The sequence below is a fragment of the Somniosus microcephalus genome, chromosome 2 (assembly GCF_052327205.1).
Source record: "Somniosus microcephalus isolate GS21.2 chromosome 2, FLI_Smic_1.0, whole genome shotgun sequence".
Lineage (NCBI taxonomy): Eukaryota > Metazoa > Chordata > Chondrichthyes > Squaliformes > Somniosidae > Somniosus > Somniosus microcephalus.
Window position 1 is genome coordinate 274,156,547 of NC_140988.1, and position 576,716 is coordinate 274,733,262.

General features: G+C 46.4%; 1 protein-coding gene across 1 annotated transcript; it reads right to left on the minus strand.

Annotated features, from left to right (window-relative positions):
- Positions 1–16,140: 16,140 nt before the first annotated feature.
- Positions 16,141–312,384, minus strand: itga1 (integrin, alpha 1). The gene is made up of 31 exons (XM_085965982.1): positions 312,354–312,384; positions 311,636–311,756; positions 295,310–295,422; positions 286,236–286,324; positions 276,733–276,847; positions 256,757–256,884; positions 242,287–242,435; positions 195,339–195,489; positions 182,889–183,054; positions 169,161–169,234; positions 167,870–168,014; positions 165,773–165,915; positions 163,194–163,337; positions 158,948–159,040; positions 143,867–144,070; positions 132,253–132,383; positions 130,838–131,007; positions 123,154–123,290; positions 118,800–118,910; positions 107,352–107,437; positions 106,149–106,284; positions 61,375–61,455; positions 58,602–58,678; positions 57,480–57,569; positions 55,818–55,920; positions 52,384–52,497; positions 43,785–43,895; positions 42,905–43,012; positions 39,922–40,017; positions 36,856–36,969; positions 16,141–25,077 (listed from the first exon to the last, which is right to left on the minus strand). Exons 1-31 carry the CDS (start codon positions 312,382–312,384, stop codon positions 25,039–25,041), a joined length of 3,570 nt encoding a protein of 1,189 aa, XP_085822108.1. The 3' UTR covers positions 16,141–25,038.
- Positions 312,385–576,716: the final 264,332 nt, after the last annotated feature.

A 576,716-nucleotide genomic window follows, 5' to 3' on the forward strand; every position in this document is an offset into this window, starting at 1 on the left:
TCGCCCCGTTTGGGGCGCAATTATCGTCCGGGTGCAAAGTTTAGCATCTGGTGCTAATTATCGCCTCCGACTGCAAACTTGGTTTCTCTCACCCCTGGAAGTGATTGGAGCACTAAATCAGGCGCTACACACCTTTCTTAAGGTGCTAACACTGAGGAGCGAGGCGCTAACTCAGAGCGCTGGTGAAGCTTATGTGATGTCAGTCAACAATGGAACACAGACACACTGGCGCTGGTCAGTTCTTAAAGGGGAGGGTCGATCTTGCTCTCCATCCACAGCCTTGAATCTCGGACTGGAGAGACCTGTACATCAACTCTGCTGGATAGAACAGTGGAGAGTTCCAGGGAAAGAGCTCAGAGTGCAGTCCCCATAGTCTCTTCTAAATCGATGCAAGGAATGTCAAATCAAAATGAACCTGCAAAGTGCTGCTCAGTACCCAAAACCCCTTCATACAGCGTTGAATCTCTCCAGGAGTCTCTCTCTCTCTCTCAGAATGCGTGGTGCAAAAATGTCGCTGACAAAAAAAGTCAGGAAGCGGTCGCCTTTAAATAGCGCTCCCCCAGTCCCTTCCCTCTTAGGGCGCTAATGGGAGGTGCAAAGCAATCAAATTTCCCCCCATGGGATCCTAGGCTTTATAAATAGAGTGCAAAAGCCAGGAAGTTATGCTAAACCTATATAAAACACTAGTTTGGCACCAGCTGGAGTATTGTGTCCAATTCTGGGCACCATATTTTAGGAAGGACGTGAAGGCTTTGGAGAAGTTACAGAAGAGATTTACTAGAATGGTTCCAGGGATGAGTTCCAGTTCCTTAAATAGACAAGAGAAGCTGGGGTTGTTCTCCTTGGAGCAGAGAAAGCTAAGAGGAGATTTGATGGTGGTGTTTAAAATCATGAAGGATTTAGATGGAGTAAATAAAGAGAAACTGTTTCCAAGGGTTGAAGGCGTAGATAACGAAAGGGCACAGATTTAAGGTGATTGGCAAAAGAACCAGAGGCTACATGAGGAAAATCTTTTTATGGAACGAGTGGTTAGGATTTGGATTTTTTAATTTTATAATGCTCCTGTGAAGCGCCTTGGGACATTTTATTCTGTTAAAGGTGCTATATAAACATAAATATAAATATAAGCAGTAGTAGTTGTTGTTGTTGTTGGAATGCACTGCCTGGTAGGGTGGTGGATACAGATTCAATAGTAGCCTTCGGGAAATTGGATAAATACTTGAAGGAGAAAAAATTGCAAGCTGTGACCAATCTTTTGGTCACCTGTTCTAATCATAGAATCATAGAAACACAGAATCATCGAATAGTACAGCACGGAAGGAGGCCATTTGATCCATCGAGTCTGTGCCAGCTCTTTCGAAGATCAATCCATTCCCCCGCTACTTCCCCCTGCCTGATTCCAGGCCACTCATGCCCAGCGTCTCACCACATGCAGATCCTGCCTCTAACCTATCCTCTAAACTACGTGTAGTGTCAGTATCTGAGCTGGTGGCTGAGTGTTAAATCGAGTGACAGTGCTGTGCCTTCATCATCAGTACCTTGGCGTTCTTCTATTCCCTGCTTCTCTACCAGTGCCTGGCCAGGCATCAGCTCTTTGCTATCTGAAAGGTGAAAGGGCACAAGGGTAAGAGTGTGGTGAGGGGAGGGATGGAAAGCAAGAGATGCATGCTTACACCATCTGTAGCTTGTTAATCAGAAGAGATTGTGTGATAAGGGGCAAGTGGGATGTGAGAAGGAGGAGATGTGGGTGCGAGGCTTGCAGCAGCGCTAAGTGTGTGAGGGTGTGGTGAAGCTATGAATGTTAGGTATGAATCCTGTTTGATAGAGATTGTTGGTAGGCGAGTGATGGGGGTGTGGTGCATTGACCAGTGTGTGAGGCTAGTGGTGCAGTTGGTGGGATATGGCATTTGAAGATGAATTCACTGACCTTGGCCACTCATGTGAGGTCATTGAACTTTTTGTGGCACTGCATCCAGGTCCTCGGGGCTTGACTTCTGGCATTGACCACTATGGCTATCTGATCCCAGAGCCTTCACAGGGTGCTATCTGGACTGTGGATAGAGGACCTCTCTCCTCCTGTCCACCTCCTCCACCAAGGCCTCCAGTGCAGTGTCTGAGAATCTTGGAGCATGCTCTCTCCCCTGTTGTGCCATTAGTCAATGTCCTTGAAGGTCAGACTCTTTTCCCCAGCCACTTCCAGCACCTGCTCCTGCCAGAATGCACCTCCCCTTTAAGAAGTGCAGGCAGGCTTTAAGTAGTGCAGACTAGCTTTAAGCGGTGCTAGCCTCGCACAAACGTGGACCCCCTGCTGAGGCCATCAGCCACATAACAGTGCATTTAGCACTTCCTCAACACTGCAATCATTTAAGTTAGCAGGCAGCACAAAGTTTGCGTGCTGCCTGCATCAGAAGCAACGGGTGCAGGTTAATCACACATCGCGATCTCTGTACCCTTTTTTGGGGGTTATCGAATTTAGCCTCCTTTGTTTAAATTTGTATTGCCTCAAAATTGTTAAATAGAGACGTTAGTAGCTGTTAGAAATTTAAAAGTTCTGAGTCAGTGCTGTGTTTTGCAAATGACAGTGCATACTTATTCGGGGCCAAGAAACCTCAAAAGAATGATCTCTCAGTAGATAAAAGGAGTCAGTTAATTTCGTACACATCTGGTGGAAGCAATACTTGTAAGGACAGGCCTGCAAGAAGTGTAACATGTTCTTAGAAGTCCAGATATTAATTTTAGTGGCAAAATTATGAGTGTTTACTAGCTCAGTTGATACGTGCCGATCTGAACCATAACAGACAAGGAAGGTCCCAGGTTCGATCCCTGTCTGTATTGAATTAGTTGTTTATAATCAGGGAGGCAGTACAATGGTCCTCAATACCCGTAGGATAGGGAGAGAGAAAATTATTCAGGGATCCTGCCCCTGATAACTGGCTAGTGACTCCTGCTAGAAAGTGTTCATATATGAATATTGAGTGAGGAAAAGTTAAGGTTATGATACCTGTCATGAGCAAATGGCCCTGCCAATACTCTCTGTCTAAGTTCATACATGAAGAATGACCATTTGAGTAAGATACTGGAAGGCTGCCAGCACCTATGAAGTCATACCCAAACATGAGTCAATGCCTTCAGTAAAGCAGGAGAAAACAAATCAGGGGAAAAAAAATAGTACAGACAAAACTTTTTCTGTCTGTTCAGAGGCAGTCTTATTTTCTTTTCTTCTCTTCTCAACAACAACAACTTGCATTTATATGGCACCTTTAATGTAGAGAAAAATCCCAAGGCGCTTCACAGAAGTGTAATCGGGCAAAAGTGGACAGCAATTCAAAAAAGATATTTTAAGAGGGCTGACGAAAAGCTTGGCCAAAGAGGTTGGTTTTAAGAAGGGTCTTAAAGGAGGAGAGGGAGTTGGTGGCGATGTTTTGAGAGGGAGTTCCGCAGTGGAGGACCTAGACCACTGAAGACACGACCGCCAATGGTGGGATGAAGGGAGGAGGATGCACAAGATGCCAAAGCTGGAGAAATACAGAGTTCTGGGGGTGGTTGTAGGGCTGGAGGAGCTCACTTACATTGAGAAGGGTGAAGCCATGAAAGGATTTAAACACAAGGATGATAATTTTAAATTGGAGGAGTTGAAGGAACGTGAGTCAATGTAGGTCAGCAAGGACAGGTGTGGTAGGTGAGCAGGAATTGGTGTGTAATAGGATATGGCAGCAGAGTTTTGGATGAGCTTAAGTTCATGGAAGATGGAGGATGGCGGCCAGTCAGGAGAGCACTGTAATCGGGAGGTGAAAAAGGCAGGAATGAGGGTATCAGCAGTAGATGGGCTGAGGAAGGAGCAGAGATGCATGATGTTACGGAAGTGGAAGTAGGCAGTCTGTGTGTTGCAGGGTATATAGGGTTGGAAACTCAGATTGAGACTGAATAGTACAATGAGGTTGTGGACAGTCAGCTTCAACCTGAGACAGTGGCTGGAGAGAGCAATGGAATCACTGGTAAGGGTACAGAGTTTGTGGCACAAGCTGAAGAAACCCAGATCCCACAAACAAATTTTAAAAAACGATGGCTTTGGTCTTTCCAATGTTTAAGTGGAAGAAATTGCGGCTAATCCAGGATGTCAGCAGCATGTGGATGAGGAAAAGGAAAGGGCCAAAGATAGATCCTTGGAGGATTTCAGAGGTAACGATAGAGGGGCAGGATGAGAAACCATGGCTGGGGATGTTCTGGCTATGATTTGATAAGTAAGAATGGAATCAAGTGAGAGCAGTCCCACTGAGCTGAACGTAGTGAGCAGGACCACTGATTTATGGTAACTGAATAAGTTAAATTTTAATTTCAGTTACATAGGATTATAGGACATTTATCTTTGGTTAGGGTATCACTTTCTGAGATTTCATCCATTTTTCCATGAAATTTACAAACCAGCAGCATTGACGATGAGGAGATTATAAGCACAGTTTTTGGGTCTATGTGCAGACCTGGTGGGAGGTGGACTGATCAGGATTTGTACCCATCCAATTGGATGAGTGTTGATCCACTTAGGATTTCCGGGGTTAGACTCATTTTAATAAAGACCTACTGGCCAATGTTCCCTCTAAAGGTTTTATTGGGTGCGCGGCCCCTTTAACGCGCTGTGCAGCTCATTCAAATTTCCGCGCATGCACGGTTTATGCATTTAAAAGCCGCTGAGTGGCCTGCATGGGACCTCCAGACTGCTGCGCAGCCGCGCAGCTTAATGGGAGCATTACTCCTGGCTCGTATTGCACCCGGCTTACTTAACATAGAAACATAGAAGATAGGAGCAGGAGTAGGCCATTCGGCCCCTCAAGCCTGCTCCGTCATTCAATGAGATCATGGCTGATCATCCAAACTCAGTACCCTGTCCCTGCCTTCTCCCCATATCCCTTGATCCCTTTAGCCTTAAGAAATATATCTAACTCCTTCTTGAATATATTTAATGAATTGGCCTCAACTGCCTTCTGTGGTAGAGAATTCCATAGGCTCACTACTCTCTGGGTGAAGAAATTCCTCCTCATCTCAGTCCTAAATGGTTTACCCCTTATCCTTAGACTGTGACCCCTGGTTCTGGACTCCCCCACCATTGGGAACATCCTTCCTGCATCTAGTCTGTCTGCATAGGGAGGCAAAAATAGTTTCAGCCTTCAAAAAGATTGCAAACATTTTAAATGCTTATTTCAGCCTTTCTAAGGGTTGTTTGGGGCAAGGAAGTGGCTGGCAAAACTCAGTGAATGGTGGAATTGTATACATGCATTCACCTCAGTTCATGCTGGCACTTTTCTCCTATTTCCCTGTTCCCTCCAAATTCAAGCTGGAACTTTTCTGGGCTCCCACCGTGGTTAAAGCTGATGCTTTTCTCACCCAGAATTTAAGCTAGAACTCTTCGCTCCCTCACTACCAGTTCATACAGGAACTCTTCCCCTTTCCTCCTCTCCCCCTTTGTTCATGCTGCCATTCTCCTTCCCCTTCCCCCACTTTAAGTTGGCACTCTCACCTCCCCTAAGAATGTTGTTGCTCACCCTCCCCTATGCCGCTCCTAGATAGCTCTTCCCAAAGCACCACTCGTGCCTTGTTCCCCACCCAGTTACTGTTCCTGGCTCTGCGCTCTTGCTGCTGCTCCAGGGGATTAAACGCTACTGGACACTGTGGGGAGAAATTGCTGATCTTGTAAACATTCCCACTCAGCACACAATGACATTCAACAGATGGAGCAGCAGCAGCAGGTAAGAATGGAATCAAATGGGAGCAGGTGGACGTTGGCTGAGATGCTGAAGTGCCAAGAGATGGTGCAATATTGATTTTCATCCATGGACAAATGGACATTGCCGTGAAAATGCTAACAGTCCATGGGAAACATAGGGCTAGATTTTCAGTTGCTTGCGCCAGCAGTTAGCGCCTTAAGAGAAGTGATTTTCGGGTGCTATGCGTGTAGCGCCCGGGCGCAGCGCAGTTTGCGCCCCGCCCCAAATTAAGTTGCCCGTTAGCGCCGGCGCAAAGTTTAGCGGCCGCCTGGATGCGCGCAGAAAATGACATCACATCCTCGTGCAACGCCCTTTGGCCGCCCCGAATCCAAACTTCAGTCGGACCGCCCCGTTGTGCGGCTGGCGTCCAGAGCGTTTGTAAAATGGAACGCAACACACCCTGGGGAGCGCAAATTAAAGGGCACTCCTCCTGCACTATAAAAGGCAGTCTGCATGTGTTGTGTGGAAGGATCCAGTGTGTTGTCTCCTCCTCCTCCTCCTCTCTGCCTTTGAAAAAAACACATGCACCCTTCCCCTTTAAGAGCTCACTGGCACCAGAGTGTCTGCTGTGCGCTGCGCCCGAGCTCGGGTGTTGCGCTCTGCACCGCCGGCTTAGCGCCTAAAGATAGTAGTGGAACGCCTCTTTTAGCGCTCCACCAACCTCTTAGGGCGAAGCCACTGAATTTCCGGCAACGGGGCGCTACTTTGGGGCGGGCACTAAGGTTAGCGCCCCAAAACTGTCTATACTGAAAATCTAGCCCACAGAATCTTAGAACCATACAGCATAGGAGGAGGCCAGTCAGTCCATCCAGGGAACAGGCTATTCTGGATCTGGTACTGTGTAATGAGAAAGGGCTAATCAATAATCTTGTGGTAAAGGGGCCTTTAGGGACAAGTGACCATAATATGATTGAATTTTACATTAAGTTTGAGAGTGATGTAGTCTAATCTGAAACTAAGGTCTTCAATCTAAACAGAGGAAACTACAAGGGTATGAGGGATAAGTTGGCCATGGTAGATTGGGAGACTACACTAAAAGGTATGAAGGTGGACATACAATGGTTAAAATTCAAGGAAATAATGCATAATTTGCAACAAACATATATTCCTCTAGGGCATAAAAACCCAAAAGGAAAAGTGATCCAACCATGGCTAACAAAAGAAATTAAAGCTAGTATTAAGTCAAAGGAGGAAGCTTATAAAGTTGCCAGAAAAAGCGGTCAGCCTGAAGATTGGGAACTTTTTAGAAATCAGCAAAGGGGGACCAAGAAATTGATAAAGAAAGGGAAAATGGAATATGAGCACAAACTAGCGAAAAATATAAAAACGGATTGTAAAAGCTTCTATAGGTATGTGAAAAGGAAAAGACTGGCGCAGGTAAATGTAGGTCCTTTACAGTCAGAGACGGGAGAATTTATAATGGAGAATGAGGAAATGGCAGGGAAATTTAAAAAATACTTTGCTTCTGTCTTCACGGAGGAAGACACAAAAAACCTCCCAGAAATACAAGAAAACCAAGGGTGTGGCGAGAATGAGGAACTTAAAAAAATTGATGGCCCAGAAATTCGGGTCGGGGGCTTCCCGCGGGTGTAAGCCCCCGACCTGCACTTACCTACCGCGCTGGCCGTTGTGCTGTGGGCCCCCATGGAATTGCAATCCTGGGCCTCCTCCAACTGCTGGCGCGCAGTGCTTGCGCATCCCAGGGGTGCAGTCAGTTCGATGCGTCCCCTGGGATCACGTGGGCCATGGAGAGCCAATGGGAGCAGGGAATGCTTCATTCATAAGTTTGACAGGAAGGGCTGTCAAACTTATAAATAATATAAGCCCCAAAACATTACTAAATCTTCAAATAAATTTTTTTTAAATCACATTTTTAAAATAAACTATAAATTACATGAAATAACTATTTTAAACAATAATTTAAATTTTTGAAAAAAATAATTTTTTTTCTAACGGGGCTAAAAATAAACTTACCTTTCTTTAAAGTATTTAAAAATGATAAACCTGTGGAAAAAATGTTTTCATTTTAAGTAATTCACCACTTACCTTGTAAAAAGCAGGCCTTGTGACTGCTTTTTGCATGTCTAACTTCTGGAGACTTAACCTCCCGGGAAAACCTGCAAAAAAAACGTAAGTTCGATGCGCATGCGCAGCCTCTCCTTCGCACGCGTTTGACCTCTGAACCCCTTCTTTCAGGGGAACGGAAGTGCCGGTTTCCCACGCATGCGCAGTGCATGCAGGAAACCAACACTTTCATTGGGCTTATGGGTGAGTACCCCGTGCGTACTCACCCGTGGAGACCCAAATTTCTGGGCCATTATTAGTAAAAAAACAGTACTAGCAAAATTAATGGGACTAAAAATCGATAAATCCCAAGGACCGGATGACCTATATCCTAGGGTTTTGAAAGAGGTGGCCATTGGGATAGTGGACACATTGGTTGTCATCTTCCAAAATTCTATAGATTCTGGAACGGTTCCTGCAGATTGGAGGATAGCAAATGTAACCCCACTATTTAAGAAAGGAGGGCGAGAGAAAACGGGGAACTACAGACCTGTTAGCCTCACATCAGTAGTTGGGAAAATGCTGGAATCTATTATAAAGGATGCAATAACTGGGCACTTAGAAACCAATAGTAAGATTGGGCAGAGTCAACATGGATTTATGAAAGGGAAATCCTGTTTGACAAACCTATTGGAGTTCTTTGAGGATGTAACTACTGGAGTAGACAAAGAGGAAATGGTAGATGTGGTGTATTTGGATTTTCAGAAGGCCTTCGATAAGGTCCCAAACAAGAGGTTGGTGAACAAAATTAGGGCACATGGAATTGGGGGTAATATACTAGCATGGATTGAGAATTGGTTAACAGACAGAAAAGAAAGAGTAGGGATAAATGGGTCTTTTTCAGGATGTGACTATGGGGTACCGCAAGGATCAGTGCCTGGGCCCCAGCTATTCACAATCTATATCAATGATTTGGATGAGGGGACTAAATGTAACATTTCAAATGATACAAAGCTAGGTGGCAGTGACAGTTGTGAAGAGGATGTGAAAAGGCTTCAAAGGGATCTCGACAGGCTCAGTGAGTGGGCAAGAACATGGCAGATCGAAGATAATGTGGATAAATGTGAAGTTATCCACTTTGGTAGAAAAAACAGAAAGGCAAAGTATTTCCTAAATGGTGAAAGATTGGGGAATGCAGATGCTCAAAGGGACCTGGGTGTCCTTGTACCTGAGTCACTGAAAGTGAATGTGCAGGTGCAGCAAGCCATTAGGAAGGCAAATGGTATGCTGGCCTTCATTACAAGAGGATTTGAGTACAGGAGTAAAAAAGTCTTACTCCAATTATATAGAGCCTTGGTGAGACCACACCTGGAGTACTGTGTACAATTTTGGTCTCTTTACCTAAGGAAGCATAAGAACATAAGAAATAGGAGCAGGAGTAGGCCATACGGCCCCTTGCGCCTGCTCCGCCATTCAATAGGATCATGGCTGATCTGAATCTAGACTCACGTCCACTTCCCTGCCCTCTCCCCGTAACCCCTAATTCCCTTACCTGCTAGGAAAATGTCGATCTCCATTTTAAATTTATTTAATGTTGCAGCTTCCACAGCTCTCTGGGGTAGCAAATTCCATAGATTTACTACCCTCTGAGTGAAGAAGTTTCTCCTCATCTCAGTTTTGAAAGGGCAGCCCCTTATTCTAAGATTATGCCCCCCAGTTCTAGTCTCACCCATCAGTGGAAACATCCTCACTGCATCCACCCGATCAAGCCCCCTCACAATCTTATATGTTTCGATAAGATTGCCTCTCATTCTTCTGAACTCCAATGAGTAAAGTCCCAACCTACTCAACCTTTCCTCATACGTCAACCCCCTCATCTCTGGAATCAACCGAGTGAACCTTCTCTGAACCGCCTCGAGAGCAAGTATATCTTTTCTTAAATATGGAAACCAAAACTGCACGCAGTATTCCAGGTGTGGCCTCAACAATACCCTGTATAACTGCAGCAAGACTTCCCTGTTTTTATACTCCATCCCCCTTGCAATAAAAGCCAAGATTCCATTGGCCTTCCTGATCACCTGCTGCACCTGCATACTAACTTTTTGTGTTTCATGCACCAGGACCCCCAGATCCCTTTGTACTGTAGCACTTTGCAGTTTCTCTCCATTTAGATAATAACTTGCTCTTTGATTTTTTCTGCCAAAGTGCATAACCTCACACTTTCCAACATTATATTGCATCTGCCAAATCTCTGCCCACTCACTTAGCCTGTCTATGTCCTTTTGCAGGTTTTTTATGTCCTCCTCACTCACTGCTTTCCCTCCCATCTTTGTATCGTCAGCAAACTTGGATATGTTGCACTCGGCCCCTTCCTCCAAATTGTTAATATAGATTGTAAAGAGTTGGGGTCCCAGCACTGACCCCTGCGGAATACCACTAGTTACTGATTGCCAGCCCGAGAACGAACCATTTATCCCAACTCTTTGTTTTCTGTTAGATAGCTAATCTTCCACCCATGCCAGTATATTACCCCCAATCCCGTGATTTTTTATCTTGATCAGTAATCTTTTGTGTGGAACCTTATCAAATGCCTTTTGGAAGTCCAAATACACTACATCCACTGGTTCCCCTTTATCCACCCTGTATGTTACAGCCTCAAAGAATTCGAGCAAATTTGTCAAACATGACTTCACCTTCATAAAACCATGCTGACTCTGTCCTATTAAATTATGTTTATCCAAATGCTCTGTTACTGTTTCCTTAATAATGGACTCCAACATTTTGCCAACCACAGATGTTAGGCTAACTGATCTATAGTTTCCAGCTTTTTGTCTACTTCCCTTCTTAAATAAGCGTGCTACATTAGCAGTTTTCCAATCTGCCAGGACCTTTCCTGAGTCCAGGGAGTTCTGGAAAATGATCACCAATGCATCCACAATCCCTACCGCCACTTCTCTCAAGACCCTAGGATGTAGGCCATCAGGTCCGGGGGATTTATCCACCTTAAGTCCCATTATTTTACTGAGTACCATCTCCTTAGTGATTTTAATTGTGTTTAGCTCCTCCCCCCCCCATTGCCCCCTGTTTGTCCAGTGTTGGGATATTTTTAGTGTCCTCTACTGTAAAGACTGATACAAAATATTTGTTCAGCATCTTTGCCATCTCCATGTTCCCCACCATTAGTTTCCTGGTCCCATCCTCTAAGGGACCAACATTCACTTTAGCCACCCTTTTTCTTTTTATATAGCTGTAGAAACTCCTGCTATCTGTTTTTATATTTTTTGTTAGTTTACTTTCATAATCTATCTTCCCTTTCTTAATTAATCTTTTAGTTATTGTTTGCTAGCTTTTAAATGCTTCCCAATCTTCTATCCTCCCACTAGATTTGGCTACTTTATATGCCCTTGTTTTCAGTCGGATACTATCCTTTATTACTTTACTAAGCCACGGATAGCTGTCTTTTCTTTTACTCCCCTTTTTCCTCAGTGGAATATATTTATCTTGAAAGATGTGAAATATCTCCTTGAATGTAGACCACTGCTCTTGTACCGTCTTACACTTTAATCTGTTTTCCCAGTCCACTTTAGTCAATTCTACTCTCATACCTTCATAGTCTCCTTTATTTAAGCTTAGTACGCTGGTTTGAGATCCAACTCTCTCACCCTCAAACTTAATTTGGAATTCAACCATATTATGGTCACTCATTCCAAGGGGATCCTTTACTAGGACATTTTTTATTAATCCTGTCTCATTACACAGGACCAGATCTAAGATTGCCTGCCCCCGGGTTGGTTCAGTTACATTCTGCTCAAGGAACCCGTCCCTAATACACTCTATGAACTCTTCCTCAATGCTGCCATGCCCAATTTGATTAGTCCAGTCAATATGAAAGTTAAAATCCCCCATGATTATAGCTGTTCCCTTATTACAAGCCCCAACTATTTCCTGATTTATACTCCAACCAACAGAGTTGCAACTGTTAGGAGGCCTATAGACTACGCCCACTAGTGACTTTTTCCCCTTATTATTCCTTATCTCCACCCAAACTGTTTCACTATCCTGATCCTTTGACCCAATATCATTTCTGACTATTGCAGTGATTCCATCCTTGATTAACATAGCAACCCCACCTCCCTTTCCTTCCTGTCTGTCCTTCCTAATTGTCAAATACCCTTGTATGTTTAGTTCCCAGTCATGATTATCTTGCAGCCATGTTTCCGTAATGGCCACCAGATCATACCCATGTGTAGTTATTTGTACCGTCAACTCGTCAATTTTGTTATGAATGCTGCGTGCATTCAGATAAAGAACTTTCAAATATGTTTTCTGACAATTTGTTCCTGCTTTTACCCCTTTTACTACTTTACCTTTATCATTATACATTCTGTCCCTTTCTGACACGCTCTGGTTTTTAATTCCCCCACTGCTACCTTGCTCTATTGCCTTCTCCGCTGTCATTTTTATTTTTCGCTCTCTTAAAACCTCCCCCCCACTAATTAGTTTAAAGCCCTCTCTACAGCCCTAGTTATTCGATTCGCCAGGATTCTAGTCCCAGCACTGGCCAAGTGAAGTCCATCCCAACGGAACAGCTCTCTCCTGTCCCAGTACTGATGCCAGTGTCCCAGGAAGCAAAACCCATTTCTCCCACACCAGTCTTTGAGCCACGCATTTAACTCTCTAATTTTATTTACCCTAGCCAAATTTGCACGTGGCTCAGGTAGTAATCCAGAGATTATTACCCTTGTGGTTCTGCTTTTTAATTTGGCCCCTAGCTGCTCAAACTCCCTCAGCAGAACCTCCTTCCTTGTCCTATCTATGTCATTGGTACCAACATGGACCATGACAACTGGATCCTCCCTCTCCCACTCCAAGTTTCTCTCCAGCCCAGAGGAGATGTCCTTAATCCTGGCACCGGGCAGGCAACACAGCCTTCGGGACTCTCGCTCTCGGCTGCAAAGAACTCTATCTATCCCCCTAACGATACTATCCCCTACCACTACAACATTTCTTTTAACTCCCCCCACTTGAATGGCCCCCCGCTCCATGGTGCTGTGGCCAGGTTGCTCATCCTCCCCGCAATCCCTGTTCCCATTCTCACAGAGAGTAAGAGCCTCAAACCTGTTGGACAAGAGCAAGGGCTGCGGCTCCTCCAACACTACCTCCTGGATCCCCGTACCTGCCTCACTTCTAGTCACACCATCCTGACCCTGGCCACGGACTACATCTGAATTAATTAATCTAATTGGTGTGACTACCTCCTGATACACAGAGTCCAGGTAACTCTCCCCCTCCCTGATGTGTCTCAGTGTTTGAAGCATATACTTGCCATAGAGGGAGTGCAATGAGGGTTCACGAGATTGATTCCTGGGATGGCGGGACTGTCGTATGAGAAGAGATTGAGTAAACTAGGCCTGTATTCTCTTGAATTCAAAAGAATGAGAGGGGATCTCATTGAAGCATACAAAATTATTACAGTGCTTGATAGGATGGATGCTGGGATAATGTTTCCATTGGCTGGGGAGTCTAGAACCAGGGGCCACTGCATCAGGATAAAAGGTAGGCCATTCAGGACTGAGATGAGAAGAAATTTCTTCACACAGAGGGTGGTGAATCTTTGGAATTCTCTGCCCCAGTGGGCTGTGGAGGCTCAGTCATTGGGTATATTCAAAACAGATGTCGATAGATTTCTGACTAGTAAGGGCATCAAGGGATATGGCGATAGGGCCGGTGAATGGAGTTGAGGCAGAAGATCAGCCATGATCTCATTGAATGGTCCAGTAGGCTCGAAGGACCGAATGGCCTACTCCTGCTCCTATTTCTTATGTTCTTATGTTCTTATCTTGCCTGTGCCGGCTCTTTGAAAGAGCTATCCAGTCCCATTTCCCGCCCCTTTCCTCATAGTCCTGCAATTTTTCCCCCTACTAGTATTTATCCAATTCCCTTTTAAAAGTATGGCTAGTTACCATTTATGGGAGAGCAGACAAGCTCTGATGATGGGTCTATACCTGAAACGTTGACAGATGCTGTCTGACCATTTTCTGTTTTTCTTTCAGATTTCCAGCGGCTACAGTATCCTGTTTTTTAAAAGAAAGTTTAGGATGGTTCAATTGGTTAATACATTGCCTGGGGCTTTCTGCTTCTCTATTCACCAGCCTCCAATTTTCCTCTTATTAAAATGAATGGACGGAAAAATTGGAATACTGGCGCGAGCAGAAGTGGGAAAACCTTAGCCTTGTGCAGTGTGACTTGAGCAATATTAGCCAGATATTAGACTGTGATTCTGATTTGAGTATTACTCTTAGGGATAGATCTTGACTTTGTGTGATAGTGTAAAACGGGTGATAGCAAGTCGGCAGCCTGTTTTACATCTCTCCTGATTGTTTATTTCTGTTTATTTCTCATTTACGTGCTAAGGCAAGATAGCTCTCTTACACAGCTCGGTGTCTCTACAGATTTTAATCAGCTCACTGATCACACAGGCAGACATCCTGAAAACTGGTTAGCTAATGAAATTAAAATATAACCTTGTGAACATAAGAACATAAGAAGTAAGAGCAGGAGTAGGCCATACGGCCCCTCAGCCTTCTCCGCCATTCAATAAGATCATGGCTGATCATTGACCTCAAATCCACTTTCCCGCCCGATCTCCATATCCCTTGATTCCCCTAGAGTCCAAAAATCTATCTCAGCCTTGAATATAATCAAAGACTCAGCATCCACAGCCCTCTGGGGCAGAGAATTCCGAAGATTCATAACCCTCAGAGGGAAGAAATTCCTCCTCATCTCAGTCTTAAATGGCCTACACCTTATCCTGAGACTATGCCCCCTAGTTCTAAACTCTCCAGCCAGGGGAAACAACCTCTCAGCATCTACCCTGTCAATCCCCTTCAGAATCTTGTATGTTTCAATGAGATCATCTCTCATTCTTCTAAACTCCAGAGAGTATAGGCCCAATCTACACAATCTCTCATCATAGGACAGCCCTCTCATCCCAGGAATCAATCTAGTGAACCTTTATTGCACTGCCTCCAAGACAAGTATATCCTTCCTTAGATAAGGAAACCAGAACTGTGCACAGTACTCCAGGTGTGGTCTCACCAAGGCCCTGTACAATTGTAGCAAGACTTCCTTACTCTTATATGGTGAGAAACTATTAAATGTTGGTGTTCAGAGAGGTTTAGGTGTCCTCGTACAGGAAACACGATAATAGCGTGCAGGTACAGCAAACAATTAGGAAGGCAAATGGCACGTTGGTCTTTATTGCAATGGGGTTGGAGTACATGGGCTGGATTTTCTCAATGGGGAGGTTTTGGAGGTGAGACTCCCACTTGTCAAGTTTAGTCCTGCCTCCATCGACTTCTGGCCAACCCACACTATTTTCCCTTGATTGACCTTGTTAAGCCCACCCAGCGGGCTTAGCAGGCAAATTAAGGGAAAGCCAGTTACTGGTGACGTCAGCGAGTGATGTTTCATCTGTCAAGAGCTTTTGACAGATGAATTGTCATCGTTTGAGAGCTCTGTGAAGCTGTCAAACACTGACAATCTGTCTTCTAAGTTGAGACCTGGGACACAGGCTCACTTAGAGATCTCTCCTGAGCAGAAAGCAGAAGGCTGATGCATTGTTGAATGCAGCGGCCATTCTGCTTTCTCTGCCGCTGAGATAAGTGACTCCCGAGACCTGAAGGGTTGAAGCCTGGAGGAAGAAGCAAAGGTAAATAAAGCTTTTGAAACACTTAAGACTCACCTCACACACTTACCTCTGCACACATGCACCCATCACTCCTGCACACCGGACATCTCGGCTCCTCCGACCCCCGTAGACCCACAACTCACCTCTCTGACCCTGGCGAGGTTTGGAGCTGTTGGGAAGCCCACACTTTAGGTGGCAAAATAGGGATTATCCAAAATTGGCACTAATCCCCTTCCTGCCTCTAGGAGGCGTCCCCCAGTGCGGGTTGGGTACCCGCCTCCTGGGAAGATGGCACGGAGGCGGGTTGGGGGTGAGATGGTCCATTTAAGACTGAGATGAGGAGGAATTTCTTCACAGAGGGTTATGAATCTTTGGAATTCTATACCTCAGAGGGCTGTGGATGCTCAGACGTTGCGTATATTCAAGGCTGAGATAGATTGTTGGACTCTAGGGGAATCAAGGGATATGGGGATCAGGTGGCAAAGTGCAGTTGAGGTCAAAGATCAGCCATGATCTTATCGAAGGGCCATATGGCCTACTCCTGCTCCTGATTCTTATGTTCTTATGTAAAAAATGTTATAATACATTCATCAACCTTGTTTGTAGTTGATCTTTCCTAACAATTGTTTGTACAAAATGTAAATGTCTAGGGGCCTTCATTACCAGATAAAAACACAAAAGAACATAGAAAGTTATAAAACAATTTATTTTGTCTATTTAAGCACTTACTTTAGTTTACAGCACATTACAGTAAAGTAAAAGGTTTCTGAATTCAGTGCTTCGATCAGTATGTGTAAAGTCAAGAGAGTGAGCTCATCTCTGTTCATAGTCACATTTCAAAGTGTACATTAACTCATTTGGGAGGGTTTCAAAATAACAGGACTTAATTTTAATTTTCGTCAGAGTACAGTGTTATAAAATTAAATGTTTTATGTACAGTATCCCATTTTTCTTAATTGTTAGCTTTGTACTTTATTCATTCAGAAAAACTTTGTAGCAGAAGACAGATTTCTACCTCAGAAAGTTCAGTCAGTTGTACTCATACATCCAGCTGCCCAAAGGCTATTGTGAAGGGGTCTATGGAAATAATCAGGGTTGAAATGTTGCACGGTTATGATGGATAGGCTAGTGAAAACTCCAGGGAAACAATGGAGGCCCTCAGTGATTTGTAAAGGTAGAACTTCTGTCCTTCCTTTACAAGACAAATGATGGGCTAGGGGTGTGGGGAAATCCCTAAGCTAGAAATTCCTGCTCCTCAGGCTCCAGTGGGATGCAATGTTGGCCGTTATGCCCAGTGAGCTGAAGTGTACCGGCCTCCACAAAGGCGCATGTGGGCTCCACCAGTAAGATCCAGGCCAGGCAAGTGGCCTGGACTCTCAAAGAGTAAATTTTTAAAAAACATTCACCAGATCGGACCCCTTGTTCAAGGGGCTGCAGATAGGAGGATTGCTGGGTTGGGGCCTGGGCTATTTCCCCCTGCAAGTTCTAGGCAGAACAATGCCAGGATTTCCACGGGTATGGGGCCAGTGGGCTGAAGAGATACACCTGAAGTGGCCCTGTGCTAATAGGCTCCCTTTCACCTGACCCCACAAACTCAGGCAGGATCAGAGCTGGAAAATAATCACGGTATTACCGCCAGATTGTGACTCAAACAACTTCAGGGCTAATAGACTCTCATCCAAATTGAACATAACAACATAAAAAATAGGAGCATAAGAAGTAGGCCATTTGGCCCCTCGAGCCTGCTCTGCCATTCAATAAGATCATGGCTGATCTGATCTTGGCTTCAACTCCACTTTCCTGCCCGCTCCCCATAACCCTCAACTCCCCAGAAGCTCAAATATCTGTTTATCTCCGACTCCACAGCTCTCTGGGGTAGAGAATTCCAGAGATTCACGACCCTCTGAGAAAAGAAATTCCTCCTCATCTCCATTTTAAATGGGCGACCCCTTATTCTGAAACTATGCCCCCTAGTTCTAGATTCCCCCACGAGGGGAAACATCCTCCCTGCATCTATCCTGTCAAGCCCCCTCAGTATCTTACATGTTTCAATAAGATCACCTCTCATTCTTCTAAACTCCAATGAGTATAGGCCCAACCTGCTCAGCCTTTCTTCATAAGACAACCCCTTCATCTCAGGAATCAACCTCGTGAACCTTCCCTGAACTGCCTCCAATGTAAGTATATCCCTCCTTAAATAAGGAGACCAAAACTGCACGCAGTACTCCAGGTGTGGTCTCACCAATGCCCTGTATAGTTGTAACAGGACTTCCCTACTTTTATACTCCATTCCCTTTGCAATAATGGGTGATGGGTGAACAGGACTTGGTGCGAGTTAGAACACGGGCAGCCGAGTTTTGGATGACCTCAAGTTTATGTAGGGTAGAATGTGGGAGGCCAGCCAGGTGTGCGTTGGAATAGTTAAGTCTAAAGGTAACAAAGGCATAGATGAGGGTTTCAGCAGCGGATGAGCTGAGGCAAGGGTGGAGATAGACGATGTTAGCAAGATTTCCCTACTTTTATACTCCATCCCCCTTGCAATAAAGGCCAATATTCCATTTGCCGTCCTAAACATATTGACAATATGTTTATATAATAGTTTGAAATGCTGGTGCAGTTATGACATTCTAGCAGCAGTGATGACATCTTAGCACCAGTTCGTCTTGTAAATATTATTTACAAAGCATGTTCACATCCTGGAGTAAATACCTCCTGCTGATGATTTCAGTTAAAAGGTCAGCTCAAGTACAAGAAGGTTTTCCCATTTTGTACTCATGCAGACTTTTTAAGTCAACTTATTGAGAGGAAGCACTTCACTCCTCTAGAGACTGCACTACACCATTTCCACTAGTGTTTTGAATCCAATAATGAACTCTTGAAAATTAAAAAATGGGAATTTCCTCGGAGCTGGTCCCGCACCACTGCTGTAACTGTGCCAGAAGTGCAAAGCCTGTTTACACAGATAATCAGCCATTCCCACTGTGGTGAGGTTATGTCGGCGGAGCGGGAGCAGCTCCGAGGAAATTCCTAGCCTTAGTTTCAGATTCTAACATTGTCGTTGGCCCACAAAGTTAAACGTTTCTTATAAAGTTAAACGTTTACTTATATACATTTGTTACAAATATATTCGAAAACATGCTGTGTTATGATATGATTAATGTTGATGAAGGTGCTGAGTCATTATATAGAATAGTGATTCAAAGGAAGATCATAATAAGTACGTGGTTCAGGACTCTACAAGCTCTTGTGCAAACAAAAATCATTTTACTTGCTGAGCCTTCATTGTAGATGGGGTATTTGTTTCAAAGTGTGTGTTTTAAAGGGAGTGCAACAAAGGTTCACTAGACTGATTCATGGGATGAGGGGATAGTCTCATGAGAAGAGATTGAGTAGACTAGGCCTATATTCCCTAGAGTTTAGAAAAATGAGAGGTGATCTCATTGAAACATAGAATTCTTAAAGGGCTTGACAGGGTAGATGCTGGGAGGATGTTTACCCTGGCTGGGGCATCTAGAACCGGGGTTCACAGTCTCAGAATCAGGGGTCGGCCATTTAGGACTGAGATGAGGAGAAATTTTTGGACTTCTCTACCCCAGAGAGCTGTGGATGGTGAATTGTTGAGTATGTTCAAGACAGTGTTTGATAAAGTGCCACATAATAGGCTTGCCAGAAAAATTGAAGCCCATGGAATAAAAGGGGCAGTGGCAGCATGGATACGAAATTGGTAAAGTGACAGGAAACAGAGAGTAGTGGTGAACGGATGTTTTTTGAACTGGAGGAAGGTATACAGTGGTGTTCCCCAGGGGTCGGTACTAGGACCACTGCTTTTCTTGGACTTGGATGTACAGGTCACAATTTGAAAATATGCAGGTGACACAAAACTTGGAAGTATAGTGAACAGTGAGGAGGATAGTAAAAGACTTCAAGAAGACATAGACAGGCTGGTGAAATGGGCGGACATGTGGCAGATGAAATTTAATGCAGAAAAGTGCGAAGTGATACATTTTGGTAGGAAGAACGAGAAGAGACAATATAAACTAAAGGGTACAATCTTAAAGAGGGTGCATGAACAGAGAGACCTGGGGTATACGTGCACAAATCGTTGAAACATAGAAGATAGGAAGATGGCAGGGCAGGTTGAGAAAGCAGTTAAAAAAGCATATGGCTCCTGGGCTTCATAAATAGACTACAAAAGAGTGGTGGAGGCAGACTCAATCATGGCTTTCAAAAAGGGAATTGGATAAGTACCTGAAGGAAAAAATTTTCAGGGCTACAGGGAAAGGGCGGGGGAGTGGGACTAGCTGAAGTGCTTTTGCAGAGAGCCGGCACAGGCTCGATGGGCTGAATGGCCTCCTTCTGTGCTGTAACTATTCTATTATTCTATGATGTAGTTTTGAATATTAAAGGAATCAAGGTATATGGGGGTAGCGTGGGAAGGTGGAATTGTGTAAGCAGATCAGCCATGATCTTATTGAATGGTGGAGCAGGCTCGAAGGGCCGAATGGCCTATTCCTGCTCCTATTTTTTATGTTCTTATGTTCTTAAAGCTAGCAATGAAAATGATAATACATGATTGCCTTATTTTCCCCTTTCTTTGTTATGCTGCTTACTACTGTGCCCAAGTTCCGACATTTTATACACGCTGGGGGCAGGGGTGGGAGATTCCTCTGGGTGCTGTGTGTAACGCAATCATAAACCCGATTATAAAGAATACATCAATTATTTTGATACACTTTGCAAAAGTCACATTTTGCACTTCGTACTTAAAGCTGCAGAGTCCACCAATAACTCACAGTGTACGTAGGATAAGAAATACAAAGGCAGCAATATGCATTAGTGTACACTGAGGGGTTTAGAGCATTCCATAAAATTGTACGAGTGAAGTTTGAGTGAGATCAGTGACATAGGCAGAATTTTCTTCGGGTGGTGTTTGGATATGAGCTTGCCAGACTAAACAAAATCACTTCAAAAATTTCACAATAAAGTTCAAATCGAAACAGTATTATTTCCATTACTCTAACAATCCCAATACAGCAAATCAAAAGAAAAAGCAAAGGGGGTAATTTTGACTTTGGACGATAGTGTATAACATGTGATATGGGCTCGATCACCCGTCAGACATTGACTTCAACAGAAAGGGGTGTTTAAGGGGTGGCTGAGCCAATATCATGCATTTTATACCATTGTTTAAAGTCAAAATTACCCCTAAACAGTCTTGTCGGACAAAAACTCTAAAGCACAATGTCCAAGCACCGGTTATGTGTCGCTAGTCTATCAATAACTTTGCTACTATTCACTGTAACATCCGGGTGAACAGTTAGAACTGCAAGCCCAACTAACTATCACTGGCCAAATTGCAGAACTGACTAGCTCTGTAAGAACATCTGTTGTTTCTGGGTCCTATCAAATGATCTAAGGCACATTCTTTTGAAAGAAGGAGTGGTCTGATTTCCTGTCTTGGACCTTCTGCAGCTGATTCTTTGGCCTCACAGATTCGGATCTTCTGGCTGCCGATAATGGCCTCCTGCGATCATAGAAGTTGGGAAATGAGGTGGGAGACTTGGAACCGCCCCCCCCGCAACCACCCTTCTGCTTCCCAAACCTCTTTGCATCAGCACCTCTCCCTCCAGCTTTAAGACACTGCTTAAAATCTACCTCTTTGAGCAAGCTTTTGGTCACCTGTATTAATGTCTCCTTCTTGGGCTCGGTGTCAATTTTTGTCTGATTACACTCCTGTGAAGTACCTTGGGACATTTTACTATGTTAAAGATGCTATATAAATGCAAGTTGTTGTTGTAATAGGTTCAACTGGGTTACACCTACTTCAGATAAAGGCCGAGCCCTGCTGGCCTGCTCCCAGGAAAGCCCTAGAAAGCATTAAAGGGACGTTGCCCCAACAATTCGAGTCTGCCCCTCTTTCCTGACCTTTTTATCCAAGGAACTGAGCATTCCTCATCAGCAAGGGTCAGGAATATTTTGTTTGCAAAAGAAATGTGACTGAAGGGATGTTAATGTGTGGAGCAGTATATTTGTATTAATAGCCTGAATTTTGCAGTAGAAATAATGGTGGGGCTATCAGCGCTTACTGTTATTAAGGAGTAAATTGGACAGCAACTTCTGGAGTCCACACATGTGCAGTTAAATGTGGAAATCAGGAAGCTGCTGTCAGAGTTGCCCTGCTCCTCCTGAAGCTTCGCTTTAACAGTATCTCGCTGAGAGACTTGGCATTCACATACAGGCAAGGGCATGAATTTGCGATAGTTATCCACTAGATACCCACTAAACATGCCAGAAAAAGTTAGGGCTTGCCCATTCAAGTGTAAGTAAATTTTTAATGGCATGGTAAGTCTTAATTATTGCCAGACAATCTCTCCGGCACTGAAAATTTACTTTTAAAAGGGTGGAGTCTCATTCCTTCAGATTTTAATTATTGTTATAGATTTAAAGAAATCAAAACTTTTTTTTAACTTTTTCTTTCTGTCTCATACCTCTCTCTCTTAATCCCATCATTCTTTCCCTCTCTTTATTTCACTTTCTGTACATGATTTGGCATTGAATTATATATTCTAATTTAGGTTTCCTGGTTTCCCCGCATGCTCTGGAGTTTTAACTCCACAGCATGCTTCTTTTTCCTTGGCAGATTCCCCGCCTGGAAATCAGCCTAATTAACAGACTTGGCTTCCAATCGGGCGGGGAGCACTCCAGCAGGCCGCAGGAGTAGGTGGGTACGATCCCCGACCTGGGTGGGGGTCCGATCCTGGGGGGGGGGGTTCAATCCCCGACCCCAGGGGTCCGATCCCCAAACTCGGTCGGCCACTGTTAAACCTGCAGAGCAGGTTAAATCAGAGGGTGTTAACCTCATTAAAATATTTTAATTGCCTGGCAGTGGGTTGGCTGCCCGTCCCTTGTTCCGCCTCCGTTAAACCCAGAAGTGGGTGGGTTGGAGGCTCTCTGATAACAGCAAGTTCCAGTGCAAAAACCCACAGAAAATCTGTAGGCAAGTGTAAGTGTAGTGAACGGCGAGTGCAGTTTGTTCACTGCTGACTGCAAAATTCGCTTGACTTTAATTTCCCAGTTTAACATCAGGAACACCCAGGTCTGGTACAGATTATAAAATATCTAATAATTTGAACGGAAAACTACATTTGATCGTTTGTTATTTTTTATTCACTTGCAAGAAACTAAAAATGTTTCTGCATTCCCCTGTCAATCGCCAGGACATTTATACAATCCCCCCACAGAAACCTCATGACTGATAAAAGCTGATTAGAAAAAAAGGTTGTTGCTTTTGAGACTGGTAAAAATGTTCTCAGTGCAAAACTTGGATTCCCTAAATTGCAAACTGTAGTAGTAGAAGGCGTGAATTAAATCTAATTTTCTATAAATTGGTCAGTGTATAATTGTTAACATTGTCTGGAGTACTCGTTTACTTAAGATCTCAGCCTAAAAAACTATATTCTAAAAAACTATATTCCCTCATAATATTTTTCCTCCATTGTATTTTTTCTGTCATCATATTTTCTCTCTTCTTTTACTTGCCCCACCCATTTTTAATCCCTATTTTATTCTTATTTATAGATTTCAGTCAGATTTAACCCTACTCTTTAATGCTCTTTCTGGCTATGAAATCGATGCCCTAGACTCTGCTGTTGTTCGCAGGGTAAGGGCATGTCTTGCTATTTAAATGCCTTTGGTGGGCTAGGGCTGCATCTGAGCACCTCTATCCCGCGCTCCCCCCCCCCTCAATGAAGAGGTTGGAAGTTTAACGAATGATATCTGAGCCAGGAGAGGGGGTGCCATGTTACCCCCACTCCCACCATGAAGAAAATCTAGCCACTTCAAAACTTAAAAATAAATTATGGTCAAATCGCAGTTCTCTATCCTAGCCTGGATTGCAAGGGGGACTTTACATCTGCTGGCGGTATGCCTGAACTATTTCGGCTGACCCTATATCAGGTCCCAACGAAGCTCCCCCCCCAACTTACAATGATGGCCTTGTAAGGGATGGGTGGAAACTTATGCACTGAGCCAGGTTTCTGACTTTTCTGGTGGATTGCCATGAACGTATTTCTGTATGATAAATGTTCCTCCTTGAGTCCATCTTTTTCGCTCTTCATTGATCTCTATCCCTCTATGCTTCCAAATTTGTCTCCTTATTTTCTCAATATCGGTACCTCAACATTCTTGTCCTTTCTTGTCTTCTGTCTCCACCCTTACCTCAACTTATCTGCTGTTGAAACCCTCATCTATGCCTTTATCAACTCTAGCCTTGACTATTTCAATGCACTCCTGGCCGGCCTCCCTAGTTCTACCCTCCATAAACTTGAGGTCATCAAAAACTCTGCCGCTCGTGTGCTAAATCGCACCAAGTCCCATTCACCCATCTCCCCTGTGCTCGCTGACCTACATTGGCTCCCAGTTCAGCAACACCTCGATTTTAAAATTCTCATCCTTGCTTTCAAATCCCTCCATAGCCTCGCCCCTCCTTATCTCTATAATCTCCTCCAGCCCTATAATCCCCCATGACCTCTGCACTTCACCTATTCTGGCCTTTTGAACATTCCCGATTTTAAATGCTCCACTATTGTCGGTCAAGCCTTCAGCTGCCTAGGTGCTAAGCTCTGGAATCTCCTCCCTAAATCTCTCTGCCTCTCCACTTCTCTTTCCTCCTTTAAGACGCTCCTTAAAACCTACCTCTTTGACCAAGCTTTTGGTCATCTGCCCTAACATCACCTTATATGGCTCGGTGTCAAATTTTCTTTTTGATAACACTCCTGTAAAGCACCTTGGGACGTTTTATTACATTAAAGGTGCTATATAAATATAAGTTGTTGTTGTTTTGTTGTCCTTCAGTATCAATGCACATTGTTCTCATTATATACAATCATTCTTTTACTCAAATGTATGATTGGTTACCTATTTGCTCTAGAAGTAAACTGGTTGGCAAATTCAAAAAATGTACACCTCCTACCATCAGTAAGGACGTATTCTGTTGCCATAAAAAACGCTCTATTCAAAAGAAATATATGTTTATGTTTGCCTATAAATATCACAAATTGTGTGACAATGGTTTTAAATCTACAAATTCAAAAAGCATCTGCAGGCATATGCAGTCACAATGTGACAACCACCAATTGAGCAGAAGCTTTGAATCTGACGATACCAAGAAAAATGTACATTCACTGGGCAAAGTACGGATTATCTTGGGTTATTCTTTTGAAAGATCAGCAAAATGGGAAGTGATCATTATCTGTTAAAATTAAAGTAACTAGTCCAAAGGAGGACGGGTAAAACTGTGTAGTACTTAAAATAATCAGTTTGAATGGCACATAGGACTGTATAAGAATTTCAAACAAATGGTTTAAAATGTATAAATATGTTTTTAGTAATATACAATAAAAAGTTAAATATATACACTGTATTAACAAATGAAGAGATTTTGGATATCGTTTTTTCCCATGCATGGCACTGTAAATTATTTTCATCATGAACTTAATTTTACAACTTTTATTATTTCTCCCATGATGCAGCTGGAAGGTAGCGACCTGAAAAGCCTTTGTGCTTCGAATATCCTCTTGTGACCTTTCACATTTTTTCTTTTAAAGGCCTTCTGAAAAATCCAGCCTGCAAGTTACAAAAAAAAGTTAGTAATTATCAGGAAAACAATGACTACTTTACAGTAGTTAGAGTGTAATAGGCAGAAGTTTTCAAATGTAGGGAATTGTCAAATTTTGGATTACACTTGCATATGGCACCAATTGTTTGATGAATGTCTTATTTTTTAATTAAGGAGCCTGGGCCTTGTAGTGGACATTTAAAAATAAAATAAAATAATGTTGACACAGATGCAAATTAATGCAGCCTCTGCCCTTTCAATAATAAGCCACATACATTATTACATTCAGCGACACTGCCACTAAAGCAACTGAAAAGGCAGCGAGGGATTTAAAGGCCCAGAAACAGCCCTGCAAAGGAACTGAGGTAATTTCTTTTAGGTCTTGGCTGAGGACTAATAAGGTTAGGGATTGGGGCTGTTACGTAGGGAGAGGTGCCCACTACAAGGCCTCTCCCTCCTTGCAGTGTGTTAGGTGCTTACTACTGTGATCCCAAGGAGTGTTGGCATCTTTTCCTTGGGGGTCTCTGGGTGTAGCAGAAACAGCGGTGGTAAGCAGGGAAATGGGGCAGCTTGCTGGACCATGCCACCCTACCAACATTTAAATGTGGTGGGCAGGGAATGGGCAGCCAGAGGAGTGAAGGAGGAGATTTGATGCGGTGGGAATGTGGCTGTAGACCCCTCAACCTGCTCTTGTTCCTGCTGGATTTTGTGTGGGAAAGTCCAACCCATCATGTGAGCACTGCCCAATTGAATTCATGGGGTAAGGTACTGTGTGAATGCAATTGTGCAGAGCTAGAAGCAAAGTAGTTCATTGTCCACTATTGTGATATTGTGCAGCATAGATCAATGATATTTCAAAGATTTCAGAGGGCTGCGTGTAACTTACGTTGTGATATTTAAAAATAAAGTTTCTCTTTTACAGTGTATTTTCTGGTGATATAAACCATGTAGAATCACTTTTTAAATTATGGCCTAGCAACTGGATCATGCCCGATGTGCAGTGCATGCTGTACGTGCCTAATGAAGCTGGTGGCAGGACCACATCAAATTGGTCCGCTGGCCTCATTAGGATAGTACCGGTGAGCTACAGGAGCCAGTCGCGACCCCTGACGCAGCTCACTAGCTGTGTTCGGGTAGCACTCCAGCTCCTCCTGGCTCCACATTCAGGTAAGTAAAAAGTTTTAAACTTACCTTTTGGCTGGCAGCCTTTAACCAGCAGCTGGCTTGGCTGCTGTGCGCCCGAGAAAACTGACTGCAGCATTCATGGTGCACACTGTGGTCAGCCGCAAAAGAATTTTACAAAGGGGCCTGAAACAGTCATTAGGCCCCAGATTTGCTTAAGCAATGGGCCTAACACCATTTCAGACAAGCGCCCTGAATGACTACAGGGCGCCTTAAATAATATGGCGTGCGGCCGTTTTCCGATGCAGACTGAGCGAGCGCCGCCATACACCATATTGGGTCCTAAAGCGCCCATTTTCTGTCCGCATTTCACAATCGCATTTCTAGGTCCACTTTTTTTTTTTAAAGGCCTCTGTTTTCAAGAACAAATGTTTGGAAGATATTTTTTTTTAGTAGGTGTAATGATAAATTATTTACAGTATGGGTATCTATATATGTTCCCTAACATTCAGTAATTGTCAATGATACAATTTGAATACGATAATTTACAGATGTAAATGTTTCTCAATGTTTCAATTAAGCACAACTGGTTAGAACCAGGATGGAGAAATAGCTTAATCTGCAAAATAGAAGTTGCAGATTGATTGCCATCCAGGGCACCACAGACAGTGAGGGGGGAGAAGAGTAGGAGGAAGAAGACACAGCGTCACTGCATCACTCACTCGCAGACATCAGCTCAGAAACTGGCACTATGCGTTCTTTAGAGGCTAGTGTGGTAGCGGGATCTGCATAGTGTGAGGCACCAGGCACGAGTGGGCTGCAGCAAAGCCAGGGGGAAAGGGTAGCTCGGGGGCCAGCTCCCCGGAGGGCAAGTTCACGTGAGTTCTGCTGCACACAATTCAGGCGAGGACCTCGATGGGTTGACCTTCAGAAGAAGGGTGATGGGCATGCACACGGAAAGGATAGGTGTAATGGCAAGGCTGCCAGAGAGCCTCTCGGCAATGTCAAGGAGCATGGAGGAGTCCGCCTCCGACATTGCACAGGGCTCTGCGCAGAGCATGGAGCCCAGGATTTCCAGACTGGAAATAATGGTACATTCTCAGAGAGAACGTGTCGACTCAGACATGATGGTGCACATGGTGGGTGATGTCGCAGCTTCCATTGCAGCACAGGCAGAAGCGACCCAATGTGTTAGTGCTGCAGCACAAGCTCAGACTGTTCTCATGCAGTCTCTGCTTGGTGCCATCGAAACTCAGACTGCTCTTGAGTACTGTTGGGGGGGATGGCTTATCAGAGGAAGGCAGCAGCAGCCAACTTCCTGGCACCAGGGGTGGCTCTGCTGCACAGGACGGGAGGAAAAAGAGAGGTAGAGCTTTAGTAATAGGGGATTCTATTGTAAGGGGAATAGATAGGCGTTTCTGCGGCCGCAAATGAGACTCCAGGATGGTGTGTTGCCTCCCTGGTGCAAGGGTCAAGGATGTCTCAGAGTGGCTGCAGAACATTTTGGAAGGGAAGGGTGAACAGCCAGTTGTCGTGGTGCATATAGGTACCAACGATATAGGTAAAAACCGGGATGAGGTCCTAAAAGCTGAATATAGGGAGTTAGGAGGTAAATTAAAAAATAGGACCTCAAAGGTAGCAATCTCAGGATTGATACCAGTGCCACGTGCTAGTCAGAGTAGAAATAGAAGGATATTTCAGATGAATACGTGGCTAGAGGAATGGTGCCAGGGGGAGGGATTCAAGTTCCTGGGACATTGGAACTGGTTCTGGGGGAGGTGTGACCAGTTCAAACCGGACGGTTTGCATCTGGGCAGGGCTGGAACTGATGTCCTAGGGGGAGTGTTTGCTAGTGCTCTGGGGGAGGGTTTAATCAAAGATGGCAGGGGGTTGGGAACATGAGCAAGGGGACAGAGGAAAGGGAAACAAGGATAAAAGCAAAAGAAAGGAAGGAGAAAAACAAAAGTGGCAGTCAGAGAAATCAACGGTTTAAATCAAACGTGGCCACAGTAAATAATAATTCTAATAGGTCTAAGAGCATTAAAAAAATAAGCCTGAAGGCTTTGTGTCTTAATGCGAGGAGCATTCGTAATAAGGTGGATGAATTGGCTGCGCAAATAGAGGTAAACGATTATGATTTGGTTGGGATTACGGAAACGTGGCTCAAGGATGGCCAAGGCTGGGAACTAAACATCCAGGGGTAATCGATATTCAGGAAAGATAGGCAAAAAGGAAAGGGAGGTGGGGTTGCATTACCGGTTAAAGAAGGGATTAACACAATTGTAAGGAAGGATATTAGCTCTGATGATGTGGAATCTGTATGGGTAGAATTGAGAAATACCATGGGGCAGAAAACGTTAGTGGGAGTGGTATATAGACCTCCAAACAGTAAGGCGGAGGTTGGGGATGGCATTAAAAGGGAAATTAAAGAATCGTGCAATAAGGGCACAGCAGTCATCATGGGTGACTTTAATCTACATATAGATTGGGCTAACCAAACTAGTAAAAATACTGTGGAGGAGGAATTCCTGGAGTGTTTACGGGATGGTTTCCTGGACCAATATGTCAAGGAACCAACCAGCGATCAGGCCATCTTAGACTGGGTATTATGTAATGAGAAAGGATTAATTAGCAATCTCGTTGTACGAGGCCCCTTGGGTCGGAGCAATCATAATATGATTGAATTCTTCATTAAGATGGAGAATGAAGTAGTTGACTCAGAGACTAAGGTCCTAAATTTAAATAAAGGAAACTACGATGGTCTGAGTTGGGTAGGATTGATTGGGGAATGTCACTCAAAGGGTTGATGGTGGATAGGCAATGGCAAACATTCAAAGATCGCATGGATGAACTACAGAATTTGTTCATCCCAGTTTGGCATAAAAATAAAACAAAAAAGGTGACTCAACCGTGGCTAACAAGGGAAATTAGGGATAGCATAAGATCCAAGGAGAGGACATATAAATTGGCCAGAAAAAGCAATAATCCTGAGGATTGGGAGCAATTTAGGATTCAACAAAGGAGGACAAAGGGATTAATTAAGAAGGGGAAAATAGAATATGAGAGTAAGCTTACAGGGAAGATAAAAACTGACTGTAAAAGCTTTTATAGATATGTGAAGAGAAAAAGATTGGTGAAGTCAAGCGTAGGTCCCTTGCAGTCAGAATCAGGGGAATTTATAATGGGGAACAAAGAAATGGCAGACCAACTAAATACATATTTTGGTTCTGTCTTCACAAAGGAGGACACAAATAACCTCCCAGAGATGTTGGGGAACATAGCGTCTGATGAAAGGGAGGAACTGAAATAAATCAGTATTTGCAGGGAAAAGGTGTTAGGGAAATTGATGGGATTGAAGGCCGATAAATCCCCAGGGCCTGATAATCTACATCCTAGGGTACTTAAGGAAGTGGCCCTAGAAATAGTAGATGCATTGCTGATCATCTTCCAACATTCGATGGAATCTGGAACAGTACCCATGGATTGGAGGGTAGCTAATTTTACCCCACTATTCAAAAAAGGTGGTAGAGAGAAAACGGGGAATTACAGACCGGTAAGCCTGACATCGGTAGTGGGGAAAATGCTAGAGTCCATTATAAAAGATGTAATAGCAGAGCACTTGGAAAACAGTGACAGGATTGGACAAAGTCAACATGGATTCACAAAAGGTAAATCGTGCTTGACTAATCTACTGGAATTTTTTGAGGATGTAACTGGTAAAATAGATAAGGGAGAACCAGTGGATGTGGTGTATTTGGACTTTCAGAAGGCCTTCGATAAGGTCCCGCATAAGAGATTAGCGTGTAAAGTTAAGGCACATGGGATTGGGGGCAAGGTATTGACTTGGATAGAGAACTGGTTGGCAGACAAAAAGCAAAGAGTTGGAATAAACGGGTCTTTCTCCGAGTGGCAGGCAGTGACTAGTGGGGTACTGCAGGGATCGGTCCTTGGACCCCAGCTGTTCACAATATATATTAATGATCTAGACAAGGGAACTAGATGTAATATCTCCAAATTTGCAGACGACAAAAGCTGGGTGGGCGTGTGTGCTGTGAGGAGCATGTCGAGAAACTCCAGGATGATTTGGACATGTTGGGTGATTGGGCAGAAACATGGCAGATGCAATATAACGTGGATAAATGTGAGGTTATCCACTTTGGTGGCAAAAACAGGAAGGCAGATTATTATCTAAATGGCAATAGATTGGGAGAAGGGGAAGTACAACGAGACCTGGGTGTCCTTGTGCACCAGTCGCTGAAGGTAAGCATGCAGGTGCAGCAGGCAGTTAAGAAGGCAAATGGTATGTTGGCCTTCGTAGTGAGAGGGTTCGAGTACAGGAACAAGGATGTCTTGCTGCAGTTGTACAGGGCCTTGGTGAGACCATATCTTGAGTATTGTGTGCAGTCTTGGTCGCCTTATCTGAGGGAGGATTTTCTTGCCATGGAGGGAGTTCAGCGAAGATTCACCAGGCTGATACCTGGGATGGCAGGAATGACGTATGAGGAGAGATTCGGTCGATTGGGCTTGTACTCGCTGGAGTTTAGAAGAATGAGAGGTGATCTCATTGAAACTTATAAAATTCTGACAGGACTGGACAGACTAGATGCAGGAAGGATGTTCCCGATGGTCGGGGAATCCAGTACCAGGGGACACAGTCTAAGGATAAAGGGTAGGCCATTTAGGACAGAAATGAGGAGGAATTTCTTTACCCAGAGAGTGGTGAACCTATGGAATTCTCTACCACAGAATGCGGTGGAGGCCAATTCATTAAATATATTCAAGAAGGATTTGGATATATTTCTTAAGGCTAAAGGGATCCAGGGGTATGGGGAGAAAGCAGGGACAGGATACTGAATTTGGATGATCAACCATGATCGAATTGAATGGCGGAGCAGGCTCGAGGGGCCAAATGGCCTACTCTTGCTCCTATCTTCTATGTTTCTATGCAGTTTCATTTGAAGCCACCCAAGCTCTGACTGCTGAGCTCGTGGCTAAGTTTACCACTCTCGACCGGGGCTTTCATGGTGTTGCAGCAGGCCAGCAATCTGTGCTCCAACAAATTGCTAGGGATGCTGAGGCCCTGCCCAGGGGAGTGGCATTGGGTCAGTGGAGCAGGAAGCTGCAGTCCTCTCTCAGGATGACAGCATTCCTACTCCCACAGCTGTCACTCCTCCATTGCCCTTGTCGCTGCCTGTCAGCCAGCCAGCACAGACCGCCGCCGCAGATGCCGAGGTGGTATTGTCTACAGCCGGGCCTTCTAGGTCAACAGCTGGTCGAGGTTGCCCTGCAAGGCCATCTGAAGTCTCCCACATGGAAACTCAGCAGCCTTCCACCAGCCGTGCTGCAGCGACTGGGGGAGCACTGCATAGGAGCACTAGATCAGGAAAGGGCACACGAAAGACCGACACTAAGGGATTGCACAAGGGTGATTAGTTAATAGTATTCATGTAAATATGTATGAGATGATTATAGATAGATTTATTAATTGTGTTTGGAATCTTTTGTGGTGTCTCTCTTTTCAGCTTTGCACCCAGAAGGACGCTGTGATATGGTATGAGACAGGGATTGTATGATGGGGATATGGTGAGCAACGGGGATCTGGGGTTTCATTCATGCGAATCGGAGTCTGATGAGCCGGTCACGGATAGCCAGTTTGGAAGGCCGAATGTCTGCCTGCCTCCTCCCTCCTGCTCCTCCTCCTTCTCTCCCTCGCCCTCCTCCTGAGGTGGTCCCGCAATCCTTGGTGGCAAGGGCTGTACCCTCATGATGGCCAAGTGTGCAGCATGCAGCAGACCACCACGAAATTGGATACCCGCTCAGCCCAGTACTGGAGGGCTCCTCCCGAGCGGTCAAGGCAGTGGACCTGTTGCTTCAGTACCTCGATGGTCTGCTCGATGATGTTCGTGGTCGTAGCATGGCTCTCATTACATGAGTGCTGGGCAGGAGTGTTGGGGTTGCGGAGGGGAGTCATGAGCCAGATGGAGAGCGGATAGCCCTTGTCTTGGACCAGCCACCCTCAAGCTTGACGTGGTGGCTGGAAAAGTGCTGGCACACCAGTCTGGTGCAGGATGAAGGCATTGTGACTGCTGCCAGGATAGCAGGCATTGACATTGAGGATTTGCTGTGCGTGGTTGCACATCAACTGCACATTAAGTGAGTGGTAACCTTTGCGATTACGGAAGATCTCAGGATTGTTATGTAGTGCCCACAAAGCCACGTGGGTGCAATCGATGGAACCCTGCACCATCGGGAGGCCCACTGTCCTGGCAATCTACTGGAATTTTTTGAGGATGTTACTGGTAAAATAGATAAGGGAGAACCAGTGGATGTGGTGTATTTGGACTTTCAGAAGGCCTTCGATAAGGTCCCGCATAAGAGATTAGCGTGTAAAGTTAAGGCACATGGGATTGGGGGTAAGGTACTGAATTGGATAGAGAACTGGTTGGCAGACAGTAAGCAAAGAGTTGGAATAAACGGGTTCTTTTCCGAGTGGCGGGCAGTGACTAGTGGGGTACCGCAGGGATCGATCCTAGGACCCCAGATATTCACAATATATATTAATGATCTAGATTAGGGAACTAGATGTAATATCTATAAGTTTGCAGATGACACAAAGCTGGGTGGGCGTGTGTGCTGTGAGGAGGATGCCGAGAAACTCCAGTATGATTTGGACAGGTTGGGCGATTGGGCAGATGCATGGCAGATGCAGTATAATGTGGATAAATGCGAGGTTATCCACTTTGGTGGCAAAAATAGGTAGGCAGATTATTATCTGAACAGCAATAGATTGGGAGAAGGGGAAGTGCAACGAGACCTGGGTGTCCTTGTGCACCAGTCGCTGAAGGTAAGCATGCAGGTGCAGCAGACAGTTAAGAAGGCAAATGGTATGTTGGCCTTCGTAGCGAGAGGGTTCGAGTACAGGAACAAGGATGTCTTGCTGCAGTTGTACAGGGCCTTGGTGAGACCACATCTTGAGTATTGTGTGCAGTTTTGGTCGCCTTATCTGAGGCAGGATGTTCTTGCCATGGAGGGAGTGCAGCGAAGATTCACCAGACTGATACCAGGGATGGCAGGAATGACGTATGAGGAGAGATTGGGTCGATTGGGCTTATACTCGTGGAGTTCAGAAGAATGAGAGGGGATCTCATTGAAACTTAAAAAATTCTAACAGGACTAGACAGACTTGATGCAGGAAGGATGCTCACGATGGCCGGGGAGTCCAGAACCAGGGGTCACAGTCTAAGGATAAGGGGTAAGCCATTTAGGACAGAGCTGAGGAGGAATTTCTTCACCCAAAGAGTGGTGAACCTGTGGAATTCTCTACCACAGAAGGCAGTTGAGGCCAAGTCATTAAATATATTCAAGAAGGAGTTAGATATATTTCTTAAGGCTAAAGGGATATAGGGAGAAGGCAGGGACAGGGTACTGAATTTGGATGATCAGCCATGATCTCATTGAATGGCGGAGCAGGCTCGAGGGGCCGAATGGCTTACTCCTGCTCCTATCTTCTATGTTTCTATGTAAAGCCACATGCATGCTCGTCCTGCTTCTCTCTGGTGATCGGGATGCCAATGTAGTCCCGTCTCCTGGTGTACAGAGCCTCAGTGACCTCCTGGATGCAGCAATGGATGGCGAACTGGGAGATGTTAGCTATGTCTTCTGCTGCAGACTGGAAGGATCTACTGGTGAAGAAATTGAGGGTGACGGTGACCTTGACTGCCACTGGGAGAGCTGTGATCGGCCTGGTCTGAGGCTGGAGATCTGGTTGCAGGAGGTGGCTGAGTTCTGTGACCACCTCCTTGGTGATGCGGAGCCTCCTAATACATTGCTTCTCGCTTAATTGAAGGTCGGAGAAGTGCTATTGGAAGGTGGGTAAGGCCTCCTGTTGAGAGACTTGATGGCCCTCCTCCCTCTGCGCACTTGTTCCTGTCTTTCTCGCTGCCTCTGCTCCCTCCGCCGTAGATGCTGGAGGGTGAGGTTGACTGCCATGTCATTTGGCAAGTGTTGTAGTTGGAAGCTTTTCAAAAATAATGAGGGAGTTTTGTACTTGCCAGAACACTCCCGGATACCAACTAACCTTGAAATAACTAAAGAAAACAAAAGAAAACTGTTGTAGTTGCAGGAAGTAGCACACAGGCACTCAAACTGCAAAACCCTGTCAGCTGTGAGTGATTGGTGAGGATCCCTTTAAATATCGTCACTGGAGCCGGCTTCCTGCTGCTGCATGCCACCTCCACCTGTCATTGCTTTCTCCAGCATGTAATTGCAATGGCCAAAACGAAATTGGGAGATCGGGCATCAAATGAGTGTTGCACACTCACTGACGTCATGATCTCCATGATTGCTATGTCCCTGGCGATCAAGTTTAGCGGCAGCGCTACCGGCAACATGGAAATGGCGTGGGCCGCTGGAACCACCATCAGCTGGTGGTAGTGCGCCGACCGACGCTTTAGTGGCATCTCGTGGCGCTAACGTGTGGTGCTAAACACATGGGGGGAAAAATTCAGTTATTTGCGCCTCCCACTAGTGCCTTAAGAGGGCGCCAATTGGGGCGCAAAGCAACTAGAGGCCGGGCGCAGCAATGTTTGTGCCGCTCGCGAAATTAACTAGACATTTTGCGGCGGCGCTAAACACTACTGCGGCGGCGCTAAACACTACTGCGCCGGCAGATTGTGATGTCAGTTGAGTGTGCAACGCCCCGTTAGCGCCCCGGACCAGATATTGCGTGGCGCCCCCTGCCTTACCGCCTGCCGCTAGCAACGACAGGTTGAGGGGAGCGTTATGCTGTCAGAAAGGGACTAGGGGAGCACTATTTAAAGGTGACTGCTTCCTGCCTTTTTTTGTCGGTGACATTTTTGCACCACGCAGTCTGAAAGAGAGAGAGAGAGACTTCTGGAGAGATTCAATGCTGTGTGAAGGAGTTTTGGGTACTGAGCAGCACTTTGCAGGTTTATTTTGACTTGCCCTTCCTTGCTTCGCCAGCACTCTGAGGAAGCACCTCCCTGCTCGGCGTTTGCGCCTTAAGACAGGTGTGAAGCGCCTGATTAACGCTCCAATCACCTCCAGGGGCGATAAAAGCCAAGTTTGCTGTCGGAGGCGATAATTAGCGCCAGGCGCTGAACTTTGCGCATGGCCGATAATGGCGCCCCAAATCGGGCGATGCCGAATTTTTCCCCCATGAATTTCTCCCCCTAAGTACCTCCATTTTTTTTCCCTAGCCCATCTGTTCCATATACTCACCACCATCTGTGGTAAATCTTGGGGAGGGGATCTTCAGGTGCTAAAGAGCTTCCGAGGTGGTCAAGATGGGGTCTTGAGTTGAATTGGCGGTTTAGCCTGCGTTTAGCACAAGACGCCATCTTGGCAAAGGAGCTGAAGCCAGTGCTAGGATCGGAGGATGGTTAAGGGGCTGTTTACCACCTAAATTGCCTGCTAGCGCTCATTAACGATACTCCACAGCATTCTGGTGGATAACGGTTGACCTAATGCTCTCTCCTAACAGCGATCAGCTTAAGGGGAGTTAACAGATCATTGCTGAGGTTTTTGGGTGCTACTTAAAGGTATATCACCTTTTACTGTTCATTTGCTGCTGGAGGTTTGAAGAGGACTTTTGAAACACATCGGGAGATTTTCTGGGACATTTTGACAAGACTTCACCAACACTCTAATACCCAAGTCAGATATCCAGGCCAAAGCTTCCAGTGCAACAGCGTGGATATCTTGTAGACTGCCTGCGAATTTCCTCTGAGGGCAGTGCTCAATGATATGCTCCAGGGTCTGATTAGGGGCTCCACAGTCGCATGATGGGGATGCTTTAATCTTCCATCTATGGAGAAGGTGGCAGCATCTACCATGACCGGTTCTGAGGCAGTTATTGGTTGTCCACTGTTTGCCAGGAAGGTTTGATTCTCCAAGTTGTAATGTGGGGCCCTCTGGTGGGGTCTGTAGTGTCAGATGTGGCTCAGTGGGTAGCACACTCGCCTCTGAGTCAGGAAGGTTGTGAGTTCAAGTCCCAGTCCAGGGACTCGAGCACATAAATCTAGGCTGACACTCCAGTGCAGTGCTGAGGCCTGGATTGGCATGTCTTTGCTGGTGCAGCGGTTGTATCCTCTGGAGACTACATATTCACGGCGTAGGTGTGGCAGTGCGATGTTTGCAAGCATAGGCAGTCAATGTGTTGGTGTTGATATAAGCCTACCGGTGATAATTCTCATAGTAGAATTCAGCTGGACATCAATGGATTTGACATGCGGACTTGATAGCCATGCCGGAGAGCAGTACTCCACTGTAGAGTACATCAGGGCGAGTGCTGCCATACAGAGGGTTTGAGCGTCTGCTCCCCATGGTGAGTTTCTGGATCAAGTTGACCCTACTCTTTAGTTTCTTCCCAAGGTTCTGGAGATGCTGTCTATATGACAGGGTGTGACCGAGCATGACTCCTAAAGAGGAGGGTTTTTTGGTATGGCTTACCTCTGCACTGCAAAAGTGACTTTCAAAGCTTGGTTTGCTTGATGGATGTTGAGGTGGAATATCGAGATGACGGGAAGTGATGATAAGAGGGGCAGATGGGAGCAAAATTAGTTGGGAGGCTGGACTCTGCATTTTGTAATTGCTGTAAAGGGATGGTTGTAATGCAATTTAAGTATAATACAAGATGCACTTACCTTCCACAGTGCAAATATCACAAGTGCTAGAAGCAGCAGGCCAGCAAGAACACTCAGTATAATCACCCAGATTGGAACACCTCCGTGGGACTCTTTTGACACAGTTAAAGTCACCTGCAAGTTGTAAGGATTGCATTAGCATTTGGGTAAACCAAGCTAAGGATAAGAGTTCCAAACATCATGAATAACCTTAGTGTTCAGTTCTACATATTTCCTTATCATTTCAATAAAGATGAGATTGAAGGGTGCTAGGCTTTTATAACTAGATAAGAATCATGTGGCCAGTTCAAAATTACCATCCTATATTCTATGGGCTAGAAATTTGGTGCATTTGCGCAAAGGACTTTTCGCCAGGGTGCGGCGCCGCTAACGACTCCTGCTAAATTCAGCGGGAGTTTAGCAGTAGCGGTAACTGGTAGCGCCCCACTCCGCTGCGCAGGTGATGTCATCATCACCGTGCACAGTGCCCTGATTTCGCCCCACCTGCAAAATTGGACTGCTCCCCCTGAATCTGCACTGGGCGCTGACAGCGACCGATTCAGGGGGCGGGAACGGACCGGCAGGAGGCTTGCGGGGCGCTAACGAAAGGGGAGGTAGCGGACAGGGGAAAAAATACGTCTGACTTACTTGTTGTGGCCCGTTGCATCTTTCAACGCAGGGTCCGTGCCGTGATCTCCTCTTGAGCGCCAGGCTGCTGGCACGGCACGGCACCCTGCTCCCCGGTGGTCCAGGTAGGGCCCCGTAGAGTTGCGGGCTTGGGCCCTCCCCTTTATTGAGGGGAAGAGCCCTTCCATGTGGCAGTGCTACGTGGCTCAATGCGTAGCGCTGCAGAACGCACCACCCCAATATTCGGGGTTAGCGCTCTAAGAAGGAAGTGGAGCATTCCACCTTCCTCTTGGGGCACTAAAACTGAAGTTACCGATCGCTGGTGCTATTTTTCACCAGGCGCTAAATTTAGCACCCAGGCGATGTTAACAAATTTCCCCCCCTATGTCTTATACCCCTTAATCGTATCTTCCACTAAATAATTATCTACCTGTCTCCTGAATTTGTTTCCACTGTCTCCGTGTTGTCCGCTGTTCACATTCGAAGTGGTGAAATGAAAACATCTAGTGAACTTTCCCTTTCTGAGCTTTGAGTCTCTGTTCCTGGCTATAGAATGTTGTTGTTCTTTGTGGCAGAAGTGGAATTTTTGTCCATGGTTTCTCTTGTATTCACTTAGTTTTAAATAGAAGCTCTAAACATCACACTCAAATTGAGGTCCTGCATTCATTAAAAGTCAAAATGTTTGCTTGGAAATGAAGGCCTAGTTTTTCCATTATAGCACAATCTCATTATATACTTGGCAGGGCAGGATTTCAGCCAACAAGAAGGATGCACTCTTGGCCCCAGGCAATTTTCTAGCATCTGGCCACTTTGCATAATTTAGATGTGCTCCCCTGGCTCTGCAGGGGGGTTATGCCCAGCAGGGTGGGGGTTGCGGGGGTGAAGTGGTGTGGGTTGGAGGTAAAAAATGTCTGGAACAGTAGTCAGAGATAGCCTTGAGTAGGGTGGCCACTAGAAATGGCAAGGTTTAACATGGACATGGGTAGGAGAGTTTGCACAGAGAACTGTTTATTCAGGAACATGAGCGATTACTCAGAGCGGAGACAATTAATCACAAGAGTGAAAGATGACAGTGTGGGAGTGACATGGGCCTGAATCTATGATGCTAATACTTCCCAGCAGTTATTATGAAGGTGCTCATTATAGATGTTAGTGGGAGTACAGAAGAACACTGTACGACATCTGGTTCCTGCCCGCTGGCCAGCTGCCGCTTCCTGCCAACATAGGGTCGAAGACTGATGAGGACCTATCTCCCGGGTCAAGGTCAGAACGGTTTGCTGATTACCTTGACCCTGTCCCCATGACATCCACCCCAACATCAAATCAGAGCTTATGTGACTGACTTCTCCTTGCTATTAATAACAGTAGTACATTTTATGCTAATAAAGAACTACTCTGCAATGTTGCAATGAGTGTATAATTATCCTTCTGATGTACTGGCACGTCCCTTCCACAGTATTCCTCATCTGCACCAGGGAACAACATCCTCCGACAGTGTTGAAAAGCCCAATTTTCCAATAGGGCTTTTGTACCATCAAGGATAAGATTTTTTCCACTCATTTCAGCTAGTGGAAACCATCAGCTCCATATGCAACAGTAGTGGCTTGAATTCCTTTTGTTCCTATTTGCATATGCATTTTGGCCGCCTCCCCAACCCAAGCTCATTACTTCTATCTCCCTTTCTTGGCCTCTCTCAGGCACGTCTGTCTTCTCTCCACTCCCAGCTATGCCACCTTTCATTTCTCCTCTCTCAGGTAATTTGCCTCTCCTGCCATCCCTATCTCAGCCCATCACTGCTCTTCATCCTTTATATTATCCTGCCACGATCCAGGCTTGAATCCCCTTTGAACAAGCCCACAACTACCTTCTGTGCTTCTTTTAGCATTCTACAAAGACCCCATTTTGAAACCCATTGCTGTCTGTTTAAGAGCAGTAACCCCAACTGCCCCATACCCCTCTTTCGCCAACCTTCACACCCAGTGTGCTCACTGGCAGTTAACCTTGTCAATCCTCCTTCCCATTCTGCTCACTCCACACACCTTGGACTCTGGCGGCAGATCAATCACTGTCCGTCTCTGCAGTTCCCTCCGTAACATCCGTTCACTCATGAACAAGGCCCTAGCCATCCACGACCTTATTGTGGATGATTTTGTTGACATCCTGGCTTTGACTGAATGCCTCCTCATACTCACTGATTTCAATCTCCATCTTAGCTCCCTGTATCCACGGCGGAATTTCCACAGGGATTTGCCCACTCATCCACCATAACTTCAGTGGAATAGCTGCAGAAACCCAGGGAAAATGTCAACACTGTTGACGCCATTTCCTTGGGGTTTTTGTAGCTCCTTTCCTGAGGTTACAATGGATGAGTAGGTCTTTAATGAGAGCCAACTGGTGTCAAAACCCTAAACCTGAGAGGCCATAGGTAATGATAAATAAAGTAAGGCGATAACTACTCACAATCCTTCTTTCCATTGCTTTGTTCAGTACTACTAGTGGTGATTCTTCAATTGTGAGTGTAGCAGTTATAATTAAACTTATTGAATTAAAATTTGCCTGTAATAACAAAAATAAATTGATTATGTCTCAGAATAATCAAATACATTCCAGTTATAGTTTGGCCGCTTTGTTCGGTGGCCTTTATAAAGACCATTGCACAACATACAATTGCTACTTAGTGAGACCTGAGCAGCCACACAATTCTAACAGTAAAATGCTGACTCTGTGATTTCACCAGATGCAAACTAGATTATAGGGGTTAGAATCTGGCCTCATTTTAATTATGGGCTCATGTTTGCATTCAGGGCATCGAAGACTGAAGCCAAAACCTTAATGTTAAACTGGGCTTCGTAACTAGGTAGTAGAACAGTTTTACTTGTACCTGAAACCACTACTATTTTAAGTTTAGCGTAAAGATTGAAGGAATGCATCACTACCATGAATCTGTTTATTACCCTTTCCACTGAACTACTAAGAATTTAGCAGAACCACTATTATCACTACAATGTTGTATACTGTCCTTCATTTAGTGATTCTACCACTGCTATCAGGGACTGGATGCTCCACTGGGCTGCCATTTGAAAAAATCCTACCAACCCTCATCTCTGTAATTCAGTCTCGGAACTCATCACATAATATTACTGTGGGGATATATGGTGCTATACATAGACCAGCAGAAGGCATTTATATCTATATATCCTTGGCATTATCAACAATAACAACAACTTGCATTTATATAGCACCATCAAGGTAGGAAAACATCCCAAGGTGCTTCACAGAAGCATAATCAGACTTAAATTGACACTGGGCCAAAGAAGGAGATATTAAGAGGAGTGACTAAAAGCTTGGTCAAAGAAATAAGTTTTAGGGAAGTTTTTAAATGAAGGGAGAGAGCTGGAGAGGTTTAGGGACAGAATTCCAGAACCTAGGGCTTGTGCTGGAGTGAAGAGAGTGATTGGTGCACAAGAGGCCAGAGTTGGAGGAAGGTTGTAGGGCTGGAGGAGATTAGAGATATGGAGGGTCAAGGCCTTGAAGGGACTTTAAGATGAAGATGAGAATTTTAAATTGGAGGCATTGTGGGGACTGAGAGCCAATGTAAGTCAGTGAGCACAGGGGTGATGGGTGAGTTAGACTTAGTGTAGGTTACGATCCGGACAGCAGAGTTTTGGATGAGCTGGTTTATGAAGGATGAGAGGCTGGCCAGGAGAGCATTGAATACTCGATTCTAGAGGTGACAAAGGCGTGGATGAGGGTTTTGGCAGCAGATGGATTAAGGCAAGGGTAGAGGTGGGCAATATTACAGAGGTGGAATTAGGCGGTTTTAGTGATGGAGAGGATATGGGACCGGAAACTTAGCTCATCATGTTATTTAGAAGCAAAATGATTAAACTGGGCCAAATTTGGAATTAACTTGAATTTCCCCAGTTTAGGTTATTTTGTGTTATGGATTTGATTTGATTCTGATTGTTACAAGAGAGAACTGCTTAGAACAGAGTGCTTCATCTTTGAGCTTAGATGGAGAAAAGGAGCTTAGCTAGGGAAGAGCAGTCCTGCCCTGAAGAAAAAAAACCTTTAACAAACCAGTGAGTAGCACTGCTGACTCCCATGGAGAGAACTTCCTCCTGAAGGAAAAAGTTTAACCATAAGAGGCTGTGATGAGAGAATCTAAAGGAAACAGAAAAGTAAGAGAAATAAGAGATTGGTGTGCAAAGTTAAAGCACATGGGATTGGGGGTAAGGTACTGACTTGGATAGAGAACTGGTTGGCAGACAGGAAGCAAAGAGTTGGATAAACGGGTCTTTTTCGGAGTGGCAGGCAGTGACTAGTGGGGTACCGCAGGGATCGGTGCTAGGACCCCAGCTATTCACAATATATATTAATGATCTAGACGAGGGAACTAGATGTAATATTTCCAAGTTTGCAGATGGCATAAAGCTGGGTGGGTGTGTGTGCTGTGAGGAGGATGCAGAGAAACACCAGTATGATTTGGACAGGTTGGGTGATTGGGCAGATGCATGGCAAATGCAGTATAATGTGGATAAATGCGAGGATATCCACTTCGGTGGCAAAAACAGGAAGGCCGATTATTATCTGAATGGCAATAGATTGGGAAAAGGGGAAGTGCAACGAGACCTGGGTGTCCTTGTGCACCAATCGCTGAAGGTAAGCATGCAGGTGCAGCAGGCGGTTAAGAAGGCAAATGGTATGTTGGCCTTCATAGCGAGAGCATTCGAGTACAGGAGCAAGGATGTCTTGCTGCAGTTGTACAGGGCCTTGGTGAGACCACATCTTGAGTATTGTGTGCAGTTTTGGTCACCTTATCTGAGGAAGGATGTTCTTGCCATGGAGGGAGTGCAGCGAAGATTCACCAGACTGATACCTGGGATGGCAGGAATGACGTATGAAGAGAGATTGAGTCAATTGGGCTTATATTCGCTAGAGTTTAGAAGAATGAGAGGGGATCTCATTGAAACTTATAAAATTCTAACAGGACTAGACAGACTAGATGCAGGAAGGATGTTCCCGATGGCGGGGGAGTCCAGAACTGGGGGTCACAGTCTAAAGATAAGGGGTAAGCCATTTAGGACAGAAATGAGGAGGAATTTCTTCACCCAGAGAGTGGTGAACCTGTGGAATTCTCTACCACAGAAGGCAGTTGAGGCCAACTTATTAAATATATTCAAGAAGGAGTTAGATATATTTCTTAAGGCTAAAGGGATCAAGGGATATGGGGAGAAAGCAGGGACAGGGTACTGAATTTGGATGATCAGCCATGATCTCATTAAAAGGCGGAACAGGCTCGAGGGGCCGAATGGCCTACTCCTGCTCCTATCTTCTATGTTTCTATGTTTCTAAATATAAAATAAAGACAGAAATGGCAATATTGACAGGAGCATGAATTATATTATTTTTATTTATGCAAACTTTGATGCATTTCACTTACTTTAATAAAAGAAGGTTTCCATATTCTTAATGACATATTAAATTGGACCAAACTCGATGGGTATATAGTGCAGAAGAAGTAGGCACATCCTGCAGTATTTTCACAAATCTGTTAGGAAATGTTGAAAAGGTTACTGTCAATTGCTTGGTGATTGTTTGTCAGTGAATATCTATTTTTCAGTGTATTTACCTATAGGAAATAGAAGCATGTAGAAATATAACTTTCTGTTCTTAATAATGTAAAGTTACCTGGAATTAAAATTGTTACATCAATGCTCCCAATCTGTATTAAAAAAAAATCTATTCTCAGGATATGGGTATTGCTGACAAAGTCACATCTATAGTTGCCTGAGTAGGTGGAGGTGACCTTCTTCTTCAGTGATTGTTTTTACAGCTGAATTGCTAGCTAGGCCACCTCAATGGGCATTAAGAGTAAACCCTGGTATTCCCTACCTAACAGCATTGTGGGAGCACCTTCACTACATGCACTGCAGTAGCTCAAGAAGAACATCCAACATCACCACCTCAGAGGCAACTAGGGAAGGCAATAAATGCTGGCCTTGCCAGCGATGTGCACATCCCAAGAATGAAAAAAACATGTATTGTGGGAGTGTAATCAGACGGAGTAGGGGCACCAGGTTCTCTTCCCTAAATGGCATTAATGAACCAATTAGGGTTTTACTAAAATCTGATTTTGTGGTCATTTTTTCCCTGTTAGCAGCCCACAAATTATAAGATTTATTGAATTCAATTTCACAGCTTGCCATGGCAGGATTTGAACTCACAACCTCTGGGTTGTTAGTCTAGTACTGGAACCAATACACTGCTGTACTCTGTTCTAGTTTCCATGTATACGCAAAATCTGACAAGACTGTAATTACCCCAATGGTGTTTATGAGATGCTCCTCTTCTGGGGATGGTTTGTGAGGGTTTTTAGTACGTATTTTCAGCGGATCCATGAATTGTGAGTCATGACACCTGACTAAATTATTCTGTCATTTGGAAAGGAAATAAATTGAAATAAGTTTTGAAATAGCAAAGACCACATTCATAAGTTAATGTAGGTTAATACAGACACATTCAGAACTGACTAAAAACCCCATGGGAGGCAACAATAATTCTATCATAGTGAAATCACTGAATTACACGTAAAACAATAATCATATACCTAAGACTGTAGCTCACAGTACGATGGTACGCTGTATCAGAATGTTGTGAAATCACAATTATTGCATTAAAGGATTGAGTTAATGGCTGAGGTTTTCTGCTGTGCATGTAATTTTGCTGTCTATTAAAATAAATAGGGTGGGGGAATTGTGGGCTGGTGAGTACACAGGCGGAAGAGTCTGGCCAAGACTGTAGGATTGGGTAGCACAGTGGCTTACAACACTGTCCTTCTACTAGGATTTAGGTTTGAATCCAATTTGAACAGATGTAAGGAAATGTCTTCTTTCTTGGACAGTTGTGGGCAAAATAAGTATGGGAGGTTTCAATCTAGTTCCCACTGAATATAAATATACAACAATAAAACATATTATACAATCTTAATCATGAACACAATAGACAATGTGAGAATGGAAATATTACGCTGTTTGAATGGAGTAAGTTAATCATTCAGACACATTGGGCTGAACTTTCCTCCAGGCGGGATAGTGGTCGAAAAGGGGACAAGTCTGGATGGCATGGCTTACCACCACCTCACCCCCTTCACATAGATTTCCATCCCACCAACAGGACTGCCACTGGCCATTCCTTTCCTACCATGAACCCATCCCACTTTATTTGCACAGTGATAGTTGCTGGGGTAGTCACAGAACTGTCCAGAAGTCCTCTGATGGAGGAAGAGGGCTTTGTAGCAGCCTCCAGTTTCTCCATTTTGCCCCTCCCTAAAATTACCTGCTGATGGCCTTGGTACCTTGATCTTGGATGAGACCTTTAGTGGGAAATTTGTTGCAGTCTTTGTAGGTCTTCTGCCTCTTTAATGCAGCTTCTATCTCTTTTGGTACTGCAGAAGCCATCCCACTGTAGCACCACCCAGATATTGCTCAGGTGCCAGCAGCCCAATTACTATGTTTAATGAGTCCTGACAGAGGAAGCTGAGATGGGATCATGGTGGTGCTGGGGTGACAGGTGGAAGGCGCATCGCAGCAAGGTCGGGGAGGGAAGAGGGAAATTCAGTTAACCATCACAGCATCTTAAGCTAAGCTGCACCTTTCCTGGAGCTATTTGATGGTAGTACTGGGGGCAAAGGGGGCTTGAGCACATATCCTAGGCTAACACTACAGTGCAGTACTTCAGAGAATGTGACATTGTAGGAAGTGCCATTTTTTGAATGAGATATTAAACCGAGACCTGTTCAGGTAGACATAAGATCCCATGGAACTTTTTTTGAAGAAGTAATGAAGTTAACTGGTCATTTGTCTCATTGCTTTTTGTGGGAGTTTGTTGCAGGCAGCCTGATTGCCGTGTTTGCTTATAAACGAACACTGATGACATTTCAAAAGCAATTCATTGGCTGTGAAGCACTTTGAGACATGGAGGACATGAAAGGCAATATATAAATACAAGTCTGTTCTTTCTTTTAGTTCCAATGGAAATACATAGCTGTGTCACGTGGTTTCCACACTAGGTGGGACAGATTTACGTCATAATCTACACATCCTACTCCTGGAAACAAGGTAAACTTTCCACTGAAGTGAACTGTATACATCAAAGGGTTGTGGTAAATGTTTGTTACTCAGACTGACCAGTGCTGGCTAGTGAGTTGCCCAGAGATTGATGTTAGGACCAGTTTTGTTCTTCGTGTATATAAATGATCTGGCCTTAGACATGAAGGGATAGATATAAAACTAGGAGGACTAAAACTAGGAAGAATGCAAGAGGTTACAGGAAGATATAAAGAGGGTAGGAAAAAGGTGCCGATAAGTGGCAGATGTAGTTTGGATGAATTGGATTTTGAGTAGGGTGGTGCTAGGGAGGTCAGTGAGAAAGATGTCAGAGAAATTGAGTCTTGAGATAACATAAGCATGGATCAGGGTTTCAACAGTGGTGTGGGTGAAGTGAGAACTGCTGAAATATCTGGGGTTAAGTTTCCAGTGGAAGAAACTGGTCCCTGTAAAGTAATATTGAAATCTGTACAACTCCTTTATTCTCATTCTTATTTTACAGTTTTGCCTGTCAATCTTTAATTCCAATTTACCCAGACCAGGTCCGTTCTCAACTCACTTGATATTGGCCCTCCTCCAATTAACTATTTTTACTCTAGATTGCTCCCTGTTCTTTTCCTTAGCTAACCTAAACCTTATGATACTGTGATCACTGTTTCCTAAATGTTCCCCTACTGAAACTTGATCCACCTGACCCACCTCATTCCCCAGAACCAGATCCAGCAATGCCTTCTTCCTTGTTGGGCTGGAAATGTACTGATCAAGAAAGTTCTCCTGAACACACTTCAGAAATTCTTCCCCCTCTCTGCCCTTTACACTATTACTATCCCAGTCTATATTAGGATAATTGAAGTCCCCCATTATCACTACTCTATAGTTCTTGCACCTCTCTGTAATTTCCCTGCAACTTTGTTCCTCTATATCCTTCCCACTAGTAGGTGGCTTGTAGAATACACCTAGTAGTGTAATGGCACCCCTATTGTTTCTTAACTCTAACCAAATAGATTCTGTCTTTGACCCCAACAGGACACCCTCTCTCTCCTGCACTGTAATATTCTCCATAATCAATACTGCCACCCCACCTCCTTTCTTTCCTTCCCTTTCTTTCCTGAACACCTTATATCCAGGAATATTTAGTACCCAATCCTGTCTTTTTGAGCCAGGTCTTTGTTATCGCCATGATATCATATTCCCATGTGGCTATTTACACCTACAGCTCACCAACCTTATTTACCACGCTTTATGCATTTACATATATGCACTGTAAACCTATCTTAGACCTTCTTGTATTTTCTCTTATTCTGACCCCACCTAATACTGTACTATCTCTTACTCTAGTGTTATCAGTATCTCCCACTCTTTTGTGCACCTTGTTTCTCCTTTCTAATGCTACATCTTGGTGCCCACCCCCCTGCCAAATTAGTTTAAACCCTCCCCAACAGATCCAAAGGCGACATGAGGAAAAACATTTTTACGCAGCGAGTGGTTATGATCTGGATGCACTGCCTGAAAGGGTGGTGGAGACAGACTCAATTGTGGCTTTCAAAAGGAAATTAGATAAGTACCTGAAGGAAAGAAAATTGCAGGACTATGGGGAAAGGGCGGGAGAGTGGGACTAGCTGAAGTGCTCTTGCAGAGAGCCGGCACAGGCTCGACAGGATGAATGACCTCCTAGCACAGGTCGGGTATCCGCCTCCTTTGAAACTGGCATGGAGGCGGGTTGGGGCCGGGATGGGTTCATGCCCTCCAATTTTGAGATTTTAACCCCCCACATGCCTCCAATCCCGCCTCCACGGCCCAATGAAAATCCTGGCCATGGGCTGGATTTTACCAGCCCTGAGGAGGCGGGTCTGGAGGCGGTCCCAAACCCGCACCCAACCCATCTCCAACCAATCTTCCCGGGAGTCAGGTCCCCGATTTGCGCAGGGTCCCGGCTCCTAGAGGCGGGAAGAGAATTACAGCCACTTAACTGCCTGTTAACAGGTAGTTAACAGGTAGTTAAGAGGCTTTTTCCAATTTTTCGACTGTTGCTGTGGGCTTCCTGACATCGGGAAACCCCGATGGGTAAGTGAGGTGTGATGTGGGTCTACTGTAATTTTTGTGTATAGATGACAACTGCAGAAGTGGTTTAAAGGATTCAATGGGACAATGGTGCATGTCAGTGGTAAGAAAATGTTGTGAAAGTAATTTTTAATGTGGTTAGATGTTTCTGCAGGTGACAAGCTGTGAAGTGTTTGTGTAGCCTCATCTCATCGGGAGAAGTGACAGATTGCTTCTGTAATCTCAGCTGCAGCTGCCATCTGTTTTATCCTAAGGAGAGAGTAATTGGAGAGCCTGAGTGCAAGGACTCACCTTTGGACAGTGATTGTCAGTGTTTGACAGCATCTCAATGCTGTCAAACTCTGACAATTCATCTGTCAAACAAGTGTTTTAAGAAAACCGGCAGATGAAACGTCATCAACTGACGTCATCTGACACTGGCTTTCCCTTAATTGGTTGGCAAGCGTCAGTTCATCAGACGTCGCTGAGGGCGGGACTGGAAGCCGAAAACTAGCAGTCCCGTCTCAAACTCAGCCTGGAAGATAAGATTCCACCCACTGAGTGTCTCCGCTTCCACCACTTCCGTCGGCAGCAAGTTCCAGGTCCTCACCACTCGCTGTGTAAAAAAGTTTTTCCTCACGTCCCCCCTATATCTCTTGCCCAAAACCTTAAATCTGTGTCCCCTAGTCCTTGTACCATCAACTAGTGGGAACAGCCTTTCCCCATCTAGCCTATCCAAACCCGTCATAATCTTGTACACCTCTATCAAATCACCCCTCAACCTCCTTTGCTCTAATGAAAACAAATCCAGCTTCTCCAATCTGTCCTTGTAGCTAAGATCCCCCATCCCCGGAACCATTCTGGTGAATCTCCTCTGCACCCTCTCAAGGGTCTTCACATCCTTCCTAAAGTGCGGTGACCAGAACTGGGCGCAACACTCCAGTTGTGGCCTTACTAGCGCTTTATAAAGGCTCAGCATAACTTCTCTGCTTTTGTACACAATGGCCTCGATTTTCATTGAGCCACGGAGTCGGGATTGGAGGCGTGCAGGGGATTAAATTCCCAAAATCGGGGGTCCTGACCCCATCCCGCCCCCAACCCGCCTCCATACCAATTTCAAAGGAGACGGGTACCCACCCAGCACTGGGACCCGCTTACCCAAGGCGGGACGGGATTAGTGCCAATTAACTGCCTGTTAACAGGTAGTTAACAGGCAGTTTTTAGCCTAATCCCTATTTTTAAGCTTGAACTGTGGGAATCCTGACGGCTCCAAACCACGCCAATTTGGAGGAGTCGGGCCGTCGGGTTGAAGGGCTTGGAGGGGTCGAGATGTCGGTGTTCAGGTAAGTGATGTGTGCATGAGTGCAAAGGTAAGTGTGTTTGGTGTGTCTAAAGTGATTAAATAAGTTTTACATACATTTTCTTACGTTTTCAGCCTTCCTTCCTTTAGGTTCGGGGAGTCCCTCATCTTACCGGCACAGAAAGCAGAATGGCTGCGAACTGTCAAAAGTGACAGCCTGCAGCTTTCTGTGCAGGAGAGATTTCTAACTGAGTCTGTGGAGAAGGACTCATGTTAGAAGTAAGACTGTCAGTGTTTGACAGCTTCAAACAGCTGTGAAACGCTGATATTTCATCTGTCAAAACGTCTTGACAGATGAAATTTCAGTCTATGACGTCACCTGTTGCTGGGTGGCCCTTAATTGGCCTGCTGAGCCCGCTGGGTGGGCTCAACAAGGTCAATCAAGTTAAAATCACGTGGATTGGCCGCATCTCGATGGAGGCGGGACTACAACCCTGAAAGTTGTAGTCCCGCCTCCATCCCGACTTCTGAATGAAAATCACCCCCAATACCTCTATTTATGAAGCCCAAGATTCCATATGCTTTGCTAACCACTCTCTCAATATGTCCTGCCACCTTCAGGGACCTATGCACATTAACTCCCAGGTCCCTCTGTCCCTGCACACTCTTTAAAACTGTGCATTAAGTGTATATTGACTCTTCCTGTTCCTTCTGCCAAAATGCATCACCTCACACTTCTCTGTATTAACTTCCATCTGCCACTTATCTGCCCATTCTGCTAGCCTTTCTATGTCCTGTTACAGTCGATTGGTACCATCCTCACTGTCTGCCACACCCCCAAGTTTGGTGTCATTGGCAAATTTAGAAATTCTACTCTGTAGTCCAATATCCAGGTCATTTATATATATCAAAAAAAGCAGTGGCCCCAGCACAGACCCTTGGAGAACGCCTCGGTCTACCATCCTCCAGTCTGAAAAACAGCCATTTACCACAACTCGCTGTTTTCCGTCCTTAAACCAATTCCTTATCCAAGCTGACACTGACCCACCTATTCCATGAGCCTCAATTTTGTTAACCAGCCTTCTATGTGGCACTTTGTCAAATGCCTTCCAAAAGTCCAGGTGGCAACACCCATTGCATTCCCTTCATCAATCCTCTCTGTTACTTCATCGAAAAAGTGTTGAAGTTTTGGGATTACTTGCAGTTTCAAGTTTTATGAAAAATCCGTGTCCCACTGATAGTTTCAGGTAACGACTTATTATTTTACACATTTGGGCCATTTCTGAGTTATCGGCTATTGTGTATTAGCTTTTTTGAAATTATTAGTCAGCTTTTATTAGTTTTCTAGGATGGCATGTAGAAGCCTTTGTGGCCTACTTATCCAAAGGGTGAGCAGCAACATAAACGATCAACACATTGATCAGGAATATATGCAGGATAAAAACCTCTGATCTAGTTTTGTTTCCCTAAAAATTAGCACCAGGTAAAAAAAGATGAGAAAAAGAGACCAAAGTCAAAGACAAGGCTTAGAACTAAAGTGTTGCAAATGCTCTGAAGCCAGAACAGGGGCAGTTAGGCCGGATATATAGGTTCGAGTATACTTCACAAGGCAGAGGCAGGGACTAGGCAGGTCTGTTAAATTACCCGCAGACACTGAGGATTACAGGAAGATCAAAGATAGAAGTCAGAGGCTGAAGTTGTAGTCGGACTTGAGGGCCAGGCCCAATAAGAGGCCGAAGGCTTGCATGTGAGGATACTGAGGCCTGAATCTAGGAGCTTCCGATAATGCAGGCTAGGGAAACATTTCCTGTGCACTACTGTGTTTTCCTTGTAATGGAAATTGAATTACTGCTTATGCTATTCAAGTCTATGATTTTTAGGTGAAGTTGGCCCAAACCTAAGAGAAGTCATAAATTATCCACTCCTTATAGTTTTTGTAGTGTAATGAGCCAGAAGGCCTCATAGGTGGCACCTTTGGTACAGCCATATTTGGATATGATTAGTAATGTTGACTTAACTTAATTCCTTTACACAATAGAAATAACACGGGCAAAATTCCACTAACCTTCCAGTGCATTCCAGTGGCTTAGGAAGGGGTGTGTCTAGGGGCACGGCCTCCCAGGCGGCCAGTTCTGGCATTTTTGGCCTGGTGGGACATTGGTGAAGTGTATCAGCCTGCCAATCAGCAGAAATGAGGCCCACCATGGGCGCCCAGGCCTGGGATTTGGCGTGGACCCCCAAAGACTTTTAAAAGGTGCAAGTTTTATTCAGTTCCTTTACAAAGGGGACTGAGGCCACAAAGAAGCTATTTCTCTCTTTGGATCCCTTCCAATGGGATTCCCAGCTTCCCCGGAGGTCATGGGTGGCCACATTCTGACACTTATGCTGGGTTGATTGGGCCTTGGAATTTTGGCCCCAATTTCTTCAGATGACACTGCTGAGATTCACAATTGTGGTTTATCACATCATTGGTGTCATTATTTGTTTATAATCACTCTCACCAACCCACTTTCTCTTTATTATCATAATTTTTGTGTTTCATTGAAGACGACTGATATGCATAAACACTTATAAGAACATAAGAACATTAGAAATAAGAACAGGAGTAGGCCATTTGGCCCTTCGAGCCTGCTCCGTCATTCAATAAGATCATGGCTGATCTTTTACCTCAACTCCACTTTCCTGCACTATCCCCACATCCCTTGATTGCCTGAAGATTCAAAAATCTATGGATCTCTATCTTGAATATACTCAACAACTGAGCCTCCACAGCCCTCTGGGGTACAGAATTCCAAAGATTCACCAGCCTCTGAGTGAAGAAATTTCTCCTCATCTCAGTCCTAAATGGCCGACCTCTTATTCTGAGACTGTGACCCCTGATTCTAGATACCCCAGCCAGGGGAAACATCCTCCTTGCATCTATCCTGGCAAGCCCTGTAAGAATTTTGTATGTTTCAATGAGATCACCTCTCATTCTTTTAAACTCTAGAGAATATAGGCCTAGTCTACTCAATCTGGCCTCATAGGACAATCCCCCCATCCCAGGAACCAGTCTGGTGAACCTGCGTTGCACTTTCTCTATGGCAAGTATATCGTTCCTTAGGTAAGGAGACCAAAACTGCACACAATACTCCAGGTGTGACAGCTTTTAAAGGATGACAGATTTTTAGGAGTCAAACAAAGGACAGTCAGAAAGGAGAATAAAGTATGAAGAATCTGAAGATGGGAGTGCAGATCGGAGATAAGCTACAACACGATGATGCAGAATCTCTGATCTATGCTTCTACTAAGTGAGGCTCCATGCTGGGAGCACAGATCACCAAATATTTCCTCATGTTCTTTGATAACTGTCCAATCAAATATCATTTTAAATTTTAGAGTGAAGATCAATAACATTCAGGCTCCTTATCCACCACATTCACTGTACTGACTGAAAAAAAAAATCAATCATCAAATTATGAAATGGTAACTTACTGAAGAAAACGTCATTCCAGTCAAATATAAAAGTGTATTGTTTGCAGGAGATTCGTATGGGAATGTTATAGTCATTCTAAGATGTGAAATTGGAAAAACTCCATCATTGTGGATCTGTGCATAAAACAAAAAAGAGAACATATTAGGAGAGTTTGATCCTATCAGAATGTTTTAAATTAGTGGTAGTACTATATCGCATTCCTTCAGGCAGAAATCATTGGTGCTGCAAAGTCATTAATCAAGACATTGCACAATAATCATTTTAGAAGCATGCTCGCAGTGGGGTGAAATTTTTTCTGTTGCTAATTTTAGTGAAAAGATAGAGTATGTACAAAAAAAATCACACTTTGTACACACTTGACTTTTCACTAAAATTGTCAAGAGCAAGAATTTCACTTCCAGATGACAAGATACCCAACAAAATGCAAAACTGCCCAGGTATGTCCTGTCCACAAAAAGCAGGACAAATCCAATCCTTCCAATTGCCGCCCAACCAGCCTACTCTCAATCATCAGCAATGTGATGGTAGTGGTCGTTGACAGTGCTATCAAGCGGCACTTACTCACCAATAACCTGCTCACCAATGGGTTCTGCCAGGACCACTCGGCTCCAGACCTCATTACAGCCTTGGTCCAAAAATGGACAAAAGAGCTGAATTCCAGTGGTGAGGTGAGAGTGACTGCCCTTGACATCAAGAAGCACTTGACCAAGTGTGGCATCAAGGAGCCCAGCTAAAATTGAAGTCAATGGGAATCAGGGGGGAAACTCTCCACTGGCTGGAGTCATACCTAGCACAAAGGAAGATGGTTGTTGGAGGTCAATCATCTTAGTCCCAGGACATCACTGCAAGAGTTCCTCAGGACAGTGCCCTAGGCCCAACCATCTTCAGCTGCTTCTTCAAAGACCTTCTCTCCATCAGAAGGTCAAAAGTGAGGATGTTCTCTAATGATTGCACAGTGTTCAATTTCATTCGCATCTCCTCAGATAATGAAGCATTCCGTGCCTGCATGCAGCAAGACCTGGACAACATTCGCACCACACAAGTGCCAGGCAATGACTATCTCCAACAAACGAGTGTCTAACCACCTCCCATTGACATTCAATGGTATTACTATCATCGAATCCCCCACCATCAACATCCTGGGGGGCACCATTGACCAGAAGCTTAATTGGACCAGCCACATAAATACTGTGGCTAATAAGAGCAGGTCAGAGGCTAGGTATTCTGTGGTGAATGCCTCACCTCCTGAATCCCCAAAGCCTTTCCACCATCTACAAGGCACAAGTCAGGAGTGTGATGGAATACTCTCCACTTGCCTGGATTAGTGCAGCTCCAACAACACTCAATAAACTTGACAACATCCAGGACAAAGCAGCCCACTTGATTGGCATCCCATTGACCACCTTAAACATTCACTCCCTCCACCACTGGTGCAGCGTGTCTGCAGTGTGTACCATCTACATGATGCACTGCAACAACTCGCAAAAACTTCTTCAGCAGCATTACCCAAATCTGCAACCTCTTCCACCTAGAAGGACAAGGGCAGTAGGTGCATGGGAACAACATCAACTCCAAGTTCCCCTCCAAGTTACACACCATCCTGACTTGTAAATATATTGCTGTTCCTTCCTCGTCGCTGGGTCAAAATCCTGGAACTCCTTACCAAACAGCACTGTGGTAGTACCTTCACCACATGGACTGCTCACCGCCACCTTCTCAAGGGCAATTAGGAATGGGCAATAAATGCTGGCCTTGCCACCGATGGTGACATTCCGTGAATGAATAAAAAAAAGAAAATTCAAATCACTATTTTCCATTTCCAAATATCAGTTTTGTGTTATAATCAGGTTGAAATTCTGCCCTTAATTTCCCTCATTGGTAAAGCTTCCATTAGAAGTGGCTGTGGGGGACTTCTGGCCATCGGGCCCATACAATTCTGACCCGTCTATTTTGCTGGGACCATTATTATGTGTTAATTATGTATTCATGGTGGGCTCGCAATGCTTTGTTCACCTTCCACTGGGAGTCTGCCACTATGTATCTGCAGTGTTTCACTCGCTGGTGCTGCTTAAAGGGGCAGGCTGAAAAAGGATTCAAGGAGAGCAACTTCTCCTGAACACTGTACTACGTCAAGTATTAATATTGTGAGGGGTGAGAAACAGCAGAAGTGTAAAACAAACTGATGACAGTGGAAGTGAGTCCCTGTAGTCATGCTCACCTCCTGGCTCCTGGCGCAAAAATATCCCGAACGTCTTTTCCATGCAGACTTGTGTGGAGCATAATTGGTTCGTTTGGAGCATAAATACCAGCATGGGCCTGTTGGGCTGAATGGCCTGTTTCCATGCTGTAAATTCTATGTAATTCTATGCATTGTTCCTGCGAGGCACAGCTGGGGAAGTGTCATGAAAATGACCTGCTTTCCTGCTGTCACTTAGATATGGTGGAATGGAGGCGCAGCAGGCACAGTGCTTCACCAAGGGGGACAAAAGAACATTTGTCCAGTTATTATTAGGGGCAAGGATTCAGCGGGAGGTCTTCCTGTCCCATTTTCCTCTATTTTCCATCCCTGATGCACCCAAAAACAGGTGGTATTCGAAAGGAATATCCAGAGCTCTGCGTTTTGGCCTTAGAAAAGGTCAAAACGTCTAGTGAAGCCTGGTGGAAGTACATATATGTGGGCGGCAATGAGGATAGAATTTTCCTGGCTGTGGTGCTTCTGCTTTTGAATTGACACACGAATAGTCACAAGATACTGGAGGGTGACTGGTGGCTGTGGAACTTTACACTAGCATGGAGTCAATGGCCGAGAAATTCGAGGATACCCCAAAATAAACGTGCAGGGAATGACCCCCACACCTGAATGGATAAGCCGAGGTGCATGTAACATTGGGTCTCATTATCTTTGAGCAGGCAAATTATGGACACCTGATGGCCTTCCCCAGACAGCTCACCGGAGAAGAGGACTCGAAGATCAGGCCATTGTGAAGCCAGAGGTGGCCCTCAGCTCAGTCCTTACAGGAGACCGGGAAGGGGGCAACCTAGAAGTGGGGGGGGGGGTGACCAAGAAGGAGGGCAAATTATTTAAAAAATAATTTTGGCCATGTCTGGAAACTTTTTAGCATCAGTTATCTCCCTCAGCCATACAACAAGCTTCTGGAATTTTACAGTTAATTTCTCTCCATTGGGTTTCCACAGGAAAAAGCAATGATAACATCCTAGTCTTTTCCCCAACTTCCTGCAAAATAGTTGGTATAACTTTATCACATTCTCTCTCCATATTATTGTTCACTATGGTACTCGACATAAAGCTGAAGAAATGGCAGGGCAAACATGGAATTCTGAATTGATAATAACTTGCTAACAAATGGGTGTTCAATTTCATCTCTGGTTAAGGCTTTACCTTCTGTTCAATGAAAATGTTACTTTTGCTTACCATATAACTGATGTCTACTGCATCACCAATCTCCTCAATGCTTTTAATAACATCAGGAATTGTATCATTGGCTGCTATTTTAAAATGGTCATCCTTTATAATCCTGGGACAAGAAAGAAAAAGCACTTGAGTGACAGAAAGCAGCAGATGTTTCTCTTTCAGTCAGTGATCTAACTACAAAACACGTCATGAGGGCATTTTAATAGGCTGCTCATTTATAGTAAAAAAAATCACAGCCTTCTAGAATCATCATATAATTAACATACTCATTAATTCATTTTTAAAATGAATGCAGAGCAGCACCCCACATTATTGTACACTGCAGTGGCACTGGCAAAGTTACTGTGCGTTGTTGATAAGGTATGTTACAGTCTTGCGTAACAGTTCACACAATTCCAGCAGTCATGGGGTCGGTTTTGTAATTGAGATTATAATGCTGTCAGCGATGGGCAAAGTTATGGATTCGTGCATTATACATATTGGCCCAGAAATTCGGGTCCCAACGTGTGAGTACGCATGGGGTACTCACGCGTAGGCTCAACGAAAGTGCCGGTTTCATGCATGCACTGCGCATGCGTGGGAAACCGGCACTTCCGTTCCCCTGAAAGAAGGGGTTGACAGGTGGAACGCGTGCGCTGGAGAGGCAGCGCGTGTGCATCGAACTTACGTATTTTTTGCAGGTTTCTCCGGGAGGGTAAGTCTCCAGCAGTTACACTTTTAAAAAGCAGGCGCAAGGCCTGCTTTTAACAAGGTAAGTGGTGAATTAATTAAAATTAAAACATTTTTTCCACAAGTTTATTATTTTTAAATACGTTAAAGAAAGGTAAGTTTATTTTTAGCCCCGTTAGAAAATGTAATTAATTTTTTCAAAAATTTAAATTATTGTTTAAAATAGTTATTTCATGTAATTTATAGTTATTTTAAAAATGTGATGTTTTAAAAAAAATTATTTGAAGTTTTAGTGATGTTTGGGGGCTTATATTATTTATAGGTTTGACAGCTCTTCCTGTCAAACTTATGAATGAAGCATTCCCTGCTACCATTGGCTCTCCATGCATGGCCCACGTGATCCCAGAGGACGCATCGAACTAACGGCGCCCCTGGGATACGCAAGCACTGTGCGCCGGCAGTTGGAGGAGGCCCAGGATCAGAATCCCACGCGGGCCCACAGCTCAACGGCCGGCGTGCTAGGTAAGTGCAGGTCGGGGGCTTGCACCCACGGGAAGTCTCTGACACGAATTTCTGGGCCAATCTCTCCAAGGATTGTCTATAGTGACAATGTAGGTATTATTCTATCAATTCAACACAGTACCAGTCAATGTACATCTTACATGTTGGTAATTCATTCTGTGCAAACATATTTTTCTAGCTTTATATAATGTTAAATTTCAGAAAGGTTAACTAAAAAAACTTTTAAATATTTAACAATATACAATGTGAGTATCAAACACTGGACATCATACTTTGTTAGGATACTGTACTGCCAACATTAGTAGGAAGCAGTATTCACACAACAGGCAATCACCATGTGACAAATTTGGGATAGTTGTTTCTAAAATGCCATTTTATTTTGCTTTCATGTGCACCTTATACTGATGTAGCCTCAGCAGATGCAGAGGGGTAAATAAAGCTTGCTTTTCATAATCTGTAAGTAAATGTTACCTTGAAAAGAGCAGCCCTGCTTCATACAATATTGGAATTGAGATGGTGACTTCATTGTCACTTAAAGTTTCATTTAGTTCACTGCTGTCACTGAAATGTTAAAAATAGAATTTATATTTCACAGAATCTTGTCTTCTGTAGTTTCAACATAAAATCAAACCAACATTTACTTATTTCAGTAAAATTCAACATTTTAGGCAATAAGACAACAAGAGGACAGTTGTATTCTTTTGTAAGGGCCAGTTAAAATTAAGTTTAGTACAGTTTTCGATCTAGGTTCTTTAATTCATAACTTAAAGTCAATAGATAATTCAATAGAATTATCTTAGTAGATTTGCAAAGTTAATTCATTATAAATACTTAGCAGTATCTGAATAACATTCTAATTTAAATTTGAAACTACAGTTTTGTAGACTACTCTAAGTGATTAATCAGCTTTAATGCATTTACCAAGATGTTTGATTCAAGAATTAACTTATTGTATATTAACTTAAAGTACCAAGTAAGGAGATTTCAAATCAAGATACAACAATGAAGCAAGTAATGGCTCAGTCAAACTTGTATCGACTCAATATGGTTTTTATGGCATTTGACACAAAGCTTTTGTTACGGCACTTTCTGAACTAGGGAGTGATGATGCATGGCACTTTTGCAAGCAATATGAGGCTATCTTGATAAGCCTAGAATCAACTGTCTCATGTTTTCTCATGGGATACTGTCTGACCTTCTCAATATCTCCATGTTTTCCATTTTTGTTTTAGTACATTGTGAGCTGTGTGATAGTCACAATTTAAATTTAAAAAATACTTGTCAATTCTTACTTTACACAATTTAAAGCCTTGCATGGCCAATCTGATGTGTCTCATCTAAAAAAGTTCCTACAGTCCCAAACTGGTTCTGCTAGAATGTCACATTTTAAATCTTTGCATTGCAATACAATCTTGGTTCTTCTTCAAGGATCTCTTAAGTCTGCATTCCTGTATGCATAGTTTATTAAATCAACACTGTTTATTTAATGGATTTTAACATGGAAACGTCTATCCTCAGTTCTGCATAATAATTTTTGCAATAATGCGACATTAAATCGAATCCAGTCTCTTCAGAATTAGTGTTCTTCTGTACCTTTCTGCCTTCAGGTGTAAGTGAACATCACCAAGGAGATGAGAGGTATTGAATTCGAATTTCATCTTAAAAGAAACCTGAGAATGAGACAGAAGATAAAAAAGAGATAAAACAGAAAGTTAATATGCTAAAAAATAGAGCTAGGCAATGGCCATTAATTCCAATAAGCCTGTTCATTTTTGATTGTTCATAATCCCATCTATCACTTCTCAATTTCTTCTCTCCAGAAACATGTATTAGTGCATCCTGAACCTGCTTGTGCTATTTGCGGTCTTCCCTGTTAAAATATTCTGTAATTCCATTACGTTTTGTGTTTAAAAATAATTCCAGCTGATTTCCCTTCTTACTCCCAATTTCCTAAGTTTAACTTGCAGTCCTTTGTATTAGACAAACGGGAAACTGTTAATTGATATAATGCAACTTTTGTAATAATTTGGTTTCAATCTACTACAGATAAACATGGCTAACTGTAAATTAAAGTTACATTTGCCTGTGGCAAATAAGAATTCAGAGCAAACTAATCTGGGAATGTCAGTGTAAATGTTCTAAGTGCTCCAAATCCTTATCAGTGTATAATAAACCCACTCTGGGAGTAAGTTAGAGGCAAAGCAGTCTACAATGATGAATTGCCACCACACTACATCAGGAGGGAGAAAGGTATATGTTACGCTCCAGAAAGACTGGAGATCAGAACTTGCGATTGATGATAACATAAGAACATAAGAAATAGGAGCAGGAATAGGCCACTTGGCCCCTCGAGCCTGCTCCGCCATTCAATAAGATCATGGCTGATCTTGTGCTCAAAGCCACTTCCCTGCCCGCTCCCCATAACCCTTCACTCCCTTATCTTGCAAAAATCTGTCTATCTCCACCTTAAATGTATTTAATGACCCAGCCTCCACGGCTCTCTGGGGCAGAGAATTCCACAGATTTACGACCCTCAGAGAAGAAATTGCTCCTCATCTCCCTTCTAAAAGGGCGACCCTTTATTCTGAAACTATACCTCCGAGTTCTAGATTTCCCCACGAGGGGAAACATCCTTTCTGCATCTACCTTGTTGAGCCCCCTCAGTATCTTATATCTTTCAATAAGATCGCCTCTCATTCTTCTAAATTCCAATAAGGCCCAACCTGCTCAACCTTTCGTCATAAGTCAACCCCTTCATCTCTGGAATTAATCTAATGAATCGTCTCTGAACTGCTTCCAATGCAAGTATATCCTTCCTTAAATAAGGAGACCAAAACTGTATGCAATACTCAAGGTGTGGTCTCACCAATACCTTGTACAGTTGTAGCAGGACTTCCCTGCTTTATACTCCAACCCCCTTGCAATAATGGCCAACATGCCATTTGCCTTTTTGATTACTTGCTGTATCTGCATGCTAACTTTTTGTGTTTCATGCACAAGGACCCCCAGGTCCCTCTGAACTGTAGCATTTTGTAATCTCTCTCCATTTAAATAATCATTTGTTTTTTTTACTTTTCCTGCCAAAGTGGATAACCTCGCACTTTCCCACATTATACTCCATCTGCCAAATGTTTGCCCACTCACTGAGCCTGTCTATATCCCATTGCAGATTCTTTGAGTCCTCTGCACAACTTGCTTTCCCACCCTTCTTTGTATCATCCGCAAACTTGGCTACATTACACTTGGTCCCTTCATCCAAGTCATTAATGTAGGTTTTAAATAGTTGAGGCCCCAGCACTGATCCCTGTGACACCCCACTAGTTACCGTTTGCCAACCGGAAAATTACCCATTTATCCCGACTCTCTGCTTTCTGTTAGTTAGCCAATTCTCTATCCATGCTAATATATTACCCCAACTCCATGAGCTCTTATCTTATACATTAACCTTTTATGTGGCACCTTATCGAATGCCTTCTGGAAATCCAAATACACCACATCCACTGGCTCACCTTTGTCCACCCTGCTTGTTACATCCTCAAAGAACTCCAGCAAATTTGTTAAACACGATTTCCCTTTCATAAAACCATGCTGACTCTGCTTGACTGCATTATGATTTTCCAAATGCCCTGCTACTGCTTCCTTAATGAAGGACTCCAGCATTTTCCCAATGACAGATGTTAGGCTAACTGGTCTATAGTTTCCTGCTTTCTGTCTCCCTCCTTTCTTAAATAGGGATGTTACATTTGCGGTTTTCCAATCCACTGGGACCTCTCCAGAGTCCAGGGAATTTTGGTATATTGCAACCAATGCATCCACTATCTCTGCAGCCACTTTTAAGACCCTGAGATGCAGGCCATCTGGTCCAGGGGACTTGTCATCTTTTAGTCCCATTATTTTACCAAGTACTTTTTCCTTAGTGATAGAGATTGTCTTTAGTTCCCCCCTCCCTGTGGCCCCTTGATTATCCATCCAATGTATACAGTGAACACAAGAAGCACTGATATTATCCTATGTATAAACGACATTATATAAAAAATATAGCCACTTAATATGATACTGTAGATTCATCCACAGAAGGACAACACAAGCACTGCCCAACTTTCTATATTTTCTTTAACCAAAACAAATCCATAAAAGTTTTAATCCAAATGTTGTGGTAATATGTAAAAATAACATCTATAAATTTAGTAAAATGCAGGCAAACTCCTGAACCATCAATGAACCAGATGCTTGTTAAAAAGAAAAACATTGAAAAAGTGCTAGTGATTCATTTAAACTGATCAGAATTATATAATTCAAATTATTGTCTTGTTTTTAAAAGAAGTAATACACTGACTTCTAGTTATCAAAACTGAACAGTTCCTACCTCTGCTCCAGGTATAAGAAAAGGGTATCCTACTTTACATGTCACATTGTTTGGTCCTGATGGCATACAATCATCATTTTGCTATAAGAACAACAAAAAACATGTTAATTAATTGCTTCAACAAAATACTGTAAGTGAATGAATTATTATGAGATAACACAGAATTGATTTTTTGACTGTATATTTGCCACTAATTTCCCCCTCTGTTTTGTAAGTTCATTTTGTTTTGTCCCTCGCTTAAGGGATTATCTATGCTACAGACTATTCCTCAGCCAGAAAGGTTGCCTGGCTACTTGTTCCTAGGCTTCTGGGAATATTGGGAAGACCAAAGCCATTGGGCTCGATTTTACCAGGCCCAAGGAGGCGGGTTTGGAGGTGTGTGAGTTGTAAAAATCGCAAAAAATGGCGGGTGGGTCCGATCCCGCCTCCATCCCGCCTCTGAGCAATTTTCCCACATTCGTGGTTTCAGACCCCATTTCTATCCCGCCTCCAAGAGGCGGGATCGGCCCTTACGGCCCTTAACAACCAGTTAATTGCCTCTATAATTCCATTTTGAGAGGCCTTTCTGATTTTACCACATTTCCCCCATCCTGCACGTCTCTTCTGGTACATGCCAGTTAATCCTGATGGCCTCACAAGTGGATTGCTTACTAACAGCTGTAGCTCCACCATTAAAAAGGAGTTTTCACCAATGATCATTTGCAGGTGGCAGAACTTTGTTGTCTCAGGTCTGGGGGAACTTTTAGCAGGTCTACTCATTGTTGTGGAAGTTTGGAGCCTGACACCCATCTCCAGTGTGTCCTTCTGGAAAACCCCTCTCCCCACCTTGACTGAGTGTTTCATCAACTGAGGTATATGCCAGAAGCATGGGAACCATTTATTTCCTTCCCTCCTGGACATCAGATTCAGATGAAGACCAGCCGTGGCAGCAGCAGAACCCTCAGCAACAGCACCACTAACAGCAGCAGCAACAACAGGAGCGCCAAGCTTCTGCTCACCCACCTGAAGCTGCACAGGCCAGAAGGCGCCAGCCTGCGAGTACATTGCTGCCCGTGATGCAAGGAACGCACTTATGTTGGCCAGATTTGCTTAGCCTGCACAATCAAACACTTTTGCCTCGCACCTTCTTACCAGAGCATCAACAATGGACAAGAACCTGCGGATTCCTATCACTCGGACCACCATACTGACAATTGCAAATCGCCCTAAGCCCTCAATGTGGAAGTTCCATTTGCGAAATGACACAGGCCACAACTTCAACAGTTTGCCATCAAATCTATTTATCATCACAATTCAAGGATGGCTTGCCAAAAATCAATACAACAGAACACCCAAGTGACTACCCTTGTGACTATTTGTGCTTTATCTTCCTCTTAACGCATGCTCCTACGTCGTGCTTCCCCTGTGGTTTCAGCAGATGTGGAGGCCCATTGCTCACTTTCTTGTTGCTCCGGTCTCGACACCTTTGGCGGGTGTCCTCTGGGGCTGCGAACCTGTGAGGGCTCGGCAACAGTCTGTTGCTCCTGTGGCTATGCAGGGGCTGAGACGCCCATCTCAGTTGGGTGAGGATTGTGGTGGGGCTCTGACCGAGGGCTTTGCAGTGGCATGGTCGTGTGAGTGCTTGGAGAGGAGCCCCCACTTCCTTGTTGTCTGCCACCAACACCCCTCTCATGGGTCAGCCCCACTTCAGAGCTAGCAAGTGGCTTGACAGCACCTTGCTGCACTTCAGGGGAGCCATGAGGACCCGTTTTTCCACGGAAGTCCTACTGCAGAGGACTTCCATGAAGGTCTGGTTTCTATGCTCAATAGCTGACCATCGCTCCTCAAGAGATGTCAGTCTATTCTGAACAATGACCATGTTTTCAATACCCTGGCGACTAAGCTCCTCCATGGCCATAGCCATCCTCTCCTCCAAGGTAGCCAGCCTTACCACGGAAGTAGCCATCCTTTCCACAGAGGTTGCCATCCTTTCCGTGGTGATGTGTTCATGCGCCAATGCCTCCACAAAGGCTCTGCTCATGTTCGCGATGGACTCTTCCATTCACCCCACACTCACAGCGACCCTGGAGACAAAACCTGCCAAAGACTCCTGCACCTGTTCCTGGAGTTCCAGCACCGCTCTTCTTCTGGATGGACCTGGAGGCACAGGGTCGACATGCAGCTGAGCCGAGCTGGGAGAGGCGCCCTCCGACGATGACTTTCTACTGCTGTCTCCACCATGTGCTGATGCTCACTTGTGATCTGTGATACACCAGGTGACAACACTACTCTATCTCGCGAAGGTCCCACCAAGGTGTGAGTGTCTGCGCTGGTGCTGGGTGCGCTGAATTCTGCTGACGCTGCGCCCTCAGAGGTTGCAGCTTCCTCTGAGGAGTTTTGAGGCTCAGGCTGTTCCTCCTGGACAGTGGGGACGGGTACTTACGATGGTCCTGTGGGGGAGTAAAGGAAAGAGTTAGAGATGTGAGGTAAAGGTTGCATGCACATTGAATTGTGCAGATGATCATAAGTCAATCTGTTAGAGCATCAGAATCATTATCAATCACTCATGCAATGTTAATGAGAGAGATGCAGAACTATTCTGTCACCAGCTTGCTGTGATGCGCTCGTCTGTCCGTCCCCCACTTGCGAATCGTCCTCCACTCCGACGATCTCCAGGGCTGCCTCCTCCGAAGTGGTGAGCTGGGCTACTGGGGGTGGCCCGCCTCCTGTCCTCGCTCTTTCCCTCTTATTGTGAGCTCTCTTTTCCTGCAATGAGGCACATAAGTGGAGTTTGAGTTAGAATTAAGGAGTGAGTGTAAAGAATCCATAGCATAGATGCTTAGAAGGACACAAAGATGGAGTGAGGTCCCAAGACCAAGGGCCCTCCCTGTGTGTTGTAAGTTGTTGTCAGAGCATCACAGTGATAGGGAGTGTGAGGGCTGCAAAGTTGAATAGTTAAGTGAATGTGAACATACAGAGAGAGGGAATGGGTAAGGGTGCAGGGATTTAAGGGTCAAGAGGGATGTGGAGGTGGAGGTTGATAAAGCAGAGTGCTGGCGATGAGAGGCGATGGGGATCAGATTGAAGGTGATGGGAATGTCATACTCACTTTTCCTGTGCGAATAAGGTCATGAAACCTCTTCCTGCACTGCAGCCAGGTTCTGCTGCACGTAGAAATTGCGTTGACCTCCTGGGCCACTTGCAGCCACACAGCTTTAGTATGCTGGGAAGGCTTTTTCCTCCCTGAGGAAGGGAAGAACACATCCTTATTTGCTCTTGCTCCCTCCACCAGAGCTTGGAGGGAGGCCTCATCGAATCTTGGAGCACACTTTGGTCTACTGGTGGACAAAATTGGTGAAGGAAGTGCTCAGAACAATGGGCATAAAGTTTAAAGGCTGAAAAAGAAGCAAGGCTGCTTGCAGTCCTTAAATCCAGCAGCATTGATGATGTCATCGGAGGTGACGTTCTCTATGAAAAGACTCATTGGGCCAGGGGTTTTCACACGCTGGAAATCAAGTGCCCAATTAGGGCAAAATCGCACTTTTGTCCCACTTCACATCGGAGTCGGGATCCTGACACGACGACCACCTGACACACCCCAGCCCGCCCCCAATGGCAAAATCGAGCCCAATGCCTTTGGTCCCCACCACAAACTCCATTCCCTAGACACTGACTCCATCCCTCGCCCTAGCATCTGATTGAGGCTGAACCAGACTGTTCGCAACCTTGGTGTCATATTTCACCCTGATATGAGCTTCCGACTACATATCAGCGGCAAAACTAAGATCGCCTATTTCCACCTCCGTAACATTGCCCGTCTCTGCCCCGCCTCAGCTCATTTGCTGCTGAAACCCTCATCCATGCTTCTGTTATCTCTAGACTTAACTATTCCACCGCTCTCATGGCTGGCCTCCCACATGCTACCCTACATAAATTTGAGGTCATCCAAAACTTGACTGCCTGTGTCCTTACTCGCACCAAGTTCCATTCACCCATCACCCCTGTGCTTGCTGACCTCCATTGGCTCCCGGTTAAGCAACGTCTCGATTTCAAAATTCTCATCCTTGATTTCAAATCTCTCCATGGCTTCGCCCCTCCCGATCTCTAATCTCTAATCTCCTCCAGCCCGAAAACCCTCCTAGATATCTGCTCAAATTCTGCCCTCTTGAGCATCCCTGATTATAATCGCTCAACCATCGGTGGCTGTGCCTTCAACTGCATAGGCCCTAAGCCCTGGAACTCCCTCCCTAAACCTCTCTACCTCTCTTTCCTCCTTTAAGATGCTCCTTAAAGACTACCTCTTGTCATAGAAACATAGAAGATAGGAGCAGGAGTAGGCCATTCGGCCCCTCGAGCCTACTCCGCCTTTCAATGAGATCATGGCTGATCATCCAAACTCATTACCCTTTCCCTGCCTTCTCCCAATATCCCTTGATCCCTTTAGCCTTAAGAAATATATCTAACTCCTTCTTGAATATATTTAATGAATTGGCCTCAACTGCCTTCTGTGGTAGAGAATTCCACAGGTTCACCACTCTCTGGGTGAAGAAATTCCTCCTCATCTCTGTCCTAAATGGCTTACCCCTTATCCTTAGACTGTGACCCCTGGTTCTGGACTACCCCGCCATCGGGCACATCCTTCCTGCATCTAGTCTGTCTAGTCCTGTTAGAATTTTATAAGTTTCAATGAGATCCCCTCTCATTCTTCTAAACTCCAGCGAGTATAAACCCAATTGACCCAATCTCTCCTCATACGTCATTCCTGCCATCCCAGGTATCAGTCTGGTGAATCTTTGCTGCACTCCCTCCATGGCAAGTACATCCTTCCTCAGATAAGGCAACCAAAACTGCACACAATACTCAAGGTGTGGTCTCACCAAGGCCCTGTACAACTGCAACAAGACATCCTTGTTCCTGTACTCGAACCCTCTCGCTATGAAGGCCAACATACCATTTGCCTTCTTAACCGCCTGCTGCACCTGCATGCTTACCTTCAGCGACTGGTGCACAAGGACACCCAGGTCTCGTTGCACTTCCCCTTCTCCCAATCTATTGCCATTCAGATAATAATCTGCCTTCCTGTTTTTGCCACCAAAGTGGATAACCTTGCATTTATCCACATTATACTGCATCTGCCATGCATCTGCCTAACCACAAAAACCTGTCCAAATCATACTGGAGCTTCTCACAGCACACACGCCCACCCAACTTTGTGTCGTCTGCAAACTTGGAGATATTACATCTAGTTCCCTCGTCTAGATCATTAATATATATTGGGCCAGAAATTCCAGGCCAGAAGCGTGAGTGCGGTCGGCTTACTCACGCTTCTGGCCGTTGGAAATGCCGGCGTTCAGCATGAACAGCGCATGCGGGGAACGCCGGCATTTCCAGACCTCGAGCGCGTGCGACTGCACAGGCAGCGCTTGCGCAGTGAACTTCGTGGATTTCATTCATGAAATCCGTGAGGTTAAGTCCTTAGAAGTTACACTGAAAAAAAGCAAGTGTAAAGTGGTTCATTGGCTGCGGAGGAAGATATATTTTATCGTGGAGCTTTTGAAATGCAATATTTTTGTTTGGGAAAGGGAGGGAAGTTATTTTAAGAAATTTTAAGTAAGTTTTAAAGTTAAAATTTTTTTTTTTTTTTTTAAAAAGGGTTTTCAGAACGGTAGGTAGAAGGAGCAATTGTGGCTGTGTGAATGGAATGTGAGAATGAGTTATGTATGTATGTCCACATATATTCCTTTACGTATATGTATGTATGTTTTATATTCCTTTACTATGAATGTATGTTTTTAATTATGATTTTCCAATAAGTTACTTTCTCTGAAAGTCATAATTAAATAATACATTCATACACATAAGTAAAGGAATATATACATAACACGCAAAGGAATATATACAGACATACATACTTTCAGAAGCTCCACGATAAGAAATATCTTCCTCCGCAGCCTCTGGAGCAACTGTACCCATGCTTTTTTCATGTGTAAGTTGTAATGACTGGACCTCACTGAAAGCATTAATGAAAGCGGCGAATTATACTGCGCACGCGCTGCCTGTGCAGTCGCACGCGTTCTGCCTCTGAACCCCTTCGTTCAGAGGACAGGAAATGCCGGTTTTCCCCACATGCACTGTGCATGCTGAAAACCGGCATTTCATCCGGCCAGATGCGTAAGTACCCCGACCGTACTAGCGCATTTGGAAGAGAATTATTGGGCCAACATTTTACATGTCAATAAAATAAAAAATTTAACACTTGCACGACTTGCCCCCTCGCATCTGCGACTGAGGGTCCAAGGAGGTGCATTGCGCAAGAGGTCATCATCGCACGTATCCTCACACTGTTCCCTTTGGGGAACTGTATGAAGTGGTGGAAGGATTTATGGCCGTGATTAACGCTCATTCCGTGACCGTAACCATCTTTGAACCAGCCATTAGGGTGGTTAGTCCTATGGCGGGAGGGTTTTACGGGCTCCCACAAGCTATACAAGGAGGGGGGGGCCACCAACACCCACGGACGCAAGTATCCCGCTGGATGTCCACCCAGAATTTAAAGTTGGAGCTCCGACTCCACTTGCCGGGACTGTCTGGAGTGGGGTTCAAAACCCTACTCCTTCTGGCCCAACGGCAGGGATGCTTACTGCTACGCAAAAGGCCCACTCCGCACAAAAGGTGACACCCATACGTTTCCTGCGCCTTTTCCCTCCCCGTGACTGGAGCCCTATGCTGCCATTTCACGTAGCTAATCGGATTGGGCGTTTGTCATAGCGGTAGGATCCCCGCCGCTGGGCCAGATCAGGGTAGGGTTTCGAACCCCGCTCCAGACAGTCCCGGCAAGTGGAGTCGGAGCTCCGGCTCTAAATTCTGGGTTGACATCCAGTGGGATATTTGCGTCCGTGGGTGTGGGTGGCCCCCCCCTCCTTGTATAGCTTGTGGGAGCCCGTAAAACCCTCCCGCCATAGGACTAACCGCCCTAATGGCTGGTTCAAAGATGGTTACGGTCACGGAATGAGCATTAATCACGGCCATAAATCCTTCCACCACTTCATACAGTTCCCCAAAGGGAACAGTGTGAAGACACGTATGACGACGACATTGCTAAATAAATAAATGGAATTAAAAAAATTCTTTTAGGGCTTTTAAAAGTCTTTAAATTGCTTTAATTCTCTTTAAAACTACTTCAGATTACTCAAAATAATGTAAACATTTAAAAAAGTTTATAAAAGTTACCAAAATCTTCAAAAAACTTCCAAAAACCTATTTAAACTGCTGCTTTGCATGTAAAAAAGCAAAGCAGCTTGACAGAAACATTGGGGGCGTGTCCAGTGAAACTGAGACCTCAAGGGGCGTGTCTCACTTACACTGCACGCTCCTGGGTCCGCGCTGGCTGCACTCCTGGGCGGCGTGACGTCATACGCTGCCCGGGAATGTGCTTTCAATTTCTCCAAGTTCAGGCGTCCCAGAAGCTGATCGGCAGGAGCGCGGGGTAAGTGCAAATATGGGGCTTGCACGCGCTACAAGCCCCGTTCTGGAATTTCTGGCCCATTGTGAATAGCTGGGGTCCTAGGACCGATCCCTGCGGTACCCCACTAGTCACTGCCTGCCACTCGGAAAAAGACCCGTTTATTCCAACTCTTTGATTTCTGTGTGCCAACCAGTTCTCTATCCAAGTCAGTACCTTGCCCCCAATCCCATGTGCTTTAACTTTACACGCTAATCTCTTATGCAGGACCTTATCGAAAGCCTTCTGAAAGTCCAAATACACCACATCCACTGGTTCTCCCTTATCTATTCTATCAGTTACATCCTCAAAAAATTCTAGTAGATTAGTCAAGCACAATTTACCTTTTGTAAATACATGTTGACTTTGTCCGATCCTGTCACTGTTTTCCAAGTGCTCTGCTGTTACATCTTTTATAATGGACTCTAGCATTTAACCACTTACCGGTCTATAATTCCCCGTTTTCTCTCTACCACCTTTTTTAAATAGTGGGGTTACATTAGCTATCCTCCAATCCATGGGAACTGTTCCAGAGTCTATAGAATTTTGAATGATGTCCAGCAATGCATCTACTATTTCTGGGGCCACTTCCTTAAGTACCCTAGGATGTAGATTATCAGACCCTGGGGATTTATCGGCCATCAATCCCGTCAATTTCCCTAACACCATTTCCCTACAAATACTGATTTCATTCAGTTCCTCCCTCTCATTAGACCCGATGTTCCCCGACATCTCTGGGAGGTTATTTGAGTCCTCCTTTGCTGAATCCTAAACTACTCCCAATCCTCAGGTTTACTGCAATTTATACGTCCTCTCCTTGGATCTTATGCTATTCCTAATTTCCCTTGTTAGCCACGGTTGAGTCACCTTTTTTGTTTTATTTTTATGCCAAACAGGGATGAACAAATTCTGTAGTTCATCCATGCGATCTTTAAATGTTTGCCATTGCCTAACCACCGTCAACCCTTTGAGTAACATTCCCCAATCAATCCTACCCAACTTGCGCCTCATACCATTGTAGTTTCCTTTATTTAAATTCAGGACCCTAGTCTCTGAGTCAACTATTTCACTTTCCATCTTAATGAAGAATTCTATCATATTATGATCGCTCCGCCCCAAGGGGCCTCACACAGCAAGATTGCTAATTATTCCTTTCTCATTACATAATACCCAGTCTAAGATGGCCTGATCTCTAGTTGGTTCCTTGACATATTGGTCCAGGAAGCCATCCCGTATACACTCCAGGAATTCCTCCTCCCCAGTATTGTTACTAATTTGGTTAGCCCAATCTATATGTAGATTAAAGTCACCCATGATAGCTGCTGTGCCCTTATTGCACGCATCTCTAATTTCTCATTTAATGCCATCCCCAACCTTCACATTACTGTTTGGGGGTCTGTATTCAACTCCAACTAAAGTTTTCTGCCCCTTGGTATTTCTCAGCTCTACCCATACAGATTCCACATCATCAGAGCTAATATCCTTCCTTACAATTGTGTTAATCTCCTCTTTAACCAGCAATGCTACCCCACCTGCTTTTCGTTTTTGCCTGTTTTTCCTGAATATTGAATACCCCTGGATGTTGAATTCGCAGCCTTGGTCACCCTGGAGCCATGTTTCCGTAATCCCAATCATATCGGCCCCGATTTTCTGGCCGCCATTGGGCGGCTTTTCATGCGGCCGGGGGCCGAAAATCGGCGAAAAAGCGGGTCGGGACCCCTCCTGCCTGATTCCCCGCCCCGTCCGACTTTCGGACTGCCGTTTCCGCGCGCCGCGCTTCAGTCCCGGCCGCCGCTGGCGGGACTGGTCGTCGGAGCACTAACAAGCAATTATCTGCTTGTTGAAGTGGATTTTCCCGTGCCGTTGCGACTTTGGGGCTTTCCCCACCTGAAACCCGCCTGCGGGGAACCCCGCTGCTGAGAGCTGGCGTGAAAACAGCTGGCTTGCTTGCTTGCAGCAGCAGGTCGCTGAGGGCTGAAGAGATTTAAATAGGCAGCATTTGCAGGCTGCAGGATCTTGTTGATTAAGGCTTGGGGGAACTTTTTGAAGCCTTAGGAGCAGCTGCAGAAAGTTGGAGCCTCACACACTTCTCCAGTGTGAGCTCCTGGGAAGCCCCTATCACCACCCTAACTCAGCGCCCCCTCAACGGAGGCATCTGCCAGAAGCATAGGAGGCCTTTGGGACGTTCCCTTCCAGGCATTAGAGGATCTCCAACAGCAGAGGCGGCAGCAGCAGAACCAGGAACAGCAGGATGAGCACCAGGAGCACCAGGCTGCTGCTCACTCACCTGAAGCTGCACAGGCCAGAAGGGACTAGCGCTTGGAAGTGGCTTGAGAGCACCTTGCTGTGCTTTCGGGGGCCAGTGGGACCCGTTTCTGCACTGGCAGTCCTACTCAGAAGGACTTCCATGAAGATCTGGTTTCTCTGTTCAACAGATGGCCGATGCTCCTCAAGAGATGTCATTCTTGTGGTGTATGTAACCTGTTCCACCTTAAGAGAACTTAAGCCTGTTCCACCTTAAGAGATGTACTACTTTCTCTGGCTGCTGTATACGTAATACCGGTGGTGACCACCGGTATATAAGCACTGTGTAGTAATATTGTATTTTAGTATAGTCCTGACCTCCAACCAGTAAAGACCTGTTGAACTTTAATCTTGTAGTCTGTGTTAGTAATTACAACTAGAACACACAGACTTAACAGTGGCGACGAGTCCGATTCTTACCCTGCGGCAGTTTATATCCACGGCGGCTTCGTACAGAATGGACGTCGAAGAGAGGCTTCCACCCTCATCACCCTGCTGGAAGACACGGCGCGTGGCAGACATCGAGAAACCAGAGTGCAGAAGACATCCTGAACTCGAAGCCTCCATCAGCGGCTGTCAGCTATCTTCTTTCTTCCTCGGTGGTGGGTAAGCCGGGCAGCGACGCGACCAGAAAGTCGGCCGCGTTGGCTGTACAGACGGGGAGGGAAGACGGAGGAATAAGGGCGGTGAGATCGATCGCGGCTGGTGATAAGGGCCGGGCCGCATTCGGGCTAAAAAGGCGCAGCGTCTGGGGCAACTGAAGGCGTGAGAGCCGTGGTGAAGCGGAGACAGCGTCGGGGGACGGGTGAAGACCGCCAAGCGTGGGAAAACCGCCATTTTGTAGGCGGAGGACGAAGACAAGAGTGGGAAGCCGCCATCTTGGATAAAAATAAATTAAATTGCAACGATGCCTAAACATGGGAACATTAATACCTTTGATAGTGACATCGAAGATTGGGCCATGTATGTAGAACCCATACAAAATTATTGTAAAGCAAATAAAATTCCAGATGAAGAGAAAGCACTAACATTATTAAACTTAATGGGTGCGAAGACATACGGGCAATTGAAACACCTTTTATCACCAGATGAACCGGCGGATAAGACGTTCGAGGAGATTGTTACTGTCCTGAAAAATCATCTAAACCCCACGCCGCTGATGCTAGCGGAACGATTTAAATTTTACAGCAGAAGGCAGCTGAAGGATGAAAGCAATGCTGAATATTTAATGGAATTGCGTAAGCTAGCAAAGTACTGTCAGTTTGGAACGAGACTGACAGAGGCGCTACGAGATAAATTTGTGTGTGGTTTATTAAAAGAAGATACACAAAAGCGACTGCTCGAGGAGAATGAGCTGACGCTTGAGAAAGCGGTCACTATGGCAGCAGCACACGAAGCCGCAGCGAGAGGCACGGCAGTAATGCAGCTACGGTCACCGGAACTCAGTACAAATAAATTGGGTTTGAGTACTGTAAAATGTTATCGTTGTGGAAAGACAACGCACGATCAGAACCAGTGTTGGTTTAAAAACCAAGAATGCAGAACGGTGGCAGGCTTGGCCACATAGCTAAAGTATGCCGGTCAGGAAAGAAGACCAGCAACAAAAAGTCACCGCAAGGAAAATACATAAAGGTACACAAGGTGACAAAGACCAGTTCGAACGAACAGAAGTCAGATTCAGACGCTAGCAGTAATGAACTGGGTAGCTTAAGAGTACACAACGTTGGTAAGGATGCAGATCTCCAGACAATTTGGGTCACACCAGATAGCAGGAGTCCAAGTAAAGATGGAATTGGACACTGGATCGGCATTGACGGTCATGAATAAGAAAGATTACAAAAGGTTATTCCAACATATTCCCTTACGGGATACGGAGATTATATTGAAAACATACACGGGGCAAAGAGTGTACCCCATCGGAAAGATAGAGGTAAAAGTGGTCCACAAGGGCAAAGAAAGCCAAGTAATGGACTTATATGTGCTACCTGAAGGAGGTCCACCACTACTGGGACGGGAGTGGATTAGGAAAATGAAAATGGACTGGCACTCCTTGAAGGCACTAATGGTAGATTCCGGGGAAACAGATGTCAAACCTAAACGATTGTCCAGAATATTGGATGATGCTAAAGAGGTGTTCCAGCAGGGACTGGGAACACTGAGAGGAATTACGGCAAACATCAAGATTGATGAACATGCACACCCAAATTTTTTTAAAGCCAGACCGGTACCCCATGCAATACGACCTACTGTAGAAGCGGAACTGGAAGCGCTAGAACGTTCAGGTGTACTGTCTAAGGTAGATTGGAGTGAGTGGGCTACGCCCATTGTTCCCGTTATGAAACGTCCTTCGAGCAACAAGCCAGGAGAACCAGGGAAGGTTCGCATCTGTGGAGATTTCAAAATCACCGTTAATCCGGTGCTTCACACGGTGCAGTATCCGCTTCCGCGGATTGAGGATATTTTTGCTTCGTTGTCTGGTGGGAAACATTTCACCAAGGTAGACCTGGCGCAGGCGTACTTGCAGATGGAGGTTGAAGAAGAGTCACGCCAATACCTCACGATCAACACGCATCGAGGTTTGTACCGGTACAATAGGCTGGTTTTTGGAGTGGCATCGGCTCCAGCAATTTGGCAGAGGGCCATGGAGCAGGTATTACAGGGAATTCCAGGCACACAATGTTACCTGGACGATATTCTGATTACAGGTGATGGTGATGAAGAACACCTCGCAAACTTGGAACTGGTGCTCAACAGACTGAAAGAGTATGGACTTAGAGTTAATCGGCAGAAATGTGAGTTCTTCCAGAGGCGGATCTCGTACTGTGGTCATGTCATTGACCGGTAGGGGCTTCATAAGTCTCCTGACAAGATAGAGGCAGTTGTAAAGGCTCCCGCTCCGGATAATGTCTCTCAGTTGAGGTCGTTTCTAGGATTGATTAACTATTACCATAAATTTCTACCAAATCTATCCACGGTACTGCACCCGCTAAACGCTCTTTTACAGAAGGGGGTACCATGGGAATGGAGCGAAAACTGTAAGAAGGCATTTCGCAAAAGCAAAGAATTGATCACCTCAGAGGAAGTGTTGGCTCACTTCAACCTGACACTGCCTATTCGGTTGGCTTGTGATGCTTCTCCATATGGTATTGGGGCAGTACTCTCACACAAGTTGCCAAATGGCACGGAAAGGCCAGTCGCGTTTGCACCCAGATCATTGACCTCCGCTGAGCGCAACTATGCGCAGATCGATAGGGAGGCTCTCAGCCTTGTATGGGGAGTGAAGACGTTTAATCATTACCTGCAGGGCCAAAAATTCACACTTCTGACAGACCATCAGCCGTTGGTATCCATTTTTAACCCTAAGAAGGGTGTTTCAGTGATGACAGCACAGCGTCTCCAGAGATGGTCCCTTTTCCTAGGGGCACATCAATATCAAATAGAATTCAAAGGTACGAAGCAGCATGGCAATGCTGATGGGCTGTCACGCCTGCCACTACCTGAAGAAGAAGAAACGACGAAAGTTGACCCTGTTGAGTTATTTCATTCGACCATCATCGAGTGTTTACCAGTCACCAATGCAAGTATTGAAAGAGAAACCAGGAATGACCCGACACTGTCCAGAGTCTACGAGGTGACAGTGAAAGGATGGCCAACACGTGGTGATCCTCTGTTACCGGCATTCTCAGCAAGGCGAGACCAGCTGTCCGTCTGCCATGGTACTTTGATGTACGGGACAAGAGTGATTATTCCTCCCAAGTTAAGGGAAAGAGTTCTAAAAGAACTGCATGAAGGTCATCTGGGGGGAGTTAAGATGAAAAGTCTTGCTAGGGCTTATGTATGGTGGCCGGGTATTGACCAACAGATAGAGGAGTTGACGAAAAGCTGCGCTGGGTGCCAAAAAGTGCAAAATGCACCTCCGATCGCAGCACTACACCCATGGGAATGGCCTTCAGCCCCATGGCAACGCATACATATTGACTTTGCTGGTCCATTCATGGACTCCATGTTCCTAATTGCGGTGGACGCACATTCCAAATGGCCAGAAGTGATCAAGATGAATACCACTACTTCAGAAAAGACAATTGCAGTGTTAAGAACAATATTCGCAAGGAACGGATTGCCAGAACAGATCTGTTCGGACAACGGACCACAGTTCGTGTCGGAAGAATTCCAAAAATTCTTAAAGAAGAATGGGGTGAAACATTATACCTCTGCCCCATATCATCCGGCGACAAACGGGTTGGCCGAGAGATTTGTCCAAACATTCAAAAAGGCAATAAAGGCCATGAACGATGATCAGATTCCGCTACAGCACAAGGTGGACAATTTCCTAATGGTATATTGAAACGCCGCTCATGCAGTGACTAACCAAAGTCCTGCCATGATGTTTTATAACAGGAGGTTGCGGTCCAGGTTGGACTTGTTAAAACCAAATGTGCGGAGGGAAGTGGAAAACAAACAGTTCCGGCATATTAATAACAAGACCACTCGAAGTTTCGACGTAGGACAACCAGTGTTGGCAAGGGGCTATGGAAACGAAAAATGGCAGTCCGGAACAATTCGGGCCAGACAAGGACCTCTAATGTACACAGTAGATATTGGTAACAATGTGATAAGGCGTCATGCGGATCAACTGGTAGAATCGAGAGCAAGGGTCGAACCCATGGTTGCAACAGAGACAACTGTGGAAGACGTTAATGAACCTGATGCATCTACCTCGGCAGGGAATGTACCTGAGGATGATAGCACCCAATGCATGGGAGACCAACTAGAGCAGTCACCTCAGCAACAGGAATCAGAGACCACTGAAAGGCGTTATCCAAACCGAATCAGAAGGCCTCCTGAGAGACTGAACCTTTGAACTGTTTATACCTGAAGTTATATATGTTATTATGTTATGTTAAATGGGGATATGGCTGTTAAGCTAAAAAGGGAGGATTGTGGTGTATGTAACCTGTTCCACCTTAAGAGAACTTAAGCCTGTTCCACCTTAAGAGATGTACTACTTTCTCTGGCTGCTGTATACGTAATACCGGTGGTGACCACCGGTATATAAGCACTGTGTAGTAATATTGTATTTTAGTATAGTCCTGACCTCCAACCAGTAAAGACCTGTTGAACTTTAATCTTGTATTCTGTGTTAGTAATTACAACTAGAACACACAGACTTAACAATTCTCTTATGAGCACTCACCATGTTTTCCATACCCTGGCGAGTTATCTCCTGCATGGAGGTTGCCAACCTTTCCATGGTGATGTGTTCATGCGCCAATGACTCCACAAAGGCTCTGCTCATGGTCACTATGGACTTCTCTATTTGCTCAGCACTAGCAGTGACCCTGGAGACAAAGCCTGCCAGAGACTCCTGCATCTGTGCATGGAGGTCCATCACCTCTTCTCTTGCGGATGGACCCAGAGGCAGAGGGTCGTCATGCAGCACAGCTGAGCTGAGCTGGCAGAATCCTGCGCCCTCTGACAAGGACTCTCCACTGCTGTCCCTGTCTCCAGAATCTGCTGAGGCTCACTTGTGAGCTGTGAACACCAGGTGACAACACTATTCTATGTCCCGAATGTCCCCCCGAGGTGTGAGTGTCTGCGCTGGTGCTGGGTGCGCTTACCTCTGCTGATGCTGCGCCCTCAGAGGTTGGAGCTTCCTCTGAGGAGTCTGGCTGCACAGCCTCTTCCTCCTCCACAGTGAGGACGGGGGCTGTGGATGGTACTGTGGGGAAGTAAAGGAAGGAGTTAGAGATGTAATGCCAAGGTTCTTCTGGTGACTCCCAGCGAGTTGGCATCTGCTGACACCTGCATCCATGCAGCATTGGTCTCAGTGGGAGGCCTCTTCCTCCCTGACCTAGGGAAGAGGACCTCCCTGTGGGCCCTAACCCCATCCAATAATGCCTGCAAAGCCTCATCGGATTTGAAGGCAGCTCGGCCATTGTGCAAGAGTGGTTGAGAAGGCTGCAGAGGTGGAGAAGCTTGCTGGACACTTTGAAAGCACCACGAATGATGACATCATAGTGTGGGGATTTCTGACTCGAATTGGACAATTAGCAAGGCTTCCCACATGCTGGGAATTAATTGACCACTTGAGGGAAAATTGCGTGGAGCTGGCTGGCACTTTTTTTATGTGTGTCAGAAACCCCACATTCGGGGAAATCCGACCATTCCCCACACAAGCCGAAAATTGGGGCCATCATATCCGTTTACATCTATTTGCATGGCTAATTCATCCACCTTATTACGAATGCTCCTTGTATTAAGACACAAAGCCTTCAGGCTTGTTTTTTTAACACTCTTAGACCTTTTAGAATTATTATTTACTGTGGCCATGTTTGATTTAAACCCTTCATTTCTCTGACTGCCACTTTTGCTTTTCTCCTTCCTGTCTTTTGCTTCTATCCTTGTTTCCCTTTCCTCTGTCTCCCTGCAAAGGTTCCCAACCCCCTGCCATTTTAGTTTATACTCTCCCCCACAGCACTAGCAAACACTCCCCCTAGGACATCAGTCCCGGTCCTGCCCAGGTGCAAACCGTCCAGTTTGTACCGGTTCCAATGTCCCAGGAATTTGAATCCCTCCCCCTTACACCATTCCTCTAGCCACGTATTCATCTGAAATATCCTACTATTTCTACTCTGACTAGCACGTGGCACTGGTAGCAATCCTGAGATTACTACCTTTGAGGTCCTATTTTTTAATTTACCTCCTAACTCCCTACATTCAGCTTTTAGGACCTCATCCTGGTTTTTACCTATATCGTTGGTACCTATATGCACCACGACAACTGGCTGTTCACCCTCCCCTTCCAAAATGCTCTGCAGCCGCTCTGAGACATCCTTGACCCTTGCACCAGGGAGGCAACATACCATCCTGGATTCTTGTTTGTGGCCACAGAAATGCCTATCTCTTCCCCTTACAATAGAATTCCCTATTACTATAGTTCTCCCACTCTTTTTCCTCCTGTCCTGTGCAGCAGAATGACCCATGGTTCCAGGAAGTTGGCTGCTGCTATCTTCCCCAGATAAGCCATCTCCCTCAACAATATCCAAAGCAGTATATCTGTTTGAGAGGGGGATGGCCACAGGGGACCCCTGCACTACGTGCCTGCACCTACTACTCTGCCTGGCGGTCACCCATTCCCTTCCTGCCTGTGCCGCCTTTACCTGCGGTGTGACCAACTCATTAAACGTGCTATCCACGACGTCCTCAGCATCGCGAATGCTCCAGTATGTATCCATTCACAGCTCCAGCGCCTCAATGCGGTCTGCCAGTAGCTGCAGCTGGATACATTTCCCACACACATGGTTGCCAGGGACACAGGAAGTGTCCCTGATTTCCCACATAGTGCAGGAGGAGCATACCACAGCGCCGAGCTGTACTGCCATGACTTACCCTTTAAATAATCCAAATTAAATTAAATCAAATCAATCCCACCAATGACACTACAATTAAATGATATACTCAAGGGGCCTTGTTTACCAGCAGTCCCCGCTACACAACAGAGACCTTAGCAACTATAAACCACAAAATTTAAGTTTGGAAATTTGCCCTAATTTCTTCTTATATGGCTTGGTGTCAAATTTTTGTCTTATAGCACTCCTGTGAAGTGTCTTGGGATGTTTTACTATGTTAAAGGCGCTATATAACTACAAGTTGTTGTTGTTGTTTTGTCTGGGCCTCTTGGTATGTGGATTGGACTATATGTTGGAATGTAAGCACCTGCCTTTCAGCAGTGATAAAGACCTGAAAACTATTGCTATAGTCACATAGAAGTGGTGGAATAAGTTGATGGCATGCTGTGAATGAAGCAGCTTTATCAAATACTTGTCATCACAACTTCTCTTCCTTCCTCTGGGGTACTACCTTGCCTCTGCTTGACATATCCCTCAGACAATCCAACTGAGACAATAAAACACACTTAGAAACATTTTTAATTCTTAATTTTAATTCTGATGTTTAGGGCAAATAAACAAAAGTCATTATCGGGCGTGAAATTCAGTGGGAGGTTAGCAGCGGCGGTAGTCGGTACCGCCCTGCGCCCCACTTGCACCCCGGCCGCAAACTTCCCTTGTGCCCCTTGACCTATTACTGGGCGATATGTCCGACAGGATCAGGGGGCGTTTTTGCAACGGCGGCAGCGCTACTTAAAGGGCAGGTGTCGGGCGGCCATTTTTATTGTGGCCACCTGCCAGCTCTTGCCCCCTTTCACTTTTATATGCTGGGTGCCGGCTGCGATCGCTCAGCCCGGGCTGTTTTCACGGCACCCTGCTCCCCGGTGATGCAGCAGGGCCCCAGTTCACGCAGAGCTGGGCCCCTCCCCTTTAATCAGGGGAGGTGGCCTGCAATGACGCGGCGCTACATGCCGCCATGCATGGCGCTGTTGCACGTAGTGCCGTGAAATTCAGTAGTAGCGCTCCAAGCAGGAGCTGGAGTGCTTTCCAGTAGCGCCCCACCTCCTGCTTGGGGCGCTACTACTGAATTTACGGTGGAGGGGCGCTAACTTTTTCGGGGTGTTAAAATTAGTGCCCCAGCGACGTTAGCGCCCCAAAATAGGCACCATCCAATTTTTCCTCCATTGTCTTGCACACGTTTTTATTATTTCACTCTTACAGTTATGGCACCAGCATTGACACAGCAGGATTATAACTGAACTAGAGGAACCTAGCACCCTAGAAATTCATTAATTCCTAAAATGTTTGATAATTTTACACTAAGCTGGCAATTTTATATATTTAAATATACAGCAAAAATATTCTGCCATTTTGAATTACTTTGTCAGCATTAACTCCATCTGACTCCAACCGCAAATTACCATCCAGCTGCCCAAGAACTCTTTTCTAGACATCATGGGGTTGAAATTCCAGAGTTCAGCAGGTCTACCAGTGGAGTTATGGTTGGAGACTGGTGGAATTTCAGCCCCCATAAGCCTAGGCAACCATTGTTTCATTGCACGATATCTGGCTAACACTGATGGAAAGTATGAGTTTAAGCGCGTCTAAAAGTATCCAGAGAAAGGCAGCTCATTGACTGGAGATGAAGCATTGATAACAATAGACATGGAGGTGGTTATCCATTCCTTTCTATGAAACAATCCAAACCACTGAGACAGCATGTAAATGAAAAATGGTTGGAAAATGATAGGGAAAAGAAACTAGCGATGAAAAAACATGAACACGAGGACTGGTGATGCAGGGGGTTAGTACACCATCCTTCCATCTCTGGGATCTGAATTATAATCCTGTCCACATTGATATAAAAGCCTTCTCATTACTGGCTGCAAGAGTTCTGAATGAAATTAACATGGGCACTCTCAATCTAGTGCCCAGTGACTGTGGACCAACAGTATAAAACTGACTATAATTTTACACCAATTGGTGCTAAATTGTTAGGCTCATTCACAGTCTGAAAGAGTAGTTGTTGTGCAAAATTAAAAGTTCATACAGGGATAGTGCAGGTCATCTTCTCAGATGGCAGATTAGATACATTATCAGGGCAGAGTAGAAACATCTGTCCATGCTATACCTGACCTGGAAATGTTGGTGCTATCTCCAGGTCCCCAAATCAAAGGTCGCGATTTTCTCCTGGTAGGCGGGTTGGGGGCGGAGGGGGGTGCTGGTCTGAGGTTGGCAGGAAATCCGGGAGGCCAGATTTTGCCAGCAGAGCCTAATTTGAATCTCAGGGCTCAGATTCCCGCCCGCAGCCAGCCAGCTTGAGAGGCAGGCTGGCTGCGGGCAGATAGGCCAGTGTCGCCGGTCCGAGGTCTGGGATCACCAGAAGGGGGTGCGGGGTTGCCGGTCCAGGGGTCAGTGTCGCCGGAGCGGGGTCAACAATCGGAGTGGGGTTGGCGGCGGTAGATCGGGGCTGGCCTCATCATCATCGGTTGGGTGGGGGATGGGGGGGCGATGAGGGGGAGGCCTGGGAGTGGGGTAGGGGGAGGAAAGAGGCCTGGGGCTGGGTTGGGTAGGCCTCATGTTGGTGATCGGAGGCCTTGTGGGGGTGTCTCCGATCGCGGGAGTTGGGTATGGTTGGGACCCTGGATCCGGGCGGTAGGTTTAAGGCCACTTACCTCCTGGATGCAGCAGTCCCTGCCTCGGTTTAACTGCCGGGTTTCACAACTTGGGTAAAACCCATCCCCAGGCAGTTAAATTTAAAATGGACGGGGAAAATAGAGGCTTCCAGCCTCATTACAATATTTAAATTGAGGTAATGCCCCCTGGGAGCGGGTTGGCTGCCCGTCCCCCATCCTGCCCCCAGGAAAAAATGGAAGTGAACAGGTTGGAGGCGGTATCAGGTCGGGAATCCCACTTTTAGCAATTTAACTAGAGTCTATTATAAAGGATGTGATAACAGGACACTTAGAAAATATCAACGTGATTAGACAAAGTCAACATGGATTTATGAAAGGGAAGTCGTGTTTGACAAACCTACTGGAGTTTTTTGAGGATGTAACTGGTCGAATAGATAAGAGAGAACCAGTGGATGTGGTGTATTTGGATTTTCAGAAGGCCTTTGATAAAGTCCCACATAAGAGGTTAGTGTGCAAAATTAAAGCACATGAGATTGGAGGTAATATACTGGCATGGATTGAAAATTGGTTAACAGACAGGAAACAGAGAGTAGGAATAAATTGGTCTTTTTCAGGGTGGCAAGCAGTGACTAGTGGGCTACCACAGGGATCAGTGCTTGGGCCCCAGCTATTTACAATATATATCAATGATTTGGATGAGGGAACCAAATGTAATATTTCCAAGTTTGCTGATGACACAAAACTAGGTGGGATTGTGAGTTGTGAGGAGGATGCGAGGAGGATGCAAAGAGGCTTCAAGGTGATTTAGACAAGTTGAGTGAGTGGACAAATACATGGCAGATGCAATATAACGTGGATAAATGTGAAGTTATCCACTTCGGTAGAAAAAACAGAAAGGTAGAGTATTATTTAAATGGTGCTAGATTGGGAAATGTTGATGTACAAAGGGACCTGGGTGTCCTTGTACACCAGTCACTGAAAGCAAACATGCAGGTGCAGCAAGCAGTTAGGAAGGCAAATGGTATGTTGGCCTTCATTGCAAGAGGATTTGAATACAGGAGCAAGGATGTCTTACTACAGTTATACAGGGCCTTGGTGAGACCACACCTGGAGTACTGTGTGCAGTTTTGGTCTCCTTACCTAAGAAAGGATATACTTGCCATAGAGGGAGTGCAGCGAAGGTTCACCAGACTGATTCCTGGGATGGCAGGACTGTTGTATGAGGAGAGATTGGGTCAACTAAGCCTGTACTCACTAGAGTTTAGAAGAATGAGAGGGGATCTCATTGAAGCGTATAAAAATCTGACAGGGCTAGACAGACTGGATGCAGGGAGGATGTTTCCCCTGGCTGGGGGCGGGGGGTGGGGGTCTAGAACAAGGGGTCACAGTCTCAGGATACGGGGTAGGACATTTAGGACTGAAATGAGGAGAAATTTCTTCACTCAGAGGGTGGGGAACCTGTGGAATTCTCTACCACAGAAGGCTGTGGAGGCCAAGTCACTGAATATATTTAAGAAGGAGATAGACAGATTTCTAGACACAAAAAGCATCAGGGGGTATGGGGAGAGAGCGGGAATATGGTATTGAGATAGAGGATCAGCCATGATCATATCGAATGCCGGAGCAGGCTCGAAGGGCCGAATGGCCTGCTCCTGCTCTTATTTTTCTATGTTTCTATATAACTGCCCCCACGCTCCAAACCCACCCATTTCTTGGGGGGGGAAATTCCAGCAAAAATCTCTTCTTCCTCTCACTCTGCCTTCTGCTTTTGCCCTTTGTACAAAAACAATACAGGTAGACTATCCTTTATCCGAAAACCTCGGGACCAGCCATGTTTCGGTTTTCGGAAAATTTCGGATTTCGGAAGGTGGGTCGGCGGGGGTCCGCGGGGGGGTCGGCGGGGGTCGGGGTCGGCGGGGGTCGGGGTCGGCGGGGGTCCGCGGGGGGGTCGGCGTCGGCGTCAGCGGGGGTCCGCGGGGGGGTCGGCGGGGGTCGGGGTCGGCGGGGGTCTGCGGGGGGGTCCGCAGTCGTGGCTTGTCCGTCGCTGCTAGCCTGGAATGCAATGAAGTTCCGCATTTCCACCAACAGGTCGTCGTGCTCGGTCGGAACAGGGGCCGGCACCGCCGCGGGCTCAGAGCTCTCGTTGCTTTCAAGCCTTTGGAAGAGAGTCAGGTGGTTCCGCGGCGGGGGGTCGTGCGCACGACTTACGCTGACCCTCTGCTCAGCGGAAGTCGGCGGGGGTCGGGGTCCGCGGGGGTCCGGGTCGGCGGGGGTCCGCGGGGGGGTCCGCGGGGGTCGGGGTCGGCGGGGGGGGTCGGCGGGGGTCGGCGGGGGTCGGGGTCGGCGGGGGTCCGCGGGGGGTCGTGCGCCACTCTGGTCATGTCGTGCGCACGACTTACGCTGACCGAAAAAACCTTCGGTTTTTAGAGGGTTTCGGTTTTCGGAAGTTCGGATAAAGGCTAGTCTACCTGTACTAGGTAAACACATGAACTGAAGAATTACATTGATATTGACAGCATTCACTATCTTAGTGATCAGTTTTTTTCTATCCACATCTGTATAAATGTTCATATTGTAATAAATTTGGTATGCAGTTTAGCCTCATGACCTCAGGACATCTCAAAGCACTTGACAGCCAATGAATTACTTTTGAAGTGTAGTCACTGTTGTAATGCAGGAAACATGGCAGCCAATTTGCGCACAGCAAGCTCCCACGAACTGCAATGTGATAATGACCAGATAATCTGTTTTCTTGTGATATTGGTTGAGTGATAAATATTGGCCAAGATATCGGGGAGAAATCTTTGGCTTGAAATAGTGCCATAGATCTTTTACGTCCACCTGAGAGAGCATCCAAAAAAGGCACCTCCGACAGTGCAGCACTCCCTCAGTACTGCACTGAAGTGTCAGCCTAGATTTTGTGCTCAAGTCTTTTCAGTGACTTCTGCCAAAGGAAATTCAACCGTTATAAAATTCTGCACAATATAACAATTCCAATGACAGAGGTGAGGGGGGAAACTTTAACTTAAAATAGTGTGTGTGTGTTGGGGATCGGGCGGGTGGTTAAACGGGCTGAAACTGACAACAGTTTGGGAAGCCGTTCCAACCCACTGACTTCCGCTTTTAACTCCAGCGCTTTCGGCTGCATGTGAGGAACCCCCATGGGAGAGGCGGGTTGGCAATTAAAAGATGTTAAGAAGTAATTAGGAGCTGTTTTAACTGCAGACTTGAGCTTTAGCTCAGAGTGCACAGGTTTCCCGGGCTTCCTGGAACTCGCCAGTGAAAGTAAGGTGAGATGACAGCGTGAATTGAGGGGGCTGACCAAATGACAGGCAAACAATACTATAAGTACTCGGACCTCATATCTGCTTCCTTGCCTAATTGAAAGGCTTTTGGAGAGTGTGCTTTCACTACTTTGGAGGTCATTTCTGCTACCTTGGATTTTTGTGAGACTGATCTACGCTTTCCAATCTGTCAAGCATCAGTTCAGCGTAGGTGCTGCTTATGTAGCTCAGATGAGGAGCAAGGTAAGCAGCAGCAGCATCAGCAATAGGAGCAGCAGCAGCCTTCTCCTTACTGACCTGCCGCTCCACAGGAGAGAGGGGATGAGCACAGGGGCACAGTTCACATGAGGCCCCCAACAGAGGGCATATAGGCAGAGGATCAGCTTGGAACAACCATGCCTCAGGAGAGTCAGGGTATCGCTTCAGGTGGTCACAGACATTGCCAACCTCCTGGAAGAAGACCTCCTGCCAAGTGGACCTGGTGGGCACGCTTTGCCAGTGGCTGCCAAAGTCACCACCGCCCTCAATTTCTTCACCTCTGGCTCCTTCCAGGGATCTGCAGGAGATATCTAGAGAATCTCGCAATCTGCTGCCCACAAATGCATCACTCAGGGGACCGATGCCATGTTTGCCAGGGCCGGCAATTATCTGCACTTTGAAACAGATGAGGCCAGTCAGAATGAGCAGGCGCTCGGCTTTGCGGCTCTGGCTGGCTTCCCACAGGTCCAGGGAGCCATCGATTGCACACACGTGGCAGTCAAGGCGTTCCCAGATCACCCTGGAGTCTTCATCAAGTGCAAGGACTTCCACTCCATCAATGTTCAGCTCATATGCAACCACAAAAAGGTCATCATGCAGGTGTGTGCAAGATCCCCAGGCAGCTGCCATGGTGCTTTCATCCTGCACCAGTCCACCATCTCAGAGCTCTTCGGACCTCGAAGCAAAGTTAACGGCTGGCTCCTTGGTGACAAGGGCTACCCCTGAAGACGTGGCTGAAGACAACCATTAGGAGCCCAAATAATGAGGCCCAGGAGAGATACAATCAAAGCCACATGACCATGGGAACTGTCATCGAGCAAGTAATCAGAATGCTGAAGATACGCTTTAGGTGCCTGGACAGATAGGAATGGGTGCACCTGCAAGGTAAGCACATATAGGAGTGATGTGCTGGAGTTGGCTTGGAAAGAGAATCTCCCTGCAGGCCCTTACAGAATGCAGCATCAGCTCTAGGGAGACATCATTTAACTGAGGTGCAGCCTTGCCATGTTGGGACTCCATTAATGCAGTTGCTTCCTCTGTTTCCCCAACTTTCATTTTCACAGAGTCCCTTTAAATAGTTCAGCTGTATTAGACTCATGCGTGTTGTCATCACGCCCGCTTGCGTTAATTGGTCGGGAAACCCGGAAGTCAGATGCTAATGCAGTGCTTTGTTAAAAAGCCACTGACAGATGTACTGCTGAAACTTCCGGGTTCTCCACGCGCTGCAGGGCTCCCCCACTCCCAGCGCGCCAGCAGGTAAATATTTTTTTTAATTAAAAATTTTTTTTTTATTCGTTAATAGGATGTGGGCGCCGCTGGCAAGTATTCTGGCCAAAATGTTTTTTCTCTTGAGGAAAACCATTTTCATCTTAAATAGAAACACAAGCAGTTTTTCAGGTATTATTTTGTTGAGATATTCTGGAAGTAAAACAGATGACAGTTGTCATAGCAACAGCCCAGCAAAATTCATCCTTGTTCTCTGCTGGTTGGTTGGTGGCTGCGCAATGCATGCTGGGAGTTATAGTTTGATCTTTGGCTAAATATAGGCCTATAATCAAACAACAACACCCACATGTATTAGAGCATTTAATATACAGTTGAATAGATTATACTGGATTTTGTGGCATTGTGAGCATTTTCTACGATTGTATTCTCTATTATTTTACATTAGAGGGGAAGGTTTATGTGCCCACACTCCCAGCATGGAGCCTCACCTGATGAAAGTGCACTGACCAGATTTTCCAATCAATAATGTTCAAAGGAATATTGTAATGCTACGGAAATGTTTAAACCAATTATTGAGATGACTAATCAAGCATTTCATCATAGAATCATAGAAATTTACAGCACAGGAGGCCGCCATTTGGCCCATGTTGTCCGTGCCGGCCGACAAAGAGCAATCCACCCTAATCCCATTTTCCAGCACTTGGTCCGTAGCTTGTTAGTAGTATGTTACGGCACTTCAAGTGCAAATCCAAGTACTTTTTAAATGTGATGAGGGTTTCTGCCTCTACCACCCTATCAGGCAGTGAGCTCCAGACCCCCACCACCCTCTGGGTGAAAAAAGTTCTCAATTCCCATCCAAACCTCCTATCAATTACTTTAAATCTATGCCCCCTGGTTATTGACCTTTCTGCTAAGGCAAATAGGGCCCTCCTATCCACTCTATCTAGGCCCCTCATAATTTTATACACCTCAATTAGGTTTCCCCTCAGCCTCCTCTGTTCTAAAGAAAACAACCCCAGTCTATCCAATCTTCCCTGATAGCTAAAATTCCCAAGCCAACATCCTCGTAAGTCTCCTCTGCACCCTCTCTAGTGCAATCACATCCTTCCTGTAATGTGGTGACCAGAACTGCATGCAGTATTCCTCCCTGCTCTTATATTCTATGCCTCGACTAATAAAGGCAAGTATCCCGTATGCCTTCTTAACCACCTTATCTACCTGTCCTGCTACCTTCAGGGATCTGTGGACATGCACTCCAATATCCCTCTGATCCTCTGCACTTCTCAGTGTCCTACTTCCACCTCCGTAACATTGCCCGACTCCGCCCTTGCCTTACCCCATCCGCTTCTGAAACCCTCATCCATGCCTTTGTTACCTCTAGACTATTCCAACGCAATCCTGGCTGGCCTCCCACATTCCACCCTACCTAAACTTAAGGTCATCCAAAACTCGGCTGCCCATGTCCTAACTCACACCAAATCCCGTTCGTCCATCTCCCCTGTGCTCGCTGACCTACATTGGCTCCTGGTTAAGCAGTGCCTCGATTTCAAAATTCTCATCCTTGTTTTCAAATCCCTCCATGGCCTCACCCCATCCTATCTCTGTAATCTCCTTCAGCCCCACAACCCCGAGATATATGCACTCTTCTAATTCTGCTCTCTCGAGCATCCCTGATTATAATCGCTCAACCATTGGTGGCTGTGCCTTCTGTTGCCTAGGCCCTAAGCTCTGGAAGTCCCTGCTTAAACCTCTCCACCTCATTACCTCTCTTTCCTCCTTTAAGACGCTCTTTAAAACCTACCTCTTTGACCAAGCTTTTGGCCACCTGCCCTAATTTATCCTTATGTGGCTCGGTGTCAAATTTTTCATCTTAAAATACTCCTGTGCAGCGCCTTGGGACATTTTGTTATGTTCATAAATAAATAGACGTTTTCATTATGAACAGCTAGCTTGAGCTAGTCATTTATTCAGCCATGTGGACTAGTGTACAGGCATCCATCTTGACGACTGCCTTGTGGGTAGCCCACCACTAAACATACAGCTCCACCTAGTGTACCATTCTAGAATGACATGTTACTGATCATTACATCCCCCTTCCTTAGAGGTTAAACAAAATCAATATCAATCAACCATAATGACATAAACATCTTCACAACAGTCAACACATTTTCAAAGCTTTACTTTATGAACTCTAAGCTTTTCATTCTTTTATTATAGTTTTCTTTGTGCTCAAAGATTAAGTCTATCAGGCTTTTTTACTTCACGTGTGGATCTTCTCAGCACAGGTAAGTCTGATGTGTTTTCATGAGAGCTTGTATGTGTGTTTGTGTTAGATTGTTCTGGTGGTGAGTGACAAGATTCAGTTGCGGCATTGTCATCGATTTGCTCTTGGATAGTTTCTTGTGTTTTCAGGAGGGAACGGCGGTTCCTCCTGAGAATCTGTCCGTCCTCAGTTCCAACAGTGTATGACTTTGGTCCTACTTCCTTAAGAACTGTAGCTTTCCTGTTCCATGCATTTGGATCCTCAATCCTGACAACATCATCACTTGTCAATGGTTTCAGAGTTTTGGATGACTTGTCATAGTGTGATTTCTGTTTCAGCTTTAACAGTTGAAGTCTCTGTCTCAGTTCCTTACTCTGCTTTTCTTTTGCACAGCAGGGTAGCATGGTGCGTAACTTGCGACCCATTAGGAGTTCAGCAGGTGAAGAACCACAGTCTAAAGGGGAGGCTCGGTAGCTCAGCAGGGCGAGATAAGGATCAGACTTGCTTTCTGTTGCTTTCTTCAGTAGCTGTTTGAGAACTTGAACACCTTTCTCTGCCTTACCATTTGACTGAGCAGACAGAGGACTGGATGTGATGTGCTGAAAGTCATAATGTGCTGCAAACTGTTGCCACTCCTTACAGTTGAAGCATGGACCATTGTCGCAATCCTGGGAATTCCATGTCTGGCGAAGATGGATTTAAAATGCATTATGACACTGCTTGCTGATGTGCTTGAGAGCAGCGCCATCACAGGATAGTTAGAATAGTAGTCAATCACTAGCAGATAGTCTTTACCATTCAAATGAAAAAGGTCCATACCAACCTTTTGCCATGGTGCTGTTGGTAAGTTAGCTACTATCATTGGTTCCTTTGCTTGTTTGTTTTGGTGTTTCTGACATGTCTCACATTTGCCTATCATATTCTCAATGTCCTTATTTATGCCAGGCCCTCTCTTGCATTTTTCAATTCCGAGGTGTCCCTCATGAATCTTTTTGAGCATGACTCGACGTAGAGCCTGTGGAATGACTATTCTGTTCTGTTTTAGTAATAGTCCACTTGCGACACTCAACTCTGACCTGATGTGATAGTACTTTGGACAGGAACCTTTTGGCCAACCATGATGAATGTTCTCTATTACTGTTTGTAACACTGTGGCCTAGAAATTCAGTTGGGCGCGCCAGCCGTTAGCGCCTTAGGAGGAGTAGATCTCGAGCGCTAGGCGCTTAGCGCCCGGGCGCAGCGCGATCTGCGCCTCGCCCCAACTTCAGTACACATTTAGCGCTGGCGCAAAGTCTTAGCGCGCGCAGATCATGACGTCATTTCCTAGTGCAACGCCCTTTGTGCGCCCCGAACAGGAACTTCACTCGCACCGGCCCATTGTGCGCCGGGCGGCCCTAACGACTGTGAAGTGGAACGGTACACGGCTGAGGCGGGCCGCGGGGAGCGCTAATTAAAGGGCACTTACCCTGCACTATAAAGGCCAGCCATTTTGCAGCATTCACTCTTGTGCAACGGTTTTTTGGAGACCAAGGAGGAGAGCTTACTGGTTTGGACCAACACTAGGACAGGTATTTTTGGCTCAGGCCAGAGCTTAGCAATTATCTTTGCCTTCATTGAGAGCTCAGTGTTTGCCAGCATATAATGGGGGCTGCATTGAGTGCCAACGCTGACTTTCAGCCTTATGCCAGAAGGGCTTACAGACACCGTGAGAGAGTGGCAGCCCTGGTTAGATGCAGAGGGGGCAACAGGCGTCGCCAACTGAGGCCTTACCCACCCAGGGTATACCGCCAGCAGTCCTCCTATCTGACCATGTCTGCCGCGAAGTGTGTTAGGAGGCTGCGATTCAGAAGGGAGGTGGTTGCAGACATCTGCCAGCTGCTTCACAGAGATCTGCAGCCACAGCTGATGCGCAGGACGTCTCTGTCGGTGGCAGTGAAGGTGACGGTGGCTCTCAACTTCTATGCCACCGGCTCCTTCCAATCCGCTGCTGGGGACATCGCTAACATCTCCCAGTTCGCCGTGCATTGCTGCATCCGCCAGGTGACCGATGCCCTTTTCAGAAGGAGACATCAATTCATCTCCTTCCCCATGACCCTGGACAAGCAGCAGCAGCGTGCAGTGGGATTTGCAAGAATAGCGGGCTTCCCCATGGTGCAGGGCACCATTGACTGCACGCATGTGGCTTTGCGGGCACCTCTGGAGCATGCCGAGGATTACCGCAACCGGAAGGGCTACCATTCCCTCAACGTACAGCTGGTGTGTGACCACAGGCAGCGCATCCTAGCTGTCAATGCCCGCTTTCCAGGCAGCAGCCACGATGCCTTTATCCTGCGACAGACAACTGTGGCTGACATGTTCCAGGCACAGCCTCACCCAAGAGGATGGCTTATCGGAGACAAAGGCTATCCTTTGTGTACCTGGCTCATGACCCCGCTCCGCGCGCCCACGACCCCTGCTGAAGAGGCATACAACGAGAGCCATCAAGCGACTAGGAACGTCATAGAACAAACAATCGGCGTCCTCAAGCAATGGTTCCGCTGTCTCGATCGCTCCGGGAGAGCCCTCCAGTATTCGCAGGAGCGAGTCTCCCAATTCGTTGTCGTTTGCTGCATGCTGCACAACCTGGCTATCCGCAGGACTCAGGCACTGCCACCTCACGTTGGACCACCACCTCAGGAGGAGGAGCAGGAGGAGCATGAGGAGGAGGAGGACGAGGAGTACCAGCCCAGGAGGGAGGCAGAAGGTCCAAGGGCCGCCCATCAGCGGCTTATTGAACGTCACTTCTAGGCCCCCTGTCAGGGAATGGCTTGTGCCAATGAAAGAACATGATTGCAGCCGCTCCGCAAGCCCTCAGCTGGTTAAGGCAACAAACACTTCAAAGATAAAACATGGACAATGTTAATAAATAAAATGCTTTATTGTACAAACTCAGGGCCCTTCCCACATGAAAACCAAAAACAGACGAAACCCCCAAAAAACACTCAAACACATTACTCGCTCCCACAACCTGGAGAGGATTAACAAAACAGTGCAACTAAAATGGCCATCATCCTCGGCCTTCGTAAAAAACAAACATCCAATTCTCGGCCTTCAAAAAACAAACATCCAATTCTTGGCCTCAAAAAACAAACACAACTGGCCACACATTCGACTTTTTGGCCCGCTAGGGCGATGCCTTGGCCATCTTTGTGTGGCCCCTGCCCGCCCTGCTGCTCCTCCTCAAAGTAAGGCCATTGGCTGCTGCAAGGCTGGGGGCAGGCTCCTGAGGGGCACATGTCGTGACGGCAGATGCCCTTGGGGGTCGGCCTAGTTGAGGTCTGGCCGTCGAGCGGGCGGCTGTTGAATGCTGCAGCTGTGGCTGGCCAGCATCAGTCGCTGCAGCAGCTCCTGGCAGCTCCACTGGGGGAGTGGCAGTGGCGGCTGGAGGAATGGGGGCAAGCTGGCGGATGGCAGGCGCTCGCTGGCCGCCTGAGACACTGGCACTCACCCGGGCCAGCACTGCAGCATGCGCACCAATCTGCCGAGGGACAGACCGCTGTGCTGCTGCAGCGCGCCGGGTGCCCTGGCGATGCCTGGCTGACACAGCGAGTGTGGCAGCAGTGAGTGCCCGTGTTGCCCTGTTCAGTGACCTCATCAGAGCACCCAGTGACTGCACGGCACCACTGATCAGCTGTCCACTCGCTGCCTGAGCTGCCCCGAATGCTGCCCGACTCGCTGCCTGCTCTGCCCCGAATTCCGCCAAACTGATGGCCTGTGAGGCCCCGACGTCGGTCACACTCCGAGAGAGGGACTCGATGGCCTCAGGCAACCGTGCCACTACCCCCATGAGCTCCGTGTGCCGGCGCTCCAAGTCCGCGGACAAGTCCTCGAGGCGTCCCATCTCCTTGGCGAAGACCATCTCCGGACTGGAGGCTGGACTCTCCCTCTGGGGAGAAGGCCGCCGAGCTGGCCGACCCTTCCTGCGTTGCTGGACGCCACTGGGCCCAGCAATTGGACTCCCCTCCGACCCTTCCCCCCTCTGGGGAGAAGGCCGCTGAGCTTCCACCCCCCTCCCGCGTTTCTGCAGGCCGCAGGTCCCATGAGCTATCCTCCCCTTCGACACTTCCGCCATGCTCCCCTCCAGGGAAGACGTGTCCCCTACATTCGCATGGGTTGCCGCGGCTGAGGGTTCCCCTGATGGGCCGCCTTCCTCTTGCTCCTCCTCCTCCTCATCTTCTGAGGGGCTGTCACTGGCAAGTTCAGGGACCTCCTCCTCACCATCTGCAAGCAGGAAGGCACAAGAGTAGCTTTAGAGTGAGGAGAGGGCATCAGTGAGGGATGCATGAGTGGTGGCATTCAGCGCATTGGTCGGACAGTGGCAAAGGATGTAGATCTGATGCGCAAGTGGGACGAGAGAGGTCCAAAAGGTGATGTCCTTACCATTGGTGCCCAGAACAGGGTCGGCTTCTCCGCATGCAACGGGGCCAATCACCCGGCCACCCATGATGCGCTCCACGCGATGTTGCAGCTCGGTGAGCGGCTGGATCTGGGGTCGGCCTCCCCCGGCCGCAGTCTGGCTCTTCTTATTATTGGCCAGCTTGGCCTGCAAGAGAAAGGACGGCCTCTAAGTACAGTGTGTAGCCCTGATCTTGTGTGCACTGCCTCCCATGGTGGAATAGCCTGGCCAGTGTGTCGCCCTGATCTTGTGTGCACTGCCTCCCATGGTGGAATAGCCTGGCCAGTGTGTAGCCCTGATCTTGTGTGCACTGCCTCCCATGGTGGAATAGCTTGGCCAGTGTGTTAAGTGCAGAATGTGCAATTGATGTTCATGCCTGTCCCATAGCTGCTGCATGAGGGCTGGCCATTAGGGCTTTCAGGTCCCTTTGCCCATAATGTGAGGTGCACATGCAAGGATGAGGAGGACACTGGAAAGGGTACTCACCCTGACAATCCGAGTGAGGTCATTAAACTTTTTGCGGCATTGGACACCGCTCCTGGGGACCTCGCTGTTGGCTGACACCTTGCTGGCGACATGCCTCCAGGCTCTCCGGTAGACGCGGACTGGCGCCTTCCTGCCATTGTCCGGGTACAAAATATGGCGCCTCTTCTCCACAGCACCAACCAGCACACTCAGATCAAGCTCTGAGAAGCGCTGCGCTCATTCACGGGCCTTCTGCATGGCTTCAGGCGCTATTTGGGTCCAGCAGCAGTGTTCAGGCCTAGCTGGAGGGCTCCACTATTCAGGGCGTGGCAGCAGACCAAGTCGACCCTTCCCCCTTAAGAGCTGGCCGGCGCCAGGGTGTCTGCTGTCAATCACGAGATGGATGCACCTGCGCTGCGCCCGGCCTCGGCGCTCTCGCTCAGCACCTCCGGCTTAGCGCCTAAAGAGAGGCGTGCAGCGCCAGTTTTAGCGCTCGAGCAAACTCTTAGGGCGAAGCTAATGAATATCGGAGAAGTGGCCTCGATTTTGCGCCGGCGCAAACTTTAGCGGCCGCCCGACTTTACCGCCCCAAAAGTGGCTGCAATGAATTTCTAGGCCTGTATATTTTACTGTTTCTTCTGCTATTTGCTTTGATTTTGTGTCCGACATGGGCAGCGCAGCAGTGACCATACTCACATGAACATCCACGTCTTCCTCAGTAGAGCTCACATGACTCATTGTGGGTGCTCAGGATAGTGCATCTGCTAACACTATGTGTTTGCCTGGTGTGTAGATCAGTTCAAAGTCATATCTTTGCAGCTTCATCATGAGTCGTTGAATCCTTGGAGACATCTCATTGAGATTTTTTTTTATGATGGCAACCAGTGGGCAGTGGTCTGTCTCAACTGTGAAGGTGGGAAGTCCATATATGTAGCCATGGAACTTTTCTAGTCCAACTACCAAGCCTCGACATTCCTTTTCAATCTGGGCGTATCGACACTCAGAATCAGTCATAGACCTGGAGGCATAGGCAACAGGCTTCCAATCTTCACCCTCTGCTTGTAGCAAGACCGCTCCTAGGCCATCTTTTGATGCATCCGTTGACACTTTGATTCTCTTTGTTGGGTCAAAGAAGGTGAGTACAGGTGTGGTAGTCAGCACTGTTTTGAGGTTCATCCACTCTTGTTCATGTCTTTCTGTCCATGCGAACTCATTTTTTTGTTTCATGTAGCAGGTCTCGCAGACAGGCTGTCTTGGCTGACAATTTAGGAATGAACTTTCCAATTAAGTTTATCATCCCCATGATGCGTAGCACTCCTTTTTTGTCAGTGGGTCGGGGCATTTTGAGTATGGCGTTTACTTTTTCCATATCTGGCTCTATTCCTTTACCAGATAGATTATCTGCTAGGAAAGTGACTTCCTGGACGCCAAACTGACACTTGGCTTTGTTGAGCTTCAGTCCATTTCGACGTATGCTCTGTAGCACTTTAGTCAGTCTCTCATTGTGTTCTTTCAGTGTGGAGCCCCAGATGATGATGTCATCAACATAGACCCGAACACCTTCCAGACCTTAAATTATGTGTTCCATCGCTCTATGAAAGATTTCAGATGCAGTATTATCCCGAAAGGCATTCTGAGGAAACAATACCTGCCAAATGGTGTGTTGAAGGTGCAGTATTTGGTGCTCTCCTCATCCAGTTTTAGTTGCCAAAATCCTTGTGAGGCATTGAGCTTTGTGAAGTATCTGGCACCTGACATTTCACTGGTGATTTCTTCTCGCTTGGGAATCTGGTAGTGTTCACGTTTTATGTTTGCATTTAAGTCCTTTGGATCCATGCATATTCTTAGATCATTGTTCTTTTTCTTTACACATACCATGGAGTTAACCCAGTCTCTTGGCTCTTCGACTTTCCTGATGACTCCTAGTTTGGTCATTCTGTCCAGTTCTTTCTTGAGCCGGTCACGCAGGGGTGCTGGAACTCTCCGTGGAGCATGTACCACTGGCTGAGCATCCTCCTTTAGCTGGATCTTGTAAGTGAATGGTAGAACTCCAAATCCTTTGAACACATCCTGGAAATTACTCACTACAGAATCCACTGAGTCATCTGGTCTGCTTATGGCACAGTTTATACGGTAGACTCTCTTGACCAGTTCTAAGTCCTCTCAAGCTTTGTCACCTAGTAGTGAATCAAATCCTTCAGCCACAACAGAAAACATGAGATGATGCACTTTGTCTTTGACTGTCACTTTGAGTGTGCATACACCTAAGCTATCTATTTTCTGTCCATTATAGTTCTTCAGTAGTACTGACTTTTTCTGTATTTTGGGCTTTTCTTTCATATTTTTAATGTCACTCATACTGATTAAGTTTGCTTTTGCCCGTGTCTAGTTTCAATGTAACTAATGCTCCATTTACCTGCAGTGGCATCATCCATTTGTCCTCTTTTACTGCATTAACTTTATGTTCAGCATTGTCCATTCCTGAGGGCTGCAAATTTTCTGTATCCTTTTCGATATTGTCACATGACACCATTCCTACAAAAAATGTCTCACTTAAATCAGTGTCCTCAATCACATTGACTTGTTGCCCTTTCTTTGTTTTTACTTTTGAAAAGCATTGTTTGGCAAAGTGATTCTTTCCATTACATTTTATGCACATTTTCACAAACGCTGGGCATTTTCTTGACTGGTGCTGGAAACCACAGCGTTTACAATTAAAAATTCCATCCTCCGATTGCTTTGCATTTCTGTTCTGCCCATGTTTCTTCCCCTCGTAGGACACAGCACCAACAGCAGAACAGTCACTCATTACAGTCACATCATTATTAATTTCATTGAAAGTCTTTGCGTGCTGCCGAGCTAGCTCACTGGCATGGCATATTTTCACAGCATCCTCCAATGTTAGTTCGGTTTCTCTCAACAAACGTTCCCTGACTTTTTTTATCACGAATACCAAACACAATCTGTTCACGAATCATGGATGATTTCAGTTCAGAGAAATTACATGTCTGTGCTTTCAGTTTCAGATCGGTCACAAAGCTATCAAAAGTCTCATTTTGCTGCTGTGTCTGTGAATGGAACACGTACCTCTCATCGGTCTCGTTCTTTTTGGGAGAACAATGTGTATCAAACTTCTTTAGCACATCGTCTATTTTTTCTCTGTCCTCCTCTTGATCAAATACAAACATATTAAATACCTCTATCACCTGCGGGCCTGCAACCATGAGCAGTAATGCTATTTTCCTTGCATCTGGCATCGTACCGAACCCGATGGCAGCAATGTAGAGTTTGAATTGTTGTTTGAAAGTCCGCCAATTGCAGTCGGCATTCCCCGTGAGTTTCAAACCCTCCGGTGGCTTCAAATTCTCCATGTCGCGTTTCACAATATTCAGCAGATATTACCACTCCTGGTACCATGTTATGTTCATTAATAAATAGACGTTTTCATTATGAACAGCTAGCTTGAGCTAGTCATTTATTCAGCCATGTGGACTAGTGTACAGGCATCCAACTTGACTACTGCCTTGTGGGTAGCGCACCACTAAACATACAGCTCCACCTAGTGTACCATTCTAGAATGACATGTTACTGATCATTACACATTTTATAAATACAAGTTGTTATTGTTGTTGTTGTCCTACCATTTATTGTGTATTCCCTTGCCTTGTTAGCCCTCCCCAAATGCATTACCTCACACTTCTCTGGATTGAATTCCATTCGCCACTGCTCTGCCCACCAGGCCAGTCCATTGATATCTTCCTACAGTCTACAGCTTTCTTCTTCATTATCAGCCAATTTTTGTATCCTCTGCAAACTTCTTAATCATATTTCCTACATTCAAGTCCAAATCATTGATATATACCACAAAAAGCAAAGGACCCAGTACTGAGCCCTGCAGAACCCCACTGGAAACGGCCTTCCAGTCATAAAAACACCCTTCGACCATTACCCTTTGTTTCCTGCCTCTGAGCCAATTTTGGATCCAACTTGTTACTTTGTCTTGGATCCCATGGGATTTTACTTTCATGACCATTCTGCCATGCAGGGCCTTATCAAAAGCCTTGCTAAAATCCATATAGACTACATCAAATGCACTACCCTCATCGACACTCCTTGATACCTCCTTAAAAAATTCAATCAAGTTAGTCAGACTCGGCTTTCTCTTAACAAATCCATGCTGACTGTCCCTGATTAATCCGTGTCTTTCTAAATGAAGATTTATCCTTTCCCTCAGAATTTTTCTAATAATTTCTCACCACAGAGGTTAGGCTGACTGGCCTGTAATTACTCAGTCTATCCCTTTCTCCCTTTTTAAACAACGGTACCACATTAGCAGTCCTCCAGTACCACACCTGTAGCTAGAGAGGATTGAAAAATGATGGTCAGAGCTTCTGCTATTTCCTCTCTTACTTCTCTTAACAGTGTGGGATACATTTCATCCATGCCTGGGGATTTATCCACTTTCAAAGATGCTAAACCCCTTAATACTTCCTCTTTTACTATGCTTATTTCATCTAATATTTCACACTCCTCCTCCCTGATTGCAATGTCTGTATCATCCCTCTCTTTTGTGAAAGTATTGATTAAGAACCATACCCATGTCTTCCGCCACCACACACAGGTTACCTTTATGGTCCCTATACGGATAACCGTAGCTGTCGTAAAGACAGCGGGGTTTGATTGACAGCTGGTTGACGGCTGACGTCATATCCGGGGGCGGGATCTGACACCATCTTGGCCATGCTTGAAGTACTGTACTACGAGACACAGAGTCAGGACTGAAGAAATGGCACTCCACTACAACTGCTTGGGAGACTCGTAATTACGTTATTAAGATAACATTACATGGTACCCGGATTTATAGAACTCACGATAAGGACATACTACAACAATGGAAGGAATAAAACCTCCGGCTAGCCTGCACCTAGAAGGAAATGTGGATGAAAATTGGCATGTCTTCAAGCAACGCTTTCTTCTCTACCTCACAGCGATTGACGCTTCGACTAGCCCTGGAACACGTAAAGTAGCTTTGTTGCTAACAGTGGCTGGCTCGCAGGCAATCGCGCTGTTTAATACATTTATGTTTGCAGCCAAAGATGATAAAAATGATCTGGACAAGGTGATAGAACGGTTCAACAAATACTGCACTCCAAAAAAGAATGAAACATATGAGAGATTCGTGTTTTGCTCCCGCGTGCAAAAGCAAGGAGAATCCTTTGATATTTTTTTGACGGGCTTGAAAATAAAAGCACAAACATGCAACTTTAGGGACCTGAAGGAATCGATGATACGTGATCAAGTCGTTTTTGGAATACTCGACAAGAAGGTGAGGGAGAGAATGCTTAGAGACAATGACCTAAATTTGGATGCAGCAGTGAAAATATGTCATGCTAGTGAACTCTCAGCCATGCACACGAAAACTTTTGAAGGGAGCAGCACAGCAGCGGGCGGGAGTGCCCTGGGGCTGAAAAACCTGCCGGTGGATGTGGTACACAAAAGGGACACAAGAGGGCCCACGGAGTTCAAGACGATGACGCCTTACAAATGCAGACGGTGCGGTAATAAACACATAGCCAGACAGTGTCCTGCTTATGGGAAGAACTGTGCAAAATGTAAAGGCAGGAATCACTTTGCCAAGATGTGTTTTTGGGAAGAGAAAACTGAAGGTAAAAAGACAGTGCATGCTATTGAGACTGAAGAGACAGGAGCAGAGACTTTGTTTGTTGGAATGGTGCAAAATGAGTCAAAACAGGGCAAAAATGCTAATGAAGTGCACTCTGTAGGACCAAAGACTGAAGTTTGGATAGCTCCCTTGCTGGCAAATGGTACCATTGTTCCCTTTAAGCTAGATACAGGTGCTAAGGCAAACCTCATAAGTTGGAGTGATGCACAGAATCTCAAAGTGCGACCTAAAATACTGAACAAGACAGTGTCTTTGAAGGCATACAATGGACAAAGCATTGAAACAAAAGGAATGTGTAGGCTGAATGTTAAGGTAAAAAAATCACATTCACCCTTTGACCTTTGTTACTGTTGGGGGATAAGGCCTGTGTGGATTTGGGCTTGGTAAAATGAGTCTATACTATCAATGAACTGAACTGTGTGCAGAGTGCCCCCCAAGATAGTACAAATCTGACTCATGAGACTATAGCACACAAATATGCAGATGTATTTCAGGGTTTCGGAGGACTGCCCTTTACATACTCCATCAAACTGAGAGAGGATGCACAACCTGTGATTCACGCACCCAGGAGAGTTCCAGTGGCTCTCTGTGAAAAACTGAGGAAAGAGCTAGACCGCATGGAGGGACTAGCTGTCATAAAGAAGATTGAGGAACCGACTGACTGGGTAAATTCCATGGTCTGCGTCAATTCAAAGAAAACTGATAAATTGCGTGTCTGCATGGATCCCAAGGACCTTAACGCCAATATCTAAAGAGAGCACTACCAAATTCCAAAGAGAGAGGAAATAGTCAGCGAAATGACAGAAGCGAAAGTCTTCTCCAAGATGGACGCCTCGCATGGTTTCTGGCAGTTGAAACTTGATGAAGAAAGTGCTAAGCTGTGCACTTTTAACACCCTGTTTGGTCGATACTCCTATCAGCGTCTGCCCTTTGGTATTAGCTCCGCCCCAGAAATCTTTCACAGAGCAATGGAGCAAATCATCGAGGGCCTGGAGGGAGTGCGGGTGTACATGGATGATCTGGTAGTATGGGGCTTCACTCGGGGAGCACGACACCAGACTGGAGAAAACACTTCAGAGAATACAGCAGTATGGACTCAAACTAAATAAAGACAAATGTCAGTTCAGTGTCAATGAAATCACATTCCTCGGAGACAAGACCTCTACAGAGGGGATTCAGCCAGACAAGTCAAAGGTAAAGGCTATACATGACATGGAGAAACCAAAGGACAAGAAATGGGTTCAGCGGGCCCTTGGCATGGTTAACTACCTAGGAAAATTCATTCCAAATCTAGCAGTGAAAACTGTTCAACTGAGAAAACTACTGTACCAAGAGACAGAGTTCCAATGGGGACATGAACATGAGAGAGAATGGAAGGGGCTGCTACACATTCTAGCAAGTGAACCCCTACTGAAGTTCTTCTGCCCTAAAAAGAGGACAAAAGTGTCCACAGATGCCTCTAAGAATGGATTAGGGGCTGTCCTTCTACAGGAAGACGAAGGAGAATGGCGACCAGTGGCGTATGCGTCACGCTCCATGACGGCTACAGAGTGCCGGTACGCGCAAATCGAGAAGGAGTGCCTTGGCTTGGCATTTGGGTGTGAAAAATTTCATACCTACATCTATGGTCTTCCCAAGGTTATTCTAGAAGCGGACCATAAGCCACTGCTAGGGATTGCAAAGAAGAATCTGTGTGGCATGTCACCATGGATACAACGCCTAATGATGAGACTTCAACGTTACGATTTTGAGCTAACATATGTGCCAGGGACACAAATGTTCATTGCAGACACACTATCCAGGGCTGCGCCTTACGCCACACAAAACAGTGAATCAGAAGAGGATGTGGCTCTTCATGTGGATATGGTCTACGCAGCATTGCCCGCCACACAGGAACAACTATCAGTGATAGTCACAGAGACATCAAAGGACCCAGTCCTGAGTAAAGTAATGAGAAATCTTCAAGAGGGCTGGAAGAAAGGGTCATGTAAACAATATTATCACATTCAGTCTGAGCTCTCTGTGGTCAATGGACTACTGCTTAAGTGTGACAGGATAGTAGTGCCCACCTCTATGCGATGAGAAATACTCAACAGGATACATGAAGGGCACCTGGGTGCAGAAAAGTCAAAAAGGAGAGCACGTGAGGCACTCTACTGGCCAAACATGAACTCTGATATTGACCAGTTGATCAGCGAGTGTGCTACATGTCAGGAGTATCACTACAAGCAAACAAAAGAGCCCCTCATTACCACAGAGCTCCCATCACAACCTTGGGAAAGGTCAGAACTGATATATTTCACTATGAAGGAAAAGACTATTTGTTAGTTATTGATTATTATTCCAATTATCCGGCGATGGCTCTCTTGTCCAGTACCACATCAAGAGCTGTGATAACTCACCTGAAGTCAATCTTTGCCAGGCAGGGCATCCCTCTAACCCTGGTCTCTGATAATGGCCCTCCCTATGCCAGTCATGAGTTTCAGTCATTTGCTTCAGAGTATGAGTTTAATCATGTAACCTCCAGTCTGCTCTGTCCTCAGGCTAATGGAAAAGCGGAGAAGGGGGTACAGATTGTGAAAAGACTATTAAAGAAAGCAGCACACAGCAACACTGACCCATATCCGGCCCTGATGTCGTACAGGGCGGGCCCGCTAGCAAGTGGCAAGTCTCCAGCTGAGCTCTTACTGGGTCGGAAAATCCGTACATGACTTCCCAGTTATGTCACACCTGACCACAGAGATGAGGTGTGGGCAGACAAGGCTCGGAAACTACAACAGAAACAAAAAACACTTCATGACCGCACAGCCACTACGCTAGTGCCTCTACAGGAGAAAGATATAGTTTGCATTGAAGGGCCTGAGTCATGGCCTAAAAGAGCCACCGTTCTACAACAGGTCGCCCCCAGGTCATACAGTGTCATGACAGAGAACGGCAATGTGTTTCGCAGAAGCAGGAGGCACCTACTGAAAACCACAGAGGCCTTTCAGCCTCAGGAGGACGGAGAGAATGACGAGATGAGGGAAATGCCACAAAGTGACGAAGGACACAGTAGTGATAATGTGACAAGGGACCTGTGTGGTACAGACATGAACTTAAGGGATACAACTGGGGTGGTTCAGCAAACACCCGTTCAGCCACGCAGGTCACAGCGCACCAGAAAGCCTGTAGTTAAACTTGACCTGTAGACAGGGATTGATAAGACTGTAAACAGTTAATGGACTCCTGGGTGTGGGTAAGGTTTATACCTACCTGCAATTAGTTCAACGTTGTAGTTACACTGACTGTTTCTATATGATGTTAACAAGTGTTCTATGTGTTATGTTATGTTATGTTGTTACTGTGTTATGTCTTCACTGAAGGGGGAAGATGTACGGATAACCGTAGCTGTCGTAAAGACAGCGGGGTTTGATTGACAGCTGGTTGACGGCTGACGTCATATCCGGGGGCGGGATCCGACGCCATCTTGGCCATGCTTGAAGTACTGTAGTACGAGACACAGAGTCAGGACTGAATAAATGGCACTCCACTACAACTGCTTGGGAGACTCGTAATTACGTTATTAAGATAACATTACAGTCCCTAATAACTCCCCCTGTCCTGCGGAAACTGGGCAGACGATCGGTTAAAATGGAATGTGTGAAATACCCACCTTGTTTTCGTTCCGTTCCAATTTTAGAATGCCTGATTAATCAGGTATATGAGGTGCCCATGTGAGTCAGGCAGGAGCCTCATACATTATGCAAATCGGGGTCTTATTATGTCAATCGCGTCCTGATGTCATCTCAACCCGGAAGAGAGTGTGGCACCCGCAGCAGCTGTCCCGGCCAATACAACCTGGTCTGAAGGCCAAAGAGGCCTTTCCAGCCAGGTTTAAAATATTCCTTTGTAGGGCCAGCAGCAGCAGCAGGGCTCCTTTAGGCCCCACAAGGGAAGTGTGCACCTCCCCTCTCCCGGACTCCACCTTCTTTCATAAACTGCTGACCACATTTACCTTGGGCCTGGCAGGTGCCCGACTTTCCATCAATTCCTTCCGACTTACCTTTTGTTTTGGGTGTAAAGTTGGCCAGCGGCATTTTAATGAGGCCCTATGGTTAAAATTGGCTGGGCCTCCCGCTGCCACTTTCACGCCCGGGAGCTAAAATTCCCACCATTGACTTCATTCTAGAAGTCCCAATAATTAGACGGCGATGAGCAAACCAAAAAAGGCTATCTGAAGACTATCTTTACTTTAAATGAGGATGAAAGGGTAACAATTACTGAGTAATGTTATTGTACAAAACTTGCTTTTTTCTGCTGTTCCAATGGAAGCATTTATATTTTTATTTCAAATTTATTTTTAATAGCTTCATTCTTCTGCTAAAATAGTGGCAAGAGAAATTTGGTACCAGTGAGTTAAGCATTTGTAAAATAACATGGCTGACCTAATGGAGTAAATTTCCAATTCTGGGCTTGCAGTGACCTCACCTTCAGCTAGCACGCCATGAGTGCGCTGCTGACGATTTTCTGATACACATTGGCAGTGGACGAGACTGCTGGCCTGGACATGGAAAATTTAGACTTTTCTGCCTATTAACTGCAAAGGCCCACACGCAATTGAGTTCTTCAAAGAGCAGGAACCTTATATTGTGAAATACACTCCTGGAAGACAGAGTTTCACTTTTCCATCTTTCAAGAGTGCAAAAAGATTCCAAATTCGATTTATTTGCCTAGATTCTCCAATTTCACACAGATACTAAGCCATTTAAAATGATTGGGTTACCATCGGCATTGCAATTGAAAAATCTAGACCATAGTCTCCAGAAGGAGTTTTCAATTATACCACAGGAAAAATAACTGAGAAATTACCATTGGCAATATAAACAGATAAATGATTAATCATGATTTATATGACATTCCTCTGTCACCTATTTTAACTCAGATGTTAGTCTAATTATTTTAAATTCTCCTCTAAGTCACACACCATCCTGACTTGGGCCAGAAATTAGGATCGGGCGCTTGCCGCGCATGCAAGCCCCCGATGTGCACTCACCCGGCGCGCCGACATCTGAAGCCCGGGCCTGCTTGGAATTCCTGTCACTGGCCCGGTTCAGATGTCGGCATGATGTGCTTGCCTGATCCAGTGGCGTAGTTAGTGCGATGTGCCAGCTGGGATCAGGTGAGCACTCTGCAGCCAATCAGGGGAGGGGAAACTTCATTCATGAGTTTGATAGTAAAGACTGTCAAACTCATGAAAAGTACGGGCGCCCAAAAGACTAGTTTAACTTTAAATAAAATTTAAAAAACATCCCAATAATTAAATAAACTATAAATAACTTTAAAAAACTATTTTAAACAATTAATAAAATTTTTGAAAAAAATATTTTTTTATGAAATCGGGTCTAAAAATAAACTTACCTTACTGTAAAGTCCTTAAAAACAATGAAGCTGTGGAAAAAATGTAATAATTTTAAATAATAGACCACTTACCTTCAAGAATCCACTCCTTACGCCTCCTTTTTATATGTCTAAAAAGTTCAGGCCCTTGCACATCCGCAAACCTGTCAAAAAGAAGGAAGTCCTGTGCGCACGCATTGGACCTCTGAACCCCTTGGAGGAAATGCCGGTTTCCCGCGCATGCGTTGTGCATGCTGAAATCCGGCACTTCCAACGGGCCCACGCGTGAGTACACCATTCGTACTCACGCATTGGGACCGGAATTACTGGCCCACTGTCATTCCTTCATCGTCACTGGGCCAAAATCTTGGAACTCCCTCCCTAACAGCACTGTGGGAGTACCTTCACCACACGGACTGCAGCGTTCAAGAAGGCGGCTCACCACCACCTTCTCAAGGGCAATTAGGGATGGGCAATAAATGCTGGCATTGCCAGTGACGCCCATGTCCCGTGAATTAAAAAAATAGGTCAATGCCTCTGCTAAAAGAACAGACACAAGAATATCATATGACGGTCTTAAGCATTCACCTTTCATCAAAAGTAATATCTAGGCTGTACAGCACACTTTTCAGGTGCATATCTGAAGTTGTGGCTTCTTACTATCACCATCATTGCATACACTGCAACATGTGATGGCAGATTTGAAAGAGAAATAGATTGTTGCAGTCCCTCTGTGACATAGCATAGCTAAAGTAGCTTGAAACAGCTTTACAGCATAAATCACAGAACAGAGACTCTCCAGAGCAATCCATTCTTTATAGACTTCCTGGGAGTAGATTTTGCATCTGCTTGAGTAGTGCATGACTGACCTCAATGATTGCTCTAGGATTTACCCTTGTTCACAGCTAGCTCCTGTTATGTAATCTGCTAGTCAAAGGAAGCTCACAGATTCGGGGAAGGATTCCCAGCACTAAAGCAGCTATTCAAGGCAAACCTCCATTTTTGCAGGCAAACAAATTTAGAACTCTCCTCTTCATTGCTTTTATCAAGCAGTGTCATGGAAGAGCGCCCAGGCTTACAATTACAGCAGCTGAGGTGCTGTTACATGAAACAGGGGAAAGAAGAATTGCCCTATTTGGCACTCCAGGGTACCCTGTGCACAGGGAAGTCACAGGGAGGTGACTGTATCAATGTTATATGCACTACCCAGAGACGCTGCTAAATTAGGAAGGAGTTTATTGACCTGAATAAAGCAGCCAAGATAAGGTAATCTACCAGTATCTTATATCAAGTAGATGGGCTAAGTATACTTGTTGTCACAAACTGTTTCCTTTCCCCAATACTACCTTACAGCTCTTACAACACTTGCCTTGCATGCCCATGCTGCAGCAGTTCACAAGTTCAAGGTGCAACTAATCACTGAAACAGTCATAGTGCAATTACATCTTAAAAGGTCTCCAATAAAGAACATAACATAAGAACATAAGAAATAGGAGCAGGAGTAGGCCAATTGGCCCCTCGAGCCTGCTCCGCCATTCAATAAGATCATGGCTGATCTGAATAAAAGATCCTTCACTCAAGTGCCAGGTACATCACACATGTTCATATACTCAATACCATCCTACTCATATTCTTTTTCTGCCTCCTCACTCACCATCAATCAGGTCTACATTCGAGTGCAACACATTGGCGCACAGTGTCCTGATAGTGTAAGCAATAATTGAAGTAGAATCATGCAGCCAACATTCGAACACCCCCACTTTTGTTTTTGTCAGTAGTCAGAGAATTTACTAGCAGCAAAACAAAACTGGCAGATGAGGCTTTCTTTCTTGTAGGTCTTGGATCAAATTGGTCCCTGCTAAGCACGTGATAGATAATATCATATAGTTATCATGGATCAATAAGAAAGCAAGTAGGGCCTCTATAGTCATTGGTACAGACACAAAACTTATTAGTAAGACTGGTGTTCCCTTACCTCAACTCCAGTGAAATAGATATTTTTAGAGAAGGTCACAGCTATTCTCGAGTTGTAGGCATTTTCCTTTTGGTTTATTAATTTAATCGCCAGACTGAATTTTTTCTGATCGGGTTGGACGATATAAGGATGCATGCTGTAAGCATGAATTTAAGATCAGTAATTGTCATTTTAAGATGGTAAAGAAATGCTGCTTTTCATTGAGAAACTGAAGCAAAGGGGAAAGGCTCATAGTGCAGGATAACATCATGCTTGAAAATAATGGGTTTATTGTTTTCAGCTCAGCTATGCGAGAAAAAAATGTCATTGTGAGCATAATGTGAGAAAACCTGTTTATACTCGCACTGACTGTTTTGCCTACAATAGTAACCACAGAAGAATATACCCATAGGAGTGAAGTCGAGATAAATCAAGAAGCAGTAATTAGATGATGCTAAGCTTGAGGTTTATAAGCCTAAAGATTGTAGGAGGATAGAAAAACCAAGGGAGGCAAGGAGTTCCACAATTTTGCAGCCTTGGGAAATAATTGCAACAGTAAAAGATTGTGCAATGGGTCTTGATTTCAACACAGTGATTGTAGAAGATGAAGATTAGGTAGGACAGCATATTTGGAGCTTAGGAGTAACAATAAAAAAAAATTCAGTGGAGTAATAAGCACAGAAATGTTGATAAAATTTAGGGACAAAAGAACATTTTGACAGCGATGGGGAGTTTGAAGGTTAGAGATGAGAGAGAAATTGTCCATCAAATGACAAACTTTCACTTGTATCCTGTCCATAACAGTAAGAAGAGCTTCTCCAAATATGGGAAAAAGTATTCATGTCTTGGACAGACTTGAGCTTTATAGAGAGTTAAGAGTTGTTGAGTGCAAAAAAAAAGGTTTGGCACCAAAGAGGAAACTGAGCTTCTTGATGGCAGCTTTCTCAATGGAGGCGATGCAGAAGCTGCTTTTGAGGTCAGCAGATATCGAGACTAAGGATGTCAATATGTGAAGAAGGACTAAGAGTGAAGCAATCAAAGGAAATAGAAACAGCTATTGGTTGGACTTGTGAGAAACATAAAGAAACTATGGCTTCTAAGAAATAAAAGAAACCTGATTTTCATTACCTCATCAAAATGCACAGAGGAGATCAAGAGTAATTAAAATAAACATGAATGTCAATGGACATTTGTGTAAGCATTTTATATTGGAAGCCTAATTACCTGTTACCCTTCAAGTCTGCCTGGGCAGTAAGTGTCAGGTCATTGATGCACTCCTCATCTTCTCCACAATCCTTTGTGAAAGATACCTGGTGGAGCACATTTATAACAACAACATTAGAAAATATATTAACAGACTAAGTCACACTGATTGGAAACTTGCTTAGTGAGCAAAATACTCTTGTTCTGAGGTGTGAGAAGTTGCTTGGACCAGTTACATCTGAACAACAGTTGCAGGTTTTTCAGTTCATCCATGTATACATGTCAGTACTCTGTAAATATAAAAGGTGTGCACTTTCATAATAAGCTCATTGTGACAGATAATGGATTCTGTCACATTTCAAATCAGCTTATGTCAGAGATTCTGCGGGCTTTGTGAGGGTCTAATTTCTGCCCTATCCTTATGGGGCCAATGGCATAGGACGGGGTGGAACTTTCAACGGTGGGAGTTCCCATATCCCAACCTTACAGGAACCTGGTGTATCACTGGCGGCGGTACGCGTGGTCTCTAGGCTGCACAATAAAGGTCTTGTGTTAGGAATCAAAAGGTAGTCTTTTGATATTTTAGGTGTGTTTGATTTAGCAGTATATGTTTTGGCTGCACAAAGGACAATAGAAATTAACTACTAGATGACAGCAACAGCCATGCGCAATTACATAAAGTTAACTGACACGGGACCAGCTTTAAAGAAAGAAAGATTTACATTTATATAGTGCCTTTCATGACCTCAGGATGTCCCAAAGTGCTACACAGTCAATAAAATACTTTTGAAGTGCAGTCACTGTTATAATGTAGGGGAAAGCGTTATCTACAAAATGCATTCAGTCTGTTTCACAAGCACGTAAATGACCTAGTTTAACTACTAAAATAACGTGACAGGAAAATACTGCCCAGTATGTGTGTTTGTGCATATTAGGTGTTAACATTTTACTGTAATTTCTTTGGAGTTATACAACACTGTCAAACTTATTGTCTAAAAAAGTTTTTAAAGAATATTATGGTGGAATAAAAACAGAAAATGCTGGAAATACTCAGCAGGTCAGGCAGCATCTGTGGAGAGAGAAACAGAGTTAATGGCCCCGATTTTCGGCTTGTGTGGGAAATGGTCGGGTTTCCCCGAATGTGGGGTTTCTGACACACAAAAAAGTGTCAGCCAGCTCCACGCAATTTTCCCTCAAGTGGCCAATTAATTCCCAGCATGTGGGAAGCCTTGCTAATTGTCCAATTTGAGTCAGAAATCCCCACAGTATGATGTCATCATTTGTGGTGCTTTCAAGGTCCATAGCAAGTACTGCATCCTCTGAAGGCTTCCAAACGAACCATACAGGATGGCAGAGGAGCCTGCAGCAGCTGTGGCCAGTGCCAGACCCTGAGCTGCCTTCAAATTCGACGAGGCTTCACTGCAGGCATTATTGGATGGGGTTAGGGCCCACAGGGAGGTCCTTTTCCCTAGGTCAGGGAGGAAGAGGCCTCCCACTGAGACCAATGCTGCATGGATGTAGGTGTCAGCAGATGGCAACTCGCTGGGAGTCACCAGAAGAACCTTGGCATTACACCTCTAACTCCTTCCTTTACTCCCCCACAGAACCATCCAGAGCCCCCGTCCTCACTGTGGAGGAGGAAGAGGCTGTGCAGCCAGACTCCTCAGAGGAAGCTCCAACCTCTGAGGGCACAGTGTCAGCAGAAGTAAGCGCACCCAGCACCAGCGCAGACACTCACACCTCGGGGGGACCTTCGAGACATAGAGTAGTGTTGTCACCTGGTGTTTCATAGCTCACAAGTGAGCCTCAGCAGATTCTGGAGACAGGGACAGCAGTGGAGTCCTCGTCGGAGGGCGCAGGACTCTGCCAGCTCAGCTCAGCTGCGCTGCATGTCGACCCTCTGCCTCTGGGTCCATCCGCAAGAGAAGAGGTGATGGTTCTCCATGCACAGATGCAGGAGTCTCTGGCAGGTTTTGTCTCCAGGGTCGCTGCGAGTGTGGAGCGAAGGGAGGAGTCCATAGCGACCATGAGCAGAGCCTTTGTGGAGTCATTGGCGCATGAACGCATCACCATGGAAAGGTTGGCAACCTCCATGGAGGAGATAACTCGCCAGGGTACGGAAAACATGGTGAGTGCTCATAAGAGAATGACATCTCTTGAGGAGCGTTGGCCATCTGTTGAACAGAGAAACCAGATCTTCATGGAAGTCCTTCTGAGTAGGACTGCCAGTGCAGAAACGAGTCCCCATGGCCCCCTAAAGCGCAGCAAGGTGCTCTCAAGCCACTTCCAAGCACTGGCCCCTTCTGGCCTGTGCAGCTTCAGGTGAGTGAGCAGCAGCCTGGTGCTCCTGTTGCTGATCCTGCTGTTCCTGGTTCTGCTGCTGCCGCCTCTGCTGCTGGAGATCCTCTAATGGCAAGAAGGGAAGGAAAAAAAGGCGTCACATGCTTCTCGTAGATGCCTCCGCTGAGGAAGTGCTGAGTGAGGGTGGCGAGAGGGGCTTCCCAGGAGATCACATTGGAGAAGTGTGTGAGGCTCCAACCTTCCACAGCTGTGCCTAAGCCTTGAAGAAGTAACCCCAAACCTGCAAGAACAAGGTCCTTCAACATACAAGTGCTGTCCCTTTAAATTGCAGCTTCTCCGACTGACCTGCAGCTGACAGCTAGCAAGCCGGCAAGCTTCACGCCAGGTCTCATCAGCGGGGTTCCCCGCAGGCATGTTTGATGTGGGGAAAGCCCCAAAGTCGCAACGGCCCCAGAAAATCTACTTCAACAAGGTAATTATTGGTCATTAGTGTGCTGACAACCAGTCCCGCCAGCGGCGGCCGGGACTGAAGCGGGTCGTGGGGAAACGGTGGTCCGAAAGTCGGACGGGGCGGGGCATCAGGCGGGGCGGGGGGGGTCCTGACCCGCTTTTTTGGCGATTTTCGGCCCCCGGACGCATGAAAAGCCGCCCGACGGCTGCCAGAAAATTGACCCCAATGTTTCAGGTCGATGACCTTTCGTCAGACATTCTCTCTCCACAGATGCTGCCTGACCTGCTGAGTATTTCCAGTATTTTCTGTTTTTATTTCAGATTTCCAGCATCTGCAGTATTTTGCTTTTGTATTATTGTGGAACATTTTGTCCAAAATGGAAAAGGGGGGGGAGGGGATAAGCCTGATAGTAAAGGATGGGATAAAGAGAGTAGAGAGAAAGGATCTTAACTCAGGAAATCAAGATGTAGAATCAGTTTGGGTGGAGCTAAGAAACAACAAGGGCAGAAAACTCTGGTGGGAGTAGGTTATAGGTCCACTCACAGTGGTTGTTGTGTTGGGCAGAGTATAAATCAGGAAATTAGAGGTGCTTGTAACAAGGGTAATACAGTAATCATGGGAGACTTTAATCTTCATATAGACTGGGCAAGGCTTATTTGCAGAAATAGTGTGAAGGGCGAGTTCATGGATTAGTATGGATTGAGGATTGGTTAGCGGACAGAAAACAGAAAGTTGATTGTGTTGGCAGGCTGTAACTAGTGGGGTGCCACAAGGATCAGTACTTGGGCCTCAGCTATTGACAATCTATATCAATGACTTAGATGAGGTGACCAAGTTTGCTGATTATAGAAAGCTAGGTAGGAAAGAGGAGGACGCAGAGAGGCTGCAAAGGGATATAGACAGGTTAAGTGAGTGGGCAAGAAAGTGGCAGATGGAATATAAAATGGAGAAATGTGAAGTTATCCACTTTCGTAGGACAAATAGAAAAGCAGAATATTTTTTAAAAGATGAAAGTCTGGGCAATGTTGGTGTTCAGAGGGACCTGGATGTCTTTGTACACTAATTACAGAAAGTTAACATGCAGGTGGAGCAAGCAATTAGGAAAGCAAATGGTATGTTAGCCTTTATTACAAAGGGATTGGAGTATAAGAGTAAAGAAGTCTTACTCCAATTATATAGGCCTTGGTGAGACCACACCTGGAGTACTGTGTATAGTTTTGGTCTCCTTACCTAAGGAAGGATATACTTGCCATAGAGGGAGTGCAACAAAGGTTCACTACACTGATTCCTGGGATGAGGAGATTGCCCTATGAGGAGAGCTTGAGTAGACTAGGCCTATATTCCCCAGAGTTTAGGAGAATGAGAGGTGATCTCATTGAAACATCTAAAATTATTAAGGGGCTTGACAGGGTAGATGCTGGGAGGATGTTTCCCCTGGCTGGGGAGTCTAGAACCAGGGGTCACAGTCTCAGAATAAGGGGTCGGCCATTTAGGACTGAGATGAGAAGAAATTCCTTCACTCAGAGGGTTATAAATCTTTGGAATTCTCTACCCGAGAGGGCTGTGGATGTCCAGTCGTTGAGTATATTCAAGACAGAGATCGATAGATTTTTGGGCACTAAGGGAATCAAGGGATATGGGAATAGGGCGGGAAAGTGGAGTTGAGGTAGTAGATCAGCCATGATCTTATTGAATGGCGGAGCAGGCTCGAAGGGCCGAATGACATACTCCTGCCCCTAATTCTTATGTTCTTATGAACAAGAGAGGCGGCATTTCAACATGAAATACTTAGATTTTAGTTATTCCACAAAAGTCCTTTTCAATACTCTCTAACTAATCAGAGAAATATTGCCTCTAATCTGCTCCACCAGCTTAACGGAGGCTACAGCTTAAAGTTCTGTTTGAGTGCTCCCAGCGAAGTGTCTTGCCCGATGGAAGTTTATGAAAAAATCGCATGTATCCAATTAATGATTTTACATGCAGTAAAATTAATGGACAAAAAATGGCCATGTACAATAGGCTCTGTCTTTGCGCAGTTCCACTGAAATAAGATTGTAGGCTCAAGGCCCACTCCAGGACTTCAGCATATTCTCAGCTGACACTTCAGTGCAGTACGAAAGAAGTGTTGCATTTTCAGGTGCGCTGTCTTTCAGAATAGAAACATGGAAGATAGGAGCAGGAGTAGGCCATTCGGCCCCTCAAGCCTGTTCCGCCATTTAATGAGATCATCCAAATTCAGTACCCTGTCCCTGCCTTCTCCCCATACCCCTTGATCACTTTAGCCTTAAGAAATATATCTAACTCCTTCTTGAATATATTTAATGAATTGGCCTCAACTGCCTTCTGTGGTAGAGAATTCCACAGGTTCACCACTCTCTGGGTGAAGAAATTCCTCCTCATTTCTGTCCTAAATGGCTTACCCCTTATCCTTAGACTGTGACCCCTGGTTCTGGACTCCCCCGCCATCGGGAACAGCTTTCCTGCATCTAGTCTGTCTAGTCCTGTTAGAATTTTATAAGTTGTAGGGTTCTCAAAATTCCCACATTCTCCAAAAGTTGCTAAGAAAGGGGCCCTGATTTTGGACAAGTTATTAAAAAGGATACCCAAAAGAAAATGGCTTCTGAAACTTCGTGTCAGAAGCCTGCAGGATTTTAAAAAGCAAGGCCCTACAAAAGTAGGCCCATTCAAAGCTGTGAAAAGAAACCTGACATGCATGGATCTGTGAAAGACTTTGTCATTTCTAAAGCCAGACAGCTAGGTAAACACAGAATATGCGTTCTTCATCTTGAAACAGATCAACTCAGGATAGACCTAATCTTGAGGCCATTAACTTTCTGCATAAATAATCAGTGACAGCTCAAAGTAGCTACCAAGCCAGGAAAGACGATTAAACTTCATAAATGACAAACGGCCAGGATATTGAAGCCGTTAAGCAAGGATATAACCGCCCCAAAAGCAGTTAAAGTGAATGACTGTAATCACTTTAGACGAGCCCGCCAAAATTAAACAAAGAACTAGACCTGATTTGGCGCGCAGATAAGGGAGGAAGAACCTGTATAATTGTAGGCCCACCGGTAGCCAAGCTCTCGGCACCTCTCTTCTCTTCGCTTCTCGTCCCACTCTGACACCGAGGACGCCCACCATAACACCGGGGGCCAAACGCGCAGCAGAAGAAGGCAAGCCATTGGGGCACGGTGTGAGGAACGGAGCCAAACAACAAAATCGAGGGCCAGCCATCGGGGCACGGTGTGAGGAATGGAGCCAAACAGCAAGATCAACATCACAGCATGGTGGGGCAGGCTCAGCCGAAGACAACTAGGCCGCAAAAGACCAAGCCTACACCGAAGACCACTAACCGAGCCCCAGCCGCAACGAAACTCGACGACCAACCCACCACAAGAACAACAAAACCCGAAGTTTCCAGTCTACAACCTAAGGTATCCAACAAAAGACTTTACTGTCCCTATTTCTGCCAAAATAAAGGGTCTTACTGGACAAATCCATAACCGCCCTTACCGCATCAGTGGACTCAACCCAACTGAGGGACCTTCGCAGTTCCCAAGACTGAGACCACGTGGGGATGGCAGGCCCCAGAGGACACAAAGAATGAACCCTAAAACTGCAACCGGCTTAATCGACAGGTTTCGAACAGTCAAGGAAACACCATTGGTGAGCATAAACCCCTGGCACCTCTTAGCTCAATCTAGTTAGGTATTGTGGGTGGGACAAGGGTAGGGGGATTATTAATGTGATTGTTCCCTCGTTGTGCCGTGTGTTCCCCATTCCCAACCGAGTGTACTTTTATATGCCTTTAATTATTCTAGTAATTTACAGTGTTGTAATATTGTTGTGCCTTTAATAATTACGGTTTTCTTGTACCAAACCAGTTGTCTACTCTAATTCTGTATCGCCGCCTGTACCTAAGTCCGGTGTCTAGAACCCAGGGGTGTGGGAGCGATTTGAACCGCTCAGAGACAGTCAGGGGGACAGCTGACTGGGCACACGCCAACCCCCTACAAAGTTTCAATGAGATCCCCTCTCATTCTTCTAAACTCCAGCGAGTATAAGCCCAATCGACCCAATCTCTCCTCATACGTCATTCCTGCCATCCCAGGTATCAGTCTGGTGAATCTTCGCTGCACTCCCTTCATGGCAAGAACATCCTTCCTCAGATAAGACGACCAAAACTGCACACAATACTCAAGGTGTGGTCTCACCGAGGCCCTGTACAACTGCAGCAAGACATCCTTGTTCCTGTACTCGAACCCTCTCGCTACGAAGGCCAACATACCATTTGCCTTCTTAACCACCTGCTGCACCTGCATGTTTACCTTCAGCGACTGGTGCACAAGGACACCCAGGTCTCGTTGCACTTCCCCTTCTCCCAATCTATTGCCGCTCAGATAATAATCTGCCTTCCTGTTTTTTCACCAAAGTGGATAACCTCGCATTTATCCACATTATACTGCATCTGCCATGCATCTGCCCAATCACCTAACCTGTCCAAATCATACTGGAGTTTCTCGGCATCCTCCTCACAGCACACACGCCCACCCAGCTTTGTGTCATCTGCAAACTTGGAGATATTACATCTAGTTCCCTCGTCTAGATCATTAATATATATTGTGAATAGCTGGGGTCCTAGGACCGATCACTGCCTGCCACTCGGAAAAAGACCCGTTTATTCCAACTCGTTGCTTCCTGTCTGCCAACCAGTTCTCTATCCAAGTCAGTACCTTGCCCCCAATCCTATGTGCCTTAACTTTACACGCTAATCTCTTATGCGGGACCTTATCGAAAGCCTTCTGAAAGTCCAAATACACCACATCCACTGGTTCTCCCTTATCTATTTTACCAGTTACATCCTCAAAAAATTCCAGTAGATTAGTCAAGCACGATTTACCTTTTGTAAATCCATGTTGACTTTGTCCGATCCTGTCACTGTTTTCCAAGTGCTCTGCTGTTACATCTTTTATAATGGACTCTAGCATTTTTCTCACTACCGATGTCAGAGTTACCGGTCTATAATTCCCCGTTTTCTCTCTACCACCTTTTTGAATAGTGGGTTAACATTAGCTACCCTCCAATCCATGGGAACTGTGCCAGAGTCTATAGAATTTTGGAAGATGACCTGTAATGCATCTACTATTTCTAGGGCCACTTCCTTAAGTATCCTAGGATGTAGATTATCAGGCCCTGGGGATTTATCGGCCTTCAATCCCATCAATTTCCCTAACACCATTTCCCTACAAATACTGATTTCTTTCAGTTCCTCCCTCATTAGACCCTATGTTCCACGACATCTCTGGGAGGTTTTTTGTGTCCTCCTTTGTGAAGACAGAACCAAAGTATGTATTTAATTGGTCAGCCATTTCTTTGTTCCCATTGATAAATTTCCCTGATTCTGACTGCAAGGGACCTACGCTTGACTTCACCAATCTTTTTCTCTTCACATATCTACAGAAGCTTTTACAGTCAGTTTTTATGTTCCCTTGCAAGCTTACTCTCATACTCTATGTTAACCCAAGGTCTGCCTGCCTGTTCAGGTGAATGTAAAAGATCCCATGGCAGTATTTGAAGAGCAGCAAGGGTGTTCTCCCTGCATCCTGGTCAACATTTATTCCTCAACCAACATCACTAAAACAGATTAACTCATTGCTATTTGTGGGACCTTGCTATACACAAATTCACTGCCACATTTTCCTAAAAAAAAAGTGACTACATTTCAACAGTAGTTGGTTTTGAAGAGCTTTAGGACATCCTGAGGTTGTGAAGTTTGCTGTATAAACACAAGTTCTTTCTTAAAAATTAATGCGTGAAAAATTTCGGTTTGAGTATATGTAATTTCCTGATATATACTCCCATAGGCAAGGGAGTTCACAAGTGGAAAATTTATCTTCATGTTTTGAGGCTGATAGTTGCTGAAAAGAAAATCTGTTGACATCAGGAATCAGCTCGATCAATGAGCAGTTCCACTGAACTGGCAGGGATCAGCATCCTTTACAGTTATGGATAGTGATAGCGAACCATTGTGAAGTACGGCAATACTACTGTCTAATATCATACTATGTAAAATCATAGAATCATACAGCACAGAAGGAGGCCATTTGGCCCATCATGCCTGTGCTGAAAATATTAATACCATTAGTATTCCAATGTCAGCACTAATAATGCTAGCATCCAATGTTAGTGCTAGTACTATAACATAAATAATACTATCCAATTTTAAAATCATCAGTGACGCCAGATCATTATCCAAACTGTAAAGGATGCTCATCCCTGCTGATTCAGTGCAACCGTACATCCCATTGTTGATGATCAAACTCAAAACATAAAGGGGTAAACTTCCGTCTTCACTACAGGGGTAATAATCTGGAGAGTTGCCTGCCCACTATAGATACCACCCGATTTTCATTCCATTCATTTCAATGAGAATTGATTCTATCATAGGTGAGTAATCCACTCCATCAGCTTACCGGTTATGTGGTGAACATGGAAATTTAGCTCAACATTTCTGTGAGGTTGCAAGGAGTGATAACGGGCATTTTCTGACCTTGTTCATCAGTCTATTATGGGGTACCTTATCGAGGGCCTTTTGAAAATCTAGATAAATTACATCTACTGCATTACCATTATCTGCTCTCTGTTACCTCTTCAAAAAATTCAATGAGGTTGGTCAAGCAAGATTTTCCCTTTTGAAATCCATGCTGACTATTCCTTATTATATTCTGGGTTTCTAGATGTTCTTTTATTTTCTCCTTTAGTAGGGATTCCATTATTTTTCCTACCACCAATGTTAAGCTGACTGGTCTATAATTCCCTAGACATGTTCTATCCCCCTTCTTGAATATAGGTATTATGTTAGTTATCTGCCAGTCTTCTGGCATAACACTTTTTTCTACTGAATTATTATATATATGTGTAGTAATGCCTCTGCTATCTCTTCCCTAGATTCTTTTAAAATGCATGGACGCAATACATCCGGACCAGGGGTTTCATCCTCTTTGAGTTTGATTTTTTTATTTAATATATCCCCTCTTTTTACTTTAAATGCATTTCTCATTACTAATCTCATCATCCAATGTCATGTCCACCTTTTCTACCTCCCTGGTAAATACTGAAGCAAAATAATTATTTAATATTTCTGCCATCTCTCTATCATTACCTGTGGTATCTATCCCTTAATGGTCCTATTCCTTAATATCCAATCCCAACATTCCTTTTTTTATTGATATGCCTGTAAAATATTTTACTATTTTGTTTTATGTTCCTTGATAGCTTGATTTCATAGTTCCTCTTTGCCTTCCTAATTGTTTTTTTGACTTCTCTCCTAATATTCGTATTCTTCGTATTCTCCCTTATCATACACTCCCCTGCTGTCCATGTACTTAATATATGCCTCTTTCCTTAACCTCAATTGTTCCCTTATGACTTTATGGAGTCTCATTAGTGTTTTTTGTTCTTTCCTTTTAGCGAAATATATTGTTCCTGCACGCTGTTGAACACTGATTTAAATGTTTCCCATTGCTGTTGGTGCTGATCGTGGTGCGATTCTGAGGACCAAGGTAAGATAGTTTCAAGGGCACTAATGCTGATGTAACAGATGGCAGGTGAACTTGAGATGACAGAAGCGATCTGTCAATGGTGAGAGAGATGGTTCCAATGAGGCTACACTGGATACAGAGTTTACTCCAAACACTTGAAACCTGCATAAAGCTCAATCTATCTTCCAAATGCAGTAAGCAACAGCTTCTGAGCTTGGAAAGTGAACAGCTGTGAGATGGTAGCTTTTATAGCACATTTGCAGCTGTCAAGTAAAGAGATGATTTCATGGTAACACAACTCCAGACCTGCTTGCCTGACGTGATCCCCGAGCAGCATAAACCCCATGGGCGACCTCGTAAAATTTAAAGGTGAGCTCAAAATACTTTTTAAGTGGCTCTTAACAAGGTCATAATGACCTAAATTGCCTCCCTCGCCACTGCGTGTCGGGTCTGTTCAGCATTGACAGACTCAGCATCTGGGAAAGTCGCATGGCGGCGGGTTCCCGATCCGCTGTCAAAAAAAAATTCCCACCTGACCCGCCACCAAACGTGCCCATTGAACCCCCCCCCGAAAAATTCCCCTGAGTGTCCAGGCTGCAATGCACCTGAATTTGGTGGGTTTCACCACCCACCCCCACTCCCCTCCCCCTCCCCCTCACCCCCCGCACAGGGCCGCCCCCCAACATAGCTGGAGTAGGATCAGGGGCGTGGCTACAGGCTTGACTGCTGACCTCATGAGAACATCAGCAAGAAGGCCCCAATGCCAAAGGTACACTGGTTCCCTAAAATGTTGCTTTCGGATTCTCTTCACCTTTTCACCTGGGTCCCTCAGCCCCTCCAGTCTAAAGGAGTCCTGACACAAGGCCCAGCGAGACCCACTGGATGTGGGTGCCCCATGGTTGTTCGGAGACAAAAGTGAGGTGGTAGGACTGGGAATGATTCCTCCCACCTTATTTACATTCCAACACTGGGAAGGTGCTGGAAATCCTGGGACAGCATAAAGGAGGTGGCTGTAATGGTCCCTTTTCTTTTGCAGTTTGCCTGAAATGATTGTTCCCAGGCACTGCAGATGGAATATCAGGCCCACATTTTTTTAATAAAATATATTTTGAATAGCAAATACTTGTGACTTTAAAACAATATATCAAATGGATTATACAAATATTAAATTACCAAAGCTTTCTTTTCATTTGGTAGGTCAGCATCTAAAACTGGTCCTTCCTCTGGATTCAACAGAGCAAACTTCACCAAAATCTCCACAGGATTTAGAAAATCTGGAGCATCCTGAAAAGTATCCAGAGACAAACAATGGTCACATTTGAGGATGGGCAGTCACACGCAAGGAGCAGTCACATATAACGGAGTCACAGAGTAGTGACACACATGTATCGGTCACATACATTGATCAGTCAGAAACAAGAAGCAGTGAAAAAGAATGGTTGTGTACAAAAAACAAGAACAAACAAGAGCTGTTATAAAGTATAGTCATACAGTGGACATTAAGGGGGTGATTTTCATTCAGAAGTCGGGAAGGAGGCGGGACTACAACTTTCAGGGTTGTAGTCCCGCCTCCATCGAGATGTGGCCAATCCATGGGATTTTAACTTGATTGACCTTGTTGAGCCCGCCCAGTGGGCTCAGCAGGCCAATTAAGGGCCACCCGGCAACAGGTGACATCACAGACTGAAATTTCATCTGTCAAGACGATTTGACAGATGAAATATCAGCGTTTCACAGCTGTTTGAAGCGTCAAACACTGACAGTCTTACTTCTAACCTGAGTCCTTCTACACAGACTCAGTTAAAAATCTCACTGGCACAGAAACCTGCAGGCTGTCACTTTTGACAGATCGCAGCCATTCTGCTTTCTGTGCCGGTTAGATGATGGACTCCAGAAACCTAGAGGAAGGAAGGCTGTAAAGGTAAGTACAGGTAATTTAAACTTCTTTACACACTTTAGACACACCAAACACACTTACCTTTGCACTCATGCACCCATCACTCACCTGAACACCGACATCTCGACCCCTCCAAGTCCTTCAACCCGACGGCCCGACGACTCTAACTTGGCGTGGTTTGGAGCCGTCGGGAATCCCCCATTTCAAGCTTTAAAATAGGGATTAGGCGAAAAACTGCCTGTTAACTACCTGTTAACAGGCAGTTAATTGGCACTAATCCCTTCCCGCCTCGGGTCGGCGGGTCCCAGTGCGGGGCGGGTACCTGCCTCCTTTGAAACTTACATGGAGGCAGGTTGGGGGTGGGATGGTGTCGGGACCCCCGAATTCGGGACTTTAACCCCCGCACGCCTCCAATCCCGACTCCACGGGTCAATGAAAATCGACCCGTAACTGTCTGAAGAAAGACAGTTCTGACAAAAGGTCAATGACCTGAAACATTGGGTATAATTTTAACGGCCAAAAACAGGTGGGTTTGGGCCGGGTGAGTTGTAAAAAATTTTAAATATCAAACCTAACCCCAATCCACCCACTTCTGGGTTTAACGGAGGCAGGACAGGGGGTGGGTAACCAACCTTCTCCCGAGAGGCGGTTTGGCCATTTAAATATTATAATGAGGCTGCGTGCCTCAGATTTAACCAGTCTTCCAGGTTTAACCCTGACTGGCCAGGTTTCCCAGGCTTCGAGAAAACCGGCAGATAATGGGAGGCGAGGACTGCAGTGTGGGCTAGGTAAGTGCCTTTACAGCACTGCTTGTGGGCCAGGAGCAGCAGGAGTGCTTCTCCCCGGCCCCACAAGCGCACCTTCTTCCCTGCCATCAGACCTCCCCCCACCCCCCCCATCCAAAGACCCCACCCCGGGATCAGACGCCCCCAGGGATCGCCTCCCCCCGCCCCCGGAATCAGCTTCCCCACGCTCCCACTAACGCAGCAGCAGACTCCCTACCTGCACCTGGGCTGCGGCCTCCTCCAGTGTGTTCCCTGTCCGCCAGGGAGCCAAGCCTATCAATCAGGCTGGCTTCCGGGCGGGGATCCTGTTTTTAAAAAAAAGATGCATGCTATGGAGTTAAACTCCACAGCCCCGACCAAAACGTCTCCTCCTTGCTTACGCAACCCGCCCCAGTAAACATCGGGGCCATTAACTCTGTTTCTCCCTCCACAGATGCTGCCTGATTTGGTGAGTATTTCTGTTTTATATGAAATTATTGTAATCAGTTGCAATAAGCATTTAATTAACCTTTATAACTTTAAATAATCCTTTGTACAGAACAGATTTGTGCAATGCATTTGGCAGAAAAACTGATCTATATAACCGAACTTCAGTTTACTACAGCTGATGCAATTTGAGCAAAAGACAATCGCATTTCCTGAAGGATGAGAAATAAAGCATCAATGAGTTTAAAGGAGGGTTCTCCCTATACTCGGAAATGCTCAGAGAGATACTACTGCAATTTTGCTGTCACATTAAATGTTTCAAGTTTAATATTGTATTTTTATTTTAAAAGGGAATTTTGTATTCATGGTATATTTTTGACTTAAACAAGGATTAAAAGCAGAAATTTGTAATGTCAAATATTTTGTTTCTGATTGTGCCATTATGCATCCTCTATATACAAACATGGTAATGCACCTTGCAAGAACCTTTACTAGGGTGATGTCCCCATTAACATTCTCAGTTCTGGTGTTGGTCTGTGTATTTACATCTCTTTCTGAGTTGCGGGGGGGGGCGGTGCGGTGGGTGCTGTGCACATCAACTTGAGAGAGATCAGTATTGGAGAATGAAGTAATTTTCCACTTTTGGAAACAGTTCTTAGCATGAGTTAGATGTACATCTCCTCATACTCTACTCCAATAATTTTGGGTTGATTCTGATCTCAGGACTGCAATCCCTGCTGCACCAATATGAATATGTTCACTTCCTACACCATGATGGCATCTTTTGGTAAGTTTTGTGCCGATTAGGACCGTGGGTGAGAGAAACAGGATTCATTTCATTTAGGATCCTTGTAGCCATCTCAGAGAGAAATTACTATCCCATCTGTCTGGGCTGCATTCCAAACCCCAGAAGTAAAAGGACAATGTGCTACCTCACTGACTGTTCAGTACATTTGTGTGGATCAATACTTTGTCAAAAATAAATGTTCTGATTCCAATGCAGAAATTAATAATTTGTAAATAAATATGTCTTCCAGAGCTATAATCATGGAAATTGTTAGGAGGGACTTTTAGATAATCTTATTAAAGTTTTTACCCTACCTTCTCTACTGAAGTCGTTGATTCCTTGCTGGGGTTTTCAGGCACTGGGCATCCTCTGGGGCCTCACACTCATGTACAAGCTTTGGCCATGAGCACTGTTAGGCTATTCATTAATATAGCGGCATTATAGTCAAGTCCAATCCTATCCCTACCTGCGATCCACACGTGCATTTGCAGGAGGAGGGGCTGCTGGATAGTTACGGGAATCCTGGCAATTTTTTATCTCCTAGCTCAGGCCAATTGTAGCACTGTCTGCTACCACTTTGGATGAGCTCAACTAACTCATAATCAATTGGGGATCAAACCATTCCTGGCCTGTAAAGTCACTCACTGGATTAACTCACTGAGCTATGTCAGCTTGGGCCAGTTGGTCGCTGTTTCATCTTCTGATCAGAGGGTCTTGTGTTGAGCTTCATTTCAGGGTATGAACTCTGAATCTAGGCTGAAACAAACTTCAGTGCATCAATGAAGGAGTACATTATTGTTGGAGATGTTGCCCTTCAGATGAATTGTTAAACTAAGGTTCTGTTTTGCTTGTTCTATTGGTTCAGATGGATGTTAAAGCTCCCATGGGACTATTTAAAGAGCAGTGAATTGCTGTAGCAAATTTTCTTCCCTCAAACAACACTATTGAAAAAATATAACTGTCTTACATTACATTGCTGCATGTGGGACATTGTTGAAGTAAAATGGCTGTTATTTTGCTTACATAACATTCGCTGCACTCAAAAAGTGATTCATTGTATAACCTACTATATAACCACAAGGTTGGGTGGTATGGTTTCATGACTGTTGGTAGCTCTCCAATTTCTAGCTCAAGTGACCACTCTTCATGTACAGCCTACAGCAATTCACTGCTCTTCTTTAAATAGTTCCATGGGAGCTTTAACATCCACCTGAACCAATAGAACAGGCAAAACAGAACCTCAGTTTAACAATTCATCTGAAGGACAGCATCTCCAACAATAATGCACTCCTTCATTGATGCACTGGAGTTTGTTTCAGCCTAGATTCAGAGTTCAAACCTGAAATGAAGCTCAACACGAAACCTTCTGATCAGAAGATGAAACCGAAACCTGTCCTCACCCAGACAGTGATGAGGAACAAGATGCCTGGCAGAGTTTTGCCCTTGCTAGCCTGGAAACACTAAGGCCAGTGATAATGGTCTCAACCCTACCTCATTTGAAAGCTATTAACTCAGTACAAGACGTGGTATTGAACCTGAATCGGAGCTCAGTATCATACTCAGGGTTAGTTATCTACTGATCATTGGGAAAGATTTTGCCAGGTCTGTAAAAGCAAAGTATGATTTACTTGCCAACATGTAGAAGATGTGTTCAGCGCAGCTATAGAAGGGTAGGGTGATATTTCCTTGGATATTTCTCTCACGTGTTTCATTAAAGAGTCCTCTGGAGACACGCCGTGCAGCGTCTATCATTGTGCTGTATTCAAGAACTATAATAGAAAATCATATTAAATATACTTATGGCGGTCAGATCCTGAAATTGGGTGCATAGTTGTTGAGAGTCTCTGTTGACTGCTCTTTATCTATTGTGACCACATTTGTCAATAAACACAAATTTGAAAGATCATCACGCCGCAGATGAGTTTACTTGTGCAGGAGGGAAAGTAGATCACATGTTGAGCACTAATTGTGTCTTTAATGTTAATAATTAGTTCTGATATTAGACTAGCATTATTACTGCAATTGTTTTTGTTGAATCCGTGATTCTTAAAGTATGATGTTTTCCAATAACTAGACGGAGACTGTAAATTAACAATCAACAGGTGTTTACTGGAGGAGGGTAGTCTAAAGACTAACAGTACAAAGGCATGCACAAGGCTTATATACAGGTGTGGTCACTGCCGGTACTACAGTATACAGGAGCTGCAAAAGTAGTTCTCTCTTAAAGGTACATACACTACAATTCCTCCCCTTTTAGATTAACAGTACCCATAACATTCAAATAACAATTAACACTTTAACATGCACATTAAACTGAAATAGTCCATTTATAGATTCAGTCTTTGGGGCGGCTTCCTGATCCTTTCTGGATAGCGCCTTTCCTGAGGTTCTTGTTCTTGGTGCGGAGGCGATTCTGGCCCCCTTCCGTCGGTTAGTTAATCAGGTTCCGCTGCTACTGTTTCTGAGGTAGATGCTACCGGTATGTCGGGTTCATCCCCAGGTACGCGAGACATGGGGTTGACTCGTTCCTGTGACGCTAGGATCTGGTCGACGTGGTGTCTCACAATGTTCTCCCCGACATCCACTGTATACATTAATGGCCCCTGCCATGTGCATATCGTTCCGGGTTGCCATTTCTCTGTTCGGTAGTCACGGGCCAAGACTGGTTGTCCTACATTGAAGCTCCTTGTCAGCTTTTCATTGATGTGCTGGAATTGCTTATCCTCAACATTTCTTTGCACATTTGGTCTGAGCAAATCCAGATGAGATCTCAACCTTCGGTTAAAGAACATCATGGCCAGGGTCTGGTTGGTAACTGCATGTGTCGCATTTCTGTAGGCTAACAGGAAATTGTCCACCTTATGCTGTAGTGGAATTTCATCATCGCACATGGCCCTTATCGCCTTTTTAAAGGCTTGTACGAACCTCTCAGCCAATCCATTTGTGGCTGGATGATACGGGGCGGATGTGTAATGCCTTACCCCATTCCTTCTCATAAATTTCCGAAACTCTTCGGACACAAACTGTGGTCCGTTATCAGAGCAAATCTGCTCTGGCAAGCCGTTCCTAGCAAATATGGTCCGTAGGACTGCTATCGTTTTCTCTGTAGTGGTTGAGGACATTTTGATCACCTCAGACCATTTCGAGTGCGCATCCACTGCTATTAAGAACATTGAGTCCATGAATGGACCAGCAAAATCAATATGCACCTGTTGCCATGGAGAGGAGGGCCACTCCCATGGGTGTAGAGGGGCATGTGGTGGTGCATTTTGGACCTTCTGGCATTCTGAGCAGCTCTTTGTTAGGTCGATCCCCAGCCACCACACGTAAGCCCTAGCAAGGCTTTTCATTTTCACCCCTCCCAGATGGCCTTCGTGAAGCTCATTGAGCACTCTCTCCCTTAACTTGGGTGGAATTACCACTCGGGATCTACACATCACTGTCCCCTGGCATACTGACAGCTGTTCTCTTCTGGATGAGAATGCTGGCAACAGTGAGTCGCCATGTGTTGGCCATCCCTTCACCATCAAATCATATACCCGAGACAGTGTCGGATCATTGCGGGTCTCCTCTATATCCGTGTTAGTTACTGGCAATCGTTCAATTATCGACGAATAAAATATTTCGATAGGGTCTACTGCTGGTGCTTCCTCCACAGTAGGCAGTGGCAGGTGTGATAGCCCATCAGCGTTTCCATGCTGTTTCGTGCCCTCATACTCTATTTCATATTGGTTCGCCCCTAGAAAAAGGGACCATCTTTGTAGCCGTTGTGCAGTCATCACCGGAACGCCCTTCTTTGGATTAAAGATGGAGACAAGTGGTTGGTGGTTAGTCAGCAAGGTGAACTTCTGCCCATGCAGATAGTGGTTGAATTTTTTTACTCCCCATACTAGGCTGAGGGCCTCCCTGTCGATCTGGGCATAGTTGCGCTCGGCTGAGGTTAGTGACCGAGACGCAAAGGCTACTGGCCTCTCCAACCCGTCTGGGAATTTGTGCGACAGCACCGCTCCAATACCATAGGGTGATGCATCACATGCCAACCGAATTGGTAGTGCTGGGTTGAAATGGGCCAACACCTCTTTTGATGTGATCAATTCTTTGCACTTCTGGAAAGCTCATTTACATTCGTCATTCCACTTTCATGGTACCCCCGTTTGCAGTAGGGTGTTCAGTAGGTGTAATACTGTAGACAAATCTGGTAAGAACTTATGGTAGTAGTTCACCAGCCCGAGGAACGACCTCAGTTGTGACACATTTTCCGGTGCTGGAGCCGTGACTACTGCCTCAATCTTTTCAGGGGACTTATGTAACCCCTCTTCATCAATAATGTGGCCAAAATACGAGATCTGCTTCTGGAAAAACTCGCACTTGTGGCGATTAGCTCGTAGCCCATATTCCTTTAATCTAGTGAGCACCTTCTCCAGGTTGGCGAGGTGATCACTGTCATTTTTGCCCGTGACCAGGATGTCGTCCAAATAACACTGGGTCCCTGGAATCCCTTGCAGGACTTGATCCATTGCCCTTTGCCAAATAGCCGGAGCCGATGCTACCCCGAACACCAGCCGGTTGTATTGGTGAGACCTTTATGAGTCTTGATCGTGAGGCATTGTTTCGAGGCTTCTTCTACCTCCATTTGCAGGTACGCCTGGGCCAGATCAATTTTGGTGAAGCGTTTACCTCCAGATAGTGAGGCGAAAATATCCTCAATCCGTGGAAGTGGATATTGTACCGTGTGAAGGACTGGGTTCACTGTCACCTTAAAATCCCCACAGATGCGGACCTTCTTTGGTTCCCCAGGCATATTACTCAATGACCTCTTCATTACAGGAACGATGGGTGTAGCCCACTCGCTCCAGTCTACTTTGGACAGTACTCCTGAACGTTCCAACCCTTCCAGCTCTGCTTCGACAGCTGGTCGGATCGCATAAGGCACCGGTCTGGCCTTATAAAACTTTGGGCTTGCATTTTGCTCTATTTTAATCATCGCTGTTATGCCTTTTAGTGTTCTGAGTCCCTCCTGGAACACTTCTTGTGCGTCAGTTAGCATTTTTGACAGTCGTCCAGGTGTGACGTCGTCATCCTTTTTGGCCTCAACCTTCAGTGCCTGTATGAAATGCCAATCTAATTGTATCTTCCGGATCCATTCACGTCCTAGTAGTGGTGGTCCTCCATCTGGCAATACATATAGGTCCATTTTGGGTATTTCCAGGCCTTTGTATATCACGTTCACCCTTATTTTTCCTTTGGGGTAGACTTTTTGCCCCGTGTACGTCTTCAAGACAATCTCTGTAGCTTTCAAGGGTATATGTGAAAATAGCCGCTTGTAGTCCCTTTGGTTTATGACTGTTAGGGCTGATCCTGTGTCCAATTCCATTTTCACTTGGACTCCGTCTATCTTGAGCATGACCCAGATAGTCTGGTGATCCTCCATTTTGATTACCTTATGTAGTTTCAGACAACCCAGCTCCTTGCTTCCGGAGTTTGTATCACTTTTCTGTTTGTCTGAACTACTCTCCGTCACCTTATGTACCTTTTTGTACTTCTCCTGTGGAGATTTCTTGCTGCTGGTTTTCTTCCCTGACCTGCAGACTCTTGCTATGTGTCCTGCTTTTCCACACTGTCTGCACACTTGGTCCTTGAACCAACAATCCTTCTGGTCGTGTGTTGTTCTGCCGCAGCGATAACACTTCCCTGCTCCATAGGACATTTCATTGGTGCCATATTCTTGCGGTCTCCGTTGTATCTCTGCAGCGTCCCGTGCGGCTGCTTCGTGTGATACTGCCATGCTGAAAGCCTTGTCCAGTGTAAGATCCTTTTCTGATAGAAGCTGTTTCTGGGTTCCTTCACTTTGAAGCCCACACACAAACTTGTCCCTTAACGTATCTGCTAGTCCCAATCCAAACTGGCAGTGTTTCGATAGCTTGCGCAGTTCCATTAAGTACTCAGCATTACTTTCGTCTTTATGCTGGTTCCTTTTGCGGAACTTAAATCTTTCTGCTATCAGCAGCGGTGTGGGGTTTAAGTGGTCCTGTAGGATTTCCACTATGCTTTTGAAATTCTTATCCACTGGCTTCTCTGGGGTTATTAGGTTTCGCAGTAAGCCATAAGTTTTTGCACCCATGGAATTCAACAAAACCAGTGCTTTCCTAGCATCTGGCACTTCATTCGCCTTGCAGTGCACCTCAATGCGTTCCACATATGTCGCCCAATCTTCGACTTCATTGTCGACCGCAGTGATACTGCCACTCTTCGGCATCCCTGGGTGTGATTAAACTGTCTAAAATGGCATCTCCCGCGCTCTCCCTTCTTCTCCGCTGGCAGAAAATGGCGTCTCCTGCGCTTTCCTTTCTTCCCGCGTTCGCCCTTCTTCTCCGCTGCGGCTTCTAAAATGGTGTCTCCCGCGCTCTCCCTTCTTCTCCGCGGCTCAATGGCGTCTCCCGCGCTTCTTTTCTTTCCCCCACGGATGCTGTTCAGCCCTTGAGCCCTGGCTGTGCTCTGCGCGTTCTCCTTTGCGCCTCTCTCGTTGCTGCCGCTCAGTCCTGAACCTGGCTGCTGCTTTACCCTCTTTCTCTTTTTGTTTTCCGTCGACGCCGCTCGGTTTTCAACCCCCGGCTGCGCCCTGTGCGCTTCACCCTCTCTCTTACCCCGTCGACGCTGCTCGGCCTTTTCTGTGCCATCGGTCGGCTCCAGCCGCCACTGTCTGGGAAGGGTCTGTGCTGTACCTGTTGCCAGTCTGTTGCTGGATCGTCGTGGCTGGAGAACCAAGCCCAGCTCTCAACAGCCTTCCCTGCGATGTTCACTCTCTGCCGGATGACTGGGTGGTTGCTCGTGGTCGACGCCCGTGCTTCTGGCCTCGACTTTCTTCCACCGTCCTCCCGGAGCGAATCCTTGAAAGGAAATGCAGAGTTGCAGGTAGATTCGAATCGACCTCGTCGCCACTGTTGAATCCGTGATTCTTAAAGTATGATGTTTTCCAATAACTAGACGAGGCTGTAAGTTAACAATCAACAGGTGTTTACTGGAGGAGGGGTAGTCTAAAGACTAACAGTACAGAGGCATGCTCAAGGCTTATATACAGGTGTGGTCACTGCTGGTACTACAGTTATACAGGAGCTGCAAAAGGTAGTTCTCTCTTAAAGGTACATACACTACAGTTTTCATCATAATGCGAGAGCTTCTATTTTACAAAACCTTTGAACTGCGGGAGACAGGAATTTCCCTGGGCTGGCCACCAGTCTGAAGTTAACTTAGCCTTTTAACACTCAACTGGGGCCCATTAGCAATAAATAGAAAAATATGTGCACCAGAGCTATCAACAGATTTTAGGATGACATTAAGTCATGCCAATAAAAGCTCCTCCCTTCTGTGAGCAGTCAGGTTGAACTACATGTTCTGTAGTTAATAGAAACTCATGAGTTAGTTACAGAAAGTTGATAATAGTTTATGTCCAGAATAACCCAGACTGTTTACATATAATCTATTGACTTGTCAGCATTTGTCAACAAACCTCAGACGATGAACTAAAATTCTGGAATTTCTCAACATCTGGTCACCAATGTCACGCACGGGAGAGAGCTGACAATTGGCTGAGGAAGTCATTTTGGTGATTCAGCAGCTTGTCCGCACGAGCAGACATTTTTGGTGGACAGATCCCTCATCAACTAATTTATTGAATAGGTTTCACAATTTATTGATAAATAGCAGTTCTGTTGAGAAAATATTAATCAAACCATAAATATGCCATTGTATTGATTGACACACTGGGTTAGCTGTCAAAACACTAGAACCAGTTAACAAGCTCATTAACAACAGTTTTGTTGCTAAATGGCTTTATGTAAATAGTGTAATTGTCAAAGATCTGCCAGTCACAGATCCTTCACATGAAATAAACTCTATCTTGTTGCTGTGAACATGAATTATTTTGTTACATGGCTACAACTGTTCTCACATACTTTATGCTTGAATATAAAACCTCAATTTGATTAAAGCACAATGTCCAATTCATGGTTAAAAAGACTGCGGTTTCCAATCCAGGTCAACATGCAATCACTGTAATACTAGGCAGACAAGACAAAGCAAGCTTGAGCCAACAGTCCCAGTTTAAGAACTGGCACAATACTGCTTTTGAACTAAACTCATGCTGAGAGCCTGGGCTTTTAAGGGACATTAATGTTTGTTCTCTTGACGAACTACATTGCTTATTTTGTAATAATTTATCCAGTAACTTAGATTGCACCATGATTGTATGGTGTTTTGAGGCTATTTATTCTCACTACTCTGCCTAACAATTATGTGAAATTACACTCAACACTCAGTCATAACTTACTCATTTTAGAAAATAAATTCTGAACATTTCAGACAACTTTTAGCACACAAAGGCCTGGAGTTTCCATTCGGTGATGTGTTTTTTTTCGCAATTCGCCCGACATGTAACCAACGCAAAAGATTGTGGAATTTTAAGTGCAAATTACGTTCAGCACAACTCGGGTTTCTGCGATTTTTTGCGCTAGTTTAAAAAACATTGCACTAGAAGCCAGCCCTGCCCACAAAACTGGCCACGCCCCCCAGGGTGAATTAATCACCATTGGGAGTTTCTGCTAATTGAGCTCATTTGTGGGCTTTCGAGGAGGTGCCAAAAATTCAGATGTTTTTTTTGGGTTCAAGGACACTTTTAAAAGCTTTTGAATATATTTTTAATTTACTAAGAAACTGACTACTGTACCCAAATATAACTAGCAAATGGTTCTGTATATTTTTTAAAAGTCATTCTCAGTTGTTTAAAATCAGGTTACTCACAGGCGGTGGATTGACACTAATTCAAAATGCTTATTTTTTGTGATAAACCTATTTTCAGCTGTGTTAATCAAACTGCACCAAGTTACCACTCTAAATATCTCAAGGAAAATCTTTTAAAGACATTTTTTTTAAATTACGTTTTAAAATGCTGCCCAATTGCGCTGGTTCATGGCAGATTTTACATCTGCCAATATGCAAATGAGTTTGAGCAGAAACTCGAGAAAAAAAACTTTTCAAAATGGGTGCACTTTTGGGTGGAATTTACGCCCTTTTCGCCGATTGCGCCCAAAGTGGAAACTCTACCACTAGGGTATCAGCATAGAATTTATCCTTACCAAGGCTCTTTGTAACCAAAAAGAAAATGTTATATTCTTATTCACATTATGTAAGATAAGATGTCCTGTGCATTATGCACATTTTTTGCATATATAGAAGTTCAGAGGAACTACATCGCTCCAAAGTGAATTACTCAATTGCCTTTGGCTTCACGTAAGCAATGCTCCAATCCCTGTAAACATACCAATTGGTTGCAGTGGTTCTTTACCAGACTTCAGGCTGACATTGAAACAGATCTTTGCTGTAATACACACTGTTGGCTTCTCGTCAATTACACAGTTCTTGTTCTGGATATTGATCTTGTTGGGGTGAAATTTCAGTTTGCTAATCGTCACTTGAGCTATGTCACGGGACCTAGTAAAAGATTTTAAAAACACAATCACTAAAATCATGTAGCATTTCCAAATACTTCCAGCAGCGTCTTAAGCATTTAATTACAACGCATTCTGGGAATACTAATCAAACTCAATGGGCTGGATTTTCCCAGCCCTGGGGAGGTGGGTTTGGAGGCGGGACTGCTGGGAAAATGGCAGAATCTGGGGGCGGGTTCCCATCCCGCCCACAACCCGCCTCCGTGCCATCTTCCCAGGAGGCGGGTAGCCGACCCACGCCGGGCCCCGTCTCCTGGAGGCAGAAAGGGGATTACAGCCACTTTACCACCTGTTAACAGGTAGTTAAGAGGATTATCCCCATTTTTCCACCAGAGGCGCGGGCTTCCCGATGTCGGAAACTCCGCCAGGGTCACCGAGACGAGCAGTGGGTCTGCGGGGGTCAGAGAGGTGCAAAAGTGCACAGTGGAGGTGAGTGATGGGTGCAAGTGTGGAGAGGTGAGTATGTGAGGTGAGTGGAAAGTGATAGAAAATGTTTACTTACCTTTGTTTCTTCCTGCAGGCTTCAACCGTTGGGGATGCGGAGACTCTCGCATCTCACCGCAGAGATGACAGATGGCTGCTGCATTCTCCGATGCAACAACCATCTAATTTCTGCTCACAAAAGAGGTTTGATGAGTCTTGAATACAAGAACTCATCAAACAACAGAGAATGTCAGTGTTTGACAGCTTCACAGAGCTGTCAAACGATGACAATTCATCTGTCAAAAATTTTTGACTGATGAAATGTTATGCACTGACGTTCTTTGTAACCGGCTTCCTCTTAATTGGGCTGCTAAGCCCGCTGGGTGGGCTTAACAAGGTCAATCAAGGGAAAATAGCGTGGGTTGGCCACAAGTCGATGGAGGCGGGACTGAAACCCGACAAGCAGCAGTCCGCCTCCAACACGGCCCCGTTGACAAAATCACCCCCAGTATGTTAGAACTGCAGTCTATAAAAAAACGACGTAAACATTTTAGAGTTGAGACTTTACTGCAAAGTCACCTCAGGAAGTCGTTTTTTATATATAGACTGAGGTTCATTGTGCTGTTCAAACTACACCCTTTATATTGTGAGGAGAAAGGGTGGGGGCAGAAATATATGTAATAGACTTTGTAATAATGGGCTTCCAGTAAATTTGCAAATCACACAGAAGGAAAATTCTGAGAATAAGTAGTTAATAGGATAAAATAAAAATAGGGAGTAATTGTAATACAAAACTGATACGAACCAGAAGAGGGCGACACCACCTAGTGCTCCAACCGTAATATCTACCAGACCATCGTCATTCAAATCCATCTGCCCATCGATCGATTGGCCAAAATAATTGAAATGGACATCTGGTGCAGATGCAGAGATGCGCTATTAAGAAGGACATTTTATTAGCTTCATTTATACGCAAAATGTTCAAATAAAAAAAAACCGTTGCTTAATATTATGTACAATTTCCGGTTTAGCTGTAACATTTAAAAGAGATGAATGTTTGTGAGTGTTGTTGATTGACAGCTTTCAATGGTACTCACTAGTTACTGACCCACAAACAACAGAAAATAACAATGGCAGCAGAACGATGATGACTTTCAACTTATGCATGAGGGAAATAGTTTTACAGTTTCATCTTGAGAGTAAAAACTAATATTAGATCTCCTTTCTTTAGAATTGTAACAATTTCATCTTTGAAAACAGAAAAAAAAAGCTTATTGATGTGGTTTTCATATTGGTCCAGGAGACAAGGATGAGCAGTCACATCAATTTATTTCTGCTTCTGTACAACCATTGGCAGGAATGGTTGGGGTAGATCTTGACTTTGTGCGATAATAGAAAACGGGTGTCAGCAAGTTGGCAGCCTATTCTGCTTCTCTCCTGATTTTTATTTCACAGCATAGTTATTCTGCTAAAACCCTGTAAGAATATTGATAGCCACTTATGGGTCCCGATAATAACTGAGAGGCGAGAATGGGAAGGTGGTGGTGGTGGTTGGGGGGGGGTGGTGGGGGGGAGAGATTTAGCGGCCAGGGGCTGGGGAAGTGAGTTGGATACTGGAGATCAGGGGAAGGCTGGAGGAGAGTTGGCCATCGGAGGTTGGGGTGGCGGGGGGGGGGGGAGTTGGACATTGGGGGGAGCGGAGTTGGGCATCGGGGGGGGAGGGGAGTTGGACACCAGGGGGAGGGGAGTTGGACACTGGGGGGGGGGGGGTGAGGGGAGTTGGACATGGCGGGGAGGGGAGTTGGACATCGGAGGGATTTGGACACCGGGGGGGGAGGGGAGTTGGACATCGGGGGGGAGGAGAGTTGGACACTAGCGGGGAGGGGAGTTGGACACCGGGGGGGGAGGGGAGTTGGACACCGGGGGGAGGGGAGTTGGACATCGGGGGGGAGGGGAGTTGGACATTGTGGGGGAGGGGAGTTGGTCATCTGGGGGAGGGGAGTTGGTCATCGGGGGGAGGGGAGTTGGACATCGGGGTGAGGGGAGTTGGACATCGGGGGGAGGGGAGCTGGACATGGGGGGAAGGGAGCTGGACATGGGGGGAAGGGGAGTTCGACATGGGGGAGGGGAGTTGGTAATCGGGGGGAGGGGAGTTGGACATCGGGGGGAGGGGAGCTGGACATGGGGGGAAGGGAGCTGGATATGGGGGGAAGGGGAGTTCGACATGGGGGAGGGGAGTTGGACATGGGGGGGAGGGGAGCTGGACATGGGGGGAGGGGAGCTGGACATGGGGGAGGGGAGCTGGACATGGGGGAGGGGAGCTGGACACGGGGGGGGAGGGGAGTTGGACATGGGGGGGAGGGGAGCTGGACATGGGGGAGGGGAGCTGGACACGGGGGAGGGGAGCTGGACATGCGGGGAGGGGAGCTGGACATGGGGGGGAGGGGAGCTGGTCATGGAGGGTGGAGGAGCTGGACATCGGGGGGAAGGAAGCTGGACATGGGGGAGGGGAGCTGGACATGGGGGAGGGGAGCTGGACATGGGGGAGGGGAGCTGGACATGCGGGGGAGGGGAGCTGGACATGGGGGGGAGGGGACCTGGTCATGGAGGGTGGAGGAGCTGGACATCGGGGGGAAGGAAGCTGGACATGGGGGGAGGGGAGCTGGACATGGGGGGGAGGGGAGCTGAACATGGGGGGGAGGGGAGCTGGACATGGGGGGGAGGGGAGCTGAACATGGGGGGGAGGGGAGCTGGTCATGGAGGGTGGAGGAGCTGGACATCGGGGGAGGGGAGCTGGACATGGGGGGGAGGGAGCTGGACATGGGGGGGAGGGGAGCTGGACATGGGGGGGAGGGGAGCTGGACATGGGGGGGAGGGGAGCTGGACATGGGGGGGAGGGAGCTGGACATGGGGGGGAGGGGAGCTGGACATGGGGGGGAGGGGAGCTGGACATGGGGGGGAGGGGAGCTGGACATGGGGGGAGGGGAGCTGGACATGGGGGGAAGGGGAGCTGGACATGGAGGGTCTAACATTGGGGGGGGGCAGTATCCAATTTTGGGGAGGGTATCCAATCGCGGGGGTTGGGGGGGGGTTCCGATTATGGGGAGGGAAGCAGGTAAATTTGGTGGGCCGGGGAAAGCACTCTTCATCCTCCTGGCCCACAAGCAGTGCTGGAAAGGCACTGTGTTCCACTTACCTGAAATGCTATTTGTTAGAACTTTAGTATAGTGTTGCGTTCTGAATTCTACTTTTCACCTCTCATAATCACAGATAACATTCAATCCAATGGGGAATAAAAAACAACAAATTTCTCTGCTCCAAACAACCACGTAGTATACTTACAAACAGAAACATTTGCGTTCTCTGCTTGGATCAAAGGTCTTAATTGTAGTGTATGTGCTTTAAGTCAGAACTACTTTTTACAGCTCCTGTATACTGTAGTACCGGCAGTAACCACACCGGTATATAAAGCTGAGCGCATGCCTCTGTACTCCAGTCTAGAGATTGCTCTCCTCCAGTAAAGACCTGTTATTTGTTTATGTACAGCATCCGTGTAATTATTTATCCACTGAACCACGGATCTAACAGTGGCGACAAGTGTTGATGCGAATCTACCTGCAACATTAGACAAACAAAAAAAATAGTCGAGTCCAGGAACACGGGCGTCGACCGCGAGCAACCGCCCAGCAGTCAGGCAGAGATCCAACTTCACTGGGGAGGCTGTGGAGAGCCGGGCTTGGTTCCCCAGCCACAACGAGCAGTAAGAGACCAACGACAGGTCCAGAGCAGACCCTTCCCGAGCAGCGGCGGCTGGAGCCGACCGACGGCAGAGAGAGAGAGCCGGGCAGCGTCGACGGGGTAAGAAAAAGGGTGAAGAGAGCAGGGCGCAGCCGGGGGTGGATCACCGAGCCGCATCGAGGGAAAATACTGCAAAACCGGAGAGAGGGTAAGAAACAGCCGGGTTCTAGACTGAGCGGCGTCGACAAATATCAAGAGAAGAACGTGCAGAGCACAGCCAGGGATCACGGGCTGATCAGGGTCCGCGGGGCGAAGCAAGGGGAGACGCCATTGAGCCGCGGAGAAGCAGGGAGAGCGCGGGAGACGCCATTGAGCCGCAGAGAAGGAAGAGCGCGGGAGACGCCATTTTGTGAAGCCGCAGCGGAGAAGACGGGTGAGCGCGGGAAGGAAGGAAAGCGTGGGAGATGCCATTTTGTGCCAGCGGAGAAGAAGGGGAAGCGCGGGAGGCGCCATTGGTGATAGTTAATGCACAACCAAGGATGCCGAAGAGTGGCAGTATCTCTACGTTCGACAATGAAGTCGAAGATTGGGCGACATATGTGGAACGTATTGAGGTGTACTGCAGGGTGAATGAAGTGCCAGATGCTAATAAAGCACTGGTTCTGTTAAATTCCATGGGTGCAAAAACTTATGGGTTACTGCGAAATCTAATAACCCCAGAGAAGCTGGTAAACAAGAATTTTGAAAGCATAGTAGAAATCCTACAGGACCACTTAAACCCCACACTGCTGCTGATAGCAGAACGATTTAAGTTCCATAAAAGGAACCAACACAAAGACGAAAGCAATGCTGAGTACCTAATGGAACTGCGCAAGCTATCGAAATACTGCCAGTTTGGAGCGGGACTAGCAGACACGTTAAGGGACAAGTTTGTGTGTGGGCTACAAAGTGAAGGAACCCAGAAACGGCTTCTATCAGAAAAGGACCTTACGCTGGACAAAGCTTTCAGTATGGCAGTATCACACGAAGCAGCCGCAAGGCGCGCTGCAGAGATACAACGGAGACCGCAAGAATATGGCACCAATGAAATGACCTATGGAACAGGGAAGTGCTATCGCTGCGGCAGAACAACACATGACCAGAAACATTGTTGGTTCAAGGACCAAGTGTGCAGACAGTGTGGAAAAGCAGGACACATAGCAAGAGTCTGCAGGTCTGGGGCGAAAACCAACAGTAAGAAATCTCCAAAGGAGAAGTACAAAAAGGTACACCAGGTGATGGACAGTGGTTCAGATGTACAGTGATGTGCCTCAATAAATCCGAGACTCGATGTTAGCGAAACAAAACAAGGCTTTTATTGACTTAGAAGGTAACACACAGAGGAGAGGTATCTTCCATCCAGAGGTCTGCCATACTGGATGTGATGCAGGCTGGGCCAGCTTACATAGGGGCCAGGTATGGGCGGAGCCCTACACACAGTACAATACAATGGTGAGGAAACAGAACTGAGGTAAGGGAAATGAAACTGAAACCAACCACAGTCACAGGCAGAGAATACCAATGAGTGATGAATGGAATATTTCATCACATACAGAAAAGTGACACAGACTCCGGAAGCAAGGAGCTGGGTTGTCCGAAACTACATAATGTAACCGAAATGGAGGATCACCAGACTATCTGGGTTACACTCAAGATAGACGGAGTCCAAGTGGAAATGGAATTGGACACAGGGTCAGCTCTAACAGTCATAAATCAAAGAGACTACAAGCGGCTATTTTCACACATACCCTTGAAAGCTACAGAGATTGTCTTGAAGACGTATATGGGGCAAAAAGTCTACCCCAAAGGAAAAATAAGGGTGAAAGTGACATATAAAGGTCAGGAAATACCTAAAATGGATATATATGTATTGCCAAATGGAGGACCACCACTACTAGGATGTGAATGGATCCGGAAGATACATTTAGATTGGCATTCCATACAGGCACTGAAGGTGGGGGCCAAAAAGGATGACGACGTCACACCTGGACGACTGTCAAAAATGCTAACTGACGCAAAAGAAGTGTTCCAGGAGGGACTAGGAACACTAAAAGGAATAACAGCAACAATTAAAATAGAGGATAATGCAAGCCCAAAGTTTCTGAAGGCCAGACCAGTGCCTTATGCGATCAGACCAGCCGTCGAAGCAGAGCTGGAAGGGTTGGAATGTTCAGGAGTACTGTCCAAAGTGGACTGGAGCGAGTGGGCTACACCCATCGTTCCTGTAATGAAGAGGTCATTGAGTAATACGCCTGGGGAACCAAAGAAGGTCCGCATCTGTGGGGATTTTAAGGTGACAGTGAACCCAGTCCTTCACACTGTGCAATATCCGCTTCCACGAATTGAGGATATTTTCGCCTCGCTATCTGGTGGTAAACGCTTCACAAAAATTGATCTAGCCCAGGCGTACTTGCAAATGGAGGTAGGAGAAGCTTCGAAACATTACCTTATGATCAACACCCATAAAGGTCTCTATCAATACAACCGGCTGGTGTTTGGAGTAGCCTCGGCTCCGGCTATCTGGCAAAGGGCGATGGATCAGGTCCTGCAAGGGATTCCAGGGACCCAGTGTTATTTGGACGACATCTTGGTCATGGGCGAAAATGAAGGTGATCACCTCGCTAACTTGGAGAAGGTGCTCGCCAGATTAAAGGAATATGGGCTACGAGCTAATCACCACAAGTGCGAGTTTTTCCAGAAACAGATCTCGTATTGCGGCCACGTCATCGATGAAGAGGGGTTACATAAGTCCCCTGACAAGATAGAGGCAGTAGTCAAGGCTCCAGCACCAGAAAATGTGTCACAACTGAGGTCGTTCCTCGGGCTGGTAAACTATTACCACAAGTTCTTACCAAATTTGTCTACGGTATTACACCCGCTGAACACCCTACTGCAAACAGGGGTACCATGGAAGTGGGATGACGAACGTAGACGAGCTTGCCAGAAGTGTAAAGAATTGATCACATCAAAAGAGGTGTTGGCCCATTTCAACCCAGCACTACCAATTCGTTTGGCATGTGATGCATCACCCTACGGCATTGGAGCGGTGCTGTCGCACAAATTCCCGGACGGTTTGGAGAGGCCAGTAGCCTTTGCGTCTCGGTCACTAACCTCAGCCGAGCGCAACTACGCCCAGATTGACAGGGAGGCCCTCAGCCTAGTATGGGGAGTAAAAAAATTCAACCACTATCTGCATGGACAGAAGTTCACCTTGCTGAGTGACCACCAACCACTTGTCTCCATCTTTAATCCTAAGAAGGGTGTGCCAGTAATGACTGCACAGCGGTTACAAAGATGGTCCCTGTTTCTAGGGGCGAATCAATATGAAATAGAATATAAAGGCACGAGACAGCATGGGAACGCCGATGGGCTATCGCGCCTGCCACTGTCTACTGTGGAGGAAGCACCAGCAGTGGACCCTATCAAGATATTTTATTCGTCGATAATTGAACGATTGCCAGTAACAAATGCGGATATAGAGAAGGAGACCCGCAATGATCCGACGCTGTCACGGGTATATGAATTGATGGTGAGGGGATGGCCAACACATGGCGACTCACTGTTGCCAGCATTCTCATCCAGAAGAGAACAGCTGTCAGTATGCCAGGGGACAGTGATGTGTGGATCCAGAGTGGTGATTCCACCCAAGTTAAGGGAGAGAGTGCTAAATGAGCTACATGAAGGTCATCTGGGGGGAGTGAAAATGAAAAGCCTAGCTAGGGCTTATGTGTGGTGGCCGGGAATCGATCAACAAATCGAAGACCTAACTAAGAGCTGCTTAGGATGCCAGAAGGTCCAAAATGCACCACCACATGCCCCTCTACACCCATGGGAGTGGCCCTCCTCTCCATGGCAACGGGTGCACATTGATTTCGCTGGTCCATTCATGGACTCAATGTTCTTAATAGCAGTGGATGCTCATTCAAAGTGGCCTGAGGTGATAAAGATGTCTTCAACCACTACAGAGAAAACGATTGCAGTCCTACGGACCATATTTGCCAGAAACGGGTTGCCAGAGCAGATCTGCTCTGATAATGGACCACAGTTTGTGTCCGATGAGTTCCAAAAATTCATGAAAAGGAATGGGGTAAGGCATTACACATCCGCCCCGTATCATCCAGCCACCAATGGATTGGCTGAGAGGTTCGTACAAACCTTTAAGAAGGCGATAAAGGCCATGTGCGACGAGGAAATTCCACTACAGCATAAGATGGACAATTTCTTATTAGCCTACCGAAACGCAACACATGCAGTTACCAACCAGACCCCGGCCATGATGTTCTTTAACCGAAGGTTGAGATCTCGCCTGGACTTGCTCAGGCCAAATGTGCGAAGAAATGTTGAGGACAAACAATTCCAGCACATCAACGAGAAGCTGACAAGGAGCTTCAATGTAGGGCAACCAGTCTTGGCCCAGGACTATCGAACAGAGAAGTGGCAACCCGGAACAATATGTACAAGGCAGGGGCCATTAATGTACACAGTGGATGTCAGGGAGAACATTGTGAGATGCCACGTCGATCAGATCTTAGCATCACAGGAATGCGTCAACCCCATGTCTCGAGCACCTGGGGATGAACCCGACATACCGGTAGCATCTACTTCAGACCCAGTAGCAGTGGAACCCAATGAACTACCCGATGAAAGGGGGTCAGAATCGCCTCTGCACCAAGAACAAGAACCTCCGGAAAGGCGCTATCCCGAAAGGGTCAGGAAGCCGCCCCAAAGACTGAATCTATAAATGGACTTTTGTTATTGAATGTACATGTAAAAATGTAATTGTTATTTGAATATTAAGGGGGTATTATTAATCTAAAAAGGGAGGAATTGTAGTGTATGTGCTTTAAGTCAGAACTACTTTTTACAGCTCCTGTATACTGTAGTACCGGCAGTAACCACACCGGTTATATAAGCTGTGCGCATGCCTCTGTACTCCAGTCTAGAGATTGCCCTCCTCCAGTAAAGACCTGTTATTTGTTTATGTACAGCATCCGTGTAATTATTTATCCACTGAACCACGGATCTAACATTAATCACATCCTATCACATTAAATTAATGTATGATTTTCAGAAGGGGTAGAATTAAATGTGCCGACTGTTTTTGGCGTTACTGTTTATTCAGCAGGAAGAGAGGCTGCCATTATCCCAATCACTCGGTTTCATTTTTTATATTTTTCCCCCCGTGTGACCAAAACCACTATTTCTGTGAGCTCAGGGATTAGGTCTGAGTCAACTAGAACTATATTTAATCATCACCCGCCCTCCCCCCAAAAAATAGCTGTTTTCCATCTGTAATTTTGTTATTCAGGTTGTATTATTTGAGAAAGCACATTAAATACTCAGAGTGTGGTGCAAGCACTCATTAAGGTAGAAACTATACCTCGTTTTGTCCGGTTTACGCAATGAGATCCAATTTCCGGGACCAACGTCCTGCGCCCCAAGGACACCTGAAAACTTCTGACCCAAATTGGGTTGCGCCATTTTGTTGGCATTCCCGAGGTCCCTTACATATGTAAATGAGGGGCCTAATGCCAATTTAGGTCACCTCTGTGACATTGGGCAGCGATGAGCAGGGCTGGTGTCGGGCCAGCCACGCTCACAATTGCTCAGCAAGAGTAAGTATTCCGAATGATAATTTTTACAAAAACCTTCCTGTGGAGCCAGTAGGAGCTGGAGTGCTCGGCCCGACTCCATAGACATTGTGATCACCAACCCCCACCCCCATCCTGTAACCTGCTCCAACCTCCCCTCCCGGGACTGATCTTTGGGTGCTTGCCTCGCTGGCAGTGGCCTGAAGATTTGTGGTGTTCAAAATGCCCGAGCTGCCTGTGGAGGCACAATGGGCACCGGCAGCTCACGCATGACATATTAACGAGTCATAAAGTCATAATGGCACAGAAGGAGGCCATTCCGCTCATCGAGTCCATGCCGGCTCTCTGTAGAGCAATCTAGTCAGTCCCATTCCCCCGCTCTATCCCCGTAGCCCTGCAAGTTTATTTCCCTCAAGTGCCTATCCAGTCTCCCCTTGAAAACATTCAGTGTTTCTGCATCCACCACTTCCGTCGGCAGCGAGTTTCAGGTCCTCACCACTCGGTGCGTAAAATAGTTTTCCCTCACATCCCCCCCTATATCTCTTGCCTAAAACCTTAAATCTGTGTCCCCTAGTCCTTGTACCATCAACTAGTGGGAACAGCCTTTCCCCCGTCGAACCTATCCAAACCCGTCATAATCTTGTACACCTCTATCAAATCACCCCTCAACCTCCTTTGCTCTAATGAAAACAAATCCAGCTTCTCCAACCTGTCCTTGTAGCTAAGATCCCCCATCCCCAGAACCATTCTGGTAAATCTGCTCTGCACCATCTCAAGGGCCTTCACATCCTTCCTAAAGTGTGGTGACCAGAACTGGACACAATACTCCAGTTGTGGCCTAACCAGCGCTTTATAAAGGTTCAGCATAATTCTCCACTTTTATACTCAATACCTCTATTTTTAAAACCCAATATCCCAGGAGCTGAATTCCAGAGGTGAGGTGAGAGTGACTGCCCTTGACATCAAGGCAGCATTTGACCGAGTCTGGCATCAAGGAGCCCTAGTAAAACTGAAGTCAATTGGAATCAGGGGGAAACGCTCCACAGGTGAAGTCATATCTAGTACAATGGAAGATGGTTGTGGTGGTTGAAGGTCAATCATCACAGCCCCAGGACATCGCTGCAGGAGTTCCTTAGGGCAGTGTCTTAGGCCCAACTATCTTCAGCTGCTTCATCAATGACCGTCCCTCTAACATAAGGTCAGAAATGGGGATGTTCGCTGATGACTGCAGTGTTCAACGCCATTCACAACTCCTCAGATAATGAAGCAGTCCATGTCCGCATGCAACAAGACCTGGACGACATTCAGGCTTGGGCTGATAAGTGGCAGGTAACATTCGCGCCACAGAAGTGCCAGGCAATGACTATCTCCAACAAGCGAGAGTCTAACTACCTCCCCTTGACATTCAATGGCATTACCATCACCAAATTCCCCACTATCAAAATCCTGGGGGTTACCATTAACCAGAAACTTAACTGGACCAGCCACATAAATACTGTGGCAACAAGAGCAGGTCGGAGGCTAGGTATTCTGCGGCGAGTGTCTCACCTCCTGACTCCCCAAAGCCTTTCCACCATCTACAAGGCACAAGTAAGGAGTGTGATGAAATACTCTCCAGTTGCCTGGATGAGTGCAGCTCCAAGAACACTCAAGAAGCTCGACACCATCCAGGACAAAGCAACCTGCTTGATTGGCACCCCATCCATCAACTTAAACATTCACTCCCTCCGCCACCGTCGTACCGTGGCTGCAGTGTGTACCATCTACAAGATGCACTGCAGCAACTCGCTAAGGCTTCTTTCGCAGCACCTCCCAAACCCGCGACCTCTTCCACCTAGAAGGACAAGGGCAGCAGGTGCATGGGAACACCACCACCTCCAAGTTCCCCTCCAAGTCACACACCATCCTGACTTAGAAGTATATCGCCGATCCTTCATCGTTGTTGGGTCAAAATCCTGGAACTCCCTACCTAATAGCACTGTGGGAGTACCTTTACCACACAGACTGCAGCGGCTCACCACCACCTTCTCAAGGGCAACTAGGGATGGGCAATAAATGCTGGCCTTGCCAGCGATGCCCAGATCCCATAAACGAATAAAAAAAATGTATATGCTTTGCTAACCACTCTCTCAATATGTGCTGCCACCTTCAGGGACCTATGCACACTAACTCCCAGGTCCCTCTGTCCCTGCACACTCTAAAACTGTGCCATTAAGTGTATATTGCCTCTTCCTGTTCCTTCTGCTAAAATGCATCACCTCACACTTCTGTGTATTAAATTCCATCTGCCACTTGTCTGCCCATTCTGCTAGCCTTTCTATGTCCTGCTGCAGTCGATTGGTATCATCCTGACTACTTGCCACACCCCCAAGTTTGGTGTCATTTGCAAATTTAGAAATTCTACTTTGTATTCCAATATCCAGGTCATTTATATATATCAAAAAAAAGCAGTGGCCCCAGCACTGACCCTTGGGGAATACCGCTGTCTACCATCCTCCAGTCTGAAAAACAGGCATTTACCACAACTCGCTGTTTTCTGTCCTTCAGCCAATTCCTTACCCAAGCTGCCACAGACCCACCTATTCGGTGAGCCTCAATTTTGTTAACCAGCCTTCTATGTGGTACTTTGTCAAATGCCTTCCTAAAATCCATGTAGACAACATCCATTGCATTCCCTTCATCTATCCTCCCTGTTACGTCATCAAAAAATGAGTCTCTTGGTTGGGCTCAGCATTGCCTGCACACAAGTTTACATCACACTGAGTGAATTGCACTTTAAAAAAATTATTATTTGTCACCTAATTTGAAGAACTGAAGACTTGCCCTCCACCAAACAGCAGAAGTCATGGGAACAGTTAAAAAAATTCTCAAGGAATTTACCTAAAATTGGCCCATTTTATAAATGTTCATTGCTTTTTTTGTCTATTTTCTGAATGTCTGTTTGCACTCCCCATGGTGTGTTTTTTTGGTAATACTAATGAAAATACTGTTCTATGTATGTAATCTGGAGAATAAATAATTAATAATTTTCAAGTTATATCAACACCAAACCTGTGAATATTTTTTGTTAATGGTTGTGCCAGATCCATGGAAGAGGTAGACAGCACCCTGGTGGTTGTCTTCCAAAGGCGCTCCAATCACAACATCATTGTAGTTATCCAGGTTGAGATCGGAAACTGCAGTTATGGCTGTTCCAAAGCGGGAACCACATGGTTGTCTGATGGGATGGGAGCATTTCTGGTCTTCAGCTGTAGCCTATTAAAAGCACCACTGATAATATAGCAAATGCTGATAGTCTTAATATGCACAATAAATATGAAATCATTTTTATTAGAAACTTTTCTGACTTTTTTCTATTTTCCAATGAAAATACAGAAAGCCCTGTCATATCGTATAAAGATTATTGACAGATATCAGTGATATGAACCACCATTCATATCCTTGCATATACAATGACTATATCAAAACCATGAGTATATACAATATAACTGAAATATGTACATTCGTGGATACACATTGGCTAACAGTCAAATGCCCAGTTTATTCAATGGATGAGTGTACCTGATCACTCACAGATGAGAAAATATCTGCATGCCTGAGACTACAGCCATGTTTTGTTTGCTATCCCCACATTTTTGCTTGTCATTTGCAAATACCTACAAAAGGGACCATGGTCAAATACCAGGCTGGGGCTGGGCCTGGGCCTGGGCCTATATGCACAGACCACACAAATGTGTATTTCTAATACTCTCCTCATGGATTGTGGGAATTTGTATGCCCAATCTGTACTGGGGGGAAATTAACATATGGCCTGTTTGTACCAGGTGCCATACTGCAATGCCCACAATCTTGTTACTGTCACTTCAAAAACCTTCAAAACTACTCTCTCTGTTCAGACAATACAGTTGCAAATATGTGAAGTTAGTATAGAAGGATGGAGTAAAGAATCTAAACCAGAAAAGTTAGTCTTTTCTTTTTTTAAATGTTTCATCAGTAATATACACCCTAAGAGACCTTACACGTACAGTTTTGAATGCTGAGATTGCTCTGCCTTCACTAAGAAAAAGCAAGAGAAACCGCTTACAAATCAGTCAGCCGGTCCTGCCCATTAAACCTTGGCTAACCTGTGAAAAAGGCCCAATCTGGGGGATTTTGCCTTAAGTAAAATAACTGTTTATCCAGGAGGGATTTTCAATGGAAGCTTTCTAGACATACACTTATATCCCAGCATGCACACTTACCTCTACCAGTTCTGTCTCAACGTAAAGACAAGCCTACTGATCTCAAAAGTAGAATTTAGTCCATCTCCAATTCAGTCAGATAGTTTGTACCTCAGTTTCTCTCATAAGTAAATCTGATTGGTCTAGTCCACACTAGGTTCAGTTAAATGTAATGTTAAGCCTACAAGTCATTTTAGACATTACTGAATGTGAAGCAGAAAGTTTACTTGGTTCAAATTGTCTTGCTCAAATGCATGTAAAGTGCAGCCTGCTGAAGTAGGCTTGATTTTGTGTGTGGTAATCTTTGATTCCTGCATGGCATAACTTAATTAATAGCCTGCTTTTCTGTGTCCTAAGCCAGTTTTGTTTTATCTAACTGCATTTAACAATCCATTTGAATTTGGCAATAAAAAGGATGTGTGTGTATTCTCAATCTGAGAATGGTGCATCGACGGCATAGGGACCCTTGAACGGCACAAATGAAAGAGGCAATTCTGGAGTAATTAACTGGGAATTTTACGCTGCTCCACTATTACCTGCATTGAAAACAGTTTGAAGCTAATTAGCATAGCTCCGCCTCATTAAAATCAATGGCAAATGCTATTTTCCTGTATTTTAGCCAGTTTCCACACAACTGGCACTTAACCTGTAAAGTACTGTAATAGTCTAGGTGGCCTGGCAGCAGTGAAGCATTATTTATTGCTTCAATATCATCTTTAAACTCCCAGTTGTTAAAAATGTATTACTGTTGCAAAGCTTAAACAAATAGGATCTTTGAGTATCCTGGGATTTTCAATTTTAACATTACCACACCATGGCTGGAATTTTCTGGAGGAAGGCGGGTTGGGGCGGGTGGGCTCCAATGCAGTCGGGAAACCTGGGAGGCCGGGTTTCCCACAGGCCCTGCTGACTTTAACAGCAGGGTCTGATTTGCATGTGAGGCCTTGGTTTCCCGCTCGCAGCCAGCCAGATTGATAGGCTGGCTGGCTGTGGGTGGGTAGGCCTGCGGCTGCATGGAGCAGGGAGAATGGTTTCATGTGAGGGCTGGGCCGGGCAATGTATTGGGGGGTGGGGGGGGGAGACAACTGGGGATCGGGGCCAGGGGAGCATCAGGTGGGAGGAAGGACTGGGGATTGGGTGGCGGGGAAAGGATCGGGGGAGGGGGAGCGAGGACTGGAGATCAGGGCTGGGGAAAGGATCGTTGGGGGGTGGGGGGAGCGAGGACTGGGAATTGGGGCTGGGGAATGGATTGGGGGGAGGGGGCAGATGATCGGGGGGAGAGTCAGGCAAAGATCGGGGCCGGATGGTCAGGGTGGGTGAATAGTAGAACGGGGCCGGCCACTGGAGGATTGTGGCCGGCCTCAGCATCATCGTTGGGGGAGAGGAGGGTGGTGGGGGGTGGGGGGAGGCCTGGGGTGGTGATTGGAGGCTTCGTGAGGGGGTCTCCAATCACGGGGGGGTGGGTTAGGCAGGGACCCTGAATCCAGGAGGTAGGTCTAAAGGCACTTACCACCTCGCTTTAACTGCCGGGTTTCACGGATTGTGTGAAACCCGTCCACATGCAGTTAAAAACAAAATGGAGATTAAAAATTGACATTCCATCCCCTGGGAGCTGGTTGGCTACCCACCCCCACTCCCGCCTCCGTTAAAACCGGAAGTGGGCGGGTTGGAGGCTGGAATCCCATTTTTGACAATTTAACTACCCCCACGCTCCAAACCCAAACTCCAAATTTAGGTTAAAATTCTGGCCATGTCCAGAGCCCATTCAATTGAGGAGGTCATTTTCAGAATGTAAATGATCCCTTCTCTGTTTTTCCACAGTACTTAACTTCACTAAAACCACTGACACAACAAACATATCTTTTCCAATAACTCTAATTTGCTTATTAATCACTATTGTTTCAGTTATGAATAAATTGATGTATTTATACCTCAAAAACATTTCAAGCCCATCTACTCAGAGGAAATTCAGCATGTCACTATGCAAACCTTTGCTGTGCTCAAAGATTTGCAACCTTTAGTCCTATTCAAACCCAGAACTTTTCAATAAGTTCAAAATTCAAAGTTAGCTTGTTTGGCTGATTTTATGCCCTCGTAATCCACGACAATAAAAGTCAATAATTATTTTATTTCTAAATTATTAATAATTTATAAAGTAGGAACATGAAGTGGTCTGAATTTGGAGATCACACAGCAGGAAAACTGAACAAAAAATTTGATATGTGACACTACATCTTAATATAATTGTAAATTAAAGATTATTTAAGAAGATCCACTTCCATTCACTGAAGCGCTCCCGAGGGCTCCGGATGGTGAATGATCCCTTACTTCAGCTGAGTGCCTGATTTGTCACTATGCTCACTACAGCGTATTCTAATGAGAAAACTTGCAAAATTTGGACCAAGTTAGCAATGTGGGGATCAGTGTAATAGACAATGCGATTTACAGCGTACGTTGCCAATCTCGCCAATGCGGACAATCTGGGCCATTCAGTTGCTGATCAGTGTTAAATTGAAAATGTTATCCTGTCAGAAGCCTAAAGATTATTTGTAACAACTAATATTAGAAATATTTTTCAATTTAGTTATTCTGCAATCCCGTACTCCCAGTAAGGAATAGCTCTTACAGGCACTGAGAGTTGGAAAATCAGGGCTATAATGTTGTAACCCTGTCTCCGACCCACACTCCCTGTGAGCACAACTTCCCCACTGGGAGTTTAGGAGCACAGAATCACCCCTTAAATTTATTGTAGGTGCGTAAAGTATGCATAACATGTCCACATCTGTTTAACAGCACACTGGGGTGGAAATTCCTTTAGGCCCGTTTTCAAGTCTGAAATGGGTGAAGCGCACAGAGTGCTCACCCCAACATTATTTGGGCCAGCTGCCATCGCCTGTTGCACCTCCACAGGCAGCTCGTTCATTTAAAACCAACGAATTTTGGGCCGCTTGCCTCACCAGCAGTGCCCTGAAGTTAAGTCCTGGGAGGCACAGTGAAGCGGCAATGAGCAGGGAGGGTACCGATTGTTGTGTATGTACCTTTAAGAGAATAACTGGTCTCAGACTGCACTACCGGCAGTGACCACCCCTGTATAAAAGGCGCTAGAGAGCCTCTGTTTTGTTAGATCCGTTTATGCCTTTCACCAGTAAAGTTCTGTTTGTTTCTCTCCTGCTAGTCCGTGTCTCAATCATTCACGGACTTAACATTGGCGACGAGGTAGAAAGAACTTACCTGCAACTCAGCAGCAGCTCTGACGACGTTGAAGGTCGGAAGAAAAAGAAAAAAAAAAATAGAGTCCATTGAAACTCGAGGAACGGGCGTCGACCGTCAATCATCGGGTTCAAGGCTTTGCAGGAGCGACTTTCCAGAGCCAGGCTGGGTTCCTCGGTCCGTGGTTTCCCAGCTAATCGGGCTGGTCGCAGGTAGTGCTCTGATCCTTCCTGGGCTGCAACGGGGCCGGGCAGCGAGTCGGGAAGCAAGGAGAGAGAGAGAGGGTGGAGCATACAGGGCGCGGCCGGTGTTTCGAAGCTGGGCAGCGTTCGGAAAACAGAAGAGGGAGGGAAGTGTTCAAGAGGGTCCGCTCCACGACGGGAAGATAATAAAAGAAAACGAATTAATATTTAACGTGCAGGAAACCGTGGAAAGCAGCGCTAACAACAGCGGGGAAGAAGGAAAAGCGCGGGAGGCGCCATTTTGTTAAATCGGAGAAGAAGGCAAAGCGCGGGAGGCGCCATTTTAGATTTGCAAGATGCCGAAGACTGGCTGTATCACTGCTTTTGATAATACATTAGAGGACTGGACCACGTATGTGGAAAGAGTAGAGGTATATTTCGAGGCAAACGATATAGCGGAGGGGAAAAAGGCATCGGTATTGTTAAATTTAATGGACGCTAGAACGTACGGCCTATTGCGGGACCTGATTACTCCAGCCAAACCGAAGGCGAAGAGTTTTAACGAAATTGTTGCTGTTCTACAGGAGCACTTAAACCCTGCACCGCTGTTGATAGCAGAAAGATTTAAATTCCACAGGAGAACTCAGCACAAAGATGAGAGCAATGCTGAGTATCTTACGGAACTACGCAAGCTATCAAAGCACTGCCAGTTCGGAGCAGGACTGGCAGATACCCTACGGGACAAATTTGTCTGTGGACTCCTGAGTGAAGGAACACAGAAGTTACTCGCAGAAAAAGAGCTGACGCTAGATAAGGCTTTCAGCGTGGCAGTATCGTATGAAGCAGCAGCCAGGGGAGCTGCAGAAATTCAACAAAAACCACAGGAATACAGCGCCCACAAAATGACACGGGGATTTGCAAAATGTTATCGCTGCGGCAGAACAAACCATGACCAGAAGGACTGCTGGTCCAAAGACAAAATATGCAGACAATGCGGGAAGATTGGACACATTGCATGAGTTTGTAGGTCTGGGAAGAAGACCAGCGACAACAAAAAGGCTACTAAGGAACCGTACAAGAAAGTACAAAAGATGACGGACAGTAGTTCCGAAGACCAGATGAGCGATAGTGAATCCGAGAACAGGAGATTAAGCTGTCTCAAACTTCACAATGTAATCGCAAAAGAGGATCACCGAACCATTTGGGTCACCCTCACGATAGCAGGGTCCCAAGTTAAAATGGAATTGGATACAGGATCAGCGCTAACTGTCATGAATCGACGAGACTATGAGCGGCTATTTTCACACATACCCTTGAGAGAGACATCCATCGTCTTGACGACGTATACGGGGCAAAAAGTATACCCCAGAGGAAAAATAAGGGTGCCTGTCGAATACAATGGCAAGAAAATACGGAAATTGTATCTCTACATACTGCCAAATGGTGGACCACCGTTATTGGGACGGGAATGGATCAGGAAGATAAACTTAGATTGGCATTCCATTCATGCAATGACGGTGGACGGTAAAAAAGATGAAGACGTCACTCCTGGACGATTGTCAACAATCTTAGCTAACGCCAAAGAGGTATTTCAACAAGAACTGGGCACGCTTAAAGGCGTAACCGCCTCGTTAAAAATAGAAGAGAATGCAGTTCCCAAGTTTTTCAAATCGAGACCGGTACCATATGCAATTCATCCAGCCGTCGAGGCAGAGCTGGAGAATCTGGAGAAGGCGGGCGTGTTGTCTAAGGTCGACTGGAGCGAGTGGGCGACACCCATCGTTCCTGTCATGAAAAAAACGTTAAGCAATAAGTCCGGAGAGCCAAGGAAGATTCGTATCTGTGGGGATTTCAAGGTGACGGTGAACCCTGTCCTTCACACAGTACAATATCCTCTTCCAAGGATAGAAGACATCTTCGCCTCACTGTCTGGAGGGAAGCGTTTTACAAAAATTGACCTAGCACAAGCATATTTGCAGATGGAGGTTGAAGAGTCCTCTAGGAAGTATCTCACGATAAACACTCACAAAGGTCTTTACCAATATCATCGATTGGTATTCGGAGTAGCATCGACTCCGGCGATATGGCAAAGAGCGATGGAACAAGTCCTGCAAGGGATTCCGGGGACTCAGTGTTACTTGGACGACATCCTTGTAACAGGTGAAGATGACAGTGAACACCTTAACAACCTAGAACAGGTGCTCACTAGACTACGGGAACATGGGCTGCGAGCCAACCGCCCCAAGTGCGAATTTTTTAAGAAACAGATATCATATTGTGGCCACGTGATTGATGAAGAGGGGTTACATAAGTCCCCTGACAAAATTGAAGCGGTTGTTAAGGCCCCAGCGCCTGAAAATGTGTCACAACTGAGGTCATTCCTCGGGTTGGTGAATTACTATCATAAGTTTTTGCCGAATTTGTCGACAATTCTGCATCCACTGAACGCCCTGCTATGAACGGGGGTAGCATGGAAATGGAGCGATGATTGTAAACGTGCTTTTCAGAAGAGTAAGGACTTAATCACTTCGAAGGAAGTATTGGCTCACTACAACCCAGCACTGCCAATCAAGCTGGCGTGTGATGCGTCTCCCTACGGCATTGGGGCGGTACTGTCACATAAATTCCTTAATGGTTTGGAGAGGCCGATAGCTTTTGCGTCACGCTCGTTAACCTCTGCCGAGCGTAACTATGCCCAGATTGACAGAGAGGCCCTCAGCCTAGTGTGGGGGGTGAAGAAGTTCAATCACTATCTGCACGGTCAAAAATTTACTCTACTAACCGATCATCAACCTCTTGTCTCCATTTTCAACCCTCAGAAGGGCGTACCGATAATGACAGCACAACGGCTGCAGAGATGGTCCCTTTTCCTAGGGGCACACCAATATGACATCGAGTACAGGGGAACTAAACAGCATGGAAATGCTGATGGATTGTCACATCTACCGTTGCCGACGGTGGAAGAAGAAGACCTTGCAGTGGATCCAATGGATTTATTCCACTCGACCATAGTCGAATGTCTCCCTGTGACGAATGCAAACATAGAAAAGGAAACACGGAATGACCCGACACTATCACAGGTCTATGATTTAACGGTGAAGGGATGGCCAGCACATGGCGAACCACTGCTGCCAGCATTTTCGTCAAGAAGAGAACAGCTGTCAGTGTGCAGAGGAACCTTGATGTGTGGATCCAGAGTAGTAATTCCACCTAAGTTGACGGATAGAGTGCTCAATGAGCTTCATGGGTGGGGTAAAAATGAAGAGCTTAGCCAGAGCATTTGTGTGGTGGCCGGGAATCGATAGAGAAATCGAAGAGATGACCAAGAGCTGTGCAGGATGCCAGAAGGTCCAAAACGCCCCACCACAAGCTCCTCTGCATCCATGGGAGTTGTTAAGTCTGTGTGTTCCAGTTGTATTAAGATTAATTACTGACACAGACTACAAGAATAAAGTTCAACAGGTCTTTACTAGTTGGAGGTCAGGACTATACTAAATACAATATCACTACACAGTACTTATATACCGGTGGTCACCACCGGTATTACGTATACAGCAGCCAGAGAAAGTAGTACATCTCTTAAGGTGGAACAGGCTTAAGTTCTCTTAAGGTGGAACAGGTTACATACACCACAATCCTCCCTTTTTAGCTTAACAGTCATATCCCCATTTAACATAACATAATAACATATATAACTTCAGGTATAAACAGTTCAAAGGTTCAGTCTCTCAGGAGGCCTTCTGATTCGGTTTGGATAACGCCTTTCAGTGGTCTCTGATTCTTGTTGCTGAGGTGACTCTTCTTGTTGGTTTCCTATGTATTGGATGTCATCATCAGGTACAGTCCCTGCCGAGGTAGATGCTTCAGGTTCATTAACGTCTTCCACAGTTGTCTCTGTCGCAACCATGGGTTCGACCCTTGCTCTTGATTCTACCAGTTGATCCACATGATGCCTTATCACATTGTTACGAATATCTACTGTGTACATCAGAGGTCCTTGTCTGGCCCGAATTGTTCCGGACTGCCATTTTTCGTTTCCATAGCCCCTTGCCAACACTGGTTGTCCTACGTCGAAACTTCGAGTGGACTTGTTATTAATATGCCGGAACTGTTTGTTTTCCACTTCCCTCCGCACATTTGGTTTTAACAAGTCCAACCTGGACCGCAACCTCCTGTTATAAAACATCATGGCAGGACTTTGGTTAGTCACTGCATGAGCGGCGTTTCGATATGCCATTAGGAAATTGTCCACCTTGTGTTGGAACGGAATCTGATCATCGTTCATGGCCTTTATTGCCTTTTTGAATGTTTGGACAAATCTCTCGGCCAACCCGTTTGTCGCCGGATGATATGGGGCAGAGGTATAATGTTTCACCCCATTCTTCTTTAAGAATTTTTGGAATCCTTCTGACACGAACTGTGGTCCGTTGTCCGAACATATCTGTTCTGGCAATCCGTTCCTTGCGAATATTGTTCTTAACACCGCAATTGTCTTTTCTGAAGTAGTGGTATTCATCTTGATCACTTCTGGCCATTTGGAATGTGCGTCCACCGCAATTAGGAACATGGAGTCCATGAATGGACCAGCAAAGTCAATATGTACGCGTTGCCATGGGGCTGAAGGCCATTCCCATGGGTGTAGCGGTGCGATCGGAGGTGCATTTTGCACTTTTTGGCACCCAGCGCAGCTTTTTGTCAACTCCTCTATCTGTTGGTCAATGCCCGGCCACCATACATAAGCCCTAGCAAGACTTTTCATCTTAACTCCCCCCAGATGACCTTCCTGCAGTTCCTTTAGAACTCTTTCCCGTAACTTGGGAGGAATAATCACTCTTGTCCCGTACATCAAAGTACCATGGCAGATGGACAGCTGGTCTCGCCTTGCCGAGAATGCCGGTAACAGAGGATCACCATGTGTTGGCCATCCCTTCACTGTCACCTCGTAAACTCGGGACAGTGTCGGGTCGTTCCTGGTTTCTCTTTCAATACTTGCATTGGTGACTGGTAAACACTCGATGATGGTCGAATGAAATAACTCAACAGGGTCAACTTTCGTCGTCTCTTCTGCTTCAGGTAGTGGCAGGCGCGACAGCCCATCAGCATTGCCATGCTGCTTTGTACCTTTGAATTCTATTTGATATTGATGTGCCCCTAGGAAAAGGGACCATCTCTGGAGTCGCTGTGCTGTCATCACCGAAACACCCTTCTTAGGGTTAAAAATGGATACCAACGGCTGATGGTCTGTCAGAAGTGTGAATTTTTGGCCCTGCAGGTAATGATTAAACTTCTTCACTCCCCATACAAGGCTGAGAGCCTCCCTATCGATCTGCGCATAGTTGCGCTCAGCGGAGGTCAATGATCTGGATGCAAACGCGACTGGCCTTTCCGTGCCATTTGGCAACTTGTGTGAGAGTACTGCCCCAATACCATATGGAGAAGCATCACAAGCCAACCGAATAGGCAGTGTCGGGTTGAAGTGAGCCAACACTTCATCTGAGGTGATCAATTCTTTGCTTTTGTGAAATGCCTTCTTACAGTTTTCGCTCCATTCCCATGGTACCCCCTTCTGTAAAAGAGCGTTCAGCGGGTGCAGTACCGTGGATAGATTCGGTAGAAACTTATGGTAATAGTTAATCAATCCCAGAAACGACCTCAACTGAGAGACATTATCCGGAGCAGGAGCCTTTACAACTGCCTCTATCTTGTCAGGAGACTTATGAAGCCCCTCCCGGTCAATGACATGACCACAGTACAAGATCCGCTTCTGAAAGAACTCACATTTCTGCCGATTAACTCTAAGTCCATACTCTTTCAGTCTGTTGAGCACCAGTTCCAAGTTTGCGAGGTGTTCTTCATCACCATCACCTGTAATCAGAATATCGTCCAGGTAACATTGTGTGCCTGGAATTCCCTGTAATACCTGCTCCATGGCCCTCTGCCAAATTGCCGGAGCCGATGCCACTCCAAAAACCAGCCTATTATACCGGTACAAACCTCTATGCATGTTGATCGTGAGGTACTGGCGTGACTCTTCTTCAACCTCCATCTGCAAGTACGCCTGCGCCAGGTCTATCTTGGTGAAGTGTTTCCCGCCAGACAACGAAGCAAAAATATCCTCAATCCGCGGAAGCGGATACTGCACCGTGTGAAGCACCGGATTAACGGTGATCTTGAAATCTCCACAGATGCGTACCTTCCCTGGTTCTCCTGGCTTGTTGCTCGAAGGACGTTTCATAACAGGAACAATGGGCGTAGCCCACTCACTCCAATCTACCTTAGACAGTACACCTGAACGTTCTAGCGCTTCCAGTTCCGCTTCTACAGTAGGTCGTATTGCATAGGGTACCGGTCTGGCTTTGAAAAATTTTGGTTGTGCATGTTCATCAATCTTGATGTTTGCCGTAATTCCTTTCAGTGTTCCCAGTCCTTGCTGGAACACCTCTTTAGCATCATCCAATATTTTGGACAATCGTTTAGGTTTGACATCTGTTTCCCCGGAATCTACCATTAGTGCCTTCAAGGAGTGCCAGTCCATATTCATTTTCCTAATCCACTCCCGTCCCAGTAGTGGTGGACCTCCTTCAGGTAGCACATATAAGTCCATTACTTGGCTTTCTTCGCCCTTGTGGACCACTTTACCTCTATCTTTCCGATGGGGTACACTCTTTGCCCCGTGTATGTTTTCAATATAATCTCCGTATCCCGTAGGGGAATATCACAGAATCACAGAATCACAGAAACCCCACAGTGCAGATAGAGGCCATTTCGGCCCATCGAGCCTGCACCGACACATATCCCAGCCGGTCCCCGTAACCCCTACACCAACAGATATCCCACCCCTATCCCCGTAACCCCGCGTATTTAATCCCCCTAACACTAAGGGTCAATTTTATCATAGCCAATCAACCTAACCCGCACATGTTGGAATAACCTTTGTAATCTTGACCGTCAATGCCGATCCAGTGTCCAATTCCATCTTTACTTGGACTCCTGCTATCTGAAGAGTGACCCAAATTGTCTGGAGATCTGCATCCTTACCAACGTTGTGTACTCTTAAGCTACCCAGTTCATTACTGCTAGCGTCTGAATCTGACTTCTGTTCGTTCGAACTGGTCTTTGTCACCTTGTGCACCTTTATGTATTTTCCTTGCGGTGACTTTTTGTTGCTGGTCTTCTTTCCTGACCGGCATACTTTAAGCTATGTGGCCAAGCCTGCCACACGTTCTGCATTCTTGGTTTTTAAACCAACACTGGTTCTGATCGTGTGTTGTCTTTCCACAACAATAACATTTTACAGTACTCAAACCCAATTTATTTGTACTGAGTTCCGGTGACCGTAGCTGCATTACTGCCGTGCCTCTCGCTGTGGCTTCGTGTGCTGCTGCCATAGTGACCGCTTTCTCAAGCGTCAGCTCATTCTCCTCGAGCAGTCGCTTTTGTGTATCTTCTTTTAATAATCCACACACAAATTTATCTCTTAGTGCGTCTGTCAGTCCCGTTCCAAACTGACAGTACTTTGCTAGCTTACGCAATTCCATTAAATATTCAGCATTGCTTTCATCCTTCAGCTGCCTTCTGCTGTAAAATTTAAATCGTTTCGCTAGCATCAGCGGCGTGGGGTTTAGATGATTTTTCAGGACAGTAACAATCTCCTCGAACGTCTTATCCGCCGGTTCATCTGGTGATAAAAGGTGTTTCAATTGCCCGTATGTCTTCGCACCCATTAAGTTTAATAAAGTTAGTGCTTTCTCTGCATCTGGGATTTTATTTGCTTTACAATAATTTTGTATGCGTTCTACATACATGGCCCAATCTTCGATGTCGCTATCAAAGGTATTAATGTTCCCATGTTTCGGCATCATTGCAATTTATTTTATCCCAAGATGGCGGCTTCCCGCTCTTGTCTTCGTCCTCCACCTACAAAATGGCGGTTTTCCCGCGCTTGGCGGTCTTCACCCACTGGCTGCAATGGCGTTTGGCGTGCCGCTGCTGCTCCCCTTTCCCAGCAGTTAGTAACTCCCCCGACGCTGTCTCCGCTTCACCGCGGCTCCCTCGGGCATTCGCGCTTCCCCGATGTCACGCCTCGCAGCCCTTCTTGCAGCCCGGTTATTAGCACCGGCTGCGTTCGCCTTCACCGCGGTTCTCGCGCCTTCAGTCGCCCCAGACGCTGCGCCTTTTTGGCCCGAAAGCGGCCCGGCCCATATCACCAGCCACGATCGATGTCCCCGCGCTGCGCCTTTCGGCCCGAATGCAGCCCGGCCCTTATCTCCGGTTGCGATCGATCTCACCGCCCTTATTCCTCCGTCTTCCTCCCCCCGTCTGTACAGCCAACGCGGCCGACTTTCTGCTCGCGTCGCTGACCGGCTTATCCACCACCGAGGTAGAAAGAAGATAGCTGACTGCCGCTGATGGAGGCTCCGAGTTCAGGATGTCTTCTGCACTCCGGGTTCTCGATGCCTGCCACGCGACGTGTCTTCCAGCAGGGTGATGAGGGTGGATGCCTCTCTTCGACGCCCGTTCTGTGGACGAAGCCGCCGTGGATATAAACTGCCGCAGGGTAAGAATCGGACTCGTCGCCACTGTTAAGTCTGTGTGTTCCAGTTGTATTAAGATTAATTACTGACACAGACTACAAGAATAAAGTTCAACAGGTCTTTACTAGTTGGAGGTCAGGACTATACTAAATACAATATCACTACACAGTACTTATATACCGGTGGTCACCACCGGTATTACGTATACAGCAGCCAGAGAAAGTAGTACATCTCTTAAGGCGGAACAGGCTTAAGTTCTCTTAAGGTGGAACAGGTTACATACACCACAGGAGTGGCCCTCATCCCCATGGCAAAGGGTGCACATTGATTTTGCTGGTCCCTTCATGGACTCGATGTTTTTAATTGCGGTGGATGCACATTCAAAGTGGCCAGAGGTAATAAAAATGTCCTCAGCCACCACAGAAAAAACTATCGCAGTTTTACGAACCATATTCGCCAGGAATGGGCTGCCTGAACAGATTTGCTCTGACAATGGACCACAGTTTGTGTCTGAAGAGTTCCGGAGATTCTTAAAGAACAATGGTGTTAAGCATTACACATCTGCCCCATATCATCCAGCCACTAATGGATTGGCCGAGAGGTTTGTCCAAACATTCAAGAAGGCTATCAAGGCAATGTGTAATGAAGGTATACCCCTACAACACAAGGTGGACAACTTCTTGTTTGCCTACCGGAATGCGACACATGCAGTTACCAACCAAACTCCAGCCATGATGTTCTTCAATCGAAGACTACGATGCCGCTTGGATTTGGTTAAGCCAAACGTCCGAAGAGATGTGGAGAACAGGCAGTTTCAGAATATGAATGAAAGGCCGACCAGGAGTTTTAAGATAGGTCAACCAGTTTTGGCCCGGGACTACCGCACTGAGAAATGGCAGCCAGGAACGATTTGTACACGACAAGGACCTCTCATGTATACCGTGGACGTTGGGGAGAGCATTGTAAGACGCCATGCTGACCAGATTCTAGAGTCACTGGAAAACGTCAACTCCACACCACGATCTGATACACCTGGTAATGAAATCGACGTTCCAATTGCAGCTACCGCAGAACCGGTAATATTGGAAGCAGATGAACCAAACAACGACATTGATTTCGACTCAACATTGCCAGAAGAACCTGATACTCCAAAGAGGCGTTATCCAGACAGAATCAGGAAGCCTCCTCAAAGACTGAACTTATAATTGCTTAAACTTAACCAATGTATCTAGCAACAGTAATTGTGATTGTAATTCGTTATCATTAGTGTTAAATGAATGTTATGTACTGTTTATCTAAAAGGGGAGGAATTGTTGTGTATGTACCTTTAAGAGAATAACTGGTCTCAGACTGCAATACCGGCAGTGACCACCCCTGTATAAAATGCGCTAGAGAGCCTCGGTTTTGTTAGATTCGTTTATGCCTTTCACCAGTAAAGTTCTGTTTGTTTCTCTCCTGCTAGTCCGTGTCTCAATCATTCACGGACTTAACACGGATCACCACTACTTTGGAGTCGGGAGAACATTGCTACTCCTCCTGCATCTGCAGGAATGATTCTTGAACTTAAAGAAAATGACCTCTTGTTTGTTGCCGCTGCTGAGGTCGCAGCGACCACTGAAGAATCCTGAGCAGGCTCTGCTCTACTCATCGCACTTCTGTGCTGGCAAGGGGGCCTAAAACAGGCATTAGGCCCGTTATTTACATATGTAAGAGGCTTAACATCAGGCAGTCACCAGGAACGCCTGAAAAATGGCCAGATCCAATATCAGCTCAGACACCCTTTGAGTGCAGGGTGCTGGTCCCCAAAATTGTTCCTTGCGGTGCCCATTTTACACCCATAAAACGGGTACAATTTCTGCCCCATTGGATAACTGTTAAATTTGATCAAAAAGCAAAAACAAAAGTGGGGAAATATACAAGATAAAATTATTTCAATATTATTTTAAAATCAAGTTTTCAACAGAACACAATAGTTTTTTTTCTTACCTCACTGAATCTGCCTGCACGAAGACCCAAAGCAGAATGGCAACTGCACTGCTGTTTTAATGGCTCAAGGATCATTTGGTATTGAAACTTGTTCTAAAAAAAAGGAAAGGAAGAAATGAAGAATGAGATGTGTGATAGCGTCCTACTTTAACTTGTATTTAAGTGTGTACGAGGCTGAAACAAATGTTCATCACAATTTGCCAAGGCCAAATTTTTACGGGGGTAGGATGGCTTAAGATTCTATGCTCCTCTAATATAGTTGCAAATTCATTGAAAGCCTATTGCCTAATGCCTCTATACTGTAAGGGACAGAAGTGGAGAAATGTTTCTCTTATAAAAGTCAGATTTTGGTGTCTGGTTTACATTTTTCAAAATTCTAGCCATAAATCACAACCTACATTCAAAATCAGATCAAGGTCAACTCTAATTCAACAGTGTACTACTCTTTGTCATTGTGTGATTGTTAAGAAGATAGAAGATGTAAGGAAAGTTATTCCTGGTTCCTTTGGGCAGAATTTGTGCATATGTCATAGGGTTTTCTCACACTATTTGCAGCATAGTGAGTCTTTTCTTTCATATAGATTATTTAAATCCTGTATTTTTTATCATTATAAAGTTTACATGAAGCAACATTCCCCAATGAAAGACATTTCTCATTTTGGTAAAGTTTCACAGTAGCCTTGAATTTGTCAAAATGAAAAATAAATATTCAATTTAAATTTGCAAGCGACGAGACTTAAATTGAGAAATTTTATTTGTTTAATGAATGCTTCTAATGGCAGATGTTTTGATAGTACTGAACCTGCAGCTTAGCTTTGAGAAAGATTTTAAAAGCCCAATTTGCTTCTTTGCTCAGAGTCATGTCTTCACAGATTAGCAATGAACCCTGCTACTTGAGATAATATCAACTAAGTTCACTTCTACAGCTCCTCTCAGCCCCATAACCACTACCCCTGAAAAGAACAAGAGCAGCAATGTCATGGGAATACAATCACCTCCAAGTTTCACTCCAAGTCACACACCATCCTGACTTGCACGTACATTGCCAGTCCTTCATCAACGCTGGGCGAAATCCTGAAATTTCCTACCCAACATTTTTTTAAAATTCATTTATGGGATGTGGGCAATGCTGGCAAGGCCATCATTTATTGCCCATCCCTAATTGCCCTTGAGAAGGTGGTGGTGAGCTACCTTCTTGAACCGCTGCAGTCCGTGTGGTGAAGGTACTCCCACAGTGCTGTTAGGTAGGGAGTTCCAGGATGTTCACCCAGCGATGATGAAGGTTCGGCGATATATTTCCAAGTCAGGCTGGTGTGCAACTTGGAGGGGAACTTGGAGATGGTGGTGTTCCCATGCGTCTGCTGCCCTTGTCCTTCTAGGTGGAAGAGGTCGCGGGTTTGGGAGGTGCTGCCGAAGAAGCTGTGACGAGTTGCTGCAGTGCATCTTGCTGATGGTACACACTGCAGCCACGGTATGCCGGTGGTGGAGGGAGTGAATGTTTAAGGTGGTAGATGGGGTTGTTGATGGTGGGGGATTCGGCGATGGTAAAGCCATTAAATGTCAAGGGGCGGTGGTTAGACTCTCGCTTGTTAGAGATAGTCATTGCCTGACACTTCTGTGGCACAAGTTTTACCTGCCACTTATCAGCCCAAGCCTGAATGTCATCCAGTTCTTGTTGCATGCAGGCATGGACTGCTTCATTATCTGAGGAGTTGTGAATGGCACTGAACACTGTGTAGTCATCAGCGAACATCCCCATTTCTGACTTTATGTTGGAGGGAAGGTCATTGATGAAGCAGCTGAAGATGGCTGGGCCTAGGACACTGCCCTGAGGAACTCCTGTAGCGATGTCCTGGGGCTGTGATGATTGACCTTCAATCACCACAACCACCTTCCTTTGTGCTAGGTATGACTCCAGCCTGTGGAGCATTTTCCCCCTGATTCCAATTGACTTCAGTTTTACTAGGACTCCTTGATGCCACACTCGGTCAAATGCTGCCTTGATGTCAAGGGCAGTCACTCTCACTTCTCCTCTGGAATTCAACTCCTTTGTCCATGTTTGGACCAAGGCTGTAATGAGGTCGGCAGATGAGTGGTCTTGGCGGAACCCAAACTGGGCATCAGTGAGCAGGTTATTGGTGAGTAAGTGCCGCTTGATAGCACTGTCAATGACACCTTCCATCACTTTGCTGATGATTGAGAGTAGATTGATGGGGCGATAATTGACCGGATTAGATTTGTCTTGCTTTTTGTGGACAGGACATACCTGGGCAGTTTTCCACATTGTCGGATAGATGCCAGTGTTGTAGCTGTACTGGAACAGCTTGGCTAGAGGCGCAGCTAGTTCTGGAGCACAAGTCTTCAGTACGATAGCCGGGATGTTGTTAGGGCCCATAGCCTTTGCTGTATTCAGTGCGCTCAGCCGTTTCTTGATATCACATGGAGTGAATCGAATTGGCTGAAGACTGGCTTCTGTGATGGTGGGGACCTCAGGAGTAGGCTGATATGGATCATCCACTCGGCACTTCTGGCTGAAGATGGTTGCAAACACTTCAGCCTTGTCTTTTGCACTCACGTGCTGGACTCCACCATCATTATTACCAGAAGGATTACATCAGTACAAGAAGATGGCCCATCAACAGTTTCTTAAATTAACTAGGGATGGGCAATAAATATGGTCTTCCCAAAGCTGCCAACATCCCAAAAACAAATATAAAAATCAAGATTTTTAGCTCCAAATATCCTGAATTGGGTCCACTTCTAAAGACCTAAATTTGTTTTTTTGGATTTGGATTAATTTTAAATGAAAAAAATCAAATGCACAGAGTGTTCAAAGGACACTTAAACCACTAAATTCAGCAAAAGTGATATAATTAAGATAAGTCACAGGATTTTATGATTCACTGAAAATTAAACCATGGGTGATTCAAGCTTAAATATTTATATTTATTCTATAGACTCATGAATTACGCAGAGAATGTAATACCAAATCTTGTCATGCATTTTCTATAGAAACTACATGAGGAAAGGTTCACAACTATTGTTTATATCTCAGAAATAAATTCGAGCTTTATATCCAGTGCCATTTATTGGCTAGAAACTACAGTTGGTGATGATATTATATAAAAACACTTATATCAAGTTCTTTCTCACATACTTTAACAGAGGCATTAACCTGTTGGAGTTAAAGGGGGAGAAATTCGGTATCGCCCCGTTGGGGGCGCAATTATCGGCCGGGCGCAAAGTTTAGCGCCTGGCGCTAATTAGCATCTCCGACTGCAAACTTGGCTTCTATCATCCTTGAAGGTGATTGGAGCACTAAATCAGACACTACACACCTCTCTTAAGGCTCTAACACTGAGGAGCGAGGCGCTACCTCAGAGCGCTGGCGAAGCTCATGTGATGTCAGTTAGCAATGGAACACAGACACAATGGCGCTGGCCAGTTCTTAAAGGGGAGGGTTGATCTTGCTCTCCATCCGCACCCTGCTCATTGCAGCCTTGAATCTTGGCCTGGACAGACCTGTACATCAATTCTGTTGGAAAGAACAATGGAGAGGCCCAGGGAAAGAGCTCAGAATGCAGCCCCCATTGTCTCTTCTAAATCAAAATGAACCGGCAAAGTGCTGCTCAGTACCCCAAACTGCTTCACACAGTGTTGAATCTCTCCAGAAGTCTCTCTCTCTCTCAGAATGTGTGGTGCAAAAATGTCGCTGACAAAAAAAGACAGGAAGCGGTCGCCTTTAAATAGCGCTCCCCCAGTCGCTTCCCGACTGCAAAACGTTCCCCTCAACCTGTCGTTGCTGGCGGCAGGCAGAAATGCAGGGGGCGCCACTCAATATCTGGTCTGGGGCGCTCCGGGGCATTGCATGTTTGACTGACGTCACGATCTGCAGGCGTAGGAGATCGTGGTGGTAGTGTTTAGCGCCGCCGCAAAATATCTGGTCAATTTCGCGAGCGGCACAAACATTGCCACGCCCGAGCGCTAGTTGCTTTGCGACCCGTTAGCGTCCCGACGAAGTTAGTGCCCCAAAGGGGGCGCAACTCAATTTCTCCCCCATAATATATTACTAGGCCATTTCCCACAATAATATGGTCAAATGATTCATAGGGAGGGTATATTAAGGAATAATTTTGCAGTTTTAAAGTGGAATTATTAGGATATTAAGTGCTTGATCTGATTTTATAATACGCCTGTGTCTGTGTACTTGATAACTGATGTATATTGTTTAAATTTACAGTATTACCTCTTTTAAATTGTATACGTAAACTCTTCCTTGCTCTTCTTTCTCAGTTCCCATATACATAGGAGCTCCAACCAGAAGAATATCAGTTATTGAATCTTTATTGATGTCAACAGTGCACACAGTGCTGCCAAAGTATGAACCAATCTGAAAAAGGAAATGGCATTTATATCAGACAAACAGAAAAAGCTGCTGCTTCCCTCACCATGGGCCGTATATTCCGATCCCTACGGGTGAGTACGAGCTGTGTACACACCCATAGGGACATCGGAAATGCCGATTGCAGGCATGTCAAGCGCATGCGCTGAAAACCAGCATTTCCAATCTGTCAAGAATCCTCTTGACAGATCGGATGCCTGCCCTAGAGAAGGGCCTCTGCAGGGGGAGAGTTCCACTTTCTGGTGAACCTCCGCCTGCAGAAAACCCTTAGAAATCTTACGCCTGGTAAAAGGCACAAGGCCTGCTTTTATCAGCATAAGAGTTGAAAAAAGTAAAGAAAAGATATTTTCACTCATTTATCATTTTAAAATACTTTAAAAAAAGGTAAGTTTATTTTTAGCCCTGTAAAAAACTAATTTTTTTTTCAAAAAATAAATTTTTGTTTTAAATATTTAAGCTATTGTAATTTTAACTCATTTTAAAAATGTGATTTAAAAAAATGATTTAATGTTTTACAGTGTTTTTGGGGTCTATCTGTCAAGTGTATGAAGGGAGATTCCCTTTTTTGATTGGCTCCCCATGGCCCGCGTGATCCCAGGGATGCTTGCGAACCGCATGCACCTCTGGGATACATGGGCCCTGCACATTTCGAGTTGGAGAGGCCCAGGAGCGGAAGTGTCCGAACCTCGGGAGCTCTCAGGTAAGTCTGTAAATTTTTTCCAGATCAGAGGCCTCCGCACGCAGGAAGCCTCCGATCGGAAAATACGGGCCCATGTATCTGATTCAGCCTGAGGCTGCGGTTGGCGACATAGCTCCTGACCATAACTTGTTATTGTGGCAGAAAGAGCTGCATATTTAGACCAGGGCTGTACAACTGGTAGCAACACCATGAAAATGGATGAAACTGATAGTTGGTAGTATTACCGACTCAGCCCTAGTCAACCGGCCTACCCACTTCACTAAAAATGATTACTTGGCCTTTAATGCTAGCAATGAGATTGGAGAAAATCTAATGCCTGACAATATTGCAGATTTATTACTACCACACGTGTAACCTACAGGTACCATGACAGGTAAACCCACAATATAGGAGCAGCTGTTGGATTTGCTTTTTGTGAGATATGAATATAGCTCTCTTCTACCAGACAAAGCCAGTGTGGAAATACCATCATCTGAAAGTTTTCCTCCAAATCACACACCATCCTGATTTGGACATATCTCATTGTTCCAGCAACTATTCGAGTTTGTCAGCCGTGGCTCAGTTGGTAGCACTCTCACCTCTGGTTCAGAATGGTTGTGGGTTCAAGTCCCACTCGAGACTAGATTACAAAAATCTAGGCTGACAATCCAGTGCAGTACTAAGGGAGTGCTGCACTGTCAGAGGTGCCGTCTTTCAGATGAGACATTAAGCCAAAGCTCTGTCTGTGCTCTCAGGTGGACGTAAAGGATCCCATGGCATTATTTCGAAGAATAGCAGGGGAGTTATCCCTGGTGTCCTGGCCAATATTTATCCCTCAATCAACTTTACAAAAAATAGATTATCTGGTCATAATCACATTGCTGTTTGTGGGAGTTTGCTGTGTGCAAATTGGCTGCTGCATTTCCTACATTGCAACAGTGACTACACTTCAAAAGTACTTCATTGGCTGTAAAGCATTTTGGAACGTCCTGAGGTAGTGAAAGGTGCTATATAAATGCAAGTCTCTCTTTTTTTAATATCCTAGAATACCGTACCTAACATCAGTGTGGAAGCACAAAGAGCACAAAGACTATAGTCGTTAAAGAAGAAGGCCATCACTAACTTCTCAGGGCAACTAGGAATGGGGAGTAAATGCAGCCTTGCCATCATGGCCCACATCCCAACAACAAATTTTTAAAAAGTTAGCTGAAGAAATTTCAACAAAACGAGAATCCAGCTAACAAAACTGGATTCAATGCTTCTTACAGATCACATTACCATAGCTGCAATCCATATTTAATTGGAGACACCTGTATAAGTTTCCAAGTGCCCCACTTCCTGTAACTCTAAATGACACTCAGCTTTTACTGATTATCATGTCAATAATGTACAAAAGGCTCTGATTTCTCATGTGTTCTCTAGGTAAAACCAATGTGAGAGTTTACTTTAAGGTCTAATATAACATTAGGTTGTTACATGACAACCTCCTGGTCTGAACTAGGATTTGGGGGGAACAAGTTTTAAATTTAGATAATTAACAAAGAACATGGAACCCTCTTACACCCTCTCTTACGTTACAACATAAAATTTGATTAAACTAAACAATAGAGTAAAAAAAAATTAAAATTAAAATAATTAAACTCATATGTTTAACATGATGCAGAAATACTATCACAACTTTCAAAGGGATAGAGCTGAGCAGAATGGTGACTCAAAATATCACACAATTATATTAGTGAAATACCTGTTCTCCTTTCAGGGTCTGTACAATGCTCGTTTTCTTTCCCTTTGAAGTATAAATAATAACTTGTCCGGTATGATTGTATCGAGGCTGTCCAGCAACATACCACACATCTCCAGCAACTGAGACAGAGCTCAGAGAGTAACCTAAATATTGGGAATCGATAGACTTTAATGAAAGTTCAGACAGAGTGTCTTATGGAGGTTTCAATGCTCTGAAAAGTGCACCAGTGTGCTATAAAAACTCTACTCAGTTTACCAGATTTATAGCATATACCACAAATATCTGAAAGGTTATTCTGCTGTATCACTTGTTTTATAAGATGATAAAACAGAAGGTGGAAATAAATTGGAATATCTTTTTATTCAGATATACCTGTTGTGGAATTAATATACCCCTATTAGTACCACAAGTCTAGAATTTTTAGTTGCAGTCATAACACTTTATGACAAATTTGTGCGACTAACACAACAGTTCTTTTAATCCGAGGTTTATTTTACTGAGGTTTCATCTACTTACTGCAAGGAACTTCAGCTAAGGCCAGGAAAATATCTGCAGGAATGGGAAGTGTGCAACAATTGAATTTGTTAAAATGAGGTTCAACTCAGCAACAATCAATGATAAATTGGCCCATCCTTCCAAAATGAATAATCCTAAAATAAATCTTGTTGAAGTAAAATCGATCTCCTAGAATAATTCACCATCCAGAATACAGGTGCGTAAAGCTGGTCTATGGTCCATAATAAATACAAATTTGCAATAAAAGCATTTACCATAGTGTACCAGTTGTTTTTGTGTCTTTGCTCTCTTTCCTAAAGTGTAAAGCAGCAGAAAAATTTGCAGACTGATTAACAGCCTGACAGGTTGAGCTGTGAAGGCTCCTTCCAGCTGTATACCAGCAGATAGGACAGTGTTATGGGATCCCACAATGCATATGATGAGGGGGGTTGGGGGTGGGAAGCACTTACACTCACACAAGTATCCTACTGGACGTCAACCCAGAGTTCAGAGCTCTGGGGCGAGACTTTCGGGGAGCCGTCAGGCGGGGTTTCAGGCGTGTGGGGGGGGGGAAATCCTGAATTTGGGGGTCCCGCCACCATCCCGCCCAAAACCCCGCCCCACGTAAGTTTCAGGGGCAGCAGGTACCCGCCCTGCACTGGGACCCGCCGAAACCAGGTGGGAAGAGATTAGTGCCAATTAACTGCCTGTTAACAGGTAGTTAACAGGCAGTTTTTAGCCTAATCCCTATTTTGAGGGGTTTCGTGTGGGATTCCTGATGGCTCCAAACCACGCCAGGTTAGAGCAGTCGGGCCGTTGGGTTGAAGGAGTTGGAGGGGTCGCGATGTCAGCGCTCAGGTGAGTGATGGGTGCATGAGTGCAAAGGTAAGTGTGTTTGGTGTGTCTAAAGTGTGTAAAGAACTTTTACTTACCTGTACTTACCTTAGCAGCCTTTCTTCCTGTAGCCATTGGGAGCGCACCACTCAGCCGGAACTGAAAGCTGAACGGCTGCGATCTGTCAAAAGTGACAGCCTTTAGCTTTGAGTGCCGGTGAGAGTTCTAACTGAGTCTGTGCAGAATGACTCAGCTTAGAACTCAGAGTGTCAGTGTTTCACAGCTTCAAACAGCTGTGAGACACTGATATTTCATCTGTCAAGAACTCTTGACAGAGGAAATTGCAGTCTGTGATGTCACCTGTTGCCGGGTGGCCTTTAATTGGCCTGCTGAGCCCGCTGGGTGGGCTCAACAAGGTCAATCAAGGGAAATCGCGCGGATTGGCCGGACGTTGAAGTAGGTGGGTCAAAAACCCGAAAGGGGAAGTCCCGTCTTCTTCCCAACAGGTTCGGCAAAATCTACCCCCTGGTCTCCACTTGCCAGGATTGTCTGGAGTGGGTGTCAAACCTTGCAACTTCTGACTCAAGAGGTGGGAAAGCTACCAATAAGCCAAAGGTTCACGCCACACCAACTAATCTTTCACAATGATGATAAACTGTGATTTTTGTAATTAATCTATCTCAGAAAGTCACATTTTTACCAGTTAATACTCTTAATTTAGGAAGTCTAAATTTTGTACCTGAGGCTGCAGCTCAATGCTTTTCATACCTAAATATCCAGCAAGAGGTTCATTACTTTCTTCTGATTTGCCTAAAAATGCCTCATTGTCAGGGATGACTGCTTCAGTGTTATTCAGCATAATGACTGTTCCATTCCAATCATAGGCTCCAACAGCTCCTAACATGATGTTGTCCTAGTGTGTAGAATGAGGAAACCACACAAGAAGCTGTGATATAATTTCACACTCGAAAAATAAATACTAAATAATCAATGCTTAAATAGTCAGACTAGCGGAGTTAACAGTTGGAAAGGGGAAGCTGCAGTAAATAATAATTAAAGAGGGAGTTTTCCAATTGGTACCCTGGCACTGTTACACAGAATTGCTATTATATTTAACACCACTTTGTTTTTGCCTGTTAATTTCTACTGATTTTTGTCTAAATACAGTTCGCTATTGGCGAAAGAATCAAATCAACATGCTTGAAAAATGCAAGCTGCTTTTAAGCTGCTCTTATATTGCTGTACTGCTGTATTAGTGCCAGTAACTCTAGACGTACAAATCTCACACAGCCGGTGGCAACATCAAACCTGGATTTGTTAAGGCTGGCAGTCAGATAGCACTATTTTGTTATTGGGTCTTCCTGACCACAGGCCTTAGCAAATCCGGCAAGTTTATTTTGATATTGCCACCAGCTCCACATCAGAAATAGTTGGCATTATGATAATACAACAAATTAACATACAAGAGGTAGTTTTGCAAATCGCAGTGCCGGTGAGGAGCTTTGCCCACTGGGAGTACATACTGGGAATCCGGCATGTGCTCCCCACAATTTTCTATCCATTCAATTTCCTGCATCACCTGCATTCCCGGTTTGTGCTCCTGGTGGGAGAACTTGTGGTCCAGGAGCTAGTGGAGTACAGTCTATTGAGCAATGCTGTGGTTAAACATAGTATGCACTTGAGTTTTATTGGGGTTGTTCTTCCAAAGAATTAACCTACGGTATCCAGATGCAAAACCCAACTTTAACCTCACTGTACAGCATGAAAAATTTGCTAACAGAGGAACTTCTGCAACATTCTATTTTCCTCAACATAATTCCTCACTTCTCTGGCATGACGGACAACATGCATTCCCAACTTTTAAATGGCTGCAAAACCTCAGTGACACAGTAAAGATTGTCCCCAGTATTAGTTGCTCTGCCCAATGATAGGGCTGTTGTATTTAGGAATGAAACTCCTGGTTGTTACAGTGTGGTCATTAAAAATAAAGATTATGTTCTGAGTTTAAGTCAAGAATGGTACAAAATAAATGTGTTTGGGGAGATTCTCAATATCTTACCTCTGTATAATGTGCACTGAACCCGACTTGTGACATTTCCATCTCAAAAGAGGCAGCTTGTTGGTCACTGGTTGCTGATAAATGAGAAGTGATCATTAGTAAAGAAAACTCACTTGTCTCACAGAAACTTAAAAAAATGTACATTTGAGAAAAAAGCCGCGTAACAGAAGGGAAGTAATTCTGCTACTTATTAAAACAAGTCATCTTCCTATCTATATTTTATTAGCTGATCCCATGGTGTTGCTCAGTTGTGACATTTAGCCACTAAGGTGGAGCTGTGCTTAACTCAGCCTGCCCCTTAAAGGCCACTGCTCAGATACTCCCTGTCGTAAAGTGGTGTAAATAGGTACAGTCTGAGGTCACTTAAAAGCTCATGGCTGAGGGAAGTTGCTGTAGATTGTTAGATGCTTGTGAATTCCTTTGTTTCTACCCTTAAGGAGAGGCCAATGTTTGAACATCAGAAATAACAGGAAGAAATGAGTGGTTTTCATTCTCTGAGGGCTAAAAATTGAGTAGCGCCCCAATTGAGGCGCTAACTTCGCCGGGGCGCTACCCGGAAAAATTAGCGCCCCCGCGCCGGAAATTGAGTGGTTGCGCCCCAAGAGGGAAGCGGGGTGCTACTGGAAGTGCCCCGCCTCCCTCTTGGGGCGCTGCGAGTGAATATCGTGGCATTACATGCTGCAGCGCCACGCTGCGGCACGTTGCGCCGTGATATTGCAGGCCTTCCTCCCCTTCTTAAAGGCGAGGGGCCTTGTGTAGCGTGACCTGGGGCCCAGCTGGGCCCCCGGGGATTGGGAGTGCAGGCAAAAGAGCCCGGCACCCAAGAGAAGTGCCGGGCTCTTGGAGCGCAGCCGGCACTCTGCGGGGGGGGGGGCGGTTCAGGAGGCCAGGGACAGGAGCGCAGGCGGGTGCTGGCAGGCGGCCAGCAATATAAATGGCCGCCCCGCACCTCGCCTTTAAATTGCGCCTCCCTGGCCGTAGGTACGCCCCCCTGACCCTGTCGGACATAGCTACCAAAGATCGTGGCCGGGGCATGAGCGGGGCGCTGCGCATACCAATGACGTCATTGCCAGCAGCGCAGCGCCGCAGGGCGCTACCGGTTAGCGCCACTACTAACCTCCCGCTGAATTTTGCGGGAGGCGTGGGCAGTGCCGCACCCGGACGCTAGTTGGTTTGCGCCCCACTTAGCGCCCTCTTAAGGCGCTAACGGGTGGCACAACCAACTGAATTTTTCCCCCTCTGTTTTCTAAAACTTTGAAGTATGATGTCAGAAGTATGACATACATTTTCTGGATTCAAAACTTTTTTTATATACACTGCTGGTTCTTCTGTTGTGTTGACCACGATAAGTCAATGGATGGGTTGAGGAAGAAGCAGTGGTGGGGAGTGCTGGGATGGGGTGGCAAGTTTAAATTTATATGTTTTAGCAGGGAAAGAAAGGATTTGAAGCGAGAGGGACTGTTTTTCAAACAGATCAATGTTTTGTAAGTAACTGCATGTTGTAATGCATTGTTCATAATAAGTTGCAGAATATGATCTGTGTCTTGTATGTCTTTGTTGGTTCTCTCACTATCCTTGCATCTTCCTGTCATTTTTTCTGGTTGTCTGTGAGTCCTCTTCTGTTTCTCTCTGTGTCCTGTTCTTCTCTACCTTTTATCATTTTGCTTTCTCTCCCTCTCCTTTTGGCAGTGAGAGGTACATAGACTAGTTGGTGGGAAATATTGGTGAAGATTGGCAGATGATTCTGATCAGCTGTAGGTAGGCTTTGGGTGCAGGGGTGGGGGGGACAGGGGACAGATGATTGGTGATGACTCAAAGGGTGAGGAAAGCAATGAGAAAGGGAACCACTGCCATCTCCTTGCCTTTCACTTGTCTCTGCAGCTGCATACCCCATTTTGATGCTATTATTTACCAGGACATCGTCTGTCCTATTGCCTCCCTTACTCTTTTCTGTAACCCTCTCACCCCCCAATGCCTAGTCTATTCCTTTTCCTTCACATCACCACCTCACACCTGTGTTCTTTTCTCCCCAGTTGTGTCCTCTCAATATCACTCCCAATACTCCCACCGTCACTTCACCATTTGCTTCCCATGTAGCCTCTGTAATACACCCCCAATGCCATGTTCCCTCGCTTCATCCAAATCCCCCTGCACACTTTTCTGCTTCGAATTCCCCTCGTTGTGCTACTTCACCCACTCCTGTCCCTCACTTCTTCCCTCACCCCAATTCCCGCTTCACTGCATCCTCACCCCCCAAATTCCCATTCCTGGTCTCCCTCACCTCTCCCTAATCCCCCAATTCCCCTTTAATTCCTACTTCACTCTGCTCTCCTACAAGCAAGCAGCAACATGAAATCCAAGCAGGGCAAAATAAACTTTCCAGAGAGGGTGTAGAGAATAACTTTTGAGGTCAAGACAAGTTTTTAAAGAGAGCTATTTATCAATTCCCTCTAAACATCAGGGGGCCAAGGGCTCATAAGGACTTTGATGAAGAGGCCAAAAGAAGCGATGCTCCACAGAGCTGTAGAACACAGGGCAGGGAACCTTTTAACAGATTTTTGAAGCAGAGTCGAGGGAGGGACAATGATTTGCTACAATTTATTTATCTCTCTGTGGCAGCAGGGACCCCTCATGAGCACCTGCAAAAAAAAAATTATGTTGCAGAGGTGCAGACCAGAAGGCAAACAACTTATATTTTAACTGAAAGAAACACATTTAAATGGAGTAGCACTGAAAATGCCTGTAAACTGGAATTGTTTGCAGGGGGTGCTTGAGAGAGTTGAAGGGAGTACCACAGCACCACTAATGGGGAAAATAAATATTGCAGGTATTACCTGTTAATGAGTTACAACAGGCCCCTGATAATTTCCTCCCGCTCCCTGATAACCTCCTTGTACCCCCTAGCTTAACAGCCTCTGCTCAAGACTATAGGGTTGCCAACTCTGGTTGGGCATCTTCCTGGAGGTGTCATCACATGACCTTCTGCCTTGAACCGCCCCGCTCCCACACTTTCGCCATTGGTCACTCAACATGTCCATACTCACGGTGTACTGTCTATGCACACCAGTTGGAAAGTGAATAGACTCTTCATTACCGGATTGGATGATTATTGACTGTCAGTCAAACAGCCCTTTTTCTCATGTCCGCCACTTTTATAATTAATAGACAAAAGTGGTCAAAGAAAATTGAAATAAAATAACAATTTTTTATTGCCCATATTACTTTAAGAACATAAGAACACAAGAAATAGGAGCAGGAGTAGGCCATTTGGCCCGTCGAGCCTGCTCTGCCATTCAATAAGATCATGGCTGATCTTCTACCTAATCTCCACTTTCCTGCACTATCCCCATATCCCTTGATTCCCTTAATATTCAAAAATCTATCGATCTCTATCTTGAATATACTCAACGACTCAGCTTCGACAGCCCTCTGGGGTAGAGAATTCCAAAGATTCACCACCCACTGAGTGAAGGAATTTCTCCTCATCTCAGTCCTAAATGGCCGACCCCTTATTCTGAGACTGTAACCCTTGGTTCTAGACTCCCCAGCCAGGGGAAACATCCTCCCTGCATCTACCCTGTCAAGCCCTGTAAGAATTTTCAATGTTTTCAATGTTTCAATGAGATCATCTCTCATTCTTCTAAACTCCAGAGAATATAGGCCAAGTCTACTCAATCTCTCCTCATAAGACAATCCCCCCATCCCAGGAACCAGTCTGGTGAACCTTCGTTGCACTCCCTCTATGGCAAGTATATCCTTCCTTAGGTAAGGAGACCAAAACTGTACACAATACTCCAGGTGTGGTTGTAGTGTATGTACCTTTAAGACAGAACTACTTTTACAGCTCCTGTATACTGTAGTACCGGCAGTGACCACACCTGTATATAAGCCTTGCGCATGCCTCTGTACCCCCAATCTTGAGACTACCCTCCACCAGTAAATACCTGTTGATTGTTAAGTTACAGCATCCGTGTGGTTATTGAAAAACATCATACTCTCTGAATCACAGATCTAACAGTGGTCTTACCAGGGCCTTATATAATTGCAGTAAGACGTCTTTACTCTTATACTCAAATCCTCTTGTAATAAAGGCCAACATACCATTTGCTTTCCTAATTGCTTGCTGTACCTGCATGTTAACTTTCAGTGATTCGTGTACAAGGACACCCAGGTCCCTCTGCACATCAACATTTCCCAATCTCTCACCATTTAAAAAATACTCTGCTTTTCTATTTTTCCTACCAAAGTGGATAACTTCAGATTTCTCCACATTATATTCCATTTGCCATGTTCTTGCCCACTCACTTAGCCTGTCTATATCCCCTTGAAGCCTCCTTGCATCCTCCTCACAACTTACATTCCCACCCAGCTTTGTATCATCAGCAAACTTGGATATATTATATTTGGTCCCCTCATCCAAATCATTGATGTAGATTGTGAATAGCTGAGGCCCAAGCACTGATCCTTGCGCTACCCCACTAGTTACAGCCTGCCAACCTGAAAATTACCTGTTTATGCCTACTCTCTGTTTTCTGTCCGTTAACCAATCCTCAATCCATGCCAGTATATTACCCCCAATCCCATGAGTCCTAATTTTGTTTAATAACCTCTTGTGCGGCACCTTATCGAATGCCTTCTGAAAATCCAAATACACCACATCCACTGGTTCCCCGTTATCTATTCTGCTAGATACAACCTCAAAAAACTCCAACAGATTTGTCAAACACGATTTCCCTTGCATAAATCCACGTTGACTCTGCCCAATCCTATTATTATATTCTAAGTGCCCTGTTACCACGTCCTTAATAGTAGATTCTAGCATTTTCCCTACTACTGATATCAGGCTAACTGGTCTGTAGTTCCTCGTTTTCTCTCTCCCTCCTTTCTTAAATAGTGGGATTACATTTGCCACCTTCTAATCCGCAGGAACCATTCTAGAATCTATGGATTTTTGGAAAATGACAATCAATGCATCCACTATCTCTATAGCCAACTCTTTCAAAACCCTAGGATATAGGCCATCAGGTCCAGGGGATTTATTGGCTTTCAGTCCCATTAATTTGTCCAGTACTACTTTTTTACTAATTCAGTTCCTCATTCTCGCAAACCCTTGATTGTCCACTATTTCCGGGAGGTTTTTTGCATCTTCTTCCGTGAAGACAGACACAAAGACCATGATCTTACCTGAAGAGGCGAGTTGGGAGCGGGTCAGCTGACTTGCGGGTTCCAATCCCGCCCTAATGACGCCTGACGCACAGACGCTATTTTGCATCAATTGGCCTTGTAAAGCCCGCCCTGCGGGCTTGCCGGCCAATTAAGAGAAAGCCGGTGTCAGATGAAGTCAGTTGATGACGCGTCATCTGCTGGTTTTCTTAAAGGGGACACACTCATTTTTGTTTGACAGATGATTTTTCAGTGTTTGACAGCATTGAGGTGCTGCAAACACTGCCAATCACTGTACAAAGGTGAGCCCTTGCACCCAGGCTTTCTCTCCTTAGGATAAAACAGATGGCAGCTGCAGGTGAGGTTACAGAAGCCATCTGTCACTTCTCCCAATGAGGTGAGGCCACACAAACACTTCAAAGCTTGTCACCTACAGAAAAATCTAAATGCATTAAAAATGACTTCCCCAACATCTCCTTACCTGTGATGCTTACCAGTGTACCATTGGATCCTTCACACCACTTCTGCAGCTGTCATCTATACACAAACATAACAACAGACCCACAGCATGCCTCACTTACCCTGGTGGGGTTCTCCAACATTGGGAAGCCCGCAGCAGAAGCCGCAAAATGGGAAAAAGCCTCTTAACTACCTGTTAACAGGCATTTAAGTGGCTATAATCCTCTTCCCGCCGCTAGGAGTTGGGTCCCTGCGCAAATCGGGATCCTGACTCCCGGGAAGATTGTTTGGAGGCGGGTTCAGAGCAGTTTCGAGACCTCCCTCCATTCTTTTTGATTTTGCCAGCAGTCCCGCCTCCAAACCCGTCTCCTCAGGGCTAGTAAAATCCAGCCCAAAGTATTTGTTTAATTTGTCTTCCATTTCCTTATTCCTCATTATAATTTCTCCTGTCTCAGCCTGTAAGGTACACACATTTACTTTCGCTAATCTTTTCCTTTTTGCATACCTATAGAAGCTGTTACAATCTGTTTTTATGTCTCTTGCTAGTTTACTCTCATATTCTATTTTCCCTTTCTTAATAAATTTCTTGGTCCCCCTTTGCTGAATTCTAAAATCCTCCCAATCCTCAGGCCTACTATTCTTTTTGGCAGCATTATAAGCCTCTTCCTTTGATCTAATACTATCTTGAACTTCTCTTGTTAGCCGTGGTTGGATCACTTTTCCTGTGGGGTTTTTTGTGCCTTAAAGGAATGTATATTTGTTGTAAATTATGTATTAATTCTTTAAATGCTAGCCATTGCTTGTCCACGGTTATACCTTTTAATGTAGTTTCCCAATCTACCTTAGCCAACTCGCCCCTCATACCTATGTAGTTTGCTTTGTTTAGATTTAAGACCCTAGTTTCGGATTTAACGAAGCCACTTTCAAACTCAATATAAAATTCTATCATATTATGGTCACTCTTCCCCAAAGGCCTCTTTACTACAAGGTTATTAATTAACTCTTTCTCATTGCACAATACTAGATCTAAAATAACCTGTTGGTTCCTTGACATACTGATGTAGAAAACTATCTTGCATACATTCCATGAATTCGTCCTCCACACTATTACTGCAAATTTGGTTTGCCCAGTCTATATGTAGATTAACGTCCCCCATGATTACTGTATTACCCTTGTTGCATGCACCTCTAATTTCCCAATTTATACTCTGCCCTACATTACAACTACTGTTTGGGCGCCTATAAACAACTCCCACCAATGTTTTCTGCCCCTTTATTATCAGGGCTACAGCTCCTCCTTTTCCATTTTGCCTATCCCTTCTAAAATTCAGAGCGGCGCGAGCGGCGGCGGTAATCGCGGTGGAGCGAGTATAAAAGAGGCCTCAGGTAGGCCTCAGAGCGGCGCAAGCGGTGGCGGGAATTGCGGCAGAGCGAGTATAAAAGAGGCTCCAATAGACCAGGTAGGCCTCAGAGCGGCGCGAGTGGCGGCGGGAATCATGATGGAGCGAGTATAAAAGAGGCTCCAAGAGACTAGGTAGGCCTCAGAGCGGCGCCAGTGGCAGCGGGAATCGTGGCGGAGCGAGTATAAAAGAGGCTCAAAGAGACCAGGTAGGCCTCAGAGCGGCACGAGCGGTGGCGGGAATCACGGCGGAGCGAGTATAAAAGAGGCTCCAATAGACCAGGTAGGCCTCAGAGCGGCGCGAGTGGCGGCGGGAATCATGGCGGAGCGAGTATAAAAGAGGCTCCAAGAGACCAGGTAGGCCTCAGAGCGGCGCAAGTGGCGGCGGGAATCGTGGCGGAGCGAGTATAAAAGAGGCGCCAAGAGACCAGGTAGGCCTCAGAGCGTACTAATCTCCAATCTCAGAAAGAGGGAGAGAAGTAAAAAGTAATCGAAGTGTGACGTCACCAGAAAGCAGGCAAGTGATTGGTTGGTGAGTATTTCCCTCTTTTTAAACTTTAACTCTGTGATTTATAGTTTCTAAGCTCTCTGTGGTGTAGCGGGGACTGTTGGTAAACCAGGGCCCTTAAATATACCATTTAACTGTAGTGTAATTGGTGGGATTGATTTGATTTAATTTAATTGCAATTAATTAAAGGGTAAGACATGGCAGGACAGCCCGGCCATGTGGTATGCTCCTCCTGCGATATGTGGGAACTCAGGGACACTTCCAGTGTCCCTGACAACTATGTGTGCAGGAAGTATATCCAGCTGCAGCTACTGGCAGACTGCATTGCGGCGCTGGAGCTGCGATTGAATGCATACTGGACCATTCGCAATGCTGAGGATGTCGTGAATAGCACGTTTAATCAGTTGGTCACACCGCAGGCAAAGGTTGGACAGGCAGAAAGGGAAGGGGTGACCAACAGACAGAGTACTAGGTGCAGGCAGGTAGTGCAGGGGTCCCCTGTGGACATCCCCTCTCAAACAGATACACCACTTTGAGTACTGTTGTGGGGTATGGCTTATCAGAGGAAGGCGGCAGCAGCCAACCTCCTGGCACTAGGGCTGGCTCTGCTGCACAGGACGGGAGGAAAAAGAGGGGTAGAGCTATAGTAATAGGGGATTCTATTGTAAGGGGAATAGATAGGCGTTTTTGCGGCCGCAAATGAGACTCCAGGATGGTGTGTTGCCTCCCTGGTGCAAGGGTCAAGGATGTCTCAGAGCGGCTGCAGAGCATTCTGGAGGGGGAGGGTGAACAGCTAGTTGTCGTGGTGCATATAGGTACCAACGATATAGGTAAAAAACGGGATGAGGTCCTAAAAGCTGAATATAGGGAGTTAGGAGGTAAATTAAAAAATAGGACCTCAAAGGTAGTAATCTCAGGATTGCTACCAGTGCCACGTGCTAGTCAGAGTAGAAATAGAAGGATATTTCAGATGAATACGTAGCTAGAGGAATGGTGTGAGGGGGAGGGATTCAAATTCCTGGGACATTGGAACCTGTTCTGGGGGAGGTGGGACCAGTTCAAACCGGACGGTTTGCACCTGGGCAGGGCCAGGACCGATGTCCTAGGGGGAGTGTTGGCTAGTGCTCTGGGGGAGGGTTTAAACTAAAATGGCAGGGGGTTGGGAACCTGAGCAGGGGGACAGAGGAAAGGGAAACAAGGGTAAAGGCAAAAGATAGGAAGGAGAAAAACAAAAGTGGCAGTCAGAGAAATCAATTGTTTAAATCAAACATGGCCACAGTAAATAATAATTTTAATAGGTCTAAGAGCGTTAAAAAAACAAGCCTAAAGGCTTTGTGTCTTAATGCGAGGAGCATTCATAATAAGGTGGATGAATTAGCTGCGCAAATAGAGGTAAACGATTATGATTTGATTGGGATTACGGAAACATGGCTCCAGGGTGGCCAAGGCTAGGAACTCAACATCCAGGGGTATTCAATACTCAGGAAAGATAGGCAAAAAGGAAAGGGGGGTGGGGTAGCATTGCTGGTTAAAGAAGGGATTAACAGAATTGTAAGGAAGGATATTAGCTCTGATGATGTGGAATCTGTATGGGTAGAACTGAGAAATACCAAGGGGCAGAAAACATTAGTGGGAGTGGTATATAGCACTCCAAACAGTAATGCGGAGGTTGGGGATGGCATTAAAAGGGAAATTAGAGAAGCGTGCAATAAGGGCACAGCAGTCATCATGGGTGACTTTAATCTACATATAAATTGGGCTAACCAAACTAGTAACAATACTGTGGAGGAGGAATTCCTGGAGTGTTTTCGGGATGGTTTCCTAGACCAATATGTCGAGGAACCAACCAGAGATCAGGCCATCTTAGACTGGGTATTATGTAACGAGAAAGGATTAATTAGCAATCTTGTTGTACGAGGCCCCTTGGGTCGGAGCGATCATAATATAATAGATTTCTTCATTAAGATGGAGAATTAAGTTGTTGACTCAGAGACCAGGTTCCTGAATTTAAATAAAGGAAACTATGATGGTCTGAGGCGCAAGTTGGGTAGGATTGATTGGGGAATGTCACTGAAAGGGTTGACGGTGGATAGGCAATGGCAAACATTCAAAGACCGCATGGATGAACTACAGAATTTGTTAATCCCAGTTTGGAATAAAAATAAAACAAAAAAGGTGACTCAACCGTGGCTAACAAGGGAAATTATGGATAGCATAAGATCCAAGGAGAGGACATATAAATTGGCCAGAAAAAGCAGTAAACCTGAGGATTGGGAGCAGTTTAGGATTCAACAAAGGAGGACAAAGGGATTAATTAAGAAGGGGAAAATAGAATATGAGAGTAAGCTTTCAGGGAACATAAAAACTGACTGTAAAAGCTTTGATAGATATGTGAAGAGAAAAAGATTGGTGAAGTCAAGCGTAGGTCCCTTGCAGTCAGAATCAGGGGAATTTATAATGGGGAACAAAGAAATGGCAGACCAATTAAATACATATTTTGGTTCTGTCTTCACAAAGGAGGACACAAATAACCTCCCAGAGATGTCAGGGAACATAGGGTCTGATGAAAGGGAGGAACTGAAAGAAATCAGTATTTGTAGGGAAATGGTGTTAAGGAAATTGATGGGATTGAAGGCCGATAAATCCCCAGGGCCTAATCTACATCCTAGGGTACTTAAGGAAGTGGCTCTAGAAATAGTAGATGCATTGCTGATCATCTTCCAACATTCGATGGAATCTGGAACAGTACCCATGGATTGGAGGGTAGCTAATGTTAACCCACTATTCAAAAAAGGGAGAACCAGTGGATGTGGTGTATTTGGACTTTCAGAAGGCTTTCGATAAGGTCTCGCATAAGAGATTAGCATGTAAAGTTAAGGCACATGGGATTGGGGGCAAGGTATTGACTTGGATAGAGAACTGGAGTTTAGAAGAATGAGAGGGGATCTCATTGAAACTTATAAAATTCTGACAGGACTGGACAGACTAGATGCAGGAAGGATGTTCCCGATGGTTGGGGAGTCCAGAACCAGGGGTTACAGTCCAAGGGTAAGGGGTAGGCCATTTAGGACAGAAATGAGGAGGAATTTCTTCACCCAGAGAGTGGTGAACCTGTGGAATTCTCTACCACAGAAGGCAGTAGAGGCCAATTCAGTAAATATATTCAAGAAGGAGTTGGATATATTTCTTAAGGCTAAAGGGATCAAGGGGTATGGGGAGCAAGCAGGGACTGGGTACTGAATTTGGATGATCAGCCATGATCACATTGAATGGCGGAGCAGGCTCGAGGGGCCAAATGGCCTACTCCTGCTCCTATCTTCTATGTTTCTATGTTTCTATGTCATGTATCCTGGAATATTTAGTTCCCAACCTTGGTCACTTTGCAAACATGTCTCTGTGATGGCTATTAGACCAAACCTGTTAATTTCCATCTGCGTTATTAATTCATCTATTCACGCAGTCAGATATAGTGCCTTTAGCTTTGACATATTTCTCTTTTTCCCTGATGTCCCCTTAGTCACTGATGCCTTATTACCTTTGTTATTCTCTCTGCCCCTTCCTGACCCACTCTGCTTATTTTTACCCAAAACTCTACTCTGCTCTAGAGCCTTGATATTTCTCTCGCTGCTTTTAAATTTACTCTTTCCTGAATCCACCCACCACCCCCTTCATTAGTTTAAAGCCCTGTCTACTGCCCTAGTTATTCAGTTCGTCAGGACACTGGTCCTAGCCCGGTTTAAGTGGAGCCCGTCCCAACGGAACAGCTCCCTCTTTTCCCAGTACTGGTGCCAGTGCCCCATGACCTAAAACCCCACCCTCCCACACCACTCTTTGAGCCATGCATTTAAACCTCTAATCTGTTTGTCCCTATGCCAATTTTTTTTTAATTTGTTTATGAGATCAGCAATGCCAGCATTAATTGCCCATTCCTAGTTGCCCTTGAGAAGGTCGTGGTGAGCCGCTTTCTTGAACCGCTGCAGTCGTGTGGTGATGGTACTCCCACAGTGCTGTTAGGTAGGGAGTTCCAGGATTTTCACCCAGCGACGATGAAGGATCGGCGATACACTTCTAAGTCAGGATGGTGTGTGACTTGGAGGGGAACTTGGAGGTGGTGGTGTTCCCATGCGCCTGCTGCCCTTGTCCTTCTAGGTCGAAGAGGTCGCGGGTTTGGGAGGTGTTACCGAAGAAGCCTTGATGAGTTGCTGCAGTGCATCTTGTAAATGGTACACCGTGCAGCCACGGTACACCAATGGTGGAGGGAGTGAATGTTTAAGGTGTTGGATGGGGTGCCAATCAAGCGGGCTGCTTTGTTCTGGATGGTGTCAAGCTTTTTGAGTGTTGTTCGAGCTGCACTCATCCAGGCATGTGGAGAGTATTTCATCACACTCCTTACTTGTGCCTTGCAGATGGTGGAAAGGCTTTGGGGAGTCAGGAGGTGAGACACTCGCCACAGAATACCTAGCCTCTGACCTGTTCTTGGTGCACGTGGCTCAGGTAATAATCCAGAGATTATTACCTTTGAGTTTCTACTTTTTAATTTGGATCCTAGCCCCTCAAACTCCCACAGCAGAACCTCATTCCTAGTTCTGCCTATGTCGTTGGTTCCTACGTGGACCACAGCAACTGGATCCTCCCCCTCCCACTCCAAGTTCTTCTCCAGCCGCAAGGGGATGTCTTGAACCCAGGCACCGGGCAGGGAACACAACCTTCCGAACTCTTGAACACAGCTGCAGAGAACAGTATCTATCCCCCTGACTGTATTGTCCCCTACCACAGCTACATTCCCTTTCACCCCCCCCCCCACTTGAATGGCCCCCTGCACCATGGTGCCATGGTCAGACTGCTCATCCATCCTACAGGCTTTTCTCTCATCCACACAGGCAGCAAGAACTTCATTGAAACATACACAATTCTTGCAGGGCTTGACAGGGTAGATGCAGGGAGGATGCATCCCCTGGCTGGGGAGCCTAGAACCAGGGGTCACAGTCTCAGAATAAGGGGTCGGCCATTTAGGACTGAGATGAGGAGAAATGTCTTCACTCAGAGGGTGGTGAATCTTTGGAATTCTCTACCGCAGAAGACTGTGGAGGCTCAGTCATTGAGCATATTCAAGACAGAGATCAATAGATTTTTGAATATTAAATGAATCAAGGGATATGGGGATAGTTCAGGAAAGTGGAGATGAGGTCGAAGATCAGCCATGATCTTATTGAATGGTGGAGCAGGCTCGAAGGGCTGAATGGCCTACTCCTGCTCCTATTTCTTAAGTTCTTACGTTCTTAACCTCATACCTGTTGGACAAGGGCAAAGGCTGAGGCTCCTCCAGCACTGCACCTGAGGTCCCCTTACCTGCCTGAGTTACAGTCACACCCTCCTGTCTCTGACCACTAACCAGACCTGTACCACTACCTAACCTAAGGGGTTTGACCGCCTCCTGGATCAAAGTGTCCAGGTAACTCTCCCCATCCCTGATTCCCCGCAATGTCTGCACCTCAGACTCCAGCTCAAAAACTTACTGTAAATGTGGTTGTCCGGGATCACAATGCTCTCTACAAATGCCCACATGCCGCAGTTGCAGCACATCACCTGCACTGCCATCTCTATATGACCTTGATTTATTTAATTAAATTTAATTAAATTTGTAATTAGGTAACTTAGTTTACAGTGTAGTTTCCTGATTACTTACTTGATCTAGATTAAGTTAAGGGTACTGCAATTAAATATCTACCTGTAACAACACAAAGCACTACAAGTAGTGTAGGCAGCATCTCCTTCCCTCTCCTCCGAATTCCCACTCTTTCCAAATTCCCAACCAAAGCCCTCTGTTCAAGTCCACTCTGTTTAATCCCGCTCCTGGGTTGCTTGCAGCAGTGTTCGAGAGATTAGTTGTTAATTCCTGGAGACTCCAGGGCAATCCTGGAGGGTTGGCAACACTACTATACTATCTAGTTTTTGTATTTATAACAGCAATCTGAAAAGCCAATGAATGTGTTTTGATGGATGGCTGATGTTGGGTTGATATACCCATTAAATCACCATTGCTCCTATATGATTTGGAACAAACTATATCAGACTCTTGCTTTGAGCAACAAAGCTTGAAACCCATGGAGACATTGATTTGTCATGTCGAAATATGATTTTAAACTGGAATGATGTATCTTAGTGTAATTTATTATATTTAAAAAAAAGCATGTCCTACCTTCCAAAGCAAAGATTTGTTCTCCAAGGGCTTCTGCTATCGTCACCAGTGCTTTCTCATCTGATACATTGAAAAAATGTTTATCTTTAGGTGTGCTTGCGATAAACTCTATTTCTTTTAGAAATCTTTCAGCACTCTGATTTCCTCTGTTGTAACTGCCAAGCACCTAAAATAAGATGCAGAAATTGATTAAAACAAATAGAATTTAATGTAATTTCTCAAAGAAATCTTAATTGCTGGTTTAATGATGATCATCAACCTCTTGGCATAGATCAGGAGATGTATTCTGGACACAAAGTATGATATAATTATTTCATTGTCAGGAACATCAGTATTCCGCATGTACTCTTTGATGAGAACAGTAGCCATTCAATCTTTAGGTATAGTACATAAGCTTTAAATCCAGTTAAGTCTATTGTCCAGGCCATCATGGAATACTGGGAAGAACCTATGGAATGCACAGATAACCTCTCCATCTACCTCAACATGTGCTGGGTAAAGGAGATGTGGAAAGAATTGAGCTGGTCAAAATGATACCATGCAGTCAATGGAAATGAGATGAAGTTCAAGAAAGATTATCTGGCCTCCATCAATCTTCTACATAGCCATCACGTGAAAAGTATTGGTGTCCAGCACTGAATTGGGGATCCTTCCCACATCTGTTTCATTACCAGAATTGCTTTCATTCATCTTTTAAAACATTGACCATCCCTGCACCAAATATTATACGGTTTTCATCGTGTCATCAGCTTGTTGAAATGCAATTACCAATTAAAACAATTTTTTTCCATTTGATTTGACCAACTGTATGCTGCTTAAAATTATTGCAGATATTGGACATTAACTATATAATGTAACTAATGCTTCCTGTGATATTGCAAAGTAATATGGTGATCTTTGCTCTCGTGAGGAATTGCTCTCTGCTGATGGAAGACAGCACCTCCCAAACCCGCGACCTCTGCCACCGAGAAGGACAAGGGCCGCAGGCGCATGGGAACACCATCACCAACAAGTTCCCCTCCAAGTCACACAGCATCCAGACTGGGAAATATATTGCCGATCCTTCATCGTCGCTGGGTCAAAATCCTGGAACTCCCTCCCTAACAGCACTGTGGGAGTACCTTCACCACAGGGACTGCAGCAGTTCAAGAAGGTGGCTTACAATCACCTTCTCAAGAGCAATTTGGGATGGGCAATAAATGCTGGCCTTGCCAGCGATGCCCACATCTCAGTAATGAATAAAAAAAAGATGCTAGTCCAATAATTAAAGATGGTACTGTACATTAATCAGTGCACTTAGTGAATTACAGTAGATACTCATTGAAAGGGAACAAGATCCATCTCTAATCTCATCTGCCATTCAGAGTCAGCTTAACTGTATGGGCACGTTTTTTTAATGTCCTTAATCAAACTGCTGCATGAAACAACTCCTAGTCACAGAATATCTCAGAGAGAGGAAAAAGCTGCAGTAAGTAATCACCATTCTGAAACCATAAGATGTGGTGCTAGCAAAAGATAGAGCAGCATTGAAGGATAAAACTGAGTTGAATAATTAAAAAATAAAATATATATATATATATATGCATATATATATTCCATTCCATGATTAACAGTGGTAAGCACACTATACATTTTTGGTTGTGCTGTTCTGTTGTTTTGAACCATCTAACTGCCAAAACACAGTTTTTTTGCAATTAGTGGTGCATGCATAGCTATTTTAGGTTAGCTTCAAGACTTAGATTAGGGAAGCACTCAAAATGGTCTCCACAAACTTCCAGCTTCTGCTGAACAAATATTGTAGATTTTTAAAAATTCGTTTATGGGATGTGGGCGTCGCTGGCAAGGCCAGCATTTATCGCCCATCCCTAATTGCCCTTGAGAAGGTGGTGGTGAGCTGCCTTCTTGAACCAGCGCAGTCCGTGTGGTGAAGGCACTCCCACAGTGCTGTTAGGGAGGGAGTTCCAGAATTTTGACCCAGCGACGATGAAGGAATGGCGATATATTTCCAGGTCAGGATAGTGTGTGACTTGGAGGGGAATTTGGAGGTGGTGGTGTTCCCATGCACCTGCTGCCCTTGTCCTTCTAGGTGGAAGAGGTCTCGGGTTTGGGAGGTGCTGCCGAAGGAGCCTTGGCAAGTTGCTGCAGTGCATTTTGTCGATGGTACACACTGCAGCCATGGTACGCCGGTGGTGGAGTGAATGTTTAAGGTGGTGGATAGGGTGCCAATCAAGCAGGCTGCTTTGTCCTGGATGGTGTCGAACTTCTTGAGTGTTGTTGGAGCTGCACTCATCCAGGCACGTGCAGAGTATTCCATCACACTCCTTACTTGTACCTTGTAGATGGTGGAAAGGCTTTGGGGAGTCAGGAGGTGAGACACTTGCCACAGAATACCTAGCCTCTGACTTGCTCTTGTTGCCACAGTATTTATGTGGCTGGTCCAGTTAAGTTTTTGGTCAATGATGACTCCCAGGATGTTGATGGTGGGGAATTTGGCGATGGTAATGCCGTTGAATGTCAAGGGGCGGTGGTTAGACTCTTGCTTGTTGGAGATAGTCATTGCCTGGCACTTGTGTGGCACGAATGTTACCTGCCACTTATCAGCCCAAGCCTGAATGCTATCCAGGTCTTGTTGCATGTGGGCATGGACTGCTTCATTATCTGAGTTGTGAATGGCACTGAACACTGCAGTCATCAGCGAACATCCCCATTTCTGACCTTATGTTGGAGCGAAGGTCATTGATGAAGCAGCTGAAGATGGTTGGGCCTAGGACACTACCCTGAGGAACTCCTGCAGCGATGTCCTGGGGCTGTGATGATTGACCTCCAACCACCACAACCATCTTACTTTGTGCTAGGTATGACTCCAGCCAGTGGAGTCCCCCCCGATTCCCATTGACTTCAGTTTTACTAGGGCTCCTTGATGCCACACTCGGTCAAATGCTGCCTTGATGTCAAGGGCAGCCACTCTCACCACACTTCTGGAATTCAGCTCCTTTGTCCATGTTTGGGCCAAGGCTGTAATAAGGTCAGGAGCCGAGTGGTCTTGGCAGAACCCAAACTGCATCAGTCAGCTGGTTATTGGTGAGTAAGTGCCACTTGATAGCACTGTCGATGACACCTTCCATCACTTTGCTGATGATTGAGAGTAGACTGATGGGGTGGTACAGGAAACTTTGGTTTATCCGGAGGTTAAAAGTCCGGAAAGCTCTATCTACCGGCAAAATTCAGGAGCCGTTTCCTTTAAGTTTTTTTACTTCTCGTTGCTTTTTTTTCCCCAGTCAGGCTCTGCAAGGTCTGTAGCTAAGCAACAGCTTCAGCTAGAGATGCTTTTAAGCTGCAGCCGACTGTTTTGAAGCTGTTGCTAAGCAACAAGGTTTGTTGATTCACATGGAGCTGAAAATCTCCATATGTTTCAACATTAGCGCTGGTTTGTCCAGCAGTTTTGATGCGGCAACAGCTCGGTCCCGTCGGTGCCGGATATCACAAAGTTTCCTGTAATTGGCCGGATTGGATTTGTCCTGCTTTCTGTGGACAGGACATATCTGGGCAGTTTACCACATTGTCGGATAGATGCCGGTGTTGTAGCTGTACTGAAACAGCTTGGCTAGAGGTGTGGCTAGTTCTGGAGCACAAGTCTTCAGCACATCAGCCGGGATGTTGTTGGGGCCCATAGCCTTTGCTGTATCCAGTGCGCTCAGCCGTGTCTTGCTATCATGTGGAGTGAATCGAAATGGCTGAAGACTGGCTTCTGTGATGGTGGGGACCTCAGGAGTAGGCCGATATAAATCATTCACTCAGCACTTCTGGCTGAAGGTGGTTGCAAACGCTTCAGCCTTGTCTTTTGCATTCATGTGCTGGGCTCCACCATCATTGAAGATGGGGATATTGATGGAGCCTCCTCCTCCCGTTAGTTGTTTAATGGTCCACCACCATTCACGACTGGCTGTGGCAGGACTGCAGAGCTTTGATCTGATCCGTTGATTGTGGAATCTCTTAGCCCTGTCTATAGCATGCTGCTTCTGCTTTTTAGCATGCATGCAGTCCTGTGTTGCAGCTTCCCCAGGTTGGCACCTCATTTTTAGGTATGCCTGGTGCTGCTCATGGCATGCTCTTCGTCGTCGCTGGGTCAAAATCTTGGCACTCCCTACCTAACAGCACTGTGGGAGGACCCTCACCACAGGAATGCAGCCGTTCAAGAAAGCGGCTCACCACCTCCTTCTCAAGAGCAATTAGGGATGGCAAAAAATATTGGCCTTGCCAGCGATGCCCACATCCCATAAACAAATAAAAGAAAATGCTCTTCTACATTCCTTATTGAACCCGGGTTGGTCCCCTGGCTTAATGTTAATGGTAGAGTGAGGGATATACTGGGCCATGAGGTTACAGATTGTGGTGAAATACAGTTCTGCTGCTGCTGATGGCCCACAGTGTCTCATGGATGCCCAGTTTTGAGCTGCTAGATCTCTTCTGAATTTGTACCATTTAGCACGGTGATAGTGCCACACAACACGATGGAGGGTGTCCTCAGTGTGAAGATGGGACTGCTACCAATACTGTCATGGACAGATGCATCTGCAACAGGTAGATTGGTGAGGACGAGGTCAAGTAGGTTTTTCCCTCGTGTTGGTTCTCTCACCACCTGCCGCAGTCCTAGTCTGGCAGCTATGTTCTTCAGGACTCAGCCAGCTCGGTCAATAGTGGTGCTACCGAGCCAATTTTGGTGATGGACATTGAAGTCCCCCACCCAGAGTACATTCTGTGCCCTTGTTACTCTCAGTGTTTCTTCCAAGCGGTGTTCAACATGAAGGAGTACTGATTCATAAGCTGAGGGAGGGCAGTAGGTGGTAATCAGCAGGAGGTTTCTTTGCCCATGCTTGACCTGAAGCAATGAGACTTCATGGGGTCCGGAGTCAATGTTGAGGACTCCTAGGGCCACTTGCTCCCGACTGTATACCACTGTGCCGCCACCCCTGGTGGGTCTATCCTGCCGGTGGGACAGGACATACCCAGGGATGATGATGGAGGAGTTTGGGACATTGGCTGAAAGGTATGATTCTGTGAGTATGACCATGTCAGGCTGTTGCTTGACTAGTCTGTGGGACAGCTCTCCCAATTTTGGCACAAGTTGCCAGGTGTTGGTGAGGAGGACTTTGCAGGGTCGACTGGGCTAGGTGTGCCGGTGCCGAGGTCGATGTAGGGTGGTCCGTCCAGTTTTATTCTTATTATTGTATTTCGTAGCAGTTTGTTACAATTGAGTGGCTTGCTCGGCCATTTCAAGGGGGCAGTTAAGAGTCAACCACATTGCTGTGTGTCTGGAGTCACATATAGGCCAGACCAGGTAAGTAAGCAGATTTCCTTCCCTGAAGGACATTAGTGAACCAGTTGGGTTTTTACGACAATCTGATAGTTTCATAGTTACCATTACTGGTACTAGCTTTTTATTCCAGACTTATTTAATTAACTGGATTTAAATTCCCCAGCTGCCGTGGCGGGATTTGTTGTTGGAGCTGTACTCATTCAGGCAAGTGGAGACTATTCCATCACACTCCTGACTTGTGCCTTGCAGATGGTGGAAAGGCTTTGGGGCCAGCCAAGGCTTTAAAAAATAACCAAAAGAATGCCCATGTTGAATGAAAAGTAGGCAGAACATCTAGATTTCAATTGCTGGATTTGTGGGAAATCTGGAGAAAACCAGATAAATTTGGTAACACCAATGAATTTCCCGTAGCATTACTCATGGTAGTTCAGAGGATACTTTATTTTACAATGACAGGAATGTTAATCTACATGACACACAATGGCCCTGAAAATCAGAGTTCTGCTCCACACCCCACAACCAACAATGGCAAAGTGGGACTTCCGCCCGCAGGCAAGTTGCATCCTTGCCCGCCTCTGAATTCCTGGAGTCAGGCTCATTTGCATAAGTCAGTCATGCACCAGCACCATTTGAAGCACAAAGGGGATTGGAGAAGGCTGGTGGTGTAGACATGCCACGGTTCTGGATTGCCAGCGCTGTTGGTGTTCTCCAGATACACTCCCTTGACATGGGGGAGGGGTGGAGGGGCTGACAGGCAAAAGATTAGCCATGGTGCGGGAACAGGAAGGGAACCCATTGCTGGAGATGCTCTGGGTACAATATGATAGGTAAGTGTGGAATCAAGCAATGGTAGTCCCATTGAACTGGATGATGGAGAGGCATTGGATGAGAACAGTGTGGTGGACTGTGTCAAAGGCGGCAAAGGACCAAAGGTTGAGAATGACGAGGGATAGTGAACCATGGTTACAGTCACAACAAATGTCATTTATGACTTGATTTAGGGCTATTTCAGTGCTGTGGCAGGGGAGGAAACATGATTGGAGAGATTCGAACATGGAGTTATGGGAAAGAAGGGCATAAATTTGGGAGGCAACAACCTGTTCAAGAACTTTGGACAGGAAAGGAAGGTGGGAAATGTAGCAGTAATTTGCAATTACAGAGGGGTTGAAAGTGGTTTTTATTTGAGAGGGGTAATAACAACAGATTTTAAAAGGAGGGGGACAGTATTTGAGGTGAGTCAACCATTTACAATCATTTTGTGTGGGGGCCAAGAAGCGAAATTGGATGGTCAGTAGTTTAGTGGAAATGGGGTCAAGAGAGCAGGAAATGGGTCTTGTGGACAAAATGAGCCAAAAGAGGGCATGTAGGGAGATGGAAGAGAAAGCAGTGAAAGACATGGATTCAAGGCTTGGACGGACAGAAGCTTGGAGAAGATTTGAGTTGGTGGGCAAGGGGAATAGTGAGAAAGCAGTCTATGAACTCCTCACATTTGTTGTTGGAGGCGAGGGTGGTAGGGGTAGGGGACAGAGTTTTATGGACACAGTTGGTAGTGGAGAAGAGAAGCCTGGAGTTACTTTTGCATTCCCGGATGATCCTGGAGTAGTGGGCGCTTTTGGCAGAGAAGAGCAATGGCCGATAGTGCTTATTGTGGTCCATCCAGATCTGGAAATGGATAGCTAAATCAGTTGTACGTCAGATATGACTGCATCCCTTGGACGTGAGGGAGTGAAGTTGGGGGCCATACTGAGGAAACAACCAGGGTGGGAGAGAGTAAGGTTTTTACTGGGAGCAAAAGCATCAATGGTGGAGGTGAGGGAGTGACTGAGCAGATCAACAGCTGGAGAAGTATCATGGTGAATGGTGGGTCGAAGGCAGTGGGGAGTTTGAAAGTGCCGTTGTAAGTGATTTGAGGCAGAGTTTTGCATTGTCTGTGATTGAGACGATGCAAGTGAGATGGCAGAGTTTATGGGGTAGGAGTATTTATCTGGAGGGAGAGGTTAAGGGAGTGTAATGAAATCAGAGGAGAGAGGGCAAGGCAACTTGAGATGGAGATTGAAATCATTGAGGATGAGTAGTACAGAGGCTGAAGGGGTGGAATGAAGATATCTCAGGGTGGACAGTGGAGAAGGAGAATTTTAAAGAATAGGCAAGAGGGGTGGAACAAGGCAGGGTGTTCAAAGGCAAGAGAATAAATCTTGTATACAGTCATCATGATTATTCCTGTCAGAAGGTACTGCTGAAACAGAGGCAACTGACATGAAATTAGGCCATTGGAATATTATTGTATACATGATTAATATGCTGAAATAACATTTCTTTGTGCACTATTTCAACAGAGACATTACCTGTTTAAAATAAAAAGGTTAGTGACTGCATTAAGATGGTGCAGACAAGAAGTTATGTAAGTTATGTAAACACGCAAAAAATAGAATGCAGGAAATTAAATGCAAAGTGTTGAATTTTGCTTTATAAACATAGTGGCCTAGAAATTCAGTATCGCCACATTTGGGGCGCTACAGTCGAGCGTGCGCTAAATTTAGCGCCCTGCGCAACTTAGCGCCACCTTCAGCGAAATTGAGTTGCATCGCCCCAAGAGGTTGTTGCTATGCTAAAGCAGGCGGTGCATGACTACCCTAAGGCGCTAAACTGGCGAGCCGAGACGCTACCACCGAGGGCGGGCGTAGCACAGGTGCGGCCAGTTAGCGATTGCAGGCAGACACGCTGGCGCCGGTCACCTCTTAAAGGGGGAGGGTCAATTTGGCTTGCAGCCACGCCCTGCACACTGGAGCCCTGATTCTAGGCCTGGACAGACCTGCTGTGACATCGTTACGCCTACGACCATGGAGAGGGCCAGGGAGCGAGCGCAGCGCTTCAGTGAGGGGGCCCTGAAGGTTCTGGTTGGTGCAGTGGAGCGCAGGTGATCTATCCTCTTTCCTGACAGTGGCAGGAGGCCGCTGCCCAACGAATATAGAAAAGCTTGGAGGGAGGTGGCACACAGAGTGACCTCCAGCAGCATGGTACCCAGGACCCCAACGCAATGCAGGAAGAAGTTCAACGACCTCACTCGGGTTGTCAGGGTGAGTACCCTTTCCAGTATCCTCTTCATCCCTGCATGTGCACGTCACTTTATGGCCAAAGGGTACTGAAAGCCCCAATGCCCAGCCCTCATCCAACACCTATGGGCCTCTCATGAAACTCACATGCACATTCACCACTTTACACACTGTAAGGGCTAATCGACCATGGGAGGCAGTGGAGCCAAGATCAGGGCTTGACACTATCAGGGCTAATCGACCATGGGAGGCAGTGCAGCCAAGATCAGGGCTTGATACTGTCATGGCTATTCGACCATGGGAGGCAGTGCGGCCAAGATCAGGGCTTGACACTGTCAGGGCTATTCAACCATGGGAGGCAGTGCAGCCAAGATCAGGGCTTCACACTGTCAGGGCTATTCCACCATGGGAGGCAGTGCAGGCAAGATCAGGGCTTCACACTGTACTCAGAGCCCGTCCTTTCCCTTACAGAGCAAGCTGGCCCACAATAGGAGGCAGCAGCAATGGACCGGGGGAGGCCGTCCTGAACTTAAAGACCTCAGCGATCTGGAGCAGCGAGTGGAACGGATTATGGCAGGCCGGCTGATTGGCCTGTCGCCACTGGAGATGCCGACCCCGTCCTGGACAGCAATGGTAAGGTCATCACCTTTTTGACCTCTCTCTTTCCACTTGTGCCTCACACCAGCATCCTTTGCCACTATCGAACCAATGCAGTGCATTGCAGCACTCATGCCTCCCTCGCTGCCGCCCTGTCCTCACGCTAAAGCAACTCTTGTACCTCCCTGCTTTCAGATGCTGATTCGCCAGGTGAGGAGGCGGGCCCTCAAGCTGCCACTGTGAGTGAATCGCAAGGCGAGGAGGAGGAAGAGGAAGCCGGAACCTCAGCTGAGGCAGCCCATGGCCATGATGGGGACACGTCTTCCCTGGAGGGGAGCAGGGGGAAAGGGTCTGAGGAGGGTGAAGCTCCGGGGCCCAGCGGGCTGCAGCAACGCTGGGTGGGGTAGGGAAGCTCGGCGGCCTTCTCCCCGGAGGGAGAGTGTGGCCTCCAGCCCTGCTACAGTGAGCGCAGAGGAGGTGCGGCTCCTTGCTGAAATGGGTGCCCAGGCGGAGCGCAGGCACACTGAGCTCATGGCTGCAGTGGCAAGGATGCCTGACTCCATAGAGTCACTGGCAAGGAGTGTACAGGAATTCGGGGCAGCACAGGCAAGGAGTCTGCAGGACTCCGGGGCAGCACAAGCAAGGAGTCAGCAGGACATCGGTGCAGCACAGGCAAGGAGTCTGCAGGACTTTGGTGCAGCACACGCGGCTTCCAGCCAAGTGCTTAGTCGTGCCATGCAGTCACTGGCTGGTCTGATGCAGACACAGGTCAGGGCCACACGAGCACTAACTGCTGCCACCCTCGCTGGATCGGGCAGGATTCACTGGGGCCCTCACCACGCTGCAGCAGGCCAGCAGTCTGTGCTTCAGCAGATTGCTGCGCATGCTTCAGTGCTGCCCCGTGCGAGTGCCAGTGTCTCGTCCGACCAGGGAGTGCCTGTGCTCTGTCAGGTTGGCAGCATTCCTGCTGCCAACACTGTCACTCCTCCACTGCAGCTGCCACCACCCGTAGGACAGACTGCTGCCACCCAAGCAGAGTTGGAGCAGTCAGCAGCCGGCCCCTCCAGGCCCAGAGCTGGTCCAGGCCATCCCCCAAGGGCATCTGCTGTCTCACTATCTGACCCTCAGCAGCCTTCCCCCAGCCTTGCTGCAGCCACTGGGCTCCCATTGTGGAGGAGCTGCAGGGCGGGAAGGGGCCAATCTCGCAAGCGAGGCAGATCACCCTCACAGGCCAAAAAGTAGGAGGCGTGGCAAAATGCTGTGTTTTTTTGTGTGAAGGCCGAGGATCATGGTCATTTTTGTTTAACTCTTTTGTTCATTGTCTGCAGGTTGTGAGAGCCAGTTGTGTGTCTGACTGTTTTTTGGGGGGTTTCTCTGTATTTGTTTGTCATGCGGGAAGGGCACAGAGTTTGTTAAATAAATAATTGTCTTTATTCAGATTGTGCATGTTTGCACTTTGAACTATTTGTTGCCTTGACCGGCTCAGGGTCTGCGGAGCGGGCCCATTCATGTTCTTTCAATGGCACAAGCCATTCCCTGAGAGGGGGCCTAGAACCAACTTGCTATAAGCCGCTGACGGACAGCCCTTGCACTTTGTGCCTCCCTCCCGTCTTGGTGCTCCTCCTCCTCCTCCTCCTCCTCTGGTGGTCCTCCAATGTCTGCTGGCAGTGGCTGAGTCCTGAGGATAGCCAGGTTGTACAGCATGCAGCACACTACAACGAAATGGGAGACTCGCTCAGGCGAGTACTGAAGGGCTCCCCCGGAATGGTCCAGACAGCGGAACCATTGCTTTAGCACGCCGATTGTGTGCTCAATGATGTTCCTGGTCGCTTGATGGCTGTCATTGTATCACTCTTCAGCAGGGGTGCTGGGCGCACGGAGCGGGGTCATCAGCCAGGTGCACAAAGGATAGCCCTTGTCCCCGAGAAGCCAGCCTCCTGGGTGAGCCGGGGCTTCGAAAATGTCTGCCACAGAAGTCTGGCACAGGATGAAGGCATCGTGGCTGCTGCCTGGAAAGCGGGCATTGACAGCTAGTATCAGCTGCCTGTGGTCACACACCAACTGCACGTTCAACGAATGGAACCCCTTCCGGTTGCGGTAATCCTCGGCATTCTCTAGAGGCGCCCGCAAAGCCACATGCGTGCAGTCAATGGTGCCCTGGACCATGGGGAAGCCCGCTATTCTTGCAAATCCCATTGCGCGCTCCTGCTGCTTGTCCAGGGTCATGGGGTAGGAAATGTACTGACGTCTCCTTTTGAAGAGGGCATTCGTGACCTGGCAGATGCAGCAATGCACCGCGAACTGGGAGACATTGGCAATGTCCCCAGTAGCGGATTGGAAGGAGCCGGTGGCATAGAAGTTGAGAGCCACTGTGACCTTCACTGCCATCGACAGAGACGTCCTGCTCCTCAGCTGAGGCTGCAGATCTCTCCGAAGCAGGTGGCAGATCTCCGTGACCACCTCCCTTCTGAATCGAAGCCTCCAAATGCACTGCTCCTCAGACATGTTGAGGTAGGAGAAGTGCTGGTGGTATACCCTGGGAGGGTAAGGCCTCCTGTGCTGATGCCTGTTGGCCCTCCTCTGTCTGGCCATGATTGGCACTCTCTCTCGGTGTCTCTGAGTCCTCTCAATGCAATGGAGAAACCCAACATTTCCACCCATTGCAGCCCCCATTATATGTGGCCACTCAAGGCTATGGCACGGAAAAATCAATCCAATTGCAAAGCTCTGGGCTGAAGCCAGAAGTACCTGTGCGAGCGCTGAGTCAAAGCAAAAAGCTCTCTCCCTTTGTCTCTCTGCAAATCTCTCTCTCTCTCTCACACAGGAGTGGTCCAAAATGGCTAACACAAAGAATGCAGGAAGAGCCCCCTTTAAATAGCGCCCCCCCAGCCCCACAGTGACTGGGAACCGTTCCACTCAACCAGTCGCTGGGAGCGCCAAGCGGAAAGAAGGGGGGAGCCACTGAAGTTCTGGTTCGAGGCGCACCAAGGGCGTTGCACCATGAAATGACGTCAGGATTTGCGTGCGCAGCTGAGCGGGCGTTACAGTTTTGCGCTGCCGCTAAATGTTCACTCAAGTTCGCGAGAGGCACAGATCGCGCCGCGCCCAGGCGCTAGCCACTTCGCGCCCCACTTATTGTCCTCTTAAGGCGCTAGCGGCTGGCGCTACCAACTGAATTTCTAGGCCAGTCATTTTAAAAGTGGTAAATTTATTACTCAAATAAAGAAAAGGGCTGATTGGGTGCTCCTGTCAAGAAGCAATGCTCGCAGAGAGCGCAAGTTGGCAAATGGCAGGTCCGCGGCCCTTCATTCTTCATCTATTTAAATTAATGGATGGAAAATCAGGGAATGTATGAATGTGATTTCCTGACCAATGTTCCCTGTGAGCACCGCTTCTCATCGGGAGTGCCCATTCAGAAAATCGGCCCTTAAAATTACTAAAATGAATGAATAGCTACAATATACAAAGATATTCGGTACTTACTGCAATAGCAAACCTCCTAATTTTGTCCTCATCACAATCACTGATCACTTTTGGTAGATTGTAGCTGTCATGTGATTCACCATCAGTTACCACAACCATCACCTTCGAAACTCCTTTTCGCATACCTCTCTTTACTGTGAATTCATTCGTCCTAGAATGGACAGAGTTGATTGTTATTATTCATATGTATGATGTAACAAACCACAACAATATGAATTATAGTCATTTAGATATTTCTGAAACTGAAGATTGATCTGGTGGTTGACAATTGCAAGACTACCTGTGATTATCATATCCCCATTCCATCAGATCACCAGTGAATACTGATGTGTACCAATGCCAGAAATCATACACCGCCTTTTGCCTGGACCAGTTAGCCTGCCCACACCTCCAGAGGACAGTGCAATTGAACTGGCATTTGACAATGATAAGACCTGAAAACTGAAGCAGCACATATACAGAGGGATATTCTGATCTTGAAGTTATTTAAATTGACAAAAAAAAATATTCAAATCTGTCAAGTTTGTATTTGAATTCTTTGCTTCCTCAATTCCACACTCGAAAACAGGGACCTGCCTATTATGCATGGAAGCTAGTGGCTTCCTAGCTTTTATACTAAGGGATGATTTTGCCCGGGTACTGTAGGTGCTAAAGAGCCTCCGAGGTGGCCAAGATGGGTTCTTGAGCTGCAACGCCGGTTTAACCTGCGTTTAGCGAAAGACGTCATTTTGGTAAAGGAGTTGAAGCACGTGCTAGGAATAGCCGCCGGTGGATCATTAAGGGGCTGATTGACAATTAAATTGCCTGCTAGTGCTCATTAAAGAGGCTACATGGCATTTTGTGCCTGGTGCTTCAACTAACAACCTCTCCTAACAGCAACCAGCTGTTTGGGAGTAAACAAGTTGTTGCTGAGGATTTCGAGCTCTACTTAAAACTATGCTCAACTTTCACTGTTCACTTGCTGGAGGTTTGAGGAGGACTTGAGGCAGATCGGGAGACTTTCTGGGACATTTTGTCAAGATTTCATCAACACTCTATCAACATTTTTTCTGGAAATTCTCTGAGGACTTCACCTAAAGTGAATGAGTGCTGTGCTATTCTACCTTATAGGAGTCAGCAGGAAAAAGGGAATGTTTAGTTATGGGAAACATGCTAGGGGTCCCCCTTGGTCTGGAGGGGGAATGGGAGGAGGCCAGGCAGAGCAGCACTAGCTGCTGCAGGAGAGAGGGACAGGAGGACAAGGTGGACTCTTTTCCCTCTGCAGGTACAGGATATCCATCATCCTCCTCTGGACCTCCTCCAACAGAACCTCCAGTGCCACATCTGAGAATCTGTGCACCCTCTCCCTCGGTCCCCAAATCATCCTGAAATGTTCTGTTGTATCTCAGCCAGTCCACTCCACACCTTCAGTGGGAGTTCATGCATGGAGACTACATATACTGCTCCATGAAAATTGCTTCTAATCAGCGCTTGAGTGCTAAACCTGCAGGTATCAGTTTTAGCATCTCCAGGCAAGTTTAAATCATGGTAATCATCAATTAACCCCAAAATTGCATGCTAAAACCAGACTTGCAAACAAACCTGTCTTATAGGCACAGCACCCACTTAGTGCCTGTTTTCACCCTTTCACCCCCAATGACTCCAGATAACACCATTGGCTACTTTCACAAGACTATCTGATTTTAGCCATTTGACAACAGAGATATGGAACAAAGGCAGGTGAATGGAGTTGAGGTACAGATCAGCCATGATCTAATTGAATTGCAGAACAGGCTCAATAGGCTAAATGCCCTATTCCTGTTCCCATGATCCTATAGTAAATATGCCCACATTTCTTGTGGGGTTCATCAAACTTGACACAAACCTATGTTGGGAACTATCTCATCCTTTAGGAGTTACCATTTCAAGCACTGTGTACAACTATTGCTCTTTTGACAATACTCGTCGAAAGCATACTTTTCTTGAAAGTGGAAATGGCAGCGGAGGAATAGCAAATAGATGCTGAGAGATCTAGTGCTCTGATTTTAGAGATTTTCCCAGTAGGATCAGCAGCCATGGATGCAGAGGATCACTCTGTCCCATCCAGTTTTTCCTCTCATTCAAATAATAGTGGCTATGGGCAGCTGCACAATGCAATCATCATGGCTGCTTGCTTGTAACTGATTACCACCTGAACAATAATTGAGTGCAATACCGGGGGGTGACATTCAACTTGGGCGATGGATCAAAACGGGTGATTGTCATCAGCCGACTGTTTTACTCTCTGCCTGATAAGGAAATGGTATGGAAATGAAAATCGCCCAGTTTCTATAATGGGTGGCAGAACTCAACACCATTTTTACATCACTGCAGGCAGTTGAAAATCTACCCCACTGCCTTTTAACCTTTGTTTCAAAAAGTAAACTTTTTTGTTACCATTTCAACCAATCTGCGTGAAATAGGTGACAATACCTGAGACAGGCCCATGTCAAGCACTTAGAATTTTTAATCGCTTGAGAAAAGCTAGATTTGCCCATTAGTTGCAAAACATTTTTGCACTTTGGCCTTTGAAAAGCCACACTCTGAGTGCTTGCACAAGTTCTAGCCACCAAACAAGTTTCTGTGGATGTCTTTAGCCTCAGAGTACTGGACACCAGGGCCTAACAGACAACTGTTGTGCCCAGAGTTTAAATGACACATATAGAGAGAAATCTATTGGAGGACACATTTCCCTCACTTGCACAGACTTAACATAAGGTTGGGAACATTCTACACCACCAGGCTCAGCCAATGGGAAAATAAGAGGGATGCAGGTGGGAACATGACGTAGCATATCCCTGAGAAATGATCGGGTGAAAAATTGGCGGGAGTGGGGTAGAAAATTCAGACTATTATTTTTGGATTAGGCTTTTTAGACGACATAGTTTGTATTACAAATCTGATTGATGCTCACATATTCAACCCCCTTACAAAACTCTGCAAAAGATTGGCAGGCAAAACTGTAATGGAACAATGGGCTGCCTTTAAAGAGGAAATAGTTCGGGTATAGTCAAGGTACATTCCCACTAGGGGGAAAGGTAGGGCAACTAAAGTCAGAGCTCCCTGAATGACAAAAGAGCTAGAGAATATGATGAAGCAGAAAAAGAACACGTATGACAGATGTCAGGTCGAGAATACATCTGAGAATCAGGCTATATATAGAAAGATCAGAGGAGAAGTGAAAAAGAAAATAAGAGTGGCAAAGAGAGAATATGAGAATAGAATGGCAGCCAACATAAAAGGTAAATGTCTTTTATAGGCATATAAATAGTAAACGGGTAGTAAGAGGAAGGGTGGGGCCGATTAGGGACCAAAAAGGAGACCTACGCATGGAGGCAGAGGGTATGGCTGAGGTGCTAAATGAGTACTTTGCATCTGTCTTCACCAAGGAAGAAGATGCTGCCATAGACATAGTGAAGGAGGAGAAACTGGATGGGATAAAAATTGATAAAGAGGAGGTACTAGAAAGGCCAGCTGTACTTAAAATAGATAAGTCACCAAGACCAGATGGGATGCATCCTAGGATGCTGAGGGAAGTGAAGGAAGAAATCACGGAGGTACTAGCCATAATCTTCCAATCCTCCTTAGAAACGGGGGTGGTGCCAGAGGTCTGGAGTATTGCAAATGTTACACCCTTATTCAAAAAAGGGTATGAAGATAAACCCAGCAACTACAGGCCAGTTAGTTTAACCTCGGTAGTGGGGAAGCTTTTAGAAACAATAATCAGGGACAAACTTAACAGTCTCTTGGACAAGTGTGAATTAATTAAGGAAAGCCAACATGGATTTGTTAAAGGCAAATCACGTTTAACCAACTTGATCGAGTTTTTTGATGAGGTAACAGAGAGGGTTGATGAGGGCAATGCGGTTGAAGTGGTGTACATGGATTTCCAAAAGGCGTTCGATAAAGTGCCACATAATAGGCTTGCCAGCAAAGTTGAAGCCTATGGAATAAAAGGGAAAGTGGCAGCATGGATACAAAATTGGCTCAGTGACAGGAAACAAAGTAGTGGTGAATGGTTGTTTTTCAGACTGGAGGAAGGTATATAGTGGTGTTCCCCAGGGGTCGGTTCTAGGACCACTGCTTTTCTTGATATATATTAATGACTTGGATGTGGATGTACAGGGCACAATTTCAAAATTTGCAGATGATACAAAACTTGGAAGTATAGTGAACAGTGAACAGGATTGTGATAGACTTCAAGAGGACATAGACAAGCTGGTGGAATGGGCAGACATGTGGCAGATGAAATTTAATGCAGAAAAGTGCAAAGTGATACATTTTGGTAGAAAGAATGAAGAGAGGAAATAGAAACTAAAGGGTACAATCCTAAAAGGGGTGCAGGAACAGAGAGACCTGCAGGGTATAAGTGCACAAATTGTTGAAGGTGGCAGGGCAGGTTGAGAAAGCATGTAAAAAAGCTTCATGAATAGAGGTCCAGGGGGAAAAATTCAGTTGTTTGTGCATCCCGTTAGCGCCTTAAGAGGGCGCTAATGGGGCGCAAAGCAACTAACGCCTGGGCGCGGCGATATTTGCGCCACTTGCAAAATTAACTAGACATTTTGCGGTGGCACTAAACACTACCGCCACGATTTCCTGTGCCGGCAGATCGTGACGTCAGTCGAATGCGCAACGCCCCGGTAGCGCCCGGGACCGGATATTGAGTGGCGCCCCCTGCCTTACCGCCTGCCGCTAGCAACGACTGGTTGAGGGGAGCGTTTTGCAGTCAGAAAGGGACTGGGGAAGCGCTATTTAAAGTTGACCGCTTCCTGCCTTTTTTTTTGGTGACATTTTTGCACCATGCATTCTGAGAGAGAGAGAGAGACTTCTGGAAAGATTCAACGCTGTGTGAAGGGGTTTTGGGTACTGAGCAGTACTTTGCAGGTTCATTTTGATTTGCCCTTCCTTGCTTCGCCAGTGCTCTGAGGTAGCGCCTCGCTGCTCGGCCTTTGCGCCTTAAGACAGGTGTGAAGCGCGTGATTTAGCGCTCCAATCACCTCCAGGGGCGATCAAAGCCAAGTTTGCTGTCGGAGGCGATAATTAGCACCAGACGCTAAACTTTGCGCACGGCCGATAATGGCGCCCCACATGGGGCGATACTGAATTTACATAGAAACATAGAAACATAGAAGAGAGGAGCAGGAGTAGGTCATTCGGTCCCTCGAGCCTGCTCCGCTATTCAATGCAATCATGGCTGATCATCCAAATTCAGTACCCTGTCCCTGCTTTCTCTCCATACCCCTTGATCCCTTTAGCCTTAAGAAATATATCCAACTCCTTCTTGAATATATTTAATGAATTGGCCTCTACTGCCTTCTGTGGTAGAGAATTCCACAGGTTCACCACTCTCTGGGTGAAGAAATTTCTCCTCATTTCTGTCCTAAATGGCTTACCCCTAATCTTTAGACTGCGACCCCTGGTTCTGGACTCCCCGACCATCGGGAACATCCTTCCTGCATCTAGTCTGTCCAATCCTGTCAGAATTTTATAAGTTTCAATGAGATCCCCTCTCTTTCTTCTAAACTCCAGCGAGTATAAGCCCAATCGACCCAATCTCTCCTCATACGTCATTCGTGCCATCCCAGGTATCAGCCTGGTGAATCTTCGCTGAACTCCTTCCATGGCAAGAACATCCTTCCTCAGATAAGGTGACCAAAACTGCACACAATACTCAAGATGTGGTCTCACCAAGGCCCTGTACAATTGCAGCAAGACATCCTTGTTCCTGTACTCAAACCCTCTCGCTACAAAGGCCAACGTACCATTTGCTTTCTACATAAGAACATAAGAACATAAGAAATAGGAGCAGGAGTAGGCCAATCGGCCCCTCGAGCCTGCTCCGCCATTCAATAAGATCATGGCTGATCTGATCCTAACCGCCAATCCACTATCACAGAACCATCTCCTGAACCTAACAGAATTAGACACACGAAATAGGAGCAGGATCAGGCTACACGGCCCCTGGGCCCGCTCCGCTACCCACAGGGCCATGACTGATCCGAACCTAGACTCATGTCCAAATTCCTGCCCGCTCCCCGTAACCCTTAATTCCCTTTACTTCTAGGAAACTGTCTATTTCTGTTTTAAATTTATGTAATGATGTAGCTTCTACAGCTTTTTGGGGCAGCATATTCCATGGACCTACCACCCTCTGAGTGAAGTAGTTCCTCCTCATCTCAGTTTTGAAAGAGCAGCCCCTTATTCTAAGACTATGCCCCCTAGTTCTAGTTTCACCCATCACCGGGAACATCTTCCCCGCATCCACCCGATCCAACCCCTTCACAATCTTATATGTTTCAATAAGATCGCCTCTCATTCTTCTGAACTCCAATGAGAAGAGTCCCAATCTACTCAACCTCTCCTCATATGTCCATCCCCTCATCCCCGGGATTAACCGAGTGAAACTTCTTTGTACTGACTCGAGAGCAAGTATGTCCTTTCTTAAGTATGGACACCAAAACTGTACGCAGTATTCCAGGTGCGGTCTCACCAATACCTTGTACAACTGAAGCAATACCTCCCTATTTTTATATTCTATCCCCCTAGCAATGAAAGCCAACATTCCATTGGCCTTCTTAATCACTTGCTGCACCTGCATACTAACCTTTTGAGTTTCGTGCACCAGGACCCCCAGATCCCTTTGTACTTCAGTACTTTCCAGTTTCTTGCCATTAAGATAATAACTTGCTCTACGATTTTTCCTGCCAAAGTGCATAACCTCACACTTTCCAGTATTGTATTCCATCTGCCAAATCTCTGCCCACTTACTTAGCCTGTCTATGTCCCCTTGAAGGTTTTTTATGTCCTCCTCACTCACTACTTTCCCCATCTTTGTATCATCTGCAAACTTTGATATGTTACACTCGGTCCCCTCCTCCAAATCGTTAATATAGATTGTAAAGAGTTGGGGACCCAGCACAGACCCCTGCGGAACACCACTAGTTACTGATTGCCAGTCTGAGAATGAACCATTTATCCCAACTCTCTGCCTTCTGTTAGATAGCCAATCCTCTATCCATGCCAGAATATTACCCCCAATCCCGTGATTTTTTATCTTAAGCAATAATCTTTTGTGTGGCACCTTGTCAAATGCCTTTTGGAAGTCTAAATACACTACGTCCACTGGTTCCCCTTTATCCACCCTATACGTTACTTCCTCAAAGAACTCCAGCAAATTTGTCAAACATGACTTCCCCTTCATAAAACCATGCTGACTTTGTCCTATTAAATTATGATTATCCAAATGTCCTGTTACTGCCTCCTTAATAATGGACTCCAAAATTTTAACTACTACAGATGTTAGGCTAACCGGTCTATAGTTTCCAGCCTTCTGTCTACTGCCCTTTTTAAATAAGGGTGTTACATTAGCAGTTTTCCAGTCTGCCGGGACCATTGCCGAGTCCAGGGAGTTTTGGAAAATTATTACCAATGCATCCACAATCCCTACCGCCACTTCCCTCAAGACCCTAGGATGTAAGCCATCAGGTCCAGGTGATTTATCCGCCTTGAGTCCCATTATTTTACCGAGTACCACTTCCTTAGTGATTTTGATCGTGTTTAGCTCCTCCCCCCCTTTAGCCCCCTGTTTGTCCAGTGTTGGGATATTCTTAGTGTCTTCTACTGTAAAGACTGATACAAAATATTCATTCAGTGTTTTTGCCATCTCCATATTTCCCACCATTAATTTCCCGGTCTCATCCTCTAAGGGACCAATATTTACTTTAGCCACCCTTTTTCTTTTTATTTAACTGTAAAAACTCTTACTATCTGTTTTTATATTTTTTGCTAATTTACTTTCATAATCTATCTTCCCTTTCTTAATCAATCTTTTTGTTATTTTTTGCTGTCTTTTAAAGTTTTCCCAATCCTCTATCCTCCCACTAGATTTGGCTACCTTATATGCCCTTGTTTTTAGTCGAATACTATCCTTAATTTCTTTACTTAGCCACGGATGGCTGTCTTTTCTTTTACACCCTTTTCTTCTCAGTGGAATATATATTTTTTGGAAGTTGTAAAATAACTCCTTAAATGTACACCACTGATCATGTATCGTCTTACCTTTTAATCTATTTTCCCAATCCACTCTACTCAATTCCGCTCTCATACCTTCATAGCCTCCTTTATTCAAGCTTAGCATGCTTGTTTGAGATCCAACCTTCTCACCCTCTAATTGAATATGGAATTCAACCATGTTATGGTCACTCATTCCAAGGGGATCCTTTACTAGGGCATTTTTAATTAATCCTGTCTCGTTACACAGGACCAGATCTAAGGTTGCTTGCTGCACCTGCATGCTTACCTTCAGCGACTGGTGCACAAGGGCACCCGGGTCTCGTTGCACTTCCCCTTCTCCCAATCTATTGCCATTCAGATAATAATCTGCCTTCCTGTTTTTGCCACCAAAGTGGATAACCTCACATTTATCCATGTTATATTGCATCTGCCATGCTTCTGCCCAATCACCCAACCTGTCCAATTCATCCTGGAGTTTCTCAGCATCCTCCTCACAGCACACACGCCTACCCAGCTTTGTGTCGTCTGGAAACTTGGAGATATTACTTCTAGTTCCTTTGTCTAGATCATTAATATATATTGTGAATAGCTGGGGCCCAAGGCCCGATCCCTGTGGTACCCCACTAGTCACTGCCTGCCACTCGAAAAAAGAGCCATTTATTCCAACTTTTTGCTTTCTGTCTGCCAACCAGTTCTCTATCCAAGTCAATACCTTGCCCCCAATCCCATGTGCCTTAACGTTACACGCTAATCTCTTATGCGGGACCTTATCGAAAGCCTTCTGAAAGTCCAAATACACTACATCCACTGGTTCTCCCTTATCTATTTTACCAGTTACATCCTCAAAAAATTCCAGTAGATTAGTCAAGCATGATTTACCTTTTGTAAATCCATGTTGAATTTGTCCGATCCTGTCACTGTTTTCCAAGTGCTCTGCTAATCCATCTTTTATAATGGACTCTAGCATTTTCCCCACTACCGATGTCAAGCTTACCGGTCTGTAATTCCCCATTTTCTCTCTACCACCTTTTTTGAACAGTGGGGTAACATTAGCTACCCTCCAATCCATGGGTACTGTTCCCGATTCCATCGAATGTTGGAAGATGATCAGCAATGCATCTACTATTTCTAGGGCCACTTCCTTAAGTACCCTACTTTAAAAGACAGCAAAAAATAACAAAAAGATTGATTAAGAAAGGGAAGATAGATTATGAAAGTAAATTAGCAAAAAATATAAAAACAGATAGTAAGAGTTTTTATAGTTATATAAAAAGAAAAAAGGTGGCTAAAGTAAATGTTGGTCCCTTAGAGGATGAGACCGGGAAATTAATGGTGGGAAATATGGAGATGGCAAAAACACTGAATGAATATTTTACATCAGTCTTTACAGTAGAAGACACTAAGAATATCCCAACACTGGACAAACAGGGGGCTAAAGGGGGGGAGGAGCTAAACATGATCAAAATCACTAAGGAAGTGGTACTCGGTAAAATAATGGGACTCAAGGCGGATAAATCACCTGGACCTGATGGCTTACATCCTAGGGTCTTGAGGGAAGTGGTGGTAGGGATTGTGGATGCATTGGTAATAATTTTCCAAAACTCCCTGGACTCGGCAATGGTCCCGGCAGACTGGAAAACTGCTAATGTAACACCCTTATTTAAAAAGGGCAGTAGACAGAAGGCTGGAAACTATAGACCGGTTAGCCTAACATCTGTAGTAGGTAAAATTTTGGAGTCCATTATTAAGGAGGCAGTAACAGGACATTTGGATAATTATAATTTAATAGGACAAAGTCAGCATGATTTTATGAAGGGGAAGTCATGTTTGACAAATTTGCTGGAGTTCTTTGAGGAAGTAACGTATAGGGTGGATAAAGGGGAACCAGTGGATGTAGTGTATTTAGACTTCCAAAAGGCATTTGACAAGGTGCCACACAAAAGATTATTGCTTAAGATAAAAAATCACGGGATTGGGGGTAATATTCTGGCATGGATAGAGGATTGGCTATCTAACAGAAGGCAGAGAGTTGGGATAAATGGTTCATTCTCAGACTGGCAATCAGTAACTAGTGGTGTTCCGCAGGGGTCAGTGCTGGGTCCCCAACTCTTTACAATCTATATTAACGATTTGGAGGAGGGGACCGAGTGTAACATATCAAAGTTTGCAGATGATACTAAGATGGGGGGGAAAGTAGTGAGTGAGGAGGACATAAAAAACCTTCAAGGGGACATAGACAGGCTAAGTAAGTGGGCAGAGATTTGGCAGATGGAATACAATACTGGAAAGTGTGAGGTTATGCACTTTGGCAGGAAAAATCGTAGAGCAAGTTATTATCTTAATGGCAAGAAACTGGAAAGTACTGAAGTGCAAAGGGATCTGGGGGTCCTGGTGCACGAAACTCAAAAGGTTAGTATGCAGGTGCAGCAAGTGATTAAGAAGGCCAATGGAATGTTGGCTTTCATTGCTAGGGGGATAGAATATAAAAATAGGGAGGTATTGCTTCAGTTGTACAAGGTATTGGTGAGACCGCACCTGGAATACTGCGTACAGTTTTGGTGTCCATACTTAAGAAAGGACATACTTGCTCTCGAGTCAGTACAAAGAAGGTTCACTCGGTTAATCCCGGGGATGAGGGGATGGACATATGAGGAGAGGTTGAGTAGATTGGGACTCTACTCATTGGAGTTCAGAAGAATGAGAGGCGATCTTATTGAAACATATAAGATTGTGAAGGGGTTGGATCGGGTGGATGCAGGGAAGATGTTCCCGGTGATGGGTGAAACTAGAACTAGGGGGCATAGTCTTAGAATAAGGGGCTGCTCTTTCAAAACTGAGATGAGGAGGAACTACTTCACTCAGAGGGTGGTAGGTCCATGGAATATGCTGCCCCAAAAAGCTGTAGAAGCTACATCATTACATAAATTTAAAACAGAAATAGACAGTTTCCTAGAATTAAAGGGAATTAAGGGTTACGGGGAGCGGGCAGGAATTTGGACATGAGTCTAGGTTCGGATCAGTCATGGCCCTGTGGGTAGCGGAGCGGGCCCAGGGGCCGTGTAGCCTGATCCTGCTCCTATTTCGTGTGTCTAATTCTGTTAGATTCAGGAGATGGTTCAGTGATAGTGGTTTGGCGGTTAGGATCAGATCAGCCATGATCTTATGGAATGGCGGAGCAGGCTCGAGGGGCCGATTGGCCTTCTCCTGCTCCTATTTCTTATGTTCTTATGTTCTTATGTAGATTATCAGGCCCTGGGGATTTATCGGCCTTCTATCCCGTCAATTTCCCTAACACCATTTCCCTACAAATACTGATATCTTCCAGTTCCTCCCTTTCATCAGGCCCTATATTCCCCGACATCTCTGGGAGGTTATTTGTGTCCTCCTTTGTAAAGACAGAACCAAAATATGTATTTAATTGGTCAGCCATTTCTTTGTTCCCCATTATAAATTCCCCTGATTCTGACTGCAAGGGACCTATGCTTGACTTCACCAATCTTTTTCTCTTCACATATCTATAAAAGCTTTTAGTCAATTTTGATGTTCCCTGCGAGCTTATTCTATTTTCCCCTTCTTAATTAATCCCTATGTCCTCCTTTGTTGAATCCTAAACTGCTCCCAATCATCAGGTTTACTGCTTTTTCTGGCCAATTTATATGCCCTCTCTTTAGATCTTATGCTATCCCTAATTTTCCTTGTTAGCCACAGTTGAGTCACCTTTTTTGTTTTATTCTTATGCCAAACTGGGATGAATAAATTCTGTCGTTCATCCATGCGGTCTTTGAATGTTTGCCATTGCCTATCCACCGTCAACCCTTTGAGTGACATTCCCCAATCAATCCTACCCAAGTCGCGCCTCAGACCATCATAGTTTCCTTTATTTAAATTCAGGACCCTAGTCTCTGAGTCAACTACTTCATTCTCCATCTTAATGAAGAATTCTATCATATTAATCCTTTCTCATTACATAATACCCAGTCTAAGATGGCCTGATCTCTGGTTGGTTCCTCTTTTCCCCCATAGAGTACAAAAGCGTGGAAATTATGGTGAACCTGTATGAAACATTGGTCCAGCCTCAACTGGAGTACTGTGTCCAATTCTGGGCACCACACTTTAGGAAGGATGTGAAGGCCTTGGAGAGGGTGCAGAATAGATATACGAGAATGATTCCAGGAATGAGGGACTTCAGTTACGTGGATAGACTGGAGAAGCTGGGGTTGTTCTCCTTAGAGCAGAGAAGATTGAGAGGAGATTTGATATAGGTGTTCAAAATCATTAGGGGTTTGGACAGAGTAGATCGAGAGAAACTGTTCCCATTGGCGGAAGGGTCGAGAACCAGAGGACACAGATTTAAGGTGATTGGCAGAAGAACCAAAGGCGATATGAGGAAAAACTTTTTTATTCAGCGAGTGGTTAGGATTTGGAATGCACTGCCTGAAAGAGTGGTGGAGGTAGATTCAATCACGGCTTTCAAAATGGATTTGGATAAGTAGCTGAAGGGAAAAAAATTGCAGGGCTACAGGAAAAGGCAGGGAAGTGGGACTAGCTAAAGTGCTCCTGCAGAGAGCCAGCACGGGCTCGACGGCTTCTTCTGCGCTGTATCCATTGTATGATTCTATGATTCTATGAATTCTAAAATGTTATTTGCCTTCTGTTCTCATAGCTTTCCAGAAGCAAATTCTTAATGCCTAAAATGGCTTGATTTCTATCTACAAAATTCTCTGGCATATGGAACTTGTAGTTAGAACTTGCCTGCAACAAAGACCATCAAATTTTTCCTCAGCACCACATCATACAGAAACGAAAGAAAATGATTCTTCCCCCATGGTCAGATTATTTCCTCTGAACTCTCTCCAATTAGTACCCAACAGGAAACTGTAGCCACTTCAGTTAGTTCCTTATAAATTCATGACCTCACTACTGATGAACTTGGAATGATCATGTCAGGTCTATGGGAAATAAAAACCTGTTTATACATCTTAATCTGCCTTTTTGTTACATTTTGAAGTTCTTTACTGATATTAATTCTACGTCTCTTTGGTTTCTATTTTCATAGGTGGGCTCTAGCTCCCTATTTCTCAAAGAATGTTTTCAAAAAGGATATGGCAGCCCAGTGGTTATTGTTAAAGACTAGCAACACTGAGGTAATGCGTTTAAATCCCAACCTGTCATGTTGTGGAATTGAATTCAATAAATTTGGTAATTTGTGAGTTGCCAGCAGAACATGGGCATTGAAGCTACTGAATTGTCACCAAAAACCCAACTGATTCACGAATGTCCTTCAGGAAATGGAAACTACCACTCCTGATCTTGCCTGCACATGCTATCAGTCCCAAACTATGTGGTTGACTCTTAATGCCCTCAGGGATGAACAGAGGATCTTATGCAGTTTGCTGGTTTTATGATGTGATCTCAAATGGAAAGCAGCAGAAAAACACTACATTTGACTTGAGCTTTAACTGCCAAATAAAGTTATTTTTTAAAAAGCAAATAGTAGCAGTAACACAACATATATTCTTACAGTAGCAAAATACTATGGATGCTGGAAATCAGAAATAATAACAGAAAATGCTGGAAACACTCAGCAGGCCAGGCAGCGTCGTGGAGAGAGAAACAGAGTTAATGTTTCAGGTTCATGACCCTTCATTAACTTTGTTTCTCTCTCCACGATGCTGCCTGACCTGCTGAGTGTTCCCAGGATTTTCTGTTGTTATTTATATTCTTACAGTAGTTATTAGGGTTAGTGGGTTTTCCAATTAGTAGAAAATAATAAATAGGTTGCAACTGCTGCGCTAAACTATAATATAAAGTAGTATTCTTCTAAGAAACGGTTCCTTTTTCTAGCCACCTACAGAAGCTATCTGACCCAGCCATCTGTCTTTAAAGGCTTCAGACATTATCTCTCATTTGAACAAGACAGGCTAATAAATATCCTCAAAAAGTGACCAGGAAGAAGCCGATTTAAAGGTATCTATTGAATTCAAAAAAGCTACCAATGAAATGTATTTGAACAAATCACACAAGACATTTGTATTTGAATAGAATGGCATGGCTCCTCCTTCAAACACCAGTGTCAGGTAAACTGACTCATTCTTTAACAATTGTATTGAGTTAAGCTGGGACAATGGGCCAGATTTTGCTGAAAAAATGACAACATTGAAACGATGCGTGCCGTTATTAATGTTCAAATTGGTCAGCAACTTGTGTCGAGGATGAGATACCCTGTGAATTGCGAATCAACACAAGTTGCTGGCCGATTTGCGCCACTCTGTTGTTTGCTTCATGAAAACGGCATCTCGCCCTTAACCTCTCCGTGATTTTCATGAAGTTTCTGCATTTACACATAAATTGCCTATTAAATTTGCCACAGAAAGTTTTCTTGTAGTTATCAACAACAATTTGCATTTATATATATATTATAATAATCAGGGATGCACAAGAGGCGAGAATTGGAGGAGCTTAGAGATCTCGAAGGGTTGTAGGACTGGCGGAGGTTACAGAGATAGGGATGGATGAGGTCATGGAGGAATTTGAAAACAAGGACTATTAACGTAAGTATCCTTTTAATAACATGATAATTATTAATGACTACCAATCAACCTCTCTAGCCCTGAAAGTAAACAATTATAAGTGGAGTCTCATCCCTTCAGGTTGTGAATTATTTTAGGAGATTTAAACATTCACTCTATCCATCACTGGCGCACCGTGGGTGCAGTGTGTACCATCTACAAGATGCACTGCAGTAACTCACCAAGTTTCTTCGACAGCACCTCCCAAACTCGCGACTTCTACCACCTAGAAGGACAAGGGCAGCAGGCACATGGGAACACCACCACCTGCAAGTTCCCGCCCAAGTCACACACCATCCTGACTTGGAAATATATCACCGTTCCTTCATTGTCACTGGGTCAAAATCCTGGAACTCCTTCCCTAACAGCACTGTGGGAGTACCTTCACCACACAGACTGCAGCGGTTCAAGAAGGTGGCTCACCACCACCGTCTCAAGGGCAACTAGGGATGGGCAATAAATACTGGCCTGGCCAGTGATGCCCACATCCCATGACTGACTATAAAAAAAATGTAAAAATGTCAACTTTTTTTCTTACTTTTCCTTTCTGGCTTTTTTTTCTCTCTTAATCCAATCTTTCTTCCCCTCTCTTTAATCTTTCAGTACCTGATTTGACATAGATTTCACCCACTCTAATTTACCCTCCTTCTCAGTCCTTCCTCTGTTTATTTCTCAGTCCTTTAATCTCATTGGTTAAGGAGATACATTGTTTGTCCTATTGTTCACCAAGGTCCCAGATGCCCTGTTTCCCTCGCTGTGCCATTATCAGCTCGCACTTCCAGCAACTTTGTGGGCAAAAAATGTAATGGGTTTTAATTGAGTTCATGATGGAGATGAGCCCAAAGCACTCTATTCACACCAATTGATACCAAATTGCGGGTTTCACTCAATGGTCAAAATAGGACGAATTAAAAAAAAATGAATTTAACAGTGGAGTAGCAAGTGCTCTTCTGAAGTGGGAATTAAGGCACCTTGGTGAGGCACTATATAAGGAGTTAAACTGTGTATCTATCTGTGTTATATCTGACATGGGAATGATTGATGCTACATGCACAGAAAGGAATCATGTTCTATTCCTCAGCAATATCATCCCTCACTTTGATGAACAGAAAAGTTACAGGTTCTCCCACAGAAATGTATATATTATGGTCATTAATAAACCCAGGAATTGTTCTCTATCAGCCCAGGTGACTGTTTGGCAATGCTAAGTTCAGCTGCCTTCTTGCTTTGTAGCAGTTGTTATTTTTTATAACGACTGAGTGATTTCAGAAGACATTAAGAGTGTAGGACTGCAGTCATGTGTAGGCAACACTGGGTAGGAGTATTAGGATCTCTTCCCTTAAGGCTATTGTAAAACACGTTGGGTTTTTATAACAATCTAGTAGGTTTCATGCTCATTTTTTTCCTTAGTGCCAGCCCATAAATTGCTAGATTTATTGAATTCAGTTTAAAAACTTGCCACCGTGAGATTTGAACTCATCACCTCTGGGATAACAGTGTTGGAGGAAAATTTAAAATGGCACCTATTATGTCCGTGTATAATTGAGACACGGACTGCAGGAGTTGATTATAACAAGTCTTTACTGAATGGAGACAACCTGGAAACTGAAACTACAGAAGCCTGCTAGGGCCTTTTATACAGGGGTGGTCACTGCCGGTACTGCAGTCTGAGACCAGTTATTCCCTTAAAGGTACATACACAACACCACCGTAGTGCCTGCTGAAATACTTGGCATTTATTGACATTTTGCAGACACTGGCATAACAGACAGTTGACTTGATCTGCTTGCATCAACTTGTGATATCACTTGTGCAGACGTAAGACAGGAACGGCTAGTCAACTGTTGGGGTAAAACTGTAAGAACGAAAAATTATGTTTAGGAAGAACAAGGGAGGTAAAGGGTGTTTAAGGGCGGGGTTACGCAACTGGCAGGACATAGGTATCACTGTGAGAATAGGGTTGCGAAATACCAACATGTCACATGAAAGAAGCTAGCTAACAGTAATATAATTAAGTTGTTTGTGAAAGAAGCTAGCTAACGGTATAATAATATAATTAACTTGTTTTTGACAGAATGTGATTAAGGGTTGTTAAGGTATCGGATTGGCCAAAGTTGAAGGATGCTAAAGTACCAGATTGACCAAGGAATTAATGTAATAACTGCTGATATGGTACCTTTCCTGTTTTTAAACTGTATAAAAGAAGCTCGGCTACTATTGTAAAACCGAGAAGCTGGCAGCTGAGACCGCGGGGTCTACTGTTCTTCTTCTCCCAGAGCGCTCTGTACATTAAACTGTGCATTTTTACTTCTCTCAAACTATTTGGCTGTGTGAGTTTATTCACATAAGTCTAAGTTGGGTAACGCGTCGACCTCGTATATCACTTGGCCCGCTCAGGCTCCAATTAGACTCTAACAACAGTTTTTTACTACAACCACTAGGCTACCATACCCTTTCAGGAAACACTCTGAAAGTTAGAGAACTAGTGCCCACCTATGAGGTAGTCTGCAACACAGAAGCAAAAAGAGAAACTAGAGATAAAATCAGTAAAGAAACTCCAAATGTAACAAATATATCATCTCCAGAAAGGCAGATTATTGCATATAAAGGGGCATTTATTCCCATAGGCTTGACATGATCACAAGCTCCTCAGTAGTGAGATCATGATGGAGCGAGGAAGATACTGGAGGGGGTGAAATTCCACTTCAGTGGTAGCACAAAATGAGCAATAGTGAATCATAGCCCGTTTTTACACACCGCCCAATTTTCTTTTCCAGTGATGGCAGAGGTGTAAAATGGGCTTCCAATTTGCTATTGCCGATTTTGCGCTTTTGCTGAAATCTAATCTCACTGCCCTTGCTAGATTAGCCGAGTTCAAAGACTATTGTAAATATCCACAATTATTAAAAAATGGATTTTTAAAAAAGATATAGGGGGAAAGATTAAATTGGTTAGTGCCTCCCGTTACCGCCCGTGCGCGGCGATTTTAGCGTCGCCCGTGAAATTAAACTTGCAGTTTGCGGTGGTGCTAAACACTACCACCACGAACTCCTGCGCCTGGAGATCGTGACGTCATCCAAGCGCCAAGCATCCAAGCATCCAAGCATCCAAGCATCCAAGCATTGCCCCGTACCAGAAATTGATACTCGCCCCCTGCCTCAGCGCTTGGCGCTAGTAACAACGGGTAGAGGGGGATGGTTTGCAGTCAACTGGGAGCTGGGGGAGTGCTATTTAAAGGCGTGTGCTTCCTGTTTTTACCACAGCCACAACATAGAAGATAGGAGCAGGAGTACGCCATTCGGCCCTCGAGCCTGCTCTGCCATTCAATGAGATCATGGCAGATCATCCAAACTCAGTACCCTGTCCCTGCCTTCTCCCCATATCCCTTGATCTCTTTAGCCTTAAGAAATATATCTAACTCCTTCTTGAATATATTTAATGCATTGGCCTCAACTGCCTTCTGTGGTAGAGAATTCCACAAGTTCGCCACTCTCTGGGTGAAGAAATTCCTCCTCATCTCTGTCCTAAATGGCTTATCTTTAGACTGTGACCCCTGGTTCTGGACTACCCCACCATCGGGAACATCCTTCCTGCATCTAGTCTGTCTAGTCCTGTTAGAATTCTATAAGTTTTAATGAGATCCCATCTCATTCTTCTAAACTCCAGCGAGTATAAGCCCAATCGACCCAATCTCTCCTCATACGTCATTCCTGACATCCCAGGTATCAGTCTGGTGAATCTTTACTGCACTCCCTCCATGGCAAGAACATCCCTCCTCAGATAAGGCGACCAAAACTGCACACAACACTCAAGGTGTGATCTCACCAAGGCCCTGTACAACTGCAGCAAGACATCTTTGTTCCTGTACTCGAATCCTCTCGCTACGAAGGCCAACATACCATTTGCCTTCTTAACTGCCCGCTGCACCTGCATGCTTATACCTTCAATGATTGGTGCACAAGGACACCCAGGTCTCGTTGCACTTCCCCTTCTCCCAACCTATTTCCATTCAGATAATAATCTGCCTTCCTGTTTTTGCCACCAAAGTGGATAACCTCGCATTTATCCACATTATACTGCATCTGCCATGCATCTGCCCAATCACCCAACCTGTCCAAATCATACTGGAGTTTCTCGGCATCCTCCTCACAGCACACACGCCCATTCAGCTTTGTGTCATCTCCAAACTTGGAGATATTACATCTAGTTCCCTCGTCTAGATCATTAATATATATTGTGAAGGCAGATTGTTATCTGAATGGCAATAGGTTGGGAGAAGGGGAAGTGCAATGAGACCTGGAGTCCTAGCACCTGTTTTGTTCATAAATAAATAGACGTTTTCATTATGAACTGCTAGCTTGAGCTGGTCATTTATTCAGCCATGTGGACTAGTGTACAGGCATCCATCTTGACTACTGCCTTGTGGGTAGCCCCCTACTAAACATACAGCTCCACCATGACATGTTACTGATCATTACATCCCCCTTCCTTAGAGGTTAAACAAAATCAATATCAATCAATCATAACGACATAAACATCTTCACAACAGTCAACACATTTTCAAAGCTTTACTTTATGAACTCTAAGCTTTTCATTCTTTTATTATAGTTTTCTTTGTGCTCAAAGATTAAGTCTATCAGGCTTTTTTACTTCACGTGTGGATCTTCTCAGCACAGGTAAATCTGATGTGTTTTCATGAGAGCCTGTATGTGTGTTTGTGTTAGATTGTTCTGGTGGTGAGTGACAAAATTCTGTTGCGGCATTGTCATTGATTTGCTCTTGCATAGTTTCTTGTGTTTTCAGGAGGGAACGGCGGTTTCTCCTGAGAATCTGTCCTTCCTCAGTTCTAACAGTGTATGACCTTGGTCCTACTTCCTCAAGAACTGTAGCTTTCCTGTTCCATGCATCTGGATCCTCAATCCTGACAACATCATCCCTTGTCAATGGTTTCAGAGTTTTGGATGACTTGTCATAGTGTGATTTCTGTTTCAGCTTTAACAGTTGAAGTCTCTGTCTCAGTTCGTAACTCTGCTATTCTTTTGCAACCCATTAGGAGTTCAGCAGGTGAATAACCACAGTCTAAAGGGGAAGCTCGGTAGCTCAGCAGGGCGAGATAAGGATCAGACTTGCTTTTTGTTGCTTTTTTCAGTAGCTGTTTGAGAACTTGAACATCTTTCTCTGCCTTACCATTCGACTGAGCATACAGAGGACTGGATGTGATGTGTTGAAAGTCATAATGTGCTGCAAACTGTTGCCACTCCTTACAGTTGAAGCACGGACCATTGTCGCTAACGGCAATCCTTGGAATTCCATGTCTGGCGAAGATGGATTTAACATGCATTATGACACTGCTTGCTGATGTGCTTGAGAGCAGCACCATCTCAGGATAGTTAGAATAGTAGTCAATCACTAATAGATAGTCTTTACCATTCAAATGAAAAAGGTCCATACCAACCTTTTGCCATGGTGCTATTGGTAAGTCAGCTACTATCATTGGTTCCTTTGCTTGTTTGTTTTGGTGTTTCTGACATGTCTCACATTCGCCTATCATGTTCTCAATGTCCTTATTTATGCCAGGCCAATAAACAGTGTCTCTTGCTCTCCTTTTGCATTTTTCAATTCCGAGGTGTCCCTCATGAATCCTTTCAAGCATGCCTCGACGTAGAGCCTGTGGAATGACTATTCTGTTCTGTTTTAGTAATAGTCCACTTGCGACACTCAACTCTGACCTGATGTGATAGTACTTTGGACAGGAACCTTTTGGCCAACCATGATGAATGTTCTCTATTACTGTTTGTAACACTATCTTTTACTGTTTCTTCTGCTATTTGCTTTGATTTTGTGTCTGACACAGGCAGCGCAGCAGTGACCATACTCAAATGAACATCCACGTCTTCCTCAGTAGAGCTCACATGACTCATTGTGGGTGCTCGGGATAGTGCATCTGCTAACACTATGGGGGAAAAATTGGGTGAGTAGCGCCACCTGTTAGCGCCTAAAGAGGCAGTCAGTGGCTGTAGCGCCACTGGCTGCGTCTCCCGTGATATTCAGTAGGGGCGCTAATGGTGGCGTTAGGCATTTGCGCTGTGCCACCACCGATGATGTTATCGGTGTGCACAGCGCCCCATTCGTGCCCCGCTCGCGATATTTGGTAGCGAACGCCACAGTTGCGCCGTTCGCTACCCGCGCCCGGTTCACGGGGCCTTACTGTGTCGGCAGCGGCGCAAGTTAAGGTGGAGGTGCGGGGCGGCCGCTTCTTTGACGGCCGCCTGCCAGCAACTCCGTCCCCGGCCTCCTATCCCCCCCGCCCCCCCCCCCCGTGGCATTGCCAGCTGTTTCCCGAGAGCCCGGCACTTTTCCTTGGTGCCGGGCTCATTTGCCGGCACTCGCGAGCGGGGATCATGCTGTTGCAGGCACCTCCCCCTTAACAGTGGGAGGAAGGCCTGCAGTACCGCAGCGTGCCGTGCCGCAGCATGTGGCGCTGTGGCACGTTGCGCTGCGATAATCAGTTTCAGTGCCCGAAGAGGGACGCGGAGCGCCTCGAGCCTCGCCCCGTGTCCCTCGAGGGGCACTGAAACTGAATTTCTGGCGATCGGTATCACTCCGATCGCTGCGCTAAATCCTGCGCTCAGGCGACTTTTGCGCCACTTTGGCGCCCCAACCCAATTTCTAGGCCTATGTGTTTGCCTGGTGTGTAGATCAGTTCAAAGTCATATCTTTGCAGCTTCATCATGAGTCGTTGAATCCTTGGAGACATCTCATTCAGATTTTCTTTTATGATGGCTACCAGTGGGCAGTGGTCTATCTCAACTGTGAAGGTGGGAAGTCCATATATGTAGCCATGGAACTTTTCTAGTCCAACTACAAAGCCTAGACATTCCTTTTCAATCTGGGCATATCGACACTCAGAGTCAGTCATAGACCTGGAGGCATAGGCAACAGGCTTCCAATCTTCACCCTCTGCTTGTAGCAAGACCACGCCTAGGCCATCTTTTGATGCATCCATTGACACTTTGATTTTCTTTGTTGGGTCAAAGAAGGTGAGTACAGGTGTGGTTGTCAGCACTGTTTTAAGGTTCATTCACTCTTGTTCATGTCTTTCTGTCCATGCAAACTCATTTGTTTTATGTAGCGGGTCTCGCAGACAGGCTGTCTTGGCTGACAAGTTAGGAATGAACTTTCCAATGAAGTTTATCATCCCCATGATGCATAGCACTCCTTTTTTGTCAATGGGTCGGGGCATGTTGAGTATGGTGTTTACTTTTTCCATATCTGGCTCTATTCCTTTACCAGATAGATTATCTCCTAGGAAAGTGACTTCCTGGACGCCAAACTGACACTTGGCTTTGTTGAGCTTCAGTCCATTCCGGCATATGCTTTGTAGCACTTTAGTCAGTCTCTCATTGTGTTCTTTCAGTGTGGAGCCCCAGATGATGATGTCATCAACATAGACACAAACTCCTTCCAGACCTTCAATTATGTGTTCCATCGCTCTATGAAAGATTTCAGATGCAGATATTATCCCGAAAGGCATTCTGAGGAAACAATACCTGCCAAATGGTGTGTTGAAGGTACAGTATTTGGTGCTCTCCTCATCCAGTTTTAGTTGCCAAAATCCTTGTGAGGCATCGAGCTTTGTGAAGTATCTGGCACCTGACATTTCACTGGTGATTTCTTCTCGCTTGGGAATCTGGTAGTGTTCACGTTTTATGTTTGCATTTAAGTCCTTTGGATCCATGCATACTCTTAGATCATTGTTCTTTTTCTTTACACATACCATGGAGTTAACCCAGCCTGTTGGCTCTTCGACTTTCCTGATGACTCCTAGTTTGGTCATTCTGTCCAGTTCTTTCTTGAGCCGGTCACGCAGGGGTGCTGGAACTCTCCGTGGAGCATGTACCACTGGCTGAGCATCCTCCTTTAGCTGGATCTTGTAAGTGAATGGTAGAACTCCAAATCCTTTGAACACATCCTGGAAATTATTCACTACAGAATCCACCGAGTCATCTGGTCTGCTTGTGGCACAGTTTATACGGTAGACTCTCTTGACCAGTTCTAAGTCCTCACAAGCTTTGTCACCTAGTAGTGAATCAAGTCCTTCAGCCACAACAGAAAACATGAGATGATGCACTTTGTCTTTGACTGTCACTTTAAGTCTGCATACACCTAAGCTATCTATTTTCTGTCCATTATAGTTCTTCAGTAGTACTGACTTTTTCTGTATTTTGGGCTTTTCTTTCATATTTTTAATGTCACTCATACTGATTACGTTTGCTTTTGCCCCAGTGTTTAGTTGCAATGGCCCAGAAATTGGGTTGGGGCGCCAAAGTGGTGCAAAAGTCGCCTGAGCGCAGGATTTAGCGCAGCGATCGGAGTAATACCGATCGCCAGAAATTCAGTTTCAGTGCCGCTCGAGGGACACAGGGCGAGGCTCGAGGCGCTCCGCGTCCCTCTTAGGGCACTGAAACTGATTATCGCAGCGCAACGTGCCTCAGTGCCACACGCTGCGGCACGGCCTGCTGCGGTACTGCAGGCCTTCCTCCCACTGTTAAGGGGGAGGTGCCTGCAACAGCGCGATCCCCGCTCGCGAGTGCCGGCAAATGAGCCCGGCACCAAGGAGAAGTGCCAGGCTCTCGAGAAACAGCCGGCAATGCCGGGGGGTGGGGGGTTAGGAGGCCGGGGACGGAGGTGCTTGCAGGCGGCCGCCGAAAAAGCGGCCGCCGAAAAAGCGGCCGCCCCGCGCCTCCACCTTAACTTGCGCTGCTGCCGGCACAGTAAGGCTCCGTGAACCGGGCGCGGGTAGCGAGCAGCGCAACTGCAGCGTTCGCTACCAAGTATCGCGAACGGGGCACGAATGGGGCGCTGTGCACACCGATGACATCATCGGTGGCGGCGCAGTGCAAATGCTTAATGCCACCATTAGCGCCCCTACTGAATATCGCGGGAGACGCAGCCAGTGGTGCCACAGCCACTGACTGCCTCTTTAGGCGCTAACAGGTGGCGCTACTCACCCAATTTCTCCCCCTTTGTAACTAATGCTCCATTTACCTGCAGTGACATTATCCATTTGTCCTCTTTTACTGCATTAACTTTATGTTCAGCATTGTTCATTCCTGAGGGCTGCACATTTTCTGTATCCTTTTCGATGTTGTCATATGACACCATTCCTACAAAAAATGTCTCACTTAAATCAGTGTCCTCAATCACATTGACCTGTTGCCCTTTCTTTGCCAAACAATGCTTTTCAAAAGTAAAAACAAAGTGATTCTTTCCATTACATTTTGTGCACATTTTTCCAAACGCTGGGCATTGTCTTGACTGGTGCTGGTAACCACAGTGTTTACAATTAAAAGTTCCATCCTCCGATTGCTTTGCATTTCTGTTCTGCCCATGTTTCTTCCCCTTGCAGAACACAGCACCGACAGCAGCACAGTCACTCATTACAGTCGCATTATTATTAATTTCACTGAAAGTCTTTGCATGCTGCCGAGCTAGCTCACTGGCATGGCATATTTTCACAGCATCCTCCAATGTTAGTTCGGTTTCTCTCAACAGACGTTCCCTGACCTTTTTATCATGAATGCCAAATACGATCTGGTCACGAATCATGGATGATTTCAGTTCAGAGAAATTACATGTCTGTGCTTTCAGTTTCAGATCGATCACAAAGCTATCAAAAGTCTCATTTTGCTGCTGTGTCCGTGAATGGAACACGTACCTCTCATAGGTCTCGTTCTTTTTGGGAGAACAATGTGTATCAAACTTCTTTAGCACATCGTCCATTTTTTCTCTGTCCTCCTCTTGATCAAATACAAACATATTAAATACCTCTATGGCCTGCGGGCCTGCAACCATGAGCAGTAACGCTATTTTCCTTGCATCTGGCATCTACCGAACCCGATGGCAGCAATGTAGAGTTCGAATTGTTGTTTGAAATTCTGCCAATTGCAGTCGACATTCCCCGTGAGTTTCAAACCCTCCATGTCGCGTTTCACAATATTCAGCAGATATTACCACTCCTGGTACCATGTTATGTTCATAAATAAATAGACGTTTTCATTATGAACAGCTAGCTTGAGCTAGTCATTTATTCAGCCATGTGGACTAGTGTACAGGCATCCATCTTGACTACTGCCTTGTGGGTAGCCCCCTACTAAACATACAGCTGCAGCTAGTGTACCATTCTAGAATGACATGTTACTGATCATTACAGCACCGACCTCTGCGGTACCCCACAAGTCACTGCCTGCCACTCGGAAAAAGACCCATTTATTCCAACTCTTACTGTGCCATCGGCAAATTTGGATATATGACTTTCTATGCCATCATCTAAGTTGTTAATAAATACTGTGAATAGTTGAGGTCCCAACACAGATCCCTGCGGGACACCCCTAGTCACATGCTGCCGATTAGAGTACCTACCCATTATCCCAACTCTGGGGGAAAAATTCAGTTGTTTGCACCTCTCATTAGCGCCTTCAGAGGGTGCTAATGGGGCGCAAAGCAACTAGCACCCGGGCACGGCGATGTTTGCGCTGCTCACGAAATTAACTAGACATTTTGCAGCAGCGCTAAGCACTACCGCCACGATCTCCTGTGCCGGCAGATTGTAACGTCAGTCGAGTGTGCAATGCCCCGTTAGCACCCCGGACCGGGTATTGAGTGGCGCCCCCTGCCTTACCGACTGCCGCTAGCAACGACAGGTTGAGGGGAGCGTTATGCTGTCAGAAAGGGACCAGGGGAGCACCATTTAAAGGCGACCGCTTCCTGCCTTTTTTTGTCGGTGACATTTTTGCACCATGCATTCTGAGAGAGAGAGAGAGAGAGACTTCTGGAGAGATTCAATGCTGTGTGAAGGAGTTTTGAGTACTTAGCAGCACTTTGCAGGTTTATTTTGATTTGCCCTTCCTTGCTTCACCAGCGCTCTGAGGTAGCGTCTTGCTCCTCGGCCTTTGCCCCTTAAGACAGGTGTGAAGCGCCTGATTTAGTGATCCAATCACCTCCAGGGGGTGATAAAAGCCAAGTTTGCTGTCAGAGGCGATAATTAGCACCAGGCGCTAAACTTTGCGCATGGCCGATAATGGTGCCCCAGCGGGGCTATACTGAATTGTTCCCCTGCCTCTCAGCCAATTTCCTAACCAGGTCAATAATTTGCCCTTAACTCCATGGGCTTCTACCTTAGTTAAAAGTCTCTTATGTGGGACTTTATCAAATGCCTTCTGGAAGTCCATATAAATAACATCCATAGACATTCCCCTGGCCACTACATTAGTCATCACTTCTAAAAATTTTGATATAACACGTTGTTTATTGCTCTTCCAGATATAGAATTTTAATATGCATGCAACCACTGAGGTATTATTTTAAAGACATGGGTTTCACAAAAAGAAATTGCCATATTTGGCATTTTTTAAATTGATTCAACCATGGGTGGCATTACATACAACCCTAATCCTTTTTCACTTGAATCTAAGTTTGCACTTTCCAACAGTGGGTGTCACTGCCAACCTTAACCCAGGGCTGCTGAGGCCGATTGCAGCACATCAATTTCTGGCCGGCTTGAGTTCAGATTACTCAACACCCAGTGAGGATCCAGCCTGCATCCTTTTGGTCTGTATGATTTATTGCTAGATTGGGTAGTACATTTACCCATGGGCCAGCAGTGGAGCTCTTAATTAAAACCAATTCAGTTTTTAATAAGAACATAAGAACATAAGAGCAGCCCTTGCTCTTGTCCAACAGGTTCGAGGTTTTTACTCCCTCTGTGGACAGGAGAAGGGACTGCAGGGAGGATGAGCAACTTGGCCATGGAACGGGGGGCCATTCAAGAGGGGGGAGTAAATAGAAATGTTGTAGTGGTAGGGGATAGTATTATTAGAGGGATAGATAGAGTTCTCTGCAGCCAAGAGCGAGAGTCCCGTAGGCTGTGTTGCCTACCCGGTGCCAGGGTTAAGGACATCTCCTCTGGGCTGGAAAGAAACTTGCAGTGGGAGGGGGTGGATCCAGTCGTCGTGGTCCATGTTGGTACAAACAACGTAGATAGGACTAGGAAGCCGGTTCTGTTAAAGGAGTATGAGCAGCTAGGGGTCAAATTAAAAAACAGAACCTCAAGGGTGGATTATTACCTGAGCCACGAGCGAATTTGGCTAGGACAAATAAAATTAGAGAGTTAAATGCGTGGCTCAAAGACTGGTGTGGGAGAAATGGTTTTTGCTTCCTGGGACACTGGCACCAGTACTGGGGCAGGAGGGAGCTGTTCCGTTGGGACGGGCTTCACTTGGCCACTGCTGGGACTAGAGTCCTGGTGGATCATATAACTAGGGCTGTAGAGAGGGCTTTAAACTAACTAGTGGGGGGGGAGGTTCCTAGAGAGCAAATAATAAAAATGACAACAGAGAGGTCATAGACTTGGTAGCAGTGGGGAAATTAAAAACCAGAGTGTGTCAGGAAGGGGCAGAAGGTATGGAGTGAAAGATAAAGTAATAAAAAGGGCAAAAGCAGGAACTAAGTGTCACAAAACATATTTGAAAGTTCTCTATCTGAATGCACGTAGCATTCGTAACAAAATAGACGAGTTAATGGCACAAATAACGACATATGGGTATGATCTTGTGGCCATTACAGAAACATGGCTGCAAGGTGACAATGCCTGGGAATTAAACATACCAGGTTATTTAACGATCAGGAAGGACAGGCAGGAAGGAAGGAGAGGTGGGGTGGCTATGTTAATAAAGGAAGGAATCACTGTAATACAGAGAAATGATATTGGGTCAAAAGATCAGGATAATGAAACAGTTTGGGTGGAGATAAGGAATAATAAGGGGAAAAAAACACTAGTGGGCGTAGTCTATAGGCCTCCGAACAGTTGCAACTCGGTTGGACGGAGTATCAATCAGGAAATAGTTGAGGCTTGTAATAAGGGAACATCTATAATTATGGGGGATTTTAACTATCATATTAATTGGACAAATCAAATTGGGCAGGGCTGCCTTGAGGATGAGTTCATTGAGTGTATTAGGGATGGGTTTTTTGAGCAGTATGTAAATGAACTGACCAGGGGGCAAGCAACCTTAGATCTGGTCCTGTGTAACGAGACAGGATTAATTAACAATGTCCTAGTAAAGGATCCCTTTGGAATGAGTGACCATAACATGGTTGAATTCCATATTCAATTAGAGGGTGAGAAGGTTGGATCTCAAACAAGCGTGCTAAGCTTGAATAAAGGAAACTATGAAGGTATGAGAGAGGAATTGAGTAGAGTGGATTGGGAAAATAGATTAAAGGGTAAGACGATACATGATCAGTGGTGTACATTTAAGGAATTATTTTACAACTTCCAAAAAATATATATTCCACTGAAAAGAAAAGGGTGTAAAAGAAAAGACAGCCATCCGTGGCTAAGTAAAGAAATTAAGGATAGTATTCGACTAAAAACAAGGGCATATAAGGTAGCCAAATCTAGTGGGAGGATCGAGGATTGGGAAAACTTTAAAAGACAGCAAAAAATAACAAAAAGATTGATTAAGAAAGGGAAGATAGATTATGAAAGTAAATTAGCAAAAAATATAAAAACAGATAGTAAGAGTTTTTATAGTTATATAAAAAGAAAAAGGGTGGCTAAAGTAAATGTTGGTCCCTTAGAGGATGAGACCGGGAAATTAATGATGGGAAATATGGAGATGGCAAAAACACTGAATGAGTATTTTGTCTCAGTCTTTACAGTAGAGGACACTAAGAATATCCCAACACTGGACAAACAGGGGGCTATGGGGGGGAGGAGCTAAACACGATCAAAATCACTAAGGAAGTGGTACTCGGTAAAATAATGGGACTCAAGGCGGATAAATCATCGGGACCTGATGGCTTCCATCCTAGGGTCCTGAGGGAAGTGGCGGTAGGGATTGTGGATGCATTGGTAATAATTTTCCAAAACTCCCTGGACTCAGCAAAGGTCCCGGCAGACTGGAAAACTGCTAATGTAACACCCTTATTTAAAAAGGGCAGTAGACAGAAGGCTGGAAACTATAGACCGGTTAGCCTAACATCTGTGGTAGGTAAAATATTGGAGTCCATTATTAAGGAGACAGTAACAGGACATTTGGATAATCATAATTTAATAGGACAAAGTCAGCATGGTTTTATGAAGGGGAAGTCATGTTTGACAAATTTGCTGGAGTACTTTGAGGAAGTAACATATAGGGTGGATAAAGGGGAACCAATGGACGTAGTGTATTTAGACTTCCAAAAGGCATTTGACAAGGTGCAACACAAAAGATTATTGTTTAAGATAAAAAATCACGGGATTGGGGGTAATATTCTGGCATGGATAGAGGATTGGCTAGCTAACAGAAGGCAGAGAGTTGGGATAAATGGTTCATTCTCAGACTGGCAATCAGTAACTAGTGGTGTTCCGCAGGGGTCAGTGCTGGGTCCCCAACTCTTTACAATCTATATTAACAATTTGGAGGAGGGGACCGAGTGTAACATATCAAAGTTTGCAGATGATACTAAGATGGGAGGGAAAGTAGTGAGTGAGCAGGACATTAAAAACCTGCAAGGGGACATAGACAGGCTAAGTAAATGGGCAGAGATTTGGCAGATGGAATACAATACTGGAAAGTGTGAGGTTATGCACTTTGGCAGGAAAAATCGTAGAGCAAGTTATTATCTTAATGGCAAGAAACTGGAAAGTACTGAAGTACAAAGGGATCTGGGGGTCCTGGTGCACGAAACTCAAAAGGTTAGTATGCAGGTGCAGCAAGTGATTAAGAAGGCCAATGGAATGTTGGCTTTCATTGCTAGGGGGATAGAATATAAAAATAGGGAGGTATTGCTTCAGTTGTACAAGGTATTGGTGAGACCGCACCTGGAATACTGCATACAGTTTTGGTGTCCATACTTAAGAAAAGACATACTTGCTCTCGAGTCAGTACAAAGAAGGTTCACTCGGTTAATCCTGGGGATGAGGGGATGGACATATGAGGAGAGGTTGAGTAGATTGGGACTCTACTCATTGGAGTTCAGAAGAATGAGAGGCGATCTTATTGAAACATATAAGATTGTGATGGGTTTGGATCGGGTGGATGCGGGGAGGATGTTCCCGATGATGGGTGAAACTGGAACTAGGGGGCATAGTCTTAGAATAAGGGGCTGCTCTTTCAAGACTGAGATGAGGAGGAACTACTTCACTCAGAGGGTGGTAGGTCCATGGAATATGCTGCCCCAAAAAGCTGTAGAAGCTACATCATTACATAAATTTAAAACAGAAATAGACAGTTTCCTAGAAGTAAAGGGAATTAAGGGTTATGGGGATCGGGCAGGAATTTGGACATGAGTCTAGGTTCGGATCGGTCATGGCCCTGTGGGTAGCGGAGCGGGCCCAGGGGCTGTGTAGCCTGATCCTGCTCCTATTTCGTGTGTCTAATTCTGTTAGATTCAGGAGATGGTTCTGTGATAGTGGATTGGCGGTTAGGATCAGATCAACCATGATCTTATTGAATGGCGGAGCAGGCTCGAGGGGCCGATTGGCCTACTCCTGCTCCTATTTCTTATGTTCTTATGTTCTTGTTTGAGATCCAACCTTCTCACCCTCTAATTGAATATGGAATTCAACCATGTTATGGTCACTCATTCCAAGGGGATCCTTTACTAGGACATTTTTAATTAATCCTGTCTCGTTACATAGGACCAGATCTAAGGTTGCTTGCCCCCTGGTCGGTTCAGTTACATACTGCTCAAGAAACCCATCCCTAATACACTCAATGAACTCATCCTCAAGGCAGCCCTGCCCAATTTGATTTGTCCAATTAATATGATAGTTAAAATCCCCCATAATTATAGATGTTCCCTTATTACAAGCCTCAACTATTTCCTGATTGATACTCCGTCCAACAGAGTTGCAACTGTTCGGAGGCCTATAGACTGCGCCCACTAGTGTTTTTTTCCCCTTATTATTCCTTATCTCCACCCAAACTGTTTCATTATCCTGATCTTTTGACCCAATATCATTTCTCTGTATTACAGTGATTCCTTCCTTTATTAACATAGCCACCCCACCTCCCCTTCGTTCCTGCCTGTCCTTCCTGATCGTTAAATAACCTGGTATGTTTAATTCCCAGGCATTGTCACCCTGCAGCCATGTTTCTGTAATGGCCACAAGATCATACCCATATGTAGTTATTTGTGCCATTAACTCGTCTATTTTGTTACGAATGCTACGTGCATTCAGATAGAGAACTTTCAAATATGTTTTGTGACACTTAGTTCCTGCTTTTGCCCTTTTTATTACTTTACCTTTTACTCCATACCTTCTGCCCCTTCCTGACACGCTTTGGTTTTTAATTTCCCCACTGCTACCTATGTCTATGACCTCTCTGTTGTCATTTTTATTATTTGCTCTCTAGGAACCTCCCCCCCACTAGTTAGTTTTAAGCCCTCTCTACAGCCCTAGTTATATGATCCGCCAGGACTCTAGTCCCAGCACTGGCCAAGTGAAGCCCGTCCCAACGGAACAGCTCCCTCCTGCCCCAGTACTGGTGCCAGTGTCCCAGGAAGCAAAACCCATTTCTCCCACACCAGTCTTTGAGCCACGCATTTAACTCTCTAATTTTATTTGTCCTAGCCAAATTCGCTCGTGGCTCAGGTAATAATCCAGAGATTATTACCCTTGAGGTTCTGTTTTTTAATTTGACCCCTAGCTGCTCATACTCCTTTAACAGAACCGGCTTCCTAGTCCTATCTACGTCGTTTGTACCAACATGGACCATGACAACTGGATCCACCCCCTCCCACTGCAAGTTTCTTTCCAGCTCAGAGGAGATGTCCTTAACCCTGGCACCGGGTAGGCAACACAGCCTTCGGGACTCTCACTCTCGGCTGCAGAGAACTCTATCTATCCCGCTAATAATACTATCCCCTACCACTACAACATTTCTATTTACTCCCCCCTCTTGAATGGCCCCCTGTTCCACGGTGCTGTGGCCAGATTGCTCATCCTCCCTGCAGTCCCTGCTCCTCTCCCCACAGGGAGTAAGAACCTCGAACCTGTTGGACAAGAGCAAGGGCTGCGGCTCCTCCAGCTCTACCTCCTGGATCCCCGTACCTGCCTCACTCGTAGTCACACCGTCCTATCCCTGACCATGGGCTACATCTGAATTAATTAACTTCATAGGTGTGACCACCTCCTGATACACAGAGTCCAGGTACTTCTCCCCCTCCCTGATGTGTTGCAGTGTCTGAAGCTCAGACTCCAGCTCATCAACACGGAGCTGGAGTTCCTGTAGCAGCAGACACTTTTCACAGACGTAATCACCGTGAGCCTCAATGGGGTTCACCGGCTCCCACATCTCACAACAGTAACACATCACCTGCTCCATTCTATGTAATTAATTAAAATTTTTATTGTTAGTTATGGACACCCTCTGCCCGATTTTAGATGCTAGTATCCCCTTTAATTAATTGGATTTAAATTAATTCAATCTCTCTAGTTACACCAGTTAAATGGTTTACCAACAGTCACTCTGCACCAGAAAGGCCTTATTAACTACAACCCACAGAGTTAAAGTTTGAAAAGAGCACCTAACACCCCACTTACCCTAACTCACACTTACCCAAATAGTTCAATTCTGAAAGTTTCTGGCCACGATTTTACGAACCTCAGCAGATGCATGGCGGGCGACGTCGGTGGCGGGACCTGGCCCCGCTGCTGGCTCCATCCCGGCCTCTGAAATGAATTTCCCCTGATTGGGCTGGTTAAGCCCGCCCAGCGCGTTTCCCGGCCAATTCGAGGAAGCGGGTCTGGTGACGTCATTTGATGACGCGTCATCAGCTGGTTTCCTTAAAGGAACCATGTCCAACTTTCTTTTTGATAGTTGTGCTGTTAGTGTTCTACAGCATTGAGGTGCTGCAAACATGGACAAGCACTGCACAAAGGCACAGGGCTAAACCCAGGCTCTCCCATGGCGGCGCGGTAATGCAGGCCTTCCTCCTCTTGTTAAAGGGGAAGGGGCCTAGTGCAGCGTGACCCGGGGCCCAGCTGGGCCTCCAGTGATCAGAGTGCTGAGCTCACAGAGTGCAGCCGGCACCCCATGGTGGGGCTGCACAGGAGGCCGGTGACAGCAACGGGGGCAGGTGCTGACAGGCAGACAGCAACAAAAATGGGTGCCCGGCACCTCCCCTTTAATTTGCGCCGCCCCGACCGCAGGTAGGCCCCCCTGACTCGGTTGGACATAGCGTCTGGCGGTAAGTCAGGGGGTGCTACCGAAGATCGCGGCCGGGGCAAGAGCGGGGCGCTGTGCATGGCGATGACATCATCGCTGGAGGCGCAGCACTGCGGGGCGCTAACGGTTACCGTCGCCGCTAACCTCCCGCTGAATTTCATGGGAGATGTTTGTGGCGCCGTGCCCGGGTGCTAGGGGATTTGTGCCCTGTTGGAACAAATCAACCCAATTTTTCCCCCAAAGTGTTTTAATTAGTTAGATTAGAGGATGCATAACATCCCACATAGAAGCCAGCTAACAACAGGCTAGCTGTCTGTTGTTTGTAAATTAGAATTTTGACTCTGTTGTTGTGTCTTTAATTTGGCCAATGAAGGCCCAACCTATGTTTCTTCCATTATTACTAATAACCATGTTATAATGCTAAGGTAGGAATTGGAGTTCATTTAACCGAACTGCTTGCGAAGATAATTAAATTTTAATTAGTATAAAGACATAAAATAGAAGGAATTTATGGGAGTTAAGGTACCATCTCAGGATGGAATAGTCTGTTAGATTAAGGGGAGATAGTTTGGGTGGCGGCTGGCCTCTGATTTAGTGGCCCAATGCTGTGCCTGGTACACGCACTGACTGTACCAGGGGGGAACAAGACAGGATGAGATAAGAGACTATTGCTCTGGAAGGAAAGGGCCAGATGAAATAAGGGAAGACAGTCCTCAACATGCTGTAAGGCTATGATTGGTCAAGTACAGAAAGCATATGTAATGGTTGTGAAGACCCCTTGAGGGAGGGTCTCCCTCTGTAAATTTAGACAAAGAACTCAACATGCCATTGGGCACCTTGTTTTAAGGGGAACCTCTATAGGTTGAATGGTCCTGTCCATATCCTACCTCAGGCCCACCCCTAAAAAGAAAAGAAAAGGAAGACCTAAAGAACCCTTGGCAGAGACCGTGGAATGGAGGGCTCCCAAGAGTGAAATCAGTGGTCTATCACTTTTCCGAGGGTGGACACATGCTGACCCTAGTCTAACACTCTTGGATGGTTCAAAGAAAGAGAGAAAGAGACATGTGAGACAAGGAGAACGAATAAGAAGAGTTGTTCACGCACGCCAGCCATCTGTCTGATCGGGACCGGTACCAGCTACTTGTCACGGTCATAGGTTTTTGCTGTATAACTAGTGTATTATATTCCTAAAACTCTAATTAAACACAATATACTCACCATATTGATTTGCACTTGATCCTGATTATTTGAAAGACTGGAGATAAGTTAATCGCTACATCAGTCCATGCAACTAAATCAGCATTCATGCTATAACAATTGCAAGAATGAGTAGTATATATATGAAAATAAACTATTGTCCAGATGCTGCTTTGTAAATGCCCTTTAACTATTTTTCTCAACTGTAACCCAAGATATTTTGAGAGGTCAGGTCATCTGAGAGGTATTTTGGGTTAGTTGTAAGTACTCTGGAATAAGTTTGTCAACTCCAGCTGCTTTTCACGCTGGGAACATGAAACTTTTTGTACATTCATGGACTCTGGAGATCAGGACTGAAAAACATCAGGAAAAATAATATAATTGCTGAGGTATAAAAGCAGCATGTTTGAAACGTTACGCTTGAGACTACAGAGTGGTTACATTCTGGAACATAGGAAATTAGGTTATAAGATGCATCTGGAAGTAATGCTACATGCACTAATATGGTCAAAGGGCATTCTTTCACTTTTATGTTAAAATTTATGTGGGCTTGCTGTTGTAAAATTTAATTTTCCATAAAAAAATTAAGGGGTAAGATATAGAAATTGAGAATATCATACTTCATATCCTTAATTAATCAGGTTATAGAGTTAAAAATATAAGAGACCAATATGACCAATATGTCGAGGAACCAACTAGAGATCAGGCCATCTTAGACTGGGTATTATGTAATGAGAAAGGATTAATTAGCAATCTTGTTGTGCGATGCCCCTTGGGGCGGAGCAATCATAATATGATAGAATTCTTCATGAAGATGGAGAGTGAAGTATTTGACTCAGAGACTAGGGTTCTGAATTTAAATAAAGGAAACTACGATGGTATGAGGCGCGAGTTGGCTAGGATGGATTGGGGAACGTTACTTAAAGGGCTGATGGTGGATAAGCAATGGCAAACATTTAAAGATCGCATGGATGAACTACAGAATTTGTTCATCCCTGTTTGGCATAAAAATAAAACAAAAAAGGTGACTCAACCGTGGCTAATAAGGGAAATTAGGGATAGCATAAGATCCCAGGAGAGGACATATAAATTGGCCAGAAAAAGCAACAAACCTGAGGAGTGGGAGCAGTTTAGGATTCAGCAAAGGAGGACAAAGGGATTAATTAAGAGGGGGAAAATAGAGTATGAGAGTAAGCTCACAGGGAATATCAAAACTGACTGTAAAAGCTTCTATAGGTATGTGAACATAAAAAGATTGATGAAGTCAAGCATATGTCCTTTGCAGTCAGAATCAGGGAAATTTATAATGGGGAACAAAGAAATGGCAGGCCAATTAAATATATACTTTGGTTCTGTCTTCACAAAGGAGGACACAAATAACCTCCCAGAGATGTCCGGGAACATAGGGTCAAATGAGAGGGAGGAACTGAATGAAATCAGTATTTGTAGGGAAATGGTGTTAGGGAAATTGATGGGATTGAAGGCTGATAAATTCCCAGGGCCAGATAATTTACATCCTAGGGTGCTTAAGGAAGTGGCCCTAGAAATAGTAGATGCATTGCTGGTCATCTTCCAAAATTCTATAGACTCTGGAATAGTTCCCATGGATTGGAGGGTAGCTAATGTAACCCCACTATTCAAAAAAGGTGGTAGAGAGAAAACAGGGAATTATAGACCGGTAAGCTTGACATCGGTAGTGGGGAAAATGCTAGAGTCGATTATAAAAGATGTAATAGCACAGCACTTGGAAAACAGTGACAGGATCGGACAAAATCAACATGGATTTACAAAAGGTAAATCATGCTTGACTAATCTACTGGAATTTTTTGAGGATATAACTGGTAGAATAGATAAGGGAGAACCAGTGGCTGTGGTGTATTTGGTCTTTCAGAAAGCTTTCGATAAGGTCCTGCATAAGAGATTAGCGTGTAAAGTTGAAGCACACAGGATTGGGTGTAAGGTACTGTCTTGGATAGAGAACTGCTTGGCAGACAGGAAGCAAAGAGTTGGAATAAATGGCTCTCTTTCCGAGTGGCAGGCAGTGACCAATGGGGTACCGCAGGGATCGGTGCTAGGACCCCAGCTATTCACAATATATATTAATGATCTAGACGAGGGAACTAGATGTAATATCGCTAAGTTTGCAGATGACACAAAGCTGGGTGGGCGTGTGTGCTGTGAGGAGGATGCCGAGAAACTCCAGTATGATTTGGATAGGTTGGGTGATTGGGCAGATGCAGTATAATGTGGATAAATGCAAGGTTATCCACTTTGGTGGCAAAAACAGGAAGGCAGATTATTATCTGAACGGCAATAGATTGGGAGAAGGGGAAGTGCAACGATCCCTGGGTGTCCTTGTGCACCAGTCACTGAAGGTAAGCATGCAGGTGCAGCAGACGGTTAAGAAGGCAAATGGTATGTTGGCCTTCATAGCGAGAGGATTCGAGTACAGGAGCAAGGATGTCTTGCTGCAGTTGTACAGGGCCTTGGTGAGACCACACCTTGAGGATTGTGTGCAGTTTTGGTCGCCTTGTCTGAGGAAGGATGTTCTTGCCATGGAGGGAGTGCAGCGAAGATTCATCAGACTGATACCTGGGATGGCAGGAATGAAGTATGAGGAGAGATTGGGTCTATTTGGTTTATATTCGCTGGAGTTTAGAAGAATGAGAGGGGATCTCATTGAAACTTATAAAATTCTAACAGGACTAGACAGACTAGATGCAGGAAGGATGTTCCCGATGGCGGGGGAGTCCAGAACCATGGGTCACAGTCTAAAGATAAGGGGTAAGCCATTTAGGACTGAGATGAGGAGGAATTTCTTCACCCAGAGAGTGGTGAACCTGTGGAATTCTCTACCACAGAAGGCAGTTGAGGCCAATTCATTAAATATATTCAAGAAGGAGTTAGATATATTTCTTAAGGCTAAAGGGATCAAGGGATATGTGGAGAAAGCAGGGACAGGATACTGAATTTGGATGATCAGCCATGATCTCATTAAATGACGGAACAGGCTCAAGGGGCCAAATGGCCTACTCCTGCTCCTATCTTCTATGTTTCTATGTAACAATGCTTAATCCCATGGAATTATTTCAAGTACCCTTAACATTAACTGCACTTTGTAAATGCTGTTATGTGGCATATTTCAGCAACTAAACAGGTTACAAACTATTAATGAGGTAACAGACAAGAACTGTTGTGGATGTTACATGTCACATTTTTTTGAATATACAATGCTACACAAAGCAATTCTTCTCCCTATTAGATTGAGTGAGAAAATTAGAAGAGAGAGAGAGTAATAATAGAGATATGGAATGATTTTATTCTAACTCAGTGCTGTTCTTATTGACAAGTTTGCAGTTATTTGAACCAGGCTTGTCACTTGACCTTTCCATGTTCCAGTTTGAGGAGTTTGTCATCCACTATCCCAAAACAGACTGGATGCATTATTCTCTTGGATATTTTGCCAATTTATTCATAAAAGGAGTACAACAATGGGTTGTCCTTCTGTGAACTTAAATGTCTTAACTGAAACTTATTGGCTTAAATACCACTAGCTGTTTTCATAGAATCATAGAATGGTTACAGCATGGAAGGCAGCCATTCGGCCCATCGAGCCTGTGCCGGCTCTCTGCAAGAGCTCTTCCACTAGTCCCACTCCCCTGCCCTTTCCCCTTATCCCTGCAATTTTTTTTCCTTCAGGTACTTATCCAACTCCCTTTTGAAAGCCGTGATTGAATCTGCCTCCACCACCCTTTCAGGCATTGCATTCCCAGATCCTAACCACTCACTGAGTAAAAAAGTTTTTCCTCATGTCACCTTTGGTTCTTCTGCCAATCACCTTAAATCTGTGTCCTCTGGTTCTCGACCCTTCTGCCAATGGAACAGTTTCTCTCTACCTACTCTGTCCAGACCCCTCATGATTTTGAACACTTCTATCAAATCTCCTCTCAATTTTCTCTGCTCTAAGGAGAACAACCCCAGCTTCTCCAGTCTATCCACATAACTGAAGTCCCTCATCCCTGGAATCATTCTCGTAAATCTCTTCTGCACCCTCTCTAAGGCCTTCACATCCTTCCTAAAGTGCGGTGCCCAGAATTGGACGCAATACTCCAGTTGAGGCTGAACTAGTGTTTTATAAAGGTTCATCATAATTTCCACGCTTTTGTACTCTATGGGCTCAAATTTCCCTGGGCCGTGGAGGTGGGAATGGAGGCGTGTGGGGTGTTAAAATTGCAGAATCGGGGGGCACGAACCCTTCCTGCCCCCAACCCACCTCCATGCCAGTTTCAAAGGAGGCGGATACCCGACCTGTGCTGGGAGTCGCCTCCCCGAGGCGCGAAGGGGATTAGTGCCAATTAACGGTCTGTTAACAGGTAGTTAACAGGCAGTTTTTGGCCTAATCCCTATTTTTATCCCTGAAGTGTGGTACTCCCAACGGCTCCAAACCACGCCAAGTTAGCGAGGTGTACCGTCGGGCTGAAGGGCTTGGAGGGTTCGAGATGTCCGGTGTTCAGTTGAGTGATGGGTGCATGAGTGCAGAGGTAAGTGTGTTTGGTGTGTGTAAAGTGTTTAAGTAAGTTTTACTTACCTTTACTTACTAATGCAGGCTTCCTTCCTCCAGTTCTCAGGAGTCCCTCATCTCACCGGCACAGAAAGCAGAATGGCCGCGAGCTGTCAAAAGTTGCAGCCTCTGCTTTCTGTTCTGGAGAGATCTCTAAATCAGCCTGAGAGGAAGGAATTAACTTTGAGTACAGATTTTCAGTGTTTGACAGCTTCAAAGAGCTGTCAAACACTGATATTTAATCTGCCAAAAGCTCTTGACAGATGAAATGTCAATCTGTGACGTCACCTGTTGCAGGATGGCCCTTAATTGGCCTGCTGAGCCCGCTGGGCAGGCTCAACAAGGTCAATCAAGGGACAATCGAGTGGGTTGGCCACAACTCGATGGAGGCGGGACTACAACCCCAAAAGTGGGAGTCCCGCCTCCTACTCGCCTCCATTTATAAAATCCAGCACTATACCTCTATTCATAAAGCCCAGGATCCCGTAAGCTTTTTTAACTGCTTTCTCAACCTGCCCTGCCACCTTCAACGATTTGTGCACATATACTCCTAGGTCTCTCTGTTCATGCACCCCCTTTAGGATTGTACCCTTTAGTTTATATTTCCTCTCTTCATTCTTTCTACCAACATGTATCACTTCACACTTTTCTGCATTAAATTTCATCTGCCACGTACCTGCTCGTTCCACCAGCCTGTCTACGCCCTCTTGAAATCTATCACTAACCTCCTCACTGTTCACTATACTTCCAAGTTTTGTGTCATTTGCAAATTTTGAAATTGTGCCCTGTACACCCACATCCAAGTCAACAACAACAACTTGTATTTATATAGCTCCTTTAACGTAGTAAAACATCGAAAGGTGCTGTACAGGAGTATTATAAGACAAAAAATTTGATTACAAAAAATCATTAATATATATCAAGAAAAGCAGTGGTCCTAGAAGACCCCTGGGGAACACCACTGTGTGCCTTCCTCCAGTCTGAAAAACAACCATTCACTGCTACTCTCTGTTTCCTGTCACTTAGCCAATTTCGTATCCATGCTGCCACTGTCCCTTTTATTCCATGGACTTCAACTTTGCTGGCAAGCCTATTATGTTGCACTTTTTAATGCTTTGCAAAACTATTTCACAAGCTGTAAGTCAAACTGATATCTCACCAGTTCTTCCTTTTTTATTAAAGCAGCAGAGACTGCAACAAGAACTTGTATTTATACAATGCTCCTCACTTCTCAGGACACTTTACAATGAAGAGGAAATGGACACCGAACATGGGGAATAGAATGGAGAGGCTAGAATGGGGAACCAAAGGCATGGTCAAAAATGAATGTATGGAATAGGATTTTGAAAGCAGGAAGTGAGAAAGACCGGTGGCCAGGTGAAGGTAATTGAATCATAGAATGATACAGGACAGAAGAATGATACAGGACAGAAGGAGGCCATTTGGCCCATCATGCCTGTGTCGGCTCTTTGGTAGAGCTATCCAATTAATCCCAGTTGCTTGCTCTTTCCCCATAGCCCCATGCCTCACGCTGAAATATCATTCAAGAGGAATCACTGGGGTTTGGAGAGGATAGGATGATGGGAATGTGAGACTTGGTTAGGAAGAGGAAATGAGCTGTGGCATTTTGAATGAAGTATAGATTTGGAGGCTTGAGGCCAGCAAGGAGGACATAGATTAGGGTTTCAGCAGCAGAAGGGGAGCAGTGGAGTGCACATGAACAATGTTATGGACGTGGTGCAAAATGGTTTTGGTGATGGAACGGTTGTTGGGGCAGAAGATGACCTGATTCAGCTTGAGAATGGAATGGTTGATGGAACTGTTGCTGGTGAGAGCTGAAGAGGATGGCCTTAATTTTGTCATGCAGCTGGAGAAAGTTTTGACTCATCCAGGTCTTCATATCCGGCAGGCAATTTGAAAGTATGGCAATAACCTGCGGATCAATGTCGGAAGCAGTGAGGTAGAGCTGTGCGTCATCAGCGTACATGTGATAGGTGCCCATGTACTTCCATATAATGTCACCAAGTGAAAAGGAGGAATCCTTGGGGTACAATGGAGATAACCACATGAGAAGAACAGGAAAAGAATTGGCATCAATGTACTGCCTGTGCTGAATTAGGCAAGAGTTGAACCAGGAGAGTGCATTGCCCTGGGGTGGACTACCGAGAAGAGGCACTGGAGGAGGATAGAGTGCATAACAGTACTAAGGCAGCAAAGAAGTCAAGGAGGATGCATTAAGACAGGGAGCCATGGTCACAGGATGTAGTTTGTGACTTTGACCAGTGTAGTTTTGGTACAACTTGGATGCCAGGTTGGAGGAACTTGAATAAATAGTTGGTGATAGAGTTGGGAGTGTAATTGCGAGGTGACATCATGCTCCAGGTCTTTGGCGAGGAAAGGAAGACTTGAGACAGGGCACCAATTGGAAAATGTGGAAGTGCTTAAGAAAGGTTGCTGAGGAGAGGAGTAATAATGATTGTTTTAAGAGACGGGACCATATCGGATGGGTGGATGTCAGCAACAATGGGGGTGAGGCAGGGATAAGAGACATCAAATAAAACAGATGGCTAACCGGTATTTCCTGAGCCACATCTCGCTCTTCTTTGGCTGAAGTGTGGCTCGCTGCAGACAAACATCTCAGCAAAGAGGCAAACTGGAAGTAATGCTGCTGTAGTTATCTCGAACACAAACTTTCAGCTTCAGCAGCATCAGCCATTCCCATTAGTGGGCCTCACATATGATCTGGAGTGTAGTTTTCCTCTGCCCAATCTCTAAGTAAAGGATCGTGATACCCAGAAATCATAACAGAGAGTCCTTACGCCCTTCTGGAATGTATCATGTGCGACCACATGATTCCCCCTCTTCAAAAGCAGACTGAATATCCACTCTTATCAGACTAAGAACTGACCTCTGAGCCAACAAATGATTATATTTACATAAGACAGACAAAAGAGTAAACAGTATAATACAGGAAATATGCATTTCTCTACTCTCCTCAATACATAAAATAATAGACACCTGTCACTTTCTTTCTAAATACAGACTTTAAAATATAAATTCTTTGCTTACGCTGTAAATATGCTACTAAAAATGAGCTCAGCTGTTCTACTAGTTGGCCCAAAATTTAAAGAACATAGAGCCCTCAGGTGAGCCACTCACTGCAGAATACCCAGCCTCTGACCTGCTTTAGTAGCCACGGTATTTAGGTGGCTGGTCCAGTTTAGTTTCTGCTCAATGGTGACCCCCAGAATGTTGATGGTGGGGCACTCGACGATGGTAATGCCATTGAATGTTAAGGGGAGGTGGTTATGCTCTCTCTTGTTGGACATGGTCATTGCCTGGCACTTAGGTAGCCCAAATGTTACTTGCCACTGATCAGCCCAAGTCTGGATATTATCTGAGCTAATGTATCTTTGTGTCTGACTTCAGCTCTGATGACTGGTGAGTAGGAATACTGCCCTTCACTCTGTACTTCTGCATTCTGGCTATGATAAGATTGGCTTGCATATGATTAATATCTTTGGAGTGTGGAGATTAATTTAGGCATTTTGTAAACTTTGGACATGAATATAAGATTTGAATCCCATTTACCTGTGTGTATATATCAAAAAGGGAAAAGATTGGTCTGATACCCTTTAATGTAAGCTGACTCAACACTGGAAATTCAGATAATAGATTCCTTACAAATTATTTGAGATTTAACATTCAACAATCTTGCCTCATAGAGGCTGAGTATGCCTGTTATAAAAGACCCAAGAGGCCTAAAAACAAACAATAGCTTAACCTTTTTTTGTTACATACACTTACTTCCTAGCACACAAAGTTGTATATTATTGGCATTATTAGAATTGGCTTGATTCAACCATTCTGGACTTTGAAGTTAAAATCAAAGGCTGCAAGACAGAGACATGAAAGGTATGGAGTGGCACTGTGTAACAAATAAGACTCACAAAAGAACAGATGCTACCACACAGATAGGACAGATTGCTTGTGTGCAGACCCCTTGTTCATTGGAAGCAGCACTACAGCATGCATGTGGAGACCACTCTATAAGAGAACTGCTTGCTGCGTTACTTCAGTAGCTGCATACCCGTGTCAGGAGGAGCAGAGGATATGTTTCCAGTTGTTAACTTCCTCCAGAATTATCATTCAACCGTAACAGACTTTAACTACAGGTACCTTTTCTCAGCTTATTAAAACTTTTACAGTTTTCACAGACATCAGCATTGCTTAATCACATGGGTAGGGCAGGACTGTTAAATTTTGTCGGGGGCTCTCCATCTAATCATATAGGCTGGCAGCCAGCATGTTAGTCCCATTGTTGATTGGCAGCTTATCTAATTGAGGCCTTCAATTTCCAGAGTTCCAGCCGCTATTTAAAGGCAGCCTGCACCTCTTAAAGGTGCACTTTGGCTGAAGGCAATGGAAAGCAGCTAAAGATAGTAGGCCTTCACTCAGTGATCCTTCAGGTCAGACAGCACAGCACTGGCCAGTTGCAGGTGATGGGGATCATATCACAGGAGTTGGGATAAATACATGGAGGGAAAGGTCCTAGGCCTAGAAATTCATCTCGCACGGTGGCATAAACCGGGCGGTATCGGATCAGCCGCCTGTTATACACAGCACCTGATATTCATTTCCGTGAAACTGAATAACAGATGCTGCGTATAACGGGCGGTCAATCAAATACCGCCCGCTTTGCCTCACCGCCCGAAACAAATTTCTAGACCCTAGACTTTGGCTCAGTGAAGTTCTTAATCCCTGTTTGGTCTGACATACCTAAGCAAGCGTTTGATTGACAATTCATTAGATTTTATTTTGTGAAATTGTAGACAATATAGTTACAAACTGCAGTAGAACTTAAAACTGAAAACTGTCGCAGACAATACTGAAGGGATACTGCAAATCTCAATGAAACGTACTGAAGGAACATCTAAGGAGATCTTGCCAGATTGTTGTTCTTGCAAAAAAAAACAATTTTACTGCAGGATATTTCCCAGATGTATTGCTATCTACAGTGTTTAAAAAAATAAAAAATAAATTAAAAAAAGACAACGGAATAAGCGCCACAAATTTGGAGAGGAATTTAAAAAAAACACTGGCTGGAATTGCAATCATGGAATCACTGGAGTATGACTTCTGCCAGTATGTTTCCAAATGGAGGCCAGCAATGGCTGTACTGCTCAGGATATAAATCTGCACCTCTCAAGGGGTTTTTATTGTAAACATGTAGAGGAAGGGGAGAAATTTAAAAGGGACTGGCAGGAGAAGCAGTTACTTTGAGAGCCCCTCGCTTTTCTGACACTACAATGGAAGTCCTGGTGGAGGAGGTCGACAGGCGGAGGGACCGAGAGGTAGGATCTTATCCCACCAAGCTGCTTGGCAGCAACAGATACAGGTGGCAGAGGGCATCAATGCCAGGAGCATCACTCCACACACCTGGCTCCAATGTAGGAATAAGTTTACTGACCTGACCAGGGTTGCTAAGGTATCTCCTAACTCTGATCTCACGTCACTCTCTGCACCTGAAATCCCAACACTCACCACCCTTCCCTCCCAGAGTACCAGCACTCTCCTCCTTTCACTGCAGCACACGTCATTCCACCTCCTTATGCCACACTCTGCACCTCCTATCTCCTCACTAGTACTGCCTTCACCTCCACACAATCCGCCAACCTCACACACCAGCAACGCTATTCCACCTTGATGTGCACATCCTCAAACCATCTCACTAGGCAACCACTAACACTCTCCCTTGGTGACCACTAACCCTCTCCATTCTTTCTTGCAGGCAAATCTAGTAAACAATAGTAGAGAGGAGGTGAGGACAGGAGGAGGCAGATTCAGCTCCTCCCCACACTCGAGGAGCAAGTCATGGAGATTGTGGGGATGGGTTGTGTCAGGGATTGCGAGTGGCCAGGCTGGAGGACCCTGCAGGGTTCTTGTCATTCACTCTGTCCCTTCTCACTGAAATCTCACCCTCTGACACTAAGCATGACAAAGTGCAGCTGCTTCCAGCAGACACTCATCTGTATCTGCTTATCCTTCACACTAATACCTAATTTTAATCCCTCTCTTCCCTTTCAGGTCAATGAAATGTAGAGCACCTGGAGGATGAGGAGCTGACAGAAAGCATCATCCAAGGTGGCACAGGACCACTCGAGCTGACTTTAGCTCAGAGACTGACATTACGTGTACGTTAGCGGATAGACTAGACGGGTGTGCACTGGGAGAGTCGCCGAGCACTAGCACACAGGAGTATGGGCAGGGACTAGGACAGTCCCGGAAGCAGCTAGCCAGAAGGAAAGATCACATCCTACCTCTGCTGCAGGACGTACAGATGAGGATCTCGAGGGTGCAACCTACACTCAAGACTGATCCCTATATACCAGGACCTTTTATGGGCACTGGGCAGCCTGCCAGTGAGCTTGAGACCAATGGTACAGAGTATAAAGGAGTCCAGCTCTAGCTTGTGTGGGGTCATCCAGCAAGGTATTTAGTCCATGCAGTCCAACAAGAGCGAGTGGTCAGCTCTATAAACATTGCAGTATGGCCCACAATGACGGAGCCTCTGGTGACAGTTCTCATAGCTTCGCTGGGAGTTCAGACTGTTGCCATCTAACATCTCCTCAGCCTTTCAATCTATGAAAGAGAGTATGGATAAGAGTGTGGAGAGCATGGCTATGAGCTTTCAGAGCACTCCTCACAAAGCAGTGGCAGTGTACAGATGCAGTCCCGTTACAGTGGCATTGGCTCCATGGGAGAGGGTCATGCCTGCTCCCCTGCCAGCCTCTGACCCAACGCCTGTATTAGTTGCACACAACTAGCTGGCCCAGATGACCCCAGCTGATATCAAAACACAACAGTCTGCAGCCGGGTCACAAAGCCCAGAGCTGCTCGATGTCGCCCACCACAAGTACCCTCAGTGGATGATCAGCAGCCTACCACATTCTGAAATAGTGGGAACATTTTGTAGGAGCACTAGAATAAGTCAGTGAGCACCGAGGGCAGGCACAAAGTGATTGCACTAGGAGATTTAATTTTAATATGAAGAGGAGGGAAAAGTTGTATAGTGCACAATGTGCACAAGGTGAAGTTAACAGTTTTTATTAGTTTGGCTTTGCTGTTGGTCTTCATATTCATAGTTATGTAGGAGGAAGACCAATGAGGTAGTTGTGTCTGAAGCCTCGCTCGGGGCTAGATTGCAGGATTCCACTGGATTGGTCCAGGCTCCTTTTGTTTCAGGATGTTGATGATTTGCTCAATGAGAGCTCGTGTTCTTGTGTGGCTCTCATTGTATCAGCATTAGTGTCTGTGACCGGGTTCCTGACAGGGGTCATGAACCAGGTGTAAAGGGTATATCCACTGTCTTCAAGAAAGCAGACTGACACCTGCTGGTCTGGGTCAAAGACAGAGGGCTGGCACAGTGTGAAGGCATCAGCATACCATGCACAGAGCTGCATTAGATTAACTTAAGGAGAAGCGTGTCACCAACATTAGAGTCTCTCACACAAAGAACTAGATTTCCCTTTAGATTTCCTGATTTTCTTTAATGAGTTCTACACACTGGTAGTTTGGAACCTTCCGATTTTCTATTTTTTAAATATGAGCGTTGAAACACCATATCAATATTTTCAAGACAACAAAATAGCCACATTTCCCTGGGATGCCATCCTATCAGCAGCGCAGGACTACAACAATGTGTTCAGCTATTTGGAAGGAGAAGGGTCACAATGAATACATTAATCTCACTGTTTCCTACTGTGGTTCGGGATCAGGTTCATTTTGAAGCATTTCCACAACAGTCACATACATCTTGAAGTTAAACACTGGCAGACAGTCTTTTGAGTATTTTAATCTGCTCGCTAATGGGCGTAGAGGAAAATACACCCAGTGGCAGATTTACTAATTAAACAACGTGTTAATGCTCACAGAAGACAAAATCTAGGCTACTGTCATTTAAATTACATTGTTTATAACACTGTTTATAGCACGGTGTAATTTGTAGATCTCTGATCTGTGGACTACAAGTGGTGTACCAGGCTGAACCAGAGAAATGGGAACATTATAGCAAAAAAAACAATCGTATAGAAATCCACTTCCCCTGAAAAAAATATAGCCATCCTTCATCACCAACGTTCCCTTTAAGTTGCGTGGCTGTGCGGCGCTCTGCAGCGCCCGTGCAGCCGGCTCACCGGCTTTTAAATAGAAAAAACTGCGCATGCGTGGTATTTTGAATGGGCTGCGCAGCCCCTTAAAGGGGCCGTGCACCCAAAAATTTAAAGGGACCATTGGTCATCACAACACCGCATTTACAATTATTACATTATAAAGCAGTTAATAGTCAATGATTTTGCATTCAGTGTACTAACCTGGCATATTCAATTCCAAGAGCTGTCTTTGTCTCATTTCCACCCCACTGCTTTATCTTTTTAGCAGCTTCTAAGAGATCTTCTGTTGTGTTGTACTGATTGAGACTGACTTCATGTGTGACTTTATGGCCATACTGCATAATTCCAACCTAAATTATTAGTGAGAAAAAGGACATTACTGTAATGAAATCAGAAGCAGTGATCTTTCATTTCTTATGAATCCAGAGAATCATTAGGGAGCAGTGTAATCATTTTCTTATTTCAGCAAAATGACCATGGGGCACTTTACTATACTACTTGTAAGTTTTCAGCGTTTAATATGGTGATGAATATAATGAGTTGCACTGCTCTAAGGCATGACACAGATTTGGGGCTCATTTTGCATGAGGAGATTGTTTAGGTACAGACTAGACATATTCCCACCAGAACATACAAAGCTAGGGCTCCCTGGATAACTAAACAAATTGAGATTAATATGAAACAGAAAGAGGAGGCTTTATGATAAAAGTAAGGTACATAATATAGTAGAGAATCAAGCAGAATACAAAAAAGTGCAGAAGAGAACTGAAAAAAGAAATAAAAGGAGCAAAGTGAGTGTATGAGTAAAGATTAGAGGGTAACATAAAAAGGAACACTAAAGTATTTCTAAACATAAAAAGTAAAAGGATAGTCAAAGGAAGGGTGGGGCCGAATAGGAACAAAAAGGAAATGTTTTTGTGGAGACAGAGGATATGCCTAAGGTACTAGATGAGTATTTTGCATCTGTCTTCACAAATAAAGGAGAAGAGGGCAGAGAAATTGGATAGGATAAAAATAAATAAAGAGGTATTAAAAGGTAATTAGTCTGGTCAGATCAGGCTGCATCAGATTGCTGGCATTAAAAACACATTTCTCCAGGAGTTTAGTCAGACATGCAACCCTGTTACTTGGCATTAGAGGAAAAATATATACAACCCTGCAGAATTGGATCTTCAGTTCAAGATTTTAGAACACAAATCATTTAATCTCTGAAAGTGAGTCTTCGAGAAACCTGGATTTTATTGCTAGTGGAAAGCCAAAATGTTATAGAACAGTTCTACAGTAAAGTTGCTGAAATATCTACTTGAAAACATTCGGGAAACTCGAAGCATGCTCCAGAATGTTGCAAAGATTTAAAATGGTGCTGTCATCATGAAAACAAAATTGGCAATCTTCTTTTTGGTTGGAGTGGGAGAGGAGCCAAATGAGCGTATTTCAGTTGACATCACAAGTAACAATCTGATTCAACATAATATATCATAGCATCAGGTGTTTACAAATTAAAAAAAAATCTTAATGAAGGGGCAGAGCCCCTTTAAAATTTCAGTGTTGCTGGTTAGTTTTAATACACACGCAGGCACTTCCATGTGGCGTTAGGCTTTTGGTCTTGGAGGACATATGCTGGAATGTCTTTATAAATACTATATTCCTGCCAAGTGTTTGCATCATGGAGACATGCGGAAAATGATTGGATTTCAGGAGAATGCAGAGATAAATAAAACAAAATTACAGTGGAAGGTGATGGAAGGCTGCCATACCGCTGTCAGTGCAACAGCTAGTCTAGGAGGTTGTTGTAGCAGTTTCCTCTTGGAACAAGCTGTCTTGTTCAGTTTCCTGTATAAGGAGAGGCCGCTGATCAAGACCAGATGTACAAAAGCATTTATATGAAGCAGAGAGACTGCTGCTTGCAAGTCACAGACTTCTGCTACAGATGTTCCTTTCTGTGCTTTTACAGAGCAAGTACTGTACTAATGCTAAAGATAGCAGCAAACAGAAGGAGTTCACTGTGACTTATACATTAAATGAGCATTACCAGAGCCAATGCTTTTTACAAAAAATTATTTTATAAATATTAGAAACAATATTTAGAATAAGAAACACAGCGAACCCCATGGCTCTGATTTGCACGGAGACAGGAGGGCGTAAGAATACATTTCCTCTAAAGTTACATCAGTAAACAAATCTAGTTGGGCAGGGAAGGAGATTTTTTTGGGCAGGGAAATGAGTGCTGGCTCCGTACCACCTGATGCCACTTCCACAATTTCCTGCCTGAAGTGCCCTTGGGTGTACAATTCGTCTCCCCAAATATGCAGGCGGTGAATTGTAATAGGACGTAAATGACCAGAATGCATCATATGATGCACTTCCCATGATTTTCACCTTAGCAATACTGGGCGCTAGGATTAGCATGCAGAGCAATTGATTGCACTAGTCAAAGCAAGGGATTGAGGGAAAAAAATACTTTTTTTCAATTTGTTTTAAAAGTTCTGCCAGCACTGCTGTGGCAAGCGCTACAGATATTTCCCTCCTACACCCGAAGTGGGTGATTTGATGGCTGCAAAATCACCACTGGAACTCACCAAAATTTCTCTGACCGCAGGAAATCATCCAGGGTTCAGGCTGTAGCCATGGAGCGGGTGGAAGTCCCAACCCACCACAGTTCCACTGCCACTGTGACAGAGAGGAAAACCTGTCCCAGTGAGTTTAACACAGCGGCAGCTGGTGCCACCAAAGAATTCTGCTGTCATATAATTTCCTAGCTTTTCTCCCCAGCGATAAATAATTAAATGTAAATGGGAACATGTCCAGACAGTGGGCATCAAGCATTGTGATCATCATGTGCAATGGTGATATTTTACTTTTCTTTTTCCCAGTTTACTCACTTTTCCCCTGATGATACTAACTGGCTGACTTCTTGCTGGGGAATGGTGTTTACAGTCCTCCGGTACCTCTTTGAAATGATCATCCTCTGTGTTTGAATATAGAAAGTGGCTGCTAGCAGCTTATTTGACCTCTCTGCTAATGGAAATAGGTCCTTCCTATACACTATCTAGGCCCCTCATAATTTTATACACCTCAATTAAGTCTCCCCTCAGCCTCCTCTTTCCAAAGAAAACAATCTCAGCCTATCCAATCTTTCCTCATAGCTAAAATTCTCCAGTCCTGGCAACATCCTCATAAATCTCCTCTGTACCCTCTGTACCCTCTGTAGTGCAATCACTCAGGGGAACTGTGTTGACATTTTCTTTCTGTAGCCGGTGAGCATCACTGTAATTTTACACGTCTGCTGGCAGCACACAGGTACGGTCGTGCAGTGGTTAGGTTACTCGACTAGTAATCCAGAGGCTGGACTAATAATCCTGACAATTCCCATCAGGGCAGTTTGCACATTTGAATTCAGTAAAAGTGACTGTGAAGCTGTCAGATTATCGCAAAAAAAACTGGTTCAAAAATGTCCTTTTGGGAGGGATAGCTGCCATTCTGGTCTGGCCTATATGTGACTCCAGCCCCCATCTACAGTATTTGGTTGCCTCTTAACTGCTCTCTCTTTCAAGTGGCCTAGCAAGCCACTCGGTTGTATCACCACCTTCTCAGGGCAACTAGGGCTGGGCAACAAATGCCAATCTTGCTGACGATGGCCACATCCAGGGAATTCATTTTTAAAAAACGCAGTGGAAATAAGGAGGACTGCTCAACCGATTCCTTTTTCCAAGCGCACATTTCTTCCGTCAGTTACCAGTCTCAGCCATGGTACCGTGGCGAAGTACTGAGTCAGGCACTTATCCCATACGGGGTGAGGAAATATCAGAGAAAGCACACCAGGCTGCTTTCGTAAAGGGAGACCCACTGAAGCAGAAAAATAGAAAATACCGTAAAAGGAAAGACTTGGCCTCAAACAGAAAAAAAACTAAAGGAAAAACCTTTATCAATTGTCACTGGGAGATAGAGTTGTAGTGCAAAATATAATCTAAGAGCTGCATAAAAAGTACAAGCAACATATGTTGGCTGGACATGAAAACTTAGAAACTTAGTTCCACCATCCTGGCCTAGTTTTAGAATCGTCTGGCCCCTTGCCTGAGGCTTTCTGTAGTTCCCTTATATCAATAGTAAAGAGAATGGAAGAAGAAACAGAAGCTTGAAAGCAGGCTGCTTCTGACACTACTGGCAGGTCAACAAGCACTCTGGGATAAAATCAATCCCATTTACTTACAGTGCTTACTAGCCTTGCATATCTGGCACGCTTTAGATCAGTAAACTGCTGTCAGTAGCAACTAATCGTTTTTCCTGGGTTGCAAGCCTGAAATGCCTCAACTGACTTTCAAAACAGCAAGGTTTTAGACGAGAGAAGGATTACAGACTCAGTTTAATTCACTCATTAACTACAGCACATATAGTCCCGGAGGAGTACAGCAGGATTATTTCTCCAGGAAAAGGCGGTGTGGGGTCTGACTGGGACTTTAGGAATGCCATTATGTCTGTCTGGGGAGGATAGTTACATAATACAAATTTTGAATAGTATCTGTGACTGTAACATTGCCTTATCATGTAAATTTGCTTGATGAATTATCAGTCAGCAAAGAACACTAGTTGAATGCTGTCGGTTGAAAACAGTGAAGTTAATAGTTCACTGATCTCGGCTTACACTGGGCAAGTAAATTATATTAAATTAAAACAATATGGCTGCAACAGTGATGTAAATAATATGGGCTTGAAATCATTTCCAGAATTTGTCCATTTTCTTCTTCAAAGGAGCTTTTATTCCATTATCCCAATGCACGTACAGTTTTTCTATATTCATTTTGACAGTGCTGTTGCTACGTGTATTTGACATTTTGAGTTCTGCAATTGCACGCTAGATAGTTGTTTTGTGCAGCAGGAAAATCAGTACAAATGGCTTCATCAAGACCCTTCTCCCCTTTTATGGAATTGCAGGGAATCGAGAGAAAGCGGATGTCAATCTTGATCCACTACAGATGCAGACAAAGAACATGGCACGTACAGCACAGAACTAAATATAAATTACAACTGCAGCTGGTGATTCAAGGCGTGCTGAAGAAAATGAATGCTTTCTATTATGAGAAGCAAATACTGTTTAATTGATGCATGCCTGCAGCATGTTCATCACAGTCTTCTTTTCAAGCTTGGCTATGTTACATACTGCATAAATAATAAGGCAGCATTGCAAATTTCAAGCCAGACGGCAGACAATGAGGCCATGACATCTTGTTACTTGACAATTCTCTCTTCAGGCCTCTTCTGTTATTGCTGTTAGAATGTGGGCTCTGAGCTTAGATCACATTCGCAATTATGGGGGGTGGGAGGGAGGGAGAAAGAGAAAGAATAAATGTCTGGTTGGTGCCTGTTAGGGTTATTGCTGTTAGGAAACAGCTATGACCTTCGAGGTGTGTAGTGTGTTATTTTCCAGTAATGGATGAATTATAATATTTGAATTTGGTGCCAGTGAAATTCAGAGGTTATGTGTCAGCCGTGGCTCAGTGGTAGCGCTGTCGCCCGTGAGTCAGTAGGTTGTGGATTTGAGTCCCATTCCAGAGACTTGAGCACATAATCCAAGCTGACACTCTAGTGCAATACTGAGGGAATGCTGAACTGTCGGCGGTACCGTCTTTCAGATGAGATGATAAACTGAGGCCCCAATTGTAGTGTATGTAACCTGTACTACCTTAAGAGGATACCTTAAGGTGATGGACTACTTTTGATGGCTCCTGTACATTGTAGTACCGGTGGTGACCACACCGGTATATAAACCCTGCGGAGCAAAGTGTATCTCAGTTCAGCCCTGACCCTCAATCACTAAAGACCTGTTTACTTACTTCTGTAGCCTGCGTCCTGTTATTCAGTATAACTGCATTTGAAAACACAGACTCAACAGTGGCGACGAGTCTGATCTTACCTAGCGGCAGTTTTGCATCAAAGGAAGCTTCGTCCTCAGAAACGGGCGTCGAACAAGGGCATCCGCCCTCATCATCCTGCTGAGCACTGCATCGCACGGGAGGCCATCGGGAACCCGGGTTGGTTTCTGGCCACGAAGTCAAACATCAGTGAGCATCCCTTCGACGACAGCGGCGGGTAAGCCCGATCGAGCGGCATGGGGGGGAAGTCAGCCGAGTTGTCAGTGGGAGAAGGGGAGGGAAAACGACAAAAAGGGCGGAGAACACGACCGCAGCCGGTGTCAGGGGCTGGACTGCAATCGGGGCAGAGACGCGCAGCAGCCAGAAAAGCGTTTATGGCCACAAGGACCGCGGGAGCAGCGGGGAACAAGAGCAGCAGCGCAGGGGAAAATAAAGGACCGCTGGGAGACGTGGACGGCAACAGCGCGGGAATCGCCATTTTGAGTCGGCGGGGGAAGAAGACAAGCGCGGGAAAAGCCGCCAAGCGCGGGAAAAGCCGCCATCTTAATGCATGACCAGAACCAGTGCTGGTTCCAAGATAAAGAATGCAGGCAATGTGGCAAACTTGGTCACATAGCGAGAGTATGCCGGTCAGGAAAGAAGACCAGCAGCAAAAAGTCACCGCAGGAGAAGTACAAAAAAGTACACAAGGTGACAGAGAACAGTTTGGATGAACAGAAGACGGATTCAGACTCCAGCAGTAAGCAACTGGGTTGTCTGAAAATACATAATGTGGGTAACACAGCAGACCACCAAACTATCTGGGTCATGCTTCGGATAGCAGGAGTCCAAGTGAAGATGGAATTGGACACTGGGTCGGCATTAACGGTCATGAATAAGCAAGATTACAAAAGGTTATTCTCGCACATTCCCCTGAGGGATACGGAGATTGTATTGAAAACATACACGGGGCAAATAGTATACCCCAAAGGAAAGATAAAAGTAAATGTGGTCTACAATGGTAAAGAAAGTCAGAAAATAGACTTGTATGTGTTACCTGATGGAGGTCTGCCACTACTGGGACGGGAATGGATCCGGAGAATAAATGTGGACTGGCATTCCATACAAGCACTGACTGTAGATGCCTGTCAGGAGGACGACGTCAAACCTAAACGACTGTCCAAAATCTTAGACGATGCTAAGGAGGTGTTCCAACAGGGACTTGGAACACTGAAAGGAATTTACGGCAACCATCAAGGTTGAAGAACATGCAAACCCAAAATTTTTCAAAGCCAGACCGGTGCCTTATGCGATACGACCTGCTGTGGAAGCTGAGCTGGAAGGGCTAGAATGTTCAGGGGTACTGTCCAAGGTGGACTGGAGTGAATGGGCTACACCCATTGTTCCTGTCATGAAGCGTTCGTTGAGCAACAAGCCGGGGGAACCTGGGAAGGTTTGCATCTGTGGCGATTTCAAGATCACTGTTAATCCGGTTCTTCACACGGTGCAATATCCGCTTCCGCGGATTGAAGATATCTTCGCTTCGCTGTCTGGCGGGAAACACTTCACTAAGATAGACCTGGCGCAGGCGTACCAACAGATGGAAGTTGATGAAGCGTCACGTCAGTATCTCACGATCAACACGCATAAGGGCTTATATCGGTATAATAGACTGGTTTTTGGAGTGGCATCGGCTCCGGCGATTTGGCAAAGGGCCATGGAGCAGATATTGCAGGGAATCCCAGACACACAATGCTACCTGTATGACATCCTGATTACAGGAGATAACGATAAGGATCACCTCGCGAATTTGGAGCAGGTGCTCATCAGATTGAAAGAATATGGGCTCAGAGTTAATCGCCAGAAATGCGAGTTCTTTCAAAAGCGAATCTCGTACTGCGGCCACGTCATTGACTGGGAGGGGCTCCATAAGTCACCTGACAAGATCGAAGCTGTTGTAAAAGCTCCTGCACCGGAAAATGTATCCCAATTGATGTCGTTCCTCGGGTTGGTTAACTATTACCACAAGTTTCTTCCAAATTTATCCACGGTGTTACACCCGCTAAACACTCTTGCAAATGGGAATACCATGGAAGTGGAGCGATGATTGTAAGCGGGCTTTTCAAAAGAGCAAGGCACTGATCACCTCTAAGGAAGTGTTGGCTCACTTTAACCCAACGCTGCCTATTCACTTAGCTTGTGATGCTTCTCCATATGGTATCGGGGCAGTGCTCTCACATAAGTTTCCGGATGGCTCGGAAAGGCCAGTCGCTTTCGCATCCAGATCATTGACCTCCGCTGAGCGCAACTATGCTCAGATAGATAGGGAGGCTCTCAGCCTCGTGTGGGGAGTTAAGAAATTTAACCATTACCTGCAAGGCCAAAAGTTTACGCTACTGACAGATCACCAGCCGTTGGTTTCCATTTTCAACCCTAAGAAGGGTGTTCCGGTAATGACGGCGCAGAGGCTTCAGAGATGGTCCCTTTTCCTAGGGGCACATCAATATGATATTGAATTCAAAGGTACAAAGCAACATGGTAATGCTGATGGGCTGTCGCGCCTGCCACTACCTACAGCGGAAGAGGCACCGGCAGTTGACCCTGTCGAGATATTTCACTCGACCATCATCGAATGCTTACCAGTCACCAATGCGGGTATTGAGAGAGAGACCCGAAATGACCCGACACTGCCTCGGGTCTACGACTTGACAGTGAAGGGGTGGCCAGCACATGGTGAACCACTGTTACCAGCATTCTCAGCCAGACGAGAACAGCTGTCTGTATGTCAAGGAACATTGATATATGGAACAAGGGTGATTATTCCTCCTAAATTAAGGGAGAGAGTTCTGAAAGAATTGCACGAAGGTCATCTGGGGGGAGTCAAGATGAAAAACCTTGCTAGGGCTTATGTGTGGTGGCCAGGTATCGACAAACAAATAGAGGATCTGACTAAAAGCTGCTCAGGGTGCCAAAAAGTTCAAAATGCACCTCCAATTGCACCGCTGCATCCGTGGGAATGGCCTTCAGCCCCATGGCAACGTGTGCATATCGACTTTGCAGGTCCATTCATGGATTCCATGTTTTTGATAGCAGTAGACGCACATTCTAAATGGCCAGAAGTGATTAAGATGTCGACCACTACCTCGGAGAAGACGATCGCAGTTCTAAGAACCATATTTGCAAGGAATGGGTTGCCGGAGCAAATATGTTCAGACAACAGGCCACAGTTCGTGTCAGAAGAATTCCAGAAATTCATGAAAAAGAATGGGGTGAAACACTATACATCTGCCCCATATCATCCGGCTACAAATGGGTTGGCCGAGAGATTTGTACAAACGTTCAAAAAGGCGATAAAGGCCATGAGTGAAGACCATATTCCACTACAACACAAGGTGGACAATTTCCTGATGGCGTATCGAAACGCCACGCATGCAGTGACAAATCAAAGCCCTGCCATAATGTTCTATAACAGAAGGTTGCGGTCCCGGTTGGATTTGTTAAAACCCAATGTGCGATGGGAAGTCGAAAACAAGCAATTCCAGCATGTAAATAACAAGGCCACTCGTAGTTTTGAAATAGGACAGCCAGTGTTGGCCAGGGACTATAGGGATGATAAATGGCAACCTGGAACAATTCATGCACGACAAGGACCCTTGATGTACACGGTAGACGTTGGAGAGAACGTAATACGACGTCATGCTGACCAACTTGTGGAATCGAGAACAAGGGTCGACCCCATGTCTACGGCAGAGACACCAGTTGAAGAACTTATTGAGCCTGTAGCATCTACCTCGGACTCGAATGTATATGATGATGTTAAAACCATAGGAGATCAAGTGGATGAGTCACCCCAGCAACAAGAACCAGAGACCCCTGAAAGGCGTTATCTGGGCCGGATCAGGAGGGCTCCTCAGAGACTGAATCTTTGAACAGTTCTTGTGTGTAAATTGTATATATGTTATCCATGTAATGTTTAATTTAGGGTGTACACTGTTAAGCTAAAAGGGGAGGAATTGTAGTGTATGCAACCTGTACTACCTTAAGACGATACCTTAAGGTGATGGACTACCTTTGATGGCTCCTGTACATTGTAGTACCGGTGGTGACCACACCGGTATATAAACCCTGCGGAGCAAAGTGTATCTCAGTTCAGCCCTGACCCTCAATCACTAAAGACCTGTTTACTTACTTCTGTAGTCTGTGTCCTGTTATTCAGTATAACTGCATTTGAAAACACAGACTCAATACCATCTGCCCTCTCAAGTGGACGTAAAAGATCCCATGGCATTATTTGAAGAGGAGCAGGAGAGTTCTCCCTGGTGTCCTGGCCAATATTTATCCCTCAACCAACATAATTAAAACAGATTATCTGGTCATTATCTCATTTCTGTTTGTGGGACCTTACTGTGTGTAAATTAGCTGCCCCGTTTCCCACATTATAACAGTGACTGCACTTCAAAAAAGTACTTAATTGGCTGTAAAGCACTTTGTGAGCCTGCAAAGGGAGAGAGACTGGTTAAGTGAATGGGCAATAAGGTGGCACTTGGATTATAATGTGGGGAAATGTGAGATTATTCACTTTGGTAGGAAGAATAGAAAAACAGAATATTTTTTAAATGGTGAGAAGCTATTAAATGTTGCTGTTCAGAGATATTTAGGTGTCCTCATACAGGAAACACAGAGTTAGTATGCAGGTACAGCAAGCAATTAGGAAGACAAATGGCATGATGGCTTTTATTAGAAGGAGTTGAAGTACAAGAGTGAGGAAGGCTTGCTACAATTGTACAGGGCTTTGGTGAGGCCACACCTGGAGTACTGCACACAGTTTTGGTCTCCTTATCTGAGAAAGGAAAAACTTGCCTTAGAGGCAGTGCAACAAAGGTTCACTAGATTGATTCCAGGGATGAGAGGGTTGTCCTAGATTTGGCCTATACTCTCTGGAGTTTAGAAGAATGAGAGGTGATCTCATTAAAACGTATAAGATTCTTAGGGGGATTGACAGGGTAGATGCTGTGAGGCTGGAGAGTCTAGAACGAGGGGTCATAGTCTCAGGATAAGGGTCGGCCATTTAAGACTGAGATGAGGAGGAATTTTTTCACTCAGAGGGTTGTGAATCTTGGGAATTGTACCCCAAAAGGCTGTGAATGCTGAATCGTTGAGTATATTCAAGGCTGAGATGGATAGATTTTTGGACTTGAGTGCAATCACGGGATATGGGGATCGGGCGGGAAAGTGGAGTTAAGGTTGAAGTTCAGCCATGATCTTATTGAATGGCAGAACAGGCTCGAGGGGCCAAATGGCCTACTTCTGCTCCTATTTCTTATGTTATGTTCATATATATACATATATATATATATAGCTCATATATAAAATATGTAAATAAACACACACTCCAACATTCCAGTGTGTGTTCCAAGGTAGTAGCACATTCTGGGATTCAAATTACATTGATAAACTGTTTGAGCTTCATGTTCTTGCGATTTATGATGTCATCTCAACCCCTCAATATGCTACAGCCTTGTTATACATTCGAGACTATTTTATATTCTCAGCAAGACAGGAGATGAAGAGACATTTGGATATGCTGTGAAGTATGGATTGGTTCCACTTCTGAAAAAGAAATACCCTGAATATGCTACGGTAAATTCATTTGGCTGGAGCTATCTCAAAGAAAAGAATTTTTTTTAAAAATTTCTAGGCTGGTATAAGCTGCTTTCCAAAAAATGAAATTTGCAGGAAGTGAGGTGGAAACCCCACTTAACGTGCAGAAACCGGATTTCTGCTACACCTCCAGCGAAGTTCCAGTGGTAGAGCAGGAGAAGTTCTGAGGAGATTAAATACCCCACCCACGACTCTGATCACATACCTCATGAACCTTCTGCGGAACCCACTCCATCATTGTTTTTTTCATTTAACTTTAAATATGGTCACTCACTTTTGTTACACAGCACATCGTATTATCTTGTAGCAAAATACTGCGGATACTGAAAATCTGAAATAACAGCAGAAAACGCTGGAAACACTCAGCAAGCCAGGCAGCATCCGTGGAGAGAGAAACAGAGTTAACGTTTCAGGTCTGATGAAGGGTCCCAGACCTGAAACGTTAACTCCGTTTCTCTCTCCACGGATGCTGCCTGGCCTGCTGAGTATTTCCAGCATTTTCTGTTGTTACATCGTATTATCTGTTTGGTCTCAGCTTAATGTGGACCATAGGTAGGTTGTAAGAACATAAGAAATAGGAGCAGGAGTAGGCCATTTGGCCCTTCGAGCCTGCTCCGCCATTCAATGAGATCATGGCTGATCTTCTCCCTCAACTCCATTCACCGGCCCTATCGCCATATCCCTTGATGCCCTTACTAGTCAGAAATCTATCGACATCTGTTTTGAATATACCCAATGACTGAGCCTCCACAGCCCTCTGGGGTAGAGAATTCCAAAGATTCACCACCCTCTGTGTGAAGAAATTTCTTCTCATCTCAGTCCTGAATGACCTACCCTTTATCTTGAGGCTGTGGCCCCTGGTTCTAGACTCCCCAGCTAAGGGAAACATTCTACCAGCATCCATCCTATCAAGCCCTGTAATAATTTTGTATGCTTCAATGAGATCCCCTCTCATTCTTCTGAATTTAAGAGAATACAGGCCTAGTTTACTCAATCTCTTCTCATACGACAGTCCCGCCATCCCAGGAATCAATCTCGTGAACCTTCGTTGCACTCCCTCTATGGCAAGTATATCCTTCCTTAGGTAAGGAGACCAAAATTGTACACAGTACTCCAGGTGTGGTCTTACCAAGGCCCTATATAATTGGAGTAAGACTTCTTTACTCCTGTACTCAAATCCTCTTGTAATGAAGGCCAGCATACCATTTGCCTTCCTAATGACTTGCTGCACCTGCACATTCACTTTCAGTGACTCATGTACAAGGACACCCAGGTCCCTTTGAGCATCTGCATTCCCCAATCTTTCACCATTTAGGAAATACTCTGTCTTTCTGTTTTTTCTACCAAAGTGGATAACTACAAATTTATCCACATTATATTCCATCTGCCATGTTCTCATCCACTCACTGAGCCTGTCGAGATCCCCTTGAAGCCTCTTCACATCCTCTTCGCAACTGACACTGCCACCTAGCTTTGTATCATCAGCAATCATTGATATAGGTTGTGAATAGCTGGGGCCCAAGCACCGATCCTTGCGGTACCCCACTAGTCACAGCCTGTCATCCTGAAGACGACCCGTTTATACCTACCTCATTGTTTTCTGTCTGTTAACCAATTCTCAATCCATGCTAGTATATTACCCCCAATTCCGTGTGCCCTAATTTTGTTCACCAACCTCTTGTGTGGGACCTTATCGAAGGTCTTCTGAAAATCCAAATACACCACATCTACCGGTTCCCCTTTGTCTACTCCACTCGTTACATCCTCAAAGAACTCCAATAGGTTTGTCAAACAGGATTTCCCTTTCATAAATCCATGTTGACTCTGCCCAACTATTAGTTTCTAAGTGCCCAGTTATTGCATCCTTTATAATAGATTCCAGCATTTTCCCAACTACTGATGTGAGGCTAACAGGTCTGTAGTTCCCCGTTTTCTCTCTCCCTCCTCTCTTAAATAATGGGGTTACATTTGCTATCCTCCAATCTGCAGGAACCATGCCAGAATCTATAGAATTTTGGAAGATGACAACCAATGCGTCCACTACTCCAATGGCCACCTCTTTCAAAACCCTAGGATGTAGGTCATCCAGTCCTTGAGATTTGTCGACTTTTAGTCCCATTAATTTTGCTCGTACTGTTTTTTTTAACTAATAATAATTTCTTTAAGTTCCTCATTCTCATCACACCCTTGGTTTTCTCGTATTTCTGGGAGATTTTTTGTGTCTTCCTCCGTGAAGACAGAAACAAAGTATTTAATTTCTCTGCCATTTCCTCATTCCCCGTTATAAACTCTCCCGTCTGACTGTAAAGGACCTACATTTACCTTCACCAGTCTTTTCCTTTTCACATACCTATAGAAGCTTTTACAATCTATTTTTATATTTTTCGCTAGTTTGTGCTCATATTCATTTTCCCTTTCTTTATCAATTTCTTGGTCCCCCTTTGCTGATTCCTAAAAAGATCCCAATCCCAAGTTTTATTACCATTGGTATCACACAGACCACTCAGCCACTGAATAAACATAGCTATTTTAAACTGAGTCTAAAGTATCCGCTAAACTAATTTAGCCATTGATTATTATAATTCTCAATCCCAACCAAATAAATAGAACTATATTTAGGATTAGTTTCACTCTGTAGACAAGTTCAAACCAGTTTATAAGGTAGATTTCCCTTACCAAATGTTTAATTTCAAATATTACATTTATTTTCTCATTTTTATTGCGTTATGTATTAATATCGCATTATAACACACTCCGGGAAATTCCCCATTCAACTCGTTCACAGATTTTTTTTTGTTGTGGGTGTGGAACACAGCAATGTGGCTCACTTTATTGGACATGGAGACCATGGCCAGGATTTTCTGCTTTGGCGGAATCCTGCTGCAAATTTGTCAGGGTGGGAGTTCCTGAACGGACAAAAGTGCAAGGGTGTCCACAGTGTCTTGATATGTGATTCCGATGGGTGAAGCTTTGTGCCTAGAGTGTGCATTCAGAAACTGTTCCTCTACCCACAAAACAGTTTTCTTGCTCCAGTGAATAAGTCCCATTTGGGATTACTTGTTGCAGAGTCCCATCAGATTTGTGTGTAAATTATCTTTCAGCGCATTATAGGTAATTAAAGCAATAAGGTTTTTTTTTTTTAAAACACATATTTAACTAACCTGAGTTTGCTGAGGTCCAATTTCAATTTTTTCCAATAGTTTTATAAGGAAACTGTTAACACTGGACCAAGGATAAATGCTGTTGGAACCATCAAGTACGATCACAATATCAAGTCGCGACTTGCAAGCTGCAATTACAGGATGTCATATTTTAATAGAAATTAACACCCAACAATATTTTAAAACAGCAGTACGATGTCAATATGCAGGCAGTCTGGAAATTGCAAGCACAACTTGAATATGGAAAAGGGAGTGGGAACCAATTCGATGCATAGTAACAACCATAAACGCACACACAGGGTAACTTTACAAGTCTGTGCTCCCAGTGGGTAGTCTCACCCAATAGCAGTGCATATCAGAAGTATTATCTGTGGACAGTGTGTGCCTGAACATCTAATATGTGTTGCTGACAGGTGATGCTTCCCAGCGGAAGTGATGACTTGCAAAATTATCTCCACATTACTTTGTTTAAATAAAATAATTTAGCATGATACACAAAACAATGTTATAATCAGAATTGTACAAAATTACAGACCTCTTTATCCACCAGTCTCTGCTTCTTTGTCGGTGATACTCTGTAACTAGATGTAGGTTTGACTAGATGTGTGCCAGATAATTTACCCATCAACTTTTCCTTCCTACATCACTGGGAAGGAGCACCTATTTTCTACTACATCCCTCCTTGGCAACCTAGTAGATCAAAAATTTTCTGTGGGGATTGGTAGCTGGGACCCTGCCTCCAACCATTGTGTTAGTGTGCCAACATATTCCACCAAAGTATGGCACTACCAAAACATGACTACGGAGGAAATCATGAAAGGTGACTGGCTAAAGTGATGAGCATTTAGAAACATGTCAGTGTGGCAAAACCACTAAGAGACTCTTACAGTGACTTACATAATTGTCTGTAACCAATGTTATTACCTTTCAAGTTGGCTCTGGTTAAACAGAGCTAGATCGACAACATCGCGATCTGACGCGATGACGTCATCATGTGGGTCATGTGACGTCCCCTTCGGCGGGAATGTGATGACGTCATGATATCAGAGGTAGAGGGCGGGGCCAGCCAGTCCTCGTGTGGATTGAAAGAGAAAAGACCTGTTTTGAGCTTCTCCTGTAGTTTCTTGTTTTGTAAAGTTCTTAGACAATAAATTCAGTTTGTTAACTTCCAGTAAGTTATAGATTCTTTGTTAGGTGTGCAGCGACTCCTACATTGGTGACCCCGATTCCTCACGATCGTTTTTCGCAGTGAACGCTGAACACAGGCCAGTGATGGAGGCCAATGCAGTGGCCTTGAAGCTCCCCCAATTCTGGGAACAATAGGCAGCCTCTTGGTTTGTGCAAGCCGAGGCGCAATTTGAGCTCCGCAACATCGTTCAGGATCAGACCAGATATCTCCACGTGGTCTCCGCCCTCGAGAGCTCAACGGCGTCGAGAATCATCAGCCTGCTGGAGAGTCCTCCGACTGCTGACAAGTATGTTGCCATCAAGACACGATTGCTGCAGGTATTTGGTCTCACCAAAGCGGAGCGCGCTCGCCGTTTACTGGCCCTACCAGGGTTAGGAGACTCCAAACCCTCGGAAATGATGAGTCATATGCTGACTCTCCTGGGGTCCGAGCCCCAGTGCTTTCTGTTTTGCGAACTGTTCCTTACTCAACTTCCTGAGCAAGTACAGGCGTCCCTTGCCCGAGCAGAAACCGCAGACTGCGTCGCGCTCGCCGAAGAGGCGGATAAGATTTACGCGGTCCGGCAACAATACTGCGCCCTCACGCAATGCCCCGCCACGAAGAGCCCGGCCCCGGCTCCGACAAAGGCACCTCCGACGACCGATTTCTGCTACTACCACGCCTGTTTTGGCCCGAAGGCCTGCTGCTGCCGCTCGCCGTGCAGTTTCGTTACCAGACCGTCGAATAGACCGCCGCGAGTCAAGCACGCCGGTCCGGTACTTCCCCCGTGGCCGCGATGGCGATCGGTGCTTCCGGGAATTTCACCTACGTAACCGACTCCATCTCCGGCCGTTGTTTTCTATGCGACACGGGGGCGCAATGCAGCATACTGCCCGCCTCGGTCATAGGCCTTCGCTCCGGCAGCCGTGGTCCCCCTATGCAAGCAGCCAACGGGGGTTCGATCTGCACTTGCGGGAAGCGCCTCGTCCGAGTATGTTTCGGTGGACAGTTTTTCAGCTGGAATTTCATCACCGCTCAAATCTCACAGGCCCTGTTGGGTGCTGACTTTTTAGGTGCCAACGGCCTGTTGGTGGACGTGAAAAATCGCCGCCTCGTCCGCGCCGCCACGCTCGACGATATTTCGGGGGCACACAGCACGGCTGCGTCACACACGATTTCATGTGCGCGGCCGCAGCCCGACGATTTCGCCAGTCTCCTCGAGGATTTCCCCGAGCTGACGAAGCCCAACTTTTCGGCTCCGACCGTCAAGCATAGGGTGGAGCACCATATTTCGACTACCGGCTGGCCCGTTTACGCCAGGGCGCGACGTTTAGAGCCCAGCAAGCTAGTGGCAGCAAAGGCGGAGTTCGCCGTGATGGAAAAAATGGGGATCATCCGTCGGTCCAGTAGCCCCTGGTCCTCCCCTCTCCACATCGTCCCCAAGTCCGGCGGGGGATGGCGGCCCTGTGGGGACTATCGCCGCCTCAATGACATAACGACGCCCGACCGCTACCCCATTCCCCATATACAGGATTTCTCAGCACATTTGGCGGGGACGTCCATCTTCTCCAAAATCGACCTCGTCCGTGGTTACCATCAGGTGCCGGTGCACCCTCAGGGTGTCGAAAAGACAGCGGTGATTACCCCCTTTGGACTCTTTGAATTCCTGCGAATGCCCTTTGGGCTTAAGAATGCGGCACAGGCGTTTCAGCGCTTCATGGATTCAATCCTGTGGGACCTTGACTTTCTGTTTGTTTATTTGGACGATATTCTGGTTGCCAGCACCTCCAAGGAGGAACACCTCGAGCACCTTTGGGTCCTTTTCAGACGGCTTCAGCAGCACGGCCTCATCGTTAACTCGGACAAATGCCGTTTCGGCCTATCGCAACTGGATTTCCTGGGCCACCGCATAATCCCCACGGGGGCAACGCCACTTCGGGTCAAGGTGGAAGCAATTGCGGCGTTCCCGAAACCGAAATCCGTGAAAGCTTTACAGGAGTTCCTGGGGATGGTTAACTTCTATCATCGTTTCATCCCCAATGTTGCACAGCTCATGCGTCCTCTATATGAGGCTCTCAGAGGCTCGATGGGAAAGGACCCTGTGGTATGGTCACAGGACATGGATCGTGCTTTCGAGGAGACGAAAACCGCACTCGCCAATGCGACCATGTTAGCACACCCCCTGCCGGGAGCCACCATCGCTCTCACGACGGACGCGTCAGACTACGCGGTGGGGGCCGTCCAGGAGCAGTGGGTCGATGGCGCGTGGCAACCCCTGGCCTTTTTTAGCTGCCAGCTACAACGGCATGAACGCCGGTACAGTACTTTCGATCGAGAGCTGTTGGCTTTGTTTTTGGCCATCCGCCATTTCCGTTTCCTCCTCGAAGGACGACACTTCATCGTGTTTGTCGACCACAAGCCATTGCTGTTCGCAATGGCCAAGTCTGCGGAACCATGGTCGGCTCGGCAGCAACGGCAGCTGACGTACATATCGGAGTTCACCACCGACATCCGACATGTGGCCGGTAAGGACAACGTCATCGCCGATTGCCTATCCCGCGCCGCCGTCCAGGCCGTCCAATTGGGCATTGACTACGCACAGATGGCGGTTGACCAAGCGGACGACCCAGAGACCCAGGGTTTTCGTTGGGTTCCAAACAGCCTCCAGCCGAGGGATGTGCCTTTCCATTCCGCAGGTACCACTCTGTTCTGCGACGTTTCGCTGGGTGCACCCCGTCCGATCGTCCCGTCTAAATGGCGTCGTATGATTTTCGATGCCTTACATGGCCTATTGCACCCTGGAGTGCGGGCATCGCAAGAACTGCTGGTCTCCAAATTCATATGGAGGGGAATACGCAAAGACGTCAGGGACTGGGCGAACACTTGTGTTGTTTGCCAACGGTCCAAGGTGCAGCGCCATGTCAGAGCCCCGCTCGCCACCTTCGAGGTCCCGAAACGGCAATTTGATCATATTCACATCGACTTAGTGGGACCACTCCCACCTTCCTGGGGCTTTACGTACCTTTTGACGATAGTGGATCGCACCACGAGGTGGCCGGAGGCAGTTCCCCTGACGTCCACCACATCTGCGGACGTTGCTCGAGCTTTCGTTTCATCCTGGGTAGCCCGTTTTGGTGTCCCTGCGGATATTTCGTCGGATCGGGGGCCGCAATTTTCGTCCGAACTGTGGAACGAGGTGATTTCCGTGTTGGGCGTTAAACTCCACTGCACTACGGCCTATCACCCACAAGCGAACGGCTTGTGCGAGCGGTTCCACCGCTCCTTGAAGGCGTCGCTCAGGGCCAGCCTGCTGGATGCATCCTGGGTCGACAAACTACCGTGGGTGATGTTAGGACTCCGCACGGCGCCGAAGGAAGATCTCCAGTCATCGGCGGCGGAGATGGTTTACGGGCAACCGCTTCGAGTCCCAGGTGAATTCCTGCCGTTACCTATGCGACCATGGTCCGCGGCCACACAAAAAGAGACCCTCCGGGATGCGGCCCGCTGTTTCCGCCCAGTTCCGACCTCACGGCACGGTTTGCTTTCGTCCAACGTCCCGGGGGAGTTGTCGAAAGCCAAGTTCGTGTTTGTGCGCCAGGACGGCCATCGTACCCCGCTCGCACCGCCGTATGCCGGACCCTTCAAGGTTTTGCAGGCAGGGGACAAGAGTTTCGTGATTGACATCGGGGGCAAACCGGATCACATCTCTGTCGATCGCCTCAAGCCTGCGCACCTCGACCTCGAACGACCGATCGAGCTGGCGCAGCCTCCGCGCCGCGGCCGACCGCCGGCCGCTACCACACCTGACAACGCCGTGCTGCCTACCAGTTCGCTGCCTGCTCAGCGTTTTCCCCTCCGGGAATTTCGGAGTCGGTCCAACAGACTTGCCCAACCTCCTCAGCGATTGACTCTTTTCATTAAAGACAATTCTGTGGGGGCGTATGTGGCAAAACCACTAAGAGACTCTTACAGTGACTTACATAATTGTCTGTAACCAATGTTATTACCTTTCAAGTTGGCTCTGGTTAAACAGAGCTAGATCGACAACATCGCGATCTGACGCGATGACGTCATCACGTGGGTCACGTGACGTCCCCTTCGGCGGGAAACGTGATGATGTCATGACGTCAGAGGTAGAGGGCGGGGCCAGCCAGTCCTCGTGTGGATTGAAAGAGAAAAGACCTGTTTTGAGCTTCTCCTGTAGTTTCTTGTTTTGTAAAGTTCTTAGACAATAAATTCAGTTTGTTAACTTCCAGTAAGTTATTTTGTTAGGAGTGCAGAGACTCCTACATCAGTATGTGATATATCAAAAACCTAATTTAATATATATTCTGTAGATTTTATTAACACAATTAGGCTAAAATGTAGTGTGCTATCGGTGTGTTTTATTTGCTAATACGTACAGCATCTGTACTTTACATTCAATTTAATGACTGCAAAGCATATCCATATAATTATGATAGACACCAATAAATATGAATCCTGTGAAATAATCAATATTAAATCAAACTGAAAATTCATTTCAATGACGTATTACATTCTTCTTGGATCACCTCTCCATCCATCATACCGGAGACCTTTATTTTTTGTTCTTTAGTCACCGGGGGGTTGAAATTTCTTGGGGTTCTGCCAGTTTCCCATTAACTCCAGCAGTAGACTGGCAAAATCTCCACTTTTCTGGCAGCTTCATGACACTTTTATATTGCAGGAATCATCTAAGCCCCTCACCCTACACCATGCGAGAGACTGGCATCTTGGGGCAATGGCTTGTGACTCCTCTCAGGAACCCATGTTCAGCGGTCGAACAGTGCGACAATCAGATCCACGGTTCATCAAGCAGACCATTGGAGACCTGTTCTTGCCCCACGGAACTTATCTCTTCCTATCTCGACACTATCTTTTCTCCCCTTGTCCAGTCTCTTCCCACCTACATCCGCGACTCTTCGGACGCCCTCCGCCACTTTAACAGTTTCCAGTTTCCTGGCCCCAACCGCTTCCTTTTCACCATGGACGTACAATCCCTCTACACCTCCATCCCCCACCAGGATGGCCTGAGGGCGCTCCGCTTCCTCCTTGAACAGAGGCTCGACCAGTCCCCATCCACCACTACCCTCCTCCACCTGGCTGAACTTGTTCTTACATTGAACAACTTCTCCTTTAACTCCACTCATTTCCTCCAAATCAAAGGTGTTGCTATGGGTACCCACATGGGTCCTAGCTATGCCTGCCTTTTTGTGGGATATGTGGAACACTCTTTGTTACAGTCCTACTCAGGTCCCCTCCCTCACCTCTTTTTCCGATACATTGATGACTGTATCGGTGCCGTTTCCTGCTCTCGCCCCGAACTAGACAATTTCATTCACTTTGCCTCCAATTTCCACCCTTCCCTCACCTTCACATGGTCCATCTCTGACTCTTCCCTTCCCTTCCTCGACTTCTCCGTCTCCATCTCTGGGGATAGGTTATTGACCAATATTCACTACAAGCCCACTGACTCCCACAGCTACCTGGACTACACTTCCTCCCACCCCACCTCCTGTAAGGACTCTATTCCATTCTCCCAGTTTCTCCATCTCCACCGCATCTGCTCCGACGATGCCACCTTCCACACCAGTGCTTCCGACATGTCTTCCTTTTTCCTCAACCGAGGATTCCCCTCTACCGTGGTTGACACGGCCCTCGACCGTGTCCGTTCTATATCCCGCACTTCTGCCCTGACCCCTGCCCCTCCCTCCCGGAACCACGATAGGGTTCCCCTTGTCCTCACCTTTCACCCCACCAGCCTCCACATTCAACGGATCATCCTCTGCCATTTCCGCTACCTCCAAAGTGATCCCACCACCAAACGCATCTTCCCCTCCCCGCCCCTTTCAGCATTCCATAGGCATCGCTCCCTCCGAGACACCCTAGTCCACTCCTCTATCACAGAAATCACAGAAATCACAGAAACCCCACAGTGCAGATAGAGGCCATTTCGGCCCATCGAGCCTGCACCGACACATATCCCACCCGATCCCCGTAACCCCTACACCAACACATATCCCACCCTATCCCCGTAACCCCACATATTTAATCCCCCTAACACTAAGGGTCAATTTATCATAGCCAATCAACCTAACCCGCACATCTTTGGACTGTGGGAGGAAACCGGAGCACCCGGAGGAAACCCACGCAAACACGGGGAGAATGTGCAAACTCCACACAGACAGTCACCCGAGGCCGGATTCGAACCCGGGTCCCTGGCGCTGTGAGGCAACAGTGCTAACCACTATGCCACCGTGCTGCCCCCAGCACCCCTTCCCCTTCACCTGGCACCTTCCCGTGCAAGCGCAGGAGATGTAACACCTGCCCCTATACCTCCCCCCTTCCCACTGTCCAGGGCCTCAAACACCCCTTCCAGGTGAAACAGCGATTTATTTGTACTTCTTGCAATCTAGTATACTGTATTCGCTGCTCATGATGCAGTCTCCTCTACATTGGTGAGACCAAACGCAGATTGGGTGACCGCTTTGCGGAACACCTCCGTTCAGTCCGTAAGGGTGACCCCGAGCTTCCGGTCGCCTGTCATTTTAATTCACCGCTCCATTCCCACTCAGACCTCACCGTCCTTGGCCTCTTGTATTGTTCCACGGAAGCTCAACGTAAACTCGAGGAACAGCAACTCATCTTCCGACTAGGCACGTTGCAGCCTTTCGGACTCAATATCAAGTTCAACAATTTCAGATCATAACCTCGGCCCCTATTACTTTTTTACTTATTTTTTTTCCCCCCACCCCTTTGTTTTGGGTTTTCCCTCCCACCCCCCTTCCTCTTTTTTTTTTACATGGCAGCTGTCTCTCATTCTGCCAGTACATTTCACACCTAATCTGAGCCGTCTTTTGTCTCTTTACTAGTCCTATCACCGTCTCGTTTTGAATACCTCTTAATGTCTATTCACTTCTTTTGTTTCCTCCCCAGCCCTCCTTTCAATCTATTTCATTTCCTTTCCAATTTTGAAGAAGGGATTCGACCCAAAACGTCGACTCTAATTTCTCTCCACGGATGTTGCCTGGCCTGCTGAGTTTTTCCAGCATTTTCTGTTGTTATTTCGGATTTCCAGCATCTGCAGTATTTTGCTATCAGACCATTGGAGTCCTCGGTTCTGCTGCCTGGACAGGCCTGGTTTCTTCCTGCAATACAGCTCAGAAGGATTGTCCCATATGAGAGTGGTTTGCTGCATGCTGGTTAGCTTTGCTCTACAACGGGGACAATACATGGAGTCACCATTGGATGAGGACCTTCAGCATGATGAGGGAGATGATACTGATGAAGAGAAATGATGGTGAGAAAGCAGAAGGGCTCCAACACCTGTCTGCAGCCAGAGCTCTTCAGCATAAACTCACTGAAGAGAACTTCAGAGCAATCCTTACTTCCCAGTCTTAATAAGTCATGTTCAACATCTGTCCCAGTCCTTCCACCCCTCCCCCCCCCAATTAATTACACCCACTCAAAGGACAATATTGATATTCAAATCACCTGATATTGCAGGTTCACTAATTACTACAGGAACTCTGCACACAAAGATCTGCAAATCTGGGAACAAAAAGCAGGTATCGGTAAAAAAAAAGTGACCATGAAGCTATTGGATTGTCCTAAAAATGCAACTTGTTCACTAAAGTCCTTTAAGGAAGGAAACCTGCTGTCCTCACTCTGTCCTTACTATGTGACTCCAGTTCCACACCAACATGGTTGACTCTTAACTGCCCTCTGAAGTGACCTAGCAAGCCAATCAGTTATACCAAACAACTACAACAACAACTCAACAAGCCTTCTTCAGCAGTACCTCCCAAACCCACAATCTCCACCACCTGGAAGGAGAAGGGCAGCAGGTGCGTGGGAACACCGTCACCTCTAGGTTTTCCTCCAAGTCACAAAGCACCCTGATTTGCACATATTATTGCCGTATCTTCTTTGTTCCTGGGCCAAAATCCTGGGACTCACTACCTAACAGCATCATGGGAGCATCTTCACCCACGCATTTCAAGAAGGCGGCCTACCAGCTCCTTCTCAAGGCAACTAGGGATGGGCAATAAGTGTCGGCCTTGCCAGTGTATCCACATAAAGAAAATGGAAAAGAACAAAAGACTACAAAAAATTTATAATTTTACACAAATAGCTACAGCCCCTAGTGCTGGTCTTATATGCTCTCTCACCTACTACAGGGTCATGACCCATTGAGAGTCAGATCATGACTCTCCAAGTGGCTTCAGCATGTGAGATGGAGACCCTTGATCCAATTGGAGCCCTTGAACCGTTCGATCTCCCAGCCTGTCCAGGACAGAGGAGATGGCAGAGGCCAGAGCCTGCATGATTTTTTATTTAAAAATTACCTGACAGCTACTGTTACCCGTGCCAAAGACTCCTTCATGGAGGGCCCAGCAGCAGTGTCTATTGAGGTGACCACACGCTGCTTGGATAACTGCAGAGTTTCCACTCCATGCATCAGCACCCCACACAAGTTGGTCGTGGACTCCTCCACTCTCCAACATGTTGGGGCATCTCCCTGGCAGGCATTCAGCAATTGCCTGAAAGAAATCAGTATTTGTAGGGAAATGGTGTTAGGAAAATTGATGGGACTGAAGGCCGATAAATCCCCAGGGCCTGATAATCTACATCCCAGGGTACTTAAGGAAGTGGCCCTAGAAATAGTAGATGCATTGCTGGTCATCTTCCAGAACTCGATAGACTCTGGAACGGTACCCATGGATTGGCGGGTAGCTAATGTTACCCCACTATTCAAAAAAGGTGGTAGAGAAAAGGCGGGGAATTATAGACCGGTAAGCTTGACATCGGTAGTGGGGAAAATGCTAGAGTCCATTATAAAAGATGTAATAGCAGAGCACTTGGAAAGCAGTGACTGGATCGGACAAAGTCAACATGGATTTACAAAAGGTAAATCATGCTTGACTAATCTACTGGAATTTTTTGAGGATGTAACTGGTAAAATAGATAAGGGAGAACCAGTGGATGTGGTGTATTTGGACTTTCAGAAGGCTTTCGATAAGGTCCCGCATAAGAGATTAGCGTGCAAAATTAAGGCACATGGGATTGGGGGCAAGGTATTGACTTGGATAGAGAACTGGTTGGCGGACAGAAAGCAAAGAGTTGGAATAAACGGGTCGTTTTCCGAGTGGCAGGCAGTGACTAGTGGGGTACCGCAAGGATCGGTCCTAGGACCCCAGCTGTTCACAATATATATTAATGATCTGGACGAGGGAATTGGATGTAATATCTCCAAATTTGCAGACGACACAAAGCTGGGGGGGGAGGGTATGCTGTGAGGAGGATGTCGTGAAACTCCAGCACGATTTGGACAGGTTGGGTGATTGGGCAGAAACATGGCAAATGCACTATAATGTGGATAAATGTGAGGTTATCCACTTTGGTGGCAAAAACAGGAAGGCAGATTATTATTTGAATGGTAATAGCTTGGGAGAAGGGAAGTGCAAAGAGACCTGGGTGTTCTTGTACACCAGTCGCTGAAGGTAAGCATGCAGGTGCAGCAGGCGGTTAAGAAGGCAAATGGTATGTTGGCCTTCGTAGCAAGAGGGTTCGAGTACAAGAACAAGGATGTCTTGCTACAGTTGTACAGGGCCTTGGTGAGACCACACCTTGAGTATTGTGTGCAGTTTTGGTCGCCTTACCTGAGGAAGGACGTTCTTGCCATGGAAGGAGTGCAGCGAAGATTCACCAGGCTGATACCTGGGATGGCAGGAATGACGTATGAGGGGAGATTGGGTCGATTGGGCTTATACTCACTGGAGTTTAGAAGATTGAGAGGGGATCTCATCGAAACCTATAAAATTCTGTCAGGCCTGGACAGACTAGATGCAGGAAGGATGTTTCTGATGGCCGGGGAGTCCAGAACCAGGGGTCATAGTCTAAGGATAAGGGGTAAGCCATTTAGGACTGAAATGAGGAGGAATTTCTTCACCCAGAGAGTGGTGAACCTGTGGAATTCTCTGCCACAGAGGGCGGTGGAGATCAGTTCATTAAGTATATTCAAGAAAGAGTTGGATATATTTCTTAAGGCTAAAGGGATCAAGGGATATGGGGAGAAGGCAGGGACCGGGTACTGAATTTGGATGATCAGCCATGATCTCATTGAATGGCGGAGCAGGCTCGAAGGGCCGAATGGCCTACTCCTGCTCCTATCTTCTATGTATCTATGTATGTATCTATGCTGGTACCCAGGAAGCATCTTTCTTTTAAAGGCTGAGCTCCTAAAGGCAGCAAGTTTGTCATCTTCAGCAGAGCTGAGACATGAGCTTGCCCTCCGGCAAGACGTTTCTAGAATTGTCCTTTCCACCCGCACCTGTTCCTGCTGACTTTTGCTGAGTGAATCACCCTGCCCAGACCCCTCGAACTCATGAGCCTGGAGTTTCTGCTAGGTTGCACTGTTTTTTTTTGTCACAATTCACCTAACAATCGGTGCAACCAGCGCAAATATTAAGCGCAAAGTACATTCAGTTTTCACGATCTTCTGCGTTAGTTTATAAAACATGGCGATAGAAGCTGACCCCGTCCACAAACTGGCCACGCCCCCGATCGAATTAATCACCACTGGGAGTTTCCAGTAATGGCGCTCATTTGCAGGCCTTCGAGGGGGCTCCAAAAATTAAGCTGGATCTTTTGGGTACAAGGGCACTAATAGGAACGTTTTAAAAGCTTTTGAATATATTTTTTAATTTACTAAGAAACTGACTAGTGTACCCTAATATAACTAGCAAATGGTTCTGTATAGTTTTTAAAGTCATTTTCAGTTATTTAAAATCGTGATACTCACAGATAGACACTGATTAAAATGATTATTTTTTGTGATAAACCCATTTTCAGCTGTATAAATCAAACTTCACTTAGTTAACGTTCTTAAGTATATCAAGGAATATTTTTAAAGCTTTTTTTATTGCATTTTAAAATGCTGTCTCATTGCACTGGTTTATGGCAGATTTTGCATTTAGCGATATGCAAATGAATTTGAGCAGAAACGTGAGAATTTGCGCCTGGATCACCGATTGCGGCCAAAGCAGAAACTCTACCCCACTATCTATATCACACTGGAAAATCAACCCCACTGTACAAGGGGAATAATGAGCTCATTGCAGCACTGTAAACACAGTCAGTCATCTATTTCAGAATAAATAGGCACTCTCCAGTTCTCATGATCAAATTCATGACAACCATCATTCACCGCTTGTACCGCCATTCTGATTTGAGAAAAGTAAGTGCTCTGTAGGGCACTGTTGACCTTGTAAATAGAGATTCATGCGATTGTTCATTGATCGCATTTACATCAAATAGTTCACAAAATCAAATGGTAGCACTTACAATACTTAAATTATTCTCCAGCGGCCTTCACATTGGACCTTTCCTGAACAGTACTTGCCTGAAAAATTGCCCAAGGACATGACATTGGCCCCTGTTTGTTGGGCCTAGTGCATTTGAACCATATGGCGATGAGTGAGTGCGAGTGATTTTAACTATCCCCTTGGTGGGAACAGGGCAATAGCACCCTGAAAATTACGATGATTCACTTATCGCCCCGTAACTGCTTGGTTCCCACCTGCCGCCATTTTGGTTGGGGCTTCTGAATATGATATGCTAATTGGGGTCTCATGACATGTATAGGACCCTAATAAAAATTTGAAGTACCAATGGCCGGAGTGGCGCAGTGCAGTGTTGCCTGCCATTGTGCTGCCGAACCAGTGATCCTTAAAGGGACCACTGCAGGCACAGAGTCATAACAACATAGAAGGAGGCCATTCGGCCCATTGAGCCCATGCCGGCTCTCTGTTGAGCAATCCAGTCAGTCCCATTCCCCCGCTCTATCCCCGTAGCCCTGCAAGTTTATTTCCCTCAAGTGCCTATCCAGCCTCCCCTTGAACACACTGAGGGGGAAAAATTCGGTATTGCCCATTTTGGGGTGCTAATATAGGCCGGGCGCAAAGTTTAGCGCCCAGCGCTAATTATCGCCTCCGACTGCAAAATTCGCCTCTATCGCCCCTGGAGGTGATTTGAGCGTTAAATCAGGCGCTACACACCTCTCTTAAGGCGCAAACATCAGGGAGCGAGGCGCTACCTCAGAACGCTACTGAAGCTCAGGCGATGCCAATTACCATGGAAGCCAAACAGACTGGCGCCGTCCAGTTCTTAAAGGGGAGGGGCCATCTTGCTGGCCAGTCACTCCCTGCTCATTGCAGCCTTGAACCTTGGCCTGGAAAGACCTCAAAAGCAATTGTGTTGGAAGCACTAATGGCTAGGCCCACGGAAAGAGCTCGGCTCTTTGGAACCTCAAAAGTGGTGCTGAGGGAAAAACTCCTTTGGACAGTGGTAAAACCAAAAATTTTGCCGACAAGAAAAGGCAGGAAGCACCCGCCTTTAAATAGCACTCCCCTAGCCCCTTCTCGACTTGAAAACACTCCCTTCTACCTGTCGTTCCTAGCGACAGGAGCTAAGGCAGGGGGTGCGACTCAATAGCTGGTCTGGGGCGCTACCGGGGGGTTGCATGCTTGACTGACATCCTGATCTGCGGGTGCAGGAGATCGTGACGGTAGTGTTTAGCGCCACTGCAAAATGACTGGTCCATTTTGCGGCGGCGCTACCATCACCGCGCCTGGGCACTAGCTGCACAAAGCAACCAAATTTTTCCCTCTGAGTGTCTCCGCTTCCACCTCTGCTGAAAAGGTAGATTTAATTTTTTTTGGAGAAACCAGGCTTCCTGGCCCAACCAAAATTTATGTCTGCTGTCAGCCCCCACGCCCTGCCCCATCCATCCCTGCAATTGCCTTCCCCCATGATAAAATTCTGGCTTAACTCAACATTGGAACTTCAGCCACCCCCATTCCTCCACCCCCACCCCACCCCACCCCACACCCTCCCAACCAATGAGCTGTCTATAAGCGCTGGAACAGCACTTACAGCTTACATGGGAATATGGAAATGAGGCCCTTAAATGGCTTGTGCCTCGTGCCAAGGACAGCGGGCGATCAGCGTGATCACACCACCTGCCTCCTGCCAGATGCCCACCTGGGGTTAAAATCGACCAGTGTTTCTTATTTTACGTTATTTTGCATGGGAACTGTGGGGTACATTTTCCGCCTGGCACTGTTCCTATATTTGAGACTCTCATACTAATTTCCCTTTGTGTTTTTTTAAAATCACAGACATTAAACCAATTAAGTTATCTAGGTTAATGCTTGTGGTAAGAAAGTACACAAAGGAAATCAACATGAGCGCATAAAGCACTCTTATGGGAATAGCGCCAATCAGAAAATCTACCTCCATGTGTGATAGCTAGTATTTTTAGTATTTTCAGTATTGAAACAATATTTAAGTTCTAAATTAGACATTTTGCCGGCACGGTGGCATAGTGGTTAGCACTGTTGCCTCACAGCGCCAGGGACCCGGGTTCGAATCCGGCCTCGGGTGACTGTCTGTGTGGAGTTTGCACATTCTCCCCGTGTTTGCGTGGGTTTTCTCCGGGTGCTCCGGTTTCCTCCCACAGTCCAAAGATGTGCGGGTTAGGTTGATTGGCTATGATAAATTGACCCTTAGTGTTAGGGGGATTAAATACGTGGGGTTACGGGGATAGGGTGGGATATGTGTTGGTGTAGGGGTTACGGGGATCGGGTGGGATATGTGTCGGTGCAGGCTCGATGGGCCGAAATGGCCTCTATCTGCATTGTGGGGTTTCTGTGTGATTCTTTCTGTGATTAAGACTTAGCTAACTTCACCGGGGTGCTAAAAATTAGCGCCCCCGCGACCGATAGAAATTCACCGGTAGCGCCCCAAGAGGGAAGCGGGGTGCTACTGGAAGCGCCCCGCCTCCCTCTTGGGGCGGCGCTATGTGTAGGCCTTCTTAAAGGGGAGAGGCCTAGCGCAGCGTGACCCGGGGCCCAGCTGGTCCACCAGGGATCGGAGTGCCGGCAAAAGAGCCCGGCACTCAAGAGAAATGCCAGGCTCACGGAGTGCAGCCGGCACTCCGCGGGGGGGGGGGCGCGGGTGGAGGGGCGGCTGCAGAGGAGGCCAGGGACGGCAGAGGGGGCAGGTGCTGGCAGGCGGCCAGCAACAAAAATGGCCGCCCGGCACCTTCCCTTTAATTTGTGCTGCCCCGGCCGCAGGTAGACCCCCCTGACCCTGTTGGACATAGCGTCTGGCGGTAAGTCAGGGGGCGCTACCGAAGATCGTGGCCAGGGTGCGAGCGGGGCACTGTGCATGGCGATGACACCATTGCCGGTGTCGCAGTGCCGAGGGGTGCTAACGGTTACCACCGCCACTAACCTCTCGCTTAAGTTCGCTGGAGGCATTGGCGGTGCCGCGCCCAGGCGCTAGTTGCTTTGCGCCCCGTTAGCGCCCTAAGGCGCAAAGCAACCAAATGTTTAGGCCTTAAAATGTTATTTGATCTTAAAATGCGAGGAAATTAGAATCAGGCAATAAAAGAGATGACAAGAAATATTCTAAAATTCTCAACGAATATACATTCCATTGAGAAATAAAAACTCCATGGGAAAAGTGATCCATCCGTGGCTAACTAAAGAAGTTAAGGGTAGTATTAGATTAAAAGAAGAGGCTTATAATGTTGCAAAAATATAGTAAGCCTGAGGATTGGGAGAGCTTTAGAAACTAGCAAAGGATGACCAAAAAATTGATAAAAAAGGAGAAAATAGAATGAGAGTAAACTAGCAAGAAGTATAAAAACATATTGTAAGAGCGTCTACAAGTATGTAAAAAGGAAGAGAGTAGCAAAAGTAAGCGTTGGTCCCTTGGCAGTTTAGACAGGTGAAATTATAATGGGGAATAAGGAAATGACAGAGACTTTGAACAAATATTTTGGGCTGAATTTTAATGGGGAAGGTGGGTGGTGGTGGTGGTGAGAGGGGGGTCTCCACGGTGGGTGGGAAACCCAGGAGAACTTTAACGGCAGGGCCTGATTTGCATGGAGGCCTTTGTTTCCCACCCACAGCCAAGGCTCACCAGGATCGCGGGCTGTAGCAAGGGTGGGTTTGGACTCACCGTGATCGTGGGCCGGAGCAGCAAGCTGGGGCGTGGGGGGTGCGGTGTGAGGGACTCAGCCGAAGATCACGGGCAGGGACAAGCACGGGGGGGGAGGGAAAGGTATGCCAAAGATTGGGGGTGATGGTCTGCGGGGCAGCTGGAGAAGCATGGGGGGAGAAATTGTACACAGTTTTGGACTCAATATTGAGTCAAGGAACAAGAGATGAATATTCTTTGCAGCTTACCGAGCGATACACAATATTTCTTCTACGTTGAGAGAAAATGTCACACACATTTCCACTCAGTTCTGTTCATGAACTCAATATGAACCTGAGTTCGACATACCACCAGACTGTGGTTTCTGTCAACATCTTCGATGCTGCCAAACTGGTGGCTTAGCAAAACCTTTGACATCATGCAAGATTTCTTACAATTTATTTCTGAATTTATTTGAAAAGGTTTTCGCAAATGTTTATAGTGTTGCTGCAGATAGCGACCAGTGACTTTGCTACCCCTGTATTTAAATGCTTCTTAAACATTTAAACCCAGATACATGAGCATAAACATTTGTGAACACTGACTCTGACTGCTCTTCAAATGCAATCAAAAGCTTTATCCAAAGTAGTGTTATATTTATACAAACACTTCCTCACATGGCCATTACATAAGAACATAAGAACGTAAGAAATAGGAGCAGGAGTAGGCTATATGGCCCCTTGAGCCTGCTCCGCCATTCAATAAGATCATGGCTGATCTTCAACCTTAACTCCACTTTCCCGCCCTAGCTCCCTATCCTATGGGGGGAATTTTAACTTCTAAGAGTGAGTGCGTTTGAGAGCTGGTGGGGGGGTTAAAAGTACTGAAATTGACAGCACGTTGGGGCGCCGGCTCCAACTCACTGACTTCTGCATTTAACTGCAGTGCATTAGGCTGCATATATCAGTGAAGCGAGGTGCAGACTTGCCATGTTGGGACTTCATAACAACAGTTACTGCCTCCGTTCCCCCATCTCCACCATCTATCAACTGTCATCTTTGCAGTGTCCCGTTAGATAGTTCAGTTGAAATCGACTCACGCCCACTAATTGGTCAGGAAACCCGGAAGTCAGATGCAAATGTAGTGATTGGGTTAAAAAGCCACTGACAGACACACTGCACTTACTCTTGGGTTCGCCACGCGTTACCGGTGCCCCCTGCTCCCAGCATGTCACCACATTAAAATTCCCCCGCGCAAACATTGGAGAGACATGGCTTGGTTGTGAGTCTTCTATCAGATTATAATTCTGAGCAGAGTAGCACTAGTGTTCAAGCCAGACCACCCTCTGTTTATGCCGGAAACACAAATACACATTCTTTATTAAACAAAAAGGTCTGTACAGAATGCAAACCTTCACATACCACTTGTTCTGGCTGTGGAACTATCTCATTGATTGGAAGTCATCCCTTGTATGCAAAGGTTCAAAGGCACAATTCAATCTCACTGGTCTGAGAATTCATGGTCCTCTTGGTCAGAAATATGTGTGGCACAGGGAGGATTTTAAACAAGAGAAATAAGGGAAAATACATTGGATCGCCTTTAAGGCAAGTATATCCTTCCTCAGAGAAGGCGACCAAAACTGTGCACAGTACTCCAGGTGTGGTCTCACCAAAGCCCTGTACAATTGTAGTAAGACTTCCTTACTCTTGTACTCCAACCCCCTTGCAATAGATGCCAACATGCTATTTGCCTTCCCAATTGCTTGGTAACACATGAAGAATGGGTGAGGGGCAGGAGGATAACAGCAACCTAGCAAGTATAACTTGCATGAGTCAGCAGAATTAGAAGAGCAGGGAAGAAAATTGGGGGAAAAGCTGTTGAAAATAATGTCTCATGCAAAACGCTTAGGGGGAAAAATTGGGTCGCGCCCTCTTTGGGGTGCTAACTTTGCCGGGGCGCTAAGTAAGCACCCCCGCGCCTGAAATTGAATGATAGTGCCCCAAGCAGGAGGCGGGGAGCTACTGGAAGCACTCCCCCTCCCTCTTGGGGCGCTCCCATTGAATATCACAGCGTTACGTGCAGCAGCGCCACGCGCGTTGGCACATAGTGCCGCGGTTCTACAGGCCTCCCTCCCCCGATTAAAGGGGCGGGGCCTAGCACAGCGCGCACCGGGGCCCTGCTGGACCATCGGGGAGCAGGGTGCTGGCAAAAGATCGCAGCCGGCACCCCGCAGGAGGAGGCGAGAGGGGTCAGGTGCTGGCAGGTGGCCCAAAAAAAATGGCCGGTACCTGCCCTTTAATTTGCGCCGCCCTGGCCGCAAACACAGCACCCTGACCCTGTCAGGCATATTGTCCGGCGGTAGGTCGGGGGCATGAGCGGGGCACTGCGCACGATGACATAGTCGCCGGCGGCACAGCACCCTGGGGCGCTACCGCCTACTGCCGCCGCTAACCTCCTGCTGAATTTTGCGTGAGGCGTTAGTGGCACCGGGCCCGGGCGCTGATGGGAGGCACAAAGCAATTGAATTATTCCCCCTTAGTGAAGCCAAGCTACCTGCTTCCATCTTCGATATTACCAATGTGCTTGTTCTATTTTTATCTGCAATTTTTTTTTGGAAGGTTAAGCATGTGAAAGATGAGAATGTCCTAGGGATAATTTCCTGATCAGGCACTCGCGGTGTGGAACAGCACTTGTAGCGAACAAATGTTGGGAAATTGCAGAGCTTGATTGGTCATTAATTTTAATGTACAGATAACTGGATGGGTTGCTGTCCCCTATTAAAATTAGTGGGGGGTGAATTTGTTTTTAACCCCACCCCAAATGCTTTGCAAAACCTGCAGCTAGAGTTTTGCCCCATTGAGGTCAGAGCCACATCCATGCATAAAAAATGATTTCAAAAAATATTAACAGTGGCAATGTCAAAAATGAGAAATTGGGCACATGGTACGAATTCCATTTGACTCTCTCTTATTACTTTGTACTCCATTACTATCAGAAGGAGCGCCATTTGGAAAATGGTTTTACCAAGTAGATGCCAGGTAAATCCATTGCAAAATGAGACACTCACTGCTGAAAGAAAGGGACAGAAAAAATTAAATTTGTTAAAATGAATTCCTTACACTGATGGTGAAATTCCTTTGTTGAGTTGCAGTTTGTTACAAATTAAACATTAAAATCTTAGTATAGAAAATACTTGTTGTAGTTTGGTATGAAATGTATGAAAAATTGATGTGCTGAAAGGGTTTGAGCCTGAGTTTACTTCTCTGTCATTGAGGATGAAAACCAACTCGTCTTTATCAAAACAATTTTCTTGAGAAACAATTCTCTAGTATTGGGTTAATCAGTCAATTTGGAGCTATTGGACTGATGGTGTTTGGCATGTTTTCGATTCTCTGCCTTTACTGGTTTGGTCATCACTTCTCAATTTAAAAGCCATCAAAAGGCCAAGTCAAAGGATCAACACTTTTGAAGAAGCAAATATGCCTATAAATAGTTATATAGGCAGCTTCTACTAATCCTGGCAACAGGCAGTATCATCTGTAAGCGCTCTGTCTTCTGAGCAAAGTATTCTGTTAATGTCACTGCTTGTTTTCTTCACCATGACCCATTATGGGAAAAGTTTAATCAAAAATAATCAAACAATCTGGGGGTTGGCTTTGTTTCTGAATGTGGAGACTCTTTTTCCCTAAATTGGAAGTTCTGTTAAATATAGCTGCCATATATGTTCACTTTATCAATAGCTGTGTGTGTACTTAATTACTTTTTAAAGCATACAGAATCATACTGCTTGGCTGCATACCTTTTACTGTAGGCGCTATGGTGTTTACAACTTGGAAAGTGGAGTCTACATTCGAACAGGCACCCGCTGCATAATATAGACCTCCGCACTTGTAAGAATAAAGTGGTCCACATGTCTGAAATAAAGAATGTGCAAAAAAATTTTTTAGAATGTCAGTAAAACAGTATATATATATAAAATCATTTCCTACTCCTTCCTCTCACTTCTCTCCTTCTCATACTAGGATAAAAGCCACAGGTGTTGGCTGTCCTCAAGTATCTCTTCCATTGTGGCCATTCTTAATGTGTGAATCAAGACTATTTAATCATGGAGTCATCACAGCCAAACTCAATTCTATCCATGTCTAACATCGATACATCAGGAGCAGGAAGTCTGGCTATTTTTTTCCCACCTGCATTTCCCTATCACTGATCCTACAGCACAGACCAGGGACTGAACCTAAATATACTGTATTCATCTAAAGCTATCCTCCATGGAGAATAATGCTTGTTTGGGAATAACTGCAGCAACATCTTGCATTTACAGTTCTGACGAAGGGTCTCAGACCAGAAATGTGGGGCTCGATTTTGTTACTGGAGCGGGCTGGGGCCGTGTAATCCGCTTTTCGTGTTAGCCACCCGATTCTAAATCGATGTGGGAGAATGAAGCGATTTTAACTTAAGTGGGCAATTGAGTGCCAGTGTGTGGGAACCCATGGCCCAATTCGTTTTTGCAGTCTGAAACTCGCCTCTGATGATGTCATCATTGCGGCTGCATTTAAGGTCTGCAACAAGCCTTGCTTCTTCTGCAGACTGCCAAGCTTTTGGCCTTTCATGTTAGAGGGACCTGGAGGCAGAATGACCAGCGAGAGACCTAGGTCTGCTCCCAGGTTTGATGACGTCGCCCTGCAAGCTTTAGTGGAGGGAGCAAGAGCCAATAAAGAGGTGCTCTTCCCTTCATCAGGGAGGAAGAAGCAAGACCAAGGCTGTGTGGATCCAGGTGGCCGAGGAGGTCAACTCTTTGTCGGTAACCCGCAGAACCTGGCTTCAGTGCAGAAAGAGGTTTCATGAACACTGGAAAAGTGAGTATGAATTTCCCATCACTCTCAATCTGACCCCCATTGCCTCTCCTCACCAGCACTCAGCTTTAGCAAGCTCTTCCTCCACATCCCACTTGACACTGACACCCATGCACCCTTACCCATTCCCTCTCTCTCTATGGTCACATTCACCTAACTATTCGACTATGCAGCCCTCACACTCCCTATCACTGTGATGCTATGAAAACAACTTACAACACACAGGGAGGGCCCTTGGTCTTGCCACCTCACTCCATCTTTGTCTCCTTCTAAGTATCTATGCTATGGATTCTCTACACTCACTCCTTCATTCTCACTCAAACTCCACTTGTCTCCCTCATTGCAGGAAAAGCAAGCTAACAATAAGAGGGAAAGACCGAGGACAGGAGGAGGGCCACCCTTAGTAGTCCAGCTCACCCCCTGGGAGGATGCGGTCTTGGAGATCGTGGGAGTGGAGGACGATGCGCAAGTGGGGGACGGATAGACAGGTGCATCACAGCAAGCTGGTGACAGGATAGTTTTCCATCTCTTTCATTGACATTGCATGAGTCACTGATAATGATTCTGAAGCTCTAACAGATGGACTTATGATCATCTGCAATATGCAATGTGCATGTAACCTTGGCATCACATCTCTGACTCTTTCCTTTACTCCCCCACAGGACCATCGCAAGCACCCGTCCCCACTAGCCAGGAAGAAGAGCCTGAGCATCCAAACTCCTCAGAGGAAGCTGCAACCTCTGAGGGCGCAGCGTCAGCAGAATTCAGCGCACCCAGCACCAGCGCAGACACTCACACCTTGGTGGGACCTTCGCAAGATAGAGTAGTGTTGTCACCTGGTGCATCACAGCTCACAAGTGAGCATCAGCAGATGGTGGAGACAGGGACAGCAGTGGAGAGTCCTCGTCGGAGGGCGCAGGACTCTGCCAGCTTGGCTCAGCTGCATGTCGACCCTCTGCCTCTGGGTCCATCCACAAGATCAGCGGTGCTGGATCTCCAGGAACAGATGCAGGAGTCTCTGGCAGGTTTTGTCTCCAGGGTCGCTGCGAATGTGGAGCAAATGGAAGAGTCCATTGCGAACATGAGCAGAGCCTTCGTGGAGTCATTGGCGCATGAACGCATCACCATGGAAAGGATGGCAACCTCCATGGAGGTGATAAGTCACCAGAGTGCAGAAAACATGGCGAGTGTTCTGAATAGAATGACATCTCTGGAGGAGTGATGGTCATCTATTGGACAGAGAAACCAGACCTTCATGGAAGTCCTTCCGAGTAGGACTGCCAGTGCAGATATGGGTCCCCATGGCCCCCCTGATGTGCAGGAAGGTGCTCTCAAACCACTTGCAAGCGCTGAGGGGGACCTGACCCATGAGAGGGAAGTTGGTGGCAGACATCAAGGAAGTGGGGGCTCCTCTGCAAGCGCTCACACTTCCATGCCTGCAGAGCCCTCGGTCAGAGCCCCACCAGAGTCCACACCCAACTGAGATCGGCATCTCAACCCCTGCATAGCCGCAGGAGCAGCAGACTGTTGACGAGCCCTCACAGGTTCGCAACCCCAGAGGACGCCCGCCAAAGGTGTCGAGACAGGAGCAGCAAGAAAGTGAGCAAGGGGCCTCCACATCTGCTGAAGCCACAGGGGAAGCACCACGTAGGAGCACGTGTAAGAGAAAGATACTGGACAAATAGTCACAAGGGTAGTCACTTGGGTGAAATTTGATGTTTAATGTTAAAAAGCCATCAGATGGTTACTGTAAATAAAAAATCTGATGGCTACTGCTGCAGTTGTGGTGTGCATCATTTCGCTAATGGGACTTCCACATTACCACATTACTTGGTATATGCCTCAGTTGAGGAAGCGCTCAGTGAAGGTGGCGAGAGGGGTTTCACAGGAGGTCACACTGGAGATGGGTGTCAGGCTCCAAACTTCCACAGCTGTGGTTATGCCTTCTAAAAGTTACCCCAGACCTGAGACAACAAAGCCCTGCCAGCTGCAAATGATGGCTGATCAAATATCCTATTTAATGGTGGAGCTGCAGCTAATAGTCAGCAATCCAATTGTGCTCCTGCCAGGTTTCATCGTCGTGTTTCAGAGCAGGTGTGCTTCACATCGGAAAAGGTTTAAAATCACCAAGGCCTTTCAAAATGGAATAATAGAGGCAATTTAATGCTTGTTAAGGGCCTTAATGGCCTATCCCGCCTCTTGGAGGTGGGACAGAGACGGGAGCCGTAAACACAATTTCTTGAAAATTGCTTGGAGGCGGGATGGAGGCGGGGTTAGGCCCGCCCGCCACTTTTTGCAATTTTAACACCCCACACGCCTCCATTCCCGCCTCCACGGCCCTGGGAAATTCGAGCCTGTGAACTCTGTTTTTGTCTCTCCACGGATGCTGCCTGACCTGCTGAGTGTTTCCAGCATTTTCTGTTGTTATTTCAGATTTCCAGCCTCTGCAGTATTTTGCTATTGTCTTGCATTTACATATAGGCTGACCTAGAAAACTATAAAAAAAAGCTTCACAAAAGCTGAAACAGCCCCTGAAAATCTGACTGCTGAGAAGCAGCCATCAACATATGCCGTATGACACATGAAGAAGAGGCGTTGCACTGAGACTGCAATGGGACATAGGCAGGTCATAACTTAAGTTGCAGATAAATTCAACATTTGATCATTTTATTGTGTTGGAAAAATCCTAAAGTACATAAAAGCACAGTTTGCACCAATGGTGAATATAGAAATTGCTGAAGGAGAATACCTATATTCTCTAGAGTTTAGAAGAATGAGAGGTGATCTCATTGAAACATACAACATTTTTACAGGGCTTGACAGGGTAGATACAGGGAGGATGTTTCCCCTCATGGTGGAATCTGGAACTAGGGGACACAGTTTCAGGATAACGTGTCGCCCATTTAAAACGGAGATGAGAAGGAATTTCTTCTCTCAGAGGGTCGTGAATTTTTGGAATTCTCTACCCCAGAGAGCTGTGGAGGTGGAGTCACTGAATATATTCAAGGCGGAGATAGACATATATTTGAGCTACAGGGGAGCCAAGGATTATGAGGAGCGGGCGGGAAAGTGGCACTGAGGCCGAGATCAGATCAGCCATGATCTTATTAAATGACGGGGCAGGCTCGAGGGGCCGAATGGCCTACTCCTGCTCCTATTTCTTATGTTCTTGCCAGTGTTTGCAGCGTCTCAGTGCTGTACAACACTGACAGCACAACTGTCAAACGAAATAAACTGTTAAACGCATGGTCCCTTTAAGGAAACCAGCTGACGACGTCATCAGACCCGCTTCCTCCAATTGGCCGGGAAATGCGCTGGACAGGCTTAACAAGCCCAATCAGCGTAAAATCATCTCAGAGCAGGCTGGAGCCAGCAGCGGGGTCAGGACCAGCCACTGACCCTGGCCACACTGAACCCGCCGAGGTAGGGGAAATCGTGGCCAAAGAATGCTTGATATAGGTTTAGCTTAACTTCCTGGTTTTTGTCTTCTATGCCTCTATTTATAAAGCTGAGGATCCCATTTGCTTTATTAATTGCTTTGTTAACCAGTCCTGCCACAGCAGAGATAGTTTTAAGTATGAAAATTAAAATAGTCGTATGGACTTCAATAGAACTTTACAGATAAAATTAAACAATTGGGGTTAACGCCTTTCTGTTAAAATAACCGACAAACGAATGTCAAATGGACGTTTTTGTTACAAGAACAAATTGGTAATTCAGGAGCACATATTGAAGATCAGTCCAATTTTTAATGGGCTGAAAATCCCACAAGGCTCACTGACCTCCATGGCTGAATTCCTGATATGAACTTGTACCCCTGACTTGAAGCATAAGATTTACCCTAAAGCGCAGAAAAACCTTTATTGCTTGTTTACTTAGTTGGGTGGTAATGGATACACATCAGGTCAAAACCAAACGTTTTGTTCAAATTGTAGCCTTTTATATGAAACAACCGTGGGAAGTCCTGGAACAACTGCTAAAGTACTGCACTGTTATTGTGGGTGTTTATTGAATGCTTTCTCAACACAACCATTTCGACCTTTTTAATGAAATTAAAAGTAATTCGGCGGGAATTTCAGCAGCAGCAGCAGGGCTATAAAAGGCTCCAGAGACCAGGTAAAGCGTACCAGTCTCCGAACTCGGAACTCAGAGGGAAGGAGAGAGGTGAAAAATAATCGAATTGTGACGTCACCAGAAAGCAGGTAAGTGATTGGTTGGTGAGTATTTCTCTCTTTTTAAACTTAAACTCTGTGGTTTATAGTTTCTAAGGTGTGATATTCATCATCTAGAATCGGGGCAGAGGGTATTTAAATATAATATTAATAAATTTAATTAATTACATAGAATGGGAGAGCAGGTGATGTGTTACTGCTGCAATATGTGGGAGCTGGTGGACACCATTGATGATCACGGTGATCACATTTGCAGTAAGTGTTGGCTGCTCGAGGAATTCCGGCTCCATGTTGATGAGCTGGAGTCCGAGCTTCAAACACTGCGACACATCAGGGAGGGGGAGAGTTACCTGGACTCTGTGTTCCAGGAAGTAGTCACACCAATTAGATTAAATAATTCAGATGTAGTCCGTGGTCAGGGACAGGAGGGTGTGACTATGAGTGAGGCAGGTATGGGGATCCAGGAGGTAGTGTTGGAGGAGCTGCAGCCCTTGCTCTTGTCCAACAGGTTCGAGGCTCTTACTCCCTGTGAGGACAGGAGCAGGGACTGCAGGGAGGATGAGCAACCTGGCCACAGCACCATGGAATAGGGGGCCATTCAAGTGGGGGGAGTAAAAAGAAATGTTGTAGTGGTAGGGGATAGTATCATAAGGGCGATAGATAGGGTTCTTTGCAGCCGAGAGTGAGAGTCCCGAAGGTTGTGTTGCCTGCCTGGTGCCAGGGTTAAGGACATCTCCTCTGGGCTGGAGAGAAACTTGGAGTGGGAGGGGGAGGATCCAGTTGTCGTGGTCCATGTTGGTACCAACAACATAGATAGGACAAGGAAAGAGTTTCTGCTGAGGGAGTATGAGTAGCTAGGGGCCAAATTAAAAAGCAGAACTACAAGGGTAATAATCTCTGGATTACTACCTGAGCCACGAGCAAATTTGGCTAGGGTAAATAAAATCAGAGAGTTAAATGTATGGCTCAAAGACTGGTGTGGGAGAAATGGGTTTTGCTTCTTGGGACACTGGCACCAGTACTGGGGCAGGAGAGAACTGTTCCGTTGGGATGGACTTCACTTGGCCAGTGCTGGGACTAGAATCCTGGCAAATCGAATAACTAGGGCTGTAAAGAGGGCTTTAAACTAATTAGTGGGGGGGGAGGTTTCAAGAGAGCAAAAATTAAAAATGTCAGTGGAGAAGGCAATAGAGCAAAGTAGCAGTGGGGAAATTAAAAACCAGAGCATGTCAGGAAGGGACAGAATATATAAAGATAAAGGTAAAGTAGTAAAGGGGGTAAAAGCAGGAATAAATTGTCACAAAACATATTTAAAAGTTCTTTATCTGAATGCATGCAGCATTCGTAACAAAATAGACGAGTTGACGGTACAAATAACTACACATGGGTATGATCTGGTGGCCATTACAGAAACATGGCTGCGAGGTGACCATGACTGGGAACTAAACATCCAGGGGTATTTGACTATTAGGAAGGACAGACAGGAAGGAAAGGGAGGTGGGGTGGCTATGTTAATAAAGGATAGAATCACTGCAATAGTGAGAAATGATATTGGGTCAAAGGATCAGGATAGTGAAACAGTTTGGGTGGAGATAAGGAATAATAAGGGGAAAAAGTCACCAGTGGGCATAGTCTATAGGCCTCCTAACAGTTGCAACTCTATTGGTCGGAGTATAAATCAGGAAATAGTTGGGGCTTGTAATAAGGGAACAGCTATAATCATGGGAGATTTTAACTTTCATATTGACTGGACAAATCAAATTGGGCAGGGCAGCCTTGAGGAAGAGTTCAAAGAGTGCATTAGGGACGGGTTCCTTGAGCAGTATGTTACTGAACCAACCAGGGGGCAGGCAATCTTAGATCTGGTCCTGTGTAATGAGACAGGATTAATAAAAAATGTCCTAGTAAAGGATCTCCTTGGAATGAGTGACCATAACATGGTTGAATTCCAAATTCAGTTGGAGGGTGAGAGAGTTGGATCTCAAACCAGCGTACTAAGCTTAAATAAAGGAGACTATGAAGATATGAGCGCAGAGTTGACTAAAGTGGACTGGGAAAATAGATTAAGGTGTAAGACGGTACAGGAGCAGTGGTGTACATTCAAGGAGATATTTCACAACTTTCAAGAAAAAAATATTCCACTGAGGAGAAAGGGGCGTAAAAGAAAAGACAGCCATCCGTGGCTAAGTAAAGTAATAAAGGATAGTATCTGACTGAAAACAGGGGCATATAAAGTAGCCAAATCTAGTGGGAGGATAGAAGATTGGGAAGCATTTGAAAGCCAGCAAAGAATAACTAAAAGGTTAATTAAGAAAGGGAAGATAGATTATGAAAGTAAACTAGCAAAAAATATAAAAACAGATAGCAAGAGTTTCTACAGTTATATAAAAAAAGGGTGGCTAAAGTGAATGTTGGTCCCTTAGAGGACGAGACCAGGAAATTAGTAGTGGGGAACATGGAGATGGCAAATACACTGAACAAATATTTTGTATCAGTCTTTACAGTAGAGGACACTAAAAATATCCCAACACTGGACAAACAGGGGGCTATAGGGGGGGAGGAGTTAAACACGATTACAATCACTAAGGAGATGGTACTCGGTAAGATAATGGGACTTAAGGCGGATACATCCCCTGGACCTGATGGCTTACATCCTAGGGTCTTGAGAGAAGTAGCGGTAGGGATTGCAGATGCATTGGTGGTAATTTTCCAAAACTCTCTGGATTCAGGAAAGGTCCCAGCAGATTGGAAAACTGCTAATGTAATGCCCTTATTTAAAAAGGGAGGTAGACAAAAGGCTGGAAACTATAGACCAGTTAGCCTAACATCTGTGGTTGGTAAAATGTTGGAGTCCATTATTAAGGAAGCAGTAACAGGACATTTGGATAAGCATAATTTAATCGGACAGAGTCAGCATGGTTTTATGAAGGGGAAATCATGCTTGATAAATTTGCTCGAATTCTTTGAGGACATAACAAACAGGGTGGATAAAGGGGAACCAGTGGATGTGGTGTATTTGGACTTCCAAAAGGCATTTGACAAGGTGCCACACAAAAGATTACTGCACAAGATAAAAAATCACGGGATTGGGGTAATATACTGGCATGGGTGGAAGATTGGCTATCTAACAGAAAACAGAGAGTTGGGATAAATGGTTCATTCTCGGGTTGGCAATCAGTAACTAGTGGTGTTCCGCAGGGGTCAGTGCTGGGACCCCAACTCTTTACAATCTATATTAACGATTTGGAGGAGGGGACCAAGTGCAACGTATCCAAGTTTGCCGACGATACAAAAATGGGAGGGAAAGCAGTGAGTGAGGAGGACATTAAAAACCTGCCAAAGGACATAGACAGGCTAAGTGAGTAGGCAGAAATTTGGCAGATGGAATATAATGTTGGAAAGTGTGAGGTTATGCACTTTGGCAGAAAAAATCAAAGAGCAAGTTATTATCTAAATTGAGAGAAACTGCAAAGTGCTACAGTACAAAGGGATCTGGGGGTCCTGGTGCATGAAACACAGAAGGTTAGTATGCAGGTACAGCAGGTGATCAGGAAGGCCAATGGAATCTTGGCTTTTATTGCAAGGGGGATGGAGTATAAAAGCAGGGAAGTCTTGCTTCAGTTATACAGGGTACTGGTGAGGCCACACCTGGAATACTGCGTACAGTTTTGGTTTCCATATTTAAGAAAAGATATACTTGCTCTCGAGGCAGTTCAGAGAAGGTTCACTCGGTTGATTCCGGAGATGAGGGGGTTGACTTATGAGGAAAGGTTGAGTAGGTTGGGCCTCTACTCATTGGAATTCAGAAGAATGAGAGGCGATCTTATCGAAACATATAAGATTGTGAGGGGGCTTGATCGGGTGGATGTGGGGTGGATGTTTCCACTGATGGGTGAGACTAGAACTAGGGGGCATAATCTTAGAATAAGGGGCTGCCGTTTCAAAACTGAGATGAGGAGAAACTTCTTCACTCAGAGGGTAGTAAATCTATGGAATTTGCTACCTCAGAGAGCTGTGGAAGCTGCAACATTAAATAAATTTAAAACGGAGGTAGACAGTTTCCTAGCTGATAAGGGAATTAAGGGTTATGGGGAGCGGGCAGGGAAGTGGACGTGAGTCTAGGTTCGGATCAGCCATGATCCTATTGAATGGCGGAGCAGGCCCGAGGGGCCGTATGGCCTACTCCTGCTCCTACTTCTTATGTTCTTATGTTCTTATTCTGATTTGATAGTGCTTAAATAAATTTAGCAGAGAACTTAAGTAAAATTTCTTACCAGAAAGCCTCCTTTAGGATTTGGTGCTAATGACATTCCTAGGGACATGTTTTCCTTTACTTCAGTGATATTAGGAACTGTTAAAAACTCTGTAAAAAGTAACAAAGGACATAGTATGAGTATGAAATGTAAAAGTACATTTTACAATCTTATTAATATCTATCAGAAGTTTTGTAGCCTAGTTAAATACTGTTTTCTATAGGCTTCTTTAATACTTTAAAGTGGCTGATAAGTGGCAAGTAACATTCAAGCCACATAAGTGCCAGGCAATGACCATCTCCCACAAGAGAAAGTCTAACCACCTTCCCTTGACATTCAGTGGCATTACTGTCGTCGAATCCCCCAACATCAACATCCTGGGGTCACCATTGACCAGAAACTTAACTGGACCAGCCACATAAATACTGTGGCTAAAAGAGCAGGGTCGACGCTGGGTATTCTGTGGTGAGTGTCTCACCTCCTGACTCCCCAAAGCCTATCCATCATCTACAAGGCACAAGTCAGAAGTGTGATGGAACACTCTCCAGTTACCTGGATGAGTGTAACTCCAACAACACTCAAGAAGCTCGACACCATCCAGGACAAAGCAGCCTGCTTGATTGGCACCTCATCCACCACCTTAAACATTCACTCCCTCAACCACCAGTGCACCGTGTCTGCAGTGTGTACCATCTGCAAGATCTACTGCAGCAACTCGCCAAGGCTTCTTTGACATCACCTCCCAAACCCGCGACCTCTATCATCTAGAAGGACAAGGGCAGCAGTCACATGGGAACACCACCAACTCAAATTTCCCCTCCAAGTCACACACAATCCTGACTTGGAAATATCTCACCGTCCTTCATCGTCGCTGGGTCAAAGTCCTGGAACTCTCTACCTAACAGCACGGTGGGAGTACCTTCACCACACGGACTGCAGCAGTTCAAGAAGGCAGCTCACCACCACCTTCTCAAGGGCAATTAGGGATGGGAAATAAAATTTTGGTCTTGCCAGTGATGCCCACATCCCGTGAATGAATAAAAAAAAACTTTTTGGCTCTATAGTACTCGAGGGAGCTAAGGGAAGACACTATTAAATCACAATTAAGACGGAAGGAAGTCTAGAAAAAGTTACACCCCAACAACCAGCCCCATCCCCCATTCTCTCTCATGTTCTCCTGAAAGCACAGACTAAGCTAGCATAATGTTGGAGTGCAGTTGCACAGCTGTCAGCCACCCTCCAGTACCTGGTCCAAGTGCCCATTCAGTTTGTGTAAGCTTACATCGTCAACATTGACTCGAGGTATTGAAACCAACTGAGTACCCCAAACCTAACTTTATAATTTTGTTATTGTGTGTGTGTCTCTCTCTCTCTATATATTACATATGCAAAAGTAGTGTAGTTCTGGTGTAAGAGAACAGAATTTGAGGAGTAAAAATACACAAGAGTTACACCCATTCTAAAATACATGCTAAATTCCAGTAGTATTGGCTGCTGGCAGAAGATGCATGTATGCAAACAATAGCATAACAAGGGCAAAAGCTGCTGTCTCAGTAATTCCACCATTTACACCAGAATTGCACCCGAGTTAAGCATGTCAGAAGGGAGGGTAAGTTACCTGCATCAGTGTCAAACTAGGAGGTGGTTAAGTTCACAAGGTCTGAATGTCAACAAACTTTGTTTAAAAATCATTATAGTGTCACCTCTGAGTCAGAAGGTTGTGGGTTCAAGTCCCACTCCAGAGAATTGAGCACAAAAATCTCGGCTGACACTCCAGTGCAGTACCGAGGGAGTGCTGCACTGTCGGAGGTGCTGTCTTTCAGATGAGACGTTAAACCGAGGTCCTGTTTGCCCTCTCAGGTGGACGTATAAGATCATATGACACTATTTCAAAGAAGAGCAGGAGAGTTATCCCTGGTGTCCTCGTCAATATTTATCCCTCAATCAACATCATCAACAGATTATTTGGTCATTATCACATTGCTGTTTGTGGGACCTTACTGTGCGCAATTGGCTGCCACGTTTCCTACATTAAAACGGTGACTACACTTTAAAAAAGCATTTAATTGGCTGTAAAGTGCTTCGGGACATCCGGTGGTCATGAAAGGCGCTATATAAATTAAAGTATTTTTTTTAAAATCAGCTTTGAATGAAGCTATTAAAAATATATTTTCTCAGTCATGCAGCTAAAAAAGGAATCTGCAAGCTGCCTTTCAGCAGTTTCAGGAAACTGCAAGCTGCCTTTCAGCAGTTTCAGGAACCAAAGTGAGAGGCAAAAACAGGAAGGCAGATTATTATCTGAACGGCAATAGGTTGGGAGAAGGGGAAGTGCAACGAGACCTGGGTGTCCTTGTGCACCATTCGCTGAAGGTAAGCATGTGGTTAAGAAGGCAAATGGTGTGTTGGCCTTCATAGCGAGAGGATTCGAGTACAGGAGCAAGGATGTCTTGCTGCAGTTGTACAGGGTCTTGGTGAGACCACACCTTGAGTATTGTGTGCAGTTTTGGTCGCCTTACCTGAGGAAGGACGTTCTTGCCATGGAAGGAGTGCAGCGAAGATTCACCAGACTGATACCTGGGATGGCAGGAATGACGTATGAGGAGAGATTGGGTTGATTGGGCTTATACTCGCTGGAGTTTAGAAGAATGAGAGGGGATCTCATTGAAACTTATAAAATTCTAAAAAGACTTCAGATGCATATTTACAGCAAGTGCTACACCTGGAGCCTCTCTGTGCTGTTCTTGAACCCACTCTGGTGCTGCGGCAAGGTGGTACCCGAGGGCCAGAAACGCCAGTGGTCCATGGCTGTGCTGTGGTTTCAGAAGTCTCTAGGAACCAGGGTGGCCCTGATCTCAGGGCTGCCGAGCACACTTCAGCAGGTTGCATCATCACTGTAGATCCATGGAATTCTTGGTCCAGTTACCCAACACTATCGTGAGCTGACATCTGAGGGGATTGACTGGAAAGGTCATATGAGCTGTCACCCGGTGAGAGGATGACATCATGAAGGCAGATTCTAGACTTACTGCCTGATATTTCCACCCATTCCACCGCAGATCAAAATCCAGCCCGATGTGTATGTTATCTTCGAACCATTCCAATCTTTTCTGGAGATTTGACATTTTAAGGTAGTAATCTCTGGATTGCTACCAGTGCCACGAGCTAATAAGTTTAGAGAGAGTAAGATAGATAAGCTAAATACGTGGCTTGAGCAGTGGTGCAAGGGAGAGGGATTTAAATTCTTGAGGCATTGGAACCAGTTCTTGGGGAGGAGTGACCTGTACCAAGGGGACGGTCTACACCTGAACTGTGAGGGAGCCGATGTCCTCGGGGTAATATTTTCTAGGGCGGTTCGGGAGGATTTAAACTAATTTGGCAGGGGGATGGGAACCTAGGTAGTGGAAAAGAGGGAAGTCATATGAAGTCAGAAGTAGATGGTAGAAAGGTGAGAAGCAATAAGCAAAGGAGAGAAACACAAAGGGCCAAACTAATTCACAATGAGAGTGTGAAAAAAGCAAGCCTGAAGGCTTTGTATCTTAATGCTAGAAGCATTAGGAACAAGGTGGATGAATTAGTTGTGGAAATAGAGGTAAACAAGTATGATTTGATTGGGATTACAGAAACGTGGCTGCAGGGTGGGCAAGGCTGGGAACTTAACATCCAGGGATATACAATATTTAGGAAGGATCGGCAAAAAGGTAGGGGAGGTGGGGTAGCATTGCTGGTAAAGGAGGGGATTAATGCAATGGAAAGGAAGGATATTAACTCGGATGAAACGGAATCTGTATGGGTAGAAATGAGAAATAGCAAGGGGAGGAAAACGTTAGTGGGTGTGATATATAGGCCTCCAAATAGTAATATGGAGGTGAGGGAAGGCATAAAAAGGGAAATTAGAGAAGCGTGCGATAAGAGCACAGCTGTCATCATGGGTGACTTTAATTTACATATTGATTGGACTACCCAAATTAGTAAAAATTCTGAGGAGGAGGAATTCCTGGAATGTTTTCGGGACGGTTATCTGGACCAATATGTCGAGGAGCCGACTCGAGATCAGGCCATTTTAGACTGGGTATTGTGCAATGAGAAGGGACTTATCAGCAATCTTCTTGTACGAGGCCCCTTGGGTCAGAGCGATCATAATATGATCGAGCTCTCAGTCGAGATGGAGAGTGAGGAAATTGAATCAGAGACTAAGGTCCAGAACTTAAATAAAGGGAATTACGAGGGTATGAGACGGGAATTGGGTAAGATTGATTGGGTGGTGTTTCTGGGGGGATTGACAGTGGATAGACAATGGCAAGCATTCAAAGATAGAATGGAAGAATTCCAGAACATGTTTATACCGGTTTGGCATAAAAATAAACCTAAAAAGGTGACTCAACCGTGGATAACGAGGGAAATTAGGGACAGCATAAAATCAAAAAAAAGGGCATATCAACTGGCAAAAAAAAGCACCAGACCGGAAGATTGGGGGCAGTACAGGATACAGCAAAAGAGGACAAAGGGATTAATCAGGAAGGGGAAAATAGAATACGAAAGTAAACTTGCAGCAAACATAAAGACAGACTGCAAAAGCTTTTATCGGTATATCAGGAGGAAAAGACTGGTAAAATCCCAAGTCGGTCCCTTGCAGTCCGATTCGGGAGAATATATAATGGAGAATAAGGAAATGGCAGACCAATTAAACTCATACTTTGGTTCTGTATTCACAAAGGAGGACACAAATAACCTCCCAGGAATATCGGCAAACATAGGGACTAATGAGAGGGAGGAGCTGACAGAAATTAGTATCTCTAGGGATATGGTGTTGGGTAAGTTGAGGGGACTGAAGGCCGACAAATCCCCGGGGCCTGATAAACTACATCCTAGGGTACTTAAGGAGGTGGCCCTGGAGATAGCAGATGCTCTAAGGATCATCTTCCGGAACTCCATTGACTCGGGAACAGTACCCGTGGATTGGAGGGTAGCTAATGTTACCCCAATATTTAAAAAGGGGGGTAGAGAGAAAGCAGGGAATTATAGACCAGTAAGCCTTACATCGGTTGTGGGCAAAATGCTAGAGTCCATTATTAAGGATAAAATAGCGGAGCACTTGACAAATGGGGAAAGGATCGGACAGAGCCAACATGGATTTACAAAGGGTAAATCGTGTTTGACTAATCTGCTGGAATTTTTTGAGGAAGTAACTGGTAAAATAGATGGGGGAGAGCCAGTGGATGTGGTGTACCTTGACTTCCAGAAAGCCTTCGATAAGGTCCCACACAAAAGATTATCATGCAAAATTAAGGCTCATGGGATTGGGGGCAAAGTATTAACGTGGATAGAGAACTGGCTGGCGGATAGAAAACAGAGAGTTGGAATAAACGGCTCGTTTTCGGAGTGGCAGGCAGTGACCAGCGGGGTGCCGCAAGGATCTGTCCTGGGACCCCAGCTGTTCACAATATATATAAATGATCTGGATCAGGGAATTGGATGCAATATTTCCAAATTCGCTGACGACACTAAACTAGGAGGAGGGGTGGGCTCTGATGAGGATGTCAGGAGGCTACAGTGCGATTTGGACAGGTTGGGGGAATGGGCGGATACGTGGCAGATGCACTATAATGTGGATAAATGCGAGGTTATCCACTTTGGGGGTAAAAACAGGAGGGTAGATTATTATCTAAATGGCAATAGATTGGGAGATGGGGAAGTGCAGAGGGACCTGGGTGTTCTTGTGCACCAGTCACTGAAGGAGAGCATGCAGGTGCAACAGGCGATTAAGAAGGCAAATGGTATGTTGGCTTTCATATCAAGGGGGTTCGAGTATAGGAATAGGGATACCTTACTACAGCTGTACAAGGTGCTGGTGAGCCCGCATCTGGAGTATTGTGTACAGTTTTGGTCGCCCCATCTGCGGAAGGATGTTCTTGCCATGGAAAGAGTGCAACGGCGATTCACCAGGCTGATACCTGGAATGGCGGGAATGACCTACGAAGAGAGATTAAATAGTTTGGGCTTGTACTCACTGGAGTTTAGAAGATTGAGAGGGGATCTCATCGAAACATATAAAATTATGGCAGGCCTGGACAGGCTGAATTCAGAGAGAATGTTTCCAATGGCCGGGGAGCACAGAACCAGGGGCCACAGTCTAAAAATAGCGGGCAAATCATTTAAAACAGAGATGAGGAAAAATTTCTTCACTCAAAGAGTGGTGAGCCTGTGGAATTCCCTGCCACAGAGGGCTGTGAAGGCTAATTCAATAAATATTTTCAAGAGAGAATTGGATATATTTCTGAAGGCTAAGGGGATTAAGGGTTACGGAGAAAAGGCGGGGACGGGGTACTGAACTGGTAAGATCAGCTATGATCTCAGACGAAGATCAGCCATGATCTCATTGAATGGCGGAGCAGGCTCGAAGGGCCGAATGGCCTACTCCTGTTCCTATCTCTATGTTTCTATGTTTCTATGTTTAACCATTTTTGAAATTAAAAGTCTCCTTAGGTACCATCAAATATCATAAAATAAAATCTATGACCAGAAATTTTCAGGGTGGGGGGGGGCGGTGTTTCAGGGGGCGCGTTTGGTGGTGGGTCGGCTGGGAAAATGTTTTTTTTGACAGCAGGTAGGGAAATCGCTGTCAACCCATCTCCACGCTAGTCTCCCAGATATCGGGTCTGTCATTGCAGAATATACACGACACCAAGTGGAGGGGGAGGCAACTTAGATCATTAGCTGGATTGTTAAGAGGCAATTAACTAGCATTTTAAGCTTACTTTTAGATTTTTAGAGTTCACCAATGGCTCCCCCGCTGCTCGGGCATCACGTCAGGTAAGGAGGTCAGGAGTTGTGTCAGCATGGGATGACTTACTAACTTGACAGCTGTAAATGGTCTATAAAAGCTCCCATTTCATTGGTCTTCACTTTCCAGGGTTAGAAGCTGTTACTTACTGCATTTGGAAGACAGATTGAGCTTTATGCAGCTTGCAAGTGTTTGGAGCTAACTCTCCATCCAGTGTCACATCATTGGAACAACTGCTCTCACCATTGACATGTCGCTTCTGTCATCTCTACTTCACCTGCCATCTATTCCATCAGCATCGGTGCCCTTGAAACTATCCCACCATGATCAGCCCCAACACCAGCAGCTCCTGGCACACCAACAGCACCAACCTTCTCCGCAATCAACTGATGCTGTACACGACACAGCGCATCAGCTCCCGACCACATTACTGCCCGGGATCCAGGGATGGCCTCGCCATGGCCAGATTTACTTCACTTGACAATATACATCCTAGCTGCCACATGATGTGCCAGGTTGGCATCACCCCACATCAACACCATAAAGCACCCCTACAATGCCCAAGCCATTCCTTTCACACTCATCACCATTGTGGGGAGGATACCGTTATGTCTCATCATTCACTGCAACTCAATAAGCCACTTCCAAAGGTGCACACAAACCTGTCCAAGAACGCAAAGTGTTGAAAATAAAGGTTTCAGTGTTTGACAGCACATTAACATAAACTTTCCATGAACATTGGATAAAACACCCAAGTGCCTCCCCTTGTGTGTTGTTAGTTGGTATGATTGGACTAGGATGTGAGGGTGGCTAGTGAGGTGGGGAAGTGATGATGTAGATAGAGAGAGAGGGATGGATGGAGGTGCAAGGTAAGTTGGTGTGAGTAAGGATGTGCAGGAGTAGGGTATGGAAGGCAGAGTGATGGGGATGTGATGAGTGGCACAGCAGGATGAGGTTGAGTGTGGCTTTTCAGTAACATTTTGTGATCTACTGAGATCATTGAAAGGTTTGCACCACTGCAGCCTGGTTCTCCTTACGACATCCCTGCTTGTGCCCTCCTGTGCAATATGCAACCAGGCTGCGTTGATCTCCTGGGGCGGTCTCTTCTGCCCATGGGAAAGGAAGAGGACCTCCCTGCGTGCTGTGACTCCCTCCATAAGCATATGGAAGGATTCATGGGAGAGCCTGAGTGCAGCCATGCACCTCTGTACAGTGCTTGTCAGTGTTTGCAGCACCTCAATACTGTAGAACACTGACAGCAGAACTGTCAAAATCAATTTGCGCATGGTCCCTTTAAGGAAACTGGCTGATGGTGCTTGAAGTGACATCATCAGACCCGCTTCCTTCAATTGGTCGGCAAATGCGCTGGGCTGGCTTAACAAGTCCAATCAGCATGAAATTATTTTCACAGAGCGGGCTGGAGTCAGCAGCGGGATCGCACTCGCCCCCGACCCCGGCCGCCCCGGACCTGCCTTGGTAGCCGGAATCGCGGCCTATGATTCCAATATCTCTTGACTTAAACTTTCCAGGACTTGCCTAACTGTGAGTATTTCAGAACAGAAGCAAAAGCTTCAGTACTAAGATCTCACTGAGGCATCAGGCTACGAAGAAATAGATTAATTGGTTCTACCAATGACACTGTAGCAGAAAGTCGACATGCAACTGTTCCGGAGCTGTTTACAAGAGAGAGCTATTGCATTCCTTTCCATGTGCAACCAAATAACTGGTCTGCAGGGACTGAATAAAGGCAGCCTTTTGGTAAGAGCTTTGTTAATTGTCACCGGCTCCACCTTGTTTAACTTAATGATTGCTTAAGGAGAAAAAAAAGCATTTAGATTTGTGGGAGGGATTCTAATCCTATCTGCCTGGTGGAAACCGGGTAGGTGGGTAGTTAAAATGCCCCAGGTTACTTAGCCACCGGGAAGTCACCAGAATAGAACCATTTCCAATTTTCATGGAGGCTTCTGGACAGACGGCTAAGCTGCCTGCCCAAAGCCAGCGAGGTCTTAATTGACATATGCTAATCGGGGGTCTGATAACATCATCTGGTCCCGGACAGCAATTTTAACTTCAGCCTGAGGGAGGAATCTGCTGGCAGTTAAATTCCCACAACTCCACCACATCCCCCACCCAGTTAGCAATAAACTGAGCAGTTTATCTTATCTGTTTTTGATTTTGCTAGCTTACACGTATCACTCTTTGTAAAATTATACAATAACATGGAGCAGAAGATGATGATTCAGCCCAAAGACTTTGTAAATATTCATGTTCTGTCACAATGATTTTAATGAGAGAAAATATATTTTAATTTTACCAGCCAAGTTTAACTTCACACATTCCGGACTGCTGGTCTTCAACGTTGGACATTTGTAGACATCACCAGTTCTGTTTTTGGGCTGTCCTTCCCAGGGAGAGCCAATAAGAAGCCTGAATGCAAAGAAAAAGAATTTGCATGATAACTTCACATCATGCATGGGTGTACTTTTGTGCATTCAGAAACAAAACTCTGACCATTAAAATGCAAGTTGGACTAAAAACATAAGTTAGATTTCCTGGTCCCAGCACCAAAGTGATGGGCTGCTGTGAGAAAACTTCTGTTGACTTCTCGCTAGGCCGAACTCTGGGATTTTGTGGGGTCAATGCCAATTAATTATTCATGTAAATTTCCCAGTCCATATTGCATCTGGTGCTGTCGGTTCACGAAATGGATAGCAGTGAGAAATTGTGCATAACCGGTTCGCAGAGGGCTGCATTTACTGTTGCAGCCACTTAAAGGTAAATGGCCACAGTTAGGGATAAACTTGTTGCAGCCTCTAAAAAGTGAAGTGTTTGAAAAGATTATTTTAGCCTTTCCAGGGGCTGTATAGGGCAAAAGATTTGGAAGTCATAAACCAGTATCTGGCTGAATAAATGTGGAGGCGAGAAATAGAATCTGTCGATGAGTAATAAATCACCACAGTGCCCACACACTGTGATTGGGTGATTGGGCAGATGCATGGCAGATGCAGTATAATGTGGATGAATGCGAGGTTATCCACTTTGGTGGCAAAAACAGGAAGGCAGATTATTATCTGAATGGCACTAGATTGGGAGAAGGAGAAGTGCAACGAGACCTGGGTGTCCTTGTGCACCAGTCGCTGAAGGTAAGCATGCAGGTGCAGCAGGTGGTTAAGAAGGCAAATGGTATGTTGGCCTTCATAGTGAGAGGATTCGAGTACAGGAGCAAGGATGTCTTGCTGCAGTTGTACAGGGCCTTGATGAGACCACACCTTGAATATTGTGTGCAGTTTTGGTTGTCTTATCTGAGGAAGGATGTTCTTGCCATGGAGGGAGTGCAGCGAAGATTCACCAGACTGATACCTGGGATAGCAGGAATGACGTATGAAGAGAGATTGGGTCGATTGGGCTTATATTCGCTGGAGTTTAGAAGAATGAGAGGGGATCTCATTGAAACTTATAAAATTCTAACAGGACGAGACAGACTAGATGCAGGAAGGATGTTCCCGATGGCGGGGGAGTCTAGAACCAGGGCTCACAGTTTAAAGATAAAAGGTAAGCCATTTAGGACAGAGATGGAGGAGGAATTTCTTCACCCAGAGAGTGGTGAACCTGTGGAATTCTCTACCACAGAAGGCAGTTGAGGCCAATTCATTAAATATATTCAAGAAGGAGTTAGATATATTTCTGAAGGTTAAAGGGATCAAGGGATATGGGGAGAAAGCGGGGACAGGGTACTGAATTTGGATGATCAGCCATGATCTCATTAAATGGCGGAGCAGGCTCGAGGGGCCGAATGGCCTACTCCTGCTCCTATCTTCTATGTTTCTATGTTTCACACTCTATTTGGTGGCTGGTGAAGTAGGTACAAGGACTACTGGTCTGTTTGGCACTCGAGGCACTGTCCCCAGAGGGTAGGAGTGCAGCATGTCTCATAGAAAACTTTAGCCAGGGCTAAAGATCTGGAAACAGAAGCAAATGGCATGTTTTAAGGTAGTTGCCAAGGTAACACTATCCAACAACATAGTTCAACCATCTACCTGGCAAACAATGTATGCCATAAAGTGTTGAGGGTCAATCTGTTCCATATTTACTGCTGGCCCATGCTATGCCCTCACACAACCTTATAGCTCTCTCACTGCGTACTATGCATACCTATACTCTGGGAAGAGGGAGTCGCCATGAATTTATAGGAAGGGAGTCTTGGCTAAATTCAAGGACAGACATTGTTGACTGTGGAAGTTCTGTGGATATGATACATTTTGATTTCAGAAAGGTTTTTGATATCACGCTACACAAGTAATTAGCCCACAAGGTAGGAAGGCATTGCGTGAGAGGAAAGCTTCTGAAGTGAATTAAAAATAGGCTAAAATGGAGAAATAGGTGGTTGTGAATGGGCTGTATTGTTACGTCAAGGGCCCATCAATAAGGTGCCACAAGGATCAGTGCTGGGCCATTGTTGTTTATATTGTTGGAGATTTAAAGCTGAGGATAAAACAAAGCTGCCTATCTTTCCAGATGACACAAAATTGGGTGGAGTTTCAAACAATAGCGAAAAGGTAAACCAAGTACAGAGGAATCTGGATATTTTGGGATGATGGGTCAGTGAATGATGTGCTTTCAGTTCTGTGTATTAGGATAGTTAATATACTACTTTAAAACTAATCAAAAAATGTAAACTTGAAAGTATTTTCCTGTTGAGAAACCAATTAAATTCCTGACTCGTCTGAATAAATGCTGTATTTCACAATATATGCAGCTGATCTACTGGGGCCAATAATGGAATTGAATGTGAACACATGCAAGGTAATGAGACGAGGAAAGGGAAATAAATAAAAGCATAGAAATGAAATGGCTGTGGGCTACGGGAGACGGATCTAGAGGTTTTGGTGGATAGCTGACTGACACCAACTGCACAGTATGCATCAAGAGTAAGAAAATTGATCAAATCTTGGGATGTATTGTCAGCGTGATGGATCCAAGAAGGTACCAATGAGTCTGAATAAGGCCTTGGTACAGCCACAGATGTGTACAGTTCTGGTTTCATTCTACAGTGATGTTATCCAGATATTGGAGGCATTGCAGGAAAGGGTAACCAAACTGATATAATTTAAGGCATCTGAGGTATGAGTGATTAGTTTACTTTGAGAAGGCTCAGCTGAGATATAATTCTAGTATTCTAGATTCTTCAGGGAACAGATACAGTAATTGAAACCCTGATAGTTTGCTTGAGATTGATACAAACTCTAGAACCAGGGGACAGAGTCTGAAGCTTAGAAGAGGAAAAGTAAATCGAAACAGTTTAGATTGAATTGCTTTATGCAGACGATAGTGAATATATGGGCTCATCTTCCCAGGAAGGCAGTGGAGATAAATAAGTAGAAATAAAATGAGAATTGGTTAGATATTTGAGGGCGTGGGTGATCAGTCAAATAGACTACAGAGTCTTTTCCAGTGCTATACTTTCTTAAATGTCTATGTAGGGCACACAATCATGCTGCAACTTGCAACTGACACTCCAGGCACACTCACGTGTTCAAAAGGCTTCCCGACTGACACTCTCGGTCACTCATTCAATCACATAGACACACGGTTAAGCACAACACCATGTAAGCACTGTTTGAAGAGGTACCTTGCTGCCACTATTCCAACATATGATCCCTTTCTCTTTTAGTAAGGGGTCCAACGTGAACCAGCCAGCAATTCTAACTGCACCTCACACCACAAGATGTCACCCATCCCCGTTGTAAGCAGTATGGCTACCTTCACCCTGGAGATTCAGGTAGTAAGCTTCAGGAAGTAGCAGTGTGTGATACATTTGTGTTCTGCAAAATGGCTGATACTGTTGAAGGAATAGGAGGCATAAATATTGACGGTGCTGATGACCTTGAATGTTACTGGCAGTGCTGTTCCTGTTGAGATTGTCTTCAGGGTTGTTTGAAGTAGGCGGCACAGCTCGATAACTGAACAGTTCTAAATATTCTAAACAGTAACCTGCAAAAGCAGTTCTCCTATGTCATTGCCAGGGAGCTGTGCCTGACCATGTACATAAGGTTGCTTGGAAAATTGCATGTGTGCTCTGGTGCAATCTGATCTGCCTGCCATTTCTTCTTTAGTCCTTTTTGTCCTCTTCTATCTAAGCCAGGAGAGCACTGAGCATCTGTATAACTTCCCATGCCTTTGCAACAAAAATGAAGGAGTAGCCCTGCTTTAAGAAAATCCTTCCCCACAGGCCAGAACATGGCTGGCCTTTAATATCTATTTTAAATGGTTGAGCTGAGTGCACTGCATGTGGGCTGCATAACCTCTGGAATTTTGCTAGTCACTGTGCAGTAATTTGTACTAGATCTGTGATTTAAGTGAAGCATTCACATATTCTGTGTGAGAGAGAACAAAGCTGTTGGACAACCAAGTACAGGAACTTGCATGCTGCGCTAAATGAGCAGAAAATGGGCTAGTTTTGGAACTTGCTATTTTCTGTCCTCCGCGTGCCCAGATCCTGCTGACAAAAAGTTTTGCACTAGCAAAATTGTACCTTATCTGTTTCTACACCTTTAGGAATAACTCATTTATATAGAACAACCTCTGGGATATAAAAGCTAACTTCTAGGCATCTTTCCAACTCTTAGTGGGATGGTGATGATAATGGAAAAAAAGGAATATGATCGGCTTTCCCTCTTGGTCATTATAACATCTGAATGTGTAAAACATGCCTAAGTCTGTAACTGTTGGTACTAAAATTAGAACAGGATTTTTTCCCAGTAGAAACTAATGGCAAATCATATCCACAAAATATTATGAAAGTAATTTGTTGTTTCCATGCAACAAGGTTATTCACTTTCAGACTGCAATCATGAAGTAACAGCTTCATGTGATTGCTTCTTTTCATTGCAGGCATCTTACACACTACATCATCAAAATAGATCTGCACTCTGTTGGTATTTAAGAACAGAAGGACATTTATTTACAGGGAGGGGATCTGGTCTAATATAAGACATGTTTTCCAACCATGTACTGATCCCTATCTCTACAGTTTTCAAAGGGTCCCAGAAACAAGCTACTGTACTGTAGCACATTGGTGCTGGAGTCTACCAGAAGTATAATTGCAACTAGATCATGAACAGGAAACAACAATGTGCAGTGTTTATTTATATTTAATCTGTGCTAGGATCTAGGAACAGATTTCATTTTCAGCTTCTGGGTGTAAAGAATTGCCTAGTTGCAGAGAAGAGATGAAAATCAGGTAGGGAGAATCGGGTACCCATAATCTTTCTTCCATTAAGTTAGATGGGGTCAGCTGTGCGATGGGACATGCGATTGGCATTGCCTAGTTTTCTTCGCTCTTTGCTGCACCCAGGTGATGCTTTATTCCCAGACGCTAAAGATGAAAATCATAGAATCATAGAAAGTTACAGCACGGAAGGAGGCCATTTCGGACCATCGTGTCCGCGCTGGCCAACAAAGAGCTATCCAGCCTAATCCCACTTCCCAGCTCTTGGTCCGTAGCCCTGCAGGTTAGAGAATCCCAAGTGCACATCCAAGTATTTTTAAATGTGGTGAGGGTTCCTGCCTCTACCACCCTTTCAGACAGTGAGTTCCAGACCCCCACAATCCTCTGGGTGAAGAAATTTCTCCTCAAACCCTCTCTAAACCTTCCACCAATTACTTTAGATCTGTGCTCCCTGGTTTTTGACCCCTCTGCTAAGGGAAATAGGTCCTTTCTATCCACTTTATCTTGCCCCTCATAATTTTATACACCTCAATAAGGTCTCCCCTCAGCCTCCTCTGTTCCAAGGAAAACAAACCCAGCCTATCCAGTCTTTCCTCATAGCTAAGATTCTCTACTGCCGGCAACATCCTTGTAAATTTCCTCTGTACCCTCTCTAGTGCAATCACATCTTTCCTGTACTGTGGTGACCAGAACTGCACGCAGTACTCTAGCTGAGGCCTAATTAGTGTTTTATACAGTTGAAGCATAACCCCCTTGCTCTTGTATTCTATGCCACGGCTAATAAAGGCAAGCATTCCGTATGCCTTCTTAACTACCTTATCTACCTGGCCTGCTACCTTCAGGGATCTGTGGACATGCACTCCAAGGTCCCTTTGTTCCTCTACACTTCTCAGTGTCCTATCATTTAAGGTGTATTCCCTTTCCTTGTTAGCCCTCCCCAAATGCATTACCTCACACTTCTCTGGATTGAATTCCATTTGCCACTGTTCTGCCCACCTGACCAATTTATTGATATCTTCCACCAGTCTACAGCTTCCTTCTTCGGTATCAACCACACAGCCGATTTTAGTATCATCTGCAAATGTCTTAATCATACCCCCTATAGTCAAGTCAAGATCATTGATATATACCACAAAAAGCAAGGGACCTAGTACTGAGCCCTGTGGAACCCCACTGGAAACAGTCTTCCAGTCACAAAAACACCCATCAACCATTACCCTCTGCTTCCGGTCTCCGAGCCAGTTTTGGATCCAACTTGACACTTTGCCCTGGATCCCATGGGCTTTTAACTTCGTGACCAGTCTGCCATGTGGAACCTTATCAAAAGCCTTGCTAAAGTCCATATACACTACATCAAACACACTACCCTCATCTACCCTCCTTGTTACCTCCTCAAAAAATTCAATCAAGTTTGTCAGACATGACCTTCCCTTAACAAATCCGTGCTGACTATCCTTGTAGTAAAACACCCCAAGGTGCTTCACAGGAGCAGTATCAAACAAAGTTTGACACCGAGCCACATAAGGAGATTCCCATTTATACCTCTTCTAGACCCATCTTTTGTTTCTTTACTTGTCCCATTACCTTCTCCTTTTGCCTTGTACAATCATACTTTTTGTCATTTAATCACTCCTGCCTTCCACCCTATCACAGCCCTTCCCTTTTGTTCTTTCCTCCCCATCCCCTTTCCCTGCCTCCGCAATTGTTTAAATCTTATTATATCTCTAACTTTTTTCCAGTTCTGACAAAAGGTCATTGACCTGAAACGTTAACTCGGTTTCTCTCTCCACAGATGCTGCCTGACCTACTGAGTATTTCCAGCATTTTCTGTTTTTATTTCACATAAGTAAATATTAAGGCAGGTGGCCAAAAGCTTGGTCCAGGAGCTCGGTTTTTAGGAGCGTCTTAAAGGCCAAAGAGAGGTAGAGAGGTGAAGAGGTTTAGGGAGGGAATTCTAGAGCTTATGGCCTTGGCAGCTGAAGGCATGGCCACTAATGGTGGAGCAATTAAAATCGGGGATGCTCAAGAGGCCAGAATTTTAAAATTGAGGCGTTGCTTATCCAGGAGCCAATGCAAGTCAGTGAGCACAGAAATGATGGGTGAACAGGACTTGGTGCGAGTTAGGACCCGGGCAGGAGAGTTTTGGATGAGCTCAAGTTTACGGAGGGTAGAACGTGAGAGGCTGGCCTGGAGTGCGTTGGAACAGTCAAGTCTAGAGGTAACAAAAAGAAAAAAAAAAGAAAGAGTTCCATTTATACAGCGCCTTTCATGAACTCAGGACGTCCCAAAGTGCTTTACAGCCAATGAAGTGTAGTTATTGTTGTAATGTAGGAAACAAAGGCATGGATGAGGGTTTCAGCAGCAGATGAGCTGAGGCAGGGGCAGAATCAAGCGATGTTCCAGAGATGAAAATAGGCGGTCTTAGTGAAGACGTGGATGTGGTCGGAAGCTCATCTTGGGGTCAAATATGACACCAAGGGTGGGAACAGTCTGGTTCAGCCTCAGGTAGTTGCCAGGGAGAGGGATGAAGTCAGTGGCTAGGGAACGGAGTTTGTGACGGGGACCGAAGACAATGGCTTCGGTCTTCCCAATATTTAATTGGAGGAAATATCTGCTCATCCAGTACTGGATGTTGGACAAGCAGTCTGATAATTTAGAGACAATGGAGCAGTCGAAAGAGGTGGTGGTGAGGTAGAGCTGGGTGTCGTCAGCGTACATATCGAAACTGATGCTGCGTTTTCAGATGATGTCATCAGCATGTACATGAGAAATAGGAGTGGCCAAGGATAGATCCTTGGGGGGCATCAGAGGTAATGGTGCTGGAGTAGGAAGAGAAGCCATTGCAAGTGATTCTCAAGCTATGATTAGCTAGATAAGAATGAAACCACGTAAGTGCAGCCCCACCCAGCTGGATGATGGTGGAGAGGGGTTGGTGGAGGATGGCGTGGTCAACTGTGTCAAAGGCTGCAGACAGGTCGAGATGGATGAGAAGGGATAGTTTACCACTGTCACAGTCACATAGGATGTCATTTGCGACTTTGTTAAGAGCTGTTTCGGTACTGTGGTAGGGGCAGAAACCTGATTGGAGGGATTCAGATGAAATAATCAGATAATGGTATTATAAAGTTGTTGGATGTTTAGAATCAAATGAACCACCCTCAGAATGAGGTGAGTTGGAAGATGCATTCGTGTGCACTATTTATTTTGTTGAAAAGATAAATATTGTGGTGGTCCTGCATTATGAGCCTTGGTCCTAGATTATCCAATTAAAACAAATCATACTGTTTGTAATGAAATCTGTTTGTCTTGATCCTGTATTCGTTTTGCACTCATGTATATTACCCTCCCCCACTGTGTATAGTTTCACTTCCTCTTTCCCGACTAACCTGGGAGGTTCCAGGTCTTGGCTCTTGGCTCCGCCCCGACTTCTCTTACATAAAGATCCCAGGATCTGTATGACTCATTCCTGTGAACCAGTCGGCGTGTTGAGATGTTAGCTCTGATCATAGTGATTAAAAGCCAACTTGTTTAAGTCTATAACTTCTAGTTTTGTGGTTATTGAAGGCCCATCAATTTTAATCACTGAAGAATACTAGGATGGATCGACTCCTAAAATCAGAGCGTCTGGACTTGGATCCACATTCTGCTGAAGCATCAAATCAATTTGGACACTGGCTCAAATGCTTCGAACTCTTCGCGGGGGCCTCATCCGCTAGCGAGGTAGATAAACTGAGTCTACTGACTACTCGCGTAAGTCATCGGATTTATTCGTTCATCCGGGATGCCACCTCTTACACGGAGGCCATCACTATCCTGAAGGCCCAATACCAGAGGCCAGTAAACGAAGTGTACACCAGACATCTGCTGGCTATGCGTAGGCAGCGACCAGAGGAATCAATGGACGATTTCTTACAGGGCCTAAAGGACCTGGTCCGGGACTGTAGCTGCAAGGCCGTGACGGCCAACGCGTACTCTGACGAATTGGTCCGCGATTCCTTCATCACGGGCCTCAAATCGAATTATATCTGGCAGAGACTGCTGGAGAAGGAGGTCCTGGACTTAATAAAGGCAGTGGCCACTGCGCGATCGCTGGACGTGGCCCAGAGAAACTCTGACTCTTATTCTTCCGGCCATGCAGCCCTCACCGCCTCGTGCGCGCCGAGGGGGCTGCCATCTTGGAATCAGCCATCTTCCCCATCCAGGTCTCAGACCAGCTCTACGCCGCCGGAGTCCCCACACAGAAGTTCACCCAGGAGTCCTACTACAGCGGCAATGTCTCGAGGCCCGAAATGCTACTTCTGCGGCCAGGCCAAACACCCCAGACAACGATGCCCAGCGAAGGACGCTACATGCTTCAAATGTAAGAAAAAGGGGCATTTTAGCAAAGTCTGCAGGGGGAATCCGATTTCCAACTCTGTCACTGCCTCGTGCATGCTGTGCGGGCCACCATCTTGGGATCCGCCATCTTTTCCCGACTCAACGGCCGCCCAGGGCCCAACAGTGGCTTCGATCACGGTGGATCAATCCAGGCCACACCCGTTGACAAAATCCACGATGGACATACAGGTAAACGGGAATTTAACGAAATGTTTAATTGACTGTGGGAGTACCGAGAGTTTTATCCACCCTAGCCTGGTACGGCGGCACTCATTAACGGTAACCCCTACACGGAGCAGAATTGCTATGGCTGCTAAGCCCCACACTTCGGACATTTTGGGCTACTGTGTGGTAACACTGACTGTAAAAGGCACGGACTACAAGGATTTTAAACTCCTCGTGATGCCAGAACTCTGTGTTAATGTAATCTTGGGACTGGACTTCCAGTGCCACCACGAAAGTGTCACGCTAGCATATGGCGGGTCCCAGCCGCCACTAACAGTCTGTGGCATATCAACCTTAAAAATCAGCCCGCCCTCTTTATTCGCTAATCTCGCTCCGAACTGTAGGCCCATAGCGACCAAAAGTAGACGGTACAGTCTGGAAGACAGATACTTTATCAAGGCGGAAGTGGACAGACTCCTGCGGGAAGGCATTATTAAATGCAGTACCAGCCCGTGGCGTGCCCAAGTAGTCATAGTTAAAAATAGCGAAAAGAAACGGATGGTAATTGACTACAGCCAGACTGTTAATATTTATACCCAGCTGGACGCCTACCCTTTACCCCGCATATCAGAAATGGTCAACCAGATTGCGCAATACTGAGTCTTCTCAACTATCGACCTCAAATCCGCGTATCACCAGCTCCCCATTAGAACGGAGGACCGCCCATACACCACCTTCGAGGCGAACGGGCGCCTCTACCATTTTCTCAGAGTGCCCTTCGGGGTAACAAATGGGGTCTTGGTCTTCCAACATGAGATGGACCGCATGGTTGACGAGAATAAACTACAAGCTACCTACCCCTATCTGGACAATGTCACTATCTGCGGGCACAACCAGCAAGACCACGATCTAAATCTTGCGAGATTTTTAAAAACGGCCCTAAAGCTGAATCTAACCTACAACGAAGACAAATGTGTCTTCAACACAACCCATCTATGTATCCTCGGCTGTGTGGTGGAAGATGGGGTAATTGGACCGGACCCTGACCGATTACGCCCCCTAAAGGAACTGCCCCTGCCACACAATCCCAAAGCTTTAAAAAGGTGCCTGGGATTTTTTTCGTATTATGCCCAATGGGTGTCCAATTACTCTGATAAGGCCCGACCCCTCATTAAATCGACGTCCTTCCCACTATCAGCTGAAGCTCGGGAGGCTTTCACCAGTATTAAACAGGACATTGAAAGGGCTGCAGTGTGTGCAGTGGATGAATGCATTCCCTTTCAAGTCAAAAGCGATGCGTCAGACTTTGCCTTAGCTGCGACCCTCAATCAGGCTGTGAGACCTGTGGCCTTCTTCTCCCGAACCCTTCAGGGACCTGAAATCAGGCACTCTTCTGTCGAGAAGGAGGCACAGGCTACAGTGGAGGCAGTGCGGCACTGGAGACACTACCTAGCCGGCAAACGTTTCACCCTGCTCACCGACCAGCGGTCGGTGGCTTTCATGTTTAATAACAAACAAAGGGGGAAAATCAAGAATGACAAAATACTCAGGTGGAGGATCGAACTATCCACGTTCGACTATGATATTATGTACAGGCTGGGAGCCCTTAATGAACCCCCAGACGCCCTATCGCGGGGAATGTGTGCCAGCATTCATACGAACAAATTACAGGGTCTCCATAACGACTTCTGTCACCCAGGGGTCACCCGACTATACCATTTTGTAAAGTCTCGCAATCTGCCCCACTCCATCGAGGAGGTCAGGGCAATGACCAGAGCCTGCCGCATCTGTGCGGAATGCAAGCCTCGTTTCTACAGGCCTGACCGTGCACACCTTATCAAAGCCACACGGCCATTCGAGCGCCTAAGTCTGGACTTCAAGGGACCCCTTCCCTCTGCCGACCGTAACGTATACTTCCTCAATATCATTGATGAATATTCCCGCTTCCCCTTTGCCATTCCCTGCCCAGACATGACCAGTGCCACGGTCATCAAGTGTCTCTGTAATCTATTCTGCATGTTTGGCATGCCGAACTACATACACAGCGATAGGGGGACGTCATTCATGAGTGACGAGCTGTGCCAGTTCTTGCTCTCGAAGGGGATAGCCACTAGCAGAACCACTAGCTACAACCCCCGGGGTAATGGGCAAGTGGAAAGGGAGAATGCTACTGTTTGGAAGGCTGTCACGTTAGCCTTAAAGTCAAAAGGCCTTCCGACCTCCCGCTGGCAGGAAGTCCTCCCAGACGTGCTCCACTCCATAAGGTCTCTGTTATGTACTGTCACTAACGCTACCCCTCACGAAAAGATATTCGTTTTCCCCCGGAAATCCACCTCGGGCATATCTCTACCCGCGTGGCTGATGTCTCCGGGGACAGTACTATTGCGGAAGCACGTGAGAGGCCATAAAACGGACCCCCTTGTGGAAAAGGTACAGCTCCTCCATGCAAACCCTCAGTACACCTATATCGAATACTCTGACGGGCGAGAGGACACTGTTTCCATAAAAGACCTCGCTCCCTCGGGGAGCGGAGAGAACGATGGGAGACTACCCGATGAAAACCTACACTACAAAGAGACAGGACGCCCAGAGGTATCAGTACCCAACTTTAACCTGGAGGACACTGCAGATAACCTGGAAGACACTGCAGAGGCCCGGACAGTGGAGGAACCAGAATCCATTCCCCTAGAGGCACCCCAACCGGCTTTGCGCCGATCACTGAGAACTGCAAAACCTCCTGACAGACTCACTTATACCAATTTTTAAGAAACATCACCCCGATGGACTAAATCTATAGAAGGGGTGAATGTAATGAAATCTGTTTGTCTTGATCCTGTATTCGTTTTGCACTCATGTATATTACCCTCCCCCACTGTGTATAGTTTCACTTCCTCTTTCCCGACTAACCTGGGAGGTTCCAGGTCTTGGCTCTTGGCTCCGCCCCTGACTTCTCTTACATGAAGATCCCAGGATCTGTATGACTCATTCCTGTGAACCAGTCGGCGTGTTGAGATGTTAGCTCTGATCTTAGTGATTAAAAGCCAACTTGTTTAAGTCTATAACTTCTAGTTTTGTGGTTATTGAAGGCCCATCACTGTTTTACCTTTAAGGACCATTTCATAACTCCTGTATGTCTTGACGCACAATCCAGGAAGTGATATGGATGATAGAGGTTGCAGTGTGGACATATGGGACTTCTAATGGCAGTTGAAATACCAACTTAATTAACTGCAGTCTGTCTCAGCACCTCGCTCTCAACTTCTCTGGTGCAGGAATATGATGCATTCTGCACTTCCTCCACTCCATCATTAGTGAACACTCCTTCAACAGCTGTATTCTTGTCCCTTAAAGCTTCCTCACAAGATTCCTCTACCTTTGACTATGCTTTTGTTTCCTCCCTTAAATCTTTCCCCCCCCACTTTTTCTCTTGTACTTGCAGTCTACCTTTTTATAAAGTGTTCTCTGTGTGAGGAGTGCTTTGGAGATGTTGGTGGTTGTTGTTGATAAACACAAGAAGCACTAAACTATGATTAAAGAACACAGTCAAATTAAACATGCAGACAGCTCACTGGGTTATGTAGTAATTGCTAGTATAGGATCCTGGGAGGTAAGTAATTATTTGTTACATATGTTGTTTTCTTAACTTGCCAAGTTTGTTATACATTTTAAGGATGCATTCATTTACATTTTAAGCCTCGTTTGATTCTCTGTGGATCAGAGAGAAAACAGCAGGACTTACTAATTAAACATCCGCAACATCTCACAGATGTTTTCTTTCAACCAGGCAGGGAAAAAACAAAATAGCTGACACTGCAGAGAGGAAGAAAGGGTTTGCATGCCATTAAATTCACTCTTCTGTGGTAGTATAATAGTCTAAGCTACCAATTAATGTGTGTATGAGACAACATGAACAATAATTACATGTGTTTTGAATGATTCATAACATATGCAACAGAACAGCATTGTAATATATCCTGGACTGATATTGGCCCAGAAATTCAGGTCCCCATGCATGAGTACGCGCTGAGTACTCACCCGTAGGCCCAATGAAAGTGCCGGTTTTGTGCGTGCACTGCGCATGCGCAGGAAACCGGAACTTCCATTCCCTTGAAAGAAGGGGTTCGGAGGTAGAACACGTGCGCCGGAGAGGCAGCGCGTGGGCATTTAACTTACGTTTTTTTCCCAGGTTTTTCCGGGAGGGTAAGTCTCCAGGAGTTACACATGTAAAAAGCAGGCTTTTTACTTTTAACAAGGTAAGTGGTGAATTAAGTAAAATTAAAACATTTTTTCCACAGGTTTATTATTTTTAAATACTTTAAAGAAAGGTAAGTTTATTTTTAGCCCTGTTATAAAATGTAATTAATTTTTCAAAAATTTAAATTATTGTTTAAAATAGTTATTTTATATAATTTATAGTTATTTTAAAAATGTGATTTTAAAAAAATTTATTTGAAGTTTTAGTGATGTTTTGGGGCTTATAGTATTTATGGTTTTGACAGCTCTTCCTGTCAATTTTTCTGGGGTTTTTCACATCAACATTGAATGGGCATTCCCTGCTACCTTGGCTCTCCATGGCCCACATGATCCCAGGGGACGCATCGAACTAACTGCGCCCCTGGGATATGCAAGCACTGCATGCCGGCAGTTGGAGCAGGCCCAGGATCGGAATCCCATGCGGGCCCACAGCTCAACGGCCAGCGCGCTAGGTAAGTGCAGGTCGGAGGCTTGCACCCGCGGGAAGCCTCCGACCCGAATTTCTGGGCCAATATGATGGTCAGTGCTTGATGCATTGAAATGAGTTGTGTACCCATTCGCTATATTTGGCATGAAGGCCTTGACTGGCTGCTAGCATCTTGCCTTGCCACTCCTGGGGCTGGATTTTTCCCACCTCGGCGGGTCCGGGGCGGGCGACGTCAGTGGCTTGGGGGGACCTCGCATCTGTTTCGATCTCGGCCTCCAACAAGATATTCCGATGATGGGCCTTGTTAAGCCCACCCTGCGGGGTTCCTGGCCAATTAATATGAAGCGGGTCTGATTACGTGCCATCAGCCGGTTTCCTTAAAAGGGACCATGTCCGCATTGATTTTGACAGTTGTGCTGTCAGTGTTCTGCAGCATGGAGGAGCTGCAAACACTGACAAGCACTGCACTGCACAAAGGTGCACGGCTGCACCCAGGCTCTCCCATTACGCCCTCCATATGCTTATGGAGGGAGTCACAGCACACAGGGAGGTTCTCTTCCCTTCCAATTGGTGGAAGACACCTCCCCAGGACATCAACGCAGCCTGGTTGCACATTGCACAGGAGGTCACAAGCAGGGATGTCGTCAGGAGGACCAAGCTGTAGTGATGCAAACCTTTCAATGATCTCAGTAGATCATGAAACGTTACTGCCATGCCACACTCAACCTCATCCTGCTGTGCCACTCATCACATCCCCATCACTTTGCCTTCCCTACCCTACTCCTGCACATCCTTACTCACACCAACTTACCTTGCACCTCCACCCATCCCCCTCTATCTACATTATCATTTCCCCATCTCACTAGCCACCACACTCACCCTCATCCTACTGCAAGCATACCAACTAACAACACACAAGGGCAGGCACTTGGGTGGTTTAGCAAATGTTCATGTGAAGTTTCTGGTAATGTGTTGTCAAACATTGAAATCTTTATTTTCAACACTTTGCCTTCTTGGACGGATTGGTGTGCACCTTTGAAAGTGTCTTAGTGAGTTGTAGTGAATGGTGGGACATAACGCACCCCCCGCCCCCCCCCCCCCACCCCCACACACACCCAATGATGATGAGTGTGAAAGGAATGGATTGGGCATTGTAAGGATGCTTTATGGTGCTGGTGTGGGGTGGTGCCAACCTGGTGCAACATGTGGCAGCCAGGGTGTACTGTGTTAAGTGAAGCTAAGCTGGACATGGTGAGACCATCGCTGGCGTCCCGGGCAGCAATGTGCACGGGTGATGATGCCTTGTGGCCAGTGCAGCATCAATTGATTGCGGAGAAGGTTGGTGTGGATGTTGGTGATGCTGGTGTTGGGGCTGCTCATGTTGGGATTCTGAGGACCAGGGTGAGATTTTTCAAGGGCACTGATGCTGATGGAATGGATGGCAGGTGAGGTTGAGATGACAGAAGTAATCTGTCAATGTTGAGATAGGTTGTTCTAAGGAGGTGACAGTGGATAGAGAGATTACTCCAAACACTTCAAAAGTGCATAAAGCTCAAAAGTGGGTTCTAAATACTGAAGGCTGAAGCTTCTGAGTTTGGAAACTGACCATCTGTAAAATGGCAGGTTTTTAAACCACTTTTGCAGCTGCCACCTATTGAAAGAAATGGAGAGTTGTTCAGAACCCGACATACTTATCTGGCGTGATCCCCGAGTGACGGGAACCGCGTGGAAAACTTGGCAAAATGCTTTGGAACTGGAAAAATGGGGCTTTAATTACTTTAAACACCCTCCTAACAAGCACAATTGAATGACCTGTCGCTTAGTGCTGTGTCTGCAAAGCGCAGGCAGAGCCGGCACTTGGGAAACTGACAAGGAGGCGGTTTCAGAGTGGGATACTGGCCCGCTGTCAATCTTTTTGATTTTGACAGCGGACTCCCTCCAAACCCACCCTCTGAGCGTTGGCAAAATTCAGCCCCTGGAGTGTCATGAAGTGTGCACCTGGAGCGCCAGAAAATGATGTGAATGAGTTGACCTTGTGTTATCCAGAAACTTTGCAGTGCGCCGTGGTGGTGCTGGGTGTAGCATGTATTATTGCGCCCGCCTCCCTCGCTATTTCAAACATAATCGATGTCAAGTGACTTTTAAAGCAGAATTCGTTCCAAAATTGTTAAAAATCAGTAACTACTTACCATTTTCCTTCTTTGTTTTCAAATTGCTTAACAGTATATCCAAACATATCTCCTTGTGAACCAGTAAATATCATGGGGTTTTTCACATCAACATTGAATGAACTGGCCAGTTGCAGTATACCTGAAGGAAAAGCAAGCAAGCAATAAAATAAATCAATGTAGTATATAAAGTGTGATGAAATATTCCATTCATCACTCATCAGTATTTCTCTGCCTGTGACTGTGGTTGGTTTCAGTTTCATTTCCATTGTATTGTACTGTGTGTAGGGCTCCGCCCATACCTGGCTCTTATGTAAGCTGGCCCAGCCTGCAGCACATCCAGTACGGCAGACCTCTGGATGGAAGATACATTCTCCTCTGTGTGTTACCTTCTAAGTCAATAAAAGCCTTGTTTTGTTTCGCTAACATCGAGTCTCGGATTTATTGAGGCACATCATAAAGTCTTAGACATTATTTATACTTAAATTAAATACACAGCAGCACGGTAAATTAAAAGTAGAATCATAGAGGCAGAAATCCCGATGGGTCTGCAAGTGCGGCAGCCTAAATGAAAGGATGGAAACCCTCGTCCCAAATCCTCGGGATTGGAGCTTTTACGTGGGTGGGCCAGGCTGTCTGCACCAGGTGTGCATCAGCGACACCTGCCCTGATCTGCCGCTGGAAAACAGAGCGGCCCAGAGCTGCACCGCTATTGGCCCCCCCGAGGACCTTCACGAACCAAAGAACTTTGCCAGCTTTTCAATCTTCATCTTCTAAGAAAACCATAGGTGCTGTAATTTACCGTAATTGATCCCTTCCAGGATCAATGATCTTTATCTGGGGCCTTCTTAAGGGCCATATAAAGCCTCAACTGACCTCTCGCCAGCTGAGAGCTGATTGTCTGAGAACACAAACAAACAATTAGGCTCCTCATTTCTGGTGTTAAAAAAAGACTACTGTACTTTGATCAGACGGAGGCTGAATTTGGGATGGTCCTTTTAATTCCTGTAAAATTCCCTTTGCATTTGGGTGGGCACATAAAAATATAAGCATGACATATGATGTATTTCCCACGTTGACACCCTTAGAAACATTGGATGCAAGTGTTGCCTGTGCATCCCTAGCATCCAACGTTGCTAAGGGCTTTGGGGGCATTTAAAAGTTGGGGTATGGAAACTAGCCTATTAAAGGAACAGGACAGTTTATTTTCATTCTGCGGATGCACAATTGGCTCCCTTACACTGCAGCTGGACCACACTATCAAGTCCCTGAGGCAGCCATCCCAGTTATGTTGTAAATGGTGCGGGTGCCCACCAACAATATGCAAATGTCACTGACACTGGAATTTGGAATGCACCCACCCCAGATCAGCCCTTGAAAGGCCTCCCACAGAAATTCAGCCCCTGTAGTGTTTTTCTTACCCAGTACAGCTAAATACATAAATAGATACTACAGCTGCATAAATAAATATGCTCTGTGAACAATCGTTGTTTATAAATTCTCAGTGTGGGGGGGGGGAAAAAAACAGGTGTGTAACTATTTAAAATAATTTTTTTTAAATGTACTCGAGTGTCTCTCTCTTCCTTACAATGGACCAGATTTTGCTGTAAAAGTAATGGTCAGGCTAACAGTGATCACTGTTATTTATGTGCAAATCAGACAGCAATCTCCGGTGACTGCACAGTAAGATGCGGAAATCCGGAAGTTGCTGTCCGAGTTACCTGGTTCCTCCTCCAAAAGCTTCCCGAAAAACCGCATCTCACCGTCTAACTTTGCATTCAAATACTAATACAAAGGCAAAATACCGCAGATGCTGGAAATCTGAAATAAAAACAAAAAGTGCTGGAAATACTCATCAGGCCAGGCAGCATCAGTGGAGAGAGAAACAGTGTTAATGTTTCAGGTCCTTTGTCAGAATTGGAAAAAGCTGGAGATGGAACAGGTTTTTAGGGGCAGGGAAAGGGGGGAGGGGAGGAAAGAACAAAAGGGAAGGTCTGTGATAGGATGGAAGGCAGGAGAGATTGAGAGACAAAAGGGATGATGGTGCAAGGCAAAAGGAGATGGTAATGGGACAAGTTAAGAAACAAAAGATGAGTCTAGATGAAATGTAAATGGCAATGGCAGAATCATCAACAGCTGCCATGTGAGAGAGAAAAAAAAAGATAGGGGCCGAGGTTATGGTCTGAAATTGTTGAACTCAATGTTGAGTCCAGAAGGCTGTAAAGTGCCTAATCGAAAGATTTGTTTCTTAACTTGTCTCATTACCATCTCCTTTTGTCTTGCACTATCATCTCTTTTGTCTTTTAATCTCTCCTGCCTTCCATCCTATCATAGACCTTCCCTTTTGTTCTTTCCTCCCCTCCCCCCTCTCCCTGCCCCTACACTTGATTAAAAACCTGTTTTATCTCCAACTTTTTCCAGTTCTGACGAAGGGTCATCGACCTGAAATGTTAACTCTGTTTCTCTCTCCACAGATGCTGCCTGACCTGCTAAGTATTTTCTGGGGTTTTTTCTGCATTCAAATACATTGGCCTAGAAATTCAGTTGCGTTCGCCAGCCGTTAGCGCCATAAGAGGGGTAGATCTCGAGCGCTAGTGCGATCTGCGCCTACGCCCAGCTTCAGTAGACATTTAGCGCCGGCGCAAAGTGTTTGCGCGCGCTCAGCTGCGCGCGCAACTTATGACGTCATTTCGTCGTGCAACGCCGTTTGTGCGCCCCAAACTGGAACTTCAGTGGCGCCCGCCCAATGTGGGCGTGGCGCTGTTAAGAACTGTGAAGTGGAACGCAGCAGAGGCCCTGCGGGCCTCGGGGAGCGCTAATTAAAGGACACTTAGACTGAACTATAAAGGCCAGCCATTTTGCTGCAATGACTTTAGTGCAACGGATTTCTGGACAGAGACCAAGGAAGAGACCTTACTGATTTGGGCCAACATAGGAGAGGTATTTTTGGCTTCTGGCCAGAGCTTGGAAATTTGACTCATTGTGATTTCACTGTTTGCAAGTATATTATGGGGGCTGCATGGGGTTCCAACCCTCAGTTCCAGCATTATGTGCGAAGGGCTCGCAGACGCTGTGTGAGAGGGGCAGCCATGCCTAGACGCAGAGGGGCCATCAGGCGTCGGCAACGTAGGCCTTACCCACTCAGGGAATACCGCCAGCAGGTGTCCTATCTCACCATGACTGCCGCGCAGTGTGTTAAGAGGCTGCGCTTCAGAAGGGAGGTGGTTGCAGAGATCTGCCAGCTGCTTCACAGAGATCTGCGTCCACAGCTGATGTGCAGGACGTCTCTGTCGGTGGAAGTGAAGGTCACGGTGGCTCTGAACTTTTATGCAAGCGGCTCCTTCCAAGCCGCTGCTGGGGACATAGCTAACATCTCCCAGTTCGCCGTGCATCGCTGCATCCGGCAGGTCACCGATGCCCTTTTCACAAGGAGACACCAATTCATCTCCTTCCCCATGACCCTAGAGAGGCAGGAGCAGCGTGCAGTCGGATTTGCGAGGATCGCCGACTTCCCCATGGTGCAGGGCGCCATTGACTGCACGCATGTGGCTTTGCGGGCACCTATCGACAATGCCGAGGATTACCGCAACCGGAAGGGCTACCATTCCCTCAATGTACAGCTGGTGTGTGACCACAGGCAGCGCATCCTAGCTGTCAATGCCCGCTTTCCAGGCAGCAGCCACGATGCATTTATCCTGCGCCAGTCTACTGTGGCTGACATGTTCCAGGCACAGCCTCCCCCAAGAGGATGGCTTATCGGGGACAAAGGCTATCCTTTGTGTACATGGCTCATGACCCCGCTCCGCGCGCCCAGGACCCCTGCTGAGGAGGCATACAACGAAAGCCATCAAGCCACAAGGAACATCATAGAGCAAACGATTGGCGTCCTCAAGCAACGGTTCCGCTGCCTGGATCGCTCCGGCGGATCTCTGCAGTATTCGCCGGATAGAGTCTCCCAGTTCGTCGTCGTTTGCTGCATGCTGCACAACCTGGCTATCCGCAGGACTCAGGCACTGCCACCTCACGTTGGACCACCACCTCAGGAGGACGAGCAGGAGGACCATGAGGAGGAGGAGGAGGAGGAGGAGGAGTACCAGCCCAGGAGGGAGCCACAAGGTCCAAGGGCCGTCCGTCGGCGGCTTATTGAACGACACTTCTAGGCCCCCTGTCAGGGAATGGCTTGTGGCAATGAAGGCACATGAATGCAGCCGCTCCGCAAGCCCTCAGCCGGTTAACGCAACAACCACTTGAAACATCACACATGGACAAGCTGAATAAAGAAAAAGCTTTATTGAACAAACTCAGGGCCCTTCCCACATGAAACCCAAAAACACACAACACCCCCAAAAAACAGTCAAAAACATATCTCACTCCCACAACCTGGGGAGGAATAACAAAACTTGTCCATCCAAATGGCCTTCATCCTCGGCCTTACCAAAAGAACCCCCCCCATAGACAGCACAAGCACCCCCATATAAAAAAACATTTGCCAACACACTCTACTTTGTGTGCCGAGAGGGCGAGTCCTTGTCCAGCCTTTTCCGGCCCCTGGCCGACCTGCTGCTCCACCTCAACCTGGGCCCTGTGGGTGTTGCAAGGCTGGGGGAAGGCTCCTGAGGGGCACATTGCGTGACGGCAGATGCCCTTGGGGGTCGGCCTAGACGAGCTCTGGCCCTCGAGGGGCCGGCTGCTGACTGCTGCAGCTGTGGCTGGGCAGCATCAGTCTCTCCAGCAGCTCGTCGCAGCTTTGCTGGGGAGTGGCAGTGGCGGCTGCAGCAATGGGGGCAAGCTGGCTGATGCCAGGCGCTCGCTGGTCGCCAGAGACACTGGCACTCGGCCGGGCTGGCACTGCAGCAAGCGCAGCAATCTGGTGAAGGCCAGACCGCTGTGCTGCAGCAGCGCGGCGGGTGCCCTGGCGATGCATGCGTGACACAGCGAGTGTGGCAGCAGTGAGTGCCCGTACTGCCCTGGTCTGTGCCCGCATCAGACCAGCCAGTGACTGCATGGCACCACTGATCAACTGTCCACTCGCTGCCTGTGCTGCCCTGAAGTCGTCCCGACTCGCGTCCTGTGCTGCCCTGAATTCGGCCCGAGTCGCGTCCTGTGATGCCCCGAATTCGGCCCGACTCGCGTCCTGTGATGCCCCGAATTGTGCCCGACTCGCGTCCTGTGATGCCCCGAATTGTTCGAGACCCCTGGCCTGTGCTGCCGTGAGTTGTTCGAAACCCCTGGCCTGTGAGGCCCCGAAATCGGACACACTATGAGCCAGGGACTCAATGGCCTCAGGCAACCGTGCCACAACCCCCATGAACTCGGTGTGCCGACGATCCGAGTCCGCGGACATTTGATCAAGGAGGCGCACCTCCTGGGCGAGGACCGTCTCCGGACTGGAGGCCGGACTCTCCCTCTGGGGAGAAGGCCGCCGAGCTGGCTGACCCTTTCCGCGTGGCTGGACGCCACTGGGCCCAGCAACTACACTCCCCTGCAACACTTCCCCCCTCTGGGGAGAAGGCAGCCGTGCTGCCCGACCTTTCCCGCGTGGCTGGACGCCACTGGGCACAGGAGCTACACTCCCCTGCAACACTTCCCCCCTCTGGGGAGAAGGCAGCCGAGCTGCCCGACCCTTCCCGCGTGGCTGGACGCCACTGGGCACAGGAGCTACACCCCCCTGCAACACTTCCCCCTGGCTCTCCTCCAGGGAAGACGTGTCACCTCCATTGCCACCCCCTGGCGCGGATGAAGGTTCCCCCGATGTGCCGCCTTCCTCTTGCTCCTCCTCGTCCTCCTCTTCTGAGGGACTGACACTCGCAGCTTCAGGGACCTCCTCCTCACCAGCTGAAAGCAGGAAGGCACAAGAGTAGCTTTAGAGTGAGGACAGGGCGTCAGCGAGGGAGGCATGAGTGGTGGCATTCTGCGCATTGGTCGGACAGTGGCAAAGGATGTAGATCTGAAGCGCAAGGGGAATGAGAGAGGTCCAAACGGTCATGTCCTTACCATTGGGGCCCAGCACAGGGTCGGCATCTCCAATTGCAACGGGGCCAATCACCCGGGCACCCATGACTCGACCCACGCGCTCCTCCAGGTCACTGAGCTGCTGGAACTGGGCACGGCCTCCCCCGGTGACAGTCCGGCTCTTCAGATTCTGGGCCAGCTTGGCCTGCAAGAGAAAGGACGGCCTCTAAGTACAGTGTGGTGCCCTGTTGTTGTGTGCACTGCCTCCCATGGTCGAATAGCTTGGCCAGTGTGGTGCCGTGTTGTTGTGTGCACTGCCTCCCATGGTCGAATAGCTTGGCCAGTGTGTAAAGTGCAGAAAGTGCAATTGATGTTCATGCCAGTGCCATAGCTGCTGGATGAGGGCTGGCCATTAGGCCTTTGAGGTCCCTTTGCCCATAATGTGAGGTGCACATGCAAGGATGAGGAGGACACTGGAAAGGGTACTCACCCTGACAATCCGAGTGAGGTCGTTAAACTTTTTCCGGCATTGGACACCAGTCCTGGGGACATCGCAGGTGGCTGTGACCCTCTGGGCGATGTCCCTCCAGGCTCTCCTGTACACCCTCTTGGGAGGCTTCTTGCCACTGTCCGGGAACAAGATATGGCTTCTCTTCTCCAAAGCCCTAACCAGCACCTTTAAATCATGGGCAGAGAAGCGCTGCGCTCGCTCACGGGCCCTCTGCATCCTTCCTGGCGCTATTTCTCTCCAGCAGCAGTGTTTAGGCCTAGCTGGAGGGCTGCAGTATCCAGGGCGTGGCAGCAGACCAAGTCGACCCTTCCCCCTTTAAGAGCTGGCCGGCGCCAGGGTGTCTGCTGTCAATCAAAACATGACCGCACCTGCGCTGCGCCCGGCCTCGGCGGTATCAGTCTGCACCGCCGGCTTAGCGCCTAAAGATAGCCATGCAACGCCAGTTTTAGCGCTCGAGCAAACTCCTTGGCCAAAGCTACTGAATATCGGCGAAGTGGCCTCCACTTTCCGGCGGGCGCAAACTTTAGCGGCCGCTCGACTTTACCGCCCCAAAAGTGGCTATACTGAATTTCTAGGCCATTGACTGGTGTGAAGTTGCTGTACTTACCTCATGGATACGGACTAAACTAGCCAGAAAACATTTGTGGTTGCCCATTTCAATGAAAGTATCCTTTTTTAAGCCTTAATTATTGCCAAATTACATCTCTGGCACTGAAAATTAACTTTTACAAGTGTGGAGTCTCATTTCTTCAGCTTTTAATTACTTTTGGAGATTTAAACAAAAATTAAATTTTTACAACTTTTTCTTTCTATCTCTTATTTCTCTCTTAAACCCATCTTCTCTCCCTCTCTTCAGTTTGCTTTCTGTACCTGATTTGACTTTGAATTAAATATTCCAACGGACACTTCCTGGTTCAGACGCGGCGCTGCATATTAATGATTCTTCAATCTGATTGGCTAAGGAGATACACATTTGCTTTCCCTGTTCCCACAGGCCCCAGATGCGCTGTAGAGGGCGCTGCGCTTTTTGGAAGGTTGGTTGACAGAAACTTGCTGTGCAAAAGCCCATAGAAAGTCTATGGGCAAGTGCAAGTCCAACGAACAGCTGGCGCCATTCATTCGTCAATCAGAGCGACATCAGGCCCAATATTTCTCTCCACCTCTGGCCCTGAAATTCTAAGTCCCGTGATCTGCAGTGGAGTGGGAATCCCACTGGCCCAACCAACTCGACACCGACACTGCCTCAAATTCCAAGGTCAGCAGATTAAAATAGTGCATGTCCAGAAAAGTCATAGGGAGGTGAAGGAAGCTCTGGTAATTGTGGGAATTGCTTTACATAAAGCAGTACCAGCATGCAGCAAATACAACCCATGAATGAAAAAGGAATCAGGAAGAGGAGAGCCTGAAATTTGTCAGAGTGATGTAAATATAATTCTGACAGAAATTGGACATGGGGAAGAGGGAATGGAATAGTGAGAATGCGTGGGAAAAAAACTGCCAATACACAGCCAGAATCATGTGGATGGAAGTAACCCAGGATCCCTCTCCAATGCAGGATGGAATTTAATGACCTGACAAGGAAAGCAAAGGTAATTGTGATGGCAGCAAACTGCCATTAATGTATATTGTGTACATTTCAGACAGTAGACTTATATTTACCCAAAAATTGCAATCGCAATTCTAATGGTATCACCCTGTGCACTGTATAGTTTGTAGTGACACCTGTACCTGGAAGACTTCAATTAAATGGAATGCCTGCATGTGCCCGCTAAAGCCTCACTACTTCGATGAGAATTCCATGAAGTGACGATAATTCTCCTGCTGATTACTACCTACCACCCTCCCTCAGCCAAGGAATCAGTAATTGTTGAACACCACTTGGACAACCAACTCTGATTCAATGAGGAGTGTAGAAGAGCATGCTGGGTGCAGTACCAGGCATACCTGAAAATGAGATGCCAACCTGGTGAAGATACAACACAGGACTAACTACATGCTAAACAGCTAAAGTAGAATGTTATAGACAGAGCTAAGTGATCCCACAACCAACAGATCAGACAAATCTCTGCAGTCCTGCCACATCCAATTGTGAAGGACAATTAGGGAATGAACGACAGGAGGAGGCTCCATGAACATTGCCATCCTCAATGATGGTAGAGCCCAGCACATGAGTGCAAAATATAAGGCTGAAGCATTTACAACCATCTTCAGCCAGAGGTGCTGAGTAGATTATACTTCCTGACCTCCTCCTGAGGTCCTCACCATCACAAACACCAGTCGTCAAGCAATTCAATTCACTCCACATAACATCAAGAAATGGCCAAGTGCACTGGACACAGCAAAGGCTACAGGTCCCAACAATAGCCCAGCTATAGTACAGATGACCTGTGCTGCAGAACTAGCCATACCTCTAACTAAGCTGTCCCAATACAGCTACAGTAATGGCATCTATCCAATAATGTGCCCAGGAATGTCCTATCCACAAAAAATAGGACAAATCCAACCCGGCCAATTACGGCCCTAACAGCCTGCTCCCAATCATCAGCAAAGTGATGGAACGAACTCTCAACAGTGCTATCAAGCAGCACTTACTTACCAATAACCTGCTCACCAATGCTGAGTTCAGGTTATGCCAGGACCACTCAGCTCCAAACCTCATTACAGCCTTGGTAGAAACATGGGACACAAGAGGTGAATTCCAGAGGTGAGGTGAGAGTGACTGCCATTGACATTAAGTTCAGTGGGCAGTATGTATCTGGTGCACAACTGGTTTAACAATCAATCACCATATCAAGCTGGACTATATCAAAAGCTATTGGGTATCATTCTCAGGCATTTTTTTCAGAAATCATTTTGAGTGATTTGTGGAGAAAAGATAATGGGTCATAAATTGCTGTCAAAGTAACAACAAGGCTAATAGTGGTCACCGTTATTTATGCTCAAATGCTACAGCAACTTCAGGCAAGGGCAATGCCCGATTAAATGCTGAAATCCAAAAGTTGCTGCCCGAGATATGCCGCTCCCCCGTTAGCTTCGGGAAAACGGCATCTTGCTTTCTGGCTCACCATTGAAATGCATTGAGCAGCATGAAGTAGCTGTACTTGCACAGTAGGTAAAAATTAAACTTGCCACAGAAAGTTAGAGCTGGTCCGAAGTGAAGTAAGGAGCCTGTCTTGGAGTCTTTTAAGGTACGCGCATATTAATCAGGCCTGAATTCGCTGTCAGAGATTCGTTTAATTCTTAATTACTGCTAATGAATCGCTTTGGCACCGAAAATGAACTATTACAAGTATGGAGTCTCATTCCTTCAGCTTTTAATTGTTGGAGGATATTTTTAAAATGTGAAACTTGAACATTTTTACTTTTCTTTTCTGTTTCCTCTCTCTCTTAATCCAATCTTTCTTTCCCTCACTTTATTTCTCTTTCAGTACCTGATTTGACATTGAATTCACCCACTCTAATTTATACTTCTTTCTCAGACCTTACACTGTTTATTTCACAATCCTTCAATCTGATTGGTTAAGGAGGTACGCTGTCACTTGGCTTGTTCACTCTGGACTTCCAACAATGTATATGTGTCCCCTGAAATCTCTTCAAAAATGCAGCATCGTGAGAAAATAAAATTATATTATAATGCTTAAAATCTTAAAGAATGTGGATTGCAATACTTGCTGTGTTTTAATTCAAGGTTTTCTGATTTCCATTGAGTAAATATTATTCTCCTGTCTTTGGTGTTAAAGCTCTATTGTATTAATCCTCTGCTGGATAATGTCAGAAAACAAGAACAATTTGTGGAAATAGTCTCTAAATATTCATAAAATATGCTTTCAAAGTGTGAATGAACCCCTCTTAGAACAAAGGATGTTATATTTAGATGTAGACGTTCGCTAACTGTGTGTCATCTTTGCCAACAAATGTTGTGCTTTGAACAAAAATTATGTTTGCATTAAGATCTTTGTAAAAAAAGATTTGTATATATATCATGCCTTAATATGTCTCTTATAAATGTCTGAAAGTGCTCATACAATAAATTACTTTGAAGTGCAGTTACTGTTCTGTACAGTCATGGGAGTGAATAGGAATGGTACTTAACAATTCTGTGTTTGTGTTACTTATGCAGATCCAAGATCATCAGAACAAATCAAATGAAACTTTCTGACTGCAATCCAATGTAATCTTATGACAGCACTTAACTCTGCACTGAGACTGCCTTCCGGATACTTCTACCACGCTCTAAGACTCCAAAGAACTAGCTCTGCTGCTTGTAAAGAAATTTGAAGAAAGCAATCACAATGTCAAAGTGATAAAGGTTAGCTCAGTTAGTAGCACTTTTGCCTCAGAGTCAAAAGGCTTGAGTTCAAGAACCACTCCAGGAGCAGAACACATAGGGCATGAAAGTCCGTTAATCCCACTCCACGGCTGTAACTATGGCAGACTGGGACTTATGTCCACTGACGCGCATGTGTTCCCACCTCCATCCACATTCCTGGAACAATAGGCATTTATTGTTCCTTCCACACCAGTGCTTCCGACATGTGTTCCTTTTTCCGCAACCGAGGATTCATCCCGACCGTGGTCGACGACCGTGTCAGTTCTATCTCCCACACTTCTGCCCTCACCCCTGCCCCTCCCTCCCGGAACCACGATAAGGTTCCCCTTGTCCTCACCTTTCACCCCACCAGCCTCCACATTCAACGGATCATCCTCCGCCATTTCCGTTACCTCCAAAGTGATCCCACCACCAAACACATGTTCCCCTCCCCTTTCAGCATTCCGTAGGGACCGCTCCCTCCGAGACACCCTAGTCCACTCCTCTATCACCCCAAACAGCCCTTCCCCTTCGCCTGGCACCTTCCCGTGCAAGCGCAGGAGATGTAACACCTGCCCCTATACCTCCCCCCTTCCCACTGTCCAGGGCTCCAAACACCCCTTCCAGGTGAAACAGCGATTTACTTGTACTTCTCGCAATCTAGTATATTGTATTCGCTGCTCATGATGCGGTCTCCTCTACATTGGGGAGACCAAACACAGATTGGGTGACCGCTTTGCGGAACACCTCCGTTCAGTCCGTAAGGGTGACCCCGAGCTTCCGGTCGCCTGTCATTTTAATTCACCACTCCATTCCCACTCGGACCTCACCGTCCTTGGCCTCTTGTATTGTTCCACGGAAGCTCAACGTAAACTCGAGGAACAGCAACTCATCTTCCGACTAGGCACGTTGCAGCCTTCCGGACTCAATATCAAGTTCAACAATTTCAGATCATAACCTCGGCCCCTATTACTTTTTTACTTATAATTTTTTCCACCCCTTTGTTTTGGGTCCTCCTTCCCCCCCCCCCCCACCCCCCCCCAACTCCTTTCCTTTTGTTTCTCTTTCTCACCTGGCAGCTGTCTCTTACCTGCCATTACACTTCACACCTAATCTCAGCTGCCTTTTGTCTCCACGGGCCTATTACCATCTCGTCTGGCTTCGAATACCTTTTAGAAACATAGAAGATAGGAGCAGGAGTAGGCCATTCGGCCCTTCGAGCCTGCTCCGTCATTCAATGAGATCATGGCTGATCATCCAAATTCAGTACCCTGTCCCTGCCTTCTCCTCATATCCCTTGATCCCTTTAGCCTTAAGAAATATATCCAACTCTTTCTTGAATATACTTAATGAACTGGCCTCCACCGCCCTCTGTGGCAGAGAATTCCACAGGTTCACCACTCTCTGGGTGAAGAAATTCCTCCTCATTTCAGTCCTAAATGGCTTACCCCTTATCCTTAGACTATGACCCCTGGTTCTGGACTCCCCGGCCATCAGAAACATCCTTCCTGCATCTAGTCTGTCCAGGCCTGACAGAATTTTATAGGTTTCGATGAGATCCCCTCTCAATCTTCTAAACTCCAGTGAGTATAAGCCCAATCGACACAATCTCTCCTCATACGTCATTCCTGCCATCCCAGGTATCAGCCTGGTGAATCTTCGCTGCACTCCTTCCATGGCAAGAACGTCCTTCCTCATGTAAGGCGACCAAAACTGCACACAATACTCAAGGTGTGGTCTCACCAAGGCCCTGTACAACTGCAGCAAGACATCCTTGTTCTTGTACTCGAACCCTCTTGCTACGAAGGCCAACATACCATTTGCCTTCTTAACCGCCTGCTGCACCTGCATGCTTACCTTCAGCGACTGGTGTACAAGAACACCCAGGTCTCTTTGCAATTCCCCTTCTCCCAATCTATTACCATTCAAATAATAATCTGCCTTCCTGTTTTTGCCACCAAAGTGGATAACCTCACATTTATCCACATAGTGCATTTGCCATGTTTCTGCCCAATCACCCAACCTGTCCAAATCATGCTGGAGTTTCACGAGATCCTCCTCACAGCATACCCTCCCACCCAGCTTTGTGTCATCTGCAAATTTGGAGATATTACATCCAATTCCCTCGTCCAGATCATTAATATATATTGTGAACAGCTGGGGTCCAAGGACCGATCCTTGCGGTACCCCACTAGTCATTGCCTGCCAGTCGGAAAACGACCCGTTTATTCCAACTCTTTGCTTTCTGTCCGCCAACCAGTTCTCTATCCAAGTCAATACCTTGCCTCTAATCCCATGTGCCTTAATTTTGCACGCTAATCTCTTATGCGGGACCTTATCGAAAGCCTTCTGAAAGTCCAAATACACCACATCCACTGGTTCTCCCTTATCTATTTTACCAGTTACATCCTCAAAAAATTCCAGTAGATTAGTCAAGCATGATTTACCTTTTGTAAATCCATGTTGACTTTGTCCGATCCAGTCACTGCTTTCCAAGTGCTCTGCTATTACATCTTTTATAATGGGCTCTAGCATTTTCCCCACTGCCGATGTCAAGTTTACCGGTCTATAATTCCCTGCCTTTTCTCTACCACCTTTTTTGAATAGTGGGGTAACATTAGCTACCCGCCAATCCATGGGTACCGTTCCAGGGTCTATCGAGTTCTGGAAGATGACCAGCAATGCATCTACTATTTCTAGGGCCACTTCCTTAAGTACCCTGGGATGTAGATTATCAGGCCCTGGGGATTTATCGGCCTTCAGTCCCATCAATTTTCCTAACACCATTTCCCTGTATGCTGACGATTCCACTGTTGCACTCATTCATAAGAAAATAACAACATAAGAATTAGGAGCAGGAGTAGGCCATACGACCATGGCTGATCTTCGACTTCAACTCCACTTTCCTGCCCTATCCCCATGTCCCTTGATTCCTCTAGAGTCCAAAAATCTCTCTCAGCCTTGAATAAACTCGACGATTGAGCACTTTGGGGTAGAGAATTCCAAAGATTCACAACCCTCCGAGTGAAGAAATTCCTCCTCATCTCAGTCTTAAAAGACCGGCCTTTTATCCTGAGACTCTTAACTGCTAGTTCTAGACTCTCCAGCCAGGAGAAACAACCTCTCAATCCCCCTCAGAATCTTACATGTTTCAATGAGATCACCTCTCATTCTGCTAAACTCCAGAGAGCATCGGCCCAATCTATTCAATCTCTCCTCATAGGGCAACCCTCTCATCCCAGGAATCGATCTAGTGAACCTTCATTCCACTGCCTCTAAGGCAAGTATATCCTTCCTTAAAATGAGACCAAAACTGTGCACAGTACTCCTGGTGTGGTCTCACCAAGGCCCTGTACAATTGCTGCAAGACTTCCTTACTCTTGTACTCCAACCCTCTAGCAATAAAGGCCAACATGCCATTTGCCTTCTTTATTGCTTGCTGTACCTGCATATTAACAGTGTTTCTCGTACTAGGACACCCAAATCTCTCTGAACACCAACATTTAATAGTTTCTCACCATTCAAAAAATATTCTGCTTTTCTATTCTTCCTACCAAAATGAATAACCTCACATTTCCCCACATCTGCCACTTTATTGCCCACTCACTTAGCCTGTCTATATAATTTTGCAGGCTCTTTGCATCTTCCTCACATCTTACTTTTCCACCTAGCTTTGTATCGTCAGCAAACTTTTATTGTCTCTTTTGTTTGATCGCAGCCTTGCCTTCGATCTATTTTCTTTTCTTTCCAATTTTGAAGAAGGGTTTCGACCCGAAACGTCAACTCAAATTTCTTTCCACGGATGTTGCCTGACCTGCTGAGTTTTTCCAGCATTTTCTGTTGTTAGTATGGAAAGTGGTCCACGTTGTCCAAGGCCTCATCATGGATTTTGATAATCAGGGAGCAGTACTGTCTGGTGGGGGCAGGTTGGTAGAGGACATTTGTCTTACGGATGTTTAGTGCAAGGCCCATGCTCTCGTACGCTTCAATGAAGGTGTTGACGATGGCTTGGAGTTCGGCCTCAGAGTGTGCGCAGACGCAAGTGTCATCTGCATACTATAATTTGATGACAGAGGATGGGACGACCTTGGATCTGGACTGGAGGCGACGGACGTTGAATAGTTTCCTGTTTGTTCTGTAGATTAGCGCCACTCCAGCGGGGTGCTTACTGAGGGCGAGATGGAGCATTGCAGCCAGGAAGATCAAGAAGAGTGTTGGTGCAATGACAAAGCCTTGCTTGACCCCGGTCCGTACGTGAATTGGGTTTGTGGTGGATCCAAGGCTTGCATGTTGTCGTGAAGCAGGCGGAGGATGGTGACAAATTTGGGAGGGCAGCTGAATTTGAGGAGGACACTCCATAATCCCCCATGGTTGATGGTGTCGAAGGCTTTGTGAGGTCAAAGAAGGCCATGTACAGAGGTTGGTGCTGTTCCTTGCATTTCTCTTGTATTTGACGCGCAGAGAAGATCATGTCTATTGTGCCCCTTAGTGGGCGGAATCTGCATTGCGACTCTGGCAGGAGCTCTTCAGCCACTGGGAGAAGTCGATTGAGGAGGATTCTTGCGATGACTTTCCCTGTGGCAGGCAGCAGGGAGACTCCTCTAATTACCGCAATCGCACTTGTCACCTTTCTTGGAGATGGTCACGATTACGGCATCTCTGAGATCCCCTGGCATGCTCTCCTCCTTCCAAATAAGAGAAATGAGTTCATGTATTCGCGCCAATAGTGCTTCTCCACCACGTTTTAGCGCCTCGGCAGGGATTCCATCTGCTCCTGAATCCTTGTTGTTCTTCAGTTGTCGGATGGCCTTTTCAACCTCATGCCGGGCTGGGGTTGTGCTAAGGTTGTGGCGGGTAGCATGCTGCAGGATGGTGTTGAGGACACTCGCATTGAAGACAGGTAGTGCGCAGACCCTTCCCGGACAGCGGCGGGCTAGAGCCCGACCGAGCGGCACAGCAAAGGGCCGAGCAGCATTGACGGGGGAAGAGAGAGAGAGGGCAGAGCGCACAGGGCGCAACTGGTGTTCAGGGGCCGAGCAGCGTCGAAGAGAGGGAGAGAGAGACGCACAGAAACCCGCGAGGCGCCGCCATTGCAACGAGGACCGCCGAGAGCAGCGTTGGCAGCAGCACAGGAGAAGCGCGCGAAACCTACAGGGTGCCGCCATTGCCACAAGAACCGCCGGGAGCGGCGTTGGCAGCAGCGGGGGAGGAAGGAAAGCGCAGGAGACGCCATTTTAAGCCATTGGGAGATGCCATTTTAAACCACACCCAAAATGCCGAAGAGTGGCAGTATCACCGCATTTGACAATGAAGTTGAAGATTGGACTACATATGTCGAACGAATAGAGGTATACTGAAAGGCAAATGAGGTGTCAGATGACAAGAAAGCGTCAGTATTGTTAAATTTAATGGGTGCAAAGACGTATGGTTTATTACGAAATCTAGTAACCCCAACGAAGCCAATGGAAACGAGTTTTGAAGACATAGTAACGATACTACAGGAACATTTAAACCCCACACCGCTGCTGATAGCAGAAAGATTCAAGTTTCACAAACGGAACCAGCATAAGGATGAAAGCAATGCTGATTATTTAACAGAACTGCGCAAACTATCGGAACACTGCCAGTTTGGAGCAGATACCTTAAGGGACAAGTTTGTGTGTGGGCTTCAAAGTGAAGGAACCCAGAAACGGCTTTTATCTGAAAAGGACCTTACGCTGGAAAAGGCTTTCAGCATTGCGGTATCGTATGAAGCAGCAGCACGGGGCGCTGCAGAGATACAACAGAGACCGCAAGAATATGGCACAAACGAAATGTCATATGGAACAGAGAAGTGCTATCACTGCGGCAGAACAACACACGACCAGAATGATTGCTGGTTCAAAGACAAAGTGTGCAGACAGTGTGGAAAAGTAGGACACATAGCATGAGTCTGCAGGTCGGGAAAGAAAACCAGCGATAAGAAAACTACCAAAGGAAAGTACAAGAAGGTACATAAGATGAAGGAGAATAGTTCAGACGAACAAAAGAGTGATAACGACTCCGAAAGCAGGGAACTGAGTTGTCTGAAACTACATAATGTGATCACAACGGAGGATCACCGAACCATTTGGGTCACTCTCAAGATAGCAGGAGTCCAGGTAAAGATGGAATTGGACACAGGATCAGCCCTAACAGTCATAAACCGATGGGACTATGAGCGGCTATTCTCACACATACTCTTGAGAGACACAAAAATTATTTTGAAGACGTACACGGGGCAAAAAGTCTATCCCAAAGGAAAAATAAGGGTGACCGTTATACAGGTAGACTATCCTTTATCCAAAAACCTCGGGACCAGCCGTGTTTCGGTTTTCGGAAAATTTCGGATTTCAGAAGGTATTTTATAAGACTGGGAAATTTGTCGGGGGTGGGGGTCGGCGGGGGGTGGGGGTCGGCGGGGGGGCGGGGGTCGGCGTCAGCGGGGGGGTCGGCGGGGGGTCGGGGGTGGGGGTCAGCGGGGGGGTCGGGGTCGTCGGGGGGGTCGGGGGTGGGGGTCGGCAGGGGGTCGGGGTCGGCGGGGGGGCGGGGTCGGGGTCGTGCGCACGACTTACGCTGAACGAAAAAACTTTCGGTTTTCAGAGGATTTCGGTTTTCGGAAGTGCGGATAAAGGATACACTATCCCTTATCCGAAAGGGTGGGGGTTGGGGGTCGGGGGTCGGGGGGGGGAGAAAAGAATATCGGACAGGCCGCTGCAGCTATCAGACGGGCCACTGTATTGTTGGGTTCACTCACCCGGTATACCTCCTTCACATTGCCCGGCTCGGCCTGCAATCTCCTACCCAGGAGGGAACTCAGTGACCCTCTGCCCTGCTCAGCGTAAGTCGTGCGCCACTCTGGTCATGTCGTGTGCATGACTTACGCTGAACGAAAAAACTTTCGGTTTTTAGAGGGTTTCGGTTTTCGGAAGTTCGGATAAAGGATAGTCTACCTGTATATAACGGTAAGGAAACACCAAAACTAGACCTGTATGTATTGCAAGATGGAGGACCACCATTACTGGGACATGAATGGATCCGGAAAATACAACTGGATTGGCATTCCATACAGGCTGACAAAAAGGATGACAACGTCACACCTGGGCGACTGTCAAAGATCCTAACTGACGCGAAAGAAGTGTTCCAGCAAGGACTCGGAACACTAAAAGGCATGACAGCGATGATTAAAATTGAAGAAAACACAAGCCCAAAATTTTTTAAGACCAGGCCTTTACCTTATGCAATCCGCCCAGCCGTCGAAGCAGAGCTGGAGAGTCTGGAACGTTCAGGTGTACTGTCCAAGGTAGACTGGAGCGAGTGGGCTACACCCATCGTCCCTGTGATGAAAAAGTCATTGAGCAGCACGCCTGGGGAACCAAGGAAGGTTCGCATCTGTGGGGACTTTAAGGTAACAGTGAACCCGATCCTTCACACCGTACAATATCCACTTCCACGGATTGAAGATGTTTTTGCCTCGCTATCTGGAGGGAAATGCTTCACTAAGATTGATCTGGCCCAGGCGTATCTGCAAATGGAGGTAGAAGAAGCATCAAAAAAATACCTCACAATCAACACCCACAAAGGTCTCTACCAATACAACCGGCTGGTATTCGGGGTAGCATCAGCTCCGGCTATTTGGCAGAGGGCAATGGAACAAGTCCTGCAAGGGATCCCAGGGACACAGTGTTATTTGGACGACATCATGGTCACAGGCGAAAGTGACAGTGATCACCTTGCCAGCCTGGAGCAGGTGCTCACTAGATTGCAGGAGTATGGGCTCCGAGCTAACCGCCCCAAATGTGAGTTTTTTAGTAACAGGTCTCGTATTGTGGCCACGTTATCGATAAAGAGGAGTTACATAAGTCCCCAGAGAAGATTGAGGCAGTAGTCAAGGCTCCAGCACCGGAAAATGTGTCACAACTGAGGTCGTTCCTCGGGCTGGTAAACTACTACCATAAGTTCTTGCCAAATTTGTCTACAATACTACACCCACTGAACACCCTACTGCAAACTGGGGTGCCATGGAAGTGGAGTGACGAATGTAGACAAGCTTTCCAGAAGAGCAAAACACTAATCACATCGAAAGAGGTATTGGCCCATTACAACCCAGCATTACCAATTCGGTTGGCATGTGATGCGTCACCCTACGGCATTGGAGCGGTGCTGTCGCACAAATTCTTGGACGGCTCAGAGAGGCCAATAGCCTTTGCGTCACGATCACTAACCTCAGCCGAGCGTAACTACGCCCAGATTGACAGGGAGGCCCTCAGCCTAGTGTGGAGAGTGAAAAAGTTCAATCACTATCTGCACGGGCAGAAATTCACCTTGCTGACTGATCACCAGCCTCTTGTCTCCATTTTTAATCCGAAGAAGGGCGTTCCGGTGATTACTGCGCAACGACTACAAAGATGGTCACTTTTTCTAGGGGCGCACCACTATGAGATTGAATATAAGGGCACGAAACAGCATGGAAATGCTGATGGGCTATCACGCCTGCCACTGCCTACTACAGAGGAAGCACCAGCAGTGGATCCTGTCGAAATATTCCATTCGACTATAGTTGAATACCTACCGGTAACTAACGCTTGTATCGAAAAGGAAACCCGAAATGACCCGACACTGTCTCAGGTATATGATTTGATGGTGAAGGGATGGCCAGCACATGGCGACTCACTGTTGCCAGCATTCTCGACAAGGAGAGAACAGCTGTCAGTGTAGGATCCCGAGTGGTAATTCCACCCAAGTTAAGGGATAGAGTGCTCAATGAGCTTCATGAGGGTCATCTGGGAGGGGTAAAAATGAAAAGCCTAGCCAGGGCTTATGTGTGGTGGCCGGGAATCGATAAACAAATCGAGGACCTGACCAAGAGCTGCTCAGGATGCCAGAAAGTCCAAAATGCACCACCACAGGCCCCTCTACACCCATGGGAGTGGCCCTCATCTCCATGGCAACGGGTGCATATTGATTTTGCTGGTCCATTCATGGACTCAATGTTTTTAATAGCCGTGGATGCGCACTCGAAATGGCCTGAGGTCATCAAAATGTCCTCCACCACCACGGAGAAAACTATTGCAGTCCTACGGACCATTTTTGCCAGGAATGGCTTGCCAGAACAGATTTGCTCCGACAACGGACCACAGTTTATGTCCGAAGAGTTCCGGAGGTTCTTGAAAAAGAATGGGGTAAGGCATTACATATCCGCCCCGTATCATCCAGCCACAAATGGATTGGCTGAGAGGTTCGTACAAACCTTTAAGAAGGCAATAAAGGCTATGTACAATGACAACATTCCGCTGCAGCACAAGGTGGACAATTTCCTGTTCGCCTACCGGAATGCGACACATGCAGTCACCAACCAGGCCCCAGCCATGATGTTCTTTAACCGAAGGTTAAGATCTCGCCTGGATTTGCTCAGACCAAACATACGAAGAGAAGTTGAGAGGAAGCAATTCCAGCACATCCATGAGAAGCCAACAAGGAGCCTCAATGTCGGGCAACCAGTCTTGGCCCGCGACTACTGAACAGAAAAATGGCAGCCAGGAACGATATGCACATGGCAGGGCCCACTAATGTACACAGTGGACGTTGGGGAGAGCATCGTGAGACGCCATGCTGACCAGATCCTAGAGTCACAAGAACAAGTCAACCCCATGCCTCGCCCATACGTACCTGGTGATGAACCCGACGTACAGGTCGCATCTACCCCAGAAACAGTAGCATCGGAAGCTGATGAACCAACCGATGACAGGGGGCCAGAATCGCCTCCGCACCAAGAGCAAGACACTCGGGAAAGGCGCTATCCAGAAAGGATCAGGAAGCCTCCCCAAAAACTGAATATATAAATAGACTATTTTCAGCTAATGTTGCATGTTAAAAGTGTTAATTGTAATTAGTTTGATATTTAATTGTTAAATGAGTGTTATGGTACTGTTAATCTAAAAGGGGAGGAATTGTAATGTATATACCTTTAAGGGGGGAACTATGTTTTACAGCTCATGTATACTGCAGTACCGGCAGTGACCACACCTGTATATAGCACTGAGCAACTGTACAGATCAGTTCCAGTGTGAGCCACGTTTAGTAAACACCTGTTGTACTGTTCTCCTGCAGTCTGTGTCTTATTATACACGGACACAACACCCACAGCGCCTGGTCTGCACTCAAGGCCTCCATAATCAGCACCTGTGAAGAGACACTCGGTCACTCGACCAGGAAACACCAAGACTGGTTCGACGAGAACGACCAGGAGAACCAGGGGCTAATAAGTCACAAGCGCAAGGCATTCCTGATCTGGAAACAGCAACAGAACTCGAGAGCAAGAAAGCAGCTCTACAGACGCCTGAAGGCTGAGGTCCAACAAAAAACTCGCGGCTTAAAGAACAGTATTTAGTATTACTTCAGTTAATACACTATTAGGGTTGGATTTTCCTTCCCATTATCACCTGTTTTTGGGGGAGAATAATCAACCACAAAGCCGTTTCACTGGTCCCCGCTACTTCCAGGGTTTTCCTTCAGAAATGATGTGGGGTGGTGAATACATTCTTCCATAATTCTTTCTTCCCTCATCCCAGTAGGAAAGGCCATTCACTGCCCCACCACATGTAATAAATGGTGAGGAAGCAGGGCCCAGCCGCCCATCCAATCTCCCCAGCTTCTGCCACATGCATCGCCGACCCTCAAGGGAGTATGCCCAGTAGTTGCAGCTCTCCTTAGGTCTCAAGCCTTACCATTTGATGCCTTGTCTTAGTCAGAGGCCTACATTTTTTTTCATCTGCAGGGTTCTTCTGACTTCTTTAAGTGGGCTCCTCTCTTCTGGTGCTGCATTGGGTGTTCTGTTGTAGCACCATCCACCTCTTCCTCATTGGCGATGTTTAGCTCCATCTTGTTGGCAGAGATACTGGCCTAGAAATTCGGTTGGTAGCGCCGGCGCTGAGCGCCTAAAGAGACCTAGAATTGGGGCGATACCCTATGTTGGGGCGTTCGCTATGAAGATAGCGACAACTCAGATATTGACTATACATTTTGCGCCTGCGCTAAGTGTTTGCGCGCGCCCGCGTGCGCAAGCAGATCATGACGTCATTTCAGTGTGCAACGCCTTTTAGGAGCACCTGAGCGCATATTGGGTGGCGCCCGGAGCCTTAGCGCCCAGCGCTATTAGTGACAGTTCGAGGGAGGGCTAACAGGCCCTTCTCGGAGTAGGGGGGCGCTATTTAAAGGGGACATCTCTAGTGCAGAATCTTCTGCCACTTGGCCTGCTCATTGCGATCGTTGCTAGAGTGAGTTGGCGAGCTAATGTGGAGCGGAGTTCTGGTAATTTAGCTTTACAGTACTTGGAACCTTCAAACCTGTCCGAAGCACTTGCAGCACTACACCTAAAGCCTTTTGACCAACTGGCATCGGAATGAGAGCTTGTTTGGAGGGCGACGGCCTCATCGCCCAACACTGTGAAGGGGCAGAGAGACGGCGGGAGAGAGGGCCAGGATTGGCCAGAAGGAGGAGGGGCAATGGAGGTCGGCCAATCCGACAGGAAGCTGCGAGGGTCTTTAGGCAGCAGGTGACAAGCCTTGACATGTCGGAGGAGCAGTGTTTGGGAAGGCTCCGATTCTGGAGGGACATTGTTACTGATCTGTGCCACCTGCTTGGTCAGGATCTGCAGCCGCGTGAACGTTGCAGAACCTCTCTGTCCGTGATGGCTAAACTGACTGATGGCCTCCATTTTTATGCCAACGGATCCTTTCAGTCAGCCATTGGGGACATTGCGACTGTTGCTCAGGTTGCAGTCCACTGTTGCATCCGGCAAGTTACAGATGCCCTTTATAGGCGAAGGCGTCAATTCATTACCTTCCCTCGGACCCTGCACAAGCAGGCGGAGGGCGCGCAGGGTGTCACTTCTATTGCGGACTTCCCCATGGTGCAGGGGGCGAGTGACAGCACACACGTGGCTTTGAGGGCGCCATGCCATCATCCTTAGGACTTCCGCAACCGCTAGGGGTTCCACTCCCTCAACATGCAGCTGGTCTGTGACCACCGCCAAATCATCATGGCAGTCACCGTGCATTTCCCAGGGTGCAGCCATGATGCCTTTATCCTGCGGTTGACCTCAGTTTGTTACCTTTTTGAGGGGCTGCCTCGAAGACGAGGCTGGCTTACTGGGGACAAGGGCTATCCTCTCTGGCCATGGCTGATGACAACACTCCGTGTGGCCGACACCCCAGCAGAAGAGCTGATCAGCAGCGGCCATCAGGCGACCAGGCACAGTAAACAGCACACTATTGGTGTTGTCAAAAAGCGTTTCCAATGTCTGGAAGATTCGGGGGGATCCCTGCAGTACTCGCCGCAGCAAGTGCGACACATCGTCGTCGTCTGCTGCATGCTCCACAACTTGGCAAATCGACGCACCCAGCCAATTCCAGCTGTCCATCAACGACCAGCAGAGCAGGCGGAGGAGGAGGAGTATGAGGAGGAGGAGGAGGAAGAGCAGGCGGAGGAGGAGGAAGAGGAGGAAGAGCAGGCGGAGGAGGAGGAGGAGGAGGAGGAGGAAGAGCAGGCGGAGGAGGAGGAGGCGGAGTATGAGGAGGAGGAGGAAGAGCAGGCGGAGGAGGAGGAGGAGGAGGAAGATGAGGAGGAGGAAGAGCAGGCGGAGGAGGAGGAGGAGGAGGAGGAGGATGAGGAGGAGGAGGAGGAGGAAGGGCAGGCGGAGGAGGAGGAGGAGGAGGAGGAAGATGGAAGGGCTGCTGAAAGTGGAAGGGCCATACGTCAAAGGCTCATCTGGACTCGTGTCGAGACCCCTGTGGCGGAATGATGAGAGTCTTAACTCATGCGCACTTTGGATGTTTGAGGGCCTCTGAATGCCAGCATCACTGAAACTAGTCACATGCACCATGCCACATTGAAACTTCTGTTTATTGGCACAAAAGTCTTTCATTACAGCTAAACAACGTAATGTCAACAGAAACCATAACTTTCAAAATAACTGTGAACTGTTCGGCAAAGCCGCAAAACTCAACAAACCTTCTGCAAATATAACAACAGGTGAGGGTGTCCTTGAATTTGGACAAACGTCTCAGCACCTCCCTCTACAACTGGCCCCTTGAGGGAGAATGACTTCTCTTTCGCGCCCGGCCCCTTCCCTCCCTGCTGCTCCTACGGAATTGGACCCCAGTGGCGGCCTCAAGGCTGGGGGACGCCTGCTGACTGTCTGGAAGCGCAGAAGCCCCTGAGGGACGGCCTGGCCGACCTCTGGGCTTGGAGGGTGCGGACGCAGGATGCTTGATGTGACCATGGCTGGAAGCAGTGTGGCCTGCAGGTGGTGGCAGCTGCAATGCAGGCGTCCCAGCGCTGGCATGTGCAATGGTCTCCTGCCGAGAGAGGACACCTGCACCATGGTCGGACGACACACTGGCTATCTGAGGGGAGCGGCTCGGCTCATCCGCCACAATCGCATGCTCCACTGATTCCTGGCCTTGTATGGGACTGGAAGGGCCCGGGGTGATCCTAACTGATGCAGAGAGGGTGGCTACAGTGAGAGATCGCGTTGCGTCAATCTGGCTGTGGAGGAGCCCAGCAAGTGACTGCGTGGCAACAGTGAGGACCTGTGTGCCAGGTGCCAGTGCTTCGGAGAAGGCCTGGACAGTTCTTCCCATTGCTTCGGACAAGGCAGGTGCCGACCGCTCCACTGCCTCGGACAAGCCCTGCACAGACCTTTCCAGGGATTGTCCGAAGCCCTGAACAGCCCTTTCCATAGCCGACTCAAAGGCATGGACAGTCCTCTCCATTGTTGGGCCGAAGCCCTGGATAGTCCTGTCCATTGTTGCCCTGAAGCCCTGGATAGACCTGTCCATTGTTGCCCCGAACACCTGGAGAGTCCTGTCCATTGTTGCCCCAAAGCCCTGAAGAGTCCTCTCCATTGTTGCCCCGAAGTCCAACATACTCTTAGCCAATGAATCTATTGACTCAGGCATCTTCTCGACTGCAGCCATCAGCTCCGTGTGTCTGACCCGGGCCTGTTTGCTCATCTCAGCCAGGCGATGCACCTCATCTGCACTCTGTGCAGCAGTCATCACGACCTGCCTTGCCCTCCGGGGAGATGGTGGCCGAACTTGCCTATCCCCCGTGCGTTGCTGCATGCCGCTTGGTCCGGCAACTGGTTCATCCTCAGAGCCCCCCCCCCTCCCCTCCAGGGGACTACTATCCCCAGTCTGTAGATGTGTCAGCTCCCCGGATTCTGCAATGGCTGGTCTGGATTCCTCCTGGTCCTCACCTCCGGTGGCACTGGCACTGGCAGCTTCAGCGCGCTGAGCCCGAGTTGGTGCTGCTTCATCTGAAAGTAGGAGGTGGAAGAGTGGCTTTAGCAAAAGGACAGCTTTGCTGAATGGCATGCCAGATTGCGGCAAGGCTCTGACATGGCTGCACACTGAGGATGCATGCTGGCGGGGGGACCAAGTGGAAGGCAACAGGTGAAAAAGGTGAGAGTCTTACCCTCGCTGTCGGTAATGGGGTCGGCAGATGCAGTGGTCACAGGACCAGACAGACGCCCTCCAAGTATCTGGTGCACTCTCTCCTCCAGATCCGTGAGAGTGACCACTTGTGGAGGTCCGCCACCGGTTCGACGCTGCTCCTTTCGGATCATCGCCAGCTTGGACTGCAGGGGAAAGAAGGGGAAGTTCTATAACATGATGCCTTGAGAGATCATCGCATGCCCCCCATGGTGCAAGAGCCCTTATATGAGGCCTTGAGAGATCATTGCATGCCCCCCATGGTGCAAGAGCCCTTACATGAGGCCTTGAGACATCATTGCATGCCCCCCATGGTGCAAGAGCCCTTACATGAGGCCTTGAGACATCTGTCCATGTGTGTGCCCAGAAAGGGCCATGGGTGCATGCTGACAGATGGCCATTGGGGCATCATTGCAGCAGGGTGCCCGAAGTCAGCTGCAGATGGAGGGAATCAGAAGTTTGCTAAACCATCACTCACCCTAACGATCCGTGTGAGGTCGTTGAATTTCTTCCTGTACTAAACAGGGGTCCTGGTCGCCATGCTGCTGGAGTTGACCCTCACAGCAACCTCCCTCCAAGATCGTCGGTAAGCCTTCTGATTCGGCCTCTTGCCATTATCCGGATACAGGACATCTCGACGGCGTTCAACTGCAGCCACCAAGTGGTCCAGAGCCTCAGTGCTGAAGCGCTCTGCTCTCTGTCTAACCTTCTCCATGCTGAACAAGTTTGTAATGCCAGACAAGGGCGAGCGCCGATTCTGAGGCCTACAGGGCGTTGGGTGTTGAAGCTCAGGCTGACTGACCCACCCCTTTAAGAGCCGGCCGGCGCCTGGAGGTCTCGTGGTTTCCCGTAATTGAGATCCCGTCCGTGTCGATATTGAGTAGCGCCTGAACTTTTGCGCCTTAAGAGCACCGTGCAATGGCTGAATTAGCGCCTCAATCCTCTTTGGAGGCGATGCAACCCAATATCTCGCCAGGCAGCGATAACTTTCGTCTGGCTATAAACTTAGCGTTCCGCCAGTTCTAACGCCTCAAGTGGGGCTATACCCAATTTCTAGGCCACTGTTTGGAGCCTTCCCCCTCCATCAGTAATGACCCTGTCCCAGGTATAAAGGTTGAGGTCATGGTGGGGTCAGGGTAGTAGGCACAAGTCCCACCCCGACCCCGCTCCACCAGAAAGAGGGAAATCCAGCGAATAGAATACTACAGCAAGAAGGTAATGCTAAACTTGTACAAGACCTTAGGCCTCAGTCGGAGCTTTGCGCGCATCATTGTAGGAAGGATATAAAGGTGGTGCAAAAGCTAGTGTAGATTCACTTCCATATCACCAGGGGTGAGGGGTTATGGTTATGAAGAGACCCTTGAGAAGTTGGTGCTTTTTTCACTAGAGCTAACAAAGTTAAGATTATGAAGGTTATAATAAGATTAATTGTTTCCACTGGTTAACAAGACAGTAATGACAGGGCACAAATTAAAAATAACGACTCAAAGAATTAAAGGGAAAGCCAGCAAACATTTTTTTGCAGAGTGGTTAGAATGTGGATTTCTGTGCCACAAACCATTGTTGAAGCAAAGGCTATAAATTATTTTCAATGGGAATTAAATAGTTGATTACAAAAAGGAATATTAAAATAACTTAAGGAGTTGAACGTGAGAGTGGGACATCTAGGTAGTCGTGTGGAGAAAATAAACACCAGTGCAGATATGATGGATTGAATGGCCTGTTACAATGCTGTAACACCCTATGACACTACCTTAGTGACATTGGCCAGAATTTTCTGGGGGGTCAGCGGGCAAGATCGGTGGCGGGTTGAATGGGAAAGTTTTTTTTTGACAGCGGGTCGGGACCCTGCTGTCAACCCGCCACCACATGCCTTTCCCAATGTCGGGTCTGTCAGAGACAGGCGACCCAATTAATCTCATTAACATCTAGTTGGCAGATCAGTAACAGGCTTTTTTAACTTACCTTTTCACTTTAACTCCATGGCCACGGGAACCACGCTGTTCGGGGACCACAGCTGTCAACCTGAGGCGGGAGTTCAGTGGCCATTGTTCCAACTGATTACTTGACAGCTTCAATTGTACAGTAAAAGCTCCCACCTGACAGATCACCACTTTCCTCAGCCACACGGCATGGACTCGATGGGCCGAATGGCCTCCTTCTGTGCCGTTATGACTCTGACTCTATGACAAGCTGTATCTCAGTCCATTTCCAGCACAGTTTCTGCAGGCTTTCCACTTTCCACTCTCCATCCAGTATCACCTCGTTGGAAGAACTCTCTCACCATTCACAGAATGCTTCTGTCATCTCTACTTCACCTGGGCATTCCATCAACACGGATGCCCTTTATACCATCTCACCTTGGTCCTCAGAGTCCGACCACGATCAGCCCCAGCACCAGCAGCACCAACAACACCAACCTTCTCCGCAATCAACTGATACTGCACAGGACACAGGGCATCAGCACCTGTGCACATTGCTGCCCGGGAGGCCAGGGATGGCCTCACCATGGCCAGATTTACTTCACTTGATGTTGTACACTCTGGCTGCCACATGATGTGCCAGGTTGGCACCACCCCACACCAACACCATAAAGCATCCCTTCAATGTCCAAGCCATTCTTTTCACACTAGCCACCATTGCGAGGGATACTGTTACATCTCACCATTCACTGCAACTCACTAAGCCACTTCCAAAGTTGCACACAAATCTGTCCAAGAACGCAAAGTGTTGAAAATAAAGGTTTCAATGTTTGGCAGCACATTCACATGAACATTGGCTGAAACACCCATATGGCTACCCATGTGTGTTGTTAGTTGGTATGATTGTACTAGGATGAGGTTGAGTGTGAGGGGTAGCTTGTGAGATGTGGATGTGATAATGTAGATAGCGAGAGAGTTGGGTGGAGGTGCAAGGTAAGTTGGTGTGAGTAAGGATGTGCAGGAATAGGGTAGAGAAGGCAGAGTGATGGGGATGTGATGAGAGGCAAAGCAGGATGAAGGGGAGTGTGGCTTTGTACTAACATTTAGAGATCTGATGAGATATTTGAAAGGTTTGTGCCACTGCCCCCAGGTCCTCCTGATGACATCCCTGCTTGTGACCTCCTATGTAATGTGCAACTAGGCTGTGTTGGTCTCCTGGGGAGGTCTCTTCCGCCCATCGGAAGGGAAGAGGACCTTGCTCGGTTCTCTGACTCCCTCCATAAGCATATGGAGGGAGTAGTGGGAGAGCCTGGGTGCAGCCCTGCACCTCAGTGCTGTGCTTGTCAGTGTTTGCAGCACTTCATTACTGTAGAACGCTGACAGCACAAATGTAAAAATAAAGTTGGCCATAGTCCCTTTAAGGAAATCGGTTGATGATGCGTCATGAAATGATGTCACCAGACCTGCTTCCTCTAATTGGATCGGCAAACGCGCTGGGCAGGCGCAAGCCCTTTCGAGGGAAAATCATTTTGAGCAGAAGGGTCGGGACCCGCCACTGACGTCGCCCGCCCCGGTCCCGCCAAGGTGAGCAAAATCCCGGCCATTGTCTTTAAAAAAGCAACTTAGGAGAAAAAGAAGGAAAATAACACGAAACAATCATGTACCACAACATTTTTGAATGCCTCTTTTCCCTCAGACATCATAAAAGGGTACATTTTACAAATTCTAATGGATAGGAAATCCTGCGGGACCCACTGGCTTCTGCATCCAAATTTCCAATGTGCGCTCCCAGTAAGCTGAACTCTACACTGAAAGCACAAATTTATAATATTTATTCCAAACAATGTAATAAGTTAAATCTGAACCACAATTTCAAGTTAAATCATGACAGTATGACAAGGGAGAACAAGTTTAAACTGTTGAAAGAGAACTTTAGGAATGATATCAACAAGTTCTCCACGAGTGACCAACACATGGAATGGACTTGCAGATAGGCAAAAGACACAAAAACCTTGGAATCGTTTAGGAGACAGATGCTCGGATTGTGGGGCTGTAGGTTTTTGTAGGTGATTTCAAGTAGACTCTTCCCAATTCAACAAGATTACTTCAGATCCTCTACAGCAGTCACCGAATTGTGTTCTAATTATGTTCATGCTCTGTTTCAATGTTTACATACACTTGCTTAGCTTCCATTTCATTCAAAATAAAGGACTCAATGCTTGTTCCTTGTTGAAATTAATTTAGTTATGTTGACAGGGAGGTAGGGCTACACAAGCTCAGTTATATTTTGGTAATTCCAGTAACTGTACTGGAAAATCTCTGGGTGGTGAGCATTTATCTCAAGTCCTTAATTACAAATTAAATGGCACTGTTTGGACATGTGGCCATAAACCTGTATGTACCACTCTGCAATACAGATATTGTGAGTTGTATCACTATGCTGCCATTAGATCATAACAGTGCTCCTGTCCAAGTGCTTAAAGTCCATTGATACACTCAATAAGGATGGAGATTCCAAAAATATGGATTGCCAGTCAAGGAATGGACTGCTGCTATCACAATTGCAATGTAGCCTGAATAATGCTGTATAGTTGGTTCTGTCTTCAGTGCATTAGTTTACAGTGCCGGTCTCTGTTCTCAGCTGTTGCACAGTTTAAACTCCGATGATCTCATTTATGTGCTGCTATAATTAGCCATTTTATTTGATTTAGATGAAACTTAAAGAAAGAGAATGAAAGAACTTGAGTTTATATGGCACCTTTCATGTTCTTGAGATGTACCAAAGCAATGCACTGACAATAATTACATTTGAAGAGCTATCATTCTAGTTGTATAGGCAAAATGTAGCAGTCAATTTACACACAAACAGAAAATGAGATAAGTGACCAGTTAATAAGAACATAGGCCTAGAAATTGGGTTGAGGCGCCAAAGTGGTGCCAAGTTCGCCTGGGCGCTGATTTTTGCGCAGCGATCGGAGCATTTGCGAACGTCAGAAATTCAGTTTCAGCGCCCCTAGAGGGAGACGGGGCGAGGCGTGAGGCGCTCCACGTCCCTCTTAGGGCGCTGAAACTGAATATTGCAGCGCAACGTGCTGCAGCGCCACACGCTGCGGCACGGCACGCTGCGGTACTGCAGGCCTTCCTCCCAGTGTTAAGGGGGAGGGGTCTGCAACAGCGCGATCCCCGATCATGAGTGCCGGCAAAAGAGCCCGGCACCGAGGAGAAGTGCCGGGCTTTCGGGAAACAGCCGGCAATGCCGCGGGGGGGGGGGTCAGGAGGCCGGGGACGGAGGTGCTGGCAGGCGGCCGCCGAAAAAGGCGGCCGCCCCGCACCTCCACCTTAACTTGCGCCACTGCCGGCACAGCAAGGCCCCGTGAACCGGGCACAGGTAGCGAACGGCGCTACAACGGCGTTTGCTACCAAATATCGCGATCAGGGCGCTAATGGGGCGCTGTGCACACCGATGACATCATCGGTGGCGGTGCAGCGCAACAGCCTAACGCCACCATTAGCGCCCCCGCTGAATATCGCGGGAGGCGAGGCCAGTGACGCTACAGCCATTGACTGCCCTCTTTAGGCGCTAATAGGTGGCGCTACATACCCAATTTCTAGGCCATAAACTCTAGAAAATATAGACCTCGTCTACTCAATCTCTCCTCATAGGACAATCCCCCCATCCCAGGAACCAGTCTGGTGAACCTTCGTTGCACTCTCTCTATGGCAAGTATATCCTTCCTTAGGTGAGGAGACCAAAACTGTACACAATACTCCAGGTGTGGTCTCACCAGGGCCCTATAGAATTGCAGTAAGACATCTTGGCCAAGAAATTCAGTTGTTTGCGCCAGCCGCTAGCGCCTTAGGAGGAGGAGATGTGGGGCGCTAGGCGGCTAGCGGCCGGGCGCAGCACGATCTGCGCCTCTCCCCAACTTCAGTAAAGATTTAGCGGCGGCGCAAAGCCTTTGCACGCGCTCAGCTGCGCGCACAGATCCTGACGTCATTTCATCGTGCAACGCCCTTTGTGCGCCCCGAACCGGAAATTCAGTGGCGCCGCCCTTCTTTGCGCCTGGCGCCCCCAGCGACTGGTAGAGGGGAACGGTTCCCGGTCGCTGCAGGGCGCAGGGGGCGCTATTTAAAGGGGACTCCTCCTGCAGTATAAGTGGCAGCCATTTTGTGCCAATCCCTCTGTGTGAGAGATGGATATTTGGAGAGAGGCAAAGGCAGAGAGCTTTCTGCTTTGACTCAGCGCTTGCACAGGTACTTGTGGCTTCAGGCCAGAGCTTTGCACTTGGATTTCACTTTCAGTGCCATAGCCTTGAGTCGCCACATATAACGGGGGCTGCAATGGGTGGAAACGTTGGCTTTCTGCATTGCATTCAAAGGGATCAGAGACGCCGTGAGAGAGTGCCAGTCATGGCCAGATGGAGATTGGCCAACAGGCATCGGCACAGCAGGCCTTACCCACCCAGGGTATACCGCCAGCAGTTCTCATATCTGAACATGTCTGAGGAGCAGTGTGTTTGGAGGATGCGATTCAGAAGGGAGGTGGTCACTGAGATCTGCCACCTGCTTCGCAGAGATCTGCAGCCACAGCTGAGGAGCAGGGCGTCTCTGTCAGTGGCAGTGAATGTGACGGTGGCTCTCAACTTCGATGCCACTGGCTCCTTCCAATCCGCTACTGGGGACATTGCCAACATCTCCCAGTTCGCGGTACATTGCTGCATCCGCCAGGTGAACAATGCCCTTTTCAGAAGGAGACGTCAGTACATCTCCTTCCCCATCACCCTGGACAAGCAGCAAGAGCGTGCAATCGGATTTGGAAGAATAGCGGGCTTCCCCATGGTTGAAGGCGTAGAACTGATGAACCAGCAATGGTCAGGCCTTGCTTCAGGGCTGCAGTGTGCAGGGCATGGCAGCCAAACAAGTCGACCCTTCCCCTTTAAGAGCTGACCGGCGCCAGTGTGTCTGCCTTCATTGAGCAACTCGCCGCACCTGCGCTGCGCCCGTCCTCGGTGTTAGCGCCCCGGATCGCCGGCTTAGCGCCTAATGATAGTCGTGCATCGCCTGCTTTAGCGCAGCAGCAACCTCTTGGGGCGATGCCACTGAATATCGGCGAAGGTGGCGCGAAGTTGCGCTGGGCGCAAACTTTAGCGGCCGCCCGGCTGTAGCGCCCCAAACGTGGCTATACTGAATTTCTAGGCCCTTTACTCTTATACTCAATTCCTCTTGTAATAAAGGCCAACATACCATTTGCTTTCCTAATTGCTTGTTAACTTTCAGTGATTCGTGTACAAGGGCACCCAGGTCCCTCTGAACACCAACATTTCCCAATCACTCACCATTTAAAAAATACTCTGCTTTTCTATTTTTCTTACCGAAGTGGATAACTTCACATTTTTCCTCATTATATTCCATTTGCCATGTTCTTGCTCACTCACTTAGCTTGTCTATATCCCCTTGAAGCCTCCTTGCGTACTCCTCACTACTTACATTCCCACCCAGCTTTGTATCATCAGCAAACTTGGATATATTACATTTGGTCCCCTCATCCAAATCATTGATGTAGATTGTGAATAGTGCAATACCCCACTAGGACAACACGGTGGCATAGTGGTTAGCACTGTTGCCTCACAGCGCCAGGGACCCGGGTTCGAATCCGGCCTCGGGTGACTGTCTGTGTGGAGTTTGCACATTCTCCCCGTGTTTGCGTGGGTTTCCTCCGGGTGCTCCGGTTTCCTCCCACAGTCCAAAGATGTGCGGGTTAGGTTGATTGGCTATGATAAATTGACCCTTAGTGTTCGGGGGATTAAATACGTGGGGTTACGGGGATAGGGTGGGATATGTGTTGGTGTAGGGGTTACGGGGATCGGGTGGGATATGTGTCGGTGCAGGCTCGATGGGCCGAAATGGCCTCTATCTGCACTGTGGGGTTTCTGTGATTTCTGTGATAGTTATAACCTGCCAACCCGAAAATGACTCGTTTATTCCTATGCTCTGTTTTCTGTCCGTTAACCAATCCTCAATCCATGCTAGTATATTACCCCCAATCCCTTGAGCCCTAATTTTGTTTAATAACCTCTTGTGTGGTACCTTATCGAATGCCTTCTGGAAGTCCAAATACACCACATCCACTGGTTCCCCCTTATCTATGCTGCTAGTTACAACTTCAAAAATAACAGATTTGGCTCAGTGGCAGGAAGCAAAGGGTAATGGTTGAGGGGAGGTTTTGCGACTGGAAAACTGTTTCAAGTGGGGTTCCACAGGGCTCAGTACTCGGTCCCTTACTTTTTGTAGTATATATTAATGATTTAGACTTAAATGTAGGGGGCATGATAAAGAAATTAGCAGATGATGCAAAAATCGGCTGTGTGGTTGACAGTGAGGAGGAAAGCTTTAGACTGCAGGGATATTGATGAACTGGTCAGTTGGGCAGAAAAGTGGCAAATGGAATTCAATCCGGAAAAGTGTGAGGTGATGCATTTGGGGAGGGGCAACAAGGCAAGGGAATACACAATTAATGGGAGGATACTGAGAGGTGTGGATAACCTTGGAGTGTATGTCCACAGATCCTTAAAGGTAACAGGACAGATTGATAAAGTAGTTAAAAGAGCATACAGAATGCTTTCCTTTATTAGCTGAGGCATAGAATATAAGAGCAGGGAAGTTATGCTAGAACTGTATACAACTCTGGTTAGGCCACAGCTTGAGTACTGCGTGCAGTTCTGGTCACCAAATTACAGGAAGGATGTGATTGCACTGGAGAGGGTGCAGAGGAGATTTATGAAGATGTTGCCAGGACTGGAAAACTTTAGCTATGAGGAAAGATTGGATAGGCTGTGGTTGTTTTCTTTGGAACAGAGGAGGCTGAGGGGAGATTTAATTGAGATGTATAAAATTATGAGGGGCCCAGATAGAGTGGATAGGAAGGACCTATTTCCCTTAGCAGAGGGGTCAAGAACTAGGGGGCATAGATTTAAAGTAGAAGGATTTAAGGTAGAAGGATTAGAGGGGCGATGAAGAAAAGAAATTTCACCCAGAGGATAGTGGGGGTCTGGACCTCAGTGCCCAAAAGGGTGGTAGAGGCAGAAGCCCTCATCACATTTAAAAAGTACTTGGATATGCACTTGAAGAGCTGTAACCTGAAGGGCTATGGACCTAGTGCTGGAAGGTGGGATTAGGCTGGGTAGCTCTTTTCCGATCGGCACGGACACGATGGGCCGAATGGCCTCCTTCTGTGTCATAATTTTTGTATGATTCTATGATTTGTCAAACACAATTTCCCTTTCATAAATCCGTTTGACTCTGCCCAATCCTATTATTATTTTCGAAGTGCCCTGTTACCACCTCCTTAATAATAGATTCTAGCATTTTCCCTACTACTGATATCAGGCTAACTGGTCTGTAGTTCCCCGTTTTCTCTCTCCCTCCTTTCGTAAATAGTGGGGTCACATTTGCCACCTTCCAATCCATAGGAACCATTCAAGAATCTATGGAATTTTGGAAAATGACAAGCAATGCATCCACTATCTCTATAGCCACCTCTTTCAAAACCCTAGGATGTAGGCCATCAGGTCCAGGGGATTTATCAGCTTTCAGTCCCATTAATTTCTCCAGTACTATTTTTTTACTAATACTAATTTTTTTCAGTTCCTCATTCTTGCTACAGCCTTGGTTCTTCAATATTTCCGGGAAGTTTTTCATGTCTTCTTCTGTGAAGACAGACACAAAGGGCTAGATTTTACTTACCGAGTCGAGTTAGAGTGGGACTGCTGTCTTCCAGGTTCTAGTCTGGCCCCAGCGACATCTGACGAACAAACGCTATTTTCCCCTGATTGCCCTTGTTAAGCCCGCCCTGCGGGCTTGCTGGCCAGTTAAAGGAAAGCCGGTGTCAGATGACTTCAGTTGATGACACTTCATCTGCCGGTTTTCTTAAAGGCACATGAACCATCTATTTTTGACAGATGATTTGACAGTGTTTGACAGCATTGAGGTGCTGTCAAACATTGACAATCACTGTACAAAGGTGAGTTCTTGCACCCAGGCTCTCCAATGACTTTCCCCTTAGGATAAAACAGATGGCAGCTGCAGGTTAGGGTACAGAAGCGATCTGTCACTTCTCCCAATGAGGTGAGGCCACACAAACATTTCAAAGCTTGTCACTTACAGAAAAATCTAAACACATTAAAAATGACTTTCCCAACATTTCCTTACCTCTGATAATCACCAGTGTCCCATTGCATCCTTCACACCACTTCTGCAGCTGCCATCTATACACAAACATTACAACAGACCCAAAGCTTGCCTCACTTACCTTGACGGGGTTCCCCAACATCAGGAAGCCCGCAGCAGAAGTCGCAAAATGGGAAAAAGCCTCTTAACTGCCTGTTAGCTCCTTCTTCTTAGACAGCCCCCCAGAACCGAGGATGACTTGCTTCCACACTAAAAATAAGTTCTCAGGTGACTGATGAGTCCAATGCGAGACCTACAGTCTCTGCCACAGGTGGGGCAGACAGTGGTTGATGGGACGATTGGGTGGGGCACTTGGGTTGATGTATGCTCCTTCCGCTGTTTGCGCTTGGCTTCCGCTTGCTCCCGGCGAAGAGACTCGAGGTGTCCGGCGCCTTCCCGGATGCTCTTCCTCCACTTTGTGCGGTCTTGGCCAGGGATTCCCAGGTGTCGGTGGGGATGTTGCACTTTTTCAAGGAGGCTTTGAGGGTGTCCTTGAAGCATTTCCTCTGCCCACCTGGGGCTCTCTTGCCATGTCAGAGCTCCGAGTAGAGCGCTTGTTTTGGGAGTCTCGTATCGGGCATGCAGACGATGTGGCCCGTCCATCGGAGGTGATCGAGCATGGTCAAAGCTTCGATGCTGGGGATGTTGGCCTGAGCAAGAACACCGACGTTGGTGCGCCTATCCTGCCAATGGATTTGTAGGATCTTGCGGCGGCAGCGTTGGTGGTACCTCTCCAGTGCTTTGAGGTGCCTGCTGTATATGGTCCATGTCTCTGAGCCATACAGGAGGGCGGGTATCACTATTGCTCTGTAGACCATGAGCTTGGTGCTGGGTTTGAGGTCCTGGTCTTCAAACACTCTCTTCTTCAGGCGACCGAAGGCTGCACTGGCACACTGAAGGCGGTGTTGGACTTCATAATTGACATCTGCCCTTATTGACAATAGGCTCCCGAGGTATGGAAAGTGGCCACGTTGTCCAAGGCCTTGTCGTGGATTTTGATAATCGGGGGGCAGTACTGTGTGGCGGGGGCAGGTAGGTAGAGGACCTTTGTCTTATGGATGTTTAGTGTAAGGCCCATGCTCTCGTACGCTTCGATGAAGGTGTTGACGATGGTTTGGAGTGTGACCTCAGAGTGTGCGCAGATGCAAGCATCGTCTGCATAAAGTAATTCGATGACAGAGGGTGGGACGACCTTGGATCTGGACTGGAGGTGATGGAGGTTGAACAGTTTCCTGTTTGTTCTGTAGATTAGCTCCACTCCAGCGGGGAGCTTACTGAGGGTGAGTTGGAGCATTGCCGCCAGGAAGATCGAGAAGAGTGTTGGTGTGATGACACAGCCTTGCTTGACCCCAGTCCGTACGTGAATTGGGTCTGTGGTGGATCTGTTGGTCAGGACCACAGCTTGCATATCGTCATGAAGCAGGTGGAGGATGGTGAAAAACTTGAGGGCAGCCGAATTTGAGGAGGACACTCCATAATCCCTCACAGTTGATGGTGTCGAAGGCCTTTGTGAGGTCTAAGAAGGCCATGTACAGTGGTTGGTGCTGTTCTCTGCATTTGTTTTGTAGTTGACGCACGGTGAAGAGCATGTCGATTGTGCCCCTTAGTGGGCGGAATCCGCATTGCGACTCTGGGAGGAGCTCTTCAGCCACTGGGAGAAAATGATTGAGGAGGATTCTTGCGATGACTTTCCCTCTGGCAGACAGCAGGGAGACTCCTCTGTAATTACCGCAATTGGATTTGTCACCTTTCTTGAAGATGGTCACGATTATGACATCTTGGAGATCCCCTGGCATGCTCTCCTCCTTCCAAATAAGAGAAATTAGTTCATGTATTCGTGCCAATAGTGCTTCTCCACCATGTTTTAGTGCCTCAGTGGGGATTCTACCTGCTTCTGAGGCCTTGTTGTTCTTCAGTTGTCGGATGGCCTTTTGAACCTCATGCCGGGCTGGGGTTGTGCTGAGGTGGTGGCGGGTAGCATGCTGCGGGATGGAGTTGAGGACACTCACATCGAAGACAGAGTCTCGGTAAAGGAGATCTTCGAAGTGCTCCTTCCAGCAGGCACTGACTGCTTTGTTGTCCTTGATGAGTACCTCTCCATTCTTGCCCCGCAGTGGGGTAGGACCTTGGGTGCTTGGGCCATAGGCGGTCTTGACTGCGCTAAAGAATCTACGCACATCGTGGTTGTCAGCTAGCTGCTGGATCTCCTGTGCTTTCTCCACCCACCATCTGTTCTTTAGGTCACGAGTTTTTTGTTGGACCTCGGCCTTCAGGCGTCTGTAGAGCTGTTTTCTTGCTCTCTAGTTTTGTTGCTGTTTCCAGATCAGGAACTACCTGTTAACTGGCAGGTAAGTGGCTATAATCCTCTTCCCGCTGCTAGGAGTCGGGTCCCTGCGCAAATCGGGGACCTGACTCCTGGGAAGATTGGTTGGAGGTGGGTTGGGAACGGGTTCAGGGCCTGCTCCATTTTTTTTGATTTTCCCAGCAGTCCCACCTCTAAACCCGCCTCCTCAGGGCTGGTAAAATCCAGCCCCATAGTATTTGTTTAATTTCTCTGCCATTTCCTTATTCCCCATTGTTTTCCTTTGCACAGAATTTTGAAAAATTACAGTCAGAGCCTTTGTGATTTCTTCTCTAAATTCCTTCAGGATCCTTGGATGTAAGGATCAATGATTTGTCTACCTTAAGTTTGATTAACTTCCTTAATACCATTTCTCCTTAAATAATAACCTCCACTAACTGTTCTACACCCGTCTCTGGTGGACGTACAATACCTATATGCACTTCCTATGTGAAAAACGCGACACAGTACTTATTTAGGTCTCTGAGGTCATCTCACTGTTCACTGCTGGCTTGTCTCTTTGGTCTCTTAGTGGCTCCATCTCTACCTTGACTATCCCCTTACAACTAATGTGCCTATAGAAATCATCTTTGTTCCTTATTATGTTTTTGTTCATTTTCTTTTATACTCCTTCTTAGTTGTTCTACTCTCCCTTTTTGTAGCTGTCGTTTATAAGAGTGATTCCACAATTTGGTGCTCCTAGTGGGCAGTGGCACTTTCAGGGCCCAGAACAAGGTCAGTAGTGCGTCCTTCCTTGTTAGAGTAGCAACATATTGATTGAGCAAACAGTCCCGAACATACTACAAAAAATTTCCCCTTTCACATCATAAAAATTTTCTCTACCCAAGTCTATTTTTGCATAATTAAACTCTTCTACAATTATAACTATTGTTGTTAATATACATCTCTCTAATTTGTCTACAGATTTTATCAATTTCTTTTTCACTGTTAGATGGTCTGTATACTCACAGTAATGTGGCTTATTCCTTGCTATTCCTCAATTCAAACCAAGGGGATTCTATTTCAACTACTTTTCTATTGAAATCATTATGCTTAGTGCTATATTATTTATTAATAACATTACCTCTTCTCTCTGGACATTAGGAAGTATGTGAAAGTGTTGTGGTTTAATTTACCTTGCAAATTACCCTCCCATCCTATGCAGTGCTTCAGATTCTGTTCAGTGTCAATCTATAATAGTTCAGATGAAATTGCAAACTCAAACTTGTTTTCCACTACAACACAGTGCATCGATGTAACAACATTTCATCATTTCCTACATTACAACAGTGACTACACTTCAAAAGTATTTCATGGTCTGTAAAGCACTTTGGGATGTCCTGAGGTTGCAAAAGCTGCTATATAAATGAATGTCTTTCTTTCTTTATTGGGTACCCATAATGTATTTATCTTGACACATAAAACGACTATTATTGTCCTCATTAACTCTTAATGTAGAAATAGTTTGCTAAAAGCATGTGTCATGTTAAACATTTTAAAATGGTAATCTCACAGGCAGCTCATATACAACCAGAAAACCTTGAATAAATAGAAATTCCTGTGGAGCGGGTTGTTTTTTGGGTGTGGAACTTCCAAGCACCCCATAGATGTACCCAGAACCTATCCAAAATCTAGGGGTCAAAGGCATTAGCACATTGTGGGTACATGCCCATGCCATTTTAATCACTTAGAATATACAACAAAGGAACAGGTCATTCGGCCCATTTAGTCTGTGCTGGTGTTTATACTCCACATGAGCTTCCTATCATTCTATCTACCTCATCTCAGCCTTTCAGCATTTCTTGCTATTCCTTTTTCTATCATGTACTTGTCTAGTTACCTTTTGAAAGCATCTAACCCATTTGCCTCAACCACTTCCTGTAGTAATGAGTTCCACATTCTAACCACTCTCTGAGTAAAGAAATTTCTCCTTATTTCCCTGTTGGATTTATTAATAACTACCTGGTGTCTACTTTGATAGTTTCTTTAGTTAAAAACTGAGGTGAGGTAGTTATTCAATACCTCTGTCATTTCTGTATCATTACCTGTGAATTCATCTTGCTCATCCTTTAGTGACCCTATCCTAACTTTAATTTTCCTTTTGTTATTTATGTGTCTATAGAACACTATTATTTCTTTATCTATTCCCTGATAGTTTGATTTTGTAATTTCTCTTTGCCTTCCTGATGGTTTTTCTTTTAAATTCCCTCCTAAATTCTTCGCATTCCCTTTTGTCCACCTCTCCTTTAGTATCTAAAGTACTTCTTATATGTCTTTTTCTTTAGATACAATTTTCTCTGTAGTTCTTCATTCATCCACAGTCCCCCATAATTAGCTTGCTTATTTTTGGCTTTTAGAGGAATACATTTCTCTTGAACTCTACTGATTATCCTTTTAAAGATTTCCCATAATTTCTGTCTCTTTATTTTTCAAGATTTTCTCCCAGTTTATCTTCTTTAGTTCCACCCTCATTTTCTCATTTTTTTATTTTCCAATCTATCATCTTAGTCTTTGTCCTTGTGCTGCCTCTCCCTCTAACTTAACCTCACTGTATGTATTTAACTTACTTATATATGTATAACCTACCTGTTGGGGCCGTTGCCCCTTTAACTTACCTTTTAGGGCCATTGCCCCTTTAAGACGCGCCTTAGCGTGCTGACGTCACGTCACGTACAACGTAGCATGCTGACGTCACGGCACGTACGACGTGACGTGCGTGAGGCGGCTGCCGGCCCGACTCGGCCTTCCAGAAAGGCTGCCGGCACAGCCCGGCCTAGCGCCTTTGGCCGCATCTACCAGCCGCCGGGAGCGACGCGATCTTCCGCTCCCGCGGCAAGCATCGGCTCAGCCTGGCCTCCAGCTCCCGCTCCCGACTTCGGCCTCCATGGCCAGAAACGCGACCACGCGCATCACGTGATGCCCCAAGCGCGGACAACGCTACCGAGCGTGATGAGGTCATCACGCTCCCCACAGGACTGCTACGTAGTCCTCGTGGAGTCCTCGCTGGGACACAGACCTACACCACGGTGCTCCTACAGCAGCACAGGCTCCGAGCAGTTGTATTGTCCCCATGCTTGAGTCTTGGAAATTGTTTGTCTGTAAGTATTTTAGAATGCTATGGATGATTAGTGTGCACTGCATGTTGTAGAAAATGTTTAGTTGTAACTTTTCTCTGTCTAGCTGATTAACTAGTAGCTGTATTTTGATGCACTATGTACAGGGCTAATTTAAAGAGAATGCCTCCCAGTTTACTAAATGTACTGTGTTGCTCAGGCGTACCTAAATTTGTGTATACATATCAGTTATGCGCTTGTATACTAATGTGTGCTTCCATTTCTGTGTTGTATTTCAGTTTTACAATTAGAATCGTTCAGTAAAGCGTTACAAGAAAAGTCAAGCCTTGTGATTTTATTGGAAGATATCGAGTTGTTCGCTATCTGTCTAGCTCTGCATAGAAACGCGTTGCGAGGGCAGAACAGTAAAAAGACAGCAGCACAGCGGGCTCAAGCGCAGGAAGATACCACTCAGCTACCATGAGTCTACGCTCAGGAAAACAATATACCCTAGAGGACGTCGACCAGTCAAGCGAGAAGCATGAGCCTCTCCTAGCAAACGATGCCAAGTCACAGCCCTCTAAAGTATCCCCTAGGTCATCTCGGCGGTCCAGCAGACCGTCGTCATCGACAGCTTCTGCAGCCGCCAAAGCACGTGCCAAGGCAAAAGCTGCCCAGGCTCAATTGTCCTTCGCTGAAAAGGAAGCTGACCTTATGAAGCAGAGAGCTGACCTCGAAGCTAGTATGATGAAGCAGAAAGCTGACCTTATGAAGCAGAGAGCCGACCTCGACGCTAGTGTGATGAAGCAGACAGCACAGTCCTCTAAAGTAGCCACTAGATCATCTCGGCAGTCCAGCAGACCGTCGTCATCGACAGCTTCTGCAGCCACCAAAGCACGGGCCAAGGCAAAAGCTGCCCAGGCTCAATTGGCCCTTGCTGAAAAAGAAGCTAGTGTGATGAAGCAGAAAGCTGACCTCGACGCTAGTGTTACGAAGCAGAGAGCTGACCTTGCTGCCAGTCTCCACATTCTCCAAAGCCAGAGAGCTGCCGCTGCCGCTAAAGCTAAAGCCGCAGCTTATGAAGAAGGTGAGGAGAACGAAGGCGGGGAGCCCAGCCAGGAAACATATGTTCTGGGACAGCCCCTCAGTCCAGTGCAACGTACAAGTGAGTACGTCCAACAACACTCCAAATTGTTCTCCAAGGAAACATCCAACCATCTCGACGCAGAACCAGCTACTCACCACAGTAGCAAACAGCCTGTTTTTGGAGACACTGAGCTTAAAGGAGAAGAAACAAGCAAGACTTACCTACATAGACCTCCACAGCACTCGGCCAATCCGGCCAAGCAGTCCCCACTCGAGCCACAGGGTACACAGGACCTCGCTGGGTGCCTTATCCGCCGAGAGTTGTTGAGTTCGGGCCTTCTGGAGTTAGATGGCCGTCCTGAAAGTTGTTGGCCATGGAAAGAGTCCAACCCGAGACTACACAAGGTAGCATCGAACAGTGGACAGGTGATGGAAGCCTTCCCTGCAGAGGACCGTGCCAAGGATCTGAAGGATTTGCACCTTGGAGTGGATCCTACCCCCTTCAACGGAGCCTGGGGCTCTCCTGGAACCTGGAAACAGACAGCGTCACATTCCTGGTGTCCCGTGAAGAAAGGCCATTCACACGGAGAGACATCCTGTCCACAGTCAACAGTTTGTACGACCCTTTGGGGTTCGTAGCTCCCATAACAATGCAAGGAAAAGCATTAGTACGGGAACTCTCATCGGATCAGAGTGAGTGGGATGCTCCACTCCTCCCAGAAAAAGAAGCAAAATGGAACCTACAGTTGATCAGAGACAAGATTGACATCGATGTGGGCGCCGTCAAGTTCTTCACGGACAGCAAGATTGTACTTGGTTACATCCACAACTCCACAAGAAGGTTTTACGTGTATGTTTCCAACCGGGTGACTCGTATCAGACGATCCACTCACCCTGACCAGTGGTGCTATGTCTCCACAGACCTGAACCCTGCAGACCATGCTACCAGGTCTATACCAGCAGCACACCTACAGCAAAGCAGTTGGTTCTCGGGCCCCTCTTTCCTGTCTAATGTCAACACAGAGGAGACTCCTGAGTCCAATCCCTTCACCCTTGTAGAGCCTGAAGCTGATACTGAGATTCGGCCTGAAGTTACGACCCTGGTCACCAAAGCCTCAGAATCTCAGTTGGGCTCACAAAGCTTCGAGCGATTCTCAAGCTGGAGAACACTCTGCCGAACCACAGCCCGACTCATTCATGTAGCAGCATCCTTCAAGAGGAATTCGGACAACATAGAACGCAAAGGATGGAAATGTTCTAAAGAAGTATCCAGCACAAGTGAGCCTTCACAAGCCAAAGGTGTGATCATTCGCTCTGTCCAGCATGATGTCTTCAAGGAGGAATTCAAATGTCTTGAAGAGGGACAGACATTCCCCAAGCAAAGAGGAGAGTATTTGTCCACCCTACAGAGCCGTAGGAAATGGACAGAAGACAAGCCAAACGTCAAAGTGAGAGACGTTGTCTTGCTGAAAGACAGCCAAGCACGCAGAAATGAATGGCCAGTGGGCCTGGTTGTCAAAACTCTGCCGACCAGGGACAAGAGGGTCCGCAAGGTGGAGGTGAAGATTGTCAAGGAGGGGCCTATCAAAGTGTTTCTGAGGCCAGTCTCAGAGATCCTCCTTTCTGAAGTAACCTAGAGAACGGACTCTGAGTATGTTGCAGCCAAAGGACGTTTTCTTCAGGTTTATTTTGTATCTGTAGTGGTACAATGGAATTGTACCAAGCGGGGAGTGTGCTGCCTCTCCCTCTAACTTAACCTCACTGTATGTATTTAACTTACTTATATATGTATAACCTACCTGTTGGGGCCGTTGCCCCTTTAACTTACCTTTTAGGGCCATTGCCCCTTTAAGACGCGCCTTAGCGTGCTGACGTCACGTCACGTACAACGTAGCGTGCTGACGTCACGGCACGTACGACGTGACGTGCGTGAGGCGGCTGCCGGCCCGACTCGGCCTTCCAGAAAGGCTGCCGGCACAGCCCGGCCTAGCGCCTTTGGCCGCATCTACCAGCCGCCGGGAGCGACGCGATCTTCCGCTCCTGCGGCAAGCATCGGCTCAGCCTGGCCTCCAGCTCCCGCTCCCGACTTCGGCCTCCACGGCCAGAAACGCGACCACGCGCATCACGTGACGCCCCAAGCGCGGACAACGCTACCGAGCGTGATGAGGTCATCACGCTCCCCACAGGACTGCTACGTAGTCCTCGTGGAGTCCTCGCTGGGACACAGACCTACACCACGGTGCTCCTACAGCAGCACAGGCTCCGAGCAGTTGTATTGTCCCCATGCTTGAGTCTTGGAAATTGTTTGTCTGTAAGTATTTTAGAATGCTATGGATGATTAGTGTGCACTGCATGTTGTAGAAAATGTTTAGTTGTAACTTTTCTCTGTCTAGCTGATTAACTAGTAGCTGTATTTTGATGCACTATGTACAGGGCTAATTTAAAGAGAATGCCTCCCAGTTTACTAAATGTACTGTGTTGCTCAGGCGTACCTAAATTTGTGTATACATATCAGTTATGCGCTTGTATACTAATGTGTGCTTCCATTTCTGTGTTGTATTTCAGTTTTACAATTAGAATCGTTCAGTAAAGCGTTACAAGAAAAGTCAAGCCTTGTGATTTTATTGGAAGATATCGAGTTGTTCGCTATCTGTCTAGCTCTGCATAGAAACGCGTTGCGAGGGCAGAACAGTCCTACTTATGTCATTGTCGATCCTAATCTTGAACCTTACTATGTTCTGATCACTTTCCTACTCTTACTTCTCCTATATGTTCTGGTTCAAGATCCAGCAGTGATTCTTTTCTTGTTGAACTACTTACGTACTGAGTGAGAAAGGAGTCCTGTATACATTGTAAAAACTTGATTCCCTTTTCTTCTTTCGCTACTTCTTCCTGCCAGTTTACTTGCGGGTAGTTGAAATCTCCCATGATTATTCTTTTATGCATGCTACTCACCTCATAGATTTGCCTACATATGTCTACCTCCAATTCCATTCCACTATTTGGTGGTCTATAGTATACTCCTATTAGGGTGATGGATCCCTTATCTTTTAACTCAATCCATATGGATTCTGTATCTATCTTACTGCTAGTTAAAAAGACATTTCTACTGCCATTATGTTATCTTTAACTATTACAGCTACTCCACCTCTCCTCCTTCCTTTCCTTTCCTTCCTAAATGTATTATATCCTGCAATAATTAGTTGACAATCCTGTTCTCTATGTAGCCATGCTTCAGTCATCCCTACTATATCCAGATCCTCTCTACAAATTATTGTCTTCAGTTTATCCACTTTGATTTGAATACTATGTACATTGCTGTACAAACAGTTTAAATTGTTTTTATTTATTATTTCTTTGTTTTTAGAGATTATTACCCATGAGGTCCTGCTTTTCAATTTAGTGCTTAACTCCTGATACTCCCTTAATAGGACCTCTTCCCTAATCTTTCCTATGTTGTTGGTTCTGACATGGACCACAACAACTGGATCCTTCCCCTCCCTTTCCAGATTCTTTTCCAGCTGTCTCGAGATGTCCCTTACCCTGGCATTGGGCAGGCAACACACTCTTCGGGACTCTCGATCCTGACTGCAAAAAATGCTATCTATCCCCCCAGTTATAGAATCCCCTATAACTATAACCATTTCACTCCGCACCTCCTTCCCTTGGACAGCCACCTGCTCCATGGTGCCTTGGTCGGCATTCTGGCAGTCCTTCCCACAGTCTTTCTTCTTATTCTCACAGGTATGGAGCACTTTGTACTTTTTGGACAGGTGCAATGTCTGCTTGACTTCCTTCAATACCTCTCCTATGTTCCCCTTACCCGGCTGACTGACGGTCACACTCTCCCTTTGCTGCATCTGTGCTTTCCTCTGGTGTGAGATTGTACTCGGGAGTAAATTATCCAGTAATTCCTCCTCCTCCCTTATGTGTTGGAGCGTCTGTAGCTCGGACTCCAGCTCAATGACTCTAAGCTGGAGTGTCTCGAGGCAGAGACATTTCTTGCAGAGTGACAGTCTGGGACAGTCTCATTGTCCACCATCTCTCACATACCACAATCCCGACACATTGCCTGCAGTGCCATGTCTTAATTAATAAATATTTTTAAAATTTTAAAATTTATTTTCGGTGCAACTGGGACGGCAATTTCCGGCAGGAGGGTTTTGCAGCCGCACCATGCTGCAGTGTTATTGGGCCAGAATTTGAATTTCTTGCTTTCCCTACCTCAGTCAATCTCTGTGACGAAATGGCTTTTTAAAATTTCTATGCCCCCATTTTCATCAGGATCATGTCCTGGCAAGCAAGTATGTCTGCTTCATTCAGGCATGTATTGTGGTGAAGACAAATGAGGTGGAACTGGCAGAATCTTTTAGAGATTCTGCCAGTTCTTTTAGAGTGCAAAAGAGGCCAACGCAATAAGCCCCACTTCTAGTGGAAAATTTAGCGCAGAAAACAAGGGTGGAGATCCAGCATAACCAAGTCCCACCCCAAATTCCACCACCATCCATCCACCCAGATTATGCGATTTCGATGCTTCAGGGTTAGTATCGCTTTCAGTTCATGTGATTATTCTTGAAAGTTCAGCAGAAAGAACCATGAATAATCATTCAACTACAGTGACATCTGGAACTCTCTCGTTAAAATGCTGTTGAGGCTGGATCAATTGAAAATTTCAAAACTGAGAGTGATAGGTTTTTGTTAGGCAAGGACACTAAGGGTTACAGAAGCAAGGCAGGTAGATGCAGTAAAGATACAGATCAGTCATGATCTAATTGAATGGCAGAACAGGCTTGAGGGGCTGAATGGCTTACTCCTGTTCCTATGTTTCTATGGCATTATTTTAAAATAATTGTTTCCAGGTTCAGCTAAAGGTCAGCCCTTTGTTGATGCTTTAAGTTGGTCGGCCTATCAACTGGTGATGATTTGGATAGTAATACCAAACACTGGAAATAACATCTCACCAATGCAGAGATAATTGTCACATGCCATAATCTTTAAAAAATGCACTTAAAAGGATCCAGAAGAAATCAGAGTCTTCTAGTTAGACAGTTTGCATCTCATTGCTATGCTCTTCCCACTGAACATAGGTTGAGTCGAGATAAATTATAAGGAGTGAAAGACACAATGAAACTTGAGACAGAAAACTAACAATCCTCAAATGTATGGAAAAAGACTGTAGAATTCTCTAAATGTAACAACCCTTATCAGCTGGTTAAAATATAAATTTTAAAAATCCAACATAAGCAAAACTAGGTAGTTTACTGATGTAACAATCTGAATGGGGCTCAATCAGCTGTAAGTTGGCAACAGAGCCTTTCATTTTAAGAAGTTAAGTGACATAGTGCATATTCATACATGGACTGCAGTGCTAGCTATCAATTGGATACATAAAACATTCATATGTAATAAAGAAATACTTATTTCATACATGGACTGCAGTGCTAGCTATCAATTGGATACATAAAAATCATATGTAATAAAGAAATGCTTATTCATACTGTCTCTGCATTTCCACCCACAACATGTCACTTTCCTTGGCTTCAGACTGCTTCTGTCCCACTAATTAATATGTTCTCCAGCTGTATCATGCTTCTTTCCTGTTTCCTCTCCTAAAACTTGCCCTTTTTCGGTTATAGGTCTGATGTAGAAATCTGGATGCTTGATTATGAAAGAGAGGACCTTGAACCAATTAAAGGGGGAGGGATAGAAGAGCTGTCCCTCTGTGTCCCATACCAGCACAGCACATGTTGATACACTGTAGGCATAGTTCAAAAAGATCACTATCAGAGAGGAAGAAAAAAGTAAAGGGAAAGGCAAGTGTCTATACAGATGAAGCAATGTGCTCCAGTTTTATAACTTGTTGCCCCTGAGCAAATGAATATGTCTCTCAAGCTTTTGTAGCTGTAACACCACTTATGTAACTTCAATAGTGATTGGAGCTAGACGGCAACATTAAGGAGAAAGTGGATCAGACGTATATAGACTAATAAGACAAGCAAAGAGCTGAGTTTATTAGCATTCAAGTACCCTTTTATCTATTTATATTTAAACAAAGAGTATTGAGATTCTGTACAATGGACAAACTCCAATTTTGAACGTTGGGCTACATCGGATGTAGCCGAGGAGAAACTATTGCAGGAATGTACTGGCTACATTGGACACATGGTACGAGAACCATGAGAGTGCAATGCCATGGGGGTGAACCATGGAAGAGAGATAATGGAGAAGAATGCAGAGATGTGGACTGTTGCTATCTAGTGAATATTCCAATTGCAGCTGGTCTGGTGGTGGATATTTAACTATATTTCAGGCAGACTAGGAGGAGGGTGGGGAGATATTCAATCTGACAGCACCAAGATTGTAATTGGATGTCAATTTTATAAATACCCGAGTTATGAACTAAGGCACAGTGATAATGACCAGATGTTTGAGTGAGGTGATGGGCATTACATTCAAAATTGGGGCGGTTCAGGTTTAAATGTACTGGCCACTGAGTCCATGTAATGTAACATTGCAAGAAGGTAGTCATTTGAGTAGGTGTTTGCAAATTCCGGATTCCAGAGTTGCAATATGACACTGCTTAAAATGACTGGAAATAAAGCAGCATTTTGTGGGATCACTGCTGAGAAAGTCTGTAGTGAAATGTAGGGGAGGGCTTATTCAGGGAACTGGCAGAACCTGTCCTGCCCAAAGAAACCCACTTTTTGATGCTGATTATTGCATAGCATCAATGGGAAGAGTAAAGAAGTCTCCAGTGCAGACCATCCTCTGTTTTCTGATGAAAAGGTGTGGTGGCAACCGAGATAAAATAGGAGTAAAATAAGTTTCCAGGCCGAAGGTTTCCCCCATGTGCCATTGGTAGTGAACCATAAAAGTGTTCATTATAAACAGGTTTATGATTTTAGTACACAAAGCACACAGAGGAAATGTCCCCCAAAATAACAAAAAAGCTAAAGTAGTTGGAAAGAGGTAAGTAAAACCACAATGACTGCTTGTTAGTATATAAATTGAATAAATATTGAGTCTTTTAGCAGGGAAATCAGTTCCTGCCAACACCAATGTACAGACAGATGAAATTATGTTTATAAAGCCGTTACATGTTGAAAGCAGATGTGACATGAATCTTGTGTAAAATCACCAAGGATTGCTGTGGTAATCTGATGAGTCGAGCATCCAATATTTGGGATAATTCCCTTTATTACTATAACAAAATATACTGCTAGGATGTATATACAGATTTCCAAGTCTCGCTGTGCAAATTACCTGGCCCACTACAAGCACGGATTGGAAATCATGGTCTGTGCACCTATAATTTTCCAACCCACACGAACGATGGGCCAGGCACCTTGCAGCTGGTCAGGACTCAGAAAATCTACTCTAAGGTTGCTGCACACCCATATTGTATAGCGGAGACCTACAGCATAGTCACTCATTCTCGCCTCTGAGCTACAAAGTTGTGGTTTCAAGTTCCAGTCCAGGGACCTGAGCATAAAATCTAGCCTTACACTCCAGTGCAGTAATGAGGGAGTGCTGCACTGTCTGAAGTGCCATCTTTCAGATGAGACATTAAACCAAGGCCCAGTCAGGCCTCTTAGTTTGAAGGGGGGGGGGGGTGAAGGGGGATGCAAAGAGTCTAGAGTTAGAGGAATGGTGAGTATGGTGGAGTGAGGAGTATTATAGGGCTGAAGGAGGTTGCAAAGATAAGGAGGGGCAAGGCCATGAAGGGATTTAAAGATGACGATGAGAATTTTAAAGTTGAGTTGGGGGACCAGGACCAATTTAGGTCAGAAAGGACAGTAGCCATGGGTGAGCGGGTCTGGGATAGGATTTATTTTTCATTCTTGGGATTTGGGCATCGTTGGAAGGGTTGGCAATCATTATTGATACAACTGAGTGGCTTGCTATGCCACTTCAGAGGGCAGTTAAGATTCAACCACATAGGTATGGGACTGGAGTCATACACCGGGTAAGGGCAGCAGGTTTCATTCCCCTAAAGGACACTAAGAATGGAAGGTCAGCCAGGAGAGCATTGGAATAGTTTTGTCTGGAGGTGACAAAAGGCATGGATGAGGATTTCAGCGGCAACTGGGCTAAGGCCGGGGTTGAGATAGGCAATGTTACAGAGGTGGAAATAGACAGTCTTTGTGATGAGAGTATATGGTGTTGTCAGCTCAGCTTGGAGTTGAATAGTACGCCAAGACTGTGAGCAGTCTGCTTCGGCCTGAGATGATAGCTGGGGTGATGCATGGAATCAGTAGCGAGGGTATGGAGTTTGTGGCAGGGGGCAAAACGATAGTTTCAATCTTCTCAATGTTTAACTGGAGGGAACTGTGGCTCCTCCAAGACTTGATATTGGACAAGAAGCCTGGCAACATAGAGGCAATGGGTGGATGGAGAGAAATGGAGGATAGAGCTGGGTGTCATCAGTGTACATCTGGAAGCTAACCTCACCTCTGTAAATGATATTGCCAGTGGGCAGCATGTAGATGAGGAATAGTAGAAGGCCATGGTCTTCATGAGTTTGGACAGTTAGTGTCAGCTGTAAATGAAGGCCATCATACTCAAGACCAAGCCTGTCCTCACTGGATATCCACACAGCACATTTCCCAGCAGGGATCACTATACATTGAGCAGGAGTAAGAACTTGGGTAGATTTTCCCTTCTCCAGCTCAGTAATACTGCAACCAACTGTCAAAAACCACCCCAGCTGAAATCACCAAACTCAGTATAAAACACAGATTGTACTTAGGACAATCCTGGTCTGCATAACTTAGTACCACACAAAACGTTTACCAACTTGGCCACTGGGGAGGATGCTCAAAACATCCACCATGATAATTATATACAGAATAGTTAAAATCTTAGATATTTAGATATATTGTAGAGTTAGAGGTTACATTATACTTGTGGTCAAAGCAGGATACTTGCAATTTAAGTGTCAACTAGAGTTTCTCGCACATGAAGGAAAATATCTCAGGTATATCTGCAGTGCTTCTTTATTGGCCCCACTCTGTTGATACTGAACCCAGCTCACACTTGGATTGTTGCCATTGTTGTCAGTCTGCTTTGATCACCATTTAGAAGACAACACCCCAAACACTGGAAGCTGGTCGGGAGAACATTGTGCTTCTTGCACATGGGAATGATTAAAAACTGCTTTCATCCACCTCTTGCTATAATGAGGGGAGGGAATCGTAAAGCTATTTTCAACTCTTGACAAAAAGGAAGAGCAATAGATATGTTAAAATAATTCCAAACCAGGACTTTTATTTTTTAAATGATAATGTACAAAGATTATAATTAATTTACCAAGTCTTTTACATTTGAATCTATTAGTCACTGCACTCTGGAAGCTATATTCCTTTTCAAAGTTATCCAAATAATAAGTTTAAATGCATTAATAAAGCTCCTTAAGTGGCTCCTCGAGCAGTAACCCATAATTAGTTGGCACGGAGCCCGACTGAAGAACTACTGCCAGGAATCGAGTGATGCAAAAACCAGTATCTTGTTCAGACAACAGGATTCTAATAAACTTGCTGTCGCATTTAGTCCATTTGATCATCTCAGCAGTTTTCCTTCCTTCCTTGTATTTCACATTTTACATGGTAATGAAGTTATTAAAAATAAAACAAACTTGGAAAACTAGTTTTTGTGCCATTGAAGGGACAAAACAGGCAGCAGTAACCAACACTAATCCTCAGAAACCGATACACTGATAAACAAATAGGCTTTAACAGTCTGCTTTGTACAATTAAATTTTAAAAGTCGCCAGGCGCGACAAACTGCAGAACCTACTGTAGCTGTTAAATCCAAAAATGTATTTTCTTACCTTCGATCAGGATTAGAGCTGTGCAGTGCAGCTTCCAGAACATGCTTGACTTTTTTTTAATATCTCAAAAAACACGGCAAATAAATTTTGACTGGCGAGAGAGAAATAAAAAACTGCTGGGATCTGTTTGAATCCAACTTGCTCGAGTGACAAGTTCTGAAAGTTCTGTGGCACTTAGCGCAGGAACTATGAGGAAATCTCCAGGCATTTCCTGTTTGCCCGAGATGACAGAGGATAAAACTCAACTCCACACATTCTGCACTTAGATTGATGGCCAGTCTTTTGGATATATTGGAAATGGCCCGCGGCTGCAGGGAAGCGGCACATTAAGCTTCACCCATATGTTTGCATCAAGCGCAAGACTAAAATCAGCGCACGGATCTCAGATCTTACTCATAACTGGAGGGGGACTAAATCATGCGAGGATCACAGGGCTCGAGTTGAAAGTCCTTCATATTCAATGAAATTTCAGAAAATCTAGAGAAATGTCCAGACAACACGAGAAAACACACACACACGATGTCCTCAAACAGTAGTGGGTTCCACACAGTTTTACCTCATTAAACGCTATTGATTTTTATACTCCATCCTTGGAAAGGTTTCCGATCGCGGGCTCACTTAGCGTTAATAAGAAACGAATGTTACTAACCTTATTAGGCGAAAGAGCGAGCGCCTTTCTCCTTATCAGCACTTCAAGAAACGGGAGAATTTTGTCCTGGACGCATCCCAGATGGCAAAGATTAACAAGAAAAAAAGCTTTTAAAGAAGTACCAGAGATATTGATTGGTACCTGTACATGGAATGAGCAAGTATGTCCCTCAGAGAGGGTAAGTATTTTCCATATGAACATAAGAACATAGTGCTCAGAGATGAAGATAAGACTTTATTGGTTGACAAAATAACCACGTTTTTATTGCTAATGCTTGGACATGCCTGAAAAATAATTGCTGATGCTGTGCTCCATGAAGCAGAGTTCTGGAAAGGTAACGGCCGAGGGCCTGAACGTTGTTGGCAGATGGCCTTTAAAACCTCCCTAGAACAAGCCAGAGCTGCTGTGATGAAATGAGTGCCTGGCGCAGCTTAAGAGAATCATTCGGAAGATGAAGTACAATAATTGCCTTCATTTGCATGGGCTCCACAATTAGACAAAAAAACACCCAAATTATTTTTCTGCTGGCTGAAGTGTCCCGTCAATCAGGAGAAATGCCTGATAATTATGACGAGTCTGGTGTTCTTTAACAAACCTGTGAGGGAATCCTTGCCGTCTGGATAGAGCATTATACTGAGCGAGCGTTTGACCCAGTGGGCCCTCTGTCTGATTTACAAGTAGGAGAGGCTGGTGGGAGAGCGCGGCGCAGATAGAAGGCTTTAATGAACCAGTAATAAAAACAGAACATTTTTGAAAATACTCAGCAGGTCAGGCAGTATCTATGGAGAGAAAAAACTCTGCTTCTCTCCCCACAGATGCTGCCTAGCCTGCTGAGTATTTCCAGCATTTTCTGTTTTTATTTCAGATTTCCAGCATCCACAGTATATTGCTTTTGTTTTACTGAACCAGTAGTTGAGAGGAAGTGGACTCTACTGCATTGCCTAGTTAATGGTAGGGAACTGGTGTGAACGGTATTCATGTTGAATTCTTAACTGCTACTCAAGGCAGGGGGATGGGCTAACCAATGGTTTTAGTGCCGCAGTCTGCCCATGAGTCATGTACCTGGTCTTCTGAGGCTGGGGAAGAGGATTCAGTGTTCAATATGCAACAGTGGTTTCCACCCTCAAGAAGGAGATCTTAGTGAGGCAGAAAAAGACAGCGGAATCATAGAATCATAGAAATTACAGCGCAGAAGGAGGACATTCAGCCCATCGAACCTGTGCTGGCTCTTTGAAAGAGTAATCGTGTTTAGTCCCACATCCCTGCTTTTTGTCCGTAACCCTGTAATTTCCTCATCCTCAAGTACCTGTCCAACTCCCTTTTAAACTTATTTATGGAATCAGCTTCCACCACCTTTTCAGGTAGAACGTTCCCGATCCCGACAACTCTCTGAGTGATAAGATTTCTCCTCATCTCCCCGCTAGATTTTTTTTGAACAATTTTAAACCTATGACCTCTGGTTATTGACCCACTCGCCGGAGGGAATATTTTTTCCTATTTACTCTATCAAAACCGCTCATCATCTTGAAAACCTTTATTAGTTCACCTCTTAACCTTCTCTGTTCCAAGGAGAACAGTCCTAACTTTTCCAACCTCTCCTCATAACTGAAGTCCCTCATCCTGGTAAACCTCCTCTGTACCCTTTCTAAGGCCTTTACATCTTTCCTGAAGTGTGGTGCCCAGAATTGTCCACAATGCTCTGGCTGAGGGCCTAAACAGTGATTTATACAGTTCTAGAATGATCTCTTTGCTTTTATATTCTATTCCTCTATTTATAAACCCAAGTAACCCAATAGCCCAGTACCGGGAACGGTAGCATAATGGTAATGTCATAGTGGTACTGTCACTGGGCTAGTAATCCAGTCGGACCTCGACTAATGATCCAGCGATGTAAGTTCAAATCACACCACGACAGCTGGGGAATTTAAATTCAGTTAATTTAATAAATTGGAATAAAAAGCTAGTGTCAGTAATGGTGACCATGAAACTATCGGATTGTCGTAAAAACCCATCTGGTTCACTAATGTCCTTTAAGGAAGGAAATCTGCCGTCCTTACCTGGTCTGTCCTATATGTGACTCCAGACCCACAGCAATGTGATTGACTCTGAACTGCCCTCTGAAATGGCCTAGCAAGCCACTCAGTTGTAACAAACTGCTACAAAACAAAATAATAAAAATGAAACTGAATGGACCACTTGGCACCGGCTACAGACACGGAAACGGCACACCCAGCCCAGTCAACCCTGCAAAGTTCTCCTCACCAACATCTGGGGACTTGTGCCAAAATTGGGAGAGCTGTTCCACAGACATAGTCATACTCACAGAATCATACCTTTCAGCCAAAGTCCCAAACTACTCCATCACCATCCCTGGGTATGCCTTGTCCCACTGGAAGGACAGACCCACCAGGGGTGGCGGCACAGTGGTATACAGTCGGGAAGGAGTGGCCCTGGGAGTTCTCAACATTGTCTCTGGATCCCATGAAGTGTCATGGCTTCAGGTCAAGCATGGGCAAGGAAACCTCCTGCTGATTACCACCTACTGCCCTCCCTCAGCTGATGAATCAGTAATTCGCCATGTTGAACACCACTTGGAAGAAGCACTGAGTGTAGCAAGGACACAGAATGTACTCTGGGTAGGGGACTTCAATGTTCATCACCAAGAGTGGCTCGGTAGCACCACAGCTGGCTGAGTCCTGAAGGACATAGCTGCCAGTCTGGGCCTGCGACAGGTGGTGAGAGAACCAAAAGGAGGGAAAAAACTACTTGACCTCGTCCTCACCAATCTACCTGTAGTGGATGTATCTCTCCATGACAGCATTGGCAGCAGTAACCACCGCACAGTCATTGTGGAGACAAAGTCCCGTCTTCACACCGAGGACACCCTCCATCGTGTTGTGTGGCATTACCACCATGCTAAATGGGATAGATTCAGAACAGATCTGGCAGCTTGAAACTGGGCATCCATGAGGTGCTGTGGGCCATCAGCAGCAGAATTGTATTCCACCACAATCTGTAACCTCATGGCCCAGAATATCCCTGACTCTACCATTACCATCAAGTCAGGGGACCAATCCTGGTTCAATAAGGAGTGTAGAACAGCATGCCAGGAGCAGCACCAGGCGTACCTAAAAATTAGGTGCCAACCTGGGGAAGCTGCAACACAGGACTATATGCAAGCTAAAAAGCAGAAGCAGCATGCTATAGACAGGGCTAAGCAATCCCACAATCAACAGATCAGATCAAAGCTCTACAGTTCTGCCACATCCAGTCGTGAATGGTGGTGGACCATTAAACAACTAATGGGAGGCGGAGGCTCCATGAAAATACCCATCCTCAATGATGGTGGAGCCCAGCACGTGAGTGCAAAAGACAAGGCTGAAGTGTTTGCAACCATCTTCAGCCAGAAGTGCCGAGTGGATGATCCATATCAGCCTCCTCCTGAGGTCCCCACCATCGCAGAAGACAGTCTTCAGTCAATTCAATTCACTCCACGTGATATCAAGAAATGGCTAAGCGCACTGGATACAGCAAAGGCTATGGGCCCTGACAACATCCCGGCTATCGTGCTGAAGACTTGCGCTCCAGAGCTAGCCAAGCTGTTCCAGAACTAGCCAAGCTGTTCCAGTACAGCTACAACATTGGCATCTATCTGACAATGTGGAAAACTGCCCAGGTATGTCCTGTCCACAGAAAGCAGGACAAGTCCAATCCAACCAATTACCGTCCCATCAGTCTACTCTCAATCACCAGCAAAGTGATGGAAGGTATCATCGACAGTGCTATCAAGCGGCACTTACTCACCAATAACCTGCTTTCTGATGCCCAGTTTGTGTTCTGCCAAAATCACTCAGATGCCGACCTCATTACAGCCTTGATCCAAACATGGACAAAGGAGCTAAATTCCAGAACAGAAGTGAGAGTGACTGCCCTTGACATCAAGGCAGCATTTGACCGAGTATGATATCAAGGAGCCCTAGTAAAACTGAAGTCAATGGGAATTGGGGGGAAAACTCTTCACTGGCTGGAGTCATACCTAGCACAAAGGAAGATGGTTGCGGTGATTGAAGGTCAATCATCACAGCCTCAGGACATCACTGCAGGAGTTCCTCAGGGCAGTGTCCGAGGCCCAACCAACTTCAGCTGCTTCATCAAAGACCTTCCCTCCAATATAATGTCAGAAATGGGGATGATCACTGATGACTGCACAGTGTTCAGTGCCATTCACAACTCCTCAGATAATGAAGCAGTCCATGCCCGCATGCAACAAGACCTGTATGACGTTCAGACTTGGGCTGATAAGTGGCAGGTAACATTCACACCACAGAAGTGCCAGGCAATGACTATCTCCAACAAGCAAGGGTCTAACCACCGCCCTTGACATTCAATGGCATTGCCATTGCTGAATCCCCCACCTGCAACATCCTGGGGGTCACATTGACCAGAAACTTAACTGGACCAGCCACACATATACTTTGGCAAACAAGAGCAGGTCAGAGGCTAGGTATTCTGCGGCAAGTGTCTCACCTCCTGACTCCCCAAAGTCTTTCTACCATCTACAAGGCACAAGTAAGGAGTGTATGGAATACTCTCCACTTGCCTGGATGAATGCAGTTCCAACAACACGCAAGAAGCTCGACACCATCCAGGACAAAGCAGCCCTCTTGATTGGCACCCTATCTACCACCTTAAACATTCACTCCCTCCACCACCGGTGTACCGTGGCTGTAGGGTGCACCATCTACAAGATGCACTGCAGCAACTCGCCAAGGCTTCTTCGGCAGCAGCTCCCAAACCCGCGACCTCTACCACCTAGAACGACATGGGCAGCAGGCGCATGGGAACACCACCACATCCAAGTTCCCCTCCAAGTCACACACCATCCTGAATTAGAAGTATATCACCGATCCTTCATTGTCGGTGGGTCAAAATCCTGGAACTCCCTCCCTAACAGCACTGTGGGAGTACCTTCACCACAAGGACCGCAGCGGTTCAAGAAGGCGGCTCACCACCACCTTCTCAAGGGCAATTAGGGATGGGCAATAAATGCTGGCCTTGCCAGCGATGCCCACATTCCATAAACGAATAATAAAAGAAAAAAAAATGCTTTTATAACCACCTTATCAAATTGCCCTGCCACCTTTAAGGATTTGTTTATATGGACACCAAGATCTCTCAACTCATCTACATTTTACATAATCGTGCCATTTATACTATACTGTCTTTCTCCTCATTGAACTCCATCTTACTTCTATCTATGAGGGAGAAACTCGGAATCGCTCCGTTTGGGGTGCTAAATTTTGAAAGCTGGAAAAATTAGTGCCTGGCGCTAATCATTCGCAGCTTTCGGTAAATTCAGTGTTAATGCTCCAGGAAGGAAGTGGAGCGCTAAACCAAGCGGGGGCGATGGGTGGTGGGGTGATAAAGGTGCAGTGCTGCACAATGACCACTGCAACGCTGCCAGGATCCGAGGGCTCCTTCCCTCCCTTAAAGGGAAGGACCATTACTGCAGGCTCTGCATTTGAACGATCTCCCTCGTCGCCGCCAGCAGCCGAGATCCTTGACGATCAGCCCCAAGTCCTCTAACAGAGTGCAGTGCTGGTCAATCACGCCATTTAAACATTTTCAAAATGCACCCTGAAGGAACGAAACACATTTCTACTGAAGACCAGTGGCCTTACCTTTAATTAACACTCCCAAAGCGCCCAGCCTCCCGAACAACGCCTCCTGCAGCTGTCGGTGTTATCAGCCAGTGATACTGCAGGGGGCGGAATCGAATTTTGGGTGCGAGGCGCTGTGCAGCCGGATGATGTCATGATCTACAGGCGCAGGAGTGCATGGGGCTAGGGGATACCGCCACCGCAAACCGCCAGGTGAATTTCGCAGGCGGCAGTACTATTGCCGCACCTGGACGGTAAGTCGTCAGCGCCCTGTTATTGCCCCCCCCGGAGGCGTTAACGGGAGACGCAAAGGAGGCGAATTTCTAGCCCTTAGACTCTAAAGGTGAATGACCTAAAATTTGCTGTCAAAATAACGATGAGGCTAATGGCGCTCGCTGTTATTTATGCGCAAATGCAACAGCAACTTCAGGCGAGGGCAGATGCACAATTAAATGCAGAAATCAAAATGTTGCTGTTCGGGTTGTGCCGCAAAAAACTACATTTCGCTGTCTGGCTCCCCATTCAAATGCATTGAGCGGCGTGAAGCTCCTGTACTTGCACTGCAGATATGATGTAAACTCGCCACAGAAAGTTAAGTCATTTCAAGTCTAAGTACTCTTTTAACAATGTGATAAGCAATGTTCCCTGTAAGCTGCGTGGACATGTGGCAGTGCAGCGCTCCAGGGGTCCTGTGCAGCCAGCTTGCCAGCTTATCAATAGAAAAACCACGCATGTGCGCTATTTTGAATGGTGCAGACTGAAACAAAATTACAGGGAACATTGGTGATAAGTGGTAATTACTGCCAGTGAACCTCTTTGGCACTGAAATTAACTATTACAAGCGTGAAGTCTCATTCATACAGGTTTTAAATTAGGAGATTTGAAAAAAAATTACTTTTTTTTAACTTTTTCTTTCTGTCTCTTTTTTCTCTCTCTCTAAAGTCAATCTTTCTTTCCCTCTTTATTTTTCTTTCTATACTTGATTTGACATTGAATTCACCCACTCTAACTCACACTCGCTTCTCAGTCCTTGCACTGTTAATTTCATAATCCTCCAATCTGATTGGTTAAGGAGATGCACAGTTGCTTGTCCTGTTCACTCAGGTCCCAGATGCCCTATAGAGTGCGCTGCGCCGTTTCAATCTCACACTTCCAGCAACTTGCAACGCAAAATATCGTCGACATTAAATGGGCAAGGGCAAGTCTAACTAACAGCGGGCATCGTTCATTGCCCTGCCACAAAAAACTTTGGGCCATTATTTGGGTCTTCACAGCATATATATGGGTTGGAGATTCACAGCATAATCAAAAAGAAACTGGTTGAATTTCACTTCCATGAGGAATGCATGGGGCAGATTGTTGCTTTATGCAAAAATAAGGAACGTTGTAAGGCAAACACACTTGTATTGCTTGTATTGATAATTTTATAGAGCTTTCAACCTAATGCTGATGAAAAAATTAATAGCTATGGAAGTACAAGACGAGATGGGAGGTTCACTAATCCTTTTCTCCCCCAAAAAGGAGTGAGAAAAGGTTATGATGTGGTGATGACATTGTAAGGGATTTCTAAAAAAAAATTCTCAAAATTTGGGTATCTGGCTAGACTGGTATTTATTGCCCATGTCTAGTTGCCCTGAAAAGGTGGTGGTGGGCCTTCTTCTTGAACTGCTGTAGTCAATGTGGTGAAGGTGCTCCCACAATGCTGTTAGGCAGATGTTTTATTCTTGTTATTCTTCTTTGCAGCAGTTTGATACAATTGAGTGGCTTGCTAGGCCATTTCAGAGGGTAGTTGGTGTGCGACTGAAGCCAGACTGGGTAAGGATGGCAGGTTTCCTTTCCTAAAGGACATTAGTGAACCAGTTGGGATTTTAACAACATGGTCACTTTTACCTAACCAGTTTTTAAATTTCAAATTCTCAAACAATTATGGTGGCATTTGAAATCATGTTCTCTGGATCATTAGTCCAGGTCTCTGGATTACTAATCCAGTAACATATCCACTACACTACTGTACCACAGGATGCCTTCTCAAAACATTTCAGAAAGAATTGTGGTTGTTCATTTTGCAGATGATGTGTTGTTGTCCAACTCAACTGGGGATCGATTGCATTTGACTTCCCATCTTGAACAGGGTTAACCAATGGGATATCACAATGTGCGTCACACAGTGCAGTATTGTGGCTGTTTCACAGGGCAGAGGAAGTACATTTATTTTCCACTATTTGAACTGGATATTTAGCCTTCCACACTGATGTTTGTGTTTTTTTGCAGTTCTTTTATTATTTTCCTTTTTTTAGTACATCTGTCTCTCTCCTTTAACAAAAATTAAAGATAAAAATCAGATGAGTGTTGATCTAATTTACTTTATTTCACCACAAAAGTGGTTTTATCAAGACTACCATTAAAATAAATTTGAATTTTCATAGCGCTTTTCGCGACCTCAGGACGTCCCAATGAAGTACTTTTAAAATGTATTCACTGTTGTAATGTAGGAAATGCAGCAGCCAATTGAGCACAGCAAGTTCCCACAAACAGCAATGTGATAATGACCAGATCATTTGTTTTAGTGATGTTGGTTGAGGGATAAATGTTGGCCAGGACACCGGGGATAATTTCCATGCTCCTCTTCAAAATAGTGCCATGGGATATTTTATGTCCACATGAGAAGGTATAACAACAGAAAATGCTAGAAAAACTCAGCAGGCCAGGCAACATGCGTGGAGAGAAAATAGAGTCAACGTAGATATAATGAGAAGATATAATGTTGGTTTAATGTCTCATCTGAAAGACGGCATTTGCAACAGTGCAGCACTCTGTCAGTACTGCACTGGAGTGTCAGCCTAGATTTTGTGCTCAAGTCTGTGACCTTTTCTATGCTAAAAGTGAAAGTTTTCCCTGCTACACTACCATCTTAGCAGCTAGCTGCTCACCCCAGTTTATGTTTTATACTGATCTTTATAATTGCTTCTGGTCCTGATTTATACTTCCAGTATTTAAAAATTATGATTTTCCATTTGAAGTCTATTCGACCCCGAGCTGAGATTCTGACCCCATATCCTTTACATCAGAAAAAACACTTACTTCCACTTCATAACACTGCCAACAACTACCCCATACAGTTTTGGTGTCCATACTTAAGAAAGGACATACTTGCTCTCGAGCCAGTACAAAGAAGGTTCACTCGGTTAATCCCGGGGATGAGGGGATGGACATATGAGGAGAGGTTGAGTAGATTGGGACTCTACTCATTGGTGTTCAGAAGAATGAGAGGCGATCTTATTGAAACATATAAGATTGTGAAGGGGTTGGATCGGGTGGATGCGGGGAGGATGTTCCCGGTGATGGGTGAAACTAGAACTAGGGGGCATAGTCTTAGAATAAGGGGCTGCTCTTTCAAAACTGAGATGAGGAGGAACTACTTCACTCAGAGGGTGGTAGGTCCATGGAATATGCTGCCCCAAAAAGCTGTAGAAGCTACATCATTACATAAATTTAAAACAGAAATAGACAGTTTCCTAGAAGAAAAGGGAATTAAGGGTTACGGGGAGCAGGCAGGAATTTGGACATGAGTCTAGGTTCGGATCGGTCATGGCCCTGTGGGTAGTGGAGCGGGCCCAGGGGCCATGTAGCCTGATCCTGCTCCTATTTCGTGTGTCTAATTCTGTTAGATTCAGGAGATGGTTCTGTCATAGTGGATTGGCGGTTAGGATCAGATCAGCCATGATCTTATTGAATGGCGGAGCAGGCTCGAGGGGCCGATTGGCCTACTCCTGCTCCTATTTCTTATGTTCTTATGTTCTTATTCCATTCTCTCCTAGATGGCCTCCCATCCTCCACTCTCTGTAAATTTCAGCTTAACCAAAACTCTACTACCTGTACCCTATCTCATACCAAGTCCCACTCACCCTGTGAAGGAATAAGCCACATAACCTAGTCAGAAAAATACACTGGCTTATGAAAGAATTCTGGCCTTATTAAAACATGACAAACTGGGTCTGGAAATTTAGAAACCGAACGATGAAATAGGTGTGAAAGAATTCTGGTTATTGAGATAAGACAGTTGTTGATTCTGAATAAATAACCTTATTGAAACAGAAGATGCATGGCTCTGACAAGCTGACCTTTTGGGAACAAAACAATGGTCCATACTGGATTAAGGTGTTTTAATTTAAACTTCGTAAAGATGACATAAAGTAAGGAACACCTGCCCTTTACACCATTTTATATGGTGACCCCAGAACACCTGGAGATGAGTCAAGATTCTGGAATATTACAAGCTGATGTAGCAGTAAGAATTGCAGAGATCAGCAGAAAGATGAATAGGGATAATTAACTTGCATCAGCAGAAAACCTTAAAGGAAATACAACTGAAAAGGGTATAAATATTGAAGTCTCAAATGGGATATCAGACTCACTTTAATCGGGCAGAGCAATTCTCGACCACAGGTGGCTCTGTGGTCTCCAACTCTTTGTACCTTGGGGATCAAAGGTATTTGATATTGATGGATATCCTGTGTAGAAAACTTTAAGAACTGTAATATTGTAGCGAAGTTAAGGTTTAAAAGTAAGATTCTCTGTTAATAATAAGATCATAATTTTTCTCTTTTTAGAACTGTTAACATTGCGATTGACTGATTCACCAACTGTAAATTGCATGTCGATTCTTTAATAAATCTCTATATATTTTTAGAATTGTCTCACATACGTCTTCTGTACACTCTTTGGTGAAGAGTTATAGAATTCTAAAGGAGTTCTCTGGACCCTCATAATATCCAGGAAGTTACAGTTTAGCTAAACTTATTAAAAGCGCTATCTGGAGGACGGTAACATTCTCGGGTTATTCCTTTCCTTTAGAGAGAGATAGTCCGGACCTTTAGAGCCAATTAAGCATCTTTAGGATTTGGCTACCTCAAATTTTAGTTGAAAGTGAATGTCTGAGAAATATGCCTGATCCGGGATAGCCCCAAAGGGGCTGGGACTAGGAAATATCCCTTCAACCCATCACCTCTGTCCTCATTGACTTACATCGGCTTTCGGTCCTCCAACGTCTTCAATTTCAAATCCTCTTGTTTAAATCATTTCATGATCTTGACCCTCCATATCTCTGTAAACTCCTGTAGCTCTACAACACCCCCTCACAGAACATTCCAATCCTCCAACTCTGGCCTTTTGTGCCTCTGCCTCTCCTCCTCCCTCTCCTCCTCCTCTTTTAAGATCCTGCTTAAAAGCCACCTATTTTACCAAGCTTTTTGTCACCCTTCCTAAAATCTCCATCTTTGGATTGGTGCCCATTTTTTCCTTACGCCTTAGAACACTTTTCTACGTTCAAAGCGCTATATAAAAGCAAGTTTTTGTTGTTTATTTTATATTTCATGTTGCTAATCTTCCCAAATGAGGATTTCCCTGCTGCTGGCAACCTAAAAATAGATGAATAAATAACCACAGTTTGTTTCAGTTCTGAAGATATAAGGTTTAAAACACTAAATGCTGGTCTTGTTTTATTTATGGATCATTTCATCATACCACTCCAAAGTGAATACAGGAAAACTTAACTTTAATTCAGGACTTGTGGATTGGGAGTTACTTGAGGAGACAAAGGGAAGGATTCTTTAAGTTTTGTGGTAAAGCTAAATATATGCTGTGGTATGAGGTATGCTGGTTTAAAAAAACTGTTTTGGCCATTACTGCAGGATTCGAGTCCTCCACTACTGAGGAGAGGCCAGGGGAAAATGACTGTAGCTGTCCAACTGTATTTGATAATGTCCTTCTGTGCTCCCATACCCTGATTATTCTGTAAATCATAATATAGTTCTGTTTCTCATGTATATAAACGTCAACTGTGGGAAACCACAATCTGCTGGATGTAAGGCAAGATAATATTCCGATCAGAATCAAATATCCTGCTCTGGACAGAGTGCATTTGAAGAAATGGATTGCTTCATATAGGCACAGGAGATTCTAACTAACTAACTAACTAATTAACCATCTATAAAACAAGTTACCTCTCCTCCTCCCTTGGGGTGAGGGTTTAAAGAAAGCATCTCTTGCTATCAAGTTCATCACTTATTTTAAATTTCATTCATGGATAACAACATTCTTTACATTTTAAACAAATACTAGTCATAGTGGACCATTTGTGGCATTATTCATGATGAGTTGGAGAATACGCAGTTCTTTATAACAACGTGGTCCAATTAAGAACATAAAAACAGAAGAATTAGGAGCAGGAGTAGGCCATATGGCCCCTCGAGCCTACTCCATCATTCAATAAGATCATGGCTGATTTTTGACCTCAATTGCACATATCTGGGTCATGGGATTGGCGATCATGCACAATATCTAGGCTAAACAAGTTATTAAACATCTTGGGCAGGATTTTCATTGGGCCATGGAGGCGGGATTAGCGGCGTGTGGGGGGTTAAAATCCCGAAATCAGGGGGCACGAACCCATCCCACCCCCAACCCGCCTCCATGCCAGTTTCAAAGGAGGCGGGTACCCGACCCGCACTGGGGCCCGCCTCCCCGAGGCGGGAAGGAGATTAGTGCCAATTAACTGCCTGTTAACAGGTAGTTAACAGGCAGTTTTTAGCCTAATCCCTATTTTCATTCTTGAAGTGTGGGATTCCTGACGGCTCCAAACCACGGCAAGTTAGAGAGGCGGGCCGTCGGGCTGAAGGGCTTGGAGGGGTCGAGATGTCCGGTGTTCAGGTGAGTGATGGGTGCATGAGTGCAGAGGTAAGTGTGTTTGGTGTGTGTAAAGTGTTTAAAGAAGTTTTACTTACCTTTACAGCCTTCCTTCCTTCAGGTCTTGGGAGTCCCTCATCTCACCGGCAGAAAGCAGAATGGCTGCGATCTGTCAAAAATTGCAGCATTCAGCTTTCTGTTCTGGAGAGATCTCTAAATCATCCTGAGTGGAAGGAATTAACTTGGAGTACAGCTTGTCAGTGTTTGACAGCTTCAAACAGCTGTCAAATGCTGATATTTCACCTGTCAAAAGGTCTTGACAGATGAAATATCAATCTCTGACATCACCTGTTGCCGGGTGGCCCTTAATAAGAACATAAGAACATAAGAAATAGGAGCAGGAGTAGGCCAATCAACTCCTTGAGCCTGCTCCGCCATTCAATAAGATCATGGCTGATCTGATCCTAACCGCCAATCTACTATCACAGAACCATCTCCTGAATCTAACAGAATTAGACACATGAAATAGGAGCAGGATCAGGCTACATGGCCCCTGGGCCCGCTCCGCTACCCACAGGGCCATGACCGATCCAAACCTAGACTCATGTCCAAATTCCTGCTCGCTCCCCGTAACCCTTAATTCCCTTTACTTCTAGCTAACTGCCTATTTCTGTTTTAAATTTATGTAATGATGTAGCTTCTACAGCTTTTTGGGGCAGCATATTCCATGGACCTACCACCCTCTGAGTGAAGTAGTTCCTCCTCATCTCAGTTTTGAAAGAGCAGCCCCTTATTCTAAGACTATGCCCCCTAGTTCTAGTTTCACCCATCATCGGGAACATCCTCCCCGCATCCACCCGATCCAACCCCTTCACAATCTTATATGTTTCAATAAGATCGCCACTCATTCTTCTGAACTCCAATGAGTAGAGTCCCAATCTACTTAACCTCTCCTCATATGTCCATCCCCGGGATTAACCGAGTGAACCTTCTTTGTACTGACTCGAGAGCAAGTATGTCTTTTCTTAAGTATGGACACCAAAACTGTATGCAGTATTCCAGGTGCGGTCTCACCAATACCTTGTACAACTGAAGCAATACCTCCCTATTTTTATATTCTATCCCCCTAGCAATGAAAGCCAACATTCCATTGGCCTTCTTAATCACTTGCTGCACCTGAATACTAACCTTTTGAGTTTCGTGCACCAGGACCCCCAGATCCTTTTGCCATTAAGATAATAACTTGCTCTACGATTTTTCCTGCCAAAGTGCAAAATCTCACACTTTCCAGTATTGTATTCAATCTGCCAAAGCTCTGCCCACTTACTTAGCCTGTCTACGTCCCCTTGCAGGTTTTTTATGTCCTCCTCACTCACTGCTTTCCCTCCCATCTTAGTATCATCTGCAAACTTTGATATGTTACACTCGGTCCCCTCCTCCAAATCGTTAATATAGATTGTAAAGAGTTGGGGACCCAGCACTGACCCCTGCAGAACACCACTAGTTACTGATTGCCAGTCTGAGAATGAACCATTTATCCCAACTCTCTGCCTTCTGTTAGATAGCCAATCCTCTATCCATGCCAGAATATTACCCCCAATCCCGTGATTTTTTATCTTAAGCAATAATCTTTTGTGTGGCACCTTGTCAAATGCCTTTTGGAAGTCTAAATACACTACGTCCACTGGTTCCCCTTTATCCACCCTATATGTTACTTCCTCAAAGAACTCCAGCAAATTTGTCAAACATGACTTCCCCTTCAGAAAACCATGCTGACTTTGTCCTATTAAATTATGATTATCCAAATGTCCTGTTACTGTCTCCTTAATAATGGACTCCAAAATTTTCCCTACCACAGATGTTAGGCTAACCGGTCTATAGTTTCCAGCCTTCTGTCTACTGCCCTTTTTAAATAAGGGTGTTACATTAGCAGTTTTCCAGTCTGCCGGGACCTTTGCTGAGTCCAGGGAGTTTTGGAAAATTATTACCAATGCATCCACAATCCCTACCGCCACTTCCCTCAAGACCCTAGGATGTAAGCCATGAGGTCCAGGTGATTTATTCGCCTTGAGTCCCATTATTTTACTGAGTACCACTTCCTTCGTGATTTTGATTGTGTTAAGCTCCTCCCCCGCTATAGCCCCCTGTTTGTCCAGTGTTGGGATATTCTTAGTGTCCTCTACTGTAAAGACTGATACAAAATATTCATTCAGTGTTTTTGCCATCTCCATATTTCCCACCATTAATTTCCCGGTCTCATCCTCTAAGGGACCAACATTTACTTTAGCTACCCTTTTTCTTTTTATATAACTATAAAAACTCTTACTATCTGTTTTTATATTTTTTGCTAATTTACTTTCATAATCTAGCTTCCCTTAATCAATCTTTTTGTTATTTTTTGCTGTCTTTTAAAGTTTTCCCAATCCTCTATCCTCCCACTAGATTTGGCTACCTTATATGCCCTTGCTTTTAGTCGAATACTATCCTTAATTTCTTTACTTAGCCACGGATGGCTGTCTTTTCTTTTACACCCTTTTCTTCTCAGTGGAATATTTTTTTTTGGAAGTTGTAAAGTAACTCCTTAAATGTACACCACTGATCATGTATCGTCTTACCCTTTAACCTATTTTCCCAATCCACTCTACTCAATTCCGCTCTCATACCTTCATAGTCTCCTTTATTCAAGCTTAGCATGCTTGTTTGAGATCCAACCTTCTCACCCTCTAATTGAATATGGAATTCAACCATGTTATGGTCACTCATTCCAAGGGGATCCTTTACTAGGACATTTTTAATTAATCCTGTCTCATTACACAGGACCAGATCTAAGGTTGCTTGCCCCCTGGTCGGTTTAGTTACATACTGCTCAAGAAACCCATCCCTAATACACTCAATGAACTCATCCTCAAGGCAGCCCTGCCCAATTTGATTTGTCCAATTAATATGATAGTTAAAATCCCCCATAATTATAGATGTTCCCTTATTACAAGCCTCAACTATTTCCTGATTGATACTCCGTCCAACCGAGTTGCAACTGTTCGGAGGCCTATAGACTACGCCCACTAGTGTTTTTTTCCCCTTATTATTCTTTATCTCCACCCAAACTGTTTCATTATCCTGATCTTTTGACCCAATATCATTTCTCTGTATTACAGTGATTCCTTCCATTATTAACATAGCCACCCCACCTCCCCTTCCTTCCTGCCCACTGGGTGGGCTCAACAAGGTCAATCAAGTCAAAATCGCGTGGGTTGGCTAAAACTCGATGGAGGCAGACTACAACCCCGAAAGTTGTCGTCCCGCCCGCCTCCTCAATGAAAATCCAGCCCCTTATGCAGATTTCCTGCCCACATTTTTATTACATTTTTGTCACATCTTTATGTCAACTTTTTCCCATTATAAATTCCTACATCCACATTTATAATGGAAACTGCCTATGTAAACTTGTCATGCTGTAAATATACTCCTCCACCAGTGGTGAATCTGTGGTTCCCCAGGATTTGTGTCTCCCAGCATCTCACCATGTGGTTTAAAGAAACTCCTGTGGTCTCACCAACTCTACCGCTCTGCTTCCCAAATTAACGTGAGTTTTGTTATTAACTATATCAATCAAAATTTTATAGAAAAATAATGACAGGATGTATGACTTAAAAATGGAGACTAAATGAAGGCTACATGCCCTAGTCATCTTATCTCCCACCTCTAACTTCATTTCATCTGAAAACTACACTTGGTCTTGACTTCCCATGTGCAACACCATGGGAGACTTACTGTTTTCAGTGCACCAATGGTTAAAATTAATTGCGAAATGCTAACATTTTGATTGGCTAAAGTAATAGACTTATCACAAATCAGAAATGGAAGAAACTTTCTTAGTTTCAAATAAATGACCTGTTTTTTTTTCCTCAAGTGCAACCCAAATGTTAGACTCGAAAATGCGCCCAATGTTGCCCTCATTTTTCCAATGTCAAGTTATACCCATGAATCCTCCTAATCTCATTAGACTATGTCCAAGCGTAAATGGGCATAAATCAGCGTAAACAATCAGGCCCAAATGGCGAACCTGCACCAGTATGTTTCTTCTTTGAGCCTCAAAATTTGAGTCTCAACTCATTTAAACATCATTCAAGCACATCAGGCACAGGATGTTTAAGATTCTGCAATTGGGGAGCTTTTAAATTATTAATGGGAATTATACTTTACCATAAAAATGCATTGAAAGAAACAGAAAGTACAGTGCAGGTCTCAGTCAGGATATTAACAACGCTCAAAAAATTGCAATTAAAAGACCAGAAGAATGACATTCTTTCCTTTTGTGCCTGAAAATCTGGTCGCAGTGTTGAGAGACTCCTCCCTACCACCCCCCATGGAATAAGTGCAATTGGAGAATACTCATATTTGAGAGTCGGGTCATGGCCAGTTTTGGAGGGCGGAGATTCATTCGGATGGAGGGTTTGATTGATGGACGTAAAAATCGAGGAGACTTGGGCATATTGTAGTTACCTGCGTAACTCACTTATGCCCCAAATTATGCCATCTTTTAAGCCATGTAATTGGTTTGTTCCCAGATTATGGCAAAATGTGGAGGAAATTCCAGACCAATATATACATCCCTGGGGGATGGTGGGTCAATTGGAGGTCGGGTCACTGGTCGTGTGGGTCACACATCTGTGGAGGGTAGAGAAGGACAAGAAACACCAAAAGCCACTAGAGATGGAAAAAAACCAAATAAATCTAAAATAAATAATGTCAGTATTAAAGATTAAAATAAAGACCCATTGGAAAATGGAGCCCAAATGTGGGTACGCAGATCATGGTTGGATGCTGCATTTGAAGGATCAATTCAGTGTAAAAGTTGCTATAAAAAAAAAGAAAATAAACACAAAAAAATTATTAAATTAGTATAAAGCGTAATAAAAATAATCTGATGAAAAATAGTGCTTGATCACACAGATCATGGGGTCAGAAGCCATGAATATGCAATAGAATACAGTTTTAAAGCAAAAATAAATGCGAAAACCCGGCAGAAGGAGACATTATATGGGAAATTACTGAAACGTGAGCCCTGGGCTCCTGAGAAGGACAGGTTTGTTGAGAAAAGCATTGTTACACAGTTTTTAAATACAGAAATGGCAACTTTGTAGGTAAGGTTAATGATTTTGTTATCAATTGCATATTTTTTATCAACATATTATGGTAGAAAATTTATTTTTAGCGCTATGGTCTTGGGTTGCTGTGAAACCAAAATGATGAGGCTGTGCATTGATAGCTTTTATTGTGACTTTGTGTTGTTCACTGATAGGTTTCATATCTGTTTAGTCTTATTTGAGGCAATCAGCATTGTTCAGTTAACAGTGATTTGCTGTGACTTACTACTTTTGATCACTAAGATATTTGAGCCAATTAGAATTTTTTTGACCCATTGAGATTTAGCAAGTGTGATGAATACTCTAGGGCCTAGAAATTTGATTGAGCCTGAAAACAGACACGCGAGGAGTGGGGCACCTGCTGCACGCATCTGTTCTTGTGGTCCCTGCATTGGTGCAGCTGGCGCTGCCAGCCCATTATCATGTCTCAGGTGTGCAGCCAGTGCTACTGGTGCTATTCACTGACTGCACGTCTGTTAGGGGCAGGGGAGGGGGTACAAAATTGGGCTTCACTGATGCCACTTAAAGGGGAGGTGCACTCTGGCTGCAGACAGAAAGGAAGGTGCCTGATGAAAAAAATGGACACATAAACCCACAGATCTGGCTCCCAGGTTATCCGAAACAGCATTGGAGGGCTTGGTTCAGGTGGTGGACAGGAGGAGGGACATCATGTTGCCCTCCAGGGAGGCAGAAAGCTCTCCATGCAACACCTTTGCTACCAGAGGGAAGAGGTCGCTGAAGAGGTTAATGCCAGGAGCTTAGCTCCCAGGACAAGGCTGAACTGCAGAAAAAAAATTCAGTGATTGTTAAGGTAAGAACCATGCTGTCTTACTCTCTCCTCACACCTCCACCACCTCCAGAATCACTACTCACACCCGGTTCCCTTCACTCTCCTACAATCATTGTACCACACTTCACTCCACCTCCTTCTCCTCATACTCAGACACTGTGCACTTCCTACTCTCACCGCTATTGCAATCTTCACTTCCCCACACCTCAGAACTTACACACTACATACAAGCTATTCTACCATGACATGTACATTCTCTAAACACCTCACAAGGATGTCACTAACATACTGTGCTCAGGAGAAGGTCATGCACAACTTGCGACAGGAGGCTTCGACTGGAGGAGGCCGAGCCCACCTGCACATTCTCTCCCTTGTGGAAGAAAATGTGCTGGACTTCATGGAACTGTCATGGCTGTGGTGAGTGGCAATGCTGAAAGAGGCTTCACACAGGTTTCTTGACACCTTATCCTAATTTTCCCTTCATACTTCTATCTCACCCTACACACTCTGCAAGACAAACTGCAGCTACTTTCACCAGCCACTCATCTCTCTCTGCTCTCCCTTCCCACCCAAACCTAACCCTTATCCCTCTCTTTCATTTCATATACTAAAAATGTGGACAACCCTCGGCCACTTCAGGAAGGGGTAGCCAGCTTTCCTGAAGATTCAGCGTCACTTGATCTGACACTAGCAAGCACCAGCTCAGAGACTGGCACCATGTGTACTTTAGAGGCTAGGCTAGAGGAAGGATCTTAAAGTGTGCAGGCCCTAGAGCTGGGGGACCTAGGGGGATAGGACACCACAGGTACTTGCACGCTGGAGAGCATAATCACATAGTAAGCTCTGCTACAGAGCACTCAAATGGTGACTTGGAGGGCCAAGGCTATCGGCGAAGGCTGATGGGCATACACCAGGAAATGTTAGGTGCACCACCATTGCTGGAGGTAATGTTATGTCTGACAATTCACTCCAACTCACTAAGCCACTTCCAAAGTTGCACACAAATTTGACCATGACCGGAAAGTGGTGAAAATAAATATTTTTATCTGTGACATCACAATAACGGAAACTTTATGCAAACATTTATTAAAATACCCAAGTGGCTACCCTTGTGCATCTACTTGTGTTTTGTCTTTCTTGTATGCGTGCTTCTACGAGGTGCCACCCCTGTGGCTTCAGCAGAGGTAGAGGCAGCCTGCTCACTTCCCTGCTGCGACTTTTGGCAGATGTCCTCTGGGTTTTGGAGCCTGTGATGATCCCGCCAAAGTCTGCTCCTCCTGCGACTGTACAGGGGCACACTTGGCCATCACGATCCAAGGAGCCATCTGGGGCTCTGACTGAGGTGGTGGTGGGGGGGGGGTGGGTTGGGTGGATGGCAACGGGGGAGAAGTGTGAATGCTTTGAGAGGAGCCCCAACTTCCATGTCCCCTCTCACCATCATCCCTCTCATGGGCCACCCACAGTTCCCTGCTAGCAAGGAGCTGGAAAGCACCTTGCTGCAAGCAGTGGGCCATGAGGACCCATGTCTATGTTGACATCCTTCATAGACAGGGGGTCTATGAGCATCTGCCATCTGTTCTCCATAGAGATCATGTGCTCCTGTGAGTGGCGTATTAGCTGCTCCGTGCAGGTGGCCATCCTTTCCATGGAAGAGCACATCATCACCATCGCCTGTGACATGGTGCTGCTCATGTTGGAGATGGACTCCTCCATTTTCTGCACATTTGCAGATATCGCAGTCGCAAAACCTGTCAGAGCCTCCTGCACTACTTGCTGCACCTCCAGGATTGCCCTCTTTCTCGATGGCTCCTGAGGCTCAACATCTGCATGCAGCTGAACAGAGCTAGGAGTGTCCTGCGCCCTCCGCCAAGGAGTCTCCACTGCTATCCTTGTCTCCACCATCTGCTTTTGCTCACTTGTGACTCGTGAGACACCAGGTGATAACACTCCTCTATTTCGCGTTGAACCCACCGAGGTGTGTGTATCTGCGCTGGTGTTGGGTGCACTTATGTCTGGTGACGCTGTGCCCTCAGAGACTGGAGGCTTCTCTGAGGAGTTGGCTTCCTCTTCCTCCTGGACAGTGATGGTGGGGGGTGGGGGGGGACCTGTGGGAGAGTAAAGAGATGAGTTAGACATGTCACATCAAGAATGGGAATAGATACATTATACACATGATGAACATTCACTGGCTGCTGACATCAGTCCCCATATAAGTGACTGGTGTATGCCATGTGGCTGTATGAGATGTAATTCTGTCGCTAGGTTGCTGGGATATCCCCCTCTCTCCGTCTTCCACCTCTAGCTGCTCTGCGACTCCTGACACTTCCAGGACAACCTCCTCTTGCTGTTAAGGTAGGCAATGATGGAGGCCCACCTCCAGTTCTCTCCCTCTCCCTCTTATTGTGGGCTCTCTCTTCCTGCAAGGAGGGAAAGAAGAAAAGTTTGAGTGAGCGTGATGGAATGAGTGTAAGGAATGGATGGGTTACATCTTTAGAGGGAGACTGTGATAGAGCGGGTTGGCAATGCCAAGTGGCCTCCTTGTGTGTTGTTAGTTGGCATGATTGCATTAGGATGAGGGTGAGTGTGAGGGGTGGTTAGTCAGATGGGGATGTGATAAAGTAGATCGAGAGCGAGGGATGGGTCAATGTGCAAGGTAAGTTGGTGTGAATAAGGATGTGCAGGAGTAGCGTTGGGAAGGCAGAATGATGGGGATGTGATAAAAGGCACAGCAGGATGAAATTGAGTGTGGCTTTGTACTCACCTTTTCTGATCTAATGAGATCATTGAAATGTTTCCGGCACTGCACCCAGGTCCTCCTGACAACATCCCTGCTGTTGACCTCCTCTGCTATTTGGAGCCAGGCTCCTTTGGTCTGCTGGGGAGGTCTCTTCTGCCCATCAGAAGGGAAAAGAACCTCCCTGCGTGCTCTCACTCCCTCCACAAGCCTATGGAGGGAGTCATCTGAGAACCTGGGTGCAGCCCTCTGGCTCTGTCCAGTCATGTTTGCTAGTCTTTCCAACACTCCAATGGTCCAGTGTGCTGCCTGCACACTCCTAGATGAACCTTCAAATGCAATGTGGCCATGGTGCCTTTAAGTATCCTGGCTGGAAACGAGTCATCGATAACATCACCAGACCCGCACCATTTAATAGGACCGGGTAACGCGCAGGGCGGGCTTAATTGGCCCCATTAAGGGAAAGTCGATCTCAGGAACAGGATGAAATGCAGAATGGGGTTGCGACCAGCCACGGCATCTGCCCACACCCGACCCGCCCATGTACAAAAAATTCCGGCCAGAGAGTGCTTAGTCATGGCCACCTTGCTAGGGGTCCCCCTTGGTCTGGACAAGGAATGGGAGGAGGACAGGAGGCCTGTCAGAGCAGCACCAGCTGCTCCAGGAGCGAAGGACAGGAGGGCGAGGAGGGCGGGGTGGACTCCTTTCCCCCTGCGGGTACAGGACATCCCTCCTCCTCTGGACCTCCTCCACCAGCACCTCCAGTGCTGCATCTGAGAACCTGTGCATCCTCTCCCTCAGTCCCTGAGCCATCCTGCAACGTGCCACTGTGTGCCAGCCAGAGCACTCCACACCTTCAATGGAAGTGGGTGTGTGGAGCCCACATATACTGCTCCACAAAAATTGCGTCTAATTAGCACTTGAGTGCTAACCTGCAGGTTTAGCACCTCCAGGCAATTCAAATTTTGGTGATCAGCAATTAGGACCAAAATTGTGAGCTAAATCTGGACTTTCAAACAGGCGAGTCTTATTAGCACTGCACTTAATTAACACCTGTTTGCTGTCTGACCTGCTGAGTATTTCCAGCATTTTCTGTTTTTATACCTGTTTTCACCCTTTGACCAAAATAAGCCCCCCACCCACCCCATGTCCTGTGGATTGCTCAATTGACATAAGGTTTTTAATTATATAGTCTAGTTTACTGCTGTGTAAGTGGAATCCCGCACTGATCCACGTGTGGTACAACATTTAAACCACATGTGGACCTGACTCAACATGACAGTTACGATCCTGTGCAATGTGGTTGGGTTTTCTCATTCTTTAGACATGGTGTCACACTTTATAGTGTGCTGTGTATAAACACGTCATTTCCTAACCCAATGTGGTAAATGCTTTATCATTGTTGGGAATTTGACATGTAATCATGACTCAAGAATCTGTATGCTCGCTGCTGGAATATAAACTATGTTGCAAAGATAACTAAGGTTGTAGCATAAAGAAGTAACTGTTGAAAAGATTCTGTGTAACATAAAGGTGAGGTTCTCCTGCTTCTGTGCCTAGGTGCATTGGATAGGCAGACATAGCAGATATTAGCAAACCGGGTAGGTCAGAGTGCATGCCTTTAGAGGAAGCTGCCTGATTTTCCTCCATTCATTTAAATAGAAGGAACATTGGACAGTCCATTCGAGGCGTGCACTCTGATCTCTCTGACTGTCTGATATTCATTGTGCTCAAGCAACCAAATATGCCTGGGCACAGACTCAGGAAAATCCCCTTTTTAAATGTCAAACAGTATTGGGGTTACAAAAGTCTCCCAGAAAGTCAGAAATCACACAAGAACATTTGCGCTGTTCCATGTACTTAAATTTTAGCCAGTAATACTTAGTCATATATTATAAAAGAAAGAAAGAGTTGCATTTATATAGCGCCTTTCACAACCTCAGGACTTCCCAAAGTGTTTTACAGCCAATAACGTGCATTTGAAGTGTAGCCACTGTTGTAATATAGGAAATGCAGCTGCCAATTTGCACACAGCAAGCTCCCACAAACAGCAATGTGATAATGACCAGATAATGGCCTAGAAATTGGGTTGGGGTGCCAAAGTGGTGCAAAAGTCGGCTAAGCGCAGGATTTAGCGCAGCGATCGGTGTGATATCGATCGCCAGAAATTCAGTTTCAGTGCCGCTCAAGGGACACGGGGCGAGGCTCGAGGCGCTCCGCGTCCCTCTTAGGGCGCTGAAACTGATTATCGCAGCGCAACGTGCCGCAGCGCCACATGCTGCGGCACGGCACGCTGCGGTACTGCAGGCCTTCCTCCCACTGTTAAGGGGGAGGTGCCTGCAACAGCGCGATCCCCGATCACGAGTGCCGGCAAATGAGCCCGGCACCAAGGAGAAGTGCCAGGCTCTTGGGAAACAGCCGGCAATGCCGCGGGGGGGGTGGTTAGGAGGCCGGGGACGGAGGTGCTGGCAGGCGGCTGCCGAAAAAGCGACCGCCCCGCACCTCCACCTTAACTTGCGCCGCTGCCGGCACAGTAAGGCCCCGTGAACCGGGCGTGGGTAGCGAGCGGCGCAACTGCGGCGTTCGCTACCAAATATCGTGAACGGGGCATGAATGGGGCGCTGCGCACACCGATGACGTCATCGGTGGTGGCGCAGCGCAAATGCCTAACGCCATCATTAGCGCCCCTACTGAATATCGCCGGAGACGCAGCCAGTGGCGCTACAGCCACTGACTGCCTCTTTAGGCGCTAACAGGTGGCGCTAATCACCCAATTTCTCCCCCAATCTGTTTTAGTGATGTTGATTGAGGGATAAATATTGGCTGGGACACCGGGATAACTCCCCTGCTCTTCTTCGAAATAGTGCCATGGGATCTTTTACGTCCACCTGAGACAGCAAACGAGGCCTCAGTTTATCATCTCATCCACAAGACAGCACCTCCGACAGTGCCGCACTCCCTTAGCACTGCACTGGAATGTCAACCTAGATTTTTGTGCTCAAGTCTCATGAATGGGACTTCAACCCACAACCTTCAGACTCAAAGGCGAGAGTTTTTTTTATCTGGTCCCTAATTAAATTAAGAGTTTCATTTATATCACCACAGCAGCAAAATTTAGTTCTGTGGTTACTAAGATGTCAACATTGTTTCTAATTAGGATCAACTGACCTGTTTTACGCTATTCATTTTAACAATGTCCAGTTGTAGCACAGTTGTTTAGTCTTAGAAGGAGGAAAGCATGCCAGGGGATCTCAGAGACGCCGTAATTGTGATCATCTTCAAGAAAGGTGACAAGTCCGATTGCGGTAATTACAGAGGAGTTACCCTGCTTTCTGCCACAGGGAAAGTCATCGCAAGAATCCTCCTCAATCGCCTTCTCCCAGTGGCCGAAGAGCTCCTCCCAGAGTCGCAATGCGGATTCCGCCCACTAAGGGGCACAATGGACATGATCTTCATCACACGTCAATTACAAGAGAAATGCAGGGAACAGCACCAACCGCTGTACATGGCCTTCTTTGATCTCACAAAGGCCTTCGACACTGTCAACCATGAGGGATTATGGAGTGTCCTCAAATTTGGCTGCCCTCAAAAGTTTGTCACTATCCTCCACCTGCTTCACGACGACATGCAAGCCGTGATCCTGACCAACGGTTCCACCACAGGCCCAATTCACGTACGAACCGGAGTCAAGCAAGGCTGTGTCATCGCACCAACGCCCTTCTCGATCTTCCTTGCTGTAATGCTCCATCTCACCCTCAGTAAGCTCTCCACTGGAGTGGAGTTAATTTACAGAACAAACGAGAAACTGTTCAACCTCCGTCGCGTCCAGTCCAGATCCAAGGTCGTCCCATCCTCTGTCATCGAATTACAGTATGCAGACGACGCTTGCGTCTGCGCTCACTCGGAGGTCGAACTCCAAACCATCGTCAACACCTTCACCAAAGCGTACGAGAGCATGGGCCTTACACTAAACATCTGTAAGACAAAGGTCCTCTACCAACCTGCCCCCGCCACACAGTACTGCCCCCCAATTATCAAAGTCCACGACAAGGCCTTGGACAACGTGGACCACTTTCCATACCTCGGGAGCCTACTGTCAACCAGGGCAGATGTCGACGACGTAGTCCAACACCGCCTTCAGTGTGCCAGTGCAGCCTTCGGTCACCTGAGGAAGAGAATGTTTGAAGACCAGGACCTCAAACCCAGCACTAAGCTCATGGTCTACAGGGCAGCAGTGATACCCGCCCTGCTGTATGCCTCAGAGACATGGACCATGTACAGCAGGCACCTCAAAGCACTGGAGAGGTACAACCAAAGCTGCCTCCGCAAGATCCTGCAAATCCATTGGCAGGATAGGCACATCAATGTCAGTGCTCTTGCTCAGGCCAACATCCCCAGCATCGAAGCTTTGACCACGCTCGATCAGCTCCGATGGATGGGTCACATTGTCCGCATCCCAATACGAGACTCCCAAAACAAGCGCTCTACTCGGAGCTCTGGCACAGCAAGAGAGCCTCAGGTGGGCAGAGGAAATGCTTCAAGGACACCCTCAAAGCCTCCTTGAAAAAGTGTAACATCCCCACCGACACCTGGGAATCCCTGGCCCAAGACCGCACAAAGTGGAGGAGAAGCATCCGGGAAGGCACCAAACACCTCGAGTCTCTTCGCCGGGAGCAAGCAGAAGCCAAGCGCAGGCAGCGCAAGGAGCGCACGTCAACCCAAGCACCCCACCCACCCACCCCGTCAACCGCCGTCTGTCCCACCTGTGACAGAGACTGTAGGTCCCGCATTGAACTCATCAGTCACCTGCGAACTCATTTTTAATGTGGAAGCAAGCCATCCTCGGTTCCGAGGGACTGCCTAAGAAGGAGGAGAAGGTTTAGTCTTTTACTGTTTAAACTGCCGTCAGGTGATATGCTACATCACATGCACTTTTAAGCCTGAAATATTTAAAATATATTAATTAGTGCTTTTAGCTTGGACCCTGGCCCAATGGGAGGGCAAATCGGACAATTGGGAATGTAGGTCAGCAGACCTGATTTGTGGCACTCCTGATATTCCACTCAATACTAACCAGAACATTGTGGGGCTCTGATTCAGGCACACTGACCTCTGGGGATTACATAGAATTTCACAGAACTACATTGAATCTACAGCAGAGAAACAGGCCTTTAAACCCATCTGGTCTGTGCTGGTACTTAAGCTCCACACAAGCCTCCTGCCACTCTAATTACCTCTTCTCATCCTAACCCTGTATCCCTCTATTCCCTTCTCCCTCATGTATGCATCAAATCACCCGTAACTGCATCAGTGCCATCAACCACTCTATGTAACAGCGAGTTCCACATTTTCACCATTCTAAAGTCTTTATTTAATCTGTTATTAGCTATCTTATATTTATGCCCCCTTATTCTAGATTCACTAACAAGTGGAAACAATTTTTCCATATCCACCCTATTGAACCCATTCATAATTTTAGCAAGTCTTCTCTTTTCTAGAGAAAAGACCACAGCTTACTCATTCTTTCCCAATAGCTGCATCCTTTCAATTCTAGTAACATCATTGAAAATGTTTTCTGCAGTTCCTCCAGTGCAGGAACAGTTTCCACTTTTGGCATCCGGTGTCAACAGCAAGTACTTCCAGGTCTGTTAAAGCACCATAGAAATCAATTTGCTCCAGTCCAACAATAGCATCACCTAATGCACCAGTGCAAAAGTCTCCATTTCCTGTATTAATCATCCTAAGGATTCTCTGAGCAAAATATTGCCAACTTCAATGCTAATTTGTGCCATATTCTGAGTACTTTTGTATCTTGGATCTGTCCCCAAAGCCATTTTAAACTAAACCCTTCCAACCGGCAGAATGAGAAACTTTTAATAATCAATCGGGCCCAGACTTGAAACCTAATGGGAGATTTTCCACTTTTCCATTAAAATAATTTGATGGAAAATCACAGACTAGGGGTATGCATTTTCCAGATTATGTATGGTGGGAACTCTCCCCTCAAATCCCACTGATTTAAGGACAGCGCAGAAACTAAATGCACTATCTGATCTCCCACAATACTTTGTGCTGACCTGAATATTCCTTTCAATATTTCACGGAAATCTGGGGTGGGCAGCAGCACTCATCACACGCTTCCAATTTCTCACACTAACTGATCAAATTTTTTTTAAGTTACTGGAAGAAAGTTCTAATATAGGAACACAGGCCTAGAAATTCAAACTGTTTGCGCTGGCCGTTAAGCCCCATTTTGGAAAAAAAATGGCGGCCACCTCACTTCCACCCACCTCCAGCAAAGACACGGTGGCTGCCATTTTGGCCGTTGGCAGCACTGGCCCCTGCAATGTAAATGAGCAGAGCGTGATGTCAGTCGCCGTGCAATGCTGACGCCACATCTGCAAACTTCAACATTTTCGCTCAGTTTACTGCATGGTCCTAAGTACGCTCAGAAAAATCATGCATGAAGCAGCCCTGCAGAGATGCTGTTAGTGATTCTTAAAGGGACACACACATATTTCAGGTAAGTTTGCATTTAAGCTTTTGGACTTTTAAAAATATTTTATTGAAGTAGTGGCTTGGTGCAATACATGTTAAAAGTTTTTAAAGTGTGTCGGGAGTGCAGGGAGTGCTGCTGGATGCTTGCAAGGCTTTGGATGGTAAAGGAAGGCCTCTAAGAAGACAGAAAATACTGGAAATACTTAGCAGGTCAGACAGCATCCGTGGAGAGAGAAACAGAGTTCATGTCTCAGGTCGAGATGCTGCCTGACCTGCTGAGTATTTCTAGCATTTTCTGTTTTTATTTCAGATTTCCAGCATCCGCTCAGCAGGCCAATTAAGGGCCACCCGGCAACAGGTGACATCACAGATTGACATTTCATCTGTCAAGAGATTTTGACAGATGAAATATCAGCATTTGACAGCTCTTTGAAGCTGTCAAACACTGACAATCTGTACACTAAGTTAATTCCTTCCTCTCAGGCTGATTTAGAGATCTCTCCAGAACAGAAAGCTGAATGCTGCAACTTTTGACAGCTCACGGCCATTCTGCTTTCTGTGCCGGTGAGATGAGGGACTCCCGAGACCTGAAGGAAGGAAGGCTGTAAAGATAAGTAAAGGTAATTAAACTTCTTTAAACACTTTACACACACCAAACACACTTACCGCTGCACTCATGCACCCATCACTCATCTGAACACCGGACATCTTGAACCCTCCAAGCCCTTCAGCCCGACGGTTCGCCTCGCTAACTTGGCGTGGTTTGGAGCCATCGGGAATCCCACAATTCAGGAATAAAAATAGGGATTAGGATAAAAACTGCCTATTAACTACCTGTTAATAGGCAGTTAATTGGCATTAATCCCCTTCCCACCTCGGGGAGGCAGCTCCCAGCACAGCTCGGGTATCCGCCTCCTTTGAAACTGGCATGGAGGCGGGTTGGAGGCGGGATGGGTTCGTGTCCCAAGATTTCGCGATTTTAACCCTCCATACGCCTCCAATCCCACCTCCACGGCCCAATGAAAATCCTGCCCATTGTTTCTTCTCTTTCTTCACTCTCCTCTCTCACTTGTCAACCACTGGCTGGGCAGGCTGCATTTCTTAGGTGTCTGAAATGAGGAAAGCAGAAAGGTAGAGGGCAGGAAAGCAAGAGCTGCATGCTTACACCATGTGTACCTTGTAAATCAGAAGATATTGTAGGATGAGGGGGAAGTGGGATGTGAGAAGGAGAATAACTTATGAGGATACCAGCAGCTTGTATCCTTTCAGCCCCGCCGCTGGCCAAGGACTCAGCCATGCCCCTGCCAAGAGGGGTGAGGTGAACCTAGGAATAGAAGGTATGCCTCATACTTGGTACAGATTGTTGGTAGGTGAGTGATTGGGGTCGGTGGGGGGTGGGGTGGTGGTGGAGCCAAGCAATGAGCAGTGTGTGAGGCATTCACTGACCTTGACCAGTGGTCTGAGTTCATGAAGCTTCTTTGGGCACTGGAGCCAGGTGGTGAGAGTGACACTGCTGGCAGTGATGCCCTCGGTGATGTGGTCCCACATTGTACTTGCTGGAGGGTCTCTTAGCTCCTGTGGGCAGAGGACCTCTCTTCCAGTGTTGACCCCCTGCTCAAAGCTGGAGTGCTGTGTGCGAGCACCTGGCTTGTTAAGCCATTTGCGTTAGTGCTGAAGCACTTTTACCATTGTTTTGCATGCAGAAGGCAGTTCAGCTTTAAGAGCTGAAGACTGCCATTTGGGAATTATTTTTTTCCCCGAAAGGCAGTTGAGCTCTAAGTGCCAAACACTGCCTATTCTTAAATGATTTTTTTTTCATTTTAGAAAATCGTTCCCCTTTAAGGGTTCAACCATGCTTTCTGAAATGACAGCCTTGCTTTAAGCCAACGCTGCTTTTGCTTCAGGGACGCTATGGCTATGCTGTATTGGGCCTCCTGCTGAGAGTACCATGGAAAGCCAGCCTTGCATGGTAGGTTTGTGCTGTGCTAATTTAAATTAGAAGGCCGCTGCCTGTGCTATTATTTTGGGCAGCCGTTAAATTCGGCCCGCTGTGGCACCAGTAGGTTTTTGGCTGACTCTAAATTCTAGGCCATAGAGACAGGAATAGGTCATTCAGCACCTCAAGCCTGTTCCACCATTTAATTAGACTGTGGTTGAGCTGGACCTCATCTGCATTTATTCGCCTTTTCTCCATATCCCTTGATACCTTTAACAAGAATTATCGATCTTAGTCTTCAAAATTTCAATTGACTCGTTATCTATTGCCTTTTGGGAGAGAGAGTTCTAGATTTCTATCACCCTTTGTGTGAAGAAGTACTTTCTGACATCACTCCTAATTGGCCTAGCTCTAATTTTAAAATTATACCCCGTTCTGGATTCCCTCATCCAATTTCTCTGTATCTACTCTATTGAATCCCTTTATCATTTTAAACACCTCAGTTAGATCACCACTCAACTTACAAAACTCAGGGAATACAAACCAAGTTTATGTAACCCGTCCTCATACTTTAACTCTTTAAGCCCTGGTATCATTCTGGTGAATCTGTGCTGTAAACTTTTCATGGCCAATATATCTTTCCTGAGGTTTGGTGCCCAAAACTAAACGCAGTACTCCAAATGGGGCCTGACCAATGCTCTATACAACTGAAGCATCATTTCCTCACTTTTGAATTCCAACCCCTTGAGATAAAGGCCAACATTCCATTAGTCATTTTGATTATTTTTGTACCTGTGCACTAGCTTTCAATGATTTGTGTACATGGACACCCAGATCCCTTTACTCCGCCACAGCTCTCAGTCTGCCACCATTAAGAGATTATTCAGATTTGTCTTTCGCTGTTCCAAAGTGGATGACCTCACATTTCCCCACATTGAACTCCATCTGCCATAGTTTTGCCCACTCACTTAGTCTGTCTATGTTGCTTCATAACCTCCTGCTCCCATCTAGACAACTTACTGTGCCTCCTAACTTAATGTAATCTTTAAACTTGGATATACAACTCTCTATTCCTTCATTCAAGTCATTAATATATATGAAGAAAAGCAGAAGCCCCAGTACAGATTCCTGGGGAACACCACTTGTCACATGCTGCCAATCAGACAATGTTCCCTTTATCCGTACTCTCTGTTTTCTACATCCCAACCAGTTACCAGCCCATGTCACAAGGTTACCTCCAGTTCTGTGCTCTTTCATTTTTGCTAATAATCTCTTGTGCAAAACCTTATCGCATGCCTTCTAGGAGTCCATATAGAAAACATCCATAGACAATCCCCCATCCACCATGCCAAAATATTCAACTAGATTAGGCAACTATGTCCTCCCCTTCTTAAATCCATGCTGACTCTCTTGGATCAGCTCATACTTTTAACCCCAAAATGCCTGGAGTCTTGAACCCAGAAGTCTAGGATTCCAGCTGAATGATTGCTGCCTGGTTCATATCACCACATTGTACTTAATGGCCGGAATTTTCCCTTTGAAATGAGTGCGGGTTTGCGAACGGGTGGGCAGTCAAAAGCTCTGAAATTGACAGCGCATTGGGAAGCCGCCTTCACCCTGCCAATTCTGCCTTTAACTCCGGCGTGTTTCTCAGCGCGCCAGAGACCCGCTCGGGAGAAGCCGGCGACCTAATTAAAGTATTTAACAGCTTGTTACCAGACTATTAATAGGCCTTTTAACATGATGTTTTAGCTTTTACTGGGTGTGCACGGGATTCACGGGCTTCCTGAAACTCACCTGTCAAAACAAGGCGAGAGCTGAGCAGTCATTGTGTGAGTTGAACAAATGACAGTTGAAATAATCACATAAACACTCACACCTGCTTCCTTGCCTAAGGGAAAGGCTCTTGCTGACATCATTGGGGTAGAGAATTTGCTTTCAGGAGTTTGCAGGTGATTTCTGCAACTTCAGAAGCCACTCTCACCACATTGCATGTCACTCTCACTACATTGGAGGATTGTGCCTCTGATCTCCACTTTACCTGGCATCTATCAGTTCAGCATGGGTGCCGCTTATACTGTTTCACCTTGGACCTCAGATTTTGGACCAAGATGAGCCCCAGCAGCAACAACACCAGCAGCAGCAGCAGCCTTCTCCTCAATGACCTGCTAGTCCACAGGAGAGAGGGAATGAGCACAGGGGTGCACATTGCTGGAGGCGATACCCCCCAACACAGGGTATATAGGTGGAGGATGAGCTTCCTGGACATGACTGAACAGCAGTGCCTCAAGAGGCTCAGGCCTGGTGGACATGCCTTAGCAGTGGTTGTCAAAGTCACCACCGCCCTCAACTTCTTTGCCTCAGGCTCCTTCCAGGGTTCTGCAGCAGACATTTGCAGGATCTCGCAGTTGGCCACACACAGGTGCATCACCCAGGTGACCGATGCCATGTTTCACAAGTCAGGCACTTATGTGCACTTTGCCACTGATGAAGCCAGTGTTACTGAGTGGGCGCTTAGCTTTGTGGCTCTGACTGGCTTCCCACAGGTGCAGGGCATCGTTGACTGCACACGTGTGGACATCATGGCACACCCCGATCACCCAGGAGTGTTCGTGAACCAGAAGGGCTTCCACTCTCTCAATGTGCAGCTCATCTGCAACCACAAAAAGATCATCATGATTGTGTGCACCAGATTCCCTGGAAGCTGTCATGACTCTTTCAGCCTGCGCCATTCCACCCTCCCTCAGCTCTTCGCTCCTCCAACCAGGCCTACCGGCTGGCTGCTTGAAAACAAGGGCTATCCACTGAAGACGTGGCTGATGACACCCTTGAGGAGGCCAAGCAATGAGGCTGAGGAGCACTATAATCAAAGCCACATCACAACCAGATGTGTAATAGAGCAAGCAATTGGGATGCTGAAGATGCACTTCAGATGCCTGGACAGATCTGAAGGAGCCCTTCACTATGCATCAGCCAGGGTCTCCAGAATGATCGTCGTATGCTGCGCACTGCACAACACAGAGCAGCAGTGAGGATTGGAGCTGCAGGAGGAGCAAGGCGCAGAGTGCAGCGCCTCCTCGGAGGAGGATGAGGAAGAGGAGCAGGTGGAACATGAGAAGGAGGAGGAGGAACCAAAGGTGCAGATGGCAGCAGCAGGGCACACATTGCTGCGTGGGAGGCCTCGGATGGACTCATAATGGCACAATTTAGTTATATTGCATCAGTGTGCCCATATGGCACCCAGATGTTAACAGGCAGATAATAGGCATTAATCCCTTCCCGCCTCCAAAGAGACGGGACCCGGCGTGGGACGGCTACCCGCCTCCTAGGAAGATGGCATGGGAGCGGGTTGGGGGCGGATTGGGCACCCGCCCCCAAATTCTGCCATTTTCCCGGCAGTCCCACCTCCAAACCCGCCTCCCCAGGGTTGGCAAAATCGCCCCCTATGATTGCATTAGGATGAGGGTGAGTGTCAGTGGTGGTTAGTCAGATGGGAATGTGAGTAGGTGCAAAGACAATGAGGGATGGGTGCACCTGCAAGGTAGGTTGGTGTGAGGAGTGACATGCAGGAGTAGGCTTGGGAAGGCAGAGTGATGGGGTTGGGGTGACACGCACATCAGGATGTAGTTGAATGTGGCATTGTGCTCACCTTTCCTGACCTCATGAGGCCACTAAATCTCTTCCTGCATTGAATCTAGGACCTGGTGACAGCACTCCTGCTGCTCACTTCGTCGGCGATCTTCAGCCATGCCCTCTTTGTCTCTGCAGCTGGCCTCTTCCTCTCATCACCAGGGAAGAGGACCTCCCTGTGAGCTCTCACTCCCTGGAACAGGATTTCCAGGGAGGCATCATTGAATCTTGACACAGCCTTTTGCCGCTGAGCCTGCATTTTTCTTTACAAATGTTTCAACATTTAGAATCAAACCACTTCCTTCCTCTGACGCCAAACGTTGTCTCCCCCACCAACCTTTCCAGCACCTCCACCAACCTTCAACTGTCATCTGTGCAATGCTCCTTTAAATAGGTGAGATGAAGTTGATGCTCCACGTAATTGGCTAGGAAAGCCGCATGACTAATTTGATTGGAGTACTTTAGTTAAAACCACATTGCAGAGCGTCCTAAAAGAATGTCCGGGATAGTGACCCGCTACACGCACTGCCCCCCCAACCCCACCCCCCAGCTAAAGTAAAGATTCTGGTCAATATGTCTGTTCACTTTTTTTCTTTACAAATTTCTCTACCAAATTTTCTCTCCTCCCTTCCCAAAGTTGCTAGCTCTTTCTTGAGTATATAGTTCCACAGACACCTATCACCCTTTGATACCTCGTTCATTTGCCAATTATTCACGTGTGATCTCTGATGTGATTGTTCCCAGGCTGTTCATCTACAGGGGCATCATATCCAAACTCAATCTGGTCCTCAACTGGTATCCATATAAACACATCTAACAGGCATTGTTGTATGGAGAAAATGGCAAGGGTTCCTTGTGGCAGAACCACTGAATGACTCTGGCTAACTACATAATTCTCTCCAACACCAGCCTAAACCTGTACCATTGTGTTAGGCATTACTGTGTTTTGTATATAGAGTTTGCATGTACGGGGCGTGACCCCTTTAAGAGCACGGGAAAATGCAGGTAAACGCAATGACGTCATGTCGCAAACCACGGGGCTGCCCAGGCAGTCCTCATGGCATCTCCGTTGAGTAAAGACCTGTTTAATTGTTCTTTTGTGTCGATCTCCGTTATTCGTAGGAATTAGTTAATTCCTACATCCTCACCAATTTTCCCCTTTCTAATTTCAAAGTCTTTTTCGATTGTGCCCAGTGGAGATCATCTAACTCAGCACACAGGCCAGGGATCAAAGCTGGGATCCTGCTGATCTATACGATTCAACTTTTCACATTCAGTTTAATCATTAACAGAAACCACTGCTTCGGGCACAAACAGTTAGTTCCTGCTAGTGCTGGATTAAATATTTATAAATGGGTCATACTGTCAGCAGGAAGTAGCTGAGGTGGAGACCCAGATGAATTTCTAGTTTGAGTATTTCATCCATTCAATGAGACATGAACCTTCATGATCTTTAACTATTTACAACTATTGTTTTTACTGGAAATGTAAACTGTGATTTCCAGAATCAGATTGCAATGTTACTGTAATTGATAAATAGTTTGGTAAAATCTATTTTTTATCCCTTGCATCATCTTTAACAAAACATTTAAACTACTTAGTTTCTTTTATTGCATTTATCTCTGCTTCTCTATCAACTTTTTATGAGTGCAATTTCCTGCTGAAAACTGCTTTGAATTGAATTTGGAGGATCTTGGAAGATGGTACTTAGTAGGGATGGGTGCTGAACTCAGATTCCTTTCAGGCTTTTTCAGTTTTATGATGCTTGACTAAGGCTGGAAGTTCCTTCTGAGCTGCTCCCGCTCCGCAGCCATTACTTCGCTGGAAGTGCGGCATGAACGGGGATTCTGGTGCACTTCCAGTTACAGTGGCAGCTCCGGGGATATTTCTGCCATTCTCCTGGGGTTTCCACTGGCCGTCTGCTGGAGTTACAGTGGGAGATCAGTGGAAACCTCATGGAATTTTGGCCCCAGTTTCTGGAAAATTGTGGATGAATTTTCGATTAGTCACAGAAAACACGATGGGCTAAAAATTGGATAGCCCCCCGAAAACAGATGCAGGGTTCGCGATACAAACTTCGTGTTGCCTGCTAATTATGATGATAATGGCATGTAGCCCAATGCTAAATGCACTGCTGAGTGGCTGCATGCTTAGCAACGGGCTCAAGTTCATGCAAAGCTAGCACCAATTAAAGCTAGCCTGCACTTCTTAAAGCCAGTCTGCACCTCTTAAAGGGGAGGTGCATTCTGGCTGCAGCAGGTACTGGATGTCATTGCAGAGGAGTGTGTGACCTACAGGAAGAGTGAAGATAGCACAACATGGCAGAAAGAGGGCTCCCAGATTTTCTGATGCAACACTCGAGGCCCTGGTACTGGAGGTGGAAAGGAGGAGAGAGGTCCTTTATCCAAAGGGGGCCAGGAAGCTCTCCAATCAGATGCTGAGAAGGGAAAGGGAGCAGATAGCCATCACTGTCAATGCAAGCAGAGTAGCCCCGAGGACTTGGATGCAGTACAGGAAGAAGTTTAATGTCCTCACATGAGTGATCAGGGTCGGTGAATTTATCTTCAAATGCCATATCTCACAAACTGCACAACTAGCCTCACACACTGCTTAATTCACCACCCCATCCATCACTTACCTACCAACAATCTCTATCAATCATGACTCATACCTCACATTCATATGCTCCATCTCACCCTCACACACTTACCACTGCCGCAAGCCTCACACCCACTTCTCACAGCTTGCACACTCTACCAGCTATTCAACCATAACAGCTACATCAGCCAAACACAGTGAACCACACTCACTGACACACTTCCCTCTCTCTTGCAGGACAAGGTGGCATAGAATCGTAGGCAGCTTCAGCTAACTGGAGGGGGACAGGCGCACCTCCATATCCTGACCCCGCTCGAGGAGACGCTGCTTGCCATAACTGGAGTGGCTGTGACTGAGGACGTGGCCAGTGGTGGTGTAGAAACCATTGAAGGTAACGGTATGCTCATAGCTAATCCTCCTTCTCACATCCCACTTCCCCCTCATCCTGCAATCCGTTCTGACTTACAAGCTGAAGATGGTGTAAGCATGCACCTCTTGATTTCCACCCCTCCCCTCACCACAACACTACCCTTGTGACTTTCTTATTTCAGAGACCCAAGAAATCCAACCTGGCATGCCAGTGGTGCAAGAGGAAGAGGAGAGTGATGATGAAGAAGAAACACCGCCACTCAATCTGACACTTGCAGCCACCAGATCAGATACTGGCACTGTGTGGACTTTAGAGGGTAGCTTAGAGGTGGGATCTGCATGTGGCGAGTCACTAGGCATGAGTAGGTTGCAGGCAGAGCAGGGGGAAATGGTAGTGCAGGTGCCAGCACCCTGCAGGGCGTGGTTGCACATGAGTTCTGTTGCACAGGACTCAGATGAGGAAACATAGAAACATAGAAATATAGAAGATAGGAGCAGGAGTAGGCCATTTGGCCCTTCGAGTCTGCTCCACCATTCAATGAGATCATGGCTGATCATCCAAATTCAGTACCCTTTCCCTGCCTGCTCCCCATATCCCTTGATCCCTTTAGCCTTAAGAAATATATCCAACTCTTTCTTGAATATATTTAATGAACTGGCCTCCACCGCCCTCTGTGGCAGAGAATTCCACAGGTTCACCACTCTCTGGGTGAAGAAATTCCTCCTCATTTCAGTCCTAAATGTCCTACCCCTTATCCTTAGACTATGACCCCTGGTTCTGGACTCCCTGACCATCGGGAACATCCTTCCAGCATCTAGTCTGTCCAGGCCTGACAGAATTTTATAGGTTTCGATGAGATCCCCTCTCAATCTTCTAAACTCCAGTGAGTATAAGCCCAATCGACGCAATCTCTCCTCATACGTCATTCCTGCCAACCCAGGTATCAGCCTGGTGAATCTTCGCTGCACTCCTTCCATGGCAAGAATGTCCTTCCTCAGATAAGGCGACCAAAACTGCACACAATACTCAAGGTGCGGCCTCACCAAGGCCCTGTATAACTGTAGCAAGACATCCTTGTTCCTGTACTCGAACCCTCTTGCTACGAAGGCCAACATACCATTTGCCTTCTTAACCGCCTGCTGCACCTGCATGATTACCTTCAGCGACTGGTGCACAAGAACACCCAGGTCTCTTTGCACTTCCCCTTCTCCCAATCTATTGCCATTCAAATAATAATCTGCCTTCCTGTTTTTGCCACCAAAGTGGATAACCTCACATTTATCAACATTATACTGCATTTGCCATGTTTCTGCCCAATCACCTAACCTGTCCAAATCGTACTGGAGTTTCATGACATCCTCCTCACAGCATACATAAGAACATAAGAACATAAGAAACAGGAGCAGGATTAGGCCAATCGGCCCCTCGAGCCTGCTCCGCCATTCAATAAGATCATGGCTGATCTGATCCTAACCGTCAATCTACTATCACTGAACCATCTCCTGAACCTAACAGAATTAGACACACGAAATAGGAGCAGGATCAGGCTACATGGCCCCTGGGCCCGCTCCGCTACCCACAGGGCCATGACCGATCCGAACCTAGACTCATGTCCAAATTCCTGCCCGTTCCCCATAACCCTTTATTCCCTTTACTTCTAGGAAACTGTCTATTTCTGTTTTAAATTTATGTAATGATGTAGTTTCTACAGCTTTTTGGGGCAGCATATTCCATGGACCTATCACCCTCTGAGTGAAGTAGTTCCTCCTCACCTCAGTTTTGAAAGAGCAGCACCTTATCCTAAGACTATGCCCCCTAGTTCTAGTTTCACCCATCATCGGGAACATCCTCCCCGCATCCACCCGATCCAACCCCTTCACAATCTTATATGTTTCAATAAGATCGCCTCTCATTCTTCTGAACTCCAATGAGTAGAGTCCCAATCTACTCAACCTCTCCTCATATGTCCATCCCCTCACCCCTGGGATTAACCGAGTGAACCTTCTTTGTACTGACTCGAGAGCAAGTATGTCTTTTCTTAAGTATGGACACCAAAACTGTATGCAGTATTCCAGGTGCGGTCTCACCAATACCTTGTACAACTGAAGCAATACCTCCCTATTTTTATATTCTATCCCCCTAGCAATGAAAGCCAACATTCCATTGGCCTTCTTAATCACTTGCTGCACCTGCATACTAACCTTTTGAGTTTCGTGCACCAGGACCCCCAGATCCCTTTGTACTTCAGTACTTTGCAGTTTCTTGCCATTAAGATAATAACTTGCTCTGCGATTTTTCCTGCCAAAGTGCATAACCTCACACTTTCCAGTATTGTATTCCATCTGCCAAATCTCTGCCCACTTACTTAGCCTGTCTATGTCCCCTTGCAGGTGTTTTATGTCCTCCTCACTCACGACTTTCCCTCCCATCTTAGTATCATCTGCAAACTTTGATATGTTACACTCGGTCCCCTCCTCCAAATCGTTAATATAGATTGTAAAGAGTTGGGGACCCAGCACTGACCCCTGTGGAACACCACTAGTTACTGATTGCCAGTCCGAGAATGAACCATTTATCCCAACTCTCTGTTTTCTGTTAGATAGCCAATCCTCTATCCATGCCAGAATATTACCTCCAATCCCGTGATTTTTTATCTTAAGCAATAATCTTTTGTGTGGCACCTTGCCAAATGCCTTTTGGAAGTCTAAATACACTACGTCCACTGGTTCCCCTTTATCCACCCTATATGTTACTTCCTCAAAGAACTCCAGCAAATTTGTCAAACATGACTTCCCCTTCATAAAACCATGCTGACTTTGTCCTATTAAATTATGATTATCCAAATGTCCTGTTACTGTCTCCTTAATAATGGACTCCAATATTTTACCTACCACAGATGTTAGGCTTACCGGTCTATAGTTTCCAGCCTTCTGTCTACTGCCCTTTTTAAATAAGGGCGTTACATTAGCAGTTTTCCAGTCTGCCGGGACCTTTGCTGATTCCAGGGAGTTTGGGAAAATTATTACCAATGCATCCACAATCCCTACCGCCGCTTCCCTCAAGACCCTAGGATGTAAGCCATCAGGTCCAGGTGATTTATCCGCCTTGAGTCCCATTATTTTACCGAGTACCACTTCCTTAGTGATTTTGATCGTTTTTAGCTCCTCCCCCGCTATAGCCCCCTGTTTGTCCAGTGTTGGGATATTCTTAGTGTCTTCTACTGTAAAGACTGATACAAAATATTCATTCAGTGTTTTTGCCATCTCCATATTTCCCACCATTAATTTCCCAGTCTCATCCTCTAAGGGACCAACATTTACTTTAGCCACCCTTTTTCTTTTTATATAGCTATAAAAACTCTTACTATCTGTTCTTATATTTTTTGCTAATTTACTTTCATAATCTATCTTCCCTTTCTTAATCAATCTTTTTGTTACTTTTTGCTGTCTTTTAAAGTTTTCCCAATCCTCTATCCTCCCACTAGATTTGGCTACCTTATATGCCCTTGTTTTTAGTCGAATACTATCCTTAATTTCTTTACTTAGCCACGGATGGCTGTCTTTTCTTTTACACCCTTTTCTTCTCAGTGGAATATATATTTTTTGGAAGTTGTAAAATAACCCCTTAAATGTACACCACTGATCATGTATCGTCTTACCCTTTAATCTATTTTCCCAATCCACTCTACTCAATTCCGCTCTCATACCTTCATAGTCTCCTTTATTCAAGCTTAGCATGCTTGTTTGAGATCCAACTTTCTCAGCCTCTAATTGAATATGGAATTGAACCATGTTATGGTCACTCATTCCAAGGGGATCCTTTACTAGGACATTTTTAATTAATCCTGTCTCGTTACACAGGACCAGATCTAAGGTTGCTTGCCCCCTGGTCGGTTCAGTTACATACTGCTCAAGAAACCCATCCCTAATACACTCAATGAACTCATCCTCAAGGCAGCCCTGTCCAATTTGATTTGTCCAATTAATATGATAGTTAAAATCCCCCATAATTATAGATGTTCCCTTATTACAAGCCTCAACTATTTTCTGATTGATACTCCGTCCAACAGAGTTGCAACTGTTCGGAGGCCTATAGACTACGCCCACTAGTGTTTTTTTCCCCTTATTATTCCTTACCTCCAACCAAACTGTTTCATTATCCTGATCTTTTGACCCAATATCATTTCTCTGTATTACAGTGATTCCTTCCTTTATTAACATAGCCACCCCACCTCCCCTTCCTTCCTGCCTGTCCTTCCTGATCGTTAAATAACCTGGTATGTTTAATTCCCAGGCTTTGTCACCCTGCAGCCATGTTTCTGTAATGGCCACAAAATTATACCCATATGTAGTTATTTGTGCCATTAACTCGTCTATTTTGTTACGAATGCTACGTGCATTCAGATAGAGAACTTTCAAATATGTTTTGTGACACTTAGTTCCTGCTTTTGCCCTTTTTATTACTTTACCTTTTACTCCATACCTTCTGCCCCTTCCTGACACACTCTGGTTTTTAATTTCCCCACTGCTACCTAAGTCTATGACCTTCTCTGTTGTCATTTTTATTATTTGCTCTCTAGGAACCTCCCCCCCACTAGTTACTTTAAAGCCCTCTCTACAGCCCTAGTTATATGATCCGCCAGGACTCTAGTCCCAGCACTGGCCAAGTGAAGCCCGTCCCAACGGGACAGCTCCCTCCTGCCCCAGTACTGGTGCCAGTGTCCCAGGAAGCAAAACCCATTTCTCCCACACCAGTCTTTGAGCCACGCATTTAACTCTTTAATTTTATTTGTCCTAGCCAAATTCTCTCATGGCTCAGGTAATAATCCAGGGATTATTACCCTTGAGGTTCTGTTTTTTAATTTGACCCCTAGCTGCTCATACTCCTTTAACAGAACCGGCTTCCTTGTCCTATCTACGTCGTTTGTACCAACATGGACCACGACAACTGGATCCACCCCCTCCCACTGCAAGTTTCTTTCCAGCCCAGAGGAGATGTCCTTAACCCTGGCACTGGGTAGGCAACACAGCCTTCGGGACTCTCGCTCTCGTCTGCAGGGAACTCTATCTATCCCCCTAATAATACTATCCCCTACCACTACAACATTTCTATTTACTCCCCCCTCTTGAATGGCCCCCTGTTCCACGGTGCTGTGGCCAGGTTGCTCATCCTCCCTGCAGTCCCTGCTCCTGTCCCCACAGGGAGTAAGTACCTCGAATCTGTTGGTCAAGAGCAAGGGCTGCGGCTCCTCCAGCTCTACCTCCTGGATCCCCGTACCTGCCTCACTCGTAGTCACACTGTCCTGTCCCTGACCATGGGCTACACCTGAATTACTTAACTTCATAGGTGTGACCACCTCCTGATACACAGAGTCCAGGTACTTCTCCCCCTCCCTGATGTGTCGCAGTGTCTGCAGCTCAGACTCCAGCTCATCAACACGGTGCTGGAGTTCCTGTAGCAGCAGACACTTCTCACAGACTGAAATAAAGAATAGATTTGTCTTTCTAATCTAGGCTTTATTAACTTAAAAATCCTGTAGCACATCTTCAACACCCAGTCCCAACTAAAGGCTGGAAAGAACTGAATTTAAGATGGCCACCACAAATCACATGACATCAACTACCAATGAGATTACAGCATATATCCCAAGGCAGGAAACAAACAACCAATCACAATACTTCTTACTAAACATAAAGAATAATCACCACATTCACCCCTCCTTTTAAAATATACTCCAACCTAAATAACCTTTACAATTTATAATTAATTATTTACAACTAAAACTATGCACAGACAAAATAAAACTATTCAACATGACACAATACTAAGTGAGCAACAACAATTAGTAACATTGCACATAAGTATTAAGTATCTCTCAACTAAAACAATATAATATAATATTTCAACAATTTTAAAACATTACTATCAATTTAAAAGTCCATTTTCAATCGGTCGACCGGATATCTTGTTCGTGTCGACCTTCTCAACCTTGGTGAAATTCCTTGCCCTCCCACACCAGGAGACACAGAAGTATCTCTCTGCAGGAAGGCTATCCATATCCCGGTTTTCAACGGTTTCCGGATTAGAAATCCCATCAGGAGGTAAACTGGGACGGTCATGAACATCCATCGAGGGCTGACTAATAGAAGTATAATTATCAGCAGTCGGATTGGAAATATTCGTAGTATCTGTAACAGCATCCACATTATCTACATAGATACATACATAGAGATAGGAACAGGAGTAGGCCATTCGGCCCTTCGAGCCTGCTCCGCCATTCAATGAGATCATGGCTGATCTTCGTCTGAGATCATAGCTGATCTTACCAGTTCAGTACCCCGTCCCCGCCTTTTCTCCATAACCCTTAATCCCCTTAGCCTTCAGAAATATATCCGATTCTCTCTTGAAAATATTTATTGAATTAGCCTTCACAGCCCTCTGTGGCAGGGAATTCCACAGGCTCACCACTCTTTGAGTGAAGAAATTCTTCCTCATCTCTGTTTTAAATGATTTGCCCGCTATTTTTAGACTGTGGCCCCTGGTTCTGTGCTCCATGGCCATTGGAAACATTCTCTCTGAATTCAGCCTGTCCAGGCCTGCCATAATTTTATATGTTTCGATGAGATCCCCTCTCAATCTTCTAAACTCCAGTGAGTACAAGCCCAAACTATTTAATCTCTCTTCGTAGGTCATTCCCGCCATTCCAGGTATCAGCCTGGTGAATCGCCGTTGCACTCTTTCCATGGCAAGAACATCCTTCCGCAGATGGGGCGACCAAAACTGTACACAATACTCCAGATGCGGTCTCACCAGCACCTTGTACAGCTGTAGTAAGGTATCCCTATTCCTATACTCGAACCCCCTTGATATGAAGGCCAACATACCATTTGCCTTCTTAATCGCCTGTTGCACCTGCATGCTCTCCTTCAGTGACTGGTGCACAAGAACACCCAGGTCCCTCTGCACTTCCCCATCTCCCAATCTATTGCCATTTAGATAATAATCTACCCTCCTGTTTTTACCCCCAAAGTGGATAACCTCGCATTTATCCACATTATAGTGCATCTGCCACGTATCCGCCCATTCCCCCAACCTGTCCAAATCGCACTGTAGCCTCCTGACATCCTCATCAGAGCCCACCCCTCCTCCTAGTTTAGTGTCGTCAGCGAATTTGGAAATATTGCATCCAATTCCCTGATCCAGATCATTTATATATATTGTGAACAGCTGGGGTCCCAGGACAGATCCTTGCGGCACCCCGCTGGTCACTGCCTGCCACTCCGAAAACGAGCCGTTTATTCCAACTCTCTGTTTTCTATCCGCCAGCCAGTTCTCTATCCACGTTAATACTTTGCCCCCAATCCCATGAGCCTTAATTTTGCATGATAATCTTTTGTGTGGGACCTTATCGAAGGCTTTCTGGAAGTCAAGGTACACCACATCCACTGGCTCTCCCCCATCTATTTTACCAGTTACTTCCTCAAAAAATTCCAGCAGATTAGTCAAACACGATTTACCCTTTGTAAATCCATGTTGACTCTGTCCGATCCTTTCCCCATTTGTCAAGTGCTCCGCTATTTTATCCTTAATAATGGACTCTAGCATTTTGCCCACAACCGATGTAAGGCTTACTGGTCTATAATTCCCTGCTTTCTCTCTACCCCCCTTTTTAAATATTGGGGTAACATTAGCTACCCTCCAATCCACGGGTACTGTTCCCGAGTCAATGGAGTTCCGGAAGATGATCCTTAGAGCATCTGCTATCTCCAGGGCCACCTCCTTAAGTACCCTAGGATGTAGTTTATCAGGCCCCGGGGATTTGTCGGCCTTCAGTCCCCTCAACTTACCCAACACCATATCCCTAGAGATACTAATTTCTGTCAGCTCCTCCCTCTCATTAGTCCCTATGTTTGCCGATATTCCTGGGAGGTTATTTGTGTCCTCCTTTGTGAATACAGAACCAAAGTATGAGTTTAATTGGTCTGCCATTTCCTTATTCTCCATTATATATTCTCCCGAATCGGACTGCAAGGGACCGACTTGGGATTTTACCAGTCTTTTCCTCCTGATATACCGATAAAAGCTTTTGCAGTCTGTCTTTATGTTTGCTGCAAGTTTACTTTCGTATTCTATTTTCCCCTTCCTGATTAATCCCTTTGCCCTCTTTTGCTGTATCCTGTACTGCCCCCAATCTTCCGGTCTGGTGCTTTTTTTTGCCAGTTGATATGCCCTTTTTTTTGATTTTATGCTGTCCCTAATTTCCCTCGTTATCCACGGTTGAGTCACCTTTTTAGGTTTATTTTTATGCCAAACCGGTATAAACATGTTCTGGAATTCTTCCATTCTATCTTTGAATGCTTGCCATTGTCTGTCCACTGTCAATCCCCCCAGAAACACCACCCAATCAATCTTACCCAATTCCCGTCTCATACCCTCGTAATTCCCTTTATTTAAGTTCTGGACCTTAGTCTCTGATTCAATTTCCTCACTCTCCATCTCGACTGAGAGCTCGATCATATTATGATCGCTCTGACCCAAGGGGCCTCGTACAAGAAGATTGCTGATAAGTCCCTTCTCATTGCACAATACCCAGTCTAAAATGGCCTGATCTCGAGTCGGCTCCTCGACATATTGGTCCAGATAACCGTCCCGAAAACATTCCAGGAATTCCTCCTCCTCAGAATTTTTACTAATTTGGGTAGTCCAATCAATATGTAAATTAAAGTCACCCATGATGACAGCTGTGCTCTTATCGCACGCTTCTCTAATTTCCCTTTTTATGCCTTCCCTCACCTCCATTTTACTATTTGGAGGCCTATATATCACACCCACTAACGTTTTCCTCCCCTTGCTATTTCTCATTTCTACCCATACAGATTCCGTTTCATCCGAGTTAATATCCTTCCTTTCCATTGCATTAATCCCCTCCTTTACCAGCAATGCTACCCCACCTCCCCTACCTTTTTGCCGATCCTTCCTAAATATTGTATATCCCTGGATGTTAAGTTCCCAGCCTTGCCCACCCTGCAGCCACGTTTCTGTAATCCCAATCAAATCATACTTGTTTACCTCTATTTCATGACTATTGTTAATATCCTCAGAAGAGGGCTGGCCACCACAAGGAGCCAAGTCTTTAATTGAAACGGTATTTTCTTTCCCATCTTGGAATCGAATATGAGCATATTGGGAATTTGCCTCCAACAGCTCCACCTCCTCCACTAAAGGATCATATTTTGACAATCTAACATGGCGTCGAAGCAGCACAGGTCCCTGCATAGTAAGCCATGAAGGTACCAAATATCCCGTAGTAGATCTCCGCGGATAGTTAAAGAGCCTTTCATGGGGGGTCACATTAGCAGCCGTTGAAAGCAATGATCCAATGGAATGCAGGGCATCAGGCAGTACCATTTCCCACTGTGTATTCTTAAGGTTCCGGGATGTCAAAGCCAACATAACTGCCTTCCAGATCACCCCATTGTATCGTTCGCACTGTCCGTTACCCTGGGGATTATACGGGGTAGTTCTGCTAGTAGAAATTCCCCGACTCTGAAGGTATTCCTTCAACTGGGAAGACATAAAAGAACGTCCCTGATCCGAATGGATATACGCAGGCATCCCAAAGATGACAAAAAGTTGAGTCAGACATTTGATAACTGTAGCAGCTGATACATCTGCGCAAGGAAAAGCAAAAGGGAACCTTGAAAACTCATCCACAACAGTAAATATATATCGGTTTTGAGTAGTTGAAGGAAGAGGCCCCTTGAAATCGACGCTCAAACGTTCAAAAGGAGAAGTAGCCTTTATAAGATGAGCTCGTTGAGGCTTAAAGAAATTCGGTTTACACCGAGCACAGATAGAACATGGTGAAGTCATCCGCTTGACGTCTTCAACTGAAAAGGGCAAATTCTTACTGCGTATGAAGTGTATCATCCTCGTAACCCCAGGATGGCATAAGGCATTGTGAAGATTAATAAGGGTATCTCCGTGAATCACAGAACAATAAGCCCTCGACAGCGCATCAGCAGCAACATTATCCTTCCCCGGACGATAAACTATATCAAAATGGTAACATGCCAACTCAATCCTCCACCTCATTATTTTATCATTCTTAATCTTTCCAAAATATTTGACATCAAACATAAAGGACACAGACTTTTGATCAGTTACCAACGTAAAATGTCGCCCCGATAAATAATGCCTCCATTTACGCAGTGCTTCTACTATTGCATACGCCTCTTTCTCTATTGAAGAAAGCCTTTTTTCGCTATTGTTCAAGGTACGTGAGAAAAAGGCCACAGGTCTTCCATTTTGGTTCAGTGTAGCCCCAATTGCAAAATCAGAAGCATCCGTCTCAATCACAAAAGGAACCTGCTCATCAATAGAATGCACAACTGCTCCAAGGATATCCTTTTTAAAATTATCAAAACACGTCCTGACCTCTCATGATAGAGGATATGTCGTAACCCGAATAAGAGGCCGGATCTTCTGTGAAAAATTTGCAATCCAATTAGAATAGTAAGAAAACAGTCCAACAACTCGTTGCAAAGCCTTAGAATTAGTAGGACAAGGTAAATCAATCAATGGTCGCAGACGTTCGGGGTCTGGTTTAATCTTGTTTCCCGAGATAATGTACCCCAGTAGATTTACCTCAGTGGTCGAAAAGGTACACTTCTCTTTATTGAAAGTTAAACCAACTTTTTCCGCAGCTTGAAGGAATCTTTCTAAATTAGAATCATGCTCCACCCTTGATTTGCCACACACCGTGATGTCATCTAAATATGAAAAGGTGTCAGAGAGAGAGTTATCACTTATAAAAGCATCCATTGCCCGTTGAAAACAAGCAACACCATTCGTAACACCAAATGGTATTCGGCAAAACTGATACAGCTTTCCACCAGCCTCAAAGGCCGTATATGGTTGATCCTTCTTAACAATAGGAACCTGATGATAAGCACTCTTTAGGTCAATAGTGCTAAAAACCTTATACTGAGATACTTTATTGATAAGCTCATCAATCTTAGGCAAAGGGTACACATCTAATTGAGTATACATATTAATAGTTTGGGAATAGTCTATCACCATTCGTTTCTTATGTCTCTCGTTAGTCGTGACAACTACCTGTGCCCGCCAAGGCGAACAACTCGGTTCAATGATTCCCTCCAATAAGAGACGTTGAACTTCAGAATTAATAAATTCTCTATCCTGACTGCTATACCTTCTTGACTTGGTAGCAATTGGCTTACAATCCGGCATCAAATTGGAAAAAAGTGATAATGGAGAAATGGATAAAGAGGTTAATCCACAAATAGATAAAGGTGGCTTAGTCCTGCCAAATGAAAGACTGAGAGATGTAATCACCGTGAGCCTCAATGGGGTTCACCAGCTCCCACATCTCGCAACAGTAACACATCACGTGCTCCATTCTATTTAATTAATTAAATTTTTTATTGTTAGTTATGGACACCCTCTGCCCGATTTTAGATGCTAGTATCCCCTTTAATTAATTGGATTTAAATTAAATCAATCCCTCTAGTTACACCAGTTAAATGGTTTACCAACAGTCACTCTGCACCAGAAAGGCCTTGGTACACCACAGCAACCTTAAAAACTATAAACCACAGACTTAAAGTTTTAAAACGAGAGAAATACTCCAACCAATCACCTACCTGTTTTGTGGTGACGTCACACCTTGAATACTTTTTACCTCTCTTTTTACCCTCCCACCCAGCTTTGTGTCATCTGCAAATTTGAAGATATTACATCCAATTCCCTCGTCCAGATCATTAATATATATTGTGAACAGCTGGGGTCCTAGGACCGATCCTTGCGGTACCCCACTAGTCACTGCCTGCCACTCGGAAAACGACCCGTTTATTCCAACTCTTTGCTTTCTGTCCGCCAACCAGTTCTCTATCCAAGTCAATACCTTGCCCCCAATCCCATGTGCCTTAATTTTGCACGCTAATCTCTTATGCGGGGCCTTATCGAAAGCCTTCTGAAAGTCCAAATACACCACATCCACTGGTTCTCCCTTATCTATTTTACCAGTTACATCCTCAAAAAATTCCAGTAGATTAGTCAAGCGTGATTTACCTTTTGTAAATCCATGTTGACTTTGTCCGATCCTGTCACTGCTTTCCAAGTGCTCTGCTATTACATCTTTTATAATGGACTCTAGCATTTTCCCCACTACCGATGTCAGGCTTACCGGTCTATAATTCTCTGCTTTTTCTCTGCCACCTTTTTTGAATAGTGGGGTAACATTAGCTACCCTCCAATCCATGGGTACCGTTCCAGAGTCTATTGAGTTCTGGAAGATGACCAGCAATGCATCTACTATTTCTAGGGCCACTTCCTTAAGTACCCTGGGATGTAGATTATCAGGCCCTGGGGACTTATCGGCCTTCAGTCCCATCAATTTTCCTAACACCATTTCCCTACAAATACTGATTTCTTTCAGTTCCACCCTTTCATCAGACCCTATGTTCCCCGGTATTTCTGGGAGGTTATTTGTGTCCTCCTTTTTGAAGACAGAACCAAAATATGTATTTAGTTGGTCTGCCATTTCTTTGTTCCACATTATAAATTCCCCCGATTCTGACTGCAGGGGACCTACGCTTGACTTCACCAATCTTTTTCTCTTCACACATCTATAAAAGCTTTTACAGTCAGTTTTTATGTTCTCGGCAAGCTTACTCTCATATTCTATTTTCCCTTTCTTAATTAATCCCTTTGTCCTCCTTTGTTGAATCCTAAACTGCTCCCAATCGTCAGGATTATTGCTTTTTCTGGCCAATTTGTATGTCCTCTCCTTGGATCTTATGCTATCCCTAATTTCCCTTGTTAGCCACGGTTGAGTCACCTTTTTTGTTTTATTTTTATGCCAAACAGGGATGAACAACTTCTGTAGTTCATCCATTCGGTCTTTGAATGTTTGCCATTGCCTATCCACTGTCAACCCTTTGAGTGCCATTCCCCAATCAATCCTACCCAACTCGCTCCTCAGACCATCGTAGTTTCCTTTATTTAAATTGAGGACCCTAGTTTCTGAGTCAACTACTTCATTCTCCATCTTAATGAAGAATTCGATCATATTATGATCGCCCCGACCCAAGGGGCCTCGTACAACAAGATTGCTAATTAATCCTTTCTCATTACATAATACCCAGTCTAAGATGGCCTGATCGCTGGCTGGTTCCTCGACATATTGGTCCAGGAAACCATCCCGTAAACACTCCAGGAATTCCTCCTCCACAGTATTGTTACTAATTTGGTTAGCCCAATCTATATGTAGATTAAAGTCACCCATGATGACTGCTGTGCCCTTATTGCATGCTTCTTTAATTTCCCTTTTAATGCCACCCCCAACCTCCGCCTTACTGTTTGGAGGTCTATATACCACTCCCACTAATGTTTTTTTCCCCTTAGTATTTCTCAATTCTACCCATACAGATTCCACTTCATCAGAGCTAATATCCTTCATTACAATTGTGTTAATCCCTTCTTTAACCAGTAATGCTACCCCTCCTCCCTTTCCTTTTTGCCTATCTTTCCTGAATATCGAATACCCCTGGATGTTGAGTTCCCAGTCTTGGCCATCCTTGAGCCACGTTTCCGTAATCCCAACCAAATCATATTCATTTACCTCTATTTGCGCAGCCAATTCATCCACCTTATTACAAATGCTCCTCGCATTAAGACACAAAGCCTTCAGGCTTGTTTTTTTAACACTCTTAGACCTATTAGAATTATTATTTACTGTGGCCACGTTTGATTTAAACCATTGATTTCTCTGACTGCCATTTTTGTTTTTCTCCTTCCTATCTTTTGCTTTTATCCTTGTTTCCCTTTCCTCTGTCTCCCTGCTCAGGTTCCCAACCCCATTCCATTTTAGTTTAAACCCTCCCCCACAGCACTAGCAAACACTCCCCTTAGGACATCGGTTCCAGCCCTGCCCAGGTGCAGACCGTCCGGTTTGAACTGGTCCCACCTCCCCCAGTACCGGTTCCAATGTCCCAGGAACTTGAATCCCTCCCCCTGGCACCATTCCTCTAGCCACGTATTCATCTGAAGTATCCTTCTATTTCTACTCTGACTAGCACATGGCACTGGTAGCAATCCTGAGATTACTACCTTTGAGGTCCTGTTTTTTAATTTACCTTCTAACTCCCAATATTCCGCTTTTAGGACCTCATCCCACTTTTTACCTATATCGTTCATGCCTATATGCACCACGACAACTGGCTGTTCACCCTCCCCTTCCAAGATGTTCTGCAGCCGCTCGGAGACATCCTTGACCCTTGCACCAGGAAGGCAACACACCATCCTGGAGTCTCGTTTGCGGCCGCAGAAATGCCTATCTATTCCCCTTACAATTGAATCCCCTATTACTATAGCTCTACCACTCTTTTTCCTCCCGTCCTATGAAGCAGAGCCACCCTTGGTGCCAGGAAGTTGGCTGCTGCTGCCTTCCTCTGATAAGCCATCCCCCCCAACAGTACTCAAAGTGGTATATTTGTTGGAGATGGGGATGGCCACAGGGGACCCCTGCACTACCTGCCTGTGCCTAGTCCTCTGCCTGTTGGTCACCCGTTCCCTTTCTTCCTATCCAACCTCTACCTGTGGTGTGTCCAACTCCCTAAATGTGCTATTCACGATGTCCCGAGCATCGTGAATGCTCCAGTATGCATCCAATTGCAGCTCCAGCGCTGCAATGTGGTCTGTCAGTAGCTGCAGCTGGGTGCACCTCCTGCACACATAGTTGTCAGGGACACAGGAAGTGTCCCTGAGTTCCCACATATCGCAGGAGGAGCAGATCACAGGGCCGGGCTGTCCTGCCATGAATTACCCTTTAATTAATTGAGTTTAAATTAAATCAATCAATCCCACTAATTACACTACAGTTAAATAGTTTACCAACAGTCCCCGCTACACCAGAGAGACCTTAGAAACTATAAACCAGAGTTAAAGTTTAAAAAAAGAGAGAAATACTCACCAACCAATCACTTACCTGCTTCCTGCTGACGTCACACTTTGATTACTTTTTACCTCTGTCCCCCGCTGCTGAATTGGTCGGGCCTCGCTCCACACACAGGCTCGCTGCCGGTTTTATGCCTGACTGCTCGCTCTGCACCCCTCACCCAGGTCCGTCTCTGGTTGGGCCTCGCTCCACACACAGGCTCGCTGCCGGTTTTGTGCCTCACTGCTCGCTCTGCACTCCTCACCCAGGTCCGTCTCTCCGGTTGGGCCTCGTTCCACACACAGTTTGATGGGGCGGCCTACAGTGGAACACAGATGGGTATGCACAACAAAATGCTTGATGCATTGGCAGGCCTACCTGTCAGCCTGAATGCAATGTCAAGGAGCATGGAGGAGTCCAGCACCAACCTTGTACAGGATTTTGCACAGAACATGGACCGCAACATTTCCAACGTGGAAGGGGTGGGCAGATCCTTTAGCACACTTGGAATCATAGGGGGGAAAATTTGTGTTCGCCAGCATAGTTGCCGGTGAACTGCAGTTAACGGCCGCTGGAAATGGCCACAATGCTAAGCAAGTAAAATTGGTCTGGGGGGCATGGAGATTGGTGGTGTAGCGCTCACCTTCCATGCAACACCGTCCTGGTGGCATTGCTGGAGGGATCCGGGACAAAGTTTCTGTTCAGGTCCGGTGTTGCAGCTTCCCACAGCCTCTGTGAGTGAAGCTGTGGAGTTCGCAAGGAATTGTGGGTAATGAAGAGGTCTGAGATTTAAAGGGGCCATGCAATACAAGATAAAATGCATTGACTCAATACATTCTTCAGTCCTTCATAGAATCATAGAATGGTTACAGCACAGAAGGAGGCCATTCGGCCCATCGAGCCCATGCGGCACTCTACAAGAGCACCTTAACCAATCCCACTCCCCTGCCCTTTCCCTGTAGTCCTGCAAATTTTTTTCCTTCAGGTACTTATCCAACTCCCTTTTGAAAGCCACAATTGAGTCTGCCTCCACCACCCTTTCAGGCAGTGCATTCCAGATCATAACCACTCACTGCATAAAAATGTTTTTCCTCATGTTGCCTTTGGTTCTTTTGCCAATCACTTTAAATCTGTGTCCTCTGGTTCTCGACCCTTCCGCCAATGGGAACAGTTTCTCTCTATCTACTCTGTCTAGACCCCTCATGATTTTGAATACCTCTATCAAACCTCCTCTCAATCTTCTCTGCACTAAGGAGAATAACCCCAGCTTCTGCAGTCTATCCACGTAACTGGAGTCCATCATCCCTGGGACCATTATTGTAAATCTTTTCTGCACCCTCTCTAAGGCCTTCACATCCTTCCTAAGGTGCAGTGCCCAGAATTGGATACAATACCCCAGTTGAGGCCGAACCAGTGTTTTATAAAGGTTCATCATAACTTCCTTGCTTTTGTACTCTATGCCTCTATTTATGAAGCCCAGGATCCCCTATGCTTTTTTAACTGCTATCTCAACCTGCCCTGCCACCTTCAACAATTTGTGCTCATACACCCCCAGGTCTCTCTCTTCATGCACCCACTTTAGGATTGTACCCTTTAGTTTATATTGCCTCTCCTCGTTCTTCCTACCAAAATGTATCACTTCGCACGTTCTGTGTTAAATTTCATCTGCCACACATCTGCCCATTTCACCAGTCTGTCTATGTCCTCTTGAATTCTAACACTATTCTCCTCACAGTTCATTATACTTCCAAGTTTTGTGTCATCTGCAAATTTCAAAATTGTGCCCTGTACACCCAAGTCTAAGTCATTAATATATATCCAGAAAAGCAGTCGTCCTAGTACCGACCTCTGGGGAACACCACTGTATACCTTCCTCCAGTCCGAAAAAAAAACATTCACCACTACTCTCTGTTTCCTGTCACTTAGCTAATTTTGTATCCATGCTGCCACTGTCCCTTTTATTCCATGGGCTTCAACTTTGCTGGCAAGCCTATTATGTGGCACTTTATCAAACACCTTTTGGAAGTCCATATACACCACATCAACAGCATTTCCATCATTTGTTACGTCATCAAAAAACACGATCAAGTTAGTTAAACATGATTTGTCTTTAACAAATCCATGCTGGTTTTCCTTAATTAATCCACACTTGTCCAAGTGACTGTTAACTTTGTTCCTGATTATCATTTCTAAAAGCTTCCCCACTACCTGACTGGCCTGTAGTTGCTGGGTTTATCCTTACACCCATTTTTTAACAAGGGTGTAACATTTGCAATTCTCCAGTCCTCTGGCACCACTCCCTGTATCCAAGGAGGATTGGAAGATTATGGCCAATACCTCCGCGATTTCCTCCTTAACCTCCCTCAGCATCCTAGGATGCATGCCATCTGGACCTGGTGACTTATTAACTTTAAGTACAGCCAGCCTTTCTAGTGCCTCCTCCTTATCAATTTTTATCTCATTCAATATCTCCACTACCTCCCCTTTCACTATGATTTTGGCAGCATCTTCTTCCTTGTTGAAGACAGATGCAAAGTACACATTTAGTACCTCAGCCATACCCTCTGCCTCTATGCATAGGTCTCCTTTTTGGTCCCTAATCAGCCTCACCCCTTCTCTTACAACCCGTTTATTATTTATAATATGCCAATAGAAGACTTTTGAATTCCCTTTTATGTTAGCTGCCAATCTATTCTCATACGCTCTCTTTGCCCCTCTTATTTTCTTATTATCCCTCTTAATTTTCTATATTCAGCCTGATTCTCACTTGTATTCCCAACCTGACATCTGTCATGTGCGCGTTTTTTCTGCTTTATCTTACTTTCTTATTTCTTTCATCATCCAGGGAGCTCTGGCTTTAGTTGCCCTGCCTTTCTCCCTCGTGGGCATGTACCTTGACTGTACCCGAACTATTTCCTTTTTAAAGGCAGCCCATTGTTCGATTACAGTTTTGCCTGCCAATCTTTGATTTCAATTTACCCGGGCCAGATCCGTGCTCAACCCACTGAAATTTGCCTTTCTCCAATTAAGTATTTTTACTCTAGATTCCGAGACTGGAAGGAACAGACCTGGAGGGAGTGCAGTGAGAGCAGTGCAGTTAAAAGGAGCAGTCCCGAGCGGCAGGAGCCCAACACCGGAAGGAGCGGACCTGCTGGGAGCGCAGCGAGAGCAGAGCAGTTGAAAGGAGCAGTCCCGAGCGGCAGCAACTCAACAGAGGCAGTTTTTGAAAAAGTGATGTCAGAGTAAAAAAGTGACATCGGCACAAGGGAAGGAGCTGATTGGTGAATAGCTGGTGAGTGTATTTTAAAATTTTTATTTTTAAGCTTATAAGTTTATTTCTGCTAAGTTAGTTAATAGCCTATTAAATAGAGGGAAAGAGCTGATTGGTGAATAGCTGGGGAGAGTTGTTTTTTTTAATTTTAAGTTTATTTCTGCTATGTTTGTTCTTAGTCTATTAAATAGAGGCATGGCAGGGCAGCTCAGTCCCATGGAACGCACATCCTCTGCCATGTGGGAAGTCCTGGATGCTTCGCGTCGCCTGTACGGCCACATGTGCAGGAAGTGTCACCAGTTACAGCAACTCGAACTCTGGATTTCGGAGCTTGAGCAGTGGCTGGAGTCACTGAGGTGCATCCGCGAGGCTGAGTGTTACGTGGATAGCACGTTTCTAGAGGTGGTTACCCCGCAGCTTGAGAGTATGCAGGCAGAGAGGGAATGGGTGACCGCCAGACAGAAGGGGAAGACCAGGTAGATAGTGCAGGAGTCCCCTGAGTGCATCGCACTCTCCAACCAGTATTCTGTTCTGCGTACTGGTCAGGGCGATGGTTCCTTGGGGAGTGCAGCCAGAGTCAAGTCCACAGCACCACGAATGGCTCAGCTGCAAAGAGGGGGGAGGAAAAAGAGTGGAAGAGCAATAGTGGTAGGGGATTCGATAGTTAGGGGAGCAGACAGGTGTTTCTGCGGCCATAGACATGACTACAGGATGGTATGTTGCCTCCCTGGTGCCAGGGTCAAGGATGTCACTGAGCGGCTGCAGGACACTCTAAGCGGGGTGGGTGAACAGCCAGAGGTCGTTGTCCATATTGGTACCTATGACATAGGCAGAAAGAGGGATGAGGTCCTGCAGGCAGAGTTTAGGGAGCTAGGAGAGAGATTAAAAAGCAGGACCTCAAAGGTAGTAATCTCCAAATTACTCCCAGTGCCACGTGCTAGTGACGACAAGAATAGGAGGATAGAACAGATGAATGCGTGGCTGGAGAGATGGTGCAGGAGGGAGGGCTTTAGATTCCTGAGGCATTGGGACCATTTCTGGGGAAGGTGGGACCTATACAAGCCGCACGGGTTGCACCTCAACAGAACTGGGACCAATATTCTCGCGGGGAGGTTTGTTAGTGCTGTTGGGGAGGGTTTAAACTAGCTTGGCGGGGGGATGGGCACCAGCATATAGGAGTAGAAAAGAGGAATAAGGTGCATAAAAGAGTGAGTATATTGGATAGTACTAGAGGCAGAAGTTGTACCATATTAGATAGGAACAGACTAAGAAAGACTACGAAAAATCCAAAAATGGGTTTAGAATGCATGTGCATAAACGCACAAAGTGTGGTGAATAAGGTTGGTGAGCTACAAGCAAAATTAGATGTGTGGCAATATGATGTTGTTGCAATATAAGAAACGTGGCTTAAAAATGGTGAGGACTGGGCACTTAATATTCAAGGGTACAAAGGTGTTCAGAAAAAGATAGGGAAGGTAAAAAGGGAGGTGGGGTGGCAGTGCTGATTAAGGAAGGGAGGATGTTCTTGAGGGGACAAGGACAGAATGCATTTGGTTAGAGTTGAGGAGCAAAAAGGGTCTGATCACGCTATTGGGGGTATTCTATAGGCCTCCAAATAGTGAGAGGGAGGTAGAGGAGTAAATCTGCAGGGAAATCGCAGAGCTATGCAAGAGGTATAGTGTGGTGATATTGGGGGACTTTAATTACCCAAATACCGGTTGGGATAATGCTAGGGTTAAGGGAAAGGAATGGAAAGGAATGTCTGAATGTGTTCAGGAGAATTTCCTTGACCAATATGTTCTTGGCCCAACTAGGAAGGAGGCATTGCTGGATCTGGGGCTGGGGAATGAGATGGGCCAGGTCGATCAAGTGTCTGTGGGAGAACACTTGGATACGAATATCATAAGATTTAGATTAGCAATGGAGAGGAGCAAGGAACAATCTAGAGTGGAACTTCTAAACTGGAATAGGGCTAACTTCAGTGGGATGCGAAAGGATCTAGTTAGGGTAAAATGGAACCAAAGACTGACAGGAAAAACTGTAACGGAACAATGGGAGATCTTTAAGGAGGAGATGTTCCAAGTAGAGGCTAGATACATTCTAACAAGAGGGAAGGGTAAGAGAACCAAAGCAAGAGCTCCTTGGATGACGAGGGAGATAGAGAAGATGATGAAACAAAAAAAGAGGGTGTATGATGCATGTCAGATGAATTCTTCAAGGGAGAACCAGACCAAATACAATAAGTTGAGAGGGGATGTGAAGATGTAAATAAGATTGGCAAAGAGAGAATTTGAGAGTAGAATGGTGGTTAACATAAAAGGGAACCCAAAAATCTTCTACTGGCATGTAAACTGTAAACAGGTAGTAAGAGGCGGGGTGGGGCGTATTAGAGACAAAGAAGGTGATATATGCTTCGAGGCGCAGGGCAAGGCTATAATACTCAATGAGTACTTTGTATCGGTGTTTATTCAGGAGGTGGATGCTGACAAAATGTCGGTAGAAGTGGAAAAAGGTAGAAGCAATGGAAGGGGTGAAAATTGATAGACAGGATGTTCTAGAAAGGCTGGGTATGCTTAGAGTGGACAAGTCACCTGGTCCAGATGACTTGCATCCCAGGTTGCTAAGGGAATTAGGGGAGGAGATAGTGGAAGGGCTTGCCATAATTTTCCAATCTTCCCTAGATGCAGGGGAGTTGCCTGAGGATTGGAAAGTGGCAAATGTGACACCATTGTTCAAGAAAGGGTGTGAGGACAATCCTAGTAACTACAGGCTGGTCAATTTAACATCAGTGGTGAGTAAAGTTTTAGAAACAATAATCAAGGAAAAAAGTAACGGGCACTTGGAGAGGTTTCAGCTAATTAAGGAGAGCCAACACGGATTTGTAAAAGGCAGATCATGTTTGACTAATCTAATTGAATTTTTTGATGAAGTAACAGAGAGGATTGATGAAGGCAATGCAATGGATGTTGTCTACATGGATTTTTGGAAGGCGTTTGACAAAGTACCACACAGAAGGCTGGTTAACAAAATTGAGGCCCATGGAATAGGTGGGTCAGTGGCAGCTTGGATAAGCAATTGGGTTAAGGACAGAAAACAGCGAGTTGTGGTAAATGACTGATTTTTAGACTGGAGGATGGTAGACAGTGGTGTTCCCCAAGGGTCAGTGCTGGGGACACTACTTTTATTGATATATATAAATGACCTGGATATTGGAATAGAGTGGAATTTCTGAATTTGCCAATGATACCAAACTTGGGGGTGTGGCAAACAGTGAGGATGATATCAAACGACTGCAGCAGGACATAGAAAGACTAGGAGAATGGGCAGACAAGTGGCAGATGGAATTTAATACAGAGAAGTGTGAGGTGATGCATTTTGGCAGAAGGAAAAGGAAGAGGTAATATACACTTAATGGCACAGTTTTAAAGAGTGTGCAGGGACAGAGGGACCTGGGAGTTAATGTGCATAGGTCCATGAAGGTGGCAGGACATATTGAGAGAGTGGTTAACAAAGCATATGGGATCTTGGGCTTCATAAATAGAGATATTGGCCTAGAAATTCAGTTGGGCGCGCCAGCCGTTAGCGCCTTAGGAGGAGTAGATCTCGAGCGCTAGGCGCTTAGCGCCCGGGCGCAGCGCGATCTGCGCCTCTCCCCAACTTCAGTACACATTTAGCGCCGGCGCAAAGTCTTAGCTCGTGCCCTGCTGCGCGCGCAGATCATGACGTCATTTCGTCGTGCAACGCCCTTTGTGCACCCCGAACCGGAACTTCACTCGCGCCGGCCCATTGTGCACCGGGCGGCCCTAACGACTGTGAAGTGGAACGGTACACAGCCGAGGCGGGCCGCGGGGAGCGCTAATTAAAGGGCACTTACCCTGCACTATAAAGGCCAGCCATTTTGCAGCATTCACTCTTGTGCAACGGTTTTTTGGAGAGAGACCAAGGAGGAGAGCTTACTGGTTTGGACCAACACTAGGACAGGTATTTTTGGCTCAGGCCAGAGCTTAGCAATTATCTTTGCCTTCATTGAGAGCTCAGTGTTTGCCAGCATATAATGGGGGCTGCATTGGGTGCCAACGCTGACTTTCAGCCTTATGCCAGAAGGGCTTACAGACGCCGTGAGAGAGTGGCAGCCTTGGCTAGACGCAGAGGGGGCAACAGGCGTCGCCAACTGAGGCCTTACCCACCCAGGGTATACCGCCAGCAGTCCTCCTATCTGACCATGTCTGCCGCGAAGTGTGTTAGGAGGCTGCGATTCAGAAGGGAGGTGGTTGCAGACATCTGCCAGCTGCTTCACAGAGATCTGCAGCCACAGCTGATGCACAGGACGTCTCTGTCGGTGGCAGTGAAGGTGACGGTGGCGCTCAACTTCTATGCCACCGGCTCCTTCCAATCCGCTGCTGGGGACATCGCTAACATCTCCCAGTTCGCCGTGCATTGCTGCATCCGCCAGGTGACCGATGCCCTTTTCAGAAGGAGACATCAATTCATCTCCTTCCCCATGACCCTGGACAAGCAGCAGCAGCGTGCAGTGGGATTTGCAAGAATAGCGGGCTTCCCCATGGTGCAGGGCGCCATTGACTGCACGCATGTGGCTTTGCGGGCACCTCTGGAGCATGCCGAGGATTACTGCAACCGGAAGGGCTACCATTCCCTCAACGTACAGCTGGTGTGTGACCACAGGCAGCGCATCCTAGCTGTCAATGCCCGCTTTCCAGGCAGCAGCCACGATGCCTTTATCCTGCGACAGACAACTGTGGCTGACATGTTCCAGGCACAGCCTCACCCAAGAGGATGGCTTATCGGAGACAAAGGCTATCCTTTGTGTACCTGGCTCATGACCCCGCTCCGCGCGCCCACGACCCCTGCTGAAGAGGCATACAACGAGAGCCATTAAGCGACTAGGAACATCATAGAACAAACAATCGGCGTCCTCAAGCAACGGTTCCGCTGTCTCGATCGCTCCGGGGGAGCCCTCCAGTATTCGCAGGAGCGAGTCTCCCAATTCGTCGTCGTTTGCTGCATGCTGCACAACCTGGCTATCCGCAGGACTCAGGCACTGCCACCTCACGTTGGACCACCACCTCAGGAGGAGGAGCAGGAGGAGCATGAGGAGGAGGAGGACGAGGAGTACCAGCCCAGGAGGGAGGCAGAAGGTCCAAGGGCCGCCCGTCGGCGGCTTATTGAACGTCACTTCTAGGCCCCCTGTCAGGGAATGGCTTGTGCCAATGAAAGAACATGATTGCAGCCGCTCCGCAAGCCCTCAGCCGGTTAAGGCAACAAACACTTCAAAGATCAAACACGGACAATGTTAATAAATAAAATGCTTTATTGTACAAACTCAGGGCCCTTCCCACATGAAAACCAAAAACAGACGAAACCCCCAAAAAACACTCAAACACATTACTCGCTCCCACAACCTGGAGAGGATTAACAAAACAGTGCAACTAAAATGGCCGTCATCCTCGGCCTTCGTAAAAAACAAACATCACATCCTCGGCCTTCAAAAAACAAACATCCAATTCTCGGCTTTCAAAAAACAAACACAACTGGCCACACATTCGACTTTTTGTCCCGCTAGGTCGATGCCTTGGCCATCTTTGTGTGGCCCCTGCCCGCCCTGCTGCTCCTCCTCAAAGTAAGGCCATTGGCTGCTGCAAGGCTGGGGGCAGGCTCCAGAGGAGCACATGTCGTGACGGCAGATGCCCTTGGGGGTCGGCCTAGTCGAGGTCTGGCCGTCGAGCGGGCGGCTGTTGAATGCTGCAGCTGTGGCTGGCCAGCATCAGTCGCTGCAGCAGCCCCTGGCAGCTCCACTGGGGGAGTGGCAGTGGCGGCTGGAGGAATGGGGGCAAGCTGGCGGATGGCAGGTGCTCGCTGGTCACCTGAGACACTGGCACTCGCCCGGGCCAGCACTGCAGCATGCGCACCAATCTGCCGAGGGACAGACCGCTGTGCTGCTGCAGCACGCCGGGTGCCCTGGCGATGCCTGGCTGACACAGCGAGTGTGGCAGCAGTGAGTGCCCGTGTTGCCCTGTTCAGTGACCTCATCAGAGCACCCAGTGACTGCACGGCACCACTGATCAGCTGCCCACTCGCTGCCTGAGCTGCCCCGAAAGCTGCCCGACTCGCTGCCTGATCTGCCCTGAATGCCGCCCGACTCGCTGCCTGCTCTGCCCCGAATTCCGCCAAATTGATGGCCTGTGAGGCCCCGACGTCGGTCACACTCCGAGAGAGGGACTCGATGGCCTCAGGCAACCGTGCCACTACCCCCATGAGCTCCGTGTGCCGGTGCTCCGAGTCCGCGGACAAGTCCTCGAGGCGCCCCATCTCCTCGGCGAAGACCATCTCCGGACTGGAGGCCGGACTCTCCCTCTGGGGAGAAGGCCGCCGAGCTGGCCGACCCTTCCTACGTTGCTGGACGCCGCTGGGCCCAGCAATTGGACTCCCCTCCGATCCCTCCCCCCTCTGGGGAGAAGGCCGCCGAGCTGGCCGACCCTTCCTGCGTTGCTGGACGCCACTGGGCCCAGCAATTGGACTCCCCTCCGACCCTTCCCCCCTCTGGGGAGAAGGCCGCTGAGCTTCCAACCCCCTCCCGCGTTTCTGCAGGCCGCAGGTCCCATGAGCTCCCCTCCCCTCCGACACTTCCGCCACGCTCCCCTCCAGGGAAGACGTGTCCCCTACATTCGCATGGGTTGCCGCGGCTGAGGGTTCCCCTGATGGGCCGCCTTCCTCTTGCTCCTCCTCCTCCTCCTCTTCTGAGGGGCTGTCACTGGCAAGTTCAGGGACCTCCTCCTCACCGTCTGAAAGCAGGAAGGCACAAGAGTAGCTTTAGAGTGAGGAGAGGGCGTCAGCGAGGGATGCATGAGTGGTGACATTCAGCGCATTGGTCGGACAGTGGCAAAGGATGTAGATCTGATGCGCAAGTGGGACGAGAGAGGTCCAAAAGGTGATGTCCTTACCATTGGTGCCCAGAACAGGGTCGGCATCTCCACATGCAACGGGGCCAATCACCCGGCCACCCATGATGCGCTCCACGCGATGTTGCAGCTTGGTGAGCGGCTGGATCTGGGGTCGGCCTCCCCCAGTCGCAGTCCGGCTCTTCTTATTATTGGCCAGCTTGGCCTGCAAGAGAAAGGACGGCCTCTAAGTACAGTGTGTAGCCCTGATCTTGTGTGCACTGCCTCCCATGGTGGAATAGCCTGGCCAGTGTGTCGCCCTGATCTTGTGTGCACTGCCTCCCATGGTGGAATAGCCTGGCCAGTGTGTCGCCCTGATCTTGTATGCACTGCCTCCCATGGTGGAATAGCCTGGCCAGTGTGTCGCCCTGATCTTGTGTGCACTGCCTCCCATGGTGGAATAGCCTGGCCAGTGTGTAGCCCTGATCTTGTGTGCACTGCCTCCCATGGTGGAATAGCTTGGCCAGTGTGTTAAGTGCAGAATGTGCAATTGATGTTCATGCCTGTCCCATAGCTGCTGCCTGGGGGCTGGCCATTAGGGCTTTCAGGTCCCTTTGCCCATAATGTGAGGTGCACATGCAAGGATGAGGAGGACACTGGAAAGGGTACTCACCCTGACAATCCGAGTGAGGTCATTAAACTTTTTGCGGCATTGGACGCCGCTCCTGGGGACCTCGCTGTTGGCTGACACCTTGCTGGCGACATGCCTCCAGGCTCTCCGGTAGACGCGGCCTGGCGCCTTCCTGCCATTGTCCGGGTACAAAATATGGCGCCTCTTCTCCACAGCACCAACCAGCACACTCAGATCAAGCTCTGAGAAGCGCTACGCTTGTTCACGGGCCTTCTGCATGGCTTCAGGCGCTATTTGGGTCCAGCAGCAGTGTTCAGGCCTAGCTGGAGGGCTCCACTATCCAGGGCGTGGCAGCAGACCAAGTCGACCCTTCCCCCTTAAGAGCTGGCCTGTGCCAGGGTGTCTGCTGTCAATCACGAGATGGCCGCACCTGCGCTGCGCCCGGCCTCGGCGCTCTCGCTCAGCACCTCCGGCTTAGCGCCTAAAGAGAGGCGTGCAGCGCCAGTTTTAGCGCTCGAGCAAACTCTTAGGGCGAAGCTAATGAATATCGGAGAAGTGGCCTCGATTTTGCGCCGGGCGCAAACTTTAGCGGCCGCCCGACTTTACCGCCCCAAAAGTGGCTACAATGAATTTCTAGGCCACAGAGTATAAAAGTAGAGAATTATGCTGAACCTTTATAAAGCGCTGGTTAGGCCACAACTGGAATATTGCATCCAGTTCTGGTCACCACACTTTAGGAAGGACGTGAAGGCCCTTGCAAGGGTGCAGAGGAGATTTACCAGAATGGTTCTGGGAATGGGGGATCTTAGCTACAAGGACAGGTTGGAGAAGCTGGATTTGTTTTCATTAGAGCAAAGGAGGTTGAGGGGTGATTTGATAGAGGTGTACAAGATTATGATGGGTTTGGATAGGCTAGACGTGGAAAGGCTGTTCCCAGTAGTTGGTGGTACAAGGACTAGGGGACACAGATTTAAGATTTTGGGCAAGAGATACAGGGGGGATGTGAGGAAAAACTTTTTTATGCAGCGGGTGGTGATGACCTGGAATTCGCTGCCGACGGAAGTGGTGGAAGCGGAGACAATGTTTTCAAGGGTAGACTGGATAGGCACTTGAGGGAAATAAATTTGAAGGGCTACGGGGATAGAGCGGTGGAATGGGACACACTAGGTTGCTCTACAGAGAGCCGGCATGGACTCGATGGGCCGAATGGCCTCCTTCTGTGCCGTTATGACTCTATAGGGGAAAAATTCAGTATCGCCACGTTTGGGGTGCGATTATCGGCTGTGCGCAAAGTTTAGCGCCTGGTGCTAATTATCGCCTCCAACTGCAAACTTGGCTTTTATCGCCCCTGGAGATGTATGGAGCGCTAAATCAGGCGCTGCACACCTGTCTTAAGGCGCAAAGGCCGAGGAGCGAGGCGCTAACTCAGAGCGCAGGCGCAGCGCAGGTGATGTCAGTTAGCCATGGAACACAGACACACTGGCGCCGGACAGTTCTTAAAGGGGAGGGTCGATCTTGCTCTCCAGCCACACCCTGCTCATTGGAGCCTTGAATCTCGGCCTGGAGAGACCTGTGCCTAAACCTTCCTGCCAAAGACAATGGAGAGTGTGAGAGAACGAGCTCAGCGCTTCAGCGAGCGGGCCTTGGAGGCTCTGGTTGGCACAGTGGAGTGCAGAAGATCTATACTCTGAGAGTGGCAGGAGGCCTTTGCCGCGCAAGTACAGAAGAGTGTGGAGGGAGGTGGCTCAGATCATCTCCTCCAGGAGCATGGTGCCCAGGACCTATACACAATGTCAAAAAAAGTTCAACGACCTCACTCGGGTCATCAGGGTGAGTGGCTTTTTTTCAATGCCTCTCCATCCCTCCATCTCAACCTCACTCTATGGCCAGAGGGTCTTAAAACCCCAATGCCCAACATTCATCCAACACCTATGGCCCTCTCATGAAACACACACGCACATTCCACACTTTGCATACAGTAAGGGCTATTCACCTATGGGAGGCACATCAGGCAAGACCATGGCTGCATACAGTAAGGGCTATTCAATTATGGGAGACACGTCAGGCAAGACCATGGCTGCATACAGTAACGGCTATTCAATTATGGGAGGCACATCAGGCAAGACCATGGCTGTATATTTACTCAGACGCCATCCTTTTTCTTGCAGGCCAAGCTATCTCATAATAGGAGACAGCAGCAATGGACGGGCGGAGGGCGGCCTCAGCTGCAACCCCTCAGCGATCTTGAGGCGCGCGTCCACAGGATTGTGGCAAGCCAGGTGATCGGTCCCGTCACCCCTGGAGAGGCCGACCCCGTTCTGGACAGCAATGGTAAGGTCATCACCTTTTTTCCTCTCTCATTCCACTTGTCCCTCACAACACCAGCCTTTGACACTTTTAATCCAACTTACTAAATCGCTACAACTCATTCCTCCCTTACTGCCCCCCTGTCCTCACGCTAAAGCCACTCTTGTACCTCCCTGCTTTCAGATGGTGATTCACCAGCTGACAGAGACGGGCCCTCAAGCTGCCAGTGGGAGTGAAGCTGCAGGTGAGGAGGAAGAGGAAGCCGGAGCATCAGCGCCACCCTCTCCCGAGGAAGCCCATGCCCACACTGGGAACACACCTTCCCTGGATGGGAGCAGGGGGCAAGGGTCTGATGAGGGTGAAGCTCCAGGACCCAGCAGGCTGCAACAGCGCGATGGGGGTAGGGAAGCTCGGGGGCCTTCTCCTCGGAGGGAGAGTAGACCAGCGAGTCCTGCTGCACTGGACGCAGAGGAGGAGCAGCTCATCGCTGAAGTGTACACCCAGGCAGTGGGCATGCACACTGAGCTCATGGGTCCAGTGGGAAGGGTGCCCGAATGCATTGAATCACTGGCAAGGTGCGTGGAGCACTTCGCTGTAGCACAGGCGGATGCCACGCTAAAGCTTAGTGCTGCAATTCAGTCACTGGCTGCCATGACCTCATCTCAGATTGCTCTCATGCAGACTCAGATTGAGGCCACGCAAGCACTGACTGCTGCCATTGTCGCTGGTCCAGACACATTTCCCTGGGGCTCTCACCGTGCCGCAGCAGGCCAGCAATCTGTGCTCCAGCAGATTGCTCCGGATGCTGATGTGCTGCCCCGTCGGAGTGCCAGTGTGTCGGTCGAGCAGGGAGTTGCTGTCATCTCTCAAGATGACAGCATTCCTGCTGCCACCACTGTCACTTCCCCATTGCACTTCCCACCGCCTGTAGCCCAGACTGCTGCCGACCATGCAGAGTTGGTGCAGTCTGCAACCGGGCCTGCCAGGCCCAGAGCTGGTTGAGGCCGTCCTTCAAGGGCATCTGCAGTCTCAGGTTCTGACAATCAGCAGCCTTCCAGCAGCCTTGCTGCAGCCACTGGGGCCCCATTACGGAGGAGCAGTAGGGTGGGAAGGGGGGAAGTGTGCAAAGGAAGGAGATCACCCTCGAAGGGCAATAAGTAGGAGGTGTGACAAAATGTTGGTCAATTTTTTATTAAAGGCCGAGGTTCGTGTTCAAACTTTTGTTTAGTGTTTTGGACATTATCTCCAGGTTGTGAGAACCAGTTATGTTAATGACTGTTTTTTTGCGTTTCTTTCTATTAGTTTGTCATGAAGAAATGACAGACACAGAGTTTGTAAAATAAATAAGTTTTTGTATTCAAAATGTACATGTTTGGTCTTTGGAATCATTGCTGCCTTGGCTGGCTTAATGGTTGCAGGTTTGTTTAATTCATGTTGTTCTCAATGGCAGAAGCCATTTCCTCAGCAGGGGCCTAGAAGCGGCTTGCTATCAGTCGTTGATGGACGGCCCTTCCAGTTTCTACATTGTGGGCCTCCCTCCCGCCTTGGTGCTGCTGATGATCATCCTCCTCCTCTTCCTCCTCCTCTTCCTCCTCCTCCTCCGGTGGTGCTCCAAGGCCTGGTGGCATTGGCTGGATCCTGAGGATTGCCAGGTTATGCAGCATGCAGCACACCACTATGAAGAGGGAGACTCGCTCAGGCGAGTACTGCAGTGCTCCTCCTGAGTGGTCCAGACAGTGGAACCGTTACTTGAGCAAGCCGATCGTCTGCTCAACGATGTTCCTGGTGGCGAGATGGCTCTCGAGTACCTCAGCTCAGCAGGGGTGTTGGGGTTACAGAGCGGTATCATCAGCCAGGTGCACAGTGGATAACCCTTGTCCCTGAGGAGCCAACCACTTGGGTGATGTGATGCCTGGAAAAGTTCTGCCACAGCAGTCTGGCACAGGATGAATGCATCGTGGCTGCTGCCAGGATAGCACGCATTGACAGTGAGTATCAGCTGTCTGTAGTCACAGACCAACTGAACGTTTAAGGAGTGGAATCCCTTGCAGTTGTGGAAATCCTCTGCATTCTCATGCGGTGCATGTAATGCCACATGCGTGCAGTCAATGGCGCCCTGCACCATGGGGAAGCCCGCTATCCTCGCAAAGCCCAATGCGCATTCATGCTGTTTGGCCCGGGTCATCGGGAAAGAGATGTACTGGTGTCTCCTTTTATAGAGGGCTTTTGTGACCTGACAGATGCTGCAATGGACCGCAAACTTGGAGATATTGGCGATATCCCCAGTAGCTTCTTGAAAGGAGCCGGTGGCATAAAAGTTCAGAGCCACTGTGATCTTCACTGCCACCGACAGAGATGTCCTGGTCCTCAGTAGAGGCTGCAGATCTGGCTGCAGCAGGTGGCAGAGCTCAGTGACCACCTCCTTGCTGAAGCGCAGCCTGTGCAAACACTGCTCCTCAGACTAATTAATGTAGGAGAATTGTTGGCAAAATACCCTGGGAGGGTAAGGTCTCCTGTACAGAGGCCTGTTGACTGTCCCCCGTCTGGCCATGATTGCCACTCTCTCTGCGTCTCTGTGGCCTCAGAGTCTGCAGGCGCAGGACGACGGCCAGAATCAGTGCAGCCCCCATAGTCTCTTGGCAATCAAAGTAATGAAGGTCAAAAACAAAAGTACCTGCAAAGTGATGCTCAGTAGCCAAAACTACTTCACACAGCATTGACTCTATGCAGAAGTCTCTCCTTCCCTCTCTCAGAATCTCTCTCTCGGTCAGAATGAGTGGTGCAAAAATGTTTACCACAGAAAAAGCTAGGAAGACGCCGCCTTTAAATAGCGACCCCCAGACCCACATCAACTAGGAAACGTTCCAGTCTACCTGTCGTTGCTTGCGCCAGGCGGAAAGGAAGGGGGCGCCACTCAATATCTGGTCCGGGGCGCCACAAGGGCGTTGCATGCTCGAATGACGTCAAGATCTGCGCGCGCAGGAGATTGGCACGGTATTTTTTAGCGCCGCCACAAAATGTCCGGTCAATTTTGCAGTGGTGCAGACATCGCCGCACCTGGGCGCTAGTTGCTTTGCGCCCCATTAGTGTCCTCTTAAGGCACTAACGGGAGGCGCAAACCAACTGACTTTTTCCTCCATGACTCTATGGTTGCTCCCTGTCTCTTTCCATAGTTAATCTCAACCTTATGATACTACGATCACTGCTCCCTAAATGTTCCTCTACTGGAACTTGTTCCCGAGAACCAGATCCAGCAATGCTTCCTTCCTTGTTGGGCTGGAAATGTACTGATCAAGAAAGTTCTCCTGAACACACTTCAGATGTTCTTCCCCATCTCTGCCCTTTACACTATTATTATCCCAATCTATATTAGGATTATTGAATTCGCCCATTTTTACTACTGAATGGCCTGGATATTCCGATCCCTATGGGTGGGTACGCGCTGTGTACCTACCCGCAGGGACATCGGAAATGCCGGTTTCAGGCATGCACAGTGCAGAAAACCGGCATTTACGATCTGTCAAGGGCCCTGGAAAAGGGCCTCTGCGGGCAGATAGTTCCGCTTTCTGGAGACACTCCACCCGCAGAAAACCCTTAGAATTCTTACACCTGGTAAAAGAGTTGAAAAAAGTTAAAAAAAAAAATTTTCAGTCATTTATCATTTAAAAATACTATTAAAAAAAGGTAAGGTTATTTTTAGCCCCATAAAAAACTTTAATTATTTTTTTCAAAAATGTTTATTTTTGTTTAAAATATTTAATTTATTGTAATTTCAACTAATTTTAAAAAGGTGATGGTTTTTTAAAAATGTATTTAATGTTTTACGATGTTTTTTCATTGATCTCCATTCATATATTTGACAGGTTTATTTGACAAGCGTATGAAGGGAGATTCCCTTCTTTGATTGGCTCCCCATGGCCCACGTGATCCCAGGGACACTTGCAAACTGCATGCGCCCCTGGGATACGTGGGCCCTGCGCACTTGGAGTTGGAGAGGCCCAGGAGCGGAATTATATGCACCTCGGGAGCCCACAGGTAAGTGCGTAGATTTTTTCCAGATCGGATTCCTCCGCACGCAGGAAGCCTCCGATCGGAATATACGGCCTGAATGTTCTTGCACCTCTGTGTAATTTCCCTGAAAATTTGCTCCTCTATATCTTTGCCACTAGTTTGTGGCCTATAGAATACACCTAGTAGTTTAATGGCACGGCTATTATTTCTTAACTCTAACTAAATAGATTCTGTCCTTGACCCTTTCAGGACATCCTCTCTCTCCAGCACTGTAATACTCTCATTAACCAATACTGCCACCCCAGCTATTTTCTTTCCTTCCCTATCTTTCCTGAACACCTTTCCAGGATTATTTAAAATCCAATCCTGCCCTTTTTTGAGCCAGGTCTTCGTTATTACCATGACATCATGTTCCCATGTGGCTATTTGCGCCTGCAGCTCACCAACCTTATTTACCACACTTCGTGCATTTACATACATGCACTGTAAACCTGTCGTAGGCCTTCTTGTATTCTCTCTGAATCTGACCCCACCTAATACCTTACTATTTCTTACTCTAATGCCATCTGTCTCTCCCCATCCTTTGTGCACGTTGTTTCTCCATTCCACTGCTACATACTGGTGCCAATTCCCCAGCCAAATTAGTTTAAACCCTCCTGGTTATGCCATTGAATGTCAAGGAGCGGTGGTTAGCGTCTTGCTTGTTGGAGAGTCTTGCTGTTGCCTGGTAATTGTGTGGCACGAATGTTACTTGCCACTTATCAGCCCAAGCCTGAATGTTGACCAGGTCTTTGTAAGGGGGGTGGCGTGCACCCAGTCAGCTTCGCATCTGACTGTCTATTGAGCGGTTCGAATCGCTCCCACACCCCTGGGTTCTAGACACCGGACTTAGGTGCAGGCAGCGATACAGAAAATCGAGTAGACAAGTGGTTTGGTGTAAGAAAACCAAAATTTTATTAAAAGCAGAATAAAATAATCTTATGAAAATTACTGGTATGAAAATACAGGCATAAACAATTACACTTATATGGGAATGGGGAACACACGGCACATCGAGGGAAAACAATTACATTAACAATCCCCTTATCCTTAATCCCGCCCCCTATACCTAACTAGATTAAGCTATGAGGGGCCAGGAATTCATGCTCACCAATCCAAAACCTGTTGCTTTAATTGGGTTGGTTTTGAGGTCCGCTCTTGCTGTCCTTTGGGGTATCCCATCGCCACGTGGTCTCAGGGCGCGGTGCTGGAGCTGTTGATGCAAAGCACCCTCCTTTTTTCCTCAGCTACCGTCGTCGAGTCGCGATGGGTTTTCTTCTTCTTCTCCCTCGGGCGGTCGTCGGCAGTAATGTTATGGTTGGGGGTCGGTTGGCGGTTTTTACCGTCTAAAAGATTTTACTACCCATGCTTCGAACACCAGTTTATTTGTCATGGGCGCTGCTACCCATTCTTTGAATGCCAGCTTATTCGTCACAACGGGGTTTTACTGTCCATGCATGCAACGCCAACTTATTCACCAAACGCCAGCTTATAACTAGGCGTTTGGTTTTCCCCAATGCGTCTTTCGCTGCCTTTCTCTGCTCTTATCGGTTTACCTTCTTCTTCATCTCATCTCGTCTTGTCTCGTCTGCTCGTTTGTGGCCTGTGTGTCCTGTGTGGTTTTGAACTCGGGTCTCGTTCTCCTCCCGCGTTTGGCCCCGGTGTAATGAGCATCCTTGGTTGTTGAGCGGTGCGGGGAGCGAGAAGAGAGCCCGCCACGAGGCCAGGGCACGAGAACAAGAGGCAGCAGCAAGAGCTAAGGGTAAGAGCCAAGAGCCAAGAGCCAAGAGAGCGATTACCACCGATGGGCCTACAATTATACCCGTTCTTCAACTCCTTATCTGTGCGCCAAATTAGGTCAGTCCCTTTGTCTAACTCTTGGCGGGCTCGTTTAAACTGATTACAGCCATTTATTTTAACGACTTGTGGAGTGGTTGTCTCTGGGTCTAATGGCCCCGATGTCCTGGTTGTTTGTCATGGATGAAACTTAATTGTCCCCATCCTGACTTGATGACTACCGTGAGCTGTAACCGATTAAATATGCAGAAACCTAATGGCCACGATTTTAGGCCCATTCTAGCTTGATTTGATACAAGTCGAATGAATGCATATTTCGTGTTTACTTTGACTGTCTGTCTCCACAGAGTCCTCCTCACAGATTCCTGCATTTTAAGTTTCGTATCCGGGCCTGCCTGTCTGCAGAGCCTTGCTTTAAAAATCCTGTCGGTTTGGTCACGAGGTTACAGAAGCCATTTTGGGTACCCTGTTTTAATAACTTGTCCAAAGCAGGGTCCCTTGATCCATAATTACGGGGAGTGCGGGAATTTTGAGAACCCTAGACTTACACTTGCTGCATGTGGGCAGGGACTGCTTCATTATCTGAAGAGTTGCGAATGGCACTGAACAGCGTGCCGTCATCAGTGAACATCCCCACTTCTGACCTTATGATGGAGGGAAGGTCATTGATGAAGCAGCTGAAGATGGTTGGTGTTGTGTATGTACCTTTAAGAGAATAACTGGTCTCATACTGCAGTACCGGCAGTGACTGTAGTGTATGTACCCGTCTACCTTTAAGGGAACTATTGAATGTAACCGTTCACCTTTAAGAGAACTACTTTAGGTGTGGCACTATTTGTTTGGCTTCTGTATACTGTAGTACCGATAGTGACCACACCAGTATATAAGTGTTGTGGCAGGATTGCTGGGGCAGATTCGCCCTGACCTTCGAATAGTAAAGACCTGTTTGTTTGTTACTTCTGAAGTCTGTGTATTTATTAACTGCACAACCCACAGACTTTACAGTGGCGACGAGTCCGATCGTACCCTGCGGCAAGACTACCAAAGCAACAAAGAGCGTCGAAGAGAGGCAACCGCCCTCGTCGTGCTGCTGAAAGAAAACACGAGGCTGCAGCAGGAGGAAGGAGGAAGACTTTAGCAACAAAAGCTTCCAGCAGCAACAGGCACTGACTACCCTTCTACCACGGTGCGGAGTGAGCCGATCAGCTGGAAACAAGGCGGCCGCAGAGACTGTGAGTAGGGGAAGGTGTAGAGAATATCCGGAGGATAAGGGCTGTGCACTCGACCACGGTCGAGGGGGAACGGAGCCGGTCAGTAAGTCGGGTCCAACGGCGTCGTGAGACAGTCGGACCTCGATCGGCGGGAAAAGCCGGGCAGCGACCGCAGCCACGAAGCGCTGAGACTGGGAGTAGGCGCGGGAAGAGAAACCCAGCTGCAGCCGGGGAGGGAAACACCGGTCTGCGAGAGGGCTGGGAGGCGAACAGGAACCGTGCGGGTGGGAGAGAGAGACAGAGCCGAGCAAGGGGAGAGAGACTGCGCGAGAGCCAGTCCAGCGGCTGAGCTGTTCTCCACCAATGGGGTACCCAGAGCCGGTAGAACCGAACGTGCGGGAGAGGGAGAGACAGAGCCGAGCAAGGGGAGAGAGACTGTGCGAGAGCCAGTCCAGCAGCTGAACTGTTCTCCACCAATGGGGTACCCAGGGCCGGTAGAACCGAACGTGCGGGAGAGAGAGCGACAGAGCCGGGTACGGAGAGAGAGACTGCGCGAGAGCCAGTCCAGCGGCTGAACTGTCCTCCGTTAACGGGGTGTACCCAGCGCCGGTAGAGCCGTGCGGGCGGGAGGAAAAGACAGAGCCGAGTAAGGGGAGCTGTGCGAGAGCCAGCCCAGCGGCTGAACCTGTCCGCTGTGGGGAAAGCGTACCCCTTCCACCAGGAAGAAACGCGGGAAGCCGCCATTAGGCGGAGGAGACGACAGAAGCGGGAAACCGCCATTGAAGTGGGCGGGGAGAGAAAGGAAGAGCGGGAAACCGCCATTTTCGCGGGAAAACCGCCATCTTAACTGACATACCGCCATTGAAGTGGGCGGGGAGGGAAGGAAAGAGCGGGAAACCGCTGATTTCGCGGGAAAACCGCCATCTTAGAAATAAACAAATAAATAAGAATACTTAAAGAAATACTGGTGCTGCTCCCAAGGGAAGAAAGATGCCTAAGCGAGGGAATATTAACGACTTTAATTCTGAAATAGAAGACTGGGCCACGTACGTGGAACGCATAGAGATCTATTGCGAAGCCAACAAAATAGAGGAAGATGACAAGGCGATAACATTGCTAAACTCGATGGGGGCAAAAACATACGGGCTCTTGAAGCATCTAATAGCACCAGATAAACCAGCGGATCAGACCTTCGAAGAGATTGTGGCTGTGCTGAAGGACCACTTGAACCCCACACCGTTGATGCTGGCTGAACGATTCAAATTCTACGCAAGAACGCAGAGGAAAGACGATAGCAATGCGGAGTACTTGGTCGAACTGCGTAGGCTAGCGAAATACTGCCAGTTCGGAGGGAATCTGACAGAAGCACTGCGGGACAAGTTCGTATGCGGATTGTCCAAAGAAGGGACGCAGAAGCGACTACTGGAAGAGAACAACCTCACACTGGACAGGGCTGTCCTTATAGCTGCATCACACGAAGCCGCAGCGAAAGGAATGGCGGAAATGCAACTAAAGGCGGCGGCACTCGGGGTGGACCAAATTACTTCAAGCACAACAAAATGCTACCGTTGTGGGAAGACAACGCATGACCAGAATCAATGTTGGTTTAAGAACCAAGAGTGTAGGAAATGTGGCAAACTGGGTCACATCGCGAAGGTATGCTGGTCAGGGAGGAAGACCAACAATCAAAGGAAGCCACCACAAGAAAAGTACAACAAGGTACACAAGGTGGCTGAGAAGAGTTCAGACGAACAGAATTCAGACTCAGACCCAAACAACCAGGAGCTGGGTAGTCTGAGAATCCACAATGTGGGTAAAGAGACGGATCCACAAACCATCTGGGTCATACTAAAAATAGCTGGAGTCCAAGTAAGGATGGAGCTGGACACTGGATCAGCTCTATCAGTCATCAACCGAAGGGACTACCACCGGCTATTCTCTCACATACCTTTAAGAAATACCAAGTTCGTATTACAGACATACACGGGGCATAACGTATACCCCATGGGGAAAATAAGAGTCAAGGTGAGAGATAGGGGTAAAGAACACCCAAGAATGAACTTGTACGTATTACCTGAAGGAGGACCACCACTTCTAGGACGGGAGTGGATTAAGAAAATAGATATGGAATGGCACTACCTAAAAGCCATAATGAGGGAGGACTCGGTGCAAGCTATCAGCTCAGATTCTGAAATGGATGACGATAAGACCAATTCAAATATGGAAGACAAGGCTAAAAGGGACTTGCCGACAATGGGGAAGGAAACGAAGACATGCAGAAGGACGTATGTTACCAAGAAGAATAAAGCTGCAGAGCAGAACTCCAGGTTGACAGAGAATTCTGAGCCTGTTCAAGCAAAGGATTCATCCACGACGGAAGAACACCGAGTTCGGACTCAAACTTATGTCAAAGTACGACAACAATTAGAACAGTTGAGTGACCGTCTCGTACAAGAGATGAAAAATATGGAAAAGTTCTGGGACACCGAATGGGAGAACCTGGAAAGACAACAGAGACAGCTAGCTCAAGCAGAGAGCGACCATAGAGCCATCGTGGCCAAATACCAATCACATTCCCCTGATGCTGTTCAGGAACTAGAATATTTACAGAACGAACCAAAGGAAGAGGAATCTTCAGGAAGCCAGGATTTTATCCCAGTTCATCTCTACGACTCGTTGCAAGCAGAGTGTAACAAGTTGAAAGAACAGTATGAACAGGCCCAGACTACAATCCTGGAAGGGGTTAACTCGGCAACCTCCGAAAAGCTAGTTTTAGTGAAAGCATCTGAACAGCTAAAGGTTGAACATGAGCGAGAATTACAAAGGCTGCAGGAAATGTTTGATGAGCTCCAGGCCAAGACAGACTCATCGGTAGAGATTCCATCCATCGATGAAAAATTAGAGGTGGAAGACATAGCAGAACATGAAATTCAAGATGTCCAAGAACTCATTAAATTATTGAAGGCAACCCAGGACAAATATGAGGCGGCAATGGCCGAGGTTCAACAACTTGAAGAACATATTCAACTAGGAATCCGGGCAGTGGAAGGAAAGGCAACTGGAAGGATCACAGAGACTGTAGGAATGGCCCCTGAACAGGAGTTAGAGAACATCAAGGCGCAACTTCTTCGAGCGCTTAAAAGCAAAGTACCGGAGGAAAGGAAGGTGAAAACATTGGAGGGAAAGGTGGATGAAATGGAGAAGACTCTAATCCACAGTGTCCCCGTAGAAGAGTTAACGGCCAGCCAACTCTTACACACGCTGAGGGACAAGACTCCAAAATGGGAACACGAGTTTCAGGGTTCAAAGGGAAAGAATTCGGAGCTTCCAAAAGTCACGGAGATAGCTGAGGTGGCAACACAGCTTTTACAAGGATGCCAAAAATACGCTGAATTGCGTCAAGGGGAACAGAAGGGGGTGGAAACAGATACTCCAGTAGAAGGATTAAATAGCCTGACAACGAAATCCCCGATGGAAGGGAAGGTATTGAACTCACAAATGAGGCCAGTAGTGAAGGAATGGCAGACATCCCCGGAAGAGCGGAATGAATATGAATGTTTGAAGAAGTCTTTTCAAGGAAGATGGTTAGGGAAGGAACCACCGTCGGCTAACGTCCAGATGGATAAGAAGGAAGTAGAAGGGCCTCTCACTGGCCTAACTCAGGACGACCCCGAATATTACCATGACCTGTTGAGTGACACTGAATATTACGAGGATCTGGTCTGCTCAGTTTGTGATGAAAACTCCCAAAGTGCTGAAATCCGGATGAAGCACTTAAGGTCTAAGGAACATAGAGAGTTGGTGGCGCTACAGCTGGCAGCCGAGAAAGGAGCTCCGAGAGTGTCAAAAAGGCAGAAAAGAAAAAGAAGAAGCAGAAGATAATAACTGTCTAAAATATTAGCACTTCTACCATCTCAGGCGGAACACTACGAAAGGAACTAAATTAGTTGAAAAACTGGAAAATATCAAGACAGCCAGTTGGTTGTAAAAGTCCGCACTGCTGGTTCAACAGGACGAAAGTTCAAGCTGTTACGTCAAGAAAAAGGCTATGGAGGAGGAGTCACGCTAGCCATGTGAACCGGCTACACCAAAGAGATGTTGTTTGGAACGAGTCAAGATCAGAGACTGAATCTATGAACTGTTTCCGCAGAGACTGAACCTGTGAACTGTTCCCACCAAGATTATATCTGTAAATTATTTTATATGACATTGACTCCACCGAGATTATATCTGTAATTTGTTTTATAGGAAGTTGAAGATATGAATGTTTAACGGGGACTCTGTAAGTAATAAGCTAAAAAGGGAGGATTGTAGTGTATGTACCCGTCTACCTTTAAGGGAACTATTGAATGTAACCGTTCACCTTTAAGGGAACTACTTTAGGTGTGGCACTATTTGTTTGGCTTCTGTATACTGTAGTACCGATAGTGACCACACCAGTATATAAGTGTTGTGGCAGGATTGCTGGGGAAGATTCGCCCTGACCTTCGAATAGTAAAGACCTGTTTGTTTGTTACTTCTGAAGTCTGTGTATTTATTAACTGCACAACCCACAGACTTTACAGTGACCACCCCTGTATAAAAGGCGCTAGTGAGCCTCTGTTGTTTTCAGTTTCACTATTGACTTCCATCAGTAAAGACTTGTTTTGTTCAACTCCTGCTGTCCGTGTCTCAATCATTCACGGACATAATACTGGTGACGAGGATGGGATACGAACCTACCTACAGTCTGCACCACCTCCTGGGATCCATTCCTACAGCGAAGTGAGCAGAGGTCAAGGCCAGAAAGAAAAGAAAGTAAGAGGCAGTAGAAACGGGCGTCGACCGTGGGCATCCGCCCCTGTGTTAGCGGAGTTGAAGATTGCTGGAGAAGCTGTCGGAAGCGGGGCCTGGTTCCTGTCGACGGTGCTTCAGCTAATCGGGCTGGTGGCAGGTAGTACACTGATCCTTCCTGGGCTGCGGCGGTCGTGAACTCGAGCGGGTGGCTTGCAACGGGGCCGAGCAGCGTTGTCGGGAAGAAGAGAGAGAGAGGGTGGAGCACACAGGGCGCGGACGGTGCTACGAAGCCGGGCTGCGTATAGACCCGAGAAGAGGGAGGCAAGAGTCCCACAGGGTTGTTCCACGACGGGAAAATAATTTAAAAAAGAAATATTAAACGCGCAAGGAACCGCGGAAAGCAGCGCTAGCAACAGCGGGGAAGAAGGCAAAGCGCGGGAGGCGCCATTTTGTTAAATCGGGGAAGAAGGCAAAGCGCGGGAGGCGCCGTTTTAGATTTGCAAGATGCCGAAGACTGGCTGTATCACTGCTTTTGATAATACAATAGAGGACTGGACCACGTATGTGGAAAGAGTCGAGGTATATTTCGAGGCAAACGAAATAGCTGATGAGAAAAAGGCATCGGTATTGCTAAACTTAATGGGCGCTAGAACGTACGGCCTATTGCGGGACCTGATTACTCCAGCCAAACCGAAGGCGAAGAGTTTTAACGAAATTGTTGCTGTCCTACAGGAACACCTAAACCCTGCACCGCTGTTGATAGCAGAAAGATTTAAATTCCACAGGAGAACTCAACTTAAAGATGAGAGCAATGCTGAGTACCTTACGGAACTACGCAAGCTATCAAAGCACTGCCAGTTTGGAGAAGGACTGGCAGATACCCTACGGGACAAATTTGTCTGTGGACTCCTGAGTGAAGGAACACAGAAGAAGTTACTATCAGAGAAAGAGCTGACGCTAGATAAGGCTTTCAGCGTGGCAGTATCGTATGAAGCAGCAGCCAGGGGAGCTGCAGAAATTCAACAAAAGCCACAGGAATACGGCACCCACGAAATGGCACGGGGATTTGCAAAATGTTATCGCTGCGGCAGAACTAACCATGACCAGAAGGACTGCTGGTCCAAAGACAAAATATGCAGGCAATGCGGAAGGATGGGACACATTGCACGAGTTTGCAGGTCTGGGAAGAAGACCAGCGACAACAAAAAGGCTACTAAGGGACCGTACAAGAAAGTACAAAAGATGACGGACAGTAGTTCCGAAGACCAGATGAGCAACAGTGAATCCGGGAACAGGAGACTAAGCTGTCTCAAACTTCACAATGTAATCGCAAAAGAGGATCACCGAACCATTTGGGTCACCCTCACGATAGCAGGGTCCCAAGTTAAAATGGAATATGAATGAAAGGCCGACCAGGAGTTTTAAGATAGGTCAACTAGTTTTGGCCCGGGACTACCGCACTGAGAAATGGCAGCCAGGAACGATTTGTACACGGCAAGGACCTCTCATGTATACCGTGGACGTTGGAGAGAGCATTGTAAGACGCCATGCTGGCCAGATTCTAGAGTCACTGGAAAATGTCAACTCCACACCACGATCTGATACACCTGGCAATGAAATCGACGTACCAATTGCAGCTACCGCAGAACCGGCGATATTGGAAGCAGATGAACCAAACAACGACATTGATCCCGACTCAACATTGCCAGAAGAACCTGATACCCCAAAGAGGCGTTATCCAGACAGAATCAGGAAGCCTCCTCAAAGACTGAACTTATAATTGCTTAAACTTAACCAATGTATCTAGCAACCGTAATTGTGATTGTAATTAGTTATCATTTAGTTGTTAAATGAATGTTATGTACTGTTTATCTAAAAGGGGAGGAATTGTTGTGTATGTACCTTTAAGAGAATAACTGGTCTCAGACTGCAGTGCCGGCAGTGACCACCCCTGTATAAAAGGCGCTAGTGAGCCTCTGTTGTTTTCAGTTTCACTATTGACTTCCATCAGTAAAGACTTGTTTTGTTCAACTCCTGCTGTCCGTGTCTCAATCATTCACGGACATAATAGTTGGGCCTAGGACACTACCCTGAGGAACTGCTGCAGTGATGTCCTGCGGATGAGATGATTGACCTCCAACAACCACAGCCATCTTCTTTTGTGCTAGGTATGATTCCAGCCAGTGGAGAGTTTTCCCCCTGATTCCCAGCGACATCGATTTTACTAGGGCTCCTTGATGCCACACTTGGTCAAATGCTGCCTTAATGTGAAGAGCAGTCACTCTCACCTCACCTCTGGAATTCAGTGCTTTTGTCCATGTCTGGAGCTGAGTGGTCTTGGCGGAACCCAAACTGAGTATCGGTGAGCAGGTTATTGGTGAGCATGTGCCGCTTGATAGCACTGTCAGCGACACCTTCCATTACTTTGCTGATGATTGAGAGTAGACTGATGGGTCGGTAATTGGCCGGATTGGATTTGTCCAGCTTTTTGTGGACAGGACATACCTGGGCAGTTTTCCACATTGTCGGGTAGATGCCAGTGTTGTAGCTATACTAGAACAGCTTGGCTAGAGGTGCAGCTAGTTCTGGAGCACAAGTCTTCAGCACAACAGTCGGGATGTTGTCGGGGCCCATAGCCTTTGCTGTATGCAGTGTGCTCAGCTGTTCCTTACTGTCATGTGGAGTGAATTGAATTGGCCGAAGACTGGCTTCTGTAATGGTGGGGACCTCAGGAGGAAGCCGAGATGGATCACCCACTTGGCACTTCTGGCTGAAGATTGTTGCAAACGCTTCAGCCTTGTCTTTTGCACTCACGTACTGGGCCCTGCCATCTTTGAGGATGGGGATATTCATGGAGCCTCCTCCTCCTGTTTGTTGCTTAATTGTCTACCACCATTCACGGCTGGATGTGGCAGGACTGCAGAGCTTTGATCTGATCCATTGGTTGTGGGATCGCTTAGCCCTGTCTATATCATGCTGCTTCTGCTTTTAAGCATGCATGTAGTCCTGTGTTGCAACTTCCTCAGGTTGGCACCTCATTTTTAGGTATGCCTGGTGCTGCTCCTGGCATGCTCTCCTGCACTCCTCATTGAACCAGGTTCGGTCCCCTGACTTGATGGTAATGGTAGAGTGAGGGATATGCCGGGCCATGAGGTTACAGATTGTGGTGGAATACAATTTTGCTGCTGCTGGTGGCCTACGGCACCTCATGGATGCCCAGTTTTGAGCTGCTAGATCTGTTCTGAATCTATCCCATTTTGCACGGTGGTAGTGTCACACAACATGATGGAGGGTGTCCTCAGTGTGAAGACGGGACTTCGTCTCCACAAGGACTGTGAGATGGTCACTGCTACCAATACTCTCATGGACAGATGCATCTGCAACAGGTAGATTGGTGAGGACGAGGTCAAGTAAGTTTTTCCCTCGTGTTGGTTCTCTCACCACCTGTCGCAGGCCCAGCCTGGCAGTTATGTCCTTCAGGACTCGGCCAGCTCGGTCAGTGGTGGTGCTTCCAAGCCACTCTTGGTGATGGGCATTGAAGTCCCCCACCCAGAGTACATTCTGTACCCTTGCTACTCTCAGTGCTTCTTCCAAGTGGTGTTTAACATGGAGAAGTACTGATTCATCAGCTGAGGGAGGGCGGTAGGTGGTAATCAGCAGGAGGTTTCCTGGCCCATGCTTGACCTGAAGCCATGAGACTTCATGGGGTCTGTTATAAATCTCATCATCAAGAAACTACTTATGAAATAATGCTGGACGGCCAGCTGGTGGTGCCATCCAAGGAGTATAAATACTCGGGCGTGGGCCCCAGCTTGCCAGGACATTTTGTAAGACAAGGAGCTAGTGAAATACAACTAAACGTCCATGTTCTGAAACAAGTTGATTCAAGCCTTGCTTTATGCTGAAACCAAGTGCGCAGTGAGTTTTATTATGTCAGGGTCCAGAGTCAATGTTGAGAACTCCCAGGGCCACTCTCTCCGGACTGTATACTCTTATACTCAAATCCTCTTGTAATAAAGGCCACATCTCTGGATCATTAGTCCAGTCCTCTGGATTACTAGTCCTGTAAAATAACCACTGTGCTGCTGTTCCTGATTTTTATGCTAATAAATAATTTTTCAACAATTTTGCTCCATGCAGCTGGCCTTTCAGACTTCTAATTTTAAAGGCTACAAGATGGCTGGTTTCAGAAATGTAAAAATTGAGATTAGATCAGATGTCTGTTGGGCATTATGTTTGGAAATTTGACAATCTGGCAGTTTGATGGTCACCTTTACTGATATTAGCTTTTTATTCCAGATTTATTTAATTAAGTGAATTTAACTTCCCTAGCTGCTGTGGTGGGATTTGAACTCATGTTCTGGGATCATTAGCTCAGGCTTCTGGGTTAGTAATTCAGTAACAACAACCATTATGCTACCATACCCCTAAAAAAGTCAGAAAGAGCAGATGCAGTGTGATCTAGTTTGAATATAACTACTTTTCAGTCCTTCCTGGATAAAAATGAAAGGAGCTGTGATTCTTTGGAACAGTAATTCTGATTCTGACATGGTTATATTTTTTTAATGTTGCTGGGTTTGCTTAATTGAATTTGGCACTGCTCCCTCATCGGGAGCTAAATCTTAAATCCACTAATAAGGTTGAAAACATTTCAAAGGACAAGAGACCTTTTCAATGTCCCTATCCAGCCAAATTAAAATGGACAAACCCAGCAAGAGCATTAACTAATGACATAAGCTTAATTATGTTTCCACAGATTTCATTGCTATCAGATATCTGTTGGGCATTATGATTGGAAATTTGACAATTTATTAAGTATTATAAACAAACCTGTGCTGACTTATTGCACCATATAACAACTTAACTTAATTGTATATAATTTACAAATTGTACAGCAAAAGAATTAAGGCTTATCTTCTGCTTTGAATGAATAATGATATTTAAAAGAGGCAGTCAAGCCAGCTGCATTGCAGTTGAAGACAATAATGGAAGAGCTATCAGTGAGGGATTTAGAAATCTTGTAGAAGTGCACCAGCCTATAATCAATGAGTTACTTGAAGGCTCAAACTCCAATAGTGGTATAATTCTGGAATTGGGGGTGATCTGAATCCAGAGAGAAGTGGTGTGGGACTTCATCCTCCAGGGAAGAGAATAGTTAAGCTATCCAATAAAAGTTCCCTTAGACTATTAGTGCATTTCGTTACTTAAGTTTCCATATGCAGGGCTCTGGAGATGATCTAGGGATGGGTAATAAATGCTGATCTTGCCAATGACGCCTATATCCCGAGAACAAATAAAATAAAAAATGGTCAATTAGGCCCTGACGCATAAGTTTCTTTTCCAGGATGCTCTCCCTCAACTAGCTTGTGGTCATCATTGTCCTCATCATGTGGTATATGTGGTTGATCTTCATCATCAAATTGCATTATGATGTTTCTGCCCACTGCTATGTTGTGCAGAATACAACAAATTACAGTGATTCTCCCCATTTTCTCCAGGCAGACCACTAACATTACAATTGCTGTTTGAGGACTCCAAATGTTTTTTCCATGTTGCTATCTGCCATGCTCATATTTTGTTTCATCGGGTGTATGGGAGTTGCGTACCAGCGTTAGCAACCACAGATCCAGCAGGTAACCTTAGTTTCCTAGGAGCCAATCTAGCAATTGATTTTCTACTTCAAACAGTGGACACAAGTTGCTGTAAAAAGTTCCATGGACCTTTTGGAAATCAAACACTAACATATGTTATTATTTGCCTGTGGCCACTGATATTAAGGGCATCATATCTGTCTCTATTTAGGAAGTCTTGTGTACTTTCCACAGGGACATGAATTGCTGTGCGAGTGTAAGCAACTTGGCCCTACACCCACATGTTGAAAAACAACATTTGCCTTTCCTGCTGTTGCTGCTACCCAGTGCTGATATGGATACACCTCCAGCCCAAAATAGAATATCCTTGACTTCAGCAATGCACCAAGCATATCGGCAGATTCTTGTAAAGTCTCCTGAGGGAAGGAGTAAAAATCTAAAGCAATCAAGACTTTAACTTTCAGTGGCAGAGCAGCTCTTGTATTACTCCTGGGCAGCAGCTCTACTTCCAGCAGAGGGACAAGTTAATTCACGGTCAGCCTCAGCGCACACCCCTTCTATGTGAGTTTTTTGATGCCAACTCATTTATAGTACCTATGCTCCACTGAGTAAAACTAAGTCTTGATGGAATCTCTTCTGACTTCCTGGACTGTCCTTTCCTACAGTTTCTGCTATTCCAAGTTCTCTATTAGTGTTGTAGAAGTTGCATTTGCCACAATACGTTCCACCAGAAACAGGTTCTAAGGTAGCTTTCTAGGCAGTCAATCTTTGAGATAACTCTGGCAGCTTCCCCCTGTTGTAGGATCCATTCCTTCCCCACAACGGTAAAAATTGGACTATGAAATATAAAAACCAGAACTGCACAACCCGCAAAAAGAGATGGGCAGTAAAGGGTTAATTCAAACATTGCAGCTGAAGCTATGAACCAACAAGAGACTGGATATCAATTTTCACAGACAATCTAAAATACGAATGCTTCTGAACAAGAACATTCTCATATTCATTTACCTTAAGGGGTTACATTGTTAAAGAAGACCATGGTCCCAGAATAACCAGTATCAGTGCAGGCCTAGACAATGGGCCGAGCCTTGAACCATTTGAATACGAATGCTAACAGAAACCAACAACTAGCGTATGCAGTCACCTTGGGAAGGTTGCATTGTCAGAAAGGTATCTCTAATCAATGGACAATACGAGGGATAATTAGCCATCAAGAGTTCTCTGCTGGAGACATTCACACATTTTGATATTGCCATTGTGTGCACAGGAAGGGCAGGAATTGTGTTTCAAGATTGCCAGTTGGTTTTGGTTTAAAGGAAGAGTCACTTCGAAGAGAGTCGTGGTGGGAAGCTAACTCAAAAACAGCAAGCAGAAAGATTCGGGTCTACAATCAACTCCAGGAGACAGACGATTAGGAGTGGTGATTGTATGTTTCAGTCAAATCATAGAGGGGGCTTTTGTGATTGAGTCTGAGTAAGTTTGTAAGTTTCAGTCAGGTCACAATAAGGGTTTTGTGATTAAGTCTGAGTAAGTTGTAAGTTTCAGTCAGATCACGGTAAGGGTTTTTGTGATTGAGTCTGGGTAACTTAATATGTAACAGTCAAATCACGGGCGGGTTTAACTGTGTCATATTGTGTCGATGCAAATGACCCTTGAGTAGGGGTTTGTATTTTGGGGTTGTTAATCTAATATAAATCATAGGGATTTATACTGGGAGGTAATTGTGTGTGTGTGTTCAATAAACGAACGACTCAAAGGTTGAGCCAAAACCCTGTGCCATGTGTATTTTGTTCTTATAAATCCTGACGTCCAAGAACTGTGTGTAACGGGGGACCAGTATTGGAGAAAACCCCTTACAAAGTATTTCAGTGTATTTTATTTTGGGGTAATTAACGCAAAATGCATCGAGAGTGAAGATTAAATAATATTGCATGAAACTATTTCAAACTTTTTTTAACAACCATTTAACAAGCAAAATCATCATTAATATAATGTTCATGCAAAAAAACGAACAGCTTTTACCCCCAGATTAATTTTAGCAGTGTGGTCAAAAGTTATCAACCACTGCATTACCATGAATGCACCAAGTTACGATACCTTAATGTACATTTAATGTACGTATTCCCTATAATGTACAGAGAAACATTTCCTCCCAGAAGTGGAAGAAACACAAAGATCAGACATGTAAAAGAGGCAGATAAAAAGATACCTTTAGCATTATCAGGTTTGCCATTACAATTTGCCTTACATCTGAGAACTTGCAGACCCCAGAAGATTTGAAAACAAAATCACCAAAAATTGACATAATTCAATGAAAACTTTGACATGTGAAAATAGATTAAAAGATGGCTAATTTTGTATTATATAATTAACAAATATATTAATATTTAATATATTGCACTCTAACAGTGCCTTGTAAAGAGTACAGGACTGATAATTCGATCTTCGATGCCCACAGCATTGCTGTGCTTCCGGCAGCAGAGTCCTATGCAACATTGAGACCTGAGGCCCAAGGAGTTCTCAATATGTGCTGTGTTTGATAAAACACCTTAGAATCACGTATGGAATTTAGAATCAATGCACTTGTTGCATGCAAGGCTCACTAAGGCCTCCAAAAATACTTAAATTACAGTTAGGCTGGAGTTTGTGAACTGTGCTTTGGATGTACATTGCCCAATTAAGCCTTTACCCACGTATTGAGTCTTTGCTCTTACAGGGGCCTTATTCATTAGTGCTTGCAGCTGGCAGCTGCTGTTTATTATTCCACCTATTTTGCTTCTTTGCTGTGTTGTTGTTAAACTGGTTTGCCAGAAAGGAAATTGCAGTCGGCTCCTTAAAGCTGCTCTCAATCTGATAGCTCTCTTTGTCTCCCAGGAAAATTTAATTCTGCCTGTATGGCTATTCTATATTTTGCAGGTTTTTGAGGAGGGGTAGGATCAGAAGAAGTATGCCACACAGGTTTGTTTGCACCGTAGATATGCAGTTACACCACCTTTATGCCACTATCCATGTGTACAGGGCCTGACAATCATATATTTTCTGAATATGTCCATGCAGAGACTCTGGACTAACTTTTCATCTTAACCGCCTGGGCATTAATTGTTGCCTGGGTGGAGCTGAGAGAGGAAAGTTGAATGGGGAAGGATTGCACACCTGAAGCAGACTCAATGCAATTTATCTTCCATTAATCTAACTAGCCTCCTCGCATACTCCTGCCTTTCAGGTAGCACTAAGGAGGTGCACCCAACTAGATCTATTTAGAAAAGCACACAGAGGCACCAAAGAGAAACACAAGAATGGATTTTAACTCCCAGGCAGGAAACCTGGGGGAGCCGACAGCCTTCCCACCTAGGAGTTTCCATGGGAGGCCATGGCCCAGTTTAATGACCGGGCCTCATTTACAACCCACCAGGATTCAGGTGGTCACACGCCTTTGGTCTTGAAAGAAAGCTGGCATTGTGGAATCTTCAATAAGAATGATTTGTGGCAGCTTCCCAGAAGCCGAGCACTCACATACATGATTGGGTGTCGGTGATCACATGCTAACTAAGAAGGGACATGCTACAATTCTCGGTGTACGTTACAGGTCACCAAACAGTAGAGATGAGTTTGGGGGAGATCTGCAGGCCATTCAGAGAGAGATGTAAACACAACAGGGAAATAATATTGAGTGAGTTTAACGATCCAAGGAAGTCTGGAATAAAGGTAATGCATGTGATCAAAATTGAGAATTTTTTTTATAATCCATCCAAAACTACTTGATGGATTGAGTTGAAAATAATTATACTCTTATAAGGCAAAAAAAGACGACATCAAAGAATAGAGATCGATGGATAAACAGAAATATTGGGGTGCATTTTTACTCTTACCGTTGGGAGGAAACGGGCAGCAGATCGGCTGCAGATTGACTATTGAAGTCAATGAACATGAAAATCAGCTGGTGTGTAAAACGGGCAGCAGAGCTGCTATCACCCTGCGGTAAAAGTGAACCATTCACCCCAGAAATTAATCTAAAACTTCAAAGGGACGCGTATATTAAAATTAGAGGTAATAATACAAGTCATCGTGAGGAATATAGGAAAGGTTGTGAAGGAATAAGCCACATAACCTAGTCAGAAAAATACACTGTCTTATGAAAGACTTCTGGCCTTATTAAAACATGACAAGCTGGGTTTGGAAATTTAGAAACCGAACGATGAAATAGGTGTGAAAGAATTCTGGTTATTGAGATAAGACAGTTGTTGATTCTGAATAAATAAACTTATTGAAACAGAAGGTGAATGGCTCTAACAAACTGACCTTTTGGTAACAAAACAATGGATCATCCTGGATAAGGTATTCTAATTTAAACTTCGTAAAGATGGCACATAAGATAAGGAACATCTGCCCTCGTAACGATGACATAAAGTAAGGAACACCTGCCGTCGCACCATTTTTATATGGTAAACTTAGAACACCTAGAGATGAGACAAGATTTTGTAATGCTACCAGCTGATGTGGCAGTAAGAGTTGCAGAGGTCGGCAGAAAAATGACGAGGGATAATTAACTTGCATCAGCAGAAAACCTTAACGGAGATACCACTGGAAAAGGGTATAAATATTGAAATTTCAAATGAGATAGCAGACTCGCTTTAATTGGGCAAAGCGATTCTCGGCTTCAGAGGTGGCTCTGTAGTCTACCACTCTTTGTACCTCAGGGAGCAAAAGTATTTGATATTGATGGATATCCTGTATAAGAAACCTTTAAGAACTGTAATACTGCAGCGAAGTTAAGATTTAAAAGTAAGATTCTCTGTTAAAAAGATAGTGGCCTAGAAATTAGGTATAGCCCCGCCAGGTCTTTAGCGCCCGAAATTTAGCGCTCGGCTGGATTCCCGTAGCGCCCGCCTGAAATTCAGTTGCGCCGCCCCAACACGGAGGCGGGCGCTATTGGAGGGTTTGGCCGCCTCGTTTGGGGCGAAGAATGTCAGTTTCAGGCGTCCAGCTGCCGCTGCGGCACCCGATGTGGTGCGGCAGGCTGGGGTACTGCAGGCCTCCTCCTTCTCTTAAGGAGGAGCTGCCTGCAGCCGTGAGATCGCCGCTGGATTCCCCCGGCAAATGAGCCCGGCACCACGGAGAAGTGCCGGGCTCACGGGAGTGACACACCAATGCCGCGGGGGGGTGGTGCAGGAGTCCGGGGAGGGAGGTGCGGCCAGGCGGCCGCCGGGAAAGCGGCCGGCCGCCCCTCCACCTTTATGCGCCGGCCTCTCGGAGCTGCAAGGCACCGTTTTGCAAACGCTGTTTGCGGCCGCCACGGGAGAGGCGGCCGCAACTGAATTTGGCGGTCGGACCGGAATTGCATTGGAACCGGGGCGCTGCGCACACCGATGATGTCATCGGTGCCGGCGCAGCGCTACTGGCTAACGTCGATGTTACGGACCAACTGAATTTCGGGCGCGAAAAAACTTCCGGCGCAAACCACTCTATAGCCCATAAGTGGGCGCAAACGCGACTGAATTTCTAGGCCAGTATGTTTTCTCTTTTTAGAATTGTTAAAGTTGCGATTGACTGATTCACCAACTGTAAATTGCATGTCGGTTCTTTAATAAATCTATATATTTTTAGATTTGTGTCACATAAGACTTATGTATCAAAAACTCACAAACTCAATCTCGGTACATTCTTTGGTGAGGAGTTGCAGAATTCTGGGGGAGTTTTCCGGACCTTCATAATATCCGTGATGTTACAGTCTAGCTAAACTTATTAAAAGCGCTATCTGGAAGACGGTAACATTCTCGGATTGTTCCTTTCCTTTAGGGAGCCTAGATCTTTAGACCCAATTAAGCGTCTTTGGGATTTGGCTACCTCAAACTTTAGTTGAAAGTGAACGTCTGAGAAATACGCCTGATCCAGGGTAGCCCTAAAGGGGCTAGGACTAGTAAATATCCTCTCAGTTGAGGACCAATGTGTGTGTTAAAGAGTTGATACAGAACCCTATACTTATATTTATATCTATACCCATCTCGTAGATTGTTAAGTATAGGAGTGTTTTATTGACAGTGGTACTAAGACCCAGGTTTAAGTCTCTAGAGATGACATGTCCCTGATCAGGCCTTGTAGAACTTAAATCAGAACTCCCTCAATATACCATTGAGGTCTAGAAATTTCTTATAAAGTTCATATTAAACCCTAACCGAGGTTAGGTCCTGACGAAATGGCAAACCCTGTTAGAATTGGCCAAGTCTTTTTATTAGGAAATTCAAATGATTGCTTTATCAGGGGAAATAATCCTATCCCTATACCTCCACAAGACCAAGTATTAATTTTTGATGGATCGTCAATGATGATTAATAAAGGGACATCCCAACAATCCTCAGCTGGGATGGGGATAGTAGTAGGGACTTTTCGAGATTCCTATTCTTTTTATCCAGAAGAATTACTGTCCATACCCCTTGGCCATAAGACAACGCAATATGCTGAAGCCGCAGCATTACGGTATGCTTTAGAAAAGGCAGACTCTATTAAACCCACATTAATCTGTACAGATCGTGACTATTGTAAAAGAGGATATAACCAAGATCTCATTTTCTGGGAACAAACAAACTTTACCAATCATAAGGGTAAACCCATAAAACATAAGTCATTGTGGGAAGACATTCTCCGTTCGAGGATGGAGAAACAGAATTGTCAGGTGATTCATGTAAATGGGCATACCACTGGGACAGTACACTCAAAAGGAAACAGTCTTGCAGACGAACAAGCGAAACGTTCAATCTGCATGACACCCCCGCGAGAGGGGCCTGCCAATATTAGTGTATCACTAGGGCAGAACGGGCTGCTGATCAGGATGAGGAACTGATTCAGCTATTAGACCCCAACAAAAAAGAGAATCCACCAGGATATCCATCAAAGTACTTTTACTCGGAAACCCCTACTGGTATTGTGCTAGTTAAATTGCCCAAGGGAAACTGAGAGGTACCCCCGAGACACAAACGAGAACAGCTTGTAAAAGGGGCTTACAAGGGCATAGGTCAAGCACACTGTGGTGCCAGAACAACATTCTGCAAATTGGCTCCCTTATATTGGTGGCCACGCATGCTTAAGGCCTGTAAAACATACATGGCAAATTGTGAGCCATGCAATTTAACCAATAAGTCATCACTAATTAAGCCACCACCATTGGCTCCTGTGAAAGCTGATGAACCAATGGGAAAATTCTTTATTGACTTCATTGGACCACTTCCCCCGCCTTTGGGATACAGACATGTTCTCGTTTGTGTAGATGGATGCACTTCATTCTGCTGGCTGGTCCCCACAAAAACTGTTTCATAAAACACACTCGCCAATGCTATTACTGACATAATTACTGTAGCTGGTGCACCCAAATTCTTACACTCCAATCAAGGCGGAGCCTTTGTCTCCAAGGTCTTAAAAGACTACTGCGAACAAAGGGGGATTGGGTTAGAGCACAGCACGCCACGTCATCCACAATCAGCGGGGCTGGTGGAACGTAAAAGCCAGGAAGTAAAAGAGCTATTGGTCAAACTGTTGAGAATCAGGGGAAATAAGTGGACCACCGTCATTCCGGAGGTGCAGCTATCACTTAATAATGTGCCCGCATCTGCATCAGGGACAGTGTCCCCTAAAACTCCATATTATCTGATGTATGGGGTTGAGAAGCATACACCGCTTACCCATGGTTCTTTTATTGCCTCTACACTCTCTGATTCCTTGACCCGACAGCAACAGTTAGATTTAAAAAGAAAAGTAACAGAGGAGATTCATCAAATTGATAAGAGGATAAGGGAGGCAAATAGACAGGAAAAATTGACAAACAAAGCATGGCAACCCCTAGTAGGAGACTGGGTACAGGAAAAGAAGTCTGAGCAAAAACCTGGTTTAAGACCTAAGTGGAAAAAACCTGTTCAAATACGTTCCGTTATTAATGCAAGAACTGTTAAAATACATATTAATCAGCCGAATGGCAAGCATATTCTTAAAACTGTCTCCATAGACAATCTCAAAAGATGTCCTGCGGGATACTGAAATGGAGGAAAAATACAAGGTGCAGTCGTACACTGTCTTTCAAGACCCAGCTTGGAGCATGACACAGGAAATGGATGCAATCGAACTACTGATGACGGGCAGCCAGACGGTGTCACCGACTCCTCCACACGATGCTTGGCAACGCCTCAGAAATTGGATTTGCAAAAAGCCACAACCAAAACAAGTAAAGACCAACAAGTTACTTCAACGAAGGAGGAAAACACTGCGGCTGGAGAAGGAATCAACTGAGCTTCTGGCAAGGCCTTTATGAAAACAAGAATCTGTCCTCACGCGGGAACAATGGAACAGTGTGTCAAGCTTCAGCCAGCTCCAAATGACGTCTCCTTGATGCGTATGAATAACTCACCTCCACGGAATGTACATCTGTCAATTGGACATTCTAATTACATGTTGTTTTGCTAATTGCATGACAATGTACCTATCATTCTTTTAATTTGTGTTCAATTTAAAATAAGGCAAAACATTGTCCTGAGGTGTCTTAAAGGAATTTTCATGAAGCACATGATAGGGCTCTTGTGAATCTTGTGAAATTAATGTGCTATTGTAACCTTAGTTGAAACATTGACCAAACTCTGCCCTGGATGCTCGAGCTCATTTTTTGATCAAGAGGGGGTTGTGAAGGAATAAGCCACATAACCTATTCAGAAAAATACACTGTCTTATGAAAGACTTCTGGCCTTATTAAAACATGACAAACTGGGTCTGGAAATTTAGAAACCTAACGATGAAATAGGTGTGAAAGAATTCTGGTTATTGAGATAAGACAGTTGTTGACCCTGAATAAATAACCTTATTGAAACAGAAGGTGAAGGGCTCCAACAAACTGACCTTTTGGGAACAAAACAATGGATCACCCTGAATAAGGTGTTCTAATTTAAACTTCGTAAAGATGGCACATAAAATAAGGAACATCTGCCCTTGTAAAGATGACATAAAGTAAGGAACACCTGCCGTCACACTATTTTTATATGGTGAACTTAGAACACCTAGATATGAGTCAAGATTCTGTAATGCTGCCAGCTGATGTGGCAGTAAGATTTGCAGAGGTCGGCAGAAAAATGACTAGGGATAATTAACTTGCATCAGCAGAAAACCTTGAAGGAGATACTGCTGGAAAAAGGTATAAATATTGAAGTTTCAAATGAGATAGCAGACTCGCTTTAATTGGGCAAAGCGATTCTCGGCTTCAGAGGCAGCTCTGCAGTCTACCACTCCTCAGGGATCAAAGGTATTTGATATTGATCCGGGGCAGCCCTAAAGGGGCTAGGACTAGTAAATATCCCCTCAATGTAGCGGGAACATGGAAAAAGATATTAGAAGGGCTGAAAGGAAATATGGGAGGACCGCAGATAAAATGAAAGGAAATAGTAAGGGCTTTAGAAGTCTGCAAGAAGTTACAGCAGAATTAAAGAGAAGGTAGGACCACTCAGGGAAGAAAGGGGGCGTCCAATTGTGAAGGATGAAATTATGGCTCAGATATTCAATAAATATTTTGCATTCGTTTTACAAATGATGGTGGGAGTGAGAATGTAGGAGTACTAGTGGAGGAGGTGGAACAATTGAAGAAGATAACTGTAGTAGATGAATGCTTCTAAAACAATTAGCAAAACTCAGGTTGAATAAGTCAACGGGCCCTGATGGCCTGCACCATTGGCTGTTGAAAGAAGTCAGAGGAGGTAGCTGAGATTTTAGCCACAATTTTTCAATCGTGCTTAGATATGCAAATTGTGCTGTGGGACGAGAGAGTAGCTGATGTAGCACCCTTGTCCATGAAGGGTGATAAAGATAAACCTGGTAACTATAGATCACTTCAACTGAGTACGGTAGCCGAGTGGTTCTGATACTGAACTAGCAACCCATAGGTTGGGAGTTCAAATTCAATAAGAATCTGGTAATGTGTGGGCCAGCACCAGGAAATGACAATGAAAGTTTCTGGAATGTCTTAAAAACCCAACTGCTCAGGGCAACTAGGGATGGGCTACAAAATATTGCCTTTTCAATGTCACTCACATCCCAATGACACATAAGAAAGCACTCATTATAAGTTGTGGGAAAACTCTTAGGCAGAAAAATTGTTAACCCGAGTTGCTGGTGTCATCGGCAGCTCGGGTTAACGGGTGCTGAAAATGGACGAAGCGCTACCAGTGAAAGATTCACGCGGGGGTTAAAGATTTTAGCCCAGTGCTAAATTACCATGTAATGCCTTCCTGGTGGCATTAGTGCAGGCAAGGGAGTCGAAGTTCCCGTCCTGAAGTGGCGTTCCAGCTTCTAACACCCTCTGGAAGTGAGGCTATGGAGTTCGCTCGGAATTTTGGGAAATTAAAAGGGCAATGCCTTCTGAACTAATAAAATTAAAAATGAAGTGAAAAAATGCAGTTTTCAACCTTTACTGCCTTTAAAAAAAAAATTAACAACAAAAAGAATTCCCAAATGAGTGTTTCCGGCACTGAAAGCTAAATTCCCTTCTGAACCTCAAAAAATGGGAAAAGTGCTTCAGCACTAACATAAATGGCTCAGCAAGGCAGGAAAGGGGCATCCAGGATCTCACACGCAGCACTCCAGCTTTGTGCAGTGGGTCAACACTGCAAGAGAGGTCCTCTACCCACAGGGGCCAGGAGGCCCCAAAGAAAGAAGGATGTGGAACCAGATCACCGAGGCCGTCACTGCCAGCAGTGTCATCCCCACCACCTGGCTCCAGTGCCCAAAGAAGCTTTATGACCTCAGACCAGTGGTCAAGGTCAGTGAATGCATCTTCAAAAGCCGTCTCCTACCAACTGCACTACAAACCTCGCACACTGCTCAATGCATGATTCCCCCCCACACCCTAAACACTCACCCACCAACAATCTGCACCAATCACGAGGCACATCTCCCATTCCTAGTCTCACCTCACCCCCTTGGAGGAGATGGTGCAGGCCATTCTTGGCAGAGGCATGGCTGAGCCTTTGACCGGCAGTGACTATCTGGGTTGCATCCTCCCTTCTGCTTCCTTCTCTTCTGTTTCCTCCTCTTCGGCTTCTTTCATTTCTGTTTCTTCCTATTCTGCATCTTCCTCTTCCCTCTGCAAGTGGCTGAAAATCTGAAATGACAGCATAAAATGCTGGAAATACTCAGCAGGTTTGGCAGCGTCTTGACCTGAGACATAGGCTGCGATTTCCACTACCGTGGCGAGTCCGTGGCGGGTGACGTCCGAGGCGGGTCCTGACCCTGCTGCTGGCTCCAGCCCACTCTGTAGAATGATTTTACATTGATTGGGCTTGTTAAACCCACCCAGCACGTTTGCCGGCCAATTGAAGGAAGCGGGTCTGATGACGTCATAGAAACATAGAAGATAGGAGCAGGAGTAGGCCATTCGGCCTGTTGAGCTGATCATCCAAATTCAGTACCCTGTCCCTGCCTTCTCCCCATATCCCTTGATCCCTTTAGCCTTAAGAAATATATCTAAATCCATCTTGAATATATTTAATGAATTGGCCTCAACTGCCTTCTGTGGTAGAGAATTCCACAGGTTCACCACTCTCTGGGTGAAGAAATTCCTCCTCATCTCTGTCCTAAATGGCTTACCCCTTATCCTTAGACTGTGACCCCTGGTTCTGGACTCCCCGGCCATCGGGAACATCCTTCCTGCATCAAGTCTGTCTAGTGCTGTTAGAATTTTATAAGTTTCAATGAGATCCCCTCTCATTCTACTAAACTCCAGCGAGTATAAGCCCAATCGACCCAATCTCTCCTCATACGTCATTCCTGCCATCCCAGGTATCAGTCAGGTGAATCTTCGCTGCACTCCCTCCATGGCAAGAACATCCTTCCTCAGATAAGGCGACCAAAACTGCACACAATGCTCAAGATGTGGCCTCACCAAGGCCCTGTACAACTGCAGCAAGGCATCCTTGTTCCTGTACTCGAACCCTCTCGCTACGAAGGCCAACATACCATTTGCTTTCTTAACCGCCTGCTGCACCTGCATGCTTACCTTCAGCGACTGGTGCACAAGGACACCCAGGTCTCGTTGCACTTCCCCTTCTCCCAATCTATTGCCGTTCAGATAATAATCTGCCTTTCTGTTTTTGCCACCAAAGTGGATAACCTCGCATTTATCCACATTATACTGCATCTGCCATGCATCTGCCCAATCACCCAACCTGTCCAAATCATACTGGAATTTCTCGGCAACCTCCTCACAGCACACACGCCCACCCAGCTTTGTGTCGTCTGCAAACTTGGAGATATTACATCTAGTTCCCTCGTCTAGATCATTAATATATATTGTGAATAGCTAGGGTCCAAGGACCGATCCCTGCGGTACCCCACTAGTCACTGCCCGCCACTCAGAAAAAGACCAGTTTATTCCAACTCTTTGCTTCCTGCCTGCCAACCAGTTCTCTATCCAAGTCAGTACCTTGCCCCCAATCCCATGTGCCTTAACTTTACACGTTAATCTCTTATGCGGGACCTTATCGAAAGCCTTCTGAAAGTCGAAATACACCACATCCACTGGTTCTCCCTTTTCTATTTTACCAGTTACATCCTCAAAAAATTCCAGTAGATTAGTCAAGCACGATTTACCTTTTGTAAATCCATGTTGACTTTGTCCGATCCTGTCACTGTTTTCCAAGTGCTCTGCTATTACATCTTTTATAATGGACTCTAGCATTTTCCCCACTACCGATGTCAGGCTTACCGATCTATAATTCCCCATTTTCTCTCTACCACCTTTTTTGAATAGTGGGGTAACATTAGCTATCCTCCAATCCATGGGAACTGTTCCAGAGTCTATAGAATTTTGGATGGTGACCAGCAATGCATCTACTATTTCTAGGGCCACTTCCTTAAACACCCTAGGATGTAGATTATCAGGCCCTGGGGATTTAGCGGCCTTCAATCCCGTCAATTTCGCTAACACCATTTCCCTACATATACTGATTTCTTTCAGTTCCTCCCTCTCATTAGACCCTATGTTCCCGGACATCTCTGGGAGGTTATTTGTGTCCTCCTTTGTGAAGACAGAACCAAAGTATGTATTTAATTGTTCTGCCATTTCTTTGTTCCCCATTATAAATTCCCTTGATTCTGACTCCAAGGGACCTATGCTTGACTTCACCAATCTTTTTCTCTTCACATATCTATAGAAGCTTTTACAGTCAGTTTTTATGTTCCCTGCAAGCTTATTCTCATACTCTATTTTCCCCCTCTTAATTAATCCCTTTGTCCTCCTTTGTTGAATCCTAAACTGCTCCCAATGCTCAGGTTTGCTGTTTTTCCTGGCCAATTTATATGTCCTCTCCTTGGATCTTATGCTATCCCTAATTCCCCTTGTTAGCCACGGTTGATTCACCTTTTTTGTTTTATTTTTATGCCAAACAGTGATGAGCAAAGTCTGCAGTTCATCCATGCAATCTTTAAATCTTTGCCATTGCCTAGCCACCGTCAACCCTTTGAGTAACATTCCCCAATCAATCCTACCCAACTTGTGCCTCATAGTAGTTTCCTTTATTTAAATTCAGGACCCTAGTTTCTGAGTCAAATACTTCACTCTCCATCTTAATGAAGAATTCTATCATATTATGATCGCTCCGACCCAAGGGGCCTTGCACAACAAGATTGCTAATTATTCCTTTCTCATTACATTATACCCAGTCTAAGATGGCCTGATCTCTAGTTGGTTCCTCGACATATTGGTCCAGGAAACCTCCACAGTATTGTAACTAATTTGGTTAGCCCAATCTATATGTAAATTAAAGTCACCCATGATAACTGCTGTGCCCTTATTGCACGCGTCTCTAATTTCCCGTTTAATGCCATCCCCAACCTCCGCATTACTGTTTGGGGGTCTGTATACAACTCCCACTAACGTTTTCTGTCCCTTGGTATTTCTCAGCTCTACCCATACAGATTCTACATCATCAGAGCTAATATCCTTCCTTACAATTGTGCTAACCTCTTTAACCAGCAATGCTACCCCACCTCCTTTTCCTTTTTGCCTGTCTTTCCTGAATATTGAATACCCCTGGATGTTGAGTTCCCCGCCCTGGTCACTCTGGAGCCATGTTTCCGTAATCCCAATCATATCACATCCTTTTACATCTATTTGCGCAGCTAATTCATGCACCTTATTATGAATGCTCCTCGCATTAAGACACAAAGCCTTCAGGCTTGTTTTTTTAACACTCTTAGACCTTTTGGAATTATTATTTACTGTAGCCATTGTAGGGGGGTTTTGGTGTGTGTGCCCAGTCAGCTCTGCCCCTGACTGTCTCTGAGCGGTTCGAATCACTCCACACCTCCTGGGTTCTAGACACCGGACTTTGGTATAGGGGGCGATACAGAAAATCGAGTAGACAAGTGGTTTGATGCAAGAAAAACAAAATTTTATTAAAAGGCTGAATAAAACACAATACTACTGAGAATTACTGTTATAGTTACAGGCACAAAACAGTTACACTTATATAGGAATGGGAAACACATGGCACATCGAGGGAAAACAACTACATTAACAATCCCCTTATCCTTATCCCACCCCGTATAACTAATTAGATTAAGCTATGAGGGGCCAGGAATTCATGCTCACCAATCCAAAACCTGTTGCTTTAATTGGGTTGGTTTTGAGGTCCGCTCTTGCTATCCTTTTTGGTATCCCATCGTCACGTGGTCTCAGGGCGTGGTGCTGAAGTTGTTTGTGCAAGGGCACCCTCCTTTTCCCCAGCTAATGTCTTCATCGAATCGCGTCTTCGTCTTCTTCTTCTTCCTCGGGCGGTTGTCGGCGGTAATGTTACGGTTGGGGGTCGGTTGGCGGACTTTACCGTCTAAATGATTTTACTACCCATGCTTCGAACGCCAGTTTATTCGTCATGGGCGCTGCTACCCACTCTTTGAACGCCAGCTTATTCTTCAAAATGGGGTTTTACTGTCCATGCATGCAACGCCAACTTATTCACCAAACGCCAGCTTATAACTAGGCATTTGGTTTTCCCCAATGCGTCTCTCGCTGCCCTCCTCTGCTCTTATCAGTTTACCATAATTCTTCGTCTCGTCTCATCTCGTCTGCCCGTTTGTGGCCTGTGTGTCCTGTGTGGTTTTGAACTCGGGTCTCGTTCTTCTCCCGCGTTTGGCCCCGGTGTAATGGGCTGAAATAAAGAATAGATTTGCCTTCCAAAGCTAGGCTTTATTAACTTTAAAATCTGCAGCACATCTTCCCACATCCAGTCCCAACCAAAGCTGGAAAAGAACTGAATTTAAGGTGGCCACAACACATCATGTGATCATCAACTACCAATGAGATTACAACCTATATCCCAAGGCAGTTAACAAACAACCAATCACAATACTTTTACTAAACAAGGAATAATCACCACATTCACCCCTCCTTTTAAAATATACTCCAACCTAAATAACCTTTACAATTTATAATTAATTATTTACAACTAAAACTATGCACAACAAGAATAAAACTGTTCACATGACACAATACTAAGTGAACAACAACAAATAGTAACATTGCACATAAGTATTAAGTATCTCTCAACTAAAACAATATACTATAATATTTCAACAATTTTAAAACATTACTATCAATTTAAAAGTCCATTTTCAATCGGTCGACCGGATATCTTGTTCGTGTCGACCTTCTTAACCTTGGTGAAATTCCTTGCCCTCCCACACCAGAAGGCACAGAAGTATCTTCAGCAGGAAGGCTATCCATATCCCGATTTTCAACGGTTTCCGGATTAGAAATCCCATCAGAAGGTAAACTGGGACGGTCATAAACATCTATCAAGGGCTGACTAATAGAAGTATAATTATCTGCAATCGGATTGGAAATATTCGTAGTATCTGTAACAGCATCCACATTATCTGAATCATGACTATTGTTAATATCCTCAGAAGAGGGCTGGCCCCCACAAGGAGCCAAGTCTTTAATTGAAACAGTACTTTCTTTCCCATCTTGGAATCGAATATGAGCATATTGGGAATTTGCCTCCAACAGCTCCACCTCCTCCACCAAAGGATCATATTTTGACAATCTAACATGGCGTCGAAGCAGCACAGGTCCCTGCATAGTAAGCCATGAAGGTACCGAATATCCCGTAGTAGATCTCCGCGGATAGTTAAAGAGCCTTTCATGGGGGGTCACATTAGTAGCCGTTGAAAGCAATGATCTAATGGAATGCAGGGCATCAGGCAGTACCATTTCCCACTGTGTATTCTTAAGGTTCCGGGATGTCAAAGCCAACATAACTGCCTTCCAGATCACCCCATTGTATCGTTCGCACTGTCCATTACCCTGGGGATTATACGGGGTAGTTCTACTAGTAGAAATTCCCCCACTCTGAAGGTATTCCTTCAACTGGGAAGACATAAAAGAACTTCCCTGATCTGAATGGATATACGCAGGCATCCCAAAGATGACAAAAAGTTGAGTCAGACATTTAATAACTGTAGCAGCTGATACATCTGCACAAGGAAAAGCAAAAGGGAACCTTGAAAACTCATCCACAACAGTAAATATATATCGGTTTTGAGTAGTTGAAGGAAGAGGCCCCTTAAAATCGACGCTCAAACGTTCAAAAGGAGAAATAGCCTTTATAAGATGAGCTCGTTGAGGCTTAAAGAAATTCGGTTTACACCGAGCACAGATAGAACATGATGAAGTCATCCGCTTGACGTCCTCAACTGAAAAAGGCAAGTTCTTACTGCGTACAAAGTGTATCATCCTCGTAACCCCAGGATGACATAAGGCATTGTGAAGATTAATAAGCGTATCTCCGTGAATCACAGAACAATAAGCCCTCGACAGTGCATCAGCAGCAACATTATCCTTCCCCGGACGATAAACTATGTCAAAATGGTAACATGCCAACTCAATCCTCCATCTCATTATTTTATCATTTTTGATCTTTCCAAAATGTTTAACATCAAACATAAAGGACACAGATTTTTGATCAGTTACCAACGTGAAATGTCGCCCCGATAAATAATGTCTCCATTTACGCAATGCTTCTACTATTGCGTATGCCTCTTTCTCTATTGAAGAATGTCTTTTTTCACTATTGTTCAAAGTACGTGAGAAAAAGGCCACAGGTCTTCCATTTTGGTTCAGAGTAGCCCCAATTGCAAAATCCGAAGCATCCGTCTCGATCACAAAGGGAACCTGCTCATCAATAGAATGCACAACTGCTCCTAAAATATCCTTTTTAAAATTCTCAAAACATGTCCTGGCCTCCCATGATAGAGGGTATGTCGCAACCCGAATAAGAGGCCGGATCTTCCGTGAAAAATTTGCAATCCAATTAGAATAATAAGAAAACAGTCCAACAACTCGTTGCAAAGCCTTAGAATTAGTAGGAGAAGGTAAATCAATCAATGGTCGCAGACGTTCTGGATCTGGTTTAATCTTGTTTCCCGAGATAATATACCCCAATAGATTTACCTCAGTAGTCGAAAAGATACATTTCTCTTTGTTAAAAGTTAAACCAACTTTTTCCGCAGCTTGAAGGAATCTTTTTAAATTAGAATCATGCTCCACCCTTGATTTGCCACACACTGTGATGTCATCTAAGTATGAAAAGGTGTCAGAGAGGGAGTTATCACTTATAAAAGCATCCATTGCCCGTTGAAAACAAGCAACACCATTAGTAACACCAAATGGTATTCGGCAAAACTGATACAGCTTTCCACCAGCCTCAAAGGCCGTATATGGTTGATCCTTCTTAACAATAGGAATCTGATGATAAGCACTCTTTAAATCAATAGTGCTAAAAACCTTATACTGAGATACTTTGTTGATAAGCTCATCAATCTTAGGCAAAGGGTACGCATCTAATTGAGTATACCTATTAATAGTTTGGGAATAGTCTATCACCATTCGTTTCTTGTGTCTCTCGCCAAGGCGAACAACTAGGTTCAATGATTCCTTCCAATAAGAGACGTTGAACTTCAGAATTAATAAATTCTCTGTCCTGACTACTATATCTTCTTGACTTGGTAGCAATTGGCTTACAATCCGACATCAAATTGGAAAAAAGTGATAATGGAGAAATAGATAAAGAGGTTAATCCACAAATAGATAAAGGTGGCTTAGTCCCTCCAAATGAAAGACTAAGAGACTCGTGTAACTGAAGCACATCATGTCCAATCAAGATATCCGCACAGAGATTAGGCAAAACAGATAGGCGTATATCAGTATACGTATTACCTAGAAGAATCATTTTCACAAAGCAACAACCAGCTATTTGTGAAGTAAGGGTCGTCTGAGCCATACACACCTGATACGTAACAGGCGAAATTTTCAAATGCTTCTCCTTCGCAAACTGAAGACTTATAAAACTCTCAGTACTGCCCGTATCTATAAGGGCCTTCACTTCCAACCCATTAACTTGAGCCGTAACTATAGCTTTGTTTAGGCCATGAGCAAATGCAGCAGGAATTGATGCAGTAAATGCCCTATCTAAAGGCTGAATAGTCACAGAGGAGGTAGTGGAGGAGGGCCCTCCCACACCAGGAGAGGAAGAGGTAATTAAACCTGATGATTTGCACACGCGTGCATAATGGCCTCTCTTGCCGCATTTACTACACACAGCCTCCCGAGCAGGACACTTCAGACAAGGGTGCCGGATATTCCCACAAAAATAACACTTCTGAATCCTAGAGACAACAGCCGCCGAAGTAGAAACTGTTTCAGAATCTAGTAAACCACTCCCATTAAGTCCACATAATTCCTTTTCATCCGAAACTGCCAAAACCATAGTCGCAGGCCGATTAAAAAGAGCATAAGAATCCGAACTTCTCTGAGCCACATCCAATGTAGAAGCTTGCTCAAAAGCACTTTTAAGATCCAAAGTCTTATTTTCTAACAACTGCTGACGAATTGATCTAGACAGTAATCCATTAATAAAAGCATCCCGTACCGATTCTTCCTTATATTCTTCAGCCGTCACGGCCTTATAATTACAGTTAACACTAAGGCACCGAAGTGCTTGTAAATAAGTATCCAAAGATTCTCCCACCTGCTGCCTACGGGCAGATAGAAGGTGACATGCAAATACCTCATTCTTTGGTTTAACAAAAATCTTTTCCAATGTAGAAATAGCCACTTCATAAGTTTTACAGTCCAAAATATATTTATATACATCCGGAGCAATGTAGTTGATCAGCATATTCAGCTTATTTAGAGACTCTTGATCCAACACGCCCAAAAAGTTTTTAAATGTACAATACCAATGTTTCCATTTATCATCCACTCCAGCAGAATTGGGGTCAGCCTTGAATCGTTCTGGTTGAAGATATCGTTCCATTCTAACATAAAGTTAATAAATTGAAATAAAGAATAGATTTGCCTTCCAAAGCTAGGCTTTATTAACTTTAAAATCTGCAGCACATCTTCCCACATCCAGTCCCAACCAAAGCTGGAAAAGAACTGAATTTAAGGTGGCCACAACACATCATGTGATCATCAACTACCAATGAGATTACAACCTATATCCCAAGGCAGTTAACAAACAACCAATCACAATACTTTTACTAAACAAGGAATAATCACCACATGGGCATCCTTGGTTGTTGAGTGGCGCGGGGAGCAAGAAGAGAGCCCGCCACGAGGCCAGGGCACGAGAACGAGTGGCAGCAGGCCAAAGCCACACGATAAGAGGCCAGAGCAAGAGTCAAGCAGCGCGATTGCCACTGATGGGCCTACAATTATACCCGATTCTTCATTCCTTATCTGCACGTGAAGTCAGGTCAGTCCTTTGTCTAACTTTTGGCGGGCTCGTTTAAACTGATTACAGCCATTTATTTTAACGACTTGTGGAGTGGTTGTCTCCGGGTCTAATGGCCCCGATGTCCTGATTGTTTGTCATGAATGAAACTTAATTGTCCCCATCCTGACTTGATGGCTACTGTGAGCTGTTACTGATTAAATATGCAGAAACCTAATGGCCTCGATTTTAGGCCCATTCTAGCTTGATCTGTTTCAAGTCGAATGAATGCATATTCTGTGTTTACTTTGGCTGTCTGTCTCCACAGAGTCCTTTTCACAGATTCCTGAATTTTAAGTTTCATCTCCGGGCCTGCCTGTCTGCAAAGCCCTGCTTTAAAAATCCTGTTGGTTTTTGTCACGAGGTTACAGAAGCCATTTTGGGTACCCTGGGCTAGAAATTCAGTGGGCTTTGCGCCCAGTTTCTGCCCAAATAGGGTTTCTGCGCCAGTGTAAGAGGGTGCGCTGATATTCAGCGCTGCGGTAATGGCGGCGGGAGCCGGTAGCGCTGCGCCGACACCGATGACGTCATCGGTGTGCGCAGTGCCCCGGTTCCGCCCCGCTTCCGGCCCAAACCCCATATTTAGTTGCGGCTGCCTCTTCTGCAGCGGCCGCAAACAGCGATTGAAAAACGGGGCCGTACTGCTGCGCTACTGGGGCGCTTTAAGGTGGAGGTGTGGCCGGCCGCTTTTTCGGCGGCCGCGTGCCCGCACCTCCTTCCCCGGCCTCCTCCACCCCACCCCCCGCGGCATTGCCGGCTGCTTTCCGCGAGCCCGGCACTTCTCCGTGGTGCTGGGCTCATTTGCCGGCACAATCCAGCGGCGATCTTCCCGTTGCAGGCACCTCCACCTTAAGAGAAGGAGGAGGCCTGCAGTACCGCAGCCTGCCGCACCGCATCGGGTGGCGCAGCGGCACTTAGAGCGCTGAAATTCAGTTTCAGTACCCCAAGCGGGGGCGGGCACACCCTGGAATAGCGGCCGGTTCCGACTTGGGGCGCAAAAAGTGAATATCGGACGGTCGCACATGGCTCCGCGCCCAGCGTTAACTTTTGGCCGTTAGCCAGCTGGCGGGGCCATAGTGAATTTCTAGGCCCCTGTTTTTAATAACTTGTTCAAACAGGGTCCCTTGATCCATAATTTCGGGGAATGTGGGAATTTTGAGAACCCTACACCATGTTTGATTTAAACCCTTGATTACTCTGACTGCCACTTTTGCTTTTCTCCTTTCTGTCTTTTGCTTCTATCCTTGTTTTCCTTTCCTCTGTCTCCCTGCACAGGTTCCCAACCCCCTGCCATTTTAGTTTAAACCCTCCCCCACAGCACTAGCAAACACTCCCCCTAGGACCTTGGTCCCAGTCCTGCTCAGGTGCAAACCGTCCATTTTGTACTTGTCCCACCTCCCCCAGGGCCGGTTCCAATGTCCCAGGAATTTGAATCCCTCCCCCTTGCACCATTCCTCTAACCACGTATTCATCTGAAATATCCTTCTATTTCTACTCTGACTAGCACGTGGCACTGGTAGCAATCCTGAGATTACTACCTTTGAGGTCCTATTTTTTAATTTACCTCCTAGCGCCCTATATTCAGCTTTTAGGACCTCATCCCATTTTTTACCTATATCGTTGGTACCTATATGCACCATGACAACTGGCTGTTCCCCCACCCCTTCCAAAATGTTCTGTAGCCGCTCCGAGACATCCTTGACCCTTGCACCAGGGAGGCAACATACCTTCCTGGAGTCTCATTTGCAGCCACAGAAACGCCTATCTATTCCCCTTACAATAGAATCCCCTATCACTATAGCTCTCCCACTCTTTTTCCTCCCATCCTGTGCAGCAGAACCACCCACGGTGCCAGGAAGTTGGCTCCTGCTGTCTTCCTCTGATAAGCCATCTCCCTCACCAATATCCAAAGTGGTATATCTGTTTGAGAGGGGGATGGCCACAGGGGACCCCTGCACTACCTGCCTGGTGGTCACCCATTCTCTTCCTGCCTGTGCATCCTTTACCTGCGGTGTGACCAACTCCCTAAATGTGCTATCCACGACATCCTCAGCATCGCGAATGCTCCAGTATGCATCCATTCGCAGCTCCAGCGCCGCAATGCGGTCTGCCAGTAGCTGCAGCTGGATACACTTCCCGCACACATGGTCATCAGGGACACAGGAAGTGTCCCTGATTTTCCACAAAGTGCAGGAGGAGCATACCACGGCACCGAGCTGTCCTGCCATGACTTACCCTTTAATTAATTCAAATTAAATTAAATCAAATCAATCCCACCAATTACACTACAATTAAATGATATACTCAAGGGCCCTTGTTTAACAGCAGTCTCCGCTACACAACAGAGACCCTAGAAACTATAAACCACAAAACTTAAGTTTGGAAAAAACGAGAAAGAGAGAAATACTCACCAACCAATCACTTACCTGTTTTCTGGTGACATCACACTTTGATTACTTTTTACTTCTCTCTCACGCTCTCGGAGCTCTGAGATTGGTAAGCCTACCTGCGCCTTGGGCTCGCCTTTTATCGCCGCTGCCGCTCCTCCCAGGTCCGCACTGCCGCTGCTGCTGCTACTGTGGGGCCTACCTGCGCCTTGGGCTCTCCTCTTATTGCCACCTCGCCACTCCTCCCAGGTCCACACTGCCGCCGCCACTGCTGCTGTGGGGCCTACCTGCACCTCAGGCTCTCCTTTTATTGCCGCCGCCGCCTCACTGCTCATCCCAGGTCCGCACTGCCACTGCTGCTGCTGTGGGGCCTACCTGTGCCTCAGGCGCGCCTTTTATCGCGGCCGCCACCTCGCCGCTCCTCCCAGGTCCGCACTGCCGCTGCTGCTGTGGGCTGTCATCAGCCGATTTCCTGAAAGGGACCATGGACAAATTGATTTTGACAGTTGTGTTGTCAGTGTTTTACAATATTGAGGTGCTGCAAACACTGACAAGCACTGAACTGTGGTGCACGGCTGCACCCAGGCTCTCCCATGACTCCATATGCTTCTGGAGGGAGTTACAGCATGCAGGGAGATTCACTTCCCTTCCAAAGGGCGGAAGAGACCTCCCCAGGAGACCAACGCAGCCTGGTTGTACATTGCACAGGAGGACACAAGCAGTGATGTCATCAGGAAGACCAGGCTGCAGTAGCGCAAACCTTTCAATGATCTCAGTAGATCATGAAATGTTACTGCAAAGCCACACTCAACCTCATCCTGCTGTGCCACTCATCACATCCCCATCACTCTGCCTTCCACACCCTACTCCTGCACATCCTTACACCACCCATCCCTCTCTCTCTCTATCTACATTATCACATCCCCATCTCTCTAGCCACTCTCACACTTACCCTCATCCTAGTCCAATCATTCCAAATAACAACACACAAGTATAGGCACTTGGGTGTTATCGCCAATGTTCATGTGACGTTTCTGTTAATGTGGTGTCAAACATTGAAATCTTTAGTTTCAACACTTTGTGTTCTTGGACAGACTTGTGTGCACTTTTGGAACTCGCTTAGTGAGTTGCAGTGAATGATGAGACATAACGGTACCCCCCCGCAATGGCGATGAGTGTGAAAGGAATGGATTGGGCATTGTAGAGAGGCTTTATGGTGTTGGTGTGGGGTGGTGCCAACCTGGTTCATTATGTAGCAGCCAGGGTGTACAGCATAAAGTGAAGTAAATCTGGCCATGGTGAGGCCACCCCTGGCCTCTGTAATGATCAATAACATGTCATTCTATAGTGGACACTAGGTGGAGCCGTAGAGCGGTGTAGAGCTGTATGTAGCTGTATGTATATAAGACTACACTACCCAGCTGTATGTATATTAAGACTACATTACCCATGAGGCACTAGGCTACCCACAAGGCAGCAGTCAAGATGGATGCCTCTGCAGATACTGTACCTAGTCCACATGTGCTCAATAAAAGTGTCTAGCAAAAGCTAGCTGTGTTCATAATAAGAATGTCTATTTATTAATGAACATAAGATGGTACCAGGATGGTGAAGATCTGCTGAAAATTGTGAAAAGCGACATGGAGAATTTGAAGCCACCAGAGCATTTGAAACTCACAGGAAATATCGACTACAATTGGCAGACTCTTAAACAACAATTCGAACTCTACATTGCTGCCATCGGATTCGGTACAAAGCCAGATGCAAGGAAGATAGCGTTGCTGCTTACGGTTGCAGGCCCACAGGCGATAGGGGTATTTAATACATTTGTATTTAATCCAGAGGAGAACAGAGAAAAATTAGAAGATGTGCTAAAAAAAATTGATGCACATTGCTCTCCCAAAAAGAATGAGACCTATGAAAGGTACATGTTCTGTTCAAGGACACAGCAGCAAAATGAGACTTTTGATAGCTTTATAACTGAACTGAAACTGAAAGCACAGACATGTAATTTCTCTGAGCTGAAATCATCCATGATTCGTGACCAGATTGTGTTTGGTATTCATGATAAAAAAGTCAGGGAACGTCTGTTGAGAGAAACCGAACTAAATTTGGAAAATGCAGTGATAATATGCCAAGCCAGCTAGCTAGCTCGAAAGCACGCGAAGACTTTCAGTGAAATCAATAATGATGCGATTGTAATGAGTGATAATGCTGCTGTCGGTGCTGTGTCCTACAAGGGGAAGAAACGTGGGCAGAACAGAAATGAAAAGCAATCGGAGGATGAAATTTTTAATTGTAAACGCTGTGGTTACAAACACCAGTTAAGAAAATGCCCAGTGTTTGGAAAAATGTGCACAAAGTGTAATGGAAAGAATCACTTTGCCAAACAATGCTTTTCAAAAGTACAAACTAAGAAAGGGCAACGAGTTAATGGCCCAGTAATTCGGGTCCAAATGCGTGAGTACGGTCTGGGTACTCACACACCTGGCCGGATGAAATGCCGGCGTTCAGGAAACACCGTGCATGCAGAGAACGCCGGCATTTCTGGTCCTCTGAACGAAGGGGTTCAGAGGCACAGCGCGTGCGACTGCACAGGCAGCGCGTGCGCAGTGAACTTCGTCGATTTCATTCATGGATTCAGTGAGGGTAAGTCCTTACAAGTTACACTTGAAAAAAGCATGTGTAAAGTTGGTCCAAGGCTGCGGAGGAAGATATATTTTATCGTGGAGCTTCTGAAAGGCAATATTTTTGTTTGGGAAAGGGAGCAAAGTTATTTTAAGAAATGCTGAGGTTAGTTTTAAAGTTTAAATTTTTTTTTTTAAACGGATTTTCAGTACGGTAGGTAGAAGGAGCAATTGTGGCTGTGTGAATTGAATGTGAGAATGAGTGTTCTAAAATGAGTAATGTAACATTTCCAACACTTTTAAGAAAGGAACTTTTCATCAGTAATACGTAATTATGTATGTATGTATGTCCGCATATATTCCTTTACGTATATGTATGTATGTTTTATATTCCTTTACTTATGTGTATGAATGTATGTTTTTAATTATGATTTTCCAATAAGTTACTTTCTCTGAAAGTCATAATTAAATACATACATTCATACACATAAGTAAAGGAATATATTCATACACGCAAAGGAATATATACAGACATACATACATAATTACTTAAAAGAATATATTACTGATGAAAAGTTTCTTTCTTAAAAATGTTGGAGTCATTTTCAAATTTAATAAACACAGCAAATTCAATTCACATAACCACAATTGATCCTTCTACCTACAGTACTGAAAACCCGTTTTAAAAAACAAAAATAAACTTTAAAACTTACCTCAGCATTTCTTAAAATAACTTTAATCCCTTTCCCAAACAACCGCAGCCTCTGGAGCAACTGTACTCATGCTTTTTTCATGTGTAAGTTGTATTGACTTGACCTCACTGAAAGCATGAATGAAAGCGGCAAATTTTACTGCGCACGCGCTGCCTGTACAGTCGCACGCATTCTGCCTCTGAACCCCTTTGTTCAGAGGACAGGAAATGCCGGTTTTCCCCGCATGCGCTGTGCATGCTGAAAACCGGCATTTCCTCCGGACAGACGCGTAAGTACCCCGACCGTACTCGCGCGTTTGGAAGGGAATTACTGGGCCAACATTTTACATGTCAATAAAAGGAAAAATTTAACAATTGCACGATTTGCCCCCTCGCATCTGCGACTGAGGGTCCAAGGAGGTGCATTGCGCAACAGGTCATCGTCGTACGTATCCTCACACTGTTCCCTTTCGGGAACTGTATGAAGTGGTGGAAGGATTTCTGGCCACGTTAACACTCCTTCCGTGACCATAACCATCTTCATACCAGCCATTAGGGTGGTTAGTCCTATGGCGTGAGGGTTTTACGGGCTCCCACAACCCATCTGAGGGGGGGGGCCACCCACACCCGCGGACGCAAGTATCCCGCTGGATGTCCACCCAGAATTTATAGTTGGAGCTCCGACTCCACTTGCTGGGACTGTCTGGAGCGGGGTTTGAAACCCTACTCCTTCTGGCCCAGCGACGGGGATGCATACCACTATGCAAAAGGCCCACTCCGCGCAAAAGGTGACACCCATACATTTCCTGCGCCTTTTCCCTCCCCGTAACTGGAGCCCTATGCTGCCACTTGAAAGACCAAGCTATCATCTGTCCTTTTTGCGGCGGCTTTGACTTCTCATTACCAATGATGAGCAGGCGCTGCGCCTCCACCTCGTTGAGGAGATTGCTGAGGTCATCATCAGTTCAATTGTGAGTTCTTTTAATGCCGTGAATTGTGCTCATTCCAGCCATTTCACGTTGCTAATCGGATTGGGCCTTTGGCGTAGCGGTAGGATCCCCGCCGCTGGGCCAGACGGGGTAGGGTTTCGAACCCTGCTCCAGACAGTCCCGGCAAGTGGAGTTGGAGCTCCGGCTCTAAATTCTGGGTTGACATCCAGTGGGATATTTGCGTCCATGGGTGTGGGTGGCCCCCCTCCTTGTATAGCTTGTGGGAGCCCGTAAAACCCTCCCGCCATAGGACTAACCACCCTAATGGCTGGTTCAAAGATGGTTACGGTCACGGAATGAGTGTTAATCACGGCCATAAATCCTTCCACCACTTCATACAGTTCCCCAAAGGGAACAGTGTGAAGACACGTATGACGACGACATTGGTAAATAAATAAATGGAATAAAAAAAATTATTTTAGGGCTTTTAAAAGTCTTTAAATAGCTTTAATTCTGTTTAAAACTACTTCAGATTCTTCAAAATAATGTAAACGTTTTTAAAAGTTTATAAAAGTTACCAAAAGCTTCATAAAAATACCAAAAACCTATTTAAAATGCTGCTTTGCATGTAAAAATGCTTAGCAGCTTGTGAGAAACATTGGGGGCGTGTCCTATTAAACTGAGACCTCAAGGGGCGTGTCTCACTTGCACAGCGCGCTCCAGGCTTCGCGCTGGCTGCACTCCTGGGCGGCGTGACGTCAGACGCTGCCCGGGATTCTTCTTTTTCAAACACGAATTCCAGGCGTCCCTGGAGGTGAAATGTCAGCGCGTCGGGTAAGTGCATATCAGGGGCTTGCACGCGCGGCAAGCCACCGACCCGAATTACTGGGCCAATGTAATTGAGGACACTGATTTAAGTGAGACATTTTTTGTAGGAATGGTGTCATGTGACAATATCAAAAAGGATACAGAAAATGTGCAGCCCTCAGAAATGGACAATGCTGAACATAAAGTTAATGCAGTAAAAGAGGACAAATGGATGATCCCACTGCAGGTAAATGGAGCATTAGTTACCTTGAAACTAAACACTGGGGCAAAAGCAAACTTAATCAGTATGAGTGACATTAACAACATGAAAGAAAAGCCCAAAATACAGAAAAAGTCAGTACTACTGAAGGACTATAATGGACAGAAAATAGATAGCTTAGGTGTATGCAGACTTAAAGTGACAGTCAAAGACAAAGTGCATCATCTCATGTTTTCTGTTGTGGCTGAAAGACTTGATTCACTACTGGGTGACAAAGCTTGTGAGGACTTAGAACTGGTCAAGAGAGTCTACCGTATAAACTGTGCCATAAGCAGACCAGATGACTCGATGGATTCTGTAGTGAATAATTTCCAGGATGTGTTCAAAGGATTTGGAGTTCTACCATTCACTTACAAGATCCAGCTAAAGGAGGATGCTCAGCCAGTGGTACATGCTCCACGAAGAGTTCCAGCACCCATGCGTGACCGGCTCAAGAATGTACTGGACAGAATGGCCACACTAGGAGTCATCAGGAAAGTCGAAGAGCCAACAGACTGGGTTAACTCCATGGTATGTGTAAAGAAAAAGAACAATGATCTAAGAATATGCATGGATCCAAAGGACTTAAATGCAAACATAAAACGTGAACACTACCAGATTCCCAAGCGAGAAGAAATCACCAGTGAAATGTCAGGTGCCAGATACTTTACAAAGCTCGATGCCTCACAAGGATTTTGGCAACTGAAACTGGATGAAGAGAGCACCAAATACTGTACCTTCAACACACCATTTGGCAGGTATTGTTTCCTCAGAATGCCTTTCGCGATAATATCTGCATCTGAAATCTTTCATAGAGCGATGGAACACATAATTGAAGGTCTGGAAGGAGTTCTGGTCTATGTTGATGACATCATCATCTGGGGCTCCACACTGAAAGAACACAATGAAAGACTGACTAAAGTGCTACAGAGCATACGTCGGAATGGACTGAAGCTCAACAAAGCCAAGTGTCAGTTTGGCGTCCACTTTCCGAGGAGATAATCTATCTGGTAAAGGAATAGAGCCAGATATGGAAAAAGTCAACGCCATACTCAAAATGCCCCGACCCACTGACAAAAAAGGAGTGCTACGCATCATGGGGATGATAAACTTCATTGGAAAGTTCATTCCTAACTTGTCAGCCAAGACAGCCTGTCTGCGAGACCTGCTACATAAAACAAATGAGTACGCATGGACAGAAAGACATGAACAAGAGTGGATAAACCTCAAAACAGTGCTGACAACCACACCTGTACTCACCTTCTTTGACCCAACAAAAAGAATCAAAGTGTCAACGGATGCACCAAAAGATTGCCTAGGTGTGGTCTTGCTACAAGCAGAGGGTGAAGATTGGAAGCCTGTTGCCGATTCCTCCAGGTCTATGACTGATACTGAGTGTCGATACGCCCAGATTGAAAAGGAATGTCTAGGCTTGGTAGTTGGACTAGAAAAGTTTCATGGCTACATATATGGACTTCCCACCTTCACAGTTGAGACAGTACACAGCCCTCTGGTTGCCATCATAAAAAAAAACCTGAATGAGATGTCTCCAAGGATTCAACGACTCATGATGAAGCTGCAAAGATATGACTATGAACTGATCTACACACCAGGCAAATACATAGTGTTAGCAGATGCACTATCCCGAGCACCCACAATGAGTCATGTGAGCTCTACTGAAGAAGACGTGGATGTTCATGTGAGTATGGTCACTGCTGCGCTGCCCGTGTCAGACACAAAATCAAAGTGAATAGCAGAAGAAACAGTAAAAGATACAGTATTACAAACAGTAATAGAGAACATTCATCATGGTTGGCCAAAAGGTTCCTGTCCAAAATATTTTCACATAAGGTCAGAATTGAGTGTCGCAAGTGGACTATTACTAAAACAGAACAGAATAGTCATTCCACAGGCTCTACGTCAAGACATGCTCAAAAGGATTCATGAGGGACACCTCGGAATTGAAAAATGCAAAAGGAGAGCAAGAGGCACTGTTTATTGGCCTGGCATAAATAAGGACATTGAGAACATGATAGGCAAATGTGAGACATGGCAGAAACACCAAAACAAACAAGCAAAGGAACCAATGATAGTAGCTGACACACCAACAGCACCATGGCAAAAGGTTGGTATGGACCTTTTTCATTTAAATGGTAAAGACTATCTAATAGTGATTGACTACTATTCTAACTATCCTGAGATGGCACTGCTCTCAAGCACCATAGCAAGCAGTGTCATAATGCATGTGAAATCCATCTTCACCAGGCATGGAATTCCCAGGATTGCTGTTAGCGACAATGGTCCGTGCTTCAACTGTAAGGAGTGGCAACACTTTGCAGCACATTATGACTTTCAGCACATCACATCCAGTCCTTTGTATGCTCAGTCAAATGGTAAGGCAGAGAAAGGTGTTCAAGTTCTCAAGCAGCTACTGAAGAAAGCGACAGAAAGCAAGTCTGATCCTTATCTCGCCCTGCTGAGCTACCGAGCCTCACCTTTAGACTGTGGTTGTTCACCTGCTGAACTACTAATGGGTCGCAAGTTGCGCACCATGCTACCCTGCTGTGCAAAAGAACAGCAAAGTGAGGAACTGAGACAGAGACTTCAACTGTTAAAGCTGAAACAGAAATCATACTATGACAAGTCATCCAAAACTCTAAAACCATTGACAAGGGATGATGTTGTCAGGATTGAGGATCCAGATGCATGGAACAGGAAAGCTACAGTTCTTGAGGAAGTAGGACCAAGGTCATACACTGTTAGAACTGAGGAAGGACAGATTCTCAGGAGGAACCGCCGTTCCCTCCTAAAAACACAAGAGACTATTCAAGACCAGATTGATGACAATGCCGCAACTGCATCTTGTCATTCACCACCAGAACAATCTCATGAAGACACATCAGACTTACCCATGTTGAGAAGATCCACACGTGAAGTAAAAAAGCCTGATAGACTTAATCTTTGAGTACAATGTAAAGCTTTGAAAATGTGTTGACTGTTTTGAAAATGTTTATGTTTATAGAGCACTAACAAAAGTGTTACTGATATTATCTTTATTGTTTTCTTGAAAGTTGATTATATTGATTTTGTTAAACCTCAAAGAAAGGGGGATGTAATGATTAATAACATGTCATTCTATAGTGGACACTAGGTGGAGCCGTAGAGCTGCGTAGAGCTGTATGTAGCTGTATGTATATAAGACTACACTGCCCAGCTGTATGTATAGTAAGAATACATTACCCATGAGGCACTAGGCTACCCACAAGGCAGCAGTCAAGATGGATGCCTCTACAGATACTGTACCTAGTCCACATGTGCTCAATAAAAGTGTCTAGCAAAAGCTAGCTGTGTTCATAATAAGAATGTCTATTTATTAATGAACATAAGAGCCTCCTGGGCAGCAATGTGGTCAGGTGCTGATGCCCTCTGTCCTGTGCAACATCAGTTGATTGCAGAGAAGGTTAGTGTTGTTGTTGCTGCTGCTGGTGTGCCTGGTGCTGCTGGTGTTGGGGCTGATCATGGTGGGATTCTGAGGACCAAGGTGAGATAGTTTCAAGGGCACAGATGCTGATGTAATAGATGGCTGGTGAACTTGAGATGAGAGAAGCAATCTCACTGGATAGAGAGTTTGCTCCAAACACTTGCTAGTTGCATAAAGCTCAATCTGTCTTCCAAATGCAGTAAGCAACAGCTTCTGAGATTGGGAAGTGAATAGCTCTGAGATGGGAGCTTTTCAGAGAATCATAGAATTATAGAAAGTTACAGCGTGGAAGGAGGCCATTTTGGCCCATCGTGTACGCACCGGCCAACAAAAAGCTATCCATCTAATCTCATTTCCCAGCTCTTGGTCCGTAGCCCTGCTGGTTAGAGCAACCCAAGTGCACATCCAAGTACTTTTTAAATGTGGTTAGGGTTCCTGCCTCTACCACCCTTTCAGACAGTGAGTTCCAGACCCCCACAACCCTCTGGGTGAAGAAATATCCCCTCAAATCCCCTCTAAACCTTCCACCAATTATTTTAAATCTGTGCCTCCTGGTTTTTGACCTCTCTGCTAAGGGAAATAGGTCCTTTCTATCCACTTTATCTATGCCCCTCATAATTTTATACCCCTCAATAAGGTCTCCCCTCAGCCTCCTCTGTTCCAAGGACAACAGACCCAGCCTATCCAGTCTTTCCTCATAGCTAAGATTCTCTACTCCTGGCAACATCCTTGTAAATCTCCTCTGTACCCACTCTAGTGCAATCACAACTTTCCTGTAATGTGGTGACCAGAACTGCACGCAGTACTCTAGCTGAAGCTTAACTAGTGTTTTATACAGTTGAAGCATAACCCCCCTGCTCTTGTATTCTATGCCACGGTTATAAAGGCAAGTGTAATGTATGTACCTTTACAGTCAGTTGCAGTTTGAACCCCCATTCAGTAAACACCTGTTGATCATTCCCTGCAGTCTGTTGTCTGATTATTGAAGGACACAACATTAAGATACATGGATATAACATTGGCGAAGACGCAGATTCGAACCTACCTGCAACTCTGCATCACCTCCCAGGGATTCGCTCCTGGAGAGTAGTGGAAGGAGGTCGAGTCCAGAAGCACGGGCGTCGACCACGAGCAACCACCCAGTCATCCAGCGGAGATTTGAGCATTGCAGGGGAGGCTGTCGAGAGCCAGGCTTGGCTTTCCAGTCACAGTGGTCCAGCGAAACGGGCTGGCAACAGGTACTGCACAGACCCTTCCCAGACAGCGGCGGCTAGAGCCCAACCGAGCGGCACAGAAAAAGGCCGAGCAGCGTCGATGGGGGAGAGAGAGAGGGAAGAGCGCACAGGGCGCAGCCGGTGTTCAGGACCGAGCGGCGTCAACGGGGAGAGAGATGAGAGAGAGCAGAGCGCAGCCGGTGTTCAAGGGCTGAGCAGCGTCAACGGGGGAGAGAGGCGCGCAGGAAAACACGAGGCGCTGCCAATGCCACGAGGACCGCAGAGAGTGGCACTGGCAGCAGCGCAGGAGCAGTGCACGAAACCCACAGGGCATCGCCATTTGCCACGAGGACCGCTAAGAGCGGCGTTGGCAGCAGCGCGGGAGATGCCATTTAAAGCCGCAGCGGGGAAGAAAGGAAAGAGCGGGAGACGCCATTTTAAGCTGCAGCGGGGAAGAAAGGAAAGCGTGGGAGACGCCATTTTAAGCCAGTCTAACCACACCCAAAAATGCCAAAGAGTGGCAGTATCACAGCATTCGACAATGAAGTCCAAGATTGGACGACATATGTTGAACGCATAGAAGTATACTGCAAGGCGAATGAAGTGCCAGATGACAAGAAAGCGCTGGTATTGTTGAATTCAATGGGTGCAACAACGTATGGCTTACTACGAAACCTAGTAACCCCAGAGAAGCCAGTAGAAAAGGATTTTGAAAACATAGTCTCAATCCTACAGGACCACTTAAACCCCACACTGCTGCTGATAGCAGAAAGATTTAAGTTTCACAAAAGGAACCAGCATAAAGATGAAAGTAATGCTGAGTATTTAACGGAACTGCGCAAGCTATCGAAACACTGCCAGTTTGGAACGGGACTAGCAGATAATTTAAGGGACAAGTTTGTGTGTGGGCTTCAAAGTGAAGGAACCCAGAAACGGCTTCTATCAGAAAAGGATCTTAAGCTGGACAAGGCTTTCAGCATTGCAGTATCACATGAAGCAGCAGCACGGGGCGCTGCAGAGATACAACGGAGACCGCAAGAATATGGCACAAATGAAATGTCATACGGAACAGTGAAGTGCTATCGCTGCGGCAGAACAACACACGACCATAATGATTGCTGGTTCAAGGACAAAGTGTGCAGACAGTGTGGAAAAGTAGAACACATAGCAAGAGTCTGCAGGTCGGGAAAGAAAACCAGCAGCAAGAAATCTCCACAGGAAAAGTACAAGAAGGTACATAAGGTGATGGAGAGTAGTTCAGACGAACAGAAGAGTGATACAGACTCTGGAAGCAAGGAGCTGGGTTGTCTGAAACTACATAATGTGATCAAAACGGAGGATCACCAAACTATCTGGGTCACGCTCAAGATAGCAGGAGTCCAAGTGAAAATGGAATTGGACATAGGATCAGCCCTAACAGTCATGAACTGAAGGGACTACAAGCGGCTATTCTCACATATACCCTTGAGAGATACAAAGATTATCTTGAAGACGTACACGGGGCAAAAAGTCTACCCCAAAGGAAAAATAAGGGTGAACATTATATATAACTGCAAGGAAACACCAAAAATGGACCTATATGTATTGCCAGATGGAGGACCACCACTACTAGGACATGAATGGATCCGGAAGATACAGCTAGATTGGCATTCCATACAAGCACTGACTGTAGATGCCAAAAAGGATGACGACGTCACACCTGGGCGACTGTCAAAAATGTTAACTGACGCACAAGAAGTAATCCAGCAGGGACTCGGAACACTAAAAGACATAACAGCGATGATCAAAATAGAGGAAAATGCAAGCCCAAAGTTTTTTAAGGCCAGACCGGTACCTTATGTGATCCGCCCAGCCATCGAAGCAGAGCTGGAAGGTTTGGAACATTCAGGAGTACTGTCCAAAGTGGACTGGAGTGAGTGGGCTACACCCATCTTTCCTGTAATGAAGAGGTCATTGAGTAATACGCCTGGGGAACCAAAGAAGGTTCGCATCTGTGGGGACTTTAAGGTGACAGTGAACCCAATCCTTCACACTGTACAATATCCGCTTCCGCGGATTGAAGATATTTTTGCCTCGCTATCTGGAGGGAAACGCTTCACTAAGATTGATCTGGCCCAGGCATACCTGCAAATGGAGGTAGAAGAAGCCTCAAAACAGTACCTCACGATCAACACTCATAAAGGTCTCTACCAATGCAATCGGCTGGTGTTCGGGGTAGCATCAGCTCCGGCTATTTGGCAAAGGGCAATGGAACAAGTCCTGCAAGGGATTCCAGGGACCCAGTGTTATTTGGACGACATCCTGGTCACGGGCGGAAATGACAGTGATCACCTCGCCAACCTGGAGCAGGTGCTCACTAGATTGAAGGAATATGGGCTCCGAGCTAATCGCCACAAATGCGAGTTTTTCCAGAAGCAGATCTCGTATTGTGGCCACGTTATTGATAAAGAGGGGTTACATAAGTCCCCTGAAAAGATTGAGGCAGTAGTCAAGGCTCCAGCACCGGAAAATGTGTCACAACTGAGGTCGTTCCTCGGGCTGGTGAACTACTACCATAAGTTCTTGCCGAATTTGTCTACCGTACTACACCCACTGAACAAGCTACTGCAAACGGGGGTGTTAAGTCTGTGTGTCCCAGTTATGCTTATTATAAATCACTGGACACAGACCACAAGAATAACTTTAACAGGTCTTTACTATTCGGAGGTCAGGGCTGAACTGCCCAGCAAATCCCTACACAACGTTTATATACCGGTGTGGTCACCACCGGTATTACAGTATACAGCAGCCAAGAGAAAGTAGTACATCTCTTAAGGTAGTTCTCTTAAGGTGGAACAGGTTACATACACCACAATCCTCCCTTTTTAGCTTAACAGTTATATCCCCATTTAACATAACATAATAACATATAGATATATATATATATATACAACTTCATGCAAAACAGTTCAAAGATTCAGTCTCTGAGGAGGCCTCCTGACTCGAGTTGGATAACGCCTTTCAGGGGTCTCTGATTCTCGTTGCTGGGGTGACTCATCTAGTTGATCTCTTATGGATTGGACATCATCCTCAGGTACATTCACTTCTGAGGTAGATGCTTCAGGTTCACTAACTTCTTCCACGGTTGTCTCTGCCGTAACCCTGGGTTCGACCCTTGTTCTCGATTCTACCAGTTGGTCAGCATGACGCCGTATTACATTTTCACCAATATCTACCGTGTACATCAGGGGTCCTTGTCTGGCCCGAATTGTTCCAGATTGCCATTTCTCGTTTTTATAGTCCCGGGCTAACACTGGTTGTCCTATTTCGAAACTCCGAGTGGTTTTGTTATTTATATGCTGGAACTGTTTGTTTTCAACTTCCCTCCGCACATTTGGTTTTAACAAGTCCAACCTGGACCGCAACCTCCTGTTATAGAACATCATGGCAGGACTTTGGTTTGTCACTGCATGAGTGGCGTTTCGATATGCCAGTAGGAATTTGTCCACCTTGTGTTGTAGTGGAATCTGATCTTCGCTCATGGCCTTTATTGCTTTTTTGAACGTTTGTACAAATCTCTCGGCCAACCCGTTTGTAGCCGGATGATATGGGGCAGAGGTATAATGTTTCACCCCATTCTTCTTCATGAATTTCTGGAATTCTTCTGACACGAACTGCGGTCCGTTGTCTGAACATATTTGTTCTGGCAATCCATTTCTTGCAAATATCGTCCTTAGCACCGCGATCGTCTTTTCCGAGGTAGTGGTAGTCATCTTAATCACTTCTGGCCATTTAGAATGTGCGTCCACCGCAATTAAAAACATGGAGTCCATGAATGGACCAGCAAAGTCAATATGTACACGTTGCCATGGGGTTGAAGGCCATTCCCATGGATGCAGCAGTGCAATCGGAGGTGCATTTTGCACTTTTTGGCACCCTGAGCAGCTTTTCGTCAGATCCTCTATCTGTTGGTCGATACCCGGCCACCACACATAAGCCCTAGCAAGGCTTTTCATCTTGACTCCCCCCAGATGACCTTCATGCAGTTCCTTTAGAACTCTCTCTCTTAACTTAGGAGGAATAATCACCCTTGTTCCATACATCAATGTTCCTTGACAGACGGACAGCTGTTCTCGTCTTGCTGAGAATGCCGGTAACAGTGGATCACCATGTGCTGGCCATCCCTTCACTGTCACTTCGTAGACCCGGGACAGTGTTGGGTCGTTCCTGGTTTCTCTTTCAATACTTGCATTGGTGACTGGTAAACATTCGATGATGGTCGAGTGAAATAACTCAACAGGGTCAACCGTCGGTGCCTCCTCCTCTGTAGGTAGTGGCAGGCGCGACAGCCCATCAGCATTACCATGCTGCTTTGTACCTTTGAATTCGATCTGATATTGATGTGCCCCTAGGAAAAGGGACCATCTCTGGAGTCTCTGTGCTGTCATCACCGAAACACCCTTCTTAGGGTTAAAAATGGATACCAACGGCTGGTGGTCTGTCAGAAGCGTAAACTTTTGGCCCTGCAGGTAATGATTAAACTTCTTTACTCCCCACACAAGGCTGAGAGCCTCCCTATCTATCTGAGCATAGTTGCGCTCAGCGGAGGTCAATGATCTGGATGCGAACGCAACTGGCCTCTCCAGGCCATTTGGCAACTTGTGTGAGAGTACTGCCCCAATACCATATGGAGAACCATCACAAGCCAACGAATAGGCAGCGTTGGGTTGAAGTGAGCCAACACTTCCTCTGAGGTGATCAATGCCTTGCTTTTGCGAAAGGCCCTCTTACAGTCCTCGCTCCACTTCCATGGTACTCCCTTCTGCAAAAGAGCGTTCAGCGGGTGCAGCACCGTGGATAAATTTGGCAGAAACTTATGGTACAGGTAGACTATCCTTTATCCGAAAACCTCGGGACCAGCCGTGTTTCGGTTTTAGGAAAATTTCGGATTTCGGAAGGTGCGCGAAAACACTTCGGTTTTCAGAGGTAATTCGGTTTTTGGGAGTGCGGATAAAGGATACACTATCCCTTATCCGAAAGGGTGGGATAAATAACGACTATAAATACTGTAGTTACAGGGATAAATACTGTAGTACAGTTTATTTGTAAGGAAAACATTCAGCGGGGGGGTCGGGGGTCGGTGGGGGTCGGGGTCGGCCGGGGGGTCGGGGGTCGGGGTCGGCCGGGGGGTCGGGGGTGGGGGTCGGCGGGGGTCGTGGTCGTGCGCATTTTGGCTTTCAGAAGTCATGCTTTGCTCCACTTTCGGTTTTCAGAGGTTTTCTGGTTTCGGATGTGCGGATAAAGGCTGGTACACTTACGCTGAGCGATTTCAGTTTTCAGAAGTGCGGAAAAATGCTACACTATCCCTTATCCGGCTAGGCCTGTAAGTCGTGCGCCACTCTGGTCATGTTGTACGCACGACTTACGCTGACCGAAAAAACCTTCGGTTTTTCGAGGGTTTCGGTTTTCGGAAGTCCGGATAAAGGGTAGTCTACCTGTAATAGTTAATCAACCCTAGGAACGACCTCAACTGGGATACATTATCCGGAGCGGGAGCCTTCACAACAGCTTCGATCTTGTCAGGAGACTTATGAAGCCCCTCCTGGTCAATGACATGACCACAGTACGAGATCCGCTTCTGAAAGAACTCACATTTCTGGCGATTAACTCGAAGTCCATATTCTTTCAATCTGGTGAGCACCAGTTCCAAATTTGCAAGGTGTTCCTCGTCATCATCTCCTGTAATCAGAATATCGTCCAGGTAACATTGTGTGCCTGGAATTCCCTGTAATACCTGCTCCATGGCCCTCTGCCAAATTGCTGGAGCCGATGCCACTCCAAAAACCAGTCTATTATACCGGTACAAGCCTCTATGCGTGTTGATCGTGAGATACTGGCGTGACTCTTCCTCAACTTCCATCTGTAAGTACGCCTGCGCCAGGTCTATCTTGGTGAAGTGTTTCCCACCAGACAACGAAGCGAAGATATCCTCAATCCGCGGAAGCGGATACTGCACCGTGTGAAGCACCGGATTAACAGTGATCTTGAAATCTCCACAGATGCGAACCTTCCCCGGTTCCCCCGGCTTGTTGCTCGATGAACGCTTCATGACGGGGACAATGGGCGTGGCCCACTCACTCCAGTCTACCTTAGACAGTACTCCTGAACGTTCTAGCCCTTCCAGCTCAGCTTCCACAGCAGGTCGTATCGCATAAGGTACCGGTCTGGCTTTGAAAAATTTCGGGTTTGCATGTTCTTCAACCTTGATGTTTGCCGTAATTCCTCTCAGTGTTCCCAATCCCTGTTGGAACACTTCTTTAGCATCGTCCAATATTCTGGACAATCGTTTAGGTTTGACATCTTTTTTACCGGAATCTACCGTTAGTGCTTTTAAGGAATGCCAGTCCATATTTATTTTCCTAGTCCACTCCCGTCCCAGTAGTGGTGGACCTCCCTCAGGTAGCACATATAAGTCCATTCCTCGGCTTTCTTTGCCCTTGTGGACCACCTTTACCTCTATCTTCCCGATGGGGTATACTCTTTGTACTCTTTGTTTTCAATACAATCTCCGTATCCCGTAGGGGAATATGTGGGAATAACCTTTTGTAATCTTGCTTATTCATGACCATCAATGCCGATCCAGTGTCCAATTCCATCTTCACTTGGACTCCTGCTATCTGAAGTGTGACCCAGATTGTTTGGAGGTCTGCTTCATTACCAACATTGTGTACTCTTAGACTACCCAGTTCATTACTGCTGGAGTCTGAATTTGACTTCTGTTCATTCGAACTGTTCTCTGTCACCTTGTGTACCTTTCTGTACTTTTCCTGCGGTGACTTTTTGTTGCTGGTCTTCTTTCCTGACCGGCATACTTTAGCTATGTGACCAAGCCTGCCACATTTTCTGCATTCCTGATTTTTGAACCAGCACTGGTTCTGATCGTGCGTTGTCTTTCCACAACGATAACATTTTACTGTACCCAAGACCATTTGATTGGTGCTGAGTTCCGGTGACCGTAGCTGCATTTCCGCAGTGCCTCTCGCTGCGGCTTCGTGCGATGCTGCAATAGTGACAGCTTTATCAAGCGTAAGATCATTCTCCTCAAGCAGTCGCTTTTGTGTTCCTTCTTTTAACAATCCACACACAAATTTATCTCTCAGCGCATCTGCTAGTCCTGTTCCAAACTGACAGTATTTGATAGCTTATGCAGTTCAATTAAAAATTCAGCGTTGCTTTCGTCTTTCAGCTGCGTTCTTCTGTAAAATTTAAATTGTTCCGCTATCATCAGCGGCGTGGGGTTTAAATGATTTTTCAGGACAGTAACAATATTCGCGAAAGTCTGATCCGCCGGTTTATCTGGTGACAGAAGGTGCTTCAATAGCCCGTATGTCTTCGCACCCATTGAGCTTAATAAGGTTAGTGCTTTCTCATCATCTGGTACCTTATTTGCTTTACAATAAACTTCCATGCGTTCTACATACGTGGTCCAATCTTCGATATCGCTATCAAAGGTATTAATGTTCCCATGCTTAGGCATCCTTGCAAGTTTTTAAATTTTTCTTTTTCTCAAAATGGCGGCTTCCATCGCTTGTCTTCTTCCCCCGCCTACTAAAATGGCAGCTTCCCGCGCTTGGCGGTCTTTCCCGCGCTCGTCTTCTTCCCCCACCGACTACAATGGCGGATTCCCGCGTTTGCCTTCTTCCCCCGCTGGCTGCAATGGCGATTACCATGCTGCTGCCGTTCTCGCCTCCCCAGCGGTTCTCAATTCCCCGACACTGCTTTTACTCCCCCGCGGTTCCCGTGGGCATTCACGCTTCCCCTGCTGTTGCGCCTCTCAGCCCCGCATGCAGCCCGGTCCTTTACACTGGCTGCGTTTGAGTTCTCCGCGGCTCTCGTGCCTTAAGCTGCCCCAGTCGCTGCGCCTCTCGGCCTCGATTGCAGCCCGGCCCTTTTCACCGGCCGTGGTCGAGTTCTCCGCCCTTTTTCCTCCGTTTTCCCTCCCCCACTCCACAGTCAACGCGGCCGACTTTCTGCTCGTGTCGCTGATCGGCTTACCCACCACCGTGGTAGAAGGGATGATCACTGCCTGTCGCTGATGGAGGGCTTCGTGGTCAGAATTTTTCTTTTTAACCCGGGTTCTCGATGCCTCCCGTGCGATGGTGCTCAGCAGGATGATGAGGGCGGATGCCTCTTCTCGACGCCCGTTCTGAGGACGAAGCTGCCTTGGATGTAAAACTGCCGCAGGGTAAGATCGAACTCGTCGCCACTGTTAAGTCTGTGTGTCCCAGTTATGCTTATTATAAATCACTGGACACAGACCACAAGAATAACTTTAACAGGTCTTTACTATTCGGAGGTCAGGGCTGAACTGCCCAGCAAATCCCTACACAACGTTTATATACCGGTGTGGTCACCACCGGTATTACAGTATACAGCAGCCAAGAGAAAGTAGTACATCTCTTAAGGTAGTTCTCTTAAAGTGGAACAGGTTACATACACCACAGGGGGTACCATGGAAGTGGAGTGACGAATGTAAACGAGCTTTCCAGAAGAGCAAAGCATTGATCACATCAAAAGAGTTCTTGGCTCATTTCAACCCAGCACTACCAATTCGGTTGGCGTGTGATGCATCACCCAATGGCATTGGAGCGGTGCTGTCGCACAAATTCCCGGACGGCTTGGAGAGGCCAGTAGCCTTTGCATCTCGGTCACTAACATCAGCCGAGCGTAACTACGCCCAGATTGACAGGGAGGCCCTCAGCCTAGTGTGGGGAGTGAAAAAGTTCAATCACTATCTGCACGGGCAGAAGTTCACCTTGCTGACTGACCACCAACCACTTGTCTCCATCTTTAATCCAAAGAAGGGCGTGCCGGTGATGACTGCGCAACGGCTACAAAGATGGTCGCTTTTTCTAGGGGCGAACCAATATGAAATCGAGTATAAGGGCACAAAGCAGCATGGAAACGCTGATGGGCTATCACGCCTGCCACTGCCTACTGCGGAGGAAGCACCAGCAGTGGATCCTGTCGAAATATTTCATTCGACTATAATTGAATGCTTGCCAGTAACTAACGCTGGTATAGAGAAGGAGACCCGAAATGACCCGACACTGTCTCGGGTATATGATTTGATGGTGAAGGGATGGCCAGCACATGGCAACTCACTGTTGCCAGCATTCTCATCCAGAAGAGAACAGCTGTCAGTATGCCAGGGGACCTTGATGTGTGGATCCCGAGTGGTAATTCCACCCAAGTTAAGGGAGAGAGTGCTCAATGAGCTTCACGAAGGTCATCTGGGAGGGGTGAAAATTAAAAGCCTTGCTAGGGCTTATGTGTGGTGGCCGGGGATCGATCAGCAAATCGAGGACCTGACAAAGAGCTGCTCAGGATGCCAGAAGGTCCAAAATGCACCACCACATGCCCCTCTACACCCATGGGAGTGGCCCTCATCTCCATGGCAACGGGTGCATATTGATTTTGCTGGTCCATTCATGGACTCAATGTTTTTAATAGCCATGGATGCGCACTTGAAATGGCCTGAGGTGATCAAAATGTCCTCCACCACCACGGAGTAAACTATTGCAGTCCTACGGACCATTTTTGCCAGGAACGGCTTGCCAGAGCAGATTTGCTCTGATAATGGACCACAGTTTGTGTCCAAAGAGTTTCGAAGATTTATGAAAAGGAATGGGGTAAGGCATTACACATCCTCCCTGTATCATCCAGCCACAAATGGATTGGCTGAGAGGTTCGTACAAACCTTTAAAAAAGCAGTAAAGGCCATGTGCGATGATGACATTCCACTGCAGCATAAGGTGGACAATTTCCTGTTAGCCTACAGAAATGCGACACATGCAGTCACCAACCAGGCCCCGGCCATGATGTTCTTTAACCGAAGGTTGGGATCTCGTCTGGATTTGCTCAGGCCAAATGTACGAAGAGATGTTGAGAGTAAGCAATTCCAGCACATCAATGAGAAGCCGACAAGGAGCTTCAATGTAGGGCAACCAGTCTTGGCCCGCGACTACCGAACAGAGAAATGGCAACCAGGAACGATATGCACATGGCAGGGGCCACTAATGTACACAGTGGATGTTGGGGAGAACATTGTGAGACGCCATGCTGACCAGATCCTAGAGTCACAGGAACGAGTCAACCCCATGTCTCAGCCATACGTACCTGGTGAGGAACCCGACGTACAGGTTGCATCTACCTCAGAAACAATAGCATTGGAAGCTGATGAATCAACTGACAACAGAGTGTTAGAATTGCCTCCATACCAAGAGTGAGACACTCGGGAAAGGTGTTATCCAGAAAGAATCAGGAAGCCTCCCCAAAGACTGAATTTATAAATAGACTATTTTCAGTTCATGTTGCATGTTAAAAGTGTTAATTGTAATTAGTTTGATATTTAATTGTTAAATGAGTGTTATGGTAATGTTAATCTAAAAGGGGAGGAATTGTAATGTATGTACCTTTACAGTCAGTTGCAGTTTGAACCCTCATTCAGTAAACACCTGTTGATCGTTCCCTGCAGTCTGTTGTCTGATTATTGAAGGACACAACATTAAGATACACGGATATAACAGCAAGCATTCCATATGCCTTCTTAACCACCTTATCTACCTGGCCTGCTACCTTCAGGGATCTGTGGACATGCACTCCAAGGTCCATTTGTTCCTCTACACTACTCAGTGTCCTACCATTTAATGTGTATTCCCTTTCCTTGTTAGCCCTCCCCAAATGCATTACCTCACACTTCTCCAGTTTGAATTCCATTTGCCACTGTCCTGCCCACATGACCAATTTATTGATATCTTCCTGCAGTCTACAGCTTCCTTCTTCAGTATCAACCACACAGCCAATTTTAGTATCATCTGCAAACTTCTTAATCATACCCCCTATATTCAAGTCTAGATCATTGATATATACCACAAAAAGCAAGGGACCTTGTACTTTTATAGCACATTTGCAGCTGTCAAATAATGAGATGATCCCATGGTTATATAACTCCTGACCTCCTTAGCTGACTTGATCCCCGAGCACCGTGGAACCCATGGGTGACCTCGTAGAATGGTAAGGTGAGCTCAAAATACTTTTTAATGGGCCGATAACAAGGTCATAATGACCAGAATTGCCTCCCCCGCCACTGCATGTCAGGTCTGTTCAGTGCTGACAGACCTGACATTTGGGAAAGTCGCGTGGCGGCGGGTTGACAAAATGTTCTTGACCCGCTGTCAAAAACTTTTTTTCCCACCTGACCCGTCACCGAACGTGCCTGCTGCCCCCCCGAAAACTTCCCACCGTTAACTCTGTTTCTCTCTCCACCGATGTTGCCTGACCTGCTGAGTATGTTGCCTGACCTGCTGAGTATTTGCAGCATGTTCTGTCTTCTCAGAGGTCTTCCTTTACCATCTGAGGCCTTGCTCGTGTCAAGCAGCACTCCTTGCACACTTGGAAGACTTTTAACATCTGACGTAATAAAACTCACTACGCACTTGGTTTCAGCATAAAGCAAGGCTTTAATCAACTTGTTTCAGAACATGGAGGTCTAGTTATACTTCACTAGTTCCTTGTCTTATAAAATGTCCCTGGCAAGCTGAGCCCATGCCCGAGTATTTATGCTCCTTGGACGGTGCCACCAGCTGGCCATCCAGCATTATTTCACGAGTAGTTTCTTGATGAATGATGAGATTTATAACATTCTTCCTGCCTAAAAGATTTGGAAGTCCGGCGACTTCCTCTTAATGGATTAGCCAGAGCACGAATAACCGCACTCTTTTAGATTTTTGTTTCTGGCTAAAAGGCATGTCTCCCCGGACCGTGTCTTGGTCCCTGGGCCACTTGATCCGTACCAGTGGATCAACAGGGCCCGTGTTGCTCTGATCGACCCGAGGGGGGCTAGGGAGATCGTGACTCCGGGTGCGGGTCCCCACAGGCGCAGAACTGGCTTCATCCTGTTGGATAGCCGGGGATTGACCGACGTCCTGGCCTCGGGTGACCATCCCATGGGGAGCGCTCAGCTCCCCGAGTGGATCTGGTGGGGCAGCTGGCAGATCTCTCGATGTCACAGGTAGGGCGTCATCTTCAGGGGAGCGCAGAGTGTCAGCATCATCCTCGTGGGTCCCTCTATCGGTTAGGTCCGGGACAGGTCCCGGAGCAAAACGCTGGACTCCCGGCCATCAGGGTGCCGCACGTGTGCGTATGTGGGGTTGACGTCCGTGAGTTCTACCTCATCGACGAGAGGATCATTTTTAGATGATCGGACGAATCTTCGGAGCAGCACGGGGCCGGGAGCTGCCAACCATGACGACAGAGATGTCCCATGGGTGGAGCGATGCTGGAAGCTGAAGAATCGCTTGTGAGGTGCGACATTGGTAGTTGTAGTAAGGAGAGACCTGATGGAATGCAACACGTCAGGGAGCATAGTTTCCCACTGCTGGTCTGGTAGGTTGCGTGACCTCAGCGCAAGACGAACAGCGTTCCAAACGATAGCGTTGTATCTCTCAACCTGTCTGTTGCCGATGGGGTGGTACGGTGTTGTTTTACTTGTGGTGATTCCCCATTGGGAGAGATAACTTTTGAGTTCGCTTGACATGGAGGAGGGACCCCGATCAGAGTGGATGAAATTGGCCGTACCGCAAAGGGAAAAGACTTGATCAAGGCATTTGATCACTGTGGAAGTCAACATATTGGGACAGGGGAAAGCAAAGGGAAAGTGTGAATATTCGTCCACCATAGTCAGTAAGTAGGTGTTTCACGTTGAGGAAGGCAATGGCCCTTTAAATTCAATGCTGAGTTGCTGCATAGACTGCATAGTGCGTATGAGCAAGCCATCCGATGGACGAAAGAATTGCAGTTTTAATTCCGCAGAAATTCTACAGGAGGATCACGTTCTTTTCACATCTTCCATCAAAAATGAGAGATTTTTAGATCGCACAAAGTGCAACATACGGGTAACGCCAGGATGGCATAAGTCAGTATGAAGATCCGCAAGAGTCGAAGTTGACATAGAAGAGCAGAATGCCCACGTGAGGGTATCCGGGGCCACATTCTCTTTGCCAGGTTGATAATGTATGGTGTATCCGAAGGCAGCCAATTCCATCCTCCAGAGTTGTATTTTGTTATTCTTGATCTTAGTGCGTTTCCGGTTATCCAGCATAAAGGCCACGGAGCGTTGATCGGTTATAAGTGTGAAATGGCGACGAGCGAGAAAATGACTCCATTTACGTACAGCTTCGATGATGGCCGTAGCCTCCTTCTTGACAGGAGGATAAAGGAGCTCGCCACCCTGCAAAGTTCTGGACAGAAATGCAACGGGTCGACCACCTTGATTCAAGGTAGCAGAGATCGCCACATCTGATGCATCGCACTCGACCACGAAAGGAAGATTTTCATCAATGGAATGAAGCGTGGCTTTTTCCAGTTGTCGCTTGAGGAGGTTGAAAGCTGAAATAGCTGTTGCCTCCAATGGAAATGACTTTGCGTGAAGCAGGGGCTGGATCTTGTCGGAGAAGTGGGGTATCCATTTCGCATAATAGGCGAACATGCCGAGTGCCCGACGAAATGAGCCGAGATTCATAGGGGGAGGGAGCTCCTGAAGCGGACAAAGTCGCTCCGGATCCAGTTTGATGACACCATTGCCCACCCAGTAGCCAAGGATGCTGACTGATGGTACTGATTTCACAGATTTGGACTCATTTAAGGTTAAGTTGCGACGACGGAGAACATCAAAATATTTCTGGAGGTTGGCATCATGCTCCTTCTGGTCATGACCAGCAATGATGACATTATCCAGATATGGAAAAGTGTCCGTTAAGTTCTCCTGTTTGACTAGGCTATCCAATGCCCGTTGAAAGATGGCCACCCCATTGGTGACTCCAAATGGAAGGCGACAAAACTGGTAAAGCCGACCATTGGCCTCAAAGGCCATATACTTTTTGTCAGAGTCCTTTAATGGTACTTGATGATATGAGCTCTTTAAATCAAAGGTTGAAAATACCTTGTAGTTAGCAAGGTTATTGACCATGTCATCGATGCATGGTAATGGGTAGGCATCCAGGTCGGTATGCTGGTTAATAGTTTGTGAGTAATCGATGCAAAGACGTTTCTTGTGTTGCTTAAGCGGATTTTTGACAACGACGACTTGAGCCCACCAGGAAGATGAACATGGCTCAATGATACCGTCAGCTGGAAGGCGAGAGATTTCTGCCTCGATAAAGGATCGATCATTTTGGCTGAAACGTCATAATTTAGTGACTATGGGCTTACATCGGGAGGAAAGATTGGCAAACAAGGAGGGCTCGTCGAGTGAAGCCGCCAAAAGCGCACAAAACGGTACTTTGGAAATAGTAAGCTCCGGCTTTGACCCTCCAAACTCGAAAGTGAGTCTTTTGTGTTGTTTCTGGAAATCCTGTCCCAGGAGCACATCACTGCATAGGTTCTTGAGCACCCTGAGCCGGGTGGAGAAACAAGTGCGGCCATTGAGAATAATGTCGACAAGACAAAAGCCGGAAGAATTGGTGGTCAGCGTCATCAGAGCCATTGCAATTTCCCTGTCTGAGGGGTAAATACACAGTTTTAACTTACTGACAGCCCGCTCACTAATGAAGCTGTCAGAGCTGCATGAGTCGATTAGTGCACTCAAAATGTGTCCATTTACCGAAACCTTCGTGGCTGCATGGGACAGACTTTGGGGAAAACAGCTGTGATGGGAGGAGGGGCAATTTTACCCTTGACAGCTGTAACCTTAGTAGTGGTTCTTGGGGGAGGAGCAGTTTTATAGATGGTAGCTGCAAAACTAACAGGAGCTCTCGACCGGCATACCTTAGAAAAGTGGCCTTTCTTACTAACAGCGGCTCTTGACTGGCATACCTTAGAAAAGTGACCTTTCTTGCTGCAATGATTGCAGGTTGCGTTACAAGCAGGACAAAATTCCTTATAATGGAACACACCTCCACAGAAGAAACACTTCCTTCCAGATTGCCAAGATGCCACTAGGGTGGGGTCGTCATCAGTGTAGGCTTCTAGGGTAGGGTTGTTATCAGCCAGGTTGGAGTCGTCATCCGTGAGGGCTTCCGCCCGAGGCCTATCGAAGGAGTCACTAAAAGTCATAGCAGCAGCCCGTGCATGTGGTGAAAGATAGGTATCTGCATTCCTCTTTGCTAAGTCCAGAGAACATGCCTGGTCATAGGCAGCCTGTAACTTGAGGGTTTTATTCTCCAACAGATGCTGAAGCATGAAGGGAGGCGCAATCCCATTAATAAAGGAATCATGAATTAACTCCTCTTGGTACTGCTCAGCTGTAACAGCTTTAAGATTACACTCCTTGCTGAGCCTGCGAAGTTTCTGAAGGAATTCGTCAAGTGATTCCCTGGGTTGTTGTCGAGTTGTGGCCAGTAGATACCGAGCAAAAATTTCATTTGGGGACTTGACATATAGCTGCTGTAGTATTTGGATAGCGGCGTCATAGTCTACACAGTCTTCGATATAATCAAACACGAGGGGATATATATTAGCAAGTATCTCTAATTTATCAGGAACATTCTCACCACACACCCTGAGGAAGTTGCTGAAAGTACGATACCAGTGTTTCCATACCTTAGCAGCTGTAAGTGAATTCGGGTCCAGGTTGAGATGGGTGGGTCTGAGTAGTTTCTCCATGATGGATCGATTACTTGTCTGAGTTCCCTTCTACGGTTTGAGTCATAGCTGGCTGTTCCCAAAATCACCCAAAGTGTGGAGTCAATATCAAGTTGATTAAATTGACGTAATAAAACTCACTACGCACTTGGTTTGAGCATAAAGCAAGACTTTAATCAACTTGTTTCAGAACATGGAGGTCTAGTTGTACTTCACTAGTTCCTTGTCTTACAAAATGTCCCTGGAAAGCTGGGCCCACGCCCGAGTATTTATACTCCTTGGACGGCGCCACCAGCTGGCCATCCAGCGTTATTTCATAAGTAGTTCCTTGATGAATGATGAGATTTATAACAACATCTATTGCAGCAAGCCACTACATCAGTAAAATAAAAAAAATATCGTCCAAACGCTTAAATGCAAATTTACCTGAAAGATTTGTGTGTCCCTTTAAGAGGTGCTGACAGTCTCTGTGAATCTGCTTGCATGGTGAGCTTGGGACCCAGCACTGAAATCACCGCAAAGGTCCAAGTTCACCGAGGTGACGTTAACATAGAAACATAGAAACATAGAAGATAGGAGCAGGAGTAGGCCATTCGGCCCCTCGAGCCTGCTCCGCCATTTAATGAGATCATGGCTGATCATCCAAATTCAGTACCCTGTCCCTGCTTTCTCCCCATATCCCTTGATCCCTTTAGCCTTAAGAAATATATCTAACTCCTTCTTCAGTATATTTAATGAACTGGCCTCAACTGCCTTTTGTGGTAGGGAATTCCACAGGTTCACCACTCTCTGGGTGAAGAAATTCCTCCTCATCTCAGTCCTAAATGGCTTACCCCTTATCCTTAGACTGTGGCCCCTGGTTCTGGACACCCCGCCATTGGGAACATCCTTCCTGCATCTAGTCTGTCTAGTCCTGTTAGAATTTTATAAGTTTCAATATTAAGTCAGCGTTGCATGCTGAATGACATAATTGCTTCCTCATTTTAATTTGCAAGACAATGCATCTTACTGGCAGCGCTGCCGGGCCTAGGAAAATGGAGGACGCCGCAGGACCCTCCACCAGCTGGTTAAACAAGCAGCGGACGACCTCTTTCGCGATTTTTGACGGTAACGGGCAGCATACAACCCCTGAATTTTTAGCTCTCTGAATTCATAGTTTGAGATAACATTATTGAGAATTTACAAATGCATGCAGGAGCAAGGGGTGCCAGGCCCATGTCTTAAGTTCCTTCATTTGCAAGCACTTGATGGGATCGTAATGGAGTGTGCTCACTGCCACTATCTGGAGAGACAGTGATATCTGTGCCCACTCCTTGCAGTTTACTGGTATTGGGCTCAGAGGTGCTACTAGTCTGTGTCATCAAAGATTGAACAGTTTCAATGAAGTGTTGGAATCCCTGTGAAAGTGTTCTGTTCAAAGCATCTATTGAAGTATTCGTAGCTGCCACTCTGAAAACCACCAATGTCCTTAGATGCTTTTCCTGGTGTTGTGTATGTACCTTTAAGGGAATGACTGGTCTCAGACTGCAGTACCGGCAGTGATCACCCCTGTATAAAAGGCCCTAGCAGGCTTCTGTAGTTTCAGTTTCCAGGTTGTCTCCATTCAGTAAAGACTTGTTATAATCAACTCCTGCAGTCCGTGTCTCAATTATACACGGACATAATACTGGCGACGAGTAAGAAACGAACTTACCTGCAACTCGGCAGCACCTCAGACGACGTTATTGAAGGTCGAAGCCAGAAGAAAGAAAAAAAATAATAATCCAAAGGAACTCGAGAAACGGGCGTCGACCGTGGGCAACCGCCCTCCAAATCATCGAATTGAAAAGTTGCAGGAGAGACTGTCGAGAGCCAGGCTTGGTTCTCCAGTCTGTGGTTTCCCAGCTAATCGGGCTGGTGGCAGGTAGTGCACTGATCCTTCCTGGGCGGCGGCGGGCTAGAGTTCGATCGGGTGGCTCTGCAATGGGGCCGGGCAGCGAGTCGGGAATCAAAGAGAGAGAGAGAGGGTGGAGCACACAGGGCGCGGCCGGTGCTTCGAAGCCGGGCAGCGTTCGGACCTAAGAAGAGGGAGGGAAGTGTCCCAGAGGGCCCGCTCCACGACGGGAACGGTTCTTCAATTAACGGAGCAAATATTGAAGCGCGATAGAAAAATTTAAATACCGCAGAGAGCGGCGTTGGCAGCAGCGATCGGGGAGGCACGAAGACCATAGGGCGTCGCCATTACAGGATAGTAAAATAAATATAATCGCCAGCAACAGCGTTGGCAGCAGCGGCAGTGGCGGGAAAGCGTGGGAGGCGCCATCTTAACTTGGCGGGGAAGAAGGAAAAGCGCGGGAGGCGCCATTTTGATCCATCGGGGACGAAGGAAAAGCGCGGGAGGCGCCATCTTAGATTTTCAAGATGCCAAAGACTGGCGATATCACTGCCTTCGATAATGCAATAGAAGACTGGACCACGTATGTGGAAAGAGTCGAGGTATATTGCGAGGCAAACGAAATAGCCGATGAGAAAAAGGCATCGGTATTGCTAAATTTAATGGGCGCAAGAACGTATGGCCTATTGCGGGACCTGATTACTCCAGCCAAACCGAAGGCGAAGAGTTTTAACGAAATTGTTGCTATCCTACAGGAACACCTAAATCCTACACCGCTGCTGATAGCAGAAAGATTTAAATTCCACAGGAGAAATCAGCATAAAAATGAGAGCAATGCTGATTACCTTACGGAACTACGCAAGCTAGCAAAGCACTGCCAGTTCGGAGCAGGACTGGCAGATACCTTACGGGACAAATTTGTCTGTGGACTCCTGAGTGAAGGAACCCAGAAGAGGTTACTCTCAGAGAAAGAGCTGACGCTAGATAAGGCTTTCAGCGTGGCAGTATTGTACGAAGCAGCAGCAAGGGGAGCTGCGGAAATACAACAAAAGCCACAGGAATACGGCACCCATGAAATGACACGGGGATTTGCAAAATGTTATCGCTGCGGCAGAACAAACCATGACCAGAAGGACTGCTGGTCCAAGGACAAAATATGCAGGCAATGCGGAAAGATGGGACACATTGCACGAGTTTGCAGGTCTGGGAAGAAGACCAACGACAACAAAAAGGCTACTAAGGAACCGTACAGGAAAGTACAAAAGATGACGGACAGTAGTTCCGAAGACCAGATGAGCGATAGTGAATCCGGGAACAAGAGACTAAGCTGTCTCAAACTTCATAACGTAATCGCAAAAGAGGATCACCGAACCATTTGGGTTACCCTCACGATAGCAGGGTCCCAAGTCAAAATGGAATTGGATACAGGATCAGCTCTAACCGTCATGAATCGACGAGACTACGAGCGGCTATTCTCACACATACCCTTGAGAGAGACATCCATTGTCTTGAGGACGTATACGGGGCAAAAAGTATACCCCAGAGGAAAAATAAGGGTGCCTGTCGAATACAACGGCAAGAAAATACGGAAATTGTATCTCTACATTCTGCAAGATGGTGGACCACCGTTATTGGGACATGAATGGATCAGAAAGATAACTTTAGACAGGCACTCCATTCAGGCACTGATGGTGGCTGGTAAAAAGGATGACGACGTCACTCCTGGACGATTGTCAACAATCTTAGCTGAAGCCAAAGAGATATTTCAACAAGAACTGGGCACTCTTAAAGGCGTAACCGCCTCAATAAAAATAGAGGAGAATGCAATTCCCAAGTTTTTCAAAGCAAGACCGGTACCATATGCAATTCGCCCAGCCGTCGAGGCAGAGCTGGAGAATCTGGCGAATGCAGGCGTGTTATCTAAGGTAGACTGGAGCGAGTGGGTGACACCCATCGTTCCTGTCATGAAGAAAACGTTAAACAATAAGTCTGAGGAGCCAAGGAAGGTTCGCATCTGTGGGGACTTCAAGGTGACGGTGAACCCAGTCCTTCACACAGTACAATATCCTCTTCCAAGGATAGAAGATATCTTTGCCTCACTATCTGGAGGGAAGTGTTTTACAAAAATTGACCTAGCACAAGCATATTTGCAGATGGAGGTTGAAGAATTCTCTAGGAAGTATCTGACGATAAACACTCACAAAGGTCTTTATCAGTATAATCGACTGGTATTCGGAGTAGCATCAGCTCCGGCGATATGGGAAAGAGCGATGGAACAAGTCCTGCAAGGGATTCCGGGGACTCAGTGTTACTTGGACGACATCCTAGTGACAGGTGAAGATGACAGTGAACACCTTGCCAACCTAGAGCAGGTGCTCACTAGACTACGTGAACATGGGCTACGAGCCAATCGCCCCAAGTGCGAGTTTTTTAAGAAACGGATATCGTATTGTGGCCACGTGATTGATGAAGAGGGGTTGCATAAGTCCCCTGACAAAATTGAAGCGGTAGTTAAGGCTCCAGCGCCTGAAAATGTGTCGCAACTGAGGTCATTCCTCGGATTGGTGAATTACTATCATAAGTTTTTGCCAAATTTGTCCACAATTCTGCATCCACTGAATGCCCTACTACGAACGGGAGTAGCATGGAAATGGAGCAATGAATGTAAGCGGGCCTTTCAGAAGAGTAAGGACCTAATCACTTCAAGAGAAGTATTGGCTCACTACAACCCATCACTACCGATAAGACTGGCGTGTGATGCGTCTCCCTACAGCAATGGGGCGGTACTGTCACATAAATTCCTTGATGGTTCAGAGAGGCCAATAGCTTTTGCGTCACGCTCGTTAACTTCAGCCGAGCGTAACTACACCCAGATTGACAGAGAGGCCCTCAGCCTGGTGTGGGGGGTGAAGAAGTTCAATCACTACCTGCACGGTCAGAAATTTACTCTACTAACTGATCATCAACCTCTCGTCTCCATTTTCAACGCTCAGAAGGGCGTACCGATAATGACGGCACAACGGCTACAGAGGTGGTCCCTTTTCCTAGCGGCACACCAATATAACGTCGAGTACAAAGGAACTAAACAGCATGGGAATGCTGATGGATTGTCGCGCCTACCATTGCCGACGGTGGAAGAAGAACTGGCAGTGGATCCAGTGGAGTTATTCCACTCGACTATAGTCGAATGTCTCCCTGTGACGAATGCAAACATAGAAAAGGAAACACAAAATGACCCGACACCCTCCTGGGTCTATGATTTAACGGTGAAGGGATGGCCAGCACATGGCGAACCACTGCTGCCAGCATTCTCGCCGAGAAGAGAACAGCTGTCAGTGTGCAGAGGAACCTTGATGTGTGGATCCAGAGTAGTAATTCCACCCAAATTGAAGGATAGAGTGCTCAATGAGCTTCATGAGGGTCATCTGGCAGGGGTAAAAATGAAGAACTTAGCCAGAGCGTTTGTGTGGTGGCCGGGAATCGATAGAGAAATCGAAGAGATGACCAAGAGCTGTACAGGATGCCAGAAGGTCCAAAACGCCCCACCACAAGCCCCTCTACATCCATGGGAGTGGCCCTCATCTCCATGGCAAAGGGTGCACATTGATTTTGCTGGTCCCTTTATGGACTCGATGTTTTTAATTGCGGTGGATGCACATTCAAAGTGGCCAGAGGTAATAAAAATGTCCTCAACCACCACAGAAAAAACTATCACAGTCTTACGAACCATATTCGCCAGGAATGGGCTGCCTGGACAGATTTGCTCTGACAATGGACCACAGTTTGTGTCTGAAGAGTTCCGGAGGTTCTTAAAGAACAATGGTGTTAAGCATTACACATCCGCACCATATCATCCAGCCACTAATGGATTGGCTGAGAGGTTTGTTCAAACATTCAAGAAGGCTATCAAGGCAATGTGTAATGAAGATATACCCCTACAACACAAGGTGGATAACTTCTTGTTTGCCTACCGGAATGCGACACATGCGGTTACCAACCAAACTCCAGCCACGATGTTCTTCAATCGAAGACTACGATGCCGCTTGGATTTGGTTAAGCCAAACGTCAGAAGAGATGTGGAGAACAGGCAGTTTCAGAATATGAATGAAAGGCCGACCAGGAGTTTTAAGATAGGTCAACCAGTTTTGGCCCGGGACTACCGCACAGAGAAATGGCAGCCAGGAACGATCTGTACACGGCAAGGACCTCTAATGTATACCGTGGACGTTGGAGAGAGCATTGTAAGACGCCATGCTGACCAGATTCTAGAGTCACTGGAAAACGTCAACTCCACACCACGATCTGGTACACCTGGCGATGAAACCGAAGTACCAATTGCATCTGCCGCAGAATCGGTGATATTGGAAGCAGACGAACCAAACAACGACATTGATCCTGACTCAACCTTGCCAGAAGAACCTGATATCCCAAAGAGGCGTTATCCAGACAGAATCAGGAAGCCTCCTCAAAGACTGAACTTATAATTGTTTAACTTCAACCAATGTATCTAGCAACCGTAATTGTAATTGTAATTAGTTATTATTTCGTTGTTAAATGAATGTTATGTACTGTTTATCTAAAAGAGGAGGAATTTTTGTGTATGTACCTTTAAGGGAATAACTGGTCTCAGACTGCAGTACCGGCAGTGACCACCCCTGTATAAAAGGCCCTAGCAGGCTTCTGTAGTTTCAGTTTCCAGGTTGTCTCCATTCAATAAAGACTTGTTATAATCAACTCCTGCAGTCCATGTCTCAATTATACACGGATATAATACCTGGCACTTTGACGCTGCAACAATTTCCTGAGCTATCATAATCTCTAGGGAGTTCTGCAGGTTGTAAGAGACTTCCTGCAATGTGTTTCAGATGCAGGTAGTCGGCTCCTCCAATTCATTATTTGAACCGTATAGGTAGAAACCATCTCCATTACCTGAACAAGAGACTCATATTCCTGAATCATTGAAGATTGGACCCCTGAGATCTGGGATCCTAGGTACATCATTTATCCTGGAAGAAATAGCGGTTGAGTGTAAGGGTACTGCAATACCTTAAGAAATCATTAGAAGCTGAAACTACATATGATGGGCCTTGTCCAGCCAGGCCTCACAAGAAAGTAAAAACAAAAGCATTAAAACTGACCTTTTGATCCACTTCCTTGCTGGATTGGCCTGGCGGAAAACTGACTGCTGCTTCCGGTTCAGGTCCCCTAGCAAAAATTGAAGTCTGGTCCCAATGAGGTAATTGCAGCACAATATACATTTGTAAAGCATATAAAGCAGTCTTTGGGTGGGTGTCCTTGCCACTTGAACATGTGGCAGGTCAGCTCCAGGTGGCTCCAGGGCTGGTAAGTTATCTGAGTGAAATTAACTGCCCATCCATCTGGCTTCTGCTGGGTGCGTGGGGTTACAATCTCTTCCAATGTCTCAAGTTTTTTTTTCATTCACAGGATGTGGGCGTTGCTGGCAAGGCCAGCATTTATTGCTCATCCCTAATTGCCCTTGAGAAGGTGGTAGCGAGCCACGTTCTTGAACCGCTCTAGTCCGTGTGGTGAAGGTACTCCCACAATGCTGTCAGGTAGGAAGTTCCAGGATTTTGACCCAGCAACTATGAAGGATCGGCAATATATTTCCAAGTCAGGATGGTGTGTGCCATGGAGGGGAACTTGGGGGTGGTGGTGTTACCATGCGCCTGCTGCCCTTGTCCTTCTAGGTTGTAAAGGTTGCAGTTTTGGGAGGTGCTGTTGAAGAAGCCTTGGCGAGTTGCTGCAGTGCATCTTGTAGATGGTACACACTGCAGCCACGCTGTACCGGTGGTGGAGGGTGTGAGTGTTTAAGGTGATGGATGGAGTGTCAATCAAGCGGGCTGTTTTGTCCTGGATGCCGTTGAGCTTCTTGCGTGTTGTTGGAGCTGCACTCATCCAGGCAAGTGGAGAGTATTCCATCACACTCCTTACTTGTGCCTTGTAGATGGTGGAAAGGCTTTGGGGAGTCAGGAGGTGAGTCACTCGCTGAAAATAACCAGCCTCTGACCTGCTCTTGTAGCCACAGTATTTATGTGGCTGGTTCAGTTAAGTTTCTGGTCAATGGTGACCCCCCAGGATGTTGATGGTGGGGGATTTGGCGATGGTAATGCTGTTGAAAGTCAAGGGGTGGTGGTTAGACTCTCTCTTGTTGGTCATTGCCTTGCACTTCTGTGGCATGAATGTTACTTGCCAGTTATCAGCCCAAGCCTGAATGTTGTGCAGTTCTTGCTGCATGCGGGCACGGATTACTTCAGTATCTGAGGAGTTGCGAATGAAACTGAACACTGTGTAATCATCAGCGAACATCCCCACTTCTGACTTTATGATGGTGGGAAGGTCATTGATGAAGCAGCTGAAGACGGTTGGGCCTAGGACACTGAGGAACTCCTGCAACGATATCCAGGGGCTGAGATGATTGGCCTCCAACAACCACAATCATCTTCCTTTGTGCTAGATATGACTCTCACGAGTGAGAGTATTCCCCCTGATTTCCATTGACTTCAATTTTACTAGGGCTCCTTGATGCCACACTCAGACAAATGCTGTCTTGATGTCAAGGGCAGTGTCCTAGGCCCAACTATCTTCAGGCCATCTTAGACTGGGTATTATGTAATGAGAAAGGATTAATTAGCAATCTTGTGCGAGGCACCTTCGGGTGGAGCGATCATAATATTATAGAATTCTTCATTGAGATGGAGAGTGAAGTATTTGACTCAGAGACTAGGGTCCTGAATTTAAATAAAGGAAATGATGATGGTATGAGGCTCGAGTTTTGCTAGGATGGATTGGGGAACGTTACTTAAAGGGTTGATGGTGGATAGGCAATGACAAACATTTAAAGATCACATGGATGAACTACAGAATTTGTTCATCCCAGTTTGGCATAAAAATAAAACAAAAAAGGTGACTCAACCGTGGCTAACAAGGGAAATTAGGGATAGCATAAGATTCAAGGAGAGGACATATAAATTGGCCAGGAAAAGCAGCAAACCTGAGCATTGGGAGCAGTTTAGGATTCAGCAAAGGAGGACAAAGGAATTAATTAAGAGGGGGAAAATGGAGTATGAGAATAAGCTTGCAAGGAACATAAAAACTGACTAAAAGCTTCTATAGATATGTGAAGAGAAAAAGATTGATGAAGTCAAGCGTAGGTCCCTTGCAATCAGAATCAGGGGAATTTATAATGGGGAACAAGAAATGGCAGACCAATTAAATATATACTTTGGTTCTGTCTTCGCAAAGGAGGACACAAATAACCTCCCAGAGATGTCAGGGAACACAGGGTCTAATGGGAAGGTGGAACTGAATGAAATCAGTAATTGTAGGGAAATGGTGTTAGGGAAATTGACGGGATTGAAGGCCGATAAATCCCCAGGGCCTGATAATCTACATCCTAGGGTACTTAAGGAAGTAGTCCTTGAAATAGTAGCTGCATTGCTGGTCATCATCCAAAATTCTACAGACTCTGGCACTGATCCCATGGATTGGAGGCTAGCCAATGTAACTCCACTATTTAAAAAAGGTGGTAGAGAGAAAACGGGGAATTATAGGCCAGTAAGCCTGACATCGGTAGTGGTGAAAATGCTAGAGTACATTATAAGAGATGTAATAGCAGAGTACTTGGAAAACAGTGACAGGATCGGAGAAAGTCAACATGGATTTACAAAAGGTAAATCATGCTTGACTAATCTACTGGAATTTTTTGAGGATGTAACTGGTAGAATAGATAAGGGAGAACCAGTGGATGTGGTGTATTTGGACTTTCAGAAGGCTTTCGATAAGGTCCCGCATAAGAGATTAGCGTGCAAAATTAAAGGGGGGTAAGGTGCTGACTTAGATAGAGAACTGGTTGGCAGACAGGAGGCAAAGAGTTGGAATAAACAGGTCTTTTTCCGATTGGCAGGCAGTGACTACTGGCGTACCGCAGGGATCGGTGCTAGGACCCCAGCTATTCACAATATGTATTATGATCTAGATGAGGGAACTAGATGTAATATCTCCAAGTTTGCAGATGACACAAAGCTGGGTGGGCGTGTGTGCTGTGAGGAGGATGCAGAGAAACTCCAGTATGATTTGGACAGGTTCGGTGATTGGGCAGATGTATGGCAGATGCAGTATAATGTGGATAAATGCGAGGTTATCCACTTTGGTGGCAAAAACAGGAAGGCAGATTATTATCTGAATGGCAATAGATTGGGAGAAGGGGAAGTGCAACGAGACCTGGGTGTCCTTGTGCACCAGTCGCTGAAGGTAACCATGCAGGTGCAACAGGCGGTTAAGAAGGCAAATGGTATGTTTGCCTTCATAGCGAGAGGATTTGAGTACAGGACCAAGGATGTCTTGCTGCAGTTGTACAGGGCCTTGGTGGGACCACACCTTGAGTATTGTGTGCAGTTTTGTTCGCCTTGTCTGAGGAAGGATGGTCTTGCCATGGAGGGAGTGCAGCGATGATTCACCAGACTGATACCTGGGATGGCAGGAATGATGTATGAGGAGAGATTGGGTCGATTGGGCTTATATTCGCTGGAGTTTAGAAGAATGAGAGGGGATCTCATTGAAACTTCTAAAATTCTAACAGGACTCGACAGACTAGATGCAGGAAGGATGTTCTCGATGGCGGGGGAGTCCAGAACCAGGGGTCACAGTCTAAAGATAAGGGGTAAGCCATTTATGACAGAGAGGAGGAGGAATTTCTTCACCCAGAGAGTAGTGAACCTATGAAATTCTCTACCACAGAAGGCAGTTGAGGCCAATTCATTAGATCTATTCAAGAAGGAGTTAGATATATTTCTTAAGGCTAAAGGGATCAAGGGATATGAGGAGAAAGCCTGGACAGGGTACTGAATTTGGATGATCAGCCATGATCTCATTAAATGGCGGAGCAGGCTCGAGGGGCCGAATGGCCTACTCCTGCTCCTATCTTCTATGTTTCTATGTTTCTATGTAAGGGCAGTCACGATCACCTCAGAATTCAGCACTTTTTCCATTTTTGTACCAAGGTTGTAATGAGGTCAGGAGCCAAGTGGTCCTGGTGGAACCCAAACTGAGCATCGTGAGCAGGTTATTCGTGAGAAAGTGTCGCTTGATAGCACTGTTGACGAGACCTTCTATCACTTTGCTGATACGATAGCAAAATACTGCGGATGCTGGAAATCCGAAATAACAACAGAAAATGCTGGAAAAACTCTGCAGGGCAGGCAACATCCGTGGAGAGAGATTTGCTGATTGTGTGTAGACTGGTGGGGCGGTAATTGGCTGGATTGGATTTGTGGACAGGACATACCTGGGCAACTTTCCACTTTGTCGAGTAGCTGCCAGTGTTGCAGCTGCTTATGTTGTCTCTCCTTTTAACTAAAATATCTTTTATCCCAGGTATTATCCTAGAGAATCTTGTATGACTTTGCTGTTTTTTTCTATAATGGAGCATGCACATAGTACTCTAACTGTAGTCTAATCATTGGTCATGTTTCAGAATTCTTTTGACCACTTCTGTACAGAAAAGATTTGGAAATTTGAGTTACTTTTAAGCATTGAGTTTTAAAGCAAATTAGATTTAGACAGACTTAAAAAGAAAGGCCACAGGCTACAGGCATTTGGAGAATGTGTATTTAAGCCTGACATTGATACTGTTACTCAGGATGAACAAAAACAATAGGGAAGTCGTTATCTTATCCCAGGGGCTTCCAAGAAACATTCACACCATAGCAGGATTTTTTGTTTCTTTCCTGTTGAGCTTTGCAGGAAGTTAGTATCAAAAGGCAGGGGGCACAGTAACAGGTTTGATTAGCAATGCTTTTGGCCAAACACCAGGTGGGGGCGGGGTCAGGAACCAAGGCCCCAGCTTTGTGTAGGGACAGGAAAGAGATGAACAAAGACCACATGTTAACTGTCAAGTTTTGTTAAAGGGGAAGCTGTGAGGGCTTTTGCTGAGGCGAAGAGGTTAAACATGCCGGAGGATAGTTAGAAGTCATCTTGTTTGAGTTAAGAAAAGTGACCAATTGTTATGAGGACATATGGGCCTGGAATTTCCTCCCTTTGGTGGGCTTTCGGCAGGGTGGCCCTAACACCCAGCAATGTGAAACTACCACTAGCATTAGTAGCCATGCAGGGCAGTTCGGAAGCAAGAAAACTACCCTTCATTGACTTACATATGATGAGGAGTAGGCTGATCAGTCCCTCAAGCCTGTTCCAGCATTCAATTAGATCATAGCTGATCTGCATCTCAACTCCATTAACCCGCCTTGGTTCCATATCACTTAATACCCTTTCCTAACAAAAATCTATCAATCTCAATTTTTAAATTTCAATTGACCTAGCCACAACAGCTTTTTAAGAGAGAGAGCTCCAGATTTCCACAACCCTTTGTGTGAGGAGGTGCTTCCTGACATCACCCCTGAATGGCCTAGCTCTAATGTTAAGGTTGTGCCATCTTGTTCTGGACTCCCCCACCAGAGGAAATAAATTTTCTCTCTCTACCCTATCAAATCCTCTAATCATCTTCAACACCTCAATTATATCACCCCTTAATCTTCTATACTCAAGGGAATACTGCTGCTGAGTGAGTTATCTGAAACTAGGAGAGAAATCCCTTCATTCATCTGTTCTTAACTTTTATCCAACTTAGAAAGCATGATAGTCACCAACCTGCCCTCACATTCTGCTCATATGAATTGCTATTCAAATTATGCAAAAAAGCTATCTATATCTTAGGGAAAAAATTCCAGTGATAATCAAATCACAACTCACGTCAAACCCTGGAAATAAGAAAATGGGGAACTAAATTTGAACTTGCCGTCCAGGTGTAAAACTAAAGTTAGCGACAAGCTGTATAGATTTTAATGAAAATAAAAATGGGCCATTTTCTATAACTGGCAGCCAATTCACAGCAGCACTTTTACACCCAGGTGAGAAGTTGGAAAATCAGCAATCGTTTTGCACATATCGTGAATAAAGTATGCTTTTTAAAATTCGTTCATGGGATGTGGGCATCACTGGCAAAGCCAGCATTTATTGCCCATCCCTAATTGCCCTTTAGAAAGTGGTGGCAGCTGCCTTCTTGAAAAGCTGCAGTCCGTGTGGTGAAGGTATTCCCACAGTGCTGTTAGGGAGGGATTTCCAGGATTTTGACCCAGCGATGATGAAGGATCGGTGATATACTTCCAAGTCAGGATGGTGTGTGACTTGGAGGGGAACTTGGAGGTGATGGTGTTCCCATGCGCCTGCTGCCCTTATCCGTCCAGGTGGTAGAGGTCTCGGGTTTGGGAGGTGCTGCCGAAGAAACCTTGGCGAGTTGCTGCAGTGCATCTTGTTGATGGTCCACACTGCAGCCACGGTACGCCAGTGGTGGAGTGAGTGAATGTTTAAGGGGGTGAATGGGGTGCCAATCAAGCAGGCCGCTTTGTCCTGAATGGTGTCGAGCTTCTTGAGTGTTGTTGGAGCTACACTCATCCAGGCAAGTGGAGAGTATTCCATCACACTCCTGATTTGTGCCTTGTAGATGGTGGAAAGTCTTTGTGAAGTCAGAAGGTGAGATACTCGTCACAGAATACCCAGCCTCTGACCTGCTCTTGTAGCCGCAGTATTTAAGTGCCTGGTCCAGTTAAGTTTCTGGTCAATGGTGATCCCTAGGATGTTGATGGTGGGGGATTCGACAATGGTAATGCTGTTGAATGTCAAGGGGCGGTGGTTAGACTCTCTCTTGTTGGTCATTGTCTTGCACTTCTGTGGCACGAATGTTACTTGCCAGTCATCAGCCCAAGGCTGATTATCATCCAGGTCTTGCTGCATGCGGGCATGGGCTGCTTCATTATCTGAGGAATTGCGAATGGAACTGAACATTGTGTAATCATCAGCGAACATCCCCACTTCTGACCTTATGATGGAGCGAAGGTCATTGATGAAGCAGCTGAAGATGGCTGGGCCTAGGACACTGCCCTGAGCAACTCCTGCAGCGATGGCCTGGGGCTGTGATGATTGGCCTCCAATAACCACAACCATCTTCCTTTGTGCTAGGTATGACTCCAGCCAGTGGAGAGTTTTCCCTTGATTCCCATTGATTTCAATCTTACTAGGGCTCCTTGATGCCACATTCAGTCAAATGCTGCCTTGATGTCAAAGGCTGTCTCTCTCACCTCACCTCTGGAATTCAGCTCTTTTATCTATGTTGGACTAAGGCTGTAATGTGGTCTGTAGCTAAGTGGTCCTGGTGGAACCCAAACTGAGCATTGGTGAGCAGGTTATTGGTGAGTAAGTGTTGCTTGATAGCACTGTCGACCTCACCTTCCATCACTTTGCTGATGATTGAGAGTAGACTTATGGGGCGGTAATTGGCTGGATTGGATTTGTCCTGCTTTTTGTGGACAGGACATACCTGGGCAGTTTTCCACATTGTTGGGTGGATGCCAGTGTTGTAGCTGTACTGGAACAGCTTGGCTAATGCATGGCTAGTTCTTGAGCACAAGTCTTCAGCACGGGATGTTGTCAGGGTTCATAGCCTTTCCTGTATCCAGTGCGCTCAGCTGTTTAATGATATCACGTGAAGTGAATCGAATTGGCTAAAGACTGGCTTCTGTGATAGTGGAGACCTCACTGGAGGAGGCCGAGAGGGATCATCCACTCGGCACTTCTGGCTGAAGATGGTTGTAAACGCTTCAGCCTTGTGTTTTGCACTTGCGTGCTGGGCACCGCCATCATTGAGGATGGGGTTGTTCATGGAGCCTCTTCCTCCTGTTAGTTGTTTAATTGTCCAGAACCATTCACGATTGGATGTGGTAGGACACCAGAGGTTTGACCTGATTCCTTGGTTGTGGGATCATTTAACTCTGTCTATAGCATGCTGCTTCCACTGTTTAGCATGCATGTAGTCCTGTGTTCCAGCATCCCCAGTTTGGCACCTCATTTTTAGGTACGCCTGGTGCTGCTCCTGGCATGCTCTTCTACACTCCTTATTGATCCAGGGTTGTTCCTCTGACTTGATGGTAATGATAGAGTGAGGGATATGCAGGACCATGAAGTTACAGTTTGTGGTGGAAAGTAATACTGCTGCTTTTGGTGGCCCACAGTGCATCATGGATGCCCAGTTTTGAATTGCTAGATCTGTTCTGAATCTATCCCATTTAGCTTGGTGATAGTGCCACACAACATGATGGAGGGTGTCCTCAGTGTGAAGATGGGACTTCATCTCCACAAGGACTGTGCGGTGGTCACTGCTACCAATACTGTCATGGACAGATGCATCCACGACAGGTAAGGTCAAGTAGATTTTTCCCTTGTGTTAGTTCTCTCACCACCGGCCACTGGCTCACTTAGGCAGCTATGTCCTTCAGGTCTCGGCCAGCTCCATCAGTAGTGGTGCTACCAAGCCACTCTTGGTGATGGACATTGAAGTCCCCCACCCAGAATATATTCTGTGCCCTTGCTACCCTCAGTGCTTCTTCCAAGTGGTTTTCAATATGGAGGAGTACTGATTCATCAGCTGCGGGAGGCGGTAGGTGGTAATCAACAGGAGGTTTCCTTGGTCATGCTTGACCTGAAGCCATGAGACTTCATGGGGTCTGGAGTCAATGTTGAGGACTCCCAGGGCCACTCCCTCATGACTGTATACCACTGTGCCACCACCCCTGGTGCGTCTCTCCTGCGAGTGGAACAGGACATACCCAGGGATGGTGATGGAGGAGTCTGGGACATTGACTGAAAGGAATGATTCTGTGAGTATGATTATGTCAGCTTGATTAGTCTGTGGGACAGCTCTCCCAGTTTTGGCGCAATTCTCCAGATGTTAGTGAGAAGGACTTTGCAGGGTTGACTGGGCTGGGTGTGCCGTTGTTGTGTCCAAAGCCGGTGCCGAGGTTGATGCTGGTTGGTCCATCCGGTTTTATTCTTATTATTGTTTCTTGTAGCGGTTGATAGAACTAAGTGGCTTACTAGGCCATTTCAGAGGGCAGTTAAGAGTCAACCATATTGCTGTAGGTCTGGAGTCACATATAGGCCAGGCCAGGTAAGGGTGGCAGATTTCCTTCCCTAAAGGACATTAATGAACCAGATGGGTTTTTACAATAATCTGGCTGTTTCATGGCCACCATTACTGATTCTAGCTTTTTATTCCAGATTTATTTAATTTAATGTATTTAAATTCCCCAGCTGCCGTGATGGGATTTGAACTCTCAAGTCTCTGGACTCTACATATTTAACTCTACATCTTTTACTTATTTTTTTGTAGGAGTGTGCATGCTGGATTATAGCTTTTGAAGTTATTTCCAATATAAAAATTGGTGGTGAAAATTGTTACCCATGACAACAGACTCCCACCTTTCAGTGTTGGCACATAGGTACACATTTCTTGAGGCAGGTCATACCCTAAGCCATCCTGTTACTGTTAGAGGAAATATAGAAATGCTTCATAGCTTTTGGATCAGATGCTTGGTTTGAAGGGATAATTACAGTCCTAGCCCTTTTGGGCTATCCCAGATCAAGCGTATTCCCCAGACATTCACCCTCAACTTAAGTTAGAGATAGCCAAATTCCATAAGATGCTTAAATGGGTCTAAATGTTCAGGCTATCTCTCCCTAAAGGAAAGGAACAAATGAAGATGTTACTGTCCTCCAGATAGAACTTTTAATAAGTTGAACTAGACTGTAACCTTCTGGATATTATGAGGGTCCGGAATACCCCCCAGAATTCTGCAACTCCTTGCAAAAGAGTGTACAGAATTTGGGTTTGCGAGTTTATACAGAATTCCTCTTTGAGACAATTCTATAGTTTTATTTAAGAGCCGACGTTCAGTTAGCATCTGTTGAATCAGTCACAACATTAACAATTCAAAATACAGATAGCTTACATTTCTTATTTCTCAGAGATCCTTATTTTCAAATCTTTACTTCGTTACATTTCTTATTTCTTACCTATTTCTATTTTCAGAACATCCACCAAAATCAATTACTTTGACACTCCGAGACTCATCGTTAAAAACTTACAGAGATGCCTCTGAAGAGTTGAGAAACGCTTTACCCATTCAGCGAGTTTTGCCTTTCTGTTGAAAAGGTCTATGTTTTATACTCTTTTGGCGGTAGGTTTCTTCTTTGAAGTTCTCTGCTGATGTCAACTAATTGGATTTATTGATACCTCTTTCGAATGCTTTCTATTCTTACTGTCAATTCAACTATTGCATGCATAATTATTTCTCTACCTTTAGGTGTTCCAAAAACCATCATAAAAACAATGACAGCAATGGTTTCTGTTTGATATCATTCTTACAAAATACTTTCATTCAATTCTTAATGTTGGCTTTACTGGTTTTTAGCAGGCATTGTGACTCCGTGCTGCTCCAAGTTCAATACAAACACAATGTAATTGCTTGGTGTCTCTATTGAAGTTATATCTTCAAAGTCTTGTTGGTATGGTTTTTACTATGTATATATTAAAGACACTTGGACCAGAGTGGTTCATGCATTTCTAGCTATCTCAATTGGTTGCATATTTAATCTTATGGTTCCTGTCTTCCAAGTTTAACATAAAATTATTTGACCAGCAGGTGTTTCTTTTACTTGATGTCATGTTTTCAAAGGCACATGGTTCTTTCAATGTTTGTGTTTCTGTTTTACGTGTTAGCTTGTAACACTTTAAACTGGGCATTCTCATTGTGTCGGTTGCAAACCGCAGACCTTTTGGAAGCGCCAATGGTTTGCTTCAAACTTTCATTGTTTTAGTATATTTACTAAGTCCCATTTGATGCGCCATCAATTACTCAAAAGACTGAGGTTGAGCGAGTAACAATCAGGCTTTTATTAACTAAAGAATGAAGGTCTTGTCTCGAGTGGTCGACCCGTCCAGAATACTAAGGGACTGGGAGGTAGTCACTTATATACCTGGAATAGTGGGAGGAGTCAGCCGAGGCATGTCCAGACCTGTACCTAGTGGAATACACATACAGACACAGACAGGTATGACAGTGGTTTACCACATTCACCCCTTGTTTAAAAATGAGTCCGGCGGGGTGAAGTGTATTTAAAAGTTCGTGTATTGGAGTCTCTCCGGAGGTCTTGTCTGCCGCTGTGATCGACGTGGCGACGGCAGGGGTGGTGGAGCTTCCGGCGTCGCGTCCCGTGTAGGCTGGGGCCCTGGAGTGTAGTCCTCGTGGGTGACGGGCTCAGGCGTGCCGGCTGCTGGGGTTGGATATCGGGTCGTGGGGGGGGGTGGTAATGGGTAGTGGGTTACAGCGGTCCCCGAGGGTGCGAGGTCTCGTATGGAGACTGTGTCCTCCCGCCCGTCCGGGTACGCAATGTAAGCGTACTGGGGGTTGGCGTGGAGGAGGTCGACCCTCTCGACCAGGGGGTCCGTTTTATTGGCCCTCACGTGTCTTCTCAGTAGTACCGGCCCTGGGGACGTCAGCCATGGCGGTAGCGATGTCCCCGATGTGGACTTCCTTGGGAAGACAAACATTTTCTCGTGAGGGGTGGCATTGGTGGCAGTGCAGATAAGTGACCGAATCGAGTGGAGCGCATCGGGGAGCACCTCCTGCCAGCGGGAGGTCGGAAGGCCCCTAGACTTTAAGGCTAGTAGGGCGGCCTTCCAAACAGTTGCATTCTCTCTTTCCACCTGTCCGTTCCCCTGGGGGTTGTAACTGGTGGTCCTGCTTGTGGCTCTACCCCTAGCGAGCAGGTACTGGCGGAGTTCGTCGCTCATAAACGATGAGCCCCGGTCGCTATGGATATAGCTGGGGAAACCGAACAGGGTGAAGAGGCTGTTCAGAGATTTAATGACCGTGGCACTGGTCATGTCCGGGCAGGGGATAGCGAACGGGAACCGGGAGTACTCGTCAATGATGTTGAGGAAGTACACATTGCGGTCGGAGGAGGGGAGAGGCCCTTTGAAATCGACGCTCAGGCGTTCGAAAGGGCGAGTGGCTTTTATCAGGTGGGCTCTGTCTGGTCTATAAAAGTGCGGTTTGCACTCAGCGCAGACTTGGCAGTTCTTGGTCATGGTCCTGACCTCCTCGATGGAGTAAGGCAGGTTGCGGGCCTTGATGAAGTGGAAGAACCTGGTGACCCCCGGGTGGCAGAGGTCATTGTGGAGGGCCCTCAGCCTATCGATCTGCGCGCTGGCGCAGGTGCCACGCGATAGGGCATCTGGGGGTTCATTGAGCTTCCCAGGCCGGTACAAGATCTCGTAATTGTAGGTGGAAAGTTCGATTCTCCACCTCAAGATCTTGTCATTTTTGATTTTGCCCCTCTGCTTGTTGTTGAACATAAAAGCAACTGAACGCTGGTCAGTGAGCAGGGTAAATCGTTTTCCGGCCAGGTAGTGCCTCCAATGACGCACAGCCTCCACGATAGCCTGGGCCTCCTTCTCGACCGCGGAGTGTCTGGTCTCTGGGCCCTGGAGGGTTCGTGAGAAGAATGCCACAGGTCTCCCCGCCTGATTAAGGGTGGCGGCCAGAGCGAAGTCGGACGCATCGCTTTCCACCTGGAAGGGGATGGATTCGTCCACTGCGTGCATGGTGGCTTTGGCAATGTCTTCCTTGATACGGTGGAAGGCTAAGCGGGCCTCTGCCGTCACGGGAAAAGAGGTGGACTTGATCAGCGGACGGGCTTTGTCTGCATAGTAGGGGACACACTGAGCGTAGTTGGAAAAAAACCCTAGGCACCTCTTCAGAGCTTTTAGGCAGTGGGGCAGTGGGAGTTCCATAAGGGGACGCATCCGGTCCGGGTCGGGACCGATGACCCCGTGTTCTACAACACAGCCAAGGATGGCGAGGCGGTCTGTGCGGAATATGCACTTCTCCTTGTTATATGTCAGGTTCAGGAGTTGGGCGGTGCGGAGGAATTTCTCGAGGTTTGCATCATGGTCCTGCAAGTCATGGCCGCAGATGGTCACATTATCTAGGTAAGGGAAAGTGGCCTGCAGCTCGTTTTGATCGACCATCCGGTCCATCTCCCTTTGGAAGACGGAGACCCCGTTGGTAACGCCGAAGGGAACCCTAAGGAAGTGATAGAGGCGGCCGTTTGCCTCAAAAGCAGTATACTGGCGGTCTTCAGGGCTGATAGGGAGCTGGTGGTACGCTGATTTCAGGTCAATGGTCGAAAAGACGCGGTACTGCGCGATCTGGTTGACCATGTCAGCTATGCGGGGGAGTGGGTAGGCGTCCAGCAGGGTGTAGCGGTTTATTGTTTGGCTGTAGTCGATGACCAGGCGTTGTTTCTCGCCGGTCTTAACGACCACAACCTGGGCTCGCCAGGGGCTGGAGCTGCCCTCAATAATCCCCTCCTTCAGGAGCCGTTCCACTTCGGTTTTGATGAAAACCCTGTCCCCGGCACTGTATCGCCTGCTCTTTGTGGCGATGGGCTTACAGTCGGGGGTGAGGTTGGCAAACAGTGGGGGGGGTGGGACTCTGAGTGTGGAGAGGTTGCATCTGGTGCGCGGCAGGCAATTTGGAGGCTGCTGGCTGCGGACTGTGAGTGGGGGGAGGGGGCCACCGTACGCCATCGTAACGCTTTTGAGGTGGCACTGGAAATCCAACCCCAGTAGAACGGCAGCGCAGAGGTCGGGCAGGACCAGGAGTTTAAAATTATTGAACACAGTCCCGTCTACTACTAGTGTCACCACGCAGTAGCCGCCAATGTCCGCTGACTGGGACTCGGAGGCCATAGAAATCCGCTGGTGCGCAGGCAGGACTGGGAGAGAGCAACGCCGCACCGTGTCGGGGTGGATGAAGCTCTCTGTGCTCCCGGAGTCAAAAAGGCAGTTTATTGCATGGCCGTTTACCTTAACGTCCATTTTGGACCGAGCTAGCTGGTGCGGTCTCGTTTGGTCCAGCGTCACAGAGGCCAGCGTAGGGGTCGGTGTGTTGCTGCGAGTATCAGATGGGGGGGGGTTGGCGGTCTGCTGCGTCCCGGCTGGTGTCCAAGATGGCGGTGTCCATGATTCCCATGTGGCTGGAGTCGTCCAAGATGGCTGCTGCTGCGGTGGTTCGCACATGGCTGGGGTTGCCCAAGATGGCGGCTCGCACGGCCCACACGCGGCGCTGCTGGCGTTCGGGGTGGCTTTGGCCTTGCAGACGCTGGCGTAGTGTCCCTTTTTCCCGCAGCCCGAGCAGGTCGCATTCTTCGCCGGGCAGCGCGCTCTGGGGTGTTTGGCCTGGCCACAGAAGTAGCATTTCTGGCCTTGGGATACTGCTGTCTGGCTTTGGGACACTGCTGCGGTAGTTGGGCCGTTGTTGGGCTGTGGCTGGGGTGGCACGGTGCTATGGGGCTGTCCTACCGTGTCCCAGGTTGTCGTTCCCCGCGGCGTCCACGGTGCAGAGGAGTAGGCATCCATGCCCCGGAAGGCTGCGTCCAGCGTTAGTGCGATGTCGGAGGCTTTGTCGAGGGTGAGGTCACTCTGCTCCAGCAGTCGCTGTCGGGTGTAGTTGGACCTGTGGCCCGCTACGAAGGCATCCCGGATCAGTTCCTCCGTGTACTTAGTGGGCGTTACCGCCTTACACCCACAGGCCCGGCCAAGCACGGACAGTGCTTGGAGGTATTCCTCAGTCGATTCCCCAGGTTGTTGCTTGCGACTCCCCAGAAGGTGCCTAGCATATACTTCATTCACAGGGCGCGTGTACTGGGTCTTGAGGAGCTGGAGGGCGGCTGTGTACGAGGTCGCGTCCCGGATGACTGAGTACACTCGGTGGTTCACCTTGGAGAACAGGACAGACAGTTTGTCCGCATCCGTTTCGACCGCAGTGGAGGCAGTCAGGAATGTCTCGAAGCACGTGAGCCAGTGAGCAAACTTGGTGGAAGCGTCCGCTTCCCGACTGTCCAGGTCCAGGCATGCTGGTGTGAGGATCTTCTCCATTATAAAAAATTTAGTTAATAAAATTGATGCGCCATCAATTACTCAAAAGACTGAGGTTGAGCGAGTAACAATCAGGCTTTTATTAACTAAAGAATGAAGGTCTTGTCTCGAGTGGTCGACCCGTCCAGAATACTAAGGGACTGGGAGGTAGTCACTTATATACCTGGAATAGTGGGAGGAGCCAGCCGAGGCATGTCCAGACCTGTACCTAGTGGAATACACATACACATACAGACAGGTATGACAGTGGTTTACCACACCATTTCAAAGCTTGTTTACAACTTTGTTATCAACTGATCTTTATCTCAGGAGCCTGTATCTGTTTGCAGCCGGTGTCTCCGAGGCTTTAGATTTTTAAACCCAGTATATTCTGTATTAATAATATCAGTATTCTGTTCATATTATGGTGTATTTTTCTGAAACATGGCTTATTCCCTCAGGTTTTCTTCAGATGTCCAATTATGTACCTGGGGGAAATCCGGTTTAAAGAATATAGGGGAGACAGGGGACTCTTTGGCTCATGTGAACAACTCATGTGATAGCTTCCGACAACCTTCTGTTTCCTTCCGATGAAAATAACTGCATTCACTGGGAGGCTGGGATTTTTCTGCTTAGAAAAACAGATCTGGGAAAATAATTACTTGGAATTATCTTAACATATGTTGAAGTCCTACATCAACTTTAGGAAATGGAAGGTCTTGTGCGAAAGAGGAATTCATAATGGGTGGAATTAAGCACCCTCTAAACATATAAATTTTCAATTGATTTGTAACATACAAGAGTTAGAAATCCAGCTGACTTTTCACAGTAATTCATTTCAGATCAGTCCAAGTTCCCAGGCTTCACCATCTAATGATGGGCAGTTACCTGGGTGCAGCCATGGAGATCTTCTCCAGGCTTTCCAATTGTAACATTAGTCTGCCTCTAAGCTTCAATTTGATGAGGGAGTTTTCAGTCTCTGCTGATGGGTGCTCATCCAATGAGATCACCCAGAAGGATACTGGCACCCACAGAGCACGTGCACTACTTTGAACCTGTATAGCCAACGTCTGTTTGTAATATTTACCATCTGAATGTTTTAAAGGTTTATATGACATTCTTTTGTCTGCAATTTTAATGGAGGCATTAAATGGGTTAATGCCCCTATTAAAATAACAAACAAAAAATGCCACACATACCAGTGGATATGCTAATATTCCATTCATCATTTCCATGCTCCTATTTGGCTGACTGACCGGCGTCCTGGCTTCGGGTGGCCATCCCGCGGGGAGCGCTCTGTTCCCCAGGTTGATCCGGCGGAATAGCTGGCAGATCCCTTGACGTCCCGGGTAGGGCGTCATCCTCAGAGGGGCGCAAGGTATCGGCGTCATTGATACGGGTCCAACCATCGATTGGGTCCGTGGGACCGGTTGGGCAGGGAGCCAGATCCCGAAGTGACACTGCGGATTCCCGGCCATCAGGGTACCGCACGTATGCGTACGTGGGATTGACATCCGTCAGTTCCACTTTGTCAATGAGGGGATCACTCTTAGAGGATCGGACAAATCTTTGGAGCAGCACGGGGCCAGGATCTGCCAACCATGAAGGTAGGGACGTCCCATGAGTGGAGCGACGCTGGAACCCGAAGAATCGTTCGTGGGGAATAGCGTTGGTGGATGTAGGAAGAAGAGACCTGATGGAATGCAATGCATCAGGGAGCATAGTTTCCCACTGCTGGTCTGATAGATTGGGTGACCTCAGTGCAAGACGAACAGCATTCCAAATGATAGCGTTGTATCTCTCAACCTGTCCATTTCCAATAGGATGATATGGTGTCGTTCTACTTGTGGCGATTTCCCGTTGGGAAAGATAACTTTTGAGTTCGCTTGACATGAAGGAGGGACCCCAATCAGAGTGGATGAAATTGGCCGTACCGCAAAGGGAAAAGACCTGATCGAGGCATTTGATCACTGTGGAAGTAAGCATATTGGGACAGGGGAAAGCAAAGGGAAAGTGTGAATATTCGTCCACCATAGTAAGCAAGTAGGTGTTTCGTGTTGAGGAAGGCAGTGGCCCCTTAAAGTCAATGCTGAGTCGCTGCATAGGCTGTGTAGCGTGTATGAGCGAGCCAACCGACGGACGGAAGAATTGTGGTTTTAATTCAGTGCAAATTCTACAAGTGGAGCATGTTCTTCTCACGTCTTCCGTAGAAAATGGGAGATTTTTAGATCGCACAAAGTGTAACATATGGGTAACGCCAGGATGGCATAAGTCAGTATGAAGATCCGCAAGAGTCGAAGTTGACATGGAAGAACATAATGTACTCGTGAGGGTATCCGGGGCCACATTCTCTTTGCCGGGTCGATAATGTATGGTGTAGCCAATGGCAGCCAATTCCATCCTCCAGAGCTGTATTTTGTTATTCTTGACCTTAGTGCATTTCCGGTTATCCAGCATAAAGGCCACGGAGTGCTGATCGGTTATAAGCATGAAATGGTGACGAGCTATAAAATGACTCCATTTACGTACTGCTTCGATGATAGCCATAGCCTTCTTCTCAACAGGAGGATAATGGAGCTCGCTACCCTGCAAAGTTCTGGACAGAAATGCAACGGGTCGACCACCTTGATTCAAGGTAGCTGAGATCGCCACATCCGATGCATCGCACTCGACCATGAAAGGGAGATTTTCATCGATGGAACGAAGCGTGGCTTTTTCCAGGTATTGCTTGAGGAGGTCGAAAGCTGAAATAACCGTTGCCTTCAACGGAAATGACTTTGCGTGAAGCAGGGGCTTGATCTTGTCGGAAAAGTGGGGTATCCACTTCGCATAATAACGAACATGCCGAGGGCCCAATGAAGAGAGCTGAGATTCGTAGGAGGAGGGAGCTCCTGAAGCAGACGAAGTCGCTCCGGATCCGGTTTGATGACACCATTGCCCACCCAGTAGCCAAGGGTGTTGACTGATGGTACTGATTTCACAGGTTTGGACTTATTTAAGGTTAAGTTGTGACAACGGAGAATGTCAAGAAATTTCTGGAGGTTGGCATCATGCTCCTTCTGGTCATGACCAGCAATGGTGATATTATCCAGATATGGAAATGTGTCTGTTAAGTTCTTCTGTTTGACTAGGCTATCCATTGCCCATTGGAAGACGGCCACCCCATTGGTGACCCCAAATGGAAGGCGACAAAACTGGTAAAGTCGACTATTGGCCTCAAAGGCCGTATACTTTTTGTCAGAGTCCTTTAACGGTATTTGATGATATGCACTCTTTAAGTCAAAAGTTGAAAATACCTTGTAGTTGACAAGGTTATTGAGCATGTCATCGATGCATGGTAGTTGGTAGGCATCCAGGTTGGTATACTGGTTAATAGTTTGCGAGTAATCGATGCAAGGACGTTTCTTGTGTTGCTTAAGAGGATTTTTAACAACGACGACTTGAGCCCGCCAGGAAGATAAACATGGCTCAATGATACCATCAACTAGAAGGCAAGAGATCTCTGCCTTGATAAAGGATAGATCATCTTGGCTAAAACGTCGTAACTTAGTGACTATGGGCTTACACCGGGGGGAAAGATTGGCAAACAAGGAGGGCTCGTTGAAAGCGCAGAAAATGGTACTTTGGAAATAGTAAGCTCCGGTTTTGACACTCCAAACTCGAAAGTGAGTCTTTTTTGTTGTTTCTGGAAATCCTGTGCCAGGAGCACATCACTGCATAGGTTTTTGAGCACCCCGTGTAATGTATATACCTTTAAAGGGGGAACTATGTTTTACAGCTCATGTATACTGCAGTACCGGCAGTGACCACACCTGTATATAGCACTGAGTAGTAATCTGTACAGATCAGTTGCAGTGTGAGCCACGTTGAGTAAACACCTGTTGTACTGTTCTCCGCAGTCTGTGTCTTATTATACATGGATGCAACATTGGCGACGAGGCAGGTTCGAACCTACCTGCAACTCTGCATCACCTCCCGGGGATTCGTTCCTGGAGATCAGTGGATTGGAGGTCAAGGCCAGTGACTCAGGCGGCGACCACGGGCAACCGCCCAGTCATCCAGCAGAGACTCGAGAATTGTGGGGGAGGCTGTCGAGAGCCAGGCTTGGCTTTCCAGTCGAGGTGATCCAGCGAAACGGGCTGGCAACAGGTAGTGCGCAGACCCTTCCCGGACAGCGGCGGGCTAGAGCCCAACCGAGCGGCACAGCAAAGGGCCGAGCAGCGTCGACGGGAGAGAGAGAGAGAGGGCAGAGCACACAGGGTGCAGCCGGTGTTCAGGGGCCGAGCAGTGTCGGAGAGAGGGAGAGAGAAGCGCGCGAAACCTACAGGGTGCCGCCATTGCCACGAGAACCGCCGAGAGCAGCGGGGGAGGAAGGAAAGCGCGGGAGCCGCCATTTTAAGCCATTGGGAGACGCCATTTTAAACCACACCCAAAATGCCGAAGAGTGGCAGTATCACCGCATTTGACAATGAAGTTGAAGATTGGACTACATATGTCGAGCGAATGGAGGTGTACTGCAAGGCAAATGAGGTGTCAGATGACAAGAAAGCGTCGGTATTGTTAAATTTAATGGGTGCAAAGACGTATGGATTATTACGAAATCTAGTAGCCCCAACGAAGCCAATGGAAAAGAGTTTTGAAGACATAGTAACGATACTAAAGGAACATTTAAACCCCACACCGCTGCTGATGGCAGAAAGATTCAAGTTTCACAAACGGAACCAGCATAAGGATGAAAGTGTTAGATCCGTGTATTTTTGATGTAGTATGTCCTTCAATAACTAGACACGAGACTGCAGGAACAATCAACAGGTATTTACTGGATGAGGGTTACCCTAAAAACTAGACGTACAGATCCCTACTCAGGGTTTATATACAGGTGTGGTCACTGCCGGTACTACAGTATACAGGAGCTGTAAAAAGTAGTTCTCCCCTTAAAGGTACATACACTACAATTCCTCCCCTTTTAGATTGACAGTACCATAACATTCATTTAACAATTAACACTTTTAACATGCACATTAACTGAAAATAGTCCATTTAAAAATTCAGTCTTTGGGGCGGCTTCCTGATCCTTTCTGGATAGCGCCTTTCCTGAGTGTCTTGTTATTGGTGCGGAGGCCCTCTGTCGTCAGTTGGTTCATCAGCTTCCAATGCTACTGTTTCTGGGGTAGATGCTACCTGTATGTCGGGTTCATCACCAGGTGCGCGAGACATGGGGTTGACTCGTTCCTGTGACTCTAGGATCTGGTCGACATGGCGTCTCACAATGTTCTCCCCAACATCCACTGTGTACATTAGTGGCCCCTGCCGTGTGCATATCGTTCCTGGTTGCCATTTCTCTGTTCGGTAGTCACGGGCCAAGACTGGTTGCCTGACATTGAAGCTCCTTGTTGGCTTCTCATTGATGTGCTGGAATTGCTTATTCGCAACATCTCTTCGTACATTTGGTCTGAGCAAATCCAGACGAGATCTCAACCTTCGGTTAAAGAACATCATGGCCGGGGTCTGGTTGGTGACTGCATGTGTTGCATTTCTGTAGGCTAACAGGAAATTGTCCACCTTATGCTGCAGTGGAATGTCGTCATCGCACATGGTCCTTACTGCTTTCTTAAAGGTTTGTACGAACCTCTCAGCCAATCCATTTGTGGCTGGATGATACGGGGCGGATGGGTAATGCCTTACCCCATTCCTTTTCATGAATCTTCGAAACTCTTCGGACACAAACTGTGGTCCGTTATCAGAGCAAATCTGCTCTGGCAAGCCGTTCCTGGCAAATATGGTCCGTAGGACTGCAATAGTTTTCTCCGTGGTGGTGGACGACATTTTGATCACCTCAGGCCATTTCGAGGGCGCATCCACGGCTATTAGAAACATTGAGTCCATCATTGGACCAGCAAAATCAATATGCACCCGTTGCCATGGAGATGAGGGTCACTCCCATGGGTGTAGAGGGGCATGTGGTGGTGCATTTTGGACCTTCTGGCATCCTGAGCAGCTCTTGGTCAGGTCCTCGATTTGCTGATCGATCCCTGGCCACCACACATAAGCCCTAGCAAGGCTTTTCATTTTTACCCCTCCCAGATGGCCTTCATGAAGCTCATTGAGCACTCTCTCCCTTAACTTGGGTGGAATTACCACTTGGGATCCACACATCAAGGTCCCCTGGCATACTGACAGCTGTTCTCTTCTGGATGAGAATGCTGGCAACAGTGAGTAACCATGTGTTGGCCATCCCTTCACCGTCAAGTCATATACCCGAGACAGTGTCGGGTCATTTCGGGTCTCCTTCTCTATATCAGCGTTAGTTACTGGCAAGCGTTCAATTATAGTCGAAAGAAATATTTCGACAGGGTCCACTGCTGGTGCTTCCTCCGCGGTAGGCAGTGGCAGGCGTGATAGCCCATCAGCGTTTCCATGCTGTTTCGTGCCCTTATACTCGATTTCATATTGGTTCGGCCCAAGAAAAAGGGACCATCTTTGTAGGCGTTGCACAGTCATCACCGGCACGCCCTTCTTTGGATTAAAGATGGAGACAAGTGGTTGGTGGTCCGTCAGCAAGGTGAACTTCTGCCCGTTCAGATAGTGGTTGAACTTTTTCACTCCCCACACTAGGCTGAGGGCCTCCCTGTCAATCTGGGCGTAGTTACGCTCGGCTGAGGTTAGTGACCGAGACGCAAAGGCTACCGGCCTCTCCGAGCCGTCCGGGAACTTGTGTGACAGCACCGCTCCGATGCCAGAGGGTGATGCATCACACGCCACCGAATTGGTAGTGCTGGGTTGAAATGAGCCAACACCTCTTTTGATGTGATCAATTCTTTGCACTTCTGGAAAGCTCATTTACATTCGTCACTCCACTTCCATGGTACCCCCGTTTGCAGTAGGGTGTTCAGTGGGTGTAGTACTGTAGACAAATTTGGCATGAACTTATGGTAGTAGTTCACCAGCCCAAGGAACGACCTCAGTTGTGACACATTTTCCGGTGCTGGAGCCTTGACTACTGCCTCAATCTTTTCAGGGGACTTATGTAACCCCTCTTCATCAATAACGTGGCCACAATAAGAGATCTGCTTCTGGAAAAACTCGCATTTGTGGCGATTTGCTTGGAGCCCATATTCCTTCAATCTAGTGAGCACCTGCTCCAGGTTGGCAAGGTGATCACTGTCATTTTCGCCCGTGACCAGGATGTCGTCCAAATAGCAGTGGGTCCCTGGAATCCCTTGCAGGACTTGATCCATTGCCCTTTGCCAAATAGCCGGAGCTGATGCTACCCCGAACACCAGCCGGTTGTATTGGTAGAGACCTTTATGAGTGTTGATCGTGAGGTACTGTTTCGAGGCTTCTTCTACCTCCATTTGCAGGTACGCCTGGGCCAGATCAATCTTAGTGAAGCGTTTCCCTCCAGATAGCGAGGCGAAAATATCTTCAATCCGCGGAAGCGGATATTGTACCGTGTGAAGGATTGGATTCACTGTCACCTTAAAGTCCCCACAGATGCGAAATTTCTTTGGTTCCGCAGGCGTATTACTCAACGACCTCTTCATTACAGGAACGATGGGTGTGGCCCACTCGCTCTAGTCCACTTTGGACAGTACTCCTGAACGTTCCAAACCTTCCAGCTCTGCTTCGACGGCTTGGCGGATCGCATAAGGCACCGGTCTGGCCTTAAAAAACTTTGGGCTTGCATTTTCCTCTATTTTGATCGTCACTGTTATGCCTTTTAGTGTTCCAAGTCCCTCCTGGAACACTTCTTGTGCGTCAGTTAGCATTTTTGACAGTCGCCCAGGTGTGGCGTCATCATCCTTTTTGGCATCTACAGTCAGTGCTTGTATGGAATGGCAATCTAGCTGTATCTTCCGGATCCATTCACGTCCTAGTAGTGGTGGTCCTCCATCTGGCAATACATATAGGTCCATTTTTGGTGTTTCCTTACCGTTATATACAACGTTCACCCTTATTTTTCCTTTGGGGTAGATTTTTGCCCCGTGTACGTCTTCAAGACAATCTCTGTATCGCTCAAGGGTATATGTGAGAATAGCCGCTTGTAGTCCCTTCGGTTTATGACTGTTAGGGCTGATCCTGTGTCCATTTCCATTTTCACTTGGACTCCAGCTATTTTGAGCGTGACCCAGATAGTTTGATGATCCTCCATTTGGATCACCTTATGTAGTTTCAGACAACCCAGCTCCTTGCTTCCGGAGTCTGTATCACTTTTTTGTTCGTCTGAACTACTCTCCGTCACCTTATGTACCTTCTTGTAGTTCTCCTGTGGAGATTTCTTGCTGCTGGTTTTCTTTCCCAACCTGCAGACTCTTGCTATGTGTCCTACTTTTCCACACTGTCTGCACACTTTGTCCTTAAACCAGCAATCATTATGGTTGTGTGTTGTTCTGCCGCAGCGATAACACTTCACTGTTCCGTATGACATTTCATTTGTGCCATATTCTTGCGGTCTCCGTTATATCTCTGCAGCGCCCCGTGCGGCTGCTTCGTGTGATACTGCTATGCTGAAAGCCTTTTCCAGCGTATGGTTCTTTTCAGATAAAAGCCATTTCTGGGTTCCTTCACTTTGAAGCCCACACACAAACTTGTCCCTTAAGGTATCTGCCAGTCCCGCTCCAAACTGGCAGTGTTTCGATAGCTTACGCAGTTCCGTTAAATACTCAGCATTACTTTCATCTTTATGCTGGTTCCTTTTGTGAAGCTTAAATCTTTCTGCTATCAGCAGCGGTCTGGGGTTTAAGTGGTTCTGTAGGGTTAACACGATGTTTCCAAAATCGTTGTCCGCTGGCTTCTCTGGGGTTACTAGGTTTTGCAGTAAGCCATACGTTTTTGCACCCATGGAATTCAACAATACCAGCGCTTTCCTCTCATCTGGCACTTCATTCGCCTTGCAGTACACTTCTATGCGTTCGACATATGTCGTCCAATCTTCGACTTCATTGTCGAACGCTGTGATACTGCGACTCTTCGGCATCCCTGGGTGTGGTTAGACTGGCTCAAAATGGCATTTTCCCGCGCTTCCCTTCTTCTCCGCTGCGGCTCAAAATGGTGTTTTCCCGCGCTCTCCCTTCTTCTCCGCTGCGGCTCAAAATAGCGTTTTCCCGCGCTCTCCCTTCTTCTCCGCTGCAGCTCAAAATGGCGTTTCCTGCGCTCTCCCTTCTTCTCCGCTGCGGCTGCTCGGCCCATCGAACACCGGCTGCGCTCTGCGCGTTTCCCTTTCTTCCCCACTGACGCTGCTCGTCCCTTGAACACCGGCTGCGCTCTGTGCATTTTCTTTCGTGCCTCTCTCTCTTCTCCCGTCGACGCTGTTCGGTCCTGAACACTGGCTGCGCCCTGTGCGCTCTACCCTCTCTCTTCTCCCGTTGATGCCGTTCGGTCCTGAACACCGGCTGCGCCCTTGTGCGCTCTACCCTCTCTCTTCTCCCGTCGACGCTGCTCGGCCTTTTTGTGCCGTCGGTCGGCTCTAGCCGCCGCTGTCCGGGAAGGGTCTGCGCCGTACCTGTTGCCAGCCCGTTTCGCTGGACCACCGTGACTGGAGAACCAAGCCCAACTCTCAACAGCCTCCCCTGCGATGCTCAATCTCTGCTGGATGACTGGGCGGTTGCTCGTGGTCGACGCCCGTGCTTCTGGCCTCAACTTTCTTCCACTGTTCTCCAGGTGCGAATCCCTGGGAAGTAATGCAGAATTGCAGGTAGATTCGAATCTGCCTCGTCACCACTGTTAGATCCGTGTATTTTTGATGTAGTGTGTCCTTCAATAGCTAGACACGAGACTGCAGGAACAATCAACAGGTATTTACTGGATGAGGGTTACTCTAAAAACTAAACGTACAGATCCCTACTCAGGGTTTATATACAGGTGTGGTCACTGCTGGTACTACAGTATACAGGAGCTGTAAAAAGTAGTTCTCCCCTTAAAGGTACATACACTACAGAAAGCAATGCTGATTATTTAACAGAACTGCGCAAACTATCGAAACACTGCCAGTTTGGAGCGGGACTGGCAGATACCTTAAGGGACAAGTTTGTGTGTGGGCTTCAAAGTGAAGGAACCCAGAAACGGCTTTTATCTGAAAAGGACCTTACGCTGGAAAAGGCTTTCAGCATTGCGGTATCATATGAAGCAGCAGCACGGAGCGCTGCAGAGATACAACAGAGACCGCAAGAATATGGCACAAATGAAATGTCATATGGAACAGAGAAGTGCTATCGCTGCGGCAGAACAACACATGACCAGAATGATTGCTGGTTCAAAGACAAAGTGTGCAGACGGTGTGGAAAAGTAGGACACATAGCAAGAGTCTGCAGGTCGGGAAAGAAAACCAGCAATAAGAAATCTACCAAAGGAAAGTACAAGAAGGTACAGAAGATGACGGAGAATAGTTCAGACGAACAAAAGAGTGATAATGACTCCGAAAGCAGGGAACTGAGTTGTCTGAAACTACATAATGTGATCACAACGGAGGATCACCGAACTATTTGGGTCACTCTCAAGTTAGCAGGAATCCAGGTAAAGATGGAATTGGACACAGGATCAGCCATAACAGTCATAAAGCGATGGGACTGCGAGCGGCTATTCTCACACATACCCTTGAGAGACACAAAAATTATTTTGAAGACGTACACGGGGCAAAAAGCCTACCACAAAGGAAAAATAAGGGTGACCGTTATATATAACGGTAAGAAAACACCAAAACTAGACCTGTATGTATTGTAAGATGGAGGACCACCATTACTGGGACGTGAATGGATCCGGAAAATACAACTGGATTGGCATTCCATACAGGTACTGAGTGTGGCTGACAAAAAGGATGACAACGTCACACCTGGGCGACTGTCAAAGATCCTAACTGACGCGAAAGAAGTGTTCCAGCAAGGACTCGGAACACTAAAAGGCATGACAGCGATGATTAAAATTGAAGAAAATGCAAGCCCAAAATTTTTTAAGGCCAGACCGGTACCTTATGCGATCCGCCCAGCCGTCGAAGCAGAGCTGGAGAGTCTGGAACGTTCAGGTGTACTGTCCAAGGTAGACTGGAGCGAGTGGGCTACACCCATCATCCCTGTGATGAAAAAGTCATTGAGCAGCACGCCTGGGGGACCAAGGAAGGTTCACATCTGTGGGGACTTTAAGGTAACAGTGAACCCAATCCTTCACACCGTACAATATCCACTTCCGCGGATTGAAGATATTTTTGCCTCGCTATCTGGAGGGAAATGCTTCACTAAGATTGATCTGGCCCAGGCGTATCTGCAAATGGAGGTAGAAGAAGCATCAAAAAAATACCTCACAATCAACACCCATAAAGGTCTCTACCAATACAACCGGCTCGTATTCGGGGTAGCATCAGCTCCGGCTATTTGGCAGAGGGCAATGGAACAAGTCCTGCAAGGGATCCCAGGGACCCAGTGTTATTTGGACGACATCCTGGTCACGGGCGAAAATGACAGTGATCACCTTGCCAACCTGGAGCAGGTGCTCACTAGATTGCAGGAATATGGGCTCCGAGCTAACCGCCCCAAATGCGAGTTTTTTAGAAAACGGATCTCGTATTGTGGCCACGTTATCGATAATGAGGGGTTACATAAGTCCCCAGAGAAGATTGAGGCAGTAGTCAAGGCTCCAGCACCGGAAAATGTGTCACAACTGAGGTCGTTCCTCGGGCTGGTAAACTACTACCATAAGTTCTTGCCAAATTTGTCTACAATACTACACCCACTGATCACCCTACTGCAAACTGAGGTGCCATGGAAGTGGAGTGACGAATGTAGACGAGCTTTCCAGAAGAGCAAAACACTAATCACATCGAAAGAGGTATTGGCCCATTACAACCCAGCATTACCAATTCGGTTGGCATGTGATGCGTCACCCTACGGCATTGGAGCGGTGCTGTCGCACAAATTCTCGGACGGCTCAGAGAGGCCAATAGCCTTTGCGTCACGATCACTAACGTCAGCCGAGCGTAACTACGCCCAGATTGACAGGGAGGCCCTCAGCCTAGTGTGGGGAGTGAAAAAGTTCAATCACTATCTGCACGGGCAGAAATTCACCTTGCTGACTGATCACCAGCCTCTTGTCTCCATTTTTAATCCGAAGAAGGGCGTTCCGGTGATGACTGCGCAATGACTACAAAGATGGTCACTTTTTCTAGGGGCGCACCACTATGAGATTGAATATAAGGGCACGAAACAGCATGGAAATGCTGATGGGCTATCACGCCTGTCACTGCCTACTGCGGAGGAAGCACCAGCAGTGGATCCTGTCGAAATATTCCATTCGACTATAGTTGAATACCTACCGGTAACTAACGCTTGTATCGAAAAGGAAACCCGAAATGACCCGACACTGTCGCGGGTATATGACTTGACGGTGAAGGGATGGCCAGCACATGACAACTCACTGTTGCCAGCATTCTCGACAAGGAGAGAACAGCTGTCAGTCTGCCGGGGGACATTGATGTGTGGATCCCGAGTGGTAATTCCACCCAAGTTAAGGGATAGAGTGCTCAATGAGCTTCGTGAGGGTCATCTGGGAGGGGTAAAAATGAAAAGCCTAGCCAGGGCTTATGTGTGGTGGCCGGGAATTGATAAACAAATCGAGGACCTGACCAAGAGCTGCTCAGGATGCCAGAAGGTCCAAAATGCACCACCACAGGCCCCTCTACACCCATGGGAGCGGCCCTAATCTCCATGGCAACGGGTGCATATTGATTTTGCTGGTCCATTCATGGACTCAATGTTTTTAATAGCCATGGATGCGCACTCGAAATGGCCTGAGGTCATCGAAATGTCCTCCACCACCACGGAGAAAACTATTGCAGTCCTACGGACCATTTTTGCCAGGAATGGCTTGCCAGAACAGATTTGCTCCGACAACGGACCACAGTTTGTGTCCGAAGAGTTCCGGAGGTTCTTGAAAAAGAATGGGGTAAGGCATTACACATCCGCCCCGTATCATAATAATAATAATAATAATAATTCAACTTTATTGTCATTGTACAATGCACAACGAAATGTGATCTTGCAAGCTCCCATGAGTCCAGTACAAATAACATTAACATTAAATGTAAAATAGCACCGTCCTGGGAGAAGCAAAGCCGCTGCGTCTGTGAGCGCCGCCATTCCATTTCCACCATTCCTCCTGTCCGACAATCTTCAGCCCAACGCCCAGGCCTGCTCACCAGCTGCCCCTCCCGGGGCTCCTTCCGTGACCTTCGCACCAACCACCCCTCCTCGGGGCTCCTTTCGTGACCTTCTGCACCTGGTCTTCCCTGATGGTCACCCCTCCAGGTACTAACCAGGCCTGGCTCTGCTTAGCTTCCAAGCCTTGCCAATGGATTGGCTGAGAGGTTCGTACAAACCTTTAAGAAGGCAATAAAAGCTATGTACAATGACAACATTCTGCTGCAGCACAAGGTGGACAATTTCCTGTTCGCCTACCGGAATGCGACACATGCAGTCACCAACCAGGCCCCAGCCATAATGTTCTTTAACCGAAGGTTAAGATCTCGCCTGGATTTGCTCAGACCAAACGAACGAAGAGATGTTGAGAGTAAGCAATTCCAGCACATCCATGAGAAGCCAACAAGGAGCTTCAATGTAGGGCAACCAATCTTGGCCCGCGACTACCGAACAGAAAAATGTCAGCCAGGAACAATATGCACACGGCAGGGCCCACTAATGTACACAGTGGACGTTGGGGAGAGCATCGTGAGACGCCATGCTGACCAGATCCTAGAATCACAGGAACAAGTCAACCCCATGCCTCGCCCATACGTACCTGGTGATGAACCCGACGTTACAGGTCGCATCTACCCCAGAAACAGTAGCATTGGAAGCTGATGAACCAACCGACGACAGGGGGCCAGAATCGCCTCCGCACCAAGAGCAAGACACTCGGGAAAGGTGCTATCCAGAAAGGATCAGGAAGCCTCCCCAAAGACTGAATATATAAATAGACTATTTTCAGCTAATGTTGCATGTTAAAAGTGTTCATTGTAATTAGTTTGATATTTATTTGTTAAATGACTGTTATGGTACTGTTAATCTAAAAGGGGAGGAATTGTAATGTATATACCTTTAAGGGGGGAACTATGTTTTACAGCTCATGTATACTGCAGTACCGGCAGTGACCACACCTGTATATAGCACTGAGTAGCAATCTGTACAGATCAGTTGCAGTGTGAGCCACGTTGAGTAAACACCTGTTGTACCGTTCTCCGCAGTCTGTGTCTTATTATACACGGACGCCACACCCCGAGCCGGGTGGAGGAATAAGTGCGGCCATTGTGAATAAGGTCGACAAGACAAAAGCCGGAAGAGTTGGTGGTCAGTGTCGTCAGAGCCATTGCATTTTCCCTGTCCGAGGGGTAAATACTGACAGCCTGCTCACTGATGAAGCTGTCAGAGCTGCTTGAGTCGATTAGTGCACTCAAAATGTGTCCATTTAGCGAAACCTTCATGGCTGCATGTGACTGGCTTTGGGGAAAAACAGCTGTGAAGGGAGGAGGAGTAGTTTTACCCTTGACAGTTGTAACCTTAGTAGTGGCTCTTGCGGGGGCAGCAGTTTTATAGCCAGTAGCTGCAAAGCTAACAGGGGCTCTTGACCGGTATACCTTAGAAAAGTGACCTTTCTTACTAACAGAGGCTCTTGACTGGCATACCTTAGAAAAGTGACCTTTCTTACTGCAATGACTGCAGGTTGCATTACAAGCAGGACAAAATTTCCTATAGTGGAATGCACCTCCATAGAAGAAACACTTCCTTCCAGATTGCCAAGATGCCGCTAGGGCAGGGTCGTCATCAGTGAGGGCTTCTAGGGTAGGGTCATCATCGGCTAGGATAGAGTAGTCATCAGTGAGGGCTTCCACCCGAGGCCCATTGGAGGAGTCACCAAAAGTGATAGCAGCAGTCCGTGCATGCGGTAAAAGATAGGCATCTGCATTTTTTTGCTAAGTCCAGAGATCATGCCTGGTCATAGGCAGCTGCATTTTTTTTGCTAAGTCCAGGGAACATGATAGGCAGCTTGTAACTTGAGGGTTTTACTCTCCAACAGACACTGGCATATGAAAGGAGACGCGATTCCATTAATAAAGGAATCACGAATTAACTCCTCCTGGTACTGCTCAGCTGAGACAGCTTTGAGATTACAATCTTTGCGGAGCCTACATTCATCAAGTGATACCCCTGGTTGTTGTTGAGTTGTGGCCAGTAGATGCCGAGCAAAAATTTCATTTGGGGCCTTAACATATAGTTGCTGTAGTATTTGGATAGCGGAGTCATCGATATAGTCTTTGATATAGTCAATCACATCTGGGGATACATAATTGGCAAGGATCTCTAACTTATCAGGAACATTCTCACCACACACTCTGAGGAAGTTGCTGAAGGTACAAGACCAGTGTTTCCATACCTTAGCCATTTGTAGGTGAATGCGGGTCCAGGTCAAGATGGGCAGGACGGAGTAGTTTCTCCATGATGGATTAATTACTACCTCTGGTTCCCTTCTACTGTTTGAGTCATAGCCGTCTGTTCCCAAAACCACTCAGAGCGTGGAGCAGCAAACAGTCGATTAAATTGACGTAAGAAAACTACTAGGCACTTGGTCAGAGTATTAAACAAGGCTTTAATCGACTGTTTCACAACATAGAAGTCTAGTTATCCTTCACTAGTTCCTGTTTACAAAATGTCCCTGAGCAAGCTGGGCCCATGCCCGAGTATTTATACTCTCCCTGGACAGTGCCACCAGCAGGCCGCCCAATATATTTCATAAGTAATTTCTACATGAATGGCACGATTTATGTCAGGCACCGTGGAACCAGACCTTGCGACTACCTTCTAACTACAAGGTAAGTCTTTCACATTTACTTACCTGAATTTAGAGCTTGAAGGAGCAGGACTGTTCCTCTTAACCTGACATTTAAAGAATGCAGGCTGCCGCTCATGAGCTCGCCTGATCACCACCGCTTCCAACCCTTCCGGCCTCCTATCCTTCCCCCACCCCCGACTGCCGATCCTGGCCTCTGGCCTCCTCTCCCAACCCCCGAACTCCTATCCTTCTCCCTTGGCCTCCTATCCTTCCCCTGCAGCCTCCTCCTCCTGGCCTGCAATCCCACTCCCCTGCCTCCTATCCTTCATCCCTTTCCTCCTAGCCTTCACCCCCAGCCTCCCAATCCCAGCCCCCATGATCCCTGGCCCAGCAATTCCCGGACGCGACCATGATCCTGATTCCAATCCCAATCCGTGGCCCTGAACCTGAATTTAGACCCGACCCCAGTTCCGATCCTGATCCTGATCCCAACCCTCAGCCCCGACACTGATTCTGTGACCCGACCCCTGGATCCAATTACGTCGCAGTGGCCTGATCTCACACTCCTCTTTGCCAGCGGGCACCTCAATGTCAGAGTCACCTCATCATTCAGGCGTAGGGCATATATCCCGAGGGTGCCTGAATTTCTAGACTGTGAACTCATAACACTTCAGAGTAGTACTGGGAGAATGCTGCGCTGTCAGAGTTGCTGTCTTTCAGATGAGATGTTAAACCAAGGCCCCATCTGTTCTCCCAGGTGGACGTAAAAAAATCTCATAGCACCTTTCGAAGAAGAGCTGGGAAGTTCTTCCGCTGTCCTGAGCAAAATTGATCCCTTAACCAACATCACTGAAACAGATTATCTGGTCATTATTTAATTCTTGTTTGTGGGCCTGACTGTGTGCAAATTAACGACTGTGTTTTCCTACATTGCAACAGTGACTACGTTTCAAAAGTACTTAATTGGCTGTAAGGTACTTTGGGACATTCTGTGCTCATGAAAAGTGTTGAATAAATGCAAGTTCTTTCGTTTATTCTTTTACAGAAATGTATCTGATATTATTTTCTGTGAATATGAGCCACAGAATCATTGCTCCTGGCTCTTAACATCAGGGAGATGGGAGAATTTACTGACACACCCTGTTGTGGGTTTTCATTTTCTTTTTTTAAATTTTGAAAATTATTGTAATCCAATAAGGGCTGTCAGAACAGTACCAATTATGCGATTGTTGTGCCAACTATGCAAATATTTTAAGCTGCGATACTTTAAAAAATCACTCAACAGGTTTTGTGACTTTTTTTATTCACAGAAGCAGAAGATTTTACTCTTTTTGGGAAGGCAGGTCTTCTCCTTGTTAATTTAGCTTTGACTTGGAGGGAGTTTAACAAAGAGTTAAGTAACTCGGGATAACAACTGTTGAAAGACTAAAAGGAAAGCTCTAATCAGAGGAAACAGGGGAGAAATTTTGAGATAAAAAGCAACCTCATTTATATTATACTAGCTGGAGTGCCTGGCGGTGCCGAGGCTTTTTCGAGGGCATTTTGTTGTTGGAAGAGAGAGAGAGAGAGCGACTGGGGGGAAGAGAGAGAGCGACTGGGGGGAAGAGAGAGAGCGACTGGGGGGAAGAGAGAGAGCGACTGCGGGGAAGAGGGGGGGAAGAGAGGGCGGGGGGGGAAGAGAGGGCGGGGGTGGAAGAGAGGGCGGGGAGGGGGGAAGAGAGGGCGGGGAGGGGGGGAAGAGAGGGCGGGGAGGGGGGGAAGAGAGGGCGGGGAGGGGGGGAAGAGAGGGCGGGGAGGGGGGGAAGAGAGGGCGGGGAGGGGGGAAGAGAGGGCGGGGAGGGAAGAGAGGGCGGGGAGGGGGGGAAGAGAGGGCGGGGAGGGAAGAGAGGGCGGGGGGGAAGAGAGGGCGGGGAGGGAAGATAGGGCGGGGGGGAGGGAGGGGAGGGAGTGCGGGGGGGAGGGAGGGGAGGGAGGGCGGGGGGGGGAGGGAGGGCGGGGGTGCTCCCCCCCGAAGGTCGCGCCCCCCCGAGGGTCGCGCCCCCCCCGAGGGTCGAGCCCCCCCCGAGGGTCGCGCCCCCCCCGAGGGTCGCGCCCCCCCTCCGAGGGTCGCGGCCCCCCTGGAGGGTCGTGCCCCCCCCGAGGGTCGGGGCCCCCCCCCAAGGGTCGGGGCCCCAACCAACCAAGCACCGAACTCCGGAGGCCCGATCTTTCGAGCACCGGCCCCCCGCCTTCCGGAGCCCTGCCCTCCCGAGCTGGCTTGAAGACCGCCGATTGCGGCTAAGAGACGGCCGGCGGGCCCGGTTGCCGGGGTAACCCTTGAAGCTCTCTAAGCCCCGCCCGAGATCCCTGGTGGCTGACGCCGTTGCCCCGGGTAACGTGACACCGGCGGGGGGGGGGCGGTGGTGAGGAGCTTAGCAGCAGCCCAATTACCTAGCTCGGGCCTGGCTGGGCAAGAAAGGCCCAGGCTTTCAGGCCTAAGAAAAAAACGGGGGAAAGGTAGGAAAAAGAATCTTCAGGTTAGATAAAATATTTACAAATGAGTGATTTATTTTAAAACAATTTAATAAATTCAATTTTATTTTGCTGGAAATGTATATTTGAAAAGAAAGATGCAGAAAGCAGGAAAAAGAATGGAAGCAAGATGGCGGCTACTCACCTCGGTTCAGAACGATAAGGCCCGCCCACACACGCACCGATTGGTCGACTGTCAGTTCACCAAAGCGTAGGATTGGTCAATCGTCCCGTCACTCGACCGTAGGAGGGCCCGGCCACACGCGGCAGCAAGCCGCCGCACGATTGGTCGACCTCGAGGTCACTCTGTCGCTAATGAGCGGATAATGAGATGCTAATGAGCGGAATGTTGAAGGTTTTTCGGATACCGCGGGCGCGATTTTAGCCCGGCCGAAACGTAAATACACTTAAGACTGTTTTGGAAAGGTAAGCTTTCTTTCGACGTAACGCACGCGTAGGTACGCCCTGTAACATTCGAGCGCATAGCCCGCCAGATGCACACGTGATGACAGACAGACAAACAGAATGACAGACAGAAGGACAGAAGCATCGCTTTATATATATAGACTAGCTGAAGTACCCGGCGGTGCCGAGGCTTTTTCGAGGGCATGTTGTTGTTGGAAGAGAGAGAGAGAGTGACTGGGGGGAAGAGAGAGAGCGACTGGGGGGAAGAGAGAGAGCGACAGGGGGAAGAGAGAGAGCGACTGGGGGGAAGAGAGAGAGCGACTGGGGGAAGAGAGAGAGCGACTGGGGGGAAGGGAGGGGAGGGGGAGGGGAGGGGAGGGGGGGGAAGGGGGAGGGGGAGTGGGGAAGAGAGGGGAGGGGGAGGGGAGGGGAGGGGGAGGGGAGGGGGAGGGGAGGAGGAGGGGGGAGGGGGAGGGGAGGGGAGGAGGGGAGGAGGGGAGGGCGGGGGGGAGGGGAGGGAGGAGGGGAGGGCGGGGGGGAGGGGAGGGCGGGGGGGAGGGGAGGGGGGAGGGGAGGGCGGGGCGGGAGGGGCGGGGGGAGGGAGGGGAGGAGGGGGGAGGGAGGGGCGGGGGGAGGGAGGGGAGGAGGGGTGGAGGGGAGGGGAGGGGAGGGCGGGGGGGAGGGGAGCGGAAGGCGGGGGGGGAGGGGAGGGAGGGGAGGGGAGGGCGGGGGGAGGGGAGGGAGTGGAGGGGAGGGCGGGGGGAGGGGAGGGGAGGGCGTGGGGGAGGGGAGGGAGGGGAGGGGAGTCCGGGGGGGGAGGGGAGGGGAGGGCGGTGGGGAGGGGAGGGAGGGGAGGGGAGGGCGGGGGGGAGGGGAGGGAGGGGAGGGTGTGGGGGAGGGGAGGGGAAGGGGAGGGAGGGGAGGGCGGGGGAGGAGAGGGGGAGGAGGGAGGGGAGGAGGGGGGAGGAGGGAGGAGGAGAGGGGGGAGGGAGGGGAGGAGGGGGGAGGAGGGAGGAGGAGAGAGGAGGGGGGGAGAGGAGGGAGGGGGGAGGGGAGGGGAAGGGGGAGAGTCGCCGAGCCCCCTGATCCCCGTCCCCTCTGATCCCCGTCCCCCCAAACTCCCGAGCCCCCTGATCCCCACCCCCCGAACTCCCGAGGTTGGCCCCCTCGAGACTCGCCCCCCCCACCAAGCAAGCACCGAACTCCGGAGGCGCGATCTTCCGAGCACCGCCCTCCCGAGCTGGCTTCAAGATTGCGGCTGTGCGAGATGGCCGGCGGGCCCGGTTGCCAGGGTAACCCTTGACGCTCACCAAGCCCCGCCCCCCGGCCGAGCCAGAGAGAGAGACGCCGCGTCTCAGCTGCTCCTGCTGCGCGCGCACCCTTTAGTAAGGTAGCGGCGCTGGGCTGAGGCCCGCCCCTCCAGCCTTCGAGTGGGGCCGGGGGGTGCCTAGCTCGGGCGTGGGTGCGGAGGAGAGGCCGAGGCTTCGAGGCCTACCTTGAAAAACGGGGAAAGGTAGGAAAATTAATGAGATTAGATATAAGTTAATTACTTTCTAAATCATTTTTTTTAAAAACAATATGGCCTAGATTTTCAGTATAGACAGTTTTGGGGCGCTAACCTTAGCGCCCGCCCGAAGTTAGCGCCCGCCCCAAAGTAGCGCCCCGTTGCCGGAAATTCAGTGGCTTCGCCCTAAGAGGTTGGTGGAGCGCGAAAAGAGGCGTTCCACTACTATCTTTAGGCGCTAAGCCGGCGGTGCAGAGCACTGCGCACGGCAGACACTCTGGTGCCACTGAGCTCTTAAAGGGGAAGGGTGCATGTGTTTTTTGCAAAGGCAGAGTCTGGGGGGGAAGGAGGAGGAGGAGGAGGAGGAGGAGGAGGAGGAGGAGGAGGAGGATGATGATGATGATGATGATAATACACCATTCACAACACACTGGTTCCTTCCATTATAGTGCAGGAGGAGGGCCCTTTAATTTGCGCTCCCCAGGGTGTGTTGCGTTCCATTTTACAAACGCACTGGACGCCAGCCGCACAATCGGGCGGTCCGACTGAAGTTTGGATTCGGGGCGGCCAAAGGGCGTTGCACGAGGATGTGATGTCATTTTCTGCGCGCGCATCCGGGCGGCCGCTAAACTTTGCGCCGGCGCTAACGGGCAACTTAATTTGGGGCGGGGCGCAAACTGCGCTGCGCCCAGGCGCTACACGCATAGCGCCCGAAAATCACTTCTCTTAAGGCGCTAACTGCTGGCGCAAGCAACTGAAAATCTAGCCCTATGTGTTTTAAAAGCAACGTTTTTTTTAAAGACGCAGAAAGCGGGAAAAAGAAAGGAAAAGTTTGGAATCAAGATGGCGGCGACTCACCTCTGTTCAGAATGATAAGGCCCGCCCACACACGCACTGATTGGCCCGGCGGCACACGCCAGCAACCCGGCGTACGATTGGTCGAGCTCGAGGTCAGTCTGTCGCTAATGAGCAGATAATGAGATGCTAATGAGTGGAATGTTAAGGTTTTTCGGATACCGCGGGCGCGATTTTAGCCCGGCCGAAATGTAAATAGCTTAAAACCATTTTGGAAAGGTAATCTTTCTTTCGACGCAACGCACGCGTAGGTACGCCCTGTAACTTTCGAGCGTATAGCCGCCCAGACGCACACGTGATGACAGACAGACAGACAGACAGAAGGACAGACAGACAGAAGGACAGAAGTATCGCTTTATATATATAGATAGATTATTGTTAAAATCCATGGGGCTGTTAATAGTTATTACACTAAAAGAAAAGAAAGTCTTGCATTTATATAGTGCCTTTCACAGCCTCAGGACATCCCAAAGCACTTTATGGCCAATGAAGTATTTTTGAAGTGTAGTCACTGTTATGATGCAGGAAACACGGCAGCCAATTTGCACACAGCAAGCTCCCATAAACAGCAATGTGTTAATGACCAGATTATATGTTTTTTGTGATGATAAGTGAGGGATAAGTATTGGCCAGGACACCAAGGAGAACTCCCCTGCTCTTCTTCGAAATAGTGCTATGGTAGCTTTTACGTCCACCTGAGAGAGCGGGCAGGGCTTAGGTTCAATGTTTCATCCAAAAGACGACACCTCCAACAGTGCAGCACTCCCTCAATACTGCCCTGGAGTGTCAGCCTAGATTTTTGTACTCAAAGTCTCTGGAGTGAGACTTAGAAACCACAACCTTCTGACTCAGAGGCAACTGAGCCACAGCTGACACAAACTTTTGGTGAACCTATTTTCCAATGTAAATATAAAAGGGAAGCCAGAACCAGTCAGTAAAGGTAAAAATGAAAAAATATGTAAAGGCTGCAAATCTAAAATAATAACAAAAACTACTAGAAATGCACAGCAAGTTAGTCACAAACTTGAAGAGAAAATTATAGGTTAACGCTTTGGCTGGAAATGTTTCTCAATAAATATCCCACCTGACATATTAACTTTTCTTTTTGTTTTAGTTACTGTCCTACCTGAGACAAATTGTCAGGGTTTTCTGGTTTTGTACCACTCGGTAGTAAGTCTAGTAAGCAATCATGGGCCAAAATTTGCGGTCGGAGGTGTGGTCCGGAGTACGCCTCCGACCCGAAAAAAACCCGATCCTACCTGTTGGCTCCCGGGCTTCGAAATCTTCGGGTCCTGGACCTGCAGGCATACACCTGCGTAAAGGCCCATGGATCCCAGGGACGCAGGCGGCTCGGAAGCGTCCCTGGGATCACGTGGGCCAGGTCCTCCAATCAGAAAGGAGGATTCCTCATAAGCCTATGGGGATTCCCCAAATCAATAAATAATTTACACAACTGAAATAAAAATAAATGTTCCCATTTTCAAAATTAATTATAAGTCCCTTTAATGAAGCATTTAAAATAAAAATGTAATTTTTTGACAAATAAGTTTAAGCATTTTAATCCAAGCCAAAAATTTACATAAACTAATTATAAGTGTTTGTGTCCGCGATTTCAAGGTCAATATTTCAGAGCAATAATTCACCATGTTAGTTCAAGGTCAGCGAAAGTAACAACTCAACAATCAGAGTGTTAACCATCTTAATATCAACTCTGATAAGACTTCATTCAGCTTACGATTGCTTGGTTACCAATAAACTAAACTATTCGCATCTACTACAATTCCATTTATTATGGATAAAATTAACTGTATGAGATCCAATTCAGCAACTGTTGAATCAAATTTAATTTAGTGGGAAAACTTCACTTTCTGCAGTAAATTTTGAAATGATACAGAACATTGAATGACCAAACATGGTATGAACACATGGTATGTGGTTTATATGGGCTAAGATATGTAGAGCTTTTCGTAACTGGCCATGTGCCAGATTATTTTGTCCTTTGAAATAAGCTGTTTTTCTTCACTGGTCGGTATTTATAGTGGATTGTGCTGCGGAAAACTAATGTTGGAACCAAAATTCTATCAGTTCAAAGAGAAAAGTGGAATACAAAAAGTGGCAACACTGAGGAGGAAATTTGAGATTTGTACAGAAATCAACATTGGAAAAAAATCACTATTTTTAGAACAAAAAAAGTAAGGAAAGGCCTCCCCTCCTCCCTTTCCCTGCCCCACATTTGCTTAAAAACCTGTTACCTCTTCAATTTTTTCCAGTTCTGACGAAGGGTCATCAACCTGAAACGTTGGGCACGATCTTGCCAGCACTGGGGAGGTGGATATGGAGGCGGGACTGCTGGGAAAATGGCAGAATCTGGGGGCGAGTGCCTAACCCGCCCCCAACCCGCCTCCGTGTCATCTTGCCAGGAGGTGTGTAGTCGACCCGTGCCGGGTCCCGTCTCCTTGGAGGCGGGAAGGGGATTAGTGCCACTTATCTGCCTGTTAACAGGTAGTTAACAGGCAGATAAGAGGATTATTCCCATTTTACCCACACAAGTGTGGGCTTCCCGAAGGCTCCGAACCCCGCCAGGGTCAGCAAGGCGAGCAGTGGGTCTGCGCGGGTCTGCGGGGTGCAAAAGTGCGCTTTGAAAGTGGGTGCAAGTATGGAGAGGTGAGTATGTGAGGTAAGTGGAAAGTGTTAGTAAAAGTTTATTTACCTTTGTTTCTTCCTGCAGGCTTCAAGAGTTGGGGATGCGGAGAGTCTCGTACCTCCGTGGCAGAGATGACAGATGGCCGCTCCATTCTCCAATGCAGCAACCATCTAATTTCTGCTAAATAAAGAGGTTTGATGAGTCTTGAATTCAAGAACTCATCAAATTACAGAGAATGTCAGTGTTTGACAGCTTCACAGAGCTGTCAAACGATGACAATTCAGCTGTCAAAAATTTTTGATGGATGAAACATCATATGCTGACGTTCTCTGTAACTGGTTTTCCCTTAATTAGCCTGTTAAGCCCTCTGGGCGGGCTTAACAAGGTCAATCAAGGGAAAATAGCGTGGTTGGCAGAAGTTGATGGAGGTGGGACTGAAACCCGACAAGTGGGCATCCCACCTCCAAAAGCTCCCCATTGGCAAAATCTAGCCCATTAAATCTGTTTCTCTCTCCACCTGACCTGCTGAGTGTTTCCAGCATTTTCTGTTGTTGTTTAAGAAAAGGCCATCCAGAATCCATGTATGAATATTCAATCATGGACATCTCTCTCACATCGCCTGTTGAATACTAAAATGCCACTTTTCTGAGTTTGCGGTACCAGTGGGGAGCCTCAATTGCCAGATATGTATAGTGGGAAATCGTGGGATCCTGCCCAGTAGTTTATGCCCATTAACCTTAACTTGAATAATCAGCCCTTAAGTTCCTTTTAATACCTGTTTAATTGTCAATACCTCTTTTATGCTTGGGAAACCTTTCCCTCTTTCACCTTTCCCTGACACAGCAATGGAAATCACATCAAAATACTTTGTGTGTGTCACTCCCCCAAGCGGTTACCATGCTGAAAATGATGCAATGTTCTTCTGGTTTCTGTTCTTCCACAAAGAAACAAAAACATTTGCCAAGCACTTTTTTCATAAAGGCTAAAACCCATTAGAAATGTACAAACTTTGAACAGTACAAATTGTAATGGTCATCGAGAGAACCTTCATGTATCTTGCACCTTACAGCTCCTCAGGACCTCCCAAAGCAATTTACAGCCAATAAAGTATTTCTGGAGTGTAGTCACTGTTGTAGCGTAGGAAACATGCCAGCCAAATTGTGCAAGGTCCAACAAGTAGCAGTGAGATAATAAGCAGATAATCTGTTTTAGTGGTATTAGTTGAGGGATAAATATTGGCCAGGACACCAGGGAGAACTCACCTACTCTTCTTCGAATAATGTCATGGGATCTTTTATGTCCACCTAAGAGGACAGACGGGGCCTTGGTTTATCGTCTCTTCTGAAAGACGGCACCTCTGACAGTGCAACACTCCCTCAGCACTGCACTGGAGTGAATAAAATGGAACAAACTCTTCCTGGATAATGACTTGGGTTAGAATTATGGTGTGGGTGCAAGGATGGCAGATTTCCCACAATTTCTGGATGTTTTAAGAGCTTTATGTGAATCACTAGTTTTCAGACTTGTAATATTTTAATTTATTTGGTATTGTTTGATAAAGTACTGCAATGGTTTTGTAAGTGATGTATATCTTGCTATATTATTCTATTTCATTTTTCCTAATAAAGAATACCTTGAATCCAAAAATAATTCTTGTAAAAAGGTTTATTTTGAATGGAAGTAAAAGAAGTCAAACTACTGTGATGCTCTCTGAATGTCAGATTTTCAGTTTTTATTTACAAGAACTGCGATACTATGACAATGAATGTCTCCTCTGCCACCCCCTGGAAATATAACACAACTACAAATGGAAACGCAATCCTGCCCGATATCTGGTGGATTAATACGTATTTCAAGTGACAGATTAATAGCTCAATTACAAAATGTATTTGAATCGAAACCAAACTGTACAAGTTCAAGGCTCTGCGTTGCATCCTATTCCAACTTGCTTCCTTTGGCTGGGTGACTTCCATGGGCTTTCAGTTGCCAAACTCCTCCATAAACCATTTCAGTGGAAGGTTAACCTGCTTTTGGCAGGTTAATCCCATTAAATTGCATTTTCTGATTAATCCCAAAGCACCACTGAGAGCAATTGTGAACAAATCCATGGACTAGACTATCCCAGCCCATTGAAAGAGGAGGGAAAGCTGTAATGAGGAGGTGAAGTTTTTTGTTCACAAAAATATCCGTATAAAAATATAGTTTAAAGTCATAGTTCTAACTTTCATATTTACTCTGGCACAAGCTAGGCTTGTGTGCTAGTATCTACAATAACTACTTCTCTTCCAATTTATTTAAAGTTTTTGACAATAACGTACAAATCAAAAACAACAATTAAAAGTTTTGAATCTTGTGTCCAACACGTTCTTGGCATATAAGAATGCGCCTGATGTATCTGCACGGCATGAAATGTGCTGATTGGTTGGTATTTTGTGCCTGAGCAAATCAAGCCAATCAAAAGATCGGGCTAGAAATTCGGTGCCTTAGCACCTCCCATTAGCGCCTCCCATTAGCGCCTCCAGGGGGTGCTAATGGGGCACAAATGGTTTTGTGACCGGGCGCGTCGATATCAATGTCTCCCGCTAAATTCGGTGGGAGTTTTGCGGCAGCATTAAGACATGGCGCCCCGATCTCCTGTGCCTGGAGATCGTGACGTCATTGCCATACGCAGTGCCCCAGTAGCGCCCCGGATGAAAAATTCCTTCTCGCTCCTGCTTGTGCGCCTGCTGTTAACAACGACAGGCAGAGGAGGCGACTTTCAGTCAGATGTCCCCTGGAGGAGCACTATTTAAAGGCTGATTTGAGCGATTTGCATTTTAATGAGTGTTCTGGCACATAAAGATTCTTCAGTTTCATTGAGGGGAGATTTGAAAGTGCATTATTTGTATCCTTTCATGGGGGCTGTACTGTCTCTGGACCTTACCCTCCAGCATCAACGTCAGAGGCAACTGAGGCACAGAGAAAGAATGCAAAATGTGGCCAGAGGTAGGAGGGCCAATGGGGCTCTCAACAGGAGGCCTTACCCACCCAGGGTATCCAGCAGCAGTTTTCCTACATGAATTTCACTGAGGACCAGTGTGTTAGAAGGCTTCACTTCAGCAAGGACGTGGTCACAGAGCTCTGCCACCTCCTGCAGTCAGACCTCAAGCCTCAGATCAGGACCACCAAGGCTCTCTCAGTGACAGTCAAGGTCACCGTCACCCTCAATTTCTACGCCAGTGGATCATTCCAGTGTGCAACAGGCGATATCTCCAACATCTCTCAGTCTGCTGTCCATTGCTCCATCCACCAGGTCACAGATGCACTGTAAAGAAGGAGAAGGGATTACCTTTCCTTCCCCATGACCAGAGAGAAGCAGAGTGAGCATGCATATGGCTTTGCCAGGATAGAGGGCTTCCCCATGGTGCAGGGCGCCATTGACTGCACCCACGTCGCTTTACAGGCACTTCATAACAATCCTGAGGTATTCTGTAACCACTCACTTAATGTGCAGTTGGTGTGTGACCACACACTGCGAATCCTGACTGGCAATGCCCTCTATCCTGGCAGCAGCCACGATGCCTTCATCCTGTGCCAGATCTATTCCAGCCACCACATCAAGCCTGTGGCTGGCTGCTGGGAGACAAGGGCTAACCGCTCTGCACTTGGCTCATGACTCCCCTCTGTAACCCCAACACTCCTGGCCAGCACTTATATAATGAGAGCCATGCTGCCACCAGGAACATCATTGAGCAGACCATTGGAGTGCTCAAGCAATGGTTCCGCTGCCTTGACTATTCGGGAGGAGCCCTCCAGTACTCGGATAAGCGGGTGTCACTTTTTGTTGTCATCTGCTGCATGCTGCACAACTTGGCCATTGTGAGAGCACAGCCATTGCCGCCAGACATAGCCGCACCATCTTAGGAGGAGGTGGAGGAGAAGGAGGAGGAAGAACAGCAGCGATGGAGGAGGCAGCCACTCAATCAGTGTTCTGCAAGGTCGGTCCGTGACTGCCTCATCAGACTTCATTTCCAGTGACTTCGAGTCCTTGTTCCGGTTGCTGAGCACGTCGCCATCATTCCATCACTTTGTGATTCCATACCACACCCCAGAACTGAAATGAGACACAGCACCAAATCTGCAACATTCCAGTAATAAATTTATCAAAAACCATTAACCACATATATACAACAACAATATTGACTAATCACCCTTGTGCAAACCCTTGCCTCCCCTCTTTACAGTGTAATGTTCGCAAAATTCTGCAAAACCCCAGAAAAGAAGGAAAGCCTTATTTAAAATGATTTTGGAACATCACAGAAGGAATCTGTAAAAAAGGATAAATTGCATGGTTGGGCCTAACAGAAGAATTCAAAGAGCTAAATTACACATTTTCCCTAAATGTAAGGAAGGAAGAGATGTTGGACTGTTTTAAGGAATTATTGGGCCAAAGGGATTTAAAATAAAAATCCCAGGAAGATTTGGTTGGTTTAAAAGACATGTTCAGGCTTGCAAAAGGCTGTGACACAGGGGAGGTGGGGTGGGCCCCCGAGTTTGGATATTGGACAGTCTGGGAATGTCCTAAGCCACCTCAGCCTTTTACATAAAAACAATAAAACCTGTTCCCGCCAGAATTCGCAGAGCCAAGTACATGAATAAAACAGTACATGTCCCCAGCAACACAAAGGAAAGAACATAGTCCAACGGGAACCAACATTAAAACAGCAGTCCAAAACCAATCAAAGAGATTTACAAACATTTTGCATTTTAAACTAGTTTCAAGGCAAGCCCGAAACCAGTTAAAAGTCAATTAAGAGTTAGATGGACCATCCCCAAAACTCGTTAAGTTCAGATGGGCCATCCCCAAAGCTCGTTAAAGTTTTAAAACCTATTAAAAATAACGAGCCTGCCAAATTTAACAAAGAAGCCCGAGATTTGGTGGTCAGATAAGCCAGACCTCAAACTAGTATAATTGAGGCCTGCTTTTTCAGAGTTCAGTTCAGCTCATCATCGGAGAAAAAGTTCAAGTTCAGCACAGCCAACGAGAGCACAGTACAGCTCGGAAGTCAGCTCAGAAGTCAGCTCGTCAGAAGGTCAGTGAGAGCACAGTACAGCTCAACGGATCATCATCGGAGACGTGAAGGAACAGAAGGAGAATGAAAGTCGCGGCAACTGAAGGCCTACAGAAACCAACAACCACCAATATTACCACCAACCAGGTAATATTGGGCCACCGCGACCAACAAGAAATCAACTGCTGAAAAACTCACAAACCAAAGACTTGTTTCCACTCTACAGGCTAGTCTGACTTACCCCTGGGTAAGATTTGGACACAAAAGACCCTAAAACTAGCCCTAACCAAAGAAAATTGGGTACTCACCGATACATCCAACAGCGCGACTAACCGCATCAGCGGACCAACCCAAACTGAAGACCCAACGCAGGTGCAGTCTTCTATCACGTCCAAGGTACCGCAGGCCCCAGCCACCACAACTAAGGAGAACCCCAAAATCGCGAACCTCTACAATCTGTCAAGAAAGTCGTTTTGGTGAGCATTTCCTGGTCCTCTGGATTCCAGCCGAGCTAGTGTAGTGGGGTTGGGAGGGTAAGGGATTTTGTATATTGTATTTCTCCCTTGCTTATTCTGAGTGTTCCCCACCCTTTCAGAGTATAAGTTTTATTGTATTGTATATTTTCCTGTCTCAAAATAAAGATCTGAATTCTTTTTGACCAACCCAGGTGTCTGTTGCAAGTTCATTACAACCCCCAAATAAGTTCAAAGTCTAGAACAAAAGGATGTGGGAGTGATTCAAACCACTCAAAGGAGTCAGAGGTGAAGCTGACAAACAACCCACACGCCACCCCTTACAACAGTCCCCTTTCCTAATCTAGTGCTCCTATGTAGTGTCTCCCCAGTGGCTGCTGTCAGGGTGAGGCTGGTTCTGGACCCAAGTGCAGACAGACGAGGCGAGAAGCAGGTATGCAGTCTTAAATAAAAGTACTTTACTAGAATCACACAGGTAAACAGTTACAAACATAGGAGCTCAAGACAAGCTACCACTAGGCAAACGGCTTGTCAAGACTGAGCACAGAGGGAAGAAACCACAGAACTTAAATACAAGCAAAAACAGGTGAAACCAATAAACCTGATAAAAGGCAGTTAAGTAAACTAGTAACAATTTAGCAAAGGGAAACAAACAAGTGAAGGTGCCATCTAGGGGTTACTGAGGGAACTAACTGGCACCCTCACAGGACCCCCTCCCCTAGGAACGGCTCCTGATGTTACTCCTGGATGATCAGGGTGGTGACGGCTAAAATCCCTGATGAGTTCAGGATCCAAAATGTCCCGGGCCGGAACCCAGGAACGCTCTTCAGGACCATAACCCTCCCAGTCGACCAGGTATTGAATGCTCCTCCTAACCCGGCGACTATCAAGGAGGCGACGGACAGTGTAGGCTTGCTGACCATCAATCATGCGGGGCCGGGGGGGAGGTCTGGAAGCAGGAACCAAGGGACTGGTAAGTACCGGCTTGAGGTGAGAGACGTGGAACGTGGGATGTATCTTCATCGACCGAGGAAGGAGGAGCCGGTAGGCCACAGGGTTTACTTTTTCCGAAATCCAAAAAGGTCCGATGAACCAGGGAGCCAACTTGCGGGACTCCACATGGAGCAGAAGATTCCGGGTAGACAGCCAGACCTTCTGTCCGGTCCGGAACCGAGGAGCTGGGCGGCGGTGTCGGTCAGCCTGCACTTTCTGCCGAGAAGAAGCGAGCTGCAAGGCGGATTGGACCCTCCTCCAGGTACGGCGGCAGCGTTGGACGAACCCCTGGGCAGCCGGGACTCCTACCTCCCTCTCCTGTTCAGGGAAGAGTGGTGGTTGGAAGCCATATTGACATTCGAAAGGTGAGAGGCCAGTGGAGGAGCTCTGAAGGGTATTGTGCGCGTATTCTGCCCAGACCAGATACTTGCTCCAGGTGGAAGGATTGGAGGACACAAAGCTTCTTAGCACCCTCTCCAGATCTTGGTTGGTTCTCTCAGTCTGGCCGTTAGACTGTGGGTGGAACCCAGAGGAGAGACTGACGGAAGCGCCCAGGAGGGAACAAAAAGCCTTCCAGAACCTGGATGAGAACTGGGGACCACGGTCAGAGACGACATCCAGGGGCAAGCCATGGAGGCGGAAGACATGCTGGACAACCAGCTGGGCAGTCTCTCTGGCAGAGGGAAGCTTGACAAGAGGGGCGAAGTGAACAGCCTTGGAAAAGCGATCGACCACAACTAGGATGGTAGTGAATCCCTCAGATGGAGGTAGCCTGGTGATGAAATCCAGGGCGATATGAGACCAGGGATGGCTGGGGATGGGCAAGGGATGGAGGAGACCAAGTGGAGGTTGTTGGGATGTCTAGTTCTGGGCACAGATGGGACAAGCGGAGACAAAGGCCCGGGTGTCGGCTTCAATAGAGGGCCACCAGAACCTCCTCTTAAGGAACTCGAGAGTCCGACGGATCCCAGGATGACCAGTCAATCAAGAAGAGTGGCCCCATTGAAGGACCTGGGCGCGCACCTGACTGGGGACATGAAGGCTATTAGGAGGGTCTCCTCCAGGGTCAGCCTCCTGACATTGGGCCCCTTGCACCACAGTCTCAATCTCCCACGCGACGGGAGCAACGATGCAGGAACTGGGGATGATAGGTTCTGGGGTCCGGTCCTTTTCCGAGGGGTCAAACTGGCGAGAAAGGGCATCCGGTTTGAGGTTCTTAGACCCTGGGCGGTAAGACAGGAGAAAGTTGAACCGGTTAAAGAAGAGAGCCCACCTGGCCTGCCGAGGGTTGAGGTGCTTGGCGTCCTGGATATATGTCAGATTTTTATGGTCGGTCCAGATGACAAAAGGATGCTCCGCTCCCTCCAACCAGTGTCTCCACTCCTCCAAGGCCAACTTAACTGCCAAGAGCTCCCTGTTGCCGACATCGTAGTTACTCTCTGCTGGCTTCAGGCGACGGGAAAAGAAGGCACAGGGATGTAGCTTTTGGTCCTTAGGGGAGCGTTGGGACAGGACAGCCCCGACTCCAATATCCGAGGCATCCACCTCTACGATAAAGGGCAGGGTGGGGTCCGGGTGTACCAGAATGGGAGCAGAGGTGAAATGTTGTTTGAGCTCCTGGAAGGCCCGCTCCGCTTCAGAAGACCAACTGAACCGTAAAGACGAGCCCTTGGTCAATGCAGAGAGGGAGGCGGCAAGGGAGCTGAAGTTGCGGATGAAGCGTCTGTAAAAGTTGGCGAATCCCAGGAACCGCTGAACCTGCTTAACCGACGTGGGACGCGGCCAGTTCAAGATGGCTTGAACCTTGCTAGGATCCATCTGGACGCTTCCACAGGAGATGACATAGCCCAGGAAGGTGACCTTAGAGACGTGGAATTCACATTTCTCGGATTTGACAAAGAGACGGTTCTCCAAAAGCCTCTGCAGAACCTGTCTGACGTGTTGGACATGCTGCTGGGGGGACTTTGAGAAGATGAGAATGTCATCCAAATAAACAAGCACGAACTGGTTCAGCAGGTCCCGGAGCACGTCATTGACCAGAGCTTGGAAGACAGCAGGAGCGTTAGTGAGACCAAAGGGCATGACGAGGTATTCCCAGTGACCGCTAGGGGTGATAAAGGCAGTCTTCCATTCATCCCCCTCCCTAATGCGGACCAGGTTGTACGCATTGCGGAGGTCAAGTTTGGAGAAGATGGTAGCTCCCTGCAGCTGCTCAAACGCTGAAGACATCAAAGGGAGAGGATAGCGGTTCTTAATGGTAATTTTGTTAAGCCCCCGATAGTCTATGCAAGGCCTGAGACCACCATCCTTCTTCTTTACAAAAAAGAAGCCAGCACCCGCTGGGGAGGTGGAAGGGCGAATGAAACCTGCAGCGAGGGCTTCCTTGATGTATTCTTCCATGGAAACATTCTCAGGGCCAGAGAAAGAGTAGAGCCGACCCCGAGGGGTGCTAGTGCCAGGCAGGAGATCAATGGCACAGTCGTAGGACCGGTGTGGGGGGAGTGTAGTGGACCGCCTCTTACTAAACACAGCATGGAGGTCCGAATATTCAGGGGGCACATGAGCAAGGTCCAGCTGATCAGCTGGCTCGGGAGAGGAGGGACGGGGCAGACTAGGGAAGACCTTAAGACAGTTGGCTAGACATGAAGGACCCCACTCCAGCACAGTCCCGGTAGTCCAGTCAATGTGAGGGTTGTGAAGAGAGAGCCACGGATGTCCAAGAACAAGAGGGAGCTCAGGTGAATCGATAAGGTGAAAGTGCAGCAACTCTTGATGTCTCTCCCCTACTTGGACATGTAATACTCCGGTGATATGATGAAAACACCCAGAACCAAGGGGCCTGCCGTCGAGGGCGGTGACTTGCAAAGGCTTGTCAAGGCGGGCGAAAGGAATTTTCAGGCTGCGCACAAGGGTGGCATCGATAAAACAGCCAGCGGCCCCAGAGTCAATAAACGCCTGGAGGTTGTACTATTGTCCCTCCCAAGAGAGACGAGCGGGAAGCAGGGTTTGGAAGTCAGAAGAGGTAGGAGAAGGGATTTGATCTGTCAGTATTTTCCCAATCCTCCTGGCTTTTTCCTGAAGCTCATGGCATGTGTCTCTGAGATGGCCAGACAGGCCACAGTAAAGACAACGCCCCTCTCTCAATCTCCTCTGTCTCTCAAACTGGGAGAGCCGAGTTCTGCCGAGTTGCATAGGTTCCTCTTCGGCGCTAACAGGTGGACTCGGGTACTTGGAAACACTTGGTCAGATTCGAAGCACCGGAAGATCTCACCTCTGTGGAAGTAGTGAATCTCCTCTCTCTACCATGCTCCCGGAGGTGGTTATCCACTCTGATGGCAAGGGAGATGAGCGTGTCAAGATCCTCCGGAACCTCTCTGGATGCCAGTTCATCTTTGATAGATTCGGAGAGGCCATGAAGAAATGTGGAGAGAAGGGCCTCGGTGTTCCAACGGCTCTCCACAGCGAGTGTGTGGAACTCAATGGCGAAGTCGGCTACGCTGCAGTTGCCCTGGCGCAGATTCAAAAGTCTCTTAGCTGCCTCCCGTCCACTCACAGGATGGTCAAAGACTTTGCTCATCTCTTCAACGAAAAGGAGAATGTCCGAGCAGATGAAAGATTGCTGCTCCCAGATAGCGGTAGCCCAGGCGAGAGCTTTTCCTGAGAGTAGTGATATGATGAACGCTACCTTAGAGCGGGGTGATAGGAACATGGAGGGTTGGAGTTCAAAAACTAGGAAGCACTGGGTCAAGAAGCCACGACACTTGCCCGGATGACCGTCATAGCGCTCTGGCGCGGGTAGGCGAGGCTCTCGGTGAGTCTGGAGATCGGCGACCGGTGGGGTAGCACCCAAAGGAACTGACTGAGGAGGAACATCCTGAGCAGAAGTCACAGCGGCTGGGTGTTGAATGGTCTGAGTCCACGTATCTACCTTGTCCGAAATGCTTTGGAGAAGTTGCTCAAGGCGGCCGAGGAAAGCACCTTGATGGGTGTAGTGTATGTAACCGTTCCACCTTTAAGAGAACTATTTTAAGAGTTGCACTACTTTATCTTGGCTGCTGTATACTGTAATACCGGCGGTGACCACACCAGTATATAAGTGCTGTGTAATGATTTATTGGGCAGTTCCGCCCTGACCTTCGACTAGTAAAGACCTGTTAAAAGTTACTCTTGTGGTCTGTGTAGTAATTCTCATTATAACACACAGACTTAACAGTGGCGACAAGTACGATCTTACCCTGCGGCAGAGATACATCCAAGGCAGTTTAACGGGCGTCGAGAAGAGGCATCCGCCCTCATCATTCTGCTGAGAGAAGACTCGGGTCTGCAGAGCAAAGGCAGAATTCTGACACGAAGCCTTCCATCAGCAACAGGCAGTGATCATCCCTTCTATCACGGTGGTGGGTAAGCCGATCAGCGACGAGCAGCAAGTCGGCCACGTTGACTGTGAGTAGGGGAGAAAATAAAAAAACGGAGGATATAAGGGCGGAGAACTCGACCACAGCCGGGGGAAAAGAGCCGGACAGAAGTCGGGGCCAGAGGCGCTGAGACTGGGGCAGCGTAAGGCATGGAAGCCGCGGTGAATGCAAACGCAGCCGGTGTGAGAGACCGGGCTGCAAGCGGGCTGGGAGACGCAACAGCGTCGAGAGAGAGCTCGACCGCGACCGGTGAAGAAGGCCGGGCAGCTACCGAGGCCGCGAGGCGCAGCGACCAGGACAGCGTAAGGCGCGGGAGAAAAAAAAAAAAAAACGCGGAGAACTCAGCCGCAGCCGGGGGGGAAAGGACCGGACTGCAAGAGGGGCTGGGAGGCACGATTCGAAAACCGCTGGGGAGGGCGAACGCAGAAATTCGGCAATCGCCATTACAGCCAGTGGGGGAGAAAGGCAAACGCGGGAAGCCGCCATTTCGTAGGCGGGGGAAGAAGACGAGCGTGGGAAGCCGCCATTTTCATAGGCGGGGGAAGAAGACGAGCGCGGGAAACCGCCATTTTGAAAAAAAAATAAAAGAAAAATTTCTTTTTGTCTCTCAAGAAGATTGCGAGGATGCCTAAGCGTGGTAACATCAACGATTTCGATCCCGATGTTGAAGACTGGGCCACGTATGTAGGATGCATAGAGATATATTGTAAGGCAAATAAAATATCAAATGAAGATAAAGCACTAACCTTACTAAACGCAATGGGTGCGAAGACATACGGGCTATTGAAGCATCTTCTATCACCAGCTAAACCGGCGGATCAGACTTTCGCTAATATTGTTGCTGTCCTGAAGAATCATTTGAACCCCACACCGCTGATGTTAGCGGAACGATTTAAATTTTATGCAAGAACGCAACTGAAAGAGGAAAGCAACGCGGAATATTTAATTGAACTGCGTAAGCTAGCGAAATACTGCCAGTTTGGGGAAAGCCTGACAGAGGCACTGAGAGACAAATTCGTGTGTGGATTGTCGAAAGAAGGAACACAAAAGCGGCTGCTTGAAGAGAATGATCTTACACTTGATAAGGCTGTCTCTATTGCAGCATCGCACGAAGCCGCAGCGAGAGGCACTGCGGAAATGCAGCTGAAGGCAGCGGTACTCAGCGTAGATCAAATGGCTTCGGGTACAACGAAATGTTATCGTTGTGGGCAGACAACACACGATCAGAACCAATGCTGGTTTAAAAACCAGGAATGTAGAAAATGTGGCAAGCTTGGTCACAAAGCTAAAGTATGCCGGTCAGGAAAGAAGACCAGCAACAAAAAGTCACCGCAGGAAAAGTACAGAAAGGTACATAAGGTGGCTGAGAAGAGTTTGGATGAACAGAATTCGGATTCAGACTCCAACAGCCAGGAACTGGGTAGTCTGAGAATTCACAACGTGAGTAAGGAAGCTGACCGACAAACTATCTGGGTCACACTGCAGATAGCAGGAGTCCACGTGAAGATGGAATTGGACACCGGATCGGCGTTGACGGTCATGAATAAGCAAGACTACAAAAAGTTATTCACACATATTCCCCTACGGGATACGGAGATAGTATTGCAGACATACACGGGGCAGAGAGTATACCCCATCGGAAAGATAAAAGTCAAGGTGGTACACAAGGGCAAAGCACACCAAGGAATGGACATATATGTACTACCTGAGGGAGGTCCACCACTTCTAGGACGGGAGTGGATCAGGAAAATAAATATGGACTGGCACCCCCTAAAAGCAATAACGGTAGATTCCGGTAAAAAAGATGTTAAACCTGAACGATTGTCCAGAATATTGGATGAGGGCATATGCAGCAGTGCCAGTGACAAAGCAGAGAGTGAGAACTCGGTGAAGACAATCAGCTCAGACTCTGGAACTGATGATGGTAAGACCAGCCCATGTGCAAAAGACAAGTCTAAAATGGACTTGCAGACTAATGATGGAAAAACGAAGGAGTGCATAAATGCTTCAGAAGAGAACAAAGTATCAGAACAGAATTCCACTGAACAACAACAACATAGTTTGACAGAGAATTCTGAGTCTGTCCAGTCTACAGACATGCACATTTCTGAGGAACACCGGGCTCGAACTCAACTCCATTTCAAACTACAACAGCAATTAGAACAAATGATTTGCCGTTTTGAGCAAGAGATGAATGCAAAGAAAAAGTTCTTTGACACAGAGTGGGAGAATCTGGAAAGACAGTAGAAGCAGCTGATTGAGAAAATGGAACAGGAACACACAAACCGTCTGCGCGATGAGGCCAAACGAATCAAAGCTGAGCAAGAAAGGGAATATATCAAATTCATCGATCAGTTGAAAGCTAAGAAGAAAGAGCACCCTTTTGTGAGCAGTGTCAGCAGTAATAAGCCACTCAAGGAATTGGTGGCAGAGGCAAAAACTGAAGATGCTGCAGAGATCAAGTTTGTTGCTGAAAGCGCTACTTCCAGAGCTTTGCTTCGAATTAAAGAATTGCCATTTAAATTTTGAAACCCTTAAGAGAGAAGATTGGCATAGAGAAACATCGTGTCATTTTCGAATGCAAGGTTTCCAGGCCAAATGCTGCTGTCAAGTGGTATTACAAAGACAAAGAGATTCATCCCAGTAATAAATATGAGATTGTGAGTGAAGATGTGTACAGGAAGCTCGTTATTAATAATGTCGCTTTTGAAGATGAAGGCAACTACATGTGCGATGCCACAGATGACCAAAGCACAGCAAAGTCATATGTAGAAGAGCAATCAATTGCCATCATTAAACCCATATGTGATGTGGAAGTGTCAGAGCCAAGTGACGCCATTCTTGAGTGTGAGCTTTCAGTTGCTGACGTGAAGCCTCCAAAATGGATAATAAATGGTGAAATTCTTCATGCTTCTGAAGATGTGGACATTGAGCATCGTGGCACTATTCATCGTCTCACTCTGAAAAAAACAACTTGTAAGATGACCGGCTTGCTGCAGTTTATCGCAGGGAAATCAAAATCTGAGGCGAGGCTGACTATTAAAGAGCCTCCGTCAAAGGTAGTCAAAGAACTACAGAACATTACAGTGGAAGAGAAGCATTCTGCTACTTTGAGCTGTGAGTTTACACCTACTCCCAAGATGGTCAGATGGTACAAAGACCAGAGCTTAATCGAATCTTCTGACCGATACAAATTTAAACAAAATAAGAATGTGATAGAACTTACCATTACAAATCTCACACCCAAAGACTCTGGTGAATATAGCTGCAAATCAAGTAATGCACAGACCACAGCCACACTCACAGTTGAAGCTCCAAAAATAGAAATAATAAAACATTTGGAGGACGTAGGTACTGAGGAGGACAGCAATCTAGTATATTCATGTGAGTTGTCCCATGATGATGAAGATGATGACTCATCTGAACCATTATCACCTCTACCAGGTCATGCAGGTGGTCCCTCCGAACTGAGCCAAATCAGTCTGGAAGCAGAAAAACTTCCCAAGGTACTCGAGCCTTTAGAAGTCAACAATGCTGGTTCTGCAGTTACGAAAGTTCAAGCTGTTAAGTCCAGTGAAGGACTATTAGATGAGTCACCCCAGCAACGAGAACCTACTACACCACCGAGAACTATTACGCCACCGAGGCGTTATCCGGACCGAGTCAGGAAGCGCAGGAGGCGCCTCCGCAGAGACTGAATCTGTGAACTGTTTTTACATGAAGTTGTGTATGGGGAATATATATACTGTTAAGCTAAAAAGGGAGGATTGTAGTGTATGTAACCGTTCCACCTTTAAGAGAACTATTTTAAGAGTTGCACTACTTTATCTTGGCTGCTGTATACTGTAATACCGGCGGTGACCACACCGATATATAAGTGCTGTGTAATGATTTATTGGGCAGTTCCGCCCTGACCTTCGACTAGTAAAGACCTGTTAAAAGTTACTCTTGTGGTCTGTGTAGTAATTCTCATTATAACACACAGACTTAACAATGGGAGAGAATAGAACGAAGTTCCTCCATCACTGCTGGGTCCATACTGGCTCAGTCTTGCTGTCAGGGTGAGGCTGGTTCTGGACCCAAGTGCAGACAGACGAGGCGAGAAGCAGGTATGCAGTCTTAAATAAAAGTACTTTACTAGAATCACACAGGTAAACAGTTACAAACATAGGAGCTCAAGACAAGCTACCACTAGGCAAACGGCTTGTCAAGACTGAGCACAGAGGGAAGAAACCACAGAACTTAAATACAAGCAAAAACAGGTGAAACCAATAAACCTGATAAAAGGCAGTTAAGTAAACTCGTAACAATTTAGCAAAGGGAAACAAACAAGTGAAGGTGCCATCTAGGGGTTACTGAGGGAACTAACCAGCACCCTCACAGGCTGCAGCAGGGCTGATGGAAGGCTGCTGAGTGTCGGTGCCAGAAACTACAGATGGCCTTGCAGGATGCCCTCGAGCAGCTCTGGGCCTGGAAGGCCCAGCTGTACACTGCACCACCTCAGGCTGGGCGGTGGCAGTCTGGGCTGGCTGGGTGACAGGCAGCGACAAGTGCAATCGCGGAGTGGCATTAGTGGGATCAGGAATGCTGCCATCCTGAGAGAGGACAGCAGGTTCCTGCTCCACTGACCCACTCCCACTCCCTGGGGCAGCACCTCAGCATCCCTACCAATCTGCTGCAGCACAGATTGCTGGTCTGCTGTGACACCATGAGATCCCCAGTGGACTGTGGTGGACCCAGCAATGATGGCAGCAGTCAGAGCTTTTGTGGCTTCAAACTGAGACTGCATGAGAGCAGTCTGAGACTGGGAAGAAGTATGGTAGTTAAATCCTTGACTGCATTATAGTACTAAGATGTTGTGTCGCTTCCGCCTGTGCTGCAATGGAAGCTGCCACATCGCCCATGACACACGTCATGAGGTCTGGATCCACACTTTCTCTCTGTGAGTCCACTATCCTCTACACAGTGGAAATGATGGGCTCCATGGTGTTGCAGAGCTCTGTGCAATGTTGGAGATGGACTCCTCCATTCTCCTTACCATTACTGAGAGGCTCTCGGGCACCCTTGCCATTGCACCTATCATCTCGGTGTGCATGGCCATCACCCTTCTTGTGAACGTCTCCCCACCGAGGTCCTCAACTGAGTCCTGTGCAGCAGAACTCGCACGCGAACTCACCCTCCGGGGAACTGGCTCCAGAGCTACCCTTTCCCCCTGGCCTTTCTGCAGCCCACGCGTCTCCGATGCATCACCCAGTGCAGACCCCTCTACTAAAGTTGCCTCTAAAGATCGCGTAGTGCCAATACCTGAGGTGGTGCCTGAGGGTGAGAGATGCAGTGATGTGGTGCTTTGCTCCTCCTCCTCTTCTCCTTCCTCACTCTCACTGGGAGGCTCTGGGATAGGCTGGTCATCTGTTTGCTGATTATCTGAAAGCATAAAGGCACAAGACTCACGTTAATGTGAGGGCAGGGGGGCAGGAATGGAGCAAGGAATACAGACATTCTCAGGAGGTGGAAAGTGAGAAAGGTTTGTGGTGTGAGGGGGACGTGGGATGAGAGAAGGAGAGGGGCTGAAGATACCGTTTCAGCTCCCAATGGGGTCGACTTCACCAATGGCCATGGTGCCCACCACCTGCTGCCCAATGAGTCGCAGCACTCGCTCCTCCAGGTCTGAGAGCTGCTGGAGCTGCGCATCACCCCTGCCTGTTCTCTGCTGCTCCCTCCTATTGTGGGCCATCTTGGCCTGTAAGAGAAACAAATGTGTTTGAGTCAGAGTCCAGCTATGTGTTTGGGAGATATGCCTGCCGTAATTGAATAGCTGTGATTGTAGGCAAGGCGTGAGATGTGGATGTGAGTTTGAGTAGGTGAAGATGTTTGGTGGGTGAGTGGTGATGGTGTGGTTCTTTGTGCAGTGTGCACAGACTGAGGTTCAGATGCTGTAGGAGCTGTTGAAGCGTGTACTCACCTTGACCACCCGACTGAGGTCGTTGAATTTCTTGCGGCACTGTGTCAGGCTGCATTCCACCACACTACTGGCCGAGACCTCCTGGGCCACTTCCCTCCACATTGATCTGAACACTTGAGGCGATGGCCTCCTTCCAGTGGCCGGGAACAGCATTGCCCTCCTTCGCTCCACTCCAGCCACCAATGCCTTCAATGCCACGTCTGTGACCCGACGAGCTCTCTCCCTGGGAGTGGGAACAGCCGTAGCCATCAAGGCTCGCAGGTCACCTCAAAGCCAGCAATGCTGAAAATGAGCATCTGCACAATGATGCAACCTCCCGTTTAAGAGCTGGAAGGAACCATTTGAAGGATCATTGCTGAATGTATTGCACCAGAAATTCATTAGCACTCTGCTGGTAGTGCCCCTGTAATGCCCACTGGGGTTAGTAGTGCTTGATTTATTGCCCCAGTTCCTTCCTGGGGCGCTAACACCCAATTTAGTAGAAGTTCAGAATCCTTAGCGCCTGGCGCTAAATTTTCAAAATTTCAAAACATTGCGCCCCAAACGGGGCGATACCCAATTTCACCCCCCTAGACTGGACTTAGACAAGCTTGTACAGCATTGCCAACCTAGGCCTGGGCCTTGTCCTGTGCCTACTTTCTACTTCTAGGCCTATGCCTCTCACACCTAAGTGCTCACAGGCCCCAACTATCCAAATGTTCCTGCCTATAGATCCCTGGATGCTCACAGACTACAGCCCGACCCAATGATGACAGCATACTTGCCCTAGTTCTTTTAGCACTTACACCCCAGCCCTCCTAAAGCTCTACTTCCCCCAAGTGTTTTCACATCCCATCATGCCCCTCTTCTAAGCCGCAGACCCTCTGGGGGCGATATTGGGTGCCTTCGCGCCTCCCGCTAATGCCCCTGGGGTGGCGCAAAGGCACCCAGGACTGTGTGGCTGTTCATGGTTCCAACACCATCATCAAGTTTGCGGATGATACCACGGTAGTAGGCCAGATCACCAACAACGATGAGTCAGCCTACAGGGAGGAGGTCCAGCATCTCGTGAAGTGGTGCGCCGATAACAACCTGGCCCTTAACATCAAGAAAACCAAAGAAATCATTGTGGACTTCAGGAAGTCCAAAGGTGGAAGTCACACCCCCATCCACATCAATGGGGCTGTGGTGGAAAGGGTGGACAGCTTTAAGTTCCTCGGAGTCCACATCACGGAAGACCTCTCCTGGTCCCTCAATACCTCCTCTCTGGTGAAGAAGGCCCAGCAGCGCCTATATTTCCTAAGGAGGCTGAAGAGATGTAACCTGTCACCCCTGATCCTCTCTAACTTTTACCGCTGCACAATAGAGAGCATCCTGACAAACTGTGTCACAGTATGGTATGGCAGCTGTAGCTACTATGACCGGAAAGCCCTGCAGCGGGTAGTCAAAACTGCCCAACGCATTACCGGCACCCGGCTACCGACCATAGAGCACATATACCAGAAACGCTGTTTACGGAGGTCACGGTCCATCATCAAAGACCCTACCCACCCCAGTCACAGTCTGTTCACCCTCCTGCCATCTGGGAGACGCTACAGATGCATTCGCACCCGTACGACCAGATTTAGGAACAGCTTCTTTCCCAGGGCTGTCATCCTACTGAACTCCACAAATAAACTCTAAAGCCTGCACATCTGCCAATGCACTTTATTATGGTTATGTTTATGTTAATGTATTGCAAGCCAAATGTATGTTGAATGTTTAAATGTCTTAATCTAAATGTACACTCTCGGGAGCCGCAAGCCTACATTTCGTTGTACTGCACTTGTGCACTAACAATGACAATAAAAGTTGATTTGATTTGATTTGATTTGATTTAATGTGGCGCAAATGGCTTTGCGACTGGGCGCAGCGCTGACATCGACTCCTGCCATATTTGGCGGGAGTTTTGCGGCGGCGCTACGGCATCGCGCCCTGATCTCTTTCGTCCGGAGATCGTGATGTCATCTTTGGCGCATCACCCTGGTAGTGCCCCGGCCCTGAAATTGACTTCCGCCCCCTGCAGCAGCGGCGGTGAAAAACACCGACAGCTGCAGGAGGTATGCATTGGGCAGCCGGCCGCTTCAGGAGTGATGATTAAAGGCGAGGTGGCTGAGGTAAGTAAAAAAACTTACCTTTCTTGTTCCGCTTTTTCTCGTGGGTTTCTGCCTGCGAACGATCAGCCCGGAACTATGCTTGAGTGCCGGGCTGATCGCACGAGATCACAGCTGCCTTGGTGGTCCAGGTAGGTAATTTTTCTATTGCATTGCCTGCAGCAATGGCCCTTCCCTTTAAGGGAGGGAAGGAGCCTTTGAACACGGCAGTGCTGCACGGCCCAGTATGCAGCGCTGCTGAACTCTCCGCCCCGCCTGCTGCTGATTGCGCTCCAAGAAGAAAGTTTTCTTTTTGGCCAACTGCCAGCACCTGCTCCTTCTTACCTCTGTATGCGGAGTGCCCACGCACTCCTCTTGATTAAAATTAGCACCCCGGCAACGTTAGCGCCCCAAAAGGGGTGCCACTGAATTTTTCCCCCTTAAAATTTAGCGCCCCAAATGGGGCTATAATGAATATCTCCCTCTTTGAGTGCTCCCAGGATTCTTTGTGCCGAGTGCTTGTAGTCCCTTTCTCTTTCTCCAAGTATTCGCAGGCTCCAGAATACCTGTCCCATTTCAAAATTCACATCAAGACTCCCTCTTTTCTTCATGTATCAACCTTAAGTCTGAGGATTTAACTATCACACTTCTTCCCAACCTCAGCCCCAGCTCTGTACAAGTTTCCCTCTCGCACACATGTGTTTACAGCAGCTTCTGAACAGTTTCTCCCTACCTTATCCTGGTAGCTACTGCCAACCTAGAATACATTAGGTTCAATCTGCTGCCTACCTTCCGCTTTTAACAAAAAGGAAGTCAAAATTTAGTACATCAATAAATGAACATATGAGAGCCATAGAGAGAAATGCAGAACAGAGAGTGATAAAGGAAAGAGAGAGTGATAAAGAGTAAGAAAAGAGTTGGACACAGAAAGATATGGATACCACAATGAAAAGAGAAAGCAAAAAGAGTGAAAGACAAACAGAAAGATGGAGAAGAACACACCTGTGGGGGAAAAATTCGGTTGCTTTGCGCCTTCCGTTAGTGCCCAAAGAAGGCGCTAATGGGGCGCAAAGCAACTAGCGCCCGGGCGCGGCGATGTTTGCGCTGCTCCTGAAATTGAACAGACATTTTGCGGTGGCGCTAAACACTACCACCACGATCTCCTGCGCCCACAGATCATGACGTCAGTCGAGCGTGCAACACCCCGGTATCGCCCTGGATTGGATATTGAGTGGCACCCCCTGCCTTTCCTCCTGCCGCTAGCAACAACAGGTTGAGGGGAACATTTTGCAGTCGGGAAGGGACTAGGGGAGCGCTATTTAAAGGCGACCGCTTCCTGCCTTTTTTTGTCAGCGACATTTTTGCACCACGCATTCTAAGAGAGAGAGACTTCTGGAGAGATTCAAAGCTGTGTTGAGGAATTTTGGGTACTGAGCAGCACTTTGCAGGTTCATTTTGATTTGACCTTCCTTGCATCGATTTAGAAGAGACAATGGGGGCTGCATTCTGAGCTCTTTCCCTGGGCCTCTCCATTGTTCTTTCCAGCAGAATTGATGTACAGGTCTGTCCAGGCCAAGATTCAAGGCTGCAATGAGCAGGGTGTGGATGGAGAGCAAGATCAACCCTCCCCTTTAAGAACTGGCCGGTGCCAGTGTGTCTGTGTTCCATTGCTGACTGACATCACATGAGCTTTGCCAGCGCTCTGAGGTAGCGCCTCGCTCCTCGGCGTTAGCGCCTTAAGAGAGGTGTGTAGCGCCTGATTTAGCGCTCCAATCACCTCCAGGGGCAATAGGAGCCAAATTTGCAGTCGGAGGCGATAATTAGTGCCAGATGCTAAACTTTGCACCCGGCCGATAATTGCGCCCCAAACGGGGCGATACTGAATTTCTCCCCCACAGGGAATTAGAAAGGGGCAGAAGACTGATTATTCAGGAAAGCGTTATTCACATTGTTAATTATAGATATGTGGTTGCTAAGTTTTTTCTCTTCAGGCTGACTGATATTCTTGCAGGCTCAGCATCATTGGATATCTACTGTGAATGGTCATAGTGTCCCTTACAATCAGCAGTTTATCTTCACTGCCCAATGTCTGGTTGCATGACAGCATGAACTGGATACAGTAATCCTGCATGTGCCCCCACACTTATTTCCCCTTTATTCCAGAAAGCAGACTGTTGCAGAGGCTAGTGAGATGAAACCATTTATAAACCAACAAGCTGATTTATTTTACAGCGAGTTGTTATGATCCGGAATGCACTGCCTGAAAGGGCGGTGGAAGCAGATTCAATAGTAACTTTCAACAGGGAAGTGGATAAATACTTGTAAAGAAGAGATTTGCAGGGCTATGGGGAAAGAGCGGGGGAGTGGGACTAATTGGATAGCTCTTTCAAAGAACCAGCAGAGGCAGGATGGATTGAATGGTCTCCTTCTGTGCTGTATGATTCCATTGATTCTATATGTGAATGAACAGAATAACATTTACAGTGAATTTTCCATAACAGGAAAAAAAAGGAAAGACTTGCATTTGTATAGCACCTTTCACAACCTCTGGATGTCCCAAAGCGCTTTACAGTCAATTAAGTACTTTTTGAAATGTAGTCTGTTGAAATGTAGGAAATGTGGCAGTCACTTTACGCACAGCAAGCTCCCACAAACAGCAAAGTGATAATGATCAGATAGACTGTTTTAGTGATCTTGATTGAAGTATAAATATCGGCCAGGACACCAGGAATGACTCCCCTGCTCTTCTTCAAAATAGTGTCATGGGATCTTTTGCATCCACCTGAGAGAGCAGACAGCAAATAACAAAAAAAGCCAACTCTCACTATTAGCCGGCTAAATTTCTGACTAGCAATTTTTCTGAAACTGGTCAGCAATACACTTAAGTAAGGAGCTCTCACTCCATGGCCACAATTTTGCTCACCTCGGTGTGTCCATGGCGGGCGACGTCGGTGGCGGGTCCCAGACCCGCTACTGTCTCCAGCCCGGCCGCTGAAATGAATTTACCATGATTGGGCTTGTTAAGTCCGCCCAGCGCATTTCCCTGCCAATTAGAGGAAGCAGGTCTGGTGACATCATGTGATGACGTGTCATCAGCCAGTTTCCTTCAAGGGACCTTGGCCAACTTTATTTTGACATTTGCGCTGTCAGTGTTCTACAGCATTGAGGTGCTGCAAACACTGACAATCACTGCACAAAGGTGCACAGCTGCACCCAGGCTCTCCCATGACTTCCTCTTATGGAGGGAGTCACAGCATGCAGGGAGGCCCTCTTCCTTCCCATGGGCGAAGAGACCTCCCCAGGAGATCAACACAGCCTGGTTGCACATTGCACAGGAGGCCACAAGCAGGGATGTGGTCAGGAGGACCTGTGTGCAGTGCCGCAAATGTTTCAATGATCTCAGTAGATCACGAAACATTAGTATAAAGCCACACTCAACCTCATCCTGCTGTGCCTCTCGTCACATCCCCATCACTCTGCCTTCCCTACCCTACTCCTGCACATCTTTACACACACCAACTTACCTTGCACCTCCATCCATCCCTCACTATCAACATTATCACAACCCCATCTCACTAGCCACCCCTCATACTCACCCTCATCGTACTCCAATCAACCAACTAACAACACACAAGGGTAGGCACTTGGGTGTTTTATGCAATGTTCATGTAAAGTTACTGTTAATGTGGTGTCAAACATTGAAACCTTTATTTTCAACACTTTGCATTCTTGGACAGATTTGTGTGCACCTTTGGAAGTGGCTTAGTGAGTTGCAATGAATGGTGAGTTATAATGGTACCCCCCACAATGGTCATGAGTGTGAAAGGGATGGCTTGGGCATTGTAGGGGTGCTTTATGGTGTTGGTGTGGGGTGGTGCTAACCTGGCGCATCATGTGAAGTAAATCTGGCCAAGGTGAGGCCATCACTGGCCTCCCGGGCAGCAATGTGCTTGGGTGCTGCTGCCCTGTGTCCTGTGCAGCATCAGTTGATTGCGGAGAAGGTTGATGTTGTTGTTGGTGCTGCTGGTGTGCCTGGTGCTGCTGGTGTTGGGGCTGATCGTGGTGGGATACTGAGGATCAAGATGAGATAAAGGGCACCCAAGCTGATGGAATAGATGGCAGGTGAAGTAGAGATGACAGAAGCGATCTGTCAATGGTGAGAGAGGTAATGAGTTCGGACTGGATGGAGACTTGTGTAAAGACTTGCAGCATGGTGAATCTGTTGTGGAAATGCAGCGAGGAAGAGCTTGTGTCTGAGGGAAGATATCTCTGTAAGGTGGGAGCTTTTACTTTACATTTGAAGCTCTTAATTCAACAGCTGATTCAATAGCCACTGAACTCCTGCATCAGCTTCACAGACGTGATCCCCGAGCAGCGAGGATCGTGTTGGCGAATGCGTAAAATCAAAAGATGAGCTCAAATATATTCTTAATCATCTCTAAATAAGGTCATAATGACCTGAATTGGGTCCCCCGCCGCTGCGTGCTGGGTCTGCTCAGCGCTGACAGACCCGATATTTGGTAAAGGCGCATGGCGGCGGGTTCACTGTGGGGACCCAACCCGCTGGGGAAGTAAAACAATTTCCCACCCGACCCACAACCGATTGTGCCCGCTGACCCCCCGGAAAATCCAGCCCTGTATGTCTGACTTCCTTTTTACATTTTGTGTAGACACTGGGAGGAGTTTGAACTCCCGGGCACGAAAGTGGTCTAGCGAGCAGCCGGCCTGGCCAGGAGCGGCTGCAGGAGGCCCTGACGATTTTAATGCCATTGGCTGACTTCCCAGTCAAAATGGCCAGGCAGTAGGTGGGAAGCAGCAGCCCGGCCGTTAAGATCGAGCCTTTCTGAGGCTGCAGGATAGGGCCAGGTCCATGGTAAATGCGGGGATGGTGAGGGAGGGCATTTCCGGTGCAGGCAGCAATTTGGGGGAGTCTGGGCAGGGGAAGCCTACACTTTCATGTGGAGCCTGGAGGAGCACTCCTGCTCTGCCTAGCCCCACAAGTAAAGAAATATACCTCCCTGGTGGGGCCTCTTCTCCTGTTGATCCTCCTCCCGCTAACTTCAGCCTGTCGGGAACCACACAGCCGCTTCCACTTTCAGGCCGTTAAAATGGCAGTCGGGTCCCAATGATGTCATCAGGACCTGATCTGCATATTTAAACAAGGGTGGGTGACATTGGCACTCGCAATTTAAAATTGCCATCAGCAGGATTGTAGCAGGAGGCCAGCAGTTAAGTCCTCCACTCTATTTCAACTGCCCCCTGGCTGATTTCTGCCGGGCAAGGGTTTAGTTAAAATTCTAATCTTTGCTTGACATGATCCTAAGGACTTAACCTCTGACCCTCCCCCAGCTCTCCATGTCTAAGGATTGGCAAGTCCAGCTGCCAGTTAAAATTGCTACTGCTCCCCCAGCTTTGGACTCCTGGCTATCAATGTCCACTGAGCTCATATGAATTAATTCATTGCAGCATATTGTGTGTGAATATTTATAGAGTGTCTATTGATACCACTGTGTTAGCCAATGAGTTGGAGGTGGGGCAGCACTTATGGCAGTCTATTTTACAGCAAACAGAGTCTATTTAAACAGAGTCTCTACAAACTACAGCAAACAGAACTCATGAGCAAAACCACAGTGCAGTCTCCAGACACGATTGATTGGGGACTTAGCCAATCATCTCCATTCTGGCCGTCAATAGTGGTGGCACTATATGCAGCTGAATGTTTACTGGGATGTCTAATGAACCTTCATTGTCTCAAGCTGATGTGGTATATGAGAAGCACTATTCTGGACTGATGCTTCATCTGAATCTAATCCACATTCCTGGAAGCTGTATGTTGTGGATTTAACCTCCGTGAAGTGAACATCACTGAATAGTATCATCCGAATTCCCTACTAGGAGGAATAGTCAAAAATCCTGAAATATGACACTGGCATTGTGCAAAATGAAGATCATTGTGAAGAAAGCTGCCAGCTGCATCAACCTCAAAGGGCAAGGGCACATTGATGCAAAGTAATAGTTTCAGTACGTTATCAGGAAGTTTTGTATATGCTGTATATACAGACTGGACCGTAATCCAGCTGTGTAAACTGTGAGAAGCACCCAGGATGTATGAGTAACATTCCCCAACAAAAACAAGAGCTTCCTCTAACAGTTATATTCCTGCTCATGTAATATCCTATTCTATTTTGCACATTATACTTTGTTACAAGTCATTATATTAATAATACAAGTGCACAAATGATACCAGCTGCCTACCTGATTCCCATAAGTGGTTATATTTCATTTACTGTTCATAGAGTTAGTTTTACAAGTGGCATAAATATTGAAATCCATTGGCAGGGCTTAACCCGCTTCTGTACACTATACACACATGCAAACATGATATATACACTAAACCTTCTTTAGAAATGTTTTAACATTTCATAGCTTTTAATTGAGGCAACTGGGGAAGTGTGGGAAATGTTTGTTTCTAAACTGTAATGCTGCCTGAAAGGTTACAGGAATCAAATACCATTACACAAGATCAAAGGCAACATCCTCTCAGCTGCCTGGATTTCCTGATCACAAACCAGGAACAGAGTTTCCAATTTGCGGGGACAGCAGTAATAGTCTGCTTCAACTTGAACTGCTGGAAAAGAGATACTTCAGGCAGCGAAATTATAGTGGGAATCTTCAGCTTTCCGGTTACCAGTGCGTAGTTGAGGTGAGTAGTATAGATACATTTAAGAGGAAGCTAGATATGCATATGAGAGAGAAGGGAATAGAGGGTTATGCTGATAGAGTTAGATGAGGAAAGGTGGGAGGAGGCTCGAGTGGAGCATAAATGCGGACATGGACTGGGTAGGCCGAATGGCCTGTTTCTGGGCTGTATATTCTACTTAATTCTATATAAAACCACTGCAGTCCTTTTGGTAAAAGCGCATGGCTTCATCATGCTGATGAGCAATTTCCATAAGAAAGGTGCTTACTGACCAGCTCTAGCCAACAATGCATCAGTGTCTTGTTTTATGCATCTATGTGCAGTTGATTTGGTGATGTTACAAACGTCTCCAGATGCAACCTTAAATAATGCTGTGATACAGAAGTTCAAGATGGTGTTAAGTTGCACGGCCGAGCAGCTGCATGGAGGTCCCGCGCAGGCCGCTCACCGGCTTTTATGTGGGAGAAACCGCGCATGCACAAAAATATGACTGGACCGCGCAGCTAGTTAAAGGGACTGCACACCAAAAAAAAATAAGAGGGAACACTGGTGGTAATCCTCATAGACACTGACAATGCAGCACCCCTGGTGGAGGAGGGCTGCAAGTCTGGACAAGCATGTGGCATACCTGTTGTGCAGCCTTACAGTGTAAGCTTTGCTCGTTGCTCAGATGCACATAGGAGCGCCTTGGCCTGTAGATGTGGGTGCAAGGATGAGTCACATGCTTCCTCCGGTGTCTGATTAGCCTGACCACCTTGCGTTCATCCTCCTCATCCTCCTCTTAATAACAGAAATAGAGGAGCCTAAAGGATACACAATTGCCTCCTCCATTGAATGTCTCAAGGTAACAAAGGAATCCCCACAATACACGACAGAATACTAAAGCTGGCAGCAAGGTATTGAAAAAAAAATTGCTTCAATGGTTATTGAGAAACATATTTACAGTGATTGTAAGATCCTGTTAAATTTCCCTTTAAATATACTTTTGCCTCTCAGCTGCTACTTAGCAATGCTGGGTGCCTCTTACATGTCAGTGCTTATAGCACCAAGTGGTCTATAGGCATAAGTGTCAGGAAATCTGGTGGCTGATATCATGTCAGTATTTAAATGCAACTTACATACCAGTGTTTTGGGGCGGGTGCTTCTGGGTACTGACCTCACTTCTGGCAGATTTTTTTTCTGGTTGTTGTTTCAGGCAAGGATACAGCGTTATGCATCAGTGTCCCATTTGGCTCTTCCAGCTGCTCCAAAACTGCATGAACTTGACAGTAAAGTGAGTAAAACTCAGCCCAGTTTGTGAAGAGCCAAGTTGTCACATTTCACAGGACAAGGTAGTTAGGAAGTACAAAACGGGTTTAGAGTAGGAAACTGATTTGCTTTATCAATGCCCTCAATGAACAGAAATGTTGATATTTTGATCATTCAATCTTAGTTACCTCTTATTTTCTAAAATCACTCTCTTGAGCTTCCCTGCATTGTGCAGTAGTAACTAAAATGGTGTCTAGCAGGATGTTATAGATCAAAACACTGATTTACTTTGTTTTTGTAATATTTAAGTTTAGAAGGTATCAGTTGAGGACATCTGTTCACTGTCAGCACCGATCATTGACTGCAGATAGATACTGGCCTAGAAATTCAGTTGCATTCGCCAGCCGTTAGCACCATAAGAGGAGTAGATTTCGAGCGCTAGGCACTTTGCGCCCGGGCACAGAGCGATCTGCGCCTACGCCCAACTTCAGTTGACATTCTGCTCCGGCGCAAAGTGTTTGCGCACGCTCAGCTGCGCGCGCACCTTATGACGTCATTTCGTCGTGCAACGCCGTTTGTGCGCCCCAAACCGGAACTTCAGTGGCGCCCGCCCAATGTGGGCGTGGCGCTGTTAAGAACTGTGCAGTGGAACACAGCAGAGGCCCTGCGGGCCTCGGGGAGCGCTAATTAAAGGGCACTTAGACTGAGGTATAAAGGCCAGCCATTTTGCTGCAATGACTTTAGTGCTTTGGATTTCTGGACAGAGACCAAGGAACAGACCTTACTGATTTGGGACAACATAGGAGAGGTATTTTTGGCTTCTGGCCAGAGCTTGGAAATTTGACTCATTGTGATTTGACTGTTTGCAAGTATATTATGGGGGCTGCATGGGGTTCCAACCCTCAGTTCCAGCATTATGTGCGAAGGGCTCGCAGACGCTGTGTGAGAGGGGCAGCCATGCCTAGACGCAGAGGGGCCATCAGGCGTCGGCAACGTAGGCCTTACCCACTCAGGGAATACCGGCAGCAGGTGTCCTATCTCACCATGACTGCCGCGCATTGTGTTAAGAGGCTGCGCTTCAGAAGGGAGGTGGTTGCAGAGATCTGCCAGCTGCTTCACAGAGATCTGCGTCCACAGCTGATGTGCAGGACGTCTCTGTCGGTGGAAGTGAAGGTCACGGTGGCTCTGAACTTTTATGCAAGTGGCTCCTTCCAAGCCGCTGCTGGGGACTTAGCGAACATCTCCCAGTTCGCCGTGCATCGCTGCATCCGGCAGGTCACCGATGCCCTTTTCGCAAGGAGACACCAATTCATCTCCTTCCCCATGACCCTAGAGAGGCAGGAGCAGCGTGCAGTCGGATTTGCCAGGATCGCCGACTTCCCCATGGTGCAGGGCGCCATTGACTGCACGCATGTGGCTATGCGGGCACCTATCGACAATGCCGAGGATTACCGCAACCGGAAGGGCTACCATTCCCTCAATGTACAGCTGGTGTGTGACCACAGGCAGCGCATCCTAGCTGTCAATGCCCGCTTTCCAGGAAGCAGCCACGATGCATTTATCCTGCGCCAGACTACTGTGGCTGACATGTTCCAGGCACAGCCTCCCCCAAGGGGATGGCTTATCGGGGACAAGGGCTACCCTTTGTGTACATGGCTCATGACCCCGCTCCGCGTGCCCAGGACCCCTGCTGAGGAGGCATACAACGAAAGCCATCAAGCCACAAGGAACATCATAGAGCAAACGATTGGCGTCCTCAAGCAACGGTTCCGCTGCCTGGATCGTTCCGGCGGATCTCTACAGTATTCGCCGGATAGAGTCTCCCAATTCGTCGTCGTTTGCTGCATGCTGCACAACCTGGCTATCCGCAGGACTCAGGCACTGCCACCTCACGTTGGACCACCACCTCAGGAGGACGAGCAGGAGGACCATGAGGAGGAGGAGGAGGAGGAGGAGTACCAGCCCAGGAGGGAGCCACAAGGTCCAAGGGCCGTCCGCCGGCGGCTTATTGAACGACACTTCTAGGCCCCCTGTCAGGGAATGGCTTGTGGCAATGAACGCACCTGAATGCAGCCGCTCCGCAAGCCCTCAGCCGGTTAACGCAACAACCACTTGAAACATGACACATGGACAAGCTGAATAAATAAAAAGCTTTATTTAACAAACTCAGGGTCCTTCCCACATGAAACACAAAAACAGACAAGACCCCCAAAAAACAGTCAAAAACATATCTCACTCCCACAACCTGGGGAGGAATAACAAAACTTGTCCATCCAATTGGCCTTCATCCTCGGCCTTACCAAGACAAACCCCCCCATACAGAACACAAACACCCCCATCTAAAAAAACTTTTGCCATCATCTTCGGCCTTACCAAAATAAACCCCCCCCATACAGAACACAAACACCCCCATATAAAAAAACATTTGGCAACACACTCTACTTGGTGTGCCGAGAGGGCGAGTCCTTGTGCAGGCTTCTCCGGCCCCTGCCCGACCTGCTGCTCCGCCTCAACCTGGGCCCTGTGGGTGTTGCAAGGCTGGTGGAAGGCTCCTGAGGGGCACAAAGCGTGACGGCAGATGCCCTTGGGGGTCGGCCTAGACGAGGTCCGGCCCTGGAGGGGCCGGCTGCTGACTGCTGCAGCTGTGGCTGGGCAGCATCAGTCTCTCCAGCAGCTCGTCGCAGCTTTGCTGGGGGAGTGGCAGTGGCGGCTGCAGCAATGGGGGCAAGCTGGCTGATGCCAGGCGCTCGCTGGTCGCCAGAGACACTGGCACTCGGCCGGGCTGGCACTGCAGCAAGCGCAGCAATCTGGTGAAGGCCAGACCGCCGTGCTGCAGCAGCGCGGCGGGTGCCCTGGCGATGCATGCGTGACACAGCGAGTGTGGCAGAAGTGAGTGCCCGTACTGCCCTGGTCTGTGCCCGCATCAGACCAGCCAGTGTCTGCACGGCACCACTCATGAACTCTCGACTCGCGTCCTGTGCTGCCGCGAGTTGTTCGACACCCCTGGCCTGTGAGTCCCCGAAATCGGCCACACTATGAGCCAGGGACTCAATGGCCTGAGGCAACTGTCCCACAACCCCCATGAACTCGGTGTGGCGCCGCTCCGAATCCGCGGACATTTGATCAAGGAGGCGCACCTCCTGGGCGAGGACCGTCTCCGGACTGGAGGCCGGACTCTCCCTCTGGGGAGAAGGCCGCCGAGCTGGCCGACCCTTCCCGCGTGGCTGGACGCCACTGGGCCCAGCAACTGCCCTCCCCTGCAACAATTCCCCCCTCTGGGGAGAAGGCAGCCGTGCTTCCCGACCCTTCCCGCGTGGCTGGACGCCACTGGGCACAGGAGCTACACCCTCCTGCAACACTTCCCCCTGGCTCTCCTCCAGGCAAGACGTGTCCCCTCCATTGCCATCCCCTGGCGCGGATGAGGGTTCCCCCGATGTGCCGCCTTCCTCTTGGTCCTCGTCGTCCTCCTCTTCCGAGGGACTGACACTCGCAGCTTCAGGGACCTCCTCCTCACCAGCTGAAAGCAGGAAGGCGCAAGAGTAGCTTTAGAGTGAGGACAGGGCGTCAGCGAGGGAGGCATGAGTGGTGGCATTATGCGCATTGGTGGGACAGTGGCAAAGGATGTAGATCTGAAGCGCAAGGGGAACGAGAGAGGTCCAAACGGTCATGTCCTTACCATTGGGGCCCAGCACAGGGTCGGCATCTCCAATAGCAATGGGGCCAATCACCCGGGCACGCATGAGTCGAGCCACGCGCTCCTCCAGGTCACTGAGCTCCTGGAACTGGACACGGCCTCCCCCGGTGACAGTCCGGCTCTTCAGATTCTGCGCCAGCTTGGCCTGCAAGAGAAAGGACGGCCTCTAAGTACAGTGTGGTGCCCTGTTGTTGTGTGCACTGCCTCCCATGGTGGAATAGCTTGGCCAGTGTGGTGCCCTGTTGTTGTGTGCACTGCCTCCCATGGTCGAATAGCTTGGCCAGTGTGTCAAGTGCAGAAAGTGCTACTGATGATCATGCCAGTGCCATAGCTGCTGGAGGAGGGCTGGCCATTAGGCCTTTGAGGTCCCTTTGCCCATAATGTGAGGTGCACATGCAAGGATGAGGAGGACACTGGAAAGGGTACTCACCTTGACCATCCGAGTGAGGTCATTGAACTTCTTGCGGCATTGGTCTGGTCACCAGTCCTGGGGACATCGCTGTTGGCTGTGACCCTCTGGGCGATTTCCCTCCAGGCTCTCCTGTACAGCCTCTTGGGAGCCTTCTTGCCACTGTCCGGGCACAAGATATCTCTTTTCTTCTCCAAACCCCTAAGCAGCACCCTCAAAGCATGCTCTGAGAAGCGCTGCGCTTGTTCACGGGCCTTCTGCATGGCTTCAGGCGCTATTTGGGTCCAGCAGCAGTGTTCAGGCCTAGCTGGAGGGCTCCACTATCCAGGGCGTGGCAGCAGACCAAGTCGACCCTTCCCCCTTTAAGAGCTGGCCGGCGTCAGGGTGTCTGCTGTCAATCAAAACATGACCGCACCTGCGCTGCGCCCGGCCTCGGCGTTATCACTCTGCACCGCCGGCTTAGCGCCTAAAGATAGGGGTGCAACGCCAGTTTCAGCGCTCACCCAAACTCCTTGGCCAAAGCTACTGAATATCGGCGAAGTGGCCTCCACTTTCCGGCGGGCGCTAACTTTAGCGCCCGCCCGACTTTACCGCCCCAAAAGTGGCTATACTGAATTTCTAGGCCACTGTCTTTGAGTAAGTTTCTGTGCTCTGTTTGTTTACTGTTGGATTATTTCTTAGAGATGAGTGTGTAGAATAATGTGATCTTAGTATTGATACTTGGGTCAATGCACTGGGCAGTTAAAAGTAGGGTGTTAATCACAAACACAATCTTTAACTGCAGTTTCTTATCCAACTGGCTTTAATTCAGTAATTTAACAGAATCTGAGTAACTATTGAATCACCAGATAAAATTTATTATTCGGGTTTTCAGACCAATCCACCTTTATTTTTCAATGGGAAATTGAGACTGATTGAACATTACTCTCTCCCAAACAAAATCATGTGACTTAGATAATCAAAATTGATAATGAAATGATTTATGAGTAAACCTTCAGAGGTCAATCATTTTTTTACCTTTTTACTATTAAACTCATCCAAAACTCGGCTGTCCATATCCTAACTTGCACCAAGTACCGTTCACCCATCACCCCTGGCCTACATTAGCTCCTAGTTGAGCAATGCCTCGATTTTAAAATTCTCATCCTTGTTTTCAAATCCCTCCATGGCCTCACCCTTCCTTATCTCTGTAACCTCTTCCAGCCTTACAACCCTCCGAGAAAGTTGCGCTCCTCCAATTCTGGCTGCTTGCGCATCCCCCATTTTAATCCCTCCACCATTGGCGGCCATGCCTTCAGCTGCCTAGTCCCTAAGTTCTGGAAATCCCCCCCCCCCGCCCACCTCTCCGCCTCTCTATCTCTTTTTCCTCCTTTAAGACGTTCCTTAAAACCTACCTCTTTGACCAAGCTTTTGGTCATATGCCCTAATATCTCCTTATGTGGCTTGGTGTCAAATTTTGTTTGATAACGCTCCTGTGAAACACCTTGGGATGTTAAAAGCGCTATATAAATGCAATTGTTGTTGTTGTCGTTGTAGGTGTCAGCCTCAGCTCAGTGGTAGGACTGTCACTTCGTAGTTTCAAGCACCACTTCAGAGACGTGTGCACATAATCTCGGCTGACACTCCGTACTGAGGGAATGCTGCACTGTCGGAGGTGCGTCTTTCAGATGCAACATTAAATTGAGGTCCGCTCTATCCTCACAGGTGGGCATAACAGATCCCAAGGCACTATTCGAAGAAGAGCAGGGGAATTCTCCCTGTGTACTGGCTGACAATTATCTCTCAACCAACATGACATGGTCATTTATGTCATTGCTGTTTGTAGGAGCTTGCTTTGTGCAAATTGGTTGTCGCGGTTCCCTATATTACAACAATGACTATGGTTTAAAAGTGATTAGTTCACTGTAAAGCCCTTTGGGATGTCCTGAGGTCATGAAAGATGCTATATAAATGGAGTCCATATATAAAAACCAGTCCCCGTCCACCACCACCCTCCTCCACCTGAACAACTTCTCTTTTGGCTCCATTCACATCCTCCAAATAATATGTGTTGCTATGGGAGCCCATATGGGCCCTAGCTATGCCTGGGATATGTGGAACATTCTTTGTTCCAGTCCTACTACTGTCCCTCCATCACCTCTTTTTCTGGTACATTGATGACTGTATCGGTACTGTCTTCTGCTCTCACCTTGAACTGGAAAATTTCAACAACCTTGCTTCCAATTTCCACCCTTACCTGGCTTTCACATGACCTATCCCTGATTCTTCCCTTCGCTTCCTCGAGTTCTCTGTCTCCATTTCTGGGGATTGGCTATCGACCAATATCCACTATAAGTCCAATGACTCCCACAGCTACCTTGACTACACTTCCTCCTATCCACTTCTTGTAAAGACTCTATTCCATTCTCCTAGTTTCTCTGTTTCCATTGCATCTGTTCCAATGATGCCACCTTCCATACCATATGTCTTCCTATTTCCTCAATCGAGGATTCCCCTCCACCGTGGTTGACATGGCCTTCGACCGTCTCCGTTCCAATTCCACCACTTCTGCTCTCACACCTTCCCCTCCCTCCCAGAACCACGATAGGGTTCCCCTTCTCATCACCTTCCACACCACCAGCCTCCACATTCAACGGATCATCCTCCGCCATTTCCGCCACCTCCAGCGTGATCTCACCACCAAACACATCTTCCCTTCCCCTTTCAGCATTCCGAAGGGACCGCTCCCTCTGTGACACCCTGGTCCACTCCTCAATCACCTCCAACATCCACTCCCCTTCCCACAGCACCTTCCCGTGCAAGCGCAGGAGATGCAACACCTGCCCTTTTACCTCCTCCCTTCCCACCATCCAGGGCCCCAAACACTCCTTCCAGGTGAAACAGCAATTTACTTGTACTTCTTGCAATTTAGTATACTGTATTCACTGCTCACGATGCGGTCTCCTCTACACTGAGGAGACCAAACGCAGATCGGGTGACTGCTTTGCTGAACACCTCTGTTCAGTCCGTAATCGTGACCCCGAGCTTCCGGTCGCCTGTCACTTTAATTCTCCGCTCCACTCCCACTCTGACCTCCCTGTCCTTGGCCTCCTACACTGTTCCAATGAAGCTCATCGAGGAACAGCACCTCATCTTTCGATTAGGCACTTTACAGCCTTCTGGACTCAACATCGAGTTCAACAATTTCAGACCATAACCTCTGCCCCTATCTTTTGTAAGGCAGCTGTTGCTTATGATTCGGCCATTCCCATTCACACCTCCTCTAGAACCATCTTTTGTTTCTTTACTTGTCCCATTACCATCTTCTTTTGCCTTGCACCATCATCCCTTGTGTCATTTAATCTCTCCTGCCTTCCACGCTATCACAGACCTTCCCTTTTGTTCTTTCCTCCCCCCCCTTTCCCTGCCCCTGTACTTACTTAAAATCAGTTACATCGCTAACTTTGTCCAGTTCTGACGAAAGGTCATCAACCTGAAGCGTTAACTCTGTTTCTCTCTCCTGACCTGCTGAGTATTTCCAGCATTTTCTGTTTTTATTTTAGATTTCCAGCACCCGGATTATTTAGCTTTTCTATATAAATGGAAGTTTTTCTTCTTTCTCATTAGTGAGGAGCAGGTTTTGGGTACGTACAGGCCTTTCTGATTCTCTTAATCTTTTGTATTGACTTTTTCTTTGTCTGGTGGAATGAATGTAATAGTGAAAATTATAACAATGAACCATCTATTACTATTTTACTTCCTGTATCATATCTCACTTTCCAATTGTGATGATGTGAAGAATTGCATAAGAATGTCTTACACAAAAGTTGCTGTGGGGACAATCCCTTTGGGAGAATGAGTAGCACATCGGGACCAAGAGAAGGACACACACACACAAAGCACAATGAAAGTACGTTACAGTTAAAAAAGTACAAATTCCTACCTAATGTCTCCTTTTTTTGTTAAATTCACATGACATAAAATGTTGTAGATTGTTTGCCAAGGTAATTCCTTGCTGCCAAATTGTTCTATTGTGAAGCTAATAGCAGCAGAATGTTTTGTTTCTTGTGTGTACTTTTTTGACAGAGCGTTTGACTAATGACAAAATGTTCTATTGTACAGTCAACTGCCTAGGGCAAGTTCATGTGATGAAGTGACATTATATCCTTCTACCACTAGATGGCACTGCTGCACTGCACTGTTGATTAATGTTTTGTGACAGAAAATCATCCAGTCGCAGCATTACATTTGATTACATTAAACCAACAGCAGACTTACCTTACCCGCTATGCATGAACAAAGCACAGTTTGATAATCTACGTCTGGAAGTCAAAAACTAATGGCCAACAACCTTGACTAATAATATAAAATGTATAATTTAATGAGCATCTCAAGAATATTAGTTACCTTTATTGAAATGGTTTTGAAATGTGTGATATGCTAATATTAAAGTGGTTGGGGTGGCACAGCATACTAATCTTCTAATGTCTGTGCCACTGGCCAGGTACAGTGTGAATCCACACCCACAGTGTCGCACACTGGAAATATGTCTGGACCGGACCTGAGGTAGGCTAACACACGGAATAGAGCCTCGGCACCTCTCCGCAGGGAGGGTGGTGAGAAAATTCAGAGGATGAATAAAGATATATCACTGTGGTACATGTTAAGCCATCAGTCAAGGATTGCAACAAACTGTATGCCCCCACTTTTCTGCTGCCCAGAAAATAATTGCCTTGAAATGAGACTTAGTTAAGTATTGGGGGTGAAATTGGTCCATGCCTGTTATGCGAAAGAGGATCATATGAGTCAGCAGCTGGCTTTATACCATGCCCAATTTTCTTTCCAATTACCAATTTCACCCCCTTAGTGTATATTAAAATAAACAGATGAGTGCCTCTGTTAAAATAGTGGGGACAGAACTTTCATGCAATAATACGTTTGTCCGCTAATATTTGAGAAACATAATTTAAGTCAAATGCGTGGTGGGGGTGGAACATAATGAGAAAATAAGCAGCAAAATGAATAATTTCAAAAATAACATACACTGATAGTTTTAATCTGTGTATGTACACCTTAGTGGATACATGTATCTGCTCATCAGATCAGGGAATGCCAGTACTTGAAATAGTCCACTTTTTGCAACATTTTGTACCCATCAAAACACTCACTCCCATGTGAGGTTCACTGTGGCCTGGCTGTCAAATAAAGCCATCTCAACTCTGTCCTAACAATGGGGGTAACTTTCAGCTTCGGCAAGGGAGGGAAAACTGGCTGCATCAGATCGACCGCCTGTTACACGCCTTTAAACAACTGCAAGTGAAGCCAAGACCTGGATACACAGGTAGTTTTTGTGCGGCCTTGTTTGAGGTGGATCCTTTGCTTACCCCAAACATGACCCCCTGCCCCACAGTGGGCATCGTCGGAGGGAGGGGGCCATGGTATGGTTTCCTCATCTCTGGTAGGGGAATCTTTTGGCAGGCTGGTACACCCTGTGAAAGAAGGCTTACCAGCCCACTGGCCAGTGCCAGTTAGGTTCAACCTGGATGAACAATCTGAATTCTGGCCTGGAGCCAAGGCATGAAAAATGTTGCCTGCCTTATAGAGGGGCCCAATAGGTGCACTGGCAGCATCCTTCCAAGGGGGAAGCCCCTGGTTCCTGACCTGCCCTCTCTGGTGGGCTCCCAAGGTGCCTGCCATTAGTATTATAATGAGGTGACCTCTCCCTGACCCCCACATAGTTTGGTGGGGCCAGTGTCAGAGGTCACTGGTAGGCTAATTATGTCAGGATCAAAGACTTGCAGATTGTTGGAGCCTATATTTTCAAATGATTCTTCTGAAAATCAGTTTGTAGTTGCTTTTCTCAAACTTTTTCTGTTGGAGTTACAGCAAATATGTGAGGTCACAATAAACAGAGCAAACAGGCTACTGGGCCACATTGCGAAATCAGTTGCGTTCATGCTGAAGCTGTACTGTCCTCGGTACCTAGAGGACTACACACATTTCTGGCTTCCACAACATAAGGGCCATCCAAGGTCTAGTGGTACTGCAGCGGAGAGTGACAAGGGGCCTGATGACTGGGGTAAGAGCTCTGAGGAAAAACTTAATAAGCTAGAGTTCTTCATCCTTGAAAAGAGATAGTTGAGAGGAGATCTTATAGAGGCATACAAAATACTTGGCATGATAGAGACAGTAAACCCAGAACAATACTTCCACATATGCCTAGGTAGCAGGGCAAGAGAACATTGGTCCAGGGTTATGAAGCAGAAGTTATGGACAGATGCCAGGACGCACTTACTTAGACAGATGGTAATGAACAACTGGAACAGGTTACCAGGAGGAGGCTGAAAAGATCAGGCCAAATAGGCTGGAGGGTCTTCTTCATCCAAATCTAACTTGTAATCTTGTGAAACAAACACAAAAAGAGAAAAAGCCGGAAACAGCGCCTGCAGTTTTTACTTTTGTAATTTTGTGATTTTTAGTGCCTCCTCGGGATTGCCTTAGTTTATACCCCATGGAATATTTGGTCTGGGATATGAGAAATGCCTTTCACAACCTCAGGACGTCCCAAAGCACTTTACAGCCAACAAAGGCACTGTTGTAATATAACAAATGAGAAAATGAGGCTGAAAATGAGATCTCACCTGACTGTGATTTGTTAAATTGTATTAGATTCAGAGCTAAGTATTGTTTATAAAAATGAAAAATTATTATATGAGGAATCTAAATTCAGTTTGATGAAAAACTTGGAGCCGGGCCATGTCACCTTTACACTGTTGACTGACAACAATTTTAGTGCTTCAAGATCAATAGGGTTGTGGTTTGAACCAAATTGAATACAATTGAGTTATAATAAATGTAGAACTACATACCAGTAAATGTCACACTTATATCTGGA

Bases quoted from the DNA above. Each gene is read 5' to 3' on its own strand.
- itga1 (XM_085965982.1), bottom strand. From the start codon at position 312,384: ATGAAGATTGAAAAGCTGGCAAAGTTCTTTG. The intron at 123,291-130,837 runs GTATGTTTACAG...TTTCTATTATAG, and splicing joins AGAACCACTGCAACCAATTG to TTCTTGAATACAGCACAATG. The intron at 57,570-58,601 runs GTACAGAAGAAC...TTAACATTTCAG, and splicing joins TTACACCTGAAGGCAGAAAG to TGACAGCAGTGAACTAAATG.